The 576,716-nt window shown below is 36.0% G+C and overlaps 1 protein-coding gene and 2 long non-coding RNA genes across 3 annotated transcripts; 2 read left to right on the forward strand and 1 right to left on the reverse strand.

The window, feature by feature from the left end:
- Positions 1 to 340: 340 nt before the first annotated feature.
- Positions 341 to 214,931, reverse strand: LOC145527352 (uncharacterized). The gene is made up of 11 exons (XR_014069704.1): positions 214,745 to 214,931; positions 145,593 to 145,791; positions 127,483 to 127,646; positions 127,116 to 127,348; positions 123,434 to 123,515; positions 81,370 to 81,479; positions 80,620 to 80,743; positions 16,112 to 16,159; positions 15,291 to 15,380; positions 5,282 to 5,482; positions 341 to 837 (listed from the first exon to the last, which is right to left on the reverse strand). It is a non-coding gene; the product is annotated as an uncharacterized LOC145527352 (long non-coding RNA).
- Positions 214,932 to 215,013: 82 nt separating this feature from the next.
- Positions 215,014 to 262,588, forward strand: LOC145527353 (uncharacterized). The gene is made up of 4 exons (XR_014069705.1): positions 215,014 to 215,081; positions 215,215 to 215,388; positions 260,937 to 261,018; positions 261,898 to 262,588. It is a non-coding gene; the product is annotated as an uncharacterized LOC145527353 (long non-coding RNA).
- On the forward strand, positions 228,016 to 233,716 carry LOC145527351 (rho-associated protein kinase 2). The gene has a single exon (XM_081545162.1). It carries the CDS (start codon positions 228,497 to 228,499, stop codon positions 232,661 to 232,663), a length of 4,167 nt encoding a protein of 1,388 aa, XP_081401288.1. The 5' UTR covers positions 228,016 to 228,496; the 3' UTR covers positions 232,664 to 233,716.
- Positions 262,589 to 576,716: the final 314,128 nt, after the last annotated feature.

Consider the following 576,716-nt stretch of genomic DNA (forward strand, 5'->3'; position numbering starts at 1 on the left):
GTCAATTTCTGTAACTCATTCACTTCCTTCTCCATTACATTTTTTTCATTTTGATTCTCTGTAGCTCTATCTTTATTTTGTTGCTTTGATTTTTCTAGTTCTGATGTGAGTACCTCTTTGTCTTAATTTCCCTTAAATGTATTTGAATTCTAATAAAACATTGAAATATATAAATATTAAAAACATTTTATATTTTTTGGCTCTGAAGGTTTGATTAAGATAAATGATTTAATGATGTTCCTAACTTCAGTATTTCATGTTGTGTGATCTCATATAAAGCCCACAAGAAATAAAATTAGCAAGTGTTAATTTATTATCTTGAAGAATAACTCATGTATCATTTTGTTTCCAAATATTTTATTAATTCTTGAAGGGTCGGTAATGATGTTTTCTCTTTGCTTCTTGCAAGAATAGGGACTTAAAAAAAAAAAAAAAACCCACACATTGTTTAAGTAAACCCATACGTCCTTTCACAAACTGGTCTCTCACACAGAAGATAAGGAGAGACTGACAAAAGAGGTAACACTCCAGATTGGTATGCGACAGTGTTACTAAGCAGGGAAATTTATCTACTAGGTTTGTCTTGAGAGGCCACAACATGAGTAGATCTCCACACTCGCCTGCCAGAATCTTAAAAGTTTTTACAGAGACTTCAGTTAGGTTCAATCACCTATTGCATTCAGATGTTATCAACATCACCTTCCTATATCCTTGGAACAGCTCCTGATGTGGAAACAGTAGACAGACTATACATTCCAAGGACAGAGGAGGGAGCTTTTGGTTGCCTGGGTCCAGCTGGAGGGCCAAGCGGAAGTTACATCCTCTTGATCACCTCGTCTAACACCATGTAACACACAGAAGGAGAAAAATAAGATGATAAATAATGTTCACCAAACAAAACATCGTAAGAAGTATTAAGAGGCCATTTATTAGGATGGTCTTTTGAGCTCTGCCAGAGAATGAATATATATATATATATATATATATATATATATATATTTGTATTTTTTTCTTAACAGTGACAGAGGACACAAAATATAATTTGGATATGTAATAAGGATGGTTTAACATCTTAATTTTATTCCCTTCTACAGGGAAGTAATATTCAAACTATATTTAATCTAAAATTTTTGTATGAATTATAATTTAAAGATGGAGGGATAAATTATCCTTTGGACTTTTTTCAAATCAATAAGTTAATGAAACAAAAAAACATGTAAGTCATTTAAAAGACCGTATTTTACCACAACAGACTAAAATATAATTAACACATTTTAAAACGTCTTGGCTAGAATTATAAATTAATGAAAGCATTTACATTATTATGTTCCACAAATATTATGCAGATGGACATAACCTTCCTAAGTCATCCAGAGTCATTTCAATGTTTATCTTTAATCAAAAGTGGAGTAGACTGTTTTAACATCTGAAGTTTGAAGCATAAGACATATTATTTAATTTTGTCAGAAAATCTTGCAATCTTTACTTTATAACTGATAGCTGGTTTGCACAGATGAAAGTGCCAGAAACCAACATGTCTAGATAATTAGCTAAGTTACATTATCAAGTGAAAATTTTGCAGTTAGCTAGACTGATTCCCTTGTTTCTTAGTACATACTTAAACACCAATTTATGATACATTGATAAAAATTATTATTCAAATATTTTTAATTAGAAACTTTCTATAAATAGATGTGACATATAGCACAAAAATGCACACACGTGTGTGTGTGTATATACATACATATATATATATATACGTCCTTAAATTTGTGAAACACGAATAAAGCTAGTGAAGGTGTTGAAATTCCAGTTGAGCTATTTCAAATCCTAAAAGATGATGCTGTGAAAGTGCTGTACTCAATATGCCAGCAAATTTGGAAAACTCAGCAGTGGCCACAGGACTGGGAAAGGTCAGTTTTCATTCCAATTCCAAAGAAAGGCAATGCCAAAGAATGCTCAAACTACCTCACAATTGCACTCATCTCACATGCTAGCAAAGTAATGCTCAAAATTCTCCAAGCCAGGCTTCAACAGTACATGAACCGTGAACTTCCAGATGTTCAAGCTGGATTTAGAAAAGGTAGAAGAACCAGATATCAAATTGCCAACATCTGCTGGATCATCAAAAAAGCAAAAGAGTTCTGCTTTATTGACCATGCTAAAGCCTTTGACTGTGTGGATCACAACAAACTGGAAAATTCTGAAAGAGATGGGAATACCAGACCACCTGATCTGCCTCCTGAGAAATCTGTATGCAGGTCAAGAAGCAACAGTTAGAATTGGACATGAAACTACAGATAAAGTTGTGTATTATCATCCTGCTTATTTAACTTATATGCAGAGTACATCATGAGGAATGCAAGACTGGGTGAAGCACCAGCTGGAAACAAGTTTTCTGGGAGAAATATCGATAACCTCAGATATGCAGATGACACCACCCTTATGGCAGAAAGCAAAGAAGAACTAAAGAGCCTCTTGATAAAAGTGAAAGAGGAGAGGGAAAAAGTTGGCTTAAAACTCAACATTCAGAAAACTGGGATCATGGCATTTGGTCCATCACTTCATGGCAAATAGATAGGAAAACAATGGAAATAATGACAGACTTTATCTTTTGGGACTCCAAAATCACTGCAGATGGTGACTGCAGCCATGAAATTAGAAGATGCCTGCTCCTTGAACAAAAGTTATGACCAACCTAGACAGCATATTAAAAAGCAGAGACATTTGTTTGCCAACCAAGTTCCATCTATTCAAAGCTATGGTTTTTCCAGTAGTCATGTATGGATGTGAGAGTTGGACTATAAAGAAAGCTGAGCGCCAAAAATTGATGCTTTTGAAATGCGGAGGTGGCCCAGTGGTAAAGAATCCACCTGCCAATGCAGGAGATGCAGGAGACTCAGGTTCAGTCCCTGGGTCGGGAAGACCTCCTGGAGTAAGAAATGTCACACACTCCAGTATTCTTGCCTGGAGAGTCCCATGGACAGAGGAGCCTGGAGGGATATAGTCCATGGAGTCGCAAAGAGTTGTGCAGGACAGCATGCACACAGGTATCATATATCAGAATTCGCAAGTAGAGAGCAATACTTTAGTGTTTAATACAGATACCATAGGAAGAGGGAGGACTTGGAGAAGGTAGGTGATGTTTGAAAAACAGTACACAAGGTATCAGAAGGGAGACTAAAAATATCCAAGATAGAATTTGTTAGAAAGAAATTTGCTCAGCCATAGATGAACACAAGTTATTTTTGTCCCACCCAAAGCCACAAAAATAAACAAAACCCTTAAACCATTAATCTAGAATGCTTTGAGGGAGGTGAGCATATATCCGTAGTTTTTCTTTCTTAGTTTTGGCAAATTTTTTATATTCTAGTACTAAAACACATTAAAGCAGAATATAAAATCTTACATAAATAAGCAGCTAATAAAACTCCACTGAGAATACCTCTATATAAAGTGAAGTCGCTCAGTCGTGTCCGACTCTTTGCAACTCCATGGACTGTAGCCCACCAGGCTTCTCCATCCATGGAGTTTTCGAGGCAAGAATACTGGAGTGGGTTGCCATTTCCTTCTCCAACCTATATATAAAGATCTTTTACTTACGTATCTTTAAGTTACTTACAATACTTGAGGTAAGCATAAATGAAAAAACAGATTTGGGGTACAGATATGCCAAAGAGTAACATAATATTAGAAAACTAAAAAAGGAGAGGATAATTTGGATTTGAATCAGGATGCAACTTAAATTATTGCTAATATCATTTCCTCTGAATATTTGAGAAACAGTAACTAAGAATTAGGTAAAGAGCCCATTTATAGTTATATTTTTACATTGATTTGCACAATTGTACTACTGGTGGTTTACTGAATTGTTTAGAGTGCAGTCTCTAAGATGTGCTCATTAATCATTTATTCAACAAATATTTGCCAGGTACCTATTATGTGCCAGATATTATTTTGTGTGGTAAGCCACAGTTAAAATTAAGTCAGTTGACCTCAGGATGCATATATCCTAGGAGGTAGAAACAGGCAGGCAAGAGTGGAAATAAGTAAGTTGTGTATTGAGAGGATACAATTATATAGTGAAGCAAGCATATTATAAATATAAAATGAAAAGGGCCATAGGGTAAAGCAAACTGGTATCCCTGGCATGGGTGATGAGCAGGTTGCAGTATTCTACAGGGAATCAATGTGAAGATGAGATACGAGCAAACACTTGGAGGCAGAGTAAAATTAAACCAACAGATATTTAGGGGGAAGAGTATTCCAGGCATTCCAGGAAATAGACAGTGTAAAGTCATAGTGTGCGCATGGCATGCTGGAGAAATAGGTTGGAGTTGAGTGTGGCTGGCATGGAGTAAGCAAGAAAGGTAATTAAGGCACTAACACCTGGTCTGGCCTTGGTTCATGATTCCAGTGTTCTGAATTCCTTCTCAGCTGAGTTACCTTCAGGGGTCAAAGAAGGGCCCTGGAACTGCCACTTCTTCGCGTTAAAACTGGTGTGCAAAATCTTTGTTATGATCCATCCAGTGCAGTTTCTGTGGTGCTATCCACATTAAGGAGCCCCTTCTCCCTCCATACAAATCTCTTCACAATTTTTAAAATGGTTGCTTCCTCTATACCAAAATTTAAGGTATGAAAATTGGACTTACTACTGTAAAGAGAGATTTACACATTAAGCATGGTTCTCTGTTCAAATAAACATAGTGTTTCCAACTACAGAGGCTTTCCAGGTGGTGCAGTGGTAAAGAATCCACCTGCCAATGCAGGAGATGCAAGATATGCAGGTTCGATCCCTGGGTGGGAAAGATCCCCTGGAATAGGAAATGGCAACCCAATCCAGTATTCTTGCCTGGGAAATCACATAGACAGAGGAGCCTGGCAGGCTACAGTCCATGGGGTCACAAAGAGTTGGACATGACTGAGCCTGCATTTTTCCCCCCAATGATGTCTTTATTACATTTTACTTGAATTAGTCTTATCAGTTCATGTATATTTTTTAAATAAGGTTTTCTTTCTAAATTTTCTATATTTTAAAAACATATTTTTAAAGATCCAGGTAATAGGGTTTATATTTATTTTTCTTGCTAGGGTCCTAGTTGTCTCTCTGTGAGAACCTGCTAAATACAATGCATTTTTAAAGGTTTCAAAAATTAAATCCTATATAAAAAATGTAACGTTTGCTTGTCCTTCACTATTGTGGTTTTTTTCTTGTGTAAAATTTCAGCATACACACCAGCATGTAAGAAGAACATATTCTGAATTATCTTTCAAACATTACCTTATGGTTTCCTCAGCATCATTGGCTGTGTGCTCCTGACAGTGGGGAATATTTTGGCAATGTAGAAGCATGGTTGCCTACTTGCTGTTACACACGAGCCAAATGGGTAAACAGCTGGGAGCTCCTAGCCCTGAAGAAGTCTATTCAGAAGCGGTCAAATCACTGACATAGAGTATAATCTTAGTAGCTCCTTAATTTTTGCTGTGTAAAAAAAAATTAAGAGAAAAATTAATAAAACATCCTAAAATTAATAAAATAAAAATGAATGTTTTTCACAATTGCATAAAATAACTTACATGGCTCTTTGTAAACCCTAAATATACAATGAATAGAAAAAACAAAATAACTGAAAATGCAGGTATCTGACACAGGCTAAATATCTGACTATCTTTGTGTCTTACTAAGGCTTATATTGATTTGGGGGGGGGGTGAAAATAAAATAAAAATCCTAAAGACATTTTGTTGTCTTAAGTAGTGAAATTATTATAAAATCATCCACTAGGCATGACTTTTCTGCCTACTGCGTATATCAAAACAACTTATGGGAGTCTCCCATATGTATTATAGTTCTATTTCATTTCCAAATAGTTTTGACTTTCACATTTAGATATTCCATTGTTGACATAAAATTTTTATAAAAGGCCTTTTTTATAACTGTAATTTTATTCATATAAATACTTTATGTTTCTTAGTGCTTGTTGCTTTAAACTTTTTAAATATTGCTTCCAAATCAATCAATGTGATACACTACATTAACAAATTGAAAGATAAAAACCATATGATTATCTCAATAGATGCAGAGAAAGCCTTTGACAAAATTCAACATCCATTTATGATAAAAACCCTCCATAAAGCTGGCATAGAAGGAACATACCTCAACATAATAAAAGCCATATACGATAAACCCACAGCAAACATTATCTTCAATGGTAAAAAATTGAAAGCATTTCCCCTAAAGTCAGGAACAAGACAAGGGTGCCAACTCTCACAACTACTATTCAACATAGTTTTGGAAGTTTTAGCCAGAGCAATCAGAGAATAAAAAGAAATAAAAGGAATCCAGATTGGAAAAGAAGAAGTAAAACTCTCACTGTTTGCAGATGACATGATCCTCTACATAGAAAATCCTATAGACACCACCAGAAAGTTACTAGAGCTAATCAATGAATATGGTAAAGTTGCAGGATATAAAATTAACACACAGAAATCCCTTGCATTCCTATACACTAACAATGAGAAAACAGAAAGAGAAATTAAGGAAGCAATTCCATTCACCATTGCAACAAAAAGAATAAAATACTTAGGAATAAATCTACCTAAAGAAACAAAAGATTTATATATAGAAAACTATAAAACACTGATGAAAGAAATCAAAGATAACACAAATAGATGGAGAAATATACCATGTTCATGGATCAGAAGAATCAATATATTGACAATGAGTATACTACCCAAAGCAATCAGCTACAGTCATCAAGACAGTACGGTACTGGCACAAAGACAGAAATATAGATCAATGGAACAAAATAGGAAACCCAGAGATAAATCCACATGCCTATGGGCACCTTATTTTTGACAAAGGAGGCAAGAATATACAATGGAGAAAAGACAATCTCTTTAAAAAGTGGTGCTGGGAAAACTGGTCAACAACCTGTAAAAGAATGAAACTAGAACACTTTCTAACACCATACACAAAAATAAACTCAACATGGATTAAAGATCTAAATGTAAGACCAGAAACTATAAAACTCCTAGAGGAAAACATAGGCATAACAACCTCTGACATAAACCACAGCAGGATCCTCTATGACCTATCTTCAAGAGTAATGGAAATAAAAGCAAAAATAAACAAAGGGGACCAAATTAAACTTCAAAGCTTTTGCACAACAAAGGAAACTATAAGCAAAGTGAAAAGACAGCCTTCAGAATGGGAGAAAATAATAGCAAATAAAGCAACCGACAAAGGATTAATCTCAAAAATATACAAGCAGCTCCTGCAGCTCAATTCCAGAAAACTAAATGACCCAATCAAAAAAATGGGCCAAAGAACTAAACAGACATTTCTCCAAAGAAGATATACAGATGGCTAACAAACACATGAAAAGATGCTTAACATCACTCATTATCAGAGAAATGCAAATCAAAACCACAATGAGGTACCATCTCACGCTCATCAGAATGGCTCCTATCAAAAAGTCTACAAAGAATAAATGCTGGAGAGGGTGTGGAGAAAAGGGAACCCTCTTACACTTTTAGTGGGAATGCAAACTAGTACAGCCACTATGGAGAAGTGTGGAGATCCCTTAAAAAACTGGAAATAGAACTGCCATACGACCCACTGGTGAGCACACATACCAAGGAAACCAGAATTGAAAGAGACACATGTACCCCAATGTACATCGCAGCACTGTTTATAATAGCCAGGACATGGAAGCAACCTAGAATGGATAAGAAAGCTGTGGTACATATACACAATGGAATATTATTCAGCTATTGAAAATAATTCATTTGAATCAATTCTAATGAGGTGGGTGAACCTAGAGCCTATTGTACAGAGTGAAGTAAATCAGAAAGAAAAAGCACCAATACAGTATATTAACCCATATATATGGAATTTAGAAAGATGGTAACGATGACCCTATATGCGAGACAGCAAAAGAGACACAGATGTAAAGAACAGTCTTTTGGATTCTGTGGGAGAAGGCGAGGGTGGGATGATTTGAGAGAATAGCATTGAAACATATATATTATCATATGTGAAATAGATCGCCAGTCCAGGTTCGATGCATGAGACATGGTGCTCAGGGCTGGTGTACTGGGATGGCCCTGAGAGATGGGGTGGGCAGGGAGGTGGGAGGGGGGTTCAGGATGGGGGACACATGTATACCCATGGCTGATTCATGTCAATGTATGGCAAAACCACTACAATACTGTAAAATAACTAGCTTCCAATTAAAATAAATAAATTAATTTAAATAAATAAATATTGCTTCCATTGGTCATTTCTGTTTTCATTATACATACCTGGCTTTGCATTTCTCAAGCATTTATTATTTTGTGCAATTACATGTATTGAAGACAGTTAAAGATTCTTATACTATAGAAATCTATAGTACTTTCTTTTATTATCTTTTAACTTCTCTACTGTGCTTTAATGAAACCTATTTCACTATTATCTCCCAAATTTTCAATAAAATTATACCCTACTTGATAGGCCTGTGTAAGCAATGTTTAGTACATAAATCAAAGAAATTGGATATATCCTATATTTAATTCATTGTAGAAAGATAATAAGAGAATGTGTTAGTAAAATCAAGCATTTAGGGACAACATTTATGCAAGAAAAATGGAAAAAAATTTAGAGAAAAGTATCGAATATTTCACAGAATAGGATTTGTGATGCTTATATATAAATCCCTAAGACATGCAGTAATCTGTATTACCTTTGTGTCTTATTTATCTAGCCATTCTCAAATGGATAGTCTAGAAATTATTATTGTAATTCATCTCTTGTGAACTAAGATCATGGCATCTGGTCCCATCACTTCATGGGAAATAGATGGGGAAATAGTGGAAACAATGTCAGACTTAATTTTGGGGGGCTCCAAAATCACTGCTGATGGTGATTGCAGCCATGAAATTAAAAGACGCTTACACGTTGGAAGGAAGGTTGTGACCAACCTAGATAGCATATTTAAAAGCAGAGACATTACTTTGCCAACAAAGGTCTGTCTAGTCAAGGCTATGGCTTTTCCAGTAGTCATGTATGGATGTGAGAGTTGGACGGTGAGGAAAGCTGAGCACCGCAGAATTGATGCTTTTGAACTGTGGTGTTGGAGAAGACTCTTGAGAGTCCCTTGGACTGCAAGGAGATCCAATCAATCCATCCTAAAGGAGATCAATCCTGGGTGTTCATTGGAAGGACTGATGTTGAAGCTGAAACTCCAATACTTTGGCCACCTCATGCAAAGAGTTGACTCATTGGAAAAGACCCTGATGCTGGGAAGGATTGGGGGCAGGAGGAGCAGGGGACGACAGAGGATGAGATGGCTGGATGGCTCACCGACTCGGTAGACATGGGTTTGGGTAAACTCCGGGAGTTGGTGATGTACAGGGAGGCCTGGCATGCTGCGATTCATGGGGTCGCAAAGAGTTGGACACGACTGAGGGACTGAACTGAACTGAACAATGAAAATATTCCAATGCTAAAGACAGATCTAATCCAAAGGCTTAGAGTATTATGGCTTAAGTTTTAAGCATGGCCTCTGACCAATTATGACTTCTCTGGTGGCTCAGATGGTAAAGCACCTGCCTACAATGTGGGAGACCTAGGTTCAATCCCTGGGTCAGAAAGATCTCCTGGAGAAGGAAATGGCAATCCACCCCAGTATTCTTGCCTGGAAAATCCCATGGACAGAGGAACCTGGTAGGCTACAGTCAATGGGGTCGCAAAGAGTCGGACGCGACTGAGTGACTTCACTCTGACAAATCACAGGTTCACCACCAAGTTAGGTACACCTCCGACAATCCTGGTGAAAGACTAAGTGCTTTTCTCTTAAAATCTTCAGCAATATTCTTTCTGCCCACTCAGCACAGCACTTCTAGTTAACATCCTACTGGAGATTTAACTGGGGTTTAGGCAAGAGAGAGAAAGAAAATCTGGATAGATTGAAAAGGAAGCATTCAACTGACTTTTCTCACAGACATCATAAGCTTGTATGCTGAAAATAATAGGGAATATATACTTACGTACAAGGGCACACATGCATACAACTATGAATTCCACCAGTTTCAAGTTAAAGGATTAAATATACACTTTTAATAGAAAGAAAACAAAAAAATTTACACTAGTGTTAAAAATAAAATATTTAGGAATAAATTTAAGTAGCGTGCAATTCTATGCTGAAAACAGCAAAACAATTTTAAGGAAAATATAGTCAGAACTGATAAAAATAAATGTGAAAACTTCTATGAACAAGGTTGGGAAGACATAAAGGAAAACATATGGATTTGTGAAACAGAACTGAGAATTCTGAAATTAATTATTTCATATATGGTCCATTGATTTTCAATAAAAATGCAAAAATGCTAAAAATACTCAATAAGGAGAGGATCCTCTTTTAAACAAATCACCTGAAGACAATGGGATATCCAATTCAAAACAAAGAATTTAGATTCTTACCTCATACTGTACAAAAGGTTTAACTCAGAATAAAGCATATACCTAAATATAAATGATAAAACTATAAAACTCTTTCTTAGAGTCTTCAAGATTAGGATTAAGTCTTCTTGAATTAGACTTAGTGTGTGAGCTTCCCTCGTGGCTCAGAGTGTAAAGAATCTGGCTGCCATGCAGGAGACCCGGCTATGATCTCTGGATCAGGAAGATCCATGGAGAAGGGAATGGCTATCCACTCCAGTATTTTTGCCTGGAGAATTCCATGGACAGAGGAGCCTGGCAGGCTACAATCCATGGGTCACAAAGATGTGGACATGCCTGAGCAACTAACACTTTCAAATATTTCTTAAGTATTGCATAAACATGGTATGAAATAAAATTAAAAAATGGAAATATGGACTTCTTCAAAATTTAAAGTTTTGTTTTTCAAAAGACTCCTTAAATAAAGTGAAAAGGTAAGCTATATACTAGAAGAAAATGTTTGCAATATATATTCTATAAAGAACTTATATGCAGAATATATAAGGAAATTTTATAACTCAAAAATATAAATAGCACAAAAAATATCAGCACAAAAATCTGAATAAGCCTTTCACTAAAGTTGACATTCAGTTGACCAAAAAACACATGAAAAAGTTCAGGAATCAATAATCTTTAGGAAAAAGCAAATTCAAATGAAAGGAGATACTACTTCATATCTATTAGAATATTTGTAGTTAAAAAGTCAGAGAAGTCATTAGGGACATGCAAATTAAAACAACAGGACATGCCCCTACACCCCATTTGAGTGGCCAAATCCAAAACAATGACAACACCAAATGTGGGCAAGAGAACTTTCATTCACTGCTGATGATATTGCAAAAGGGTACAGCAACTTTAGGAGAGAGTTTGGTGGTTTCTTGTACCATAAAACATGCTATTACCACACAATCAGCAATCCTTCTCCTACGTATTTACCCAAATGAATTAAAAATTTATGTCCATATAAAAACTTGCACATGTATATTTATAAGAGGTTTATTACTAATTGTCCACACTTGGAAGCAATCAAAATGTCCTTCAGTAGGTGAAAAAACTGCGGTGTAGCCAGACAATTGAATATTATTCAGTGATAAGAAATGATCTATCAAGTCATGAAAAGACATAAAGGAAACTTAAAAGCAATTACAAAGTGAAAGAAGTCTGTCTACAAACTAGGATTTCAGTATCCTAGAAGAGGCAAACCAGTGGAGACAGTAGAAAGGATCTCTGGTTGCCAGGGGTGCGGGTTGCAGAGTGGGAAAGGATAAACAGGCAGAGGACAGAGAATACTTAGAGCAATGAAGACAGTCTGTATGACACTATAACGATGGGTGCACATCGTTACACACTGTCCAAACATAGAGAATGCACAGCACCAAGAGTGAACCTTATGTAGACTATGGCGTCTAGGTGATAACGATCTGTCAGTGTAAGTTCGCCTATTGTATAGATATTTCACTCTGCTCTGGGATGTTGATAATGAAGGAGGATGTGCATGCCTAGGGGAAAGGGCATATGAAAAATCTCTGTATCTTCTCAATTTTGCTGTGAACTTAAATCTGTATTTAAAAAATATTTGTAAAAGTAGACAATGACAATGTAGGTGAGTATATGGAGAAACTAGAATATTCATATATCATTAGTGAGTATATAAAATGGTGTAGCCTATTTGGAAAATAGTTTGACAATTTCTTAAAATCTTAAACATAGATTTACCATATCAGCAAGCAATTGTACTTCTAAGTACATATTCAAGATAAATAAAAACATTTGTAAACCCAAAGACTTGTATATGAGTGGTCATTGCCACATTATTTGTAATAACCCAAAGAAAAACAATGAATAGAATCATGTATTTGGGTACTTTTGCTTAAAATAATCATATGTTTTGTAAAGTTATTTAGTGAGAAATAAAATGAGAGGAATATGGAGTTTCCTTAATATACCAGTTCTAGAATTGAACTGTCTCTTAATTGATTAGGCAATGGAGTGTGACTTAAGGGAAAAATCAGAGAGGGAGAGATAATAAACAGCTGCTCTTCAGAAAAATTAATTCATAACTACATCCCTAGTTCCTGTTCAGTAATACAGCAACGTATCCACAATAGCCAGACAATGCAAAGACCCAACTTTTTATTTCATTGTAATTCTCTTTTCCTGAACACAATAGGGCAAGGACTTGCACTGAGAATGGAGAAAAATCTCTATTGTTTTAGTTGGCAAAACTAAGGAGAACGTCTGACTTACTTTGAATGTCAGTGGTCACAGTGCTAAGGACTTTTACCACCTATTTTTACAACAAACCACTGTTTGCAGACTCTAAATATATGTATTAGAATATTGACATATTTATGTATCTAGTTTGGCTGTAGCTTTTATTCTGGATCTATTAAAAAGGACAGACTGCAAAATATATCTGATATCAAGTGTTTATACTTTATGTGTATAATAGATGATAATAGAAGCTATTTGGAGAAGGAACATTACTAGAATTTATCAGGACTTCATTTACTGGAAAAAATTACAGTACCCTGTGTTTACTGTAGCGTGTGAGTGCCATAAGATTATGTATAGTAATTGGCCTGTGGCATATTTTGAAATCATTACAAAGCCCAGGGTCTTCATAAATCACCAGTTAGGAAGCACTCATCCAACACTATTCTTTAGTAGCAAATATATATAAGAAAAGCTTTATTTTAAATTACTTCTAAGAGCAAAGTTTTCCAATTTTTTTAATACCCAGTTTACTTAGCTAAATCCCAGGTTAGCTTTAAAATACTGCCCAAAGAGAAGAGTTGAATATCTATATTCACCTTAACAGGACAGTAAGAAGAACAATAAAAAAGAAAGGAGAGGAAAAAAATGTGCATGTAGTTTGATGAATGCCTAACTATAACTCTAGTTTATTGATATGCAACTACTGATAGAATATGCAGATTTATAGCAAAACCAAAGTTAGAATTTATGATATTCTTAAGCAAGGGAAGCAATTAGAGAAGTCATAAAATAATACTTGAAATATTTTATTAGATTCAAAAAATTACTGTTGGGCAAAAAGCAACATAAAGGTAAAAGCTAAAAAAAGAGGCAAGGAAAATACTTCAGCTGTTATGAGTCAGATGTTATAGCTCTGATGGTAATTTTATGTGTCAAATTCTCTGGGTCACTGAGTGCCCAGATATTTGATTAAAATTTATTTCTGGGTGTGTCTGTCATTGTGTTTCTGGAGGAAATTAATATTTGAATAGTCCTTCTGCATTAACATTTATATAATTATTATTTGAATCAATAGTTACCACCTAAATAAGTAATTTGTATATGTAAAGCAGATTGTTCTCCCCAATGTAGGTGAGCCTCAGTTAATCTGTTGAAGGCCTGAAAAGAATACAAGTTTGAATAAGAAACAATTATCCTTCTCCGCCTGATTGTCTTCTAACTGGGACATCCATCTTCTGCCTTCAGGTTTAGACTCTGACTGAACTATACCAATGGCTTTCCTGGGTCTCCAGCTTGCCAACTGCAGATTTTGTACTTCTTAGCCTCCATACACCCATGAGGCAATTCCTTATAGTAGTTATGTGTGTGTGTGTGTGTGTGTGTGTGTGTGTGTGTGTGTTAGTCACTCAGTCATGCCCGACTCTTTGCGACCCCATGGACTGTAGCCTGCCAGGCTCCTCTGTCCATGGGATTTTCCAGGCAAGAATACTGGGATGGGTTGCCATGCCCTTCTCCAGGGGACCTTCCTGACCCTGGGATCGAACACAGATCTCCTGCACTACAGGCAGAATCTTTACCAGCTGAGCCACCAATGAAGACCCTAATTATATATACACACACACACACATATGTATATGAAATTATATACATATATATATGTGGCTTCCCTGGTGGCTTAGCTGGTAAAGAATCTGCCTACAATGTGGGAGACCTGGGTTCAATCCCTGGGTTGGGAAGATTCCCTGGAGAAGGGAACAGCTACCCACTCCAGTATCCTAGTCTGGAGAATTCCATGGACTGTATAGTTCATGGGGCCGCAAAGAGTCAGACAGACTAAGCCACTTTCACTTTCATATATATATATATATTTTTTAATTTACAAGTAATTATGTATACACATACACACATATTTCTATTTCTCTGGAGAACCTAAAGCAAAACAATAACAAACATATGAAAGAACTGACCCCCAAAATGTATGAAAATGATAAATCTAATTCAATAGAAAAATAGGTAAAGTTATAGGTGGCTCAGACAGTAACGCTTCTGCCTACAGTGCGGAGGACCTGGGTTCAATCCCTGGGTCGGGAAGATCTCCTGGAGAAGGAAATGGCACCCCACTCCAGTACTCTTGCCTGGAAAATCCCATGGACAGAGGAGCCTGGTAGGCTACAATCTATGGGGTCGCAAAGAGTTGGACACGATTGAGCGACTTCACTTTCACTTTCACGTAGGAAAGAAAGAAGGAAGGAAGGGAAGAATACAGGGAAAGAATACACAGAGGAGGTCATACTCACTCAAAGCCAATAAATATTGGAAAAAATAACCAGTGATTGAAAACATACTGAGAAATGCATTGCTGTTTATCAGATATAATACCCAGTGAAGATACAAGGAAGCTTTCTCTCATGTGTAACAGATATATTAGACAAAGAGGTGTAGTTTTCCAGGGAATCTTCCCTCTCTCCACAGAAGGCCTGCAGGAACAAGATTAAGAACATGGACTCTCACCTTAGTGTGACCATGTGTGTCAGAGGACAAGGCGCACAGATGATACATGGAAATTATATAATCAAAATTGGATTTACTTACCTCTATAGAGGAAAGGTATCATTCAGTTATTTTTACATTTGAGATAGACTTCACTGAGTAGGTCATATATATAATTTGCAATAGATAAGTCTGAAGGAAGATTAGAGATAGAAACACAAATCAGTGAGAGATCTTTGAGTCTGTTTCCCTGTAGAGGAGATCCCTTCAAACACATTAACTCAGCTGGAAAGATTCTAGAAAAAAAAAAAAATTGCTTTTACCAGTATGCACTCAGAGGCTGTGCCATTTCACTTTAACCCCTGGACAGTCATGAAGGAAGGTTGGGGTGGGCCCAATAGATAGGGTTAAAATTAAGGTATCGGAATGGCCAGAAGGCAAACTTCTTTATGAAAACTTTTCTTTTAGCAAGTTAATAAAATTTCAAATAACACTAATGTTGCAATATAATCCATTGTAAATACATATGTAATAAATAGCTCAAATACATTCAACATGGAAGCACATAGTATTTTAAAGATAAAAATTGTTATCATTTAAAACTTTAAAATATAAGTGCATAGTTATTGCCTTGTTGTTGTTTAGTTGCTCAGTCATGCCTGACTCTTTGGACCCAATGGACTGTAGCCTGCCAGGATCCTCTGTCCATGGCATTTCCCAGGCAAGAATACTGGAGTGGGTTGCCATTTCCTTCTCCAGGGATCCTCCCCACCCAGGGATTGAACCCGCGTCCCCTGCACTGGCAGACAGATTCTTTACCACGGGCAGGTTTACCACAGCCATCAGAGAAGTTCCCCTATATTGTCTTCCTTACCCCCTAATGAAGGACATTGCTACAGCTAGAATTATAGGTGGCCAATTACCTTTATTTTTACTGGAGGATTTTCAGTAAACCTGCTTTTTAGACAAACCTGGAAGGGAAAAGGAAAGGAAACTAAAATATCTGTTGTTGTTACATGTATTACAAATGTACTATGTATGTGAAAAGTATCCGACCAGTTTAAAAGCAAATCAAACAAAAAAACTGTAGCCACAGCACAATTTAAAACATTAAGAAGGGGAACACATGTAAACCCATGGCTGATTCATGTCAATGTATGGCAAAAACTATTACAATATTGTAAAGTAATTAGCCCCCAACTAAAATAAATAAATTTATTAAAAATAAAAAAAAAAATAAAAAAAATAATAAAGATTAGGAGACAAAAGGAATAAATAAATAAATAAATAAAACATTAAGAAAAGTTTATATTTAGAAGTCCCTCTGTGTAAGCTCAAGAGATTCTTTAGGTTCTCTTCCTAAGGGGATAATAACAACTATTATATCATATTATAAATAAACAAATATATTATTTATATCACACCTAACTGCACTGGTTAATGCTGTTAAGAACCAAACTCTGCACACTGAATAAAACAAAGCAGAAAGATGAGTTTATGGCAAGGGTTTCGATCAGCACACTGGGAAACGCAAGGCTAAAAGAGCAGTGAGTTTCAAGGTGCTCACAGAGGAAGGGATTTTTATGGATTAAACACAGAAGTCATTTGGTTTTTTCAGCTGGTTGGTTGCCTAGTGGAAGGGTAGCTGAGTCAGTGGAACAAGGAAGTCTAGAGACATCATGAGCAGCCTTGGAGTTTGGAGAGTAGCTGGTATCTTCTGCTGATTTCTGAGAAGAGCTGTAAATTCCTGTAAAGTTCTGTTTCCTTTATCCACCTCATTGATCTGCTCCATTTTGTCCCTGACCTAAGTGATTCTATTTTAGTTTGGTTTTACAATTTGAAAATGAATTTTAAAATGATTTCTCCCTGTAACGGTGGTTGAGAAACTCCAGTGTTCCATATTAGTCACAATACATTGCTTTTACTTAATTTTTAACCTTTCCAGTCTGTTATATATAAAATGCACTCATATTGTGATTTCAATTTTCATTTCCTTGATAATCAAGTTAAGCAAATGGAGAAAAAGCGATTCTTAGTTAAAAGTTTTCAAATATAGCTTCAAATAAATGGTTAAAATTTAAGACATTAAATTCTATTTATCCTGTACAGAAAAGTTTTTGATTTTAAAATTAAAATAAAAAATTTTAAAGCTTCTTTAGAAGTTTAAAACTTCTTCATTAACTGAAACCTATGCTTTTCATTGTTTTTTGGGAAAATCTGTAGAACTTTTCAGAAGAAAATTTACTTAAGAATAGCAATCAAGACACTTTGTAGGACAATAAAGACATTAATAATACTTTGTTATTACTCATGATATTATTCTCTTTCAAGTTTAATAGCTTACAATGTATTTTTTTTTTGGCAGTATAAGGAAATTAGCTCTGCTTCCTGGCACAATTAGTTATAAGTCCTTCATTTTCATTCTGTTGTAGAGTGAAGGACAAATCAGTGATAACAGAATCAAGCACTTGGGTAGTCAGCTAAGATTCTTGTCTCGCAGTAATTTATCATGTAAATGGTGCCTGCTTTTTTTTTTTAATGGAAATTTGAAAACAGCTTTCTGCATGATTGAAGATTTTGTTGTAGCACATCCCAACATATAAGAAATGTAACTTTTCTCTGCAAAATAGTAGGATGATCAGTGTGATAACTTTTGAAATGATATAATTAGTTGAATATATGTATATTTTCCCAAATCTTCTATTGCTCTTTCAGAATTTTCTGTGTACGTAGTATTTGCCCTCTAAATAAAGCTTAAAAGATTATAAAAATCTGTGAAAAATAATATCTTGGAAAGTCAAATTTATAAAGTATATATGTGTATATTTTCCTTCCTCTTAACCTATCTTACTTTAAGGTATTACTGTTACTGTTTATTTGCTAAGTCGTGTCCGACTCTTTGGATCCCGTGCACTGTAGCAGGTCTGGCTCTTCTTTCCATGAGATTTCCCAGGCAAGAATACTGGAGTGGGTCACCACTTCCTATTCCAAGGGATCTTCTGGATCTAGGAATGGAACCTATGTCCCCTGCTTGGCAGGTCGATTCTTTACCACTGAGCCACCTGGGAAGTCCTCTTAAGGTATTAAAGCAATATTAATATATTAAGAAAGCATCTGCATTAACAAATGTGTCTATTGAATATATAATAATGTTAAAAAATCTAGGTGATTATTGGTTTGAATCAGATAAATAAATGTTTACAAATGTATAGAATACAGAATTTATTTTTCTTGGGGCTTTCAGCACCATATAAAGAACCTAAAGTCGTTTTCAACTAAATATATAATGCATGAAGTTGATATTGCAGCCAACAGCTAAAAATATGGGTATGCTTAAATATTTGAGGCTTAAGCTTAAGGAAAGAATATGCCAATGGATCCATGTCTATGACAGTAAAATGATAACTTTCAAAGTAATTTCTAACCCATCCTGAGGGAAACTAATTTTTTTAAAATTAAAGTAGTCATTCTTTAGTAAAAATCATTCAACTACTATATTGAATCGACTATATGGGGAATTTTACTGTGGGATTATAATTTTATGGATTGCTTCATATTTTGTTGTCAAATTATTTCAGTTGACCTAAATATAGGGTCAATTATACTATCTAAATATAAGGTCAATTTCACTATCCAATTTTTTATTTCTTATTTGAATATGTTTGTACTTTCAATTGAGACTTCCCTGGTGGCTCAGACGGTAAAGCGTCTGCCTATAATGCAGGACACCTGGGTTCAATCCCTGGGTCGGGAAGATCTCCTGGAGAAGGAAATGGCAACCCACTCCACTATTCTTGCCTGGAAAATCCCATGGATGGAGAAGCCTGGTAAGCTACAGTCCATGGGGTTGCAAAGAGTCAGACACGACTGAGCGACTTTACTTTCATACTTTTAATTCTGAGATACTTTGTCAATAATTATAAAAATACTAAAATATTATTTTAATTAAATTTTTGAAAAAATATACACACGCATATATATTAACATGTATATATGTGAACAATGTTGTCTTCAGATTTAGTATCCACAGTCCATGGGATCACAAGAGTCGGACAGGATTTAGTGACTAAACCACCAGCACATCATAATTCTCCTTAGCCATTACAATTGACCACAGTAAGTCTTTTTTTAGTATGTCTCTCTTTTTTTTGGTGTCCCCTCTGTATTTATGTATTCCTGCTGATCCATTTGTATAGTTAATAATTCCAGTACGCCATCGTTTATAACCATGTTTCTCTGAAGTTATTGTTTCCAAGTCACTGCAATGCCAACCTTTTGGAATTGATTGACCAACTAAGAAGCCCCATAACTGTCACAAACATTTCCTTTGAGAAAATTAAATGCACAGCGGTAGTAGCGAGTACTGTTGTGGGATCTAACAAATCCCTAGTTATAAGATTCAGTGAGACATCTGTACATTACTGTAAAGTGTTAGGAATTATACACAGAGTGCAAAATGCTTTTTGTTATGTGTCTATCCAAAACTTTAAGGCATTTTACAATTATAATATATTTAGTTATTCCCCATTAACATATAGGTAGAGCTAAGTCTCTCCATTAATTTACTAGACAGGAAAAGTTTGCGTTGTTTTACAGAAAACTTATTGTGTAATCCAATCTACTTTCTCTTGAAATTTTTAATCGTGTTATTGCTTCCATAATTATTATGTCTCGTCTGTCCAAGATATTCTGCTTCCCATTGCTGACATGGATACTACAGATATCCTTCAGTACAGAGTAATGTATGTGACTTTATGAAAGTATGGTTCGACCCAGTACAGCCAAAAAGAAATAAATATTTTAAAAAAGAGTGGTTCATACATTTGCTATACAGTCACGGATGGAATACCCCAACATGCAGAATTGGGAATATAAATTATCCACACTGGGCATTGTGATTTCATTGATACTATGGGTATGTTTAAAGACTATGTGAGGTCTGTAATTGTAACTTAAGAAGACAAACCTAGTCATTCCTGAAAAAAATCATCAGTGTAGGTAAGTTTGTCTATCTTCTGTAAACAGAGGTGTACAAGACGGGCAGGATATTGAAAAAGTCCCTTTGGTCTGGAGTCAATAATAGATGCAATATTTTGCAATCTGAATAATACTCATTTCATAAACATTACTGAAAAGGTAAGTTGAAGACATGAAAACCCTTGGGGCAGGAAAGATTGTAGATCTTTCCTAATTAAGACAGTCATTAACTAGCTTATCTATGGAAATCTCAGAATGTATTTTGCTTCATAATATGACTGATTCCATAGTTTAACTGCTGAGTTTCAGCAACTGTTGTTTTCCACTTTTTTTTTTTTCCAGGAGAGACAGATAAGCAGCAAAACAGACTACTGTGGACATTTCAACATTCAGTTCACCTCTTTCACCCTTTGCCTTGGGGCAGCCGGCACATTTTGCACAACCTGAATGTTAGCAGGATTTGGAAAAATTCACCTTGGGGAAATTAAAACTGCAGATACAGTCGAGGGACCTCTGATTACAAGTAATCCATAAACGGCATTATTTGGCAATACTGAGTGCAAACTCAGAGGTTTGATTCTTCAGTGTTTCTTGTGTACCCACATGCATTGTAAATTACTTTTATGTTTGTCATCTCTTCGGCTTAAATCAAATTGTATATGAAAACAAAAACAGTATTTTTGTGTGTAACGGACAGATTCCAATAGATATTATTAGAAATATTTGTACAACTCCTTTCCAAACACACATACACATATACTCACACACTCACACACACATACACACACACACACACATCTGCTAGTTCTTCACGGTTGTGGGTATTTAGGTGGGGGCCAGGAAGATCCCCTCTCAGAAATCATTTTCTTGAGTGCTAGAGTGTTGTCTGCTGATAGCTCACAGCTGAGACTCTCTCTGAGGCTATCCTCTGTAAGAGGACGCTGCCTTGTTCAAGATGACCTTTCCTTCCTCCTCTCCTTTGTGGCCTTCATCCAATGATTGATCTTTTCAAGCCAAAGGCCTATGAGCCAAGTTTCTGTTTTAGACATCTCTGAAGGGGCATCCCAGTTTACTTTCAACTTTTCCATCAGTAAATCCTTCTTTCCTTGCACCCTCACAAGTGTTTTTTTTTTTTTCCCCAAATTCCTCTCCAAGAGAAATACCTAGTGCAAATACTAGTCTGTGTCCAAGGAAACCCAATCTTTGTTTGGTGATCAAACAAATAAGACTAGTCCTTCACAGAGGGAGGGGCAAAAGATAAATCCAAGTTCTACACCTCTACTCAGCTTGCTTTATTGATGCTGAGTCATTTCAATGTAATCACTGCTCCATTTCCTAGAAGAGGAAAATTTTAAAGAATTTCTTCAAGATTGGTCTTAGAAAGCTTGGAATGGATTTCAGCTTTTTAGCTCCTATTTTATCTTAGTTGGGAAAGGATTTCAGGACTCCAGATTTTACCTGACAATAACATAGTAATAAAACTATAAATAACATACTTGATTTTCGTTTTTTTCAGAACATTAGCTTTTGCATTTTTTTCTAATAAGAAATTTAACACTTTTCAGGATGTGTTATAGAAAAGCATGACCTCTGGTAATGACTTGGATTTCCTCTCTAGGAAGCAGTCCCTGTCTCGTCAAATACATTTGTGCCTGTGAGATCAGTCATGTTTGACTCTTTGCGACCCCGTGGACTATGCCCACCAGGCTCCTCTGTCCATGGGATTTCCCAGGCAGGAACACTGAAGTGGGTGCTATTTCCTCTTCCAGGGGATATTCCTGACCCAGATATTGAACCCTCATCTCCTGCATCTTCTGCATTAGAAGTGGGTTCTTTACCATTGAGTCACCAGGGAAGCCCTTCAAATAAATACGTAGAACACCAGAATCTAAGAGCTTCATTCCTAGGAGTCCAGTACAGGACTGTGCACATTTGGCTTCTAGAAGTCTAAAAGCCAATACGTGGTTTGAGACTTACTAAAGGATCAGTATGCTGATGATACTTTATGTTGCTGAGAAGAATATTTAGTGACCCTCATCTTTTCACTTTTGTTACTCAAGGTCATGTGGGTTTCCCAACTGGCCGCTAGTGGTAAAGAACCTACGTATGCAGGAATCCACCTAAGGCAGCAAATGCATGAGATGAGGTTCAATCCCTGGATCAGGAAGATCCCCTGGAATAGGAAATGGCTACCCACCCACCCCAGTATTCTTGCCTGGAAAATTCTATGGGCAGAGGAGCCTGGTGGGCTACAGTCCATGGGGCCAGAAAGAATTGGACACAACTGAGCAACTAAGAACAGCACAAAGGTCATGTAAAGATTTTACATTGTCCCTCTTTATAATGTTTTCTAAATTTTCTTTGTAAATGTCCTATATAAAAACCTCTCTTAAAAAATACTATTTGTATAGTAAAGATCATAAACTTTGAAATCAACCATATCTATTTTGCATTGCTGCTATGCCGTTTAAAATAATAATCTAACATACATTTTCTGAAGACTCAAAGGGCCAGTATGTTTACCTATATAGTAAAAATAGTAATAAGACCTATAGTTAGGAATGACATAACGATTTAATTACATAATTTATTCAAAACACAAAGCATAATACTGGCATGTAGTCAGCATTAAAAACTACAATCATAGTAATAAAGAATGATTATTAGCTTTATCAATTCATTGAAATATTTTTAATTGTTTTTATTATTTCTCTAAACCTTAATTACATTATTTCTTCTACCAAAGATAACATTTTAAAATTGGTATGATGTATCTTAACGAATTCTACTCCTTTAAAATTATGCTCTTGTTTTCATGGATCTCCTTTATTCTGTCCTTCAGGTATTCCATCCTCTCATACTCTTTCTTTCTCTCCCTTCTCCACTCCCTCTACTCTGAAAATGTGTTCTTACACCCATTTGATACACTATTTACACCTAGTTATGCGTTTTCAATGTATTATCTGTTACAAAGATATTTAGATTAGAAAACATCTTTATAGAGATTTAAAGCAGTTTTATTTTGCTAAAAGAATTTTAGGCACCCAAAAGCAGATAAGGTGTAGTGTAAGTGCCTGACAGCTTTTGATTGCCAAGGTATCCATTTCAAAGTCATCTGTCTTATATAAACGCATTACCAGTTACACAACTATTAATAGGTACAGAGCCTGGGCACCCCACCCATGAAGTTCCTTTTATAGAAATCCCTAGGTGACCTCTGTAGTGACCCTTCATTCCTCTCCACATGCTTTCATTCTTACTCTTATATTTTTAATTCACCAATAGATAATAAATCCTCAAAACCTAGACATCTCACCCTCTACCCCAAAAAAGGCCAGTCCGCACTCTCTCTCTCTCCCTATGTGGCCCAGCTGTGTTGTGTACCTTCCAGGACTTATAAATAAATCTTATTTTTCCAAGTGGCATAAATGGTTGTTGCTAAGGTGCATCTCGTAGTCGTAATAAGAGCCACAAGGGCTGGTCCAGCCACAACACTAGCCCCAGGGAGGGAAATGTCTGTGGGAGATTGGGAACTTGTGACAAGTAGTAAAGGGCCCCGTTAAGTGCCCAGTTACTCTTTAATCAATAACAGCCTATCAATAGGCTGTGACCAACATATAACATAAGATATAACTTTATTTAAGATCTTCAAATCACCGTGGGAAACAACAATTCAGACTTCACCTATTATCACAGATACCAGGGAAAGTGAAATGCTTAAGAAAGCACATCCACCCTTTAGGAGAGTACACTCATTTAGTGTTATTATTATACTGCACTAAATAGTACTCTAGTGACCTAAGAGATGCCTCCCCAAGCACTTATTTCCAAAAAATAACACTCCTTCTCAGAAGTATCTGGTTCATTATGTATGGTTAAGACTATTATTCATAAAACTCCTGGGAAACAAGAACCACTTCATTTGCACTGGTCTAAATTTACATTGGTTCAGAGTGAGAGCAATAGTAAAACAAGGAAAGTTAATAATTTACTTCTTAACAGACCTAGCCTGAATGGCATATTTTAATACATGAAGTCATTTGGGAGAAAAAGAGCAAAAAGGCAGAAGGAGTAGTTCAAAAGAACTAATTCCAATGGCTATTCTTTGTATCACTTACTTATATCGGCTTTATTGTAAATATATTCTATTGGCATATTATCTAATTTGAGGTATATAAATCAAGAGTTCAGCAAACTGTTTAGCTTTGAATGCTGTTCATCAAATAAATGGATATAAATCAATTTTTGGAATGTCATAGGCAAGATAAAGGTAAACAGAAAAACTGACAGTTATAAAAGTAGAGAAAGAATAAAAAATCACTTAGAATTTTACAGGAGGGAAAAGGCTACAGTAAGTTCATTGCAACCAATAGTTATTTTTCAGATGCTCCCCATAAAAATGTTTTTCAAATTTTTTCCAACCATCATCATGCTAGGTGTCTGTCACTCATTTGGTTATATTAGGTAACTTTAGGATGGGAGAAGGATCAGAGATATGTTTGCTGTCATTAAAATTCCTCCTCAATATTTGGAGACAGAAGAATAAGAACATGAAAGAAAAGGAGAGTTTTAAAAGTATTTCATATGCAATATGAGCTACTGTGTTATAGGAATTAAGAGAACAGTGAGTCCAACAGGGCTGAAACAGACCAAGACCTTAGGGAGATAAAAATGAGCTCCCTCCTAAAGGTATTGATAGAGGGGTGAGAAGAAATGACTTTGATCAAGAATGTGAAATGAAGTTGAGATCCAACTTAAAATTGAAGTGTAACAGAAACATATAGATCATAAATAAGTAGCTGTTAAAAAATGGTCTTAGTGAGAGTTTCTATGTCATTTGCATGAGAAATACCTTTCAAATTTTGCCTAACTTTGTAACTGACATTTTATTTCACTACTGAGATTATTAAAAATTATAATAACAATTGTAAATGAAGAGAAGATTGGATGATAGGGTTGTGAGTCAGTAATGGCAGGGTTTTTTTCTTGAATTAAAAATAATGGTGAACAAAAACTTCGTAGATAATTTAATGTTTGTGCCTGAAGACTTGCTCTGATTTTCCTTTAATTTTAAAGCATCTCTAGCTACAGATTCTTAGTAAATCATTTTCATAATCTTTGATCTTGTAGACTCTGAAGTGACATTTGAATGAATGAAATCTTTTCCCTTAGCCTCATTGCTCTTTAAAAAGTATCTAAGATATCAGACACTACACAAGTTTTAGAAGAAGTTAACATTAACATGTTCCTTAAAAGATATATCCAAACATGCTTTATAAAACAACTTTTATCTAGAAACACATAGAAGAAAGTAATCACTAACTTCATGGTTTCTTGGCCTTAACTGGATTTGAAAGCTGAAAAATGTTAATTCTATGTGATGTATACATAAATAAAATTTCCAAGAGTAAACAAAAAAAACTCAAAGTTTATTGTTTCATTTAATCTTTTTTTTCTGGTTTTATCTCAGATATTATTTATATAATAGGTGCTCTAGGGGAAAATAAAGATATATGTGGTTGAAATCTTTAGTATACACTGTGGCAACATTTCTTATTCAAATTCACTTTTCAGCATGAGCAGATAAACCAACAGAAGATGCCTGGAGGAAAATATAAAATCACATTAAAATATTCCCAGTTTTAAGACATAAAAACTGAACACCAAAGCCTGATTTATTCAAACATCACATGAGCTTGTCAGCATTGCTATCAGTCAATGCATATTCAAATATGCCAAATTTTTAAGTTTTACATACAAGTCATTTCATTTTTGGCTTTGTTGATTTATCTCTAAAGTATATATGCTGATATACAGTTGATATACATTTTTTGGTGTATCATATGAAAATACATATATTTAATTATTATTACTTGTTCAGTTAAGAGTAAAAACTCTAGTCTATTTGATGAAAAAAGAATATTTCAGTAGAAAAACTGAAAGAAATTCCCGAACTGAAGTCCTGAAATTGATGAGGGATGGAACAAAAGAAGAAGTTTGGGAGGGGTTTACTTATCAGATTGTAGAAGGACCATGTTAAGCAGTTTAATGTTCAAACACAGCAAATATGAGTCAGAATCATATTTGCATTTTAGAAATAATATGCTCAAGTGGCATGAAGAAAAAATTCAATATTGAATAAAGTAAAAATATAATATTCCTTTATTTATATAAGAGACACATGGGGCTTCAACAGTACATGAACCATGAACTTCCAGATGTTCAAGCTGGATTTAGAAAAGGCAGAGGAACCAGAGATCAAATTGCCAGCATCCGTTGGATCATCAGAAAAGAACGAGAGTTCCAGAAAAACATCTACTTCTGCTTTATTGACTATGCCAAAGCATTTGACTGTGTGGATCACAGCAAATTGTGGGAAATTCTTAAAGAGATGGGAATACCAGACCACCTGACCTGTCTCTTGAGAAATCTGTATGCAGGTCAGGAAGCAACAGGTAGAACTAGACATGGAACAACAGACTGATTCCAAATAGGGTAAGGAGTACGTCAAGGCTGTATATTATCATCATCCTTATTAACTTATATGCAGAGTATATCATGAAAAATGCTGGGCTGGATGAAGCACAAGCTGGAATCAAGATTGTTGGGAGAAATATCAGTAACTTTAGATATGCAGATGACACCACCCTTATGGCAGAAAGTGAAGCAGAACTAAAGAGCCTCTTGATGAAAATGAAAGAGGAGAGTGAAAAAGTTGGCTTAAAACTCAACATTCAAAGAAATAAGATCATGGCATCTGGTCCCATCAGTTCATGGCAAATAGATGGGGAGACAGTGGAAACAGTGAGAGACTTAATGTATGCGGGGGCTCCAAAATCACTGCAGATGGTGACTGCAGCCATGAAATTAAAAGATGCTTGCTTTTTGGAAGAAAAGTTATGACCAACCTATACAGCATATTAAAAAGCAGAGATATTAGTTTGCCAACCAAATTCCATCTAGTCAAAGGTATGGTTTTTCTGGTAGTCATGTATGGATGTGAGAGTTGGACTGTAAAGAAAGCTGAGTGCCAAAGAATTGATGCTTTTGAACTGTGGTGTTGGAGAAGACTCTTGAGAATCCCTTGTATAGCAAGGAGATCTAACTCCATTCTAAAGACTATCTCCATTCTAAAGGAGATCAGTCATGAGTGTTCATTGGAAGGACTGATGTTGAAGCTGACACTCCAATACTTTGGCTACCTGATATGAAGAGCTGACTCATTTGAAAACACCCTGATGCTGGGAAAGACTGAGGGCAGGAAGAGAAGGGGACGACAGAGTATGAGATGGTTGGATGGCATCACCGACACAATGGACATGGGTTTTGGTGGATTCTGGGAGTTGGTGATGGACAGGGAGGCCTGGAGTGCTGCAGTCCATGGGGTCGCAAAGAGTTGGACATGACTGAGTGACTGAACTGAACTGAACTGATAAACAAAGGTATCAGATTTGTTAATATGAGATTTAGAATTTCATGTTGAAAAGAATCATTATAATTCATATTAAAATTTTTGTGAATTAGATATATAGTCATGTATATGGACTATTGGTTAAAATGCATTTTGAATTAAAATTGAGAAAATTATTTATTGCCAAGTATCATTCCTTTGGACATCTTAATCACTATTACCTGTGGAGCCTAAAAAAATATTACTGAGGCTAAACTCAGATATTATAATTTAGTAGTTTTCAGAGGACCTAACAATTTTTATTGAATCAATGAACAGACATCTTCAATTCTGACAACAGACTTTTATCTGGAAGTCTTAATAATATAAGACATTATTTCCTAATTGATCCTTCCTTCAATCTGAGAAACTTCCTAAGAGTAATAGGATATGACTTCAAGGCAGCTCTCCCAAATAGTACACAGAGCTGTTGAGCAGTGGAGATAGACAGGGGAAAGAGATTGTATATATAAATGTGAAAAATAGTTGTTCAAGCAAAGTTAAAGCATGTTCTAGTCAAAAGATTTATTTCATATAGCATTTATTGCATATTGCCTATTATACAAATCAGAGAAGTCATAATGCACAACATTTCTCAAACTAACTTCCCAGAAATATATTTTATATAGAACATTTCCATAAGGTTAGGGTTGAGCTGAACATATTTTGGGAAATACCACTTTAAAACAGAGTGAATTAAAAAAAAATGGCATGATCAACAGCTTTTAGATTCTGATGTTAGAAAATTTAATTAAAGTGTCAGATGGTTAGAAAGTTGTAACAAGGATAATTATGTTGAAAAAAAAGAGAGGAAGAGAATGGAAGTGTAATGAGATATACTAGAATGAGTATGAGAATGAGGCAGCAGACCAAGCTTTCAGTCCTCATCCGAAATAAATAAGCTAAGTGATATTGTGCAAACTATTTAACAACTTTGTCCAATATTTAAAATGAAGACGCTTAGCTGAAAGATCCCCAAGATCTCTCCTATTATCTAAAGTTAACTTGAATACTTTCAATTACTGGAACAAGCTCCTATAGAGTGATAATAATGTCTAGATTAATATTCTTCTAGTCACAGGACACAGACTTATGTAAAGTTAATTCTTTTTATGAATTATGAAGTTATATTCAAGAGGATTCCATCTATGTAAGCATAATCAAGCCAAAGATAATAAAAGGGAAAGAAGTAGGAGTCAGAATGTGATACACTCAATTTTCTTGGGTTGCAGAGAAGTAGTTTGATGAGTACTGGTGAGAGCTTCTCTTCTCCCATTTTCTTCTCTTTCCACACTATTGATTAAAATTACTGGTTGACTGGATGGCATCCCTAATCTTGGGAACTCATGGAGTTATACAGCAGGAAAATAATCTCATAATACTAACTTGTTTGTCCTTTGTCTCTTCAGCCTTTCTCTTCTCACTACTATCCCTTTCACTACTATCCCTATCCTTCAAAAAGCTAGGTCATGGATTTAGAATAAAAGAGGTCATAGGGACATCACAGGGACATAAAGAATACAAAACAGGAGCCTGATTTTGGGTCTTCAGTACTCTCCTCATGATGGGAAATACCAGGGATGGGTTCCATAGAAAAGTATTTGTGATAATTATCATCTGAAGAGAATGTGATTTCCTCAGAGACTAGCAAACATTCATTTTGAGCCTGGGAAGAAGAGAAGAAAGAGGGAATATGATGATGAAATTAGAAAAACCACTAGTGAATTTGCCAGTGGAGCTACTAGCTTTCCACCCAAATCAGTTTTCTTTCTTTCATCACCATTATGGTCAGACACAGTTCTGCCAAATCAGGCAGTTCGTATCAGCTTCCTTTGTATAATAGTTAATTTGAGCAATTAGCTATCTACCAACAAAATTTGTGCAGAAGTGATATTTGCCATTTCTGGTCTGGAAATGAAGACCTCAGGAGTAAATTCTCCACCCACACTTCTTTCAGCTCTGATGAGACAGAGACAATGAAGCATCAATTGAGCAGAAGATGACAATTCTCTCAAATATGGCAGAGCAATCCCTTAGAAGGATGCTGAATTTTTGAATGACTGTGAAGGTCAGAAATATTCCTGAGATGGGGAACACTCATCCTGTTACTGTTACATAAGAGAAAAAAAAACTCATTTTATTTGTACAACTATAATTTGAGGTCTCTATTAGAGTAACTTAGATTTTCCCCAAGGTGTACAGAGAGGTTCTAATTGGGAAAGACAACAGGTCAAGAAATTTTGTTTTCTTATTTCCAAAGATAGAAATCAGGGACCTGTAGCAAAGACAAAACAATTTGATCTCTGGTTCCTCTTCCTTTTCTAAATCCAGTTTAAACATCTGAAAGTTTTTGGTTCATGTACTGTTGATGCCTGACTTGGAGAATTTTGAGCATTACTTTCCCAGTGTGTGAGATGAGTGCAATTGGGTGGTTTGAATATTCTTTGGCATTGCCCTTCTTTGAGATTGGAATGAAACTGACCTTTTTTCTGTGCTCTGGGCACTGCTGCATTTTCCAAATTCGCTGGCATATTGAGTGCAACACTTCAACAGCATCATATTTTAGGATTTGAACTAGCTCAACTGGAATTCCATTACTTCCACTAGCTTCCTAGTAGTGAAGGTTCCTAGTAGTGAAGCTTCCTAAGGCCCACTTGACTTCACACTCCAGGATGTCTGGCTCTAGGTAAGTGATCACACCTTGTGGTTATCCAGGTCATTAAGATATTTTTTTTGTATAGTTCTTCTGTGTATTCTTGCCACCTCTTCTTAATATCTTCTACATCTGTTATGCCCATATTCTTTCTGGCCTCTGTTTTGGCCATCTTTGCATGAAATGTTCCCTTGGTATCTATAATTTTCTTGAAGAGTTCTCTAGTTTTTCCCATTCAGTTGCTTTGCTCTATTTATTCTATTTCCTCTATTACTGGGCAGGCTCAGAAAATCTTTAATCCAACTTTTCTGATGGGCAGGGCTGTGTTCCCTCCCTGTAGTTTGGCCTGAGGCCAAACTATGGTTGGGGTAATAGTGGCAATGGCAACCTCCTTCAAAAGAACATATGCCAGCATGCTGCAGCTCCCAAGACTGTTGTAGTCAGTGGCCCTGACCCCACGGCAGGCCACTGTAGACCCACACCTCCGCTGGAGACTCCCAAACATTCATAGGCAAGTCTGGCTCAGTCTCTTGTGGGGTCACAGCTCCTTTCTCCTGGGTTCTGTGAACACAAGATTTTGTTGTGCACTCCAAGAGTCTGTTTCCCTGGAGGTTCTCAGTCCTTTTGCAAGATCTCCAGCTTGGGAAATCTTTTGTGGACTTTTGCAACTGTGCAAGAACTTTTTTGGTGTAATTGTTCTCCAGTTTGTGGGTCGTCTGTTCGGCAGCTCTGCAGTGGCACTAATGGCAACCTCCTTCAAGAGGGCTTATGCCACAAACTGCACCTCCCAAGTCTGCTGCAGCCAGAGCCCCTGTCCCCACAGCAGGTCGCTGTTGACCCATGTCTCTGCAGGAGACACTCAAACACTCAAAGGCAGGTCTGGCTCAGTCTCTTGGGGGGTCACTGCTCCTTTCCCTCGATCCTAGTGCACACAGAGTTTTGTTTGTGCCCTCTGAGCATCTCTGATGGGTCTGAGGTTTGATTCTAAACATGATTTCCCTCCTCCTACCATCTTGCTAGGGCTTCTCCTTTGACCTAGGATGTGGGATATGTTTTTTTGGTGGGATCCAACATTCCCCTGTCAATGGTTGTTCAGTAGCTAGTTGTGATCTTGGTGTTCTCACAGGAGAAGATGAGTGCACGTCCTTCTACCCCACCATTTTCTTTTTAACGTTCCTTTTAGGTGTAACTGTATTACAGTTTAATTTCCACCTCTTTCTTCAACCTTCACAAATATTTTTCCTTAGAAAACATTCCAATTAATCCTCAGAACAAAAATCTCAGAGTCCCAAAATTTTTCCTTGGAAAGCTAACTTACAACACCAAGAAAAAGGGAATGATAGCATGTAGACTTAGGAGACAGGTATTAAATTAAGCTGGCAGCTGTAATCTTATAAGGGAGTGGAGATGAACAGTATCAGCTTATTGTTTCCTGATCAAAATAGTGAAAAATATACACTCACATTACATGTGTAACAGTTTGATTTCATCTCATGCACATAAAATTTTGACTTCCAGTAATTAACAGAATGAGCATAAGCCTGGGTTTATATTTTCATTCATTCATTCATTCAATCCATTCATTCAATATATAAATATTTTTAGATAACCTACATGTGGAAAACACTATGAAAGTTTTAATAAAATATACAAAGAGATCTTATTCTCTTCTTCATAGTTTAAAACCTTAGATGAAGCTTAATTTTTAAAAAACATTTTTTTAGAAGTATTCTGCAAATCAGTGGCTGGATTAATGATGGCCCACTGGGAAATAAAGCAACAAATATAAATTATTGCAATGCTAACTGAATAAAATTTCTGAAATTCTTAGTGAGTAAATATCTGGATTTTCCATTAGGTGGAAAAGATCTGAAATTTCTATGAACTAGGTTCATAGAAGATAATCAGCTGAATAAATATCTGCAATTCTATTAAACTACCTCTTGGATGGTGTATAAATTTTTACAAGGATCTGATGATAATGCATCGCAACTAGGGCTAGGCTTTTATATCTACCAACAATTCTACGTATCTGTTGTAGTATCATAGAAATATATCTACTTCTACATATATACCTTTTAAAACTATAGATGGAGTAGGTATAATGACATACCTAAAAAAAGAATGACTTGTGTGAAAGATGTTTGTCTTGTCATATTATTAATTTTAAAAGACTCTGTTGCTATCTATTAAAAGGAGTTGTCAGGTACGTAGACACAAATGGATAGTTGGTTTATTTCCCCCGAACTCTCAGGCTATTTGAATTAATTTTGTTACTCCTGTAAATGTCATCCAATCAATTAAAATATTTATAGAATTTCATGTTGTACAAAGAAAAGCACTCAAATTGACAAAATATGTGGGTAAGATATTTGTGCTTGATAGTATGTTCAGAATTTTATGGATGGTAACTGTTATTTATCATGCTAAGCAATGCCTTATACACTCCCTAATTCTAAGAACTTCCTGTCTTATCATGAGTATATCTAGGAGCTTATACTCTTTTTCTCTGGCTAATAAATCTTTGTTTTTAACTATCAAACTGCAAACTAATTAGTATATTGGCTCAGATTGACTTTTCCTGTTTAATTCAATGCAAGGGTATACACCAATGAAATGGCACTAAACTAGACTACCTACAATGTTAAAATCATTCCATGGCTATAAAGTCAGTACAAAGGAAGAGATACTAACTTGGTTTATTGGCAGCTATCATCTGAAGCACCACAGGTTCTGGTAGACTAATGATTATCCTCATGCCTGTCTAAGGCTGACTTTTGGTATTTGGAATCTGTCTTTATCAATATAACAAATATGTGCTTACAGCTTCTACCACCACTACTACTGTTGTTATCTATGGTCATTGAGTGCTAGGATTTCCTAGGTAAGCAGATAATTGTATATGTGCATTAACTCATTTATCTCTAAATAAAGGCTCTGTTCTTTATCTTTGTCTTACTGGATTCAGAGTATCATTGAAACTCTGTTTATCCTAAGAAAGGCTATATATGAGTTTACATCTGACTTAATACTAACTCAAAGAAACAAAACCAATGGAAAATGCATCCCTGTGTGTTGACAAACAGAATTTAATTGTTAAAGTTAACTCAGGAAAATCATAGATCTTAACCTACATCAAGCTTTACTATTAATCCTAAAGTTGCAGGCATGTACTATGAACAGATAGACATGTTTTTCCTGGAGAAATCCCAAAAGAGTATGCTGAAGCTCCTTTAAAGAACTGTCTTATGCATTATTTTTTCTTTGAGAAAAAAACAAAGAAGCTTTAAAATTATGTATGTAGATCCACTGCTACAGAAGGGAGATGCTTTGGCCTTGCAATATCCTTATTTTATTCTCCATTAGTTATTCCTATGTGACAACCCCCATTCTACATACTCCATAAATAAGTTTCATGTTTGTTTTCTGTAAATGATCTAAATAGATACTTGCATAAGCTGTTAAAAACATTTTATACACATGGCCATCCATTTTATAAATAGCATTACTGTGCTAAAGGATGGATGTCATTCATTTCCCAAACACTCCTGGCTATGGAGGGAATGTATATAGACCTACTTGGGACCTTTTCCTTCCTACTCTGTACCCAAGAGAGTAGACATTGAAGGGAACAAAAATAAGTTGACCCTCCATTATTATCTGAGAACCAAAAGACATCAAGCATTGTTTAACTTGAACTTCTTTAGACATTAAGCTATACATACTGAGCAACTGAGACTCAAAGCTCTGTGTGCATGCTCAGTCGTGTCTGACTCTTTGGATCCCATGAACTATAGCCCGCCAGCCTTCTCTGTCCATAGGATTTCCCAGACAAGAATACTGGAATGGGTTGCCATTTCCTCCTCAGGGGATCTTCCCCACCCAGAGATTGAACCCATGTCTCCTGCATCTCTTGCATTGGCAAGCAAATTCTTTACCACTCCGCCACCTGGGAGACTGTAAGATAGGGGGATGATCCTGATATGAGCTCAGTTTTTATCTAGGGGTTAAATGTCATGATTAATATCAGTGAAATTTAAAGCAAGATTCACCCAGAGAGGATATACAACTCAGGTTAAGAGAGCTAAATTAGGAAATGTTGAGTCCTATAAAAGATTTAACTTCTTAGGTACTTTTTCCTTGGATTGTATAGATAATTTGGCATAGATTATGTTAAAAATACATTACCATTTTTTTCTATATAGTATAACATGCATCATTGATTAACCCTTTAGTAAAATATTATACACTGAAACATTATCGTGCACTAATTTTGTGGGACTAAAGAATTTGAGGGCTTCCCTTGTAGCTCAGATGGTAAAAAGCCACCTGTAATGTAGGAGATGCTGGTTCACTTCCTGGGTCAGGGAAGATACCCAGGAGAAGGGATAGGCTTCCCACTCCAGTATTCACTGGCTTCCCTGGTGGCTCAGATGGTAACGAATCTGCCTGCAATGCGGGAGACCTGGGTTCAATCCCTCGGTTGGGAAGATCCCCTGGAGGAGGGCATGGCAACTCACTCCAATATTCTTGCTTGGGGAATCCCCATGGACAGAGGAGCCTGGCTGACTACATTCCATGGGGTTGCAAAGAGTGGGACAGGACTGAGCGACTAAGTACAGTGTGTCAAAGAGTCTCAACAATACTGCAACCAGCAACTCAGGGCACTCACATATTCAGTTATCTGCTCCTCTATTGTGAATGGAGTTATGACATTCTAAGGAGAAGATTTTGTTGCAGAACTCAAGATGGTATCATCACTGATGTAATGAGTAGAGCAGGCAGAGACAGGGGAAGCCATTTCCATTGGGAAAATCAGGAGAACAACTTACCCTGGTTTGTTCAAAAAAATAAATCTGTGAAGTGTGACCTGTGAAGGGGAGAAAAGTGACTAAAACATGGGTTATGTATATTGTCAGTCTCCTCGATCTATCTGTAACAAATTAAAAATGAATTTACTATTTTTATGCCATCTACTTTATAGGACCATTTGATTAGAGAAAGTAGTTGATGCTAATGAAAGAGGGAGCTTGTATGTATTATTGAGATATTTAAGACCTATTCTCAGGTTGTCAACTAGTTCATGGTTCCTTTCTTCTATATCTTCATTCACACTTCCATTTTCAACATTAATTTTCATGTTCAGATATGTCTGTCCTATTATATGAGATAATTCAGAAAGAGCTAACTTATTGAAAACACTCAAAAAGAAAAAAGAATTTCTACTAATACCACATGCAATGAATTAGGTATAAGCTCTGGATATGATATCCAGATCCAGATTTGTAGAATTGTATGTTTCAAGGCTGAAAAAGGATCTTGTAGGATAAGCAGTGAATATACAAAAAATTTTATATATGAAAAATTTAAATAAATTAAGAGAACAATTCTAACAGCATCCAAAACACAATATTTAGGAATATGTTTAACAAAAGAATTATAAAATTTACACTGAAAACTGGATGCCATTATTGAAAGAAGATCTAAATAAATAGGAAGACATGCTATGCTTATGGTTCATAAGACAATGTTGGTGATGGACATACACTCCAAATTATTTACAGGTTCAATCTGCCAATTTTTCAGAAATCATCTAACTGATCCTAAAATTAATATGGAAATGCAAGGGAACCAGAATAGTAAAAACAATCTTTTAGGGCTTCACACTTCTGATTTCAAAGCTACTACACAGCTGCAGTATTTAAAGTTGCGTGGCCTGAGAACAGACCTATAGATTAATGCAATAGAACTGAAATTCCAGAAATAAATCTTTACTTTCATGGCCAATTGATTTCTCATAAGGTGTCAAAACTTTTCAATGGAGGGAAATAGCCTTTCTCCACAAATGATTCTGGTACAACTGGATATCTACATGTGAAAGAATAGATTTGCACCTTCAACTTACACTCTACACAAAAAACAACTTACAATGGATCATAGAGTCTAAATGTTAGGGCTAAGTCTATAAAAGCCTTACAACAAAACATAGGAGTAAACATTTTTGACTTAGGCAAAGGTTTCTTGAAGAAAACACTAGAAGCAAAAGAATTATAGTAAAAATGTATATATACAGTGAACTTTATCAAAAGTAAAGACTCCTATGTTGCAAATGGAAATTCTCTGAACAGAGGAGCCTGGTGGGCTACAGTCCATGTGGTCACAAACAGGTGGTCATGACTGAGTGATTAACACTATCATTTTCATGCTGCAAATGGTACCATCAAAATGTGAAAGACAACTCACAGAATGGAAGAAAATATTTGCAAATCATACTATCGGCTAAGGAACTGTTGTTCAGTATGTATAAAGAACACTTACAACTCAATAATAAAAAGATTAATACCTTAATTAAATATGGAAAATTAAATGAATAAATGTTTCAACAAAGAGGTGTATAATATAAACATACAAAGTTGTTCATCATCATTAGTCATTTGGACAATGCAAATTGAAATCACAATGAAATATCACTTCTCCTCTCTAGCAGGAATGCAGTAGTTAAAATGTCAGTGTTGACAAGGATGTGTAGATTAGAACCTTATATATTGTTAGTGAGGATGCAAAATCATGCACTTACTTTTGAAAACACAAGTTTAGCTCAAGAGAAATGAAATTATATGCCTTCAAAATATGTGTGCATAGATGTTCATAATAGCATTATTCATAATAGCCAAAAATTATATACTACTCAAATGATCATCAACTGATGAACTGGTAAACTGTGGCATAGCCATACAATGAATATCATTTGGCAATAAAAAGGAATGAAATACTGATACATTCTTCAATATGGATGAACCCAGAAGATATGCTAAATAAAAGAAGCCAATCAAAGAAGATCACATATTTTATTATTCCTTTTACATAAAATGTCCAGAAAAGGCAAATCTGTAGAGTCAGAAAATAGATATGTGTTACCTAGGACTACTGGAATGAGTAGTGAGGAGGGTCTATTAATTGATAAGAAGTGTCTTGTCTTGAGATGTAAGTATTCAAAAATTAGATTTGGAGTGGTTCAGGACTCTGTGAATATACTACAAAAATTGTATTGCTTTTCCTTTTCAAAGACAATTGAAGTGTAAAAATACAAACTATAGTTTGGAAAAGATATTTTAAATATAAATAACTATAAAAGAATTGGGGCACAAAATATAACCTGGCCTCTCTGAAAATGCCTATAAATCAATAAAGGAACATGCAACAGGAAAAAAAAAATGAACAAAAGATGGGAGTAAATGGTTTATAAAAGAGGATATACAAATGGTCACTAAAGATAGTATAATAGTGCTCAACCTCATTGTTCATCAAGGGAATGCAAGATAATTACAGTGAGATACAACTTCATGTCTACTAGAATATCCCCTGCAAAAAGCTTGGAAAATACCAAAAGTAAACAAGCAAAGATAACTTTCATATAAAGGTAGTAAGAGTATAGATTGATATAAGTATCTTGGGGAACTTTCTGGTGTTATTTACTATACTAGTTTTTACATATGTATACTTGAGGACTGGAAAAAGGCATAGGAACCCACTCCAGTATTCTTGCCTGTAAAATCCCATGGACAGAGGAGCCTGGTGGGCTACAGTCCATGGGGTCACAGAGTTGGACACAACTGAAGTGACTTGGGGAAGCCAGATGGCACTAGTAGTAAAGAACCTATCTGCCAATGCAGATGACATAAAAGATGTGGGTTTGATCCTTGGGTCGGGAAGATCCCCTAGAAGAGGGCATGGCAATCCACTCCAGTATTGTTGCCTGGAGAATCCTATGGACAGAGGAGTCTAGTGGGCTACAGTCCATAGGGTCCCAAAGAGGTGACTTAGCATGCATACTTGAGGAACCAGCAATTTCTTAAACAAACAAACAAACAAAAAAACGGAACTGGAATGATTATAACAAACGTCCCAGTTTGAAAACAGCATAGTCTCCACCACCAAAACAAGGTATAGATGATTTGTCATACATTCACAATGTGCTGTGGTCTGAGTATTTGTCACAAAAATTCATACATTTAAACCCTAATGTCCAATGTGATTGTATTACAAGGTAAGGCATTTAGAAGGTGTTAAGGTCATCAGGGTAGAGCCCTCATGAATAGAATGAGTGTCCTTAGAAAAGAGGCTCAGAAAGCTTGCTAATCTCTTTTCACCGTGTAAGGACACAGCAAGAAAGTGCCAATTATGAACAAGGAAGAGTGCCTTCACCAGAATGTGACCATGTTGGAGACTTGATTGGGAATTCTTAGCCTCCAGAATTGTGAGAAATAAATTTCTGTTTATAATTTATCTGCTTGTGGTATTTTATTTTAGCAGCCCAAACAGACTGACAGAAAACTGGTACTGAAAAGTGGAGGTATTGTAACAAAGACCTAAAAATGTGGAACTTTGGAACTTGGTAATGGGCAGAGAATAAGAGAGTTTCAAAGTCCTTGCTAGGAAAAGCCTACAGTGCCATAAATAAATGGAAAAAAGTGATTCTCATGAGAGGTAAGAAGGAGAGGAAGAGAGCTTCATAGAAAACCTCAGGCTTCTTAAGTGGACATGAACAGAAGGTTGGTAGAAATACAGGTGGTAAAAGACATTCTGATGAGGTCTCAGTTGGAAATGGAATACTATGCAAGAGTGAAAAGAAATAAATCCCTGCTGCACTCCAGATCAGATCATCACTAACTGATACGGTCCACCTGATTACTTTAGACCTAACTTAATCTAGACTTTTATACTTTTCCTGATCCCAACTTTATAATTTTAACAATGTGCAAAATCATCTTATTCATTTATGACAAACTTTTCTCTGTTTGTTTTTACTTGAATATTTCACAAAATTAAATTTGTATTAGCATCGATAAGAAATCATTTCTAGGAAGAACAAGATGGTGGAGGAGTAGGTGGACGTGGAATACATCTCTATCCATGGATACATCAGGAATACACCTTCAGACACAGAAGTGCGTGCAGAACATCAGCTGAGAGCAGACAGGAGTACCTGACCAGTGGAAAAGAATATATAGAACCACGTAAAACTCGGTAGGATGAAGGAACTGGGGGAAAAACAGGAATGTTAACAGGACTGGACCTGCCTTCAGTGGGTGGGGGAACTGAAGCAGGGGCCCAATCCCCACAGCAGGGCAAGTGTCTGAGTCAGAGGAGCAACATTTAAGGCTGAGAGTGAAACAGCTGATCTGTGGCAGCCTAAATGGAATGAGAATCCGACTGTCTTTGCCGCAGCCATACATACCCTGGACAGAGATGCTGGTCTCCTGGAAGGGGCAGCAGCTGGCAGCTAGAGTTTAGGGACTGTGGAGCAACCCCAGGCGAGGACTGCTGTTGACTGCAGAGAGATGGATTGAGGGGATGTGAGGGAGGAGATTGTGGTGGGAAATGCCTGTGGAGGAAAGCCAGGCAGCCATGGAAGCAAGTGATACTGGTGAGTCACCCACAGAGGGTGGAGCCATCACCATAGCCTCTCTCTCCCCACACACCAGCATCAGCAGCTGAACAATAGAAGGGCTGGCCTGTCAAATGCCTGATGCACTGAACTACAGAATAGGACCCCACCAGGATGCCCTTTTAAATGCCTGACGCCCTGATCTACAGAGTAGGACCCCAGCCAGGGGGACCCTTCTATGTGCCTGATGCTCGGGCAAGGGAGCCTCTAAGTGCCCGAATGGGAGGAGCTTATGGAGAAACACTAGCCAAAGAGGCCTTCTGATTGCAGGCTACAAGAGGCTTGAAAAAAGACGCTGATAGGGCCATAACTCCTGTGGCAGAGGCAGTCTGTGTTCCTGCACACTTGCCAGGGTCCCCACAAGCCAGGCAGCTACACCACCTTCATGCTCAACTCTCACTGGAGAAGAGCTGCCACAGGCAAAAAACATCTTGCATCTATGCGTGCAGGGTCGCTTCAGTCGTGTTTGACTCTTTGCGACTCTGTAGACTGGCCTGCGAGGCTTCTCTGTCAGCGAGGGGGTTCTCTAGGCAAGAATACTGGAGCATATTGGCTAATACTGGTTGCCATACCCTTCTAGAGCAGTTTATTTCCTGCTGTCCTAGCCGCCAACCCCACTGAGTACCAGGTGCTGCCAGAACCCCTACAACACAAGCAGTTGCACCACCTCCACACCTGGCCCTCACAGGGGCAAACCCAAGCCCTCCAGGGCAGCCTCAGGAGCAAAACCCAGTGGATGACCCACATGTAGACGTGGAAATAAAACCACAATTGAAACCCAGCAGCAGAGTGGCTAAGGAAGAAGACCCAAAACCTTCCCACCAGCTGTACAAGCTGCAGATTAAATCAATTTGATCAACTAAGCAGACTCTGTGTCTATGGAATATATAAAAGGCCACTGTGAGCTCCTACAAAAGAAAACACACTAGTTCTGATAGCTGTGGACATTGGAAGAAAGAACACACAGGCGTAGGACCAAATTAGAATCTGAGCTGCCCCCACAGCAGATCCAGAGTTCAGCACAGTGTTGGAGGGCATCCTAGGGAGGCAAGGTGGACTGTGACTCCCGGGGAAGGAAAGGACTCTGACAGCAGTGACTCAAGAAAAACATTTATTATTCTTATTTTTTTGACTTGTTCTGTAGATTCTTTTGGAATTTTTTTTCTTTTTTCATTTTTTTCCTTTTTACTCTCACTCTGTTGTAGTTGTTGATTTTATTGGCACTAAGAAATCCAATTAAGATTTTGAGCTTTTTTTTCCCTCAGATGCATTTTTTATTGTTGTCATAAACCTCTGCCTCTATATTTGGCTTTTGCAGTTTTGTGGAGTTTTTCTCTTTTTTTTTCTTTTTTTCTCTTTTCTTAACTTTAACTTTTTAATTTTTTAGATCTATTATATTTTTTTCTACATTTATTACTTTGCTTTTCCTACTGCTCTTTTCCCCTTGCAGTTAATCTTTAACATATATAAGTCTTCTTTATCTACCTTTATTTAATTTTGCATATATGCTCTTTCTTTCTTTTCTTTCTCTCCTTTCCTTTCAACATATTTTTTAGTTTTATTTTCATTGCTTTATTCCACAATTAGCACCTTGCTTTAGTTTTGTTTTCCAGTTTGTGCTTTAATTAGTTTTGTTCTGGTAGATACAATTTTTGGTTTCCTTTGTTTGCCAGGTCAACCTATTGTACTTTATTTTTGTTGGACTGTTTTGATTTCATTATGGGTGTATATGTATGTGTGTATATTCAGTCACACATTCTATTGTTATAAATAGATGCAGATAAAGCCATTGACAAAATTTAGCACCCATTTATGATTAAAACTCTTCAAAAATGGGAATGAAAGGAAACTACCTCAGCATAGAAAGGGCATATACGCTAAGCCGACAGCAAACACTATTCTCAACGGTGAAAAACTGAAAGCATTCCCCCTAAGATCGGGAACAAGACAAGGGTGTCCACTTTCACTACTTTTATTCAACATAGTTCTGGAAGTCCTAGCTACAACAATCAGAGAAGAAAAAGAAATAAAAGTAATCCAGATTGGAAAAGATGAAGTAAACTTTCACTGTTTGGAGATGACATGATACTGTACATAGAAAACCCTAAAGATAGTATCAGAAAATTACTACAGCTAATCAGTGAATTTAGCAAAGTTGCAGGATACAAAATTTAAACACAGAAATCTCTTGCATTTCTATATAAAACAATGAAAAATCAGAAAGAGAAATTAAAGAATCAATCCCATTCACCATTGCAACAAAAAGAATTAAATATCTAGGAATAAACTTACCTAAGGAGACAAAAGAACTATACAGAGAAAATTATAAGACACTAATGAAGTACGTCAAAGACGACATAAATAGATGGAGAGATATTCCATGTTCTTGGGTAGGAAGAATCAATATTGTGTAAATGACTATGCTACCAAATGTAATCTACAGATTCAATGCAATCCCTATCAAATTACCAGTGGCATTTTTCACAGAACTAGAACAAAAAATTTAACAATTCATACATGGAAACACAAAAGACTCTGAATAGCCAAAGCAACCTTGAGAAAGAAGAATGGAGCTAGAGGAATTAACTTTCCTGACTTCAGATTATACTACAAAGCTACAGTCATCAAGACAGTATGGTACTGGCACAAAAATAGAAGTATAGACCAATGGAACAAGATAGAAAGCCCAGAAATAAACCCAGGCACCTATGGGTACCTTATTTTTGACAAAGGAGGCAATAATATACATACAATGAGGCAAAGACAGCCTCTTCAATAAATGGTGCTGGAAAAACTGGACAGCTACGTGTAAAAAAATGAAATTAGAACACTTCCTAATACCATACACAAAGATAAACTAAAAATGTATTAAAGACCTAAATGTAAGACCAGAAACTATAAAACTCGTAGAGTAAAATCATAGGCAGAACACTCGATGACATAAATCAAAGCAAGACCCTCCATGACTCACCTCCTAGAGTAACAGAAATAAAAACAAAAGTAAATGAGTGGGATCTGATTAAACTTAGAAGTTTTTGCATAGAAAAGGAAACTATAAGCAAGGTGAAAAGACAGCCCTCAGAATGAGAGAAAATAATAGCAAATGAAACAACTGACAAAGGATTAATTTCCAAAATATACAAGCAGCTCATACAACTCAATACCAGAAAAACAAACAACCCAATCAAAAAGTGGGAAAAAGACCTCCACAGACATTTCTCCAAAGAAGATATACAGATGGCTAACAAACACATGAAAAGATGTTCAACATCACTCATTATTAGAGAAATGCAAATCAAAACCACAATGAGAGATCACTTTACACTGGTCCGAATGGCCCTCATCAAAAAGTCTACAAACAATGAATGTTGGAGAGGATGTAACAAAAACCACTCTTGCACTGTTGGTGGAAATGTAAATTGATGCATCCACTATGGAAGATGGTATGGAGATTCCTTAAAAAACTAGGAACAAAACCACCATATGACCCAGCAATCCCACTCCTAGCCATATATCCTGAGGAAACCAAAATTAAAAGAGACACATGTATCCTATTGCTCATTGCAGCACTATTTACAATAGCTAGAGCATGGAAGCAACCTAGATGTCCATCGACAGATGAATGGATAAAGAAGTTATGGTACATATACACAATGGAATATTACTCAGCCATAAAAAGGACAACATTTAAGTCAGTTCTAATGAGGTGGATGAACCTAGAACCTATTATACGTAGTGAAGTGAGTCAGGAAGAGAAAGAGGAATACCATATTCTAGTGCATATATATGGAATCTAGAAAAATCGTATGAAGAATTTATTTATAGGGCAACAATGGAGAAACAGACTTAGAGAATAGACTTATGGACATGGGAAGAGGGGAGGAGAGGGTGAGAAGTATGGAAAGAGGAACATGGAAACTTGCATAACCATATGTAAAACAGATAGCCAACAGGAATTTGTTGTATGGCTCAGGAAATTCAAACAGGGGCTCTGTATCAACTTAGAGGAGTGGGATGGGGAGGGAGATGGGAGGAGTTTCAAAAAGGACAGAATATATGTATACCTATGGCTGATTCATGTTGAGGTTTGACAGAAAATAGCAAAATTCTGTAAAGCAATTATCTTTCAATAAAAAAATAAATTTAAAAAAAGAAATCATTTCTAATACCAGTAAGTAGGTTGCTTTATAGGACAGAAATGACAGTCTTTGATAGTAGCTCATAAGATAAACATGCTATTTTTCTTTGTTGCTTATTGAATTATTTAAAAAGATGTTATGGGCAGTATTATTTCCAAATATATTAGAATTTTTTTGGACCTTTCTCTGTAACTTTATTTTTGTTTATTTCTCTATTTGTCTCTGCAATATATGAGAATTTATAGAGGTAATCATGCTACCTCTGCAAGGTACAGAGGTATACCTCTATAAGATATAAAATGAATGTTTCCTTCTTCCTCTTATGATTTGGCACTGTTAAAATTTGACTACAGGATTCATTTATACATTAAAAATAGTGAACACTTTACCCTTGAATCATTAAAATCACTGGTATTTTTACTTTTTTTGAGGAGAGATTAGCCCACTGATTGTTTCTAATTTTCCTACAGTTTTCTTTTTTACTTTAGGTTGTGATCTCTTAGAGAAACTTTAGTCTTTTAGAAACAGTTGTAGGATTTGTTTTATTTTACTATTTGACTATAGTCATACTAATAATAATATCTATTATCATTTATATTTTTGTTCTGATTACTTTGTTCATTAAAAAATAGCTTCTCCAGTTTCAGTTTCATTCTTACTCTCCTCTTTATGGACTATTAAAGTCTTTTTTTTTTAACTTTGAGTAAAATTTTGGTTTTCTACAATAAAGTATTTTTCCCCAAAGAATAATGAATTAATTGCTTTTGTACAAATGATAAGTGCTTAAGATAAAAACTAATTATAAGTAAAACAATAATAATAATAAACAATAGAAATAAAAAAGAATAAGAATAAATTCATTTTATCTGCTCAGGAGACTGTATTCATGAATTTTGCCAACAATGATTATTCTTGAGTATGGTGTGTGTGTGTGTGTGTGTGTGTACATATATATGTATATATACACACATTATATATATATATAAAGTATCATTTTCAATGATTGAATGGCAAAGAAAAATAAAGTGAAACTGAGTGACTATTAAACTACAAAGACAGATATAGATATAAGTAGATTATTAAAAATACAATAAGATTTTCAAAACACTATTATGGAAACATTTGAATACTGGAGTCATCGTATATTATTTTCAATTTTATATACAAATGTGACTTCTTTAACATGAGATACAAGTCATTGTATGCATATTTTAGCCTTATGGACTTTCTTTATTCTTAAAATTAAAAATGAAATTGTCAGCAAATTCTAGCAATGCTTGTGTGTGTGGAAGTGGTATTGAGGAGGGTGTATTGGAAAGGATTTGCTTTTTCCCATTAATTATCTCATAATTTGTAGATTTTCATTTTGTAAATTTATAGGGATTTTCGGATCATTAATTTTTTAAAATTTTACTTTGATAACTACTTTCTTCCATCTACACTGTGATTTCTTCCTAGAAGTTATATCATATAGTTATTGAATCTTCTGGTTGTACTCTTTGCTTTTTATCATCTTCTTTATCCCACTGATATCCTTTTTATTTATATAGGTGAATTTACCTTCTGTGTATTTAACAAATTCATTCAGTTTCCAGCTGTATCAAATCTGCAAAGTCACTATTCTATTTGATGATCCTGCTTTATGTATTAAGCTGATTTTTCCCTGCACTCTTTAGTTGAGCATTACTGTCACAAGTGCACTCATTAGTCTCCTATGGAAGCAACAGCATACACTTCACAGCTTGCTGTCCCTCCCCAACTTGAGTTCCCGACTATCACCTCTTGCTTTTTATGTTAGCATCACCATGCCTCCACAAACTGTCTCCGCATTTACTATTTGCCCTGAAAGAGCTGTCGTGTTGTCCACTTTACTTCAAGCTCAAACCTGGAGCTTGTATTAGTCAGGGCTCTCCAGAGAAACAGAACCAACAGGATAAGTTTACCTAGAAAGGCTATTTTAGGAAATTGGCTTATGCAATTATGCAGGCAAAGTCTGAGATTTGTAAGATAGGCTGTCAGGCTGAACTTCAGGGAGGAGACAATGTTGCAGTTCATTCTGAAGGCTCTCCCTTGGCAGAACTGCCTCTTGCTTGGAAAAGGTCAGTCTTTTGTTCTATGCTGGCTTTGAACTGATTGGGTGAGATCTACCCACATTCTGGAGGGTTATCTGCTTTTCTCAAAGTCTCATGCAAACACCACCTTACAAAAATACTCAGAGTAACAATTGACTAAGAATCTAAGTTCTATGGCTCAGCCAAATTGATACATAAAATTAACTATCACAGAGGATTAGGGCATTTTATAGTTTCTGTGAAGAAAATGTGTGTACTTTCTAATTCTTAAGAATGGCTCTCTTGGTAAACTTAAATTGTATATCCTCATCTTTACTTGTTTAAACCATATTGCTTACAAATTATTCATATTTAATTAAACTATTCAATTCTGAACGCTTTAAATCTGTATCAACTTAATTAGCAGGAATCTTTTTTTGTATGCTGCTGTCCAGCTTTTCCCTCTGAAAATCTCTGGTTCTTATCATCATGGAGTGGAAACGCCTCACAAATGCTCATGGTAATTGCAATTCCCCCAGGTGGCATTAGTGGTAAAGAACCTGCCTGCCAATGAAGGAGAGATGAGAGATGCAAGTTCAGTCCCTGGGTCAGGAAGATCCTCTGGAGGAGGGCATGGCAATCCACTCCAGTATTCTTGCCTGTAGAATCCCATGGACAGAAAAGTCTGGTGGGCTACAGTCCATGGAGTCGGACACAAATGAGGTGACTCAGCAGAGCATGCACAATTGCAATTCAGATTTGAGAGCCACTCTTATCACAAACCCTTCTAAGATCACAGTGGTTCTGTTAACACAGGTTGCCAGTGGGCTTGCTGTACTAGCCTCTCTCATCCTTTTCTTACAGGCTCCTTTGTCCATGGAATTCTCCAGGCAAGAATACTGAAGTGTGTAACCATTCCCTTCTCCAGGGGATCTTCCCAACTCAGAGATAGAATCCAGGTCTCCCACATGTGGGCAGCTTCTTCATCACCTGAGCCACGAGGGAAGCCCTTTCTTAATCTCCACTCAGAAGTAAACTTTTCCCTCTACCTCAGATACAGAAAAGTCTTGTGTGGCTAGACTTTCCACAAGGAATTTCCACAATTATTGGGACCATGGTGACAGGGTAAGTCACAAAACTTAGAGTTATGCTGCTGTGTGGAGGGAGAGCCATAAAGCACACCTTTCCACTGGACCTAAGCACTAACGTCTCAGGTATAAGTCCTTATCGCTCTCCTTGAACCTTTCTAACATCTTCCATTGTCCTTTTAAATCTTTAGGACTCTCAGAAAATACCTGTACATGTCTGATTCAGGGCTCCTGTGTTCTCCTTCAAATCAAGGGAGGCAGCTGAGTCATGATTTCTTCAAGCATATAATGGGGAAATCAATTAAATTAAAATGATAATTAAAATGATCAAAATCAATTAAATTAAAGTCATTAAAATCATAAACTTAAAAGAGCAGTTAGGTAAGAAAAATAAATAAAAGGCATTCAAATTGAAAAGAAAGAAGTAAAATTGTCTCTTTTCTCAGATGATATGATTTTACACATAAAAAAACCTTATTAAGGATTACATATAGGCACAATTTCGAGAACTAAGAAATGCATTCAGAAAGCTTCAGGATATGAAACCAACGCACAAAATTCAGTTGCATTTCTATACAAACAGTGAAAACTTCAAAAACAAAAATTAAGAAAACAATTCCACTTAGAAGAACATCAAAAAGAGCTAATTGTCAACACTTAGGAATAAATTGAGTCAAGAAGGTAAACAACTTATATACTGAAGATGAAAGCAATTAAATGTAAATAATAAATATAATAAATGAAAATATGTCCTATGTCCACAAACTGGAATGACTCATATTGCTAAGATATCAGTATTAAACAATTTACAGATTCAGTGTATCCCTATTGAAATCCCAATGACCTTCTTTGTAGATACATAAAAACTCATCATAAATTTATATGGAATCTCAAGGGACTCTGAATAGTCAAAATATTTTTGAAAAGGAAAAACAATTTGGTAAAAGCAATCACACTTTCTGATTTCAAAACTTATTATAAAACTAGAGTAATGAAAATAGTGTGATACTCTCATAAAAACAAATTTCAAGATAAACGGAATGGATGGAATTGAGAAACAAGTAACAAATCTTCACATGCACAATTAAATGATTTTTGACAAAGATGCCAAGATAATTAAAAAAGGAAAAGACAAGAAAATGTTGCCAGGAAAACTGGATATATTCTTTAGAAGAATAAACTTGGACTTTTACTTCATACTATATACAAAAGTTTGGAACCAGTCTGTTGTTCTGTGTCCAGTTCTAACTGTTGCTCCTTGACTGTCATACAGATTTCTCAGGAAGCAGGTAAGGTGGTCTGGTATTCCCATCTCTTTAAGAATTTTCCACAATTTGTTGTGATCTACACAGTCAAAGGCTTTGGCATAGTCATTAAGCAAAAGTAGATGTTTTTCTGGAACTCTCTTGTTTTTTTGATGCCCAACAGATGTTGGCAATTTGATTTCTGGTTCCTCTGCCTTTTCTAAATCCAGCTTGAACATTTAGAAGTTCACGGTTTACATACTATTGAAGGTTGAATTGGAGGATTTTGAGCATTACTTTGCTAGCATGTGAGATGAGTGCAATTGTGCAGTAGTTTGACCTTTCTTTGTCATTGTCTTTCTTTGGGATTGGAATGAAAACTGACCTTTTCCAGTCCTATGGCCACTGCTGAGTTTTCCAGAGTTGTTGGCATATTGAGTGCAATACTTTAACAACATTATCTTTTAGGATTTGAAATAGCTCAGGTGGAATTTTATCAACTCCACTAGTTTTGTTCATAGTGATGCTTCCTAACGCCCACTTGACTTCGTATTACAGCATGTCTGGCTCTAGGTGAGTGATCACACCATTGTGGTTATCTGGGTCATGAAGATCTTTTTTTGTATAGTTCTTCTGTGTATTCTCGCCACCTCTTCTTAATATTTTCTGCTTCTGTCAGGTCCAACCACTTTTGTCCTTTATTGTGCCCATCTTTGCATGAAATGTTCCCTTGGTATCTCTAATTTTCTTGAAGAGATCTCTATCTTTCCCATTCTATTGTTTTCCTCTATTTCTTTGCATTGATCACTGAGGGAGGCTTTCTTATCTCTCCTTGTTATTCTTTGGAACTCTGCATTCATATGCTTCTTTCCTTTTCTCCTTTGCCTTTAGCGTCTCTTCTCTCAGCTATTTGTAAGGCCTCCTCAGAACACCACTTTGGTTTATTTCATTTCTTTTTCTTGAGGCTGGTCTTGATTACTGCTTCCTGTACAATGCCACGAACCTCCATCCATAGTTCTTCAGGCACTCTATCAGATCTCATCCCTTGAATCTATTTGTCACTTCCACTGTATAATCATAAGGGATTTGATTTAGGTCATACCCAAATGGTTTAGTGGTTTTCCCTACTTTCTTCAATTTAAGTCTGAATTCAGCAACAAGGAGTTCATGAACTGAGCCACAGTCAGCTCCTGGTCTTCTTTTGCTGACTGTATAGAGCTTCTCCATCTTTGGCTGCAAAGAATATAATCAATCTGATTTCAGCATTGACCATCTGGTGATGTCCCTGTGTAGTCTTCTCTTGTGTTGTTGGAAGAGGGTGTTTTCTATGACCAGTGCGTTCTCTTGGCAAAACTCTCTTAGCCTTTGCCCTGCTTCATTTTGTACTCAAGGCCAAATTTGCCTGTTACTCCAGGTATCTCTTGACTTCCTACATTTGCATTCCAGTCCCCTATAATGAAAAGGATATCTTTTTGGGTTTAGTTCTAGAAGGTCTTGAACTGAACTGATTTACAAAAATTAATCTAAAATTGATCAAATTCCTAAACTTAAGAGGTAAAACTATAAAACTCTCAGAAGACAATAGAAAAGAAAATCTGCATGAAAATTCTTTATCTTTAAAAAGGAATGAAATTCTGATACATGCTATGACATAGATGAACCTTGATGATATTATGCTAAGCAAAAGAAGCTAGACACAAAAAGACAAAATATTGTATGATTCCAGTTATATGAGTTACCTGGAATAGGCCAAAATCACAGGCACTGAAAGTAAAATAGTGTTACCACAGGCTGGAGAGAGGAAAACTGGAGCATTTTGGTTTAATTGACACAGAGTTTCTATGATGATGAAAATGTTCTGATAAAAAATATTCTGGAGATGGATAGTGGTGATGGTTATACAAAATATGAATATACTTAATGCCACTGAACTGCACCCTTAAAACGGGTTAAGATGGGACTTCCCTGATCATCCAGTGGTTAAGAATCTGCCTTCAAATGCAGGGGACACAGGTCTGATCCCTGGTCTTAGAGGATTCCACAAGCCGTGGGGCAACTAAGCCTATGTACCACAACTACTGAGCCTACCTCTAGAGCCCAGGAGCCAAAACACTGAGCCTGCTTGCCGCAACTACAGAAGCGCACACACCCTAGAGCCTGTGCTCTGCAACAAGAGAAGCCGCTGCAATGAGAATCCCATGCACCACAATGAAGAGAGGCCCCCACTTCCTGCAACTAGAGAAAGCCTGCTTATAGCAATGAAGACTCAGCACAGCCAAAAATAAAATTAATTAATTAATTAAAAAGAGAATTGGGGGATTTATATTATACATCTTACCAGTGAAATAAATAAATTATACCTTTCTCTACTCTTTCTTTGCTTCATAAATTAGATTACTATCAAAATAAGGGATAAGAAAGAATAACCTAATGGTTCATTGATTGCTCGTTTTCTACTCTATAAATTAGGGTAAAGTTTTTCTTATGTCCAGATTACATTCCTCCCATCCTTACCCCTCCCTTCTCATTCCTGATCCCCCTTATCCAGCTTTATTCATTTCCAGGTCTTCTATCACATTCTAAAATTTTCTACAATGTATGTATTCATTGTATTGTATATTTCTCCTCACTAAGTTCCACAAAAGCTAGAATTATTTTTTGTTCACAATTTTATTATTGGATTTTACAATAGTGTCAGCTATACCACCAACACTTAGAACGGTACCCAGTATATAGTAAGCACTCAATAAACATTTAATTAATTAATGAATTTATCTGAGATTTTAAAGACCGTATATTGTACTGTTTAGAAATAATAATTTGATGTGAATCAATTAAGTCTTTACCAGTGAGTAGTTGAATGTCCTTACCCAAAGCTCTTTCCCTTAATCTGACAGAGCTGTAAAGAGATTGAACTGTGATACACATTTTACAAACTTTGCCCTCTACCTAATGCACACTGAATTTTCTTTAAGAGGTAGCTGTCCTTAATGTTAGCTATATATTTTAAATACACTACTGTATTAGAAAGCAATATTTAGTTTATATTTTTAAGAGAGTAGGGCTCCAGCAAATGTAACAAGTATGTGTACATGCAGTTAACCCCTGAACAACATAGGTTTGAATTGCACAGGTCCACTTTCATGCATTTTTTTTGGCTGAATTTGTGGATGTGGAATCCTGGGTAGTGAGGGTCAATGTAAAATTATGTGCAGATTTCCCAATGAGTTGAGAGTCAACATGCCCCAAACCCTTGTGTTGTTCAAGAATCAACTGTACATTAAAAAAAAAAAATGTATGTGACAGGAAGACATTTTATCCCAATTTCTCGGAGTTTGCATTCCAATGCAGATAACAACTTTCATGAAATGTAAAGTGAGTTGTCAGCTTTTCGTATTTGGAATATCTACACAAGTTTGATAACATTTATCTGCTAATGTATATGTGACCATTCAAAATGAGGAATGTAGTATACATATTACCTCTTTTATAAAGTTCTTTTTTTGTTTGCATCTCATAAAACTGATGTTAAATTGAATAACATAACAAACAAAATGCTGTTTAAAAAATAACAAAATGTGAACACTACAATCATTTTCAGTATTTTTGCTAAGTATAAAAAAGCAGTGTTTAAAAGTAACACTAACAAAATATTAAGTTGGTTTTGTGATGGTATTGACTAAAATTTTAAAGCAATCATCCATGGTATCTTCAGCACATAATACAAACAATTCTCTGTTTCTTTAGATCATCAGGATCCATCATTAAATATTGATGGATTATTTGTAGCATTAATTGCCTAATAAAAGAAATAACCTACTTTAAGAAAAACTTTGGATTTCCTATCTAATCCAGATTTAAAGGTACAATTATTTTAGCTGTCAGAATGAATTCCAAATCTTTATCTTCTTTGGCCAAACCAGAAATGAGACCACTTCGTAAAAACAACAGCCTTCTTCTTTCACTCCCTACTAAGAAAATTAGCATAATATATATGATGCTGGCCTTCGGGGCTCTGCTATATTAAAAAAGAATCAGGAGTAAATGTATAAGGACAGGGGGGAAGATAAATACCATTTTTTCATAAAATCTGTACCTTTAAATTTTATATTTATTTTTCTAATTATCAAATTTTGAATTATAATTTTTTTTCTACTAGGCTATTTAGAGGCTCCACATTTAGATAGAATTGTGAGGGCTTTTAAGATTTAAAATGCAGAAGCAGTTGCCAACATGGAATAAAGTAATGTCTACAGTGCCTCCACACTTATATATCATTTTTGATATCAGACTTTCATACAAAGACATCTTTGCTGTTGAAAGTTAGCTAAGATCTACAGGAAATGCTTTCAACCACAGCAGACAATTAAAAAGACAGCAATCATTTTTATGCTTGAATTTGAAACTTCAAAACTATGGAAAATATTTTAAATAATGTATATTTATGTGATTTATAATTAATTTTCTTCTTGGCATGGGTTTAATGCTGTGTTTTAAGTTCTCAAGTTCTTACATAAAGTATAACTTCAGATTTTTATTGCCAAACTTTGATCAAAATCCCTCTTAAGAGAAATTTATGGACAGTATATGAAGGGTATCATCAGCCATTTTTCTAATTTATTTATTGTGCAAGAACCAAACTGGAATTGTATAACTGTAATTTAGATCACATTGTTTTACATGTCTTTCCCTCATGCCTTACCATAAAAAGGTGGCTTTCCCTGAGTTGTACTTGGAAATTACATCTCGAACTACACTTACAAACTCTTAAACAGTTCTACAAATGCAACTATTGCATCATTTAGGTACATTGTAAGATATTGAATAACACTGTATTCCTCCTTATGAAAAAGGGAAAGTGTTAGTCACTCAGTTGTGTCCGACTCTTTGTAACCCATGGACTATAGTCTGCCAGGCTTTTCTGTCTATAGCATTCTCCAGGCAAGGAATCTGGAGTGGGTTGCCATTCCCTTCTCCAGGGAATCTTCCTGACCCAGGGATCAAACCTGGGTCTCCTGCATTGCCAGCAAATTCTTTACTATCTGAGCCACCATGGAAGCCCTATTCCCCATTATGAAAGCCCCTTAATTAATTCCTCTGTGATGGAAAAAAATAAACTATATTATTGTGTGAATTATTAAATCTTTCATTTATTGACGAAAACTTTATTGACTTCCTAATATGTGTTAAATACTATGTTATGTCCAATAGTCCCTTCAGAGTAAAAAAAAAAAACAGCTCCCTAGCTTATAGGGCTTAATTCCACTGAGGAGACATAAAATCAGAAAATACACAACAATGGATAACATTAAATGCTGTATAGAAAAATTAAGTAGGGTAGGGATATAGACTAGAGGAGAACGGGGTTGCTATTTTGAAAATGTATTTATTTTTTGCACTCAGTCCACCAGTGTTTCTTGGGCACCTAAAGGTGCTAGACACTGTTGTAGGCACTGAGGATACAGCACTGAACAAAGCAGACAAAAGCTCCTGCTTTCATTCTCAGGGAGCTTTCATCCTAGGGGAGCAAGAGAAAAAAACAGAAACAATAAGTGCAATCATATACTAGAAGGAAACAATTGCCGTGGAGAAAAATAAGTCAAGAAAGTTGGAGAGGGAGTGCCAGAGTAGACAGAGAAGCTTCCACTGAGAAGGTGACATTTATTAAAAACTCAAATGAGGTCACTTTTTAAAAACACAAGTGTTCAAGAAAAGACTTCTGACCTTTCAGACATGAGACAAAAGAAAATGAAAGATGTCCACATGTCAGAATTGAGAGTGTTTTCATGTTTCTGGAATAGCAAGTGTCCAGTCCTTGATTTAAGAGCTTTTTTGAGTGTTCTGGAATAGTAGAAATGTTCCGTGTAACTAGAATGGAGAAAAAAACTGCTAAATGAGCCACAGTGACATTCAACAGCCAGATGACACATAGACACATTAGATAGTTTAAGAAGCTCAGATTTTACTCTAAGCATTTGGAAGCCATTGGAGTTTGCTGGGAAGAAATGACAATATATGCTCATTCTTAAAGAGTCAAACGTCTGTGTGGAGAATATACTATGTGTATGTGCAAGAGCAGTGAAAGGTGAAAGGAAAAGATAGACTTGGAAGCTATTTTAATAATCCAAATTCAAGATGCTGGTGACTCATGTTAGTGTGAGACAGACAAAGATAACAAAACTGATTCGAGATTGGCTTTGAAGGCCCCTCTCTGGAATTGGCATGATTTTCATTTTATTTATCTTTAATCCTGTATTTTATTGGGATTCCTGTGTTGCTTTCAAAGCTTATAGGAAGAGAATAAAACATTGCTGCTCAATTTTTACATTGAGCAGATGCAGAACTAAATTTACTTTTTGTTCTATATCTTCAATTTTTTGTCTATATTTCTTTTTCAGTTTGTTTTATATATGTATATAAAACATATATATATACACACACATATATATGCATTTTTATGGAGTCAATGAAGTCTAAATGAATACCCAAAAATAGCTCTTATTTTTAACTTTGATGTTTGAAAGAAATATGATGAAATTTTGAGGAAAATTATGTCTTGGTAGACTTATGTTCTAATAGAAATGCTAAAAAAAAAGTACTTAAATAAACAGCATCTATTTGAGACAGATTATACGACATTGAGATACTATGTTTTTGTTACTATATTTCATACATGGCTTTATGGATAACTAAAGCAGAAATGAATATTAACGATAATCTATATTAAAATATTCAATTTCCAAACAAATGGCAACACTACTTTCAATTGAACTAACTGTTCTGATGCTTCAAATGATATGTTTCTTCACTAAGTAAATAGAAATATCTAAAATTCTGACACTCTTATTAAAATGGAAAAGGCATATATTACTGTAGATACGCCACAGTTGTTTTAGATTGCATTTTGCATCTTTATAGTCCTGGAATAAGAATGGTAGCAATGAGTTTTAACTTTAGGACTTCCATGTTTGTAAAAGCATGAAATCATCATAAGGATATGTTGATCTATCAAATATCATTAATTAAACATTTTTTGGATAAGGAAATGGTAACTCACTCCAGTATTCTTGCCTGGGCAATCCCATGGACATAGGAGCCTGGTGGGCTTCAGTCCATGGGGTCACAAAAGTTGGACACAACTTAGTGACTAAACAACAACAACAAAGGCACAATTACACTAACTCATCACTGCCATAGAAATGGTCATTATTCCTTTATTTCATTTCACCCACTTTGCTTTCTTATTTTTGTATCACTGCTATATGAAAGATTATCATGTTATTTTTTACACTATTTAAAGGGAGCTAGAACAGAAGAAGGAGAGATGAACAGGTAGGGCATAAATGATTTTTGTTGTTATTGTTCAGTCACTAAGGCATGTCTCACTCTTTGCAGCCCCATGAACTGCAGCACGCCAGTCTCTGCTGTCCTTCACTATCTCCTGGAGTTTGCTCAAACTCATGTCCACTGAATTGGTGATGCCTTCCAACCATCTCATCTTCTGTTGCATCCTTCTCCTCTTTCCCTCAATCTTTCCCAGTATCAGGGTCTTTTCCAATGAGTTTGCTCTTTGAATCAGGTGGCCAAAGTATTGGAGCTTCAGACATCAGTCCTTCCAATAAATATTCAGAGTTGATTTCCTTTATGATTGACTGTTTTGATCTCCTTGCTGTCCAAGGGACTCTCAAGAGTATTCTCCAGCACAGCAATTTAAAAGCATCAATTCTTTAGTGTTCTGCCTCCTTTATAATCCAGCCCTCACATCTGTACATGACTACTGGAAAAACGGTAGCTTTGATTATATGGACCTTTATCAGCAAAGTGATGTCTCTTGATTTTTAGTATGCTGTCTAAGTTTGTCATAGTTTCTCTTCTAAGGAGCAGTTTTAAGTCAGTGAAAGTATTCTGTAAGATACTATAATGATGCATACATGTCACTGTAGATTGGTCAAAGCTATGAAATGTACAAGATCAAGAGTGTGCCCTATGGAACATGGACTGTGAGTGCTAATGATGTGTCAGTGCAGTTGCATGACTTGTTCTAGTCTGGTGGGGAATATGGATAGTGGGAGAGGGTATGCACGTAGAGGGTACATGGAAATCTCGGCACATTCAGCTCAGTTTTCTTGTAAACCTAAAACTGCTCTATAAAATAAAGTCCTTTAAAAAAAGAGCTGCTGTGTGCAAGTAAGAGTGAACCATAACTATGACTTCATGCTTGTGTTGACAGACTTCCATCAATTGATAATGTATTTTGTCTACAGAAATAAGCTTTGGTAAACTTATTGAATCATGTATTTATTTACAAATACCCAAAATAAAGCAGGCTATAAGTCACTGAATTCTGCTGTTTGGAAGCTCAGTGTCAAAGACACACCAAGTAACAGAGGAACATTAAAGTACATTTTTTCTTCAACTGGTTAAATCTGATAGCAAATTAAAAATGCTTATCTCTCCATATAAATCTTGCTATGCAGTCATCAATATACTGTTAAGACATAATTAAATACATAATGTTATCTCATTTGCCAGCAAAAACAACTTGGCACTACTAATGTTAATATAAACTTCATGAAAGTGTCAAATAAAACAACAATCAGTGAAAGTTATTCCAACCTTTTTAAGACAATCGTGGTATCTTCATATTTACACTTTGCTAATGCAGATTGCTAGGAATTGCTGATAAGCATACATACATTATGAAACATTAGGAAAACATTTTTGATAGACTTTTAAAGCATATCACTTTTTCATCAGCTTCTACTGTAACAAGTTATAATGATTCAAACTTTCATCCTTTCCATCCAACCATAATCCTTTCTATCTTTGTCCATGTTTTATTCCCCATCTCTACTAGAAAACCTATCAAAATATGCTCTTAAAGAGATTTTTATAGAATTATTGCTAATAATGTGCTGATTTTTCTCATTTCCTAATGCCAATTTATGTAAGCAAATATATATACTATTAGTTTTTCTCTACTTGTCCCATTGATCTCTCATTCTAGAACACAGTCTGCCTGAGGTCTGCATCAGCTCCTGAGGGATCATCCTTTGCTTCCTCACCTCCATTCTTTTCTTCTCTGTCTCATAGGAACTGACTATAGTCTAACACTTTGACTTTCTCTTTCCACTGTCTCATCTCACAAATTCTACACTCATTCACACTGAACTACTTTTTATGGATATGAACTGCATTTCCACAATCCAGTACCATTACCTGAATTGTAGTATGTTAGCAATTTGAAATCTCGTATCTAGAAAACCAAGTGGACTGATAGTTTTAAGACTTACTGAAGGCCATACATTTTACATCTAGGCTGTTTCACTCCAGAGCCTAGAGTCTAAGTATATAGACACAGGGTACTATGACAACAGAGCAGAAGTATTGAGAGTAAAGTGGCAATGGAGGGGATATTCCAGAGTTTTGAAAAGAAGAAACACTATGGAAGCAAAGAAATGACATGGAAGAAAAATGAGGAGGGGACGTGCTTTAGAATCAAAGGGAAAAGAGAATCTGAGATGAATACATGGCAATATAAAATTAAGTAAGAGTAGATAATTGAAAAACTCTGGAACAGTGGTTCTCAATAGTGAGATGTTTCAGAATTTCCTGAAAACAAAATGACAATGATACTAAATTAGAGGAGAGGCACCAAGCACCCCAGAATGAAAACACAGTCCAGTTCAGTCACTCAGTCGTGTCCGACTCTTTGCGACCCCATGAATTGCAGCACGCCAGGCCTCTCTGTCCATCACCAACTCCCGGAGTCTACCCAAACCCATGTTCATCGAGTCGGTGATGCCATCCAACCATCTCATCCTCTGTCGTCCCCTTCTCCTCCCGCCCCCAATCCTACCCAGCATTAGGGTCTTTTCCAATGAGTCAACCCTTCTCATGAGGTGGCCAAAGTATTGGAGTTTCAGCTTCAACATCAGTCCTTCCAATGAACACTCAGGATTGATCTCCTTTAGGATGGATTGATTGGATCTCCTCGCAGTCAGACTCTCAAGAGTCTTCTCCAACACCGCAGTTCAAAAGCATCAATTCTCCGGCGCTCAGCTTTCTTCACCGTCCAACTCTCACATCCATACATGACCACTGGAAAAACCATAGCCTTGACTAGACGGACTTTTGTTGGCAAAGTAATGTCTCTGCTTTTAAATATGCTATCTAGGTTGGCCATAACCTTCCTTCCAAGGAGTAAGCGTCTTTTAATTTCATGGCTGCAGTCACCATCTGCAGTGATTCTGGAGCTAACACAAGTTGCCACAAAAATATTTTTCATGAGCAATCTCCCCCGACTCCCAACCTTGTATAATCCCTAAGGCAGTGGTTTTCATCTCGGGCTGTTTTGTTTCCTGGAGGATCTTTGGCAATGCCTGAAGACATTTTCAGTTGTAATTACTAGGCATGGAAGTGGGGTGCTGGGTGCTATTGTTATATAGACAATAGGGGTCAGGGAGTTTCTGCAACATTCGAAATTTCCAGAACTACTCTTCACAGCAAAAAATTACCTGGCCCCAAATGTCAATACTACAAGAGTTGACTCTGTTCCAAAGTAAGAAATTCAATGCTCAGAGAATTGAGAGTCTTTCACAAGGAAGTTAATCACAGGGCAACAAATGCACGGATCATTTTTCCCCATTGTGGAGTAGCAGAAATCAACATGGAACACCAGACTAGAGGCCAGCCCCAGGTGGAGATCTTTATCAAGGGAGTTCCCACAGATGCAGAGATGGTTGTGACAATAGAGATGTTGGGCAGGGCCCAGTTTCAGACTTTGATCCTATTCCCAGACTGGATGTGTCCTTGATTGTTAGTCTAGTACTTTGGCATGCCCTGGAGACAAAGTGCCTGTAATCAGATTCAGCATCAAGATATAATCATGCTGACAGAGATTCTGATTTGGACTGAGAAATCAGACTCAAGTTTCCAAATCTGATCAAGCTAGGTCCTTTTAAAAAGATGGTGGACAATTATTTCAGGAAAATCATCTATTTGAAAGCATTGAAGTCAAGAAAATTAATCATTGAGAATTAGTCACTTTTTCATATTAACTACAATAGTTAATATAGAGAATCAAGTTAAAATTCTAAACTAAAAATGATTAATATTAAGGGAAGGAATGAATAGTATTATGCTCACTAAAATAAAACACAGTGCTATATAAATCTGGTAGTTTAATCATAAGATGACAATTTTTAAAATTTATTGCCACTAATAACTGGATTGAGTAACAGAACAGACACAGGGTGAAGATTAAAGTTATTCACTGGAGAAGTGAAAATAAAATTTTCCCCAAAACACAGAACAAAAGAGAAGAAAGAGGAAATGTATGAGTAAAATATCAAGTGACACTAGGACATATCCAGGGAAATCAATATCTTTCCATAGGCATTCATTAAGGAGAGAAGAGAAATAACAGAGACTATTTATTATCAAATATTTTTAGATAGTACTTCCCTGGTGGCTCACTGGTAAAGAGACCATCTGCCAATCTAGGAGAGATGTGTTTGATGCCTGGGTTGAGAAAATCCCCATGAAGAAGGAAATAGCAACCCAAACCAGTACTCTTGCCTGGGAAATCCTAAGGACAGAGGAGCCTGGCAGACTTCAGTTCATGGGGTCACAAAAGAGTAGGACATGACTTAGTGACTAAACAACACAACAACATAGTTAAGTAGTCTAGTGATACAAATCACTGTCCATTTTATTTAAGCTTCTTTAGTTGTATATGTGGCATTGTGCCACAGTTATTAGGCATAATATCCTCACTAATCTAGAGACATAATCTGTGCAGAGATTGCCAGTTATTCCAAAATATGCATTCATTCTCTCCCTCCTATTCAGCAATAAAACCCTGAGGTTTAGCTGCTCACATATTTATAAAAGATAGACTATGTTTTCTAGAATCACTTGCTGTAGCACTGTCTCCTGAACAACAGACTTTGGCAGATCTTTACTTAAAAAGCATGAGTGCTTTTCACAACCTGTTTTTCCATCTTCCTACTTGTAAAATAAATATGATGGTGAACCAATTTGGAGCATGACAAGAATTCAAAGTGAATATAGTTATCCTTTATCCAATCTATCAATTATCTATTTATCTATCTCTATACATATATTTGTCTAAGGATCTGACTATATAGATATACAGATCAGATGAGAGCCTATGGTGACATATAATGCAAAACATTTATAACCAACCAAATTCAATACAATTGATACATATAAAAAGGAAAAGACCTATTTCCAGTAGCTACATTTGCAAAGATGTTTTCAGTTAGAGAAAAGAATATATCATTTGGTACAAAGTTTACAACTCAGAATATGAGATTCAATGATTAAATATTTTATTCATAGTTTTACCCAAGTTAGTATATTAAATTCAGGTTTGGGGAAAAATGCTTTTGCTCACGACAAACACAAAGTCAAGTGAGACTTAATAAGTATTCTTCTGATTTCTAAGTTTTAACCCTGGATCTCCAGCTTTACGATGCTATGTTAATTCCGAGATAATCAGGTCAAACTTCTCATTTCACATGGAGACAAAAAATCATATGGCAGGACATTAGATGTTAGCCACAAAGCTACTCAACTCAGCACTCTCACCACCCCAAAGTGACCTCAAATGATCTATTTTCCCTTCTCATAATATCTGTATCATACTTTTTTTCTGGATAAATCTATAGACATTATCATCTAGACACATAATGCTGCTTAGCACTTTGCAGCTTTAAATTACAAACATTTCTGAAAGGGAATGCAAGTTATATGGGTCACAATGATTTATTTCAAGACACTGTAATAAAGTATAAGTTCAGCTATGCTTGCTCCTTGTAGACAATAGCAATGTCTCTGAAGAAATAAATTCCACAATGGTTTTCAATGCATTAGAAAGTACACCAGATTTTAAAGTTGTCTTCCAAATTTCATCACGGAAATTCTTTGTCAATGAAGCCAAACCACAATGATGGCAATTTTTCATCACAGTAAACTGCTCTCCTAAATCTGATCTAAAATGGGTCTAATTCATGTCATTTACTTTATGATTAACAATATTAGAATCAGCTTTCAACATTTATATTTTCCACATAGTGTGCTTAGAAGTACATTTGATTTTAATTTAGTGTTTTCTCTAACACATTAAGTATTCAGTTTGAAACAAATGTGTGCTTAACTTTTACACTATAAAGAGATGTATAATTAATTATAGGTAATGTAAACAAATAATTATGTATCTGCTGAATTAGAATTATCTATAAGTATTCTGTAGATAATGGGAAGCCCTGGTGTAAAAAAATAATTATGTATCAGCTGGTTTAGAATTATCTATAAGTATTCTATAGACAGTTAAAAGTATTTATAAATATATCTGTAACTATAAGTACCTATTTAATTACATACATATATTATATATTTAATATAGACTAATGATTGTGGCCTACTTGGAATTATCATATTTTCAATAAACCACAGTAATAAACATATACTTCAATGGATATAATAACTTATACAAATGGATTTATTTTATTATAATTGATCCTGTGCCAGGGAAGGCAAAAGAGATTGTAAAATTATTTGTGAAGCAAAATGATTTAAGATCATGAATGATAATGTATAACATTTTAAAAGGTTCAAATTTTATATGGAAATGACCAGGTATGTTCCTAAAGATTTTAAATAGAGTGACAGTTTAGGATTTAGAAAAATCCTTCTCTCTGTTGTTCAGAAGAATGAATGAATGACAGGAAGACAAGATAGATACTTGTTCAATATTCATCTACCCAAGAATTGTTGTTGATCTGCCCTAAGTAACTGGGAACGTATATGTAAATAGCTCTCATTCATATTCAGTACTCAGAATAATTAGAGAAATGTTGAGAGTCAAATCAATACTCAGTCATGAAAATTATTCTTAACTTCAAGATACTGCTATTGGGCTAATCTCTTTTAAAAGGAAAAGAAAAAAAAAAAAAAAAACTTCCTTGAGGCTTTCTGCTTAAATACAACAAAGTGCTTTGGAATTTTACATTGGCATTTCTTATAATTCAACCTAGAAATATAATATTTAACATGGTACTATAAAAATAAAAGATTCATGTACGTTTTCCTGTTATATCCTCTGTGTGAAAAGTTTAAACCCAAGTTGCAATGATTTTCTTCACAAATTTTATACCAAAATATGACGACAGTATAGACCAGCACATTGCCTGGACAATTGTTGTGTTGCTCATCTGATCTCCCTGCTTCTGCCTTTTGCCTATATTGTGTTTCCAACAAAGCACCCAAAGGGATCCTTTAAAAATGAAATCGGATCATATCACCATTTGATCAAAATCTTCCAATGACTTCCTATTTCATTTAGAATTAAAGCTAAATTCTTTACCATGGCATACAAGTCTCTGATTAATCCTTTGTTACTCTCTTTATCCCTGTTCACACTCTGTTATAACCACAAGGGTCCTCCAAGCTCTTTTCAGGTCCATTAGACATGTTTCAGCTTCAGAGTCTTGGACTTCTTGTTCTCTGATGAGAAGCCTCTCCCTGACGAATCCTGACTATTCATTTACTCATCACCCTTAAGTCTTCTCCCAATTATTCCTCTCTCAGAGAGGACTTGTCTGACACCAAATTCAGCAGAATAATCCTCCTCATCTCACCATGATACTGTTTTCTCTTTCTTCCTACTTTATTATCATTTTTTCTCCAATATTTATCTAACTTCACATTATACACACGGAATTTTTTATTTATTCTCTGCTTCTTCTTGAAGCACCGAGAAAAATGTTATATTTTTGGCCAAATTTTTATATTCATGTACTAGAATAGTACCTGGCTCACAGGAGTTATTCGTTATACATGGAAAGTGTACTGAGAGACAGAGAGACTTGCCTATAGCAAGTTGAGGGTTTACCCATCTGATGTATTCTTGGTTTTCTGGGAAGTAGAAAACAAAGCCACCTACAGATGGTGAAGGTTGTGAGAGGTTGTGGGGGAAAGGAATCTATTTTCACTTTAAGTCTTAAATCAGAAGTGACCGTCCATGTCAAAATGCAAGTAAAACTCCTAGTTGATCCAGAAGAAAAAAGACCAACAGAGAAGAAACACAAGTAAAATAACTCTTTCTTTCGTGGAAAGAATACTGGGAAACCAACGAAATAGAACACAACTGTTTCCAGGATTTCCAAAAGTCCCAGCAGCCTGCTCTTTGTAGTGCACACCAGAGAAATAATTGTTATGAAAAGATGCATGTGTAAAAACATAAACGGTCATTAGACATTTGAATAAATGTTGTAAACCCAAAAATGAAAAGTTAAAGCAAACAGACAACATTGTAAAGAGGGAATGATGTGGATCAAGAACAATGTAAGACCACAGAACAGTAGCAGATATTAGGGCATCCCCAGAATGAATAAATAAGTAAGGTTGGACAGAAGCATAAATTCTGCTCTCAGAGGTCTAAATCACACCTCATATTCTACAAAAATTGGTTTTCTTTAGCCCATAAAAATCATCTTTGAGAATTATGGTAGGCAGAATTCTAAAATAGCATCCTTCCTCCCAAATTTTTCCACTTAATCCCTAAGACTGAAATATGATGGATATCACAGCCATGATTATATGTTACCCTAAATGGCAAAGATTTTTCTCATGTGAGGAGTTTTTCAGATCTAATTAAGGTTACCAATCAGTTAACTTCTAGTTAATCAGTAGGGATTATTTGGTTGGATACTTTCTAGTCATATGAACTCTCTAAAAGGAATGTTAAATATTCCAGTTTTCTCTGGCTGGCAACAAAAGTCAGGAAGATTCCATTTTGCAAAGGATTTGACCTACTATTACTCACTGAGAGACAGAAGCGGTCTTATTTTGAGGAATGCAGATAGCCTCTTCATGCTGAATACAATCCAGATCTGACAGCAAAGAAATGGAAACCGGGTACTATAACCACAAGGAAAGGAATTCTATTAAAAACTTATATATTTGAAGCAGATTCTTCTTCAGACCCTCTAGATAAGACCCCAGTCTGATCAGCATCTTGATTTCAGCCTTACGAGATTATAAGCAGAGAACTTTTGATGAGCCAACTTATTTCTGACCTATAGAACTGAAAACTAATGAATAAGTACTGTTTAAAGCACTAGGTTGTGTGGTAATTTCTTATATGTCAATACAAAACTAATGCATTTACTTATTTAATTTTAAAATAGGAATGTTGATACTTGTAGAACAAGAAAAAATCTGGAAAATCTGGACAGTTTTCTGCATGGCACAATAGGAAGCTCCCTGTCAATGAAACATGATCATGGCAATTTTTACGGTTCCAACATGGACACTTCATTCATTTAGGTTAAACAGGTAAATGTTTGGGTTTTAATGTATCCTCTAAACTGTACTGACCAGGGATTCATACCTTTTCTTTCATATATTGTTGTTATTCAGTTGCTCAGTTGTGTCTAAATCTTTGTGACCCCATGAACTGCAGAACACTATACTTCCCTGTCCTTTACTATCTCCCAGATTTTGCTCAAACTCATGTCCATTGAATCAGTGATGCCATCCAACCATCACATCCTCTATCACTCTTTTCTGCTCCTGCCCTCAATCTCTCCCAGCATCAGGGTCTTTTCCAATGAGTTGGCTCTTCAAGTCAGATGGCCAAAGTATTGGAGCTTCAGCTTCAGCATCAATCCTTCCAATGAATATTCAGCATTGATTTCCTTTAGGATTGACTGCTTTGATCTTCTTGCTATCCAAAGGATTCTCAAGAGTTTTCTCCAGCACCACAGTTCAAAAGCATCAATGCTTTGGCACTCAGCCTTATATATGGTCCAACTCTCACATCCATACATGACTACTGGAAAAATCACAGATTTGACTATGTGCACTTTTGTGAGCAAAGTGATATGTCTGTTTTTAGAAAGCTGTCTAGGTTTGTCATCAAATCCTGCTGACCTTCAAAGTCAGATACCCTGGGGATTTTCAGTTCCTTTGCCAGATCCCTAGGTTGGGAAGTCTTTTGTGGGGTCTAGAACTTTTGCAACAGTGCAAGAACATTGGTATAATTGTTCTCCAGTTTGTGTATCGCCCACCTGGTGGCCCTGTAGTGGGCCTAATGGTGACCTCCTCCACAAGGACTTATGCCACACATCATGCCTCCCAAGCCTGCTTCTATCAGAGCCCCTGTCCTCATGGTAGGCCACTGCAGACACATGCCTCTGCAGGAGACCCTCAAACAGTCACAGGTTGGTCTGCTTCAGTTTCTTGTGGGGGTAACTGTTCCTTTCACTGGGTCCTGGTGTGCACAAGATTTTGTTTGTGCTCTCCAAACATCTCAGGTGGGTATGAGGTTTGATTTTAAACGTGGTTGCACCCCTCCTATTGTCTTGCTGTGGCTTCCTCTTTGCCCTTGAATGTAGGGTATCTTTTATTAGTGGGTTCCAACATTCTCCTGTCCATGGCTGTTCAGCAACTAGTTGCAAATTTGGTGTTTTCACAAGAGAAGATGAGCACATGTCCTTTCTTGGGCTCCAAAATCACAGCAGATGGTGACTGCAGCCATCAAATTAAAAGACATTTGCTCCTTGGAAGAAAAGCTATGGCCAACCTAGGGAGCATATTAAAAAGCAGAGACATTACTTTACCAATAAAGGTCCATCCAGTCAAATCTATGGTTTTTCCAGTAGTCATGTACGGATGTGAGAGTTGGACCATAAAGAAGGCTGAGTGCAAAAGAATTGATGTTTTCAGACTGTGGTTCTGGAGAAGATGCTTGAGAGTGTCTTGGACAGCAAGGAGATCAAAGCCATCGATCATAAAGGAAATCAACCCTGAATATTCAATGGAAAGACATGTTGAGGCTGAAACTCCAACACTCTGGCCACCTGATGTGAAGAACCAACTCATTGAGAACGACTCTGATGCTGGGAAAGATAGAAGGCAGGTGGACAAGTGGATGCCAGAGGATGAGATGGTTGGATGGCATCACCGACTTGATGGACGTGAGTTTGAGCAAACTCAGGGAGACAGTTAAAGACAGGGAAGCCTGGCATGCTGCAGCCCATGGGGTCCAAAAGAGTTGGATATGACTGAGTGACTGAACAACAACAAGGTTTGTCATAGCTTTTCTTCCAGGAGCAGGTGTCTTTTAATTTAATGCCTGCAGTCACCATCTCCAGTGATTTTGGAGCTCAAGAAAATACAGTTTGTAATTGTTTTCATTTTTTCCCCATCTATTTGCCATGAATGATGGGACCAGATGCTATGATATTCATTTTTTGAATGTTGAGTTTAAAGTCAGCATTTTCATTCTCTTTTCTTTGATCAAGAGGCTTTTTGGTACCTGTTAGCTTTGCCATTAGGGTAGTGGTATTTGCATATCTGAGGTTACTGATATTTCTCCTGACAATCTTGATTCCAGCTTGTGATTCATCTGGTTGGCATTTCTCATGATGTACTTTGCATATAAGTTAAATATGCAGGGTGACAATATACAGCCTTGACATACTGCATCCCAATTTGGAACCATTCCTTTGTTCTATGCCTGGTTCTAACTGTTGCTTCTTGACTTGCATACACGTTTCACAGGAGGCAGGTAAGATGGTCTGGTATTCCCATCTCTTTAAGAATTTTCCACAGTTTGTTGTGACCCACACAGTCAAAGGCTTTAGCACAGTCAATAAAGCACAAGTAGATATTTTTCTGGATTCTCTTGCTTTTTGTATGATCAAGCAGATGTTGGCAATTTGATCTCTGGTTCCTCTGCCTTTTCTAAATCCAGCTTGAACATCTGGAAGTTCTTGAGTCATGTACTGTTGAAGCCTAGCTTGAAAGATTTTGAGCATTACCTTGCTACCATGTGAAATGAGTGAAATTGTATGGTAGTTTCAACTTTCTTTGGCATTCGAATGAAACTGACTTTTCCCAGTCCTGTGGCCTCTGCTGAGTTTTCCAAATTTGCTAGCATATTGAGTGCATATTTAATAAGATCATCTTTTAGAATATGAAATAGCTCAGCTGGAATTCCATTACCTCCACCAGCTTTCTTTGTAGTGATGCTTCCCAAGGCCCACTTGATTTCACACTCCAGGATGTCTGGCTCTAGGTGAGGGATCGATCACTCCATCCTGTTTATCTGGGTTATTTAGGTCTTTTTTGGATAGTTCTTCTGTGTATTCTTTCCATCTCTTTTAATCTCTTCTGCTTCTGTTAGGTCCATATTGCTTCTGTCCTTTATTGTGCCCATGTTTGCATGAAATGTTCCTTTGATATCTCTCATTTTCTTGAAGAGATCTCTAGTTTTTCCCATTCGATTTTCCTCTATTTTTTTGCATTGTTCACTTAAGAAGGCTTTCTTATCTCTCCTTGCTATTCTTTGGAACTCTGCATTAAGATGGGTATATCTTTCCCTTTCTCCTTTGCCTTTCACTTCTCTACTTTTCTCAGCTATTTGTAAGGCCTCCTCAGACAACCATTGTTCCTTTTTGCATTTCTTTTTCTTGGGGATGGTTTTGGTCACTGACTCCCTTTACTCTGTTATGAACCTCTGTCCATAGTTCATCAGGCACTCTGTCTATTAGATCTAATTCCTTGGATCTATTTGTCACTTCCACTGTATAATCATAAGGGATTTGATTTAGGTCATAGCTGAATGGCCTGGTGGTTTTTCCTACTTTCTTCAATTTACATCTGACTTTTGCAATAAGGAGCTCATGATCTGAGTCACAGTCAGCTTCCAGTCTTGGTTTTGCTCACTGTATAGGATTCCTCGCCTTTGGCTGCAAAGAATATAATCATTTTGATTTTGGTATTGACCAGCTGGTGATGTTCATGTGTACAGTCATCTCTTGTGTTGTTGGAAGAGGGTGTTTGCTATGACCAGTACATTCTCTTTCTTCCATATATTTAGAAAATTCATTGTAGTACTCTGCTGTATATCCTTTTAATATTAATCAATGCATATATGCATGCTTAATAATAAATATTTAAATCTCTGTGGTCTATAAAATTTTATTTCCAGAGCATGAGGTACAGGTTTTCATCATACACTTAAGTAATCAAAAAGACTCAAGTTCTGTTGTGCTTAAACTGACTTAAATTGACTCCTCTTTTGTTATAAGTGAAAATGTGTCTGTCTGCAAAATCAGGTAAATGATACTACTTATAACAGCATTTTCTATGTTAAGTTTTAAAACACTAGAAATTTTGGAAGATAACATTACCTGTATGATGAAAAGCTTAAGCTTTATAACAAACCAATTTGAATTCTTAAAGATTGATATTCTAGAACAATATTTTGTAATACTATATATATTTATAGGGATGTATAAAAGATTAGCTTCAGATCAATGAAATCTTACTCCATAAGTTTACAGGGAAAGTGAAGATTCATGTGCAAGAGTTCAACAGTCTGCAAGTTTAAATTAAATGGTGTACTTTGATCAGTAGTAATGAGATTCTAGTAAACAGGGAAATGTCAAAGTTGTTCAGGTTACATGATAAGAAGGGTGCCAGGAACATTTAAAATTTGGGGAGGGTGCTTTAACCTACATAGAGTGTTCAACGCTGAGCTATTCATCTTGGTAAGGACAAAAATATCTATGAATTTTAAACAGGTTTGACCATACCATCTTCAGGGCAAAATGCTTGTCAATGTGTGATCTGAAAATAGTATAATCAAGCACATTGAAAATTCAGCAGTTTTTCTCGTAGGAATGGATGTCTTCCTGACAAGTGAACACTGGGTTTTATTTTGGCCTGGGGATTTGTTTTGATAGAAAACTTTATGTATTCTAAATACATCTTATAAACTATTAAAATGAAGCAGAACTTCAAACAAGGTTAATTTCTATGCAAAATATACCAGCAGCCTGATTTTTTAAATGATTTCTCTCTTTGAACAAAAACATGATCATTTATCGGTCAAACTGGTTTGAGACTCCTACGTGCCTAATTCCTTAGTTAGCACAAAGTTCATAACTACACATGATACCATGCTAGGACAGCAAAACACTACTGAGGGCCATATGAGTATTTACTAATAACAAAATCCTTTTTTCCTTTTATTTTTTTTTTCAACTCTCCATCTTTGCAAATTTTATTTTATTTTTTTAACATTCCTACAAATTTTTTTTCACTATACTGTATATTTTATTTTTTTTAATTTATTTATTTTAATTGGAGGCTAATTACTTTATAATATTGTACTGGTTTTTGCCATACATTGGCATGAATCAGCCATGGGTGTTCATGTGTCCATCCTTTTATTTTTATTTTGTTAATATATTGATCAAATCTTTAATATACAAAATTTTGACCACTTTATGAAATCAAAGAAAGTTTAGATCATTTTAGTATTGGGTATTAACTAATGACAAATACATATATTGAGAGAGTTTCACCTCAGATTTAGAGATGAACTGATATTAAGATGGTATAAAATCCTTACAATCTGTGTATTGAAATGGCAGTAGCATATGGAATTTGAAGATAGAGTACCAATGAACTTATCTGTAAAACAAAAATAGAGTTACAGATGTAGAAAACAAACTTATGGTTAAGTGGGGAAGGGATAAATTGGAAGATTATAGTGAAATATAGACACTGTGTGGGTTCATGCTAAGTTGCTTCAGTCGTGTCTGATTCTTTGAGACCCTATGGACTATACCCCGCCAAGTTCCTCTGTCCATGGGATTCTGCAGGCAAGAATACTGGAGTGGGTTACCATGCCTTTCTCCAGGGGATCTTCTTGACCCAGGCATTGCACCCATGTCTCCTGTGTCTCCTGTATTGGCAAGCAGGTTCTTTACCACTAGCACCACCTGGAAAACCCCATATACACATTACTATACACAAAATAGATAACTATTAAGGACATACTATATGGCACAGGGAACTCTACTCAATACTCTTTAAAGACCTATATGGGAAGAGCAACTAAAAAAAGAGTAGATATATGTGTACGCATAACTGATTCACTCTGCTGTACACCTGAAACTAATACAACATTGTAAATCAACTATACTCCAATAAAAATTTCTAAAAAATGACAGTACCAAAATAGCATACTTTGGTTGCAAGTGATTAGAAGTGATCATATTAGTTCAAGTGATAAGTATCAGCTTGTGAAACAAGACTGAAAATCCTATAAAGTAAAAATAAGCACAAATAACAACTGAAAGAAAATAAGAGGGAAAAACCAAAAATGGCCTTTCTACAGGAATGTTTTCCAGAGTGAACTGGGTCATGCGGGTAGCGCACATTGCATCTATATTGTAGTTCTAGATCTGACATGATGGCGAGAACAACTTCACCTTCAGTGGTTACATGATGTCATTCTTTGCTCAAATACTCCACAATAAATGAATCTCATTCAGCATCATTACTAAAGCCCTACAGTGTCCACAGGCACTGCCTCCTGCACCTCTGACTTAATCTGCTACCTCTTCTTCCTTGCTCCTCCAGTTGAGCCCGTGACCTCCCTGCAGTCCCACCAAACCCAGTGCTCTCTCATCAGCGGTTCTTTGAACTGTAACTTCCTGGCTGGAACGCCTTCCTCCCAGAGCAGCAGGGCTGACTAATTCGTTGGCATTGGAGATGGATTCAAATGTCACCTCCTGAGGGGGAAATTTCCTTTGCACTCCTTTTAAAACAGCAATTCACCTGATCTCACCCACCACCATCTCACCATTACTATTACATACTTTCCTTTCCTCTGTTGCATTTATCAACATCTGATTATACATATATATATATGTATATATATATATATACACACACACATACACAAGAGTGCTTGTTGAATAAAAGCCACCCATGAAATATTAACTGAGTAAATCACTAACTCAATGAATGAATATATATGGCTCTCCTTGAAGCAAGTTTGTTACTCTAAGAAGTGTAGAAGCTTCACCATAAAAAACTAATTTAGAGCAAGATGTAATATATGAACATGGTAGTCATGACAATTAAGGATTTAAACAAGACTCTACACCAGAATGTGTTAAACACAGATATACATATAAGTGTTTCATTATGCCCAGATTGTCATGTAGAGGTAATAGGCTTAGACTATCAAAAGTCAGAACACATTCTTACTCATAGTTCACCAAGAAAATACCTCAGATTTGAAGGACAGAGCAAGTGTTAACTCTCAGTTCTTGGTACATGTCCTTCCCATTGGTGCCATGAGTCTTACACAGTCATGCAGAAATTCTCTCCCAGGTCTCCTTGCCTTTTCCCTTTCCAATCAGCTTTATACAGTGTTTCAATTTAATTGCTCTGAAGTTTCCTGTTTTCCAGTATATATTGTTTTCCGGCTCACCTCCCAAGTTCATGTCCTAGCAAGTCTGTTTTAGATTTTTCATATTCTTCAATCCGGGAAAATCACAAGACAAGCAATCTTTTATCCTGATAATGTTAATTGCTCCCACCTAAATTATTCCTTCTCTGTCATCAGTTTTAGCTGAGGTTTATTAACTCTTATCTGTTTAAGTATTATTGACAATTACCAGAATGCTTAACTTCCTGATATTTTGAAATATGTCTTGAAATACTTCCATAGCAACAAAGCCTCAAAATATTTCCCTTGTCAGAATGGACATGAGAACTGGGTTTCAAAATCTGAAATTTTACCCATAGACCCATGCCCTCTGTATACCCTTTCTGATATATGATAAGATTTGCCTATCAAAGTCAACAAAAGGCTAAGTTACCATCAAATGTGTTACCTAGATTTTGACTATTGGTTTGTATACAACAAAAATAATACATACTTTATCAGAGGAAAAATTGCTTCTGATCAGTCTGACTAAGACTGTCTTAATTGATAGTCTTCTGCATCCTGAATGTATCAGATGGAAAAATCATATAGTTCTGCCATGGTTCTGTATCTATAATCTATATCAAAATGTGGCTGCTGTGACAAATTATCACAAACTGGGTGGCTTAAAAACAGCAGAAACACCTTATCTCACAGTTCTGAATGCACAAGTCCAAAAGCAGTGTCAATGGGCCAAAATCAAGGTGTTGGCAGGACTGTGCTCAAGTTGGAGGCTCTAGAAGAGAGACTGTTCTTGCCTCTTTCAACTTCTGCTGACAATCCTTGCCTTATGGCTGCATCACTCTGCCTCCATCTTCACATCAACTTCTTTTCTGTTTGTCTGTGTGTATCTATATCTGTACTCTAGAACATTATGCTGTTTTACATAATACTTAATAAATTGGGCATAGTGTCTGCTTTTTCTAGAGTAGGATTTTTCTCTGTTTACAGAGCAGGGTAAACTGCATAATTTTTGCTACTCTGCTATTCCTTCTTCTATCAGTACCTCTAAAACAATCTCTTGAGTTGAAACATTTATTTATCTTCACAGACCAGCTGGTTTAGAGTTCTGGTAATCCTAAAATACTTGGGTGTAGCCTAAACAGCTGATGCTAGACTGTTGTCCATACCTTTCACTTTGAAGGAAGTGACCTATTACCTACAATGCCTTCTTTTACGACAAATGATGTCAGGAAAGTTATACCTACAGGATATAACATTTATATCTTGTCAGGGGACGTTCAGCTTTAAGGAATCCAATATGTTATTCTTTTCTTTTGTGTGCCATTTCTCAAGGATTCTCTATTCCTTATCAGTTCCTGGAAAACAGGAACGAGCGAGCTGCACATAGTTCTCAGGACTGAGATGATGAGGGAGGGCACCTGCTTGGATTCCTTTCAGTGACTCCCTTCAGTGACCTTACTTAAATGTAATCTATTCAGTTATGCCCCTCTTACTCAGGATATGGAATGCCTTCTGGCCCTTTGAAGAATGTTATTTTCTTGGCTTTGTTTTTGCTCAATTTTTTTACTGCCTAAAGCTGCCTTGTATGAAGATAAAAAACATGCATTTCTGCAAATAAAGCACCCTTGTTTCACTCGAGACTTGGGTCCCCTGCATCCCTCTTCTCGTCGACTCCAGTCCCCAGGTCCCGGTCTGTAAAGACCATGACAATATCTCTTTTGCTTAACCAAGATTTGCATTTCATATATAAATGACATATATGGCCCAATGACATAGGAACTTCATGCTATCTTATAGTCTCCATCTTGTGGTTTATTGAACTATTACCTTCCATCTATCAAAGGATTTGCCATATCCTTAAGGATTTATTTATACTAGCTTACTTCAATGCTGACTCTGTGATCTTGATATTATAGATATTAGATAGAGTTATATTGACAAATGCTATAACACTTATTCTATAGTAGTCTTCCTGATATATTATTTTACCAGGGTCTGGTAAGCATAAAGGACTTCAAAGATACTTTTTATGTTCTATTTCTTAAGCTGAATGACAAGTAACTTAGTATTTATTTTATTTTTATTCTTTCCCTATACATAGGCAGTGTATCTTATTTCATATGTATAATATCTGTCATAATTTAGTAAAATAAATTTAATAAGCAGTTTTAAAAGGTTGCATTAACTAGCCTTATTGTCATAGGAAAAAGCCCAACAATCTTGATGGACCCAACAGTATCACCTTTATTAAACATTCCTGAGGATACAGGACTCTGTGGGGATTCTCAACACTGTCAGCTCTGACAGCTTAGACACTTTTTAACAGTAGTTCCTGTCAGATTTTTCTCCATGGCTTTTTCATCTTTTCCTATGCTGATTCTTTGTTTAAATTGCTTCTTTTATGCCTATTCTCTCATTTCTTTTAAAAAAAATTCATGAAAATCAAGCTGAAGGAAAAGAGTAAACAATCACTATTAGAAATGTGTAAAAAGCTGCTATGTGTATCTCAGGTAGGGCAGAGAATAGCTTTCATGGGCATTTTTTTCTATTTAATAATGTCTCATTTTAGTGGTCAAGCAGCTATGAATAGAAAAATAGTATATTGCTGAGTTCTAAATATTCATTTTTGATGTGTTAATATTTCTAAACAAATATATTGGAAACCTTGAAAAGTTGATAAAACTTATTGAATTTAGTTTACAAACTATCGAAGATTTAAAATCATATCTCTCTTTTTCATAATGTTTAGGGACATTTATTCAGAATTTTATTCTTGATAACATTTTGAGGTTAAGAAACAGAGTAAATACTGTTCAAGAAATAATGTCTCTATTAGCAAAGAGAGGTAAACTCTTTTGAGAAGGATGCATCAATGGCAGAAAAAGGGCTAGAGAAAATTTTATCAAAAAGTTTCCCTTCTAAAGAAGAAAAAAAACTGAGATACTACATAGCATTTTAAATAATTTAAAAATAATCTGATATGAAAGCCAATAAAAACTTTGCTTCTCTTTCAGCTTTTTGCTATATTTTTTACTCTTAATCTTTATAAAGATGAAGCATATGATATATGAATAAAGTAACTTTTATGTTTGTTGGAAGCTGTATCAGACTGAGATTTAGCATATGACAAATTTTAATTAAGGGATTCTATTTGGGTGATCAGTTATGCAATTGAGGAATTATGGAATATGGACCAGTCTTTCTGGGTTAGGTCCTACTATCTCTACTTGCCAATTTACTAGTGGTAAGGGAATAGAAAATATGAAAATCGTTTGTCCTCATTTTCTTCATCTGTTAAATAATGATGATAATTGTTAATACTCTGAAACAGGAGTTACAGAGTCAATGAGATAATATATTTTCTTTTAACCTTTGTAGAAATTCTTCATGAAGTTAGAAAAAATTGTTAGGTTAAGGATTAGAATTTACATAGAATTCAACAGAAATTTCCTAAAGTGTTGATCATTAAGTTTTTAATCAGCAATTATTATTACTGCAACACACATGCTCTTAAGAGTTAATATCACCTACAAAGAGGTGAAAATTTGATCTCCAGGTATAAAACGTCTTCTATTTATGTAGAAAGCCCATATATATATATATATATATATATATAATGTAATACATAAACAGATGCACAGAATACTCTTGGCATTAAAATTTGATAATATTATGTTAGTAAGAAATGTCTAAAGAGGCACCTTGTGGGGAGAGTGATATTAAAAAAAGGTTGAGAACCACTAGTGTAACACAAGGCAAAGTAAAGAAATAGTAAATTTTTAGAACTGGATATATAAAAGGTAAAACTTCTGTTTTTATTAATTATTCAACACAAACAATACACTAGTGAGTAAGATGATTCTTCAGAGTTCTGCACATTTTGCAAACAGAAGAGGACTGTTTTTTTATATCTGTTTGCTGCTGCTGCTGCTAAGTCGCTTCAGTCGTGTCCAATTCTGTGCAACCCCATAGACAGCAGCCCACCAGGCTCCCCCGTCCCTGGGATTCTCCAGGCAAGAACACTGGAGTGGGTTGCCATTTCCTGCTCCAATGCATGAAAGTGAAAAGTGAAAGTGAAGTCGCTCGGTCGTGTCTGACTCGTAGCAACCCCATGGACTGCAGCCCACCAGCTTCCTCCGTCCATGGGATTTTCCAGCCAAGAGTACTGGAGTGGGGTGCCATTGCCTTCTCCGTTATATCTGTTTAGTAATGTATATATAGTGAACAGCCTTAGAATATAGTCTCCCTTCCAAACAAAGAACCAATACACTTGTTTCAAGTCCCTCCCCTGTACTGTAGCCTAGTGTATGTACATGTGTCACCTGGTAATTCTGGTTTCATTCTATGAATATTCGGGCACAGAAAATTGGTACCATTTAAGAAATTGCTGATTGTATAGCTACTGCTGTTACTCTGAGTAATAAAACCCTTTTTTCTTTGACACAGATGTCTCATGTCTTCTGCCAGCATCCATAATTTTGGGACAAACTCATTAGCTTATATGTATAGTAAAATCTCAAACCTTTTAATTCTTAACAAGTTTAAGACTTTAATTCTAGAAATTTGCTTTCAAATGGCCCATAGTGTGAAAAATTAAGTATACTTTCTTTCTTAAATGTAAGTAATTTATTTTGTTAATATAGATCTTGGCATCATGTTGTTTTCCACTGTTTTAGGTACACGAAGAATTGAGAGTTTGAACATTGCAGTCTTTGTATCACAGACCAGTATTTTTAATACTTTAATTGCCTCATATTTGAAGAAAATTTTTAAACTAGTCTATAACTTCTATGCAGGTTATTTGTGACATTAGGATTGCTTAAAATTATTGTAAGAAATTGTTTTATTGTTTTACAATATATTATCCAGATATAACATCATATTTTTAAATATATTGGTGACTATTCCAGCTCATTGTGTATTTTATCACATACATGATTACTCTAGCAAACTGAAATAAAGATTTTAAGTAGTCTAATAATAATTTCTTATATATATATATGACTCAAATTGTTGAAAATATTTTCACATTTCCCTCACCCTAGGAAGCATTATACTTCAGGGTTACTGTCCCATCAGCTTTCTCTAGCTGCCTAATTGATAATCACCAAACTTAGATTTCTTCTGTCAAGAAGAATTTGGTTTATTGCTATAGGATTTTCTGCTGCAATGATCCCGCTTGTCTACACTTTTGTCAAATTCTGTAATAGTTATTCCCATGACAGGGTTCATAGGGGCTTTTCTATTAAGTTGAATTCAGAAGTCAAGTTTCCCCTAAGGATTACTGAATGCCAAGCTGACAAAATACCAGAGAGACTTTCTGTTGTTTTTTTTTTTTTTGTCAGAGTCTTCTTTTCACTCTGCTTCTTGTTTGCCCTTTTTAAAAACTCAGCAGAAAAAATAAATGCGATTTGAAATTGATATACGACTTCTAGCTACACAAGCTTATTTAAAGAAAAAAAAAACTAATAGGACTTAGATTAAATTGGGGAATCTCAAAAAGGCAATGTGTAGAAGAGGTAATAATGGGTGAATAACACATTTCTATTAGTTACTGTTTTTTTTCTGTTGTGTTATTCTGATGTAAAACATAACATTAAAATCCTTGCTTTCAAATAAGCATATAGTTACCATTTAAAATCATCTCACTTATTGATATCCGTCTATAGAATATTTCAAGGGTTTGACTATCAAAGACAGAGAGATATGCATCCAATTCAGCTCATACATGGTAAATTGCTGCATTTTCTCGGAAAAATGCCATTGAACTTTCATCATGGTCAGGACTGCATTTTTCCACTTCAGTCTCTCACTACAGTTTCACCTCGTATTTCACACCCTACCAAACCCTTACCTTTCCCTCTTTTCTCTCACAACTGCTCCTTGGGGGGCATGGGGTGGGGTAGATGGAAAATTTTATACCATAACTCTTTATTTGTCTAGAAACAGTGGATGCAAGTAAAGTGTGAAAGGGGATGCTTGAAACAAAAGTTCCTAGTGTGCTTAACTGTGGGAATTTCTTAAGAAAATCACCACAGGGAATGTCTTCAAGTGGATACCTTGAAAACGTTGCTTAATGAGTGTAGTACGAAATCCCTTCCATTTTCTCAAAAGAAAAAAAAAATGGCAAAGGAAGTGAGATCCGAATAGAAAGTGAGACCTGTATTCTCTGATTCATCAGTAGAAGGGATCAAGGCACATGTTTGTGTCTTTCTTTCCACCTTGGAAGCCTGGTCTAACTGTCTGAAAGAAAATACAGAGCATTGCAGGTTGTAATTAATCTTATAGTGACCGATTCAGGAATTTTGCAGAGAAGATTAGAGTGGGTGAAAGAATGAGGGAATTTAACTGAAAATTAATCACAAATGTTTTAGAGAAGAAGAAAGGCAGGCAGAGTTTTCAGACTCAAGATTAGTGATTTTCAAACATTTTATAAATTATATTAACAATAAGAAAGATTTTAGACCACAGCCCAAAATGTAGACACACACACATAAAAATATCAAAGGAAACAAATTAAAATGGTAACTAATCTGAGTTGCATTCTTGAAAGTTCTTTTCTATTCACTTTAAATTTATAGAGTGATGAACTAAAGCAATCTCACCTCCTGTGGATGGCAAATATATAATTGGAAAACCTGTTTCAGTGAAAAACGAGGGGCTCAGAGTTAAGGTAAGATGCCCGAAGAGAGTACTATTTCAAAGATATTGTAGGAAATAATTTTTTAGTGCTTAATAATGTTTATAAAATTTAATTTCCTTATTCATACACAAATTAGAATATTCTAAAACTATTATACTTGTAAAGTTATATTAAATATATTTGATATATCAAATTCTATTTGCTTTCTACATATTATAAAACATCTTGAATTTCTTATAGCTAAATCATAATAATCATCTTGTTTTATTCATCTAATTTTTGCAGACAATATAAAGTCATTATTTTATGAAGAATATTTTAGCTCGTATCAAAGAATAATTTATATATTTTAATAAGCTTGTATTTTTGAAAAATTTCCTCATGATTGAGATACGATTAGAGATAAAAACCCTACACCCTTACATATGAAGAATTTTATTATCTTTGAAAAATGATTGGCTTAAGTTACTTTTGCTATTATTTGATTTTTCTGTTTTGTTCTCCAAGAATGCCAATTTAGATTTAATGTATGCTGTCAATTGAAATTAAACAAACAAAAAATATCCTGCCTACTCCCAGGATTTTATCCCCAAAAGAAACTTCTACTTTTTGATAAATATTTTCAAAAAGTAACCATCTGAATGAAACATTAACAATGTCTAATCTTTCTCTACAAAATCATCATAAATACAACATTATTCTTATTGAACATCATAAAGAGACATTACAAAAGTATATGAAGGGCAATAAAGGAAATTGGAAATGAGAGTGAAATAAGGAAATAATCATGATATTAAACAAATTTAGAGGTAAAATCTAAATTTTGCACATATTTAATAGACTTTGTCAGAGAAAGACCCATTTCTGTTTACTAATAGTGTCTACAATAATCCCTTGAATGAATAGTTACTTTAAAAAATATATCAATTAGATTGTGAGATAAATAATGCTTAGTTACTATTTTTCAAACCTCATCTTATTAATGAAATTTCTATTTGGAGCACACAGTTAATTTGGGATAACAATTTGTGTTCTGAGCTATTGCAGTACTAGAAATATCAGCATATACAGAAGAGATTAGCAGGAAAAGGAGGAAAGGATGGAAAGAAAGAGAAACTAAAAACCAAACAATTTTACAACACACAGTCTGAATGAAAAAATATTTCTTCTCAGAATATGTACTTTATTGCAGTTCCTAATATTAACATCTACTTTTACATTAAGATTATTTGTATCTTTTAAATGTTTTATCATCTTAGAATTTATGCTTCTTTAAGAGCATTTTGAACTTGTTCAGAATGTTTTCCTCCCAACTGCCCATTAGATGGTATCGCAATGTTCAGTTTTCTCACTTGCACAAAGGATTTTTGTGAGATGGGAATCACAAATGTCAGTGATTTAGTGCACTGTGCAGGTTGTTATAAAGTAGGCACCGTGTAAACACGAGCTGCTTTTATAAAACTTAAAATCAAAGTAGGTTTGTAAAGAACCATAGGATACTGCAATTCAAAAAGACACATGTACCCCAATGCTCATTGCAGCACTATTTCCATAGCTAGACTATGGAAGCAACTGAAATGTCCATTGACAAATGAGTGAATGAAGAAGATATGAAACATATACACAATAGAATATTACTCAGTCATCAAAAGAACAAGTTGGGTCATACACAATAGAATATCACTCAGTCATCAAAAGAACAAGGTGGGTCATTTGTAGAGATGTGGATGGACCTAGAGTCTGTCATATAGAGCAAAGTAAGTTAGGATGAGGAAAACAAACATTGTATATTAATGCATATATGTGTAATCTAAAAAAAATGCCAAAGATTAACCCTATTTGCAGGGCAGGAATAGAGATGCAGGCATAGAGAATGGACATGTGGACACAGTGGGGAGGAGAGGGTGAAATGAATTGGGAGATTAGATGACATACATACACTGACATATGTAGAATAGGTAGCTAGTGGGAAACAGCTTACAGCACAGGGAGCTCAGCTTGGTGCTGTGTGACGACCTAGACTGGTGGGATGGGGGGTGGGAGGGAGGTCCAGTAGGGAGGGGAGATATATATATATATATATATATAGCTGAGTCACTACATTGTATAGACTAACACAACATTGTAAAGCAATTTTACTCCAATTAAAAACAAAGATCATAGGATAAACACTGGGTCTTAGCACTACATTCCCTGGTCCTGTGACTTTCACCCAAGTATTTAAACTTTTCTCTGTTTTTTTTTTTACTTCATTCTCAGTAAAATAGGGCTCCTTGAACATGCTCTGCTGGTCTCTAACTCATCTGATGAAAATTCAAGTAAACCTTTGTAACAGTGTTAATTTTACCATATCCTGGTAGAATGTAGAGAAACAAAAAACCATTTTCTGAAGTCTTGTGGAGCAAAGACAAAATGCAATTCTTTAAGGACATGATTGGGAGTACATACCAGACTGTGAAGCAGTTAACTTTATTAACAGATTCTGTTCAATTGCATCTTCCTGATGACTGATCTCAGTTTTTTCATCAGTTTTTTTTTTCTTTCTTCTGAGTGGAATTATGTCTCTTTGCCTCTTGGAATTATGAATAGAAATTTTATTCAGCGTTAGCAATGTTTTCATTCCCTTACGCAATCCATATTTCAAAGAAAGGTACTAGATTCTTTGGTATATTCAACAATATCATATTTCAGTGAAAAAGAATTGAAGTCTAATGTCATAGATAGGCTTTCTTATAATTTTTCACATTATTTTTATTTTAAGGTGGAAACTATTCTATTCAAAGACAAAAATTGCTATCTATTGACTTTGTGTTGGATATGTGTTATTTACATAATTTAGTATTTATGAATAAAGAACATCAGTAAGTTTATAAAATCTGAATTTTCTTAGGCTGATTTTTTTAAACATATATAATTACCTGTGGCGATATTCTTTTTTTTTTTTTTTGGTAATATTCTTGAGATATTAGAAAACTCGAGGAAATTTCAATTAAGATAGTTTTTTTTACTAAAGTAAATAGAAATCTCAATGAAAAGAGAAAAAGATTATTTTTATTATCACCAAAACCATTGTTTTATTGCATTTATCCATTTAAAAGTATTATTTTTTATAAACATTTTAAGTTCGCAACAAAATTTAGAGGACGGTAAAGATATTCCTGTGGGCTTTCCAAGTGGCACTAGTGATAAAGTACACACCTGCCAAAGGAGGAAACATAAGAGATGCAAGTTCATTCCTTGGGTCAGGCAGATCACCTGGAAGCTTGGCTGGAGAATCCCATGGACTGAGGAGCCTGATGGGCTACTGTCTGTGGAATCGCAAAAGAGTTGGGCAAGACTGAAGCGATTTAGCATGAATGCATTCACAGTTATTCCCATATTCACACTGTCCCAATACATGCATTCTTTATCCCATTATCAATGGCTGGAATAACATATTTATTACAATTGATGAACCTACAGTGACACATCATAATTACTCAAAGTCCACAGTTTACTGTAGAGTTCACTCTTGAGGTTGTATATTGCTTACCAATTTTTGAAACCACACTGCTTCAAAAATTCAATTGAGCTTTTGTTGTTGCATTTAATATACTTCATAGTTCTAATTCTGACATAGTTTTAACATAATTTTTTTATTAATATTGATTTATGTGTTTATTTATTTATGGCTGTGCTGGTTTTTCATTGCTGCACAGACTTTTCCCTAGTTGCAGTGAGCAGGGGCTGCTCTCTAGTTTTGGTGCACAGGATTCTCCTTGCAGTGCTTCCTCTTATTGTGGAGCATGAGCCGGAGGGTGTGCGGGCTTCAGAAGCAGCACGTGCGCTCAGTAGTTATGATTCCTGAGTGCTAGAGTGTAGGCTCAATATTAGCACATGGGCTTATTTACTCCATGGAATGTGGAATCTTCCCAGATCAGGGATCAAACTGGTATCTCCTGTGTTGCCAACTGGATTCTTTACACTGAGATACCAGGAAAGCCCCTGATTTATAATTTGAGAATGAAGAAGCAGAAATGCTCACAACAGTCCTCAGTATTATTAAATTCTGTCGATGTCTATGACACAGACACATTGTAAGTAATTTTGATTTCCAGAGTAAGTTTTACTTGATTTTAGGTTCAGCTGACAACTTGAAGTCTGCCAGAGAGATGACATACACTTGCAAGTTCTGAAACTGACTGAAAATAAATTCCTAAAAGTTAAGAATAAAAGGTGTACAATTTTCTCATCTCTCACTACTTCCTATTGCAAAAGTCACTTACAACATAATTGGCTATGTTTATTACACTTAATGTCTCAAACTATAATCTTAGGAAGCCTCAGTGTTGTAATATAAATGAGATTCCTTTTAAAATACATATATTTAAAACATTAATGATGTTTAATACATATTTTGGTATTTTTGAGTTTCTTGGTTGTGAGAGGCAAGAAAGTGAGTGAGTGGTTGTGAAAGATAAAATCAGTAAATTTATCTCAGCAAGTCAGTGAGTGAGTAAGTGAGTCCTTAGTAAGTGAGTCCTTATAATTTAAGCAGTAGAGATTGGGATATGAGTGGTACTAATGTTATCCAAAAATAAGAAGCACCTTAACTTTCACTTGTACAGGTATGCAGTGGCCACAGAACTGGAAAAGATCAGTTTTCATTCCAATCCCAAAGAAAGACAATGCCAAAAAATGTTCAACTACTGCATAATTGCACTCATCTCACAGGCTACCAAAGTAATGCTCAAAATTCTCCAAGCCAGGCTTTAACAGTATATGAACCATGAACTTCCAGATGTTTAAGCTGGACTTAGAAAAGGCAGAAGAACCAGAGATCAAATTGCCAACATCTGTTGGATCATCGAAAAAGCAAGAGAGTTCCAGAAAAACATCTACTTTTGCCTTATTGACTACACCAAAGCCTTTGACTGTGTGGATCACAATAAACTGGAAAATTCTGAAAGAGATGGGAATACTAGACCACCTGACCTGCCTCTTAAGAAACCTGTATGCAAGTCAGGAAGCAACAGTTAGAACTGGACATGGAACAAAAGATTGGTTCCAAATAGGAAAAGGAGTACATCAAGGTTGTATATTGTCACTCTGCTTATTTAACTTATATGCAGAGTACATCAAGAGAAATGCTGGGCTGGAAGAAGGACAAGCTGGAATCAAGATTTCCAGGAGAAATATCAATAACCTCAGATACGCAGATGACACCACCCTTATGGCAGAAAGTGAAGAAGAACTAAAGAGCCTCTTGATGAAAGTGAAAGAGGAGAGTGAAAAAGTTGGCTTAAAGCTCAACGTTCAGAAAATGAAGATCATGGCATCTGGTCCCATCACTTCATGGCAAAAGGATTGAGGAAACAGTGACAGACTTCATTTTGGGGGGCTCCAAAATCACTGCAGATGGTGGCTGCAGCCATGAAATTAAAAGACGCTTGCTCCTTGGAAGAAAAGCTATGACCAACCTAGACAGCATATTAAAAAGCAGAGACATTACTTTATCAATAAAGTTCCCTCTAGTCAAAGCTATGGTTTTTCCAGTAGCCATATATGGATGTGAGAGTTGGACTATAGAGAAAACTGAGCACTGGAGAATTGATGCTTTTGAACTGTGGTGTTGGAGAAGACTCTTGAGAGTCCCTTGGACTGCAAGGAGATCAAACCAGTCCATCCTAAAGGAAATCAGTCCTGTATATTCACTGGAAGGACTGATGCTGAAGCTGAAACTCCAATACTCTGGCCACCTGACGTGAAGAACTGACTCATTGGAAAAGACCCTGATGCTGGGAAAGATTGAAGGCGGGAGGAGAAGGGGACAACAGAGGATGAGATGGTTGGATGGCGTCACCGATGTGATGGACATGAGTTTGAGTAGGCTCTGGGAGTTGGTGATGGACAGGGAAGCCTGGTGTGTTGCAGTCCATGAGGTTGCAAAGAGTCAGACATGACTGAGCTACTGAACTGAGCTGATCTCATTTAATAATAATTAATTATCTTATTGATAATAAAAATATTATGTTAATAAAAATTAATATAGTATTTATGACAATTAGCTATATTTTCCCAAATATTTTCGGTGAGCAACGAGATATCACTGTGCCTTTTTTCAAGATACCTTTAATGTCTCACTTATTAGGAGATAACTACATCCTTACCTCTGGTCTTGCATTCAAACTATTGTGATATACAATAGCATATACCATATACATTTCGGGAATATGATGGAAGTTAATGATTATAATAATTATATTATATATAATATTATATATAAAATCATTATAATAATGATTCTTAAAATAGTATATAATATGTAAAATAAATTCAAATTGTATTTAGAAATTTTAAAAATGTTATATAGTTTCTAGAAAGCTCTACTCACATTCATGATAAAACCTGAGTGAAAAAAGCATATGCGTGTACGTGTGTTTGTGTGTGTGTGTGTGTATATTGCTGTTTTAATAGTTTTGATCTTGATGACCCCCTTAAAGGGCCTCAAGAACCCACAAGATGCAATCCATACAAGACTTTGATAACCAAAGCATAGTTATGTTTTAGAGTATTAATAATTTTACTAATCACAAGTATCAGCATTTTATCGATCACATAAATTGATCAAATAACAGTTTAAAACTCTTGGAAAACTCAAAATAAATGCTAATATTGAATTTTGGGAGGAATCATTTTGAGCTGAACATGAAAAAGAATTGGTATAATTATGATGAATATGTGGCTCCACGATAAAGAATGCTGCAATGCAGGAGACACAAATTTGACTCTTGGATCAGAAAGATCCTTTAGAGAAGGATATAGCAACCCACTCCAGTATTCTTGCCTGGAAAATTCCATGGACAGAGGAACCTGGCCGGCTACAGTCCATGGGGTTGCAAAAGAATTGGACATGATTTAACGACTAAGCAATAACAACTGCTTCTATAGAAACTGACCTACATTTCCTTCTCTATCAAAAATTTCATTTTTATACTATGTAGAATCTGACCAAATAATAGATCATTTCATTATGATATACTGACTTTAAAAATGTTATTGGTGACTTCACTTCATAGCATTTTAAATTTGTGTTGTTTAAATAGTAACTCTTTTATTAGTCAAATAAAAATGGAATGGCATATATCACCTTCGAAACTGTATAGACCACAGTGCTCACAGTGGGTGACATAGCAGACCTCAAAATACACTTTGTATGTATATTAAAATTATAATTTCCTTTGGCAAAGAAATTTCATTCTTTCAACAATCTTTCTTTACATAAGAATGATTTGAAAATAATGAATAAATTATTGGGAAATATACACAAGGAGGAGTTTTTATTTCCTATTAAGCTATCATTTTTTTCCTTTTTTTATATTCACAACATATTAAGGTATGATTCATGAATAAAATAATACCTCTAACAGAACTCTGAACTTTCTTCAAAGTCAAACTATTCCTTTGGAATTTACAAACAGGAGATATTTTAATATCAAACATGAAAGATACATAACACTAAGATATGGTATATTCATACTCATTGTTTATTCAGAAAAATAGCAAAATATTTTAAGCAATTAAAATTTTAATTTACCATTTAAAATTAAATGCCAGAGACAGTTAACATGGCCAATGTCTTCAAATCCTTGTTTTTCATATAGTATTAAATATTGACTTCTTAATGCAAATTTTCCTGAGACTTCTGGTATTTTAAATTTCTCTTCATGAACTGTATCTTCTTGTTTTATAGTACAGTACAGAATTGCCCTGCAATAGCTTTTTAAGAATTTTCATGATACAATACAAGGTGCCAATGAAATGTTATCAGTGCTGAATACCTGCTCATTGAGAGATATGACAGTTCATTGGGAACTGTTCATGGTGCCTTAACTTGCCAACGTTAGCATTCTTTTGGAGTAGCAAAAATGTCATGAATGAGGTCTGACATGATTTCTCACTGAAACATTATTAAGAAACCAGGCTGGTATCTTCAGATTTTGCAGTTTTAAGAAAAAGAGAAGAGAAGTTTTAATATGCTGAAGACTGTTGAATATGACCATCACTGAATTCTAGTCTATGTACCACGGCTAGCACTGAAACTGAAGAAAAACAAAATGTTTTTATCTTTAGGGCAACTTATTTTAGTTAGCTGTGCTGTGCTTAGTCACTCAGTCATGTCCCACTCTCTGCAGCCCCATGGACTGCAGCCCTCCAGGCTCCTCTGTCCATGGGATTCTCCAGGCAAGAATACTGGAGTGGGTTGCCATGCCCTTCTCTTGGGGATCTTTCCAACCCAGGGCTTGAACCCAGGTTTCCCGCACTGCTGGCTGATTCTTTACCATCTGAGCTACCAAGTAAGCCCTTATTTTAGCTAGTTTAAGGAAATGAGATCAATATTCTGGGGGTAAGAAACAATAGTAAAATGTTCCATAGCTTTAAGTCAATCTAATTAATACATTTGAAGTAAATTTAAATATCTGTTTTATTGGAAAGGAATATTGAGATTGTTTCCCCTTCTAAATTTTAAGGTTTGAATTAGAATGCATAATTTTATTTTTTGACGTAATTTCCAATATGCCAAATACCATATTGAATTGCCAGGATTATAATAATAATAGAATGCATAATTTTATTTTTTGACGTAATTTCCAATATGCCAAATACCATATTGAATTGCCAGGATTAGAATAATAATATTGTATTATAGCAAAGGATTTGGGAAATAATTTGTAATGGAATATTTGTTTACCTAAGGAAATTCAGTGGTTCTGTAATTAGAACTATAGACCAAGTCTACTTTCCCTTGTGTTTCATTACAGTTGCCTTTGATACTTATTTTCAGTTAATGAATATAAAGGAGAAAATTAATTCCATTTTGAATTACAGCAATTATATTTTTATGAAATCCAGTTCCTGCATCTAAACTTGAATTTACTCATATGCAAAATGAAGGTGAAATGTTTCTCCAACGTATTTTCAGGGATTAGAAGCAAAGTCAATTTAATGAACATTGCCTAGTATGTTTTCAGTATATTATGAAAATATCGATATAATATTTTATTTAAATGAATTTAAATGACATAAACAATATAGCATATATATTAGCAAGCATATATATTTGCATTACTAAATTTCATCCATAAAAAATCGGTAAATAGAAACCACACTTACACAGTGTTGGGAGGCCAGAAGGGGAGTTCTCCTGTCCAAAAACAAGAGCAGAGCTCAACAGGAAGAAGAAAGATTCCCCTTCTTTCCTGGTAAGAACTCAGTCCATGAAAAGTTGTGGACTTACTGTTTGCTGTCCCTCCCAACTTCCTCTTCCCCTCTTACGTGTTTCTCTCTCTGACATGCTTGGGACTTTCATGTGGTTTTCCATGGTCACAGACTTAAAATTGCAATTCTTTGCTCATCCAAAATAAAGCCATCTTTGTTGGGGAAATAAATAGCTGGCAGTATATTTGTTTCAAGTCTAGAATTCCTAAAGGAATTAATAAAATAACTGGGGTGTAGTTGAAAAAGAAGTTTTTGGCTTATCTTTGACCTTGGGTATTTCCTGGGCCTAATGCATTCAGTGCTGTGTGAACGTTTCTGTAATCTCTGTTCTTCGGCTTCTTCACTGACATAATGACAGCAGAATGTTCTTCATAACTTGCTTTGAGAATTAGAAAAGATGAAACCATTGCACAGGGCAATGGGTGGTAGATGTTAAACATTCACTAAGTCTTGATAATAATAACAATACTGGCTGTTAATGGTGCTGTTAGGCAGCTACCTTTATCTTTTTCAACAAAAATATGCTCTGGATTGGACATGACTGAATTCAATATTACTAGTGTTGTGAATATGAGTATGTCACAATTTCTTTGAGTCCCTGTTTCTCTGTGATAAAACTGGCAAACATCTTCCTCAAAATAATGCTTGGTATTATGACTTGGAATGCCATGTCACACACCAAGAAACAAACATATATCGAATGTCTACTTTTTAAATGTGCTTTGGGAAACTAGTGTTACAAGATTAGAAGCTAAAACTCCCATCATGAAAGTTTCATATTTTTATGAATATTGTAACATTCTAACAGGTGAATACAATAGTTTGTTACTTTCATTAGCAAAAGCTTGAACAAATGCTAAGGAAGCACAGAATTTGGATTAGGCCTGCTCTGGTGCATGAAGGACGATTCCGTAAAGGAAGTGCCATTGTATCTGGGAATCAGAGAATGAAAAAGAGTTTAGCAGAAGAGGAGTGGGCTACACAAACAAATGGGACTATGAACAACCACCTCACCATGAGAAATTCAGTATTTGAATGAAATTGAATGACTAACCTCCAAAGGCATGTTGGGGTCAGAAATTTTAAACACACACACATACAGCACAAACACAAGACACACATGTACATTCATACAAATGCAATGCAAAATAACTAATGCGTATCGCCTTAATGCTGTCACATATTTGGAAGTGTTTTCCTACTTTTGGCGTGAGGAGTCTCCTAAGAGTCCACTGATTCTCATACTGCACTTGTCTTTGCATCCTGATTCCATGTGAGGGTAGGTATAGACTGAAATTGCAGTTAACTGATTGCCGAGCACAGCCTGCTCTGGTTAAAGAAATAATGAGTTTGATTTCATACATATCCATAAAAGCTTGAAATGAGATAAGAATCTCTTAACTGTTTTCATTAAAAACACATTTTCTAGTCCCCATACTTTTCAGATTTATGGTAAACTTAACTTCAATTGTTCTTGACATAACTTCCTCTCCACAAGTTACTGTGAGAAGGTGAAGGTCTAACGTAACCCTGGAGTTCAAGTGTGTGTACATGTACACCCCATGTGAGTGCAAGCATATATGAGAGTAGGTTGGAAGTGAGGTGGGGAGAGCCCCACAGCTCATGGGTATTTGGTCCATAGGTGTTTGGTAAGAGTTGGTTGGTTTAGTTACTAAGTTGTGTCTGATTCTTGCGACCCCGTGGACTGTAGTCTGCCTGGCCCCTCTATCACTGGGATTCTCCAACCAAGAATACTGGAGTGGGTTGTTATTTCCTTCTCTAGGGAATCTTCCTGACTCAGGAATCAAACTCAGGTCTCCTACATCGAGTCTCAAAAAATTGCAGGCAGATTCTTTACCAACTGAACTATGAGGGAAGCTATGTTTGGTAAGAGTGAGAGTATACAAATAGTGATCTTGCCCCTAGTAATTTCTGCCTATCACATTTAGGATGCAGAAGTCTCTTTTGAATTTGCCAGTGTTCAGTTTGTTTTTGACCTTTTAGTTCCTGCTGCCTCCCCAGAAACAATTTAGAAATCCAGGCCAGAACCATGGTGAACAGATTTAAAAAACAACAAAAAAATGTATTTTTAAAAGCATATTTAGGTTGCCACAAAACTCAGTAAATTAAGCATAATGTAGAAAGTTCCCATATACTTCATCCTTTCCCCTCTCCCCCTTCTTCTGTTATTAACATCTTGCATTAATCGGTACGTTTGTTATAACTGATGAGCCAGTATTGACATAATATTAATAACTAAAGTTCATACATTGAGGTTTGTTCTTGTGTTGTATATTCTATAAGATTTTTAAAACCTATAATGACCTGTGTCCACCATTACAGTATCATGCAGGATAGTTGCATGCCCTAAATGTTCTCTGTGCCTCATTTACTCACCCCTCCCTTCTTTCCTTGAAACCCTGGTAACCACTGATTTTTTTACTGTCTCCATTATTTTGCCCATCATATAGCTGGAAAATATAGTATGTAGCCTTTTCTAATTAGCTTCTTTCACTTAGCAATAGGCATTAAACATTTTTTATGTTTTTTCATCATTTAATTACTCATTTTTTATCAGTAAATACATCCCATAGTATGGATGAACATACATGTTTATCCACTTACCTATTGAAAGACATCTTGGCTGATTCCAAGTCTTGGCAATTATGAATAAAGCTGCTATAAATATCAGCATGTCATGTTTCATGTGAACATGTTTTCAGTTCATTTGGGTAGATACTAAGAAGCACGATTGGCCTGCCATTTTCCAAATCTCCTAAATGCATGAAATATTTTGATAGTGCACTGATAAGCATTCTTATTATTGGCCTGGGAAAATTAAGGGAGATTATTATGCTGTGTAGCATACTTAGTATATATTCTTACATAGCCTGATGTCCCATCCTTTTCTGGCACACCAAAACTTTGTGAATTATACATGCATAAAATAACATCACTAATATATAGCATTTTACTAAGATTTGTCATTTTAACTTCATGCATGCACAATTATTGTATAGCAATCCAAAACTTGAATTCTTCTGGTAAGCCAGGAATTGGAGAATGTGTATTAATTTTTTCAGACTTTTTAATATAGTCTTCATTTTCTGATTCCTACAACTTACTTTCAGAACATAGTGTGCTTTTGTTATCTTCAATTCTCACATTGCTTATTTCTCTTTTTTTTTTCAATTCATATGTCCTCTGGTTTAAAATTAAAAAGTCCTATGTTGTCCAAAAAGCTCCTCTATTTTCCCTTTACCCAATATTTGTATGAATCTTATAAACCAACAAAATGCTCTCAAGCTGCTGTCAAATAAGTTCTTCAGTACCTTCTCTGATACAGTTAGAGACATGATTGCTCGAGTTCTAATTGGCACCAGTGGTGTCCCAAAGAGGAAAAGTATGTTTTTCTCTCAATACTGAATTTCTTTCCATATGCTACAAATAGTACTTCTTGAGCGTCTTCAAGATTTTGTGTATTTTACTCATACCAGGTCCCCAACACAGGGGGCTTCTAGTAGGAGTCTGGGAAAGGGGGTAGGCCTTGCAATATTTCTAGCACTGTAGAGACAGAAGATTACTGTGGAGAGTGATGTGGGGAGGGAGAATACAACACTTTGGAACTTGCCATTCTCTGAAAGGCAACTTCTATATATTTTCCCAAACCAAAGAAACACTGAAAGGGTGGGAAAATTCTTGTTAGAAAGATTGAGATTATTATTGCTCTCAAAGTTTAGTTAATTGCTCCCTTGAACCACCTAAATCAAATTTCAGTGGAAGGACAATGAAACTGCAGGCTATGAATACACACTAACAATTGCTCCTCTTACAATCTCAGGGTGGAATTTCTATGCACAAAGAATAATTATCAAGGCCCAGTCTCAGGTTTTATAAAATTTTATGTTTCAATAGTCTTTTCAATCAAAAAGATCAGTTGTTCCCCACTTAGCACCTATTTTGCTTTGCAGTATTGTCTCAAACTCTCCTATTTTTTTCCTAAAAATGTTCACACTTTTTGTGGCATTTGTGAGACATTTTCTTACCACCTTCACATGTCTTATTTTTAAAAATGCCTTGCAATCTTTATATATATGTAAGAGTGGCATCACCGATGTGATGGACATGAGTTTGGGTAGACTCCGGGAGTTGGTGATGGACAGGGAGGCCTGGCGTGCTGCAGTTCATGGGGTCGCAAAGAGTCGGACATGACTGACTGACTGAACTGAACTGTAATATATTTATTGTCATGGTATTTTGGCTTTAATATAAATCATCTTGAATTTTTCTTATTGTACATTAGTCTCTTTCCTTTTGATTTCTTTGTTTCATTAGGCCCATGATTAAGAATTTTGAAATTCATATTGTCATTTCTCTGCCTGAAACAAAAATAATGCATAAGTTTTAAGATAACCTGTTTGTATACAGTCATACTTCCTTACAATTTTTTTCCTTTGAGTGACTAAATTTCCCTTAAATGGGAGACTCACTCTGTCTGTTTCAATGAAATGAATAATTGCATCACTGCTTTTGGTTCCGTGTAATCAGTTCAACTTAGGACTAGGGACAGAAAACTGGTCTAGCTCCATGCGTCTCTTTCATCCTTAGGCCTTTCTGAATTTGTTTTAAGGGTGTAACGACTTACATGGTCCACGTGCTGAGTGAATGTTTTACAGTGGATTTCCCTTCTCTACATTTCTGGTATGGTTGTAAATATTTTAATAGAAACTTGGGAAGAGGAATGTCAGAAACATCAATTCTGGTAACCCCATAGTACAATGACCTGATCCACTCCTTTATTTTTATCTTCATTACACACATGTTAAGTATTTCTTTAAAAATAAATAGCTATAAAAATCATTTTATCTTTCTAAAAATTTTGTTTTTACATGAGAACAAAAACCTATTTTACATTTTAATATCACTTTTTTATTGAAGTCTTAATGAGGTATTTTCTTTTCATAGATCAAAATCTTTCATGACATAAATATGAGAGTGGTGCTTCTAAGTCTCCATCCACTCATATGATACATACTCATTTCAAATGAAAAAAGAGAGCATAGAATGTAAGGGCTGAGTGAAAAGGAGAAAAATGAACAAAAAATAGATACTTTAAGAGAGACAATTTTGAATTCTACTAAAAGTCTATTTTGCAATTTTTAATCTCCAATAAAATGATTTATGATTAACTGAATGACCCTAAAACATACTGCTTTGGAATCAATATGCAGTAAACTATTGCACCCTTTTTCCAAAAATCTGAAGATATATTATTTATAAGTAATTTGAAAATTCAGGAATGTTTTAAACATCTTAGCTTGAGAAATGTAAACATTAATTTATATTTTTGCTTATTACCTTAATCTGATAAAAATTTTGTATGTTTTTAAAGAAAAGAAAACATGCAAAGTCAAACTTTAGGGTTACAAGTGGTGCAGTACAATGGAAAAGGACACAGCCTTTAGAGCCATAGTATTGGGATTTATGAGACTTTGTTACTTAATGCTTAATGTTCCTCAGTTTCCTCATCTTCAGTATGATTAACAGTACCTACCACATAGGGGAAATTCTATGAAGATTCAGTGTGTCAATCCGTGTAAAACCCTTAAAACTATGTCTGTCAGAAAGTAAGAACTAGACTAATTTTCATTCTTTTCAATGGACACAGATTTTTTTAAAATGGCCAACATGTGTCTGGACCAATTGCATTTTATACTTTTTCTATGTAATATGAAATTGGTTTATGACATATCAGTATAGCCAGTGCAGATTCACATTCAGACGGTGTAACCTATAGAATCAAATGGAGGAAAAAAAAAAAAAACCTCCGCACATATTTTTTCCAAAATCTTATTACTTGAGTTGCCATCCCTACAAGATAAACTTGAATTTTACTTTGTATATTATTTTACCTTTTGTTTAAAGGAACAAAAGTACTTTATAATTCTGTAACAAGTTGAGTACAGGGAGTAAAATGGGAGATGGATATATTAAAGGAAATTTGGATGTCTGAAGTATCTGGTTTCCAATGAGTCTCATTAGCTCATGTAGAGAAAAAAGGTGCCATTTGAACTAGTAGTCTGAAAAAGCACAGTTGTAAGAACATTATCATAAATCAATTTTATTTCTGCCCTGAGTACCTTTTAAATTTAATCAGTGGTTATCAGATTTCCCCTGCTGCTGGACGAAATCTTGGGTGCACTTGCCTTTTTAATCTTTATATATATATATATATATATACACACACATAATATCAAAGGGAAAATATTAGTCACTCAATTGTATCCAACTCTTTGCAAGCCCATGGACTGTAGCCCGCCAGGCTCCTCTGTACATGGAATTCTCCAGGCAAGAATACTGGAGTGGGCTGCCATTCCCTTCTCCAGGGAATCTTCCCAACCAAGGGATTGAATCTGGGTCTTCTGCATTGCAGGCAGATTCTTTACCACCTGAGCCACCAGAGAAGCCCATATATATATAATCTCTCTCTCTCTCTCTATATATATATATATATATATACATATATATAAATATATAACATATATAATATTTTCAGATGTGATGTAATACAGCAATCTTCATGGCTAATTCTTTTTAAGTTTAAGAATTTTTAATCAAAAATCAGGTTAACATTCTCCTGTATAATCTTCTAAGGACATTTTTTACTTATAACTTTTGAATATAAAATCATCTTAAAATGGATTAGAAGTCATTAGTCTTTTTCCACATATATACTCAAACTCCATAGACACATGCCATGGTCCTTCAGGATTTCTTTCACCAGGCTGTTCTTAGCAGTGAAAGTTAGTGGAAGGGTAGCCCTGAGGATTCTGCAGTTCAGCAAGTGTCCAGTATGGGGATGAGATTCCACTACCTCTATTCCCTGTGCACTAAGCTTTTCTTTTTTTTCTCCCTTTTTAAAATGTTTATTTAACTTTTGGCTGACAGGTCTTAGCTGTGCCATGCAGACTATTTGATCTTTGTGCAACATGCAGGATCCTAGTTCCCTGACCAGGAATCAAGCCCTGCATTGGGAGTGTGGAGTCTTAGCTCCTGGACCACCAGGGAAGTCCCTGTCATTGCTTTTTTTGTGGTGGGAATAATTAATATCTAGCTCTTAGGAATCTTGACAATTTTAATAAAACATTGCTGTCTGTGTTCACTACACTGTGCATTAGCTCTCCAGAACTTCTTAGCTACATGTTTGTACCCTGAAACACCTCTCGTATTCCCCACCTCCCAGCACCATCCTGGCAACCACCACTCCACTTTCTAGTTTGGCTTCCTTAAACTCACATGAAAGCTACAATCATAGTGTCTTTCCTTTGGATTATCTCACTTAGCTATGACCTCAGGGAAAAGCACGCTGTCAGAAATGAAGGACACTCCTCCTTCTCACAACTGAATATTTGATTGTACATCTGTATCTGTAATCTTTATCCATTTGATCTGTTACAGGCAGGTAGGTTTCTATACCTTGACTATTGTGAATAACGCTGCAACAAACCTGGTAGGGCAGACATCCCTTAGATATTTTCATTACTTTTGCATGAATACTCAGAAGTGGAATTGTGTGATCATATGGTAACTCCATTTTTTTTTTTTTTTGAGGCCCCCATATCTGTGCACTTGGGAGTCGCCTTTCCAAGTTCATCCCCTCTCCAAGTCCATCCCCTCAAAGGCTTACAATGATGACATCAGTGACTCTCAGTTCTGTCACCTTGTCTCCTTCCCCATGAGGTTTGGTGGTGAGAACTGGAAAGCTAGGGTTGTAGAGGAAGTAAAGGCTGTAGCAAAGATAAATTCTACTGTCTCTTTACTAGTTCCTAAGGATATTTTTAGAACTGGGTTCACATCATCTCTTCCTGTCAGCTGTTGGTCTTAATTTCCATGTCAGAAGCTCTGCTCAGTCTGTGGTTATTTGAGTAAAAATGCAGTTACATTAATAAAGAAGATTCTTTTTCTTCCCTATAAACTTATTTATCTTTTGAATACTAAATCTCAATACTATTGATGGGACATATTGAATTCTGAAATATTCTTTTACAATACTTCTATCAAACAATGAAAAAGCAAAAATCATATTTGCAGAAATACAATGCATTGAAATTTTAAAGGAATGTGATCCAAACCATAAAATAAACTGACTTTATTTTGAATAGAATTATCTACTAAATTGCAGAAATTGTAGTATAGGACTAATCTTCCAAGTGCGTGAACAAATTTTTAAAAAGAATAGGCACGAAAAGCTCTTAATAGTATAACTTTTATTAATGTTTCAGCTTTATACACCAATTCAAGAATTTGTTCTTTATTATGTAGCATCTTCTATTCAAAATAATTTGATGAATCTTTCAGTTATTAATTGCACATGGGATTTGTTTTTGTGCTATGATAGCTCTCTTGGAAATGAAGTTATAACACAGGCTATGTGAAAATTTACAAGGTGCTAATGAGCTTTCTTCAAACACCACAAATTATTTAAGTAATTTAATGCTGTTGCTATTTTTACAGTGTCAGAGGAGTTTTCACACAAATATGAGGCAGCTATATAATTTATTTCTCTGTTTTCAAACTTTAAAGTATAAATCGAAAACAAAAGCATAAAGTCAAAGAGAATGACAAAATTTATGTCTTTCAAATGTTTATGTTAAAAAGTATTTTTAATCCAGGGAAATATAATACAATAATTTACTGATTATAATCTTTAATCTGAAAACTTTTATTACACATCTGAGATAGACATGTGTAAAGGGATATTAACACATTTAAATGTAATATTTAATTTCTACTGATTTTGGTTTTATACACTATATTGAGATTTGATCATGTATATATTTATACAAAAAACCTCTCTGTGTTGGCTGTTCTCATTCATTGACACTTGAAGGTCAATTTTTGTCTTGGATGGAGATGTGGGCATTGGGTTACTATTAGTTTTCTATTTTCTTAAGGAACCCTGGGACTTGAGAGCTAAGTTTAATTTTCAGTCACAAGCAGAGCTAAAGGCCAGAAGAGAAAGGCAATTTCACAGGATAAGTGGAGGCTGAGTTCTTAGGCTAGCACCAACATTGGGCTCTTGAGATTATGGGAGATTTACCCATACTGTTCTTAACCTAATCATTGGGAGAATGGGACATGGAGGGGAAGACAACACTTCTATTAATAATATCTATCTCATTGAGTGAAGAAGGTACCCAGTACAAAATTTCAAACCTATACTCAATTAAATTTTCACAAAAGAAATAATTGAAATCAGTTTAACACTGATTTTTCCATGACTGAGTTTCTAAAGTCATATTCTGCTTACATGGCAGTTTATTTAATACTTTTTGAGAACAAGCCCTGGGGCTTGCCAGACTCAAGACTTACTTCCAGCTTCAATGCTTACTAGCTGCAGGTTCTTGAACAATTTCCTCATACTCTCTAAACCTCAGTTTTCCTCATTTCTGAGATGTGAATGCTAGTAATGCATATTTCCTAAGATGGTTTCTAGGCTTAAATTAGTTAATAAAATTTAAGTATTTAGCTGAGTGCCTGACACAGATTTCAATTTCAATAAATTTATATACTTTATTGCTCTTGATAAATAATATGATGTATGGCCTAAATCAGATGGGTAATAATATCAACACTACAAAATAATAGTGCTCTCTTATTGTGTGAGAGTTGACTATTAAGAAAGCTGAGCGCCGAAGAATTGATGCTTTTGAACTGTGGTGTTGGAGAAGACTCTTGAGAGCCCCTTGGACTGCAAGGAAATCCAACCAGTCCATCCTAAAGGAGATCAATCCTGGGTGTTCATTGGAAGGACTGATGTTGAAGCTGAAACTCCAATACTTTGGCCACCTGATGTGAAGAGCTGACTCATTTGAAAAGACCCTGATGCTGGGAAAGATTGAGGGCAGGAGGAGAAGGGGATGACAGAGGATGAGATGGTTGAATGGCATCACTGACTCAATGGACATGAGTTTGGGTAGACTCCGGGAGTTGGTGATGGACAGAGAGGCCTGGCGTACTGCGGTTCATGGGGTCACAAAGAGTCAGACACAACTGAGCGACGGAACTGAACTGAACTGAACTGAATACAATTTGAGAAAATCTCAGTACTTTATATAAGTTTAATTCTTCTAACAACTCTAGTAGAGATGAATAAAGTGGTGATTACAGAGCCTAAATAACTGAAGTCTTCAAACCAGCAAATAAACCTAACTCGTGGCTGATGTTTAAAAGAGATCTGAAAAAAAAAAAAAAGAGAGAGATCTAAACCTTAATAATTGTAGATGGCAATCAATGTGCTTATATTAGCAAGAACAAGTGCTAGGTTCTACCTTAAATTATCATTTTTAAGTCTTCGAAACTGCAGCTGCTTTATTTGTAAGTAAAGCAAATCCAGATCAGGTTTGGAGACATTGAGCACACTAATTTGCTTCTGCTTTTAAAACCACAATTGCAAACATATGTACCTTGTACATTTCTGTTAGGGTTTTGGACATGTACCACAGGCTAGCACTTTGCCTTGACATTGCTCCTCTGCAAACAGATGGCAAATTCCTTGCTAACTTTCAATTAAGTCTTCTTTTTTTTTCTAGAAGCATTTAAAGTATTAAACATCCAGAAACTTCGGATGCGTGCAATATTATGGAGACAGGAGAATAAATTTTTGATAGTCTGAAGTAACTGGATAATTCCTGGACTGACAACATATTTCGTCTAAGGTTTCACATTCATTTTCTCAGTGTTTCTTTCACTTAGGCTGGATTCTCATAAGGACAGTCTAATCTATAGTGTAGATTTTGTCTGCTAACGTAACTCTGGTTTCATAGCTGCAAATGGCTAATGAAAAACTTGTTTAAATACTGTATTTCATACTTCAAAAGGAACATTTGTGTTTCCTTCAACAGAATATTATTATACAAAATAAAAATACATGCACTGTTAACTTTGAAGATTGAGTTTGGAAGTTAACATTTTATTTGATTTTAACCAAAAATTTTCTCCTTGTATATAAGGTGCATGAATTTCAATTCAGTAACTATATAAGCAGGAATAACAGGGAAAATTAAGGATGTTACTTCAATATCATATACTCAGAAAATCTTTCTATCTTCTACCAGCTTATTATTTTTCTTTGCAGTTATTTTTGCTGATAAGAACTGACCATAAAATGTTCATATCATAAGAGGGCTTCAAGGTTATTGAGTTGAGTATTTTTGTATCACAGGTTCAAAAAATAAAGACCAAGAACATTAATAGAAGTTTCCAAAGTGACACAGATAATGGAAGAACTTAAACCTTGATCTGATTAAGGTTAAGTTCTATTTCCATCATACATGAATTGTCCTTACTAATTGCCAATTATGTAAACAACATTATAGTATATCATAATATTAAGGCCACCTCATAATCTATCTTCGACGTGACTTGTATGATCATTTATAGTGTTTTTTGACTTCTTGGACCTTTGCATATGAATCAAATGTTTTTCTCTCATAGGCATGATCGTGTATGAGTTTTAGAAATCAGTCCAGTTGTTGGGTTTATGGCCAATACCTGTGTGTAGCAGTTCTGGGTTACCTGGTGAATTTCTCCATTCCAAAGCTCTGATTGGTTGGCCCTGAGTATATTTACTTTGAAGGAAAATCTATAGTCATGTTCAGATCACTATTGATATTACTAGATGGATTCCTCTCACCTGACCAATTAACTCTGACCCTGGCCATAGATTTAAATTTTCTTTTAGGGTCACTCACACTCAATCAAAAACTATAACCTCATCTGTTGAAATGAAAACTCCCACAGTTACAGGATGGCTCCCTATGGTTAATACTAGGGTATGGTCATTTAAGTTTAAAACCTCCGCTATGTTGAAAACAAATCATACTAAGCATAATCAGTCTAGTAACACTAGGAAACTGGGCTATGTGCTTTATGGACAATGCCAATATATAATTTCCTTGAAAGACAAGGGCTGGTGCAGAATAGACTAAGTCAGATGACCTGAGATATTACAGGGCTGCAGCTAAGGGAAGTTTTTGGCTTAATTCTTACTTATGACTTTACTAATACTGCTAGCTATGTTATTTGTATTTCACATCTTTTATAAAAATTGTTTATTACACTATTAAATATGTTACTGAACCACTGATAAAATAACATATAGTTCCATATGAGAACAATGATTGTTAACAGTGTAACTCTAGATATGAGAAGAAGCAACAAGAGGGAATATTGTCCTGGACCATAAGAGGCTAATACAGACAGGTGGTCCAGAGACTTGTGGATGCTGTTTTATGGCCTAGTCCAGTAACATCACATTGAATGGCCTCCCAGCAAAATCTTTGCCAGGCCTGGGAATGAGCATTCTCAGCACCATGGGGTAAAATGGTCGTGAAATGCACTCCCCAAACCACGGTCAAATTTATTACCACTAAGGGGCCCTGCCAACTGGAAACTGGCACTTGCCATCTGTCTCTATACATATTAAATCATGGCCACTGCAGCTGCTAACCTCCAACGCCCCTGAAAGGAGTTCAGGGTGGAGAACGGGTATGAGGCACTCAGTGCTCTGGAAAAAAACGGGAAGAACAGGCCTTCAGAGAGTTAGATATTTTCAGGTTTTATGAGTCCCAATTCCTGTATCTTCTCATACCTAGAGAAACACTAACATCATTAATGGTGACATCTGCTTTGGCTATTAAGGAGAATATCACAATTAAAACTCAAAATAGAGTAGCTATGATGCCTTATATAAGGAAATAACTAGGTGACACTATGGGTATAATTTCAGATTTGTCCTTGTATTGCTGAGAACTTAAGTTTTCTGAGCTGTGTTAGATTTGGATGCCACCACACATTCTCAAAACAATGTCTTCTGGCAGCTAGTAATTGTAATCTTACTCTTTATAAAACTAAGCAACTGGCTACCTGGCCACAAGTCTCCCCAAAGTGCCAGGTCCAGACTGGATTTCAGGCTTATTTTTCTGAAAAGAAATGAGATTTATTTTGTCTATAAAAATTCCAGTTGTCACTCCTCCAACTCTTCTAATAGGTTTGCAGCATCAAAATGGCAGACCAAGGGACTGAGGTTTTAATCATGCAAGGATTAGACACAAGACTTGGAATTCAGAAATACTTTCAATTCGGTGTCTATTCTCCAAATTGAGGCAGTGCTATGCCCCATTTTGACAGGAAGTTGCAGAGCAATAGTTACTCAGTTCCCTGAATTAAAACTGAGCAGGACTCTGTGGGGCTTTGGTATCTTTCTGTGTCCTTTGTTTCTTATTTGTAGAATATGACTTCATTCAGCTTCCTTGACCTTCGCTGAGTTCTAAAGGGCAGATTCAAACCCTGCTAATCAGGGAAGGGAGGGAACACAGAAACAGGGGAGTATCAATCAAGTGGTAGGTAGTACAGCCTTAGGGCAGGATCATGGTTCCCACTCAAGGAATATATATAACAATATCTTTGAGTTCTTTTGCAGGATTGGGGTCCCACCCAGGTGGAGGATGGTAATTTCAGGCTGAGCACAAGATTCTTAGAGCACTGCCTTGTTGTCTCCCCACCAGTCAATAGGAAGAAAGTCATACACCTTGCAGCCCTCACCCCAAATTTTGCCTTCCTTTTCTGGGCCCATGGATGACCACCCTTTTGGCCCCTGTCTGTTTCATCTCTGACAGGCTCCAACAGTTTCAGGCTAAGTTGCTGTTACTAGGAGGGTGAAGGCTGGTTTCTATCCCTGGGTTGGGAAGATCTCCAGGAGGAGGCCATGGCAACCCACTCCAGTATTCTTGTCTGAAGAATCCCCATGGAAAGAGGAGCCTGGTGGGCTGCATTCCATGTGATCGCATAGAGTTGGACACAGCTGAAGGGGCTTAGCACGCAGCACACATAATCTATTGTCTTCTACAGACTGTAAAACATAGTAACATTCTATTTTGGGCCTCTGTTTACTAGAAATAATTGGGTAAAAAAGAAATGACAGCAGATAATTCAGGAGGAGATATAAATCAAACCTATGCAGAACTGAATGAGGAAGTATGTATGCTCACATACACCCACACCCACACACACAGTCACTCAATAAACATTTATATATATATTTGTACAGGTCTGTACAAATACACAACTGCACCTGAAAAATTATGTGGACTGTGATAGAAGATTTGGTGTAAAAATTACTAGGATATATACAATACTAGTATTTATTCAAGATCCATTATTGTTGACCCTTCTCAGTAGAAGAACGTTTCATTGTGGAAAGAGATTTTTGCTTCTGACAAAGATGGAAGCTAAAAGAAAAATACTCCATAGGGCAGAGTTGTAATGCACACATGCTTCAGTGCCGTCAGTTCTCATATAAGATCCTTTTCAAACTCTACTTTATGGTATTCCTACTTCATTTCTATCCTCAAGTAACTACAATATGTACCATGACCATTAATCTATTAGCTGTGTTGTCATACATTTTGGAGAGAGTTTTAATTTACTTTGAAATATTTCAGATATATAAAATGCATAAAGAATATAAAAATACTTATCTCCCCTATTAGCAAATAAAAGTGAAAGTGTTAGATGCTCAGGTGTGTCTGAGTCTTTGCAACCTCACAGAGCCAGCCAGGCTCCTCTCTCCATGGAATTCTCCAGGCAAGAGTACTGAAGTGGAAGGCTATTCCCTTTTCCAAGGGATCTTCCCAATCCAGGGATGGAACCTCTATCTCCTGCATTGCAGGCAGATTCTTTATCATTCGAGCCATGAGGGAAGTTCCTATTAGCAAATAAAACTTAAGAGTTAAATATTTACCAATTGTATTCCTCTTCCACACAGAGGTGCTTAAAATTCTGAATTCATGTTTATTACCCTCTTGAATTTCTGTATATTTAACTAAATGTATCTGCACTCTGAACCATTGTGAACAAACTAGAACTATTCATATCAACATAAATGAGTCTTAAAAGCATATTTTTATGTAAAAAAAGAAGGTAGTTGGTAAAAAAAAAAATACAGCATATAAATAGTAATCATATAAAACTTTGCTTAATTTTGCACCTATGTATAAACATTGTATATCTCCCTATGTCTTTCCTGGTTTAGATCTACTTCACGGGCCTGACTAAACAATGCATCATATTTTATTTAATAAAAACTCTCCTCCCTGCTGGCACTCACTTATAGATAGAGTCATGTGAACTTGTTTCTATGACCTAGCAAGAGTGAGCAATGTACCCAATTACTGTCTTTATTATTTCAAATCCCTTAGATGGGACTATTATTGTTTCCTTCTGTATCTTGACATGGAATATTGTGCCATAGCATCTAAGAGCTTTATTTACCAAGATACACATTATTTCTCAGTGTTTGGATTGGTGTGTGTGTGTGTGTACAAGTGTTTGCATGCTAATGTCATTCACACCAGTTGTTCACTCTCTTTTCTTGCTGCTGACATTTTATCACTACTTGGCAGGAATATGTATATGTCTTTTAAATCTCACTCATCCCTCTGTTGTACAATACTATATGTTGAATATCTGCTCACCAATAGCTTTTCTCTCTGGATATATTTTACCTAAGAATCACAACTTTTGATATATATGAAATAAATATATTTCTCTGTTCAATGAACCACTTAAAGCTTTAACACAAAGATGTTCATAAGATATGGGAGACTGTTTGAATATAACCTTATTAAGCTGGGTTGCTGCTTTTTCTCTTCCTCTGATTTTGTCACAAAAAGCAATTGTTTTGCATTCTTGTGTTATAAAAACAGAACTAGCACACAGAATAAAACTAACAATGGAATTAATTATTTTGTACAGAAGTAGGAAACAATAATAATCCAAAGAAGAAGAAAAAGTACCATTGAATAGTTGTTTCTAAAAACTCTAAGATTTCCCATTAGAATTATATACTATAATATCCAAAGTTACCTCTAACCCTTATCAAAAGTCCCATTCTCTTGTGAGAGCAAAAACAATCACATCAGACACATACATCGAGGAAATGTAATGAAGAGCTATGAAACTTAATTGAAGTGCTCTTGGCTATAAGGGTCAGGCCTTCTGTGGATTAGAGGCACAAGCTATTAGGCCTCACTCTTACTATTGCTATTTAATGTCAGTTTATTATAGGTGAGTGCATGTTCTCCTGCTCCATTTAAATTAGTCAAAATCATATTTTGAAATGTGTAAATACAGATTCAACCTTGGGGAAATTTGCTGACAATATTAAAGAATCAAATTTATAAGTAAGAAAATTTGCATTTTACTGGTACTGATGGACACAATCTTAACATTTCTCATTACTATCTATATTTACGTTTAAATAAGAAATAAAGAGACTAAATTGTTTACTAATTTATTTTGAAAAATGTATATTTTAATAAGTGCTTTAGTTAGAAAATAATTTCATTAAGTTAATAATCAATTATTTCACTAGAATAAATTATATTTGTCTTCAGTGTGTCTATATTTAAAATACTTCAAAGCCTCATAGCGGTAGGGGTTTGAGGAGTACAAACTGTTATGTATAAAATAGACTACAAGGATATGTTGTTCAATGCAGGAAATGTGGCCAGTAATTTATAATAACTATAAGTGGAGCATAGCCTTTAAAATTGTGATTCACTATACTATATATCTGTAATTTATATAATGCTGTACATTAATTATGAATTATTGACATTTCTTGTAATATATAATTGTCCAAAAATAAAATGGGTGTTTAATAGTTCCAATAGTTTTCAAGCAACAAGTGTGGATGTTTATTAACACTTGCCCCCATTCCACAAACACACATACACCTATGCCATCACACTGACTTTTTCTTTGAAAAACAATCTTTTGGTATCATCTCTGAATATTTTTGAGGCAACTTAGAAAGTTGAGTTATGTGTAATGTTAATGATATGATTGACCATATATAAAAAAATAAGATCAAGGAATCGATATTATTCAACGGAAATCTTTAATATTGCCTTAGGCCTTTCCTTTGCTTTTATATAATTTTTATCAGTAACTTCCAACATTTTAATCAATGTAAAGATAACAAATATTTAATATTCTGGATGAAAGAATCTTAATCCAGAATGATCCTGACAGATTTGAACACATAATTAATATGACATGTTTATACTCAAAGGAAATAATTATACTGCCTTATTAGTAAAGGCTAATGCTGCTGCTGCTGCTGCTGCTAAATCGCTTCAGTCGTGTCCGACTCTGTGCGACCCCATAGATGGCAGCCCACCAGGTTCCCCCGTCCCTGGGATTTTCCAGGCAAGAACACTGGAATGGGTTGCCATTTCCTTCTCCAATGCATGAAAGTGAAAAGTGAAAGGGAAGTTGCTCAGTCGTGTCTGACTCTGTGCGACCCCATGGACTGCAGCCTATCAGGCTCCTCCGTCCATGGGATTTTCCAGGCAAGAGTACTGGAGTGGGTTGCCATTGCCTTCTCCAAAAGGCTAATAGATAGGTCATAAAACAACTGAGAGAGCAATAATTTAAATAAAATGTATCATTAATTAAATAAAATCTATAGTAAGGTCACAAAATTCACCATTTCACAAGGACTATTAGATATAAAAAGACAAACTGAAGCTAAGAACAGAATCTCTAACTAAAAGGTATTTTTATTGTACCTGAAATTTTTATTGTACTTGAAATTTTTATTACCAAAAAATGGGTTAGTATACTGATGTACTTATAGACACTGAAAATAGTTTAGCCAAGGAAAACAAAAAACTGAAGGTGATAGTACAGATAAGCAAAGAAATAAACATAAGTAACAGGAATAAATGCAACATTTGTTCTTTGAAAAAAATAAAATAAGGCAAAAATCTTTAGCTAGGCTGAGCAAGAAACAAAGAGAAAGAGACACACACAAAAGCTATCGGTGCCACATGTGAAAACAACTATTATATTAACTTTTGAGAATTCTGATAAAATACCAACATTTCTATTAAAACGTAACTTGCATGCAAATCACAAAAAAAACCTGGATTCCTCTATAAATTCTAAATAAATTAAAATATTCATAATGAAACTCACAAGAAAAACACAAGGCCCAGGTGAATATTAAAATGATGTGCTACAAGATATTCTTAAAACATATCATTTCAATGGTAATCAAAGTTTTCAAGATCACGTATAACAGAGGATACACTCCAGTTCATTCAGTGGTAGTAGATTACTTTTATACCAAAAAGAGGTAGAAACTTTATCAAGGAGTATAACAGTCCCTTTCTTCCTTAACAAAGAGCATAACTTCTTTAACAAACTACTAATGCTACATTCCAGCAGTATAAGTAATAGTTAATTCAACATGAAAAGTTGATTTTATCCTTGGAATGGGCAAGGGTAAATAAACAAATGAAATCTATTGTTGCTGTTCAGTCACTCAGTTGTGTCTGACTCTGTGATCCTATGGACTGCAGCACACCTGGTTTCCCTGGCCTTCACTATCTCCTGGAGTTTGCTCAAACTCTTGTCCTTTGAACTGGTGATACCATCCACCATCTCATCCTCTGTCATTCGCTTCTCCTCCTGCCTTCAATCTTCTTCAACCAGTTCTTCTGCACTCAGCTTTCTTTATAGTCCAACTCTCACATCCATACATGACTACTGGAAAAATCATAGCCTTGACGATACGGGCCTTTGTTGGCAAAGTAACGCCTCTGCTCTTTATATGCTGTCTAGGTTGGTCATAACTTTTCTCCCAAGGAGTAAGCGTCTTTTAGTTTCATGGCTGCAGTCACCATCTGCAGTGATTTTGGAGCTCCAAAAAATAAAGTCTGCCACTATTTCCAATGTTTCTTCATCTATTTGCCATGAACTGATGGGACCGGATGCCATGATCTTTTTTTTCTGAATGTTGAGCTTTAAGCCAGCTTTCTCACTCTCCTCTTTCACTTTCATCCAGAGGCTCTTTAGTTCTCGCCTCTCCAACACAGCGCAGCCACCTTCACCTTATTCAAGAGGTTCTTTATTTAGTTCCTCTTCACTTTTTGTCATTAGAGTAGTGTCATCTGCATATCTGTAGTAATGGATATTTCTCCCAGCTTGAGAATCTTGATTCTCAATCTTGATTCCAGCTTGAGTTTCATCCAGCCCAGCATTTTGCATGATGTACTCTGCAATAAGTTAAATAAGCAGAGTGACAATCCACAGCCTTGATGTACTCCTTTCCCAATTTGGAACCAGTCCATTGTCCCATGTCTGGTTCTAGCTGTTGCTTATTGAATTGCATACAGGTTTCTTAGGAAGCAGGTATTGTGCCTCCTAAAGTGGTCTAGTATTCCCATCTCTTAAAGAATTTTCCACAGTTTGTTGTGATCCACACTGTCAAAGGCTTCAGCATAGTCAATGAAGCAGAAATAGATATTTTTCTGGAATTTCTTTTCTTTTTCTCTGATCAAACATATGTTGGCAATTTGATCATACAAAAAGCCAGGGAATGAAATCTATAAATACCATTTAATGCATCAACAGAGTAAACATAATAAAGAGCATACACGGCAGATTCAGAATAAGTATTGTCAAAGTCTGATGTGTCTTCCTATTGTTAAGACAATCTTTAAAAATCTGAGAAACAAAGAAAACTTCTGTAACATGATGGAGATTATCTACAAAACTCATATGGCACAACATCAATCTTGAAAAATTGGGAAATCATGGGAAAATACTTTTAAAATAATAAGTTATATAAGGTTTTCCACAAACAGCCTGTCATAAAGACTGTCCTCATATTCCTAATTAGCACAATGAAAAAAACAAAGTATATTAATGACATAAAAATTAGAAAAAGACAAAAAAGAATCATAATTTTTCCAAGGTAATAGGAAGTGTTATTGTAGAAAACTCAAAAGAATCTGTAGGTACACTAATGGAAAATGGGTCAATAATCTGAATAGACATTTTTTTCAAGAAGAAATGTAAACGGACAATAGGCACATTTTAAGAAATGCTCACCAACACTAATCATTAGAGCAATCCAAATTAAAACCACAGTGACATATCACCTCACACCTGTCAAAATGGCTAGCATCAAAATGTCTATGAATAACAAATATTACTGAGGATATATGGGAAAGAGAACCTTAGTACACTGTTGGTGGGACTGTGAATTGGTGCTGCCACAATGGAAAAGCTGTATGGATGTTCTTCAATTAATTAAAATAGAACTACCACATGATCCAGGAATTAAGCTACTGGGTATATATCCAAAGAAATGAAAACACTAATTTGCAAAAGCACATGCACTCCAATGTTCATAGCAGCATTATTTACAGTAGCCAATATATGGAAGCAACATAATTTCCCATCAACAGATGAGTGGATAAAGATGATAAGGTATATATACACAGTGGAGTTTATTCAGTCATAAATGATGAAATTCTGCTATTTGCAAATATGGGTTGACATACAGAATATTAGGCTAAGTGAAATAAGTCAGACAGAGAAAGACAAATACTGTGTATTAGCACTTATATGTAGAATCTAAAAAAATAAAGCAAATGAATGTATGTAACAAGACAGAAAGACTCACAGATAACAGAGAACAAACTAGTGGTTATCAGTCAGGAGAGGAAAGGAAGGAGGAGTAAGACAGGGTTATGGACTAAGGAGACACAAGCTACTAACTATAAAATAAATAAGCAAGAAGAATATATTATACGTCAAGCACAAGGAAGTATATTGGGGAAGTTTTCAGTTATTATTTCTCCAAATAAGTTCTTTGTCATCTGTCTCTTCTTCTTCTCCATAGTGTGGATATTGTTCCAGAAGTCTTTTAAATTATCCTCATTTTTATATTTTTTTTTTTCCTTTTTTCTGTTCAACTTAACTGATTTCCTCTATACTGGTTTTCAAGTTGCTGATCTGTTTCTCTATCTAATCTATTGTTGATTCCTTTAGTGTATTTCTTTTTTCACTTTTGTATTCTTCATCTTTGGCTCTTTATATTTTAATTCTGTTAAAATCCTCACTGTGTTCATTCATTCTTGATCCAAGTTCATTGAGCATCTTTATGATCATTACCATGAACATTTTATCAGATGGATAGCTTATGTCTACTGTGTTTAGTCCGTTTGGGTTTTGTCTTGTTCCTTTGTTTGGAACGTATTTCTGTCCCCCTCATTTTGTCTCATTCTTTGTGTTAATTTCTGTGTATTAGATAAGTCTGTTATATTTTCTGATCTTGGAGAAATGACTTTATGTAGGAGACGTCCGATGGGACCCAACAGCAAGCTCACTATTGGTCACTACAGGTTCTCCATATATGAGCTATATGGGTCCTTCTATTGTATCAGAGTTCACCAAAGCGGGCACGCTGGTTAGGCATTTGGCTACTGGGCCATGCCCCATGCAGTGACTATCATTTCACATATGGCCAGGTTCAGTTGCTGGTACAAGTGGCTGCAGAGCCCTGGGAGTAGGTGGTGAAAGTGAGGCTGGTTTTGGCCCACTGGTGAGTAGGTAAGCCTCTGGAGTAAACAGCCTAGAGAGGGGACTCCAAAATGATGCTCACCAGAACCAGCATCCTCTTTGTAGAATGAACTCCCCAAAATGGCTGTTGCCAGCAACTCCATCCCAAGGGGATCACCATTGGGTCCTGACTCTCCAGGAGTCTCTGCAAGGTCAGAAAGTCAGTCTCACCCAGGTTTCTTTCAAATTTCTGCCTCTGTGCTGGGCCTCAGAGTGTGGGAGATTTTGTGCACCCTTTAAGAGTGGAGTTTCTGTTTCCAACAGTCCTGTGGTTTGGCTATACACAAGCCCCACCTGCCTTCAAAGCTATAGATTCTGGTGGCTCGTTTTTCCAGTGCAGAACCTCTAGGTTAGGAGCCTGATGTGGCGCTTGCACCCCTCAGTCTCTTGGGAGAATCTTTGCAACTGTGATTATCCTCCTATTTTGGAGTTGCCTACCCAGGAGGTAAGTCTTGAATATATTGCATTTCCACCCCTCCTACCCATCTCCTTGTGGTTCCTTCTTTATATGTATATTTGTAGAGAATCTTTTCTATTAGTCTTTGGGTCATTCTCACAGACTGTTTCTTTATAAATAGTTGTCATTTGGTGTGCTGTGGGTGGAGGTGAGTTCAGGACCTTCCTACTCTGCCATCTTGGCCACATTTGAGACAGATTAGCTTTGAGTATATGTGTATTTCACACCAATCCTACCCATAAATTATGGATTCAAACACTTGTGAGAGTAAATATTTAGTTTGGTAAATTAACACATTGTATAATGACTGCCACAATATCTATGCAATTTTTAGAGACATCTATGATAGGAAGTCAAGCAAAGCAATAAGACATCTCAAAGAGTTAACAGCATGTTACAATGGGGATTCTGGGCCATAAGATATATGAGTGTTATCCTGACCAAGCATATAATATAAACTAGATAGTCCATAAGTCAGCAGTTTCTGGGACAGCACTGCAGTCTTTTTGAAGACAGTGTACTGTTCCCATCTCGTTTTACCCATCAGGGTCAGGTGAGCAAGCAATGAATTAATTTTGGTTGTAAAAAATGTAAGGCTGAAGCTCACTCCTTTTGGTCATTATATAAACTAGGGACAATATATATCCACCATTGCTAAGTTGAGTTACTCAGGCTATGGATATAAAGAGACTAGAAGGGCTAGACTAATGATTAAAGTGATTTTCTTATTTATTAATAAGTCTCCCTATTTGCAAGCCTATAAGAAGCAGTCAGTTCCCTTCATTAAAGACATTAAGTAGTAAACAAAAGAATATAATCATAATTCAGAAACACAAGGCAGAATTAGATACTTCTTTAACATACAGCCACTCAATGTTAAACAAAATCTTTTTAAAGCCTTTAAGATATTGGATTGTCCTTAACATTATAGCTAGTTCTGCATTAGTCTATGCTATGAACTCTTTGGAGAAAAAGGCTATTAGAAAACAAATAAACACTTAAATCCATAATTAGATTCTGAAACTTCCTAAAGACCTTTTCTTTTTACCAACATAGAAGGAATACAGGAGAAAGTAGCACTTTTAAATACCATAAATCACTTGGGGTTTTTAATAATGTCTGTGAGAAAATAATTCAATCTAAGGTGTTAGCATCTGAAAAAAAATCATTTCAAGTTCATTTCTATTTGAAGTGAGTAACAACATTTGCATTTATAAACTGTCACTATTTACTGCACTTTCCATGCTTTATGACACTCCACAACTCTTAAATTTATTTTACCAGCTATTACATTCATAAAAGTATAAATATTTACAATTTAGACAAGTCAGTCTCTGTAATAATACTAGTCAACAACAGTTCTTATTCATGTCTATTGAATGAAAAGTAAACACAGGAATTGAAATAGAAAAATATATCTGTTATGATAAAGAAAAGAATTTAATAAAACTTAATCTCATTGAGAATTTTTCTTAAACTGATTAGTTACTCCCAGTTCTTCATTCAGTGATAAATTCCTTTTTCAGCTCACAGAAAGAAGTCAAATAATTCACCTGAGTAAAGAAAGTGCTTTTGAGTTCAAAAATAGTGCTTCAAAATAGTTTTCCTTACTTGAAGTATTGTGCCTTCTAAAAGGGAGACAAATTTCTGATACATTTTTCATTCTTAAACAGGGCTTTATAATAATTATTATCTACAGAATCATGCCAATTACCATATAACCTTTCTCCATAACCCCAAATGCATATATTGTTTCATAGCCTTCATATTCTCAATAACACATAAACAGCATGCTGCTGCTGCTGCTGCTGAGTCTCTTCAGTCCTGTCTGACTCTGTGCGACCCCATAGATGGCAGCCCAGCAGGCTCCCCCATCCCTGGGATTCTCCAGGCAAGAATGCTGGAGTGGGTTGCCATTTCCCTCTCCAGGGGATCTTCCCAACCCAGGGATCGAACCCGGGTCTCCCGCATTGTAGGCAGATGCTTTTACTGTCTGAGCCACCAGGGAGGTTCCATATTTCATTAATCATGTATTTTGTCCTGTGGGTTCATCTGTCTATTCAATAGTTTGATTAAATCAGCTGTAATTTCCTTGAGCAGAGAAACCTATATTTTGCTTTCCCAGTATTTATTCCAATTATGGAAAACATAAATATATAGTAAATTGTTTTAAATATATGAATAAAGAGAAGTATACATATATAAGTAAATATAAAGACAGAAGGTGGTAAATCATATCTTCTAACATAAGCCATATATTATTGAAATGCATATCTTTTGTTTTCCTATATTGTTGCAAAAAGACAGAAATAAAACCTATCTTAAATGAAAACTTTTAATGAATTTCTCCAGTTTTTAAGGGAAATTATTTTCATTTTTTGATTCCTTTAAAAATATTTATATTCCTAACATATATGTTGCTTAAATAAAAGAAAATTGATTTTCTAAATATATGCTTTGTAATTAAAAGTGTATGTCTTTGTAAACGTATTATTGAGTTCCTTCACTATTCACCTGAAACTATTATAACATTATTAATTGGCCATACCCAAATACAAAATAAAAAGTTTTTTTTTTTTTGAAAAAGAAAATCAATGAGTAGCTAGAAAATATTCTTTCATTAAAAGTTATATTTTTTAATTTACAGAACTTCGTCATTTTCAAAATAAAATTTAAAATACAGTGAAGTGATGAGTTTAACTATAAATTAATCAGATTTAAACTCTTCATGTTCAACAACTGTATGGTCACTCATTCCATAACTGATTCATGCAAATAAATAAATATGTATTAAAATATATATTAAATGTAACTCTACAGATTTTCCTAAGGGTGCACATAGCTTATCAGGCTTGAATAAAAGGCATCGTTTTATTTTTAAATAATTTAAACATGGTTTTCATATTTCCATTAATTTCAAAATACAATAATACTATATGTAAAAGTTCATTGAAACTTGTAAAAAAGTGAATGGTAAGTCACCTTTTAATTACTTTCCTCAAAGGCAATAAACTCTTCATTAGCTATTAGGTTATGGTGTATGTAAAGCACTATAGATTCATTTAAATTTTTATGAAATGTTAAATAGGCTTCCATAAAACTTTCATGATAAGTCAGCCAGAGTCAATATTTGCTTCTTTATCTCCCCACATAATGCAGCTCTATGGTAAATTAGTTTGCTCAGTAATACCTGAAGATAAACTGGGACTACACTAGAAATATTCATTAAGCTACCGGTTTTAATCATTCATCTTTTCATCTATTGGTTTGTCTTTAAACAATCAGTGTTTATAGCGAATTTATAATGTATTTAGTGAATTTCTAGCACGTACCAGCAATTATCCACCCAAGGCACTGAAGAAAGTTGGGGAATAAAAGTGATAAACTTTGTCATATTGAATGCTAGATTTAGAAGGAGAAAAACACATACCCATACTCTCATAAACACATAACTAAAAAACAAAATCAATAAAGAAGTGATATTCCCATAATGATAAGCACAATAATTGGGTTGAGGAAGTCAAGTAGTAGGTGGTCTCTATTAAAGAGAGTAAAGAAAGCTCTCGGATATGATGACATTTGCACTCACACAGGAAAGATGAGAAGACAATAGTCATGCAAAGAGGAAAGGAAAGAAAGAAGAATATTAAAGAGGGAAAGGGCAGTGCAGGAGTTCTAAAGCAGAAATGAGCAGGGCATATATAAGAAACAGAAAGAACAGAGTGGCCAAAGCATAAGTAGGGACAAGAGATAAGTTCAGAGAAGCTAGGTAACATAAGCTAAACCAAACTACTACATGTGTAAGCACAATCTTAAAGAGTGTCTTGCAATTAAATAGAAATACAAAGAGGTAAAATGTATCTCAAATATAAGCAAGATCTCATGTGCAAGACCACATTAATATACTTGAACAGGTTAATGTCTGTAATAAATATACCCCCTACATGTGTAATGTGTCCACATAATAGACTTCTATTCCTCATTCAGGTATCTGGATCAAGACAGAGGCAGGTTGATGGAAGTGCTCTGTCCTAATAGTAATTCAGCTGCAAGATGTCAGATACACGAGTCCTCCAAGATTGCCCTCGGCAATAACATTCAGCTAGCAGAGGGTACAAAGAGTCATGAGTGGAAGACTTTTTTTTTTATGAGCCAAAGGTATGAGTTACTTACATTCACCTTAGTAGAATAGAATGCAATCACATGGCCACACATAACAAGGAGGGAGGACAGGAAATATGATCTAGGAAGAAGTAGAAATGATGATCTTTAATAGACCCTGCCACAATGTTGTATTTCTATATTTTGGACATAGTACTCATCTGTATCAGAGGTAATTTGTCTTCATCATTATTTTGGGAGTAGGCAGGACATGGAATACTCTTTAAAATTAGCTATACGATGTTCTTAGTGGATACTTGTAGTTTATATAGCTTTTTAAAGGAGTACTATTTTAAACCTACTGTATAGCCCATGGAAGGCTTCCCAGGTGGCACAATGGGAAAGAATCCACCCACCAATGCAGGAGACAAAATAGACATAAATTGGATCCCTGGGTTGGGAAGGATCCCCTGGAGAAGGAAATGGAAATCCACTCCAGTATTTTTGCCTGGAAAATTCCATGGACAGAGGAGCTAGATGGGCTACAGTCCATGGGGTCACAAAGGGTCGGACCCAATTGAGTGACTTGAGCACAAAGCACATGGAACTCTGCTCAGTGTTATGTGGCAGCCTGGATAGAAGGGGAGTTTGAAGGAGAATGGATACATGTGTATGTATAGCTGAGTCTCTTTGCTATTCATCTGAAAATATCACAACATTGTTAACTGGCTATACCCCAACATAAAAATCTTTTTTTTTTCCTAAAGCACTATTTTAAATATTTCTTATCTAATAAATACTTAAGTACTATACTTTTGGTAATAGAGAAATAAAAGCTTGGTAGAAAGACATGGTTATTTTTGTTCAGAAATTATAACAACATTTATCTTGAAATCTGATTTATCAAGAAGAAATACTCACACACTGAAATGACTTCCCTGGAGTTTTGATGCTAACTTGATTAAATTTGCATGTACAAAAGAAATATGTACTTAAAATAAAGCTTGACATGATCTTCAGCAACTACTTTGTACCACCTATGAGTATAAATTGAACTAGCCATCAATTCTTGAGAAGTTCTTGATTATATTTATTCATTGTCTGATTTTTAATGCATATGAATGAACCTTCTATCAGCGTTTCAGAAAGCCAGTGCCCTAGGCTCTCATTTGAGAAAACATTATTCTGTATTGTTCTTCAGTCCCAATAGATATACTGGATTAGAGAAATTATCTTGGTCAAATGGTTTGGATGATATCCAGTCTAGCCACTCCTCTAGGTATTTTCTGTTTATCCCTAAAAGCCAGACCACACAGACATAAGCTTACTGAGCTTTATTTTAATATTAAGTCCTTGGCCTCTGTCTAAAGAAATTGCACTATCTAGCTATTTGAAATCTGTGACTGTATTATCTGTACGAAAACTATAGAAAAAGCTATCATTCTGGGCTCCTTAGATAGAGTCCCTGATGAAGTTTTAAGCTTGCTTTGTTTTTGGTAGAAGTATGCAAGTTATAATTAACTTCCTAAGGAATTAATGTTCTTTTCCTTTCATGTGATGATAGCTCTACAAATGATCATGTTTCATTCTATCCACTGGACTGCTATAAAGATGAGCAAACAATCAGAAGCTCGTTTATGGAGTATTAGTGTGGTTTTACTTTCCTTCTCTCCTTAGGATATAGGTAGATATATCAATGAAAGAAAAAGTGAAAATGTTAGCTGCTCAGTCATGTCCAACTCTTTGTACCCCATGGACTGTAGTTTGCCAAACTCCTCTGTATATGAAATTCTCCAGGCAAGCATACTCGAGTGGGTAGCCATTCCCTTTTCCAGGGGATCTTCCTGACCCAGGGATCGAACCCTGGTCTCTGCCTTGCAGGCAGATTCTTTACTGTCTGAGCCACCAGGGAAGCCCATACATACATCTCTCTCTCTCTCTCTATCTATGGGCGTGTGCTCAGTTGCTTCAGTCCTGTCCAACTCTTTATGACCTTACAAACTGTAGCCTGCCAGGCTCCTTTGTCCATGAAATTCTCCAGGCAAGATTACTGGAGTGGTTTGCCACTTTCTCCCCCATGGGATCTTCCCAGGGATCGAACCTGCATCTCTTATGTCTCCTACATTAGCAGGCAGGTTTTTTTACCACTAGTGCCACCTGGGAAGCCCATATATATTTTTTAAATGTATATTTATATATTTTTTATTACATATATTATATATAGTATATATAATGTATAGTATATATAAATACATTTTTTCTACTGATACTTTGATTTCTATTTCACCCTTTCTTTCAGTATTGTTATACATATATATATATACACACACACATATATATATGCACATATATGTATGTATTTTCAGGGAAGCCCATATACACCTACATGCATAAATTTATTCATAAGTATATGCATGTGTACATATACATATATGTATATATTTTTTCTACTGATACTTTGTTTCGGTTTCTATTTCATTCTTTTTCAGTATTGTTATTGTTACCTGTCTCAATGCTTTTGGGGAAAGATGAACATCTGCACAAATGAAAATGATACATCTGAAGATTCACTAACGCAGTTGTTACAGATGATTGTTCAACAAGACTGCTCACAAGTTTCTCCTCATTCCTCACGTCTGTGGTCAACACCACTGCCTACATGACTGGCCACTTCAGGACTTACTTTATGTGGTATATGCAAGTTCCATTTCCATATGACTCTTGTGTGTTTAACAAGGACTTAAACAATTTTCTGGAATGGCTCAGAAGGCTGTCTCTTATTATAATTGTACTGCAATGCCTAGGACATCTTCTCTTGCATCAATGTATAAATGCATGTACATAAGCATGATCTTTGATTTAAACAGAAAGCACTTCTGAGGTCCAAGGATCTTAAAACATAAGACAGAATAGACAACTTAGGAAAGCTGAGAAAAACATTTGATTATAGAGCCATAAATAGGGAACTCAAACTATTTTTTCAGCAAGTTCTTTTAACAGTAACAAAATGCAGACTATTCTGCCTTTCTCTTTCTTGGGTCAGTCTCCTGTCAAACTCTTAGAGGCAATAAAGTTCTGAAAGCAGTCTAAAACTAATGAACAATGGAAATCTCAAGTACCTGCAAAGGAAACAATGGATGGATGTTATCATTAAGTACCAATTAGCTTGCTCCTGCTGCTGCTGCTACTAAATCGCTTCAGTCGTATCCGACTCTGTGTGACTTCATAGACGACAGCCCACCAGGCTCCCCCGTCCCTGGGATTCTCCAGGCAAGAACACTGGAGTGGGTTGCCATTTCCTTCTCCATTAGCTTGAACAGGAGGCAAATATGAGTCACGGTATCTGTATAGTACTTGACATTTTACAAGTTGCTTTCTCATACAGTATTTCATTTGATATTCAGAGAAAAGAAAACAATAATAAAAACAACTGAAGGAATAAGCAAGGAAACATTGTAGTGAAGAAAGAAAAGTACTGTTATCCTCTGATTTCATAATTGCAGAATTTGAAGTTCAGAAAGGTTAAATGACTGCTCAGAGTTTCATGGTTAGTTAACAACACTGTGCTAGGTTAGAGTTAATAGATCACCTTATTCAAGACCTGTGCATTGTTTCATAAGTAACTTGTTAATTATTTTACCAATTCTCCATGCCAGAACACATAAGAAAGATTGAATCTATCAAGACTTACTCTGACAATTTTAATAAATAGTGTCAGAGTTGTGTGGCAGTGCTGATTTCAGGTCAGATTAAAGAAGCAATTTTCTTAGAAGTCTCTTTATTTTTTTCACTGAAAGTTTATAAATATCAATATTGGTAACAGTTATAGTACAAAGTGAACTTTGATAGTGGTTTTGAAAACTGCATTATCTAACTTCATAGATTCCATATTTGGAAATAGCTATAATTTCGAATATTCACTATATAATTCTATCTGGCTGCAGTAAGGCTGTACATAATACTCTGTATACCTAACTTATCGTGAAGCATGTCAAATTCAATGAGCAGTAGAGCATAGCTGGGTTGTGGAAACCTCTCCCTTTTTCTCTGCTTCAGTGCTCCTTGTCTTGACCCAGGAAAGATATACCAGCATTTTATTGTCACAGTTAAACTATCAAACAATACAAGTTATATCACTAAGAAGTTGTGGGAGAAAGGAAGCTACTGTTTTATTGTTTTATAAGTCTAATTCATTTTTTTAAGAAATGAAAATACTTAGCAATATTAAATGAGCAAGAGTGAATTTTCCCTTTTGACAAGTTGACTTCTGTTGGGAAGATTTAATTAAAACAAAACCTACTCCCAAATCAGAAAACCTCTCCACAACGATAGAAGAGAAAGAACACAGTTTTATTATTAAATAGACATTAAAGCAGAATGTTATGTGCATCACATACAACCCAATAAGAGATTGCAGTGATAGAAATCTCACCCTTTGTATAGCCACGCAGATATGACGCATTACATATGCATTCTCAAGATAAACAATAACCAGTCCTCAAGCAAGAGGACATGTTGGAACCATTTACCAAAGGAAATTTATTCTAGATTCATCTAGTCTTCAGTGGGCCATCTGTGTTTATTAATTGTTTTAATCCAAAGGGAAATGACCTTCTACCATCTTTTCAATAAGAGGAAAATTTGCATCTTGAAGCAAGGCACCCAGTGAAGTTAGGCTCCTCCTACTCTTCCCCAAAACCTGAGAGATAGAGGTCCTATTTTCTTTAATGATTATAATTTCAAAGAGATGATTTCTAAGCTCTTGAGAAAGACATTTCAGGGCACTAAACTTGGCAAGAGGCTTATTTAGCTTTTAAAAAGATATTCACATATTTCAAAGAGACAGAAAGAACTGGAACCTCCCTAGCAGTCCAGTGGTTGACCCCATGCTTCCATTGCAGGGAGCAAGGGTTTGATTCCTGGTTGGGGATGATCCAGCATGCTGTGGCATGACCAAAAAAAAAAAAAAGAGAGAGAGGAAGGGAGCAAAGTCTCTTCCCTTATTTTCAACAGGGAAAATTAAGCCTTTTTAAATATTTGTTTTGTATTTGCCTTGATATCCCATGTAGATTATGAACCTATATAGAAATATTGCATTTTCAACACAGTCCTTACTAAATAATGCAATGTGGTGAAAAACTCATTTTTAGGGCACTTTTCTGAAAGGCTACATTTTATTCTTGGAAATACATTATTTATATTAACTATTAATTAATATTTCTATTAGTAACAACTAGTAACTAATAACTATTCAAAGGGTAGGGCAAAGGAGGTGACATCCACAGTATGAGTGATCTTTCTTTCAGACAAAAGGAAGCATTGTACTGAATCTGCTCTTTTATTTTGAAGTAATATGTCTTCTTCTGAGACTTCCTTAAAGATCCTATTTTAGCCTATTATGCTGTCTAGAAGATCTGATTTCCCTATTATCCTTTGCCACCTTGCAATTTGTTTACATATGTATGCATATGCATTTAGCAATCATGAAAGAAATTCTATGCTTCTTCATTCATTTCCAAGAAAGGAGGAGGGAGACTTACACTGAGCTTAAAGTATTATGTACAAACATATATTAATGTGAATAATATATTCACATTATTTTTAAATTGAATACTTTTTTTTTGCTTTAAATTTCTAATTTGGACATGTTTGAAAAATTAAAAGTACTGTGATATAAACTGGCTATATCATAACTAAGTTAAATTCACTATGTACTAAAATGTTTAGATTTTAATAAAATCTGTGGGAGCAAGATAATAGCTAAACAAAGTGAACTTTGATAGTGGTTTTGAAAACTGCATTATCTAACTTCATAGATTCCATATTTGGAAATAGCTATAATTTCAAATATTCACTATATAATTCTATCTGGCTGCAGTAAGGCTGTACATAATACTCTGTATACCTAACTTATCGTGAAGCATGTCAAATTCAATGAGCAGTTAGACTTTAAAGATATCTCATATTCTTCATATGTTTCTGTGAAATTAATGTGTGTATATATACCTATGTATGTGAAACATGTATGTGTAGATATGTGTGTATGTGCTATACATATATTATTGTGTTTGTGATACCCTCAGTTATTTCAGTGTAGCATTTTACAGCTTTACAAAAGACAATGTATTTGAGGCTTTGCTTTTCATGATTGCTACTATGTCCTCAAACTTTGAATCAGTTACTGATGCTGACGATTTTTTTAAAATTTCTAATTTTTTATTACATATAACATTGCAATAAAAATCAGATAATTTTTAGGCACACTGCTTTAGTTTGGGTCTTGACTACAATAATTATTGGCTGCATGACTTTGAATAAGTCAAGCTCTATGTCTCAGCTTCCTCATGTCTGAAATAAAAGTACTTTCCTCATCAGTAGTTGTAAGGGCTTAATGAGTCAATATACATAGAAAAACACTGTTTGGTGCCACGAGTTGGAAATTTGTGGATTCCTATTCTCGTTTCTACTTTGCAGGTAACCACTAAAGTGGTTTTGGGTGCATGGTCCATATATCTACATCTAAAGTTTTCTCCTCTCCTTTAAACAACAAAACAGAATGAAACAAAAAAACCAAAACTGTTAACCTCATATTGTTTCATTTTAATTAGCTATGATTTAGAATCCTATCTCCTTTTGTCCAAAGACAATATGAAACAAATATATTTTATTATATAACTGAACTATCTCATAAATTGTAGATATCTGCTCTGCATACAGAGAAAGAAACAGAAGATATATTAAGATATCTGAATATCATTTCATGTGTTCTTAATTTAAAATGATATGTCTACTTAAAGAAAAACACACAACATGAAAGTTGTGAGTTCACATTTTATACAGGGTTTTACTGAGGACTAACGCTAAGGAGATAGCCACTCAGTGTGAAGAGGTAGGAAGAAGCCAGTATATATTTGATTTTGGGTGGCTGGGAAATACATGTAGTCAAGCATGTATCTTGATGAAATATTACTGCTAATCACAAAGAACAGATATCTCAAATTAATGACTTTAATATTTTTCTCTATATGGGAAGATAAAAGAATTCACTGAAATTCTTCCTGAGACACACATCTAACTATCTAGGGTCTTACTTAACCAAAGCACAAAGTGTCTTATCCGTTTTTTTCATCTAGGATTCCTTTCAGGATGCAATCTGTTTGCAGGCGACTGCAGTAGGTTGCAACTTAATCTTTGTATAACTGGTTGATGAGTGATGCTCTTTTTTATTTTTCCACAGATAGTTTTAAAACAGTTTTGACTACAGAACATTTTAATCATATAAATTCTTATGCAGACACCTCAAATTTAGGAGGACAGGCCAAGCCCATTTACCACTTCCAGTATGCCTCATATGTAAATACAAAAAGACCAACTTTTCATGAAATGCTATGGTATCCATTGTTCTAGCAAGATAAAGTTAAAAATTTGTGCTTTGGATAAACTGTTGTTGTTGTTTAGTCACTAAGTCATGTCTTACTCACTGTGATCCCATGGCCTGCAGCATGCCAGGCTCCTCTGTCCTCCACTATCTCCCAGAGTTTGCTCAAACTCATGTCCATTGAGTCAATGATGTTATCTAACCATCTCATCCTCTGCCACTCCCTTCTCCTTTTGCCTTCAAATTTTCCCAGCATCAGAGTCTTTTCCAATAAGTTGGCTCTTTGCATTGGTGGCCAAAGTACTGCACCTTCAGCTTCAGCATCAATCCTTCCAATGAATATTCAGAGTTGATTTCCTTTAGGGTTGACTGGTTTGATCCCCTTGCAGCCCAAGGAACTCTCAAGAGTCTTCTCCAGCACCACAATTCAAAAGCATTAATTCTTCAGTGCTCAGCCTACTTTAAGGTCCAACTCTCACATTCCTAAATGACTACTGGAAAAAGCATAGCTTTAACTATATGAACCTTTGTCAGGAAAGTGATGTCTCTGCTTTTTAATATGCTGTCTAGGTTTGTCATAGTTTTTCTTTCAAGAAGCAAGTTTCTTTTCATTTCATGGCCGCAGTCACCATAGTGATCAACTGAAAGGATTACTAATCATTCACCCATCTAATCTCTTTTTTAAAATAATCTCTTCTTGATTCTTATAGCCACCAAAAAATGACCATAGCTTTAACAGTTATTTTAAGAGTAACATCAGTATCATAAGATAGTGACAATTACTCAGGAAAATAACCTCTGCAAGCAAGTCAAACAATCAGTGTGTCATGTTTTGTTGAAATGGTGCCAAACAGAAGGAGTGTACCATAAAATATCAGAAGTATAAAATAAGGATTCTTCCAGCAACTTGTTTTGGTATGTTAGAAGAAGTAAACTCCATCAATTAAGTAACATTTGTTTTAAGTGAAAGCCTCTGGCCCTTAATACAGATTTGAAACACACATGAAATACTCTAATGGGAAATTCTGGCAGGTCAGAGCTTTTGATTCCTCTAAATCTTTCTGATCCAGGTTTTCATCTTTTAATATGGCCTCTGTCCTTAAAGACTCATTAGGCTTCTCAATAGTATCAGTTTTGATATAATATTATCTAACTTAAAGAGTTTATTATGAAGATATCTAGAATCACTCTGTAAATATAAAATGGTACATAAAACAACTTAGTTTGATTTAATACGAAATTTATAAAAATAACAAATTTAAAGAGACTCTACAACTAAGGACAAATATGAAGACTATATGATGTTTTTCTTATAAACCAAAATCATTGAAAGTCATTGGACAATTTGGTAACAGCAACAGTCAAATAAAATATTCTTGAAACAGCCAGAGATGTCATATTTATTTTAAATTCAAGTGACATTACCTTTCTGGCAGAAGATAGCATCTCTGATGTAACTTCAGGGTCTTAACAATGGCTAACCACTAGATAGATTAACCTTACATAGAGGATGACAGATGATGACTGAATTTCACACACTGGATGTTTTCAGTCACACTACACACATGAGTGATTTTGCATTACACCATATATATAGATAGTAAGAGCAGATTTTTAATATAAAAGATATAAGTATATGCTAAGTTCTACTTTTTCTTGTATCATAGGTGGAGATATAAAATTCCTTAATGTTAATTTTAATAATGCCTCACATTGTGAAATGACATATTACATGACAGTACAGAAAAGTGCTGAGACAGAAGATAAATTGGTTATGATTTTAAAATTGTCTTTCAGGCCAACCTAAACTTCCCTTAAGCCATTGCTCAGTGATCAGTGAACTGATTTAATAAATGTTCATCACCTTATCCTTCAAATCTTGAAGCATCTGCTACAAACAATATCTTGAAGCATGGATAAAGTTTAATAAATTTTAAGCTGTCTCCAAATTTAAGAAAAAACAGAGTTTTCAATGTGTTTTACGTGTTCCAATTTTAGGCTATTATGAAACATATCAAGTGGTTTGTGTGTGTGTGTGTGTGTGTTTCTGTTGAGATGGGGATATATACAGTATGAAATAATTGGATGGGGCAAAATGATCAATCTATCAGCCTACTTCATTTTGCAGTGTATATCTTATTGTCTTGGTTTGATAAAATTATCTATATATCTGTTAAATCTTATAATACAATCAAATTAAGCAACATGATATAAAATGTAAGTCAATAAACCTTAGTTTGTTAACATTCATTGACTATTCAATTTAGACTATCATGCAAATCCTATATGGAGGATCTTTTCAAAATATTAGTATTTATTCTCTTTGTCCTTTTTGCTTTAATTGGTTCAGTATTTTAAGATCCAATGATCTGAAAATAATATTTCTAAAATTTCTGAACAAGTAAGACTTGGAGGGTGAATTGCAATGTCAGAGGCATAAAATGTTGAATGTTGAACTATCTTGAAATTTTTGGCCAGATGTTCATTCAGTATACGTAATCAATCAGCAAGGTAAACATGGAATGGAATAGAGAAAGTTAAGGAGAAATTGCATCCCCTCTTGCTCTAAGCCTAAGGTCAACACTCACCACCAAAGGATTTTTCATTCTTCACAGAACTGTACAGAAACTTTTGCCTTGGGATTTCCAGAAGTGCATTAGATACAAGACCCTGAGAAAGAAAGTGAAAACCAAGTTAAGAATTTTGAAAAATACAAAGCACAACACAACCTGGGGATAATTAATACTCAAACCACTATTTAGCTTTCAGAAGAGTGCTAAGCATACTGCAGATTCATACAAACATATATGGATTCATGAAATATGTTGGTGACCAAAAAACTAAATGTTAAGTAGTTGGCATACTGAAACTAATTATTTATTTTCTCACTGGTTTTATGTGTAATCATAGACAAATAACTTATTAGGGTGTCAGTAATCCCATACATATATTTTAAAACTTAAAAACAAAAACAAGAAGTGCAATCTCACACCTAAAATATTTTAAGAACAACTTAAATAATAGCTTTATTAAATAAATAATACCACAAGATTAAAAGTCAAGAAAATTTCAGTCAAATAAAAAAATTAACTACTTATTGCTATACAATAATGAAAAAAAGCTAATACTTTAGAATGATTTTTTAAAGTCATATCTTACCCAGCTTTAAAATTAAACACATAAATAGCCATAGGATCAGTTATAAAAGTGCAATCAACTTTTCTTGCATATCATTCAAACAATATTTTACTACTTAAAACTCAATCTTGGTCAAAATCTAAAAAGAAATATTTGGCTCAAGATAAAGTGCCAGAGCACACACAATAGTTGAGAAAAAAGAAACAATGAACACTGCTTCTAATAACCTATTTTTAACAGCTGGAAATACTGAAATCAGGAAGTCAATTTTTGCTTTCTGAAATATGAAATCCACAGTTTAAAAATTAAATTTGAACTATTGTTATTTTCCATTTCTAACAAGTGGGTAATCCTTTATTTGGATAACATCTAGTATATTTTATTTGGAGCCTCATATATCAAGAGTTCATGCAGTCGTTTTACAGAAGTGTGTGTATATTAAATTAAGTATTTTTAATGAGTAGCATAGTACTATTATTGTCTAAAGTACAAAAATATAAACATGAACATGAGAAATTATATATATATATATATGCATATATGTGAAGAATTCTGAGGGAAAAAATGTGTAACATAGTTTAGGAAAAGGAGCAATCAATGTTATATTTAATAAATTAAAAAGATAATATAGAAGAATGGATTGGCTGAGAGAAAAAAGACAAGTAAAAGGTGACATTGCATGGACAAAAGTAAAAAGTTAGCTTAATTACGATATGTAATTAATCTGTAATTCTCTCAGATAACAAGAGAATAGTTTAGATGGTTTATCATGAATAACCTCTGAAAGAATATAGCTGGAAACTACCTCAGTCAAGTATTTGGTTTCCTAGGGCTGCCTTAACAAATTACCACAAACCAGAAATCAACCCTGAACATTCACTAGAAGGACCGATGCTGAAGCTCCAATACTTTGGCCACCTGATGCAAAGAGCTGATTCATTGGAAAAGACCCTGATGCTGGGAAACAGTGAAGGCAGGAGGAGAAGGGGATGACAGAGGTTGAGATGGTTGTAGGTATCACTGACTCAATGAACATGAGTTTGAGCAAGCTCTGGGAGATGGTGAAGGACCCGGAAGACTGGTGTGCTGCAGTCCATGGGTTTGCAAAGAGTTGGACATGAGTGAGTGACAGAATAACAAGGTGGCTTAAAAGAACCACACTGACTTTCTCACAGTTGGCATCTAGAAATCAAGGTGCTGCAATGTAGATTTCTCTTGACGCCCTCAGAAAGAGATTATGTTCCAAGTTTCTCTCCTAAATTCTGACAATTACCCAAAATTCTTGGCATTCCTTGGCTTGTAGATCAGTCAGTTCAGTTCAGTCACTCAGTCATGTCCTACTCTTTGTGACCCCATGGACTTTAACACGCTAGGCCTCCCTGTCCATCACCAACTCCTGGAGTTTACTCAAACTCACATCCATTGAGTCAGTGATGTCATCCAATCATCTCATCCTCTGTCATACCCTTTCTCCTCTCACCTTCAATCTTTCCCAGCATCAGGGTTTTTCCAATGAGTCAGTTCTTCGCATCAGATGGCCAAGTGTTAGAGTTTCTGCTTCAGCATCAGTCCTTCTATCAATATTTAGAACTGATTTCCTTTAGGATAGACTGGTTGGATCTTGCAGTCCAAGGGACTCTCAAGAGTCTTCTCCAACACCACAGTCAAAAGCATCAATTCTTTGGTGCTTAGCTCTGTTTATAGTCCAACTCTCACATTCATACATGACTACTGGAAAAGCCATAGCTTTGACTAAATGGACTTTTGTTGGTGGAGGAATTTCACTGCTTTTTAATATGCTACCTAGGTAGGGTTGGAATTCTCTGGTGGCTTAGACAGTAAATCTTCTGCCCGCAAAGCGGGAGACCCGGATTTGATCCCTGGTTTGGGAAGATCCCCTGGAGAAGGAAAAGGCAACCCACTCCAGTACTCTTCCCTAGAAAACTTCATGGATGGAGGAGCCTGGTGGGCTACAGTCCATGGGGTCGCAAAGAGTTGGGCATGACTGAGACTTCACTTTCACTTTTCTTTCTCCCAAGGAGCAAGCATCTTTTAGTTTCATGGCTGCAGTCACCATCTGCAGTGATTTTGGAACCCAAAAAAATAGAGTCTCTTACCATTTCCATTGTTTCCCCATCTATTTCCCATGAAGTGATGGGACCAGATGCCATGATCTTGGTTTTCTGAATGTTGAGTTTTAAGCCAACTTTTTCACTCTCCTCTTTCACTTTCATCATGAGGCTCTTTAGTTCTTCACTTCTTGCCATGAGAGGGGTGTTATTTGCATATCTGAGGTTATTGATATTTCTCCCAGCAATCTTGATTCCAGCTTCTGCTTCATCCAGCCCAGAGTTTCTCTTGATGTACTCTGCATATAAGCTAAATAAGCAGGGTGACAATATACAGCCTTGACATACTCCTTTCCCTATTTGGAACCAGTCTGTTGTTCCATGTCCAGTTCTAACTGTTGCTTCCTGACCTGCACACAGATTTCTCAGGAGGCAGGTAAGGGGGTTTGGTATTCCCATCTCTTTAAGAATTTTCCACATTTTGTTGTGATCCATAGAGTCAAAGGCTTTGGAATAGTCAATAAAGCAGAAGTGGTTGTTTTTCTGGAACTCTCTTGCTTTTTCGATGATCCAACAGATGTTGGCAATTTGATCTCTGGTTCCACTGCCTTTTTTAAATCCAGCTTGAACATCTGGAAGTTCACAGTTCACATATTGCTGAAGCCTGGCTTGGAGAATTGTGAGCATTACTTTGCTAGTGTGTGCTGCTGCTGCTGCTAAGTCACTTCAGTTGTGTCGACTCTGTGCGACCCCATAGACGGCAGCCCACCAGGCTTCCCTATCCCTGGGATTCTCCAGGCAAGAATACTGGAGTAGGTTGCCATTTCCTTCTCCAGTGCATGAAAGGGAAAAGTGAAAGTGAAGTTGCTCAGTCGTGTCCGACTCTTAGCAACCCCATGGACTGCAGCCTACCAGGCTCCTCCGTCCATGGGATTTTCTAGGCAAGAGTACTGGAGTGGGGTGCCATTGCCTTCTCCGGCTAGTGTGTGAGATGTGTGCAATTGTTCAGTAGTTTGAGCATTCTTTGGCATTGCCTTTCTTTGGGATTGGGATGGAAACTGACCTTTTCCAGTCCTGTGGTCACTGCTGAGTTTTCCAAATTTGCTAGCATATTGAGTGTAGCACTTTCACAGCATCATCATTTAGGGTTTGAAATAGCTCAACTGCAATTCCGTCATCTCCACTAGCTTTGTTTGTAGTGATGCTTTCTTAGTCTTGCGGCTCTGGAGTGGCAGCTGTGCCATGCTGGAGCGGCTCTGAGGAGATATCCCATGTCCAAGGGCAAAGGAGAAGCCCCTGCAAGATGGTAGGAGGGGCAAAATCGAGTTAAATCAAAGGCCATACCTGCCAAAGATGCTCAGAGGAGTCAAACAAAACTTGTGCACACCAGGATCCAGAAGAAAGGAACAGTGACCCCACAAGAGACTTACCCAGACTTTCCCATGAGTGTCCAGGAGTCTCTGGTGGAGGCCTGGTTCGGTGGTGGCCTGCTGTAGGGTTGGGGGCACTGAAGGAGGTCGCTGTTATCTTCCTTACTTCCACCATAGTTTGGCCCAGGTAAATAACAGGGAGGGAACACAGCCCCGCCCATCAACTGAAAATTGGATAAAAGATTTACTGAGCATGGCCCTGACCATGAGAACAAAACCCAGTTTCGCCCTCAGTCAGTCTCTCCCATCAGGAAGCTTCCATAAGCCTCTTATTCTTCTCTATCAGTGGGCAGACAGACTGAAAACCACAATCACAGAAAAATAACCAATCTGCTCACATGGATCACAGCCTTGTCTAACTCAATGAAACTTGAGCCAATCCATGTAGGGCCAACAAAGACAGACGGATCATGGTGCAGAGTTCTGACAAAACGTGGTCCACTGGAGAAGGGAATGGCAAAGCACTTCAGTATTCTTGCCTTGAGAACCCCATGAACAGTATGAAAAAGCAAGAAGATAGGACACTGAAAGGTGAACTCCCCAGGTCAGTAGGTGCCCAATATGCTCCTGGAGATCAGTGGAGAATTAACTCCAGAAAGAATGAAGACAGGGAGCCAAAGCAAAATCAACACCCAGGTGTGGATGCAACTAGTGATGGAAGTAAAGTCCGATGCTGTGAAGAGCAATATTGCATAGGAACCTGGAATGTTAGATCCATGAATCAAGGCAAATTAGAAGTGGTCAAACAGGAGATGGCAAGAGTAAACATTGACATTTTAGGAATCAGCAAACTAACTAAACAGACATTTCTCCAAAGAAGAGATACAGATGGCCAACAAACACATGAAAAGATGCTCAACATCACTCATTATTAGAGAAATGCAAATCAAAACCACAATGAGGTACCATTTCACGCCTGTCAGAATGGCTGCTATCCAAAACTCTACAAGCAATAAATGCTGGAGAGGGTGTGGAGAAAAGGGAACCCTCTTACACTGTTGGTGGGAATGCATACTGGTACAGCCACTATGGAGAACAGTGTGGAGATTCCTTAAAAACTGGAAATAGAACTGCCATATGACCCAGCTCCCACTGCTGGGCATACACACCAAGGAAACCAGAATTGAAAGAGACACGTGTACCCCAATGTTCATCGCAGCACTGTTTATAATAGCCAGGACATGGAAGCAACCTAGATGTCCATCAACAGACAAATAGATAAGGAAGCTGTGGTACATATACACAATGGAATATTACTCAGCCATTAAAAAGAATACATTTGAATCAGTTCTATTGAGATGGATGAAACTGGAGCCCATTATACAGAGTGAAGTAAGCCAGAAAGAAAAACACCAATATAGTATACTAATGGATATGTATGAAATTTGAAAGATGGTAATGATAACCCTATATGCGAGACAGAATAAGAGACACAGATGAGGGAGAAGGTGAGGGTGGGACGTTCTGAGAGAATAGCATTGAAACATGTATATTATCATATGTGAAACACAGAACACCATTCCAGGTTCGATGCATGAGACAAATGCTCAGGGCTGGGGCAATGGGATGACCCAGAGGGATGGGATGGGGAGGGAGGTGAGGGGGATTCAGGATGGGGAACACATGTAAACCCGTGGCTGATTCATGTCAATGTATGGCAAAAACCACTACAATATTGTAAAGTAATTAGCCCCCAACTAAAATAAATAAATTTATTTAAAAACAAAAGGAATCAGCAAACTAAAATGGACTGGAATGGGTGAATTTAACTCCGATAACAATTATATCTACTACTGTGGGCAAGAACCCCTTGGAAGAAATGGAGTAGCCATCATAGTCAACAAAAGAGTCCAGAATGCAGTACTCGGATGCAATCTCAAAAGCAACAGAATGCTCTCTGTTCATTTCCAAGGCAAACCATTCAATATCACAGTAATCCAAGTCTATGTCGTGACCAATAATGCTGAAGAAGCTGAGGTTGAATGGTTCTATGAAGACCCACAAGACCTTCTGGAACTAACACCCCCAAAATTGTTCTTTTCATTATAGGGGACTGGAATGCAAAAGTAGGAACTCAAGAAACACCTGGCGTAACAGGCAAATTTGGCCTTGGAGTACAGAATGAAGCAAGGGAAAGGCTAACAGGGTTTTGCCAAGAGGATGCACTGGTCATAGCAAACACCCTCTTCCAACGACACAAGAGACTCTACACATGGACATCACCACATGGTCAATACCAAAATCAGATTGATTATATTCTTTGAGGCTAAGATGGAGAAGTTCTATACAGTCAGCAAAAAAAAAGACCAGGAGCTGACTGGCTCAGGTCATGAACTCCTTATTGCCAAATTCAGACTTAAATTAAAGAAAGTGGGGAAAACCACTAGACCATTCAGGTATGACCTAAATCAAATTCCTTATGATTATACACTGGAAGTGACAAATAGATTCAAGGGATTAGATCTCATAGAGTGCCAGAAGAACCATTGACAGAGGTTCATAACATTGTACAGGAGGTTATGATCAAAAACTTCCCCAAGAAAAAGTAATGCGAAAAAGCACAATGGTTGTCTGAGTAGGCCTTACAAACAGTTGAGAAAAGAAGAAACATGAATGGCCAAGGAGATAAGGAAAGATATATCCATCTGAATGCAGAGTTCCAAAGAATAACATGGAGAGGTAAGAAAGCCTCCCTCAATGATCAGTGCAAAGAGATAGAGGAAAACAATAGAATGGGAAAGACTAGAGAGCTCTTCAAGAAAATTAGAGACACCAAGGGAACATTTCATGCAAAGATGGGCTCAATAAAGGACAGAAATGGTATGGACCTAACAGAAGCAGAAGATATTAAGAAGAATTGGCAAGAATACACAGAACTATACAAAAAGATCTTCAGAACCCAGATAATCATGATGATGTGATCATTCACCTAGGGCTTGTAGATACATCATTCCAATCTCTGCCTCCATAGTTATCCTGCAGTCTTCACCCTGTATGTACCCATGTTTCTTATAAAGATACCAGGCATATTAGCGATCCTATCTATTCCAGTAAGATCTTCTCTTAATTAATTACATAAAATTATACTTAAAACATAGTGATAATGGAAAGAAAGGTTGACCAACACTGTTTTTAATAATGACAAGCCTATCTATATCAAAATACATTGAAAATGCCAGGAAACCATATAAGTATAAAAGGATCTCTTGAAACGCATCAATGAAATGGAAAATAGATCCATGAAAATTTATTTAGAGGCCAGAAACAAAGTGAAAGAAATCCAGAGAGCCAAGCGGGGTCATTCACTAAGTCCTTTTGATGTGACCTTCAGTTTATGCTACCATGCTGCAAAAGACAAAGTGCAGTGTCTGATTTTGTGGGAAACAATATAGAAGCCTCAACAAATGAAGCTGAGTGACCTAATCATAGCTCTTCTCTTAGAATCTGTGTAAACTAAATAACCCACCCTACAAAAGAGATGTCAAGAAAACATGCTTGTTTCAAACTTTACATTTATGCCATTGTAAAACTTCTTTAGGAATTCAGAGTCGAAAACATTTACATGCATGTGATATCTAAATTCATAGTTTATATGTGTTTATAAAGAACTCTAGGGGATATTTTTTATATAAAGTGGTCATAGGTATTTAATGTCACCAAGAAATAGGGAACACAAAATATAAATTATTTGGGGGGGGAATACAGCCTTAGTTAAGGGGATTCCTTAGTGGCTCACTGTTAAAGAATCTGTCTACCACTGCAGGAGACCCAGGTTTGATCCCTGGGTTGGGAGGATCCTCTGGAGTAGGAAATGGCAACCCACTCCAGTATCCTTGCCTGGGAAATCCCAAAGATAAAAGAGCCTCATGGGCTACAATCCATGTGGTTGCAAAAGAGTCACACATGACTTAGAGACTAAATAGTAGCAATAGCTTTAAACCAGGCCTCAAAAATTATTTTAAAGTCTGTTTATACCTGTTTTTGTAAAGTTATATTGGAATATTGGCACACTCATTAATTTTTATATTGTATATAGTTGTTATAGCTCATATAAAGCAAAGTTGGGTAGCTGTGACAAAGATATGGCTTGCAATGCCTAAGTATCTGGTCCTTTACAGAAAAAGTTGGCAACCTTGCTTGAAATACTAAGCTCTTAACTTCTGATGTCACTCCTGTATGTCTCCCGAGTTCTTATTTTTTTTATATCCTATGCCATTATGATTGGTATACAAATTAATTGATAAAGTAATCAATGTTATAAATATACAAACTGTAGGTCAGTACATCAGTATCAGTATATATCCACATATAACTTTATATATATATATATATACATATATATATATATATATATATATGTACATATATATATATATGAAAGGTTGTTGCTGAACCACGAAAGATGCCAGGATTCTTGGCCTCTGGAGGAGAAGAATTCAATCCGGGGTCAGAGATGAGGCTTGATTGCTCAGAGCTTTTGTGTAATAAAGTTTTATTAAAGTATAAAGAGAGAAATCTTCTGACATAGACATCAGAAGCAAGCAGAAAGAGTGCCCCCTCACCAGTGTTAGCAACAGTGAATCAAAAGAAAGTCTGGAGGTTGTAAAGACCTTACTAGGCCCACTCCCATAATTTACATTTTAAGATAAAGGATTAGCCAGCAGGTTGTTTTCCAGAAACTGTCCTCAAGCAGGATACATTATTATTAGGATTAAATAATCCTAAGGAATGTAGAGAAAAAAAAAACAAAAAATGTTTGTCCTTTCCTCCTCCTTGAGAATTCCAGACCTCTCTCTCCTTGAGGACCACTGGACTTCTTATCAACCTGCCTAAGAATTGACTCTCTCATATATATATACATACATATATATATATATATATATATATATATATATATATATGCTTTGCTTAATCGTGTCCGACTCTTTGTGATGCCACCACCCCACCCCCCATGGACTGTAGCCTGCCAGGCTCCTCTGTTCATAAGGATTCCTTGGTTGCTCAGCTGGTAAGAAAATATAACTTTACGATTCAACAAATGAGAATAGCTTTTGTTCAACTATTCTCACAGTTCACTTTTTAACTGAAATACATACCACACATGTCATGTTGTGACCCACACCTTCCACTTTTAGATCACTGTGCAACTCCTAAAAATCAAGTTTTTATCTTGTGTGTGATGCCTAATCCCAGAGTAAACTAATCTGTTTTTGCCCTACACTCTCTTTGCATCGCTATACCCTAGTGGCTCAGATGGTAAAAAATCTGCCTGCAATTCAGGAGACTCAGGTTCCATCCTTGGTTTGGGAAGATCCCCTGGAGGAGAGCATGGCAACCCATTCCAGTATTCTCTCCTGGAGAATTCCATGTACAGAGGAAACTGGCAGGCCACAGTGCATGGACTCACAAAGCATCGCACACAACTGAGCACAATTAACACTTCACTATTTTTTCACCCTTTACACAGTTATCACTTGTAAAGTGTTCACCCTTCATTTATCCACTTACTCTTTCTATCACTCTCCCCACTACTTTGTCAAGCAACAGGATTTTTTTTCTTCTTTTAAAAAAAGCTTTATTTATTTATTTTTGGCTGTGCGGGGTCTTTTTTGCTGAGAGGGTTTTTCTCTAGTTGTGGAGAGTGGGAGCTACTCTCTAGCTGTGGCCTTTCATTGGGGTGGCTTCTCTAGCTGCAGAGCACAAGCACTATGGTGCATGGGCTCAGTGGTTGCGGCTCCTGCGCTCTAGAGCACAGGCTCAGTAGTTACGGTGCACAGGCTTAGGTGCTCCAAGGCATGTGAGATCCTCCCAGATCAGGAATGGAACCTGTGTCTCATGGCAGGCAGATTCTTTACCACTGAACCTCCAAGGAGGCTCTATTTTTTTTTTTTTCTTTTCATTATGGTCACTACATAACCCAACATCTGTCATAGTTAGCACTCGGCAAATGTTTGTGTCGTGCATCCATTCATGAGAGAAAAAATAATAACTACACATCTTTGGGGGAAAATGTCTTCATTTATGGAGGGGAATAGGAAATTTGCATCCATATTCTTACTCTTTACCTTACTGTCTCCATACCAACTTATCTTCTCAAGTTAAAAACAATCTTCTTGAATTAATATATTCAGATTCTATTCAATTCTATACTATCTTTGACACCACCCTTATGGAAGAAAGTGAAGAAGAACTAAAGAGCTTCTTGAAAGTGAAAGAGGAGAGTGAAAAAGTTGGCTTAAAGCTCAACATTCAGAAAACTAAGATCATGGCATCTGGTCCCATCACTTCATGGCAAATAGATGGGAAAACAGTGGAAACAATGAGAGACTTTATTTTTGGGGGCTCCAAAATCACTGCAGATGGTGATTGTGGCCATGAAATTAAAAAACACTTGCTCCTTGGAAGGAAAGTTATGACCAATCTAGACAGCATATTAAAAAGCAGAGACATTACTTTGTCAACAAAGATCTGTCTAGTCAAGGTTATGTTTTTTCCAGGAGTCATGTATGGATGTGAGAGTTGGATGGTAAAGAAAACTGAGCACCAAAGAATTGATGCTTTTGAACTGTGGTGTTGGAGAAGACTCTTGAGAGTCCCTTGGACTGCAAGGAGATCCAACCAGTCCATCCTAAAGGAAATCAGTCCTGGGTGTTCAGTGGAAGGACTGATGTTGAAGCTGAAACTCCAATACTTTGGCCACCTGATGCGAAGAGCTGACTCATTTGAAAAGACCCTGATGCCGAGAAAGATTGAGGGCAGGAGGAGAAGGGGATGACAGAGGATGAGATGGTTGGATGGCATCACCGACTCAATGGACATGAGTTTGGGTAAACTCTGGGAGTTGGTGATGGACAGGGAGGCCTGGCGTGCTGCAGTTCATTGGGTCACGAAAGGGCGGACACAACTGAGCGACTGAACTGAACTGAACTGATACTGTTTCCTTTTTATTTTCTTTTTAGTAAGTGATTTGACTTCTTGGAATAAAACTCTACTTCTCTAATTCTCCTTTATAGCACATTTTCTTCCTTTTTGAAGTTGATTTGTATCAATTTGTCTTTGGACAACTCTCTGTCCAAGTACTTAATTTTATTCAGGTGTAAATTTTATTCAGGTGTAAATTTATTCAGGTGTAATTTTATTCAGGTGTATAGCATTGGCATTCCTGTTTCTCAGAGAACACTTTTTACTGAATTTGCTGCTGAAAACAAACAACAAAGCTTCAGAAATTATGGAGTTGTATAACAATTCTTGACTATCTCACAATTGATTTTGCTTCCATGGTACATGTCTCTGTAGGAAATATGGAAAGGTGCCGTATTACATTCTCAGTTAATAACTTTTTGTTCCCAGTGTTGTTAGCTAGGTATTTTCCCTCATGTTAAAATGAGAAAAGATAGCTTGAGGATGGAAGTAAAGATATTGTTAAAAACAATAAAAATTTAATAGAATATTGTATAGGCAAAGGGACAAGATTACATAACTGCTCTAGTTCTTGCCACTCCATTACGTATCTGAAACAATAGGATTTTCTCTATCCCACACTAAAAGCAATCTTGTGTAAAAGCAAATTTGGTTATATCTTTTAACATATTTTAATTAAGTTTCCAGTTTTGGAAAGGAGAAAGTAACATATTTATTATAGTCATAGTGAACTATTTCATATTCCTATTATATATAGGTAGATAGACATGTATATGAGCTCTTCAAAATATTTTATATCCCATCTTATATTCAAGAGTATGTCTAAAGAATCAAAAATCAAATTCAGGAGAATTACTTCAATGAGCACTAATGCAATATATATGTGGTGAAATGCTGGTTAAGGAACCATCACAGATTAACCTCAGCTTTACAACATACTTGAAAACACACACATACACATATGTTTTCAACAAGGTGTTCAAGATAGGTGTGCATTTGACAATAATTCATTTTGATAAAACATCAGAAAATGCAAGGCTATTGTTGTTTAGTCGTTAAGTCATGTCCAGTTCTTTTGTGACCCCATGGGCTGTAGCCCACCAGGCTCCTCTGTCCATGGGATTTCCCAAGCAAGAATTCTGGAATGGGTTGCCATTTCCTACCCCAGGGGATCTTCATGACTCAGGGATCAAATTCATATTTCCTGAATAGACAGGTGGATTCTTTACCACTGAGCTACTAGAGAAGCCCTATAAGGTTATTAATGAGATTGATTTTTTTTCAGTCTGTTATGCTGAATATCCAATAATTTCTGTAGTATATATAATAAAATGTAAAGAGTAAATAATATTGGTTAAACGGTGCTGCATACAAAAAAATCCTCCATGTTAAAGTGAGTATAAATTTTGGCATAAGTAAATATATTATACATAGTAAGACAGTAACTACAATGAAATTAAACATACAATAATGAAATTGCAGGCATACAGGTATACACAAGTGTCACTAACAATACAAAATTAAAAAAAAATTATTGTCTATACAATTACAGGCTTTAATTATACCTAATTCTTTAGAATACTGAATTTCACTACACACACACACACCTAAAGTTATAGCTTCAAATATATAACCAAATCGGTTATAATTTGCTTTAGTGACTTGACACAAACAACACACAGTGACTAAAGTTATACAATCACAGTTTCTGTTTTCATAGAATATAATTATTTTCTTAAAAAATCATGGGATATTACTGGTATTAGGAATTATAGTTTGTATACTGTTAAATCATACATTCATTCAACAACAAAAACGTTATTCAAATACTAAGTGCCAGGCTCTCCTATAGAAAATGGTATACAGAAGTGAACCAAAAAAGACTAAGACATCATTCTCATCGAGTTCATTGTTTAATGGATAGAGATGGACACTAGACAAGAAAAGTAAGTAAAATATATAATATGTTAGATGGTGATCACTGTTATACAGAAAAAGTATATTATGAATGGAAGTCAGGAAATGCAGATGTAGAGGAGTCACTCTACAGGCCAGGGTACTAGGCAGGGTCTCATCAAAAAGGTCTGAAAGAAGTGAGAAAGGAACTTCAAAGTATCTGGGATAAGAATGTTCCCATGAGAAAGACAACAATACTAATTTTCCAATAATAGAAGAGCTCCTGGAAACAGCAGAGAGGTCAGCATAGCTCTTGTTGGGAGGAATGAGTAGAGATGTCAAGGAGAGAAAGTAAGGCAATTGGTTGGGGGCGGAGAGTGGGAACACAACTCCAGGACAGCTGGCACCCTTTCTGTAGGGACTTCCTCTCTGTTGTAGGTCTACCATCACTTGCGTGCTTTCCTGTCTTCTATTTTCATTAGTGCAGGTGTGTGTGATCCCTTGGTTTCCTTCCTACCAATATGGGAACTGACCTATATGTTTTCAGCTACTGTAGGCTGTAAGAAATACTCTTTTGGGAGATCTGGAGTTGGAAGTAAAGCCACAGTCACTCCATAGTTCACAAATGTTGTTGCTTACCTGCTGTTTCACCTTGTTGGTGTTAGGCAGTGGTCAGCCCAACAACTCCCCTACTCTCCCTTAGATTCTCTTTCAAATTCTCTTACTCCTGAGTCCAGTGAATGTATCTACATTATTGTGTACATGAGCATGTGTGTGTGTGTGTGTGTGTGTGTGTGTGTGTGTGTGTGTGTGCCTATGCAGCTTGTGATGAAGAGCAGACTGCTTCTGCAGGACACATTTCAAAAACATAAGAGGTGACAAGCTTAGGTTTCAGTCCATTTTCTGGGACACAAGCTTGCATTTGCAGGTTAAAGATTTTTCTTGCTCTACCCACTTTACATTCATTTTCTCTTCTTGACTGCCTGCCCGATGGACTTCTAGCTCCAGCATCAGACACAAATATGACAGTATCATCAACTCCCACAATTGCTTATAGTCCAAATCTAATTTTAAAAAACACTGGATGGATAACCAATTTTTAACTTATCTAAATGCTTGTTCAGTAAATATGTATAAATAAAAGTTATTAATATAATGAATTATAAATATATATACAGATACCATGTATAATATATATATAAAAGGTATAATGAATATACTTGCATTCATATATATATTTTATAAATACATATGTATTTGCATATATGTGCTTGTCAAAGTAATCAATGAACATTATAAAATTATAAAAATATACATGTAAAAACCAAAATTGCAATGAATATTTCTGCCCACAGGATAACACTGTTAAATATTTAACAGGTATAGTTATCTAAAAATCTGCTTCTCTATTTGTTTATATCCATCCATTCACCCATCCATCATTATATCAATTTTTCTATCTTTATCTATCAGTCACTCTATCCTTCTATACATTCTTCTACCAACTTAAATCTTTTCTGAATCATACTGTAATTACTTAAAAGTCACAATGGACAAGAAATTTTCACTCACTGCCTTTTCCTCTTGTTATGTACTATTTGTATAGTATAAATGATTTCACAAACCAGAGAAAATTTTTTTAAATGGGGCTAGAATAGAAAACATTTTACTGCTTTTAAAAATATTTGTGACAAATGATAGATTCATAATAATTATTCAGTATCTAGAAAATGAGAAAATGTACCTCAGATATATTTATTTCTCATATTTATGGCTATTATTTAACAAAAAATTTTAATCAGAATCATTTAAGTAAATTTCTAAAAGCATTCTAATTTTTGTCATACCCAAGCACTAAAACAGAATGTTATTTTTCAGCTGAGTAAGACTACAATAATTCTTACAGGCGATATACAATGTTTTTCTTGAACCAGATACAGTAGAAGTTCCACATTGGCATTTGTCCTAATTTTCCATTGATATAAATTAAATTTCAGCCCTTCCACCATTCAATACTATGAATTTGTCTATAACTTAGCATATCTTATAATGTCACAAATCTTTGAAACGATAGGCATTAAACATGTGCTTATGATTCATACATGTGATAATAAACACAAGCATGATGTCTAGAATAGCGCTCAATGTAGACATGATGCCCACTCTGATAATAACTTATGCAGTCATTGATAACTACCAGCTATTTGGTCAGTTATGAGTCCTGCTTTGAACCCAAATAAAGGACAAATAAAGAGTATACACATGTTTTAGATCAGGTAAAAGTGAATTAATCTAAGATTCTAATTTAATTCAGTGATTAATATAAATCAAAAATATATCACATCTCTCTCAGACATATTAAATTTTGTATGTGATAATTTAACAAAATTTTACATTCTTATTAGTAAAGAATGAAACAATGCCTGTTCTTTAAATGCACTGTGAAACAAAATTATGTGTAATCTTTATTATGTATACAAAACATCTTTTGCCTTTTTTTTTAAAGAACTCTGAAAAATTAGTCAAAATGGCACACAAACTTATTAGATCAACAATATAAATTAGCATACAATTTTTCATGAATTATATAAGGCAAATAATAATAACTTTTAAAGTTAGGATTGGGACTTCCCTGGCTGTACAGTGGTTAAGGCTCTGTGCTTCCAATGCAGTGGATGTAGGTTCAATTGCTGGTTGGTGAACTAGGATTCCACATGCCATTTGGTGTGGCAAAAAAAAAAAAAACAAGGGTCAGGAGAGACCAGAGCTGAGCTGATTTCCTCCCAGAGCAGGACTGCAGGGTAGGACGCTTTCAGCTCTTTCCAGATCCAGCATCTGATTCTTGGAGTTCCCACTGTCTTCACAACAAACATTAAAAGTATACCCACTTCCTCATTAAATATAATCCTCTTTGCTTGAATTGTAAAAGGATTTAAAAAAATAGGATCAACTGTGTTACAAAAGTGGTGGGAAAGTTCATAATTGACTAATGGACATCATGGCATATATTAAATCCATTAAACTCTTATGAGGTACTATACTTTGCTTTATATGCTGGAACATTTAAAGAAAATTTATTTTCAAAGAAAATAGTATTTAGGTGACAATAAATTACACATTTTATGCTGTGCATTATATTTTTGACTAGAGATGTCATCTTTGATAATATGTATTTGAGGTCCCTGTGGCAGGGTCCCTGTGGCATTTCCTGAATGCTCTTTGTCAGCCCAGTTAATTCATTAATCAGTTTATTTCCTTTTTGTTTAACAACAGCAAAAAATGAATTTTAAAAATGATAAATGTACAACATCATGGAAAGATATTTAGAAAACATATTTGAAATATCAATATTGCTTCTTGGAGATTAATGTACTTGTCATTGCAACAGCCTACAATTTTTTGATTAATTTTTCAGTGCTCTTAAAAGATATTATGGAGATATTTTCTTTGTAGCTTGTCTGCTATTTAGAACAGTTATTGGATTACTTTAGAACACTATTTGTTAGTACTATGAGAAGGGAAGCATTTTGATTAGATATGTTGAAGCTTGCTTTGAAAGACAAGTGATAAGGCAATACATTCATTTTGTTTTCACTTTTATTCCCTTGAAATGTTGTAAATTTATTAAAGCATAACAAAATAACAAATTTTTTTTCATGAAATCAAGTGTCTTTACTCCCATCCCAGTGAGTTTGAAAACTAACAAATTTATTCCTTTCTTTCTAAAAAAACATGAGCATATATTATTTCAGACAATGTTACATTGACAGAATTTCATCAATAGATAAATAGAAGATAGATGAGGTTAGTCTCTCCATATATCACCATATATGTCCAAAAATTAGAATTTGTGAAACACATCATACATTCAACCACCAAATAGATTATTTTGAGCAAGTTTACATTTTTAACCTGATACAATAACTATGATTAATATAATTTGCATGGGTTTTTTCTGTTGTGTGCCTATGAGTATATGTATATATATCACATTTTAAAATTTGTAACTAAATTATGAAAATAAAACAATGCTCCATGATTTCTGTGATTTACCATCAAGGAGCTTACATTCTATTCAGTAAAAAAGCAAACACAAAGAATTCTCATTTATCAAGGTAAGCTCAGTTAAGCTCTATAAAGTCACTAGGAACACTGAAGTAGTGAATACTTAACTACTGCTCTTAGAGAATATACAAAGTTAGTTTCCTCTGAGCCTCTGTCACATTTCTGACAATCCATCAATACATAACCTTTTTTGTATGTGTTTCTGTTTAAAGACATCTTATTTACTATATATTATTCATTCATTTACACTAAACCGATGGCCAACAGCACCATCATTCTAGCCTGAAAACTAACATTATCTAACACAAATCTCCATAAGGCACATCTGCTGCTGCTGCTGTTAAGTCGCTTCAGTCGTGCCCGACTCTGTGCAACCCCATAGACAGCAGCCCACCAGGCTCCCCCGTCCCTGGGATTCTCCAGGCAAGAACACTGGAGTGGGTTGCCATTTCCTTCTCCAATGCATGAGAGTGAAAAGTGAAAGTGAAGTCGCTCAGTCGCGTCCGACTCTTAGCGACCCCATGGACTGCAGCCTACCAGGCTTCTCCGTCCATGGGATTTTCCAGGCAAGAGTACTGGAGTGGGGTGCCATTGCCTTCTCCGACCGCATACTAACACTTAAGGACACTAGAAAGCACATCTTCACTATGTTTGAAGGCAATGTAAAGCAGGGAAATCATCAACAAAACAGCACACAAAAATGTGGCACTGATAATAACATAGAAAGGACATTTGTTTACAGTATGAAAGCCAAAATCAAGCAGTAGCCAAAGTGTGAAGCTAGGAGTATGCGTGAACAATTTTCTGAAGAGCAAGGAGGGAATAACAGCAGGAGGATACTTGAGAGAGAGGGTGTGGCAGAGGAGGTTGGGAAAGTAATGCAAAGCCAGTCCTCATTGGTCTTCAGGGTCCTTGTAAAGATTTGTGTTTTCACTCTGACATTAAATAAGTCATTGCAGAACTGACATTTCAAATCAAATTCTCTAATAGCTTATTTGTGAAGAGACAAAAGTAAGAGAGAAGGATGATGGTCAAAAACAAACAAAAAGAAAAATGAAAGAAGAGTCCAGAAATGAAATGGTTCAGACCTTAACGATTGCAATGGAAGTGGTGAGAACTGATAACTCTAGATATATTTTAAAGATATTGGATGTGGAGCATGAGAGGAGAAAAGGTAATCAATTGTCTAAATATTTTTAGCGAAAGCAACTAGAAGCATAATCAGGAGAACCTTACCCTTTATTACTAAGATGGGAAAAAAGGCAGGAGGAGCAGATATTTTGGAGGTGGTGCATTAGTTCTGACAGGGTAGATTTGAGATGTCATCGAGATATGGGGATGTTACAAAGGCAAATACATATATGGGCCTGGAATTCAGAAAAAAAGATCTAAGCAGGAAATTAGAATGTGGCAGTTGTCAGCAAATAGATGGTATTTAAAACCAGTATAGAGGAAAATGGACCAAGCACAGAGCTCTGGGTTGTAGTAATGTTAAGACAGCAGGGCAAGAGTGGAAACGTCAAAGGTGACTGAAAAGGAGCTACTAGAGAGGAAGGGAAAAAATTAGGAGAGAGAGGTGTCTTGACATCCAAGGGAAGCAGTGCATCAGGGTTGACTATGTTAAATTGTGTCAGATACTAAAATCAATTAAATTAAGAAGGAAAACTGATATGAAATTTGACAGTGCAGAAATAATTGTGGATACTTTTGTGGAACTCTAGGAGCAAAACCTTAGTCGGATTGGATTTAAAAGAGAAGAAAATGTGAGAATTTGGAGATGCTTAGCAGACAGTTATTTCTTAGATTTTTACAATAAATGGAAACAGCTATGGCAACTACCAGTTAAAAAACAATAATGTTTTAAAAAGATGTGACAGTACTTTATGTTTTTATAATGATGGAAACTGCTCATAGACAGAAAATAATTGCTGATGTAGAAGAAAGCCCAAAAGTATTCCTGGGGTTATGTATTGAAATGTAAAGGGTAAAAGGAAGGAAGTGTGTCCAAAACAAAAATTATTGAATTTAGGCAGAATCATCGTGGCTCTTTTAAGTATTCTACTATGCAAGAATACAATATTACCAGATACCTGTAAGTAGGAATGTGTGGCTGTGGGATGGTGTATATTCCTTTGTTATTGCTTTTATTTTGACACTGAAAGAAGTGTGCACACCAACTGAATTCAGCTGGTGTGAATAAATAAGAGATTTGATGATAAAGAAGCAAGTATAAAAGAGTCCCATAGTTGGCGGGGTGGGGGTTGCTGGTGATTGAACAAGTATAAACGGTATCTCTGTCTGATATTTTTATGGGTTTTTTTTGAACACTATTATTATGAATTAAATTGATACCAATCAACATATATATATATATATCTTTTCAGTCACTTTTAATCACACATTTGCATGGGCAAAAGGGGTGAATAAGTGTGTTTAATTTAATCAGGGTTTTATTTAGCTTGCCAATATGTAAGCAAAGTACAGAGCAAACAAGAGCCAGTATTGCGTATTAATTCACCATCAAAACTTAAGACTGTGGTGATTTTCTCCAGGTATAATTTATTAAATTTGGCATCCAAAAAAGCCTTCCTACATAACTGGGAGCTTTTTCCATTTCATTGAAAGATCCAGGGATACAAATATTTTCCAAATGATGGTCTAGTTCTAGTATCTCACATTGCCCCTAGTTGATGCTAATTTATCCTAGCAAATTAATCCCTTTAATGCACAATTTTACAAATAATATTATTTACCAATTGAAAAATCATACATGTCTTTACGTGAAAGAGAAAATTACAAGAAGCTTTGCTTTAAATCTTATTAGCAGAGAGTTTTGAACCTCCTTTGTCCATGTTACTTTCCACATAATTTTGTGGAAATATATAACTTCAATGAAAGAAATTAATACTGTTTATGTGGTGATAAATGCTTAAGAAAATCATTAAAATATTTATTAATTTTGCATGCTTTAAAAACCTGAATTAATAATTTGTTAATAAATTAATTTATTGATAATAACGAATCTGTTTAATAATTCTGTTTTCTAAAATAACTATTTTTCCATTCAAAGTCCTTCACTAATTTCTACCCTTATCTTCACTTATGTTCCACATGACACAGATAAGCTGATGATGACAAATGCATTTATTTCTCTAGTAATGACTCTCTTTTGAGTTTAAATTCATATATTCTACTTGCTCTTGCCTCTTTCTTGATTTTTATTTGGATATTTAATAGGACATTCAAATACAATGTCTCCAAATGTCTTGTTTCAATTCTACCATGTTTCAGTGTCAGCTTGCTCCTTCCTTTCTTTTGTATCACAGTAAATTGCACCATTATTCATCCAGGGGCTCATTCCCAAACATGAGAATCTTTGATTTTCCTCCTTCTAAAGCTCCAATCTATCATCAAATACTGTCAGTTCTACCTTCAAAATACACCCTCAACCACACAATCTCTCATTTCAGGGAGTTCTGTACAACTCCTTATCTGGAGTGATCCTTTTATAGTACAAAACTCTCCTATAGCTTTTCATCAAAGTTAGAATAAGGTCTAAACTGCTACAGTGCCCTGCATGTACCTCACATAGCAACTTTGCTCTTGAGATTATTTTCGCCAGAGAAACTCTTCCCAAAGATCTTCTCACTGTCTCACATAAGTAGTTTTCAAATGGTGTTTTCTCAGAGATGTCTTTCATAACTTTCCCATGTAAAATAGCCACCAGCCTTATCTTCTCTCTCACCTTAACCTTCTTTCATATTTTTTTCTTCTAGTTCCCATTTTACCCTCAGATCCTACTCTCTTACTCAAGTGCTCAGATTTGCTATTTTAACTTTGATTTAACACACACACACACAACCTTGGAGTTACTTGTATTCATTTCCAGCCTCCCCATCCAAAAAAGCTTTATGACAAGGAGTTTAATTTACTTGTTCACTGTTCTATCACCAGGATATTGTTTTACACCTATATCTAGTAAATGCATTATAAATATTTATTCAAAGCAAGGGGGAAAATAACTAAAAGAGAGAAAAATAGGAAGAGAGAAAAAGAAGGAATGCATAGGTAAATCTGAATTCTGTGGTATGATGATGTTTCCAAATGCTGGGCTTTATTTCAACTTGGCTCTAACTGAGGAAATTCAAACAACAAAAAGAGTCTTCTTTGCTAAACTATAGTGGTAGGAATTAACCAAAAAGGACTAAATTAACCAAAAGAGGAAATTTGTATCCAATGAGGCATTTGGAAATTTGTGGGATCTTTTGGTGTCTTATGAGGATGAGGAATCACTGGTATTTACTGTATATGGGCTTGGCCTTTCTGCAGGTCAAAAACAGACGTTTGTCATGCACATAGTAAAATGATCTGGTATGCACACTTACGTATTTATATAAGATAAAACTTGTAAATATGTCAACCTAGAACTAAACTTTTTGCATAAGTAATGTTTTTGGAAGTACTTTTTATTAATGTAATTTTCTAATAATGTGACAACTGTGCAAATAAAAGTAATATTTTTGGCATAATAAACAATCATTGTTAAATACTTCCCAAAATACACATCACTGATGGCATTATCACTTTGTTACTGAACTACATGTATAAGTTTCAATCGCCTATTCAATATAATGCAAGGGTCTCAGGTTTTTCCAGTCTATCTTTTACCAAAGATATGGCCAAGAATCTGATTATTGACGTACACACAGATCGTTATATTATTTTTATAGCTGTGAGGTTAGGTTATAATTTTTCCGGTTATCATTGCACAATAAGAGATTCACTGCATGTGGGAGTGGGTCTGATAGGATTGAAAAGAAATGGTCCATCATTGAACTTGTTAAAAAACAAATATTTCTATTTATTGTTTCTCCTCATGAGATATATTTCATCCCCTCATTATCTTGTAAAGTGAATGTGATAATAACAATGAATTGCCACGTTTTTTAATGTGTTCTGCCAGGCATGTTCATCATTCCTAATCTTACCAACATGTGTAAAAGTACTTAGGGTACTGAAGATGAGGGACATGCCTTATCCAAAAGCTACAAGAGGAATAATCATGACACAGGTTTCAGATTCTTGTCTGTATCCCTCTTTGCGGACATGAGCCCTGTATTTGGATGCTCCATAGCACATTTCAAAGTGCTTTACATTTATTCCACAAAACATCACTTGAGGCTCTTCATGGAGAAAAGAATGGGGGTGAAGATTATGTTAATACTCACTCGGGCTGAAATGACAACTCTGTCCTATGGCAAGTGGAAGCTGGTGCATGTTCCATCTCTTGGGGAATTCTGGTCTGGTTCACCTGTGTTCTCTTAATATGTGCCTCATTATGTGCCATCAGTACCTTGACTTCAGCATTTTCTTTCAGCAGATTCTGGGCACTGGACAATTGCTTCACTCAATAGGTGCCAACAACATCTGTAATATTTTTTATCATAATGAACCTTAGTCAAGAAAGAAAATTCATTTAAGTAAAATAGTCCAATCTGAGTATAAATTTAAAAAAATCAGTAAATTAGGTAATTTTTTGAATTAAGCAATCTATTAAGATATTTTATCAGTTCTATTCAAAGTAATGTTATAATTTCAACTATGTATATTACATATTGATAGGACTATGTTTAATTTCCTTAAAGATAAATGATTGATTCATTAACAGTTCAATTCAATTCTCAAACCTGATTCAAAACTTAATTATTATTAGCTGGTTTTTTTAGCTGCTACATTTTAAATTGTTTGGAACATTATTTTTTAAAATCAGACTTTTTATGTGTAAGTTGTGTGTGTTAATCCCTCAGCTGTGTCCAACTCTTTGACCCCATGGAATGTAGTCTGCCAGCCTCCTCTGTCCATAGAATTCTCCAGGCAAGAATACTGGAGTGGGTCACCATTCCTTTCTCCAAAGGATCTTTTTGACCTAGGGATCGAACCCAAGGCTCCCATATTGCAGGCAGATTCTTTACCACCTGAGCCACTAGGGAAGCCCCATATGTAAATTAGGAACTTAAAATTATTATTTTCAAATAAAGCAATGGAAAGAAATTATTTCTGTATTGATTAGACAAATGATAATGTTTAAAGGTATACAGCTGTATTGTTGGTGAAACAAGAAAATATTAAATTTTTTCAGTCTTTCAGTTTGAAAATGTAACAGTAATTGTAAATCTCATTGACATGATTTCCCCATCCCCTGGCAAACTTGTAAACTAGTATTTGAACAGCCAACACTCTGTTGCCTCTAGTTTACTCCAGTTTTTTTGTGGCTTAGCTGCTAACTGCTACTGCTGCTAAGTCGCGTCAGTCGTGTCCGACTCTGTGCGACCCCATAGACGGCAGCCCATCAGGCTCCTCTGTCTCTGGGATTCTCCAGGCAAGAATACTGGAGTGGGGTGCCATTGCCTTCTCGGGAAAGAACTTGCATGACACAGCGAAGATTCTGTGTGCTGCAATTAAGATCCAATGCAGCCAAATACATATTAAAAAAAAAAAAAAAACTACCCACACACTATCACACAATTCAGTCTGGAGACATACATGGTGGCATGGCTGGAAAGTGTGTGCAGGCACAGAGCTGTGTGCCCACCATCCCTGCCAATGGCCATCTGGGCAGCAGGTCATTTGTGTTCTCATAATTCACACTTCTCTTTACAACTCTACCACTTAGCTCTGAACCTCAGCTCTAAGCAAATCTTCCCTCCAAAGTGAAAGTGAAAGTGAAAGTGAAGTCACTCAGTCGTGTCCGACTCTTTGCGACCCTGTGGACTATAGGCTATCAGACTCCTCTGTCCATAGGATTCTCCAGGCAAGAATACTGGAGTGGGTTGCCATTACCTTCTCCAGAGAATATATCTATTTTTATTTCAGTCACTCTAACTAATGAGTTCATATAACCAAGTATGAAGAAGATGACAGCGCTGATTATATTTATTAAAGACATATACATATAGCATATTTATATATATATATATGTTGTGAGTACAGACATACACATATATACACACACATATATAAGTATATAGTCTTTGAAAGGGCAATTCTTCTTTTTAAGGTAAGAATTCTTAAATATTTTAGGATCACTAGAAAAATGGATAGATTTTTCTGACTGGTTTAGGCTGAGTAAAGTTATCTTTCTCTGGTCTTTGAATAGATTAGTTTTGGGACTAGCAAGAGGGTACAGGCTATCTAACAGATCTTCACTACTTAAGAGGCTGCATGGACTCCAGCCTTATTACATCAATGATTTCACATTAAAGTTTATTAAGACCTTAGTGTACAGATGTCTTCTGATATATGTTAACTCAGATAATATTTGTCCTGAAATTCAGGGAACAAGTCTAAAAAAAATTTAATTTTTGATAACTCTACTTATTTTCTGCTGAATCTATTCACAACAATGCTTCCAACTGAAAGAAGAGAGTAGGATTGAGGGAACAAAAAAAGATGAAAGATTCTATATCTTCCTGACCAGGTTTGGCTGCCGATGACCTCTTGTTCTTTCTCTGATTTCCCATTGTTCCACAAGAGCTTGTGCACTTCAGAATTCTCTAGTATCTAGTATCTGTCAAGTAGCATTAATATTACCTCTTATCTCTTATGACACTGACCTACAAATAAATGGCAGCTAAAAACTACACAGCTCAAGCTCAAACGGTATTTTAAATAATCACAGTTTGAACATCAGATACTTTAAAATATTGAATCCATAGAAATCCTAGATCAGGGAACATTTTCTGGTATGGGATATTAATAGATACTCTGAATATGTGAGTGATAGCTGCTGACAAGACTCAATTGAAAAATAATCTTCAGGTTTTCTTTTTAACTTAATATTAGATGCCCCTCTTTATTTCTTGTAATATGGTCTGCCTTGAACTTTATTTCATTAATGTAGATATACTAGCTTTCTTTGTTTAATGTTTGCATAAAATTTATCTTTATATCATTTTACTTTCAAACCATTTGCATCTTTATATTTAAAGTACATACCTCTTAGTGAAAGAAGTAACTATGTCTGGCTTCAGTTCAGTTCAGTCGCTCAGTCATGTCCGACTCTTTCCGACTCCATGAACCACAGCACGCCAGGCCTCCCTGTCCATCATTAACTCCCTAAGTTCATCCAAACCCATGTCCATCGAGTCGGTGATGCCATCCAGCCATCTCACCCTCTGTCGTCCCCTTATCCTCCTGCCCTCAATCTTTCCCAGCATCAGGGTCTTTTCCAATGAGTCAGCTCTTCGCATCAGGTGACCAAAGTATTGGAGTTTCAGCTTCAACATCAGTCCTTCCAATGAACACCCAGGACTGATATCCCCCAGGATGGACTGGTTGGATCTCCATGCAGATCTCCATTCAGGACTGAATTCCTTTTGGATTGACAGGCTGGATCTCCTTGTACTCCAAGGGACTCTCAAGAGTCTTCTCCAACACCACAGTTCAAAAGCATCAATTCTTCGGCACTCAGCTTTCTTTATAGTTCAACTCTCACATCCGTACATGACCAGTGGAAAAATCATACAAAGCTTGTGGAGGTGATGGAGTTCCAGTCGTGCTATTTCAAATCCTAAAAGATGACGCTGTGAAAGTGCTGCACTCAATATACCAGCAAATATGGAAAACTCAGCAGTGGCTACAGGACTGGAAAAGGTCAGTTTTCGTGAATCATGAACTTCCAGATGTTCAAGCTGGTTTTAGAAAAGGCAGAGGAACCAGAGATCAAATTGCCAACATCCGATGGATCATCAAAAAAGCAAGAGAGTACCAGAAAAACATCTACTTCTGCTTCATTGACTATGCCAAAGCCTTTGACTGTGTGGATCACAATAAATTGTGGAAAATTCTGAAAGAGATGGGAATACCAGACCACCTGACCTGCCTCTTGAGAAACCTGTATGCAGGTCAGGAAGCAACAGTTAGAACTGGACATGGAACAACAGACTGGTTCCAAATAGGAAAAGGAGTACGTCAAGGCTGTATATTGTCACCCTGCTTATTTAACTTAAATGCAGAGTACATCATGAGAAACGCTGGGCTGGATGAAGCACAAGCTGGACTCAAGATTGCCAGGAGAAATATCAATAACCTCAGATATGTCTGGCTTAAATTATTATTATTATTTTAATACTTGAATTGACAATACACACATTTTAATTAAATCGCTAATTCTATTTATATCTGATGTAATTAAAATGCAGTTGCACTTCTATTACCATCGTCCTACTGCCTATCATCTTTATCTATCTGTATGTATTCACTTATTTTTCTGTTTCTGTTTATCTCCTTTACTTCTCTTAGACTGATCAACTACTTTTTAAAAATTTCACTTAAATTCCTTTTTGCTATACCATTCCATGTATATTTTGATACTGCCCTTATGATTATTCTAGTATCCTTAATTTATCAGAGTATAGAGTTGATATTTTAATGCTTTATACAAAATATAAGAAGCTTGTAACAATAGTACTCTTTTTACTTCAAATTTGTTGTGCTATGTTCATAATTTTTATATCTACATGTGCTATAAACCTAACCATAAAATGTTATATTTTGCATTAAACTATCAGCTGAATATTAAAGTAATAAGAGAAAAACACAAAGTTAGTCTTTCTCACTTATCTAACACATTTACCTCTTTAGTGTCTTGATTCTGTCCTTTGACTAGTTCAAGCTTAAGTCATATGCCTCTGAACACTTCCCATAGCAACTTTTGTGGTGCAGGTCTTCCGGTGACAAAATGTTTCATCTTTAATTATCTAAAAATATTTTCAGTTTACATTTATTTTTGAAGGCACTTTGACTGGATATAGCATTTTTGTTTTTGTTTGCACGTTTGTTTCTCCTATGAATGCCTTAAAGACATTGGTCATTCTGTGCCAGCATATGGAACTTCCCCAGTGGCTCAGTAGTAAAGAATTCTCTTGCAATGCTAGAGATGCAGGAGACCAGGTTTGATCCCTGGATCAAGAAGATCCCCTGGAGGAGGAAATGGCAACCCACTCCAGTATTCTTGCCTGGAGAATCCCATGGACAGAGGAGCTGGCAGGTTGCAGTCCACGGGGTCGCAAAGAGACACTACTGAAGCAACTTAGCATGCACACATATGCCAACATTTGTTTTTTTCTGATTCTTGAGATTTCCACTGTTATTTTTACCATTATTCTCCTATATTTAATGTGTCACTTTTTCTTTGGCTGTTTTCAATGTATTTATTTTTCTCTCTCCTTTTAAGCAATTTAATTATAACATGTCTACATGTGATTTTACTTTCATTTAGAATGCTTTAGATTTCTGAGCTACATAAATCTGTATTTTGTTTTCCTTCATGTTTTGGGTATGTTTGTTATTAATTCTTCAAATACATACATACATACATATATATAAATATATATATATATATGCACACATTCATATTTTCACTTTCCTCTCCTGGTAGAGAGGAAATATACACATATAATAGACCTACATATAATAGACCTATTGTTTCCTGACATCCTATTTATTCATTTTTTTCAATCTGTTTTTCTCTCTGTATTTTATATTGGATACTTTCTATTGATCTATCTTCAAGGTTACTATAACTTTCTTCTGTCATCTTCAATATTTTATTAGTCATAGTAAATAAATTTTAATTTCTTAAAGTTTCAATTTTGTTGTTTTAAATATTTCTATTTTATTATTTGTTAAAGATATTCCTCTCTTTAGGTATTTGAACATATAAAATCTTTAAAACCCTGAAGACTTTAAAATCCTGCCTGCTAATTTCTATCTCTAGTTTATCTTGAGACTTCTATTTATTTATTTTCTTTCGTCCATGACTCATATTTTCCTATTCCATCATATATGTAGTCATTTTTTGTGGCTTACTGGGCATTTTGGAAGATATATTGTTGACCCTTGATTCTTCTCCCTCTCACTGAAGAGAACTGATCTCTGTCCGAGTAGACAGCAAGATCTTTGTCTGCTTGCTTGTAACTTGAATTTAGAGCTCCTGAGTTTAGAGTTTTTGAGGAGTCTGTTTCAGTTTTGCCCTGCTTTCCCACTGAATCTATAGATTTATAGTGCAGTCTTTACTTGTTAGGCAAAGTTCTTCTATGATTTCACTGGGAAGATTGATGAGTTTTCCAAGACCTTCCATGTTGAAGATAATTGACCCTCCATGTTTAAGATATTTGAATTGCCCTTGCATTAAGTAGCTGCTAAATTTCTATTCAACTTATTCATGCTCTGAGATATGGTTTTCCACTGAGATCTATGACATCTCATTTAGGAATTAGCCAAAGATTTGATAGGAGATTATAAATAGATTTGGATCTTTCATTAATTTTTTGTGTCTATTCAAAAGAAAGTTGACTATACTTAAAATTCTGATTTTTAAGAATTTTTCTTATGAGAATTTTAGGGAATATTTCCCCCTTATATGCAAAAGAGTATATGTGAATATATAATATATTGTGTATATTTTCCCCTATACATTTATATCATTGTCTGAAATATTCATCATATATGAAGAAAATCCTGTGGAAGTTAAATTTCTTCTTCATTTTTAATAGTCATTAAGAATGACTGTTAATAAATAAGGAAAATAATTTCAGAGGTGTATGATATTTTATATACATATATTTTCATAAATTCACTGCATTTAAGAAACCAGTAAATTCTTTCAAAACATATATATATATATAAAATATCTATAAGAGTAATCTTTATTGCTTTTCAAGTTCTTATTTTGATATTGCACAGTTTCAATCAGTAGTCTTGGACCATTCAGTAGATAAAAAGAAGGTTGATACTGATTGACTCCCAAAATCCAAACTTAGGCTCTACCCTAAATATCCTTTCTTAATTGGTCTTTGGATTCCAGATGTCTTTTCATATTAAAAAACCCACAAATGATTATTATTCTTATAGTCCTAGGAAAAACCATAATTTGTTTTCCATCTGTAACTGAATATGTTTTAATAGTGCTATAAAAACAGGTAAGCTTCCTGTGAAAGTCCCATTTAATATTTAAACTCCAACACCTTGAATGATTTCTGCAACCTTGGCATAGAAAAGGGATCCCCACATTCATGATGCTTGTAAGCATCCCCATGATCTGGGTAGAATATCTTTAAGAAGGGAGAAAAAATGGTGCAGACTTTCATTGGTAACAAATGCTATTAATTTCCTGCATGAATCAGACTCCCTAATTTTCTCAGATTCCATTAAATAATGTACCCCTTTTCCTTTCTGCTGTAACAATCTAAATTCTTATAAAAGTTAACCTACTTTCTCATAGATTATTTTTTTGCCTTTCTGTCTCTTGGTGTGAAACTTGAATTTGCTAAAGGTTATTATTTGTTATATGATACAATTAGGAAAAAGAAAAGGAGAGATGAAAGAAGATAATGAATCATTTGCTATAGAAGTAATGGTATGCAAAATCTAAACTCCAGAAGTATGTACAAGGAGAGAAATCTCTTTGATCACCTGCTCTGTGGCTACTATTGTGTAAGAAAGTCCTCTAATGATGCCCACAGCTATCCCTGAAAACAAAAGTAAAAACTGATCCACTTTTAAATATTTAAATTATCTTACAACCTCCATTTTGGTTATGTTCTGGCTTAAGTTCCTACAATAAATACTGTTACACAAAATGCAAAAAGCTTCTAATTTTTTGAAGCATTCAGATAAGAAATATTTTATTTAAAAAATTAACAAAGCAAGATATGGTGGAAATAAGAAAATAAAGAGAGCTATGTAATAGTAACAAAGTGGTATCAGGAAACATAAAAAATTAGCAATAATAAAGTAGAATAATGATAAAGATAATTAGCAGAGCCAATGTAAATAGGTACATTGTCAGAGTACCTTCCCTTCAAACTGTGTCAATAGATAATAAAAAGCTGAAAAGTTAGGCAATCACCAGTTTTTAAAGGAGATTTACCAGCTCATGAAATTGCAACAAACTAACCAACCAAAGCCAATTAATAATGTCTATTAAGAATCGTTTCAGGCAAATGATTTTAATGATTTTTATAAACTGATGATACATATGTAATATTTTCTCACTCCCTAAATATGGAACAAATTCTAATGCTCTGATTCTTACATTCAAACATCATTTCTACTTGTATGAACTTTTATAAACTGTTTATAAAACAGTTTATAACTGTTTAGTCATAAATATTTAGTTTATAAACTGTTCTCTGTTTAGTAATAAATATTTAGTCATAAACATTTGTTATTATTTTTCTTTAAAAATTACTTTATATCTAATTTAAAGGCATCAGGCTCTTTATATTCTATATAGACTTTAGCTGATGAGAAATTATATAGTGTTCAAATTATAGTATGTATTATATAGTGTTATAATTATAGTATGTATTTACTTATCATCTTGGTTCTTTAAAGCATAAAAAATGAAAATATTTTTATATATAATTTTTTAATGTATGCAATGATTTTTGTTTATTATTTCTCCTTGGATTTCTGAATATTTACATCAATTAATCAATATCTATAAAAGGATAACTCAAGTTATAGAAAGAAAAAGATTCCCTGAAGTATTAAATAGCTATATTTTCAATATTCTCCTTAAAGTTGCTATGAATTTTTCCACTTTGGCTGCAACTCATCTCCACATTTATTTCTGGTAATCCTTCACATATACTGCTTTTCCCTCTTGCGTGTTGATTAGAACACAAAGGAGAGCATACCTGAATTTCATTAGAAGATGACTGATCAGTAACTGTCTCTTTCTAAAGTATAATCTATTTAAAAACAGATACATGAGTTTGGTTTTTGGTGTGTGTAATTCTTTATATTAAATATCTAAACTTTAATTAAGTGCAGTGCTCCTCCCTGGTTAACCAAATGCTGAAAATAAGTATTTTGAATCAAAACTAGGGATACAGTTAGAATAATGAAGGCAATAGTTACCATATAAAATGGAATTTTATGGCAAGTGGTAAAGAATCTGCCTGCTAATGCAGGAGACACAAGAGACGCAAGTTCGATCCCTGGGTCAGGAAGATACCCTGGTGTAGGAAATGGCAATCCATTCCACTATTCTTGCCTGGAAAATTCTATGGACAGAGGAGCCTGGTGGGCTACAGTCCATGAGGTCACAAAGAGTTGGACACAGCTGCACGGCAGAACACACAAGCATAATATAAACTATGCACAGTAATATATATAACTTCTGGATATTCAGTATATGCTTATTTTTCTCATGCCAGCATACCCCACTATTTCTTCAGTTCAGTCACTCAGTCATGTCTGACTCCTTGTGACCCAATGGAGTGCAGCACACTAGGCTTCCCTGTTCATCACCAACTCCCAGAGCTTGCACAAACTCATGTCCATCAAATCGGTGGTGCCATCCAGTCATCTCATCCTCTGTTATCCCCTTCTCCTTCTGCCTTTAATCTTTCCCAGCATCAGGGTCTTTTCCAATGAGTCAGTTCTTCACATTAGGTGGCCAAAGTATTGGAGCTTCAGCTTCAGCATCAGTCCTTCCAGTGAATATTCAGGACTGATTTCCTTTAGGATTGATTGGTTTAATCTTGTTGTCCAAGGGACTCTCAAGAGTCTTCTCCAACAACACAGTTCAAAAGCATCAATTCTTTGGTGCTCAGCTTTCTTCATAGTCCAACTCTCACATCCATACATGACTACTGGAAAAACCACAGCTTTGACTATTCGGACTTTTGTCAGGAAAGTACTGTCTCTGCTTTTTAATATGCTGTCTAGGATTGTCATAGTTTTTCTTCCAAGGAGCAAGCGTCTTTTAATTTCATAGCTGCAGTCATCAATTGCAGTGAATTTGGAGCCTAAGAAAATAAAGTCTATCACTGTTTCCATTGTTTCCCAATCTATTTCTTAGAGTATTTTAAATTCTTAATCTATAAAACATAATCACCTAGTTTCTCTACATGAGAGATTTTATGAAAATCACAATTGTAGAATCCACACTATGAGTTTTTTAGCCAACCTTTTTCATATTATATACAATTACTCTTTTTTTTACTGTATTTCTGCCTGAATTCTTTTATATTTTTAGACTGCAGGATTTTTTATTTACATAATTGCATTACACTGTCACTTTTTAATTGATTTTAAATCTAATTATAATGTCCCCTTTTAAAAGCACAAGAAAACAAATTTTTCCTCAAAACTATTGATGTGAGACCAATTGTAATCAAATAATGGATATAATGACCCCATGCCAATGACTTTAAAATAATCATTTGAAACATGCATTCAATATTTAAAAACTGTGACTAGAAAGTTAAGTTGACTAGCACTTAAATGCTTATTTAACAATTAGCAAATTAAAAAAGCTTTTACACAGGGAAGGAAACTGTCAGCAAAACAAAAAGTCAGCCTACTGAATGAGAGAAGATAGTTGCAGATGATATATCCAATAACAGCTAATATCTAAAATATATAAAGAACTCACAAAACAAACAGTTTTTTATTTTAAAAAAACTGATTAAAATGTGAGCAGAGAACCTGAATAGACATGTTTCTAAAGAAGACACACAGATGGCCAACAAACACAAGTAAAGATGCTCAATATCACTGATCACCAGGGAAATACAAATTGAAAATCACAAAGAGACATTGCCTCACATCTGTTAGAATGGCTATTATCAAAAAGACAACAAATAACAAATATTGCCCAGGATGTGGAGAAAAGGGGACCCTTATGCACTGTTGGTGGGGAAGTAAATTGGCGCAGCTGCTATGGAAAACAGTTTGGAGGTTCCTCAAAAAATTAAAAATAGAACTACCATATGATCCAGCAACTTTAATTCTGGGTATTTTTCTGAAGAAAATAAAAACACTAACTGAAAAAGATACATGTACTCTTGTGCTCACTTTAGCATTATTTATAATAGCTAACATGTGGACAAAACCTGTGTTCTTTGATAGATGAATGGATAAAGAAGATATGGTATAAATACACAATGGACTATTACTCAGCCTTACAAATAGAAATCTTGTCATCTGCAACAACAAGGAGGGGCCTAAAGGGTATTATGCTAAGTGAAATAAGTCAGACAAAGAAAGACAAATATACAATTTCACTTATATGTGGAATCTAAAAAACAAAACAAGTTAACAACAAAACAAAACATAAATAGACACAGAGACACAATGAATAAATTGGTGGTTGACAGAGAGGATGGGGGTGGAGTGTTGGGTAAAACAGATGAAAGAGATGAGAGGTACAAGCTTTCTATTGTAAAATAAATGTCATGAGGATGTAATGTACTTTGTAAGGAATATAGTTGATGATATTGCAATAACATGTATGCTAATAGATGGTTACTAGTCTTGTGATCAGTTAGTAATGGATATGAATGTTGAATCACTACACTGTACACCTGATACTAATATATTGCTATGTTCACTATTCTTCAATTTTAAAAGAGTCTAATGCTTTACAGTTATTTTCTTTCTTGGTTATCCAAGCTGAGGCATCTGTAACTAATATAGTACCAACCATAGAAAACATGAGAATATCTTTTGTGCTTTTAAATTGATAGCTTTGTGAATTCTACAATGTAGGTACAGGTAAGAATGACTGTCTCTGTCTTAAATCAAACCACTAACATCAATGGTTACACCTACAGGATAACAAATATAACCAGCACTAACTGGAGCACATGCAGTAATGACCTTCTATAGGAGGATTAATTACTGTGGTTCTCTGTAAGGCATTGTTCAGAATTCCTGTTTCTTGAGTACTGTGTGACAATCAGTGTAAATGTACATTATGTGAGATACGCAGTGTGGATTATATATAGTATTTCTTACACACACCCACACTGTGTGTATGCAAATACACAATGTGTGTACCTAGGGAAATATATGAAACTTTCTATGAAGGATTTCACATAGGCGCCCACACTCCAACACAGACAGTTGAAACTTGCATTTGTCCTAAATTCATTTGTCATTTAGGTATACCTATAGATTGAAAAAAAAGTTGGCTTAAAGCTCAACGTTCAGAAAACTAAGATCATGGCATCTGGTCCCATAACTTCATGGGAAATAGATAGGGAAACAGTGGAAACAGTGCCAGACTTTATTTTCTGGGCTCCAAAATCACTGCTGATGGTGATTGCAGCCATGAAATTAAAAGACGCTTACTCCTTGGAAGGAAGGTTATGGCCAACCTAGATAGCATATTTAAAAGCAGAGACGTTACTTTGCCAACAAAGGTCTGTCTAGTCAAGGCTATGGTTTTTCCAGTGGTCGTGTATGGATGTGAGAGTTGGATGGTGAAGAAAGCTGAGTGCCGAAGAATTGATGCTTTTGAACTGTGGTGCTGGAGAAGACTCTTGAGAGTCCCTTGTACTGCAAGGAGATCCAACCAGTACATCCTAAAGGAGATCAGTCCTGGGTGTTCATTGGAAGGACTGATGTTGAAGTTGAAACTCCAATACTTTGGCCACCTCACGCGAAGAGTTGACTCATTGCAAAAGACCCTAATGCTGGGAAGGATTGGGGGCAAGAGGAGAAGGGGACGACAGAGGATGAGATGGTTGGATGGCATCACCAACTCGATGGACACGGGTTTGGGTAAACTCCAGGAGCTGGTGATGGACAGGGAGGCCTGGCGTGCTGTGATTCACGGGGTCGCAAAGAGTTGGACACGACTGAGCGACTGAACTGAACTGAACTGAGGGAACATTTCATGCAAAGATGGGTGCAATAAAGGATAGAATGTTATGGACCTAATAGAAGCAGAAGAGATTAAAAAGAGGTGGTGAATATACACAGAAGAACCATACAAAAAAAGATCTTAATGACTCAGATAACCAGGATGGTGTGATCACTCACCTAGAGCCAGACATCCCGGAGTGTGAAGTTAAGTGGGCCTTAGGAAGCATCACTATGAACAAGCTAGTGGAGGTGATGGAATTCCAGCTGAGCTATTTCAAATCCTAAAAGATGAAGTTGTGAAAGTGCTGCACTCAATATGCCAGCAAATCTGGAAAACTCAGCAGTGGCCACAGGGCTGAAAAAGATCAATTTTCATTCCAATCCTATAGAAAGGCAATGCCAAAGAATGTTCAAACAACAACAATTGCACGCGTCTCACATGCTAGCAAAGTAATGCTCAAAATTCACCAAGTTAGGCTTCAACAGTACATGAACTGAGAACTTCAAAATGTTCAAGCTGAGTTTAGAAAAGGCAGAGGAATCAGAGATCAAATTGCCAACATCCTTCGGATCATTAAAAAACAAGAGAGTTCCAGAAAAACATCTACTTCTGCTTTATTGACTATGCCAAAGCCTTTGACTGTGTGGATCACAACAAACTGTGGAAAATTCTTCAAGAGATGGGAATACCAGAACACTTGACCTGCCTCCTGAGAAATCTGTATGCAGTTCAAGAAGCAACAGTTAGAACTGGACATGGAACAACAGACTGGTTCCAAATCGGGAAAGGAGTACATCAAGGCTGTACATCATCACCCCGCTTATTTAACTTATATGCAGAGTACATGATGAGAAACGCTGGGCTGGATGAAGCACAAGCTGGAATCAAGATTGCCAGGAGAAATGTCAATAACCTCAGAAATGCAGATGACATCACACTTATGGCAGAAAGCAAAGAAGAACTTAAGAGCCTCTTGATGAAAGTGAAAAAGGAGAGTAAAAATGTTGGCTTAAAACTCAACATTCAGAAAACTAAGATCATGGCATCTGGTCCCATCAGTTCACTGCAAATAGATGGGCAAAGAATGGAAACAGTGATAGACTGTATCATTTTGGGCTCTAAAATCACTGCAGATGGTGACTGCAGCCATGAAATTAAAAGATGCTTGCTCCTTGGATTAAAAGCTATGACCAACCTAAACAGCCTATTAAAAAGCAAAGATATTACTTTACCAACAAATTACTTCGTTCGTCTAGTCAAACCTGAGGTTTTTCCAGTAGTCATGTATGGATGTGAGTTGGACTATAAAGAAAGCTGAGTGCTAAACAATTGATGCTTTTGAACTGTGGTGTTGGAGAAGACTCTTGAGAGTCCCTTTGACTACAAGCAGATCCAACCAGTCCATCCTAAAGGAAATCAGTCCTAAATATTCATTGGAAGGACTGATGCTGAAGCTGAAACTCCAATACTTTGGCCACCTGATGTGAAGAACTGACTCATTTGAAAAGACCCTGATGCTGGGAAGATTGAAGGCGGGAGGAGAAGGGGATGAAAGACGGTGAGACGGTTGGATGGCATCACCGACTTAATGGACATGAGTTGGAGCATGCTCCTTGAGTTGGTGATGGACAGGGAGGCCTGTCATGCTGCAGTCCATGAGGTCACAAAGAGTTGGATACAACTGAGTGACTGAACTTATCTGAACTGAACTGAGGAGCCAGAGTTCAAATTGCCAACATCCGTTGGATCATAGAAAAAACAAGAGCAATAAAAAAAAAAAATTACTTCTGCTTCATTGACTATGCTAAAACCTTTGACTGTGTGGATCACAAGAAACTGTGGAAAATTCTTAAAGAGATGGGAATACCAGGCCACCTTACCTTCCTCCTAAGTAATTGGTATGAAGGTCAAGGAGCCACAGTTAGAAGCAGACATGGAACAACAGACATGCTCCAAATCAGGAAAGGAGTACGTCAAGGCTGTATATTGTCACCCTGCTTATTTAATTTGTGTGAAGTGTACATCATGCAAAATGCATGACTGGATAAAATGGAATCAAGATTGCAGGGAAAATATCAGTAACCTCATATATGCAGATGACACTACCCTTATGACAGAAAGCAAAGATGAAGTAAGGAGCTTGCTGATGAAGGTGAAAGAGGACAGTGAAAAAAAGTGGCTTAAAGCTCAACATTCAAAAAAATAAAGATCATGGCATCCAGTCCCATCACTTCATTGCAAATAAATTGGGAAATGATGGAAATCATGGTAGACTTTATTTTCTTGGGCTCCAAAATCAGTGCAGTTGGTGACTGCAGCCATCAAATTAAAAGACGTTCGCTCCTTGGAAAAAAAGCTATGACAAACCTAGACAGAGTATTAAAAAGCAGAGACAGTACTATGCCAACAAAGGTCATGTGGTTAAAGCTATGGTTTTTCCAGTAGTCATGTATGGATGTGAGCGTTGGACCAAAAAGAAAGCTGAGCTCCGAAGAATTGATGCTTTTGAACTGTAGTGCTTGAAAAGACTCTTGAGAGTCCCTCGGACTGCAAGGAAATCCAACCAGTAAATCCTAAAGGAAATCAGTCCTTAATATTCATTGGAAGGACTGAAGCTGAAGCTCCAATACTTTGGCCACCTCATGTGAAGAACCTGCTCATTGGAAAAGACCCTGATGCTGGGAAAGATGGAAGGGAAGAGGAGAAGGGGACAACAGAAGATGATATGTTTGGATGGCATCACTGACTCAATGGACATGAGTCTGAGCAAGCTCCAGGAGCTGGTGATGGACAGGGAAGCCTGGCATATTGCAGTCCATTTGGTCTCAAAGAGTTGGACATGACTGAGCGACTGAACGGAACTGAACTGAACACCTCACTGAACTTTATAATGTATCTCTATATAAATAAAACTTCTTCAGATTATCTTACTTTGTGTATGTCATCTGTCTCTGGCTGTGAACTCGACTGATACATTTTCAGAGTCTTATTTCACATCTTTTACATATTATGTCCTTGAAGGTATATCAATGCTTAAAATCTAAAGTAGTTTCAATAGACATCTAATGACTTTTTCTGAGACACCACCTGATAATGTGTTAACATTCATGAAGAGACTGAATAATTCCAGTTCTCAGGAGAAGTCACAGGACAAAATATAGAATGCTGCAAAAATAATTTGGATTTATCACTTATAAACAAAGAATTTTTCAAGATATAATTTCAAAAATAATTTGATTTATGCCACAGGAATATCTTATTGTATGTTAGAAGATGGTCAAGTGTTCTAACTTCACATAAAAACACCATCTAAAGTTACATAATCATATTTAAAAGTATGTTTAAACAGTCAAAATAATTTTTTATTAATTACTTTGTTATTATGATTCCTATATTCAGACAAATAAGATGTTGACTATTTCTAAATTTCTGTCTCATTGTTTTTTATATAATAAGATTAAATTTCGATATCCTCAAAAATAGACTGTGGAGTAAAGAATGTGGAAAAAAATCTTTAAAATACATTTTGTTTCATTTTTATGATGTGTCATAGTCATTATGGTATTAAATTATTAACACCTGGGTGGAAAACTAAATTAATTAGAAAAGCATATTAGTTTTTTAGCTGAAACCTGAGTATTTTACTTTATTTTCACTGGGTTATTTTTTCCAAACTGGCATCTATTTTTTAATTTATCAATTTCCCTTTCCCAGTTCCACACTGTTAATCACTCGGTTTGTGGAGTGCAGGTTGACTGGGTCTGGGCATTTGGCTCTATTGGTTGGTACATTTCTCTAATGATGCCAAGAATCTGTGCCCAGTTCCAGTAGGAGCCACTTAGTTTCACACAGAAACAATAACTACATAATTCATCTTTAATTTCAATGCTATCTGGAAAAAATCAGCTTACACATATATAAGCTTATCTTTTTCTTTGCTTGAAAAACAGTCTCCATTCCAGTAACAATAATAATGGCAACAATAATAATAATAAAATAATTTTAGTTCACCATTTTCCTGAATACAATACTTCATCTTAAGCCTTCTCAACTGGAGTTTGCTCATTATCCACATTCCACAAAATCAAAGGTCAGGAAGAAATGTAAGCATCCTCTTTGACCCCTGCTGCCATGATATTCTTTCTAAGTCATGACTTCTTCACACTTATGTAAATGAATTTGAATTTGAGGCTCATGCCAGTATACCGTGGATCATGTTCTCTTCAGATTTTTTTAACCTCTTTGTTAAATATCTTATACTACTTTTGAAAAAAAATTAAAAATAAAACCCTTGCAAATGTATTCCTATTCTACATATGTATTTTACAAAACTTGTGTGCATGTATACATACAGATACATACACATATATGTAAGAATAAGATGTAAATGAATTGCTCCTTTATATCCAAATAATTGTGTATATAATTGTGTGCTTTTTTAAAAGGGCATTCTTTTAAATAGTCACAGTTCTATAATATATATAGCAAAATTAACCTTGATAAACTATTATTTATGTTAACATACAGATTTTATTTATCAGTTGTCCCACTAATTTTCTTTTTATCCATTCAGAGTCACAATGCCATTCTTTGTCATCTTTAAACTTGTTTAAAAAGATAAAGTCTCTCAATCTTTTTTTTCCACGACCTTCATACTTTTACTGAGATCATCTTATGCTTTCTCATTCATTAAATCTGTGAGTACTGAGCTTGTATCTGCTTTTTTCCATACTGGCATCAAGCTGGGTAACTTGAATATGACTGGACATCATCTCTAGTGCTCTTCACTTTCCTTAATTCACCCTAATTAGCATGGCTACAGCATGGATCTAGCCATTACCCAGTGTTCCCATTTGTAAAATATTGATGCTGTTATTCCATTCCTGAATAGCATCATTTTTGCTGCTATACTTATTGTTCAACTCCCAAAGAACTCAAATATCTCTTATATTTCTGCTGGTCAGATTCCTCCTGTTTTCATTTTCTTCCATATTTGATGAATATTTCATAGTATATCAATCTACCTAAATTTTGTCAGTACATTTAAGTTTCTTTGACCCATTCATTGCCATGATTTCACTTGACAAAAACACTCATTTAATATTAATCAAATAATTTTCAGTGTTTTGCCTCTATTATAAAAGTAGTCAGAATGTGACACTGTAAATTTTTGATCTTCAGAAAAATCAGGTGATTAAGTCTTCCAGCCAATCTTTCTTTGTCTTTTTTCCTCTGAAGAAATACAAATTGGCACTGTGGGCAACCCAACATGAAAATTGACCTGATACAGGCAATCACCAGAAGAGTCTCCCCTTCCAATGTATATCACCCTCATTTTTAACTGATCCCTGCTTCTTTATCAACGGCAAACCTTGCCAGGCTTTAAAATCCTTGCTTTTGGATACAGATTACTGAGATACCCAATCATCAAATTAATATTGCTTCAAATTCAGCAACGGTTCCCTCTTTTTAAATTCTCCTTAAGCCTCTCCAGGGCTTCCCTGGTGGTTCAGAGGGTAAAGTGTCTGCCTGCAATGTGGGAGACCCAGGTTTGATCCCAGGGTGGGGAAGATCCCCTGGAGAAGTAAATAGCAACCCACTCCAGTATTCTTGCCTGGAGAATCCCAAGGATGGAGGAGCCTGGTAGGCTACAGTCCACGGGGTCACAAAGAGTTGGACACGACTAAGAGACTTCACTTTCTTTTTTTCTTTAAGCCCCTCCCAACTTCTCTTTATTAAAATATTCTTTATTTTACCCTGGGGTATGCTTCATCTTGCTATAAGGAACTGAGTAAACCTAGATTTGTTTCAATGCAAATATGTTCTGGATGGGTTTCAGTTAGGGTGTGGTTGGCACGTCCTTTACTCATTTCCATTCCTTCCTGTGTTTTCTTTCAACTTCCTTTGACCATTTTAAACCTTCTTGATTCTTTGCATTCTCTGCCAGGCCACTTCATTGTTGTGAATGACATTGAGAAATGTCCCATATAATCCTGGTTTTACAGATTTATTTTATTATTAAATAAAACCCTCTGTTTATTATGTAATAGTCTATGAATTCATCCAATACACCAAATTTATTCAAAGAAACACAATAAAGTTGATTCCCCTGATGAGTAGAGAACTAATCTTATGAATGCTTTTCAGCAAGTATTTAGGATTAATCCTATCAGGTTGGGCTCAAAGGACTATATATACACAAAATAAAAGTCAACTTGTTTGCAGCATTAGTTAAACCCATTTGTCTTTTTTTTCCACTTTAATTCACAATTGATCATTTCTTTCTTTCATAATTTCATTATATTTCCAATTCTTCTCATCAGTAAAAGTTATCTGTCAATAAGTAAAACCTGTCTTCTATATCCCTGTTTTAAATTATATAATTTATTGAGAAATTTAACTCCTTTGGTTATTTCTCTGTCAATGCTGAGAGTAATCCCAAAGATTATTTTTCCTAATAAGAGTAAATCTTTTATTTATTCAAGGTGCATAATTTAAAAAATAAAAATCATTTAGCTTCAGTGGGTATTTTATATAGAATTAAAAATATCTCCTAACAGAAAAATCGAATTTTTCAGCAATTCGTACACATCTTCTGTACCAATAAAGTACATATCCTCTCTCAAAAAACAACAAAGTGAAAGAAGGAAGGAAGAGGAGAGACAGAGAAAAGGAAGAAACCAGAAGAAAAACAAGAGTTATAGTTCCAGGGAAATGAAGACACAATATGATGAAAAGTTAATTGGAAAATATGACTGCCCACAGTCACATGTTTATATTAGCATGCTTATATTAGAATTTAAAGATTTGTGGACTATATTAGAAAATTGAAATGTGGACAAAGAGTTGAATACTTGAATTTGTCTTCTACTATGTACTCACAAATTCAGTACTAAGAAATAAAGATGTAGGAAATGAGGAAAATTCAAAATACTTTTCAATCCCCAAAAAGTGTAGCAGAGGACATTTTTATTTATGTAGCCCTCAGTGAATAAAAAATCTCTAAAAAAATATTTCCAGCTCTATCTCCTTCCACCTTGCCAGTCTTTGGCAAATAACCAAATACATTCTATTATCTTGAAATAGTTCAATGTGTCCCTTAAGAAACATGCTATTGTTATAGTTTTTTGCATTATTTGAAGCAGTTTTCCTTACAATTTGGGGAGAAATCAATGAAATTTGAAATAGTACCTAAATGAATATTTGTTGAACAAATGGACAGCAAAGTTTTCAGAGAAGTTTGTCTAATTTGAATAATGAATAGCTACCTTTGACTGTGTGGATCACAATAAATTGTGGAAAATTCTGAAAGAGATGGGAATACCAGACCATCTGACCTGTCTCTTGAGAAACCTGTATGCAGGTCAGGAAGCAACAGTTAGAACTGGACATGAACAACAGACTGGTTCCAAATAGGAAAAGGAGTACGTCAAGGCTGTATATTGTCATCCTGCTTATTTAACTTATATGCAGAGTACATCATGAGAAACGCTGGGCTGGAAGAAACACAAGCTGGAATCAAGGTTGCTGGGAGAAATATCAATAATCTCAGATATGCAGATGACACCACCCTTATGGCAGAAAGTGAAGAACTAAAGAGCCTCTTGATGAAAGTGAAAGAGGAGAGTAAAAAAGTTGGCTTAAAGCTCAACATTCAGAAAACTAAGATCATGGCATCTGGTCCCATCACTTCATGGGAAATAGGTGGGGAAACAGTGGAAACAGTGTCAGACTTTATTTTTTTGGGCTCCAAAATCACTGCTGATGGTGACTGCAGCCATGAAATTAAAAGATGCTTACTCCTTGGAAGGAAGGTTATGGCCAACCTAGATAGCATATTTAAAAGCAGAGACATTACTTTGCCAACAAAGGTCCATCTAGTCAAGGCTATGGTTTTTCCAGTGGTCATGTATGGATGTGAGAGTTGGATGGTGAAGAAAGCTGAGCGCCGCAGAATTGATGCTTTTGAACTGTGGTGTTGGAGAAGACTCTTGAGAGTCCCTTGGACTGCAAGGAGATCCAATCAATCCACCCTAAAGGAGATCAATCCTGGGTGTTCATTGGAAGAACTGATGTTGAAGCTGAAACTCCACTACTTCGGCCACCTCATGCGAGGAGTTGACTCATTGGAAAAGACCCTAATGCTGGGTAGCATTGGGGGTGGGAGGAGAAGGGGAAGACAGAGAATGAGATGGTTGGATGGCATCACTGACTTGATGGACATGGGTTTGGGTAGACTCCGGGAGTTGGTGATGGACTGAGAGGCCTGGCGTGCTGCAATTCATGGGGTCGCAAAGAGTCGGACATGATTGAGCAACTGAACTGAACTGAACTACATAGAGGAAGATTGAGGTAAAATATTCAAAGCAGAGAAAAATCATCCTCAGTTGAGCTAAAACTCTCCTTTGAATGAATTAGGCACTGTCTTGTTTTGGCGATTTTGGACATGCTGTACCTACTAACTGGAGTGGTAAAAAATAGCATTTTCTCGGTTAATTTCATATATAGATATAATTAGAATATAATTGCTTTACAATGTTGTGTTACTTTCTGCTGACAATAAACTGAATCAGCTATATATATATATCCCCTCCTTCTTGGACCTCCCTCCCACCCACCCCATTCCACCCTTCTAGGTCATCACAGAGGCTGAGTTCCCTGTACTTTATAGCAGGTTCCTACTAGCTATTTGTTTTACCCATAGTAGTGTATATATGTCAATTCTAATCTCCCAACTTGTCCCACCTCCCCTTCCCTCACTGTGTCCACATGTCCATTCTCTACACCTGAGTCTCTGTTCCTGCCTTGAAAATAGGTCCTTCTGTACCATTTTTCCTTTTTTCCATGGACATGTGGGATCTTCCCAGATCAGGAATTGAACTCATCTCTCCAGCTTTGGCAGGCAGATTCTTTACCACTAGGCCACCAGGGAAGTCTTATACCATTTTTATAGATTTCACATATATGTGTAAAGTAATTCAGAAAAAGAAAAACAAATATCATATATTAACTCATACATGTGTAATCTCTTGGCTAACTTCAAGTCTTTCTCATGTTATTCTGTGAGGTCATCTAACACTGTAACATTCTATTGCAATATTCATTATTTTGCTTGCTTTACTTTTCCTCCTCTGTGTTTATCACCATTTAAAATCATGTATAATTTCACTTTTTTTTTTCATTTGCTTTGATATTTGTTTTCCACCTCTGGAATGCAAATATTTCTGTTTCTGTCTCTGTCACTGTCTCTATCTCTTGCTGGCTTTTTTTTTTTAACTACTCCAAACACAGTCCCCTAAAAGAGAACCTAAGCACTGGATAAAAATTCAGCAGATGAACAAACACATTCATTTTAGTAAAATATAAAACAGAGAAAGTTCTCAATGTAACTATTGCATTTATATCACTCAGGATATGCTACGTTTTGCTTCAAAATATTATTTAATTATCTTAGTGAAGGTTTATCTTTTGTCTATATCAAATATTCAGTACAGGTCTATGGGAAGTTCTGTCAGCATAGTCACACAGGGTCTTAAATTAAAGTAGGAGTTATCTTAATACATGATCTTGAGCATGTTGAAGTGTTTGCTCCAAAATTAAGAACCAATTACTATACTATGTACATCATAATATAGGGAAAAAAGAGGTACAGTTGTTGATTGGTCCCTTTTAGTAGTAAAAGTGACAAAACCAAATAGGCATGTGCTATTTCTTCTGCCTGGGATGTCCTTCCTCAGATTTAACTGATTTACCAAGTGAACTGTTAGGTTTTCAGTATTGAATAAGATGCAGGGGGAAGAAAAAGAGATTTGTATCAGTTTCAAAATGCAGTGTGAGTTATTCTGCTTCTTTGACCAAATAATCCATGTATCCAATCTTATTTCAAGTTTCTTGAGCAGATAGGAAAGTTTCATGAAACCTCTGCCAATTACTGAAGGGAGTATCATGGCACAGACCTTGAGGGCTTTAGAGATGATTCTTGCTCTTTTCTTGAGTGAAATATTCCCCTTTTTAAAAATGGAAATCAACTTACCACTGAGCTCCTATGGCCACTGAATGCAGTACAAGACCCATGAACCTGAGCTACCTATCATAGTATGAATAAAATTCCAAGATTATACTAAATTTATGGCATATAACAGTTCTATCTTTGATAGAAGATTGGCTTCTCAGTGGTCCTAAAGAAACAAGTAGTTGCTTAGATGAGTGGTTAAGATTCCTATGAACCCTGTTTTCATGCTCCTTTTTCCCCCAATATTTCTTATGACCTCATAGAGAGTTCCTTGTAAGCAGCTTAACGAAAAACCAAATAAAACAAAAACAAGTATATATTTTAATATATTTACTTATTCCCTCTTCATCCTATCCTTTTATTTAAAATTTGTCTCTAATATTTAACTTAGTGTTTTAGTATTTAGACAAATTATCAAAGAGATATTGAGACTGAGTTCAGTAACTGAGAGACTGAGTTCTCTATGTCCAGACATAGAGACTGATGAAACTAGGTGCCCATAATTTTACAGCGACAGAAAGCATATTGTCAAATGTATAATGAATGAGCTGATAGTATTAGGAAAAGGAATGACAGGGTTATTGATGTTTAATAGTGTTCATATAGATAGACATTTGTATGGGTTGACAAAGGGTACAGTTATGCTATATAAATTGTTGGCAATTCAACATTATTTCTGTCACCTTTACCTTCTTTTCTATATCATATGAGAGAAGCCTGAAAATGCATTTCCCAAAATCCCTTTCTAATACGTTCCCAAAATAGGAGCCGACTGAAAAATTTAGAAGATGTAAGAGAAGGAAATCTCATTCTCTGGCAATAGCTATACACAAGCTGTTGAAATCCTATACTGTGGCTTCCAGAAGTTCTGAGATTAATCAGTTTTGGTGTTGCAAACATATGGAGTCATTTTGGCAGTTTCTTTGAAATTCTTGTGAAATATCTTTTGCAAAAGAAAAATTAAGATGAGTGCTTACTTATATAGCATTAGTTGGATAGTGATTATTGGAAATGAAGATATCATATTATATGAATAGTTAATTTCTATGTTCATATAAGTGAAAATAAATAATTTTTCACTGTTACTAAAACTAACTAAAAACAAGGAATATTTTACTCCAGCACACACATCTGTATAGTCAGATTAAAACCAGAATTTCATATAATATTTGTAAACATATAAACACCATTAACAAATATGTTAATTAGGCTGAAATCTATAGTACTATCATTCAAGATAATTGTCTGTAAAGTAATTAAAATCCCATAGATTCACCAGAACAAGCAAAAGCAACCTAAGAGTGATTTGGCTCTTGGTATATCCAAGGTAGAGAATATATGAAGTGGGCTATACTGACATATTTATGAAGTTTATAAACATTGTCACTTGACAGAAAAATATTCTGATAATTAAAAAAAAAATTTCCAAGAACATTAAGCAATAATTTACAATAGATAGTTAAAATATAACACAAAATAATGCAATTAAAAAGTTTATCCTTTTTATTGACTTATGACTTAACTACTGGCATTCTGTATAAAAATAATAATTTATATACCATTTCATATGCATGCATATATCTGGGTCTGTATTTATATTCATTATGTACATTCATCAAGAAAAAGAATATCTATCATTTATTTTGGAATATTTGGACTCTTTCTATTTTTTGCCTTAATTTAAAGCAAGACATTTAAATTTTTAATATATGAAATATTTAGAACACAAAAACATACAACATGCCAGATTATTAAATGTATTTACTTATAAAAACAACTAAATAAAATTGGTGAAAATACATAAAAAGATGCCATGTAAGCTTTAAATACATTGGTCCACTGGATGGCTAGGCAAATATAGGGTGTCTTAGCTTACCAGGAGACACTTTTGAACAGAAACAACCATGGAGCCAGTGCCTGGGTAGGAAAACCTGAACTATAATTGGCAAATTACTGGAGGCTCAGTATGGATAGTCTAAGAGATAAAAACTTCATGGGGCACCAGTAATGGCTAAGGAGCCCACAATACTGTGAAATTCACCTCTGGCAGCTCAATCAGATTACCACAATAAACACTGGAGATGAATCTCCCAGGGATTTCAGCAAGGAAAAAGAAAGGAACGATTTTTAGCTATTCCAGAGCACTGTGTTCTTAACAAGGCCTCATGTAAAACTAGTTATTCAAGAGCCCAACCTGCTCATTCTGTATTATCAGAGTCTAAATGACCTGGGGAAGGGGAATACCCAACTCCAGCTCACTCGAGTCATCTTGTCCCAGCTAAGGGGAGGAGAACAATCTGAGAAACCTGTGAAGTTCACAGTCCAGAGGCAGCTCATTAAAAGACTGAGGTCTAATAACAGGACAAAAGAATGCTTCCCCGCCCCACCACACCTCATCATCACATACCTAAAGGCCTATTTATAGCTGTTCATTTTACCTGTACATCAGATTCAGTTATTAAGAAAATTATAAGGCATAGCAAAAGGCAAAAACCACAATTTGGAAAGACAGAGCAAGCATCAGAACAAGATATCATAGAATTGTTGGAATTATCAGACTGAGAATTTAAAACATTGATGATTAGTATACTAACAGTTCTAATGGATAAAATGGACAATGTGCAAGAACTGATGGACAATGAAAGCAGAGTGATGGAAATCCTAAGGAAAAAAACAAAAAGAAATGCTAGAAATAAAACACACTGGCAAAAATAAAAAGTGCCATTGATGGGTTTTATTAGTAGACTGAACACTACTGAGGAAAGAATTTCTGAGCTAGAGAAAATATATCAATAGAATACTTAAAAATCAAAAAGCAATGAGAAGAGATCAGAAATTAAATACCTCTAATATGAAACATAACTACTATAAAGTGGATATCGTCATTGAAATACTAGATTTGGCAAGAGTGTGGGGGATAGAAAGAATTCTTATAAATTAACCATGAAAAGGAGAAACAGAAAGAATAGTCTTAGAAGAAATTATAAATAGCTTCAATATTTTCCTATAAAAAAGCAATGGTCCTTTCATAGATAAATTCTTTCAAAATAGCTAAGGTATAAAAATTTCAGTGTCACTAAATTATTTCAGAATTTTTTGACTTTCAGTTGATTTTATGAAGCCAATGTAGAATAAACAAGGGCAAAGTTAATATGTGGTTACATTTACTCTCAATATAATTCAATAAATCAGTGAATCAATACTAAATAAAATATTAAAACAAATACTATATAAAAATAGAAATTTCAAAAATAGAATCCAGTAGATTTAAAAAAACTTTACTATTAATGAGAATTTATTCCAGCCATGCCAAGAATTTTCATTAGTAAAAATACAATGAATATCCTTGTCTATGTAAATATTTGAATATGGAAAACTATGTATCAACAGACATTTATAAGATATTTTGGCAATTTTTAGTACTAAATTCTAATTTCTAAATTACTGTAACATACAGTGAATAAGAGTAATCTTTCTTGGCATAATCTACCCTTTCATCTACCATCTTTCTATAAATTTTATAATGGCTTAGGTATTGATTTCAACATGAAATAACAAGAGGCCTGAATCTTAGGAACAAAAATTAGATGCCTATTTAAAATTATTATTTAATATTTTTAGATAACATTGAAATACCCTCTGGAAATTATTGGAAACAATAAGAAAGCTTGGGAAAGTGCTGATTAACATCTAATTATGTAATTAATCACTGATACAATTACTGGTTTAATATGTAACTGAAAAAAACATGTTCACTATATGTATCAAAATTATTTAAAAAATCTGTAAATAATGTATCACATCTGTGAAGAGGAACAGAAAGAACTTTTCCTGAGGTGTATAAAAATGTTTTGAGGGTAAAGGCAGCATCTTGCCCTATCATGGGCTTCCCTGATAGCTCAGTTGGTAGAGAACCTCCCTGTAATGCAGGAGACCCCCTTTTGATTCCTGGGTGAGGAAGATCCGCTGGAGAAGGGATAGGCTACCCACCCCAGTTTTCTTGGGCTTCCTTGGTGGCTCAGCTGGTAAAGAATCCACCCGCAATGAGGTAGACCCGAGTTTGATCCCTGGGTTGGGAAGATCTGCTGGAGAAGGGAAAGGCTACCCACTCCAGTATTTTGACTTGGAAAATTCCATGGGCTGTATAGCCCTTGGGGTCGCAAACATCAGACGTGACAGAGCGACTTGCACCTTCACTTTGCCCTATAAAGGGGGGCATGCATGTGTGCTCAGTTGCTCAGTCATGTCTGATCCCATGGACTGCAGCCCACCAGGCTCCTCTGTCCATGGAAGTCCCCAGGCAAGAATCTGGAGTGGGCTGTTATTTCCTATTCCAAGCGATCTTCCTGACCCAGGGGCTGAACCCGCTTCTCCTGAGTCTCCTGCATTGGCAGGCAGATTCTTCACCACTACACCACCAGCGATAGGAGCACTGGTGATTGAAGGACTTGCAGGAGGCAAAGTGTAGACTAGTTTTAGAATAAAAAATCTTGATCCCAGTTTCAGGATTGCCTCAACACTTTCTTTAATTTTACCTCCAAGAATTCTATCTGGTTCTCATGTTGAAGTTCTCCCCTCACATTTTCAGCAAGGGGAGGGCAAGAATAATCATTTTGAAACACTCCCAGAACATTCTCCATAACAAATGCCAACAGTCCTAGACAATTACTTCATCAGAACAATATCCAATATATTGAATATCTGAATTGGTAGAAGGACAGTTAACCAATTCCCATCCCTTCTAGCATTCCTGTCTCAACTGAGAGGAGGGAAATCAGTTAAGAAAAACCTTTCTGGTGATTTGCAGTCCACCATGCAAAGAATTGAAAGACCATCATTCCCATTCACACAGGAGAAAAGTTAAAAAACTGAAAATCAATATTTCTATGATTCATCAGGGAATAGAGATCACAGAGCAATCCTTCCTCCACTCCTCCACCCCAACATGCAGATACAGGGAATGACAGTTTATAAGAGCAGAATCCCAGGAACAGAAATCTCCATGAAAACCATTTTGGGGCAGGAATACCTAATCTGTAATTGATAAACTTTTGGAGGTCCAGTGTGAATAAATTTGAGAGGTAAAATTCCCACGGGGCATTCAGACTTAGAGATGTTCTTCAGACTTGTGTGAGTTTTACCTCCCGGAGCCCTACCAGGTTCTTAGAGTAAAGATCAGAGAAGAATTACCTCTGGCTTCCAGCTTAGGGAGCAGGAAAGTAGCCATTTTGAAATAAGTCTTGAGCATTTTTTTCTTTTTCTTAACAAGACTTGCCCTCTAAAGAAACTATTTTATCAGAACCCGAGCAACTGGGCTTTTTCCAAAGCGTAAACAACCTGGAGGCCTACCTGGTGGCTCAGTAGTAATGAAACTGCCTACCAATGCAGGAGACAGGGGTTCTATTCCTGGGTTGGGAAGATCTGGAGTAGGAAATACCAACCCACTCTGGTATTCTTGGCTGGGAAATCCCATGGACAAAGGAGCCTGGCGGACAGTCCATGGGGTTGCAAAAGAGTCAGAGAGTCAGATGCAACTTCATGACCAAGCAACAACAAAACAACCTGGAGGAAGTGCAGTACACAACTCCAGCCTCATTTAAGCTTCTTGTCTCACATTAGGAGGGCACAGTGGCGCTGAGAAGTGCTTCTGAGGGTCACAAGCCTAGGGCAGGTTCACTAAAAGAAGAGACCTAATCATAGGATTAGAGAATGCTTTCCCTCCCCCACACCTCATCACCACATCAATGGTGCTCCTGTATAACAATGGGAGGATACAACAAAAAGAGCCACACATTTCAGACCTTATTGGAGAAGAACTCTCTAAAGAAACCTAAATACCTCAGGGAGACAAAAAAAAAAAAAGACACGTGGAAATTTTAGCCTCTGACAGCTACACTACAGCAAATAATAAAGACCGCTACACTATAGCAAATAATAAAAACAGTCAATTTCTAGCCAGATAAACACAACTCTCATGCTAAAGCCCTCTGTACCTTCATTTCTTTTACCCAATATGTCACATTTAGCTATCAACAAAAATTTATAAGGCACACTAAAAGACAGAAAAAGCACATTTTGAAGAGACAGAGCAAGCATCAGAAACAGATACAGATATGCCAGAAATGTTAGAAATATCAGACCAGGAATTTTAAATAACTATTAGTAATATCTAAGTGTTCTGATGATAAAAGTGGACACCATGTAGGAAGAGCAACAAGGAGACATTAAGAAAGAATCCAAAGGTATGTTCTGGGTCAAAGACACTGCAACAGAAATGAAGAACTGTGATTATCACTTCAGTTACTTAACTAGTAGGCTTGTTTACAGTTTTTGTATGAAAGTTTGTCTGATCTGAGAACTTAATGTTTATTCTACATATCACTTTAATTTTGGAATAAAATTAAAATTGAGTTGTAAGGATTTTAATTTTCTTTTACTTTGTTTACAAGTCTTAGGGTTACTGGATAACATTCTAACATAAAATAACATAAAACTAACATAAAATTTCGGAGAAGGCAATGGTAACCCACTCCAGTACTCTTGCCTGGAAAATTCCATGGACAGAAGAGCCTGGTAGGCTGCAGTCCATGGGGTTGCTAGGAGTCGGACATGACTGAGCGACTTCCCTTTCACTTTTCACTTTCATGCATTGGAGAAGGAAATGGCAACCCACTCCAGTGTTCTTGCCTGGAGAATCCCAGGGACAGGGGAGCCTGGTGGGTTGTCGTCTATGGGGTCGCACAGAGTCAGACACAACTGAAGTGACTTAGCAGCAGCAACATAAAATTTAGAACTTTCTTCATCCATATATACATTTCCTTTGTCAAATGTTGACAGTTGCTTTGGCTTTAATTTTGAATTAGAGACTATCTGGCTCTGTAACTACAAGAAAAAAGTCTCCATGCATAAGTTGTGATCAACTTATAGATGCGGGGGAATTATGGAAATGCATCATGCAAAATGCCTACTTACCAAAATTATTCCATGACCTTGTGCTTAGACTGAGTTTTAAATAATTCAGTGATGCATCAGATGAATAAATTTGTATTGTTTGTTACTCTAAACAGTCATGCATTCACTTTTCCTTGCCATTTTTAATAAAGCCTAGTTTTCAAATATTCATGAAATATTGCATTTCAATTAAATTACATAGGTTTTGAGAAAACAGTTTGCCCTAAGCTGTTTAGTGTTGACACCAACTGTCATTTGCTTTTTCTTTGGTGTAATGCCCAAGGAGGCTTTGAGTACAACTAATGCAAAGCACTGTCATTCTTTGATGAGATACTTTTTGATCAGGTATAACATAACACTGTCTGAGGAATACAATAATAAACTGAAACAATACTTTGTTTATGAGAGATATGATATATCATAATATGCAGAGACATTGGAAATAAACTTTAGCTGCTTTAGTGGAAATTATAAGTTTGTACTGTCCTAACTATCCTCAATTCCATTCATATGTATGCAAACATACAATATTTTCTCAGACTGTTCCTTTGTCTCTCACATTACCTATCCTTATGACATATAAATAAATGGACAAGGAGAACAAGTGGATTTCTGGATTATTAGATTAATTTAGTTTTTAAAATCTAAAGCTGTCATTCAGCTTTTATCTTTTACCACCTGTTGAATCTGCTCTGTGTTTCATGACAGTAACGGCTCAAATAGTTTTAGAATTCTCTGGTCATTTTTTAATGAATCAGGACATTAGTTCTGAAAAAAGACATTTTATAACTAGAAATAGCAGAAATAATCATTTTGGTTATTAGGGTTGATGTTTTAAACCTATTATCCTATTTTAATCATATTACACTTTTTTAATAACTGGGTTTACTTTGATAGTGACATTTTTACTCAGTTTTTGTCATAAGGAAACTAATTCCCTTCCCCTTAAAAACAGCAGTGCAAAATTGAAATATGTGATGCTTTACACTTGGAATAGCATGAATTAACAGTATCTACATATTAATAAGCTCTTTATTGTTGTCTTTTAAAAATTTTTCATATGTTCTATATGATATAATTGGGTTGATAGCTTTGGATCTTTTTACGTTAAAATTATTGGCATTTTCATAACAAAACATTCCTTTCAGGTATCCTCTTATTCACCTAAGCTCTCTTCTTCTAAAAGGCAGGTGGTTTCAGGCAGCTGGGATTTGATGCCACAAAAGAATTTTAAATCCGCTCCATTACAGAAGGCTTAGAAAAAGACACAGTCAGAATCTGCCACAGAAATGTTGGAAAGCATTTTCATTTTTACAAAACGCAAGGGAAAATAACCCTATTCATCTCTTCTCTTGAATTCACTTGATCTGTGGTGTAGAGTCCATGAAAAATAGAGTAGCTTCAAGGAGCCCAAACTACCAACTATCACTCATTTTCTTTGGTGTAGATGATTTATAGACTGATGTACAATAATACAGCCAAATAAAGTATTAAATAATATTTATAAAATGGCTTGAATTTTTTTCGGGGAGTTTTTTTTTTTTTTAAGATTATCTCAATAACTTAACCTTTTTCCTCAGCTTGTATGCAAAAAGACATCTCCAGCTATACAAATAGGCAGATTTCTAAGGTAGCCTCTGGGATTCCTCTCCTCTGGAGCACATGCTCTGCATAATTTCCTCTTTTAGAGTATGAAGGTCACATATGACTATAATGGGATAGAAGATCCTTTGATTATTACCATTTATGGAAAAAATGATGGTATAGTCACCCCCATTATTATATCTCAAAGAGTTCTGTCCATTGTGTAAGACAGGAGAGAGATTATTCTGTTTTTAAAGAAGCTGCCACATGGTGAGAAAGTCAAGTAGCTAAGATCTAGTTCTCAGCAGGCTGTTAGAAAAAAACAATGTAGACTTCATTCCTACAACTGCAGAGAAATGATTTTGCCAAAAACTAAATGAACTTGAGAAACACAAACATTACATGAGATCACAGCTCAAGCCAACACTTTGATGTATTTCTGGACAGACTTTGAGCAAATGACCCAACTAACCCATACTCCATTTCCTTACCTTCAGAAGTAGTGATATAAATCTGTGTTGTTGTAAGTGCTGTGTTTATAGTGACTTTTTATTCTGTAATAGATTATTAATACAGCTTACAAGGATTTGAAGTTTAAGCAGATAAATATCATTACAAATATCTTCGAAAGTTTTTTTTCAATGTAGGCATGTAGATACACGCATACATATATACTTATATCAATGTACATATGTATGTGCTTACCCTTACACACATGTACATTCACACATCACAAATATATGTCTCTAAATGATATGGGTAAATACATGGCTCTAAATGAAGTGAAAGTTTAAAACTGATTAATATTTTGTATCTTGGTCAGAATTAAGGTGGAATGCAAAAAAAAAGGGAAGAATTATGTACATAAGGAGTTCATTACCAACTTTTCATGCAGAAAATCAGTGTTGATTGTATGTCTTTAAATTTCCACTATAACAAAGAGATGAGATACTTAAAATATAATTGTCTTAGAATAACGAAATATTTTAAATTGTAAAATATTTGTGAAAAGCCAAATAATGAAATTCTAAAATGTAAAATAATACATTTAAATAAAAACTATCATTTTGGAATTTTAATAAATAGGAATAAACATTTTAGTGCATCAAAATTAGTACCTAACAATCTAATTTTAGTGGCTTTATTATTTTATGCAGAGTTCTTTACTACCTTTTTATGGTAATTTTTTACATAATTAATTTAAGTGTGTATGTTAGTTACTCAGTACATCTCAGACATGTACTGTAGACTGCCATGCTCCTCTGTCCATGGGATTTTCCAGGCAAAAATACTAGAGTGGGTTGCCATTTCCTTCTTCAGGGGATCTTCCTGACCCAGGAATCCAACTCTGGTCTCTTAAATTGCAGGCAGATTCTCTGCGGTCTGAGCCATCAGGGAAGCTCATCATGTAACATACATGAATAAGTTTTAATATAAACAAATCCATTTAAACATAATGGTCTATTTAAATTTATACATATTATTCCAAGTCCCCTAAATCATGAGATAAGATTTGGGTGAAGGAAAAAAATTAACTTTAACTAGAGTTTCTTTTGTGATAGGAGTGATATTTTAAGTGAACATGAAAGTTGTTCAGTCATGTCCAACTCTTTGTGATCCCATGGACTATACAGTCCATGGAATTCTCTAGGCCAGAATACTGGAATGAGAAGCCATTCCCTTCTCCAGGGGGTCTTCCCAATCCAGGTATCAAACCCGCGTCTTCTGCATTGCAGACGGATTTTTTACCAGCTGAGCCATACGGATACCAGCTAGCTGAGCCATAAGAAGGAGAAGACAAAAAAAATAAACCATTGAAACAGAGACCAAAGGTGTCTAAAATAATATATGTTATTATAATAGATAGTCAGCTGGGAAAAAAAAGGTAGTTTAAATATGCAAAACTTCTGAAGAGTCTTTTTTCTCCAAGAAAAGTTTTCTGTGAGATTATAGGGTAGAATTAGCCAAACATTTCTTAGTATGATTTACCTCAGCTATTATGCTGTTTCCTTCTCAGAGCCCTCAAAGTTGTGGATGAAGACCAATAGAGACTGGTCATTCCACTATCATCAGAAAAATGTAAATATTCTGATGAAAATGTATTAAGTTTGCCTAATAAAACATGAGAACATACCTTATTCATGGAGTAACTCACTTTTTCATAATAATGCTGAATTCCAAGATGAATTTCTAATGAAATTTGTTTTATATGTATCACCATTATCATTGATTCTTGTATAGTCACTTAAAAATAATAGTATTCTCTTTCGTTAGTGTCAGGTTAAAGTATATAGTTTTCCCTATTTAACAAAAAATAAAAATAAGGTATAAAAAGTAATAAAAATAATCTAAGGTATTGCTTACCGTGCATTTGGAGAGAAAATGCAAACTTAGATTTAGTTTGTCAATTCTAAAATTTGCACCACAGTCTAATGATGGGTGAATTTGTTCAACTGAAGTATTGGGTGTAGTTCATAAATGGGCTAAAATGAAAAGATCTGAAATGTTAATTCTAGGTTTAGTTTGGATATTCTTAATGGGTTAATTTATTAGGAGAGATTCTGGTATAAATTATATCCTTAATAAAGAAACTTTTTTCCCAACAGAAGAACAAAAAGGAATTTAAAATAAATACAGGGAAAGGAACTGATTACATATCAGGTTTTATAGAAAAAGTAAAATTTTATTTAAAGGGAGTCAAATTTAAAAGCCCTACTTCTTAACCTAACTTTTGTTTATGGAACTAATATGGGTACTAAACAGAAGCCAAAATTTCATAATAGGGAAATTCCAAACTAATTTGAAATTAAGCATTTTATCATTTAAAATCTGAATGGTCAAAGAGAATAGAATAATTCCCACAGATAATCACATTTACTGTTAATTTCATTTGATATACATGATGATTTTTTAATTCCTAATTTTATCTATATTGCATCATTTGATAATATTTTAGAATTTGTTTAAAAGAGTCTTGGTCTGTTATAAACTAGATGTTATAAAATACCTCATAAAATACCTCTTTACCAACATGCCTCAAAATCAAGCAATAGTGGGCTTATGGCTAAACTCCAATTAGTTCTTATTTATTAGACTTTTGGTTTTCCCATAGGAAAAAATTATTAGATACCATTTATTAACTTCTTTAAGAAAATCTAAAATTCACAGTCTTTGAAAATATATGTCATTTTGTTATTATTACTGGCATTTTGCTTAGATGAATGCAATATTACTTAATTTAAATTTATATTTTATGGTAGCTCCAAATTTATTTGTAACATTTTTATGGAAAGCAAATTACTCTCCATTCTGTGGTAAATTTGAAATGCAATGCTTAATGATAACTCAGGAAATTCACTGATATTTTGATTGTTCAACTTTTATATGCAATGAATTAGGCACTGGGGACAACATAAAATTTTTCTATTCAATGTACATGTTGATCCTATAGCTTGCATTTTGTTATTGTCATTGTATTTCAGTTGGTAAAATGAATTCTAACAATCTACAACATTGAACTTATGCAGACTTTCAAGTATCTATCATCTTTCAACTGGAATTTCTAAAATCTACATGTTCATGTTATAATTCATATTTATAGTTAACTTCCCAAACAATTTTATTTGAAATTTTTGTCAGAACCAATTCTTCAGTTAACTGAATGTACACAACTCTTATTTCTTAATATTTTAAATTTTACTGGGCACAGTGTATGTCACTGAATCTCAGTTATTAATACACACTCTTTGGGCAAATCAATACATTTCCTTACAGTTCACATTTTTTATTCATTATCTGTAATAATAGAAAAGCCTTCCTATTATCTTATCTGAGAAATGTTGAAATGGAATTAGAAACTATTTTCAGAGAAACCTGTATGCAGGTCAGGAAGTAACAGTTAGAACTGGACATGGAACAACAGACTGGTTCCAAATAGGAAAAGGAGTACGTCAAGGCTGTATATTGTCACCCTACTTATTAAACTTATATGCAGAGTCATCATGAGAAACTCTGGACTGAAAGAAGCACAAGCTGGGATCAAGATTGCCAGGAAAAGTATCGATAACCTCAGATACACAGATGACATCATCCTTATGGCAGAAAGTGAAGAGGAACTAAAAAGCCTCTTGATGAAAGTGAAAGAGGAGAGTGAAAAAGTTGGCTTAAAGCTCAACATTCAGAAAACTAAGATCATGGCATCTGGTCCCATCACTTCATGGTAAACAGATGGGGAAAAGTGGAAACAGTGTCAGCCTTTATTTTGGGGGGCTCCAAAATCACTGCAGATGGTGATTGCAGCCATGAAATTAAAAGATGCTTACTCCTTGGAAGGAAAGTTATGACCAACCTAGACAGCATATTAAAAAGCAGAGACATTACTTTGCCAACAAAAGTCCGTCTAGTCAAGGCTATGGTTTTACCAGTAGTCATGTATGGATATGAGAGTTGGACTGTGAAGAAAGCTGAGTGACTGAGTGACTGAATTGAACTGAACTTCAGGGGTAATGTGCCCTTTTTTCAAAAGTATTTTCATAAAACTATGATGATTATATGTGAGCACACTTGATCTCTTACAGAATGTTGTTGTTCAGTTGCTCAGTCGTGTCCAACTCTTTGTGATCCCATGGATGGCAGCATGCTAGGCTTCCCTGTTCATCACCAACTCCCAGGGCTTGCTCAAACTCATGTCCATAGAGTTGGTGATACCATCCAACCATCTCATCCTCTATCATCCCCTTCTCCTTCTGCCTTCAATCTTTCCCAGCATCAGGGTCTTTTCTAATGTGTCAGCTCTTCGCATCAGGTGGCCAAAGTATTTGAGCTTCAGCTTCAGCATCAGTCCTTCCAATGAATATTCAGGACTGATCTCATTTAGGATGGACTGGTTGGATCTCCTTGCAATCCAAGGGACTCTCAAGAGCCTTCTCCAATACCACAGGTTCAAAAGCATCAATTCTTCAGCACTCAGCTTTCTTTATGGTCCAACTCTCACCTCCATACAGGACTACTGGGAAAAACAGAACTTTGACTAGACGGACATTGTTGGCAAAGTAATGTCTCTGCTTTTTAATACTCTTGTTTGGGTTTGTCATAGCCTTTCTTCCAAGGAGCAAGTGTCTTTTAATTTGATGGCTACAGTCACCATCTGCAATGATTTTTGCAGCCCAATAAAGTCTGTCACTGTTTCCATCGTTTCCCTATCTATTTGCCATGAAGTGATGGGACTGGCTGCTTTTTCACTGTCCTCCTTCACCTTCATCAAGATGCTCTTTAGTTCCTCTTTGCTTTCTGCTATAAGGGTGGTTTCATCTGCGTATCTGAGGTTTTTGATGTTTCTCCTGGCAATCTTGATTCCACCTTGTGCTTTATCCACCCTGGCATTTCATATGATGTACTCTGTATATAGTTAAATAAGTAGGATGATAATATACAGCCTTTACATACTCCTTTCCCAATTTGAAACCAGTCCATTGCTTCTTGTCTAACTGTTGCTTCTTGCCTTGCATACAGGTTTCACAGGAGGCAGGTAAGGTGGTCTGGTATTCTCATCTCTTTAAGGATTTTCCAGTTTGTTGTGATCAACACAGTCAACATGTAGACATCAATAATGATATTACAATAAGCTGAAAACCTCAGTAGTTGGGTAAATTAAACAATAGAATATTTTCTTTTTCACTATGGAGACATTGCTTATTAGCATATGCAAGGGATAAAATCAGAACCGCAAAAATTACAGACAACTGTTTAATGTTAAAAAATAAAACTGTTCCCAGTTAAAAAAAAAATCTTCTTTTCCATTAATGCAAAAAGAGAATAATCAAACATATAAATGCTACTTTTCTTTCCTGTGGTATATAATAGTAGCATAGTATTAACAGTATTAGTTATTATGGCAATAACATTAGTTAATTATGTATTAATAAAAATTAAATTAATTATTAAATAATAATTCTAGAAAGTGCACAAAAATGACATTCCCCAAGTTAAAGATGAACAGATATTTTGGAATGCTACTTTCTCCTGAACTAGCCTCACTAACGTGTACTCATATTTTCCAATTTTGCTTTGTGTTTACATTGTGTTTAAACCTAGGCTATCACCCACAATGTCAAATCTACCATAATGACAGCAGCAGCTTGAAGGATATGTGCTCATCTTCGCCTGCGGGAACACCAAATCACAACTAGCTGCTGAACAACCATCACCAGGAGTATACTGGAGCCCACCAAAAAAAACATATCCCACATCCAAGGACAAAAAGAGAAGCCACAAGGAGACAATAGGAGGGGCACAATCACCATAAAATCAAATTCCATACCTGCTGGTGTGCAACCCACAAACTGGAAAATGATCATACCAAATAAGTTCTCCAACTGTTGCAAAGGTTCTAGGCCTAACATCAGACTTCTCCATCTGGGGATCTGGAAAAGGGACTGGGAATCCACAGGGAATCTGACTTTGAAGGACAGTGGGATTTGATCATAGAACTTCCACAGGACTGGGATAAACATATTCTTGGAGGGCACAAACAAAATCTTGTGTGCACTAGGACCCAGCGGAAAGGAGCAGTGACCTCAGTGACTGAGCCAGAACTGCCTGTGAGTCTTTGAAAGTCTCCTGCAGAGCCTTGGGTCAGCAGTGGCCTGCCACGGGGACCAGGGCATTGGCAGCAGCAGTCCTGGGAGGCATGTGTTGGAATAAGTCCTTTCGGAGGTTGATCTTAGCCTTAATATGTAGCCTAAGGACTCCAGGAGTGGGTGGCCTCAGGCCAAACAACTAACACAAGGAGCATAGCCCCACCCATCATGAAATAATTGGATTAAAGATTTACTGAGCATGGCCTTGCCCACCAGAGCAAGACCCAGTTTTCCCCACAGCAAAAGCTCCCATCAGGAACCCTTCAAAATGCTCTTATCTTCATCCATCAGAGGGCAGACAGAAAAAGCAAGAACAATAATCACAGAAGGCTAACCAAAATGAACACATGGATCACAGCCTTATGTAACTCAGTGAAGCTATAAGCCATCCTGTTTAGGGTCACCCAAGACAAATGGGTCATGGTGGAGAGCTCTGACAAAACATGGTCCACTGGAGAAGAGAATGGCAAACTACTTCAGTATTCTTGCCTCAAGAACATCATGAACAGTATGAAAAGGCAAAAAGATATGACACTGGAAGATAAGCCCCTAGGTAGATAGCTGTCCAATAAGCTACTCGGGAAAAGTAAGGAAATATCTCCATAAAGAATGAAGAGGTTGGTCCAAAGCAAAAATGATGCCCAGTTGTGGATGCAGCTGGTAATGAAAGTAAAGTCTGATGCTGTAAAAGATAATATTACATAAAAACCTAGAATGTTAGGTTCTTGATGTGAAGTGAAGTGTTAGTCACTCAGTTGTATACAACTCTTTGCAAGGCCATGGAATTAGACTTGCTCAAGCAGGAGATGACAAGTGTGAATACAGACATTTTAGAAATCAGTGAACTAACATGGACAGAAATGGGCGAACTGAATTCAGATGACCACTATATCTACTACTGGGTTCAAGAATCCTTTGGAAGAAATAGAGTAGCCCTCATAGTCAATAAAAGAGTCAAAAATGCAGTACTTGGGTGCAATCTCAAAAACTTCAAAAATCTCAAAAATGATCTTGGTTTGTTTCCAAAGGCAAACCATTCAATATCACAGTAATCCAAGTCTATGCCCCAAACACTGATGCCAAAGAAGGTGAAGTTGAACGGTTCTATGAAGACCTATAGGACCTCCTAGAACTAACACCAAAACCAAGATGCCCTTTTCAATATAGGGGACTAGAATGCAAAAGTAGGAAGTCAAGAGATACCTGGAGTAACAGGGAAGATTGGCTTTGGAATACAAAATGAAGCATGGCAAAGGCTGAGACAGTTTTGCTAAGAGAATGCACTAGTCAGAGCAAACACCCTTTTCCAACAACACAAAAGATGACTCTACATATGGATATCACCAGATGTTCAATACCAAAATCAGGTTGATTATATTATTTACAGTCGAAGATGGAGAAGTTCTATACAGTCAGCAAAAACAAGACCTGGAGATGACTATGGCTCAGATCATCAGCTCCTTATTGCAAAATTCAGGCTTAAATTGAAAAGAAGCAAGGAAACCACTTGACCATTTAGGTATGACCTAAACCAAATCCCTTATGATTATACAAAGAATAGATTCAAGGGTAGATCTGGTAGACTGAGTGCCTGAAGAACTATGGATGGAGGTTCATAACACTGTATAGGAGGGAGTGACCAAAACCATCCCCCAGAAAAAGAAATCATAGAAGGCAAAGTGGTTGTCTGAGGAGGCCTTACAAACAGCTGAGTAAAGAAGAGAAGTGAAAGGCAAAGTAGAAAGGGAAAGATATATGCAATTGAATGCAGAGTTTCAAAGAATAGCAAGGAAAGATAAGAAAGCCTTCTTAAGTGAACAATGCAAAGAAAGAGAGGAAAAACAATAGAATGGGAAAGACTAGAGATCTCTTCAAGAAAACTGGAGATATCAAAGGACTATTTCATGCAAAGATGGCCACAATAGAGCACAGAAATAGCAAGGACCTAACAGAAGCAGAAAAGATTAAGAAGAGATGGCAAAAATACACAGAAGAATTATACAAAAAAGATCTTAATGACCTATAACCATGATGGTGTGGTCAACTCACTTAAGAGCCAGACTTCCTAGAAGGTACAGTCAAACCTGACTTAGGAAACATTACTATGAACAAAGCTAGTGGAGCTGATGAAATTCCAGCTGAGCTATTTTAAATCCTAAAAAGGTGATATGTTAAAGTGTTGTATTCAATATATCAGCTAATTTGGAAAACTCAGCAGTGGCCACAGTACTGGAAGAGGTCAGTTTTCATTCCAGTTTCCTCAAAAAGCAATGCCAAAGAATGTTCAAACTACCACACAATAGCAATCATTTTACATGCTCGCAAAGTAATACTAAAAATCCTTCAAGCTAGGCTTCAACAATATGTAAAGCAAGGACTTCCAGATGTACAAGCTGGTTTTTGAAGAGACAGAGGAACCAGACAGCAAATTACCAACATCTGTTGGAGCATAGAATAAGCAAGGAAATTCCAACAAAGCATCTACTTCTGCTTCATTGGGCTTCCCTTGTTGCTCAGATTGTAAAGAATCTGCTTGCCATGTGGGAAATCTGAGTTGGATCCCTGGGTCAGGAAGAACCCCTGGAGAAGGGAATGACTACCCATTCCAGTATTCATGACTGGAAAATCCCATGGAAAGCGGAGTCTGGTGGTCTACAGTTCATGGGCTTGCAAAGAGTTGGACATGACTGCTTCATTGACTATGTGAAAGCCTTTGACTGTGTTTATTACAACAAATTGTGGAAAATTCTTAAAGAGATAGGAATACAAGACCACCTTACCTGTCTCTTAAGAAACCTGTATGCAGGACAAGAAACAACAGTTAGAACTGGACATGGAACAACTGACTGGTTCAAATTTGGGATGGAGTACATCAAGGCTTTATATTGACACCTTGCTTATTTAACTTCAAAGCAGTGTACATCATGCAAAATGTTAGGCTGAATGAATCTCAAGCTGGAATCAATACTGCCTGGAGATATATCAACAACCTAAGATAAAAAGCTGATACCACTCTAAGAAAGTGAAGAGGAACTAAAGAGCTTCTTGATTAGGGTTAAAGAGGAGAGTGAAAAGTGTCTTGAAACTCAGTATTCAAAAAATTAAGACCACGGCATCTCATTTTATCACTTCATAGCAAATAGAGAGGGAAAAATTGGAAGCAGTGATAGATTTGTTTTTTTGACCTTCAAAATCACTGCAGATGGTGACTGCAGCCACAGCATTAAAAGATTCTTGCTCCTTGAAAGGAAAGCTATGACAAACCTAAGCAGCCTATTAAAAAGCAGAGACAGCACTTTGCCAACAAAGATCCAGATGGTGAAAACTATGGTTTTTCAGGTAGTCAAGTATGGGTATGAGAACTGATTCGTAAAGAAGGCTGAGCAACAAAGAATTGGTGCTTTCAAAATGCGGCACTGGAGAGGACTCTTGAGAGTCCCTTGGACTGCAAGGACATCAAACCAGTCAATCCCAAAGGAAATCAACCCTGAATATTCATTGGAAGGGCTGATGCTAATGCTCCAGTACTTTGACCACCTAACAGGAAGAGCCAACTCATTGAGAAAACCCTGTTGCTGGGAAAGATTGAGGGCAAGAAGAGAAGGGGGCAACAGACGATGAGACGGTTGGATGATATCATCGATTCAATGGGCATGAGTTTGAGTAAGCTCCAGGACATAGTGAAGGACAAAGAAGCCTGGTGTGCTACAGTGCACGGGGTCACAAAGAGTGGGACACGACTTAGTGACTAAACAACAACAACAAGCTTGAAAACTAGAGGATATTACTCTAAAACCAGAGTAAGATACCTAGTAAAAGTCAAACGAGGGCTTTCCTGGTGGCTCAGTGGTAAAAAATCCATCTGCCAACACATAAGACCCAGATTCTGTCTCTGGGTCAGGAAGATCCCTTGGAAAAGTAAATGGTAACCCACTCCAATATTCTTGCTTGGGAAATCCCAAGGACAGAGAACTTTGCTGGACTATAGTCCATGGGGCACAAATAGTGTTGCACACAGTTTAGCAACTAAACCACAAAATAAGCACAACAGAGAAACTAAATGGAAGTAATGATAAATCTTCAGTTCATATCTTTCCCCAAAAGATCTGTGAATCTCTCTTTTGAGTCATTCTGCTTTAAATGTACTTACTTGGAATTTGAATAAAGAATGAGAACTGTGGAAAAAACGGAAGGTTATTCATTGAAATGTGATCAACTTCTTTACTTCATTATATTTTGATTGGTTTGTAATATCATTTTTTAACTTTAGAACTTCATTTTATTACTTATAATATCTCATTCATTTCCATTGTTTCACTTACTATATAATACTTACAGCAATATATGTGAAACCATCTAAGAAATGTACAGTTGAACTGGCTCTATAGTTGGCTTAAGTAAAATCTGGCTAAAAATAAGTATTTTAAAGGAAGTTTAAAGTTCTCTGTAAATTTAGTGAACCCTAGATGCTCTGGGAGTTGGCTATGGACAGGGAAGCCTGGCATGCTGTAGTCCATGGGGTCATAGACTTGGATCCTCCAGGCTCCTGTGTCCTACACTATCTCCCAGAGTTTGTTCAAATTCATGTCCATTAAATCCATCATGCTATCTAACCATCTCATCCTCTGCTGCCCCCTTCTTTTATCTTCAATGTTTCCCAGCTCTCTGCATCAGGTGGTCAAAGTATTAGAGCTTCAGTTTCAGCATCAGTCCTTCCAATGAATATTCAGGGTTTATTTCCTTTAAGACTGGTTTGATCTCCTTGAAGTCCAAGGGACTCTCAAGAGTATTCTCCAACACCACAGTCCAAAAGCCTCGATTCTTTGGTGCTCAGCCTTGCCTTTTTTGTGGTCCAACTCTCACATCCATACATGACTACTAGACTAACCATAGCTTTGACTAGATGGACCTTTGTTGGTAAAGTAATGTCTCTGCTTTTTAATACTCTGTCTAGGTTTGTCATAGCTTTCCATCCAAGGAGCAAGCATCTTTTAATTTCAAGGCTGCAGTCACCATCCACAGTGATTTCAGAGTCCAAGAAAAGAAAATCTGTCACTGCTTCCACTTTTGCCCCTTCCACTTGTCATAACGTGATGAGACCAGATGCCATGATCTTAGTTTTTTGAATGTTGAGTTTCAAGATTTCTCTTTAGCTCTCCTCTTTCACCCTCATCAAGAGGCTCTTTCGTTTCTCTTCACTTTCTCACCACTTTAGAGTGGTATCACCTGCATATTTGAGGTTGTTGATATTTCTCCCACCAATCTTGACCTCAGCTTGTGAGTCATCCAGCACAGGATTTCACATGATGCACTCTGCACTGAAGTTAAATAAGTAGGATGATGATATACAGCCTTTTTGTACTCCTTTCCCAATTTTGAACCAGTCCATTGTTTCATGTCTAGTTCTAACTGTTGCTTCTTGACTTACATATAGGCTTCTCACGAAATAGGTAAGGTCATCTTGTGTTCCCTTCTCTGTAAGAATTTTCAATAGTTTGTTATGATCTACACAATCAATGGCTTTAGCATAGTCAATGAAGTAGAAATTTTTCTAGAACTCCCTTGCTTTCTCCGTCATCTAGCGAATGTTGGCAATTTGATCTCTGGTTCTCTGCCTTTTTAAACCCAACTGGTACATCTGAAAGTTCTGGGTTCACATACCCCTGAAGGCTAACTTGAACAATTTTGAGGATAACCTTGCTAGAATGTGGAATCAGTGCAATAGTACCATAGTTGGAATATTCTTTGGCATTGCCCTTTTTTGGAATTGGAATGAAAATTGACCTTTTTCAGTACTGTGACCACTGCTGCATAACTATTTACATTAGCATCCCCCCAAATAAATACTTAGATATAAATTAACAAAATAAGTACAGTGTCTACATAAGATAAAGTATAAAACTGATAAAATAAATCAAAACTAAATAAATTAAGAGACAGCTCATGTTTATCGATGGGAACACTCAATGTCATTAAACTCTCATTTCTTCCAAACTCTATCAATTGTCCAATGAAATCCCAATCAAAATTCCAGCAAGTTGTTTCGTATCAACAAACTAAGTGAACTGATAAGGCTATAGCAATCCAAACAGTGTGGTATAATTGAAAGAATAGACAAATAGAGCCATAGAATAGAATACAGAACCCAGATTCTGACTCACATAAATAGAATCAACAAAGGAAAAAAGCAGTACTATGGAATAAGAATAATCTTTTCCACAATGCTGCTGGAACAACTTTCATATTCAAAACAGTAAGTCTACACACAGACATTACACTAACATTAACTTGAAGTGGATCATAGACCTCATTGTAAAACACAAAACTATAAAACTTCCAGAAGAAAGCATAGATGACCTTGGGTATGGCAATGACTTTTGAGATGCAACATCATGAAAGAAATAATTGATAAACTAGACTCCATTAAAATTAAAAATGTTTGCTATGAAATATACTCTCAACAAAATTAGGAAGCAATACACATCTGGATGAAAATATTTGCAAAAGATATATCTGACAAAGGATCATTATCCAAAATGTACAAGAAATGCTTTCAACTCAACAGTAAGAAAACAACCTAATTAAAAATGGGCCAAAGCTCTTAATAGACACCTCACCAAAGAAGACATTCAGATGACAAATAAGCATATGAAATGATGCTCCATATCATATTTCATTAGAGAACTACAAATTAAAGTCACACTTGCATATCACTACACATGTAAAAAAGAAAAGTCAAAACCTGTAATACTATAACACCAAATGCTGGAGAGGATGTGAAGCAACAGGAACTCTCATACATTGCTGGTGGGAATGAAAAATGTCATAACCACTTTGGAACCCAGTTTAGCAGTTTCTCACAAGTTTAAACATACTCTTACCATACGATCCAGTAACTGCACTCCTTAGGATTTAAACGTATGAATCAAAACTTACAATCACCAAAAAAATTGCTCATGGATAATTATAGCAGCATTATTCATAATGGCCTAAATTTGAAAGCAACCAAGATATTCTTCAGTAGGTGAATGAATAAACAGTATTCTAATGATGGAATATTATTCAGTACTAAAGAGAAATAAGTTATGAATTTGTGAAAAGACACAGTGGACACTTAAATGTATATTTCCCAGTTAAACATATCAATTTGAAAAGGCTACATACACTATGATTCCAACTATGTGGCATACTAGAAAAACCAAAACTTTGAGAACAATAGATCAGTGGTTGCCAGTGTTCGTGGTGGGGAAATGAATAAGTGGAGCTCAGAAAATTCTTAGGTCAGCGAAAATACTCTGCCTCATACCACAACAATGGGAACATGTCATTATACATTTGTCCAAATCCACTGAATATGCAACACCAAGATTGGACCTCAATATTAACTATGGACTTTGGGTGATTATAATGAGCCAATGTAGACACATCAATTATAAGAAATGTACCATTCTGGTGGGTAATTTCAGTAATGGGGGAGATTATTATGCATGTGTGGAGGCATAAAGTATATGAGAGATCTCTGTAACTTCCACTTAACTTTGCTGTGAACCTAAAACTGCTCTAAAGTGTTAAATTTTTTAAAAAATGATGTAATCACTGTATTTAACTCTATTTGGCAGTAGATCATTATTCTAGATAGAGTAGAGTACTTTCAAAATGAACATATGATTATTGTAGCATAGGTTGCAGTTTACATTCCCTAGAAAGGGCTATTGATGCTCATTTGATTTTGAGACAGTTATTAAATAGTCTTGGGTACATTCAGAAACACATAAAGAAACACATGTGCACACACACACTCTGGACACATGTAAGTACATAATTACTCTTATCAGGTAAATTTATTAATCACACTCATAAACAGCAGATGATTAATATGTTAATAGTACTGTCTCTGAGTTAAACAAAAAGGAAAAATCATGGCAAATGAAGTTGTGTTGCTTAAATATATTTAGTTAAATATATTTATTTTCTTGGAACACAGATTTCTTCACTTGTTATGCAGACCAGTAATATCCAAGAGAAATTAGATATATACAATATTACAACTGATGCTCAAATTTAGTACTCATTTCATTTTACAGAAATTACTATGTTTTTGGCCATTACAGATTGAAAGGTGGTACTTTATAGAGATATAGATAATGAACACAGAATATCTTAAAATACTTTACTATTTTAAATTAGTAGTGAGGGTAATTATGTTTTATACTTTTATTATTCTATGATTTGCACTGTATGTTGGAAGTATTAACAAAACTTTTATATATCTATCATGTTGAATTTCACTTTACATAAATAATACCAAGCAATAATTAAGTGGCGTTGAGTGATGAAAAAATGTAAAATGACAGAAGAGTTTTCTTATCCATGCATATTTTACCATCAATAGTGACTTCTTCTTTGCACTTTCCTGCAATTTACACAGCACTTGACTTTAAAATTTTCAGGTCTAAAAGTAAAAGCTATTTACTTTTAAATATCTAGGGTATAATTGTGTGAAATGTAAATTATGCCACAATTTTCTTTCTTTAAACATTATTAGATGACCTGGGGCTAAATTAGAACAGCAGAGTGGGGGACCATCTTAACATTTAATATACAAGGGAGAAGTTTAACCTAAAGTAACAAATAAAAGATAGTCTAATAAAATTCTCCTTAATGGGCTTTGGATTTCTAATCTGTCTAAAGAATACTTTTTATAAAGCAAAGACAGAATAATATAAACTGTATTGCAAAGAATAAATGATGCTTCTGACTATATTAATGCTCTATCTTGCCTTTATTTGAGGTAGCCTAGTGTATTTTTCTTCACATTAAAAATACCAAGCATTATTCAGATTTCTAGAGTTTTGAAAGTGCCTGGCTAAGCTTATATTCTTTCTGCCGTAAGCTTATCTTACAGAATTAATAATGGAAAAGGAAATCAACACATTTCAGAAGTGCTAAGATTGAAGGTCAGGAGGCTTTGATTACAGTACTTCCACACGATTAGGGAAGCAGACTCTTGGAGGGCACAAACAAACCTTGTGCACATTAGGACCCAAGAGAAGGAAGCAGTATATCCATAAGAGATGGAGCCAGACTTGCCTGTGAGTATCCAGGAGTCTCCAGAGGTATGGGTAGACAGTGGCCTGATGCAGGGTCAGGGGATCTGAATACAACAATCCTGGGAGCCATAGGGCATGCTGGCACAAGTCCTTGGGAAGGAGGTCACAATTACTCCTACCATAGTTTGGCCTGAGGCCAAACTACAGGGAGGGAATACAGCCCCACCTATCAGCAGAAAATTTTGTATTAAAGATTTACTGAGCTTGGCCCCACCCATTAGAGCAAGACCCAGATTTCCCCACAGCCAGTCCCTCCCATTAGGAAGCTAGCACAAGCCTCTATTCTTATCCAACAGAGGGCAGGCAGGAACCAGAGGTCAAGTTGCCAACATCCACTGGATCATAAAAAAGAAAGAGAGTTCCAGAAAAATATCAACTTCAGCTTCACTGACTATGCTAAGTCCTTTGACTGTGTGGATCACAGCAAACTATGGAAAATTCTTTAAGAGATGGGAATACCCGACCACCTTACCTGCCTCCTGAGTAATCTGGATGCAGGTCAAGATGAAAGTTAGAACCAGACATGGAACAAAGGACTGGTTCTAAATTGCAAAATGAGTACATCAAGGCTGTATATTGTCACCCTGCTTATTTAATTCATATCCAGAGTACATCAGAGGAAATCCTGGGCTGGATGAAGCACAAGCTGGAATCAAGATTGCTGGGAAAAATACCAATAACCTCAGATATGCAGATGGCACTACCCTTAAGGCAGAAAGCAAAGAGGAACTAAAGAGCCTCTTGATGAAAAGTGAAAGAGGAGAGTGAAAATGTTGGCTTAAAACTCCACATTCAAACAACTAAGATCATGGCACCCAATCCCATCACTTTATGGTAAATAGTTGGGGAAACAGTGGAAACAGTTGCTGACTTTATTTTGGGGGGCTCCAAAATCACTGCAGATGGTGACTGCAGCCATCAAATTAAAAGACACTTGGTCCCTGGGAAAAAAGCTATCACCAACCTAGACAGCATATTAAAGAGCAAAGACATTACTTTGCTGACAAAGGTCCATCTAGTCAAAGCTGTTTTTTCCAGTAGTCACGTATGGATGTGATATTTGGAAAATTAGAAAGATGAGTGCCAAAGAATTGATGCTTTTGAACTGTGGTGTTGGAGAACACCCTTGAGAATCCCTTGGACTGCAAGGAGATCAAACCAGTCAATTCTAAAGGAAATCAGTCCTCAATATTCACTGGAAGGACAGATACTGAATCTCTAATATTCTGACCACCTGATGTGAAGAACTGACTCATTGGAAAAGACCCTGATGCTGGGTAAGATTGAAGGCAGGAGAAGAAGGGGACGACAGAGGATGAGATGGTTGGATGGCATCACTGATTCAATGCACATGAGTTTAAGCAATCTCTGGGATTTGGCGGTGAACAGGGAAACCTAGAGAGCTGCATTCCATGGGGTCACAAAGAGTCACACAGGACTGAGGGACTGAACTGAACTGAACATTTAATCTTTTGTATAATAATTTCATAAAAGATCAATTTCCAAAATTCAAATGCACAAACAGAACTCAGAAATTTAAAAATATTCAAAATTCAATTTATCCCCAAAATACTTTGTTTCAAGAAATTAAGTGTATAATTTGCATTTATGGTTTCTAAAACTACATATATTACAAACCACCAATTCTGCAGCATAAAAATGAATACAAATGACAAGGAAGAAAAGTCATAAAATACTACTCTATTTTTACAATTAAATTCAACCTATAAAATAAACTGTCTCCCTATTATAAAATTGAAATTTTAATATCTAGTGAAAAAAATCAGTTTCAATACTTACTTATGACAAAAATCACTATGTGAAATCTGACTTTAGATACAAACTTTACATGATATTTTTATTGTATAAGTTAATTGACATTTAATATATTTATCAAAGTCAAATAGAATGCAGTTTATCTATGTAAAAATGGACTTCACTCACAGTGCTAAAAAGGCATGGTTCAAAGTTCATTATCTGATCACAGCATTTGAGCTCTGGTAAGGGAATTTTAAGTACACTGGGTAATATAAGTAATATTTAGTAATTTAGGATGACTCTTGTACTCTTGAGTCTTGTTGGGTAAATATTATTTCTAACTGAGTTTTTGGATTTTCTTCTTAAAGAATAGACCCAATTACTTCATAAAATAGCCTTAGGCTTCTCTCTACCTGAAGACCTTCACAAAAACACCAGGCCATTATGGGACTCTATTATCCCACTTTTTCTTTATAAGTCTCATTCATCAAGATTTGTCCAAGTATCTATTTGTATTGCCCCAGGTTCAGCTGCTGCTGCTGCTGCTAAGTTGCTTCAGTCGTGTCCGACTCTGTGCGACCCCATAGACGGCAGCCCACCAGGCTCCACTGTCCCTGGGATTCTCCAGGCAAGAATATTGGAGTGGGTTGCCATTTCCTTCTCCAGTGCATGAAAGGGAAAAGTGAAACTGAAGTCGCTCAGTCGTGTCAGACTCTTAGCGACCCCATGGACTGTAGCCTACCAAGCTCCTCCATCCATGGGATTTTCCAGGCAAGAGTACTGGAGTGCGGTGCCATTGCCTTCTCCGCAGGTTCAGCTAGGCTTCTATATTATACACTCTCCAAACAACATGTGGTTATCCTAGGTAGCACTTATAAAATGATTTTAATAATTTCTATTAAAATAGACTATTTCTGTAATTTTTCCAATGTAACTCTAAGTCCCACGATAGCAGGGACTTCTTTTTTATAGCTCTGAATCTATCACTAAGCAAACATTTACTAACTACCACAAACTTTGGACAGAACTATTTGACTTGTTTCAACATAGCTCTGATTTTAATCAGTTATGAATAACTTTATATATGACCATATATATCTACAATCATTTTCAACTATTTTTAGCTTAATTGAATGAGATTTTATTGCAAAACAATTCAAAAGTTGTTATAAATCTTCTTTGGATTTCTTGGTTTATAACTTGACTTCTCTTACATGATGAAGTTCTTATACCATCAGAATTCAGTGTGAGTAAAAATATATAGAAACTGAGATTAGCATTCAGTACTGATGAAAACTACCAAATTATTTAAAATTCTGAAATAGCTTTTGACAGCCAAGTAGTATAGAGTCCAAAATTCATATTCTTTGCTGCTTCTAAGCAGTGTAGTCAATCTCCCCTGACTACACTGCTTAGGCTTATCCTGCAAAACTCATCTTAAATGTCTCCTTTAAATAGCATTTTGTGCAAATATCACTGCCCAAGACCTGCCCCAGAGCTGATCACTCCCTCTTGTTCATCACCTCTTATCTAATTTATAGCCATGCTATCCTCTTATAAAAGTTATTACAAAGAATTCTATCTTTTTGAGTATATCTTTTTTTGTGTTACACATTGCTGTATTAAGAACTGGGATAGGGTTTTATTCAATTCTATATCCTTGGAAAACCTCTTATCTTGCTAAGTAGAGACTTTACTATTCTGTGTTTTGAGGAAATTAAAAAAAAAAGGTTATATAGATCAATTTATGGGATAAACATGAATATTATTACCATTTTATTTATCAGAATGCTTTTGGATTTCATGATTTACTGTTAATGGTGGTATCTTATCCTACTCTAATTCAATTAGAGTGAAATGCAGTATGTTTTCAGTGATGTATTCATTCCCCTGTTTGACAATATGAACCTTATTCAAGCATTTAAGCATTTTAATTTAATTTTAATTGCCATATCTCAGTAGTTCTAACAGTAAACAATTAAATGGATGAGGCTTTGTAGAGTAACATAATGAAGAACCCAATATAGACTACCATGAACAGTTTTCTTGGCAGGGATTGGAGAGATGAGGTTTCATTTCCTACAATATCTCAGATAGGAAACTTACTTTCTATTTACCAAGTTCTTACTCATCCTGCAAACAATAGGGCTGTGTCAATTGGAAGTCAGCATATAATGAAAAAAGAATATTGATGAAAACAAGGGAATAAATATAGCAAATAAAAAAGAATGTCTCTAACATACTGAATGGCACTAAAACTGCTTTTATCAGCAGGCTTTGGAGAAGGCAATGGCGACCCACTCCAGTACTCTTGCCTGGAAAATCCCATGGACGGAGGAGCCTGGTGGGCTGCAGTCCATGGGGTCGCTAAGAGTCTGACACTACTGAGCAACTTCACTTTCACTTTCTACCCATTACATGTTAAGTTGACAATTCCCCATTTTGTTATACATGACAATTTGCTCACCAGGTTTTATTACTCCTTTTTTGAGCTTATGAGCAGATCTTTGTTTGGGATCTTCTCTGCTATCCTTTAAATCACAGTGCTCCACAGAAGCCTCGTTCTAGGTTAAAATTAAAAGAATACACTGATTTCTCTAATATTACATTTTAGTGCTTTTGATCTGTATAATAATTTTCTTTGGAAATCTTCACAATTTTATTTTCAGTTAATGACACATGTAGTTCAACTATTTAAGTGAAATAATTTTATAACATTAACTTATGATTTAAGTATGTATTAACATCAATTCTTATTTTAAAAAGTGAATTTCACGATTTTATTTTTATTTTACACTACTAAATTTAATAAAAGGTTATTGTCTGTTCATGTTTCATATTTCTATTAATGATATATATTTAGTAAGGTAAGAAAATAATTGAATGCATTTCAAATATTTCTTCACATTTAGCTGTGGTATTAAGAAAAATTAAATAGCTTGCTTTAAATTTTTTTCTCAAAAACTATTTTTTAAACAATGCAATGAGGTAACTTTCTAATGTGACTGCATATGGCTTATTTGAGAGACTTGGAAAATGAATAACAGAAAGTCTACATCAACTTTTTATTCATGACATTATCCAATATGTTGACTGCCATTCACTGATAATGTCACAAATAACTCTGTTACCTACCACTGGCTTCCATTCAAGTCTGTCATTACTTACTCTCACATTCTGCAACCACTTATTATATAATTCAGTGGAGGGTAACCAACATATTTGAAAGCTTTCCCTTTCACCCCACCCTTTGACTGACAGAATTTCTGGTTTCTATTAGGAGTGGACTCATTTGTATGTAAAGTATTCTGTAACATCCAATTGCTTGCATAAAAATTTAAAACAACCAAGAATCAATGCAGTTTTGTCCTAGTTTCAACTGACAAGTACTGGATGCTACACACACATTGAGAAAATTCTCAGAGGACTTTTTGCAAGTGTGACTATTTTTAAAGTATTTAGAAATATGTATCTGAAACAAAAACCAAAGAAATATTTTAAAAGAGGAAATATCAATAATAGTGGCATCTTGGATTATTTGATTTTGAGGCTTCAAGGTAAACATAATTCAAATGACAGACAGAAGAATTTATGCCTCCAGCTGTACCTCTGCACATTAAACTGCATTTATTTTTTTTTTTAACATGGCAGCAAAGGGTTAGATGCCTACTGGTCATATAGTTAAATAACACAATCTATATTCACAGCTTGCAGATAGCAGAGCTAGATCACAGAAACCATTCACTTTCTAATATTTAACGTTCCTTTTTGCAGTCTTTTTACACCGCTGCATCTTAGGAAGTGTGCTGCACTTTTCATTCTAGCAAACAAGGGGCTCATTGAAAATAACTGCAACCCATGTTGTATTACTAACACAACAGAAGGCAAAGCTTAAATACTAAAATAATGTGCATCTTGACAATTTTTGTATGGTTGTAGAAGTAACTAAAGATTGTTATAGTTCCTTTTGTCAAAATTATTTTAACTAAAAAAAGTTAAATTGGACACGTAATAGTAGTAGATAATATGGTCTTTAAAGTTCAGAAATGCAATGACTGTGAGAAGAAGCTGAAACTTTCTTTGGTTTGGGAAGGACACATTCGACAAAGTAGTATTAATATAATTATCTGTGCTGTGCTTGAACATAGAACTTATTACACATTTAGCCATTTGGACAGTCTTCAAAAATGTGGTGATACATTGTGGGAAGAAGCAGTGACTGACTTTAATAACTAATTAATTGAACTGCAGAAACTGAGCAAGGCTTAACTTCCAATATAGATTCTCAAATGGGGTATGAGGTAATACAAAGATCAATTGGATATATTATAAAAATATTATTAAAGAAAATATACTCAGAGTGCTTTAAGTATTTCATCTGGTGCCTTCTAAACAATAATTTGGGAAACTCCTTGGCAGTCCAGTGGTTAGGAGTCTATGCTCATTGACAAGGGCCTGGGTTCAAACCCTGGTCGGGGAACTAAGATCCCACAAGCTGCACAGTGCAGCCAAAAATAAAAAAATAAATAAACCATAATGTGCCTGATTTCAGATTATTGAATAGGTTATTTTCATGTCAGTTAAAGCACAGACCACTCTCTAGCCATGTGTGTGTGAGTATGAAACACTGAGGAGCAACTGTGATGAAGTTATCATGCCTTTTGACTAGTAATCAATGATCTGAAGAAGGAACTAAAACTGAGTTTTTTCATCCGTGGAAGTAGGAAGGAGGTTTCCTGGGTGGTTCAGTGGTAACATATCAGCCTGCCAATGCAGGAGACACAGGTTCAAACCTTGGGTCAGAAGGATGCCCTGGAGAAGGAAATGGCCATCCACTCCAGTATTCTTGCTTGTTAAACTCCATGAACAGAGGAGCCTGGCGGGCTACAGTCCATGGGGTCTCAAAGAGGTGGACTCAACTGGGTACACACACACACACACACACACACACACACACATTACCATTTAGGTATTTATGAGTTGCCTGAGTTCATTATGTCGTCCAGAAATAATTGTGAAATTCCTCTCACTGTGCTGTTTGTTTTGGAAGCTCTCTAATTATCATGATCACCATGGAAAAATAGTTCAGGGTGTATAATTCTATCAAATCCACTGATTAGGTGAAGCTAGGTTGTCAAGTGCCAAATCCTTCATGCTTAGGTATCAAATCATAGTTTTTGAGCAGTTTGTTTTATTTTCAAAGCTTGAAATCTTAATTAGTCAAAAGGTCTAAATGTGAAATATGTGGAAAATAGAACTGAGAGCTCATAATTTTGTTTATTTTTTATCATTTTGGTAGGATATCCTCCTTACCAATGAAGTTTGCTCTGCCTGGCACAGAATAATTCAAGAATGCATACATGCTAAATCGCTTCAGTCATGTCTGACTCTTTGCGACCCTATGGTCTGTAGCCTGACAGGCTCCTCTGTCCTGGGATTCCCAGGCAAGAATACTGGAGTGGGTTGCCATACCCTCCTCCAGGGGACCTTCCTAACCCAGGGATAGAACCTGCATCTCTTACATCTCCTGCAGTGATAAATGGGTTCTTTACCACTAGCACCACCTGGGAAGCTCAAATGGAGATTAACTTTTGCCATTTGTTTATTCATTCTGAATTTTAAAAAATTCAAAATCACATAAAATATGTTGATATTGTGCTCAAGTAATGTTCCAATTGCGAAGCAAGGTGATTATACAACAGATACAGTTAGAGGAAAGAAACAGTAGTGATAAGTAACTTTTAATTTACACACAACTTATTTAAATATTTAAATTATTTAAAGTAAGACTGGATAAGCAATCAGTCACTATCATAAAATATTTTAGTTAAAAATTTAAAAAATACAACTAATTGTTTCTAAGTGCCCTTAAGAACTTAGAGAAAGAAAATTATAAGCTCAGTGCTTCAAACTTCAAGATTAAAGGCTTGAGTAAAGAACAAGAAAGCATCTATGATTCTGCTAAACAACCATTATTTCCTGTGTCTCCAGGGATGCTAGTTCTGCAAACCCAGAATTTAATCCTGTGAGTGGCTGAATTACAGCATAAATAAAATTCATAACTTCATAGAATCTATTATTATGGAGATAGGACATTTATTGAGAAATAATGAGACCTTGAAAATCGGAATGGGGGCATATGGGTAGAATCTCTTAAAGCTGGAGACACTGAACTCCCAAATTATTTTCGATTCTTTGAGAAATGTAGTTCCTCTTTGTTTGAAAAAAAAATACTTAATTGCCTTCCCTGAGGCACTTGTCTGTAGGAGACCTCTGATCATCTGCAGGATCCATTCCTATAGCATCTTACTGCCTCCAGATAAAGAACAGAATCAAATACCACCATGTCTCAGAGGGAAAGGCAAAGTGTAACCCATGAAAGTGCTCAACACACTCCAAAAATGACGAGATTATGTTAAGTGACAGCAACAGAAATGTGGAACAAATGATCTGGGATGGGTCCTAAGAGTATTGTGTTAGGATGAAAGAAATACTGTGTTCTATAAAGCTGCAGTTATTGACAGAGAGACAAGGCATTTTAAGTTTACTGTGTTAGTTGAATAGGAATGACTTTAACACTCTGGAATTTTGAGTGAAACCTAGACTCAAAGGAAACCTGTATTAAATGAAATAAAAGTGTTGGAAATTCCGTGGTATACAATATCCAGAGGAACAGAGACTGAGTGTTAGATTTATCAGACAACACCTCCAAACCATGTCTTGGAAAAATCCAGACACTACTGCTTCATCAATACTTTGGTAAATATATTTGAAAGGTGAGTCCTTACATTCTTAAAACTCTGTATCAGTTCTAACTTGTTGGCCAGAAATCATAGTGAAAAACTGTGTCATTGAATTATCTTACTTCTTGAATTTAATTCAGAATCAGCACCAGGATGGCAAGGGCCAAGAAGCAGTACTTAATTGTTTAAGATTAAGTAGTTGTGATTTCTTTAATGGTAAGTATGTGCAAACAGTAACCATAAATAATTTGACCTACAGAAGTGGATATTAGCCAACAGATCATGATGTCCCTAGAATTGAAACAGATGGGCATCTTACTGAGCTTTTCTTGATTTATGTAAGTGGAAAAGCTCTAGATCTGTTGAACAGAAATATAACCAAATCAATGCAATGTAATTCACAGTCTCTCAAAATAGTCTCAGATTTAAGGAAATTCTCAGCACAGAGATTCTTGAATGAAGAGGAAGCCTAGTCCTCTTGAGGAAGTACCCTGCTATACTGACAAAAATTTATAAATCCTTTCTCAACCTTTCCCTGAGGGATCTGACATAATTTTCCAGGGCAGTTGTGTACTGGGAAAGGGAAAATAATCAGAATATTTGTGGATACCTGATGCTGGCTCTAAACTGAGAGCCCAAATGCCACTGTAGTCTACCAGTTAGAGTAGAGATTTATAGAAGTCAGGCAGTCAAAAACTTTGATTTGGGTCTAGCTTACTTGAGACTCTGAATGCAACCTGTGGTTATTTCTCAGTTTTGTAAGGCATAGTTAATAAATATACCTAGAAACTGACAGAATTCCCTGATCCACCGAGTGGAAATGATTGGCAGTAAGGCCAGTTAGAAGCCATCATACCTGCCTCTGTTCATTAAAACAGGCAATCAAAGTGTTAGGTAGTTGGAAAAAGGAATCCAGAATGGTGGTGCCTACCTAAAGGACAAAGAAGGGAAGAGCCCTCGAAAATAGAATAAAGGGAGGTCCCAGGACCAGAGTGAGAACCTCAGGTAAAACAAACAGCCCTCCTGGTGAGCCCAATTTACATAGGGCAGGCTCAGGGGGAGGAGCAAAAACATATAAAAAGAGGAGCCAAAATTGAGCAGGGGTGGGGGGCTTCTCTTCTCTTCTTTTGGGTTGGCCCGCCCTCACACCTCGAGGATGTATTTTCCTTTGCTTGCCAAATAAAACTAAGTTGTAACATGGAGCTGTAACACCTGTCCATCTGTCACTTCAAAGTTTTGCTGTGGGGAGACAAAACTGGGGAAGTTACACACTCCCCCGACAAAAGGTAACATACTGTGCTATTGTAGGGATTACAAAGATTTGTCACAATTAAGATGGAGAGGAAGTGAATCTTTTCATAAGTTCATTTAACTCCTCTCCATGACCTGTGCAGACCTCGGATAGGTTTTGGAGAATGGGAGTTTCAATATTGGATCAAATTACACTTTATAAGTCAGGTTCTTATACTTTTGCTTTCTAGTTCTGTGAAACTGTTTGGTTTCTAACAAACGTCCAAGTTGGGTTTCATCTTTCCATAGATGTGATCTCACTATATGATTCTGCTGAAAATGACTGAGGTTGGAAACATTGCTTGCAATTAAAAGAACCCCATTTAGAGAACTTTCTAACAGAAACTGTTTCTTTGCTCCCTTATGAACCTTGTTAGCATTCTCAAATGATAGAATCAAATTATAACACCTCTGCTTAATGATGTGAATACCTTCTCTGTTTGTGTGTTGGATGGTATTGCCTCTGGGATTTAATTTCTATCCTCAAGAAACGTGTACATTTTATATAGACACACATATGTGCAAAAATGAATGCAAGATTATGGTTGTGGGTTCTCTCAAGGAGAGACTAGAATGTGGTGGGAAGGACAAGGGAGCATTACCTCATCTCAAACTGATAGAAAATTCTCAAAGGTGACAAGAAACACTGTGTCATATGTTGGAGGGGACTACTGAAACTCAACTCTATGATCCCAAAGGTGATATTCTTATTTGTGTATTTAAATTGGCTAAAAACATTTGGTTCACAGTTGTTAAGAGTTAAACAAAGGAAAATAGGTTAAAAAGCAATCTCTCCTGAGAGAGAAGGAAAGAAAGAGTAAAGAACATCTTGGCAAAGTGTAATGAGGAAATAGGAGCCCAGAGGAAAAACGCTTCCCCAAACGAGACAGCAAGAAAACCTGCCAGAGACACACAGGGGAAATATGCCAAGATAACATATTTTCTCCAAGGGAAACAGAGTCTGTGAGGAAAAACAAATTGAAATTGGGGAAATAACTAAAAATAGAATCTGAAAAAGTAAGGATACAAAAGGTAATGAGCACAAGAGAGAGGGGAGGGAAAAAAGTGAGATTTCATTTATATACAGATAGTGGCCTTTATTTGAATATATGTGATAAGAAGTTTTCTTCTAAAATAATATTGGTAACAAAAAGATTTTAACTATTTGTGTGTATGACTGTTAGTATTCTCTTGCTATATAATGAGTTATTGATGAGGAGGATAACAAAATGTTTATTATGAATCACAAATTGGCGTTAGATTTAAGATTCAGATAGTAGCAGCGTAAAGTCCCAATAGTGGCTAGCCTGTAAACAATGCACTTTTTGTGTGGGGAATATGGTCTTAACATTATGAGATCAGCTTTTTCTGTTTATTTAACAAGATCACCTTGTTACTTTAAGTATATAAATAAATGAATAATTTGATAAAAAAGAAACCTTCCAAATTATGACAGGATAAAATATAGTGTGAAAACTCTAATATCCAGCATTTTTTAAAAAATGCAAAGTTGTTTGTATAGTTGCACTTCCAAAATGACAAACCTAAATTCCTACAAAATATTGGAAATTTTTCTTACAACATATTAGAACAATCAACTAAGACAGTGGAGACCACAGTTGTTTTCACCCCCAAAATTCTTATTTTTGTGGATTATTTATAATTGAGTACATAGTTTCATCAAAATATATTTTATTAATATGGGAAAACAGTAATTTTTCACTTAACTTTTATGAGAATTGGTGAAGTTATATAAGCTCCATTAAACTGTTTAGGGGATAGGTTTTTATAAAGATAATCTTACTATGACTTTCCTACAGAATCTAATGATTAATGCAGCATTTAAAAATGATAACCTAACAAACATTTAGAAAGATATGGAGAAGTGATTTTACTGAAATTTAAATTATAGGCTTGTAAATATATAATAAAATCTGCAATTATACATTTTTCTATTTAATAAAATTATACCGATTTAAAAATATTAAATGGTAACCACATTTCCATATTTATTAGAAAATGAGCAACTATTTTTCAACTAAAACTCAAAAAATGTTTCTATATTTTATGTTTATTAATAACCACAACACTGGGAGAAACATGAAGCATTCAAGTATGAATTCATTTTAATAATGTTCAGGCTATTGATTAAAGAAATACAGGATTACTGCTGAAACATATCAAAAGGCGACCATCCTTTAAAAATGATACTTATTTTCTAACATATTATCTGAAATGACAAAGTGCTTTTGAAATACTAACATCCTTATGCATTATGATCCAGGTTAGGTCAAGCAATGTAACAGGCAACAAATGTATCACAGCAATGCCATATGAAAAATGTGTGAAAAGAAATATGATAAAAGTTATTCAGTGACTTCTTTTTTCCAGTTTCTGGGTCATTTATTTGTTCTCTGACAATACCAGGGGTAAGAAAAATATTCATCAGCTCCTTTCTTTGTTTGTTCGAAAAAATACAATGTTGAAATGCTTTCTGGCTTAACAGTTTAATTTATATCACAAGTAGTGGCGGAAATTCCAAAGCCCTTATCATTTTCTACAGCCTTTACATTTCTGCCACTGAGCTGAATGTAATTAATGATACACCAGAATTTTCAAATTTAATGTTTTAGAAAATGGGTCAATGTTACAAGCTTTTTATATCTGGATTGTCTTTCTTGTTTCTATACATACCTGATGGGTTTTTTAATAATTTTAAAAAATAAAGCATATTTAAAATAACCTGGTTAAATTAGATAACACTGTACCTTTTATTTTTACTATCCAAGATATATATTTTCTCATACATATAAAAAGTCTTACTGATTGCTATGAACTGAATTGTGTCCCCAAAATTCATGTGTTCAAACTCTAAGCTCCAGTAACTTAGAATGTGGCTGTATATGAAGACAGGACTTTTAAAAAAGTAATTAAGCTAAAATGAGACCCTTAAGGTAGGTCTTATTCAATATGACTTCTGTCCCTATAAAAGAGGAAATTAGGACACACAGAAATACATACCAGGATATAAGGCCACATGAGGACAAAGCAAGAGGGATGCCATCTACAAGCCAAGGAGAGAGAGTCTCAGGGAAAATCAAAGGTGCTGACACCTTGGTATCAGTTTTTCAGCAGTCAGAACTGTGAGAAAATAAATGTCTGTTTTTTAAGCCACTCCGACTGTGGTATTTTGTTACAGCAGCACTGTCAAGCTAATATACCTGTGATTGCAATTTATTTTTATTTTTCCATTTTTATTTATTCTCAGACCTCAGAAGAAGTTTTCCTACAATGAATCAGTTTAAGGTAAACTTAACTCATCACATTTGGCACACTGATATTTAGTTAGTTAGTTAGTTTGGGCTTCCCTGGTAGCTCAGATAGTAAAGAATCTGCCTGCAACGCAGGAGACTCTAGTTCAATTCCTGGGTTGGGAAGATCTGCTGGAGAAGGAATACTCCACCCCAGTATTTCTGGGCTTCCCTGGTGGCTCAGATGGTAAAGAATCCACTTGTAATGTGAGAGACCTGGGTTCAATCCCTGGGTTGGGAAAATTCCCTGGAGAAAGGAATAAGCTACCCACTCCAGTATTCTGGCCTGGAGAATTCCATGGACAGAGGAGCCTGTCAGGCTACAGTCCATGGGGTCGCAAAGGGTCAGACACGAATGAGCAACTTTCACTTTTAGCTAGTTGGTTAGTTAATTGAAGCTCTAGGCTATAATATTGCATTACACTAGGAAAAATAATAGTCTTACTTAGGTTCAACATGGGAAAAGCAGACCGGTATAATGGTTTATGTAATAAAAATACTCAGTTTCCTGTTAAATTATACTTAACTTTAGAACTTTCTATCTCTTGGTAAAAGAGTGATATAATGACATAGGAACAAATGTAATACAACTGAAGTGCATGCAATCACATTGTATTTAATGGATAACCAGTATTGGCTTCCCTGATAGCTCAGCTGGTAAAGAATCCGCCTGCAATGCGGGAGATCTGGGTTCGATCCTGGGTTGGGAAGTTCCCCTGGAGAAGGGAAAGGCCACCCACTCCAGTATTCTGGCCTGGAGAATCCCATGGGCTGTATAGTCCATGGGTTGCACAGAGTCGGGCCCAACTGAGTCACTTTCACTTTCAGTATAGGCTCTACTGTAATTTTTATACAGTGCAACATAATTTGTTGTACAAATTCAGTTTATTTATGAGAAGTTAGAAATGTTTGGGTGCAATTCAATTATAGAAAATGAAATGAGAACAATGCATCACTTGGAGCTACAAAAAAGACTTAATGTTAAAAGATTATTCATCAAAGAGCCAAGAGATGTGGGTCAAAGATTACCTTCTAATGAGCTATGTGACCTCGAGGAATTCACTTAATCTTATTGGCTTTGTATCTACACAAATGAGGCAATTAGCAATAATTATTCTAAAATCCATACTGCTTTAAGATTCTATGATTGTCAGATGTGGAATATTAAAGTTAGATGAATTATTTTTATATATAGATACAAAATTCCAAGTTTTTTTAATTGGAATTTAAAATCCACATGTTTATGTTGTTTATATTGTTCAAATTTTAAATATATTCATCGGGTTCTTAGGACACATTTTAAAAAAGGAGCCTGTGAAGATTTTGTCTTCTAGTGCTAGAAGAGACCACTGGGAGAGCAACAGCAGTAACTGATGTTAAGCTCACTCCAGACTGTAGCTCAAGCAGAGAATGTTAATAACTATTAATGTCCTAGGGATGTGTGCTGAATAAGAGCATATTCTATGACAATACTGGCATATCTGCACAGTTTAATGCCATAACTTTTTTAATGTGCTGGGCACCTACTATGTACCATGATTTGTATCACATTCTGTATATGCAGAAATAAATTTCTTTATGTTCAAAATGGTGAGAATTTAGCAGTGTGTTTATATACATGATAAATGTATACTTATATATGTTGCATATATATATATATAGTTGGCATATATACTGTATGTATTTGTGCACGCTCAGTCACGTTCAACTCTGCAACCCCATGGACTACAGCCTGTCAGGCTCCTTTGTCCATGAGATTTCCAGGCAAGAACACTGGAGTGGGTTGCCATTTCCTACTCCAGGGTGTCTTCCCAACCCAGGGATCAAACCTGCATCTCTTGTGTCCTACATTGGCAGGTGGATTCTTTACCACTTGTAGAGAGACTTTATTTTGTAGGGCAGTTTTAGATTCATAGTGAAATTGAGAGGAAAGTACAGAGAGTTTCCATGTACTCCTTCTCCCCCAACTATACACATTCTCTCTTACTGTCAACATCCTGTACCACAGTGGAACATTTTTATAATTGGTGAGACTATGTTAACACATCATTATCAATGAAGTCCATAGTTTGCATTGATGTAGGGCTTCCCATGTGGTTCAGTGGTAAAGAATCTGCCTGCCAATGCAGGAGATGCAAGAGACATGGGTTCGATCCCTGGGTGAGGAAAATCCCATGGAGGAGGAAATGGCAACACACTCCAGTTTCTTTCTCATTTTGCTGATAGCATCTACACAGAACAGACATTTATAACTTTAATGAAGTCCAGCTTACCAATTATTTCTTTCATGGATTGTGCCTTTGGTGTTGTATCAAGAAAAGATATTACCATACCAAAAGCTGTCTAAGTTTTCCCTTATGTTATCTTCTAAGAGTTATACAGTTTTGTGTTTTACATTTAGGTCTATTATCTGCTGCTACTGCTGCTGCTAAGTCGCTTCAGTCATGTCCGACTCTGTGCGACCCCATAGACGGCAGCCCACCAGGCTCCGCCGTCCCTGGGATTCTCCAGGCAAGAATACTGGAGTGGGTTGCCATTTCCTTCTCCAGTGCATGAAAGGGAAAAGTGAAAGTGAAGTCGCTCAGTCGTGTCCGACTCCTAGAGACCCCATGGGTCTGCAGCCTACCAGGCTCCTCCACCCTTGGGATTTTCCAGGCAAGAGTACTGGAGTGGGGTGCCATTGCCTTCTCCGGGTCTATTATCTACTTTAAGCTAATTTTCTGTGAAGGTTTTAAAGTTTGTTTTATTAGTGTGGTCGTGCAGTTGTTCCAGCACTTTTTGCTGAAGAGATGATCTTTGCTCCATTGTATTGCCTTTTCTCTTTTGTCAAAGATCAATTCACTATAGTTAAGAGGGTCTATTTTGGTCTCTCTGTTCTCTTTAATAACTATCCATTCTTTGCTGTGGCGTAGGGAATGGCAACCCAGTCCAATATTTTTGTCTGGAGAACTCCATAGACAGGGGAGCCTGGGAGGCTATAGTCTATGCGGTTACAAAGAGTTGAACATGACTGAGCACACACACACATTCATTATTTGCCAATACCATAGTGTTTTGATTACTGTGGCTCATATTAAGTCTTGAAATCAGTTAAGTTTGGTCATCCTAATTTACTTTTCTCTTTAAAAATCACATTGGTTATCTTGGGTCTTTTGGTACTCTGCATAAAATTTAGAATTAGTTTGTTACTATCAATTAAATAAATTTGTGGGATTTTGATTAAGATTGCATTGAATAGATAGATCAAGTTGGAAAGAACTGATACTTTGACATATTGAGCCTTCTGATCCTTGAACATGGAATATTTCTTTTATTAAGTTCTTTGAGCCTAATGCTGGGTAGGATTGGGGGCGGGAGGAGAAGGGGGCAACAGAGGATGAGATGGTTGGATGGCATCACCGACTCGATAGACATGGGTTTGGGTAGACTCCCGGAGTTGGTGATGGACAGAGAGGCCTGGTGTGCTGCAGTTCATGGGGTCGCAAAGAGTCGGGCACGACTGAGCGACTGAACTGAACTGAACTGAGCCATTTAATCGGAGTTTTGTACTTTTCCTTATATACAACTTGTACATATACTGCTATATTTACATTCGATTTTTTGATGCTAATGTAAGTCATAATATGCTTTTAATTTCAAATTCCACTTGTTCATTGCTGTATATAGAAAAGCAATTAACACATAACCTTTTTATAATCTTTTATCATGCAACCTTAATCACTTTTCAGTTCCAGGAAGATTTTTTTTTTCTGATTTTCCATATAGATGATCACATTATCTATGAACAAAGACAGTCTTATTTCTTTTTTTCCGTATCTGTATACTTTCTTCTTTCTTTTCTTATTTGCTAGGTCTTCTACTTTGTTGCTGTTGTTGTTTAGCTGCTAAGTCATGTCTGACTCTTTTGTTACCCCATTGACTATAGCCCATGAGGCTCCTGTTTATTTTTCCAGGCAAGAAAATGGGAGTGGGTTGTCATTTCCTTCTCCAGGGGATCTTCCAGACCCAAGGATTGAATCCACATCTCCTGCATTGCAGGTAGTTTCTTTACCACTGAGCCACCAGGGAAGCCCAGGTCTTCTACTTTGTCGAAAAGGAGTGGTCAGAAGAAACAGCTTTACCTTTTTACTTATTTTTGTATTCTTTTAATTTTGAAGAATGACATAAACATACTCCTGAAAAAAGTCCAATATCCATATAAAATCCCAATTTTACACAGAACTTCACAATGTCTATGAATGTGCTATCCAGAGGAAGAGCTTTATCTCGAGTTTATAATCAAAATACTTCAAAATATTGTAAGAGTGACTAATCTGTGGATTTTTGAAGAGTATTTTTACCTCCAAAAATGAATTAACTGAAACTTATGAATACTAGAATAAATGTAATTGATAATTACAACCACTGTATTAAAATATAGAAACATGTTCTGATATATGCTATGAATTTAGAACAACAATCAACTTTGAGAGTGTGTAATAATGCTCCAGAGTTACTGTGTGCATGATGTTATATTTCTAAAGGTAAGTTATTAGAACTAGTAAAACAGTATCTTTGTGTGTGTGTGTACACGAGTGCACTCAGTTGTTCAGTTGTGTCTGACTTAAGGAAAAGGTTCATTATAACTATCCCATATTGGTGGAAATTACTTGTATTCATATTTTAATTTGCATTGTCATAGTTAACTTCATCATTATATTCCTCAGCTAAAGAAAATACAGGGCTAATATTCTATGGAAAAATTTCACACTTAAAGTACAATTTTTAAAAGCTGAGATGGCAAAATCCTAGTTAATATAGATAAAAAAGTTTTTATCAGTTAGCAAATACCTGAGAAATACTCTTCTGCCATTTGCTACTGCCTATCTATACAGAGAGTATCTTATCAATTTAGACTTTCAGAATGTGAGCAATCTTTTAAAAACCTCAGTCAATAGGTGGGTGTGACCACTGTAAACATGTTGGGTTGGCAATTATTACTATCATCATCATGATTATTGTATCTTATTTTAACCACTGTAAGTTCATAAACACACATAATCAAAAGGGAAATTAAAATCAATAATAATGGTACTTCTGAAAATACATTTTGCATATACTCTTCCAGATTATGAATAAATAATTTTGGAGAAACATTTTTATTTGCATGTTATTTTGTAATAGTTTATTCATTACGTATAATGTTGGTATTTTATGCTAATAAATATTCTTATACAAAATGAATTAAGGTAGTGTTAACCAAAGACTACATTGCATCATGTAGGTGTGCTAAAATTCATATATGATCATTTCCTACTGGATAGTATATCTGTTTGCAAATATTACTTCTGTAAATGATACTATGAAGTATCTTAGACCTGTACTTTTATGCATATTCTTATTTACTTTGGGATTAGTTTCCATGATTTTTGACAAAGATTTTGTAATTTCCCTCTGGGGTTTGTAATGTTTTAATTTACTAGAATAATCAGGTTCAACACAGGGCTTGGGGTTCACATGCATAATAAATGGAATTTGTAAGTTCTATTATATCTAAGAAGTCTTAAAGTATATGAAAGTTGTCATTCCAAAGTTAGTATTTCTATTCATTTTTCATATAACAATGATTCTCTATAAATAAACATTTTCTTTCCCCCACAAAAAGCTTTTTGTGTAAAAAATTATAAATTGATATTGCTATCAATATCTAATATTTTATTCAAGATTATGAAATTGCAATGTATTTTCATTGCAATGTATTTTCATTCAAATCTGAAAACATTCATTTCAGGTTTGAGACTGTAATCAGGAGTTTAGAAAGCCAGATGCTCTTTCTGTTCAGTAAGAACATAATTGACAGTTAACTTGGAATCTGGTACTTCTGTTAGATTGTTTTTCAAAATCTACAGTGATAATGAGGACAAGAGCAACAATGCCAATTAACTGCTGTTTGCAATATCACTAACAGGGGAAAATGTAGCAAGAATTTGAAAACTTGAAAAAAAAAAACAGAGATATGAACTTACTGGAGGAAATCTTTGCTAAGTGGCCTTCACTTAAAAAAGATCAATGAGAATCATAAGTGAGAGTGTGTGGAGAAGATTCTTGAACCATATCTTTAGGTCAGAATTAACATTATTTCTCTCTGTGCTGACACAGATAATTGGAGAAAATATTTCAACCAACAGACCCCTGAAGTCATGTCATTTTCATTTTCTTTAGAAGACACTTATAAGACAGGTGCATTCACTGAAAACATCTACACATGCTAGAAGGGAGAAATGATTTACCAAAATGATAACTATCTGTCATATTGACAGAACCTTATTTTCAGGACGGCATCAGGTGAACTTCCAAGAAATTTTAAAATCCTTATTCTAAAGGAGATGGAAATAATTTCATAGGGACATCTTCAAAAGATATTATAATAATTATCTAGACTCTGCTTTTCCCCATCTTTCTGACATGTGTAATTATTCATTTGCACATACATGAATATTGTAATTACCTCAAAATATTATTTTACACTTTTTGCAAATGAAAAATAAAATAATACAGATAAGTTTTATCAGATAAGTTATTCAGATTAGTAGGTGTCTGTTAGTAATTTTGAAGATTAGTTACCAAGAAAACAACAAATAAAACAAAAATAAAATGAAACTCTTTAAAAATAACAAGTTTACTTTACCAGCAATACAAAATACATGCATTTTATACATAAACAGTGTCACTCCTTTAGGAGGGACTAATAGACAAATCAATCTGCACAAGTCAATTAGACCACACATCCTTAAGTCCTCTGACTGTCCATGAACCCAAACTAGTTTAAAGTAAATAGGAAAGTTGAGCTTATTAACAAATATTCAGAGAAAATAGGACACGCATTGCTTTCACAATTGGCATGCTCTACTTCATTGAAAGGGCTTCGTTGGTGGCTCAGATAGTGAAGAATCTGCCTGCTAATGCAGGAGAACCGGGTTCAATCCCTGGGTCAGGAAAATTCCCCTGAAGGGCATGGCAATTCACTCCAGTATTCTTGCCTGGGATATCCCATGGACAGAAGAGCCTGAAGGGCTATGGCCCATGGAATCACAAAGAGTTGGACTCAACTGAGTGACTAACACACACAGACACACAATTCATTGAAAATATATGTATTACAAAGTTTTAGTAGTCTTAACATATTGAAAACCTCCATTCTCACTATTTTATATCATTGTCACAATGAATGAAAAACCATACAAAATCAACTTATTCACAGAAAATACTTTGTTTTATAATGTGGAAAGGATATTTTAAAGACAAAATCTCTAAGGTTTAAAAAAAATTTTACATGATTCCTGTCAATACTCTCAAAAGAAACAAAAATGGCTTAAACGTTAAAATTGTTTAGGTGACAAAAAAAAACTGCCAGTTTAAAGTGTGAAATGACCATTATAAAAATGATGAGGCAAAGACAATATCAAAAGTTTTTTAGACTGTTAACGTCAGTGATGAGAGACCCATTAGCATGTATCTGCATATCAAACATTTGAAAATATATAGATACCACAGGATGAGATATTAAAAGTATTAAGATGACTCCTAAGTGATTGTGTCCAGACTATTCTGTACTCATACTTAATGGCATTTTTCATTTATGTGACAATATTTATGGTTGTTCCACTTCTCTATATTTTCCCATCTTTTGATATGCAACGCACCCTGCCTAAACTTCAACTTAATCCTCACAGACTCCACGAAATCTTACTTGACCATTTTAATTCTCATTACCTGTTTGTCAATCTTCATAACGTGTGTAATCCACCAGCAATATTTTGACTTAGTGCTATACTTTCATTCTGCATAATGCATCATATGCATTTGTATCCTAAAATGGATATTCTTACTGAATGTTACATTAAGGAAGTTCAAAGCATATGTAGAAGTTGCACCATGTTGGGTTCTGCAGAAGCAAATACAAGGCTTCGGGGTACAAATTATTTATTAGGACTCAACACTATCCCAAAGCTGAGTGGCAGCTCTTTTCTTAACTGGCAGCTGCATCTACAGGTATAATGTAGAAATGAATACAAATCATATGTATACGTCTGGCTGAACTGCCTCAAAATAAGCATGTAATTCTCGCATTTTTATCCAACTTTTCTAGTTGGTCATTGATTAAGCATTAGTCAGCTGCAAGGGGTTTCAATTGCTGGACATAGATTCCACATTTCCCAAGAAAAATCTCCATTTCGCATAGGCTGCCAGCTTTAGGATTATGTAAATAAATTGCTAAGGAATAAGAGGTGTTCTCACCTAGCTGGAAAAGTTAATTAAATCAATATAGGCAATAACAGTTGAGTTATATATATTCTACCCTATGTTTTCATCTTGTATCTACCAATTAAATCTAAGTGCCAGGGCCAAAAAAGTCGTATCAGATGCTGAGGTGCAATTCATTAGTTGATACTACTTTAAAATGCCTAAACAGCACAACAAAATCTCCAGATAGTCCTCAAGGAAGTTAATAATTGTTTTATTACGCATGGTAAGCAAGTCAGTAATGAGAACTATAAGATCCAAAATAATATAGAGCAGACTAAGATTAAAGCACTGAAATAATTAAACAATCAGGACAAAAATGGTGCCTAGTTTTAAATCTATTTTCCTTTAGTAACTCAATATGTACATAATATTGAAAAATACATTTTTGCTTTCATAAATCTATAACAGGTGTAGAAAAGTGTACTAATGTTGGGAGAAATCACTGAGAGGAGATGACGCCGGTCGACCGTAAAGTTAAATCAGGGAAATTGGAGGTATCGCTCACCCTCTCGCATCCTTGGAATTGTGCACTCCACTTTACCTTCCCTTCCCTAGAAGATGCTCAAAGACACAGCCTTAAGATAAAGGCTAAAGATATTGAGACCATCTGGATGGTGCCTGCCAGTGGCCTCTGTATAAACATTTCAGATTCTTAAGGGCGAATGGAAAGGTCTAGCTTGTCTAGTAGCCACTCAAAACAAACGTTGTAAATTCCCTTGTTTATGAAACCCGCCACCTACCAGTCTGGAGTGTTTGTCTCTTTAGTCTCTCCCTGCCCTCCGCTCAGCTGCTTAAGAATCCGCCTGCCAATGCAGGAGACACAAGAAACTCAGGTTAGATCCATGGGTCTGGAAGATCCCCTGGAGAAGGAAATGGTAACCTACTTCAGTATTCTCGCCTCGAAAACTCCATGGACAGAGGAGCCTGGTGGGCTATACAGTCCATTATGTTGCCAAAGAGTCGGATACGACTGAGAACACACACGCAAGCACACACACCCTCTGTGTACGCTGAGGGGGCTTCAGCTTATACCTGGGAAGCTCCTGAGGTTGCGCCCCAACATCTGTCAGCAGCAAAGCCCATTAACAATTCTTGGGATTTAAAAATAGAACCTAGGTAATAAAGTCTAACCTTTCTGTTCCTCTGTGCTAGCCTAGTTTCACTTGCTAATAGGGTGCTGCGTGCAGTGGCCTCTCACGCCAGCACTTCAGAGAAGAGCTCCGAGGGCAAGATGGCTACACTGACGCCGAGTTCAGCGGGTGGGTCACGTGCAGAGTTGCGTAAGCAGCTCAGCCTTAGTCTCACAAGAACTCCGCCCCTTCCCCCCGCTGAGGAGATTTCTGTGGTGCAGTCCCAGGGGGAAAAGCCTGTGGGTTAGAACAGGAGTTTACACCTCTTCTTTCCTTTCATTAAAGAGTAAAGCTGTGGGAATCCTGAAGAAACTTAACTGAGGAAATTTTCCTTAGAGAGCACCTGTGCTTGTTTTTTTCATTTTACCACAGAAGACCACCATCTCAGAGCCTCTCATATATTAATTTGTGAATTCCTGGATGGCCAAGAGCATGAAATTTCTGTCAGAATGTGAGCATAAGACAATGGTTATACGTTTTCAGAGAAGTTTTCCCCATCTGATGTTGAGTTGAAGCAGAAAAGTGGTCTCCTTGTCTCCCTTGCTGGTAAGTAAGGTTTTTTTTGTTTTTTTTTCTCCCCCGTAACTCAGGCTTCCTCTTAAGATATTATCATTTTGGGAGTCCTGGTTTTACTTAGGGTTCTCATTTCCAGTTGTCCATCTTTAATTGGTCAAGGTCTTGCCTGTTGTTTTCCTCTGGTTATGTAAGTCCCAAATTAAATCCTACACAGCACTCTGACTCTTATTTACTCTTTATAACTTGCTCATGTGGTTTCCCTCAACATTTTTTTTTTTAGCTTCAACATATATTTAATATCATATATGTTTCAGTTTCTACGAATCATAGATGTTCTGTAGCAGGACACGTTTCACACCACACAGCTTTTTTTGGCTCTTAGGCATTTCTTGTTAAAGGCAGTCTTCAAAAAGAAAAAAACAGAGGAAGGAGCAAAAGGAAAAGAGAAACGTCTACCTATTAGCTTAATGCTCCCTCTAAACCATTTGTTCAGAAAGTCATGGGCTGCTGTTCACTAAACATGTCCATGTCTCTACTTTTGTTTTTGAATTTCATAGTAACAGCACAAGATGTAAGCTGAGCTATAGCAAGTCCTCTTATTATGAGAATGTCACCAGTTATTCAAATCTATTTAATGGACTTGAAACCTCCCTTTTTTTAAAAGGAAGCATAAAATCAAAATGAGACACATGTTTCTTCATCTTCTAGAATAAATATTTGCCACAGAGAACAAAAGTCATTTAGGTCACAGAAATGAAAATATAAGAATTTTCAAAAATAAATTATATTTCATTAACCAAGACACTCAGAAAGATATTGCAAAAATAATACATGAATATAAATTATTCTCTGTCTCACTAGCAAAAATGATGCCTGCAGGATATTCTCAATTAATTTCCATATTTGATATTCTATAAATGTAAGATGAATTGCTATAAAAACTGCAAGGCATGTGGGTTAGGTTTTATATAAATGTATTAATGATGGATTAAGCAAATCTAGTATGAAAATAAGACAACCCCTCCAGGCTTAGGGTGTGCTGATTTGGATTATCCAGGGCACTGCTATAAATGTATATTAAAAATAAGAAGTATATGTCAAAAAAACTAAATTGGAAGGTATTTTGTTTGAAAAGAATTACTACACAGAAGTGAAAGAGATTATCAATATACAGAACTTTTAAGAATGAGCTTCCAAGAGAAATGACTCATTGGAAAAAAAACAGCACTCAGGCTTCCTTCACTTTTCAATCATAATTCAAAATGCCCAGGATATATATTCTTCTCCCTCTAGTTTCATGTATGTATAAATGCGCTTCTAAGGTGGGTGAGTAGTAAAGAACCTGCCTGCTAATGCAGGAGACACGAAGTTGATCCCTGAGTGGGGAAGATCCTCTGGAGGTGGAAATGGCAACCCACTCCAGTATTCTTGCCTGGGAAATCCCATGGACAGAGGAGCTTGGTGGGCTACAGTCCATGGGGTGGCAAAGAGTCAGACATGACTGAGTGACTAAGCACACATGTATAATACATATTTTTATGACTATGTATCTACAAATATATGTGTTTAAGTACATATGTCTGCACATACACACCATTTATATTTCTAAATTTACAAATACTTCATAAATATGCTGATTTTAAGTACAGACATAAATGTAAACCATAAATGTAATGTCCTGAGTGGTTATGTTGATAGCTGTAAAAGCTATTTTTAATGGAAAAGTTTAGTTTTAAGAGACCAACATTAGAGGAAAATAGAATGGAGAGGAACAAGAGAAATATGCGGGAACAGTTTTATTTCTCTCAGTGGAGGAATCCCTCTTCTGAAATTCATGTGTTTGTATCTGTCTGTGACTCATATCCTTCAAAAGTTCTCACCACTGTTTGCAATATTCTTCCTCTAATGCTGGAACATCACCAGTAGTTTCTGAAGTTATGACTCCTCTTCCTGCTTCCTGCAGCATCATCTCAGGTCTAAGGAGGTTAAACATACTGGCAGCATCAGTGGAAGCTGTAGTGGAAGCTACCTCCCTAGCTTCTGCTTGTGTCATGAGTTTTTCATGCTAGGTCTGGTGTCTCATCCACTGCAGAGGCCAATAAATCTTGCCTTGATCTTTTGCTGTGAAATGCACATCTACTCTTTCCTCACTCCAACCCTAGGTATTTCTTAAAAACAGAGTACATTTTTAATTAACTCATAGATTTTCTGTTTTAATTACTGTGCTTTGTTTATATTCTCTATTCTATTTATTCTACTTTCTAGTACAGCGTGTAAATTATCTGTAGGTGGAAACGTTATTGTCCCTCTTGATTTCTGTCTTCCCTCAGCTTCCATTTGTTCATAATTTCTCGTAAATTCTGCCTGAAATTATGAAATCTGACCTCTAAATCTTAAACTGGATTTTTTGTATTATTGATACTTTTCTGTATCTATTTTCAATGATCAAACTTCTGCTTCATTGATATTTTTGCATTGATCTCTAGTTTGGACTTTGGCAACTTTCTATTTTACCACGGTATTGTCTTGTCCCAATATCAGTGGGTAAGTTTTCCGTTTCTAAATAGATATATATTATAATGTGTATTTTATATATCTATATATACACACACACACATGTGTTTTCATAATACATAAATTTACATAATATATATTGAATTGCTTATTACATATATTTGTTTATATTTGCACAGAGTTTATAGCTTTATATAAATATAGAAAAACCAACAAATTAAAATAAGACACTTTTGATAGAATATAAATTGTCCATTTATTTTATTTCTAAATGTGTAAGTAAATATTGCAAAGTTATGTTCTTCAAATCTAGAGTCTAGAAAGCTTTAGTTTGGGACAATTGTGGGAGGTAATGCAGAGAAGATAAACTTGAACAGACTTTGTTGATTTTTACTAGGTATTTGACAAAACTGAAACAAGTGAGACTTTGACTTTCTATAAGGTATATGAAAAACAGCATAACTCCAGGCTGGTGTATTTTGTTGCAGCCTGGAGTGATTTTTCTATCTGTATTTTATTATCTACCTCTATTATTGGAGTGTGTGTCCCTCTGGTCTTTAAAAAGCAATGTTAAATGAAGCTTCCTTCAAGAAAAGTATTTCTCTTGTTCTATGGGGGTTCTCCAAAATTCGCATTTGGTTGGAGAAAAGAATTTGTCCAGGTTGCTTTTATTTGTTCAAAAAAGATGTACTATAATTTCATTTTATAAGCCTCTAATAAGTCAGGCTGGCTATAGTCAGTGTATGGAAATACATTTGAAAATTACATTAGAAAAAGAAACGAGAAAAGGATTTACAATCTTACAAACATTTTCATTTGGTCAATAAAGTGTTTATGTGAAGTATTTCAGTAATTTCATTTTCAAAGAAGGATTAATACACTTTTAAAAACTTTAATCTTTTTACAATTTATTTATTAATTTCTATTTTTTAACTGGGAAAGTATGATAACACATTTACAGGAGACTTGGAAAATACAGAATAAGGTTGCATATAGTTTCACTGTGTATTGCAATTATTTTTTAAGTAGATAAATTAAGACTTTTAGTTGGAGTTTTGATATCAAACCCTCAAAAATTAATAGAATGAATATACAGAGAAGTAGAAGGATATAGTAGACCTGAAAAGTAACTGTGAATCAATTCAGCATAGTTAGAATTTATACAATTTTCACATAACAGTTTAATACAAATTCTATTTAAGTTCCCATAGACTGTAAACTCGGACTTGGTATATATACACTAGGACTTACTATGAATAGAATGCTAGATTTATCATTTATAGTTACTCAAAACTTTGATAAACTTCCATGTATTTTGGCAACTAGTATTTCTGTTAAAAGTCTGGAAAACTTATTATCTTAGTGATTTAAAAAAAATTTGAATGAGGCTTAAGAATTTGAGAATAACGATCAAACAGCAAAATTATAAACAGTACCAAAGAAGTTGATAATTAAATACATTATCAAGCAATTTTCCACAAATTTTTGCTTTACAGATTATGTCTAAAATTTATTATATCACTATTACTTAGTAAATGAAGAATATACTGAATATCAGTTCAGTTCAGTTCAGTCGCTCAGTCGTGTCTGACTCTTTGGGACCCCATGGACTGCAGCAGGCCAGGCTTCCCTGTGCAGCACGAACTCCCGGAGCTTGCTCAAACTCATGTCCATAGAGTGGGTGATGGCACCCAACCATCTCAACCTTTGTCATCTCCTTCTCCTCCTGCCTTCAATCTTTCCCAGCATCAGGGTCTGTTCCAGCGAGTCAGTTCTTTGCATCAAGTAGCCAAAGTATTGGAGCTTCAGCTTCAGCATCAGTCCTTCCAGTGAATATTCAGGACTGATTTCCCTTAGTATGGACTGATTGGATCTCCTTGTAGTCCAAGGGACTCTCAAGAGTCTTCTCCAACACCACAGTTCAAAAGCATCGATTCTTTGGCACTCAGCTTTCTTTATAATCCAACTCTCATATCCATACACAACTACTGGAGAAACCATAGCTTTGACTAGATGGACCTTTGCTGGCAAAGTAATGTCTCTGCTTTTTAATATGCCATCTAGTTTGGTCATAGTTTTTCTTCCAAGGAGCAAGTGTCTTTTAATTTCATGGCTGCAGTCACCATCTGCAATGATTTTGGAGCACAAGAAAATAAAGTCTCTTACTGTTTCCATTGTTTCCCCATCTATTTGCCGTGAAGTGATGAGACCAGATGCCATGGTCTTAGTTTCCTGAATGTTGGATTTTAAGCCAACTTTTCACTCTCTTCTTTCACTTTCATCAAGAGGCTCTTTCTTTCTTCTTTGCTTTCTGCCTTAAGGGTGGTGTCATCTACGTATCTGAGGTTATTGATATTTTTCCCAGCAATCTTGATTCCAGCTTGTGCTTCATCCAGCCTTGTGTTTCTCATGATGTACTCTGCATATAAGTTAAATAAGCAGGGTGACAATATACAGCCTTGATATACTCCTTTCCTGATTTGGAACCAGTCTGTTGTTCCATGTCCAGTTCTAACTGTTGCTTCTTGATCTGTATACAGATTTCTCAGGAGGCAGGTAATATACATATATTATTTATTCAGTGCTCACTAATTTTATTAAATTCTAACTCTCAGAAATATTCTTTGCAAGAAGTACAGTTTACTTGGTGACTTTTACACCAAAGGCAACTTAATTAATGAATATTGTGATTATTTTCCATTATTGATCTAGAGAATCATTAATGATATGACTAAATACCTTAACTGGAGATATCTTGCAATAATAGCTATATATTTTATCTTGTGGAATTGTGAAATATATATATATATATAATTTAAGTATGATATTAAAACAATTTAAAAGTTGTTTTTCATCATCAAGAATTTGTTCAAAAATAATGAGAAGAACTGACAGAATTCTGGAGGATGCAAGAATCTGCAAATGAATTAGCAAAAGCTTTTCTTAAGCCAGATTGACATGAACATGCTAATGACTCTGTTCTGACTACTAGAGATTTCATTATAATTCACATCGTCAATTTGGGTGCTTGCAGGCCAAGAGAGCTATCACACCTTGGTTTAATAGTGCAAGCTCTGTAAGCAGTCTTCCCAGGTTTGTATCCCACGTCTGTCACATATTCAGTTCAGTTCAGTCACTCAATCGTGTGCGACTCTTTGCGACCCCATGAACCGCAGCACGCCAGGCCTCCCTGTCCATCACCAACTTCCGGAGTCCACCCAAACCCATGTCCATTGAGCTGGTGATGCCATCCAACCATCTCATCCTCTGTCACATATTAATTGTTCACATATGTACAAGTTACCTAAGTTTTCTGTGCCTCAATAAAATGGACCAATAAAATTGGTCCTAACACATTCAATAATTTAAAATAAAAACAGATCAAATACATTTCATTTAAATAATGTTTTTCCTAATTTATTCTATAGTAGATTTTTTTGCTAATTATAGATGATAATGTGTTCTTAGTGATAAATGTAGGCATATTGGAAATAAAAGTAAAGAAAACTAATCTTTTTAAGAAAACATGAGGTATACTTGATAGATGTTAATAATAATTGACATATTAAAATGGTATATCTCAGCTACTATTTACTGAGCTCTTACTGTATTTAACTTTACTAAGTATTTATGTATTAAAAGTACTTATGTACTAAGTATTTACTAAGTATTTATGTGTTAGTATGAGAAGTCCTTACAACACAACTCTTGGGTAGGTATTATTCACATTTTAAGGATAAAAACTGTATGATAGAGGATTTGTTTTGTTTTTTGAGACTAATTCAGTTCATAAGATTTCAAGACCTTTCTTTTTGGATCCAAAACACTCCACCCTAAACACTATGTGCTTCTAAAGAAAATTGGGTTAATTGTCTTGTTGAAAAATGAACAGCTTGACAGTTATGGAGTTAGAGCTAATATTCTTGGCTCTACATATGGTGATTAAGTAAAATTTTATAGGAAAAAGAAAACAACCAATTCTTGTATACAAACCAAAACTAGGTAATAAAATACTGAAAGGCAACATGTAAGTACTGTTTAAATATGAGAAAATAATTTTTGTTTCATATCTTCTGTTTTGGATAATCTTATCTATCATCTCTGAATTTAAGACAAATAGTGTATTTCTTACATGTGTTTCTTCAGAGGATTTATTAGGACAGGAAGTCTCTTTCCTTCCTTTCTCTGAGCTTTAGGTGCACTCATGGTACTTCCTTGATTTTCATAGTTAATAGATATCCACCTCTCCTTTTCCATAGTTATGACTGTGGTTGCAAAAGAAGTTGCTTTCCACTATGATAATGCAGTTGGCAATGAAGTCCAATCTGTTGCTAAATCCCTGTGCTTTAAAGAGGGTAAGCTAGTGCTCTTATCTTCTGATGTGTAGGGAAGGTATTGTGTTAAGAAGGGTAGACTGAAAGGCCTTTCGAGATATTTTTCAACTCATTGTCAAGTGTTCTTAACTTTGAGTACTCAATGTTGGATGTGTTGTGAAATGTCCAAAAGGAAGAGGTAGTAAATCATTCAGTATTCTGATAGCACAACTTAGGTCAGTCATCAACCCTGAGTTCTCAGGCACTGGTTACTCCATCTCCATAATAATCTCCACATAATCCATGTATTCTGACAAAATGTGATCCACTGGAGAATAGAATGGCCATTTAGTATGGAACCATTTAGTATTCTTGCCTAGAGAAACCCATGAACAGTATGAAAAGGCAAAAAGATAGGACACTGAAAGGTGAACTCCCCAGGTCGGTAGGTGCCCAACATGCTACTGGAGAACAGTGGAGAAATAACCCCAGAGAGAATGAAGAGACAGAGTCAAACCAAAAACAACACCTAGTTGTGGATGTGACTGGTGATGGAAGTAAAGTCCAATGCTGTAAAAAACAATATTGCATAGGAACCTGGAATGTTAGGTCCACAAATCAAGGTAAATAGGAAGTGGTCAAACAGGAGATGGCAAGAGTGAACGTCAACATTTTAGGAAACAGTGAACTAAAATGGACTGGAATGGGTGAATTTAACTCAGATGACCATTATTTCTACTACTGTGGCAAAATTCATTAGAAGAAATGGGGCGGCCTTCATAATCAATAAAAGAGTCTGAAATGCAGCACTTGGATGCAATCTCAAAAATCAGATATTGATCTCTCTTCATTTCCAAGGCAAAGCATTCAATATCACAGTAATCCAAGTCTATGATCAGTAATACTGAAAAAGCTGAAGTTGAACAGTTCCATGAAGACCTACAAAATCTTCTAGAACTAATAGCCAAAAAAGATGTTCTTTTCATTATAGAGGACTGGAATGCAAAAGTAGGAAGTCAAGAAATACCTGAAGTAACAGGCAAATTTGGCTTTGGAATACAAAATGAAGCAGGGCAAAGGCTAACAGAGCTTTGCAAAGAAAACTCACTGGACATAGAAAACACCCTGTTCCACCAACGCAAGAGAAGACTACACATGGACATTACCACATGGTCAATACTGAAATCAGATTGATTATATTCTTTGCAGCAAAAGATGGAGAAGCTCTATACAGTCAGCAAAAAGAAGACTGGGAGCTGACTGTGGCACAGATCATGAATACCTTATGCCAAATTCAGGCTTACATTGAAGAAAGTAGGGAAAACCACTAGACTGTTCAAGTATGACCTAAATCAAATCCTTTATGATTATACAGTGGGAGTGACAAACAGATTCAAGGGATTAGATCTGATAGACAGAGTGCCTGATGAGCTATGGATGCAGGTTCGTGACATTGTACAGGAGGCAGTGATCAAGACCATTCCCAAGAAAAAGAAATGCAAAAAGGCAAAAAGGTTATCTGAGGAGGCCTTACAAATAGCTGGGAGAAGAATAGAACCTAAAGGCAAAGGAGAAAAGGAAAGATATACCCATTTGAATGCAGAGTTCCAAAGAATAGCAAGGAGAGATAAGAAAGCCTCCCTCAGTGATCAATGCAAAGAAATACAGGAAAACAATAGAATGGGAAAGACTAGAGATCTCATCAAGAAAATTAGAGATACCAAGGGAATATTTCATGCAAAGATGGGCACAATAAAGGACAAAAGTGGTATGGACTAACAGAAGCAGAAAATATACAGAAGAGGTAGAAAGAATACACAGAACTATACAGAAAAGATCTTCACAACCCAGATAATCACGATGGTGTGATCACTCACCTAGAGCCAGACATCCTGGTATGTGAAGTCAAGTGAGCCTTAGGAAGCATCACTACGAACAAAGCTGGTGGGGGTTATGGAATTTCAGGTGAGATATTTCAAATCCTAAAAGATTGAAATACTGTGAAAGTGCTGCACTCAGTATGCCAGCAGACTTGGAAAACTCAGTAGTGGCCACAGGACTGGAAAAGGTCAGTTTTCATCTCAATCCCAAAGATAGGCAATACCAAAAAATGTTCAAACTACTGCACAATTGCACTCATTTCCAACGCTAGCAAAGTAATGCTCAAAATTCTCCAAGCCAGGCTTCAACAGTATGTGAACCATGAAGTTTCAGGTGTTCAAGCTGGATTTCGAAGTCAGAGGAACCAGAGATCAAATTGCCAACATCTGTTGGATCATCAAAAAAGCAAGAGAGTTCCAGAAAAACATCTACTTCTGCTTTATTGACTATGCCAAAGCCTTTGGTGGTGTATATCACAGCAAACGGTGGAAAATTCTGAAAGAGATGGGAGTACCAGACCACCTTACCTGCCGCCTGAGAAATCTATATGCATATCAAGAAGCAACAGTTAAAACTGTACATGGAACAACAGACTGGTTCCAGATTGGGAACGGAGTACCTCAAGGCTGTATGTTGTCACCCTGCTTATTTAACTTATATGCAGAGTACATCATGTGAAATGCCAGGCTGGATGAAGCACAAGCTGGAATCAAGATTGCTGGGAAAAATATCAATAACCTCAGATATGCAGATGACACCACCCTTATGGCAGAAAGTGAAGAAGAACTAAAGAACCTCTTGATGAAAGTGAAGGAGGAGAGTGTAAATGTTGGCTTAAAACTCAACGTTCAGAAAACTAAGATCATGACATCTGGTCCCATCACCTCATGACAAATAGTTGGGGAAACAATGGAAAGAGTGACAGACTTTATTTTCTTGTGCTCCAAAATCATTGCAGATGGTGACGGCAGCCATGAAATTAAAAGACCCTTGCTCCTTGGAAGAAAATCTAAGACCAAATTAGACAGCATATTAAATAGCAGAGACATTATTTTTCCAGCAAAGATCCATCTACTCAAAGGTATGGTTTTTCCATTAGTCATGTATGGATGTGAGAGTTGGATTATAAAGAAGGCTGTGCATCGAAGAATTGATACTTTGAACTGTGATGTTGGAGAAGACTCTTGAGAGTCCCTCTGACTTCAGGGAAATCCAACCAGTCAATCCTAAATGAAGTCAGTCCTGAATATTCATTAGAAGAACTGATGCTGAAGCTGAAACTCCAATCATTGGCCACCTGATGCGAAGAACTGACTCATTGGAAAAAACCCTGATGCTGGTAAAGATTGAAGGAGGGAGGAGAAGGGGGACCACAAAGATTGAGATGGTTGGATCCATCACCGACTCAGTAGACATGAATTTGAGTAAGCTCCGGGCATTGGTGATGGGCGGATAAACTTGGCATGCTGTGGTCCGTGGGGGCGGGAAGAGTCAGACATGACTGAGCAAGTGAATTGAATCCATGTGTTCAATACCAAAAAGCTTGAAGACTAATTTTTCTAGTCTGTCTCTCTCTCTCTCATTCTTTTACCCTTCAAATAACTTTAGTAGATAAAAGACTTGTATGAAAACTTTGATGAATTTATTACAATATTAAAATAAATGGTTTGATTTCCTCATAATCACAGTGTGTTGTTTTCTTGAAGGTACTTGGTTTTCCTGAAGGTATCAGATAGTTCATGAGCAATTATGCCAAGGAACTTTGGACAATCTTGTGATAGAAATCTAGGAAAACTTTTGGCCACATTTCACGTTACAGTGCTTCCCAAATCTATTAATATATGGCCTTGCTGAACTCTCAGTAACAGAGCAGGACAAAATAAAGCTAATATTGTTCTATTCTCACGGGATCACTTATATAAGTTATAACAAGGAAAGGGAACAACCTATGAAATCTATGGTCTTAAATCTCACATTGTGTCGTGAGAAACTCCTCAGGTTTTATAAAAATAAGAAAAGGAGAGCCTTTTTTGTCTTATAAAAATAAGAAAAGGAGAGCCTTCCATTTCCAATATTATGAGAGTTGGGAGACTTGAAATAACTTTCCTCCTGAAAACTAGATGTTTTAAATGAAATGTATTTTAAATGATAAGATGGCAAAATATTAAGTAATTTTCAGAAAAAATAAATAAAACAGTGAATAAAAATAGGCAAAAGTAAAATAGACAAAACAGTGAAGTCAAGAACTAAGACGATAAGCAGCTGACTTTGTTCTCAGGGCATTTGAAAAATGAGTGAAATTGAAATTTGGTGGTTAAGTCTCACAGGACATAAAGAGATACAACTCTGAGCCTAGATGGTAACTCTAATAAGAGTACTACCACTGGTAAATCTGTGATTCTAAACACCTTTCTGTCAATGTATGATAAAACATAACTGCTCCGTGCTTAAAATGGAGGGCAAAAAAAAAATGATCTTAAACTTAGTGGTGAGTAGAGTACTTTGCTGAAATTTGAGGATTACAAACATTCCCAAATCACAAAATTAAGGTGGTTTGACAAGCTTGAAGCTGATAATTTTGTTTTACTTAGCAAATTAAAATACAAAGTTCCTTTGAAACAAATCCTTTTTGGATTTGAAGCAAACTCAAAACCTCTTTGAAGGATGCACCTCAAAAACATCTATAAACCAGGCAAATACTAAATTGACAGATAAAACTATTGACCATATTGAGTGAGGCAGTCTGCCATGGGCGCAAGCATCCCTATACATAATTTTGAGTGTGGCAGAGTACATGACATAATGTCTCCTTCTACTGAGCAATTTCTGTAGGTACATAGGCAGCAAGGTGGGTGAAGGCAACCACAGTAGGACTTCTCTGTAGTTTTTTTCTTCCTGGAGGCAGGGATGGAGAAAAGGGACTGGGCTGGGTTGTCTCTTATTTGTAGGATATTTGCTATTTGCTTAAAAACTGCTAGCCTTGGTTACTAGATCCATAATACAAACCACAGCACGTGCAAACATTGTCTTATCCTAAGTCATGTGACCCTGAAGAAGTTAGGACTTATTTTTTTTTTTAATTATGATACCCTGAGTTACTGTGGTTTGGTATGAGTATTAAATGGTCCTTTGTTTCTTACAAGGAGTCTTTTTCCAGCACCTGTGAGATTGTGACAAAAAAAAAAAAAAAATATTGCGACAGCCTAATTCGTTAGATTGCAAGTAAGGTAAAATCTCAGACCTCTTCATAGTTCTTGGCAGTCATCTTCATGATGCTGACAAGAAGTGGAATGGATTTTTAAAATAAACTCAATTGTTATTGTACCAAGGGCACAATGTGACAATAACAGGTCTTTGCAGTATAGTCCAATCAATTGTGCCTCTTCCTGCATCTTCTCACTCCACCAATCAAGAAGTTGAATTTTAATTTAGATTGTGTCAGTGACTGCCTCAAGGGCTGGAAACATAAATTGCATTTAGTAACTTCAAGGAAGGTATTCAGAAGGTCAGTCAGTTTTCAAAGTCTTCCTGTAGAGAACTAGCCACCAAGGTCTGAGGAGCCCCAAGTATCATAGGAATAGACTACCATGGAAGAGAATTGAGACTTGCAGCCTCAACTGAACTCCCAGAAAATGCATGGCCAGCACCAGCTTCCAGCATGTGCATCACCTGAACTGACTTCTGCTGAGTTTTACTGATCCCAGCTTGACTGTTCCCATTGATAGGACTAAGAGCAGAGAAACCACTAATCCATCCTTTGCCCAAAAGTGAATCCTATATAAAGATGCATCCATTCCAATGGCATTGTACTGTAAGAAAACACAGTATTACTATAATTGATGTATTTATATTCAATAAACCATTTTAAAGCAGTTTTAAAGCCAGACCACCTGACCTGCCTCCTGCGGAATCTGTATGCAGGTCAAGAAGCAACAATTAGAACTGGACAGGGGAGCGGTTGCGCGCAGCCGGAGACGGGCGCCGCGCGGGAGTGTGCGAGGGGCGCGGGCTTGTGGGACGCGGGCGGCCGCCGGCGGTCATGGGAGCCGGCTGGCCGCGGCAGTAGTTGTCTGGAGCCCGGGCTTCAGCTTCCCGGAGCCCCCAGAGGGCGGGACAGCCCCCGGGGGACCCGGTGGTGGCGGCGCCACTTCCCCGCTCCCGCTCCCGCCCGCGGAGTCCTGAGGGAGCTCGCGGCGGAGGAGTGGACCGGGCGGCGCGAATCTGACTGAGGGGCGGGGACGCCGTCTGCTCCGCGCTGCTCCCGGGGCCGGGCCGGCCTCCCGCAGCCCCAAGGCCCCGGAGCGCTGAGCTCGAGGCGGGCGGTGGGCCCGGGCAGAGCCCCGGCCGGAGCCGGTGGTTCGAGGGCGGCGGTAGGCCCCGAGGCCGGCCGGGCCGGAGCGCGGGGAGCGGAGTGCGGGCCTGGCGGCGGCATGAGCCGGCCCCCGCCGACGGGGAAGATGCCCGGCGCCCCCGAGGCCGAGTCGGGGGACGGCGCGGGCGCGAGCCGCCAGAGGAAGCTGGAGGCGCTGATCCGAGACCCTCGCTCGCCCATCAACGTGGAGAGCTTGCTGGATGGCTTAAATTCTTTGGTCCTTGATTTGGATTTTCCTGCTTTGAGGAAAAACAAAAATATAGATAATTTCTTAAATAGATATGAAAAAATTGTGAAAAAGATTAGAGGTTTACAGATGAAGGCAGAAGACTACGATGTTGTAAAAGTTATCGGAAGAGGTGCTTTTGGTGAAGTCCAGTTGGTTCGCCACAAGGCATCACAGAAAGTTTACGCTATGAAGCTTCTTAGTAAGTTTGAAATGATAAAAAGATCAGATTCTGCTTTTTTCTGGGAGGAAAGAGATATTATGGCCTTTGCCAACAGTCCCTGGGTGGTTCAGCTATTTTGTGCCTTTCAAGATGATAAGTATCTGTACATGGTAATGGAGTACATGCCTGGTGGAGACCTTGTAAACCTTATGAGTAACTATGATGTACCTGAAAAATGGGCCAAATTTTATACGGCTGAAGTTGTTCTTGCTTTGGATGCCATACACTCCATGGGTTTAATTCACAGAGATGTGAAGCCGGACAACATGCTCTTGGATAAACATGGACATCTAAAATTAGCAGATTTTGGCACATGTATGAAGATGGATGAAACAGGCATGGTGCATTGTGATACAGCAGTTGGAACACCCGATTATATATCACCTGAGGTCCTGAAATCACAAGGTGGTGATGGTTACTATGGGCGAGAATGTGATTGGTGGTCCGTGGGTGTTTTCCTTTTTGAGATGCTGGTGGGGGATACTCCATTTTATGCAGATTCACTTGTAGGAACGTACAGCAAAATTATGGATCATAAAAACTCACTATGTTTCCCTGAAGATGCAGAAATTTCTAAACATGCGAAGAATCTCATCTGTGCCTTCTTAACAGATAGGGAGGTACGCCTTGGAAGAAATGGGGTAGAAGAAATCAAACAACATCCTTTCTTCAAGAATGATCAGTGGAATTGGGATAACGTAAGAGAGACTGCAGCTCCTGTGGTACCTGAACTCAGCAGTGACATAGACAGCAGCAATTTTGATGACATTGAAGATGATAAAGGAGATGTAGAAACCTTCCCAATTCCTAAGGCTTTTGTGGGAAATCAGCTACCTTTTATAGGATTTACCTACTACAGAGAAAATTTGTTACTAAGTGACTCTCCATCTTGTAAAGAAAATGACTCAATACAATCAAGGAAGAATGAAGAGAGTCAAGAGATTCAGAAAAAACTGTACACATTAGAAGAACACCTTAGCACTGAAATACAAGCCAAAGAGGAACTAGAACAGAAGTGCAAATCTGTTAATACTCGCCTAGAGAAGGTGGCAAAGGAGTTAGAGGAAGAGATTACCTTAAGGAAAAATGTGGAATCAACATTAAGACAATTAGAAAGAGAAAAAGCACTTCTTCAGCACAAAAATGCAGAATATCAGCGGAAAGCTGATCATGAAGCAGACAAGAAGCGAAATTTGGAGAATGATGTTAACAGTTTAAAAGATCAACTTGAAGATTTGAAAAAAAGAAATCAGAACTCTCAGATATCCACTGAGAAAGTGAATCAACTCCAGAGACAACTGGATGAAACCAATGCTTTGCTGCGAACAGAATCTGATACTGCAGCCCGGTTAAGGAAAACACAGGCAGAAAGTTCAAAACAGATTCAGCAACTGGAATCTAACAATAGAGATCTACAAGACAAAAATTGCCTGCTGGAGACTGCCAAGTTAAAACTTGAAAAGGAATTTATCAATCTTCAGTCAGTTCTAGAATCTGAAAGGAGGGACCGAACCCATGGATCAGAGATTATTAATGATTTACAAGGTAGAATATCTGGCCTAGAAGAAGATGTAAAGAGTGGTAAAATCTTATTAGCAAAAGTAGAGATGGAGAAGAGACAACTACAGGAGAGATTTACTGATTTGGAAAAGGAAAAGAACAACATGGAAATAGATATGACATACCAACTAAAAGTTATACAGCAAAGTTTAGAACAAGAAGAGACTGAACATAAGGCTACAAAAGCACGGCTCGCAGATAAAAACAAGATTTATGAATCCATTGAAGAAGCTAAATCAGAAGCCATGAAAGAAATGGAGAAAAAGCTCTCAGAGGAAAGAACTTTAAAACAAAAAGTAGAGAACTTGTTGCTGGAGGCTGAGAAGAGATGCTCTATATTAGACTGTGACCTCAAACAATCACAGCAGAAAATAAATGAACTACTCAAACAGAAAGATGTGCTAAATGAGGATGTTAGAAACTTGACATTAAAAATAGAACAGGAAACTCAGAAGCGCTGCCTTACACAAAATGACTTGAAGATGCAAACACAGCAAGTTAACACACTAAAAATGTCAGAAAAGCAGTTAAAGCAAGAGAATAATCATCTCCTAGAAATGAAAATGAGCTTGGAAAAACAGAATGCTGAACTTCGAAAAGAACGTCAAGATGCAGATGGACAAATGAAAGAGCTCCAGGATCAGCTTGAAGCAGAGCAGTATTTCTCAACCCTCTATAAAACACAGGTTAGAGAACTTAAGGAAGAATGTGAAGAAAAGACCAAACTTTGTAAAGAATTACAGCAGAAGAAACAGGAATTACAGGATGAAAGGGACTCCTTGGCGGCTCAACTGGAGATTACCTTAACCAAAGCAGATTCTGAGCAACTGGCTCGTTCAATTGCTGAGGAACAGTATTCTGACTTGGAAAAAGAGAAGATCATGAAAGAGCTGGAGATCAAAGAGATGATGGCTCGGCACAAACAGGAACTCACTGAAAAAGATGCTACTATTGCATCTCTTGAAGAAACTAATAGGACACTAACTAGTGATGTTGCCAATCTTGCAAATGAGAAAGAAGAATTAAATAACAAATTGAAAGACGCCCAAGAGCAACTATCAAGGTTGAAAGATGAAGAAATAAGTGCAGCAGCTATTAAAGCACAATTTGAGAAGCAGCTGTTAACAGAGAGGACACTCAAAACTCAAGCTGTGAATAAGTTGGCTGAGATCATGAATCGAAAGGAACCTGTTAAGCGTGGTAATGACACAGATGTGCGGAGAAAAGAAAAGGAGAATAGAAAGCTACATATGGAACTTAAATCTGAACGTGAAAAACTGACCCAGCAGATGATCAAGTATCAGAAAGAACTGAATGAAATGCAGGCTCAAATAGCTGAAGAGAGTCAGATTCGAATTGAACTACAGATGACACTGGATAGTAAGGACAGTGACATTGAGCAGCTGCGCTCCCAGCTCCAGGCCTTGCACATTGGTTTGGATAGTTCCAGTATAGGCAGCGGACCAGGGGATACTGAAGCTGATGATGGGTTTCCAGAATCAAGACTAGAAGGATGGCTTTCATTGCCTGTGCGAAACAACACTAAGAAATTTGGATGGGTTAAAAAGTATGTGATTGTAAGCAGTAAGAAGATCCTTTTCTATGACAGTGAACAAGATAAAGAACAATCTAATCCTTACATGGTTTTAGATATAGACAAGTTATTTCATGTCCGACCAGTTACACAGACAGATGTATATAGAGCAGATGCTAAAGAAATTCCAAGGATATTCCAGATTCTGTATGCCAATGAAGGAGAAAGTAAGAAGGAACAAGAATTTCCAGTGGAGCCAGTGGGAGAAAAATCAAATTATATTTGCCACAAGGGACATGAATTTATTCCTACTCTCTATCATTTCCCAACCAACTGTGAGGCATGTATGAAGCCATTGTGGCACATGTTTAAACCCCCTCCTGCTTTAGAGTGCCGTCGCTGTCATATTAAATGTCATAAAGATCACATGGACAAAAAGGAAGAAATTATAGCACCTTGCAAAGTGTATTATGATATTTCATCGGCAAAGAATCTATTGTTATTAGCAAATTCTACAGAAGAGCAGCAAAAGTGGGTTAGTCGGTTAGTGAAAAAGATACCTAAAAAGCCTCCAGCTCCAGACCCTTTTGCTCGGTCGTCTCCTAGAACGTCAATGAAAATACAACAAAACCAGTCCATTCGACGGCCGAGTCGACAACTTGCCCCAAACAAACCAAGCTAACTGCCTTCTGTGAATGCAGTCATTATTCATGGTGATCATATTCTTCCAGTTGAAACAAGACTGAAATATGATGGCCCAAAATTTATTAAAAAGTTATATTTTCCTGAGAGACTAATACACACATATATATTCCCTCTATTCCTGCAATATAAATTCTAAATCTTGGATAGGTTTTCTGGGCTCCTTTGGAGCAACAAGTTGAACCAACAATGATTGGTTAATAGAATAAGAATATCATGTGCAACTCGTCCAGACTTGTTCCATAAAGCTCTCCTAGCATCACTCACACTACATTGCATAAAGAATTTAGAAGAGTTACAGAAATCATCTTTTCAGCTTCAACAGAGAGATTTCACCAGCACATTTGCCAGAAGAATCTGGGAATGGATTCCACTACAGTGATAGAGACTGCATCTTTAAGAAGTGACCATTGTATTTGTGTGTGTGTGTGAACACATACATACATACACACACACACACACACACACACACATAGTACTGTAATACTGCAAGAGGGTTTTTTAACTTCCCAGTTTATTTTTTTATAAACATTAATCAGATATCATTACTTACTGCAGTTGCAACTATGCACTTGTATAAAGCCATAATGTTGGAGTTTATATCACTCATTGTGTGTACCTGCTGGAAGCTGCATGTTCATGTTTAAGCAATTATTGTAACAAGATGTTTGAAGTTAACTATATCAGTTTCTTAATGCTTCATAAGAGGCAACTTTACCCATTTTGAATGCCTTAATTTAATTTTTTTCAAGATATCCACCCTTTCTTGTATTTAAAACAAAAAAAAGTATTTACCAGCTCTTAGGATGCAAATTTGCTTTGCAGAAGAAAATTAGTGCACTATTTTTACACATAGTAGTTATCATTGTCGGCCTATTTTGATTGTATAACAGAATTTTAAGTATTGGTGATAGAAACAGTAATGGGTAGTATTGGAACTAATATATCTTTTATGTATATCTATTACTCATCCGACCCCTTTTACAGACCTCAGTATTAGTGTGTGACTATGAAACATTTTCTTTGCTTTTAATTTGCTGGCTACTCTAGGTGTGTTTTTATTTCTGATAAAGACATTTGTGACTTTTTACATTTTCACACTCAAGATTCAAAAAATTATCTTAAATACAAAGAAAACTAAGACATACTGTAGATATATTTTAAGTATTTAAGTGTGATCCCGTAAACACATGACTGTGTATGGCAGCATTTCATTATTGTGGCTGGGAAGCAGTGGCCTCAAAGGCACTTAATTTTTATTTTTTTAAATGCTGTTCAAATACATACAGTTTATGCAGGACTATTCCTGCTTTATTTCTCATTATCCCAGAAAAGTGTATGTTTTATACTGCTACAGTATACATCAGTGATAAGAATCAAGTAAAGAAAAATTCTGTGGTCTTCTATCAGCCTCTCTGTGTGTATACATGTACACAGAGTTTGGCATGATACTCAGACAATATCATCCAATATTTCTATGAAGGAAGTAGACATTTTTCATTGATTCCTTCTGGGGTCAGTGTTGAGGTGTTTAGAGAGTTAGATCCCCAATTATAGATACTATTGTGGAAATTGAAGAGTGGCCTTTGGCTGCTGATGTACTGAAACTGAGTCTTGTTATTACATTATCCAGGCTGCACTCTTCCATGCTGTCTGTGCTAAAACTAGATACGCATGCCATTTCCCTTGCAGGTATGTTCTGGTTCGGGGGCACAGCTCTTTTTTTTTAAGATTAAAAAATGAAAAATATATAAAATTTATATAGAATAAATATTTCCATTCATTAGACTTGTTAAAAGGAGACTGAATTAATATTTTATATAGAGATTTTGTTACACTATGGGAGGTTCTATCATATTATTCTGAATTGGAGAGTATATATATATATTTTTAATAAACTTTATTAAGGTGAAATAATTTGAAGTTTACACATGAATAATTGAAATATTTGAGTAAAAATGGCAAAAGTTTAAATTTTGAATGCTGTATATATATTAGAGAATATGGAGAATCATGGTGTGATGCAACTATACAAGGAAAATTAATGTGAAGTTTTTTGTGGGGCAAAGAGATCCTAAGGGGCAAAAAAAAAATCTCTCCATGAAGATTCTTCACATTATATGGTTTGACATAAGGATTTATAAGGTCATTTGTCCAGCCAATGGAAATGTGCTTAATAAACAATTCTGACCTTGGGTAAAAAAAAAAAAAAAAAAAAAAGATAAAGAACTGGACAGGGAACAACAGACTGGTTTCAAATTGGGAAAGGAGTATGTCAAGTCTGTATATACAATATACACCCTGTTTAACTTATATGCAGAGTACATAATGCAAAATGCTGGGCGGAATGAAGCACAAGCTGGAATCAAGATTGCTGGGAGAAACACCAATAACCTCAGATATGCAGATGACACCACCCTTTTGACAGAAAGTGAAGAATAACGAAAGAACCTCTTGATGAAAGTGAAAGAGGAGAGTGGAAAAGTTGGCTTAAAACTCAACATTCAGAAGACTAAGATCATGGCATTTGGTCCCATCACTTCATAGCAAATCAATGGGGAAACAGTGGAAACAATGAGAGACGTTATTTTCTTGGGCTGCAAATCAATGCAGATGGTGACTGCAGCCATGAAATTAAAAGACTCTTGCTCCTTGTAAGAAAAATTATGACCAACCTAGACAGCATATTAAAAAGCAGAGACATTACTTTGCCAACAAAAGTCCATCTAGTCAAAGCTATGGTTTTTCCAGTAGTCATGTGTGGATGTGAGAGTTGGACTATAAAGAAAGCTGAACATCAAAGAATTGATGCTTTTGAACTGTGGTGTTGGAGAAGACTCTTGAGAGTCCCTTGGACTGCAAGGAGATCCAACCAGTCCATCCTAAAGGAAATCAGTCCTGAATATTCATTGGAAGGACTGATGCTAAGCTGAAACTCCAATCATTGGCCACCTGATGCAAAGAACTGACTCACTGCAAAAGACCCTGATGCTGGGAAAGATTGAAGATGGGAGGAGAAGGGGACGACAGAGGATGAGTTGGTGGATGGCATCACCGACTTGATGGACACGAGTTTGAGTAAACTCCAGAAGTTGGTGCTGGACAGGTGAGCCTGGTGTGTTGCAGTCCATGGGGTTGCAAAGAGTTGGACACGACTGAGCAACTGAAGAGAACTGAAAGCAGTTTTAGGATAGTAGGAAAAAAAAAAGTTTAGAAAATACAGAAAGTTCCCATATGCACCCTCTTCCCTTCACAGTTTCTCCTACTGTTAACATCTTGCATTAGTGTGGTATGTTTGTAACAATTGATGAGCTAATACTAATATGTTCTTATTAACTAAAGATCATAGTTTGCATTAGGATTCATGTATAACTGTATAATGCTGATAAATGTATAATGTCACGTGTCTACCATTATGGTCCCATTTATCATAGTTTCGGTGCCCTAAAAAACTCTGTGCTCTACCTCTCCTCCCACTGAAGCCTTGGCAACTACTGTTTCTTCTACTGTCTTTAGTTTGGCCTTTCTAGACTATCATATAATTGAAATCAAGAATATATACCTTTTTTAGACTGGCTTCTCTCATGTTGTAATATACGTGTAATTTTCCTTCATATCTTCTCGTGGTTTGACAGTTAATTTCTGTTTATTACTAAACAATACTCCATTGTATGAATATTGATCTATTCAGCCATTAAAAGGCATTTAGCTTTCTTCCAAATTCTGGAAATTATGAATAAGGCTGTTTTGAACATTTGCATGCAAGTCACTACATAGACATTTCAAAACTCATTTGAGTAAATACCTAGTTGGAACAGTGGCTGTACGGTGCTGGAATGGTGGCTGCATGGCGCTAGAGCAACTGTGAAGAGATACCCTAAGTCCAAGGGCAAAGTGGAAGCCCTAGAAAGATGGTAGAAAGGACAAAATTGCATTTAGAATCAAACCCCACACCCACCAGAGACTCTCAGAGGGCTCAAACAAACCTTGTGTTTACCAGGACCCAGAGACCCCACAGAGATGAGAGGGAATTGTGTTTGAGTGTCTCCTGTGGTGATACGGGTCAGCAGTGGACTGCCACAGGGACAGGGGCTCTGGGTGCAGTAGACATGGGTATGGCATAAGCCCTCTTGGAGGTGGTCACTATTAACCCCACTATAGAGCTGTCAGAACTTACACAGGGCTGGGAAATAGACTCTTGGAGGACACAAACAGAACCTGGTGCACCAGGACCCAGGAGAAAGAAGCAGTGACCCCAAAAGAGACTGACTCAGACTTGCCTGTGAGTGTCCAGGAGTCTCTGGCAGAGGCATGGGAGGGGTGGTCTGCTGCAGGGTTGGGGGCACTGAGTGTAGCAGTGCGTGCATGGGACCTTATGAGGGAGGTCACCATTATCTTCATTACCTTCACTATAGTAAATAACAGGGAGGGAACACAGCCTCACCCATCAACAGAAAGTTGGATTAAAGATTTACTGATTATGGCTCCACCCAACAGAACAAGATCCAGTTTCCCCCTCAATCAGTCTCTCCCATCAGGAAGCTTTCATAAGCCTCTTATCCATATCCACCAGAGGGCAGACAGACTGAAAACCACAATCACAGAAAACTAACCAACTTGATCACGTGGACCACAGCTTTGTCTAACTCAGTGAAACTATAAACATACAGAGTAAGGCCACCCAAGACAGAAGAGTCATGGTGGAGAGTTCTGACAAAATGTGGTGCTCTGGAGAAGGGAATGGCAAACCACTTCAGTATTCTTGTCTTGACAACCTCATGAACAGTATGAAAAGGCAAAAATATAGGGCACCGAAAGGTGAACTCCCCAGGTTGGTAGGTGCCCAACATGCTACTGGAGAACAGTGGAGAAATAACTTGAAAAAGTATGAAGAGACAGAACCAAAACAAAAACAGCACCCAGTTGTGGATGTGACTGGTGATGGAAGTAAAGTCCGATGCTGTAAAGAGCAATATTGCATAGGAACCTGGAATGTTAGGTTGATTCATGGACCTAAGAATCAGTCTATGCCCTGACCAGTAATGCTGAACAAGTTGAAGTTGAATGGTTCTATGAATACCTACAAGATCTTCTAGAACTAACAGTGAAAAAAGATGTCCTTTTCATTATAGGGGACAGGAATGCAAAATTAGGAAGTCAAGAAATACCTGAAGTAACAGGCAAATTTGGCTTTGGAATACAAAATGAAGCAGGGCAAAGGCCAGCAGAGCTTTGCAAAGAGAACTCACTGGTCATAGCAAACACCCTGTTCCACCAACACAAAAGAAGACTCTACACATGGACATCACCAGATGGTCAATACTGAAATCAGATTGATTATATTCTTTGCAGTTAAAAATGGAGAAGCTCTATACAGTCAGCAAAAACAAGACCAGGAGTTGACTGTGGCACAGATCATGAATACCTTATGCCAAATTCAGGCTTACATTGAAGAAACTAGGAGAAACCACTAGACCATTCAGGTATGAACTAAATCAAATCTCTTTTGATTATACTGTGGAAGTGAGAAATAGATTCAAGGGATCTATCAAATAGATCTGATAGACATAGTGCCTGAAGAACGATGGACAGATTTCGTGACGTTGTACAAGAGGCAGGGATCAAGGCCATCCACAAGGAAAAGAAATGCAAAAAGGCAAAATGGTGGTTTGAGGAGGCCTTACAAACTGCTGAGAAAAGAAGAGAAGCAAAAGGTCAAGGAGAAAAGGGAAGATATACCCATTTGAATGAAGATTTCCTAAGAATAGCAAGGAGAGATAAGAAAGCCTCCCTCAATGATCAATGCAAAGAAATACAGGAAAACAATAGAATGGAGATCTTTTCAAGAACATTAGAGAAACCAAGGGAACATTTATGCAAAGATGGGCACAATAAACGACAGACATGGCATGGACCTAACAGAAGCAGAGATATTCAGAAGAGGTGGCAAGAATACACAGAAGAACTATACCAAAAAGATCTTCATGACCCAGATAATCCGATGGTGTGATCACTCACCTAGAGCCAGACATCCTGGTATGCGAAGTCAAGTGAGCCTTAGGAACCATCACTATGAACAGAGCTAGTGGAGGAGATGGAATTCTAGTTGAGCTCTTTCAAATACTGAAAGATGATGCTGTGAAAGTGCTGCTCTCAATATGCCAGCAAATTTGGAAAACTCAGCAGTGGCCACAGGACTGGAATAGGTCAGTTTTTATTCCAATCCTAAAGAAAGGCAATGCCAAAGAATGCTCAAACTACCGCACAATTGCACTCATCTCACATGCTAGTAAAGTAACAATCAAAACCTCCAAGCCAGGCTTCAACAGTACATGAACCGTGAACCTCCAGATATTCAAGCTGGATGTTGAAAAGGCAGAGGAACCAGAGATCAAATTGCTAACATCTGCTTGATCATCAGAAAAGCAAGAGAGTTCCAGAAAAACATCTACTTCTGCTTTATTGACTATGCCAAAGCCTTTGACTGTGTGGATCACCACAAACTGGAAAATTCTGAAAGAGATGGGAATACCAGACCACCTGACCTGCCTCTTGAGAAATCTGTATGCAGGTCAGGAAACAACAGTTAGAACTGGACATGGGATAACATACTGGTTCCAAATAGGGAAAGGAGTATGCCAAGGCTATAGATTGTCACCCTGCTTATTTAACTTATATGCAGAGTACCTCATGGGAAATGCTGTACTGGATGATGCACAAGCTGGAATCAAGAATGCTGGGAAGAATATCAATAACCTCAGATCCGCTGATGCCACCACCCTTATGGCTAAAAGCGAAGAACTAAAGAACCTCTTGATGAAAGCAAAAGGAGAGTGAAAAGTTGGCTTAACACTCAACATTCAGAAAACTAAAATCATGGCATCTGGTCCCATCACTTAATGGCAAATAGATGGTGAAACAATGACAAGCTTCATTGAAAACAGTGACAGAGTTCATCTTTTGGACTCTAAAATCACAGCAGATCATGACTGCAGCCATGAAATTAAAAGATGCTTGCTCTTTGGAAGAAAAATTATGACCAGCCTAGACAGAACATTAAAAAGCAGAGACATTACTTTGCCAACCAAGTTCCATCTAGTCTAAGGTATGGTTTTTCCTGTAGCCACATATGGATGTGAGAGTTGAACTGTAAAGAGAGCTTAGAACTGAAGAATTGATGCTTTTTAACTTTGGTGTTGGAGAAGACTCTTGAGAGTACCTTGGACTGCAAGAAGATCCAACCAGCCCGTCCTAAAGGCAATCAGTCCTGCATATTCATTGGAAGGACTGATGCTGAAGCTGAAACTCCAGTATTTTAGCTACCTGATGCGAAAAACTGACTCACTGGAAAAGACCCTAATGCTAGGAAAGATTTAAGGCAGGAGAGAAGGGGACAACAGATGATGAGATGGTTGGATGGCTTCACAGACTCAATGGGCATGAGTTTGAGTAAACTCCAAGAGTTGGTAATGGACAGGAAGTCCTGGTGTGCTGCCATCCATGGGGTCACAAAAAGTTGGACACGACTGAATGACTGAATTAAACTGAACTGATTAATCCTGGATTGCATGGTAAGTGTATGACTAGGTTTGTAAGAAATATCCAAGCAGTTTTCCAAAGTCACTGTGCCATTTTTCATTCCCACCAGCAATAAGTGAGAGTTCCTGTTGCTTCTCAACCAAATCTGAAAACAGTCATCTTGGACAAATACAATAGAGGAGAGACCCTAGATCCAGGCCCACGGTTAGGGAGAATAGGAATGAGAGAGGTAAAAACAACACACGCCGCCAGACCAAGCCCTGCATTAGGGCAGTGGCTTTCATTAGAAAGAGGAGCCTTGTGTTTGGAGAATATGTAATGCCAATTTTAGCAGTGATGTTACAGAAATAAGACACATTAAATAAATCTTGTTATATCAATGTTATGGCAAAAAAACGTGAAGTCATATTGCAATCATTCTTTGACCTTACTGAGATTCAAGTACTCAACTCTTAACAAATATTATTCAAGTTTCTATAGTTCAGATAACTTTTTCCTGGGACTGGGAATTTATCATCAATACATGGAGTGAATTAACTGATTTATATTTACCTTTAGATTATTGAAAAAAAAAACATAAACTTATACTTTCTAGTAAGCAGTTCATGTATTATATAATACCTGTAAGAGTTTTTAATAGAAGTTTTTCATGCTTGAACAACTAATATAATGAATATTAATGGCTACCTGCAGAAAATAGTCTATTGGTAGAATGAAACTATTAATTAGTTTATTATTAAATGATAACCTTTTAAAATAAAAACATAGTTTGCCTCCAGAAATATGAAAGTAATTTTGTTTAGAAGGAGAAGTCATTCCTTAAGATAATATCTATCTTTGAATTTTTCCTTTATTACAATATCTTTTGAACCAATAAATTAGTCTAGGATTTATAATTTCAATATAAAAGCAAGTATAGTAAATAAACTTTTTTCATTTGTACTCATTAAGGCAATTTTAATAGTATATTGATGCTGCTAGATAGCAATTTAATGCTACTAATAATGAAATGACAAAATTAAGTAGCAGGTAGAAAATTAAGGCAGAAGAATTTTAATTCATGATTGGAAGGTAAATGAGGAAAAGTTTGCAAATCTTCAAAGTTTTTAATTTCTTTTTAAATTTGTCTCAGTTTTAGTCTTTTATATTTCACTGAGTTTCAATTTAATATGATATCTATTGAAATGATGAGATTTATAAAGGAGATGTATTGTCACTGTTAATAGTTACACTGAAATATATTCCAGTATGAGACTGAATCCAGCTAAGCATTAAAACTGTGAACCAAATGAACTATTTGCTTCTCAGAATAAATGACAGTTCATAGATCATTCATTACAATTTCAGAGTGGCAAATAGAAATTAAAGTGATTTCAAACTAAGCAATAATTTTAAAGATCTGGGAAAAGTTATTAGCACCATATATTGGAAGAGGAGCAGAAAAAAGAATGGTGAATTCAATACAATTTTACAAGTATAATTTCCATAAACTAGTACAGTAAAGTTTTATGAAAAAGAAGCATTTACTGATTTTCCTATTTATTATTCAATATAATATTTAACATTATATTGTGAATTTGGATGAGACCAACAGAAATACGACAAATGGTAATTTCCTCCCATTTCAAAATATACCCGTATTTCTTTCCTTTATTAAAAACTTGAAGCCAGTAAAAATAATAGCTTGCCCATGAATCATCCAATGAGTACTCTGCAAAATTTAGTTTCCTTTTTATAATATTCCTGGGTGTATATTCTTTTTCTCCTGTTCCCTATCTACATTTCATGGGCTTCCCATGTGGCTCAGCTGGTAAAGAATCCACCTGCAATGCAGGAGACCTGGGTTCAATCCCTGGGCTGGGAAAATTCCCTGGAGAAGCGAAAGGTTACCCGCTCCAGTATTCTGGCCTGGAGAATTCCATGGACTTTATAATCCATGGGGTCACAAAGAGTCAGACACGACTGAGCGACTTTCACTTTCACTTTCACCTACATTTCATGAGTCATTCTGTCATTTATGTTCAACATTTGGTATACAGCAATTGCTACTTTACAAAAGCAGTGTTGAATATATGAATGAATTTATGCTGTAAGCTCTGTCTTAGATGATTAATGGGCAAAATAAATGCAAACTACACAGTATAAATATGTGGATTTAGAACTTAAGTTAAGAACTTAAGTTCAGTTTAAGAACTTTAAGTCTTGTGATCTCCAGACATCCCTCCCACCCACCTCTCATTTCCCCTGAGCCATTAGGCAACTGGCAAAGTTTTTATATTGGAAAACTATAATACTTCTCAGCCCTGGATTATTGCAAGTGACTTCTTTCTGGTCTGCCTACAACATTTTCTTTTTGATGTGCAGACTGCATCATATATTTTCAAGGCCAAATACGTTGAATAATAAATATTTATACTTCCTGATAAAAATATGCCAGTATTTTCAAAAGACGCATCTATTATTTCTCTTGAGTATAGATGGTTCATTATGAATTCTCCACAATTTCAGTCCTTGCAAATGTTCAATTTAATCTTGACTGAAGTGCAGGTTCCTTTTGTTTTGTATAGAGAATTCTTCGTTCTTCCATGTTTCCTTTTCCTTAAATTTCAATAACCTAATTTATGCAGGCTCTATACTACTTCTACTTTGGTTCCAAAGTAACTACCAAAGGACTTTTTCCTTAGTTAGCTACTAATTTCTACAGAATTCCAAACCATTTTCTTTCACTAGCCTGTTTTACAGTAACATATACATTTGTATTCCAATTTAATTTTATCTTTATGCAAGATTCAAAAAACTTCTTTCCTGCAATATAATCATTGTATAATTTGTTTCTTCATGAATTGTCAGCAATTATATGAAAAGACATTATAACCTTAATTTATATGAAATAAGTTTATTTCCATATATCTATTATATATTGATTACCTTAGGATTTCAGTTCACTTCCCAGGTAGTGGTAAAAAACCTCCCTGCCAATGCAGAAGACATAAGAGACTGGGGTTCGATCCCTGAGTTCAGAAGATCCCCTGAAGGAGGGCATGTGCCAGAGTCCAACTCCGGTAGCCAGGGAAACGCCCTGAAGGGATGAACGGGGTCGGAGAACGAAAATGATGCAGTCTCTCGCTCAAAGCACTGGGCTGCATGTTTATTTTAAGCATCAGGTTTTATTTTATACTTTTACAAAAGCATTAGGTCAGAGGTATGACATCTTCAGTTTCCCCTTACCCATATTTACTGTCTCCATAAATCATTGTTGTCCTTCAGAGTTTCTTCTTAAGTGTCCTTGTGATAACATTGTAACTCAAGTTTGTCTCTGGGCTGTATATTACATTCCTCAGTTTATTTCTTATCTCTTTAAATCCTGCTATCCCCTAGTAACTTAAGCTCATCATCTCCTAAAAAGGCTTTTGGCTATTAGTATCTCTAAACTACCTAGTTTCCATAAGCTATAGTAAAATATGCCAACACTACAACATACCTTAAACCTTTAGCTTCTAACTATTCTTAATTATTCCTAACCCCTAAACTCAGCAAACTTCTTTTGCCATAAACATTCCCCTTACAGGCAGGTTTCAGATAACAACGTTTCCCATGATCTCAGGCTGCAGCCTATGTGCTCATCCTGAAGCATTCTTTGTAAAGATCCTTGAACAAATGTCAATAGTTAATGTTATGGATTATAACATTCTTTCCAGCCAACTCAACCGGAGGAAGGAAAGGACAAGTCAGAATCACAAGACCTAACTCCTTCATCCCGGGACCGTGCCTGCGGGATGAGGAGAGGGGGTTGGGGCCGTGCCTCCATTTTGTCAGTAATGCCTATCGCGGCTCCCGACAGGCATGGCAGCGGCAGTCCACTTCAGTATTTTCTCTTGGAGAACCCCATGGGAAGTGGAGCCTGCCGGGCTACAGTTCATAGGGTCACAAAGAGTCAGACCAGACTGAAGCGACTTAGTATGCACATACTCTCTTTAAAATTCTAAGTCCACATGTTGTAATTTTCAGTATCTATTAATATGTGGATTAATAAATCTTTGCATAATTTCATTTGCTTGTTCCAACTTTACATCAGTTTTCAAGACCAATAAATTGGTAATTTTGTGGTAATATTCATCAATTTCCTTAACCCAAACTATTTAGTACAATGTATGTATAAATAATATTTCTAAAGCATCTCTTTCTTTAAATCAGTCAATTAAATAAATCCATGTTCCTAACTAGTCAATACTATTGTATACATGCTTTATACATACTCACCCCTCTGTAATGCTCCTCAACCTAAGTAAATTTATCTTAAACATTCAAATTCAAATTACATCCATATCATCTATTAATTATATGTTTCTTGATATGATGGTAAATTGTTCTTAGAATAAGAAAATTGGAAGGTAATCATATTTGCATATTGGTATTTCAATTTCTTTTTTACTTTATAGGCATTTTTATCTTGCCTTTGTGTATTTTACTTGGCATATTCTTTGCCCATTCCTTCACAAGCCTAAATTTCACTCATCTTTCCAGACAGAGAGCCTATGTGTTACCTTCCATTCTGATTAGATTGGATAGCTTCAATTTGCACTTTCAAACCATTCTGTGATATTTCCCTCTTTGTTTTTATAGTGTTTCATAATGATCTATTTACTGCTTCATCTTTCCTGCTAGAATGAATTTCCTAACTACTGAGTACATAGTTTTGTTTGTTGTTGTATTGAGCCTGCTACTCCATATGCATCAAACAAATGTGTATTGAATAAAGTAACTTCTGAAAATTTCTTAGTGCTTCCATTGCATTTTAAGATCTCAAAAGGAAAAAAAAATCTCTAATGAACTAAGATAGTATAAAGATGCAAGCTCTGTAGTAAACAGCTTGTGGTAGAAACCTGGCTCTGTACTTAACAAAGTGTGTTACCTTTAGCCAGTAGTAGCATAATTTGTTACCTTCAGTATCCTCAGCTTCAAAATGACAATTATTCTATTTACCCAAATTGCTATAAATATAAGAAATAACACAAGTAAAATGTGTGATACGGTGAACAAGTTTTATACCATTATTAGCTACTATAGCTGTGATAGCAAAAATTATACATTTGTGTTCTCTACATATTGCTTTAGAAAGTAAAAAATAGTATAAGGATTAGTAAATAGATAGAAGTTTGAGAATTGATGCTTTTGAGCTGTGGTGTTGGAGAAGACTCTTGAGAGTCCCTTGGACTGCAAGGAGATCCAATCAGTCCATCCTAAAAGAGATAAATCCTGGGTGTTCATTGGAAGGTCTGATGTTGAAGATGAAACTCCAATACTTTGGCCACCTCATACGAAGCGTTGACTCATTGGAAAAGACCCTAATGCTGGGTAGGATTGGAGGTGGGAGGAGAAGGGGACGACAGAGGATGAGATGGTTGGATGGCATCACCGACTCGATGAACATGGGTTTGGGTAGACTCCGGGAGTTGGTGATGGACAGAGAGGCCTGGCATGCTGCAATTCATGGGGTCGCAAAGAGTCGGACACGACTGAGCGACTGAACTGAACTGAACTGAGAAGTTTGAAGTCAATCTGGGCTAAATGAATAAACAAATTCTACATATTAAGATCAATCCAGCATGAAATAATATAGATAGGACAGAGACTCATAAGAAAGGCATGCAGAATTTTTCAACATAGAGATAGAGAAAACTTAAGACTATTCATTCATGAGTGAAAATTAAAGTCAAAGTGTTAGTTGCTCAGTTGTGTCTGGAGAATTTGATGAACAGAGGAGCCTGGCGGACTACAGTCTATAGGGTCACAAAGAGTCAGACACCACTGAACAACTAACACTTTCACTTTACTCTCCTGCATTTCAGGCAGATTTTTTTTTTTTTTTTTTTTTTTTTTACCATCTGAGCCAACAGAGAAGCCCTTATATAGGAAAGGTGATAACTTATGATGAATGGTGTCAGATTCGTGATCTCTGAAGAAGAAGATTTAGCTTCAGGACCAGGGACCAGACTTGATCACTCGAGAGCTTTTGTGTAGCAGCATTTTATTAAAGTATAGACAGGGACAGATAAAGCTTCTGACATAGATATCAGAAGGGGGACAGAGAATGCCCCCTCGCTAGTCTAAGCAAGGAAATTATATACTTTTTAAATTAGTTATTATGATAAATCAAAAGAGTGTCTCAAGGTTGTAAAATTTTTACCAGACCCACTCCCACAATTTACATTTTAAGATAACAGGATTAGAACTTAACAATAAAAAGATCTTAGGAGACTCATTCTCATAATATACATATTAAGATATCAAGACTACTCAGAAGTGTGGGGGGCAGCCTGACAACAAGCAGGATCTGCTTTGGGAGCTCCCTTGTTGACTCAAGGGTCAAGTCCAGACATAGCTCTCTGTCCCGCCACCCCTTATTAATCATTAAGGAAACTTCTTGCAGCCCCTGGAGCGCATCTGACGCAGGACAGATGGCTTTTATGACCTGAGTCCTGAGATACGACCTGAGTCCTGAGATACAGAGTCATAGGATCTTGATTGATTGCTTTATGTTTCCTAGGTGATTTTTGGCGCATGTTCCTTAGGTGATTTTTGATGATTGTATTGTATAAGAATTTCCTGGTATAAGGGTATAAAATTCTGTGTGTAAAAATAAACAAGCATCGCTGACATTACTGACTGCAGTGATCCTCTCAACCCCCGCTGTGTCTGTGTCTATTTCTTTCTCAGCAGAGGAATCCCGCGTTTGTGCCTACGTTGACTCGTCGGCCGGTCCCGACACAGAAGGTTTTCAGGAAGGAGAAACTGTCCTCAAGCAGAATACATTGTTGTTATATAATCTCTAGTACAGAGTTTAAACTGAGTTGTTTGTTGTGTAATCATTAGTTCCTGGCTTAAAGAAGAAAAACATTTTATGTGACCAAGACTAAGGAATGTAGAGAAAAAAAAGGCATTTGTCCATTCCTTCTCCTTGAGAATTCCAGACCCCTACCTCTTCCTTGAGAGCCACAGACCCCATTCTTCTTCTTGTGGGCCCTGGACTTCTTATCAACATGCCTAGGAATTGACTGTCTCAAAGGGTCCAATAAAAAATATTTTATTGGGCTGAGCAAATTCTAGGGATAGACCTGTTTGGTAGTCTGGAGGCAGGAGATAGTTTAATGTATTAGAGGAGCTTGCAAAAAGGCAAAATGGTTGTCTGAGGAGGCCTTACAAACAGCTATGAAAAGAAGAGAAGCAAAAAGCAAAGGAGAAAACGAAAGATAGACCAATTTGAATGCAGATTTCCTAAGAATAGCAAAGAGAGATAAGAAAGCCTTCCTCAGCAATCAATGCAAAGAAATACAGGAAAACAATAGAATGGGAAAAACTAGAGGTCTCTTCAAGAAAATTAGAGATACCAAGGGAACATTTATGCAAAGATAGGCACAATAAAGGACAGAAACGGCATGGACCTAACAGAACCAGAAGATATTCAGAAGAGGTGGCAAGAATACACAGAAGAGCTACACAGAGTAGATCTTCATGACCCAGTTAATCACGATGGTGTGATAACTCACCTAGAGCCAGACATCCTGGTATGCGAAGTCAAGTAGCCCTTAGTAGTGGAAGCATCACTACGAACAAAGCTAGTGGAGGTGATGGAATTCCAGTTGAGCTATTTCAAATCCTCAAAGATGACGCTGTGAAAGTGCTGCACTCAATATGCCAGCAAATTTGGAAAACTCAGCAGTGACCACAGGACTAGAAAAGGTCAGTTTTCATTCCAATCCCAAAGAAAGAAAATGCCAAAGAATGTTCAAACTATCACACAATTGCACTCATTTCAAATGCTAGCAAAGTAATGCTCAAAATTCCCCAAGCCAGGCTTCAACAGTACAATCCAGATATTCAAGCTGGATTTAGAAAAGGCAGAGGAACCAGAGATCAAATTGCTAACATCTGCTGGATCATCGAAAAACCAAGAAAATTCCAGAAAAAAATCTACTTTTGCTTTATTGACTCCCCCAAAACCTTTGACTGTGTGGCTCACAACAAACTTGGAAAATTCTGAAAGAGATGGGAATACCAGACCACCTGACCTGCCTCCTGAGAAATCTGTATGCAGATCAAGAAGCAACAGTTAGAAATGGGCATGGAACAACAGACTGGTTCCAAATCAGGAAAGGTGTACGTCAAGGTATATTGTCACCCGGCTTATTTAACTTAAATGCAGAGTACATCATGAGAAACACTGGGCTGGATGAAGCACAAGCTGGACTCAAGATTGCCGGGAGAAATATCAATAACTTCAGATATGTAGATGACACTACCCTTATGGCAGAACGTGAAGAAGAACTGAAGAACCTCTTGATGAAAGTGAAAGAGGAGAGTGAAAAAGTTGGATTAATACTGAACATTCAGAAAACTAAGATCATGGCATCTGGTCCCACCACTTTATGGCAAATAGATGGGGAAACAGTGGAAACAGTGAGAGACCTTATCTTTTTCAGCTCCAAAATCACTGTAGATGGTGACTACAGCCATGAAACTTAAAGACTCTTGCTCCTTGGAAGAAAGGCTATGACAAACCTAGACAGCTTATTAAAAAGCAGAGACATTACTTTTCCAACAAAGATCTGTCTTGTCAATGCTATGGTTTTTCCAGTAGTCATGTATGGATGTGAGAGTTGGACTATAAAGAAAGCTGAGTGCTGAAGAATTGATGCTGTTGAACGGTGGTGCTGGAGAAGACTCTTGAGAGTCCCTTGGACAGCAAGGAAATCCAAGCAGTCCATCCTAAAAGAAATCAATCTTGAATATTCATTGGAAGGAAGGACTGATGTTAAAGCTGAAACTTCAATACTTTGACCAGCTGATGCGAAGAACTGAGTCATTTGAAAAAACCCCGATGCTGGGGAAGATTGAAGGCCGGAGGAGAATGGGAGGACAGACAGAGGATGAGCTGGTTGGATGGCATCACCGACTCAATGGACATGATTTTGAATAAACTCTGGGAGTTGGTGGTGGACAGTGAGGCCTGGTGTGTTTCAGGCTCCGTGGGGTTGGCAAAGAGTCGGACACAACTGAGTGAGTGAACTGAACTGAAAGTCAGTGTGGCTGGAACATGGCATTAAAGAAAAGTCAATAATGCATAACTGAATTAGGGTTCGAAAAGTGTTTAAACTTATTTATTTAGTTTTATATATTTATTTGGTGGAATATTAAGTTAGACTAAGTGCCCTTTAATTGGTTCAGGGCTTATAGGATTCTCACTAGCTTCCCTGGTGGCTCAGGTGGTACAGAGTCTGCCTGCAGTGTGGGAGATCGGAGTTCATTTCCTGGGTCGGGAAGATCCCCTGGAGAAGGAATGGCAAACCACTCCAGTATTCTTGCCTGGAAATTCCATGGACAGAGGAGCCTGGCAGTCTACAGCCCACATGTCCCAAAGAGTTGGACATGAGTGAGCAACTTCCCGTTCACTTCAAGTGCTCTTTAATTGGTTCAGGGCTTATAGGATTCTCACAAAAAGTTAAACATGAATGTTTACATCTATAGATTGTAAACTAGATGCTGAAATGCCCACATTATCCTTTCACACTGCAACATATATATATATATATGAAAAATTTTGTTAATAGCTAAGTCTTTATGAAAAATATACTTAGATAATCGTAATTAAATGAAAAGATGTTTGTTGAAAAAATTTGTTTAAAAGAGTTTGAAATGACCAAGAAGACCTTAACGGTACCCTTAGCTTGACTACACTTAAGTAAGCTTCTTTCTTACTCTAAGTCTCTGACAGCCCTTTTCTTAGACAATTAACACAAATTGTAAATTGCTCCAAATTTCTACTTTCTGTTGAAGGCTAGAGACCTAACATTAGCAACATACCTTACTTCCAAGTCATAAATATACCACCTATCACAAAGATAGAGAACGTTGTTTTCTATTGTGTAAAGCCAGTTAGCAAATATCCATAGCTTATTATTTTTCCACTGACTCCAGCCTCACTATAGAATGATCCTCAAAAATTTTAAATTAGAGGTACCATATGATACAGCAATTCTTACCAGCTGTTGTTTCAGCAGGGTTGATCCTAAGTTCTATTCTTTCCGTATTTTGAATAAAATCTTCCTTACCACTTTAACATTTCTGGTAAAACTTGTGCATTGACAGGAAGAATGGTTATTTTATAAATTTTTTTTCAAGAGTTTTCTGTTATTCAAAGATCAAACTGAGTAATTTCCATCTCCCATGACTATGTGGTGGTACTTAGTTCAGTTCAGTTACAACTTTTCTAAGAAATTTTATTACCTATTTTAAAAAAATAATTCAAAGATAACATTTTAATTTTATATTCTATTTATATTGTATTATATTCTATTTATCTTTTATAGTTTCTAAAGTAGAGATTAAGAAAAAAAAGAGGTAGAGAAATAGAAAAATAGAAAGAGGGATGGAAAGAGGGAGGGAGAGAAATAGAGAAGCAATCAATGCATTTTGTCATTTCTCTAAATGTGCGGAATCAAAGTGTCCTTGACATAGAGTCCTTTACAGCATTAACTTAAAAGTGACATTTTTCCCAATTAAAAAATGTGAACGTGTTTGCAGTAAATATAAGCCATTTTCCATCTTTTTTATGGTAACAATTTAGCCTTCCAACCCTGCTACTCTTTTATAAATTCATGATGTGTTATTTACTACTTCTAATTTTAAATTTTGACAGAAATTGTTGTAAGTTGAGCATGCATATATTTGAAATCAGGATGTGAACAGTCGGTTGCAGTTATAAGTTAACCTCATTTAGGAGGCACACTACTTTTAACTTTAAAATTTCAGTGGTGTATGATAGATCAGTTACATGTATAATTTTTTCCATAAGGCTCTATATCAATTATAGTAAGACTTGAACATCAATAAGATTTTTGTCTTGTGATAACTTATGGTATAAGATATGAAGGTATGGGGATTTTCCCCTCATATTTTATTTTTTAATTGTGTATTTAACCCAAAACGTAAAAAATCAACAATGAAAATAACTCATTCTTACTACTTTTTTTTTTCTTCCACGAATTAACTTGCCTTTCTACTATTCCCATCACCTTTCTTATTTAGCAAGCACTCTAAGGAAAAAGGAGAATTTGGAGTTTTACCATGTGCATAAATGTTAAAATGAGTTTCCAAATACATATAAAATCTTATTTCCATGTTAAGTAGAACATAACAAGTAGCAATGTTAGTAACTATGTCAGTTATGTAAGTAAACATTTGTTTAACCTACTGAAGGCATTGATTTGCTTCTTTAAAAATACTATCTAGTATCTGAGAGTGGGCTTCCCTGGTGGCTCAGCTGGTAAAGAATCTGCCTGCAATGTTTGAGACCTGAGTTCAATCCCTGGATTCAGAAGATACTCTGGAGAAGGGAAGGGCTACCCAGTTCAGTATTCTGGCCTGGAGAATTTCATGGACTGTATAGTCCATGGGGTCACAAAGAGTCGGACACAAATGAGCAACTCTCAGAAAAATATCTGAAGGATAATTCAATTCAGTTCAGTTCAGTCGCTCAGTCGTGTCCGATTCTCTGCAACCCCATGGACTACAGCACGCCAGGCCTCCCTGTCCATCACCAACTCCTGGAGTTTACTCAAACTCATGTCCATTGAGTCAGTGATGCCATCCAACCATCTCATCCTGTGTCATCCCCTTCTCCTCCTGCTTTCAATCTTTCCCAGCATCAGGGTTAATTAACTTAGTCCTTTAATACAGTTTTTAATTTTTTTAAAATTATAATTTCTCAAATGGTGTTAGTTTATTACAAAATGTGTGACTTGGTAAACATATACTATTTTGATAGTAATTATAGGCAAATCTCTAAACTTTAAAGTATATGCTGTAGTATTTTTAAACAACATTTAAAAGGCACAATACATGTTTGAGTTTAATTAGATATATTTTCATTTGAATATTAAAATTTTGACTCTTATCAGGTTTCTTATTGTATTGAATTAAATTTGGATATAATGACCACTCACATGAATTCATATATGCCTGGGTAAATCGTGCTGGGATTCATGCTGCTCTAGTCAGGCTTGCGCTGCTGGGGCCAGCTGTTCTCAAAATTTTAAAGAAAAATTCATTGAAACAACCCTGCCATACATTCCAAAGACAGCAGTAAAACTATTTTCATTTGGCTCTAGAGTAAACTTTATTGCCCATAACTAAAGCAAGGCCAGATTATTGCAATGTCTCTGGCTTCAGGTAGTAGGTTCTCTGGTGATTCTTTATTGCTAGCTTCCATTACTTTACACCAAGTCATTCTCTTTCTTCAGAGTATTTCCAACTTGGAAAGCCAAAGTATAAGAGAAACCACCTGTGAACTGTCACTTTCAAAAGTAAAGGAAAATAATTAACATAATTTTAGTATTTTAGAGTATAAAATGTAGAACTATAAGAATTGACTTAAAATAACTTGAAAATGTTAAGAATATGCACATGGTATTAAGTAAGTACAAGTACATTACATTCCGTTGCACTCTGATCATATTTCATTCAGTCTCTGTGAATGTGTCATCATTTTGAATATAATTATATGGGTTACTTTCCATCTTTGCAAAAATTTACATATTTTCTTGATTATTTTAACCTAATAACTTATACAAGCTGTTACACAAAAAATTACAGATCTAGTCACCTTACCTTTTCAAGTAAAGGTACATTCGTGCCATTAGTCATGTAGCATCATCAGTAGAAGGACAAATAATCCACCACATTTATAAAACCCATAATGATACACTAATAAGAGATGTAAGAAAAAAGGCGGAGTGGAAAATGTGTTAAGCTAGAGGAATTTGGCAGCTGTAGTTGCTGTGACATGTGCTTGCTTTCTCTGACTCTCAGGTCACAATTTGTTTTGGCTTAGAACCAGATTAAAGGTCCAATGCTATCTGAGATGATTTTAATTTAATTCCTTAGGATAGTCAAGCATTTTTTTTTAAGGTTGTTAAATTTGAAATGTTTCAGATGGCACATCTTTAGATTATATGTTTCTATAACTTTTGTTCAAATGTGTTAGAGGACTGACTTTATATTTTTACCTATTCCATCAACTCACATACTCAGAAAAAAAATGCACAGTATTTCAGTTTTCTGTTGAATTTTTAAAGTGAATTTTATTGAGATTTTAGAAATTAAAGACTAGAATGATACATATTTCAAAGTCTTTTAAAAATGTGACAAGCTTACATTTAAAAGAGAAACATACTTAAATTTCCCATTATATTGAGCTTGACTCTTGCATTCACTTTACTTTTCTTGAAAATCAGAGCCACACATTTACATAAAGCCAATCAGCAAGTGAAATGTAACCATTGGGAAGCATCATAGTATGTTTTATAAAATTCTATAAAAGTTGTTTAAATGTTTACTTTGTCCATTTTTTAAATAAGTTATAAACTAATGGACTTCCCTGGTAGCTCAGATGGTAAAGAATCTGCCTGTGATGCGAGAGACCTGGGTTCAGTCTCTGGGTTGGGAATATCCATCCCCTGTTGAAGGGAATGGCAACTCATTCTGGTATTCTTGCCTGGAGAATCCCATGGACAGAGGAACCATGGGGTCGCAAAGAGTTGGACATGACTGAATGACTAACTTTCACTTTCATATTTTCAAGTAGTGTCATTGGTATTACATGCTACTGAACTTTGAAAAATAGATAATACATAATAAATAGTTTATTGGTATATATGTTTTTTTTTAATAAATTTATTTATTTTAGCTGGAGGCTAATTACTTTACAATATTGTAGTAGTTTTTGCCATACACTGACATGAATCAGCCATGGGTTTACATGTGTTCCCCTTCCTGGACCCCCCTCCCACCTCCCTTCCCATCCCATCCTTCTGGGTCATCCCATTGCCCCAGCCCTGAGCATTTGTCTCATGCATCGAACATGGAATGGTATTCTGTGTTTCACATATAATAATATACATGTTTCAATGCTATTGTCCCAGAACGTCCCACCCTCACCTTCTCCCTCAGAGTCCATAAGACTGTTCTATGCATCTGTGTCTCTTATTCTGTCTTGCATATAGGGTCATCGTTGCCATCTTTCAAATTCCATATATATGCATTAGTATACCGTATTGGTGTTTTTCTTTCTGGCTTACTTCACTCTGTATAATGGGCTCCAGTTTCATCCATCTCAATAGAACCGATTCAAATGTATTTTTTTTTAATGGCTGAGTAATATTCCATTGTGTATATGTACCACAGCTTCCTTATCCATTCGTCTGCTGATGGACATCTAGGTTGCTTCCATGTCCTGGCTATTGTAAACAGTGCTGCAATGAACATTGGGGTACACGCGTCTCTTTCAATTCTGGTTTCCTCGGTGTGTATGCCCAGCAGTGGGATTGCTGGGTCATATGGCAGTTCTATTCCCAGTTTTTTAAGGAATCTCCACACTGTTCTCCATAGTGGCTGTACCAGTATGCATTCCCACCAACAGTGTAAGAGGGTTCCCTTTTCTCCACACCCTCTCCAGCATTTATTGCTTGTAGACTTTTGGATAGCAGCCATTCTGACAGGCGTGAAATGGTACCTCATTGTGGTTTTGATTTGCATTTCTCTAATAATGAGTGATGTTGAGCATCTTTTCATGTGTTTGTTAGCCATCTATATGTCTTCTTTGGAGAAATGTCTGTTTGGTTCTTTGGCCCATTTTTTGACTGGGTTGTTTATTTTTCTGGAATTCAGCTGCAGGAGTTGCTTGTATATTTTTGAGATTAATTGTTTGTCTGTTGCTTCGTTTGCTGTTATTTTCTCCCATTCTGAAGGCTGTCTTTTCACCTTGCTTATAGTTTCCTTTGTTGTGCAAAAGCTTTTAATTTTAATTAGGTCCCATTTGTTTATTTTATTGGTATATATGTTTTAAGAGTTCAAAGTGATCATAAGAGTAAACGCATTGAGTGCCTTTATTCTAAGTAAATCATACAGCAGTTCATTAGCAAACATGAGAGAAACATTTCCACTAAATGATCATCTATTCTTTTATCAGATAATACATACTAGGCAGGGGTATCTAACAGAAAGCAAAACAGACAAAAGTTCATGTGCTACTGTAGTTTCATTCCAGTTTGAGGAGACTGGTAATAAGTTTACAACACAGGTAAGTGAATAGTGTGTAAGGAATAGAGGTAAGGAATGCCAAGGGAAATGCAAAGTTATATGATGCTTAGGTAACTGATGGTGCTTTGGAAAAATGCATTCAAAGAAGAAGGGAGTGTGAGCTCTATGGCTGTCTGAAGGAGGTGACCTGTCAGAAGGAGAAACAACCACAACAATGGTTCTGGGGGTAAGAAGGTGCTGCCATGTATGTTCTGGGAAACTCAAAGAGGCCAGTGTGATTTCGCAGAGTGAAAAGTGATAAAAGTAGTAGACGAAATGAAAGGGATAACAAATAGCAATCCATTAATCCTTTAAGGGCTTGGATTTCACTCTAATTGAGATAAGAAATTAATGAATAATATTGAATGTAGACATGACATGATACTACCTGTATTTTAACAAAATTACTCTAGTTACTAATATGATAGTAGATGATACACGTTCAAAATTTGAGGCAGGATGACTAAATAAAGAGATATTCAACAAACTTGGCAAGAATGTTTGCCAGTTGAAATCAGGTATAGTAGTGATTGTAATGTGACAAGAACATGGATAGGGTCTGGCTATATATATACATATATATATATAAAGAAAGTCAAGAATAGCTCCATGGTTTTTATATATAAAGAAAGTCAAGAATAGCTCCATGGTTTCTATATATAAAGAAAGTCAAGAATAGCTCCATGGTTTTTTCAGCTGATTTACAGGGTTGTATCAGCTGAAATGGTGAAGGGTCCAGAAGAAGAAGATGTGAGTTGGAGGGCACAAGGAGTCCAGTTTGGCACATACTAAGTGTGAGATACCTGTTAAATATTCAGTGGATATAACACATGCACAAGATATTAAGAAGAGGTGGCAAGAATACACAGAAGAACTGTACAAAAAAGATTTTCACAACCCAGATAATAACGATGGTGTGATCACTCACCTAGAGCCAGACATCCTGGAATGTGAAGTCAAGTGGGCCTTAGAAAGCATCACTACGAACAAAGCTAGTGGAGATGATGGAATTGCAGTTGAGCTATTTCAAATCCCAAAAGATGATGCTGTGGAAGTGCGGCATTCAGTATGTCAGCAAATTTGGAAAACTCAGCAGTGACCACAGAACTGGAAAAGGTCAGTTTTCTTTCCAATGCCAAAGAAAGGCAATGCCAAAGAATGGTCAAGCTACCACACAATTGCACTCATCTCACACGCTGGTAAAGTAATGCTCAAAATTCTCCAAGCCAGGCTTCAGCAATATGTGAACCGTGAACTTCCAAAGGTTCAAGCTGGTTTTAGAAAAAGTAGAGGAACCAGAGATCAAATTTCCAACATCCACTGGATCATCGAGAAAGCAATAGTCCCAGAAAAACATCTATTTCTACTTTATTGACTATGCCAAAGCCTTTGACTGTGTGGATCCCAATAAACTGTGGAAAATTTTGAAAGAGATGGGAATACCAGAACACCTGACCTGTCCCTTGAGAAACCTGTATGCAGGTCAGGAAGCAACAGTTAGAACTGGACATGGAACAACAGACTGGTTCCAAATAGGAAAAGGAGTACGTCAAGGCTGTATATTGTCACCCTGCTTGTTTAACTTATGTGAAGAGTACATCATGAGAAACGCTGGGCTGGAAGAAACACAAGCTGGAATCAAGATTGCTCAGAGAAATATCAATAACCTCAGATATGCAGATGACACCACCCTTATGGCAGAAGGTGAGGAAGAACTAAAGAGCCTCTTGATGAAAGTGAAAGAGGAGAGTGAAAAAGTTGGCTTAAAGCTCAACGTTCAGAAAACTAAGATCATGGCATCTGGTCCCATCACTTCATGGCAAATAGATGGGGAAACAGTGGAAACAGTGGCAGACTTTATTTTTGGGGGCTCCGAAATCACTGCAGATTGTGATAGCAGCCATGAAATTAAAAGATGCTCACTCCTTGGAAGGAAGGTTATGGCCAACCTAGATAGCATATTTAAAAACAGAGACATTAGTTTGCCAACAAAGGTCCTTCTAGTCAAGGCTATGGGTTTTCCAGTAGTCATATATGGATGTGATAGTTGGACTGTGAAGACAGCTGAGCGCTGAAGAATTGATGCTTTTGAACTGTGGTGTTGGAGAAGACTCTTGAGAGTCCTTTGGACTGCGAGAAGATCCAACCAGTCCATCCTAAAGGAGATCAGTCCTGGGTGTTCATTGGAAGGACATGTTGAAGCTGAAACTCCAATACTTTGGCCACCTCATGCGAAGAGTTGACTCATTGGAAAAGACCCTAATACTGGGAAGGATTGGGGGCAGGCGGAGAAGAGGATGACAGAGGATGAGATGGCTGGATGGCATCACTGACTTGATGGACATGAGTTTGGGTAGACTCCGGGAGTTGGTGATGGACAGGGAGGCCTGGCGTGCTGCGGTTCATGGGGTCACAAAGAGTCGGACACGATTGAGCGACTGATCTGAAATGAACACATGCACAGGTGTATTTCATGGAAAAGCTTAGCAGAGATAGATATTTTGGAGTGGTCAACAAGCAGTTGATATTTGAAGCCATAGATTTCAATTTGATCACCTACCAAGAGTGAATAAAAAGAAAAGAAGAATTCCATAGACTGAACTATTAGGAGCTGGCAATATTAAGAAAGTAGGGGAATGAAGAAGCACCAGTCCAGTCCATAAGATATACAGAGTGGCCGGTGATAGCCAAGAGAAAGTGGTAACTGAAAGCTAAGTGGTGACACTTTTCTGAACAAGAAGTAGTGAACAACATTCTTTGTTGCTTTAGAAACCAACAAATCACACCACCTAAGAAAAGTTGATGAATTCTGTTCAGGGCCTTGTTTTAAAGCAGTAGAAGATTCAAGAATTTTTTAGGTTTCTCAAGCCACTATGTCATTCTTCAGGACATAAGTAATAATGGCTGCTGCTGCTGCTGCTAAGTCACTTCAGTCGTGTCCGACTCGGTGCGACCCCATAGACGGCAGCCCACCAGGCTCTGCTGTCCCTGGGATTCTCCAGGCAAGAAAAGTAATAATGGAGAAGAGCTTTATTTATAATAATATCTTTACAATAATTTTAAGACATGGAAATGTTATTCTCTGGTTTAATATCTCATTATGTCCATGGGTATTTTAAAACAAAATTAACTGTCCATATGGAAAGTTATGAAAAATTCATTGCAATTGTGAAAAATACACAGGACAAAACACAAAATACAATATTAAACACAAATACAGTATTAAAACACAAAATACAATATTAAAACTAAAAAAACAAGGACAATACAAATATTGTGCTTTTTTAAACCAAAGTTTATTGTCTACCAAAATTACTGTTTTAAGAGCAATTTTTTAAAAATAACCTCTCAGTCCTGGAGAATTCCATGGACTGTATAGTCCATGGGGTCACAAAGAGTTGGATACGACTGAGTGACTTTCACTTTCTTAGGCTATTACTATTATTACTACCTATTTCTTACCCACTTTGATTCATTAGCTTATGTAAATATTAGTATATTAATTTAATAAAATACCCTTAACATGGTTTTGCCTCTGAGTAAATGTTTCATATTAAAATATCTACTTTAGAGGGCAACCTGTTAATATAAATTAAAATAAATAGACGAATTCTATCATTTGAAATGTACTCGGGTAGGTACACTTATGTAAACATAGAAGTGTGTACACTGACATTCACTTAATTCCATTAACACTATCAAAAAGGTGGAACCTCCACAAATGTCTAAAGACTGAAAATGAACACTGAAAATTGTGGTTGAAAGTGAAAGTGTTCGTCGCTCAGTCATCTCCGACTCTTTGCAATTCCATGAACTGTAGCCCACTAGGTCCTCTCTCCCTGGAGTTCTCCAGGTAAGAATACTGGAGTGGGTAGCCATTCCCTTCTCCAGGGGATCTTCTTAATCCAGGAATGAAATCCAGGTCTCCTACACTGCAGGCAGATTCTTTACCATCTGAGCCACCAGGAAGGCCATACCCGTACATGGGGTCATTAGGAATTGGGCACAACTGACTAACACACTATGGAGTAGTGAATAATAAAGTAAGGTAGGTAGATAAATTAGTAGATCACTAAGATACCAATTAGTGGAGAAAATGTCTTATAAAATTATAGGTAAATTATGTTACAATTTATGTTAAATATTTTTTCTTCAGGTTAATATAACACTTTGTGTATTTTTATAAAGATAGGCAGATTATTGATAAATTCATTGACCTTTGAGAGGAAGACTGGGATGTTTGTAGTCCGTTTTGAGTGAGATTTTGAATGATTTTGACTGAATATATGTTCATGAGTTGCTAGTATGGTCAAACATTTAAAATAATAAGGTGCACTATCATATTTTACATATTAAGGAATGAACAAAACAGTATAATTTCCTATATAAATATATTGATAGGTTTAGCTCTAAAGTTGAACAATTCACTTATGATTTGGTCTTTATGAACATGTAACATAGAGGAGTTTATTATTTTTCTACCAGCTGATCACTTAATCAGATCTCACTTCTTTACTATTATTAAAGATTCCATTGATTGTTTACTGTAAATATAATTATATATATAATAGTTTGGAGGAGAAGGCAATGGCAACCCACACCAGTACTCTCACCTGGAAAATCCCATGGACGGAGGAGCCTGGTAGGCTGCAGACCATGGGGTTGCTAAGAGTCGGACACGACTGGAGCAACTTCACTCTAATCTATTAAACTCAGTTATTGTCTTTCTTTTACAGTCTAGAAAAAGTTAATTTTATTTACTCAATAGCCAGAAATCTATTAAGAGTACTTAATATTAGAAAATTTGTATTAAAAATAATACTTGTAATAGATATATATATGAAATCTTTACTGATAACTATGGCGGCAAAAGTTAAAACTTAACTACTTCTTTTTAATAAGTAATTATTTATTTACTTTCAAAATATGTAGAATAAGGTGGAATTAATGAATTAATAATAAGTTAAAGTCAGATTTTTCACATCTTCACATTTCCTTTACTATGACTAAAGAAACACTGTGACATAGTGACACAACATTGTGTTCTATGGAGAGAGTAAAGAAAGAAAAAGTGAAAAGATGGCAGACTTTTAAACAAAAATAGCCTATCACAGTAATTCCAAATACAAAATTCAAATAGCGAATCCACTGAGTTTATTACACAAACTAGCCATTCACCATTGAGTTTGCTATATAAACTAACTATATCTGTTATGTGTAGTTTTGTGATTATGAATTACACTGTAAAATCAAATTATTAAATTTGAGCTAGCTCAAAGAGACAATTAATAATGTTAACTTTTAAAAATGATAATTATTTTTAAAATTATGTTAAATGTTATCAAAATAGCTATAAAATTTGAAGGTATGTATAGCCTTATATATAAGCACAAATTTGCAATACAATATGTAGAATATGTTCAGTTTAGGCAAGAGTATTTGACTTTGGGCCAAGGGAGAAACATGCAGCTTTTCAACATTAAGTATTTTCACATAAAGATATTTTTATTTAATTTTATATTTCCAGGAAGAATATTGGTGAAGTTCATAAACATTTATTCTCAATTATTTTTTTCTAGAATACCAGTTTTCACAGAATGCTTCTTCTTTAAGAACTAATCTATTTCCTGAGCCATATACTGCTGAAAATTTATGCAAAAGGTAAAGTAGAGGCAGAGGGCAAAGCATGGCTAATGATGCACACACAGAAGTAAAGATTCTTATTGTCTACATGACAAATATGTTTTATGTCTAACACCATCTAAAAAAGACAACAAAAAGATGCCATTTTCTCATTTCCTAAGTAGCAGGGAAAGTTAGGAAAATTATATAGAATATGCAGATTTAAACTGACCTTCCAAATATATATTGATGTACATAAACAAATCAAAATTGATAATGTATTTCACTTTTCACAGTCATGAATATAAGTATTCTGTGTGTATCCTGAGTAATATGAAAATGTGTCATATTTATTGAAAGTAATCTTAGCAATGTTTGCCAGACTTCATTTAAATATCAAGGTAGGCTTCAGAACTCAGTGGTTCTAAAGTCTATTGTTTCTGAGGATGATAGAGAGCTAGGTCAAAATCTTCTAAAGGGAAAAACCTTCTGACTCCTATTGTTTTTAAGAAACAGGAACTGTTAGGGCGTGAATCTGCTTTCAGCAAACTGCTGGACTTCCTCTTAAGATACTTGCAAGATTTTTAACTTGAATTTTGTAGAAGATGAAAGAATTGGGCAGAATATTTTTAGAGCAAAACTGGATGTTACCCATTGTTTCAGAATCTTCCTTGAGAATAAGAAATACAGCAGAGATAACCTGAGTCTACTAAAATGTCAGGCAAACCGTAACCTAGTCTAGCTCAGTTCTTGATAGAATTAAAGTAAATAGCCCTTTATGGGAAAAGAGACAATAGTCTGTAGCTTCTATTATTGTTATGTACACAGTTCTCAATTAAAGAAATTTTAAAAGTACTAGACATTCAAATATGGGTTTCACTGGTGGCTCAGATGGTAAGGAATCCGCCTTTATTGCAGGAGACCCGAGTTCGATCCCTCGGTTGGGAAGACCCCTGGAAAAGTGAACAGCAACCCAATCCAATATTCTTGCCTTGGAAATCCCATGGGCAGAGGAGCCTGGTGGGCTACGGTCCATGGGGTCACAAAGAGTTGGACACAGCTTAGTGACTAACATACTGAGACATTCAAATAAGCAAAAAATATGTCTTATAGCTAGCGGAAAAACAAAACAAAACATTAAAAGTGTTAGGAATGATCCAAAAGGTTATGAGACCCAAGTAATGGACACAGAATTTGTATAACTCTTATTATTAGATGATGCTATTTGGAGTTTCACAAAAGAATTTGGATATGTTAAAAGGCATTTAAAATATATTGATTTTTTAGAACTAAATGGATAAGTTTAATAAAATATTGGAAATAGAACATCAAATCAAGAAACATGAACATAAGAAATCAGAAAATAGACAAACAAAAATACAGAGAAATAAATGAGGAAAAAAGGGAGGTGTGGGGCATGCTCATGCTCACTTGTTCTCATATTAGTGGAATTATAGAAGAAAAGATAATAGGAAAGAAGCAATAGTCAACAAAATAGTGATCAAGAATTTTCTAAACCTGATGGATGTCACACCACATATTCAGAATGCTAAGCAAACTCTATAAAACCACACCTAGTCATATTATAGTGAAACTGATCAAAACCAAAGATAAGAGAGAATATTAAAAAATATCCAAAGGGGAAAATGTTGCACATTGCCTTTAAAAAACAGCAACAACAATAAGACTTACCAGCTGGTTTTCATAAAAACATAAAAGCCAGATGTCAATGGGCTGATGTTTGTAAAGTTTTAAAAGAAGTTTATACTCAAGAAAAATGTATCTAAAAACTGAAAGCAAAATAAATTTGGATAACCAAAAAAGAAGACTTGTGGTCAGTAGATTTTCCTTAAAAGAAATGATAAAGGAAATAAGTTGAGCATAATAAACACAATCTCCAAGAGAAACAGGAAACTGTAAAACAAAATGAAAAACTATAGAAAGAATAATTATTGCCTTTCTGATGAATTAATTGTCTTTTCTAGAAAACAGAACAAGAGGGTTTATCTTTTGTGCCACTTTTTGTTTTTAATTTTTAATTTTTATCCTTACCTAAAGGAGAAACCTGAATATCAAGAATATTCCTATCAAGAATAGGACCTGACTAGGTACCATAAACAGGGTAACTGGATCTTTCTGGAAATAGACATCTGTACTAAATAGAGTTTTACCTTTATGCCAAACTATGTATTCCTAAATTGAAAGAGCCAGTCTTTTAGCAGATATATGAAACTTAAAATACTGTGGATTTGAAATTTGTACTTAACTTGTTGGTAGTAAAAATACTTTTCGGTTCGGTTCAATTCAGTCACTCAGTTGTGTCCAATTCTTTGTGACCCCATGGACTGCAGCACGCCAGGCCTCCCTGTCCATCGCCAAGTCCCGGAGTTTACTCAAACTCATGTCCATTGAGTTGGTAATGCTATCCAACCATCTCATCATCTGTTGTCCCCTTCTTTTATGAAGATTATAATCCAAGACTAGGTGGAACATGTGATTTTAAAACACAGAGGTGGAAACCACAGGTAAAAATTAATGAGAATGTGCAGGCATAAGCCTGGTAAGATGAGAAATGTGTCCATTAATCGCTTGAAAGTCAAGCTTCATGGAAGGAAAGAGCTAAAGACAAGCCTGAAGGGGGTTCAAATGGAGAGATTAAGAATGTCACCTCCCTCCCTCTAGCTATTGGAAGCACTAATGAATTCAGGTTTTTTGCAAAATCACTGGGAGGACTAGAAAATGGATTTGGGAAATTCTATTTAGAAATGAAGATGACAGTGGTGATGAAAGACCCAGTATATGTAAGTTTCACTCCAATGATAAATATTCAGACTCTATCATTTTTAATAAATATAATTTTCTAAGACCCAAGTCTAAATATTCTGATTTCATCAGGTCTCAAGCACTGCTGAGAATATTCTATGCTTGTTTAGCAATGACTGCTTTATTTTTCCTGGACTGGCAATATCCTTAGAAATTGTTTAAGAGAATAACAATGACATAAGAAAATGTCATCAAATTGCCATTTTTCACTCAGCTAAGATTTCAGTACTATTTCCTGCTGCATTCTTGTCTGTGTCTTAAGTATAAAAAAGTGAACAAGAGGAGGAAAATAAATTTCCCTGAGGTAGTTCACATTTTGTTACGGACTGAATTTTTGTGTCCCCTCCTAAATTCCCGTGTTTAAACTCTACTCAATATGATGGTATTAAGAGATGAAGTGTTTGGTGGGTAATTAAGGATTAGATGAGGTCATGAGATTGAAATCATCGTATATACAGTGTTAGTATCCTTCTAAGAACTAAGATAGAGCTGCTTCCTATCTCAGCTGTCTACCATTTGAGGATACAAGGAGTAGTAAGCCATCTGTAACATGGAAGAAGTTTGTCACCAGAACCTGATGTTGCTGACAACCTCATTTCAGACTTTCAGCCTCCAGAATGGTGAAAAATACATTTTACAGGTAAAATTATAATACACATCTGAGGACATTTAAACATAGAATAGGATAATGTTGAAGCCATGACAATGCAAGGCAGGATTGGATAGAAGTAGATGGAATAGAGAAGGCACAAAAAGATCTTTGGGGCATTGATGAAAGTCTGGGAGAGGCATTCAGCTCTTGTTGCTTGTCATACCTACTTATCATCTAGCTTCTGTTACTTAAAACCTGTGTTGGAACCGTCAGGATTTATTTTCAGGAAACAGAAAACTATTCCAACTATTTGAAACACAAATGAATTTAGGTTTTTACAAAATCATTGGAAGGGATGGGGAATGTTTCTTGGCAGGTCTCAACAGTTGCTCACATGACAGCCCTGCAAATCTGGCCTTTGGTAGGAGCTGGTCTAATATCAAAGGTGGGGGCCAAGAGTGACCCCTGGCACTGCAGACTTAAGGAGCGCAGTCCAGTAGGTGTGATCCAAAGATCTGGAGGCTGCTGTCTCCCTAACTCCTCTCAGCAGTCATAAAACCAATAATAATTGGACACCAAAAACTGCTGTAGAAAACCCCAATAACTCCAGAACCTTCCTTGCCAGTAGGAAACAAGCAAAACCAAAGGAGAATACCTCTGCCTCACTTCCACTTTCCAAATCTTTAGCAAATGTGTCTAATTGGCAAAACCTAATTTGTATCCAGAACCTGTAAATCCGCAGTGTCGACAGTAAAGAAATGCTCAGTATCCCAAATTTGAAATGGATGCTTAGTGCCAATTTATATTGTCCTTAATAATCTGAGTGTGGAAGCAAACTTGGAGAAAGTCTCTGTCGATTGGAAATTGTTTAATAAAAATGGTAAAGGGAATATTTCTGGGGATTATTTACTCTACCTCCTAATGATTAACAGACCTCACTGGGTAGAACTTTTGCTGCTAGCAGATAAGCATTTTAAAAAATTTAATTAAATGCATTCACATTACCATTTGAATAATTGATAGACAGTCTCTCTTCCAATTTCATTTAGTTGTTTTAAAATGTCTTTCTTAGCATAAATTAATCTCCAATTAGCAAACTGATGTGAGGGGAAAAATATATACATATATGGGTCTTAATTTCTACAAGCCTTGCTTGTCAGAATTAGATTAAAAGCTTGGCAACTTACTTCAAATATATGACAGCTGCTTTATAAAAACCACAGAAGCTCCAAATCATGTTCTGTGAATAATAAATTTCCTGAATGAAACAAATTAAAATGGCATTCCTAAAATACAATGTATCCAAGACTTACTATGGTCTTTAGCAGGGTTATGCTAATGGGTACACATTAAGATTATAATTTTCTTAAACTACAGTGTGAAGTCTATGTCCCTGTTCATAGTAACAATGATGATTAGATTCTCATTGCCAAAATGAAAGCTTCAGTTCAGTTCAGTCGCTCAGTCATGTCCTAGTCTTTGCGACCCCATGGACTGCAGCATGCTAGGTTTCCCTGTCCAGCACCAACTTCCAGAGCTTGCTCAAATTCATGTCCATCTAGTAGGTAATGCCATCCAACCATCTCATCCACTGTTATCCCCTTCTCCTCCTGCCTTCAATCTTTCCCAGCATCAGGGTCTTTTCCAGTGAGTCAGTTCTTCACATCAGTGGTCAAAGTATTGGAGTTTCAGCTTCAGCATCAGTCCTTCCAATGAGTATTCAGGACTGATTTCCTTTAGGATTGACTGGTTTGATTTCCTTGCAGTCCAAGGGACTCTTAAGAGTCTCCCCCAACACCACAGTTCAAAAGCACCAATTCTTTGGTGCTCAGCTTTCTTTATTGTCCAACTCTCACATCCGTACATGACTACTGGAAAAACCATAGCTTTGACTCGATGTTTGTTGGCAAAGTAATGTCTCTGCTTTTTAATAAGCTGTCTAGATTTGTCATAGCTTTTCTTCCAAGGAGCAAGCTTCTTTTTTCTTTTTTTTTTTAATTTTAATTTATTTTAATTGGAGGCTAATTACTTTACAATATTGTAGTGGTTTTTGCCATACATTGACATGAATCAGCCTTGGGTGTACATGTGTTCCCCATCCTGAAACCCCCTCCCACCTCCCTCCCCATCCCATCCCTCAGAGTCATCCCAGTGCACCCAGTACCCTGTCTCATGCATCAAACCTGGACTGGCGATCTGTTTCACGTATGATAATATACATATTTCAGTGCTAGTCTCTCAAATCATCCCATGGCTGCAGTCACCATTTGCAGTGATTTTGGAGCCCCCCAAATAAAAGCTTAGCTATATCTTTTTTATTGGTTCCAGCTACAGAGATTTTTATGTATCTTAACATTTATACACATTGATGTCTCCATGCTATATTTGTCATTATATATCAATGGTAAAATTAAACACTGAGATGCTTTAAAATATACTTTGTATTAAACATTTGAAAAAAAAATTAATACTTAGGCTTATAAAACAGTGATTTTTCTTTTTAAAAAGTAGTTTTATTTTTACTTAATTTTAACTTTATTTTTATATATTTAATTTACTTTATTTTCCATTAATTATTTAACATTCATTTAGTGTGATGATATTAGATTTAGCACATGCATAAAGTATTTATATCAGTATTTATATTATTTACTTTTATGTTTTCTATAGAATGTGGTATTCGTACACTGGCATCTTGAAAAGACGTGGGTAATGAAAACAATATGTTTCAATTTTTTAAAAAGTTACTAGCATTATAAAGAATTTTTGTTTGTAATGTGCATAGTATTTTTGGTGCATATTGGAAACATAGCTTTTAAAAATGTAAGCTATTCAATTGTTTTATAGTCAAATATTTTTCTATATAATGACACGAAGAAATAGATAATCAAGCATTATATAGGAAGGTTAAAAGGCTCTCCTGATTTGTGTGTAGATGGGAGAAGGAAATGGCAACCCACTCCAGTGTTCTTGCCTGGAGAATCCCAGGGATGGGGGAGCCTGGTGCGCTGCCATCTATGGGGTCGCACAGAGTCAGACACAACTAAAGTGACTTAGCAGCAGCAGCAGCAGGGGGAGGAGTTCCTTGTGAGTGTAGGAAAGGTTTGCTACACATATATAAACCCAATATATATGTGTGTGTGTGTTTGTGTGTGTGCCCAGTGGCTCAGTTGTGTCCAAATCTTTGCAACCCTGTGGACTGTAACTTGTCAGGCTCCACTCCTCATGGGATTTTCCAAGAAAGAATACTGGAGTGGGTTGCCATTTCATCCTGCAGGGGATCTTCCCAACCCAGGGATTGAACCAGTGTCTCCTGCACTGTCAGGCAGATTCTTTACCACTGAGCCACCTGGGAAGCCCATATATACTCAGTAGGATTTACTTTTTATAAATTAGGAGACTATGATCAGACAGATGCAAAATTTTTTACTATATTTATGGTTTTATTGAAAGTACATTATTTATGACAAGTGAGCAGCTTTTCTGTTTAGATTTTAGATGTTTGAAATATGTATTAAGTTGGCACTCAGAGGTTTAAGTTCACATTGTGCTCATCCTGAATCTTATTATTTGTTCCTTACTCATTCCTAGTATCTTAAAACATATTATACTTCTGCCTGTTTTGACAAATACGCATTTTTTTTTCCTGTGTGTGAAATACTGCTTAGGTGATAGAGATAGTGAAATGAGAAAAGGTTATCCTTTCCTTCAGGGAGTTTGAAGTGAGAGGAATAGTCATGTTTTAACAACAGGTTCAGAACCTGGAATAGAGGCTGAGTGTAAAGACAGGAAAAACCTTGATTGTCTTCTTTATGTATTGCAAAGACTTACTTTCACAAAAGCTTGCTCTATTTTTTAAGTATTGTACTAACAAACATCATGTCATAATAGTTCCATGTTTGCAGATATACTCAGAAGCAAACAACCTTCAAACACTGTTAAAACACATGCATTTGCTATTTCTATTTTCCTATGGTTACCAAGTGCTCATTGAAAAGGTAGTATTGGAGGAGGGATGGTTTTCAGTTTACTTCCCCCAATCTTTATATGGATCTGAGTTCTGCCACAGGAGATAATTACATTCTATGGTTCCTGGTTCTGATTTTGGTGAAATATTTATGTAGCTAAAATTTTATACTTATAGAAAGTTCTATGCTAACTCACAAGAAGCATTTTTATTACTAGAACTCTCTGGGAGGATTGGCCACAAACAAGGTAGCCACTGGGAACAACAGAGATTGCTGATCACTTCTTTCCTTGTTTTCCTAAGATTACCTGGTTTCCTAATTTTTTATTTATAAATTTTACATCTTTTCCTTCATTGTGTCCATGGATAAGTTTTTTTTTTAATCTTGGTTGAAAACAATATATAAAAGTCATTTGTTGTTCTGAATCTGTCAATGTCTTTCTTTTCATTTATTATAATTTTATAATATCAACAGTGATTGCCAAGGTGTAATTCTTTTATAAGATCTTTTTGAAAAATGGGTTAATAAGTACAATATTGTGACATATTGGTCTATATTTATTATAATAAAATGACTTGTTAAAACAGTTGATGGTTCTATGAATATATAAATAGAGAAATGTGGTTGAAGTTTAGATATTGTAAATGTCCATATTGTCTGTACTATTTTTGTGGCTAATCATTTAGTTCCAAAATAAATTTAATATGGTAATATAATTTTAAATTTTACTGAATCTACATTGGGAGCTGAGATAATTTGACTTTCTAATAGTATTAAATTTATGTATGAGATTTAATGATGTGAATAATGTCAAAAATTTTGATGTGGTTACCTACTCTTGGATTAGATATAAAGTAACATTCAAGAATATGTGTTTTCTAAAGAATGTATTTTATCATATCCTTGCAACGCTCCCTGTCCTTCTACTCAGGCATTTATTTCAACTCTTCTACATTCATAGTCAAGGCATTTTGTGTTTATTTTTTGCTCAAGCTAACCATCTAAGAACCACCGTATGCAATCAATCAGACACCAAACTATAGTGATTATACCTTCTAAAAATCTTTGATACATAGTTAGTATGATGGCCTGCATTCTTATTCACATATTCTGTGCAACATGTCTCCAAGGCATTTGATGTTAAAACTGTATTTTTCTAAATACATCTCAGAGGTTTTATGTTCTGAGAAACATACTTTAATCACTGCTGCTCTGAAATTTACAACTAGCTTCATGTATACAGTATATAGTTTTCCTACTTTTAGCTCTGTAGTACTTCTTGAGTCTATGCTTATTATAAAGATATTTTAAAATATATTCATGTAATTACATTAACAGAAAAAGCATGCTGTTTATGTGTGTGTGTTTGTGTGTATGTATATATTGCAGCAATTAAATTTTCAAGATATGATGAGATTTTTATATTAAAAATAAAATATAAATTGACTATGAATACTTTAAACCATACTTTTGTAATTCACCTGATTAAAAGTCTAACATACTCTCACCTATGTCATGAAATACAAAAAGCTGATATTTGCTACAAGTTAATGTAATTTAGTTAATCTATATTGCATAACTAACTCATATGCATAAAGATACATACATACACATATCTATACATTTCCAGTTGGGAAAGCTTTTGTAAAATTTTGTGCCACATATTGAACATAAGTAAATCTCAATTTCGTTATTGTCCTTGATGTTTTTTATAACAATTTGTTTGACAGATTAAACTAGAATTCATCCTGCAAAATAATTTTTAATGGTGTAATTAAAATTCCACTAGTTTCTTAAAGTTATTATTTAATTGTATTCTATTCCTTCCCATCATGTTGTTTAAAATTGTATTGTGGTTTGGGAAAAGTAACATATTTTGTTCATAGAATACTGAATTAAATATTATACATTCTCATTACACACAAACTATGGCATATGCCTAATGATAAGTAGATTGAAAAATTGCAAAAGCATTAAAAGAAGACAACATTAAAAGCATATCTATACAGCATAAATGTTAGCAAAGGCAAACCTTTACTGGATCATATGACAATTAAACACAATTTTTTAGCCTCAAAAAGAAATAAGAAACTTGTATTTTTACTTTATCCTTGAGTCTTATAATGTAGAATATTATTGATAGTCTAGTGGTCCCTTTGTAGAGGCATCACATTAAGCAGTCAAATCAACAACATTCATCCTACACTTTTGCATAAAGCATTGCCTTAGATTTTCAGAATATATTTCACAGACACAGGGGAAATAGGAAGACCCAATGAAAATGGATAATTTTCTTGGAAGCAGTAATTTTCTGTTTCTTCAGATGAACACAGAGTGGGAAAAAAATATCAACAGACACACAAGTGTTTATATAAAAACCAAGTTCAGAGAACATATACTGCTAATAATTTTGATGTTACACTTTCATTTTTCATAAATATTTCTTGAATAATTTTGAATTACTTAGAGAGACTAGTAATTTAATTAATGAAAATAGATCTCCACAGAATTGCTTCCCTCATATCAGAGAAAGGGATCATGAGTCTGTGGACCAATTAAATATTCTATGTATATACACTGTATTTATGAAAAATGTAAGGAGTCATAAAATGTCCCATTCAACACTTTCAAAAATATGATCAGTTGATCAATATTTTACATAAACAATAATATGGTTTATAAATATTGTTTTATAATAGTACAATACTCTTTCCATTCCATAATTACCTATTATAACTTTCACTGTACTAAACTTTCCAATAGTGCTGAAGATCTTTAAAAAATATATAAAAGAAAAATATTTATTAAAAATATTTGAATATAAAATTACTAATTAAACGTCAATATAGATACATAGATTTTGAAAGCTACATATTTTTCTCTTTAAAAGAAAAACAATTTTTTTCCATTGTATGTTTTAAAATGCTATTTTTCAGTTGTAACAGTAGTATATATACATACAATAGACAACATTTTTAAATGCTGCTATTTACATAAAGTATTAAAATTATGTATTTCCAACACAAGATATAAATATTATAAATACTGTATATACTTATTCAGGAGTTGAAATAAATGGCATACACATTTTCAATTATGTGAAATCATTTACCATTGTTCAATTTACTCTTCCAGTATATCATTTATTATAGAATGTTCTGTCACTAATCTTGTATGTTATTATTTTAAATGACTGCTTATTATCTCATCATAAAAATGTACTATGACATATTTAAAAACTTCACTTTTATTCTACAATTAAATTGCTTCTATTTTAGGAAAGCTGTGCTGACATACAAGCTTTGCCAACATACATGTTTGTTTATAATTCTGATTATATTTTTTCATAGATACAGTGAGGTGAAATTATAGGTACATGGAGTTTGAAAGGATTAAAATGCACCATTTACTATATACTACAAAATAAGCCCAGATATAGGCATATACATACATAATATATAATGGTATTTGCATAAAATAAAAAATACATGATGCTACTATTAAAATGAATTAAGTAATTAGGTTGCTCTTTAAATATTTTATATGAAAGGAGCAATGTCTATCTTTCATATTATTAAATCTTCAGTGTATGTAAAAACCCCTGGAGTATACTAGGGAAATTTTATATGTTAAGTTTAATCTTCTATAGTCAGAGAGTACCTCTTATAAACTTTTTGTTTGCCAAGTATATTGCTAGAAGATATTCATGTAATCTTGATAAAAAGTAATATTCAGTAATGATTGTTATCCTATTTATAGTATAGTAAGCATCAATTTTGACCTAACTCTTAATCTTGTCCCAAAATAAAGGAATATTTTCTGAATTTAGGAGAAACTACAATCTCAAAATTTTACGGTCCAATTTTTTATTGTGTATATAATTTGAATAAAAGACAGGATACTAAATACACCATATGGCTTTAACAATAGCAATGGTACAGTCAACACCAACAGCAATGGGTACTGTTCCTGGGCAGGGAACCAGAGATCAAATTGCCAACATACATTGGATCATAGAAAAAGCAAGCAAATTCCAAAACAACATCTATGTCTGCTTCATTGACTTCACTAAAGCCTTTGACTGTGTGGATCACAACAAACTGTGGAAAATACTTAAATAAATGTGAATACCAGACCACATTACCTGCCTCTTGGGATATCTGTATGCAGGTCAAGAAGCAACAGTTAGAACTAGACATGGGCCAATGAACTGGTTCAAAACTGGGAAAGGAGTATATTGTCACCCTGCTTATTTACCTTATATGCAGAGTACGTTATGTGAAATGACAGGTTGGATGACTCACAAGCTGGGATCAGGATTGCTAGGAAAAATATTAACAACCTCATATATGCACATAATACCACTGTAATGGCAGAAAGGGAAGAGGAAGTAAACAGCCTTTTGATGAAGGTAAAAGAGGAGAGTGAAAGCTGGCTTAAAACTTGACATTCAGAAAATGAAAATCATGGCATCTGATCCCATCACTTCATAGCAAATAGGTGGGGAAAAAGTGAAACAGTGACAGAGTTTATTTTCTGGGCTCCAAAATCACTGCGGATGGTGAGTGCAGCCATGAAATTCAAAGATGCTTGCTCCTTGGAAGAAAAGCTATGACAAAGCTAGACAGTGTATTAAAAAGCAGAGACATCACATTGCCAACAAAGGTCCATATAGTCAAAAGTATGGTATTTCCAGTAATCATGTACAGTGTGAGAGTTGGACCATAAAGAAGGCTGAGCATGGAAGAATTGATGCTTTCAAATTGTGGTGCTTGAGAAGACTCTTGAGAGTCCTTTGGACAGCATGGAGATAAGCAAGTCAATCCTAAAGGAAATCAACCCTGAATACTCATTGGAAGGACTGATTCTGAAGCTGAAGCTCCAGTCTTCTGGCTACCTGATGTGAAGAGTGGACTCATTGGAAAAGACCATGATGCTGGGAAAGACTGAAGACAAAGGGAGAAGGTGGTGGCGGAGGATGAGATGGTTAGATAGTATCACTGACTCAATGGACATGAATTTTAGCAAACTCCAGGAGATAGTAAAGAACAGGGAAACCTGGTGTCCTGGAGTCCATGGGGTTGCAAAGAGTCGGACACAACAATGATTGCAAGTAAACTTCCTGCCACTTTCAACTATTCTTCTGCTTGGAAAGACACACTTGAGGAATTGGTACTGTGAAGGAGTCTTATTTAGCAACATTCCCTACCTCAAACCACAGTTTGCTTGTTAGTTGTGTTTTTTGTTTTTTTTTTAACCAATGTCCTTGTCTTTAAATCAAGAAAGATATTTTCCAATTCACATCTGTCTTCATTGGAACCCTGTGATACTGCATTCCATTTTTTAATGCATGAAAAACTCAACAGATTCTTTGAATTCTCTGGACACTTAAAGTTCTTCTAAGTCTTATCTTAATATGTTCCATCTGTATGTTGATAACAGAAACATTACTGCTTCCAGAGAGACTGTTCTTTTGAGCTCTAGACCTATCGACCTCTGACATTTCTGTTTGAGTTTCAGACAGAAACAATAAGCTTAACATTTTCAAAAACTGAATTGATAAGTGGTGTGTATATGTGTGCGCGCACTCAATCGCTCAGTTGTGTTGGACTCTTTGCAACCCCATGGACTATAACCCACCAGGTTCCTCTGTCCATGGAATTTTCCAGGAAGGAATACTTGAGTGAGTTTCCATTTCCTCTTTGGGGGATCCTCCTAACCCAGGGATTGAACCCACATCTCTTGTGTCTCCTCCACTGACTTGCGGATTCTTTACCGACTGTACCGCCTGGGAAATTCCTTGTAAATCTGCTCTTCTTGTATTTCCCAAGTAAGTAAAATACACCATCCATAAGCAAATACATTTAGAATATTTCCATATTCTATCTTTACCTCTGTTCCTCGATTTCAATAACTCAATAGATAGAGACAGTCCCCATTTTGCACAATTTTAATACGTATGAATTTTACTTGCCATAGTATAGTCAAATAACATCAGTTCCCCAAAAACACAGTTCAAATACTAAATAGCACATTACATTAATCATCAAAGTTACATAAATCACTATATAGACAAGCATATCATGGTTAGTGACCAATCATGTCATTTCTTTCAAGTTTTTTTCATGCCCAATCACTGCATATGTTATCTGTTCACACTCAGACAGCAAGACAGTACCGGTGTTGCTTCCTTGACCCCCAACAATAAGTCTGCATGCTATTTTATAAAAATTGACAATCAAAAAGGAGAATTGGTCAACAAAGATGAACATTCAACAGGATTGTTCTTAAATGATAATGCTAGAAGTGATATTCAACTTGAATGAAAATGAAATTATTTGAAGAAATAGTTAACAGTGAGAATATTGACACTATCCCTGTCAGACTGTATTTATGTAGCCGCAAGATCTTAGGAAAGGTGAATTAATACACATAAATGAGAAAACCACTTTAGACTTAAAGGATGAAGATATCCCAGAGATAGCAATGCCTATAAAACAGAGGCATTTCAAGACATTGAATGTACAAAAGACAAGATGGTGACTTTTTGTCACATTTTGACTCAAATTTAGGATAGAGGATGAGAATTCTCCAAGAGAGTCAAAATGTGTGTTAGATAATGTAAATTATGAATTAAGAAGAAAGCAAGAATTGCTCAAACCACTCTTAGAAGTTTTTATAAATATATGATGCACTTAACCAACACAACATTGTGAAGTAATTGTCCTCCAATTAAAAAATAAAAGAGGGTTATCTTTACCGATTGACTAAATACCATATATATGTGTTAGTATACTATATTGGTGTTTTTCTTTCTGGCTTACTTCACTCTATATAATAGGCTCCAGTTTCATCCACCTCATTAGAACTGATTCAAAAGTATTCTTTTTAATGGCTGAGTAATATTCCATTGTGTATATATACCACAGTTTCCTTATCCATTCATCTGCTGATGGGCATCTAGGCTGCTTCCATGTCCTGGCTATTATAAACAGTACTGTGATGAACATTGGGGTTCACGTGTCTCTTTCAATTTTGGTTTCCTCAGTGTGTATACCCAGCAGTGGGATTGCTGGGTCATATGGCAGTTCTATTCCCAGTTTTTTAAGGAATCTCCACACTGTTCTCCATAGTGGCTGTCCTAGTTTGCATTCCCACCAACAGTGTAAGAGGGTTCCCTTTTCTCCACACCCTCTCCAGCATTTAGTCAATCGGTAAAGATAACCCTGTATGTGAGACCTCAAAAGAGACACAGATAAATAGAACAGTATTATGGACTCTATGGGAGAGGGCGAGGGCGGGAGGATATGGGAGAATGGCACTGAAGTATCTAAATTATAATATGTGAAACAAATCACCAGTCCAGGTTTGATGCATGATACAGGGTGCTACGGGCTGGTGCACCAGGATGACCTGGAGGGATGGGATGGGGAGGGAGGTGGAAGGGGGGTTCTGGAAGGGGAAAACATGTACACCCATGGTGGATTCATGTCAATGTATGGCAAAACAAATACAATATTGTAAAGCTAAAAAATAGAAAATAAACTAATTTAAAAAAAATAAAAGAGGAAAAAAATATAATGCACTTCAACTCTCAGTGTTTCTAACGTTATGTTATAACATACTATGTAAATAGTACCAATGCAATGAACATGAACTTGGGCAAACTCTGGGAATGGTGAGGGACAGGGAGGCCTGGCATGCTGCAGTCCATGGAGTTGCAAAGAGTCTGAAAGGATTGGGTGACTGACCAACAGCAACAGTGTAAACAGTAGTTTTATTATTTTTGCATTTCCTATAAATTTTAACTAATAGAAGAGACTTTTTAATATTTTAACAAATATGTAATTTTAACAAATATGTCAAGAATTACTATCAATTTTCCCATTGAATATTGGGCTGCTACACATGGTTTCAGCTTTCACAAGCATTTTTACAATGCTGCACTTCTACATGAACTGACAATTGTCTATATACTGGATCCTTCTTTCTCAGTATTCTTCCAGTCTAGCCCCTATAATCCATCCCATTTCTGCTGTCATTGTCAGGACATAATCATCTATTATCTGAAATATTATTAATACAATAATTTATTAAGTTTTTTCCCCTACAATTTAGATTGAGATTTCTAGAAAGCTGTTCTTTCTAGCAAGTTCCTACATTTAAATTTTCTCTGTAATTTTCCACTACTATCAGGATGAAGTCCACATTTCCTAACATGACTAAAAGGATCATTATTTTCTAGTGCCTAGAGTACTCCAGTGACATCTTTAAATGTCTCAAAATATGTACTCTAGTCCTATTTCGATACTTTCAGTTTTCCAACTACTTTAGAATTGTTTTGCCTCAAAATGTGGATTTATTCATTTATTTCAGTAATGTTAGAGGATCTAGTATGTTCCAGGTACGTAAAATTAAATAAAGTATATATATATATGTGTACGTGTAATTTTTGGTAAAATTTAGAGAATGATTCCTAATCCTTAAAGAGCCATTTGAAAGTGATTATTAAGTAAATAAGTAATAATTAATATGTAATTTTATACTTACATAAAAATACATGCAGCTTTAAAAGAGTATAATTGGAAAAGATTAGGGTGAGGTCAGATAAAACATCTCTGAGCTAGTGTTGGTATTGAATTTGTAAAGACTTTTACAATGGCAATGGGTGCTGGGAAAAAAAAGTGGAAGTTAGCATTCCATGCAGATATATAGTACAGGCAAGATCTTACATATGGTGTCTTATTCAGGACTATTTATTCTTAGAAAATGGAGAGATTAAGAAGCAGGTTAGGGAAAGAGGGAAGAGAATGTAAATTTTAAAATAGTAAATCACATAGGTCTAAAGATCATTCTAAATGCACAACATGTATATAAACATGACAGCATATATGGTAGTAAACATGACAGCATATAATTCAGTGATACAGAAAACTGGAAAAGAGCCAATATTGGCTGGAGATAGAGTGATAAAGAAGAGATTTATGAAAAACTCTAATAGAGTGACTAAGAAGACAGGTTTATACAAAACTCAGATACCAAGTCTAGACTAGAGATTAAAAAAATATTTTTATTATATTAGCAACTTGAAACCAGTAAGTAGTGAAGTTCTAGTATATTTTATATTTTCTTTAGGGAGCATATGGGAAAGTAAAAAAAAGGTTTTTTTTTTGTTTGTTAGTTTGTTTGTTTTTTTATTTTTGTTGTTAGGTCACTAAGTTGTGCCCAACTCTTTGTGACCCTGTGGGTTGTAGCCTGCCAGCTTCCTCTGTCCACGGAATTTTTTTTTTTTTTTCAGGCAAGCATACTGGAGTGGATTGCCATTTCCTTCTCCAGGGGATCTCCCAGATCAGGAATTGAATCTGTGTCTCCTGCATTGACAGGCAGATTCTTTACCTCTGAGCCACCAGGGAAGCCCCAGAGAAAAATACCTAGACCCAGTCAAGGAAATACTCCAATATTTAATGGCCAGGGAAGGAAGAGAGAGAACACAAAGTAAATTGGGAAGGTAGGAGGTAAAGCAGTAGAATATGCTAACACAAAACTCAAGAACAGATGGTCTTTCAAAAAAAAAATAGTGCTAAATGCACTTGTGAGCTAAAACAAACAAACAAAAAAATTAGGAATGGTAAACATATCTTGGCTCTAGTGATGTTGAGGCTATTGGCCAAAGAATAGTCTAGTTGGCATGATCTGTGTAGAAGAGTAGATGTGGATAGATTTAGGTGTGTTGTAAATGAAGGAGAGAAAAAGGTAAGAGTGTATTTGTATGTGTGCATGTGTGTGTGTGTGTGTTCAACTTTCATTGTAGAGCAGGTATAGTACATAGAGAATTGTGTCTTTGTCTTAGGACAGCAGTGATTCCTCTTTTTCTAACTGAAGGGAAGAAGAACATGGTGGGTGTATATGGCATATATCTCATTTAGTTTTTGAAATTTGGAGAGCATTCTATGTGATGGTTTCTGTTTTCTCTTTCATACAAATAGTATAGTTAACTTACTGAGAATAGGAAGTTGTTTGAGGAATTTAACCACAGGAGCAGATGGATAAGGGGACATGGAGAAGAGGAATTCAACAAAGGGGCCATAGTTTGCCATTTTATATATGTATTGCACACATTGCTGCCACATTGTGAAAGGGACAGGAAGACTTTAGACCAATTATTGAAATATTTGTTTCAATTCAGGATAATAAAGAGAAGTTCAACAGGTGACAGCATTAGAATGAGGAGATGATGACATACATATCCAAATGGCACGAATCATAAAAGAGAAGGCTTAGTATCATAATGATGGATGGATGAAGTACTAGAAGTGGCAATGGTGACAGCTGCTGTGTTTGGCAGATTCTTAACCTGATTTTAAACATCCCTTAGAGGTGTTGTTTCCTAGAGTATTCCTCAAAAATCCTACATGCAAATATCATAGCCTTGGAGTTTGTTAACTAGGAAATACAATATATGGCATCTATGAAAAGATTAAATGCCCTATTAAAAGTTGAGGCAGGCGGTAAATCTTTTCGATTGAAAATAGACAGGCAAAGTGGTAAGTTATGTGGCTCTTCCATGAAATCTTACATGCTTAAGTTGAGAGAGTGCCAGGTTGCAATTAAAAAATAAATCAGCAAAAGCAAGAATTGTCTATAAAGAATATATAAATATGACATAATTAGAATATTGAGATAATTTTAATAAAGTTTAATAAGAAACTGACTACATTTTTGTGACAATTGCATTGTCAAAATATCTACAAGTTGGAGAAAAAAGACTATGAATATTTGAGACTTAAAAATTACCCTTGTGCTGAATCAGCAATAGGCAAGAAGTCAGCTGGAAAAACCACTCAGCTACCAAGATGGTCATATTCCCTAGTATCTTCATTACAGTTTTCAAAGATCAGGTAAAAAAAAAGACAAAACCCTATATATATATGTATTCATCTATCTATCTATCTATCTATCCAAGATATATATCTATATCTCTAAGAGTCAGGAGACATGGAGAATAAATAAGAGAAGAACCGCATTTCTGGTGGCTGAATTGAGCAGATTTTAAAAAGTTTAATTGGCAAGGATTTATCTTGTATATCAAACATACTCTAAGTTGTTCTTTACTTTCAATCTTTCTACAAATGAGAGACCTGATTAAAGGGAATATAAAAAACACCTTCCAAATAAAATCAAGAAAATGGGGGGATTGAATGCAGAAGTGAGGAGCTTGGTGGTGTTGTCCTGAACTCACTCTCTCTCTGGTTAGAAGATAGCCTACATTGAGTGTCTGATTATCTTCCTTAGGTTCTAATTACCACCACCTGGTGGATCCCTTTTCTGTTCCTACCTGATGCTTCTCTGAATTAGTTAGAGCAGGTGCTGTTTCCCTTAATGGCAGAGTCAAAGCAATCACCCTGATGTGCCCATATCTATAGTGATGATTCTTATAATTTAACTAAAGTTGCACTTTGATTATAGTTGAATCTAGGCAGAATTAAATCAGATTGCATATATATATATGTATATGCATATATGCATATACATATATAGACACACACATGATTTTTCAAAAATGATGCAACTAAAATACTCTATTTCACTATGTCTGGCTATATTAAAAATTTTGAATTGACAGGAAAGAAGAAGCATTTGTGATAGTAGGGACATCAATAATAGGCTAGTTTACTTCAAAATTCTTTAAAAATATAATCTAAGTCTTGAGTATACATGTGCATGCTCAGCTGCTTCAGTCGTGTCTGACTCTTTGCAACTGCATGGACTGTAGCCCTCCAGGTTCCTCTGCCATGGGATTTTCCAGGCGAGAATCCTGATGTTTGTCACCTTGCCCTCCTCCAGGGGATCTTCCCAACCCAGGGATCAAACCAGTGTCTCTTATGTCTCATGCATTGTCAGGCAAGTTCTTTACCACTAGCACCATGTGGGAAGCCCCTGAGTATACACAGGTGATAAGAAACAGTCCTTGTCCTCAAGGAGACTCTGATTTGAATGGACATTTAGGCAAAGAGATACCATGTCTGGGTTTTCCAGGTGGTACAAGTAGTAAACAACCTGCCTGCCCATGCGGGAGACATAAGAGACAGGGATTTGATCCCTGGGTCTGGGATACTGCAGGATTAATGCCTGGAGAATCCCGCAGACAGAGGAACCTGGAGGGCTACAGTCCTTGGGGTAGCAAATAGTCAGACATGACTGAAATGACTTAGCATGCATGTACACATCCCATGTCCAGCAGCTTGAGGCCACCCTGGGATGTTTCTTCCGTCCAGTTAGGTGTTTATTTGCCTGAGGAAATAACTTCCTCCTGGAAAGTGTATATAGATTATCCTGTTGATAAAAAGACAATGTAAAAATGTAGTCAAAGAACAATCCCCTCATTAATAAGATATGTGGGAATTCTGAGTTTAATGTGATACTTGTCTTTGGGATTTGACTTCTGACTTCATCCAAACATTTATCTTCTAAGAGAAACATTTTAAATTTGAAAGTGTTTTTGTATCGTTTTGTGTTTATCTGTGTGTGTGTGTGTGTGTGCACACCCTTGATTATGGTGATTCTCAGCACACATTCAAGATTGCCTCAGCTTGTGTTCTAGGTTGGTGGTTTTACCTATGTCCTCTAACCACTTTAAGAATATATTTATATTATGATCCAGAATTCACTAAACCATACTTACTTTGTAGATGCTGTCTAATACTTCATTTTGCTTTTTAGTCTATTCTTACTTTAGTTAAAAAATCATTCTGCTACATAGTTTCCACAATCATCAGTAAATTGCAATGTGCTCTTTAGAAGAGAGATCATTCATCGTTTTTGAGATTGCATCCAAGTACTGCATTTCAGATTCTTTTGTTGACCATGATGGCTACTTCATTTCTTCTAAGGGATTCTTGCCCACAGTAGTAGATATAATGGTCATCTGAGTTAAATTCACCCATTCCAGTCCATCTTAGTTCGCTGATTCCTAGAATGTCGACGTTCACTCTTGCCATCTCCTGTTTGACCACTTCCAATTTGCCTTGATTCATGGACCTAAACATTCCAGGTTCCTATGCAATATTGCTCTTTACAGCATCGGACTTTGCACCTATCACCAGTCACATCCACAGCTGGGTATCGTTATTGCTTTGGCTCCATCCCATCATTCTTTCTGGAGTTATTTCTCCACTGATCTACAGTAGCATATTGGGCACTTACTGACCAGGGGAGTTCATCTTTCAGTGTCCTATCTTTTTGCCTTTTCATACTGTTCATGGGGTTCTAAAGGCAAGAATAGTGAAGTGGTTTGCCATGCCCTTCTCCAATGGACCACATTCTGTCAGACCTCTCCACCATGACCCATCCGTCTTGGGTGGCCCCACACGGCATGGCTTAGTTTCATTGAGATAGACAAGCCTGTGGTCCGTGTGATCAGATTAGCTAGTTTTCTATAATTTTAGTTTCAGTGTGTCTGCCCTCTGATGCCCTCTCGCAACATCTACCATCTTACTTGGGTTTCTCTTACCTTGGATGTGGGGTATTTCTTCACGGCTGTTCCAGCAAAGTGCAGCCGTTGCTCCTTACCTTGGACAAGGGATATCTACTCACGATGGCCCCTCCTGACCTTGAATGTGGAGTAACTCCTCTCGGCCCTCCTGTGCCCACGCAGCTGCTGCTCCTTGGGCCTGGGATAACTCCTCTCTGGCAAACCATTCAATATGACAGTAAGCCAAGTCTATGCCCCGACCAGTAATGCCAAAGAAGCTGAAGTTGAATGGTTCTATGAAGACTTACAAGACCTTCTAGAACTAACACCCAAAAAAGGTTCCTTTTTATTATAGGGGACTGGAATGCAAAAGTAGGAAGTCAGGAAACACCTGGCGTAACAGGTAAATTTGGCCTTGGAGTACACAATGAAGCAGGGCAAAGGCTAATAGACTTTTGCCAAGAGAACGCACTGGTCATAGCAAACACCTTCCAACAACACAAGAGAAGACTCTACACGTGGACATCACCAGATGGTCAACACTGAAATCAGATTGATTATATTCTTTGCAGCCAAAGATGGAGAAGCTCTATACAGTCAGCAAAAACAAGACCGGGAGCAGACTGTGGCTCAGATCATGAAATCCTTATTGCCAAATTCAGACTTAAATTGAAGAAAGTAGGGAAAACCACTAGTCCATTCAGGTATGACCTAGATCAAATCCCTTATGAGTATACAGTAGAAGTGACAAATAGATTTAAGGGACTAGATCTGATAGACAGAGTGCCTGATGAACTATGGACAGAAGTTTGTGACATTGTACAGGAGACAGGGATCAAGACCATCCCCATGGAAAAGAAATGCAAAAAAGCAAAATGGCTGTCTGAGGAGGCCTTATAGATAGCTGGGAAGAGAAGAGAGGCGAAAAGCAAAGGAGAAAAGGAAAGATATTCCCATCTGAATGCGCAGTTCCAAAGAATAGCAAGGAGAGATAAGAAAGCCTTCCTCAGCGATCAATGCAAAGAAATAGAGGAAAACAACAGATGGGGAAAGACTAGAGATCTCTTCAAGAAAATTAGAGATACCAAGGGAACACTTCATGAAAAGATGGGCTTAATAAAGGACAGAAATGGTATGGACCTAACAGAAGCAGAAGATACTAAGAAGAGGTGGCAAGAATACACAGAAGAAGTGTACAAAAAAGATCTTCACAACCCAGATAATCACGATGCTGTGATCACTCACCTAGAGCCAGACATCCTGGAATGTGAAGTCAAGTGGGCCTTAGAAAGCATCACTACAACAAAGCCAGTGGAGGTGATGGAATTCCAGTTGAGCTCTTTCAAATCCTGAAAGATGATGCTGTGAAAGTGCTGCTCTCAATATGCCAGCAAATTTGGAAAACTCAGCAGTGGCCACAGGACTTGAAAAGGTCAGTTTTCATTCCAATCCCAAAGAAAGGCAATGCCAAAGAATGCTCAAACTACCACACAATTGCACTCATCTCACATGCTAATAAAGCAATGCTCAAAATTCTCCAAGCCAGGCTTCAGCAATATGTGAACCGTGAACTTCCAGATGTTCAAGCTGGTATTAGAAAAGGCAGAGGAACCAGAGATCAAATTGCCAACATCCACTGGATCATTGAAAAAGCAAGAGAGTTCCTGAAAAACATCTATTTCTGCTTTATTGACTAGGCCAAAGTCTTTGACTGTGTGGATCACAATAAACTGTGGAAAATTCTTAAAGATGGGAATACCAGACCATCTGACCTGTCTCTTGAGAAACCTGTATGCAGGTCAGGAAGCAACAGTTAGAACTAAACATAGAACAACAGACTGGTTCCAAATAGGAAAAGGAGTACATCAAGGCTGTATATTGTCACCCTGCTTATTTAACTTATATGCAGAGTACATCATGAGAAACACTGGGTTGGAAGAAACACAAGCTGGAATCAAGATTGCCGGGAGAAATATCAATAACCTCAGATATGCAGATGACACTACCCTTATGTCAGAAAGTGAAGAAGAACTAAAGAGTCTCTTGATGAAAGTGAAAGAGGAGAGTGAAAAAGTTGGCTTAAAGCTTAATGTACAGAAAACTAAGATCATGGCATCTGGTCCCATCACTTGATGGGAAATAGATTGGGAAACAGTGGAAACAGTGTCAGACTTTATTTTTTTGGGCCCCAAAGTCACTGCAGATGGTGATTGCAGCCATGAAATTAAAAGACGCTTATTCCTTGGAAGGAAGGCTATGGCCCACCTAGATAGCATATTTAAAAGCAGAGACATTACTTTGCCAACGAAAGTCCATCTAGTCAAGGCTATGGTTTTTCCAGTGGTCATGTATGGATGTGAGAGTTGGATGGTGAAGAAAGCTGAGCACCGCAGAATTGATGCTTTTGAACTGTGGTGTTGGAGAAGACTCTTGAGAGTCCCTTGGACTGCAAGGAGATCCAATCAATCCATCCTAAAGGAGATCAGTCCTGGGTGTTCATTGGAAGGACTGATGTTGAAGCTGAAACTCCAATACTTTGGCCACCTCATGCGAAGAGTTGACTCATTGGAAAAGGCCCTAATGCTGGGTAGGATTGGGGGCAGGAGGAGAAGGGGACGACAGAGGATGAGAGATTTGGATGGCATCACTGACTCAGTGGACATGGGTTTGCGTAAACTCCGGGAGTTGGTGATGAACAGGGAGTCCTGGCATGCTGCGATTCATGGGGTCGCAAAGAGTCAGACACGACTGAGCGACTGAACTGAACTGAGCTTTAGAAGAACTCTATATAGAAGGACCTTGGTAACTTATTAATCTGACTTAAAATAATGATTGTCCTATACCGTGTGAAGATATGAGATGCTGCGTAATAGGCAAGTGTCTCCGTAAACCTATATTCCTCTGTGTAAAATCTCAGACAGTAACTGACACACAAAGAGAGATAATGGAACCTGAGCTTCATAGATCAGCACTAGGATTGTGACTATTTTCAAACTCTTCTTTTAATATCTTAAGACTCCTAAGACATTTGTGATTCAAAAAAACTTGATTAGACTTCCTTGGTGGTACAGTGGGTAGGAATCTGCCTGCCAATGCAGGGGACATGGGCTCAGTCTCTGGTTCACAAAAATTTCACTTGCTGCAGAGCAACTAAAGCCCATGTGCCACAAATACTGATCCTGTGTTCTAGAGCCCGCGAGTTGCAACTACTGAGCTTGAGTGGTACACTACCGAAGCCTGCATGCCTCAAGCCTGTGCTCTGCAACAAGAGAAGTCACCACAATGCGAAGCCCATGCACCACAACTAGAGAAAGGCCAAATGCAGCAACAAAGACCCAGTGCAGCCAAAGATAAATAAATAATTTAAAAGGCTCAATCACGATCTTGAGCAACAGTAGATAGTGCATTAGAAAAGATGAAAGAGCCAGTGTATTATTGGAGTGTGACATACATCTTTCCTAAGCAATCTGCTATTAGGAATTGTTCATTATAGACTATTCACGTAATTCACTCTCTTTTTAGAGATAGTAAAATAAGACTCTTTTTGAAATGTGTATGATACCGCAGGCATTCTTGAGGCAAACTCTAGAATTTATTTTTAACATTTGACTGTCATACAATTGAAAATGTGAAGTAAGTTTTTAATCACTTGAAGGATAATGGTTTTATATTTAACACTAAATACATGATCTGTATAACCATGGCCCCAAAGGAAGCAAGCATTGAAATTTCATGCTTAACAAACTAATCATGATCAAACATAACCTGAAAATTGGACACTGATTGCACCAAGAATCTGCTCCCTTTCATCTTCTGTATGAATCCTTTGTGACTTTCTTTGACCTCAGCTATTGGCTTGATTGAAAAGCATATACTGATGATTTTAGTGTTTATCTGACACTAGTTTTTAAATTAAGGTCTTAGCAAAATTTTAAATTGAAATACATACATGAAGCCTTTGGAAATAACATCTGTTTAAAGACAATAGCCTCTGGACAAAGAAAAATAACCGTTTGCCTGCGTGGCAAATCATATTACTGTCAAAACTTGAATGAAGTAAGAGGCTCAATTACTCACTTGCATCTGCTGACAGATGCATGCAGAAACTTACTTTTTGCCTTAATTCATTACGTTTGAAGATAAAGAAGCCTTACTCCTATTGTCTACCTGCTATGTGAACCTGCTTTTAAATACCAGGATAATTTACTTCACTAGTTAATGAGGTTTCACTTGATTATTCCTTGTTAAAATTTGTATTCTTAGTTGTTTAAACTATATAGTATCCTTAGACTTTTAATAGTAGTTGCCCCATTTTAATACTAAGAACACAGTTCACATATAATAAAGGAAAATATTCAGAAAGTTCTATTTTAAGGAGAAATGTATAACATGTTTTTCAAGTTACAAAATCAAGGCATCAATTATTTCCTCATCTTAAAGTGTCATTATAAAATCTATCTTTAGTGAGCAAAGTAAAATAATGTTAAAATAATAACCATAATGATAAGAGTAATTTAAAATTTCATCTTTTCACCCTGGGTAAGCCTCAGATGATGTCCCTTTTAGTAGAGCAGGTGGTCTCACCCAAAATTTCTGAGCAGGCCTCTTTTATTTATTTATTTTTTTTGGCCCAATAAAAACACGTCACAAAGAAATAGCTACAGGTATGTGGAGCATATTGTGCTATTTATTTCTGTATTGTTTTCTAATCATGAAGATACAGTTTTATACTATAAATTTACTTTTGATGGGTACATTTCAGCTTTACTTTTAGCTAAAGTATTTTCAGTTCAGTTCAGCCGCTCAATTGTGTCCGACTCTTTGCGATCCCATGACCCACAGCATGCCAGGCCTCCTTGTCCATAACCAACTCCCAGAGTCCACCCAAACCCATGTTCATCGAGTCGGTGATGCCATCTAACCATCTCATCCTCTGTTGTCCCCTTCTCTTCCTGCCCTCAATCTTTCCCAGCATCAGGGTCTTTTCAAATTAGTCAGCTCTTTGCATGAGGTGGCCAAAGTATTGGAGTTTCAGCTTCAACATCAGCCCTTCCAATGAACACCCAGCACTGATCTCCTTTAGGATGGACTGGTTGGATCTCCTTGCAGGCCAAGGGACTCTCAAGAGTCTTCTCCAACACCACAGTTCAAAAGCATCAATTCTTTGGTGCTCAGCTTTCTTTATAGTCCATCTCTCACATCCATACATGGTCATGGAAAAACCATAGCCTTGACTAGATGGACCTTTGTTGGCAAAGTAATGTCTCTGCATTTTAGGAAGGATTAATAATGCGATTAATGTATGGATTTGTGAATTTTCCTGTGAATCACATATTGCTGCAGAATCGGATCCTTGGTTTGTAAGCCCTTCCTGCCCTCCTTCCACCCTGAAACTGATTGATTCAACTCAAATTCTATCAAATAATATTTTGGATTTTTCTAAATTTGTTATTAGTATTGTAGAGGAAAAGGATGGTTTTATTTTCTTTATATTAATTTTAAAATGTGACTGTTCCCACACATTGGAATATTTACCTTTCTTTTATTTTGAGTTTCCTTAAATAATTTTCTTATTCCACTCATCTTCTGGTTTATCTCTCCTACTTCTGCTGTGACTGCTTCCCCATTTCATCAGTACTAGATTTTTAAGCACATTTTTGAGGATAACCAGATTATTGTTTTATAAAATATATAGTTATAAGAGCAACAAAATGCCAGATACTCCCTCTTTTAAGGTTATTATTCTATAATTTGAACTTAATTGTAATGGCATTTGATAATAATTCAAAGTCTAAAACTGGGTACAGTAGGGCACATCAGTTCAGTTCAGTTGCACAGTCATGTCTGAGTCTTTGCGACCCCAGGAACTGGAGCATGCCAGGCTTCCCTCTCCATCACCAACTCCTGGAGCTTCCTCAAACTCATGTGCATCTGGTCAATGATGCCATCCAACCATCTCATCCTCTGTCATCCCACAGACTTCTTATTTGAGGATATTATTATAGAAGGAAAAAGGCAGTGGAACTCTCGATCATTAATAGAGGAAAATCTCAAAGATATATGATGGCCTTTACTTTTAATGTGGCCAAATGTGGGTAAGATGTCATGTCAAAGGGAGGGTAGTTTCTTACATGGAAACAGGTAGACCTTTGAAATTATGGCAGTGGAAACTTAGATTCAGTTAAAGATGAATACAAAAAGAAATACAGATATTTTAAATTTTAATCTGTTGATACAAAAGCTAATAATTCTCTCCGAGTAGGCTGGCCACACACCTTTGAAAACTGTGTGGCATATCTTCTCTTTGGGAGAGATGAGAGAGAGAAAATAGAAGGCCCTCTCTAAATCTCAGATTTTGGAATTAAGGATTCTTGGTGAAATTTTTTTAATTGACACACTTTAATATGAAAGTGAAAGAGTTGCTCAATCCTGTCTGACTCTGCGAGTTCATGAACTTTAGCCCATTATGCTTCTCTGTCCATGGAATTCTCCAAGCAAGAATACTACAGTCGGTTGCCATTCCCTTCTCCCGGGGATCTTCCTGAATCAGGGATTGAACCCAAGTCTCTCACATTGCAGGCAGATTCTTTACCATCTGAGCCACTAGGGAAGCCCCTTTAAAGGAAAAGAAGGAGCCAAAATATAAGATGCAACTTGTGGTATAAGAATATAGAAAGCAAAAGATCTTTTTAAGGATTTGCATTCATGTTTACAGAATTTAGGACCATGGTACTGGTTTATTCTTTTTAATAATATTATCACATACTTATTGTCTATTTGGAAATCAATAAACTAAAGAAAGCTATTACCAGGTGTTATATTTTAAGTGGGAACACACTACCACTACTTTGGGAAATCTCTTATGTTACATGTTACATCCTGTAGGCATACTGTGGTATGTGAGGATGCACAAAGTAACACAAATCATCTTGGAATAAGCTGATAATTCTGCAGTGGTCAATAATCTGTTCATATTTGCAATATCTGTATTTCACATTCTTTTAAGTCTCCACATTTAAAAATCATCTTCAATGATATTACTTTTTTTACAGTATTTCATACCTAAATAACTTTTGACATGCTTTACCTTACAGCACATGTAAATATAACAGTAATATTTTCCTTTCTCTTCTCTCCTCTCACTTTGAAATACTTTGCTACCAAATAAACCAAAGGAGTTAATGCATCATATCCTGAGAGGTCTTCTGTATCTGTAGCAAGGCTGTTTGTCCCTTGAGTGCCACATCAGATTGGAGACCCACAAGTGTACTGTAGCAGATAGCTTATCACTTCTGCAAGAGTTATTGAAACATGCAACTAAATTCTTGCTTGTACAATTTGACCTTGATGTGTCCCTGAATTCTAGCAGACTGAAAATAGAGTGATACTGTAAAGAGTGTTATAAACTGAGTATTAGGTCTAAAAAACAGGAAATGGAAAGAAAACAGTGAATTATATTCCTGGAAGAAGCATACGGTTTCATATTTATAGCTAGTATTTCTTTGACTTACTAAACTCAGAAAAATACATATCAATAATGTATGTTAAAGGAGAAGTTTAAGGTTGAAGGGGCTTTCCAAGTGGTTCAGTGGTAAAGAACCCGCTTGCCAATGCAGGAGACATGGGTTCAACACTTGGGTCAGGAAGATCCCCTGGAGGAAGAAATTGCAACCCACTCCAGTATTCTTGCCTGGAGAATTCCATGGACAGAGGAAGCTGGCGGGTTACAGTCCATGGGATCATAAAGAGTCAGACATGACTGAGCGACTGAGCACACACACATATTGCACAAATTTAGTTCTCTCAATGTATGATTCAAAGCTGACATTGCTTAATTGGTAGAAACTGAAGGGTGAACAAGATGTGACATGTCTCACAATTTTTATGAATTTCAGTTGGTAGAATAGTATATTATGTTTTTTAATAATGACTATTTCTTTTAATGGCTTCTTTAATAGGATTATGATCTTTAATGTGTTTTCCTACATTAAAGCATCAAGTATATGTATGACTTCCATGTAAAGGGTTCAATACCTGGTTGTACCTCTTAGCTGTGTACTTCTCCAAAGTCAAAGCAGACAATTGCACATATAGCTAGTAAATTAAAATCAAAGTAATGTTTCTAGTAGAGAACAAATATTTTACATGCAAGAGAGAAATTTTCCATGCAAAACTGCAAAAACTTTTAAAACGAACTGGCCCCTATATACCCAGCTCTTGAAAATATCACAGCACATCTCAACATGAACATATGTTGGCTAAATTATAACCATGATTTTACTAAAACTTTCTTCCTGTTATAGAATAAAATATAAGAAAAACATGAAATTATTCATTTATTTATCTATTCATTCACCTCTGTGTCTGTATTTATTTAATTAATTACTTGTTTATTCATGCTGCAATTTTTTTTTCACAACAGTAAAGTAAATGTTGAACTAGAATCCAAACAGTAAAAAGAATTCACACTAACACCGAAATTTGAGTATTACTTCAACTTGGTTTAAATAAAAGAATTCTGAGTCCTCATTCTGTCTATTATAAGATGGTTTTTACCCCTCATTGAAGGTTTCCCTCCCACTATACCTCCAGGAACACAGGGAACATACAGAGGCCAGGAAGCCACCTTAATAATGCTTAGAGTTTTTGCTTTCAGTTCTCAAAGCAACCACACTTCTTGTTTTCCTGGAAACCCCGCAGAACACAGTTGTCTTTTTTTTTCTTTCCTGGAATCCTGCAAGAGGAGACTGATTTTAACGTTACAATGTCAATATTCTCTCAATACAGGATAATTGGAATGAAGAAATCCACTCTATGTGAGGACAGATATTTAAAAAGCTTCTTTGAAAGTACTGCTCTAATTTGATTGTACCCACTGGCTGGCCATCTGTAGTCACCATATGCAGTAAGGGTGGATGTTCTTTAAAATAGTTTTCTGTCTTGTTAGTTATCTAAATTCATTACTAAAAGAAGAACAAACAAAACCACTTCTATTATAATAATTCTCACTTTTAATGTACATAAAATTTGAGTGTCTAACTCGTTCTAGAAAAAAATAGCATTCTCTTAATGCACACATATTATGTAGCACCATTTGTAATGGTAGAATAACCTGTACAGTAGACAATTGCTACCAAATATATTATCTTATTGTTCAAAGTGTTGCTATATTGTATCAAATTTCTAACCAAATCAATTAGGAAGGGGTTGTAATACTGTTTAGGAACCAAAATAATCTGTTTTCTGACAGGTTCTTCAGGCAGGAGGAATATGATACTAAATGGAAATTTGGATCTACATTAAAGGCATTAAAAGTTCTCAGAAATGGTCAAAATTAAGTAAATATAACATGAATTGCTCTCACTCAATCCCTTTTTCCAAAACATTTTCTAAAACAAAATTTATAATGAGTGACATATTGGTTACAACACTAGTAATGCATGTTGGGCATATAGCAGACATGGAAGTACAATGTGTGATATTTTTATTCAGGTGATTTATTTGCAGAAACATAATAGTCTACATCAGTGATTCTCAACTTCCCTCCTAGTACATTTGGCAAAACTGGAAACATTGTTGGTTGAGTTTTGTTATCACAATAGGTGGCTGTTTACTGATATCTAGTAGGCACAGGCCAGTGGTGCTGCTGAACATCCTGTAATATACAGGACAGTTCCTCCGAGCAAAGACTTATCCCACTCAAAATGTCAATAGTGCCACCAAGGAGAAATTTGTGTCTAGATAGGAAGTCCTTGCTGCTGCTACGTCGCTTCAGTCGTGTCCGACTCTGTGCGACCCCATAGATGGCAGCCCACCAGGCTCCACCGTCCCTGAGATTCTCCAGGCAAGAATACTGGAGTGGGCTGCCATTTCCTTCTCCAGTGCATGAAAGTGAAAAGTGAAAGTGAAGTCACTCAGTCGTGTCCGACTCTTAGCGACCCCAGGGACTGTAGCCCACCAGGACCCTCTGTCCATGGGATTTTCCAGACAAGAGTACTGGAGTGGGGTGCCATTGCCTTCTCCGTAGGAAGTCCTTAGGAATCGACAAATAGCCATTAAAGCTATTAAGCAATTTTTTCAAGTTTCAGGTCAGGATATAAGTAGGTTTATTTCTATTACTTTTTAATATTTTAAATTTATTGGAGTATAGCTGATTTACAATGTTGTCTTAGTTTCAAGAGTCCAGAAAAATGATTCAGTTATACATACATACATACATATATATATATATATACACATATATATATATATATATACACTCATTTATTTACTCTTTTTTAGATTCTTTTCTCATATAGGTTATCACAGAATATTGAGTAGTGTTCCTTGCACTACACCGTAGACCCTTGTTGGTTATCTGTCTTATATAGAGTAGTGTGCATGTGTTCATCCCACGCTCCTGATTTATCTGCCCCCCCCACACACAATATTATTACCATTTTGGTAAACATTAACTTGTTTTCTATATTGGTAAGGCTGTTTCTGTTTTGTATCTTTCTCAAATTGAATTTCACATATGAGTGATATTATATGATCTTTGTCTGACTTACTTAGTATGATAATATCTAGGTCCATCCATGTCCACTGCAAATGGCATTATTTCATCTTTTTGTACATCTTCTTTACCCATTTCATTGTCAAGTTGCTTCCAGTTCTTGGCTGTTATAAATTATAAATAGTACTACAAAGAACAGTGGGGTGCATATATCCTTCTGGATTATGGTTTTCTCTGGATATATGCCCAGGAGTGGGATTGCTAGATGATATGATAGTTTTATTTTAAGTTTTTACGGAGCCACAATACTGTTCTCCATAGTGGTTGTACCAATTTACATTTTCACCAGGAATGTAGGAGGGTCCCCATTCCTCCACACCCTCTCCAGCATTTACTATTTGTAGACTTTTTGATGATGACCATTCTGACTTCATTGTAGTTTTTGACTTGCATTTCTCTGATCACAAATAATGTTGAGCATCTTTTTATGTCCTCTTTAGCCATCTGTATGTCTTCTCTGGAGAAAGTCTACTTAGATCATCTGCCCATTTTTTGATTGGGTTGTCTTTTTTTTTAACAGAGAGCTGCATAAGTTGTATATTTTGGAACTGAAACCCTTCTCAGTCACATCTTTTGCAAATATATTTTCTCCCATCTTGTGGGTTTAAGTAGGTTTAATATACAAAATCAAATATGTATCTACATACTGTGAACAAACAGCTGGCAACATAAATGAATAAGGGCCGTTAAAAGTAGTATCAAAAACATAAAATGGCTAGAAATAAATTTATCAAAATGCCTCGAGTTCAGTTCAGTCACTCAGTCATGTCTGACTCTTTGAGACCCCATAGACTGCAGCATGTCAGCCTTCCCTATCCATCACCAACTCCTGGAGCTTGCTCAAACTTATGTCCATAGAGTCAGTGATGCCATCCAACCATCTCATCCTCTGTTGTCCCCTTCTCCTTCTGCCTTCAGTTTTTCCCAGCATCAGGGTCTTTTCCAATGAGTCAGTTCTTCACATCAGGTGGCCAAATTATTGGACTTTCAGCTTCAGCATCAGTCCTTCCAATGAATATTCAGGACTGATTTCCTTTAGGATGGACTGGTTGGATCTCCTTGCAGTACAAGGGACTCTCAAGAGTCTTCCCCAACACCACAGTTCAAAAGCATCAATTCTTTGGCACTCAGATTTCTTTATAGTCCAATTCTCACATCCATACGTGACTACTGGAAAAACCATAGCTTTGACAGAATGGACCTTTTTTGGTAAAGTAATGTTTCTTCCCTTTAATATGCTGTCTAGGTTGGTCATAACTTTTCTTCCAAGGAGCAAGTATCTTTTAATTTGGTGGCTGCAGTCACCATCTGCAGTGATTTTGGAGCCCCCCAAAATAAAGTCTCTCACTGTTTCCATTGTTTCCCATCTATTTGCCATGAAGTGATGGGACCAGATGCCATGTTCTTAATTTTCTGAATGTTGAGTTTTAAGCCAACTTTTTCACTCTCCTCTCTCACTTTCATCAAGAGGCTCTTTAGTTCTTCTTCGCTTTCTGCCATAAGGGTGGTGTCACCCGCGTACCTGGCGTTATTGTTATTTCTCCCAGCAATCTTGATTGTAGCTTGTGCTTCATCCAGCTTGGCATTTCGCATGATATACTCTGTATGTAAGTTAAACAAGCAGAGTGACAATATAAAACCTTGTCGCACTCCTTTCAATACCTATACAATCAAAACTACTAATCATTTCTGCTTAAATTGAAGGAATATCTAAATCATGATTTTTAAATTTATTTAATTATAATTGAAGAATAATTGCTTTACAGAATTTTGTTGTTTTCTGTCAAACCTCAACATGAGTCAGCCATAGGTATACATATGCCCCCTCCCTCTTGAAACTCCCTCCCATCTCCCTCCCCATCCCACCCCTCTAGATTGATACAGATCCTCTGTCTGTGTTCCCTGAGACATACAGCAAATTCCTATTGTCTTATCTATTTTACATATGGTAATGTCAGTTTCCATGTTACTCTCTCCATACATCTCACCATCTCCTCCCCTCTTCCTGTGTCCATAAGTCTGTTTTCTATGTTTCTCCATTGCTGCCCTGCACATAAATTCTTTAGTACCATCCTTCTAGATTCCATATATATGTATTAGTGTATGATATTTATCTTTCTCTTTCTGGCTTACTTCACTCTGTATAATAGGCTCTAAGTTCATCTACCTCATTAGAACTGATTCAAATGCATTCCTTATGGCTGAGTAATATTTCATTATATATACGTACCAGAGCTTCTTTATGCACTCATCTGTTGATGGACATCTAGGTTGCTTCCATGTTCTAGCTGTTGTAAATAGTGCTGCAATGAACATTGGAGTACATGTGTCATTTTCAATTTTTGTTTCCTCAGGGTATATGCCTACGAGTGGTATTGCTGGGTCATATGGTGGTTTTATTTCTACTGTTTTAAGGAATCTCCATACCATCTTCAATAGTGTCTGTATCAATTTACATTCCCACCAACAGTGCAAAAGGATTCCTGTTTCTCCACACCCTCTCCAGTTTTTATTGTTTGTAAACATTTTGATTAATGCCATTCTGACTGGTGTGAAGTGATATCTCATTGCAGTTTGATTTGCATTTCTCTAATAAAGAGTGATATTGAGCATCCTTTCATGCATTTGTTAGCCATCTGTATGTCTTCTTTGGAGAAATGTCTGTTTAGGTCTTTTCCCCACTTTTTGATTGTGTTGCTTGTTTTTCTGGTACCAAGTTGTATGAGCTGCTTGTATATTTTGGATTTGAATCCTTTGCCAGTTGTTTTCTTTACTATTATTTTCTCCCAATCTGAAGGTTGTCTTTTTACCTTGCTTATAGTTCCCTTTGCTGTGCAAAAGCTTTTAAGTTTAATAAGGTACCACTTGTTTACCTTTGCTTTTATTTCCTTTACTCTAGGAGGTGGGTCATAGAGGATCTTGCTTTGATTTATGTCATCGACTGTTCTGCCTATGTTTTCCTCTAAGATTATTATAGCTGGTCTTACAGTTAGGTCTTTAATCAATTTTGAGTTTATGTATGGTGTTAGGAAGTGTTCTAATTTCATTCTTTTACATGTAGCTGTCCAGTTTTCCCAGGACCACTTTGAAGTGGCTGTCTTTGCTCCATTTTATATTCTTGCCTCCTTTGTCAAAAATAAGGTACACATAGGTGCATGAGTTTATTTCTGGGCTTTCTACCTTGTTCCATTGATCTATATTTCTGTTTTTGTGCCAGTATCATACTGTCTGGATGACTGTAGCTTTGTAGTATAATCTGAAGTCAGGAAGGTTGATCCCTCCAGCTCCATTCTTCTTTCCCAAGACTGCTTTGGCTATTTGAGGTCTTTTGTGTTTCCATATGAATTATGAATTTTTTTTCTAGTTCCATGAAAAAATGCCATTGCTAATTTGATAGGGATCACACTGAATCTGTAGATTGCATTTGGTATTATATTCATTTTCACAATATTGATTCTTCCTCCCCAGGAACATGGAATGTCTCTCCATCTCTTTCTGTCATCTTTGATTTCTTTCATCAGTGTCTTATGATTTTCTGTATACAGTTCTTTTGTATCTTTAGGTAGGTTTATTCCTAGATATTTTATTCTTTTTGTTGCAATGGTGAATGGGATTGATTCCTCAATTTCTCTTTCTGATTTTTCATTGTTAGTATATAGGAATGCAAGTGTTTTCTGTGTATTGATTTTATATCATGCAACTCTGCTAAGTTCATTGATTAGCCATAGTAATTTTCTGATAGTATCTTTAGGGTTTTCTATGTAAAGTATCATGGCAGGTGCAAACAATGAGAGCTTTACTTCTTTTCTGATCTGGATTCCTTTTGTTTCTTTTTATTCTCTGATTATTGTAGCTAGAACTTCCAAAACTATGTTGAATAATAGTGGTGAGAGTGGACACCCTTGTCTTGTTTCTGATCTTAGAGGGGATTCTTTCAGTTTTTGACCATTGAGAATACTGTTTGCTGTGGGCTTATCATATATGGCCTTAACTATATTGAAGTAGGTTCTTTCTATGCCCATTTTTTTGAAGAGTTTTATTGATAAATGGATGTTGAATTGTGTCAAAGGCTTTTTCAGCACCTATTCAGATTATCATATGGTTTTTATCTTTCACTTTGTTAATATTGTGTATCACATTGATTGATTTGTGTATATTGAAGAATCCTTGTGTCACTGGAATAAGCTCGACTTGATCATGGTGTATTAGCTTTTTAATATGTTGCTGAATTCTGTTTGCTAGAATTTTGTTGAGGATTTTTGCATGTATGCTTATCAGTGATGTTGGCCTGTAGTTTTCATTTTTAGCGTTGTCTGTCTGGTTCTGGTATCAGGGTGATGGTGGCCTCATAGAATGAGTTTGGAAATGCTCCTTCCTCTTCAATTTTTTGAAAGAGGTTTTGAAGGATTGGCATCAGCTCTGCTCTAAATGTTTGATAGAATTCACCTGTGAAGCTACCTGGTCCTGGGCTTTTGTTTTTTGGGAGATTTTTGATCACAGTTTTTATTTCTGTGCTTGTAATTGGGTTGTTCAGAATTTGTATTTATTCCTGATTCAGTCTTGGAAGATTGAACTTTTCTAATAATCTATGCATTTCTTCCAGGTTATCCATTTTATTGCCATATAGTTGTTCATAATAGTCTGTTATAATCCTTTGTATTTCTGCATTGTCTGTTGTAAACTCTCCTTTTTCATTTCTAATTTTGTTGATTTGATTCTTCTCTCTCCTTTTTTTTTTTTTTTGATGAGTCTGGATACAAAAACAAGACCCATATATATGCTGTCTACAAGAAACCCACTTCAGACTTAAAGGCACATATATACTGAAAGTGAGAGGATGGAAAAATACTCCATGCAAATGAAAAGTAAAAAAAAGTGGGAGTAGCAATCCTCATATCAGACAAAATAGACCTTAAGATAAAGAATATTACAAGAGATAAGGAAGGACACTAGATAATGATCAAGGGATCAATCCAAGACGAAGATATAACAATTGTCAATATCTATACTGTGTGTGGAAAACTTCCTGGGTACCAAGACTTGTGTCAAGAACTTTAGGAATCATTGTCTCTCTTGAGCCCCTTTATGGCTCAAATGAAGTTGATGCCATTAAGACCCATTTAGTAGAGAAGGAAATGGCAACCCACTCCAGTATTCTTGCCTGGAGAATCCCGTGGACAGAGGAGCCTGGCAGGCTGTAGTCATGGGGTCACAAGAGTCAGACACAACTTAGCAACTAAACCACCACCAACTATGCACACAACATAGGAACACCTCAATACTTAAGAAAAACACTAACAGACATAAAAGGAGAAATTGACAGTAACACAATAATAGTAAGAGACTTGAACACCCCACTTACACCAATGGATAAATCATCAAAATATAAAATTAATAAGGAAACACAAGTCTTAAACGATACATTAGATGAGATGGAGCTCATTGATATCTTCAGGACATTCCATCCAAATGCAGAAGAATACGCCTTCTTCTCAAGTGTACACGGAACATTCTCCAGGACAGAACACATCTTGGGTCACAAATAAAACCTCAATAAATTTAAGAAAGTCAAAATCATATCAAGCATCTTTTCTGACCACAACACTATGAGACAAGATATCAATTACAAGAAAAAGACTGTAAGAAACACAAACACATGGAGGTTAAACAACACATTTCTAAATAACCAGCAACTTACTGAAGAAATCAAAAGGAAAATCAAAATATTTCTAGAAACAAATGACAATGGAAGCACAACTCAAAACCTATGGGATGCAGCAAAAGTAGTCTTAAGAAGGAAGTTTATACCAATACAATCCTACCTCAAGAAACAAGAAAAACATTGAATAGACAACCTAACTTTACACCAAAACAACTGGAAAATGAAAAACTAAAAAAACCCAAAATTAGAAGAAGGAAGGAAATCATAAAGATCAGGACAGAAATAAATAAAAAAAGAAATAAAAGAAGCAATAGTAAAGATTAATCAAACTAAAAGTTGGTTCTTTGAGAAGATAAACAAAATTAACAAACCTTTAAATCATTATTTTTATTTATTTTTTTAAATCATTATTTTTAATACTGTTAAAATATTAGTGATATTGTTTAAATGTTAATTCTTGCCAAATTTTGGGGTAAATCCAATGTAACAGCAATCAAAATCTCAGTCGGACTTTTGTAGATAATTAAAAGCTGATTCTAAAACGTATATATATTACAAAGAGCTTGAATAACCAAATAATGTAGACTAAGAAGGACAAGGTTGAAAGTTCAGTACCTGACTTCAAAATTAATTAATTCCACAGAAAACAGCAAATCATGACTTTGGTGTAAAATTGTTCATATACATCAATGGAATAGAAGTGAGATTCAAGAAATAATATCTATTAACTTCTCAATGAGTATGATATTTCTATATATAGGATTAAGTTATTTTGATTATTCATCTGATCCATGGCACTGGAAGTGATAGAGAGACTAAGTGATTCAGTTAAAACCAACTTGCTAGGTGAGAGGTTATAGATTATCAGCTTAAAAGGTACTGACAGTAAAATTTTTTATAAATAAATAGCTATGTATTAGGGGCAAAGAAACTATGACAGATTAAGTATTTGCTAATAAATGCCTGCAATGTTTATGATCTTAGAGGAAAATAAAAGTGCAAACATTCAGATAAAAGTTAAAGTAAAAGAAAACACAAAATGTCTCTATTTTAAATGAATACAATCAGAATGTACACTTTTGAGCTCAATGGAAGACATCCATTGCCTCACTCCTGCTTAATATAACATCAGTAAAATCTAAAATTCCTCCAGTCCTTTCAGTTTAATCTCTTAAAAATATATAACTATAAAATTCTTGAAATAAGAGTAGGATTTCTGCAATAAAACAGAAAATTATATAATTGATTTTTTGGCTGGATACATGATTCTTTATGACACAGCGGTGACTTACAGGGTTTTATATATTCTTTTTCCCCACAGCCAACATTACTGTTTGATTTGGGGAAGTTTCCATGTCATAGTAAAAATTCTATGGGTAAATAAGAAGGATTCAGTGATCTGGTTAGGTGTCATCAAATATACAAAATGATCAACAGTCTTTGAAATAAAATTGAAAATTTCCACCTACTATGAACCCTCTCTCCTTGTCTCCTGATCACTTTCTCCCATCTCCTAAACAGAACTGATACAAATAAAAGCATTCAGTCAACCTCATAGGATCCTACCTTTGCAAGCAGATTAACTATTACATACAAATGTAGTTCATAGTATTTTTTTAATAATCCAAAATGTTAAAAATGTGAAAGAGAAAACTAAACTGAACTGAGCAGGTGGTAATTGCTAAATCATAAGAAAAATTTGCCACTGTGGCCATTTTGTTCACAGAAGAATATAACTCTTAAAATATGCTTAATATATTTGAAAAATTCATTAACTTCTTGAAGATACTGGGTACTAAGCAAATAACTCTACTTGTTTAAAGATAACTATAATCACTATAAGAGCTATTATCACTTTAAAAGGTATTTAATTATTTTAAGAATGAGTTCACAAACTGCTGGAAGCCACATCAAAAAGCCATTCTACATCTTAAGATGAGCTTTCACTGTCATCAAACAAATGATTATAATATACAATTTTCATTAGACCCCAGAGGCAATGCAATATTTATTGAACAAGACATAAGAAACCGATCTTTTTTTCTCTTAAATACTTTACAAAATTAATTTTTAAGCTACCTAGTTTAGGAACTTCAGAAAAATCATAGATTATTAAAACTAAACCCATCTTAATTCTTCATATTTTAAAACATTTCCTATGTTTTCTAGGACCTTATAATAGAGAACTTATTTTGTCACATTGTAATTATTTGGTTAGGTACTAATCTTTATGAAATACTTTGAAACAAGGCAAATGCTCTAATTATTTTTTAACATGCAAACTAATTCCTGAAATGAGGGGGAAATGCTAGAGAAAGAATTTGTGCTGGCTGAATGCCTACTATGTTTATCTCAGTGTACTGAGTGCCGAAGATACTAACACATTCTATTTTTGCAACACTACTATGTTAGATATTTTATCACCACAATACAGAAAAATTAAGATATAATTGTCCAATAATACTGAAAGGGTATACTTTGTACATGGCTGGGCTTTTTTCAATTCTAGGTGCTACCTTTAAAGTACAAAACTCACCATTTTAGATAGAACTCTGGAAATATGACCAGGATATTAAGTAGTCTGACAGTGAGAATGAATGGAATATGTTTTCCCAGGGAATAATAGGATTAATATTATTTGCTGTGTAAAAAGTTAAATCACTGGAAAGACTGGCATAAAGAGCTTGTGTATTTGTTCTCTAATATCTGTGCAGGCTAGACTACAAATCAGTAAAGTTTTCAAGTATCAGAGGTGACTCGAAACATAGAAGTTTATTACAACTAATAGTGTCTATCCATATAATATGTTGCTCCAGGAGGTACTCTAATTCTGTTCAGTAGGATTATTTAAGCAATGTCTAAATGAGCATCTGCAGAAATGGAATAAAAGACATGTTTCATTGAGTGGGAGTTGAACGAAAATGTCATATATAGCCTTTCCAACCATAACAGTTTGTGATTTTATGATAATAATGAAAATCCAAAGCAATTACTCTGACTACAGTGTATTTCAAACACTTTTGGGGAAAGCTGAAATTGAGCACAATTATTTATACAATATTTTTGAGTCAGATCAGGAGTCGACAAACTTTTTTCTGTAAAGGACTATTAGTAAATATTTTAGGATTTCCAGGTGATACAGCCTCTGTCACAACTACTCAAGCTGTCATTGGAAAGAACCTTAGAGGGATGATTTGAGAGAATAGCATTGAAACATAGATATTACCATAAGTAAAATAGATAGTCAATGGAAGTTTGATGCATGACACAGGGAACCCAAACCTGGTGTTCTGTGACAACCTGAAGGGATGGTTTTGGAAGTGAGGGGACTTCAGAAAGAAGTGGACACATGTATGCCTATGGCTGACTTATGTTGATGTAGGGCAGAGGCCATCACAATATTGTAATTATCCTCCAATTAAAATAAATATTTTTTTAAATGAATATAAATAGGCATGATTTTGTGCTAATAAAATTGTATATACAAATACAGGCAGATGAGTTGGTTTGGTCCACAGGCCATAGTTTGTTAACCCTTGAGGCCCCCTATATTGTGGGATGGTGCAGATTCCCCCAAACTGTCACTTAAGCAACCTTGGTTTAATCTTGTCCCAGCTATCTAACAATTTGGCTAATCTGGCAGGAACTACTTCTCTATGTTTAAATAAGAAGACTTCCATTAGAGTGTCTCTAAATTTTCTCCAGCATTAACATCTTATGATTGTGGACTAATATATGTTTCCTACAATTTATTCATATGCTCTGTCCCTCTCATCTCCTCAGGCTGCCTTTTATTCGTGAATAAAGCTTGGACACTATTTAAAACAATTAAGTGTTTGAAATTCAAATAAACTAATAACTTACAGTTATTAGTATAAAATGATCCAGAGTTTTGAGACCCACACTGTGCATGATGGACACAAGCAGCAAAATTGAACATCTGGAGCAGCAATAAAATGTCTGCCAGAAACAGCAGGCTATGAGAGCAGTGACACATCTGGTTAAACCTACTAGGAGCTTGAAGCCAGAGAAATTCAGTCATCTGAAATAGAGCATGAAGATACACAAACTTTACTGGTCTTATTTTGTCAGTGCTGAGTAAGTCAGATTTCTCTTACACACATGCAGTTTCTTCTTTGAAACTACAAAATAAAATGGCTACCCTCCAGGCATTCACTGGCACTATTACTTTTGATGGATTTGTGTTGCCTTGGAGATTTTTGGGAGATGTAAGTGTTGAAAGGATTGATTTATACTTGACATAAAGCTAAGATTTCTAATATTCTTCTGACAGCATTTATGAGCACTATTTTCTTTAATAATGTCTTCATTTATTTGGAAAGAGAACGGTATAGTTGTCTGAAATGGTTTCCAACAATTGAAAATTGTGAGAATTATAATTACACAGTTTTAATGAGGTAACAAATAAACTAGCTCTCTTCCCAACTCCCAAATCTGTAACTGGGATCTATTCATTCTGTAATTCTCAGCTTAAATACTACTTCTTCCAAGTGTCTTTTCTTGAGTTCCAAAGTATATTCCATCTAAATTCATTTGTATGTACACATCTAAGTGTATTTATGTATGTGTTGCATATTTTGTTTAATATACATGCTCTTTCTCTGTGTATATACATATGTGTGTGTTTCTCCATTAGATTATAAAAAAAAAAAATTATGTCTTTATTTTCTGTCATTCAAGCACAGCACCTAGCACACACTTCCTGGTACATGTGTATGTGTGTGTGTTAGTCCCTCAGTCATGTCTGACTCTTTGTGACCCCATCGACTGTAGCCTGACAAGTTCCTCTGTCCATGGGATTCTTCAGGCAAGAATACTAGAGTGGGTTGTCATTTCCTTCTTCATCGTGGTACATAGTAGGTTCTCAATCTATAAATGTTTAACATGCAAATTTATGATTGAATGCTGCTGCTGCTAAGTCGCTTCAGTTGTGTCCAACTCTGTGCGACCCCATAGATGGCAGCCCACCAGGCTCCCCCGTCCCTGGGATTCTCCAGGCAAGAACACTGGAGTGGGTTGCCATTTCCTTCTCCAGTGTTACGATTGAATAGACGATGACTAAATAAAGAAAATGTGTGAGCAGAAATAACCTCATTTTAATATCTTTTAGTAATCACTAGAGAAATTACTTCTACAGTTTTTCAATGATTCTGAAATAATTACCAAGAGGGTAACTTGTATGATTAGCAAAACAGACTTTTAAGGTACATTGTTTTATGTTCATAAAATGAAGGTGTAATTTTATTAATGTGTAGCATTACATGGTTTAAAATAGATAGAAATTTGAGTTAATATCCTGCTTTCAATACTGGCTGTCTATTTGTAAATTCTAATGGGGATTCCTCCTGAAACCATGTCCTTATCCACAACAGTTCAAACTTGCCAGGTGTGTGTGTGGGTTTGATGTGTGTGTGTGGGGGTGTGTGCGCACACGCATTTGTATATACTAACAGATTACTTTGGCTCTTTCACAAATTAGTTTCTCATTTTTCATTGTAGAGTCAGATCCATTATTAGTGCCACTTCTAAAGTCTGGAGAGTATCTGTGGAGAAAGAAATAGCAAGACACTGTGAGAAAGGGAAATATTTGGCATCAAGACACTTCTTCAGGACTCCAAAAGGCCCTTGTATCACAGTATGGTACTGGCACAAAGAGAAATATGGATCAATGGAACAAAATAGAAAGCCCAGAGATAAACTCATGCACCTATGGACACCTTATCTTTGACAAAGGAGGCAAGAATATACAATGGAGAAAAGACAATCTCTTTAACAAGTGGTGCTGGGAAAACTGGTCAACCACTTGTAAAAGAATGAAACCAGAACACTTCCTAACACCATACACAAAAATAAACTCAAAATGGATTAAAGATCTAAACGTAAGACCAGAAACTATAAAACTCCTAGAGGAAAACATAGGCAAAACACTCTCTGACATAAATCACAGCAGGATCCTCCATGACCCACCTCCCAGAATATTGGAAATAAAAGCAAAAATAAACAAATGGGACCTAATTAAAATTAAAAGCTTTTGCACAACAAAGGAAACTATAAGCAAGGTGAAAAGACAGCCTTCAGAATGGGAGAAAATAATAGCAAACGAAGCAACAGACAAAGAATTAATCTCAAAAATATACAAGCAACTCCTGCAGCTCAATTCCAGAAAAATAAACGACCCAGTCAAAAAATGGGCCAAAGAACCAAACAGACATTTCTCCAAAGAAGACATACAGATGGCTAACAAACACATGAAAAGATGCTCAACATCACTCATTATTAGAGAAATGCAAATCAAAACCACAATGAGGTACCATTTCACACCAGTCAGAATGGCTGCTATCCAAAAGTCTGCAAGCAATAAATGCTGGAGAGGGTGTGGAGAAAAGGGAACCCTCTTACACTGTTGGTGGGAATGCAAACTAGGACAGCCACTATGGAGAACAGTGTGGAGATTCCTTAAAAAACTGGGAATAGAACTGCCATATGACCCAGCAATCCCACTGCTGGGCATACACACCGAGGAAACCAGAATTGAAAGAGACGCGTGTACCCCAATGTTCATCGCAGCACTGTTTACAATAGCCAGGACATGGAAGCAACCTAGATGTTCATCATCAGACGAATGGATAAGGAAGCTGTGGTACATATACACAATGGAATATTACTCAGCCATTAAAAAAATACATTTGAATTGGTTCTATTGAGATGGATGAAACTGGAGCTCATTATACAGAGTGAAGTAAGCCAGAAAGAAAAACACCAATACAGTATACTAATGCATATATATGGAATTTGAAAGATGGTAACAATAACCCTATATGCGAGACAGACTAAGAGACACAGATGCATAGAACAATCTTATGGACTCTGAGGGAGAAGGTGAGGGTGGGATGTTCTGGGAAAATAGCATTGAAACATGTATATTATCATATGTGAAACAGAGCACCATTCCATGTTCGGTGCATGACACAAATGCTCAGGGCTGGGGCAATGGGATGACCCAGAGGGATGGGATGGGGAGGGAGGTGGGAAGGGGTTTCGGGATGGGGAACACATGTAAACCCATGGCTGATTCATGTCAATGTATGGCAAAAACTACTACAATATTGTAAATTAATTAGCCCCCAACTAAAATAAATAAATTTATTAAAAAAAAAAAAGGCCCTTGTATCATAATGGAGACAGTATACCTATGAGAAATGAGTTTATTCAGAATGAAAATTGATGATTACACTCTAAGATAAATCAATGAAAAATTTGAACATGATGCTTGTTAAACATTAAACAAAATCTTACACAAAATATTGCTTAGATCTAACACACATTTCAAAACAAGTGGATAATTAGCTATCTGAAGTCTAGGTAGGTAATGACTAATTCTGATTGAGTTTAATTAATATCTTGAATGGCAGGCAAGCATTGAGAGATGGTGGAGCAAATGTTACACTAGAACAGTCCACCTGCCAGTATAAAGGAAAAAGAAGTGAGATCTAAATTCTAAAAGAAGTGAATTCTATCAATTTGCCTATCCATTCTATCTGCATTTTAAAATATTTTACTCCTCTACTATAGCATTTTCCAATAATTTACCAGCAGTTCAGTTCACTTGCACAGTCGTGTCTGACTCTTTGTGACCCCATGGACTGCAGCATGCAAGGCCTCCCTGTCCATAACGAACTCCCAGACTTTACTCAAACTCATATCCATCGAGTTGGTGACGCCATCCAATCATCTCATCCTCTGTTGTCCCCTTCCCCTTCAGCCTTCAATCATTCCCAGTAACAAGGTCTTTTGCAATGAGTCAGTTCTTCGCATCAGGTGGTCAAAATATTGGAGTTTCAGCTTTAGCATCAGTTCTTCCAATGAATATTCAGGATGGATTTCCTTTAGGAAGGACTGTTTGGATTTCCTTAATGTCCAAGTGACTCTCAAGAGTTCTCCAACATCAGAGTTCAAAAGCACCAGTTCTTTGGCACTCAGCTTTCTTTATCGTACAACACTCACATCCATACATGACTACTGGAAAAACCATAGCTTCGACTAGACGGACATTTGTTGGTAAAGTAATGTCTCTGCTTTTTAATAAACTGTCTAGGTTGGTCATAACTTTTCTTCCAAGGAGTAAGTATCCTTTAATTTCATGGTTGCAGTCACCACCTGCAGTGTTTTTGGAGCCCAAGAAAATAAAATCTATCACTCTTTTCATTGTTTCCCCAACTGTTTTTGCCATGAGATGATGGGACCAGATGTCATGATCTTAGTTTTCTGAATGCTGATTTTTAAGCCAACATTTTCACTCTCCTCTTTCTCTTTCATCAAGAGTCACTTTAGTTCTTCGCTTTCTGCCATAAGGGTAGTGTCATCTGCATATCTGAGGTTATTTTTATTTCTCCCAGCAATCTTGATTCCAGCTTGTGCTTCTTCCAGCCTAGCATTTCTCATGATGTACTCTGCATAGAAGTTAAATAAGCAGGGTGACAATATACAGCCTTGACGTACTGCTTTCCCTATTTGGAACCAGTCTTTTGTTCCATGTCCAATTCTAATTGTTGCTTCTTGACCTGCAAACAGATTTCTCAGGAGGCAGGTCAGGTGGTCTAGTATTCCCATCTCTTTCAAAATTTTCCACAGTTTGTTGTGATCCACACAGTCAAAGGCTTTAGCATAGTCAATAAAGCAAAAGTAGAGGTTTTTCTGGAACACTCGTTTTTTCAATGATCCAACAGATGTTGGCAATTTGATCTCTGATTCCTCTGTCTTTTTTAAATCCAGCTTGAACATCTGAAAGTTCACAGTTCATGTATTGTTGAAGCCTGGCTTGAAGAATTTTGACCATTACTTGGCTAGTGTGTAAGATGAATGCAATTGTGCAGAAGTTTGAGCATTCTTTGGCATTGCTTTGCTTTGGGATTGGAATAAAAACTGACCTTTTCCAGTCCTATGGCCAGTGCTGAGTTTTCCAAAATTTCTGGCATGTTGAGTGCAGCACTTTCACAGCATCATCTATTAGGATTTGAAATAGTTCAACTGGAATTCCATCACCTCCACTAGCTTTGTTTGTAGTGATGCTTCCTAAGGCCCACTTGACCTCTCATACCAGGATGTCTGGCTTTAGGTAAGTGATCACACCATCGTGGTTATCTGGTTTGTGAAGATTATTTCTGTATAGTTCTGTGTATTCTTGCCACCTCTTCTAAATATCTTTGCTTTTGTTATGTCCATACCACTTCTGTCCTTTATTGTGCTCATCTTTGTATGAAATGTTCCCTTGGTATCTCTAATTTTCTTGACGAGAGCTCTAGTCTTTCCCATTCTATTGTTTTCCTCTGTTTCTTTGCACTGATCACTGAGGAAAGCTTTCTTATCTCTCTTTGCTATTCTTTGAAACTCTACATTCAAATAGGTGTATCTTTCCTTTTCTCCTTTGCCTTTCACTTCTCTTCTTTCTCAGCTATTTGTAAGGCATCGTCAGACAACCATTTTGCCATTTTCCAATTCTTTTTCTTGGGGTGATCTTGATCATTGCCTCCTGTACAATGTCATGAACCTCCATCCATAGTTCTTCCAGAACTCTGTGTCTCAGATCTAATCCCTTGAATCTATTTGTCACTTCCACTGTATAATCGTAAGGGATTTGATTTAGGTCATACCTGAATGGTCTAGTGGTTTTCCCTACTTTCTTCAATTTAAGTCTGAATTCGGCAATAAGGAGTTAATGATCTGAGCCACAGTCAGCTCCTGGCCTTGTTTTTGCTGACTGTATAGAGCTTCTCCATTTTTGGCTGCAACGGATATAATCAATCTGTTTTCTGTGTTGACCATCTGGTGATGTCCATGTATAGAGGCTTTTCTTGTGTTGTTGAAAGTGGATGTTTGCTATGACCAGTGCATTCTCTTGGCAAAACTCTATCAGCTTTTGACCTGCTTCATTCTGTACTCTAAGCCCAAATTTGCCTGTTACTACAGGTATCTCTTGACTTCCTACTTTTGCATTCCAGTCTCCTATAATGAAAAAGACATCTATTTTGTGTATTAATTCTAGAAGGTTTTGTAGGTCTTCATAGAACCATTCACTTCAGCTTCTTCAGCATTACTGGTCGGGGTATAGACTTGGATTACTGTGATATTGAATGGTTTGCCTTGGAAATGTGCAAAGATGATTGTGTCAGTTTTGAGATTGCATCCAAGTACTGCATTTCAGACTCTTTTGTTGACTATGATGGCTACTCCATTTCTTCTAAGGGATTCTTGCCCACAGTAATTTCCCATATGGTTGTATTAAAAGTAATCTTGTTAAATTTATATTTCAAAAGTATGAAATGTAATAAAAGAAGGGTTCCATTGATAATTATTTATTTCAAACAATAATATTTGAAAAGTAAGAATAGTATAAGTAGGAAGAATTGTTTTATATACTTTGTAATAAATTTAAAAGTTGATGATACTTACACTTTGTAATAATTATTTCCATTTGGACAATAAAGAAAGAGAATAGCACTTTGTTTTCAAGTGTTGATTTTAATCATCCTGAGGTGTTGAGGGGCATTTTTGGTTGGAGTCTGCAGGTTTTAGCTTTATCTTTTTCCTTGCTCTCCTCATGAATGCAACTTCAATTCTCTATATTAAATAAATAAGTAATGTAGCTATTTGAACACAGTTAATCATAAGCTTAAAGTGCAACCTGAGACAAATATAGAAATAAAAGTCATTGTAAGCATCAAAGATATCAGGTATCTTTATTATTTGCATGAGATCTGGAGCATTAAAAAGAATCAAGTAAAATGCAACTTAAAAGACAATTTATGGCAGATTGTAATCATTTAAGATGTATATTACAACTAGGAGGCATTAAGGAGATAATATCTCTTGTCACATTTACACTATCTCTTAAATTTTTTAAAATAATTTTTAATATTATGAAAAAGTCTATATAGTCAAAGCAAAAATATGTATCATCTAAGCACATCAAAGTAAACATTAAAAGATATAAACAAAGCAACTACAGAAATTTTTGTACTATCATTGTTGCTTTTTAAAATAATCTCCAAATTTTAAAATATTTTACACATCTATCAAATTGTCACTATATAAGTAAATAGCTGGAATCAAGATTGCTGGGAGAAATATCAATAACCTCAGATATGCAGATGACACCACCCTTGTGGCAGAAAGTGAAGAAGAACTAAAGAGCCTCTTGATGAAAGTGAAAGAGGAGAGTGAAAAAGTTGGCTTAAAACTCAACATTCAGAAAGCTAAGATCATGGCATCAGGTCCCAACACTTCATGGCAAGTAGAAGAGGAAACAATGGAAGCAGTGAGAGACTTTTATTTTCTTGGGCTCCAAAATCACTTGTGATGGTGACTGCAGCTATAAAATTAAAAGACGGTTGCTCCTTGGAAGAAAAGCTCTGACAAACCTAGACAGAATATTAAAAAGCAGAGACATTACTTTCCCAACAAAGGTCCGTCGAGTCAAAGCTATGGTTTTTCCGGTAGTCATGTATGGATGTGAGAGTTGGACAATAAAGAGGGCTGAGCACCAAAGAATTGATGCTTTTGAACTGTGGTGTTGGAGAAGACTCTTAAGAGTCCGTTGGACTGCATGAAGATCAACCAGTCAATCCTAAAGGAAATCAGTCCTGAGCATTCATTGGAAGGACTGATGCTGAAGCTGAAACTCCAATACTTTGGCCACCTGATGAGAAGAACTGACTCATTGGAAGAGACCCTGATGCTGGGAAAGATTGAAGGTGGGAGAATGGGACAACAGAGAATGAGATGGTTGGATGGCATCACCGATGCAATGGAGATGAGTTTGAGTATGCTGCAGGAGTTGGTGGTGGACAGGGAAGGCTGGCGTACTGCAGTCCATGGGGTCACAAAGAGTTGGGCATGACTGACCAACTGAACTGAAGTAAATCACATATTTGTTAAATATCTCAGTAGAAGAGTTTTATACAGACTACATAAAGATGTAAGCATATACTTATTAATACATTTAAAATACTGGTTTGTTCTTTGTGGTACAATATGTTCTGAATAGAAAACGTTGCAAATGTGTCATTATTTTTTAAAACCTGATATTCATTACCTTCAAGTTTTCCACTTTTTAAAACTTTCTTATTGTGATTTTAGATCACTGGTTTTCAAATTACTGGTCTTCTCATTTTTTTATAAGAATATACATGCCAACTGTTGTGACTGGTTTCAAATTTATTAGTTCTATCAACATGTATTGAGTTCAGAATTTAAGCTAGATATTGTGCTAGACTGTGGAAATTAACATAAAAATAAGACATATTTCTTGATCTTGAAGAATTCATACCCTCTGGGAGAAAACACATGTATTTTTGTTTTTTTAAATGTTGTTTATTTATTTATTTGCTTATTTTTGGCTATGCTGGGTCTTTGCTGCTGCATGGGCTTTTTTTCTCTAGTTCTGGCAGGCAGGGGCTACTCTCTAGTTGTGGTGTGCGGGCTTCTCATTGCAGTGGCTTCTTTTTGTTGCAGAACACAGGCTCTAGGGTGCATGGGCTTCAGTGGTTGTGGCTTCCAGGCTCTAGAGCACAGGCTCAATAGTGTGCCACATGGGCTTAGTAGCTCTGCAGCTTGTGGAATCTTCCTGGAGCATGGATCTAACTTCTGTCTCTTGCATTGGAAGGCAGATTCTTTACCACTGAACCGCCAGGAAAATCCATGTATTTTTCAACAAGAAATATATTTATGTACATATGTAAATAGATACATATGCATGACATTTATATATTTTGTATTTTATTATTGTATATATTTTATAAATATATATGTATATATTTTGTTTATATACATATGTAATATTTTCTTAGGATGCATATTTATGTCTTATATATTATATATGTAAAATGATAAAAATATTTATTTATAAGTAACATAAATAAAACATTTACATATTTAACAGCAATACGATAGACATACAATTTAAGTGTGTATGTATACTTTAAGTGAGTATTATGTACATAAACTGTAATTTATTCCAGATTTTAAGTAAACTATAACATAAAACTTGGACTATATAGACAAACTTATGAATAATTATAAACTACATTTTCTAACATACTGATCATATAACTTTGAAAGCAAAGTCAAGTCACTGTCAAAAATGAATATTTTCTAAAAGGTTAAGTAAATTGTAATGCCACTAAATTAAAACTGTTGAAAGCACTTAAAGGTCATCTTTTCATATGGTTTTACTTGTTTACTAACCATATTGCTTAACCAAGAACTATAAGATATGCTTCACAGATTGGTAAAAACATTAAGATCTATAGGGAAAAGATGTTACTTAACTAAGATTATTATTTAACATGACTTTTATTTTGTATATCAGTAAATTATTAAGAGAACTGCCATCAACAAAATTTAAATTTACAAAATATATATTTTATGTTAGACTTGAACAGTTTTCTCACCCTACAGATACACATACAAAGAAGCACACATGATAGCCTTGAAAAAGGAAGGGCTGCTCACAGACCAAATGGCAAATTGATCCAAGTTTACCTGTGGTACCAACAGCCTCCCTTTTAATCCTATTAATCTGTTGATAACATTTTTGCCTTTAGTTCTACATGAGTGGTGCATTACATGACTTAATGTGTACTTTGTATTTTATCTTTTGAAGGATTTATAGTACTTAAGTGCTGCTGCTGCTGCTGCTAATTTGCTTCAGTTGTGTCTGACTGTGTGCGACCCCATAGACTATAGCCCACCAGGTTCCTCTGTCCATGGGATTTCCCAGACAAGAATACTGGGGTGGGTGCCCATTTCCTTCTCCAGAGGATCTTCCAACCCAGGGGTTGAGTCAAGATCTCCTGGAGATCTCCTGTATTGCAGGTAGATTCAAAGGAATAAAACTTAATGCAATGCAGGAGATCTAAGTAAAACCCTATGTATTAGGAAAAATTGCATGGCTCCTCATCAACCATACCATTTTTGAAACTCATTCTTTTACTGCTCGTTATTCAGGAGAATTATTAATTATTCATTAGAACAGTTCTAAAAATTTATTAAAGTAGTCAATGAATGAAAATGTTACCTATTATCATCCCACATATCACTGGGATGACATTTTCAAAAGCTAAACAAAACACTTAATACCTCAAATGGCCTTTAATTTGTAAATTAAATGAACTTTATAAACCTTGGGCTAAACTCTAAGATTAAAGTAGGAAAAAAGAATGACCTGTGAAGTCATATTGCTAAAAGAAATATGTATCAGAATAGATATATTGGCAGCATGATATATTTCATCCTGAATATATTTCTATCCTAAAAATGCTTTATGAAGAGTGTTCATGTGACCACATTGCATGTTTCTTTTTTTTTTTTTTTTTTGAGTTAGAAAAATATGGAGACACTCATATACAAAAGTAGAGCTTCTTGGTGACTTTAAAAAATATATACCCCTATGGGCTCTCTCTATTCTTCTCTTTCCCTCCTCTTACAAATATGTATATACACTCATAAAAGTACTCAGTGGTGACAGTTATTTTGTAGAAGGGAAATAAAAAATATCATAAGTGAGGTGGCAAAGCAACTCACTTTTAGTCCTCTAAAATGATATATGATGACAAAAAAATATACTTAAAATTCAATATAGATCACTTGGGTGTTCATAATCTGGATTTCTGAGAAATAGTTTGATTAACTTGACTGATATCCAGTTGTACTGCTAGTTATTTCTCAAAATAAAGCCACTTAAAATTATTGAGTAAATCTCCAGAGTCAAGTAATTCTACTATTGACTTTTAAAATATCAATAATTTCAATTGATTTTTCTCATTTCATTTCCTTCTTTGTGACTAAACTTATTTTACAAACATTCATAAAATGTTCATATAGCTTGGTAATCTCAATACTCATTTCATCTCTTCAAAGATACTACAAGTTCATATTATATTGAATGAACAGTATGAAAGAGAGAAACTACTAAAGATGGAAGATGAATGTTAAATTGTTCTATTTATGGCTAAATATGACTAAATATATGAAGACTTTGAATCCATAATGGCCTACATTTTCTTAAGAATTACACAGAAAACTAATTCGTACTCACTCATAACATAAAAAGTAAGGCTATGTGCATGAAATATGGGATAACTGAAAATGAGACTTAACTAATTCATTAATTTAGCCACTGTATTCACAATGAATGCTGATATAAAATGAACCACTTTAAATGATTATATTTCATGTTATTCATGATGTTCATAAGGAAACCTAGTGATAGACTATTTAATTATATAGAGAATTTTTACCATCCACACACATGCCATTTTCAATTGAACCCAATAAATATTTATCAGTTTCCTATTACTTTTATCAAATATTTTAATTTCTCTTAGAGTCTTGGGTTAAGCTTCCTCTAAAGCAGACTCTGAGACAAGGATTTGTGTAAAAGGAACTTAGTAAGATATTTCTGAGAAACAATCAGTAGAAAAATGGGAAAGTAAGTCAGGAACAAGGAAGCAACCAAGGAAATGTGTGATCAAACATCACAAAGAGAATAGTTTCACCTCAGTTGCACAAGTAATCTTTGAAGGTACTGTGGGTAATATCTGGAATTATCTCAGTCAGTTGTAAAGAAGTTAGAGTGTTAATAGCTGTCCCCGCCCCCACCCCCCACCCCAACCAGTCAGTCATTGTTGCAATTCTACCTGTGGATTCCTGGGCACTGTTGAAACATATTTGGAAAGAGCTCCAAGAGTATATGCTTGGACCATTGACATGGTTTGATATACAGGCTAAGATGAGAATATTATCATTTTAGCATTCAAGGGGGTTAAAGGATGCTGGAAAAGGTACATAAAACTTCAGATGCTTGTAACAAATATTTCTCCACAACATTAAATGAAACCTGCCTTGAGATCCATCACATCTAATTGAAATGAAAGTCAATTTCAGGAAGTAGTGTTAATCCCTTCCTACCCCATTGCCTTGTGTTGGTTCTAAGAAATTAACATATTCCCAAATTTATAAGAATGGGCTTGATGTTTAGTCTACAGTGGTTATTAGGACATGTTTATTGTGTAGACAGGCTGGCTACATAATTTGCTGGATCCAGTAAAATACAAGTTTTAAAGTGCTAAAATATAAAGAATTTTTTTTTCTTTTTTCTATCATCTCTCTCATGACTTGTCATGGTGGCTTTTTCCTATTTAATGTTTTAAGAAAAGAAAATTTTGTTTAAAATTTTCATCATAACTTTTTTCATATTTACACAGTGAAATGCCAGTTTTAAATGCAAATATAAGAGCATTTAAGTCATATGTGGAATCACTTAAATTACACAATTTGTATTTTGTAGCTAGTGGATGCATATTTGGGGCTTCCCTGGTGGCTCCGATGGTAAAGAATCTGCTTGCAACGTGGGAAACCTGGTTTTGATCCCTGGGTTGGGAAGATCCTCTGGAGAAGGGAATGGCTACCCACTCCAGTATTCTTGTCTTGAGAATTCCATGAACTGAGGAGCCTGGTGGGCTACAGTCCATGGGGTCACTAAGAGTCAGACACGACTGATTGATTAACACTTTCCACACATGCATATTTCTTTTGTTCCTAGCAGAAGAGTAGAAGCACTGTGCAAAATAAACTGAGATGTTTACATTTCACTTCTTGATCCATGCATATTTTACCTATACTCTACATGCTGGTACTTAAGAAAAAGGAATGACTGAAAGAAAAAGAAATTATGAGTAGACCTATCTTTTTAGCTCACTTCATTTTCAACTTAAGAAGTTAGTTAATAGAGGGAAGTTACACAGCTAAAAAATAATATTAGATTTCTCAGTTGTTTCATAAAACACCATTGACTTCTTTCTGTGTTCAAAGACATTTCTAGTTCAGATGAAAAGTGTGTTCTCTAGGGGCTGCCAGTGCTCCATTTACTCAGTCATGAACATAACTTGTTTACCTTAAACTTGCTTTGAGACTTGCTTGAACTCCCTCAGACTATGGGTTCATTGGAGTCTGTGCTCATGAGGCATTGCTAAGGCTGTTTGTGAATAGAATAGCAAGGAACATGCTTCATTGTCCCATCAAACTTCAATTACACATAAGCCCAAAAATAAATTAAGCATTCAAGATGATTCTCATCCCTTTGTTATCCTGCCAGTCCCTGACACTGAGGCCCCACCAAGCTTTGTGCCATTCCCCAACCAGACCCCACACTCTGTACCTTTCCTCCTTTGCTCACCCTATTCCTGATACCTAGAATATTCTGACTCTTAAGAGAAAAAAAAAAGAACTTTTACTTTATATTGCAATATAGCTGATTAACAATGTTGTGATAGTTTCAGGTGTTGTCATCAAAATGACCCAGCCATATATGTGTGTGTGTATATATATATATACACACACACATATATCCATTTTCCCCCGAAGTCCCCTCCCATCCAGTCTGCCAGATAACGTTGAACAGAGTTCTCTGTGCTATACAGTAGGTCTTTGTTGGTTTTTATCCATTTTAAATGTAGCAGTGTGTACATGTTAATCTCATACCCCCTATGCCTTCCCTCCATCCTTCCCTCCCTGGTAACCATAAGTTCATCTTCTAAGTCTGTGAGTTTGTTTCTGTTTTATAAACAGATTTATATTTCTATCATTTCTTTTTAGATTCCACGTATAAGCAATATCATGTGATATTTTTCTTTCTCTGGCTGACTCACTTCACTCAGTATTGAAATCTCTAGGTCCATCCACGTTGCTACAAATGGCATAATTTCATACTTTTTAATGGTTGAGTAATATTCCATTGCACACAAGTACCATATCTTCTTTATCCATTCCTTTGTTGATGGACATTTAAGTTGTTTCCATGTCTTGGTTATTGTAAACAATGCTACAATGTTACATTGAAGTGCATGTATCCTTTTGGACCATGTTTTTCTCAATACATGGCAGGAGTGGGACTGCAGGATCATGTGGCAGCTCTATTTTTAGGTTTGTAAGGAATGTTCATACTGTACTCCATGGTGGTTTTACAAATTAACATTCCCACCAACACTGGAGGAGGGTTCTCTTCTTTCCACATGCTCTCCAGCATTTATCTGTAGGCTTTTTGACGATGGCTGTTCTGACTGGTGTCAGGTGATAGTTTTGATTTGCATTTCCCTAATATTTAGTAATGTTGAACATCTTTTCAGATGCCTCTTGGCCATCTGTATGTCTTCCTTGGAGAAGTGTCTAATATTCTGCCTCTTAATCTTTACCCACTGACTCCTATCTAGCTTTAAAAATTACTTGAATGAACCCTTTCATGACCTTGCCCAAACCTAGAACAGAATCCTTTTAATATAACTTACATCTAAATAAATACAATACATAAATTATCATTCTTTCCTACATTAGTCAAATCTTATAACCTTGTACATTTATCCAAAGACATGCTATATGAAACTTTAATTTTTTTTGGAAATAAAAAGTGCATTTCATAAAGGCATGCATAAGAATGCATTGAAAGAATTTGATAATAGATAAGTCATTATCTCTTTACATTTAATGGAAGAATTACAATAATGGGGGATCCCATTATTCTGTTTCTACAAGAGAATCTACATACTCTCAGGATAATAATATTTACTTATGGGAGAAGTTTGTCTAGCAAGGCAAAGAGTGAAATACATTTGCAAAAGTTGTCCAAACAAATTGAGAATAAGAAAGCATTTGACTTTGGAGATCAAGAATAAGAGTGAAAGCCAGAAGTGAATAACAACTTTAGATATCTTTCAAAAATAGATAATGTTATTTTGTACAAATCTATAAAAAGTCTATTTGAAAATAATGTAAAAACATACAGAAAAATTATCTCATGTAATTTATCAGTATATTGGACTTAAAAATCACTGTCAAATTAGTATTTATGATAGGAGGGAAATAAAGTATATGCACCATACCTCTGTAATAAGTAAGGCAACATGCATGTTGTTTTATATTTTATATTTTATGTAATCATCACAGAAATTTAACAGGACAGGCTTTGATATCCTTCTTTTACAAGTGAAGAATTTAGCATCATAAAGTTTAAGTGTTTTCTCCAGAGCACACTTCTAAGAAGTTGTGAATTTGAAATTTGAATACAAGTTTATGTATAAAATATGTTCTCTGAAGCCCAAATTAAACCCAAAAGATTTAATTTTGCAACCTTCATATTAATAGGCCATAGTGATTATATTTTACTACACAACTTTTTCTGATTTAAGGGTACCTTGTATAAAGTTAAAAATAAAATAAACTTTGATTAATAGGAATATGAAAACATTCAATTATGTAAAAACATAACCATACCTTCCTTCAAAGATTATTTAAATTCTATATAAAGTAAAAGTTGTATATTTCAGGAAGAGCATTGTTTAGAGTTAGGAAGTATCATGAGGTGTTTGGCCCAGACAGTCTAAGATAACTCTTGTCACCATAGCTGAATTACTAATAATTCTTTTTTCCTCCTCAAAATGTACTGGTTTGAATGGTAAATCATAAAGTGTGTGAAACAAAAATTTTTCAAAAATTAAGTGCTTGCAACAGAGTATAAATTTGTAAAATACCCAACTGCAATGACAAATATAACTCAAATAAAGTGAGTAACAGATATGGAAAATGACCTTAATAAAACTGTAACTATAACAAAACTTAGATTTAGTTTTTATTTTACCCCAAAGAATGAAGAAAGGGAAAAAAAGAATGTAACTTTCAGAATAATACAGTTCTTGCTGTTGCACTGATTCCAAAGCAACAAAACACAATGCAAATTTGAAAATGTTTTGCTAAACAAAACAAGGAACGTAATACTAAGCCATTAAGAAAGGTTAAGAGGAAATCTGTAGATAATTAATAACTTACTTGTATAATCAGTGTGCTTTCTAATTTTAGACAAAGCTGCTATTAGTTTATCTTCACTAAAAATGTTCTTTATAAAGGTTTTCTAAAAGCTATTGCTTCTCAAATCCTCAGCAGCCTTCACCCAACTACTTATTCTCGAGTGTTTAACAGAGCTGCTGTTCCAAATTTCCCACCCATAAACTTTTTATTTTTTCTTAAAACTTCCCTCCTCACAGCTTTCATCTCATTCCCATAAAACTGGCCATTTATTTATTTTCTGCCTTTACTAAACTGCAAGCCTCTCATCAGAGGAGACTATGCCTAGCATGGGAGGAACATGCAGTTAATGCATAATAAATGGACACACAGACAGTGACACCATTTAAATCAGCTGATAACAAAGAATGAGCTTTTTTCCACTAACTCACATATTTACTACATAATATTATTCATTTATAGAATATGATATAGCCTACAGTATATCTGAATAGATATAAAACTTAGCTAACCAGGTATAAATTAATAGCATTTTGCTTCCTTTTAATTGTCACAGAGGCATAAAAACAAAAACTTAGATTAAATGGTAGTTCAATTAATAATAAGTCCAGATCAATTCATATGTATCATATTTTAAGGACTGAGGGTATTTTTTTTCTTTCTTATCTAATTATAATGTATGCTCAGTACAGTTCAGTCACTCAGTCGTGTCCGACTCTTTGCAACACCATGGAATGCAGCACACCAGGCTTCTCTGTCCATCACCAATTCCTGAAGCATACTCCAACTCATGTCCATCAAGTCGGTAATGCCATCCAACCATCTTCTCCTCTGTTGACCGCTTATCCTCCCACCTTCAATCGTACCCAGCACCAGGGTCTTTTCCAATGAGTCACTTCTTTGCATCAAGTGGCCAAGGTACGTCAGCATCAGTCTTTGGATGAACATTAAGGACCGAATTCCTTTTGGATTGACAGGCTGGATCTCCTTTTACTCCAAGGGATTCTCAAGAGTCTTCTCCAACACCACAGTTCAAAAGCATCAATGCTTCAGCGATCAGCTTTCTTTATAGTCCACCTCTCACATCCATAACTGACTACTGGAAAAACCATAGCTTTGACTAGACAGACCTTTGTTGGCAAACTAATGTCTCTGCTTTAAAATATGCTGTCTAGGTTGGTCATAGCTTTTCTTCAAGGAGCAAGTATCTTTTAATTTCATGGCTGCAATCACCATCTGCAGTGATTTTGGAGCCCCGCAAAATAGAGTCTCTCATTGTTTCCCAGTCTCTTTGCCATGAAGTGGTGGGACCAGATGCCATGATCTTAGTTTTCTGAACGTTGAGTTTTAAGCCAACTTTTTCATTCTCCTCTTGCACTTTCATCAAAAGACTCTTTAGTTCTTCTTCACTTTCTGCCATAAGGGTGGTGTCATCTGCATATCTGAGTTATCGATGTTTCTCCTTGCAATCTTGATTCCAGCTTGTGCTTCATCCAGCCCAGCATTTCACACAATGAACTCTGCATATAAGTTAAATAAACAGAGTGACAATATACAGCCTTGACGTACTCCTTTCCCGATTAGGAACCAGTCTGTTGTTCCATGTCCATTTCTAACTGTTGCTTTTTCACCTGCATACAGATTTCTCAGAAGCAGGTCAGATGGTCTGGTATTCCAATCTCTTTCTGAATTTTCCACAGTTTGTTGTGATCCACACATTCAAAGGCTTTGGGGAAAACAGTAAAGCAAAAGTAGCTGTTTTTTCTGGAACTGTTGCTTTTTCAATGATCCAGCAGATTTTGGCAATTTGATTTCTGGTTCCTCTGCCTTTTCTAAATCCAGTTTGAACAGCTGGAAGTTCATGGTTCACCTACTGTTGAAGCCTGGCTTGGAGAATTTTGTGCATTATTTTGCCAGTGTGTGAGATGAGTTCAGTTGTGTGGTGGTTTGAGCATTCTTTGGCATTGCCTTTCTTTGGGATTGGAGTGAAAACTGACCTTTTCCAGTCCTGTGGCCACGGCTGAGTTTTCCAGGTTTGCTGGCATATTGAGTGCAGCACTTTCACAGAATCATCTATTAGGATTTGAAATAGCTCAACTGGAATTCCATCACCTCCACTAGCTTTGTTCCTAGTGTTGCTTCCTAAGGCCCACCTGATTTCACATTCCAGGATGTCTGGCTCTAGGTGAGTCGTCACACCATGGTAATTACCTGGGTCATGAAGACCTTTTTTGTATAGATCTTCTGTGTATTACTGCCACCTCTTCTTAATATCTTCTGCTTCTGTTAGGTCCATACCAGTTCTGTCCTTTATTGTGCTCATCGTTGAATGAAATGTTCCCTTGGTATCTCTAATTTTCATGAAGAGATCTCTAGTCTCTGCCATTCTACTGTTTTCCTTTATTTCTTTGCACTGATCACTGACGAAGGCTTTCTTGTCTCCCTTGCTATTCTTTCAGTTCAATTCAGTTCAGTTGCTCAACAGTGTCTGACTTTTTGTGACCTCACGGATTGCAGCACGCCAGGTCTCCCTGTCCATTGCCAACTCCCAGAATTTACTCAAACTCGTGTCCATTGAGTCGGTGATGGCATCTAACCATCTCGTCCTCTATTGTCCCCTTCTCCTCCTGCCAGCATCAGGGTCTTTTCCAATGAATCCGTTCTTCTCATCAGATGGCCAAAGTATGGGACTTTCAGCTTCAGCATCAGTCCTCCCAATGATTATTCAGGACTGATTTCCTTTAGGATGGACTGGTTGGATCTCCTTGCAGTTCAAGGAACTCTCAAGAGTTTTCTCCAACACCACAGTTCAAAAGCAAAAGATCTTCATGACCCTGATAATCACGGTGGTGTGATCATCAACCTAGAGCCAGACATCCTTCAATGCGAAGTGAAGTGGACCATAGCCCACTTTAGTGAGTGGACCCATCACTATGAACAAAGCTAGTGGAGGTGATTGAATTCCAGGTAAGCTCTTTCAAATCCTAAAAGATGATGCTGCAAAGTGCTGTATTCAATATGCCAGGAAATCTGGAAAACTCAGCAGGGGCCACAAGACTTGAAAAGGTCAGTTTTCATTCCTATCTCAAAAAAAGGCAATGCCAAAAAATGCTCAAACTACCACACAATTGCAATCATCTAACACGCTAGTAAAATAATGCTCAAAATTCTTCAAGTGAGGCTTCAACAGTACATGAACAGTGAACTTCCAGATGTTCAAGCTAGATTTAGAAAAGGCAGAAGAACCAGAGATCAAATTGCCAACATCTGTTGGATCATCAAAAATCAAGAGAGTTCCAGAAAAACAATCTACTTCTGCTTTATGGACTATGCCAAAGCCTTTGACTGTATGGATCACAACAAACTGTTGGAAATTCTGAAAGAGATGGGAATACCAGACCACCTGATCTGCCTTATGTGACATCAGTATGCAGGTCAGGAACAACAGTTAGATCTGGACATGGAACAACAAACTGGTTTCAAAAAGGGAAAGGAATACATCAAGGCTGTATATTGTCACCCTGATTTTTTAACTTATATTCAGAGCACATCACGAAAAATGCTGGGCTCGATGAAGCACAAGCTGGAGTCAAGATTGCCGGGAGAAATATCAATAACCTCAGATATGCAGATGACACCACCCTTATGGCAGAAAGTGAAGAAAAACTAAAGAGCCTTTGGATGAAAGTGGAAGAGGAGAGTGAAAAAGTTGGCTTAAAACTAAACATTCAGAAAACTAAGATTATGGCATCTGGTCCCATCACTTCATGGCAAAGAGATTGGGAAACAATGGAAACAATGAGAGACTTTATTTTGGGGGGCTCCAAAATCACTGCAGATGGTGACTGCAGCCATGAAATTAAAAGACGCTTGCTCCTTGGAAGAAAAATTATGACCAACCTAGACAGCATATTAAAAAGAAGAGACATTGCTTTACCAGTGAAAGGTTCATCTAGTCGAAGCTGTGGTTTTTCCAGTATTCATGTATGGATGTGAGAGTTGGACTATAAAGAAAGCTGAGGGTCAAAGAATTGATGCTATTCTTTGGAACTCTGCATTCAAATGGGTATATCTTTCCTTTTCTCCTTTGCCTTTAGCTTCTCTTCTTTTCTCATCTATTTATAAGGCTTCCTCAGACAAACATTTTGCCTTTTTGCATTTCTTTTTTTGGGTGATGGTCTTGATCCCTGCCTCCCATACAATGTCACGAACCTCCGTCTATAGTTTTTCAGGCATTCTGACTATCAGATCTAATCCCTTGAATCTATTTGTCACTTCCACTGTATAATCATAAGGGATTTGATTTAGGTCATACCTGAATGGTGTAGTGGTTTTCCCTACTTTCTTCAATTTAGGTCTGAATTTGGCAATAAGGCGTTCATGATCTGAGCCACAGTCAGCTCCCAGTCTTATTTTTGCTTACTGTATAGAGCTTCTCCTTCTTTGTGTGCAAAGAATACAATCAATCTGATTTAAGTATTGACCATGTAGTGATGTTGATGTGTAGAGTCTTCTCTTGTGTTGTTGAAAGAGAGTGTTTGCTATGACCAGTGCTCTCTATTGACAATACTGTTAGCCTTTGAACCACTTCGTTTTGTACTCAAAGGCCAAATTTGCCTGTTACTCCTGGTATTTCTTGACTTCCTCCTTTTGCATTCCAGTCCCCTATAATGAAGAGGACATCTTTTTTTGGGTGTTAGTTCTGGAAGAATTTGTAGGTCTTCATAGAACCATTCAACTTCATCTTCTTCAGCATTAATGGTTGGGACACAGACTTGGATTACTGTGAAATTGAATGGTTTGCCTTGGAAACGAACAGAGTTCATTCTCTCATTTTTGAGATTGCATCCAAGGTACTGCATTTTTCAGAGAAGGCAATAGCACCCCACTCCCGTACTCTTGCCTCGAAAATCCCATGGATGGAGGAGCCTGGTAGGCTGCGGTCCATGGGGTCGCGAAGAGTCAGACACGACTGAGTGACTTCACTTACACTTTTCACTTTCATGCATTGGAGAAGGAAATGGCAACCCACTCCAGTGTTCTTGCCTGCAGAATCCCAGGGACGGTGGAGCCTGGTGGGCTGCCGTCTATGGGGTCGCACAGAGTCGGACACGACTGAAGTGACTTAGCACTTAGCACTGCATTTTTGACTCTAGTTGACTGTGATGGCTACTCCATTTTTCTAAGTCATTCTTGCTCACAGTAGTAGATATAATGGTCATCTGAGTTAAATTCACCCATTCCAGTCCATTTTAGGTCACTGTTTCCTAAAATGTTTATGTTCATTCTTGCTGTCTGCTGTTTGATCACTTCCAATTTGCCTTGATTTATGGACCTAATATTCCAGGTTCATATGCAATATTGTTCTTCACAGCATCAGACTTTACTTCCATCACCAGTCGCATCCACATCTGGGTATCGTTTTCGCTTTGGCCACGTCTCTTCATTCTTTCTGTGGTTATTTCTGCACTCTTTGCCAGTAGCATATTGGGCATGTACCAACCTGGGGAGTTCATCTTTCAGTGTCTTACCTTTTTGCCTCTTCATGGTAAGATACCAATCCAATAAACAAGGATGGGTGGGAAAAAAATCCACTACTTTTTTTTTTAAGGTAAAAGTGTAAGATTCCTGAGAAATCTCTAACTCCATTTGGAAAATTCAAATCAAATAGATAAAATGCCAGTAATTTTTTAAAAATAAAATATTAATTTAACCATGTTTAGAATTCCCAGAAACTTTTAGCCTAAAACTTGAATTAACTCCCTGCATGGCACCCTTCATTGAAGTTTATAATGAAACAAGAGTTATCCACGGCCAAAAGACCCAAAAGACTGTAGTTGTTTTCGGAGTCAACTCTCATGTATTTTTATATGTGTCATAAAACTTGGGTCATATGTTACACATTACCTAAGCTTGCCTGAAGGTAGACAACATCAGAATATAAATTATAAGGGAAACCAAAATATCTGCATCTCTAAGACATAGTCAGAAAATAACTGGTACAATTGTCAAAAGTTAGTTATTATTTATCCCCAAAATAGTTCCTGATAATTTCTGCTGAAATATAAGGCTTAACAGATTAATAAGAACATGTTAGATAATATGAATGTAGTACTTTTACAAAATGTTTCTATTTTGTAAAGCTTTCACAAAATATTTTAAATTTAATTTTAAATATTATTTTATTATAATTTAGATTTGAATGGATTGTTCAAACATTTACAAAACCTTTTTATAAATGCTTTCTCATAGAAAGGTAGATATCAAAATTGTGTAGTAACATGCAAAAAATATTCAGGTACAATAATATATCATATTCACCTTGTTTGTAACTTCCTTATCCTTTTCATTTTCTCTTGTTTCCTTCATAAGTTATTAATAGTTCACATTGGATATCTGCTTTATATGTGAATCTTTACATGTTGCTTTAATTTCTAACAACATTCCAACTATCTACACCTCATCTGTGCATAAATCCCAAAACACTGAGATGAGACTTCACCCTCAGCTTCATTGCATACTAATATGTAGCTTTGAGCAGTGTGGAAATGTTCTTTTCCCTGTCCTGGCAAAATATCACTCCTTCTAATTTAATTTTCAACAGGTACTTTTTTTTTCTTTCATTCCAAACTGCACTATTGTCTGTTGGCTTCTGAGTCTTTAGATTGTTTCTCTAAATGTGTTGGATTTATATCTCTACTTTAACATCTTCTTCCAAATCTCTATCACCAATTACAGTAAAACATCTAGAAAACAAGTTCACTGATTGAGTCAAATTCAGAAACATTCAGTAACACATTCACATTTGTTTAACAACCTCATTCTCATTCCTAATCCGTGAGTTTAATTAAACTCTGTGCTTTTATTTCTAGGCTTACATCTTCAATGTAATCTTCCTGAATTCAAACTAACTCTCTGCCCAAGTCAAATGATACTTATAAGAATTTTTAAGCAAAAGTAATGAATCAGTGCAACCATGGAGTACAGTGTTCAGTGCCTCATATGAGATATTATTCCACAAAGAGAAATTTATGGAACATGTTCTCATTTATGCCATTTAATTGAAAGTATTATGGAAAAGAAATTGGTGTGAGGAGGTCTCTAACAAGCAGCAGCATACTTAACATTTGATAAGAGGATAGATCTTATGTTAAATGTTGTTGCACTAATAATAATAATAATAGTAGGAGCAGGAGGAGCCTTAGGAGGTGATGGACTTAATGGTGGTAATGTTTCCATGGATGTATATTTATCTCTACATTCATCAAATTGTACACATTAAATATATACAACTTTGGAACAGATGTAAATTTAGCCATCTCTGTGCATATTTACATTTTTCTTCCACATACCACATTTGCCTATTTGTTTTAGTGTTAATTGAATAAAAGTAAAGTAAAACAAAAGGTCCTACATATTTAACACATTGCTTTCAAATACTAAAAAGAAACTTAAACTGGATAAATATATATATATATATATATATAAACAAAACCAAAAGTATAACAAAATAATACAAAATTCCTTTAAGTATCCCTATAAATTTAGTGGCTTCCCAGGTGGCTCAGGGGTAAAGAATCCACCTGCCAATGCAGGAAACTTAGGAGACTTGGGCTCAATTCCTGGGCTGGGAAGGTTCCCTGGAGGAAGAAATGGCAACCCACTCCAGTATTCCTGCCTGGAGAATCCCATGGACAGAAGAGCCTGTCAGGCTACAGTCTATAGGGTCGCAAAGAGTCAGACCCAACTGAGCACACACACACACATTACTTTAGTGACAGCCTTGAAAGTTCAATATGGACAGTTCTCAAGAAGAATTCAGGGCTCCTCGGCCCTTATGTTTCTCAACAAACACCAATGTGCTTCAGCTTCCAATAAGGTCATTCATTATCTCTGATCAATTTGCGAGCATTTATTCATTCTCTAAGCATCAAACTAACTACTAACTTATTTTCATGGGTGTTTATCACAAATTTTGATATCTATTATGGTTGTAATGGATTCTTTTAGCTAATTTGGTCTTCTCCTGAGATCTGGAATTTAATCTCTGATCCTAGTTACTAAAGGACCCAGGAAATTTATGTCAGTTTTGGTCAAATTCAGTTGGGAATAAAACATTAAAAAAAAACCCAGTAAAGGTAAGGTGACAAAACTTATGTAGTTTTTTACATATATGTCCAATCTATGTGCACTTCAAACATAGTCTTTAATTGGGGTCCTCTTATCTTGCTTTTTCTTATTTCCTGAAGTTCTTTTCCAGTTCTATAAGGTCACTGGCTCCCCATTCATGAATTTTCTTTTCCCCCTTCTGCTAGAATGTGTGTGTGTATGATCAGTCATGTCTGACTATTTGAGACCACATGGACTATAGATAGAGTTTCCAATTTCACAGGGCGGGCGGGGTCTTAGCCCTTCAGAAGTTTCAGTGAACTGGTGGATTGAAAGTTATTCTGAAATTTTCTGCCCTACATTTCAAACTTTCATTTCTTTACCCCGTGTGACTACCAGTACCAACAAGCTAGCTATCCCTTTCTTTCCCAGAAGAATATTTTCCCGATGTTTTCTTTTCTTTTTTTTTTTTTACAACCCAGATTACTGTACCCAGCAAGGATCTCATTCAGATATGAAGGAGAATTCTTTTACTTTTTAGTAACAGCTGCTTTTGAGTTAAAGTTGCAATTTAAGTTTTAATCCATCTGCAGTATATGAATGAACCAAATATAATAGAATTTTCAAGACACACAGATGCAAGATAAATAAAAATAAACCTACTAGACTTAGAGGGAAACTAGTTGTTGGAAAGCTCATGTACTCATACAGTATCTATTTTCATCATATTACTTAAGAGATATGAAATTTGGGGAATGTCAATCAGGATTCAGTACAGTAAATATAAACCTAGAATGATTTTAAACAGAGAGTAAATTAATGTTTACCAAACCATTACAGGAGCTAGAGAAACTGCCTGAGCTGGGCATTCACAAGTTACTAACTACCCATTGCAGAACTCATTCAGTGAAGAATCACAGGCTGCGAATGGAATACAAGTATCAGTACACCTTAGTTGAGATATAGTACTCCAGAAGTCAGGAAAACGCCACCACTGTAACTGCCTAGAATCAAGGTGTCTTTGCTGTTGCAACTACCTCTCTCTCAAATGGAAAAATAAAAAACAGAGACAAGACACTGGATGTCAACTTCAGAAAAAACAAAAACACCAAAAGGCCAAAGCAGTGTCTCCACAGATTATTCTGGTGCATACAATGCTTTGAGCCTGACCTTTATCCATAGTACCAGCTATAAGGGCTTCCCTGGTGACTAAGATGGTAAAGTATCCACCTGCAGTGCAGGAGACCGCGGTTCAATCCCTGAGTCAGGAAGATCCCCTGGAGAAAGGAATGGCGACCCACTCCAGTATTCTTGCCTGGGAAATCTCATGGACAGAGGAGCCTGGTGGACTACAGCTGATGGGGGTCATAAAGAGTCAGAAGTGACTAACACTTTCACTTTTCAGCTATAAAGGAGTTTCAAAATTGTTGATCTTTTTGATTTTTGCATTGTAGACTTATTACAAGGGGGTATGACAGAATGTCAAATGCTTAATTACCCTGTCGTAGACAATATAGAAGATGAAGATTTCTAAAATTATTGGGCAGACATAAAGTATAATGACTTTCTTAAGTAATGTGGGAGAAGATCCCTTAGAAATATGGAATTCCTGAATAAAAGTTAACAGGACATTTAAGAGAAGGGAAAATAAATCTACACAACATACTACTTTTTAATAGATTGACTTCATGACAGCATTTGTAAACTAATTAGGTGGTTCTGGAAACTACAAAAGAATCCTATATATAGGGTCAAGATGGGATTTCAGTTCTCAGGGAGAACTCATTGCAACATAGATTTTTTTAAAATAGTGTTTTTGTTTCTGCCAAGATTGAAGAGCAACTATCCAGAACCTTGAAGGAATCTGAAGGAAAAATTCAAACCCTTCTTCATAAGAGGGCCACTTACAAGAGAAAAGCAAAACTATTGTAGCTACCTATGATCCCAGTGACTTTTAGCAGGCAATTAATGTTTGAGATCCATCCTTTTAGTCCCAGTCCTTTGCAGATTTTGAATTAGTGGGAATTTAATAAATGTTTGATGAATAAAAATGAATAGCATTTAAAATGATTGATTGAATCAACAAGAAACAACTAAATTATATTCACTCTACTATAAAATGAGTCAGAAAAGTGTGTCATAAGTTATTGGAAGATTTCTAACAAAACAGTTATAATGAAAGCTTCTGTTAGTATCTGGGAGAATTTCATTTGGATAATTCATGTTTGTGAAATAGCTTATTCACCATGATGCCAGGTAAATGAAGCAGAGTTTTTGTATTAATTTCAGATAAACATTCTGAACTTAATAAAAGAAAGTTTATAGTTGTTCTGTTTCTTCTGTTTCACTATCAAAGCTTTACATTTTGTTCACACTTTCTCATAAACAGAAGCTGAAATGAGATAACAATATGGAACTTGTTACCTTAAATTATTTATGATTAAATTAGTAAAAGAAACACTAAAGAAAGCTCACATTACTTAAAATACTTCATCCCAGAGATGGTAACTTTCAAATAAATATTTATTATTTTATACTCCTAAAATGTAATGCCCCCTGAACATTGTATGTTACTGCTAAGACTTAAGCTCGGAATGATAATGGCAAGTTTAGTTTTCTTCTCACACAATAGACCTCTAAATAGATTTGTAAAATCATTAAAAAATTTTAAGCTACTATCCTCTAGAAGTGAAGTAAGATTTACAGTAATTATAATCTATATGATTTGCAATTTTCAGTATATTTCTGAGAAAGGGTAATTGATTTTTATATACTCTTTTGATATTAATAAGGATATAGTCTAGGTGAAACCTAGAAGCTAGGTTTGGCCAGTATGTGTGTGTGTGTGTGTGTGTGTGTGTGTGTGTGTGTGTGTGTGTGTGTGTGTGTGTGTGTGTGTGTGTGTGTGTGTGTGTGTGTGTGATAGTCATTCAGTCATGTCCAGCTCTTTGCAACCCCATGGACTGTAGCCCAAAAGGCTCCTCTGTCCTTGGAATTCTCCAGGGGAGAATACTAGAGTGAGTTGCCTTTCCCTTTTCTTCCTGGCCCAGGGATCGAACCTGGGTCTCCTGCACTGCAGGCAGATTCTTTACCATCTGAGCCAACAGGGACACCCTTGGCCATTAAATCTGCTTCATATTATATCCACCATATATGATATTCAAGTTAATCAAATCCTTTATTAGTTAGTTGATTGAATACTTAACTGGCGTATATTATATATGTACTATGTGCTTAGTTTCTCAGTCATGTCCGATTTCTTGCGACCCTGTGGACTATAGCCTGCCAGGCTCCTCTGTCCATGGGGATTCTCCAGGCAAGAATACTGGAGTGGGTTTCCATGTCCTCCTCCAGGAGATCTTCCCAACCCAGGGATCGAACCCAGGTCTCCTACATTGCAGGTGGATTTGTTACTGTCTGAGCTACCAGGGAAGCCCATATTATGTATGTATGTGTGTGTATGTATATATATATATATATATATATATATATATATATATGCTTATATGTTATGAAGCATATGTTATAACCTGAAGGAAACTAAGCGTATATTGGAGAACAAGAAACAAAAAAACAAGTCTACACAACCCAATGTGTTCTCATAGATATGATAGTGAGATGTGTTGTATCAAATTATGAAAAAATAATGCTAGATCACAGGGTTTACGGCTCTGAAACTCAAAGTGTTGAACATCATATTTATGGTTAGATATTATCAGAAATTTCTGTAAACATTTAAATTTCTTTGAAATAGACATACAGATAAAGTTATTTAACAGACAAGACATAGTTTTCACATTCCTCATAGCTATTCATTTTAAAGATGATTTTCTTGTCACCAAATGTACAATGCATGAGAAATGCTTAATAGTAGACTAGCTGTGCTACTTTTAAGTAGGAAAAATGTTTTGAAAAAAATTGCACTTAGATGAGTAGATATATTGACTAACTAATATGTGCATTACATGTACTAACCTTTCCTTTCTTAATATTATCATGATTTTCATCTGGCAAAAGAGCTTTTCCTTATGATACACAGTGTTTATGAAATGTTTTAATCAATAAGTAGCCCTACTCTCTTTCCCACTGAGGAGCATCAGTTCTATCAGAGGCACTCAAAATAGCAATTTGCTACGCTCTTGATACTTAGGTGAATGGTCCTCTATTAAACCTGTTGATTTCTTAAGATATATCTGATATGTTTAAACCAATCTCTTTTGGCTTCAGTTAGACAAAACTGGTTTCTGTGGCTTGCAAGCAAATTAACTGATGCAACTAAAGATCTAGATGCAACTAAAGATCTAGAAAAATGATTGAGTACAATAGTCGACATAAATTTTACATGGTCACTTACTTCTGTAGTTAATTGTTGATAGGTGGACTTGGAACTTAAGAAAGTACATTAAAAAGTGATCATGTTCTGTGCTGATACTATGATTACCCTAATACAATATTTCAAATCGAATTAGGTTTCTCCTACTATTACATTAATTACTAGGTTGTAATTAGGTTACAACCTAGATAGCATGTTAAAAAGCAGAGACATTACTTTGTCAACAAAGGTCCGTCTAGTCAAGGCTATGGTTTTTCCAGTAGTCATGTATGGATGTGAGAGTTGGACTATAAAGAAAGCTGAGTACAGAAGAATTGATGCTTTTGAACTGTGATACTGGAGAAGACTCTTGAGAGTCCCTTGGACTGCAAGGAGATCCAACCAGTCCATCCTAAAGGAGATCAGTGCTGGGTGTTCATTGGAAGGACTGATGTTGAAGCTGAAACTACAATACTTTGGCTGCCTCATGTGAAGAGTTGACTCATTGGAAAAGACCCTAATGTTGGGAAGGATTGGGGGCAGGAGGAGAAGGGGACGACAGAGGATGAGATGGCTGGATGGCATCACCGACTCAATGGACATGAGTTTGGGTAAACTCTGGGAGTTGGTGATGGACAGGGAGGCCTGGTGTGCTGTGATTCATGGGGTCGCAGAGTCGGACAAGACTGAGCGACTGAACTGAACTGAACTGAACTGAACTCCTACTATTACGCTTTAAAGCATAATTCTGACATATTGTTTTAGTGAATATTGTATATATAAAAGTGCATTTCAGACAACACAAATAACTACATTCCTACTTTGGGGAGTTATTACCAACATTACTCTCAAACTGTATAAACAGAAGTTGGTTATACACATAATATTTAACTGACCTTCTTAAATATATCTTTACATATTTTGAACATTACATTTATTGTTCTGCTTATCCTTTAACTGCATGATATTTAAAAAGTGAACCACTTCAAGTAGAAATAAAACTTACCCAAAGAAGTACAGTGACTATTACTTTTTCCTTTTGGTAACTTTCCTATTTATTTCTTTACTACTCTCTTTTCTGTTGGACTTTTCACTTTAAGTTTACACTCATATCAGTATAATACTGTCTGTTAAAGATTTCATATCTTTTCCTACCACATAGGTGTCATGTCATTTTTGGCAAGTTACTTCATCTCACTAAGTCTGAGTTGTTTTATATATAAAATCAAATTATTTATAATGTGTATTTCTAATTCTTGATGAATAATTAGACAATTTACCTGAAGAGTTTGTTTCAGCTAACTGATGCAAATTAAGAATTAAATGAGCTTTAGTTATTCCTCCTATGTGGATTTTTTGATTATGATAATAATATGATAAGTGATGTTTTTAAATGAATGAAAAAGTAGATATATGAAAGTGGATTGAAATAATTCTCTGGTTATCTGGGGTCCAAATAAAATATATTTTGAGTGCTCCAAACTCTTAAATCTTCCTGTAAGATGATTGAAAAGATAGTAAAGATTATACACTATCTTAGAAAAACTGCCTAAGAAAAATATTTTTTCTGACCACATATGTGACTTATTTACAGAAAATTTTATGTGAATGACATTAAAGAGAAATGAGAGCTGGATTTAATTTACTGGCATGTGTTTCAATAGCATATATATTCATGATGGTACACATCTACATAATCTCTTTCTCAATTCCTTAATAAATCGGCTGCTTTGAAGATAAACTTTAGGAATATAATAGCATCTTCCACTATCAGGGCATTATAGAATGGAATATACCTAATTCTTATACCTATGCACCAAATGTTTACAAGACCCACAAATAGAAAATATTAGGATTGGTTATATTTATACTTTAAAACACAGCTTTCTTAATTCTTTGACATGTACTAAACTGTAAAAGAAATAAAAATTTTAATTTCACATAGTTCCTATTGTTACCTTTGAATAAAAGCAAGCAAACAAAATTAGATTCAATAGCCCCTCAAAAAATCCATGAGTAAGAGAAGTACATTTTTAAACCTGTTTTTCTTTTTTGGTTACCATTGTCATGCACTAGACTAACCGCTCAATTTGGAGAAAAGAAAAACATACATGGCCCTCAATTGTTTACTGCTAAATCAGTTCATACAGATGTTTCTAGTTCAGTTTAGTCATTTCAACTTAGAGTTCATCACACACAAAACACACTAAACTAGATTCAAATCACAAAGTGATTATAACTATACAGTTTTATGTCTGTTTGTTTTCTCATAATACTTCACTTGGAAAATGTGGCCTTTCCTATTTTTACTTCATTCCTTGAATTATCCAAAATACATGTGTGACTGAACCAGGAGAAAATCTCTTTTTGAGTTATAGTTCCAAAATATAAGTGGAATTAGTGTTTGGATACCTAAGAATGCTGAAGTGCACTTTAAGAGTTAATCATTCATTTAAACATATTAATTGTGTTATCTATAAGAAGAAATGCTAATGATTCCAGTGTACAAAGGTCTGTACATAATAAAAAGCTAACAACCTTCAGGATATCCATCCACCATAAAACTAATTTCACACCTAGTCTATTATGTAATGTGCTATGAAAATAGTTCTTTGCTTCAAGATATTACAACTAGCTTGCATGTACAAATTTGGTTCTTTTCTTTGAAGTAAAGGTTGCACACACAGTAATAAACAAATTCTTGGATTGATCCATAAATTCATTCTTAGTTTATGCATCTAGAAAATCTGTTTCCTTAGTAATCCAATCATAAGTAAGTAAATAAAGTCAGGAAGATAAACATTTGTTATAATTAATGTGTGGCAATGTTACTGTACCAACATTCTATCCTTTTAGCAATATTTCCTTCTAGCAATTTCTAGCTGGAATGCCTTACAAAAATATTTGCAGTAGAAATGCCATCTTATACTGACCGTACGCAGAATGACACTGAAGGAGACTCAAGTAACCTAGAACATCATTTTTCAAAATGCGTATTTTATTTTTAAATTTATTTTTATTTTACTTTTAAATTGAAATACAGCTTAGTTACCATGTTTCAGGTATACAACAAAGTGATTCAGTTATGTATTTCCGATGCTTTTTCATGATAGGTTATTGCAAGGTGTTGAATATAGTTCCCTGTGCTATACAGTAGGTCCTTGTTGTTTACTTTATATACAGTAGTGTGCATCTGTTAATCCTAAACTTCTAATTTATCTCCCCTTTTCCCCTTTGGTAGCCATAAGTTTGCTTTCAATATCTGTGAGTCTATTTCTGTTTGTAAATAAGTTCTTTTGTATCATTTTTTTTTGAATGTTGAGTTTTAAGCCAGGTTTTTCACTCTCATCTTTCACCTTCATCAAGAGGCTCTTTAGTTCCTGTTCACTTTATGCCATTAGGACGGTGGCATATGTATATCTGAGGTTATTGATATTTCTCCTGGCAATCTTGAATCCAATTTGTGAGTCATCCAACCAGACATTTTACATGATGTATTCTGTATAGAAATTAAATAAGCAGGGTGACAATATACAACCTTAATGTACACTGTTCCTTTCCCACTTTTTGAAACAGTCAACTGTTCCATGTTCAGTTGTAACTGTTGCTTCTTGACCTGCACACAGGTTTTTCAGGAGGCAGTTAAGGTGGTCTGGTATTCCCATCTCTAAGAATTTTCCACAGTTTGTTGTGAACCACACATGCAAAGGCTTTAGCATAGTCAATGAAACAGAAGTAGATACTTTTCTGGAATTCTCTTGCTTTATCTATGATCCAATGGATGTTGGCTATTTGACATCTGGTTCCTCTGCCTTTTCCAGCACAAGCTGGAATCAAGATTGCTGGGAGAAATGTCAATAACCTCAGATATGCAGATGACGCCACCCTTATGGCAGAAAGTGAAGAAGAACTAAAGAGCCTCTTGATGAAAGTGAAAGAGGAGATTGAAAAACTTGGCTTAAAGCTCAACATTCAGAAAACTAAGATCATGGCATCTGGTCCCATCACTTCATGCCAAAAAGATGGGGAAATATTGTAAACAGTAGCTGACTTTATTTTTTTTGAGAGGGGCTCCAAAATCAGTGAAGATGGTTACTGTAGCCATGAAATTAAAAGATGCTAACTCCTTGGAAGGAAAGTTATGACCAACCTAGACAGCATATTTTAAAGCAGAGACATTACTTTGCCAACAAAGGTTGTCTAGTCAAGGCTATAATTTTTCCAGTAGTCATGTATGGATGTGAGAGTTGGACTGTAAAGAAAGCTGAGCGCTGAAGAATTGATGCTTTTGAACTGTGGTGTTGAAGAAGACTCTTGAGAGTTCCTTGGGCTGCAAGGAGATCCAACCAGTCCATCCTAAAGGAGTTCAGTCCTGGGTGTTCACTGGAAGGACTGATGTTGAAGCTGAAACCCCAATACTTTGGCCACCTGACGCGAAGAGCTGACTCATTTGAAAAGACCCTGACTCTGGGAAAGATTGAGGGCAGGAGGAGAAGGGGACAGCAGAGGATGAGATGGTTGGATGGCATCACTGACTCAATGGACATGAGTTTGAGTAAACTCCAGGAGTTGGTGATGGATGGGGAGGACTGGTGTGCTGCAGTCCATGGGATCACAAAGAGTCGGACATGACTGAGAGACTGAACGGAACTGAACTGAATCATAAGGGATTTGATTTAGATCATACCTGAATGGCCTAGTGGTTTTTCCTACTTTCTTCAGTTTAAGTTTGAATTTTGCCATAAGGAGCCTATGATCTGAGCCACAGTCAGCTCCGGGTCTTGTTTTTGCTGTTTGTATAGCATTTCTCCATCTTCAGCTGCAAAGAATATAATCAATCTGATTTCAGTATCGACCATCTGGTGATGGTTACGTGTTGAGTCATCACTTGTGTTGTTGGAACAACATGTTTACCTTGACCAATGTGTTCCCTGGCAAATCTCACTAATTGTTAGAGAAATGCAAATCCAAATATATTTTTAGAAGAGATGAAAGTTAAATACAAATAACAGAAACATCATATCATACTTAAGATGTTTTTTTCTTGCATATCATTATTCATTATTAGAATTTTATCCACCCAGGTGGCTCAGTGATAAAGAATTTGCCTGCCAATGAACGACACAGAGGTTCGATCCCTGGGTTGGGAAGATGCCCTGGAGAGGAAATAGCAACCCACTCCAGTATTCTTGCCTGGAAAAGAGAAGCCTAACAGGCTACAGTACATAGGGTTGCGGAGAGTCAGACACAAGTTAGCAACTGAGCATGAGCGATGTTATTATGCAACAGCATTCACTGATTCTGTCTTTTAAGAGATACAGTAAAGAAGAAAACATCTTTTGACCAAAAGAACTTTATTTTCCTTTTTTTTGAATTAGTATTTCATTTGCATTGGATTTGGTTAGTTAGCAATAATAAAGAATTTGGTGTGTAATGTTGCTAACACAATTAGCTAACAAGTTTTGTTTTATATATCTACAGTTTACTATGACAACCGAAAAAATAGGAAAAAAAATATAATGTCCTGTGAAATAGAATTGATAGCTAAATATACTTCAATAAGTACATGAATTTATGAACACAATGTTTTACTGGTATAAATGTTTTATGATTCTTTCATAATTAGATTTGCAGCCACTATCTATGAAAGAATAGTTAGTATTAAGTAACATATAGTTGTTTTTTATCCATCAGTAAGACATTATATTAATTTTTTGTTGATTGATAATTGAATTGGAAAAGGGGTGAATTTTAAACTAATTAATAACAGGTTCATAATATCATGAAGAATATGTTTTAAACTTGATGATTTTATATATTAGCATAAAATGTTTCATCATTTTATGTTAATATATTGTTGCAAATTGTTGGTGACAAATACTCAGATTTTTGGTCTCCTTTAAAAGTTATTCAAATAAATAATTGGGTTAAATCATAATGTATTTTTGCTTTAAAAATAAAACCTGAATCTAAACTTCCAGAATATAATACTTTCCAATTTATATTTCTAATTAGATTTTAAAAATCAGGGAAAAAATAATTTAATTTGACAATATTTATCATATATATATTAAATAGAAAGAGGTAAGTACATTTACTTAAAAGAAAATGTGTTGGTAATTTCAAACAGTTTATATGAACCATCTAATTATTTCTTTAGTAAAATCAGGTAGAATAATATTGAGGTAGGTAATTCTGAAAACCAACTACTAAGGCCAAGGAAAAGCTGAAAGAAATAAATATATATGTATATGTCTATCTATCTATATATATTTACGTCTACATACTATCTAATACTCAATAAATTAGCAAAAACAAAAGCAAATACAAGGCAAAGACTCACAAGAAGATGAAAAGCTATTGATTAGCCAAGCGTTCTGGAACCTCTCCTCTCAATAGGTCTGTTAGTTCTCGAAGAGATGTCTATTAGGATAATAATGGGTAAGGTGCTTTTGAGACATTCACAGACCCAAAACTTTTAAACTAATTCTGAGAGAATATGTCAAAGAAGTAGGCTATCTTAATTTCTCTTATTTTAGGCTTGGACCCTGAAGTCTACACCTAAGAGATCAGCTATTGCTGGAAGTAGACAACCTGTGAAGGTAATTAATCTTCTTGATTTCTGTTATTCAGATAAAGATACCAGGGAACAAATATAAATGCTTTCTTGAGAAAAATTATATCATCTATGTCTCTCATTATTTCTACACTTTCTCTCATTATTTCTAAAATTGATGTAATAATCAAAGACAAAATTATTTTTCTATAAGACTATTGAAATTTTAACTCTTTGGTAATATTAATAAAAATGTTTAAAATGAAGATGTAATAAGCATTGTCAGGAAAAAGAGGATATCATTATAATCTTGTGGGCAATAAAGTGGCAATAAATTGATATTATGAATAGGATACCATCAAAAATGAACTTTAAAATTTCATAGACAAATTACTAGAAAAATACAACTTAAAAAACTGAAACAAAATTAAATAGAAAATCTGCATATTCATTTACTTACTCAATAATTTGAAAGCTTCAAGGAAACCCTTTGCACAATGAAAACTACAGGCACTTATTGCTTTTACAGAGAATTCTGGCAAAAATTTACAAAATAATTTCAAAATCACAAAAATTCTTCCAGAACATGGAAAAGAGTGACAACATCATTGATCCACTTAGTTGTCAGCCAAATCATACCAAAAGCTGAAATGGATATTGAAAGAAAGAAAACTGCAAGCCAACATAAAATAACTAAAAAAGATCTTAATGAACTGAAATTTTTCATAAAATGGGCAATGAATTTTGTTGAACAATTTTATTTCTTCAAATAGCTGATATTTTCACATGGCCATTCTCCTTTGTTCAATTTTTAAGATTAATTGTAAAAGTCAAAACACTTTCATCCCAGTCAACTCCCCATCCAGAAAATAACCAAAGTCCTTTTCAAGACATGCCTCTATCTTTCTTTAGTTATGGCTATTGTGATGGTAAAATTTTATGTGTCAACTTGACTAGACTATAATGAGTGTTTGGTCTAATCATTTGGTTAAACTTTAGACTGCTGCTGCTGCTGCTAAGTCGCTTCAGTCGCGTCTGACTCTGTGCAACCCCATAGACAGCAGCCCACCAGACTCCCCCATCATGTGATTCTCCAGGCAAGAATACTGGAGTGGGTTGCCATTGCCTTCTCTGAAACATTAGGCTAGATTTTACTATAAAGAACTTTAATAAATGTGATTCATATTTACAGTCTATTGCTTTGAAGTAAGAGATTACCCTGATTACCCTCCATAATGTACATAGGTCTCATCAAATCAACTAAAGAACTTATGAGTGAAAACACATTTTTGGGTGGAAAAAGTTCTGCCTCATGTTTGTATGAAAGAAACTCCCCTCAGTTTGCAATCTGCTATATTCTCAGTAATTGACATAAAGCATTTATCCTATGAGATCTTCCTTTCCAACTCTTTTTAATCCAAAGCACTACATATTGTAGTCCTAAAATCTGTATAAGTCACTGCTTGTCACAATACTACTGTTTAAAAAGTCCCCTCAAATCTCAGTGACTTACACCATTAAAACTTAGCCCATGCAAGTTCTGCAGGGTGGGTAATGGCAATTCAGCCAATTTAGTGCGTATATGGCTATGCTTCAGACTACAGCTTGGTTTTTCTTTCTTTAAAACTGATTCCTGAGTTCACCTCTGTCCCATTTTGTATGCCAGGCTTAAAGGGAGTTGAGCTCCTGGGGCATGCTAGTCTCATGGCAGATCACTCAAGCTCCAGAAAGAAACACAACTATGCAAACAACTTTAAGATTTCTGCTTAAATTACACCCAGTTTTGACTAATGAAATCACTTTGCCAAGCAGAATATCAGAGAAATACACCCTGTCCACAATGTGAGGGAAAAGAAAGTGGGCCAGACACAACCCAAGACTTCAAAAAAAATTTTTGTTAGAATTCTGCTATCCATCTGGAGTAAGACCAGCTATTCATCATTTCTAATGCTTCCATAGAATCAAACAAGTACTTTCTTTGTCTATATTCACCATATAACCTGCGCTAGCTGTTACTGTGCTGGAATAATATCTCCCAAGCTCTACTCTCCCAACTCAGCACTCGATACTTCACTCTCTTAGCGCTGTCTGACAAGGTGTGAAGTATAGACAAATCCAAAATGGAAAAAAAATTAAATTTCCACAGTAAATATGCCAACATTTTTCATAATTTTGTATTTTTAATCGTTACCTTTTAAAAAATTCAGCTTGCCTTATCACTTGCTATCAGTGAAATTTTGATGTAAATATTTAGGTTGATAACAAACTGCTAATACAATGATGTGATGTGGATCACTCTTTAAACTTTTTTCATTTCATTCTATTTGATTTGATGAATACAAAATTTATATTTACCATTGCATATCTCACGTATATATTTAAGGCCAATGTCACCATAGAACTTCATTTAGAATGAAGATTTATTTTAATTTTTAATTTTATTTTAGTTTTTTCTTTTCCTTTTTCTTTTAATTGAAGTATAGTTGATTTACAATGTTTCAGGTCTACAGCACAATGATCCAGTTACACACATATATATTTTCCATTACAGATTATTACAAGGTATTGAATAGAGTCCCTTGTGCTGTACTATAGGTCCTTGTTTTTTGTTTTGTTTTGTTTTTTTTAATCTGTTTTATATGGAGTAGTATTTAATCTCACCTCCTAGGGCTTCCCCTCTCTTTCCTCTTTGGTAACAGTATGTTTGTTCTCTGTGTTTGTGAGTCTATCTCTGTTTTGTAAATTAGTTCATTTGTATTTTTGTAGATTTCACATGTAAGGGTTATCAATATGATATTTGTGTCTTTGTCTGGAGGAGGGCATGGCAACCCACTCTAGCATTCTTCCCTGGAGAATCCCATGGACAAAGGAGCCTGGTGGGCTATAGTCCATAGGGTTGCAAAGAGTCAGACACAACTGAAGTGACTTAGAACCCACACACTAACATACTTCACTTAGTATTGTTGTTGTTCAGTCACTGAGTCATGTCCAACTCTTTGCAACCCCATGGACTGCAGCACAACAGGCTTCTCTGTCCTTCATTATCTCCCGGAATTTTCTCAAACTCATGTCGATTGAGTCAGTGATGCCATCCCACCACCTCATCCTCTATAGTCCACTTCTCCTCCTGTCTTCAATCTTTCCCAGCATCAGAGTCTTTTCAAATGTGTTGGTTCTTTTCATGAATGGCCAAAGTATTGGGGTTTCAGCTTCAGCATCAGCCCTTCCAATTAATATTCAGGGTTGATTTCCTTTAGGATTGACTGGTTTGATCTCCTTGTTTTCCAAGGGACTCTCAAGAGACTTCACCAGCAATACAGTTTGAAGACATCAATTCTTTGGCATCCAGCCTTTTTATTGTCCACCTCTCACATCTGTACATGACTATTGGAAAAATCATAGTTTTGACTACATGAACCTTTGTAGGAAAAGTAATGTCTCTGCTTTTGAATACGCTGTTTAGGTTTGTCATTGCTTTACTTCCAAGGAGCAAGCATATTTTAGTTTCATGGCTGCAGCCCCCTCCACAGTAATTTTGGAACCCAAGAAAATGAATCCTGTCACTGTTTCCATTTTTTCTCTATCTATTTGCCATGAATGATGGGACTGGATGCCATGACTTTCATTTATTAAATGAAGAGTTTTAAGCCAGTTTTTTCACTCTCCTCTTTCACCTTCATCTAGAGGCTCTTTAGTTCCTCTTTACTTTCTGCCATAGGATGGTGTCATCTGAATATCTGAGGTTGTTGATATTTCTCCCAGTAATCTTGATTCCAGCTTGTGATTCATCCAGCCTTGCATTTTGCATGATGTACTCTAAATATAAGTTAAATAAGCAGAGTGACAATACACAGCCTTAAGGTACACTTTTCCCAATTTTGAACCAGTCAGTTGTTCCACGTCCAGTTCTAACTATTGCTTCTTGACCTGTATACAGGTTTCTCAGGAGGCAAGTAAGGTGGTCTGGTATTCCCATCTCTAAGAATTTTCCAGTTTGTTGCAATCTGCATAGTCAAAGGCTTTAGCATAATCAATGAAGCATAAATACATTTTTTTCCTGGAATTCTCTAACTTTTTCTATGATCCAGTGGATGTTGGCAATTTGATCCCTGGTTCCTCTGCCTTTTCTAAATCCAGCTTGTACATTTGGAAGTTCTTGGTTCGCACACTGTTGAAGCCTAACTTGAAGGAGTTTAGCCTTATTTTGCTAGCATGTGAAATGAGTGCAATTGTGTAGTAGTTTGAACATTCTTTCACATTTTCCTTCTTTGAGATTGGAATGAAAACTGACAATTTCTAGTCCTGTGGCCACTGCTGAGTTTTCCAAATTTGTTGGCATACTGAGTGCAGCACTTAAACATTATCTTTTAGGATTTGAAGTAGATAAGCTGAAATTCCATCACCTCCACTAGCTTTGTTCTTAGTGATGCTTCCTAAGGCCCACTTGACTTCATGCTTCAGGATGTCTGCTCATCGGTGAGTGATCACACCATTGTGTGTGATCCATGGTCTTAATGACCATCCAGGTCATTAAGATCTTTTTTGTACAGTTCTTCTGTGTATTCTTGCCAACTTTTTAAAATATCTTCTGCTTCTGTTGGGTCCATACCATTTCTGTCCTTTATTGTGCCTATCTTTGCCTGAAATATTCCCTTTATACCTCTAATTTTCTTTAAGAGATCTCTAGTCTTTCTCATTCTATTGTTTTCCTCTATTTCTTTGCATTGTTCACTTAAAAAGGCTTTCTTATCTCTCCTTGCTATTTTCTGGAACTCTGCAACCAGATTGGTTTATCTGATAAGTATATCGCTTAGCATGACAATCTCTAGGTCCACCATGTTGCTACAAATTGCATTATTTCATTTTTTATGGTTGAGTAATATTCTTTTGTATATATGCACCACATTTTCTTTTTCCATCCATCAATGGAAGTTTAGATTGTTTCCATGCCTTGGCTGCTGTAAGTAGTGCTTCTTTGGACATTGGAGTGCATGTATCTTTTCAAATCAGAATTTTCCAGATATATGACCAGACGTGAGATTGATGGATCATATGGTAACTCTATTTTTAGTTAAGACACATCCATGCTGTTTTCCATAGTGGCTGCACCAATTTACATTCCCACTAACAGCGTAGGAGGGTTCTGTTTCAAAATGAAGGTTTAGAACTCATTCACCTTCAGATATGATATATGGAAAACTAAGAATTTCTATTTGAAGCAAAACATGAGGTTCTGGAAAAATGTTTAATGGCTCAAGATAGCAAGAATATTACTTTATAAGCATTGTTGGGGGCCCTATTTTATATCTGTTTTTAAAATATATTTTAATTGTGAATGATTAATTTATGAGATTTAGTTCTGAGTATGTTAATAAAAATAGTATTTCTATGAATTTCCAACTAATTTCTTCTGTGGTTTTTATAAGAAAATTCACTTCAGATACTCTCTTAAATAAGGAAAGAAATTATGAAATATGAATAATGTGTTGAATTTGTTTTATTATTTAAATTATAACAGACTTTTATAAAGAAAGGAGAAATGGATTACTATACTGATTTGTCCATGTAATTAACATATAGTCTGAACATTCTTAATTGAGATTTTAATGTTTTCTGGAATATCCTTTTCACTATAAAGACTTTTTTTTAAGTAAAGAACTTCAGTTTTACAAGATGAAAAGAGTTATGGGGATGAAAAGAGTTAAGAGTTTCATAACAATGTGAACTTCACTGTACCCTTAAAAATGATTAATGTGGTAAATTCCTTGTTATATGTATTTTACCACAACAAAATAAGAAAATAAAATCTCTAGTTCTTTATTGTTAGTCGCTCAATCATGTCTGATTGAGACCTCATGGACATTAACCCACCAGGGTTCTCTGTCCATGGAATTCTCCAGGCAAGAATACTGGCGTGGGTTGCCATTCCCTTCTCCAGGGGATCCTGACCCAGGGATTGAACCCTGGTCTTCTGCATTGCAGGCAGATTCTTTACCAACTGAGCCACCAGGGAAGCCCTGTTACATATAAATATATATTAAGATTAATTTGATTATACATTTTAGAAAGTTTACTTAAATTGGCCAAAACTCAAGAGAAATTGACTTGTTTATATAATTATAAATTTACCTAACTGAAAAGATACACACTATCCTTTGGCATGGACAGGCCCACCTGAAGGATGACATTAGAAAACTTTTCTTTTTAATCTCCCCAAAGTTTGGCCCTGTTTTCCTTTAAAGTGATTTCATGTTGAAACAAGTCTTCTTTACGTTTTAACCATGAGCTCCAGCTTAGCTATGCCAGGTAAAAAAGAATGTATCTTCTTTCTCCAAATACAGCCAGTCATAGCCTTGGGTATGGCTCTGTTTTGGGTTTCCCAGGTGGTGCTAGTGATAAAGAACCCACCTGCCAATGCAGGAGACATGGGTTCGATGGGTTTGATCCCTGGGTAGGGATCTGTAGGGTAGGCTCCAGTCCATAGGGTCACAAAGAGAAGGACACAACTGAAGTGACTTAGCACACACATGCATGGCTCTGTTTAGCAGTGTTTTGTAACATGTTCAGCTATGAACAATCACTGTGACTAGGGATATATTGTCTAATTGGCCTGACTAAAATTCATACCTAATAGTGGAGCACAGAGTCACATCATCCCACATCCATGTACTTGATTGTGGAAGAAAATGCTATTCCTCAAAGGAAACTGAGAAGCCTTAAGAAGAGGAAATGCAGATTGGGCAAGAAAAATCGTGATTACCTTTGATGCATTAACATCTGTGTCACCTAAGGGCAAATTTCTACAATAAATGTTTTGTACATGCATTTAATTAACCTAGAACATCTAATTATATCCAAATGGTTTCAGGTTTCAAAATGTATTCTAAATTACAAATAAAAAAGAACACAGAAATGATTTTTGTTAGTTATAGCAAAATATTCTCAAGACTACCATAAACACTTCATGTGTTGTATTGAAATTCTTTTCTTAATTACATCAGCAAGCAAACATAATAAATATCAAAATATAATAAGAAAGAAAGCAAAACAAAACAAAGAAAGTACATCAACCCATAAAATTCAATGTTTTAAGAATGATCGATTAAAAAATAGATTGAGTTGTATAAGCCCACAGTAGTTGCTGCTTCCTTGAGAGAGGACTGCTCAATACTATGTGAATCTGAAAAAACAAACCACTTCCTGCATTTATATATTTGAGTACTTTTAAAATTTTTCTCTTTAGAACTCAAAATAGTTTAATTTCTTAATGGCAGCAAAAATCCATAATGTTGATTCACATTTGATTTGATATCTACTACATTTTGTTCTTCAATTCTTACTATTGCCATTCAGACTTCTGAGCTTAAGTTCTTCAAAATTTACAGTCATCCCAAGGCTAAATATCAGCTCAGTGATAGGGTTTAGAAAGGGTTCAAATGAGGATCTTAAAACCGTGTACTTGAGGCAAAATCGAATTGCACAAAATTGTGTTCTTTATTGATTTAACTTTGCATTGACCAATAAATATTCTTTTAAAGTGTTTATATATTGCGATATTTACTATTTTATTAATTTGACTAGTTATTTCTTCAATTAATTTTGAATAGCATTCATTAGATTAAATGTTTTAAAAGATCTGAACATGTGCTAAGTATTTTTGAATAATTTCTCTGAAGTAAAGCTCTGCATAATTAATACTGAGTAGATATAGAGAAATCATGATTTGTGGATCCAAAAACACTAATAATTTTGATCAGCTTTTCACTGCTCAATCTGAATCTAGTATATATTAGACACTTATTATTAATAAATATCTTTAACTTATGCATATATGACCATTACATAGAGACTATTTGGATAATTAGAATGCAGATAAAGCATTCCAGAAGTTGTATTGGCTAAAAAAGGGAATGAATCTTAATACTTTCACTAGAGCTAATATCTAAAAATCATTTAGTATTTGCCAGGCTCAGTTCTAAGTACTTCACATATCATCAAGTACTCAATACTCACAACAACCCTGTGAATTATATACTATTTTATCCAATTTAACACTTGAAAACTGAGACAGTAGGAGTTTGAGTCTCTAATTCAAGGTCACCAGCTGGTAAGAACTGTGACTCATTCCAAGGCAGCCTAAGTCCACACCTTCACCATGAAGCTGTAAGAAGTGAGTTAAATATAAGAAACATTTTTTTTTTTTTACTTCAAACACTAAAAATAAATATGTTAACTAAACACAACAGAGTATCAAGTATTTGTATTGACAAAAGGTAAGTTTACTAGATCAATGAACAAATGGCATATCTGTAATAATTTTATTACTTATTTTATTTCTAGTGACTGTAGTTTTCGTATAAACATTCTAAACTTTTTAAATAATATTCTATATTTATAGTGGCAGCTCGACTACTGTCACTCATGGATTGTAATTACTTGGATTTTAAAATGCTTCCATATTTCTAGGGGTCATAATAAAATAGAATTAACCCTCATTCAGGAGCCTGATAATGGATATATCCATCTCTGCAGAAGCTAGTTCAACCAACTGACATATGTGTGTATGTTACAAAAATGTTAAAAATCATGCATAGGCCATTCTGATTCTAGATCTCACAGACCTTGAGGCACCCTTCAGCATTCATTCGATTTTTTTTAAAAAAGCAAAAAAAGAAAAGGTAGCTTAGAAACATGTCTTCAGAAGTCCCACAGGCTGAACCAAGCTGTGCCATCTGTGTGCAATAAGCATCTTCATTCAGTTCCAATAACATCCGTGGTTACATTCTTAATGTAATGACATCCAAATATTAATGACATCAAACTGTGACATGTCCTTTGTTGGGTCTGATTTTACAGCATTTCCTATTTCAACACATATCATGATAAGGGTATGTTCTAACCATCTTTTCATAGTTCATGGCACATAACATTTAACAGTGCGGTGAAATATAACTATTTTCCTATTCTGCTCGTATGGAAAACACTAAATTTTTTTAATAAGCAAAATACATGTCACCTAACAATTAGGTAGAAGGAACATATCAGATTTCTAGTGACATTATGTGAAGCATAAAATTTTTATTAAAAAAAGACATTAAAACAACAGTTATTGTCCATTCTACCGCAGTACCTTTAAGCTCACACATCAGTGCTACATATTTTTCAAGCTTTATTTTAAAATTTTTAAGTAACAGGTTATTTCATGAAGTTTTCTCTAGTTATTTAATCTGTGTGTATATTAGCATACATTTATAAGATAATTCACTTTCTTTCCCCTAATACATCTTTGATAAAATAAAATTATAAAAAAGTGTCTTTCTCATTTTAATTATATTACAGGTCTTTATTATAATATGAAAATATCAAATATCATTATTTTTTCTTATGACTATTATGTTCCTGAATTATTATGAATCACCATGCATTACAGTATACAAAAATTCCTGTTATACAAATGATTATTTTTATAGAAATAATTACCAGAGGAGAAAATATGCTTGAAGGTGCCTAAATACATTTCTGAATATATGTGAAATTTAAATACTTGAGGCCTGTAGGTTCAGTGTAAAAAATATATTTTTGTCTCATAATGCCTTAAATAACCCTTAACATAGAGGTAATTGCTTTGTCATATTACTAATGTCCAAGTGCTTGCTATTGAAAATATGAAAAAATTCCTTAGGAATTATGAAAAAGTGAAAGAAAATGAAGTCGCTCAGTCATGTCTGACTCTTTGTTACCCCATGGACTGTAGCCTACCAGGCTCCTCTGTCCATGGGATTTTCCAGGCAAGAGTACTGGAGTGGGTTGCCATTTCCTTCTCCAGATTAGGAATTACTCTTTATGCATTTCTATTTTCAAAGGTAAGTAATTGCTTCAGGTAAAGTACTTTTCCTTTGTCAAAGTCACTAACAGCTGAGAGAAAAAATGTGTTATGCATTGATTACAATATTTGAATTTCTGCAAGATACATTTCAGGTCAGCCTGGCCACAGGGCAATGCATCATTTTTGATATAATTAATGTAAATTGTTACAAAGATTAAAAAATTAATTCATCATGATAGACATTTAAATAAAGTTGGATTCCTATAAGTGTGTAAAAGGCAAATGTATATAAGTAACACACTTTTCCATAAGAAAGATAAACAGAAGCTTATTTTATGTTCTTAAATGTTCTCAGAGTCTTATAGTTAAATGAATAATCACTGACAATATTAGATCTAATAAAAAATATAAGATAAAAGTGAAAATATTGGAATCACTTCACTTTTCCTCAGTCACTCCTCAATTAAATCTTTAAAGAGATTTCAACAATTTCCAAGTATCTTGTGTTTAAAAAAACACATGGACACACCTAAAACAAATCATCTCTCTCCAATTCACATTCCCTGTTCGCAATCTCCTTAGAATTGACCTTTTTATCCATAGTGAAATTTCTCCACAAGTTAACTTCATATCTGTCATTAACTTCTCTTTCACTCCTGCCTCAAGCAACTTCAACCTACTTTGCAGCCCCATTATCTGTTAGATCAGCTAAGTTTATGAATGATATTTGCATAACTAAGTGAGGATTATTTGTCAACCTCAATCATCTTTATTTTCTTAATAATTTGCAAACTATTAAGCATGTTTCTTTAAATATGTTTTGGCTTTTGTGATGCTACAAGTGTTTGTTCTCTTTTTTTTAGTTATTTTTTTCCACTGAGTGAAAGGTTCTTTAAATTCTGTAATGTTTAACAATTTTCAAAAGTTTCACACACATGATTTTATGTAATTTCATAATAACCCTTTTTAAAGTACCCTACCACTATACTGGGCTTCTCTTAGGGCTCAGCAGTAAAGAATCCACCTGACAATGCAGGAGACATGGATTTGATCTCTGGGTCAGGAAAATGCCCTGGAACAGAAAACGGCAACCCACTCCAGTACTCTTGCCTGGAAAATCCTATGGACAGAGGACCCTAGTGGGCTATAGTCCATGGGATTGCAAAGAGTCAGATGTGACTTAACAACTAAACAACAGTGACCACTGTATTGGCCTTCCCCACTTCTCTCTCTCCACTGTTTTGTTCCCTATATCTTTGAGTCTGTTTCTTTTTTGTTAAATTCATTAGCTGTGTTTTTTAGATTCCACATATAAGTGATATGTAGAGTCATTAGTAGATGCACATTGTGGGGAGATAGATGTCACAAGTGTTGAAGACAAGTTATTTCTGAAATGGCTTTCCAAAGTTGACCATATCCCAATCTCTGTACCTATGAAAAACAAAGGAGACCTTACATATGTGATTAATTTAAGGACCTTGAGACAGGGAGATTACATCGATTATATGGATGGCCTTCTATAATCAGAAGGATCTTTCCTAAAAAAAGGAAGGAGGGTCAGAGTTAGAGAAGGAGGTGTAAAAATGGACGTAGAGATGAGAGAAAGAAAGAGAAAATGAAGGTGCTGTGCAGCTAGCCTTGAAGATAAGAAAGTGAAAGTGAAGTTGCTCAGTCGTGTCCAACTCTTTGTGACCCCATGGACTGTAGCCTGTGAGGTTCCTCCATCCATGGAATTTTCCAGGCAAGAGTACTGGAGTGGGTTGCCATTTCCTTCTCCAGGGGATCTTCCCGACCCAGGGATCGAACCCGGGTCTCCCGCATTCCAAGCAGACGCTTCTACCATCTGAGCCACCAGAGAAGCTCTATGGGGTCAAAAACCAAGGAGTGCAGGTAACCTCTAGGAGCTGAAAAAGGCAAGTAAACAGGTACACTTCTGAGCCTCCAGAGGTGCTGACACCTTGATTTTAGGAATTCTGACTCATTATTGTTGTTCAGTTGCTCAGTTGTGTCCAACTCTTTGCAACCCCATGGACTGCAGCATGCCAGGCTCCCCTGTCCTTCATTATCTCCCAGAGTTTGCTCAAACTCATGTCCATGGAGTCAGTAATACTATCCAACCATCTCATCCTCTATCACTCTCTTCTGCCCTCAATCTTTCCCAGCATTAGGGTCTCTTCCAATGAGTCAGCTCTTCGTATCAGGCGGCCAAAGAATAGGAGCTTTAGCTTCAGCATCTGTCCTTTCAATGAACATTCAGGGTTTCAGTGAATCTTCAATGAATAATCACCATCCACATTGATTTTGGAAACCAAGAAAAGAAAATCTGTCATTGTTTCCACTTTTTCCCCATCTATTTGCTATGAAGTGATGGGATTGGATGCCACGATCTTAGTTTTCTGAATGTTGAGTTTTAAGCCAGCTTTTTCACTTTCCTTTTTTCACCCTCATCAAGAGGCTCTTTGGTTCCTCTTCGCTTTCTGCTATTAAAGTAGTATCATCTGAAAATCTGAGATTGTTGATATTTCTTCTGGCAATCTTGATTCCAGCTTGTGATTTATCCATCCTGGCATTTCTCATAGACTTCTTTAGGGCTATATTGTTTCAAGCCACTAAGTTATGGTCATTTTTTTACATAGTAATAGGAGACTCAGGCAGATTTTGGAATCTGGATTTGGGTTGCCAGTGTAGCAAATACTGATTCAACATAAAATAAACAAAAGGAAAATTAATAAAATTATGCTGGCACATTAGATAACTTAGATTGGGATACCTTTCAAAAAAGGTATGAATTACCAAACTGACTAAAGAAAGGAATATACACACATATAGATATATATGTGCTGTGTGCTAAGTTGCTTCAGTCATATATTACACCTATAATACTATATTACAAGGGAATTTATTTAGTATTTGTCCCATGCTGGAAACTTCTTTTAGAACATTAAATGTAAAACTGATTTATCAAGCAATATAAATTCAGTAGGAAAAGCATTCTAAATAATATCCTTTATCAAAAATTACCTTAGTGATTCTGTAATATATCCCTTTTAAAACTCTTAATGAGATCTTTAGCAAATTCCACTGACTTCTATTCACTTAGTTATTAAGCCTCAATTGAGTGTAAACATAAAATCTCACACTCAATGATTTGCATCTTATTTTCACCCCTCTCCAAGAGAAGATTTAAATTCTATCCTTGTTTACCTGAAGTGGGAATAGTGACTGGACTCCTCTTTCACTCTTCACTTCTAACAATTTGAGGCAAAGTACAAGGAGGCAGTTTGGTTCAGAATATCTCCTTGCCTTTCCACTTTTACATCTAACTCTTCTGGTGACAAGAAGCTGAAAAGGACAGGTGGTTTTGTCCAAATAACTCTGTAACTTCAATATTACAAATCCTCCTCCCTCATGTCCCCATTGTATAGATGAGGTTTAAGTAAGTTGCCTAAGCTAACATAATTACTAAGTAGCTGCATAAAGCCTACATATATTTGACTTCATACTCAGACTCTAAATAATTCCAGTAAGCTGAAAAATGTACAAAAGAATTAGAAAATGGTCTACACATATTTGTAATACAACAAACTCACTGAGAGGAATAAAATAACTGTGCCTATAAAATATTTGGAGCATTAGAAATTAAGCTTCTTTGAAAATAATATAGGAATGTGTATTAGAATTCTTTGATAGGTTTTCATCTTTTAATCCGGTAATTATCTTCCTTGTGATCATTTTAATAACATTTTTGGAAGACATCATACAGGCATTCATTGTAGCATTATAACAATGAAAAAATAAATTTAAAAAATTGTCATTAAACATATGTTGTGAAATGTACTATTACAATAATATTCTGTAGTGATTAAAATGAACATAACGTTTTAAATTAGATAGAAATACTTATTTACTTATATAAAATGATATATATATTATTTCAATTATAAAAAATTTTTAAAATAATGGACAAAAATTTAATATAGTGTAACATGTTTTTGAAAGATTGGATTACATTCTTTTCTTTATGCAGTTGTGTGCATTTTCCCACATCTGCTCCAAGAATAGATGTATGCCTTTTATTTTTGCAAGGATGTAGAAAACAGATTTAATAGCACAGATTGGGAAAGAATGGTTACCATCTACACTACAGAAGTTAAAAGCAAGACTATTAAACTGACATAGAAGTTCTGCAGAAGCTAGAAGCACTAGAAAAGATAATTACCTATCCAGCCATGTTACAATGACACTCTTGGAAAAGTTACATTTTTGTCTTTTCCTGTTTAATTCCTTCTCCCTCCTCATCTTAATAGCAAACTCAGAATCAGCGAATTGACTCATTTAAATTAAAAGAATGTTTGAAAAAAAAGATGTAAAGTTTGTATAAAGATTAGACTGAGCAGCTATTGTGCTAAACAAAACCAAACACAGTGTTTAGTTAAATGTTAGTGTCTGAGGTACATGTTAGACAAGGCAATCAGTGTTTTAATTATAATAAATATTAATATCTGGTAGGGAGAGTCTTCTCTCTTATTACTTGAAATGAGTTACACATTGTTTTTTGTTATTTTGTTTTATTTTAATCAATCTTGCTTATCTCCAAGTGTCTTTAAAGACATATTTTCTTTTCAATTCTTGAAAGGCCCTTTTATTATTTCTTACCTTTCATTTTTTCCGAGTCTCATTTTTTCCAGTCTAAAACTTCTATTGTGGAGAACCCTAAGACATTAATCACTTTGGGGGTACTTGTTTTTTTTTATTTTTATTTTTTGCATTTTGTTTCATATTTCTTCACTCTGACATTTGTCACTGGATTCTTAAACTTTCTAAGCTTGACCACCTTCCTAAATAATTGAATTTTTAATTGTTTAAATTCATATGTTCAGCCAATTACATGTTAATTTATGTGCATAATGACTGTATTGCTCAATATGCTAATCTTTGATGTTATTATCGCTATATTAGATAACAATCTTTGCTTATTTTGTGAACATAATATCCTGTCAAATTTTTGAGACAAATACTGCCTGGAACAATTAAATTTCTCCCAAGTTAAATCATCACCACTTTTTGGAAGCAGTGTAAGTTCAGTCTATGGTTTCTTTTGTTAATCAAATTGTTTCTGCCTTCCTTCTTTCAGGAAGGTCTACTAATTTCTCATTCAATAACAGACCTTTTTCCAGCAAAATTGTGAATTTTTTAAAGTACACATGACCTTCATTTCTATGCATTTGAGGTCAGAAAGGAACACTAAAGAGTATGCAATCATTATGGTTAAACTTCTATCGTGATATAATGCCCTTGCATGGCATGCTTTATTTTATGTGGCTTTGCTCATATAAGTTTTGGCGTTTATAATACACTAGTCAAAAACAATACAAGTAACTACTGTGTCAAAACTCACATTCTCCTTCCTGGCAGCCACTACATTACAGAAAGTAAGCTGAGCTAGGATATCCTATGGTAAAATTAATCCTCTGCACATTCAGATATGTCCTAAGATATTAGATATTGATCTTATCTCCTTATTAGAATCTAAATATCAATGTTCTGATTATTTTGTTATTGGAAACCCCATTTTTTTTCCTCTTAACATTGAGCTGAATTTATGCAGAATACAGAGTAGACCACTAGACATGCCACATTCCTCAGGCTGCTGTGCAGATGTGTCTTTCCTGTGTGACCCATCAAACATATACACTTTTTTTATAGGATGGTAAACTTATTGATATCAGTGAGTATACACTTCTGGTCCAAATTATGTATTCCTAGTGCCTAGCACAATGCCTAGCACAGAACTGTGAAGAATCTGAGATTGTATCTTGATTGCATGCTCATAAGTTAGCTTTCCATATTTCAGAGATGCAGGCAGAAAATATGAGAATTCTGAATCAGACCAAGAACCTTCATACTTGTGGCACTACCAACTGAATGAGCTTCATGTTTGCCCTGGTTCCTCAGGGAACTCCCATGAGGATGATACAGGTGAATGTAGAAGGGTACTATTCAATCTGTCATTTTATTTCCCAGCAGAGGAACTTTAATCTTAGAAAACTAATTTTTCCTAAAGGATTGCAACCACACCTTCCCAATATTTGTCTAAAATAGAGATGTTTTCTTCATTATACAACACACAAACAAGACTGTACTCTGTTCTTTATGGAAACACTGTCTCTATCTTCCAAGGATGTTTACTATACAAATACTCTTGAAATAATAATCCAGAACAAAAAGTTGTCAGTATTTTATTGTAAGATGTTTATAAATGAGAGAAATGATAGAGAATTGCCTCCCAACATTCAAACCCATGTATGAAGGAGTAAATAATTTCATCATTGGTTATATTTAATCATATTCATGAAAATTCATTTAAACATGCGCAGTTTAGCTTATTTGGAGAATTCTCATAAATAAGCTATTTAAATTCAAAGAAGAATTTGGCACTTTGTATATATGAATGATTAGTATATCTACAGTCATTTTTGGACATGTTGCAAAAGGGATTTCTTATAGCAAAAGTGTCTAACATGATTTCATATCTATTAATGATATAAACATGATACATCATTTTTTATGCAATTAGACACAAGCTGCAAAATCAGTGCTCCATCCATATGTGAAAATTATATATAAAATGTATTTTTCAATAAGCAATTAAATAATTCCTATTTACTGAAAGTATACATGAGTAAATCCTAATGATGATATGCATGAAATGTAAAAGCTGAATGAATAATGATGAAAAGGATCAATTTCCATAGTGCATTTGGGTGATCTGTGCTTATATGGATGTTTGTTTGTTTACTTAATATTATTTTCCTATTGAGTCTAACTCATTTTGCTGATTGGGCAGCAACCTCTTCCCTCACTGACTCTGTTACTAAAAGTCTGAGGCTAGTGTCACTCATGTTCAGTTATTTTAGCACTACCAAGCCCTGATGATCTCTTCAATCTGATATGACCCAATGAAGTATTCTCCTGAAGTTAATAGAATCGCTGACTCACTCTCTCAATTTCAGTTACATCCTCCATGTATCCCAGGTCAAGACTATGTCTCATAACCTGTGCTGTGTGATCATCCTCTTATTACCACAGAAACCCTGTGGCAGGTTCATCAAATTTACATCTCAGTGATATTCTGTATCTATTACTGGAGAAGAGGGGGGAAATCCTGGAATCTTTCGTATTTTACTGCAATTGATCTACCTGAGAACTGAGGTGTTTTAACTGATCAAAATACCAATTTTACTCTGCTTCTCCTAGATAAAATTAGTCAATCAAATACTGTAAGCTATGTCCCAAAGTCTTAAGAGGTGGTGACAGAGCATGATTTTTATTTTTCTTTGACTTTCATTGATTTCATCTAGGATTTTTCTCTCTCCCTTTCCTACTATGATTTAATCCACTAAACATAGAGAATGGTAAGATTTATACCTCCACTGTCTAGAGTCCACTCTCTTAACTCTTCTAGCAGAAAGGTTTTAAGTTTCTTTCAGTATGATAGAGGTAATAAGTAAAGTGAAAGCGTTAGCCGTTCAGTCATGTCTGATTCTTTGTGACCCCATGGACTGTAGCCTAACAGGCTCTTCTGTCCTTGGAATTCTCCAGGCAATTCTCCAAAGAATGGGTAGCCATTCTTTTCTCCAAGGGATCTTTCCCACCCAGGGATCCAACCTGGGTCTCCAGTATTGCAGGCAGATTCTTTATGGTCTGAACCAACAGGGAAGCCCCACGATAGAAGAGGTGTGTAGGGAAAAATTCCTTGCTGATTCATTTGAAAAGACCCTGATGAAGGGAAAGATTGAAGGCAGGAGAAGGAGACGACAGAGGAGGAGATGGTTGGATGGCATCACCAACTCGATGGACATGAATTTGGGTAAACTCCGGGAGTTGGTGATGGACACGGAGGCCTGGTGTGCTGTGGTCCATGGGATCATAAAGAGTCGGACATGACTGAGGGACTGAACTGAACTGAAAGCTATTTACGCAAACCTTCAAACTTTGTTCTTGATAGGTAATCAAGTCTAGTTTTTAAGGTCCTTGACTCTCTAGGTACTCAGACAAATCAACTTTGAGACTCAAATGTGTTTAAGTAGTTGTAAGTAGTTACTTTCCACTTGATGGGATTAATACCATTTCTCCAACAGTCCTGAACAAAGAGATTGCCATGTATTTAAAAAGCATTTAAAAATTTTCCCAGTTATATTAATGTAACATTTAAAGTTTTAAATACTTCATTATATCATTTGAGACTTAGCAACGGTGATTTCTTTTGTGAGTCATATATTTGCGTTTCACTATAAATTGACATTACCTAAGAGAGTAACACAGACAAACAAGGTCATTTGTTTTAACTTGCTGAAGTTTAAAGTCAAAGTTATTATCCACTCACTTAGGAACTTATAAATCCTGTGTGAAATAGAAGTTATTAAAACTTTATGAAATGTCTTTGTTGTGTAATGATTTAATTAATATGGTTATAGAGAATTAAAGTAATACATTTTTCTAGTCTAAAAAGGATGCTACTAAATTTTTGCAATTACCCTCACCTCATTAAGAAGGCTAATATACTCAGTAAAATGTGTTTTAATATGTACTTCTAAAATCTCAATGTGCTGGACCAGGTGATTCAGTGGAAATGGTAAATACTGAGAGCATTATTCCATTATTAGAAAGATTTCCAATTTTTCTATTAAAAGTCAAATAATTTTGCTCATTTATTATAGTCAACAGGATTACCTTTAGTTAATATCTTATTGGAAATATGAAAAAATAGTTATATAATGAGAATGAACTGAAAACAATTCATATTTCTATACTCAGCTTTGTTCTGCTAAAATTTGGGGCAAAGAAATTTAAAAAGGGAAATTCTTACAAATAGTCATTTTGAAAACTGTTGTACTGGAATTTAGAAAGTTGTGAAAGTTTAAAAACTCATTTGGTCATGAGTTTAAATGTCTTGCTGCTTGTACTTCACTTTGAAAGAAAAAATGTTTTAAGAAATTATATTCGTTTTTTCCAGTGTATATGTACCTCATCCTCTTATGTTCTTTCTAAGGCATCAAATGCAATTTAAGTAGCAAAAACCTGCTACAACAAACTGTTTCTCACCATGTCAGAAATCCACCTATGGTGACTGATACCTGATATCAACTAAACTGAAAAATGTTAGACATATAATCCTCTTAGATATAACTTTGTTTAATTAACAACTTCCATTGGTAAATGATATTTATAATTTTTCACGTATTCCACACATTCAAAAAGAGTTAGAGTCACAACTGGACATTTAAATAAATTTTATAAAGGTGAACACCCATATAATTAATGGACACGTTAAAAAAGATGGGGAACATTGCCTATATGACAGAAGTTCCCATCTTGTCATTGCTGTTGGGACTAGGTGGGAAAAGTTAGTATCTCTGCCTTCCACAAAAGGGAATCTTGGCAAATTTTATACAAGGTGGTTTAGGCGCTAAGTTGTGTCCGACTCTTGTGACCCTGTGGACTGTGGCCTATCAGCTTCTCTGTCCATGGAATTTCCCAGGCATGAATACTGGAGTGGGTTGCCATCTTCTTCTCTAGGGGATCTTTCCAACCCAGGAATTAAACCCAGGTCTCCTGCATTGCAGGCAGATTCTTCACCGACTGAGCTATGAGGGGATCCCCAAATTTTATATGCTGGGGCCCCAAAAATCCTCACCAAAGACTCAAGGGTACACTGGAAGTGTACTAGGGGTTAAAACCTAGTTTCCAGTTACTTCAATCACTAAAATGGAATAAAGATATATAAATGTTATTTAAAAAAATAATTTCTAGTTACTTAAAATACAGGCTTTTCCAAGTTGCTTGCCTAGTGATTTAAATCCAGATAAATATTTTCAAAATAAATACTATTTTACAATTAAAACTGACATTTCATCCTTGTCTGTATCTGTAATAGCAAAACAACAAAAAAGTCACAAATGCCCATCAATGGAAAAATGTTAAATAAATCATGCTTAAACTTTTTAATACTAAGCAAGTCATTTCTGAAATCTACATTTAATAGGATAAAGGACTTGCCATAATGTATTAAGTAAGAGAAACCAGTTGGAGAGTAGTAACAGTCATCCTTTGGTACCTTCCAGGGGATTAGTTTCAGAAAACTACCTCTAGTTCCTCCACTCTTCCAAACTGCAAAATCCAATGACACTTAAGTCCCTCATGTAAGATGGGGTAATATTTGCAGTTAACCTAAACATCCTTCCACATATTTCAAACATTTCTAGTTTATTTATAATACCTAATACAATGTAAACGGAGAAGGCAATGGCACCCACTCTAGTACTCTTGCCTGGAAAATCCCATGGATGGGGGAGCCTGGTAGGCTGCAGTCCATGGGGTCGCTAAGAGTCAGACACGACTGAGCGACTTCACTTTCACTTTTCCGTTTCATGCATTGGAGAAGGAAATGGCAACCCACTCCAGTGTTCTTGCCCAGAGAATCCCAGGGACGGCGGAGCCTGGTGGGCTGCCCTCTATGGGGTCTCACAGAGTCGGACACGACTGAAGCGACTTAGCAGCAGTAGCAATACAATGTAAATACTATGCAAATAGTTGTAAATGCAACATAGGTGCTATATAAGTATTTGACTATGCAAATTCAAGCTTTGCCTTTTGGAACTTTCAAATTCTTTTTTCCCTGAAAAATTTTCATCGCAGTTGGGTTGAATCCACAGATGCAGAACCTACATATATAAAGAGCTGACTATATATCTGTAGGTTCACAGTATCTTTCTTTCATTTCAGGACCTAAATGTTCTGAAAATTGAATTTTTCCAACAATATAATTTGTTGTTAACTCATTTTGTGATGAAACATAACTTGAACTGACATGTTTCTTCCTAATATTGTTCTACTTGGTGTGGATTTCCATATGTTTTACTGCAGACATGTTGATGTATTTAAGGAATGCAGCACAAATCCTGATCAGTTATGCATTATACCATCCTTCTAAATCTGAAAAAAATTCTTAATCTTGAAACACATCTTGTCCCAAGGTTTCCAGATACACAATTTTAGACCTGAAATATGATACCTTTATGTTTTACAAAATAACCAATAGTGAAAAAATATGTATTTCAAATATTTTGTGCATATATGTAGAAAAATGGAAAATTATGTAAATGGACATATACTGTGTTAATATCACTTACTGTTACCATTGCTTTCTTTAGAAATGTTGGAAAGGAGATTGGTAGGGTTACACTTTTACATTCCGATTTATAAATATTATGTTATTTCATTAGTTACAATATCTTGTATAAATTGTATAACTTCAATGTTTTAAATAATAACTTACATGACAACTATTTTCCTGACTATGTATTTGACTGAAACAAACAATGTTTGCTTCCACAAGCCATAAAAGTTCTGATAAAAAGTCTTATTCTTGTGCCTTCCTTGAAAATTTCTTGGACTTTTTCCTTTGACAGTGAAAGCTTCCTCACCCCCTTTCTTTCTAGCCTCCCTTGACCATAGTTTGAGGTCACTTCCTTTCCAACCAGAAATCTATTCTCTTATCTCATCTTCTTAAACAGTCAGTTGTTTGTTTCAAAATCCCAATTTCTTAGATAAAGTAATTTTAAATTTTCTTAGTTGAATCTCCACCCATCCATATTTACTTGAGGAGTCATAGTTTTTATATTGAAACTGAAGCTTAGATATGTTCTCCTCATCTACTTCTACTGGGATATTTTTATAACTGTGTCACAATGACAGAAAAAAACTATCAGCATGCATATGTATTGATATATAAGTTGGGTAAGAAATAAAGAATGTAATAGACCACGAGAAATGTATGTCAACATCATCACACCATGGCAAGAATTATAATAAACCTTAATAATAGAAGGAGCATAGTAAGTAACAGAATGCAATTGAAGTTCAAAGGATGCTACTCATACTATTTAAATGAATTTTAAATATGTGTAATTTTTATACTTATTCATATGCTTATTTATTCACATACATCATTTAAATATATGTAGGTTTCATAAATTACATACATATATATACCTGAAAGATTCAAATAATACTTATTTCATTTTATCATATTTCTTCTTTATTAAACTAGGAAGTTAGAAAAGTCAGGTTTACAATGCATATTTATTATTCTAAACAATGAGATTGAAAAGTAAAAGTGTTAGTCACTTAATCATGTCCACCTCTTTGTGACCCCATAAAATGTGGACTATAACTTGCCGGGCTCCTCCATGGGAGGGGAATCTCCAGACAAGAATACTGGAGTGGCTTGCCATTCCTTTCTCCAGGGGATCTTCCCAACCTGGGGATTGAACCCAGGTCTTCTGCACTGCAGGCAGATTCTTTACTGTCTGAACCACCAGGGAAATAATGAGATTAGTCATATTTGTATATTGCCTCATAATTATTTTATATATGTTTTATTACATGAACACTTACTTCTTAATATTCAGATTACTGAAATCTATTGGATGTGTCCATTTAATCCCCAACATTTGTGAGAGAAGATTTTGAAAGCCAGGTCAAGCCACTGGACTGTCTATGTTTGTGATAATAACTATAATGTGCTTATTGGGAGAGAAAAAAACAGCTGATCAATTGATACAAAGGCATTTTCTTCATCAGCTTTGACTTCCCATTAGGGAAGCTGTATATTGTTATAAAAGTATACAGACATTTAATTTTTAGCTTTTGTATTAAACACCTAAACAACCTTTAGGCTTGATCCACAAAGATATCTCATGGAATATTTAGTATATTATAAATGGAAATCAAATTCAATGATTTACTTTAAGCCATGACACCCAGATTAAAGTTACTGTTGGCAGCTTTACACAAGCCATAGTAGATTCATGCTCTCTGATGGTTAGACAGTCCTACCGATAGCAGCAAAAGCCTTTAGTGAAACACCTGTTGCCTAAAAAATAGAATCCACCAAGGAGGCATGCTCAACTGGAGCTTTCCAGAATACCTTAATAGAAAAATGTATTAAGCAGTGTTTTAATTCCTGCGACTATGGACATGCATTTATTTTAATTGAGTAACTGTCTGGACCAGAATTATTCATTTATTTTTCTGATTTGTGATACCCTCTTAAAGAAGCATTAATATGCAGCTTTTCTGACCTAAGTTTAGAAACGTTATGATTCTGAAGTAAATGACAGTATCAATTGTCACCCACAGTGGCCATATATCAAGGAATTGCACTAGCATTAGGTAGAACAGCAGGTCCATTTGTTCAAATGCTCACTGAACATATGAGTGATTTTCTCTAACAAGGTCCCCAGGGAACCAACTTGCATCCATCATCACCTGCATTCTAACTGGAAGATAACTACTTTAAACTGCTAAAATATGTGATGTTTTAGAATTGAAATCAAGTATATGTCAGGAGCCAGAGAGAAATATACTGTTGGAATGAATACCAGATAAAATCTGATAGAAACCAGTCACTGCTGATCTAACCAGATCTTCATTTTTATTCTTATGTTTTATATATTATAAACACATAGTGACTAAAAAACAAGAAACAAAACTCTATAGCATTATTCTCTCAGAAAATCAGGCACTTTGATTTTCCTCAAACATGTATATGCAATTACAAACTTTCAAAGTTCAAACAGATATGAAATGCACACAAGATACCATATGTAACACTGTTAGAATTTTGCTGAATTATTTTATTTCTTCAACAAAGTTCTTTCTTCCATTGGGCTTATACTGTAGATAAGAGGAAATTTTCAACTGATCAATATCATGGGGCTTGCCAGGTGGCGCTAGTGGTAAAGAACCTGCCTCTCAATGCAGGAGACAAAGAGGGACTCATCTTCAATCCCTGAGTCGGGAAGATCCCTGGTGAGGGGCATGGCAACCCTCTCCAATAGTCTTGCCTGGAGAATCCCACAGACAGAGGAGCCTGGTGGGCTACAAGTCCACAGGGTTGCAAAGAGTCAGACATGACTGAAGTGACTTAGCACAATCATTATTACAGCAGCCCCACTCCATAGGTGACCCCTAGTGATTCAGTTTTATAAAATCCTCTCCTTTGAATATGGGAGGCAATTGTGACTTGTGTCTAAATAAAATATAATGAAGGTAACAAGAGGTCACCTTTGATTGTGTGTGTGTGTATGTGTGTTAGTCACTCAGTCATTTCTGACTCTTTGTGACCCCATGGATTGTAATCTGCCAGGCTCCTCTGTCCATGGAATTCTCTAGGCAAGAATACTAGAGTGGCTTGCCGTTTCCTTCTCCAGGGGATATTCCCCACTCAGGGATCAAACCCAGGTCTCCTGCATCCAGGCAAATTCTTTACTGTCTGAGCCAACAGAGAAGCCTCAAGTTTCTGTTATATGAAAATTCATGTTAACATACTGAAACACGAGATTTTTCTTGCTAGTTTTAAAGAAGACTGTCATGTTAGGAACTAACCATGGAGAAGGTGGATGGGACTGGTATGACTGCTGTTTGCCTCTAGAACCTTAGCAGCCTCTAGTCATAACCTGTAAGAACCTGGGAACCAGAGGATCCATGGAAACTTGAGATAGCAAATGCATGATCTTTAAGCCATTGAGTTTGTAGTAGTTTGTTTTTTAGTAAAAAAAGAAGTACAATATATATTTTTTCATTCAGAATTAATATTAGTATATTGGCTAGGCCACCTTGTAGTGGCAGTAATATTCTGCCAGTTTGGCTATAAAACTTGGACTAAATACTTGATGTTAGTCAATGAGGATGAATTGTAAGGACTTTTCTGAATAATTAAAGGAAGGAGTCCAAAGTTTTAGGGAGATGGGCGTGTAGTATGTTCAAATTGCTTAGCCATTTCTTAACCATAAAATCTGAGAGGGACGTCTGGACACTTCTTTCATCAGGGTATTGATAGATGTGTAGTTGAGCATCCTTGGAAAGCTCTAGGATGGCTGCCTGCAGAGGATGTTGACAGGGAAATTGAGAACTCTTGCCGCAATGAGATTACTAGGATTCAGGTAGTACAGTGATTGAACCTGTGTCTCTGTCTCCTGAATCTCCTGCATTGGCACATGGATTCTTTACCACACTGAGCCACCTAGGAAGCGCCAAGAGGTTGGTCATGATACTTAACTCACAGATGATGTAGACTCACTACTACAAGAAATCAAGGAGAAATGAGTAAATAAAGTATTCTGATGGATGGGCAATTTATTAAGAAATCTCTTGGAATATATTGATGCATCAATTCTAGGTGTGATTAGCAGATATGTAATTTAACTTGACATAGAAGGGATTTATGGCTTCTTTATTGTTTCAAATACAAGTATATTTACAGTCTCAGAATCCCCCAACACAAGGGAAAACTTAGTATCTCCTGCAGTGAATCCAGTATTCTATACTCTGACTCTTTTATAAAATTTCCTTAAGTGTACTTATATATCCATTTTACATTAGAGAAAATGGAATTGGATTCTTTATTGGAATTATTAGATACTGGTTTTGAAGTGATACTAATCTCTGGTGACTAGCATGTCACCACAATCCAGCAGTAAAACCAGTGGGTTATGATATGATAAAGATGTTTGGGGGAAAAAAGTGTTTGATAATCCATTGTCATATGACTCCAAAATGTAGTGGCTTGCAACAACAGTCATTAATTTATTTTGTTCACAAATCTTCAATTTTGGGCAAGATCTGGCATTATATCTTGTCTCTGCTTCATGTAGCATCAGTGTGATAAGTTGTGTAGCTCTACTGGAGCTAGGACAGCCTCTTCCCAGAGTAGTCACTCATAAGGCTGGTAAATTGGTGCTGTCTGTCAGCTAGGAGTTCAGGTTGGGCAATCTTCCATGGGTCTCCATCCTTCTCTGTGTGAGTCTCTCCACAGCGTTTCTTGAGCTTCTTCACAATATGATGGCTGGGTGCAGTGACAGAGTATTATAAAATTACCCAAGAGAAGAAGACAGAAATCAACTTATCAGCAGTAGATACTGAGAGATTGCAGACTCATCCTTAACTGCTTTCCCGAGTGTCAGAATTATATAAGAATAATAACGAGGAACAGCTGATTGTTCTTATTCAGTTGCTAAGTTGTGTCCACTCTTTTGTTACCCCATGGATTGTAGCCCACCAGGCTCTTCTGTCAATGGGATTTCCCAGACAAGAATAGTGGAGTGAGTTGCCATTTCCTTCTCCAGGGGATCTGCCCGACCCATGGATCAAATCAAGGTCTCCTGCATTGGTAAGCAGATTCTTTACCGAGCCACCAGGGAAGCTAAACAACAGATAGAATCCCTAAGTTACTGTTTTGAACAATTGATTTGGGATGATGAATTCAGTGGAAACAATCTCAATTTCTGCTTCTTCTACCTCCAAGCAAAAATGCTAAGCAAGAAAGAAGTATAGCATCAAAAAAATATATATAGAAATTATTCCCTAATTGTTCAAGCAGTTAAGAATCTGCCTGCAATGCAGGAGACACAGGAGATGCAGGTTTGAACCCTGGGTCAGGAAGACCACCTGGAGGAGGAAATGGCAATCCATTCCAGTATTCTGGCAACCCACTCCAGTAGTTTTGCCTGGAAAATCCAATGGACAGAGGAGCCTGGCAGGCTACAGTCCATAGCATCACCAGGAGTCGGACATAATTGAGCACACATACACTTTTGTCACAATCTAAGACTCTTTGCAGAGACTATTACTTATATCCTCATTTTAAAGTTCACTGCTTTGGATAGTGAAAAAGAAAAATGTGCTATAGAAAATAATATGTGTAGTATTTATAGTTATAACCAACTGAATGAAGAGTTCCAGAGAATAACAAGGAGAGATAAGAAGGCCTTCTTCAATGAACAATGCAAAGAGATAAAGGAAAAAAAAATAGAATGGGAAAGACTAGACATCTCTTCAAGAAAATTCAACATATCAAGGGAATATTTCATGCAAGTAGGCACGATAAAGGACAGAAATGGTAAGGACCTAACAGAAGCAGAATAGATTGGAAGAGGTGGCAAGAATACACAGAAAAACTAGAGAAAAAAGATCTTAATGACCAGGATAACCATGATGGTGTGATCACTCAACTAGAGCCAGATCCTGGAGTGTAAAGTCAAGTGGGCCTTAGGAAACATCACTACGAACAAAGCTAGTGGAGGTGATAGAATCCCAGCTGAGCTGTTTAAAATACTAGAAGATAATGCTGTTAAAGTGCTGCACTCAATATATCAACAAATTCAGAAAACTCAGTAATGACTGTAAGACTGGAAAAGGTTGGTTTTCATTTCAATCCCAAAGAAAGGGCAATGCCAAAGAATGTTCTAAGTACTGTACAGTTGTTCTCATTTCACATGCTAGTAAGGTTATGCTCAAAATCCTTCAAACTAGGCTGCAGCCATATGTGAACCGAGAACTTCCAGATGTACAAGCTGGGTTTAGAAAAGGCAGAGAGACCAGAGATCAAATTGCCAATATTTGTTGGATCATGGAGAAAGCAAGGGAGTTGCAGAAAAAACATCTAACTCTTCTTTATTGACTACACAAAAGCCTTTGACTGTGTGGGTCACAACAAACTGTGGAAAATTCTTAAAAAGAGATGGGAGTACCAGACCACCTTAACTGTCTCCTGAGAAACTTCTAGGCAGAACAAGAAGCAACAGTTAGAACTGGACATGAAACAACTGCCTGCTTCAAAGTTGGGAAAGGAGTACAACAAGGCAGTATGTCGTCAGCCTGTTCATTTAACTTATGTGCACTGTACATTATGTGAAATGCCAGATGGTATGAATCACAAGCTAGAATCAAGACTGCCAGGAGAAATATCAACAACCTCAGATATACAGATGATAATACTCTAACAGCAGAAAGTGAAGAGGAACTAAAGAGCCTCTTGATGAAGGTGAAAAATGAGAGTGAAAAAGCTGGCTTAAAACTCAACTAAGGTCATGGCACCTGGTTCCATCACTTGATGGCAAATAGAAGGGGGAAGTGGAAGCAATGACTGATTTTCTTTTCTTGGCCTCCAAAATCATTGCCTATAGTGCGCGCGACCATGAAATTAAAAGACGCTTACTCCTTGGAAGAAAAGCTACAACAAATTTACACAGCATATTAAAAAGCAGAGACATCACTTTGCTGACAAAGGTCTATATAGTCAAAGCTATCATTTTTTCAGTAATCATGTATAGATGTGGGAGTTGGACCATAAAATAGGCTCACCACTGAAGAATTGATTCTTTTGAATTGTGTTGCTGGAGAAGATTCTTCTGAGTCCCTTGGAAAACAAGGAGACCAGACCAGTCAATTCTAAAGAAAATAAACCCTGAATATTCATTGAAAGAGCTGATACTGAGCTGAAGTTCCGTAATTGGCCACCTGATGCAAAGAGCCAATTCTTTGGAAAAGACCCTGATGCTGGGACAGATGGGAGGCAAAAGGAGAAGGAGGTGTAAGAGGATGAGATGATTAGATAGCATCAGTGACTCAATGGACATGAATCTGAGCAAACTCTAGGAGATAGTGGAGGACAGCAGAGCTTGGCATGCTGCCATCCACGGGGATGCAAAGAGCTGGACATGACTTAGCAAATCAACTACAATGACATGTAGTATTTATATCACAAATAAATCCTAGAAATTTAAAAATAGTTTGCATTCACATATGGTAATATACATGTTTCAATGCTATTCTCTCAAATCATCCCACCCTTGCCTTCATATGTGAAATAGATCACCAGTCCAAGTTCGATGCATGAAACAGGGCATTCAAAGTCGGTGCACTGGGACAACCCTGAGGGATGGGATGGGGAGGGAAGGTGGAGGGGCGTTCAAGATGGGGGGCACATGTACACCCATAGCTGATTCATGTCAATATATGACAAAAACCACCACAATATTGTAAAGTAATTAGCCTCCAATTAAAATAAATGAATTAATTTTTAAAAAGTAGTTTGCATTCAGTAGCTGGGATCTAGAAAATATACAAATGGAAAATACTTTCTGTCTTGGTTCCTTCTGGCTGCTATAACAAAATATCACAGACTGGATAGCTTATAGACAACACAAATTTACCTCAGTGCTCTAGGTTAAAAAGTCCAAGATTAAGGTGACAACAAGGCCACACCTTATCTCTGTGTCCTCACATACAGATGAGACTAGGATCTCTTAGAAGCACTAAACCCATTTATGAGGGCTCAACCATCATGACCCAAATGCTACCCTAAGGGACCGCCTTCTAATGCCACCACATTGGATATTAGGATTTTAACATATGAGTTTGCGAGGGATACAAATACTCAGACCATAGCACTTGTTTAAACAAAATCTAAGGTTTATAGAATAAGGGTTTATGTAAAACTGTCATATACATATAAGAAGCACATATTAACAATTATTTAATCAGAAAATAGTTATTGTTTGCATACATTGTGTTAGAAATACCGTGGAGAGCAAGAGAGAAAACTTTTTTTTCCCTCAGGAGTTTTTATTGTAATTGAGAAGGAGAAATATTAATTATTAAATGTTGTAATTCTACCTGGCATCATATCTTAAAAACAAAACCTTCCAATTAAGGAGCTTATATTCCTTTAGGTCTTTCAAAATGGGAGGTAATGAAATAACATAAGAATGTTCCTCAAGCTATTTTAACACAAATTAAATGCCTGTTCTACATGTAATTGGCCCAGAAATAAAATTTTAGGGCTGATGGATATTCAGAGCTTTTATTAAAACACAGGATCATGCATTATATACAGCTTTCCTTGATGATATGTATTTTCTTTTACTTGAATAGTAGGTACAATGCAATGGGCCAGAGGGCACCAGGCTTGTATTTCAGAGGGCTAGAGAGAGAAAAAATGAAGAAACTGATCAAAGATATCTCTTAGCTATATTGCAGCTGACCCCACTGATTCAAAGCCTGCAAAATAAAAAAAAAAGTGAATATAATTTAGTGATGCATAATAGCGCTATTCTGTTCATCAGAGTTCTTCTGAGCAGAGGTTTTCAGATTGGTCAGTTCAGTCAGCAAAAACAAGACCGGGAGCAGACTGTGGCTCAGGTCATGAACTCCTTATTGCCAAATTCAGATTTAAATTGAAGAAAGTAGGGAAAACCACTACACCATTCAGGTATGACCTAAATCAAATCCCTTATGATTATACAGTGGAAGTGACAAATAGATTTAGGGGACTAGATTTGATAGACAGAGTGCCTGATGAACTATGGACAGAGGTTTGTGACATTGTACAGGAGACAGGGATCAAGAACATCCCCATGGAAAAGAAATGCAAAAAGGCAAAATGGCTGTCTGAGGAGGCCTTACAAATAGCTAGGAAAAGAAGAGAAGTGAAAAGCAAAGGAGAAAAGGAAAGATATTCCCATCTGAATGCAGAGTTCCAAAGAATAGCAAGGAGAGATAAGAAAGCCTTCCTCAGCGATCAATGCAAAGAAATAGAGGAAAACAACAGATTGGGAAAGACTAGAGATCTCTTCAAGAAAATTAGAGATATCAAGGGATTATTTCATCAAAGATGGGCTCGATAAAGGACAGAAATGGTATGGACCTAACAGAAGCAGAAGATATTAAGAAGAGGTGGCAAGAATACACAGAAGAATTGGACAAAAACGATCTTCATGACCCAGATAATCACGATGGTGTGATCACTCACCTAGAGCCAGACGTCCTGGAATGTGAAGTCAAGTGGGCCTTAGAAAGCATCACTATGAACAAAGCTAGTGGAGGTCATAGAATTCCAGTTGAGATATTTCAAATCCTGAAAGATGATGCTGTGAAAGTGCTGCACTCGATATGTCAGCAAATGTGGAAAACTCAGCAGTGGCCACAGAACTGGAAAAGGTTAGTTTTCATTCCAATCCAAAAGAAAGGCAATGCCAAAGAATGCTCAAACTACCACACAATTGCACTCATCTCACACGCTAGTAAAGTAATGCTCAACATTCTCCAAGCCAGGCTTCAGCAATACATGAACCGTGAACTTCCAGATGTTCAAGCTGGTTTTAGAAAAGGCAGAGGAACCAGAGATCAAATTGTCAACATCCCCTGGAACATCGAAAAGGCAAGAGAGTTCCAGAAAAACATCTATGTCTGCTTTATTGACTATGCTAACGCCTTTGACTGTGTGGATCACAATAAACTGTGGAACATTCTGAAAGAGATGGGAATACCAGACCATCTGACCTGTCTCTTGAGAAACCTGTATGCAGGTCAGGAAGCAACAGTTAAAACTGGACATGGAACAACAGACTGGTTCCAAATAGGAAAAGGAGTACATCAAGGCTGTATATTGCCACCCTGCTTATTTAACTTATATGCAGAGTACATCATGAGAAACACTGGGCTGGAAGAAACACAAGTTGGAATCAAGATTGCCGGGAAAAATATCAATAACTTCAGATATGCATATGACACCACCCTTATGGCAGAAAGTGAAGAAGAACTAAAGAGCCTCTTGATGAAAGGGAAAGAGAAGAGTGAAAACATTGGCTTAAAGCTCAACATTCAGAAAACTAAGATCATGGCATCTGGTCCCATCACTTCATGGGAAATAGATTGGGAAACAGTGGAAACAGTGTCAGACTTTATTTTGGGGGGCTCCAAAATTATTGCTGATTGTGATTGCCGCCATGAAATTAAAAGACGCTTACTCCTTGGAAGGAAGGTTATGACCAACCTAGATAGCATGTTTAAAAGCAGAGACATTATTTTGCCAACAAAGGTCCCTCTAGTCAAGGCTATGGTTTTTCCAGTGGTCATGTATGGATGTGAGAGTTGGACAGTGAAGAAAGCTGAGCACCGAATAATTGATGCTTTTGAACTGTGGTGTTGGAGAATACTCTTGAGAGTCCCTTGGACTGCAAGGAGATCCAACCAGTCCATCCTACAGGAGATCAGTTCTGGGTGTTCATTGGAAGGACTGATGTTGAAGCTGAAACTCCAATACTTTGGCCACCTCATGCGAAGGGTTGACTCATTGGAAAAAACCCTAATGCTGGGAAGGATTGGGGGCAGGAGGAGAAGGGGACGACAGAGGATGAGATGGTTGGATGGCATCACCGACTCGGTAGACATGGGTTTGGGTAAACTCCAGGAGTTGGTGATGGACAGGGAGGCCTGGCGTGCTGCGATTCATGGGGTCGCAAAGAGTCGGACACGACTGAGCAACTGAACTGAACTGAACTGTGATTAGTAGAGGGTTTCAAATTCAGATTCCCAAAGACTTCTGTCTTTAAAAATGTATTAAAAAAATACTTGTTGTTCAGTAGCGCAGTCATGTCTGACTCTTTGCAACCCCATGGACTGCAGCATGCCAGGCCTCCCTGTCCCTTGCCATCTCCAAAGTTTGCCCATGTTCATGTCCATTGCATTGGTGGTGTCGTCCAGCTATCTCATCCTCTCATGCCCTCTTCTCCTTCTGCCCTCAATCTTTCCCAGCATCAGGCACTTCTCCAATAAGTTGGATATTCACATCAGATGACTAAAATACTGGAGTTTCAGCTTCAGCATCACTCCTTCCAACAAGTACTCAGGGTTGATTTCCCTTAAGATTGACTGGTTTGATCTCCTTGCTGTCCATGGTAATTTCAGGAGTCTTCTCCAACACCACACTTCAAAGACATCAATTCTTCGGCCCTCTGTCCTGAAGGCAGAGAGCCTTTCAGGTAGTTTATACATTATGAACAGTACACTTATTAAAATAATGTTATAAATAGGACTAATTCTTATTGTTTTAGTTTATATCAACTACTATACAATTAAAAGGGCTTCCCATGTGACGCAGTGGTAAAGAATCTGCCTGCCAATGCAGGAAACACAAGAGACATGGGGGCTAATGGAGGTGATGGAATTCCAGCTGAGCTCTTTCAAATCCTAAAATATGATGCTGTGAAAGTGCTGCACTCAATATGCCAGCAAATTTGGAAAACTCAGCAGTGGTCACAGAACTGGCAAAGGTCAGTTTTCATTTCAACCCCAAAGAAAGGCAATGCCAAAGAATGCTCAAAGTACCACACAATTGCACTAATCTCACACTCATCTCACACATCTTCAAACCAGGCTTCAACAGTACGTGAACTGGGAACCTCCAGATGTTCAAGCTGGATTTAGAAAAGGCAGAGGAACCAGAGATCAAATTGTCAACATCCATTGGATTATCAAAAAAGCAGGAGAGTTCCAGAAAAACTTCTATTTCTGATGTATTGACTATGCCAAAGCCTTTGACTATGTGGATCACAACAAACTGTGGAACATTCTGAAAGAGATGGGATTACCAGACCACCTGACCTGCCTTTTGAGGAATCTGTATGCAGGTCAGGAAGCAACAGTTAGAACTGGACATGGAGTAACAGATTCCAAATAGAGAAAGGAGTCCGTCAAGGCTCTATATTGTCACCCTGCTTATTTAACTTATATGCAGAGTACATCATGAGAAACGCTGGGCTGGATGAAGCACAAGCTGAAATCAAGATGGCCAGGCGAAATATCAATAACCTCACATATGCAGATGACACCACCCTTAACGCAGAAGGTGAAGAAGAACTAAAGAACCTCTTGATCAAAGTGAAAGAAGAGAGTGAAAAAATTGTCTTAAAGCTCAACATTCAGAAAACTAAGATCATGGCATCCAATCCCATCACTTCATGGCAAATAGATGGGGAAACCATGGAAACAGTGGCTGACTTTATTTTTCTGGGCTCCCAAATCACTGCAGATGGTGACTGCAGCCATGAAATTAAAGGATGCTTACTCCTTGGAAGAAAAGTTACGACCAACCTAGACAGCATATTAAAAAGCAGAGGCATTACTTTGTCAACAAAGGTCCATCTAGTCAAAGCTATGGTTTTTTTCCAGTAGTCATGTATGGGTGTGAGTTGGACTATAAAGAAATCTGAACGCTAAAGAATTGATGCTTTTGAACTGTGGTGTTGGAGAAGACTCTTGAGAGTCCCTTGGGCTGCAAGGAGATCCAACCAGTTCATACTAAAGGAAATCAGTCCTGAATAGTCACTGGAAGGACTGATGCTGAAGCTGAAGCTCCAATACTTTGGCCACCTGATGCGAAGAACTGACTCATTTAAAAAGACCCTGATGGTGGGAAAGATTGCAGGCAGGAGGAGAAGGGGATGACAGAGGATGAGATGGTTGGATGGCATCACCAACTCAATGGACATGAGTTTGAGTAAACTCCAGGAATTGGTGATGGACAGGGAGGCTTGGCGTGCTGCAGCTCATGGAGTCACAAACAAGTGGACATAACTGAGTGACTGAACTGAACTGATTCTTGCCCAGAGAATCTCATGGACAGAGGAGAATGGCCGGCTACAGTCCATGGGGGTCACAAAGAGTCGTACACGACTGAGTGACTGAACTGAACTGAAACTCCTTTTTTTGTTTAAACATTTAAATATACATAAAAGGATTTTTATAATATAAGAGGATAATTTTGAAACAATTTTGGTATATAGGGAAGCAAAATGTATAATGACACAATATACTACTTAGTTGTTCAGTGGATTGTTTTTCCATATATATTTAAATTAACATGTAGTTTTTCAATATCTGTTCTTTAAACATTTATGATAACTGTATAAATGTTATTGAATGAGCAAAACTATAAATTTTAAACAATTTTTATCCATATAGGAAAAATCTTGAATATATTTGTACTTATCACTGAGTGAATACAAATCTTCCAACACTTTCTGCATCCTTCCTTGCTTTGAGAAAAAGAAAAGTGAATTACAATTATTATAGTAAGTACTCTGTTTATACTTAAATGCAGAATTCTGAATCAGTGACAAGGCTTCAGCTAGGTTAGTTTACATAATGTGCAGAAGTATAGAATGAAAAATCTGCAGCATAATTACTGGCAGTTGAATAATGAATAATTTGTGCATGTTCAAACAAGTCCATTAATGTGACACATAAATTCATGAACATTTATGAGCAATTAATATTCTGAAAGTTAGTGGAACTGGATATATTTTCTTGCCCAAGGTAGAGCTATTTACATACTCTGACCAAGTTAACTACTCCTGTCTTCATGCTTTTTATTTTTCTAATAAATATAACTTTCTGTTTTTAAATCACAAAGGAACTTAGTGTCTATAAACAATTCAGATATTATATTTTTGTTTGAAACCATAGGCAGTTCATCTATATTTAGTGTATCTCTGTTACTCATTAGATCAAACTAAACTGTAAATTTCCCTATTAATGATCCTAAATATCTCCAGGGAAAAATAATCAGATTCTCAGGATAATAATATTTTTGTTTAAAAAATACCATCTCAAGAAATTTATACACTGAGTTTGAGCAATATCAAAGTAAAATATGAAAAACTTTTCATTACTTCAATTAACTGTGTTATTTCTTTGAGACAGATTTAAACAAAAACATTATTATTAAGCTTCAGAATATAATAACACCTTAATAGAGATTTGGAATCAGGGCAAACATTCTTGGAATTGCTCTAATTCAATTTTAAATAGTGTTCAAAACATTTTTGACAATGTCCTCATATGTGAATTTAGGTGACTAGCCCTCCAGAGTACAATTTTATTGATTTTTATTATTTCTAATAAACTTTGTAAAATTCTTCTACATTGTAGACTTTATAGGATTTTAAGTAAGGGTTTTAAAAGACATTGGTTCCACTTTTTGATACAACATGACTATCTCTATATAATAAAATGTTTTATTTCTTTAAAACCAATGGTTAATCTCACTTCAAGCCATGAGTTTTACTGACAAAACTACAAATTTGTTGGAGAAGCTTTTATTTATTTATTTTAATTGAAGGATAATTGCTTTACAGAATTTTGTTGGTTTCTGCCAAACATCAACATGAATAAGCCATAGGCATACATATGTCCCCTCTCTCTTGAGACTTTCTCCCATCGCCCTCCCCAGCCCATCCCTCTAGGTTGTTACAGAGCCCTTGTTTGAGTTCCCTGAGACATAGAGCACATTCCCGTTGGCTGTCTATTTTACATATGCTAACGTAAATTTCCATGTTACTCTCTACATACATCTCACCCTCTCCTTCCTCCCCCCATGCTGTGTCCATAAGTCTGTTCTCTATGTCTGTGTCTCCATGTCTATCCTGCAAATAATTTCATCAATATCATCTTTCTAGACTCTATTATGTATGTGTTAGTATATGATATTTATCTTTCTCTTTCTGATTTACTTCATTCTGTATAGTAGGCTCTAAGATCATCCACCTCATCAGAACTGACTCAAATGTGTTCCTTTTATATGGCTGAGTAATATTCCATTGTATATATACACCAGGGCTTCTTTATCCATTCATCTGTCGATGGACTCCTAGGTTGCTTCCATGTTTTAGCTATTGTAAATAGTGCAGCAATGAACATTGGGTTAATGTGTCAGTTTTAATTTTGGTTTCTTCAGGATATATGCCTAACAGTGATATTGTTAGTCATATGGTGCTTTTATTCCTAGTTTTTAAGGGAATCTCCATACTGCCTTCCACAGTGGCTTGATCAATTTACATTCTGATGAACATGCAAGAGGGTTCCCTTTTCTCCATACCCTCTCCAAAAGTTATTGTTTGTAGACTTTTTGATGATGGCTATTCTGACTGGTATGAGGTGATATCTCATTGTAGTTTTGACTTGCATTTCTCTAATAATGAGCAATGTTGAGCATCTTTTCATGTGTTTGTTAGCCATCTGTATGTCTTCTTAGGAGAAATGTCTGTTTAGATCTTTTTGATTGAGTTGTCTGCTTCCCTGGTATTGAGTTGTATGAGCTGCTTGTATATTTTGAAAATTAATACTTTGTCAGTTGTTTCATTTGCTGTTATTGTCTCCCATTCTGAGGGTAGTCTTTTCACCTTGTTTATAGTTTCCTTTGCTGTGCAAAAGCTTTAAGTTTAATTAAGTCCCACTTGTTTATTTTTGTTTTTATTTCCATTACTCTAGGAGGTGGGTCATAGCGGATCTTTGATTTATATAATCAAGTGTTCTGCCGACGTTTTCTTCTAAGAGTTTTGTAGTTTCTGGTCTTACATTTAGGTATTTAATCCATTTTGAGTTTATCTTTGTGTATGATGTTAGGAAGTGCTCTGATTTCATTCTTTTACATGTAGTTGTCTAGTTTTCCCAGCACCACTTATTGAAGAGGCTGCCTTTGTCCCATTGTATATTCTTGCCTTCTTTATCAGAAATAAGGTACCCATAGGGGAAATACTTTTTTATTATAAAATTTTTCCATTATCACCTAGTTGTAACACAGTTTCTTCTGCTATGAAATAAGAGACATTGGACACACCATGAGACTTTTCTCTAAATTTCATATTAAAAATTCAGGAACACCTCAATTGAAAAAATTAGAAAGACCAGATATCATGAATAAAGTCAGGCTTTATATAGGAGAAGACAGATTTAATATTTATTTCAGAATATATGATATTCCTTTGCTTTGTTTTGGTAAAAAAGGCAGACAAACACACTCAACAATATGGTTTTCATGAGCTCACATTTGCTGATGAGGTAGAGGGAAGGGGGTAGTAAGATGGGATAAAATCTGTAACATGAAATAACTATATAATACATCAAGGCCACAAATGTTTTAGGCAGCAAAACATAATATGTTGTAAATTGATTTTGGAAATCAATAAGACAGGAGACTTTTGGGTGCAAAAATTAACACAGAACAATTCCAAAAGATACGTAATGTTATTTATGATCCTTGATTTTGCTGACTCTCTGCTGGGTGTAATAGTAAAGTTTATTGAACAAAAGGACAGAGAGCTTCAAGATGAGGAGCCTGTAATAGTAAGGACCAAGGCAACAGCAAAGAAATTTGATTGGTATAGGAGGTGGCTAAAGTGGACTGACTAGAAGAAAATATTGTTCTTCAAGAATTATAAAAAAAAGGATGGGGGCAAATAATTCATAGATAACTCTGGATGTTTAATGATGATGATGATGATGATAAGACCAGGCTCCTTCTCTGTATTGATGCCATACAGAGCAAAGATTTTGAACCTATATTCAAGACATACATGATGAACAAGACAAACAGCATTTGAGAACTTGGAAACTTGGAAAATATGAGATAATCTGCTTCACTGACTACAAAAAACCTTCGACTGTATGGGTCACAACAAACTGGAAAATTCTTAAAGAGATGGGAATACCAGACCACTGTACCTACCCTCCTGAGAAATCTGTATGCAGATCAAGAAGCAACAATTAGAACCAGACATGGAACAAAAGACTGGTTCCAAATTGGGAAAGGAGTATGTCAAGGCTGTATATTGCCATCCTTCTTATTTAACTTCTATACAGAGTACATCATAGAAATTCTTGGCTGGATGAAGCACAGGTGGAGTCAAGATTACTGAGAGAAATATCAATAACTTCAGATATGCAGATGACATCACCTTTATGGACAAATGGACAAAAGAGCTTCCTGATGAAAGTGAAAGAGGAGAGTGAAAAAGATGGCTTAAAACTCAACATTCAAAAAACTAAGATCATGGCATCCAGTCCCACCACTTCATGACAAATAGATGGGGAAACAGTAGAAACAGTGAGAGACTTCATTTTCTTGGGCTCCAAAATCACTGTGGACAGTGACTAAAGCCAAGAAAATAAGAGATGCTTGCTCCTTGGAAGAAAAGCTATGACAAACCTAGACAGCATATTCAAAACCAGTCATTACTTTGCCTACAAAGGTCCATATAGTCCAATCTATAGGGTTTTTCCAGTAGAAATGTACAGATGTGAGAGTTGAATCATAAATAAGTCTGAGTGCCAAAGAACTGATGCTTTAGAACTGTGGTGGTGGTGAAGACTTCGAGAGTCCCTTAGACTGCAAGGAGATCAAAGCAGTCAATCCTGAAGGAAATCAGTCCTGAATATTCATTGGAAGGACTGATGCTGAAGCTGAAGCTCCAATACTGTGGCCACCTGATGGGAAGGGCCAAATCATTGGAAAAGACCCTGATGCTGGGAAAGATTGAAGCCAGGAGGAGGAGGAGACAACAAAAGATGAGATGGTTTGATGAGATCACTGACTCAATGGACATGAGTTTGAGCAAACTCCAGTATATGATAAAGGACAGAGAAGCTTGGCATGCTGTAGTCCATGGCGTTCCAAAGAGTCGGACACAACTGAGCAACTGAACAGCAAATCAGGATATAAACTAACTTTGTTTCATTGTTAGGATATTGAGCAAAGAAAGGAGGAGAAAAGATCTAACTCAGAAAATTAGTTAACAGAAAAGAGTAAAAGAAACCTAAATAAATGAGAATATGAGGGTTTTTTTTTAACATTATACATGCAAGTCTAATATTTCAGACTATGTCAGGAAATTTCAAGTCCACTGCTACCACTTCAATATCTATATCAAGGTAAGGGTTTGGGGGGTGAACGAGTAATATGATTATAATTGTCATAGACTATAATACATATATATGGAAAATATTAATTGAAATAATTATGAATAATTTCATAATAAATAGGATTCACAAAATGAATCAAAGCACTTTAGATTTAGGTTTATCTTAAACATACTAAGTAAAAGAAAAGGAAAAAAAAGCTATTAAAAGTCCACCTCAGTGCTTGAAAGCTGAAATCCAAAATCATAGGAAATTCTCTGCAGCTTCTCGAATCAGCCTCCATAAAAGAACATGGCCTCTTGGAGAGGATGATGACTTTTATAATTATTAAAACATGTACTGAGTTAATAGACTGGGTAGACTTGTCCTTCTCATTTAGCGTATAACCTAAACGCTTCCCCAAAATCCTGAATAATAATATCATCAATCTTGTGGGAATGAGCCACTGAATGCTAGTATATATCATATCAACAGAAAGACAACAGAATAGGTGGCTGTCAGGCTAGCAGTATTTAGTGAGGGACAGGAACATAAATTCTCAATAGGAAATTATAGACAGAAAAGTTGGGAAAGTTAATTAAAGGCATATATTTTTTAATTTAATGTATATACATACATGGGCTTCCCTGATGGCTTAGCAGTAAATAATCTGCCAGCAATGCAGGAGCCACAGGAGATGCAGGTTCAATCTCTGAGTCAGAAAGATCCTCTGGAGGAAGACATGGCAACCCACTCCAATATTCTTTCCTGGAGAATCCCCTGGACAGAGGAGCCTGGTGGGCTACATTCCATGAGGTCACAAAGACTTGGAGACAGCTGAAGCGACAGAGCACACATGTATGTATGTGTGTGTGTGTGTGTGTGTGTGTATACACACATGTATTTATATTCACATGCTGGAAAAGGAAGTGGCAACCCACTCCAATATTCTTGCCTGGGAAATCACATGTACAGAGGAGCTTATCAGGACTACAGTCCATGGGGGAGTCCCAGAATCAGACACAACTGAATAACTAAACAACAACATACTCACATATAACATATATCCTTTTATGAGTTTATCTTATATGGCATATAATACTACATATTTTAAATTTAATTAAAAATTTCATCAAGATTATTCTTTAAGTGCACATAGTCTAAATTGTATGTAAAAGTGCCACATTTATAAAAAAAATATTTGTCATATCTCTTTCATAATAGCTTGATACAGATATAATCATCAGTTATATATATCAGTTTTTGTTTTGTAGATTTTTTACTGGGTCTTTTGGAGTACAGATTAGGCATCATAAACATTTATGAGCTATAATATCGTAACTGTATGCTATAAATGACAGAATGTTCTACACAGGTAACAAGTTGTAATCAAGTGTTTCAAGAATATAATAATCAAGTGGCTTCAAAATATCTTATTTTTTGCAAGATAATTACTTATTTATTTTTCCTCCAATATAAGGCATCACTCTGCTTTTAAAAGGAATTATATGAGGCTCCTCCAGCTAATCTTCTTCTCTTAAAGCCAACTCTGCTTATAATGTCATATGATCACAGAAATGATATCATATCCAAATTTTCACCCACACTCAAAAAGATTCAGGTTTATTGGGGGTCATTTTAGAATTCTGACTATCAAAGTCACATCATCTTAATTAAATCTTTTAAGATAATGTGATGTCTATAATCAGATGTCTGGCTACTGAAGGAGAGCTCTCAACATGTGTAGATAATTTACAATGCAGGTAATTCATGCATCTATAAACAGGCTTTGCATGAAACAAGAGTGTGCGCTCTCTGAACAAAAACTACCAGAAGTTACATGTTCCCTGAGATAAAGCCACGGAGGTCAGGGCATTTTAAGCATTTTTCTAACACAATTACTGGAATATAATTTATTTTTGATATAATAATCCATTTATTATTGCTATGGAGTGGGAGTGTTGGAGATTTCCACAGTATACCCATTTTTAATACCTATTTTATGTTTTTTAATATCTATAATATGCTAATTTTTAATAAAAATATTAGCTTATGGCTTTTGTGGACTTCTAAAAACATTGTTCTTGTGATTTAGTCACTAAATCGTGTCTGACTATTTTGCAACGTTTGTAATTCTGTTGCCTTACCATATAAACTCTCAATTTTAGATCCTCAGCATGTTCAGACAGCTCATCTTTGCCTTTGTTTCTCCACTGAGAACTCCACAACTGGGCATCTACTGAGGCAATTGATTTTTATAAGCACAAAACGTAGTTGATGTTTTAAACAAAATCAATGACAAAAATTTTAGAAAATTTGTAATAATTTAGAAAAGACAAAACACAGAAAACTGACTCTTTTAAGAGTTAGGGAGAATCTACTAGCCCATTTATTAATATAGTCTAATTATAATAATCAAATTTGGAGAGTACATATTTAGAATAGAGCACATATTTAAAATATTTATAAAATTTTAAATAAAGCATATTTAAATATTTTCACAATCATAGAAAGCCTTTTGGGACTGACTATATTCTAATCTTTTTTATTTACATTGAGGATAATTTCCATAATCAATATTAGATGTTTAAAAGAAATTTAACTAATGTTTGTCTCTTTAAAAAAAATGATTTTAATATGACAATTTTGAAGTAAATTATTTCTTAAAAACTACTAGACGTCCTCCATTTACAAATATGATCTATAATTATTGACCCTGTATTATTACTTCATTCTTACATCCTAGACATAGCCCTTAAATAACTTGAAATTTGTTTTGAAACAAAATTTTAAACGTGATAATTTTATTTACTTTTTATGAATCAAAGCTAGAAAAATGGTATCTTGCTCTTCAAAACTGTACCTTAGTGAAAAGTAATGTGAACATGGCAGAATGCCAGAATCATCAGAACACTAAACAGAGCAGATAAATGACATTAAATAACAGTGAATAATAATTTAAGAGGAAAAGAAGGCTATCTTTCTTCTCATAAGGATAGTCTGGGGAGGTGAAATCCTCTTATTATTTTCAACAGAATATTGCAAGGACCAGCCATTCAGAATCTGAAAGAAATAAATTAACACATTGCAAAATAATTTCAATTCAAAAGCAAAAATTTTCAGTGTCTGTTTTATTCAGGCATCTATACCCATTACTCTGATATTAAAGGAACTGTTTCTATTCACAGCTTCACACATACACCCAGAGGAATAACATTTCTCTAAAGATTCTCATTGCCCCCACTGGAGCATCTGTTAATACATGAAAATTACAATGTGCTCTTTTCAATAAATTCCTTGATTTATAATTATTTGACTTTAAATGAAACATGAAGTACCCTAGTTAGTAGTGTTTATACTTATATTTATTTTAATGAAGCATAAAAATAAAGGTAAGCACAGCATGTGATATATGATCTTCCTTACTTAATCTTGACAAATACAAAAAACTCTTAGGAAAATAAGTGTATAGTATTGGCAGCTGTGAATCAGTTTTTCAAATGCAGTGTATCTTGAGTACAAGCCATCTTGTTTTCAAGGAAGTTTAGTCTAGATACTATAAGATTATTATCTTCTACCAATTTTTAAACGTCCTGATTAATAAAAGTGGTGAGAAAGTATTTTATATCTGATGGTAATGAAATCATCATACAGAAAAGTGTGTCTTTGTGGTGGAGTTAAAATATGTACGAGTGTGTAATGGGTATATGTCATAATTAAGTCCAAGATTTTAAATTTTTAACTCATAACTAAAAAATTTCAACTGATAAAATGCTAATAAAGGAATACTGTTCACCGTTTTCAGGAAGCTGTTATAAGCAAATGACACATCTTTTTATCAGAGGGTCTATTAATTCTCCTACATTCTCAAGAATTTTTTTTAGAATGCTGCTTTTGTTACCCAGAAGTAAAATAGGCTATCTGAATATTTAAACTGTTATCACTCTTAATGGGAAGTGAGTACTACAAGTTTACCATCACCATGTACATTTGCATAACTACCACTGAGAGATATTTGCCCTGGATTTGTGTATAATAGAACCCACATTTTACTATGTGAAGTGATTGCATAGCAAAACACAGAATTGCTGCACACATGAAATTTAAATACTAAAACAGACAAAACATCATTACTTTCATATTCCTGGTCAATAACAGGAACTACTTTTCAGATAAGATTCAGTCAAAAAGTTTCTTTCTCATACACTGGAAATGCTCATAATTTTACTCAGTAATTCAGCATGAAGAAAGCCCAGAAGCAGAAAGGAGACATATAGCCAAGCTGATCCTCCAAAAAATAATAAAATCTGAAACTCAAATAATAAGAGCTTAAATCATGTGCTATCAGAAGAAAGAACTTCCGGTGAAGCCATTAATAATTGTTCTACTTCTAGAAATTACTTTCTTTTTTAAGCAACTAAAACAGTTTTTCTGTCTTAAGGAAACAAAGATTCAAAATAAACTGATATAAATGAAAGTAGTATGGGATACCTAGGAAGAAAACTGCCAAGTGTAGGCAAGGAAAGACAAATTCTGCCTGCCCCAGAACAGAACCAACCTCAGTTTCTTTCTGGCAAGGCATTGGAAATCAATATCAGAAATGCACTGTATATTATTTATAGTCACTTTGTATAACTATGCTTGATTAACTGCTTGATGGAATATATATATACAATTTTACCCCTGTCTTGTACCCCAGAAGCCTACATTTAAAAGTCAAATTAACATCTCTGCTTGAAGACTCAATATACCTCTCACACACAACAGTTTCAAAAAGAACTTGTGGTCATCTTCTTATCTATAAAGCACCACTTGCGCTATCTAAAGTAGCAATGTCCTAATACATGTCTGTGATAGCAAGCACCTTCCCCAATCTCGTCTTACTCCTACTTTCACTTATGGTTGATTTCGATGCCAAGCAACTTGCTAAAATTTTTCTGGGTTCCATCATTGCCTGAAAATATTTTATTTCTTTAAACATTGGTTGTATAATATTCTTCCCTTCTGAATTGTATGTTCTGTATTATATCCTGCTTCCTTCACTGCAGCTTCTTTTTCAGTGTTTTGATGAAGTTTCAACTCAAAATGATGACAGAAGTTATTATGTGAAAGTACTGACAATGAAATAATAGATAAAGCAAAATTCTACTGCTGCATGATAAAATGCAATGTGTACTGAGGCTTTCCATGCTTTCAAGCATATATTAAAGGAACAGGATAAAAATTAACAGTTATTCAAAGATTGGTAAATTTGTTTGTAAACATGAAAATCACAATAAAACCTGGTCAACAAGTATAAGAAGGGCACAGGAGAACTGGCTAGAGAATTCAAGAGATTTGAAGAGAAAGGAGAGATATTTATCAATATAGGATTCTAGAAACACAGCTGTATCAATCATATAGGAGTAAGAAATCACACCAATTATTTGAATGAAGAAAATAGATGAAAACAGTGCATTGTTAACTAGGAAGGAAGTTATGACTGTAAGACAAAAATGCAAACACTAAGGTATCATGGAGGCCACACCGATAGCAGAAGGAGCCATCCCTAGGGTTGAGGAAAGAAGAGGATAGGCTGAAACTATTGAAACTTAGAAAGTTAGAGGAAGGGCCTATGGAGGTTGGTCTCACATCTCAGACCACGAAGGAAACAGAGAGGGACTGCTCACCTGAAGTTGATGTCTCTGAGCAGGGAGGAGGGACTCAGTAGGGCCAAGACCTCCTCTCTGAAGAAAGGTAGAGTGAAGCTGTCTCTGTAAGCGTTGGAAAAATTAAAAGCCATATTCTCTTGCTGCTTTGGAGAGGAACTGGGTCTTCTGGAGTGAAGACATGTGTTTGGGTGGCAATAATAGGAATTGCAAGCAGAAATAAACTGATAGGAATCCCCTGCGAAGGAGCAGGTCTATTGTTACTCCTCCATCCTTGTAGTCTCTGTCTAGTACTCCCTATTGACAAAGCCTAACATAGAACAGTGGGCAGAAGAGAAAAGCAAGATTGCAAGACATCCACCCCAGCATCAGGAGGCTGAGTACAGAAGGATGGGTTTAAATGATAAGGTCAATAACTTAATACCAGTACAGCTGTGTTGATGGGACTCATATAATGCTGATTCACTTCAGGTTCTCATTTTCAGAATCTCATATGTGTATGTCACCATGCAAATAACTTCCTGGTTGTTTTCTATGTCCTGGATAATATTCATATTACCTGAATTTATTTACTCTGTGGAGACTGGAAAGAGTCAAAAATAAATAATGTGACTTGTAGCCTTGGAAAATAGAATGGAATGTGAAGGATTGAAGAAACACTTAAAGACTCTTAATTTTTTTCCCTTCCTTAAAAATCAAGATATTTTTTCAGGGCTTTCCTTCTTTTTCTCCAGATGATACAGCTGGCATTTTTTTTTTCTTTGTGTGGTATGTATTTTCCAGATATTCTACACTAAAAATTACATATTACTTTTACATTCTGGAAAAAAAATACATTTGTACAAGTGGAAAAAAAAGTAGCTGAAAGATAAAATGACAGTGGAAAATATTTGTGAGATATATATATATATATGTATTATATATATATGGCAAACAGTATTTATATTGATTTTTTGATTCCACATAAATAACAAATAAAATGTGCAGGACTTCCCTGGTGGTTCTGTGGTTAAGAATCTGCCTGCCAATGCAGGGGACACTGGCTGAGTCCCTGATCAGGGAAGACCCCACGTGTCGCAGGCAGCTAAGCCCAGGCACCACAGCTACCAAGCTTGCACTCTAGAGCCTGTGAGCCACAACTGCTGAAGCCCATGAGCCCTAGAGCCTGTGCTCTGCAGCAAGAGGAGCTACCGCAATGAAAGCCCAAGCACTGCAACTCGAGAGTAGCCCCTGCTGTCCACAACTAGAGAAAGCCTACGCACAGCAGTGAAGATCCAGCGCAGTCAAAAATAAATAAATGAATAAATAAAATTTTAAAAAATTTAAATAGTAAAATGTGCAAAAGATATAAATATGCAAGCTACAGAACATAAATAGTTAATCAAACATTAAAAAAAACCTGATTTAGTTTCATGAATAATCAAGGAAATGAAAAACAAGAAGATACTAATTTTCATCCTTCCTTTCATTTATTACTGGGTCCACAGTTTATGAAATTACATGAATAGTACTGGGTGTCCTACTAATGTGTGTGTGTGTGTGTGTTTCCATGTAATCAAACAGATATTTGTGTAGCCTTAATGTTAGAGACAATGTATTAAAATGAGTTTCTTCAATTTTCTCTGAAGGTTATTGTGTGCCTAACTACTCAGTTTTACAGCTCAGGAAAACTATTGACATGTGAAATACATACCACAGTTCTTCACAAGTCAGTGCTGAACAAACAGATAAGTTTTGCCTTTAAATTTTTTAGTCCCATATAGAGAAGAGAGTACCTATGTATATGTGCAGGCAATCATCAATATAAAATGAGTACGAAATAAGAGAGTAATTATACATCTTCCAGGTTTCTAAGACCATGGGAATAAGGCACACAAGTATGAGAGAGAGCCATAAGAAGAAACCAGCAAATTATACTTTGATTAAAATGATGTAAATACGATTATCACAATTAGACTACCATATTACATTATGCTATATACTAATACTATATTATAATGTTGTACTATAGCATTCTTAGTCCAATTTTACTCCAAAATTGAAAGTAACAAAAATTATCAGATAATTCTCTTAGCCAAGGAAAGATAATCATGAGGATGAATGTTAAATGATCTGTTAAATAAATTAAATGGCAATAAAGGACATATTTATTTAGCATAATGAGACCCAAGAGGTTTCATACCTTTAGCCATTGACTTTCTTAGATTTTAACGGGCAATTATGTCCATAAGAAAATAAGTACAATAGAATCTTGCTTCTCCATCCTTTTATATAAAATAAATAACCCAACATTATTTTTAAATCCTATAAGAAAGTATTTCTATTATCTTTTGAGAAAAAGACACTGATTCATGTTAACATAATTCATGAAATTATTTTGAATATAATGATGTGTTAGTCTAAATAATTAGAAAATTGCAACATATTATGCATTTATATGTGTCTTAAACCAGAGGTATATACATCATATCGATAATGTAGAATCTTGTTGAGACTTTTTAATGAATAAGTAAAAAAAGAATCAATATAAATACATGGGTTCAAATTGTCATCTTTTTAAGTTTCATAAAATGGGAATAGAAAGTACCAGATAATTAATAATCTAGTAGTAATTACTCCCCACACCCACAATTCAGATAGTCTGAACTCCAAATTTCCTTTCCTAATGGTGCTTCTTTGACAGCCACCTGCTATGCTCTTCCTCCAAATGTGATGATCTGCCATCTACACTAATCTACACATAGATAATTTGATGATTTTGTTTCATAGTTTGCAATTCTGCATTCAGCTTCTCTCCTACATTTTCATGATATATTTTGAAATAAGATCTTATCTTCACACTATTCCTCTTTTCACGGGTAAATTGACAAAATGTGAAGGACAGAATGAATAAACAGGAACAAGACCTTAATGGAAACTAATTTGGTGTTAGCAAGTATTTTTGTCCCTGTGTCCATTGAGTGTTTCCTTTTTCAGAAACCTCAAATCTGAATCTGAAAACCATTATCTTGAAATGTGTTTATCATAGTTCTAAAGTATCATTTTTTAATCTAACATTGAATATTTTTGCATTTTCTTAATTGGTCTGTCTATAACCAGTGTGACAAAAGTAGCTTTTGGCAGTTCTAATGAGATTAGAGTGGTCTACATTTTCTTTAAGAGTCTGGTTATAATAGTTTTGATATAATTTCAAGTCTTTCTTTTACTTTCTATTAAGGCATCTTACTCTAACCCTGTGCTCTGTTTCTATCACAACATTGTTGACTTAATTCATTTTGTATTCTGTGAGTACATTGACCTGGAAAAATCAATGATTTAAAAAATAATATTCAGATTAAAATAAATATATACATCCAATCCAGATGTAATTCAATTCAAAAGTACAATTCCAATATTATAAAATTATTTTAAGTTAGATAATAAGTGATCTCTTCATAAGATAATATCTAAGCATACAGAGTAAATTCAGTAAAGCTTACATTTGAAATACAGTCCATTAGAAGACACACAAGAGGGCCAATCAAAACTGTATATTAATATACACAGTCTTCTGTTTGTTTTTCTCATGCCCTTTACATCCTGCTTTAAATCCTTTGCTCTCAGAATGTTCAACTATCTCAACTATGGAATACCCCATACTCTGAATTTTTCTATGCTACTTCACCTGAAATTTATCCATTCTTAGTCCCAACATTGGGCTTCCCTGGTGGCTCAGCAGTAAAGAAGTCAGCCTACCAAGTCAGGAGACGTGGGTTTTGATCCCTGGGTTGAGAACATCCCCTGGAAAAGGAAATAGCAACCCACTTCAGTATTCTTGCCTGGGGAATCCTATGGACAGAGGCGCCTGGCGGGCTGCACTCCATGGGGTTGCAAAAGAGTCAGACACCACTTAGGGACTAAACAAGAACGTTGCCAACGTTACACCAACTAACCTTGGTAAACACGAGTAATATTTGCTCAGTTTCCTAAGAGTTGTGTTTAAGATTCAATAATGGTAAACAAACTCTTAAAGTAATTCATAAAGATGTGTTAACAAGCACTTTTTGTCATGATAATGCCTTTATGCCACAGAAGTTTTTTGATGATTGAAAGTGCGATCCTTCAAAATCTTGACTTTATTGTTATTTACCCTTTTCTTGATTTTGATATTGTTCTAGTGATTTTAACTCCATGTCTATTTTAAGCCTGAAATATCTTATTTTAACATGGTCAAAACTGATTTAAATGTACCCATTTATTTAGCCTTTCCATGGCTGTTCCTTTCTTCCTGTCTCCAATGTGTGAAATAGGAATTACTTTTTCTTTTGCCGGAAGAACATCGTGCAGCGTTTTCTTTAGTCTACTTCTGTTGGTGATGCATTCAATAACTTTTGAATATAAATGTTTTTGTTTCTGAAGGTAATTTTTATTAGCTAGAGAGTTGTAGATTGACATCAATTTTTTATTTTATTTACTGAAGTATAGTTGATTTATAATGTTGTGTTACTTCTGTTGTACAGCAAAATGAATCAGTTATACATATACATACTCTTTTTTATATTACTTTCCAGTATGTGTCATTATAGAGTATTGAATAGAGCTCCCTGTGCTATGCAGTAGGTCCTTATTAGTTATCTGTTTTATACATAGTATTGTGTATATGTCAATCCAAATCTTCCAATTTATCCCTCTTCTCCTTTCCCCCTTGGCAACCACAAGTTTGTTTTCTATACCATGACTCTATTTCTGTTTTGTAAATAAGTTCATTTGTACCAATTTTTTAGATTCCACAACCACATAAGCGATATCATAAGTTATTTATTTTTCTCTGACTTACCTCATTCAGTGTGGCAACCTATAGGCTCATCCAGGTTGCTGCAAATGGCATTATTTCATTCTTTTATGGATAAGTAATATTCCATTGCATATATGTGCCACATCTTCTTTATACATTCCTCTGTTGATGGACATTTAGGTACTTCCATGTCCTGGCAATTGTAAATAGTGCTGCAGTGGACATTGGAGTGCACGTATCTTTTTGAATTATAGTTCAAAAAGATATTCAAAAGCAACATAATATGACATTCATTTATTTCATTGTTTAGCTAAAGAGTGATATTTCACTTTAATTTTTATTATTTTGAATGTTTTTTATATGAATGTTTTAGAAATCTTATTTTTTAAAATTGAGTTTGACTGTTTCACTCTGAGCACATACGTATGAATTCCTGCTATAATTTTATTTAAGGGTTGCAGGGTTTCTTGAAACTGTTACTTATTGTCTATTTCCCCCATGCATATCTATCAGACACTATTAAATGCTGCTTATTCTCCACTCTCCTCTTATCTATTTTAGGGACTACAGATAATCTAATTATATATTGTCTTTATTATTTATTATATTTCTCTTTCCTTTCTATGATTCATTCTGTATATTTTCTCTTAGATATATTTCAAATCACTAACCTGTTTAACTAGCTTACTAAGCCATCCTTTAAAATCTTAGTTTCTTTCTTATATTTGAATTTTAAAATCTCCATTTATTTTTACAATTTATAGTTTTGTGTAGAAATTTTAATCCTGAATTTAATATTAAGCATAGTAAGCTTAGTTATTTTGCAATCTGCGCTTGATATGCCATAGCCTCGGTATCCTGTGGGCCTGTCTGTATTTTCTGTTGTTTCTTGTTTTGTAATTATGTAATTTTATTTTTATGTGTGACTATTAGTTTTTTGAATTCTGGATTTAGTATGACAAATGGAGTGTAAAATTAGAGGCCTAAAATTATGTTTCTTCACTCCCAAGGCAGTATATATTTGCTTCTGTTCCTTAATGTGTCCCATTGGTCATCCTACTATTCTTTTTGCCCCCCCTTTCCTTTTTAAAATGTATAATTCTTGGCAATCCAATTTCTTCCAGCAGATAATTTTCACATTTTGTCAAATTTTTACAGTTTCTATTCACTAGGATATTTCATCCAAATATATTTTAACATTCATGATAACTTGATTCATAAAAAATATATATTTATGCATTTCATGGCATTTTCAAAATTATCATATGTAATATGACCACAGAATTAAATGATCAACTAATTTGCTGTGTTTACATTATAACTTGAGTTTTGTTCATAATAGTTCCAGAGTTATAATGGAAAGAGCAAGAATCAATATCAAAAAATAAACAAAGTTGTACGTATAGTTTAGGCCATTTGGAAATTAAAAAACTACTAATGATGCTAACTTCTTACTGTTGTTTTCTATTCTGCTTGATTAAGGATAATAGTGAGCTTACATATTTGTCAAAATATGTCAAAGGTATATTATGACTAATATTGCTAAATCAAAGATCAAAACTGAGTCTAATGACATAGTGTATTGTTTCTTGAGAGACTTAATGAAGAGAAAAGAAATAAATAGCTTACTGGAAATGAAAAAAATCTCTAAAATATAAATGCATAGATTAACTTAAATTTCTTGTTGATCCTAACAATTAGAATCATCTAGGTAATTAATATTATTTATTTCACATGTGATAAATTTAGGGAATGCAAAAATGAAATTTTGACTATTGAAAGGAAATATATGGCTGATAAAATAAACTAATTGAACTATGAAATAAGTAAAATAAAGTATGCTGAGGCTATTATTGTTATTATTGCTTATTATTATTAGATAAAGTAATTATAAAACCTTTTTTCCTTAACGTAATATAAATGACAGTTAAATCAATATTCATTCCCAGAATGAAAAGGCTATTTTATCTTTAGGGTGTTTATACCTAAAAAAGTGTGGCTTTGATTGTGAGATTTTTGCCCATGTGGATTTATAGCACTGCCAACTTGTGGGTATAAATTGGAATCAGTCATGAAAAAAATATGATAATGAATTCTGACATAAAGACTGAGATGACACTTACTAATCATATCACTTAGCAACGGCTAATGAGGAGGCCATCATGCCAATTTATCCCTGAAATTATAGGATTCTGCTGAAGTATCACAGGCAAATTAAAAGCTTTAATGATTATCCAAAGAATAGCACAGCAATGTAAAACTGCCCAGTTCATCTTAGAATTGTGGTTTCGTAAAGAAAAGTGACCCTAAAATTGTAAATGATGGTCACAAAAAAACATCACGAAAAACCAGTTTGAGACCTTAAATCAGGAGTAATGTGAATTTATTTTCTTTTTTTGCTGGTTCCTTAATCATGAATTCCCACAGGTGACCATTTTATTTTTGGTATATATTTTTTAAATTAACTATTATCTATAATATTATCCTTGTTAAAATTTGACTATACAATGCAGTTTAGTAGTTTCTGCTAAAATCCTGTCAAACTTAGTAGTTTTTGAGGAATTCTTAAATATTTTAAGTGGAAAGATTATATATTCTCCCCTCTCACCTGTTACAGAAAGGTAAAAGGCATGCTAGCATATGTATGCCTTTAAAGATACTAAAACTCAGACAGTAAACCAAAGACATATTTAAAGAAAAAATTTTCATACATATGACTGACTAAAATAAAGTTTATACCTAGCTATTAAGTGCTAATGATGAAGAAATTAGCATTACAACACACACTTGGAATTAAAGTAAGCATAGAAATATTTCTTAAAAAGAGCCATGGGAGTAAATTTACATTTTCTTTTAATTATGTCCATGAAATTCGTATTTACACTTCTGTGAAATAAATAAGAAGTGGCAGTAAACAAATTAAGCTTCTTTGCCTTTAGAATATTCAATGCAAATACTATGCCTCTGTTTTAGAAATAATGATCTGCACAAATTGTAAGTAAATTTACATGTGTTGATTTACTTAAAATAAGATTAAGATGCCAAGTAATACGTAACTGATATTAAATTATATTTTAATGTAAATATTTGAATGGAATCAACATTTGAACCTATGTGTATTGATAGACTAGATCAATTTTGAATTTCTAAGAAAAAAATGGAAGGCCACCTAAAGTCTATTCATTGAACAATAATTCCAGGTATTTTAAAACCTTATTTAATGATATTATGTTTACATTGGAAAATGATTATTTTTTAAAGTCATACAGAGATTTTAAGTATAAGATTCTCATCAAATTTATGCTATGCAACTTTTTGGTTCAGAATAAAATATTGGCAATTCTGCAGTAGTTTTATAGAAAATAAATATCATATTTGTATTTAGTCACATATTCTGTATTTACACTTTGGTACTTTTTAGTCATATTTTAATAAAAAATAAGGGGCATATGTGCATTTTAAATTTTATTTTTCCATTAAAATTTCCTTATAGAAATATGGTTACAAATCAAAAGGAAAGGATGAATAGAATAAATCAATATTGATAGTATACTGGACTTTGAAAAAATGTATTAGCATGAAAATAGGAGGAATATGAGAGAAGCAGGTGGTGTATAATATAGCTAAGAATATTTAAATAGAGTCAAATTGGGCAATTAGAAAAAGACAAGTCAGAATTAATCAGCATTTTATAATTGAAATTTTTATCAAAATAACTGATGTGGTTGAAGATACACTTTTCTTTGAATACTACAACATGTTGAATAACTAAAAAGTGTCAATATGATAAATTATGTATGTACCATATACATGTGCATATGTTTACATACATATATGTGTGTCTCTGTGTTATATACAAATGAGTAGACATAGAGACTACATATTCTTTATGTAGAATATGCATATCACATGAAGGAATATGTGAGCGAGTGAGAGAGTTAATAACTCTTATCTCAATATACTAAACTAGAGAGAAGAGAAAGCTAATGTTTAAAATCCACTTCATAAAAGTACTTTCCCTATTTACATGAGTTCTTCTGCAAATTTCACTCGCAAGTTCTTCCCTGAAACACTATACTAAAAAGCGCCACTATAGAATTCTGAGTAAAGTTCAGTTTTTTTTTCCCTGATTCAGAATCCATTAATTTCCTTTTCACTCTGTGGGTTCTGCTGACCTTTATAATAATGTGAAAAGTATACCAATAACAAAGGGTAAAGATAAAATGAGGTTCTAACTTAGGAAAAAAATTTGATCATTGTTTTTCTCAAATGAATTCAAAGCACGGTGATTTAGATGCCAACTAAAGGTTTTTTAAGTGTAATTCACGTGGATGAGAAATTTTTGCACCAAGCGTTTTTATCATTTTGCCATTGCTTTCATTAACTTCAAATAAAATAGACATTTATATGTTATTTATGTATTTATTTTCCTATTCTATTCACATTAATGTAATCATATGAATATTATTAGGAACATTAGATAAGTGAGGAAACTAAGAATGAAAAATTTAAATTATGTTCTAAGATTTCAACACAATATGACAATCAGTCCTTTAATCAATATCATTTGACCCCACCTAATCATTTTTCCCAAGGACACTGATTCTTAAGTTCTCCGTACTATTACTATACTTTGTGTTTCATTGTGATTTATTGCAGTCTGAATATGACTCATTTATCTGGTGATAACTTACATGCAAATTGAAGGGACTGATTTGGGTGAATTCAAAGATCCTAATCAAAGGGGAACTTACTATTGTAGGCTAACATTTGAGGATGTACTTCTATGTATTAGGCCTGAGTATATCCTAAGTCACTTCAGTCATGTCTGACTCTTTGTGACCCTATGGATTGTAGCCCTCCAGCCTCTTCCATCCATGGGATTCTCCAGGCAAGAATAAGGGAGTGGGTTGTCATTGCCTCTTCCAGAGGATCTTCCCAACCCAGGGATCGAACCCATGTCTCCTGTGGCTCCTCCATTGCAGGTGGATTCTTTACCACTAGCCACCAGGGAAGCCCATGTATTAGGCGTATTTATATCTTATTTGTCTTTTAATAATATAAATTATAAAATAAGGATTTTATTCTTTTCCAAAAGATGATGTGGAGATTATGAAAGCAGAAGTAATTTGCCTAAACTCACATGAAGAGTAAGTAGTGGAAAGAGTTAGAAGAATATGTAATCGACCTCTAAATCCTTATCCTTTCAACTAAACCACAATAGTGACTTAAAAATCAAAGCCCAGCATCCCCTCAGACTTCTAGGAAAGCTTCTTTTTATTCAAAAGAAGTTAAATGGAAAATTTTAACATATAATGTTCACTTTCAATCTTGAATCTAAATAATGAAAATCACTTGTGCTTATTTGTGCTTAAACCACTCAGAAACAATTGCCTGCAAATAAATGCTTCCTAGATGGAAATATTATTTTAAAAAAAAGTTTAAAGAAAATCTGTGTGTGTGTGTGTACTCAGTGTACTTGGTCTCTCAGTCTTATTCGACTTTTTGTTGCCCTATAGGCTGTAGCCCATCGGTCTCCTCTGCCGTTGGGGTTCTCCTTTGCAAGAATACTGGAGTGGATTACCATTTCCTCCTCCATAGGATCTTCCAAACCCTGGGATCAAACCCAGGTCTCTTGCATTACCGGCAGATTCTTTACTTTCTGAGCCTAAATTTAACTAATAATACAAGTACAAATAACTGTATTTTCTCAAAAATAAGAATTTCCTTAAATTTTTCTAACCCTAAAAATGTGTCATTTGTCATTAGTGATCTGTGAAATTCAGTATTACAAATGAGTTAGTATTGCAACTTTATCCTTCAATATGCTATTCATTGGTTTTAATAAATAAATCTTACTATACAAGTAGCAGCTAATCACTGATGAAAATTAGTGATAGTGGAAGTCGCTCAGCTGTGTCCAACTCTTTGTGACCCCATGGACTATACAGTCTATGGAATTCTCCAGGCCAGAATACTGGAGTGGGTAGCTGTTCCCTTCTCCAGGGGAAATTCCCAACTTCTCCCACATTAACATTTAAAAATTAATTTCAAATTCTACTCTATGATTTAGCTGCTTTTAGAATAATTTGAATTATTTTAGTAAGGAATGTGAGTTTGGCTATAACTAGATTTGATTTTTTACAAAAATGACTGAGTCTCTTCAAATGTGTTGGCTTCGTGGAAGTCTGCTTTGTTGTCCTTTTGGATGAACTTACAGGACTTCCTGCTCAGAATCAAAGTAGACAACATGCGGACTTGTAAGTTGTAACTACAACATTGTGCTACTTATCTTGGAAGTTATTTTGAATCAGGGAAATTAATTTATATTGTATATTGAGGCTTTGAAATTGAAAGTGTTAGTCACTCAGTTGTGTCCAACTCCTTGGGACCCCATGGACTGTAGTCCACCAGGTTCCTCTGTTTATGGAATTCTCCAGGCAAGAACACTGGACTGGGTTGCCATTCCCTTCTCAGGGGATCTTTCTGAACCACGGATCAAAGCCAGGTCTCTTGGCGTTTTCCATCCTCATTGTTTTATCTAAGAGGTAATTGCATGTTTTACTATAGAAGTTCTTGAAGACACATTTGGCAAATACAATTGGGTTCATTTCAAAATTTATTATTATTTTTGTTTTATTACTACCAATTTTAGTAAGCCAATGAAACAAACCTCCATAGATTGTTATGCATTGCTGCAAACAATCTTAAGCTATAACTTGAGTTAAGAATTTCAGATCTACTAATTAATAAGAAACCCGGATGTCATACAGGGACTGAGGTTGGCAGAGGATGAGGAAATGTGAACCTTTAGTTATTAATAATATTTAGTTCTTTTCTTATTTTACAAATAAATAGAATGTATCAGGGACATTAGGCAATTTCACTAAAGTGATATATCTAGTTAATGGCTAAGACAGCATGATTCCAAACAAATGTTCTAATGCTAAATTTAATGATAAATGGCCTAAATTATCTGAATTTTCAACACAATACAAATATAATACAGCTTCTGAATTGTAGAGGATAAACTGGAGGCTCAGAATTCTCCCAGGATCTTGGTGTGGGGAGCAAGAAAAATCTGAGTTTTATTCTCTATGGCATTCAATGAGATCAATTGAAAAAAACCCTTGTCAACTTTCATCCTGGAATTAAAACAAGTTTTCTTGGATTTCTAATGGAACTTGTCAAGGAGACTCACAAAGAGTTCTTAAAGAGGGACTGCCCTTTCTATAGGTGGGTGAACTTGGGAGAGCTTCTTGATTCTGATGAACCCAGAAGACTGGAGAGGGACTAAACTTATGCTCTGAATTGTTCCTAGTTTGTAAGTTTGAAATAGTACTGTTTCTCTTTGGCTTGTGTCCAGTGAGATCTATGGAAATACAGGTGGCTAAAAGGTTGGAGTTTGCAAAGTTAATCCATGCAGAATCACAAGAGTAAAAATGATACATTATCTAGAATCTTGTTGTTAACCACTGCCCCAGAAAGTCCAACAGCTTGATTTGTTTAAATAAGCGACAACAGTATTTTTTTTTTAATATTTGCAGTTAACAATGAAAATTAAATAGTGACACTGCAGAATTCAAAGCCAATACACTAACTCAAAAAAATATATGAGGTTTCTATTAACTGTGGGGAAACTTTAATGATCAATTGAGTAAAGTTGACTTGGTTCTTTAGTAACTATTAGAAGGAAAATTAAATAAAGAAGTTATTTTCTTTTATAAGAAAACAATTATACAGACAGCATCAAACCTCTCCTTCTCTCAGGTCTACAGAATCATTCCCATCTTGGTCCCATTCACTCTGAAACATCCAGCCTGAACAGAGGACCATCTCTTGATTCTGAGTGAAGTGTTTGTTGCTATAGTTTACTAGTTGAAAAAGATAGATTTTTTTTCTTTGACAAAATATCAAATTTTTCAAAGGACTGAGAAAGAAAAGCTGATGATAGGGCTTAAAATATGTTGCTGCATAGAAACTGGTGGAAAATCATGTTCTGAGTTCCAGAGGAGAGTTTCCCTGTGGCATTTTGTTCTTCTAAAAGTTCAAGTTGTTTTTCTTCTGTACATATTAAAGAAGGAGAAAGTTTTTTTTTTTTTATGTTATATCCATATATTCTTATATCCATATAAGTTTAATAGCTTTTGTTCCAAAGTATAGAAAAGGAAGTTAAGAAAATACATATTTTTTTAAAATGAGAATGTTAATAATGACCAATGAAAGGACCGCCAGCATCCATGTTTGAAAGATTGATCTTTGCAAACAGTTCAGAGGTGGGGAAGAAGAACAGGTAAAATATTAAGAGAGGTGAACATGTGAATGTCTCAATGCCTTACGTGTCAATTTCACAGTGCCTTACCACTCTCGGGAGGGAACCCACATGTTCCCATGTGTATCTGGTGCTTAATGTTCTGCATCCACGGCTGATCTTTACTTCTGTACAGCTGTGAAGGCAGATCATACAGCACAGATCATACAGTATCTGTCTAGGAAGAATGATTCCTTTGTGGAGGCAACTGACAATAGGTTTGAGGGTGAATTTAACCATATCATTGGACATGGATCAATGCATTAGCATTAAAGAGTCAGGAAGAAGATAAGAGGCCCACGATCTTCAGGTTTTTATTAGCATGGTAACCCATGTGCAATCTATTGGACATATGGAAGGTTTTCCATATCTATGGATGAATATTGTTTTTCTTGTTATTCTCCCTTCATATAGGGCAGGCATGAGAGCCATCCCAGGAGAAGAAAAAAATTAAGCTTCTTGGGTACAAGGCATTTGGAGTTTAAGTACCAGTTGTATACAAAAGGTATCTGAAAACCAGGTTCCCATCTTCTGGATAATTGCAATTCCTCTAGCTAAGGGCATGATGTCTTCAGTCTTTTAAATATATAGGTGCACTATCTTCCTAAGGAGAAGGAATAGACCTCTGACTCCTTGGCAAACCAGAATATGCTCAAAATCATTTTTGGAAAATCTTGTCTTTGGCTGCTGTACTCTTTAAATTAGCATCGATGTACCTCACGGAATTTTTCTGGAAAATGCAATACTAAATTCAACACATTTGAAAATTTGTTATAAGGCCAAAAAATGGCAGGTATTTTAAGTTTACATGGCTAGATCTTAGAAGCCCACACTTGCCTTCCCTCTACAATTTTTCTTTTCTTTTTTTTTTTTTAATTTTATGTTAGCTTATAGAAGCTGATGTCAACATGTAGCAATAGGGAAAAGAGGAAGATGACCAAATTCTGAACTATCACCTGAACACCCTGAGGATGCTTATCTATGTTAATGTTGCACAGTTGGATGTTGCTCTTGCCCTAGATGCATATCAATAATATTTATTACAAAACTAATTTCATAATGCCTCTATCTTGCAATACTGAAGAATCTATCTAACTTGTGACAAATTAATGTATTCCTTTGATATGCACTACAATCAAATATAGAGAGGAAATTCTACAGTTTTTAGCCTTGGCTTGGAGGCAAAAATCAGTCACCTAGATATTATTACTTTTTTGATCATTAATTTTCTCATCTCTAAAACTACAGACAAGACTAGATCAATTGTTCCCCATGTGACCGACCAAAATTCATCAAGAGAGCTTTTCTAAAATTACAGTTTTGTAGCTCCAAATTCAGACTTACTAAGCCATGATTTCTTGGACGAGGACCTAGAATACCTGTCTTTTTATGAAGATTTTCACTGAGTTCAATGACTGATTAGAATGGCAATGAGTGAATGAGATCACTAAAAATTCTTCCATATCTAAACCTGTATGAAATAGTCAATTTTCTTTTTTTCTGCAAACCATAACACCACATAGCTGGCTTTTTCCTGCAAACATTAAAGACCTTTCTTCAAAAGCAATAACACAGAAACTCATGTTATTAAAAATACATGAGAATGCTTTTCTGGTTTAAAGGAGACAGAGAGCAGAGGCCTTGCTCCACTAAAACTTGTGTTTCTCATGCACTTAGAGAAAATGGCATACTGCTAGAATATCAGGACAAAGCCTAATTTTAAATTTGTTTTCTAAGATCTATCCTGATTTTATAGATATGTAAACAAAGGTGGCTAGTGGCGGTATCAGAATTGTGTGATTTCTGATTCTACACTTTTTGTACTGAACCAAATAAAAAGAGTAGTATCCTAGCTTATTAAGGTTAATCATAAATATTAACCCTATTTGGGCGTCCCTGGTGGCTCAGATGATAAGGCATCTGCTTGCAATGTGGGAGACTTGGGTTTGATCCCTGGGTTGGGAAGATCCCCTGAAGAAGGAAATGGAAACTCACTTCAGTTTTCTTGCCTGGAAAATTCCATGGACAGAGTTCAGAAAATGAAAAAACACACTGAATATATTATGCATTCTTCTTCAAAACTAAGAGACATAGGCAGATTAGACTAATGAGAGAATAATTTTTTTCCAAGGGAACGTACAGAGTGTCCACTCACTCTTTATTCTTGCAACTAAATTGTATTATTTTTATGTCCATATATCCCTTTAATTGGGACTTTTAAGTATCTAAGCTTCTTAATAAGTTACAGTGTATTGTATTAGATTTTTTTAAAAAATAAAGTAACGTACTTTGGTGTCTTACATTACAATTCTGCATTAATTACAAATAAAATTTACAGCACATGCTAGTCCACTCTTTTTTCTCATTTTCAACATTTATTTTCTTAATCTTACATAACCTCTCAACAAAATACGCAAAGTGCTAAGAGTAGGCATAATATCATTATACATTTATATTACAATTATATATAAAAATATAATTCTTTGAGATGTAGTAAATGTGTTAGCATAGAAATCCTCCATATTTCCTAGATGTAGGATGAGAAATCATTTATTCTTACTGGAGTATATTCTAGTAGTAGTAGAAGCAGCAAAAACAAGATTCCTACATTTTAAAAAATTCTGCCTTACTTGGAACAGAATGAAATACTCAAAGAATAGAAAAATAAGCCCCAAATTATCTGGGAGCTATTAAATTACTAAGTGAAAAATTATTAGTATTGAAAAACTACATATTAAAAGAATGTTTCATTTAGTTAAAATTTCCAAATTTGGTACTGGAAAGTTTCCAAAGAGCAGAAAGTGACTGGTGATCTTCAATCTGGTGATAAAATTTATCCCCATTCATGTAAAACCTGAAGTCTAATAACTTCTAATCTGAAAATGTAATGAAATGTCCCTTTATATTAAATTAGAATAAAAGTAACAGGATATTTTTATTATAAGGAAGAAGTCTTTATTTTTCTTTCATCTAAATATTTTATGTTTGATTCAGGTAGTATTCTGTTTTAGCCATTTAATCAAAAGCCCTCCAATTGAATAAGTTCACATATTGTGTGAAAACAAAAGGCAAATGAGTATTTCCCCCTTATCTGTGGCAGTGTCATATTGAAAGGAACCCACATAACCTTGAATTACAAGAGATATATCTCCAAATTATTCTTAAATCAACTTTAGTAAAATAATTTTGAATTCTGTGTTAAGATGTCTTTTCTTGATTAATAATAAATATCTAGGTCAATGCTTATTATAATACTCTTCAAAAACATACCGTGTTTGTTCTGGTAATCAATTTTATGACAAAAATAGAGAAAGTTTGAAGACCATTAGAATTGCACGTTTTTGTTTTTTGCCTATTTAGCCTAGAAAAACTTAAGACAGAATCCTTTGGTCTTTCTACTACTTGACTAATGCTGCTCTTCTATTTGGGGTGATGACCAACCTCATCTAACAGATTCTTTCCTGTGCCATAACCACAAATTAGCAGAAAACACTGTAGTATTACCTTCAGTTTGACTTGCTCAAGAAGTATATACATAACTGTTCAGGTGTCTCTCTACTGAAATAACTGCCAATTCCAGTTAAGCTTATACTGGAACTTTTAATCTTGTGAATCATTCAGTGTATTTGGCTCCTTTTGTCTCTCACAGTGCCTTGCCCTTCATAGGAGGTCTGGTTCTAGTTCCCAGAGGCTGAGTTGTGAAGTTCTTATCTGCTACTGGTCTGTGCCTCATGCCACCCCTTATGGAACTCTCTGGCCAAATGCCTTCTTTCTTTTCCTAACCATTGTCTTCCTGGGTAACTCTGTGATAGGTTGCCCAACTCTTCCTTCAAGGACATACATGCTTCAATTGTGTGCGTGCTCAGTTATGTCTGACTCTTTGCAACCCCATGGACTGTAGCCCACCAAGCTCTTCTGTCCATGGGATTTCCCAGGCAAGAATAGTGAAGTGGGTTGCCATATCCTTCTCAGGGTATCTTCTTGATGCAGGGTTCCAACCCGCTCTTCCTGCAATTAGCAAATATTGGCAGGCAGATTCTGTAGACAAACTACCTGTTTTCATGTCCTGGATTCTCACAGAGTAATTACATGTACATGAAAAAAAAAAAAAAAAGCCACTTAATTGTTCCAGACTTTGTTTTTCTAATTTTTAAAATATTATAATAGAACTTATCACATAAGTTATTGTGAGAATTAAATAAAAATACATTGTCAAAATTCTTAGGTGAATTCTAGCCTAGATCAAACTTTGTGGTATTACTATATTTAAAAAATATTTATTCCTATAGAAAATTATCCTTATCTTCCTACTGAGTTCTCCAAAAGAGTTGGTGAGGGATAACCAGGTAAATGGAGCAGTGTTCTTTACAGAAACATTTATACATCTAGTTGAAAACCCAATACCTGTTCTCCTGCCTTCTCTACTGACAAAGAGTTCCTCTTGTGTTTGAAGTTTCTTTGACTAATTTCTAATTTAAATTAGTCAAGATCCCTTTGAGAATGATAGGGAGTGGTTTAGGTATTTTAAATTCTTAATATATTTTCCCCATTAGGCAAGCTAAAAAAATGTTCCCTTAATAGGACTAGATCCCAGAAGACAATCTATAAAAAGACCATAGTATTCCCCACATCATCTTTCCTACAAGGGAGGTTTCTGATTCAATTGGCACGTGCTTGGGTTCAGTGAGATGAATAGTTTGAATCATAGGTAGGTTTCAAAGGTTCTGTTATTCTAAACCTAGAGGCTATGAATAAATAATGAAATTCAAGCTAGGTAGGTATTAGTTTTTATGGATGTAAATATTTTCTATGGTACATTTTCATGAGCACTGTTTGCTACTATAGACTTTAGACTCAAATGTCAAGTTTGTTTGCTTTTATCTATTGTGCATTAATATCTCTAGGCAGAATAATCACCCCCTAGTTGGCCCTAATATGTGTTGCTTCTACTATGTCCATATTTATCATATAGTTTATATGGAACTATGGGTTGGTGTTTCTAAAACATTACTGTCTGTTGTACAAGCTGTTCGTGGGGCACTGTACCCAAATCAATACTCTAATAATAAGTGGTGATTTCTGTCATTCTTGGAGGGGTAATGATAAAATTAGCTCACTTAATCAGTACATACGTGTGACTCGCCTCAGTCATGTCTGACTCTTTGCAACCCTATGGTCTGTAGCCTGCCAGTCTCCTCCATCCATGGGGATTCTCCAGCAAGGATACTGGGGTGGGTTGCCATGCCCTTCTCCAGGGGATCTTCCCGACTCAGGGATTGGACCAAGGTCTCTTTTGTCCCCTGAATTGGCAGGTGGGTTCTTCAACACTAGCGCCACCTAAGAAGCCCCACTTTAGCCATAAATATAGTCATAATGTTATCTCCCATTTCACATGCTTTTTCATTTCTAATGTGACCTGCCCCCTTCTATATCAAATGTTGAAATACAGTTCCCTCCCCTTGGCAGGCCTTGTGACTTCTTTGATCAACAGAATATGACTGAAGTGATGGTGTGAGACTATGAAGGGTCAGAGAAGGCCACTGCTCTTCTATCTGGTTCTCTGAGGATTTTGACCCTAGGGGAAGGTAGCTGCCCTGTACAAAATCTGTCTCTTCTGAGACTAACATGATGAATATGCTGCATTTTGCAGAGAGTAGCCATGATCAATGTTCAGCCATGAGAGTGAGTCAAATGGGATAACCATTTCCTCTTGAGCCTGTGGATGACTAGAGGCCCTTCTGAGACCTTTCCAAATTCCTGTGCATGCGTGCTAAGTTGCTTCAATCACTTCCGGATCTGTGTGACCCTATGAACTGCAGCCTGCCAGGCTCCTCTCTCCATAGGATTCTCCAGGCAAAAATACTGGAGTGGGTTGCCATGCCCTCCTCCAGTGGATCTTCCTGACTCTGGGATTGAACCCACATCTATTACGTCTACCTGTACTCGCAGGCAGGTTCTTTACCACTAACACCACTTGGGAAACGCATTTCAAATTCCTGCCCCCCCCCAAATCATCAGCAATATAAACTGGTTGTTTGCTAGTTTGGGGAACAGTTACTTATTCAGCAGTCTCACAATCAGATAGCCTTATAATAGTGAATTATATGGTTTATTTTCTTGAAAGTTTCCTAAATATAACAATATCTAATATAATAATTTCACTACCTTGCAAAGTCTGCTGTATGTGAATTTGAAAGATTAACATTGTCAGAGCACCAATATTCTTAAAGTATACATATAGGCTTGACACCACCATTACTGAGCAAATGAACAAGCCAGGGTCCTTGAACCACAGCTGGCACTATAAGCTGCAATCATGAGCTTGGCAGTGAGAGTTTTAGAACCGACCTTGAGTAGGAATGAAGAGAGGGTTAAAAATACTAGACTGGTCATTGACAAATTACCTGTAATATGCTCTAAAACACCAAATATATTTAGTTCCCTAAATTTTGTAGGAAAATGCAAGTGAAGGAAGGCAGGAATCCAGATTGGGCTCAATCTCTGCTATGAAAATACTGCCTCATCTAATTTACTGAAGTGCCACAAAACTGACATCTCTCAAGTGACGATTTCAGCCTCAGTACCTTAGGGCACTCTGGCAACCTAAGGAATAACCTGTCGTACTTCCAATACCTACCCTCAACAGAGTTTGACTGCCTAAATAAACCAGGATTTCCAAATAGCTCATAGTCTTGGTTACTGTCTTCTTTAGCTGAGAGAGATACTTTATAATGTATAGCTATAATATTTTATAGGAATACTTATGTACTGTCATAACCATGGAATACAGTAATTCTAGGTCTTAGTGTGATTAATTAATCTTTAATAAATTTTGTTTAATAATTGATTCCAAAGATGACAATTTTGATAGAATTTCACTTGAACTTATGATTTAGAAACTTTTCTCAGTGAGTTTTCCTTTTAAAAAACCCAACTGCAGAACAATAATTCGATGCTAGTAGTACATAGATTTCCTTCTAATAGTATTTTATTTGATTCATAATAGAAGAAAAATCCATAAAATAGCTTAATAAAGAGGGTGGCCCACAGCTGTTTCTCAGACTTAATCATTTTTAAAAAGCCCCCTTTTAAAAAATTAATTTATCTATTTTAATGGGAGGCTAATTGCTTTTCAATATTGTGGTGGTTTTTGCCATACATTGACATGAATCCTCCATGGGTGTAAATCTGTTCACCCATCCTGAAACCCCCTCCCACCTCCCTCCCCATCGGGTTGTCCCAGTGCACAAATAATGATTACTGCTTCATCTTTAGCTTGGGTCAAGAATTTTAAAAATGTAATGCCCAACAGTAAAAGAAAAACCATGTAATTTTATTTATAATTGTGCTCCATGTAATATTTTAAACTACAGAAATAAATGAATTAAAATCAGGAATTAATTACAGCTATAACTCTGAGGATATCCGTAATATATTTTGTATGTGGAAAGTATAATACAGAAGATCAATTCCATTATGTAAATCAAAAACTAACAAAAACTTCATTTGTTTTCTAAGTCTGTTCAACTGAATTTTCTATTTTCTGTTTGTATTTGCATTATCTAGAATAACATTACTTATGCAATCATAATAAGGTTATTTAATTATCTAAATCATTGAGACTCTTGCTTATAGCCGAACTAGAGTAACAGGTACCAGGTTTACTTTTCTGTCTGAAAAAAAAAAAAATCCCTACAGCTCTTTAAAAAAAAAGCAAAATTCATTAAAGAATGCTTTTCAACACATTGGTCATCAGGTAATGGAAGACAATGCTTTCTAAGAGATGGGAAAAATAGGTGAGATCTACAATTGCCCCAGCTTCCTGATTTGACAGTTACTAGGATAAAGTGAGCTGGTGCTAAAGAATCTGCCTGTCAACACAGGAGATGCTGGAGACACAGGTTTGTTCTCTGGGTAAGGACGATCCCCTGGAGAAGGAAATGGCAACCTACTTCAGCATTCTTGTCTGAAAAATTCCATAGAAAAAGGATCCTGGCAGGCTACCATCCATGGGGTCGCAAACAGTCAGACACAACTGAGAGACAGAGTAGGCAGGATGCAGCACACAGAGTGTCCCCAGCAGAGTCCAGTGGATATAATGAAGCTTAAAGTCTAGGAAGACTAAGATAGTGAAGGTTCTCAGGAAGGAGTTCTGGAGAGGAGAAAGCTGCAGACAGAGAAGCTGAGATTTCAAGACGGTCCTCCTTGAATTTTCAGTGCAGTACGGATCAACCTATACCTCTGAAGAAATTACAAGAGACTGGGGAAATAATCATGCAAGAGGATTAGAAGTAGCAATAACCAATGCTCACACATAATCAAGAGCATTGTCTATTCTTACAAGCAAAGCAAGAAAATGTACCTCTATGGAATGAATATTCGTGTTTCCCAAAAATTCATATATTGATGCCCTAACTCCCATTGTGATAGTACTTGGAAGTGAGGCCTCTGGGAATTAATTATAGTTAGATGAGTTCATGAGGGTAGGACTCTGGTGTGATTGAATTAGTGCCTTCATAATAAGAGACAACCAGTAACGCTGAAGAAGCTGAACTTGAACGGTTCTATGAAGACCTACAAGACCTTTTAGAACTAATACCCAAAAAAGATGTCCTTTTTCATTATAGAGGACTGGAATGCAAAAGTAGGAAGTCAAAAAACACCTGGAGTAACAGGCACATTTGGCCTTGGAGTACAGAATGAAGCAGCACAAAGGTTAATAGAGTTTTGCCAAGAGAACGCACTAATCATAGCAAACACCTTCTTCCAACAACTCAAGAGAAGGCCCTACACGTGGACATCACCAGATGGTCAACACCGAAATCAGATTGATTATATTCTTTGCAGCCAAAGATGGAGAAGCTCTATACAGTCATCAAAAACAAGACCAGGAGCAGACTGTGGCTCAGATCATGAACGCCTTATTGCCAAATTCAGACATAAATTGAAGAAAGTAGAGAAAACCACTAGAGCATTCAGGTATGACCTAAATCAAATCCCTTATGATTATACAGTGGAAGTGACAAATAGATTTAAGGGACTAGATCTGATAGAGTGCCTGATGAACTATGGACACAGGTTCGTGACATTGTACAGGAGACAGGGATCAAGACAATCCCCATGGAAAAGAAATGCAAAAAAGCAAAATGGTTGCCTGAGGAGGCCTTACAAATAGCTGGGAAAAGAAGAGAAGCGAAAGCAAAGGAGAAAAGGAAAGATATTCCCATCTGAATGCAGAGTTCCAAAGAATAGCAAGGAGAGATAAGAAAACCTTCCTCAGGGATCAATGCAAAGAAATAGAGGAAAACAACAGATTGGGAAAGACTAGAGATCTCTTCAAGAAAATTAGAGATACCAAGGGAACATTTCATGTAAAGATGGGCTTGATAAAGGACAGAAATGGTATGGACCTAACAGAAGCAGAGGATTAAGAAAGGTGGCAAGAATACACAGAAGAACTGTACAAAAAATATCTTCACGACCCAGATCATCATGATGGTGTGATCACTCACCTAGAGCCAGACATCCTTGCATGTGAAGTCAAGTGGGCCTTAGAAAGCATCACTACGAACAAAGCTAGTGGAGGTGATGGAATTCCAGTTGAGCTATTTCAGATCCTCAAAGACAATGCTGTGAAAGTTCTACACTCGATATGCCAGCAAATCTGGAAAACTCAGCAGTGGCCACAGGACTGGAACAGGTCAGTTTTCTTCCAATCCCAAAGAAAGGCAATGCCAAAGAATGCTCAAACTACCGCACAATTGCACTCATCTCACATGCTAGTAAAGTAATGCTCAACATTCTCCAAGCCAGGCTTCAGCAATATATGAACCACGAACTTCCAGATGTTCCAGCTGGTTTTAGAGAAGGCAGAGGAAGCAGAGATCAAATTGCCAACATCCTCTGGATCATCGAAAAAGCAAGAGAGTTCCAGAAAAACATCTATTTCTGCTTTATTGACTATGCCAAAGCCTTTGACTGTGTGGATCACAATAAACGGTGGAAAATTCTGAAAGAGATGGGAATACCAGACCATCTGACCTGTCTCTTGAGAAACCTGTATGCAGGTCAGGAAGCAACAGTTAGAACTGGACATGGAACAACAGACTGGTTCCAAATAGGAAAAGGAGTCCGTCAAGGCTGTATATTGTCACCCTGCTTATTTAACTTATATGCAGAGTACATCATGAGAAACGCTGGGCTGGAAGAAACACAAGCTGGAATCAAGATTGCCGGGAGAAATACCAATAACCTCAGATATGCGGATGACACCACCCTTATGGCAGAAAGTGAGTAAGTGAGGAAGAATACACTGTATTCTGTAAGATGATGAACTTTCTTCTATCTCCTTCTGTAAATACAAGCATCTGACACTGCTGTATTCAGCACCCCAAACTACTCTTGCACTTTTCCTTTGCTTTCCCTATATTTCATTTTTCGCTTATGTATTTTCCAGGCAGTCACAATTTTTAGTATTAATTTATTTGTGACTATGAGTTTAGCTGAAATGTCATACTTCCCAAATGAGAGTTGTGTTCTGCTAGGAATGATAATCATTTGTTAAAAACTGGAAGTTTGAAGTATAAGCTTTAAATAATCAAAAATGTGGATAATAATAGGTAAAACTCAAAATAATTTGAAATCAGTCCAAGTTTTGAAATTTCCTCACTATAAAACTGACAACAAATAATGATAACAATAGCAAAACAACAACAATAATAGGATAACCCAAACACAACTTAAAACAAACTGGTCATAATCTATCTAAAATGCATAGGATGCATTTATATGCATATGACAATTTTAAAAAAAGCATTCTATGTATATGTCAAATAGAGAGTTTACCATTGTAGAGATACAAATGAGCCTAAACCTAACTTTTTTTTTTCAGTTTTGCTGGGGAAAAAAAATCTGAGGATTAGTTGCATGAAAAAAAGTTTCCTGCAATGATACTTATTAATAAAGTAGGCAAATTTAAAGAGAATACACTAGGACCTTTTTCTCCTTTTTTGGGGGAAGGAAATGGCAATCCACTCCAGAATTCTTGCTTGGAGGATTCCCATGGACAGAAGAGCCTGTTGGGCTACAGTCCATGGGGTCGTGAAGAGACACGACTGAGTGACTTCTCGTTCACGTTTTTACGTTTTTTTCAACTTAAGAGAAAAGTTGGGAATGTGGGAGACCCAGATTCGATCTCTAGGTTGGGAAGATCTGGAGAAGGAAATGGCAACCCACGCCAGTATTCTTGCCTGGAGAATCCCATGGACGGAGGAGCCTGGCAGGCTGCCATCCCTGGGGTCCCAAAGAGTCGGACACGAGTGAGCGACTTCACTTTCTTTCACTTTCAGTTGTTTTCCAGTGAAAGTGAAATCATTTGACCATATGAGCCACCATGGAAGCCTCAAATAGCTAAAGGAAACTATGATTAAAGAGATAAATGAGGATATGAAGGCAGTGCCTCATTTACAAAAAATGTGAATAAATAGATAAGAGTTATAAAAACACAAGTGAAAATTCTGAAACTTAAAAGTACAATAACTTAAAAGGAAAATTCATTAAAAGTGTCCAACAGTAGATTTGGACTGGTAAAAGAAAGACCTAGCAAGCTTGAAATTTGATTAATAGAGATTGTATGATGTGAAGACCAGTGAGACAAAAGTATTTTAAAAAAATGAACAGAGCCTCAGAGAAAGAGGGGATAGCATTAAATGCACAAACATTCATGAGAGTACCATAACGAGGAGAGGAAAAGTTAAAGAAAACTTTTAAAATTTCATGATGACCATTAATTTGCACATCCAGGATGCACAACAATCTCCAAATAGGATAAAGACAAAGAGATGCATGAGGAGACATGTCATAGTAAAAATGCTGAAAGCTAAAGACAAGGAAAAAATCTTCATAGCAAAAAAAAAAAAAATCAAAACAAGAAACTATCATTACAAAGAAATCTCAAAAATATTATAATAGTTATAGCAATATGTATTATTATATTATACATATTATATATTATAATATATTATATTACTGTAACTGTTATACTAAGATCATGGCATCTGGTCCCATCACTTCATGGCAAATAGATGGGGAAACAGTGGAAACAGTGATGAACTTTATCTTTTTGAGCTCCAAAATCCCTGCAGATGGTGGCTGCAGCCATGAAATTAAAAGACGCTTGCTCCTTGGAAGAAAAGTTATGACCCACATAGACAGCATATTTAAAAGCAGAGACATTAATTTGCTGACAAATGTCCATCTAGTCAAATCTGTTTTTTCCAGTAGTCATGCAAGGATGTGAGAGTTGGACTATAAAGATAGCTGAGTGCCAAAGAACTAATGCTTTTGAACTGTGGCATTGGAAAAGACTCTTGAGAGTCCCTTGGACTGCAAGGAGATCCAACAAATCCATCCCAAAGGAAATCAGTCCTGAATATTCATTGAAAGGACTGATGCTGAAGCTGAAACTCCAATACTTTGGCCACCTGATGTGAAGAACTGAGTTATTTGAAAAGACCCTGATGCTGGGAAAGATAGAAGGTAGGAGGAGAAGGGGATGACAGAGGATGAGGTGGTTGGATGGCATCACTGACTCAATGGACATGAGTTTGAATAAACTCCAGGAGTTGGTGATGGACAGGAAGGCCTGGCGTGCTCTGGTCCATGGGGTCGCGAAGAGTCGGACATGACTGAGTGACTGAACTGAACTGAACTGATAACTGTTATAGTTAACTTCTCATCAGAAACAATGGAGGAGAGAGCAGTGGGTAAATACATATGAAGGAAAAAAAAACAAAGCAAAACTATCATCCTAGAATCCAAATCCAGCTTGACTATCTTTCAAAAAATTGAGACAAAAGAATATCCCAGATAAACAAAAATTGAGTGAATTTGTTGCTAGCACACTAACTACCAGAAATACTAAAAAATATATTCAGATTAATAGTAATTGGGTCCAAACAGCAATTGAATCCACATCAAAACAAACAGCATCAGAATGGTATTAGGTAATTTGTTGTTGTTTTTGTTTTCAGTTGCTAAGTCGTGTCCTACTCTTTGTGACCCCAGGGACTGCAGCAGGCCAGGCTTCCCTGTCCTTCACTATCTCCCAGAGTTTGTTCAAATTCATGTTCTTTGAGTTGGTGATGCTATCTAACCATCTCATCCCCCCCATCTCCTTTTGCCTTGAGCCTTTCCCAGCATCAGTGTCTTTTCCCTTGAGTTGTCTCTTCACATCAGGTGGCCAAAGTATTGGAGCTTCAGCTTCAGCATCAGTCCTTCCAGTGAATATTCAGGGTTGATTTCTTTTAGGATTAATTGGTTTGATCCTCTTACAGTGCAAGAGACTTTCAAGAGTCTTCTCCAGCTTCACAATTCAAAAGCATCAGTTCTTTGGGGTTCAGCCGTCCTTATGTCCAACTCTCACATCCATACGTGACTATTGGAAAAACCATAGCTTTGACTCTGTGGACCTTTGTCAGCAAAGTGATGTCTTTGCTTTTTAATATGCTCTCTAGGTTTGTTATAGTTTTCTTACAAGGAACAAACATATTTTAATTTCATGACTGCTGTCACCATCCACAGTGATTTTGGAGTCCAAGAAAATAAAAAGCTGTCACTGCTTCCACTTTTTCTCCTTCTATTTGCTATGAAGTGATGGAACTGGATGTCACGATCTTAGTTTTTATAATGCTGATCTTTAAATCAGCTTTTTCACTCTCCTCTTTCACCCTTATCAAGAGGCTCTTTAGTTTCTCTTCACTTACTGCATATCTGAGGTTGCTGATATTTCTCCAAGCAGTCTTCATCCCACCTTGTCATTCATCCAACGTGGCATTTCAAATGTTGTACTCTACATATAAGTTCAATAAGCAAGGTGACAATACTTGCCTTGACGTACTCCTTTCCCAATTTGGAACCAGTCTGTTCTTCCTTGTCTGGTTCTAACTGTTGCTTCTTGACCTGCATACAGGTTTCTCAGGAGGCATGTAAGGCGATATTCTGATATTCTCATCTCTTTAAGAATTTTCCAGTTTGTTGTGACCCACACAGTCAAAGGCTTTAGTGTAGTCAATGAAGCAGAATTAGATGTTTTCCTGTAATTCTCTTGCTTTCTCTATGATCCAACGAATGTTGGCAATTTGATATCTGGTTCTTCAGCCTCTTCAAAACCCAAATTGTACATCTGGAAGGTCTCAGTTCACATACCATTGAAGCCCAGCTTGAAGGACTTTGAGAATAACCATGCTAACATGTGAAATGTATACAATGTAAGGTAGTTTGAACATTATTTGTTTGGCATTGCCCTTCTTTGGAATTGGAATGAAAACTCACCTTTTCCAGCCTTGTGGTCGCTGCTGAGTTTTCCAAATTTGCTGGCATACTGAGTGCAGCACTTTAACAGCATCATCGTCTAGAATTTGAAATAGCTCAGCTGGAATTCCATCACCTCCACTACTTTTGTTTGCAATTATGTAATTAACACTGGCAAGTAAATATATGTTTCCTCTCTCAACTAATTTAGAAAGCAACCACATAAGACAATATGTATATAATATATTTTAGGATCTATAACATATAGAATATTTGCCAATAACAACACAAAGGAGATGAAGGGGAGCAAAGCTATATTGATCTAAAGATATTAGTAGAGACGGTGACTTGAATTCTCAGAAACAAATGAAAGAAAACCAAAAATGATAAATAGAATGGTTAATACAACAAAAGTTATCAATATTATTTGCTCCGTTTGTTTCCTCATCTTCTTTAAACATCATTAAATTATATAAGTAAATAATTATAACAATGTATCATTGGTTTGTAACATTATAGGATATACTATATATGTAAATAATGCAAAAAGAAAGAGGAAGAAGAAACGGGTATAGAAGTATAAAGAAGGAGTGCTTTTATATCTTATTGGAATTAAGTTATTGTAAACCTGAAGCTGATTCTGATATAAGTTAAGCTATATGCAACAATCTCTACAGCAATCACTAAAATAAAAATTAAAAATACGGTATAAGTCAAAATTCTGCATTAGAAAATATGCATTTAATGGCTGAGTAATATTCCATTGTGTATATGTACCACAGCTTCCTTATCCATTCGTCTGCTGATGGACATCTAGGTTGCTTCCATGTCCTGGCTATTGTAAACAGTGCTGCGATGAACATTGGGGTACATGCGTCTCTTTCAATTCTGGTTTCCTTGGTGTGTATGCTCAGCAGTGGGATGGCTCAGCCATTAAAAAAAAAATACATTTGAATCGGTTCTATTGAGATGGATGAAACTGGAGCTCATTATACAGAGTGAAGTAAGCCAGAAAGAAAAACACCAATACAGTATACTAATGCATATATATGGAATTTGAAAGATGGTAATGATAACCCTATATGCGAGACAGAATAAGAGACGCAAATGCATAGAACAGTCTTATGGACTCTGAGGGAGAAGGTGAGGGTGGGACGTTCTGGGACAATAGCATTGAAACATCTATATTATCATATGTGAAACAGAACACCATTCCATGTTCGATGCATGAGACAAATGCTCAGGACTGGGGCAATGGGATGACCCAGAGGGATGGGATGGGGAGGGATGTGGGAGGGGGGTCCAGGAAGGGGAACACATGTAAACCCATGGCTGATTCATGTCAATGTATGGCAAAAACTACTACAATATTGTAAAGTAATTAGCCCCCAACTAAAATAAATTAAAAAAAAAAGAAAATATGCATTTAATGCAAGAATAGCAGTAAAGAATGAATAAAAATACATGACTATACAGAAAACAGAAATAAAATAGCAAATATTTTATCTTCAGCTATATAAATAATAACATTATACTTGAATATATTTAACAACATAATCAAAAGGCAGAGATTATCAGACTGAATACAATACATGACTCAACTATGTATTGTTTATAGGATTGAAAGTGTGAGTATGGAAAATGATATATAGCGCAAACAGAAAGCACAAGAAAGCTGGAGTGGCTATGCTAATATTTAGCAAGATAGTCTTACATAAATATTTATAGAAATAAAGAATGGCATTTTAATGTTTTCTTTTTAAATTTTTATTATTGTAATTAATTTTTAAATTGAAGTATAGTTGAGTTACAATGTCATGTTAGTTTCTACTGCACAGCAAAATGAGTCAGTTATACATATTTTAAAATAGTTTGTGTCTGTCCCTCTGGCAGATAAAACAATTAGAAAAATACATAGATTTGACAACAGACTATCAAAATCCAGAGAGCAAAACTAACAAATTAAGGGAGAAATAGAAAACTCAATAATATACGGAGAATCCATTACCCTACTTTCAATAGTGAATAGAACAACTAGGCAGGAGTTCAACAGGGAGTTGAAAGATTTGAACAGTATAACCCAGTTGGACCTAATAGATATCTATAAAACACTCTTCCCAATGACAGTGGAATATACAGTCTTCTCAAAACCATATGTAGCATTGCCTAGGGTAGGCAATATGCTATGACATAAATAGGCCTTAATAAATTTAAAAGGACAGAAGTAATAAAAAGAATGTTCTCTGACCATGAAGAATGAAATTAGAAATTAATAATAGAAAGACATATGGGAAACTCAAAAATAAGTGCAAATTATGTAACAACATATTTCTAAATAAATGTTAGGTCAAAGAAGAAATAAAAAGAGCAGTGAGAAAATGCTTTGAGAGTAATGAAAATGATGAGACAACATACCCAGTTGTATGCTGCTGTTGCTGCTAAGTCGCTTCAGTTGTGTCCGACTCTGTGCGACCCCATAGACTGCAGCCCACCAGGCTCCACCGTCCCCAGGATTCTCCAAGCAAGAATACTGGAGTGGGTTGCCATTGCCTTCTCCAACCCAGTTGTATGAGATGAAGCTAAATGATCCATAAACTGTTCCAAAAATAAGACAGAAGGACTTACAAACATTCTGTAAGACCAGGGTTATCCCTGATGCAAACAAAGCCAAGGCATCAAATAAAAAAAACCTCCAAAATCTAGCAATATATAATTAATTATCCACTGATTAACTGAGATTTATTCCAAGAATGCAAAGTTGATTTTACATCTGAAAACCAATTAATGCAATACACTATACACTGTCTATACATAGAAAACAGCCAATATAATATTTTCAGTAGATTCAGAAATAGCACTTGACAAAACCCAACAACCTTTCATTATAAAAATACACATCAAATTAAGAATAGAAGAGCATTTCCTCAACCTGTTATGACACATTTAATAAAAAACTACATTTGACATCATACTTAATGGTGAAAGACTGGAAGCTCTGCCCATAACCTCAGAAACAAAACAAATATGCCCATTCTTGCCACTTCTATTCAACATTGCACTGAAAATTAGAAAAGTACCCAAAAAATTCAAATAGGAGAAGTAAAACAATCTGTATTCACAGATGACATGTTTTATACATAGGAAATCCTAAAGAATCCACTAAAAAAATTTAGAATTAATAAACTGGGCACATCAGCATGATACAAAGTTATTTCAGATTTTCTACATAGATGATGAATTTGTCTGTGAATAAGGAGAGTTGAATGTCTTTCTTCCCAATAGGTATACATATTATCTCTTGTCCATTTCTTATTCAATTAACAAGAACTTCTGGTACATGTACAGTGTTGAAAATGAGTGGTCAAATGGGTAACTTTGCCTTTTACCTGATCTTAGTGAAAAAGCTTTGAGTTTCTCATCGTTAAGTATGATGTTACCTGTAGATATTTTGTAAATTATCTTTATCAAATTGAGAATGTTCCCTTGTTTCCCTAATATACTTAGAACTTTTATTGTGTTGGATTTTGTCAAATGCTTTTTCTGAAACTATTGATATGATCGTGTGACTTTTCTTTTTTATTCTGATGTTGTGATGTATTATATTAATAGATTTTTTAATGTTCTGCTAGCTTTGCACATCTGTGTAAAACCCACTTGCCTGTGGTGTATAATTCTTTTTATATATTGTTAAATTCAGTTTTCTAGTATTTCATTGAAGATTATTGTGTTTATGTTCATGTGCATGCATGCTAAGTCACTTCAGTTGTGTGTGACTCGTTTGTGACCCTATGGACTGTAGTCTGCCAGGCTCCTCTCTCCATGGGATTCTCCAGGCAAGAATAATGGAGTCGGTTACCATGACCTCTTCCAAGGGATCTTCCTGACCCAGGGATCAAACCTACATCTCTTACATTTCCTTCATTCACAGGTGGGTTCTTTACCACTAGCACCACCTGAGGAGCCCATTTATGTTCATAGGATATATTAATCTGTAGTTTTCTTGGAATATCTCTGTCTGGCTTTGGAATTAGGGTAATGCTGGCCTCCTAGAATGAGTCAGGAAGTATTTCTCCTGCTTCTATCATTTGAAAGAGATTATAGAGCATTGGAACATTTTTTTTTCCTTAAATGTTTGGTAGAATTCACCAGTGAGTCCATCTGAGCCTGGTGCTTTCTGTTTTGGAAGATTATGAATTGTTAATTCAGTTTTTAAATAGACACAGGCCTATTTGGATCATCTACTTCTTTATGAATTATGGCTAATTGTATCTTTTGAGCAACTGGTTCATTTCATCTAGATTATCAAATTAGTGGATGTAGGGTAGCTTCCCTGGTGGCTCAGCAGTAAAGAATCTGCCTGCAATTCAGGAGACCCAGGTTTGCTCCCTGGGTTGGAAAGATCCTCTGAAGAAGGGAATGGCTGCCAACTCCAATATTATTGCCTGTAGAATTCCATGGACAGAGGAGCCTAGAGGGCTATAGTCCATGGAGTCTCAAAGAGTCAAACACGACCAACACTAACATTTATAGTATTTATTATCTAACTTCCACAAGATCTATAGTAATGTTCCCCCCTTTCATTTATGATATTTGTAATTTGTGTCCTCTCTTTTTATCTTAGCTTGGCTAGACACTTATCTTACCAATTTTTTTTCAAAGAATCAGCTTTTGGTTTTGTAGATTTTCTCTATTGAGCTCATACTTTCAATTTCATTGATTTTTGAAATTATTTCTTTTATTCAGTTCACTTCAGATTTGACTTGTGCCTGCATTTTTAAAATGATAGAGGTCAGAAATAATAAGAGTCAAGAACTAGTAGAAGAGACAAAACTATTTTTAGATTGCTTATTCAAGATGTCAACCATGCTTTGAAAAATTCCAAACATGAGAATCATATTAAACTAGAATAGTAAAATTAACTTAGCATTGAAAACTAGTTTGAGAACAAAGTAAGAAAATAATTGCTAGGATAAATGTTTTTAATTCCCTTTAATACTTTTGGGTACCTCGTCATTCAAGTAACATATGAATTGGTTTTTATTACAAAAGTTTTCAGTATTGTTTCTGTCTTGAAAACCTTTGCACCAGGATCCTTCATCATAGACATTTTTTACAGTCTTGTTGCCCCAAAAGACACCTATGATCTTCCTCTAACAATCACTGATCTCAGGGATTTGTATTTGGTTGTATTATACCTCTGAGCTCATCTAGGTATAAAAGATCAGATTTAAGAAATACAGATATGCATAAAATATGACATAAGATATCATACAAATGAATGGGATCATCTTTTTTATTTATTTTTATTTATTTTTTTACTTTACAATATTGTATTGGTTTTACCATACATTGACATGAATCTGCCATGGGTGTACATGTGTTCCCCATCCAGAACCCCCGTCCCACCTCCTTCCCCATCCCATCCCTCTGGGTCATTATTTTAAAATCAGTTTCTCTTATGAATTTTAGTAGTATATTATTGCTCAATTGCTCAGTCACTTCAGCCGTGTCCGACTCTCTGTGACCCCATGGACCATGGCCTGCCAGGCTCCTCAGTCCATGGAATTGTCCAGGCAAGAATACTGGAGTGGGTTGCCTGTTCCTTCTCCAGTGATAAAGTATGAAGTGAGTGAAGTGAGTGGAATGAAGTTGCTCAGTCGTGTCCGACTCTCTGCGACCCCATGGGCTGTAGCCTACCAGGCTCCTCTGTCCATGGGATTTTCCAGGCAAGAGTACTGGAGTGGGTTGCCATTGACATCATCTTACATCTCTCCCTTCTTGCCCTATTATAAACCATTATTTTATCTCATATAGTATATGTGGTCTTTAAATCCTAGCTACTATGTAAGATTTACTTTGTTTTCATTAAAAAAAATGAAAAATTTTAGTTCTAAATATCCAACCAATGTTTTCGTCCTATAAATAGGCAGTCATTTATTGCTTTTCTAATATCATCTGCATTATTCTGACAAGTAAATTTTTAATGTTCTTATCTTTCCTACAAGAATTTAAGTATACAAACAGAAAAATACCTCCCTATTCCAGAGGACATTTCCTTATTTATAGCGGGTCCTGAGTGTACATTTGAAGTTATTTTTAAAACACTCAAGAATATGTATCTTACTGCTTTTTTCCTATAATGACATTCTCAAAAGTAAAATTTGATACTGTTTAGAAGTTTTACTCTTTAAATAAATTTATTAGTAAAATCCAGATATATGTGAACATCACTCTAACTTAGAAATAAATTGATGTGGTTGGATTCCTAGCCCAGTGTAAGCTGAAAATAAGAATTCTGGCTTTTATTTAGCTTAGTTTATCAGTCTCAGAAATTGGTGAACCTTTTTATTTTGACTCATTTTGTACTTTTTAAATTATTTAATTATTTCAAAGCATCTAGGTGCAATATGGTAGTCATTTATAAATAAATAAATAAAATTAAATAAAACACAAGATCATTATCATTATGTTTAATGCACTAATTACACAAAGCTCTATTCAGGCCAAATTTTATTACTGTGATTCTTCATTGCTATTTTCCTAGATTTAAAAGCCAAGCATTATTACAACCAATTTCTTTTAATTTTATGACAGCTCCTTTTATTCATCTCTTTCTCTCTATTGCATGGAAAAAAGCAAAATTGTACTGTAAATAAAACTACATTTTTCTCCTATTTTGAGATAACTACGATGTGTCCTTGTTGTTCTTTAAATTTAGAATGTGTATTTCATGGTGCTTATATGGAAACGAATGCCTAGTATTACTGTATCGAATATCGCATACTAAAAAGCAACTTGTGTGGGAAAAATATTACTTTACATATGTAGCCCTTTTAACTGTAAAATGTAGAACGATGAGAACATTAAAATTTTAAAAGGAGTAAAAGTGTGAGAGATTTAAAGATGGAGGTAACTAAGTAGATGGAGTATCAGAGCCCAGAGTGAACAATCCACAGAGATTTAAAATGGCTTTGCATGGGTCTGTTTTGAAAGATCCAACATGGATTAATAGTGGAAACTTAGTTAAGTCCTCAAGGTAGATTTAATACTGAATTTATATAAACTACATGATAGTCTGAAAATATTGTTACTTAAAAATCAGATACAAATAACTGATCCATTCACTCTTACTGTATGATAATTTTACGTTAATCATCGAGATCTCACAACAACCTGCTGGACAGACATTAGTATCCCTGCTAGAAAAGATGAAGCAGAAACACATATAGTTTAAAGCAGTTTTCCAAGGTAACACTGAATATGCCAAAGCTTGGGCTTGAGCTACAACCACCTGACTACAAAGCCTATTTTCTCTCTATGAAGTTCCATAGATAGAGGGAAAGAAAGATTGTGGACTACAAGGTAGGATACAAGATGAGTTCTGTTTTAAGGATGTCTGGCAGGAATCAGTGAGAAAAGAAACAGGGATAGAGGATAGAATTTTAGAGTATAAGATTAGTGAGTTATAACCACTTTAAGAAACACATAGCTAAATCCTATAATATAAAGACTGTAATATGATACCAGAGACAAAATAGATCTTACCCTCTAATAATAAACAAAGAATAACATCATGGTCCAATATGTTTAGAACCTTTTTGAGGACACACAATAATAGTCCAAACAACTATCAAATTGATTTCTCCTGAAGCTAAATAGAAGGATAGTTTTTATCCATAGAAAATAATTTAATACTGTCGTTGAGAAGCACTGATAATTTAAAAAGGCAAATGTCCCAATACTTTTTTTTCTTGTTTTTAGAGATTTCATTCAGGTATTTTGTCAGCAGTCCAATTCTACCTACTCTTTATATTACTACTTTAACTAGCTTTAAAAATATGTCCTTTTAAAAAGATTTTTATTTTTTAATCTTATACAAAAGGATGATTTGCATTTAAAGTTAAAATCTTTAAAATCTTTCCTTTTAAATAAATGGTTAGGTGATCTTACCTTGATGAATGAAATGTGAGAAGTGAATTAATCACTCTTATTTTTTTAAGTATAATTGATTAACAGTGTGTTAATGTCTGGTGCTCAGGAAAATGATACAGCTATATTTATTCTTTTGCATAGTCTTTTCCATTATGGTCATTGTGACTTATTAAAATATATTGACTATAGTTCCCTGTCTTATACAGTAGGACTTTGCTATTTATCTATTTTATATATGGTATTTTGTATCTGCTAACCCACTGCTTTCTTTCCCCTTTGTTTGTTTTGTAAGTTTGTTTTCTATGTTTGTGAATTAACCACCATTATTTATTTATGTATTTATTTTTAATTAGAGGATAATTGCTTTACAATATTGTGTGGTTTCTGCCATACATCAACATGAATCAGCCATAGATATACACATATCCCCTCCCTCTTGAAATTCCCTCCCATCTCCGACCCCTTCCCACCACTCTGGACTGTCAAAGGGCGCCAACCTGTGTTCCCTGCACTATACAGCAAATTCCCAACGACTATCTATTTTACACATGGTAATGTATATATTTTAATGCCACTCTCACAACTTGTCGCACCCTTCCCTTCCCCTGCTGTGACCATAAGTCTCTTCTCTAAGTCTGAGTCTTTATGAAGATAGGTTCATCAGTACCATTTTTCTAGATTGCATATATATGTATGTTAATATACAATATTTGTTTTTCTCTTTCTGACTTAATTCATTCTGTATAACAGGCTCTAGGTTTATTCATGTCACTAGAACTGACACATTCATTCCTTTCTATGGTAAGTATATTCCTTTAAATATATGTACCACACTTCTTTATCCATTCATCTTTTGATGGACATCTAGATAGTTTCCATGTCCTAGCTATTGTAAATAGTGCAGCAGTGAACATTGGGGTACATGATTCTTTTCAATTATGGTTTTCTCAGGGTTTATGCCCAGTAGTGGGGTTGTGATGTTGAGCATTTTTTCATGTGTTTATTAGCCATCTGGATGTCTTCTTAGAGAAATGTCTGTTTAGGTCTTCTACCCATTTTTTTTGATTGTGTTGTTTCTTTTTCTGATGTTGAGCTGCATGAGCTGCTTGTATATTCTGGAGATTAATCCTTTGTCAGTTGCTTCATTTGTAATTGTTTTTTCCCTTTCTGAGGGTTGTCTTTTCATCCTGTTTATGGTTTCTTTTGCTGTGTAAAAGCTTTTAAGTTTAGTTAGGTCCCATTTGTTTATTTTTTTTGTTTGTTTCTGTTAATCTAGGAAGTGGATCATAGAAGATTTTGTTGTGATTTGTGTCAAAAAGTGTTCTCCCTGTTTTCCTCTATGAGTTTTATGGTTTATGGTCTTTTGTTTAGATCTTTAATCCATTTTGAGTTTATTTTTATGTACAGTATTAGGAAGTATTCTATTTCATTTTTTTTTTACACATAGCTGTCCAGTTTTCATTTATTGAAGAGACTATCTTTTCTCCATTGTATATTCTTAACTCCTTGTCAAATATAAGGTGCCCATAGGTGTGTTACCACTGTTCTTAAGTACAGATGTTTTCCTCTGTCAAAGGCAAGAAAAATTAGAGTTCGTTAGAGATTGTTAATTGCAAACACGCATGTGTGTGTGTGTGTGTGTGTGTTAGTTGCTCAGCCATGTCCAACTCTTTGCGACCTCATGAACTGTAACCTGCCAGGTTCCTCTGTCCATGGAATTCTCCAGGCAAGAATACTGGAGTGGGTTACCATTCCCTTCTCCAGGGCATGTGCCCAACCCAGGAAATATGTATATTTATCCCTATGTTGATATAGATCATTTTGGTGAAGGTGTCAAAAATAGATAAGTCAATGAAAAATAGCTTTCAACTTTTGACAACAGACATAAAATTCTTGATATGAACTGGTTCTGAACAAGCTTGAGCCAAAACTTTCTACTGGATTAGTTTTGAACCAGGAACCCAGGGTGATCAGACTGCAGTTCACAGTGAGGCCTGCCAGAGTCACAAGTTTTAATTGCTTAGAATTATGATTGAAAATAATTTCTTTGGAACTGGTTTCAGTGGGAGTGAGGGTGGAATGGGAAATTTTAGCATCAATTTGAACTTCCTGAAACTATTGACAAATGTTTCTTAAAAAATAGATTTATTTTATTTAACTAAATTTGTAGAGAACTTTTATTTTTCTAGAGCTTTGTTGGCAACAGAGATTAAGAATTGTTTATGCACTAAAGCCATTCAACAGTGTTTACTGAGCACCTGCTATGTGTTGATTTCTGGGTATATAGATGTCAAAAAGATAGACAAGTGTATTCCCTTGATACAGTTTATAGTATAGTTGTGGAGACATACAAAGAAATTACATGGGAGGATTGCACATTCTGAAATGGATATCCAGAAAATATGTGAAGAAAATGGACAATGTAAGATAGAACAGTAAGAACTGTTTGCTTTTCATCTGTCATACAATTTTTAAAGGTTAAACACCATTTATATGTTATGGACTTAACAGAGGCAGAAGATATTAAGAAGCGGTGGCAAGAATACACAGAAGAACTATACAAAAAAGATCTTCATGACTCAGATAACCAAGAGGGTGTGATCACTCACCTAGAGCCAGACATCCTGGACTGCGAAGTCAAGTGGGGCTTAGGAAGCATCACTATGAACAAAGCTAGTGGAGATGATGGAATTCCAGTTGAGCTATTTCACATCCTAAAAGATGATGCTGTGAAAGTGCTGCTCTCAATATGCCAGCAAATTTGGAAAACTCAGGAGTGCCACAGGACTGGAAAAGGTAAGTTTTCATTGCAATCCCTAAGAAAGGCAATGCCAAAGAATGCTCAAACTACCGCACAATTGCACTCATCTCACACACCAGCAGAGTAATGCTCAAAATTCTCCAAGCCAGGCTTCAACAGTACATGAACCATGAAATTCCAGATGTTCAGGTTGGATTTAGAAAAGGCAGAGGAACCAGATATCAAACTGCCAACATCCGTTGGATCATCAAAAAAGCAAGAGAGTTACAGAAAAACATCTAATTCTGCTTTTTTGACTATGCCAAAGCCTTTAACTGTGTGGATCACAACAAACTCTGGAAAATTCTGAAAGAGATGGGAATATTAGACCACCTGACATGCCTCTTGAGAAACCTGTATGCAGGTCAAGAAGCAACAGTTAGAACTGGGCATGGAACAACAGACTGGTTCCAAATTGGGAAAGAAGGATGTCAAGGCTGTATATTGTCACCCTGCTTATTTAACTTATATGCAGAGTACATCTTGAGCAATGCCGGGCTGGATGAAGCACAAGCTGGAATCAAGATTGCCAGGAATAATATAAATAACCTCATATATGCAGGTGACACCACCCTTATGGCAGAAAGCAAAGAAGAACTAAAGAGCCTCTTGAAAGTGCAAGAGGAGAGTGAAAAAGTTGGCTTAAAACTCAACATTCAGAAAACTAAGATCATGGCATCTGGTCCCATACCATCACTTCATGGCAAATGGATGGGGAAACAATGAAAACAGTGGCAGGCTTTGTTTTTTGGTGCTCCAAAATCACTGCAGATGGTGATTGCAGCCATGAAATTAAAAGATGCTTGCTTGTTCCTTGGAAGAAAAGCTATGATCAAACTAGACAGCATATTAAAAAGCAGAGACATTGTTTTGCCAACAAAGGTCCATCTAGTCAAACCTATGATTTTTTCCAGAAGTCATGTATGGTTGTGAGAGTTGGACTCTAAAGAAAGCTGAGCGCCAAAGAATTGATGCTTTTGAACTGTAGTGTTGGAGAAGACTCTTGAGAGTCCCTTGGACAGCAAGGAGATCCAACCAATCCACCCTAAAGGATATCAATCCTGAATATTCATTGGAAGATCTGATGCTGAAGCTGAAAGTCCAATACTTTGGCCACCTGATGTGAAGAACTGACTCACTGGAAAATACGCTGTTGCTGGGAAAGATTGAAGGCAGGCGGTTGAGGGGACAACAGAGGATGAGATGGTAGGACGGCATCACTGACTCTATGGACATGAGTTGGAGTAAGCTCTGGAAGTTGGTGATGGACAGGGAAGCCTGGCGTGCTGCAGTCCATTGGGTCACAAGGAGTCAGACATGACTGAGTGACTGAACTGAACTGAAACACCATTTATAGTTATTACAAAATATTGGTTATATTCCTCATGTTGTACTCTACATCCTCATGACCTATCTTACTTCAGCTCTTTGTACTTCCCACTTCCCTACCCTTAAGTTTGGAGAAAGAAATGTCAACCCACTCCAGTATTCTTGCGTGGAGAATCCCATGGTCAGATAAGCCTGGCAGGCTACAGTCCATGGGGTCACAAGAGTCGGACACGACTTAGCGACTACATCACCACCACCACCCTTAAGTTGTCCCTCCCCTCTCTCCACTGGTTAACCACTAGTTTTTTCTCAATATCTGTAAGTCTGCTCCTTTTTTGCTCACTATTTCATTGTATTTTTTGCATTACAAGTGCAAGTGATATCACACAGTATGTGGCTTTCTTTGCCTGACTTATTCCACCAAGCATACGCCCTCCAAGTCCATCCACATTGCTGCAAATGGCAAAATTTTATTGGTTTTTATGGCTAAGTAACATTCCATCGTATGTTTATGCCACATCTTCTTTATCAACTTATCTTTCTCCTAAGTGCTAATGGAAAGAGGTTGCTTCAGTACCTTGGCAGTTGTAACTAATGCTGCTATAGGACTGAGGTGCATGTAACTTTTCCAAGTAATGTTTTGGGTTTTTTTTTTGGATGTATGCGTAGGAGTTGAATTGCTAGGTCATATGGTTGTTCTATTTTTAGCTTTTTGAGAACCCTTCATACTGTTTTCCACAGTGGCTTCACCAACTTACAGTCCCATCAACGGTGTACAAGGATTTCCTTTTCTCCATATTCTCTCCAATGTTTGTTATTCATGTTCTTTTCATTGATAGTCATTCTGACAGGTGTGAGGTGATACATCATTGTGGTTTTGATTTGGATTTCCTTAGTGATTAGTACACTGAGTATCTCTGCATGTGCCTGTTGGCCATCTGCATTTTCTCTTTGGAAAAATGTCTATTCAGTTCTTCTGCCCATGTTTTAAATTGGGTTGCTTGTTTTTCCCATATTTATGTAGGTTGTATATTAACCCTTGTTGGTCATATCATTTGCAAATATTTCCTCCTATGCTGTAGGTTTTTCCCACTTTGTTGGTGGTTTCCTTTGCTATGCAAAATCTTTTAAGGTCAACTAAGTCCAATTTATTTATTTCTGCTTTTATTTATTTTAGGAGACAGCAGGAATGATTTTTAAGTAGGGACCTGTAATAAGGCCAGATTTACATTTCTGCAAGACTATTATGGTTGCTGACTATATGGGATTGCAGAGGGGCAGGAGTAACAATGAGGAACCAACAATAAACCTAATGTGGGAATGTAGGTAACAGGTGGATATCACTGGAATTAGTGTGATGACAGGAAATGAAAATAGAAGTGGATGGATAAGCTAACACCAATGTTGTAAAAAGGAGGCCAACCTATGAATTTAGCCACAAGGGATGAATATTAATATGTGGGAAAAAGTGAAATATAACACTGTAGAGAGTCCAGATTGAACAATAGTAAGTGATCACTGAGGACCTTGTGCACCGAGAGTCACTTAGAATTCTGTGAGTGCTCTGTATCATTACAGAGACCTAGTAGTATTTTAGCTTGAACACTTATTAGAATATTTTGTTTAAATTAAAGATATGTCCTCAGAGTTAGTTATAAATTCTTACTAATATATTTCTGATTTATCATTCATGACTCTCCACAATGAGTATACTTTAAATCTATTCTTTCTGTTTAATAGTATTCAGCAAAAATTTATTAAGCACCTGCAATTTTTCAGGTACTATGCTCAATGATGAAAAAATTAAAATACACATTACTCTCATATTTCTCTCTGTTTAATGGTGAAACCAGATAAACAAGCAATAACAAAAAATGTAGTGTGTATTTTTATTTCTTATTCAGTAATGATACTTGGTGGGGTAAAATCTATTAAGATGATACAGAAAGAATTGAGATAATAGGCATGGCAGACATGGGAAGTATGTAAACTTGAGAGGAAACATGAAAACAAAAAGATGTGATACTTTTCCATGGACAGATAACATAATTTACAAAGATTCTAAGTTGACAGATAAATAAGAATTGTTGGAAGCACTGAAAGAGATTCAGTAATGTCTGCAGCATCTTATGGCTATGGGGTGGTAGGTAGCTGGGAGTGGGAAGATTTTAAGTAGTGAAAGGTGTTATTTTGGTAGATTTCAGTTTCTTAAAAGTCACAGAAGCCACAATAAAGACTTTGAACTTGTCTCAAAATGAAAAAGAATACTACTGAAATATTACAGGGAGAAATATCAGTCCTTGCATTTTAGGAGAATAACTGAGGCTCTAATGATGATAATGAGCATTAGAGAATCAAAGATGGAAACAATGAAACTGGTTAAGAAGCTATTGAAAAGTCATAACAAAAGGGAGTTGACATTACCTGTTAGGATGAACAAAAATGGATGATATTTAAAAATATTTAAAATAAAATCAACAAGCCTTGGTGAGAGTTGATGGCTTGGGTTGCTTGGGGTACTAGTAAAGAAGAAAGTAGTTAGTTAGTGTTAGTTGCTCAGTCAAGTCTGACGCTTTGCAACCCCATGGACTGTAACCCCCCAGGCTCCTCTGTCCATTAAATTCTCCAGGCAAGAATACTGGAGTGGGTAACCATTCTCTTCTCCATGGGATTTTCCTGACCCAGGGATTGAATGTGGGTCTCCTGCTTTGCAGTCAGATTCTTTACCTTCTGAACCACCAAGGAAACCCAGAGAAGAAAGTAACCTCCAGTCAAATGTCCTCCACGATTCTGTTGTTCACCTTGTGATGAAGACATGGGTATGGTAAGTGGACTTGATTTGCTGGGGAGAAATAACATGAAGAAAATCAACATATATTAAACACTTGAAGTGTGCCTATCTTACACCCAGCAGATGAAGAATACAATTTATGCAGAATCAGACCTAATGAACTAAAAAACATTACTCTGCAGCATACCAAACTCTAGCCAACACTCACAAATATTACCTGGCTCTTTCCTAATGTTCCTGTCAGAAAATGATTTTCCATCATGTTGAAGAAGTTGATTAGCAAAATATATGTTATTTATAGGAAGTTCACAAAAGGAAGGAAAAATATCAAGGAATTGAGAGTCAAATTGACTACTGATAAAAACTGAAAATGAATGCTGAAAACATAATTCTTAGTACTCTGGCAATTATGCAAATCATAAGCACTTTTCAAAAGCTGATTACATTTAACTGCAAAATAAATTAAAGAGTGCTAAATAGGTCAGCATTATTAATCTATCATCTTTTCCAGTTCATGAAGTAAAGAAGGTGAAAAGTCAAGGCTAAAATATTAAATTCTAAATCTTAAAAGAGGAATTAATTAACAATGTTAAGATTATTGTTTCTGAGTACAATGAAAGCATTAAAAGGCCATATTTTTCTTTTACCCATTAATTCTCTAAAACATACTACAAGATAAGCGTACAAAATCTGTAAAATATAGAATCTGCAAGTAAAACTAAATTTAGTTTCTAATTTCTTCTCTTGGATGTTTGTGTGCATAGTCCTATGAAGTAAGGAGCCAAGAGAATATAGAAACCAGAACTTACCAAATGGTGGCACAAAAATCAAAGGAAAGAAATGATATAGGAAATAGAGAAAAGTTTTTAGAAAGAAAAAAAAAATCTTGAGGGCAAGCAGAAGACTTTGCCTAAAATTTATACTTTTAAGTGTAGCCAACAAAAATCAAACCTTACTCCAGAGAGGTGACGTGTTTTAACTTCAAGATGCAGCAAACACGCTATCAAACCAACTTTTTAAAAGCTTTTTCAGTCAAAGTAGGTACTTGAACAACAACAAAAAAAGATGGTACAATATATTAATTGTCTTTAGAAAGTTTTGGGGCAAGATACATGTTTAGAGAAAGGTATTTAGATGTGTTGTTCATAAAAGAGTGAGTAGCATCAATGGATGGGGTGTGGAAAGGTTTAGTCTCATCTTTAGTCCTCCTAACAGCTCACAGCTACTCTGGAGGGGTTACTATCACCCTTTGTCTAAACTTTACTCCTCTCTCCACACATGTCACTCAGGCTATCTTTTCCCTATAAGGGAAAAGAATCTGAAAAAGAATATATATATATATATACATACATATATATATGTGTATACACACACACACACACACACACACACATATATATGTATATATATATATATATATATATACACCTTGCTACACCTGAAACTAAGACAGCATTGCAAATCAACTGTATGTCAGTAATAATTTTAAAAGTCTGGCCAAAATTTTTTTTAAAGTTATGTTTGTGAACTTGAAGCCACTGATAGCCTATGCGATATGTGTAGTATCAGCAACAATGATTGAGGAAGGAAAAGGAAAGCAACTGTTCATAATGCCTATACTTACAGCAGAACACCAAATCTGAGCTTGCATTGGGCCAATTTAAATATGGAATCTACTCTATTAGGACCAAATATGGCATCTTTCATATTAGAACATTTCATGGGAGGATGGGCAAGATAAAGGACAGAAATAGTAAGGACCTAACAGAAGCAGAAAAAGATTAAAGAGAGGTGGCAAGAATACACAGGAGAACTGTACAAGAAATGTCTTAATGGCTCAGATAACCATGATGGTGTGGTCCCTCACCTAGAGCCAGATATCCTGGAGAATGAAATCAAGTGGGCCTTATGAAGCATTAATACAAAGCTTTTGGAGGTGATGGAATTCCCATTGAGCTACTTAAAATCCTAAGGTATGATGCCATGAAAGTGCAACACTCAATATGTCAGCAAATTTGGAAAACTCAGCAGTGGCCACAGGACTGGAAAAGATCAGTTTTCATCCCAATCCCAAAGAAGGGCAGTGCCAAAGAAGGTTCAGACTATCATACAATTGCCTTCATTTCACATGCGAGTAACATTATGCTCAAAATTCTTCAAGTTAGGTTTCAGTTAGAAGTTCCATACATAGAAGTTGGGTTTTGAAAAGGCAGAGGAACCAGAGATCAACTTACTAACATTCATTGGATCATAGAAAAAGTAAGGGAATTCCAGAAAAATATCTGCTTCTGTGTCATTGACTATGCTAAAGCCTTTGACTTGTGGGTCACAACAAACTGGAACATTCTTAAAAAGATGGGAATACCAGACCACCATACCTGTCTCCTAAGAAACCTGTATGGGACTCAAGAAGCAACAGTTAGAACTTTACATGGAACAATTGACTGGTTCAAAATTGGGAAAGGGGTACATCAAGGCTGTATATTGTCACCTTGTTTATTTAACTTATATGGAGAGTACATCATGAGAAATGCCTTACTGGATAAACTAAAAGGGGGAATCAAGATCGCCAGGAGAAATGTCATCAACCTCAGATATGCAGATGATACCACTCTAATGACAGAAAGCAGAGAGAAACTAAAGATCCTCTTTATGAGGGTGAAAGAGGTGGGTGATAAAGCTGGCCTAAAACTCAACATTCAAAAACTAAGATCATGGCATCTGGTCCCATCACTTATGGCAAAAAGAAGGGGAAAAAGTGGAAGAAGTGATAGATTTTATTTTCTTGCAGACATTACTGCATTACTGGTTTTTCCAGTAGTCATGTACAGTTGAAAGAGTAGGACCTAAAGAAGACTGAGCACTGAAGAATTGTTGCCTTCAAATTGTGGTTCTGGAGAAGACTCTTGGGAGTCTCTTGTACAGCAAGGAAATCAAACCAATCTAAAGGAAATAAACCTGGAATATTCATTGGAAAGACTGATGCTGAAGCTGAAGCTCTCATACTTTGGCCACCTGATGTGAAGAGCCAACTCATTGGAAAAGACCGTGATGCCGAGAAAGTTTGAAGGCAAACGGAGAAGGGAGCAGCAGAGGATGAAATAGTTAGATAGCATTATCAACTCAATGGACATGAATTTGAGCAAACTCCAGGAGATAGTGAAGGACAGGGAAGACTGGCATGCTGCAGTCCATGGGGTCACAAAGAGTTGAACATGACAGCAACTGAAAATAACTATTAGGACGTAACTTTCAAGTCAGTGCAAGAGGACAATGATGTAATATCATCTACATGGAGTTTTGGAGCACTCCATACACACAAACGTTAACAAACTTAGACTCCCTTTCATATAATACTCTTAACACTCACAAGAAAATGCTGGGAGAAAAATTCAAATTATTCAGGAAAGTTATAATAAAAGGAAGGGAAGAGAATGTTCAGATAAAAGCAAGAGAAAAAAATACAGAAGGCAGTTAGAATGTATGATTTTTTTTTTCCAGTTACCTTCTGAACCCAAAAGTAGAGAAAGCTCTCGAAGCCTGATTTCTATAAACACCTGTCTTGGCCCAGACTCTCTTCTAAAATTATAGAGTAACTGACAATCATGAAAAATTTAACAACTTAAAAAGATTGCAGCCAAATCCCCTACAAACTCTTTAGAGGATTAAAGATAATACCAAAATTTTAACTCTACTAACAATGAGAGTATTCAAGAAGACATGCCTAAAGAATAGACAAAAAGTACAATCTCATATTTTTAAAATAACTAAAGATACTAAGAAATTTAGTACAGCTTTGAAAGAACAAAGTAAATTAAACTTTTTAAACTTAAAAATGAGGAGGTTGGAGAAAAGAAAGATTGAAAATAAATGTTGTAAAATTTAAGAAATGGGTAGAAATAAAGAAACAAAATTACTTAAGAGATTAAGACTAAATCTGTATAGGATCCAAGAGCAAATAAACACAGTGCAGAAGGGCATAAAACACATAACAAAAATCATGGATACAATGTGACTGCATTAAAGGCAAAAAAGTGTAGTAAGAGATTAATTCAATAAGGTTACAGCCACTCAGGTCGTTTTAAACTCATGACAATTATTTATTATCATGAGTTTCCTGTGAATCAAACCATAATACATTTCATTAGCCAACCCCAAATGGAATATAAATTACAACATAAAAACATACATAGGAATAAAATGACTTAAAGGATAAGAAAAATAGTTATGATTCTGTGTGTTCACTGCTCTCAAGTTAGCATATATTCAATATTCAAGTTAAGATTTTGAATATGCAGCTATATATTCCATATTTCAGGAGAATGCTTCAGGTTGGAAACATAATCTTGGGACCCACCAACATAGATGCTTTTCTAAACTGTGAGCCAGATAAAGATTATGTAAAGAAAACAAATACATAGAAAATAGGAGAGATTAAAGAGGGCTTTCCCAGTGACTCAGCAGTAAAGAATCCTCTTGCAATACAGTAGATGCAGGAGGTTCAATCCCTGGATGAGAAAGAACCCCTGGAGGAGGAAATGGCAACCTACTCCAGTATTCTTGCCAGGAAAATCTCATGGAGAGAAGAGCCTGGTGGACTATAGTCCATGGGGTCAAAAAGAGTCAGACATGACTGAAGAGACTGAGCACAAAGAGGACTGTTCCCTGGCACTGCCATCCCTAGCCATATTGGAGTTTAAGACAAAAATAAATGCTAGTAATGTTGATTCTGTTTTTATTTAAATTACATGTTTTGTTTGCCATTGGACAATTGCATTCATCTCCAGTGCTAGTAAGGTCAAGCTTAAAATCTCACATGCTAGGCTTCAGCATTATGTGAACCAAGAACTTCCAGATGTCCAAGCTGTATTTAGAAAGGGAAGAGGAACCAGAGATCAAATTGCCAACATTCGCTGGATCACAGAGAAAGCTAGGGAATTCCAAAAACAATCTACCTCTGCTTCATTGATTATGCCAAAGCCTTTGACTGTGTGTATCACAATAAACATCTGCCAAGATTCAGCTAACATATTTATGAAACTTTCTCCAATTCCCAGGTAGAATTAAGTTTCCTTAAGTTTCTTTCCAAAGGAGTTTCACATTGTAGTATTTCAAAATTGGCATTTAACACATTAGATAAAAACATTTTAAAATTACTTATCAACTCTATTATTTTCTCTGGCTCAATGGACAAAAGAAACTTGCAATAGGGATGTATTTTATTTGTTAATGCTGTTGAATAAACTAATGAGGAATGCAACATGTTCATTTCTGTTTAGAATATGTGAAAGCTGGAGTGTTAGATGACCTTCAGAAGTTCCTGGCAGCCATATGATTTTGCATTTATATTTTGTAGAAAAGTATTCAGAGTAGATTTCAAACTGTTTTTGAAATAGGTTGATGGCTCATCTTGTGGACAGTGTTGAATGCTGCTCCAGCAGGCAGAATACATTAGCATTCAGCTTAGAAAGGAAATGGCAACATATCTATTCCTGTAATTCCAAGCAAGTTATCAGTTCATTGGGGGGAATAACAGGCTAAGGCTTCAAACAAAGTTAACTTGAACTGTCTAGCCTCACTCTTAGTTGAAAAATTCCCTAACAATTGTGTGTTGCTTCCTGCTGAGAGATTTTGCTCTGAAAAATAAATGTTTTCCTAATTCTTGCATTGAGTGCTGTTGCAAAACCCCTCTCAAGGCCAAATTTAGAGGCAAGCCTGCTTTATAGAAAGAAAAAGGAGGAACATTTTATTTCCTTTATACAACTACAGTCCTCTCCATTTGTGAACGAAAGCTACCTGTCTGCCAGTCATCTGTTATTTATACATTTTGGATGACCCCCAGTGGGATCCAAAATTTTTCACCCACATACATTTTATTCATTTTTTTCCAGAAATCACTATAACTTTTTTTCCCCAGACACCTAGACCACAATCAGTTTCCTTAAAAGCCTATTTATATTGCTCTCTTGCTCAGATACAGGTATAAAACACTATAATATATCTTTTTTTGCCCACGAGCAAACATTTTCAGCATGTGTAGTTTAATACCACATTCTGAATGAGGAATCTATTGAATAGAATATCACATAATCAGATCTCTCTTAAATTTTCAATAAACATTTCCATATTATTTTCAGTATGATTCTGAAAACTTTGATGTTTTTCATGCTCAAAGGACCATGTTCCTAATTAGGAAATGTGTAAATCCATTTCTGATTATTGCTAAGTTCACTGCAGATAGTATAAACAGAAGGCTTACCAAAAAAACAATCTGATAATTATTCTATGAAAGATAATGTATTAAATTATTTTCATATTTATTCATAGGCATAAATTCAATTTAAATATATTATTGCCAATATTTAATTACTTTTGTAATAAAAGTGCAGCACAAAGGAAAAATGTATGCTTATTCATAGATATGTTTATTTATTTTCTTAGTCACTATTATAATTATAGGAAGTGAATATCCACTCAAACTTTTTATCTCCCAAATATTAATAGAGCTAAGATTTGCTATAGCTAATTTTTATGAGGTTATCATTAGTTCCTTCTAATTTTCAAATGAAATATAAATATATAGAATTTTTAAATTTGTTGAAAATAATTCAAAATAGAAAGCCCAGAGAAATCCACGCACCTATGGACACCTTAGCTTTGACAAAGGAGGTAAGAATATACAATGGAGAAAAGACAATCTCTTTAACAAGTGGTGCTGGGAAAACTGTTCAACCGCTTGTAAAAGGATGAAACTAGAACAATTGCTAATACCATACACAAAAATAAACTCAAAATGGATTAAAGATCTAAACCTAAGGCCAGAAACTATAAAACTCCTGGAGGAAAACATAGGCAAAACACTCTCCGACATAAACCACAGCAGGATCCTCTATGAGCCACATCCCAGAATATTAGAAATAAAAGCAAAAATAAACAAATGGGACCTAATTAAAATTAAAAGCTTCTGCACAACAAAGGAAACTATAAGCAAGGTGAAAAGACAGCCCTCAGAATGGGAGAAAATAATAGCAAACAAAGCAACAGACAAAGAATTAATCTCAAAAATATACAAGCAACTCCTGCAGCTCAATTCCAGAAGAATAAGCGACCCAATCCAAAAGTGGGCCAAAGAATTAAACAGACATTTTTCCAAAGAAGAGATACAGATGACTTACAAACACATGAAAAGATGCTCAACATCACCCATTATCAGAGAAATGCAAATCAAAATTACAATGAGGTACCATTTCACGTCAGTCAGAATGGCTGCTATCCAAAAGTCTACAAGCAATAAATGCTGGAGAGGGTGTGGAGAAAAGGGAACCCTCTTACACTGTTGGTGGGAATGCAAACTAGGACAGCCACTATGGAGAACAGTGTGGAGATTCCTCAAAAAACTGGAAATAAAACTGCCATATGACCCAGCAATCCCACTGCTGGGCATACACACTGAGGAAACCAGAATTGAAAGAGACGTGTGTACCCCAATGTTCATCGCAACACTGTTTATAATAGCCAGGACATGGAAGCAGCCTAGATGCCCATCAGCAGACAAATGGATAAGGAAGCAGTGGTACATATACACAATGGAATATTACTCAGCCATTAAAAAGCATACATTCGAATCAGTTCTAATGAGGTGGATGAAACTGGAGCCTATTATACAGAGTGAAGTAAGCCAGAAAGAAAAACACCAATACAGTATACTAATGCATATATATGGAATTTAGAAAGTTGGTAAAGATAACCCTGTATTTGAGACAGCAAAAGAGACACAGATGTATAGAACTGTATTTTGGACCCTATGGGAGAGGGTAAGAGTGGGATGATACGGAAGAATGACATTGAAGCATGTAAATTATCATATGTGAAACGAATCACCAGTCCAGGTCTGATGCGTGAGACAGGGTGCCTGGGGCTGGTGCACCAGGATGACCCAGAGGGATGGGATGAGGAGGGAGGAGGGAGGGGGGTTCTGGAAGGGGAACATATGTACACCCATGGCAGATTCATGTCAATGTATGGCAAAACCAATACAATATTGTAAAGTAAAAAAAAAAATAAAATAAAATAATAATAATTTAAAAAATTACTAGAATAACAATAAAAGCATTTTAGTCTTTGGGAAGAGCAAATAATTGATGGAAAGTGTGTCGGGGGGGCATGGGCTACAGAACTCTTAATCTGAAAATTTTGAATCTCTCATTTTAGCAACAATGTTTAAATACTGATTATACTTGGCATGCATTTTTGCAAAGAAGTAATACATCTGATTTCTGAAAAATATGAAAAAGATATCAGTAATAATTCATCCTCCACATCCTCCAAAGACATTCAGTATACACCAATAACTGTTCCACTCTATTTATTGAAATTCTCAATTACAGGCATACGCTATTTCAGTTTATCCTACATTGAGATGAAACTAAAAAAATCAGTAAAATGAGAAACAGACAAATGAAAAAAACAGAAGAAGGAGCAAAAGAACTGTAAAATCTACAGCCTGGAGAATCAACTCCTGATTAATCAAGATTTGTTTGTGCCATACTATTAGGAATGCATCTTAGTGCTTATCAAAGTCAAATAAGAACTTTTACTTTTTGTCTGATTATTTTGAAGATTCAACCATTAATTTACTGATATTACTACTGATATGTATAACATCTAACTTTTTAACTCACAAAACTAATACATAATATAGTAGAGATGGGGAAGTCAGAACAACGATACTAAATAAATGAAAAAAAGTTTACAAAGAAATGCATTCCTAGTGTCTTTTGAATGCTCAGGTATCTGTGCTTAATCAAAATCCATTGCTCCAGAATGTTGTGATAAGTAATTTACTTTAAACCTGAGATAGTAAGTTGAGTAAAAATTGTGTGTGTGTGTGAACTTTCCAATAATGGATTTCATCATTAGACATTCATAAGGCTTTTGCTCAAACTGTTAATTTATATTAACAATGCTAAAGATATTTCATGAATGAAATGCACTTATACTACTCAAAGTTTGGCTTGTTTGTAAATACAGTTCACTCTTGACCCTCCCCACACTCAAAAATCCTTATATAGTTTATATTCAGTCTTGCATACCCTCAGTTCCTCTGCATCTGCAATACATCAACTGAGGATACAACCAACTCTGGATCATGTAATACTGCAGTATTTACTACTGAAAATATAAGTGGACCTGGGAAATTCAAACCAATGTTGTTCACTCAATGAATTTCCCATTGAACCCTCAAACTCCTTGATAAAAAAAAGCCTCAATATATTTTTATCAACATGTGTACACACACTCACACACATAATTGTTTGTATCCACCTAATCTAAAATAGATCTAAAATAGATCTAACTTACTGAGTTCTCTATCAAATTGCTTAATGTGTTATTGCTAGCATATAAACTTTCTTTTCTTTTTATTTTATATTATTTTATTTTATAATCTACTAGTAATTTTTCTTTGTAGATACGTCCTATGCTGTATTTAGACCAAAGCCTAAACCACCAACTAATTATTTTAGTCTGTGATTCGCTGTTGCTGAAAAAAGTTGCAGAACAAGTATACCTCTAAATAATGTAGGATGAATTTTATCAGTGGACTTCATATTGAATATTTTTCTGACTTCAACAGCAAACTTATTCTAAAGCCCTTTGAATATTATGTAGATAAATTTCAACTAAAGTAGTTGATAGAACATTAGATAGTACTAAGGGTAATTATGTACTTAAATTTATGAAGCATTTTTTTATTGAAAACCATTTTCATGGAGAATGTTGATTTTATAAATATTTTGAATTTTTTTTTGATGGGAGTGTAACATTTCAGGTCAATTTTAGAGACACAAGTCATTTTGAGCATACTCCATGCTCAAGATCAGGTGGACAAAAATACACATATGATTGTTAAGTCATATAACTTTCCAATTTTGGCAAACATCTAAATGGAAAATAATGTAAAAATCATCTAACCCATGGACTGTAGCCCACCAGGTTCCTATGTCAATGGAATTCTCCAGGCAAGAATACTGGAGTGGGTAGTCATTCCCTTCTCCAGAGCATTTTCCTGATCCAGGGATCAAATCCAGGGTTCTTGCATTTCAAGGAGATTCTTTACCATCTGACCCATCAGGGAAGCCCAAAAACCATCTAAAGTAAATATTCATCTGACTCAGTTCAGTTCAGTTGCTCAGTCGTGTGTGACTCTTTGCGACCCCATGAACTGCAGCACATCAGGCCTCCCTGTCCATTACCAACTCCCGGAGTCTACCCAAACCCATGTCCATCGAGTCGGTGATATCATCCAGCCATCTCATCCTCTGTCATCCCCTTCTCCTCCTGCCCCAATCCTTCCCAGCATTAGGGTCTTTTCCAATGAGTCAACTCTCCGCATGAAGTGACCAAAGTATTGGAGTTTCAGCTTCAACATCAGTCCTTCCAATGAACACCCAGGACTGAGCTCCTTTAGGATAGACTGTTTGGATCTTCTTGCAGACCAAGGGACTCTCAGGAGTCTTCTCCAACACCACAGTTCAAAAGCATCAATTCTGCAGCACTCAGCTTTCTTCACTGTCCAAATCTCACATCCATACATGACTACCGGAAAAAACCATAGCCTTGACTAGATGGACCTTTGTTGGCAAAGTAATGTCTCTGCTTTTAAATATACTATCTACGTTGGTCATAACTTTCCTTCCAAGGAGTAAGTGTCTTTTAATTTCATGGCTGCAATCACCATCTGCAGTGATTTTGGAGCCAAAAAAAATAAAATCTGACACTGTTTCCACTGTTTCCCCATCTATTTCCCATGAAATGATGGGACCAGATACCATGATTTTAGTTTTCTGAATGTTCAGCTTTAAGCCAACGTTTTCACTCTCCTGTTTCACTTTCATCAAGAGGCTCTTTAGTTCTTCTTCACTTTCTGCCATAAGGGTGGTGTCATCTGCATATCTCTGGTGATTGATATTTCTCCCGGCAATCTTGAGTCCAGCTTGTGCTTCATCCAGCCCAGCGTTTCTCATGATGTACTCTGCATATAAGTTAGATAAACATGGTGGCAATATACAGCCTTGACGTACTCCTTTTCCTGTTTGGAACCAGTATGTTGTTCCATGTCCAGTTCTAACTGTTGCTTCCTGACCTGCATACAGGTTTCTCAAGAGACAGGTCAGATGGTCTGGTATTCCCATCTCCTTAAGAATTTTCCACAGTTTATTGTGATCCACACAGTCAAAGGCTTTGGCATAGTCAAAAAAGCAGAAATAGATGTTTTTCTGGAACTCTCTTGCTTTTTTGATGATCCAATGGATGTTGGCAATTTGATCTCTGGTTCTTCTGCCTTTTCTAAAACCGGCTGGAACATCTGGAAGTTCACGGTTCATGTATTGCTGAAGCCTGGCTTGGAGAATTTTGAGCATTACTTTACTAGCGTGTGAGATGAGTGCAGTTATGTGGTAGTTCGAGCATTCTTTGGCATTGCCTTTCTTTGGGATTGGGATGAAAACTGACCTTTTCCAGTCCTGTGGCCACTGCTGAGTTTTCCAAATTTGCTGGCATATTGAGAGCAGCACTTTCACAGCATCATCTTTCGGGATTTGAAAGAGCTCAACTGGAATTCCCTCACTAGATAAACTTTAGAAAAGAAGAAAGAGGGCTTCATTTTATAGAAGCTTTTACAAATCTGAGACAGACTTCTCAAAGGCCTACCCCTCCATTGTCCATCATTTAAATTTTAGAAATGTGTATAATTTGAAATAAAATATTCAGATAAGAATACACACCCCTTTGGATAATCTCTTCACCAACTAAATCACAAGCTTATCTCTAGCATCTCAAAATTTATGCCTAAATCCCAAAATGTAAATATATACATGTGAGTGTATATGTATATGCAGTTATGTATGTCTATACATATATGCAATATATATATATATATTTAATATGGATACAAATATAAAACCTCAAATAACTTTCATGTATGTATTAAATGTTCTCGGTTAGAAACTTCATATGTCACTCAGCAACTGTCTCTTTATCCACAATCAGAATATCAAATAATTTAACCAGTTAATACACATAGTTTTATAGCTCAGTTGGTAAAGGACCTGCCTTCAATGCAGGAGACCTGGGTTCAGTCCCTGGGTCAGGAAGATCCTCTGGAGAAGGCAATGGCAATCTACTCCAGTATTCTTGCCTGGAGAATCCCATGGACAGACGAACCTGGCGGGCTACCGTCTGTGGGGTTGCAAAGAGTCAGATATGACTGAGTGACTAACACTACACTATTACAGTTTTAAGAACTGGAACTCTGTAAGATAATACTTCACTAATCATGGAAATATATCCACTTTTCACCTTAACATCAATTGGTAAGGTACTAACAGATTTAGAATATCTATTCCCATTAAGAATAGAACATAAAACTCTCAAAGCAATGCAAAATTAATTAACAAAGAAAGGATTTGTTCTGTCGCTTAGTCATGTCCAAACCTTTGCAACCCAATGGACTGCTGCATGCCATGCTTCCCTGTCCTTCATCATCTCCCAGAGCTTGCTCAAACTCATGTCTGTTGAGTCAGTGATGCCATCCAAATATCTCATCTTCTATTGTCCCCTTCTCCTCCTGCCTTCAATGTTTCCCAGCATCAGTGTCTTTTCCATTGAGTCAGTTCTTTGCATCAGGTGGTCAAAGCATTGAAGCTTCAGCTTCAGTATCAGTCCTTCCAATGAATATTCAGGATTGATTTACATTAGAATTAACTGGTTTGGTCTCCTTGCAGTCCAAGAGACTCTCAAATCTTCTCCAACACCACAGTTCAAAAGCATCAATTCTTCAGTGTTCAGCCTTCTTCATGGTTCAACTGTCACATTCATACATGACTTCTGGAAAAACCATAACTCTGACTAGATGGACCTTGATTGGCAAAGTGACATCTCTGCTTTTTAAATATGCCTTCTTGGTTTGTCATAGCTTTTCTTCCAAGGAGCAAGCATCTTTTAATTTCATTTAATTTCATTTTAATTTCAATTAATTCCATTTTAATTTCAGTTAATTTCAAAGAAGGCTTTAAGAGGAAGTAATGAAATTAGAAATATTCATCTCTCTTCTTTCCATTTATAGTTACTTTAGTAGTAGTAATTAGTCATTCAGTCGTGTCTGACTCTTTGTGACCCCATGGCCTATAGCCCACCAGGCTCCTCTGTCCATGGGATTCTCCATGCAAGATACTGGATTGGATTGCCCTTCCCTTCTCCAAAGGATCTTCCCAACCCGGGGATAGAATCCAGGTCTCCTGCGTTGCAGGCAGATTCTTTACCATCTGAGCTATAAGGAAGTCCCATAGTTACCTTAACTAATACCAACTCTAACTTTCCTGCTCCCAAGACATAAGCACATAGATATCTATTTGTCTGTCTGTTTACCTACTTGTCTATTTATCTATCTCTTTCACTTGAGATTGTATTTATACATTACTCTATCTTCAGTAGAATACTGTGAAATGTACCAAAATTGGACAAGTAGTCGAATATTATAATTGTTATGTTCCTCAAGCTGTTCAGAAAGAGGTGTATACTGGTAATATGAAACTTTCACCTTCTCTATAAAGGTAAATTATTAAAATACCCCAGGCAGTGAGAGTTAGCATGAGTTAAGAGCAAAGAAAAATATGTTTGAAGAGACACATTTTAACATCTGGAATAAAGGACTAAATATATATGATAATCTTCATAATTCAGTTTATATTTTGCTTCTATCCATATTGGGTTTTATATTTGAATATAATTTATCTCAAACAATGATTTGGAAATAGAATGTTGAGAAATATTAGTCAGTTGTCCATTACATAATTTATCTAAATACCTGCTCTTCATCGCCAAATTAAAGAAAAATAAAGAGCTTCTATGTCAATAAGTTACCTTCCATTTTATTGCTGGATTTAAGACATACACAAAGCTAGCCTGAGGATCTCCTGATTTTTAGTGACACCAAAAGTTCTTGAAGGAATAAAGAAATATACTCTATTCTCAGGGTACTCAGGGTTATTATTCACAGTTCTGTTTATACAATATATTCTTGCTTTTATGGTTTTCTTTCTATTAGCTCCTTCTGTGCTTTGGAGCTCTTTTCACATGTATTTCACTATTTGTTTTCTGTCCCAGAACAGCCTGTAGTTGTTCTGTATGAACTAAGAAAGGAATATTTTTAAACCTCCTTTGACTACTAGGGAAAGCAGAAAGAATGCAATTTTAAAGGAAAAATATCTGTATGTACTTGTTGCTTTAAACACATTTGAAAGTTTAAGAAACTGTATCCTCAAGGAAGAGTAGATAATTATTTATTTCGTATCGCTCATCAGGAATACTAAGTGTTCAATTATTTGTCCAGTCTTTCTAAGAACCAAGTGGGTATCTACAAAAGCAACCAACAAGGGATTATTTTAAGCTAACAATTTAGAAACATTTCAAGTTACTTGAGGTGAAGAAATGGACATAAATAATAAAAAAATAATATGTACCTATTATTAAGCATAATGTACCTTGAACTAGACTTTGTGGGTCTTATGTAAACTATGATTCTTTAAAGTTTCAGCTAATACTGAAATATTCAAAAGCTTAGTTCTGCATAACATGTGCTTAACTACACTCTAGATGTTGCTTATACTATCTTGGAAGCCAGAATTGAATTTTGACTATCTATAACAAGTTAGCACTATGTCTAATCTTCACTAAGGCATACCATACTTCCACCACATACCAGCCTAAAAGCTAATCTAAATCCTAAATTTTTGGTTGAGAATAATGTTTCCTGTTTGGGAATGGATAAGGAATGGTGAATAATATTACCAAAAAATGTATATGATGTGGGATACAATAAATATCCATAAAATCAGAAAATCTCTCAGAGGTATTTTTCTCTGTCCTTCTATCAACCAATTGCCATTATAAACTACTGCAAACTGGGTGGTTGGGCATGGATTTGGACTGTAGTCCATTCCCTATTCTCCAAAATTCACATTTATTCTACATACAAAACATACTCACTTTGTCCCAACATTCTGAAGTCTCAACTTATTTCAGCAAAAACTCTCTAAAAGCAAAATCTCATCTAAATATTCTTAACTGAAAATGTTCCAAATCACATCATCTAAATCAAGGATAGGTGACTCTCAGTATTATCTGTTTACAATGTTTCTGCTGACTGGACATTCTTAAGAACCTTGTCTATTGCCCATGTATGTCAAGGGGAATCCATGCCTTTAGACAAAAGAGTTCTCTACACATCCTTCCTGGGCAACTTCACTTCTATTTCTGGCTTCTGCTAATGATATATTGGATCCATAAGTCGCATACCTAATATCGCCAGCAACAAGATCATCCTCCTCATTCTTGGCATTCTCTCCAGAGCATGATTGAGCATCTTTTGACAAAAGGATAGGCTGATAATTTTCCAAAATATCAAATTCTGGTTCTATTTTTAAGAATTTCTTATTTGAGTTATCTTTTTTTCTCATGTTTTATGATAACAGCAAAGAGAAGCCAGACTACACCTTCAACACTTTGCTTGCAAATGTTCTCAGATAAATATTCAAGTCCATTGCTAACAATAAACAATTTCTACTTTCTGCCCAACAATAATACACAATTCAGCCAATATATATTTTTTGCTCCTTTATAACACAAATTTCTAACATGAGCTTCAATATTTGCAGTCTCCACCCATTACACAATTTCAAAGAAACTTTTACTTATCAAAACATTTGATAAAGAAGCACCCCCTTCCTGGTGGCTCAGATGGTAAAGAATCTGCCTTCAGTGTGGGAGACCTGAGTTCAATCCCAGGATCAGGAAGATCCAGGAATGGCAACCCACTCTAGTATTCTTGCCTGGAGAATTCACTGGACAGAGGAACCTGGCGGAATACAGTCAATGGGATCACAAAGTCGGATACAACTGAACAACTAACACTGGCTTCTAAGTGCCAAAATCTGTAGTAGTCTTCTTAGGCTTCCATACTGCATATCACAAGCTGGGTAGTCTAAAACAGCAAAACTTTATTCTCTCATAGCCCTGTAAGACAAAGTATGAAATCCAGGAGTTAGAAACACAGTGGTCCTTTAGAAGATTCTAGGGAACAATCTTTCCTTGCCTCTTCACCTTCTGGTGGCCCCAAGTGTTATTTGCCTTCTAGTAGCATAATTCCAGTCTCTGCCTGCTGCTGCTGCTAAGTCGCGTCAGTCATGTCCAACCCTGTGCGACCCCATAGACGGCAGCCCACCAGGCTCCACCATCCCTGGGATTCTCCAGGCAAGAACACTGGGGTGGGTTGCCATTTCCTTCTCCAAGCATGAAAGTGAAAAGTGAAAGTGAAGTCACCCAGCCGTGTCTGACTCTTAGCGACACCATGGACTGCAGTCTACCAGGCTCCTCCATCCATGGGATTTTCCAGGCAAGAGTACTAGAGTGGGGTGCCATTGCCTTCTACGAGTCTCTGCCTACCTCCACCTTAAAATATTCTCTGGATGTTTGTGTCCTCTTGTATTTTATAAGGACACCACTCATTTGATTTAGGGTTCGCCCTAAATTTAGTATGATATCATCTCAAGATCCTTAACTAATTATATCTGCAAAATGTTTCTTCCAAATAAAGTTACATTTCAAACTCACAGCTGAGGTTCCAGCTGGATGAGGAGGAAGAGAGAGAGAAAATAGTCAAAACACTATGCTTTCTTTCCATAAGGTAAGCAATAGCAACTAGAGTCAAAAGCTGTTGAATTTGCCATAAAAATGCAACCTTCTTATGCTTTTTTTTTTTTCTATTTTGATTCCATGCACAGTACTGCTTTCAACACACCTGTATGGACAGATAACCACCAAGTACATCTAGTGGGGAAAACTAGAAAATCTCTAGAAATCCTGGATTCTTTGGATTGATCTTTGCCCAGAGGAGTTATTTTGAAGTATTATGAGGTTCAAAAATATAAGACACACTCAAGTTTAAATATATGTCTCTACCTCAATTCAACCTCCTTTTTTCTTATTCAATTCAGTTCAGTTCAGTAGCTCAGTCGTGTCTGATTCTTTGCGACCCCATGGACTGCAGCACGCCAGGCTCCCCTGTACATCACCAACTCCCGGAGTTTACCCAAACTCATGTCCATATTCAGTGATGCCATCCAACCATCTCACCCTCTGTTGTCCCCTTCTCCTCCTGCTTTCAATCTTTTCCAGCATCAGGGTCTTTTCAAACGAATCAGTTCTTTGCATCAGGTGGCTTCAGCATCAGTCCTTCCAATGAATATTCAGGACTGATTTCCTTTAGGATGGACTGGGTGGATCTCCTTGCAGTCCAAGGGACTCTCAAGAGTCTTCTCTAACACCTCAGATCAAAAGCATCAATTATTTGGCGCTCAGCTTTCTTTATAGTCCAACTCTCTCATCCATACATGACTACTGGAAAAACCATGGCCTTGCCTAGGTGGACCTTTGTTGGCAAAGTAATGTCTCTGCTTTTTAATATGCTGTCTAGGTTGGTCATCACTCTTTTTCCAAGGAGTAAGTGTCTTTTAATTTCATGGCTGCAGTCACCATCTGCAGGGATTTGGGAGCCCCCCAAAATAACATCTGTCACTGTATCCACCATTTCCCCTTCTATTTGCCATGGAGTGATGTTACCGGATGCCATGATCTTAGTTTTCTGAATGTTGAGTTTTAAGCCAACTTTTTCACTCTCCTCTTTCACTTTCATCAAGAGGCTCTTTAGTTCTGCTTCACTTTCTGCCATAAGGGTGGTGTCATCTGCATATCTGAGGTTATTGATATTTCTCCCGGCAATCTTGATTCCAGCTTGTGCTTTATCCAGCCCAGCATTTCTCATGATGTACTCTGTATATAAGTTAAATAAGAGGACTATATACAGCCTTGACGTACTCCTTTTCCTACTTGGAACCAGTCTGTTGTTCCATGTCCAGTTCTAATTGTTGCTTCCTAACCTGCATACAGATTTCTCAAGAGGCAAGTCAGGTGATTTGTTATTCCCACCTCTTTAAGAATTTTCCACAGTTTGTGGTGACCCACACAGTCAAAGCCTTTGGCCTAGTCAATAAAGCAAAAATAAGTGTTTCTCTGGAAGTCTCTTGCTTTTTGATGATCCAACGGATGTTGGCAATTTGATCTCTGATTCCTCTGCCTTTTCTAAATCCAGCTTGAATATCTCAAAGTTCATGGTTCACGTTATTTTTACTGATGGTGTATCATAAAAATGACAAGAACTTTCGCTTTCTCTGCTTCTCTGAAATGTTCCTGCTGAGTCCTGTGACTCACATGCTGATCTGCCTTTCTCGTTGAAAATCTCACCAGCAAGTGGGGGGCCCTGCATAGTGTGAGCTCATCCTCAGACTGTTTAACTGGACTCATCTATTAAAAGATATGTAGATAAAAATAATCAACTCATTTCTTTATGAAGGAAAATCAAACCATTATATCTAAGTCCAATATTATGGGACTATCTAATTATATACAAGATGGGTGGTGGTGTTAATAATGCCTATTTTTTAAAAACTTTTCATTATTTATTGAAGTATAATTGATTAACAATGCTGTATTAGTTTTGGGCATACAACAAAATGATTCAGTTATACATATACATGTAGCTATTCTTTTTCACATTCTTTTCCCTATTAGGTTGTTATATTATATTGAGCAGATTTCCCTATGCTAAACAGTATGTCCTTGTTGGTTGTGTTCAGATGCTCAGTCATGTCTGACTCTCCATGACCCCGTGGAATATAGTCCCCCGGGCTCCTCTGTCCACAGGATTCTCCCAGAAATAATACAGGAGTGGAGTGCCATTTCCTCCTTCAGGAGATCTTCCTGATCCAGGGATCAAATCCATCTCTTATGTCTCCTGCATTGGCAGACGGATTCTTTGACACTAACGCCACCAGGAAGCCCTATTTTAAATGTAGTAGTGTGTACATGTCAACCCCAAACTCCCTAACTATCCCTCCATCCCCTACTCTTACGCTTCTGGTAACCACAAGTTCGTTCTTTATGTCTGTGGGTCTATTTCAGTTTTATAAATAAGTTCATTTGTATTTTTTTTCATGGAAGCAGCCTAAATAATGTCTGTTTTAATACACTGTTTTCAGGATCAAATGAGTCAGCATAGTGAAAATGCCTGACATATAGGAGGACATCAGTGAATCTTCATGTCTTTTTTACTATTTAACAGATGATATAGCCCCCCAAGATTGAAGTAACACATTGAGTCAAAGAGATATCATGATAGACATAAACTAAGAGGTCAGAACTTTTGACAGTATTTAGACAAAAGAGAAATTCAAGACATATAACACTGACACTTTCTCAAATGTGTCCTATATGCTGCATCAAGTGCTTTAGTAGTTTGAGAGTCACTGAATTTTAGAGCTGGAAGGAACCTTGCATACACGCACACTAAGTCACTTCAGTCATGTCTGACTCTTTGCGACCCTATGGACTGTAGCCTGCTAGATTCCTCTGTCCGTGGGACTCTCCAGGCTAGAATACTGGAGTGGTTGCCATGCCCTCCTCCAGGGGATCTTCCCAACCCAGGGATCAAACCAGCATCTCTTCTGTCTCCTGCATTGGCAGGGTGTTCTTGACCACTGAGCCACCTGAGAAGCCTGGAATGAACCTTAGGGTGTACTTAATTTGAACCAGTTCTTCTCAAACTTGGCACTATTAACATTTTGGTTCAGATCTTTTTTGTTACTGGGAGTGGGGATGGGCGGTGTAACCCACACATTGTAGGTTTTTAGTAACATCCTGATCTGTACTCATTGGATTTCAGTCGCACTCCCAAGCCAGAAGTTGTGATAACCGAAGCACAAGGTCAAATATGTGCCCTTGGGGACAAAACTACACCTAATTGAGCACCATGTGTCTAAACTATCATTTTACTTATGAGAATCAGGACTATCAAGAATTTCACTAGTGTCCCCTAAATAGGCTATGAACTACAGTGAAGTGCAGAAGAAACTACAATGACCCTAGGAATCATGTGGATTAATTTAGGTTTCTCCTCTGCCTCTTACTTACTTCTCTCTTACTTGGAATATGTCACTTATCTGCAAAAATAATTCACCTGAATTTATCACTGGATTCTGGGCAGATTAATTAGGATAGTCTTTCTAATGTTTGGAAGTAATGCAACTTCACACACACAAATGCCCATGCACACAGATACCCTTGTGTATTGTTATCATCAATAATCTCAGTTAGAAGCCAGATTTCAAATCCAGTTCCCTTTTTCCTTTCTACATAATGTGATCCACTGAAGCAACACTGAGAGCTGCCTATAACACCATGTTTCAGCCACCACCTAGATAAGAGTAACCTGGCAATGCTTGCTAAAATGCAGATACTCAGTCTTATTTCCAGTTAATTTAACTTTAAATTCTGGAATAGACTTCTGAGTTGGTATGTTTAAAGGATAACCTTAAATGATGCTGCTGTTCCCTGTTGTTTTTGAATCATTGACATCCTAATCATTTTCAGATATTTCTAAAATAACTTCTGTGATTTTCAAGTGTTATACTTCCTCAGCTCATTATTTTCCCAAGCATCTTTTATTTGCCAAAAAATCTTATTGATATACAATCTTGACTGTCACTCCACTGCTAAATTTCTTTAATGAGCCTTCTCTTCTGCAGTATAAAGTGCAAACACTCTGTCATGAAACAATATTCTTATATGTGAACGTTCCTTTTTCTACCTATAAACCCCATCGCCTATATCTTTTTTCTTTTTCATGTCCCTCTCCCTTCCTGATGTCATTCTGCCTGTCATAAATCACCCTTCCTGAAATGCATACCCCAGAACTCAAACTTGAGGCTTTAAAGCAATAAACTTTCTGGAACTCCCAAACGTAGGTGATTCTCACAAACTGTGTGCTTTACAAATGATTGTCCTCTACTGTCCACTACATAAAATCCAATCCATCTTTCAAATCTCACATGAAGATCTCTATAACTAGATACCCTTAACTGGCTTCCAGAATGATCTCTGCACACATTCCCTAACACTTTTGCTCTTTTTAAGTCCGTTAAGTATTGTTAGTATTGTCGTATAGTGAGTGTATGTGTGTGTGTCCATGGGCTGTAAGATCAGAGTGTTCAGTGATGCTGGAAGCGGTACATCTCCATTTGATTATTTTGTGTATAGTCCCATAATTGACACAATGAAAATTCAATAAATATTTGTTGGCAGAATGAACGGTGTTGTGATTAGTACAAGTAAAACTGAAATAAAGTCAGAGCTCAGAAAACTTACAAAGTAGTGAATGAGATTATTATACTCATAGATAGATATGAAATAGGATGTAATGAGCTTCACCATCTTAATGGTATGTATAAAATATTATGGGAGCATGGAAACAGGTCAGATAACCTTTGTTCATCTCTGTTTTCAACTGGATCCAAAGAATTCTTTTGTAAAGTGATTAATTGTAATATTCATTATTCCATGGAAAGCTTCTTTCTGAGGAGAACATGGTACAAATCAACTGTCATTAAAATGTATTTTTAAAATACTGACATCAGGGTTATCTCAGCCACAGAATTGGCTATTTCCAAAAAGAATTATCTTTTCCTTTTCTCACCCTAATATTTACTTTATATTATAATAATATTATGTTTCCTTGATGTAATGGTCTGCATTACTCTTATTCCAAATGTTAGCCTCTCCTACCTGACTACCACATAATCACACCAGAACTAATCTCACATTTCCCCTAAAGGAGAAGCACTGTATAAATCTGATTTTCTTCTGAGGCCCGTGTAGCTTTTAATTAACAAGATTTACTTACCACCTATTCTCTGTTGAACAAGAAGTGGATATAAAAGTAATTAAAGAGACAACTTTTGAACAGTTTGAGTATATACCCATACATGCGTTTCAAAAGGAATAAAAGTACCTCCAGACTGATGTGGTTAATTCACTAATTCTTTCCAATTTGGATATGTCTTCGATTCTTATGGAAATTTCCTTTTTCTTTTCTTTACTCAACCAAACTACCAATTTCTAGTGCAATCCTTATGTCATCTCTTAATCTCATATCAGATAAATGTCATGTTCTAACATCAGGTTGAATGCTACAGAAATAACTGTGTGTTCATATTTACTCAGCATAAATAGATGGGAAACATTAATTTATTTAAATAAGCTATATTATAATTTCACTTTATATATTCACCTAGCAGACTTTTATTCAAAGAATAAATCATTCATTTATCAGAAAGTTACACATGACTCTTTTCAAGTATTCCCAAACACGATAAATCTATCAAAAATCTAAAGTAGGAACATAGTAGACATTTTCTTTTTGGTTGATATATAAAAAGAAAAAAAAAGCATCATATTAAATTTAATGTACTTATTGGGAAGCAACAAGAAACATTTGAATTTACAGAAAGTATCTTCAAGTATTTGCTTAGAACTTTCTCTTTTTTTATCAAAGATACTGGTCAATATAGCTTTCTGAGCTTATGCATTCTGATCAAACTTTGGAATATAAAAGATTAAACTTCTCAGCTAATTACATGCCTGAAGGCACATTAACAATGCAAGTGTCAATGCTCTGTTAAAAAATCATTTTGCATTTTTAACACAGGCCTGATAGCAAAACTTTGAAGGCAACAAAGTGGAAAGAGTTACATTCTTGTTTTAAAAGATAGTCTAGGAAACTTGAAAAATTGGAACTTCATTATTTCATATTATAGAGGTAGTATGAAATCAAAATGAATCTTTACATACTTAAAAATTTCACGGATCATTGAACTTTAGTGAGTGGACCATAAGAATCTTTTGGGCCCAGCTTTTCATTTTTCTGTTGAGATTATTAAAGAATAGAAAGATTTTGCCTTATAGGGGAGTAGACAGAAAGATAGGTCTAATCCTCAGAAATATTAACTCTTAAACCAGGATACTTTCTGTAGTATTGTCGCCTCTTAACATAGCAGAACCTATTTTATAAGATGTTTAAAATACGTGCTGCCTATTATGGACTGAGTTAGGTCCACTCCAAAAGTAAGTTGAAGCCCTAACCCCCTGTACCACAAAATGTGGCTGGATTTGGAGACAAAGCATTTAAATGGGTGATTACATTAAAAGGAGGCCTTTAGGATGAGTGTGTGCATGCCAAGTTGCTTCAGTTGTTTCCGACTCTTTGCAGTCCTATAAACTGTGGCCTGCCAGGCTCCTCTGTCCATGGGGATTCTCCAGGCAAGAATACTGTAATGGGTTGCCATGACCTCCAAGGGATCTTCCCAATCCAAGGATAGAACCCACTTCTTTATGCCTCCTGCACTGGCAGATGGATTCTTTACCACTAGTGCTACCTGGGAAGCCCCTTAGGAAGGGATGTAATCCAAACTCACTGGTGTCCTTATAAAAAAAAAAGAGGAAATTTGGACACACAACGAGATACTTGAGGTGCATGCACACAGGGCAAAGACCTTGTGAAGGCACAGAAGAAGGTGGCCATTTGCAAGCCGAGGAAAGCAGCCTCAGAAGAAACCAAACCTGCTGACCCCTTGATCTTGGACTTCCAGCCTCTAGAACTGTGAGGAAATACATTTCTGCTGTTTAAGCCACTCAGCCTGTAGTACTTTTCTGGGGCAGCCTTAGCAAAATAATTCACTGCTTAACTTGTATAAAATATGATGTACATTTTGTGACAGAATTCTACATGCTAATTAAGTTTAATCTCTCAACAGAACCCTGAATATGCATCAGAACATTCAATCTGATGTAAAAAGACTTTAATGTCTTAGATAAGAAGTAATTTCCAGTCTACACTGAATAATGCTTTACATGAAACCAACAAATTAAAACCAAGTTGGGTATGTGAGGCAGATCAGATAAAACTTGAAAATTACAAAGAGAGTTGAATATACATCATAACTGACTGCATAACAAAGTGAAAGAAAGTGAAAGTGAAGTTGCTCAGTCATGTCCTACTCTTTGCGACCCCATGGACTGTAGCCTACCAGGCTCCTCCGTCCATGGGATTTTCCTGGCAAGAGTACTGGAGTGGGTTGCCATTTCCTTCTCCAGGGGATCTTCCCCACCCAGGGATCGAACCCAGGTCTCCCGCATTGTAGAAAGACGCTTTACCATCTGAGCCACCACAAAAGGGTACATTATTATAGAGATTAAAATGATAAACTGAACTATACCTATTCTATAGAATTGAAAATATCAAAAATATGTTGTTTATCTAACTTTTTAAGTTAGAAACAGTAATGTATATTTCTAATTTTCATATTGACATGGTATGGACACAATATTAACTAATCTTCAAATTTTTTCAAATAAAAATTCTTAAGGAATGTGGAATTTTTGTTTTTATAAAATTATGGAAGGAGATAATATTGTCTTAAAGGCAAAAACCTAGAATTATATTAGCTCTTAATTAGTAGTATGATCATAAGTACATGGCTTCCTTTTTCTGAGACTCAATTGCCATATATCTAAAAAAAAAGATTATTCTAAATGATCTCGATATTTTTTTTTGTCCTAAAATTCATTCTGTGCTGAATGATTCTGACTAGTTGAATATAAATGTATCCATTTGTCTACCTTAGGGGGGAAAGAAAGAGTCTTAAGAGGAAAAAAAAGAAACTCTTTAAATTTTATACTCTTAATCTTCTTATGACTCAGAAAGAGAAAAAGTAAAAAATTGGCAGATGATTAATTCTTTAAGACCTTGGCACCAATAATTCTCTCAAGGCATTCCCCAGGTTTTGCTGTGACAGCCAAAGTGCACCTCAATGCTGTCTAATCAGACTGCAGTGCACTAAACTGAGAAACGGATTTTGCACCTTTTTCCCCCTACAGTTTCCTTCAGGTGGGACCGAGCAAGTGAGGGCAGACCTATAAACAGTTGCTATAGAAAATCACTAAAAGATAAACAAAAAGCAAATGTTTCCTTAAACAGTTGTTCTTTATGCACTTAACTTCTCTCAGCTGAAGTCTTGGGTCAAAATACTCCTAGTCATAAAAAGCTGTTGGTACAGCACAGACAGGGTGAAGGAGAACATAACTGATTCTGAATGGACATAATTTGAAATGACAATAAATTTGACCTAAAATGTAGGAGCTATGTTTTGACTTTGCAAGTAATTTAATAACGATGAGCCCTCAAATCAATAGGAGCAACAATTTAATATGTGTGAGATAAGTAGTTCATTCAATTATTCAATAAACATTTGTTGAGGACACAGAGGTGCCACACACTTGTGCTGTTTTTCTGAGATTAGAAAAGTGAAAGAAAGCTGCAACTGAATAATGGAAATTGAGAAGTAAAGTTGTTGGTAATTGCAACCCTGGGAAGAACTGTTATGACAGGGGTATGCATGCTATGCTGCAGGGGTAAGTGAGGAGCATCTAATCCACCCTGGAGGAAAATTATATTAGGAGCTTCCAGTGTCATTGGCTTTTCTGCTGAGTCTAGAAGTATCTTCATGGCCTATCTATGCAGAAGTATTAAAGAGAAAGCAGATTAGTGTGCACAAAAGGATTGCAATAACAATAACTGCCAGGAAAGATTGAATGTGATGCTGGTGTTAATATCTCTGTCCTCTAAGTTTCCATTTAAATCTTAAAACAAAGAAACAAAAAATGTAGAAATGCGTAGTCCAAACACACCTGGGCAAAAGAAAGGAGTGAAGGTATTATAGAAAGGTCTTCCTCACCCACTTGTCTAGAAAAAATTCATTTTCTGGCACTGGGCACTTCCGAGGGAGAGTACCTAGACTGTGCCAAATCTTATTTTATGTTCTCTCTTCCCTCCAAACACCATACACTGTATTTTAAATGTTGTGATGAGATAAACTGTAAATAAATAAGTCAGTATACAATTCTCCCAGTTTTCACTGATGTTCTAGCAACCCTTCACCTGCCCCGTGCAATAGATGCCTTGATGTTCTCAAATTTGCTTGCTTCAATTTTCCTATTTTGGTATCAAATATGACCAGTCCACCTTCTGGGTAAGAACACAAAGACCATACAGTTCTCTAGGCTGCAGAGGGTAATATTTTGGCTGTGAAGTGAGTGAAGCATTTGATTTAAGTCACTATATTTACTTTAAGGAATAAATAGCAACAGCTCAAGGAAAAAACTTCTTCGAAAAAGATGGAGATTCCAGCAGAGCACATGTAGGAAGGGCTTCCCTGGTGGCTCAGATGATAAAGAATCTTCCTGCAATGTAGGAGACCGGGGCTCAATTCGAAGGTCAGAAAGATTCCCTGGAGAAGGGAATGGCTACCCCCTCCAGTATTCTTGCCTGGAAAATTCCGTGGACAGAGGACCCTGGCGGACCCTGGCGGACCACAATCCATGGGGTCTCATAGAGTCAGACACAAATGAACTAACACTTTCACATGTGGAAAATCAAACTAGTGTTGCTTCAACCCTGTTCGTTTTGGCCATCACTTATGACTTTAGAAGATTCTGGACTTGGAGAATATACCTACCCTGACTAGTATAGAGTATACACTGTTTAAAAATGAAGAAAAGCATTGCTGGACAGTTTTCCAGCTGAAGCAACATATTTTAACAAGGAATCTAAATTGGGATAACTAGAGAGCAGTTGTTTTGTTCAGATTCTCAGCAAGGGGACTGAACAGATAGATGAGGGAGATTTTTCTTGCCTGATTTGTGCATTAGGTCATCTAAACAAATGCTTATTTCACGTGAAAGAGAAAGATCAATGGCAAATCTAATAGATGTGGGAAAAGAGTACCCTCTCTTTCCCTCTGTGTGTGTGTGTAGGAAGGAGGGACAGTTGGACAAATTATTAGCTAACTGTCTTCCTCCACAATGTGTTGTATATCCAAGTAATCTTATAAAAGATTTCTCTGATCTAAGCCCTAAGTTAGAGTTCAATTCAAATTTCTCTAGAAGTATTCATGCTTAATTTTATAATAAACATTTTAAAGTTTCCATGTAATGCTATTATTTTTTCCTTTGTATAGTATAAAATACTAAAATTATCTTTTATCCTTAATTTCATTCACATATTTGACCACATTGATTATCATATGGTGATCATCTAGTAAGTATATAATTTTGATGTCACAAGTAAACTAATACTATTTTTCCTTAAAAATCAAAGTTTTACTGACTCAATATTAATATTTACACATGCAATAAGAAATAAAGGCTATTTTAAGCAAGGAAAAATAAATTTGATGGGTTTGAATATATAAAATGGACCCATTGTGACTATAGCAAGTATGTTTTCTTAAGCTCAGAATTATAGTCCTCTTCTGAGGTTAATTTTGTCTCCTTAAACAGAAAAATAATGTATCATAGTAAGCTTTTGACGTCCTTGGAACAAGGTTGTTTTCTCAAATACTAACTCCCTTGCTTTACAAGAAATTACTCAGTATGTACACTTGAGAATAACATTGACCTTTTTCACAGCAGCACTATACTACCAATCTTATTTAAATCATTATAACCCTTTGCCTTTCTCTGATTCTTAAATCTTAAAAAATCTCCATCCTCTAATTTGAAGCTGTCTTTTTGTTTAAGAAATTGTCTGAAGCAGTCATCCACATGAAGTTTTCAGTAGGTTTGTGACTTTCAGTCTTTAAACTGTCTGTGTTTCTGCTGCTTGGAAAAAAAAAACAGATTAATAAATTTGACTAGAAATAATTTCCAATGTAAGCATAATTTTCTGAATTTTCAAGAAATCAGAACCAATTGTTTCACATATTATCCAGAAATGTAATTTAGCAAATGTTTATATAGTTCATTATTTAGTGAGATACCATTTTGTTGTTACAAAAATATCATATAAGAAGTGGCATAAATGCAGCAGAATTTTATTGGTCTCTTATGGAAAACACCATGGTGGCATTTGGTATCATGGTAGATGCTTTTATACCATCAGTCACACAGGAACCCTATTTCCTTCCAACTTGTTGCTCTCTTATCCCTGGAGATACTGTCCTCAGGTGCACAGATGCTGCTGCTGCCACTATCATGTTCACATTCCAAGCTATAGGAAAGGGAGGAAGTGGAAGGCAAACAATATCCTTATAAATATACACTCAAGGAATATACATATCACTATCATTTTCATTCTGTTTGCAATTAGTAGCATGCTCACACCTAACTACAAAGAGACTCAGAAATACAGTCTCTAATGTCATAGCCCTTTGTGACCTCATGTTAACTCAATAACATGCAAGACCCTATTTCCAAATAAGGTCACATTCATAGGGACTAAGGTTTAGAGCTTGATCTTATCTTTTCAGAAATCACTATTCTATCTACTACAAAGAAGAAATTTATTTACAATGAAATTCCTCAATTTTTTTCCTCCATTTTTTCTCCAATCCTTATAAACCTATCTGCAGCACATCTATCCTTAATATTCTTATTAATTTAATAAAAGTATTAATTTCAATGCCATTCTCCCATATCATCCCACCCTCACCCTCTCCCATAGAGTCCATAATACTGTTCTATTTATCTGTGTCTCTTTTGCTGTCTCGCATATAGGGTTATCTTTACCGATTTACTAAATTCCATATATATGCATTAGTATACTGTATTGGTGTTTTTCTTTCTGGCTTACTTCACTCTGATAATAGGCTCCAGTTTCATCCACCTCATTAGAACTGATTCGAATGTATTCTTTTTAATGGCTGAGTAATATTCCATTGTGTATATGTACCACTCCTTCCTTATCCATTCGTCTGCTGATGGGCATCTAGGCTGCTTCCATGTCCTGGCTATTGTAAACAGTGCTGCGATGAACGTTGGAGTACACGTGTCTCTTTCAAGTCTGGTTTCCTCAGTGTGTATGCCCAGCAGTGGGATTGCTGGGTCATATGGCAGTTCTATTTCCACTTTTTTGAGGAATCTCCACACTGTTCTCCATAGTGGCTGTCCTAGTTTGCATTCCCACCAACAGTGTAAGAGGGTTCCCTTTTCTCCACACCCTCTCCAGCATTTATTGCTTGTAGACTTTTGGATAGCAGACATTCTGACTGGCGTGAAATGGTACCTCATTGTGGTTTTGATTTGCATTTCTCTGATAATGGGTGATGTTGAGCATCTTTTCATGTGTTTGTTAGCCATCTGTATGTCTTCTTTGGAGAAATGCCTGTTTAGTTCTTTGGCCCACTTTTTGATTGGGTCGCTTATTCTTCTGGAATTGAGCTGCAGGAGTTGCTTGTATATTTTTGAGATTAATGTAAATTATCATATGTGAAATGAATCGCCAGCCCAGGTTCAATGCATAATACAGGGTGCTCGGGGCTGGTGCACTGGGATGACCTGGAGGGATGGGATGGGGAGGGAGGTTGGGAGGGGGGGTTCTGGAAGGGGAACACATGTACAGCCATGGTGGATTCATGTCAATGTATGGCAAAACAAATACAGTATTGTAAACTTTAAAAATAGATAAATAAACTAATTTAAAAAAAAGTATAAATTTCCCCCACCAAGTTTCATTAAATAACCTAGATCTGGGTTGACATCCATCTAAAACCAGATTTAACCATCCTCACCCTCTCCCTTCCCCCACTGACCATCTCTTTCCCCTCCGGCTTTGCCTTTAATTCCATCTCATCTTGAATATAAACAAATAAATGAAAACCCTGGTCTCAAAATACACTTTAGCTAAGAATTGTTTTTCTTTCTCATTTCATTCTTATCCTTCCAAAGACTCCACATGTCATTTCCACTTTCCCAAATTCCCATTTATCACTTGGTCTAATCCACTGGGACTTTTACCTTGCCTGAAGCTACCATTGCCAAAATGAGCAATGTCCTTCAATTGCGCAATCCATGTATTACTTTAAGTTCTAATTTTACTTCACATACCTGTGGTATTATATTCTTCTTGTGACGTCTTTAATCTCTTTTTTGGCTTCTGGGATGCTACTCTTACTTCTTCATTCCTTCCTTCTCAGTCTTTTCATAGGTTTCTCTCTCTCTTTTTCCTTCTGAAATGTTAGTATATACTAACAGTTTTTGCCTTCATCTTTTCTCAAGCTCCATTTATATTGTTGGGTACCACTACCTCTAATATTCTGTCCACTTCCAAATCTTTAGCTCCATCTATTCCCTGGTGGCTCAGATGGTAAAGAACCTGGCTGCAATGCAGGAGACCTGGGTTCTCTCCCTGGGTTGGGAAGATGCCCTGGAGAGAAATGGCTAACCACTCTAGTATTCTTGCCTGGGAAATTCCATGGACAGAGGAGCCTGGTGGGATACAGTCCATGGAGTCACAAACAGTTGGATATGATTGAGTGACTAACACTTTCACTTTCAGTTTTCATTCATATATTGTAAGAGTCAAATCTACTGTTGACGTTGCCCTGGGTAAATTCCAGGCAACTGAAAATAACATGAAAAATGTTATTCAATTCCTTTCTACTAGCCAACTTTCCACTTACATTTGCTATTTAATTAATAATTATATCAAGATATCAATCAGTAAGGCAATACAGTCAGGATGCATAAAATTAAGCATTTAATTTGTATATGTATGTGTTCATGTTAGTTACACATGTCTGACTCTTTGTGAACCCATGGACTGTAGCCCGCCCAGTTCTTGTATCCATGGGATTCTCTAGGCAAGAACACTGGAGTAGTAGCCAATTCTTTATATATACATACATATGTATATATGTATGTATATATATATATATATATATATATATATTATCCATGTCTATATTTATTATATATATATATAAATTATCCATGTCTATATTTATATTTGTCTACGTAAGTCAAGGCTATGGTTTTTCCAGTGGTCATGTATGGATGTGAGAGTTGGACGGTGAAGAAAGCTGAGCACCAAAGAATTGATGCTTTTGAACTGTGGTGTTGGAGAAGACTCTTGAGAGTCCCTTGGAATGCAAGGAGATCCAACCAGTCCACCCTAAAGGAGATCAGTCCTGGGTGTTCATTGGAAGGACTGATGCTGAAGCTGAAACTCCAATACTTTGGCCACCTCATGTGAAGAGTTGACTCATTGGAAAAGACCCTGATGCTGGGAAGGATTGGGGGCAGGAGGAGAAGGGGACGACAGAGGATGAGATGGCTGGATGGCATCACCGACTCGATGGACATGGGTTTGGGTAGACTCCGGGAGTTGGTGATGGACAGGGAGGCCTGGCGTGCTGCAGTTCATGGGGTTGCAAAGAGTCAGACATGACTGAACTCAACTGAACATAAGTTTTATCTATAGTTTATCTATCTATAATTTATTATAAGGATTTTTCCTTACATAATAGCAGAAACATAGAGTCTATGTGAGACTGCTGTTTTTGTATCTGATGCCGGAGGCTGAGGTCTGAAAGACAAGCAATAAGAAGGGGGGAGGTAAAATGAAGAAGAAAACAAAGACAAGCAGGAACCTGAGTCTGAAGTGAAAACCATGAGGATGCGCTGGAACCCAGTATCCTCTCTAATCATCCCTGAATCTCCAATTGGGAGATGGTGGCCTGCAGGAGAAGCTATCACCCTTCATCATGTGGCTAAATGCACACCTGGCATAAACAAGGTAACATAGGAGGTTCAGCAGGAGCTGGAATTGTTTTGTTTCCATCTACTAACCCAAGCCCACCAGGTGAGTCAACAGATATCAACATGCATGATCTGCCACAACAACCCACTCACTGCAAAGTTTTTGAGCAGAAGAAGCAGCTCAGGGCTAGTGCCCTGGGATGACCTTGAGAGATGGGATGGGGAGGGAGGTGGGAGGGGGGTTCAGGATGAGAAACACATGTACACCCATGGCTGATTCATGTCAATGTATGGCAAAAACCACTACAATATTGTAAAGTAATTAGTCTCCAATTAAAATAAATTAATTAATTTTTTAAAACAGAGTCTAAACAGCAGGAAAAAAATAAAGAAGAAGGTGGCTACTGCTTCATGTATTCCTTCAAAACTTTCTGCAAAATACCTCTTATGCCAACCAAGAAGGAACCAGGGAAGGAAGCTCTGAGAAATACGATTCCATCTTAGCTCAGTTGAATTACTACAAATCCACCACAAATTCATATTAATAACATAGAAACCTGGAAGCTTTTCAACTTAACTTACACTCTTATTCCACATTCACACTCTCAATAAATCTTACCCTTTCATCTTACAAAATACATATCATTCAGCACAGTAAATGGATTCTTAACTATTCTTTTACCTCAGTTCATATACTAATTACTTGTTATTGTTATAAAAGAAAAACTTTCCTTGATCTTTTTAACAAAGACTTTATTATCTTACAAATGCATCCTTCACAGATTTATCTTTCATAAAAAATTCTAGTAGTATTTAAATAAGCTTCCAACTCTCCATGATATAAAGTGTCACAAAGGATAAACTCTAAAGCAGATGATACTGGTTCCCCCATATTATAATCTTTGTCCACCCACCCAATACTCTGCCCTCCAGCCATACAAACATCATGAGATTCAAATATGTTCATTATTTTATGGTCATTATATTTTTACTGTTACTTGTCATTTGAGATATGGATTGAGTAGTTAGTTGTTAACACTGAAAATCAGTGTCAAAGGCTGATCACACATCAAAAGGATGGGATAAAATATAAAGAAGTTCTTTAAATCTGATCATTCATTTTGATTATGCTTGAAGTCAAACTACTGAAGTCATACTTCTTAAAAAGTTATATAAAACTGACAGTTAAAGAGAAGATCTAAGTCTTTGAAAATGATTATTGACTGAAATATTTAGTCTCAACAAGATCAAGGAAAGTACCATGCTACAAAGGAGAGAAGATGGTTTGAAAGAAAGCAAATTAGGAGAAATATGGAGTTAGCATTCCCTCTAGAATCCAGACTTAACAAATAATATTAATACTTTATTTTACTGTGTTTTGCCTGTTTTATATCTCCATTAATGCTTGTTTGCTTTCTTTTAATTATTATTATTTTTAATTTTGTTTAATATATTTAATATATGTTAATTACATATACCTTTAATATACCTAGTAAATGTATATGTAATTTATATAATATTAAATGTATATAATTATTAAAATACATTAAATATATGTTATTTCTATATAAGTTTAACTTGCAAGAGAAGATGGCCTGGGATTAATTTTTTCTGGCTTATCTATAATCAAATTGTTATAGCCAGACTATCAGGTCCTTTATTTTCCAGGAATCTTTGACAGGTGTGATTTGTAATCAAAATCCTAGGGAAAAAAAAAAAAGGTAAAATATAGTCACTGTGGGAAATAGTTTATATTAATGACTTCTACAATCCTGGTAGCTAGGCACTCAAGTAGTTTCTCCCACAATGACTGAGCTTGACTTTAGCCAATGGAATCAGCCCATATGATATTCACAGAGAATTTTTAAATATTTATATATTAAGGTTTCTCTTCTTGGAGACTAAGAATAACTAAGGAAGCCCAAGCTAGCCTATAGGAAGGCCTTGTGTAGGAAAATTGAGGTAATGTGACTGACAGATTCCAGAAACTGACAATCAAGTGACTAGTCATCCAGGACCAACTAGTCCCCAACCAAAGTGTCAACAGATAGCAAAAGCATGAGGGAGAATGGCTGAAACCACATAAAGAAGAACAGTTTCAGTGCCTAAGTTAGTAACTTATATAGAGTAACAAGCATATAAATGGTTGCTTTTTCAAGCCACAGAATTCTTTTTGGCAGCAGTATATGATAAATACAGAAATTGGTTCTGGACTTGGGGTCCTACTGAAACAAATATATAAAACATGAGATAATGTCTTCAAGATTAGGGGCAGGCACTAACCAAAAATGTTTTAGAAGGCAGTTTGTGACTTCTAGGTAAAACCAGAAAGAAGGTAGGAAACTAATTTTAGAGGCTAATATAAAGAAGACTCATATAGTAGCAGAAAAAATGGCAAGCAGTATCACCTGAGAGTAACCAGGAAGATTAAAAAAAATAATAATAATAACCCAAATATTATGGATCTGGATAAGTAAATTTCTAGGAAAAATGTTGAATATTTTAGTTATGAATTTCTGGCTGCACACAATGCAGTACTTGATTTAAAAATTCTTTTTTAAAAGTAAGTATTCACTGCAAAAAGAAAATTTAAAGGAAATCTAAGTCAGTATATACTGTGTTGGAGTATAAAATTGTGTGAATCCCTTCCCCAGCTTCTCCATTAGGCAGGGTATTCTTTAATAAGAAATGACCTGAGGAACATACACAGGACTGTGAAATAGACTCTTGGAGGGCACAAACAGAACCTTGTGCACCAGGACCCAGCAGAAAGGAGCAGTGAACCCACAAGAGACTGACCCAGACTTGCTTGTGAGTGTCCAGGAGTCTCCAGCAGAGGCGTGGGTCGGTGGTGGCCTGCTTCAGCATTTGGGGCACTGAGTGGAGCAGTACATGCATGGGATCTTTTGAAGGAGGTCACCATTATCTTCATTACCTCCACCATACTTTCAGTTCAGTTCAGTTCAGTTGCTCAGTTGTGTCCGACTCTGTGCGACCCCATGAATCGCAGCATGCCAGGCCTCCCTGTCCATCACCAACTCCTGGAGTTTACCCAAACCCATGTCCATCGAGTCGGTGATGCCATCCAACCCTCTCATCCTCTGTCGTCCCCTTCTCCTCCTGCCCCCAATCCTTCCCAGCATCAGGGTCTTTTCCAATGAGTCAACTCTTCACATGAGGTGGCCAAAGTATTGGAGTTTCAGCTTCAACATCAGTCCTTCCAGTGAACACCCAGGACCGATCTCCTTTAGGATGGACTGGTTGGATCTCCTTGCATTCCAAGGGACTCTCAAGAGTCTTCTCCAACACCACAGTTCAAAAGCATCAATTCTTTGGTGCTCAGCTTTCTTCACCGTCCAACTCTCACATCCATACATGACCACTGGAAAAACCATAGCCTTGACTAGACGGACCTTTGTTAGCAAAGTAATGTCTCTGCTTTTCAATATGCTGTCTAGGTTGGTCATAACTTTCCTTCCAAGGAGTAAGCGTCTTTTAATTTCATGGCTGCAATCACCATCAGCAGTGATTTTGGAGCCCAAGAAAATAAAGTCTGACCACCATACTTTGGCCCCAGGTAAATAACAGGGAGGGAACACAGCTCCACCCATCAACAGGAAATTGGATTAAAGATTGTCTGAGCATGGCCCCGCCCATCAGAACAAGACCCAGTTTCCCCCTCAGTCAGTCTCTCCTATCAGGAAGCTTCCATAAGCCTCTTATTCTTCTCCATCAGAGGGCAGACAGACTGAAAACCACAATCACAGAAAACTAACCAATCTAATCACATGGAATGTTAGGTCCATGGAATATTAGGTCCATGAATGTTAGGTCCATGAATCAAGGCAATTTGGAAGTGGTCAAACAGGAGATGGCAAGAGTGAATGTCGACATTTTAGGAATCAGCGAACTAAAATGACTGGAATGGGTAAATTAAACTCAGATGACCATTATATCTACTACTGTGGGCAAGAATCCCTTAAAAAAGTTGATTAGCCATCACAGTCAACAAAAGAGTCCGAAATGCAATACTTGGATGCAATCTCAAAAATGACAGAATGATCTCTGTTCGTTTCCAAGGCAAACCATTCAATATCACGGTAATCCAAGTCTATGCCCCGACCAGTAACGCTGAAGAAGCTGAAGTTGAACGGTTCTATGAAGACCTACTAGACCTTCTAGAACTAACACCCAAAAAAGATGTCCTTTTCATTATAGGGGACTGGAATGCGAAAGTAGGAAGTCAGGAAACACCTGGAGTAACAGGCATATTTGGCCTTGGAGTACAGAATGAAGCAGGGCAAAGGCTAATAGAGTTTTGCAAAGAGAATGCACTGGTCATAGCAAACACCCTCTTCCAACAACACAAGAGAAGACTGCATATGGACATCACCAGATGGTCAACACTGAAATCAGATTGATTATCTTATTTAAAGCCAAATGTGGAGAAGCTCTATACGGTCAGCAAAAACAAGACCGGGAGCTGACTGTGGCTCAGATCATGAACTCCTTATTGCCAAATTCAGACTTAATATGAAGAAGGTAGAGAAAACCACTAGACCATTCATATATGACCTAAATCAAATCCCTTATGATTATACAGTGGAAGTGAAAAATAGATTTAAGGGACTAGATCTGATAGACAAGAGTGTCTGAAGAAATGTGGATGGAGGTTCATGACATTGTTCAGGAGACAGGGATCAAGACCATCCCCAACTAAAAGAAATGGAAAAAAGCAAAATGGCAGTCTGAGGAGGCCTTACAAATAGCTGTGAAAAGAAGAGAAGCAAAAAGCAAAGGAGAAAAGGAAAGATATACCCATTTGTATGCAAAGTTCCAACACACAGCAAGGAGAGATAAGAAAGCCTTCCTCAGCAATCAATGCAAAGAAATAGAGGAAAACAACAGAATGGGAAAGACTAGAGATCTCTTCAAGAAAATTAGAGATACCAAGGGAACATTTCATGCAAAGATGGGCTCAATAAAAGACAGAAACAGTATAGACCTAACAGGAGCAGATTAAGAAGAGATGCCAAGAATACACAGAAGTGTACAAAAAAGATCTTCATGACCCAGATAATCACGATGGTATGATCACTCAACCTAGAGCCAGACATCCTGGAATGTGAAGTCAACTGGGCCTTAAGAAGCATCACTATGAACAAAGCTAGTGGACGTGATGTGATTCCAGTTGAGCTATTTCGAATCCTAAAAGATGATGCTGTGAAAGAGCTGCACTCAATATGCCAGCAAATCTGGAAGACTCAGCAGTGGCCACAGGACTGGAAAAGGTCATTTTCAATTCAATTCCAAAGAAAGGCAATGCCAAAGAATGCTCAAACTACCGCACAATTGCACTCATCTCACACACTAATAAACTAATGCTCAAAATTCTCCAAGCCAGGCTTCAAAAATACGTGAACCACGAACTTCCAGATGTTCAAGCTGGTTTTAGAAAAGGCAGAGAAACCAGAGATCAAATTGCCAACATCCGCTGGATCATTAAAAAAGCAAGAGAGTTCCAGAAAAATATCTACTTCGGCTCTATTGAATATGCCAAAGCCTTTGACTGTGTGGATCACCATATACTGTGGAAAATTCTTAAAGAGGTGAGAATGCCAGCCCACCTTACCTGCCTCTTGAGAAACCTGTATGCAGGTCAGGAAGCAACAGTTAGAGCTGAACATGGAACAATGGACTGGTTCCAAACAGAGAAAGGAGTACATCAAGGCTGTATATTGTCACCCTGCTTATTTAACATATATGCAGAGTACATCATGAGAAATCTTGGGCTAGATGAAGTACAAGCTGGAATCAAGATGGCGGGGAGAAATATCAATAATCTCCGATAGGCAGATGGCACCACCCTTATGGCAGAAAGCAAAGAACTAAAGAGCCTCTTTAATAAGTGTATGTTTCTCATCCTAAGAAATTTAAGTGTTTTCTTAAGAAAAAATGAGACTATCATCTATCTCCAAAATGTACAGTGTTGGTGTGTATTATTAGTGAAAAAAGACAGAAATAGCTTTTAAGTAAATTTTAAAAAGCTAAGCAAATTCAGATCTATTTTGTCTTATCACAGTGCCTATAACATTCAGTATGCTTTCAATATTTTAGCTATCATTATTTTAAGAATATTATTATACTAACAAAATCTCCACAAGCACTATGAACTATATATCAATTTTGTCTGTATTTAACTCCAATTCTATTTGAAAGGTAATTGACTCTACTATTTGTTTTACTTATTCTTGGGCAATCAGAATAACTGTCTGGTGATGATGCTTAAAAACATAAAAATTTCTGTAAAAACCACTCTGCAAAGCGTATATAATTCATTGAAAATAACAACTTCATATGTGTGCTTTCATTATAATTAATTTGCAACTCAGAAATGCTTTAAAGACGGCTTTCTAGAGATAAATCTTGAAGCATGGCAAGCTTACAATACAGTTTTCTGTGCTCATCAAATATGAATTGAGCAGATTATTATGATGGTAGTTTTGAAATATAACACACCTGTGTGAAGCACTATTATACTTGTCTAGATATAATTTGCATAATGTCAATCATTTAGCATTCAATGGAATGCCTTTATTTTAAATGAAAATAATGTTTTTGTAACTTCAAAATAAGTAAGATTATGATTAAACTTGTGTTTCCTGATATGTAAAGCATTTTTCATTCTTTATAAAAGTCACTTATGTGCATAATTATTTCACACATTTAAGGTTAGGGATATGATTATAAAAGGAGACTTTTAATTGAAAGGTAGGTAACACAATGCTGTATTTTGTATAAAGAGGTTAAATTATGACAGGATAAAAATGAATATAATAGCAGTTCCTCCTCCCAATTAAATATTCACAAACTTTAAAATATCAAGCTTGTGCTGTCACACAATCATTGTCTCTTAGTGGAGAGCCCCCATGTCCCTTTATATTGATTTTGTTTCTATTCAAATTATGTTAACCTTTTACCATATTGTCCATGAGTCATGCCAATTGTGGGCACAGGATTGCAAGATAAGTTAATAGTCACAAAAGATAATATGAGTGAAATATAGCTCATATCATAAAAGCATTGTTGCTAAATTCAAAGAAAGGCTTGGATATTCATACAATGTATGTCCTATTTGAAGTTACTGGTCACAAAGCAAATTCATGCAGTAGGCCCTAATTTTTTAAAAACTGATAACCCAAACTACTAAGAAGCATTTGGATTATTAGCAAATTTTAGAAAAGACAAGAAAAACAAAATATATGGTCACCTTTCATAGACACTCCTCTCTAGGTGATGCCTAACAAACTGTTTCCACTGGTTCATTCCTTCAATCCTCAATTGTGTTTTCATCTACCTGATGGTTTGCTTCATGCTGAGAATGGATGAATAAGACATAGTGCCCATCTGCAAAGCTATTGCAGGCAACTCTATTATAATAACAGTCCAAAATAAGTAGAGCTCATGAATGGGTATTATGGATACACAGAGGAAGGGATTCTCTCTCTGATTTTGATATCAGATGAGCTTTCCAGAGAAGGCAGTGTTTGGACTTAGGTTTTGAATAATTATTAAAATATATGTGACTGGAAGTAAAGCAGCGTAGGCAGGCGTGGGAGTAATGTGTGTGTCTTCATGAAGTTATCCAGTTGACCCTGATGAGGGCCTCCTCTATGTGAAGCTAAAGGTGTTTAGGGAGATGAAACAAAGTTTTTAATAGTGATGTTACTCTTGCATATCTTTTGCAGTTTTGACTTTGATATAGAAAATATTCATATTATTTTGTTAACTGATCACATAAAATGAATAAGCAATGTCAGCAGAAGAAAGAAATTATGCAAATTGATATGAGATAGAGCAAAGGATTTAATAATGGGGTGTGTGGATGAATCTAAAGGTTAAGTGGAAAATTGTCTGAAAGTGTGATTCTACTCTTGTTCAGGTGTATTACCACAGAGATTTTAATGGCTTTAATACTTTGTTTCTTGATCAAACCAAAATCCAGATAAAAGCATTCATACTGCCTACTATTTTATTTTTAACAGTCTTTCACTTTTCATTCAAGGGCCCTTTTGCCATTTAGTTGGTATTCATGATTATTTCCCATAATCAGTACTATCTTTCCATAAAGTAGGCTGCCATACCTAAGGAGTTACATTTGTCTTCCTTGGTATGAAAACATATTCTGTCTCACTCTTCTCTTTCTGACTGATTCAGGCACTTTACTGACATTCAGGGAATGACAAATCCAGCTAAGGAGCATTAGTTACAGAGAGCTTCTTTAATAAGCTTTTTTCTCTATATATTTCATGTTCTATATAATAAGGGTAACGTATCTGGTGTCATGTAAAGATATTGAGTAGTTTAATAAATTTTATAAGGTTCAAAAGCAAGCAAAACTAAACAATAAGTAGATGAATCATTTATACATGATAAATGCTTTTTAAGACAGAGAGTTGGGAAAATTCAGAATAATGATGACCCTTTTCATGAAAGAAGGTGATACTTTCAATATTATTGAACATATTCTTTTTCTAAAATTTGGTAACGAGTTATTGGTATTCATTTTCATTTTAATTATGATGATTCAGAAACTACATTTATGTTATATACTTTCTCCTGATTCTTTCCATTTAATATCATTTTAAAGCTTTGGCTTGGGGATAAAGAGTACTAACTCTAGTCTCAATTGGACCATTGACGAATTATGTAATATTTGACATGGAGCTGAATAGTCTCTGGCTATAGCGTCATGTATAAACTAGGCATCTAAGCTGTATATATTCAATTGTCTTTTCCACATACTATGACTTTTAATATATAATAGAAAAATCACTGTATTAATAAAGAGGACTACAAAAAAGGCACAATATTTCACAATAAGGATTCTGAAGTCAGAGAGACAAGGTTTAAGCCATATTATCTTTTATCTTTGTGACAATAAACAAGTAACATAATTATGCAAGACCTGGCTTCCTATCCGACACTAATGAATAATGAACATTTATTATTATGCATATCTGGTATATGCTGAGGTCTCAATAGATAATATTATGCTATATGTATATATTCTTTTTCCATTTATATCATCACAAGGCAATGAAATATGTGCTGTTACAGCTTCCTTATGAAAATAAAAGCTTAGAATGTTAAGCTTCCATCAGGAGGAACATTCAAACACAAGTCTTCTTTCTGCGGAGATCTTAATTAATATAAAAATTTCTCCCCAATAATAATACAGTGTTTAGAAACATGTGTGGAATACAGCTCTCAATAAATAGTAGATATTATATTTGCCAGTAATCTTGATTATAATTGACATCAGAGAAGCATTGTCAGCAGTGCAGCCCCAGTACTGGTTTTCATCAAAGGAGTAATCATAGGAGTGTGATATCATCCTGTTTGTTTCACCCACTCCCATAATACTGTGATTTTGGCCAACAAACAATAATACTCTAAGGTAAATTTAAGAAATTAGAAACAAGCTGAGCAGAAAAGGAAACTACAAATTAAAGTTGCTGTAGATGTTAATTCTTTTGTTTTCCCAGAAAGAACTTTCCCCATTTTGGAGGTAAGATTGCTCCTGTGTTTTGATGGAGTTTTCCCCACTGAGCCCTGGTTTTGGCTCTGTGTGCCCCTGACTGAGGTGGGGCTCCTCAGACAGGAGAGCAGGTTTTCAGAGTCACTGGACAGTTCAATCAATCTGTATCACCATCAGAGTACTCATAAGTTTCACTTTGGAAGATAATTAGGTACAGGTATCCATCGTTTTATTGTGCTTCACTTTATTGCACTTTGCAGATATTCTGTTTTTCAAAAATTGCAGATTTGTGGTAACTCTATGTAAAGCAAGTCTACTGGCTATTTTTACAACAGCATTTACTTGTTTTTTGTCTCTTTATCATAGTTTGGTAATTCCCCCAATATTTCAAACACTTTTATTATTATATATATTTATTTGTTATGGTGATCTGTGATCAGTGATATCTGACATTGCTATTGAAATTGGTTTGGGACAAGCCACACCCATATGAGATGGTGAACTTAGTAAATGTTGTGCATATTCTGAGTGTTCCACTGACTAGCTGTTCCCCAGTTTCTCTCCCTCTTGTCAGACCTCCCTATTTCCTGAGACACAACAATATTGAAATTAGGTCAGTTAATAACCCTGCAATGGACTCTAAGTGTTCAAGTAAGAATAGTTACGTGTCTGTCACTTTAAATGAAATGCTAGAAATGATTAAGCACAGGAAGTCTTGTTGAAAGCTGAGATAGGCTGAAAGCTTGGCCTTTTGTGCCAAACAGTTAGCCAAGCTGTGAATCCAGAGGAGAAATTCTTGAAGGAAACTTGAAATGCTATACCTGTAAACATACAAATGTAAGGAAGCTAAATTTTTGACTTGGAGAAAGTTTTAGTGACCGGATAGAAGATCAGACCAATTACAACATTGCCTTAAATCAAAATTTAATCCAGAGCAAGACCCTAACTCTCTTCAATTCTGTGAAGGCTGAGAGAGGTGAAGAACCTACAAAAGAAAAGTTTAAAGCTAGCAGAGGTTGAATCATAAGATTTAAGGACAGAAGACATCTTTATAAAAGTGCAAGGGGAAGCAGTAAGTGAGTATGGTGAAGCTTCAGCAAGTTATCCAAAAGATTTAACCAAGATAATTAACTTCATTAAACAACAGATTTTTCAGTGTAGACAAAACAACCTTCTATTGGAAGAAGACGCCACTAGAAATTTCATAGGTAGAAAGGAGAAGTCAATGACTGGCCTCAAAGCTTCAAAGGACAGGCTGACTCTCTTGTTAGAGGCTAATGCAGCTGATGAAGCCAGCGTTCACTTGCCAATTCAAAATTCTAGGACTCTTAAGAATTATGGTAAATCTCTGCTGGTGCCCTATCACTTAAACAACAAAGCCTGGATGACAGCACATCTGTTTTTAATATGGTTTACTGAATATTTAAAGCCCAGTGTTTAGGCCTGCTGCTCAGGAAAAAAATTTATTCCTTTCAAAATAAAACTGCTGGTTGACAGTGCACCTGGTCACCAAAGAATCCTGATGGAAACGTTCAAAGGGATTAATGCTGCTTTTGTCACTGCTACTAACACAACATCCATTTTGCAGCTCATGAATCAAGGAGTCATTTCAATTTACACTCTTAGTATTTAAAAAATATATTTCATAAAGCTATACCTGCCATAGACAGTGATTCCTCTTATGGATCTGGACAGTCAATTGAAAATCTTCCAAAAAGGATTAACCATTCTAGATATCATTAAGGACATTTGTGATACATGTAAAGAGGTCAAAATACCAACATTAACAAGAGTTTGGAAGAAGATGATTCCAGTCCTTCTGGATAACTTTTAGGGCTTCAAGATTCACTGGAGGAAGTAACTGCAGATATACTGGAAATAGCAAGAGAATTTAAATTTTAACAGGAGCATGAAGATGTGACTCAGTTGCTTCACTCTTATGATCAAACTTTCAAGGATGAGAAGTTGCTTCTTACTGATGATCAAACAAAATAATTTCTTGAGATGGAATCTAATGAAGGTGCTGTAAAGATTGTTGAAATGACACAAAAAGATTTAATATATTACATAAAGTTAGTTGGTAAAGCAGCAGGAGAGTTTGAGAATCTTGTAAAACATTCTACTGTGGGTAAAATGCTACCAAACAGCATTGCATGATGCAGAGGAATCATATGTGAAAGGAAAAGTCAATCAATGTGGCAAATTTCATTATTATCTTTTTTTTTAAAGGAACTGCCAAAGCCACCCCTACTTTCAGCAACAACCACCCTGATCATCAGCAGCTATACATGAGGCAAGATCCTCCACTAGAAAAAAAAAAAATGCAAATGATGGTTAGCATTTTGTAACAGTAAAATATTTTTAAAATTAAGGTATGTATATTGTTTTTTTTGTAGACATAAAGCTATTGTACACCCAACAGATTTCAGTGGATCACAATAAACTGTGGAAAATTCTGAAAGAGATGGGAATACCAGACCATATGACATGTCTCTTGAGAAACCTGTGTGCAGGTCAGGAAGCAACAGTTAGAACTGGACATGGAACAACAGACTGGTTCCAAATAGGAAAAGGAGTATGTCAAGGCTGTATATTGTCACCCTGCTTATTTAACTTATATGCAGAGTACATCATGAGAAACGCTGGGCTGGAAGAAACACAAGCTGGAATCAAGATTGCCGGGAGAAATATCAATAACCTCAGATATGCAGATGACACCACCCTTATGGCAGAAAGTGAAGAAGAACTAAAGAGCCTCTTGATGAAAGTGAAAGAGGAGAGTGAAAAAGTTGGCTTAAAGCTCAACGTTCAGAAAACTAAGATCATGGCATCTGGTCCCATCACTTCATGGGAAATAGATGGGGAAACAGTGGAAACAGTGTCAGACTTTATTTTTTTGGGCTCCAAAATCACTGCTGATGGTGACTGCAGCCATGAAATTAAAAGACACTTACTCCTTGGAAGGAAGGTTATGGCCCACCTAGATAGCATATTTAAAAGCAGAGACATTACTTTGCCAACAAAAGTCTGTCTAGTCAAGGCTATGGTTTTTCCAGTGGTCATGTATGGATGTGAGAGTTGGACGGTGAAGAAAGCTGAGCGCCGAAGAATTGATGCTTTTGAATTGTGGTGTTGGAGAAGACTCTTGAGAGTCCCTTGGACTGCAAGGAGATCCAATCAATCCATTCTAAAGGAGATCAATCCTGGGTGTTCATTGGAAGGACTGATGTTGAAGCTGAAACTCCAATACTTTGGCCACCTCATGTGAAGAGTTGACTCATTGGAAAAGACCCTAATGCTGGGTAGGATTGGGGGCAGAAGGAGAAGGGAACGACAGAGGATGAGAGGGTTGGATGGCATCACCGACTCGATGGACATGGGTTTGGGTAGACTCCGGGAGTTGGTGATGGACAGAGAGGCCTGGCGTGCTGCAATTCATGGGGTCGCAAAGAGTCGGACACGACTGAGCGACTGAACTGAACTGAACTGATAAACATAAGTTTTATATGTATTGGGAAACCGAAAAATCTGTGTGACACACTTTATTGCAATATTTGCTTTATTCTGTTCCATGTTCTGGAACAGAACCTGCAATATCTCTGAGGTATACCTGTATAGATAATTGATAGATGAGAGATAGATAGATTATAGATAGATAGTACTTAAGAATTGCTGATTCTTTTGATTAATGTTAGTGTCTCTAAGATTGTCCATACAGTTAGAAGACCTAAATAAACATTTCTCCAAAGAAGGCATATAGATGGCCAACATGAAGAGATACTCAGCATCACTAATTATTAGAGAAATTCAAATCAAAGCTACAATGAGATATCACCTCACACCAGTCAGAATGGCCTTCATCAAAAAATTCACAAACAATGAATCCTGGAGAGGTTGTGGAGAATAGAGAATCCTTCTACACTCTTGGTAGGAATGTACACTGATATAGCCAATTCTTAGGAGAAGGGAACCCAATCCAGTATTCTGGCCTGGAGAATCCCATGGACTCTATAGTACATGGGGTTGCAAAGAGTCCAGCACAACTGAGTGACTTTCACACACACATAGCCAATTCTATGGAGAACAGTATGGAGGTTCCTTAAAAAATAAAACTACCATATGATCCAGCAATCCTACCCCTGGGCATATACTCAGAGAAAACTATAAGTCCAAAAGATACATGTACACCAGTGTTTATTGCAGCACTATTTACAATTGCCAGGATATGGAAGTAACCTAAACGTCCATCAGTGGAAGATTGGACAAAGAAGATGTGGAATATATGGTGGAATATTAGTCATAAAAAGGAATGAAATCAGATCATTTGCAGAGATGTGAATAGACCTAGAGACTATCATACAAGTGAAGAAAGTCAAAAAGAGAAAAACAGTTATTGTATAATATTGCTTATGTGTGGAATCTAGAAAAACACTACAGGTGAACTTACTTGCAAAGCAGAAATAAAGACACAGAGGCAGAGAACAGATATATGGATACTGGTGGGTAATGGGGGTGAGATGAGTTGGGAGAATAGGATTGATGTATATACAGTACTGTGTATGAAACAGATGACTGATGAGAGCCTACTGTATAGCACAAGGAGCTCTATTCAGTGCTCTGTGGGGACCTAATGGGAAGGAAATTCAAAAAAATAGGGTATGGAGATATACATGCTGTAAGAATTTTATATATACATATAAAATATATATTTATGTAAATATAAATATATAAACATAAATATATATAAATAAATATATAAATATAAATATATAAATTGTATATATAAATATATATATATTATATATAATGTATTAAGTAGGCCTCCCTGGTGGCTCAGCAGTAAAGATCCACCTGCAACGCAGGAGACATGGATTCAATCCCTGGTTTGGGAAGACCCCTTGGAGGAGGGCATGACAACTCACTCCAGTATTCTTGCTTGGAGAATCCCATGGACCAAGGAGCTTGGTGGGCTGTAGTCCATGGGGTCACAAAGAGTTGGACATGACTGAAGTGACTGAGCACACACATACACACACACACACACACATCTATACACCTATATAGCTGGTTCACTTTGCTATATAGCAGAAACTAACACAACATTGTAAGACAAATATATTTCAATAAAAAATTTAAAAATAAAAGTCCATACAATTAAAAGACTGAATCAAGAACTGGGCTTTAAGAATAATTATATTTAACTACAAATTATGATAATAAGGATAAATAGCCATCAAATGAACCACACCTCTCAGGAATACTACAGAACTAAACTCCTACCACCAAGACTGTTCAATTTTGTTTAATAATCAGTTTAGAGTATACAATACCAGCTTTAGAAATGTGAACTCACAAAGTTGCTCATATTTATGAAGAATGAAAAGTGTAATTAGAAATAACATATACTATCTCATATATGAAACATAATAAATTTGTTGTTTTGCCAACCTTAAATGATGTTGTGGAAATCACCTATGTACTGGAAGACCTTATAAAATCTTCACTTGCTTTTTTTTATCCATATATACATTCAAAAATAAAAGGTAGCTTTAAAATAAAACTATAATAAATAAGCTGGATAAAACTACTTTTTATTCAGTTATTTGGGGGCCAATCTCTTCTTTAATTCAGTAGTGACATATGGAAATTTTGGAAATGAAATGTTAATTTTTTCACTAATTGATTCTGTTCAGGAGAGATTTCTCGGAGATATAAAATATCAAACTCTGTTATTTGAAATACAAAGGTATAATAAAAATAAACAATAAATGTCACATTTTGCCTGAGAGGTAGGGATGGTGTGCTGAGCAGTGTGGGCACAGGCCTGTATTTACTTTTTAATTGTGTGAACCTTTGCTATAAGTGCCCACAGTGAAGGGCACCCTTGACTCCTGCTAACTTTCCTTCATTCATGGTTGGTTTATTATATTTCTTTTATACATGGCTATTGGCAGCAGCAGACATAACATTTTAACATGCATTGAGCCTGCTTCAAGCATTTTAATTGGTTTAAAACTGTTGGTAGCATCTTTTACTGTATTAATTTATTGCTTTAGCTTCAGTCAACTGAAACCTTTGCCAGATGGTAGTGCAACCACTGCATACAGAACAGGAAACTGAAGGTATTTATAGGATGCAAATGCCTCTTTTTCATTAAGTATTCATGAACTTTCTCTTAATGATTATATTGAAAAAGTACCATGAAGGTTGAGATTCATCCCTCGTGAAAATTAATAATCTAATTTTGCAAAATGACAGTTTTGTTTGAATATGATGGAAGACATAGCTTTTGAGCAGATACTAACAATTGTGAAGAAAGAGTATCTGTTCAATGGTTTTGTTTTGTTAAGATTCAATGAAATTCAAAAATAGCGACTTAAGAGTAAATGCCCCTCATGGCATGAAATAAGAGAGCATAGTGTTTGTTTATGCCATGGGTTAAAGCATTACATGTTTATTCATTTAGTTACAGAAAACACACTCTACAGGAGTTATGTGATAGCCACTGTTTCTCACAATAGCATTAACTTCAAATTGTTTCAATAAAAATAGTAAGTTATTCTCAGGTAAAATATGACACTCTAAAGTGTCACACACACATACACACACAGAGCACCAAAATAATGTTAAAAATTATTTTTAATTTCAATCAATCAAAATGTTGCAGCTTTTAGAATCTGTTGCTCAGGACTGCATGTAAGCAACTTAAATGCAAATTATATCGGTAGCACTTAAGGGAAACAGACTGTGTACATTTGAATACCTTTCCTCTGAAAACAAATCTAGCTATCAAAAAGGCAAAATAAGTTTACAAAAGTGGTCTATATACACATCTAAGTTGTACCCAGATGGCCAGAATCCAAATACTCATGGCTGAAATTCTACATAAATACTGCAAACATTTGTGCACCCATCAGTTTTTACTGTCTAGCAATATGGGTTCTTATGATATGGCCCACTTATTGTATACAGGTCAGTGCTGCTGAGATCTCTGCCCAGAGGCAGGAACTTATCTCAAGATACACGGTTTTAGGTCCTTGCACCTATAAGACTTGCCATGTCAGGGGGGAAATTAAGACAAAATCTTCACAACAAAATTAATTTCCAAGGGCCATTCTTTGCAGCCTAAGATGGAGAAGCTCCATACGGTCCACAAAAACAAGACCAGGAGCTGATTGTGGCTCCGATCATGAACTCATTATTGCCAAATTCAGACTTAAATTGAAGAAAGTAGGGAAAACCACAAGGCCATTCAGGTATGACATAAATCAAATACCTTATGATTACACAGTGGAGGGGACAAAGAGATTCAAGGGATTAGATCTGATAAGAGTGCCTGAAGAACTATGGATGGAAGTTTGTAACATTGTACAGAAGGCGGTAATCAAAATCATCCCAAAGGAAAGAAATGCAAAAGGCAAAACGGTTGTTTGAGGAGGCCTTACAAATAGCTAAGAAAAAAAAAGAAATGAAAGGCAAAGAAAAGAAGGAAAGATACATCCATCTAAATGCAGTTCCAAAGAAGAGCACTGAGAGATAAGAAAGCCTCCCTAAGTGAACAATGCAAAGAAATAGAGGAAAACAAAAGAATGGGAAAGACTGGATATCTCATCAAGATAACTGGAGATACCAAGGAAATATTTCATGCAAAGATGGGCACAATAAAGGACAGAAATAGTATGGATTTAACACAAGCAGAAGATATTGAAGAGGTGGCAAGGATAAACAGAAGAAGTATACAAAAAAGATTTTAACAACCCAGATAACCACAATAGTGTGATCACTCACCTAGAGCCAGACATCTTGGAGTTCAAAATCAAGTAGGCTTTAGGAAATATTACTATTAACAAAGCTAGTGGAGGTGATGGAATTCTAGCTGAACTATTTCCAATTCTAAAAGATGATGCTGTTAAAGTGCTGCACTCAATGTGCCAACAAATGTGGAAAACACAGCAGTGGCCACAGGAATGGAAAAGGTCAGTTTTCATTCCAATCTCAAAGAAGGACAATATAAAAGAATGTTCAAAGTACTGCACAATTGCACTCATTTCACATGCCAGCAAAGTAAAGCACAAAATTCTCCAAGCTAGGCTTCAACTCTACATGAACTGAGAACTTCCAGATGTTCAAGTTGGATTTAGAAAAGGCAGAGGAACCAGAGGTCAAATTTCCAACACTCGCTGGATCATAGGAAAAACAAGAGAATTCCAGAAAAATATCTACTTCTGCTTCATTGTCTATGCTAAAGTCTTTGACTGTGTGGATCACAACCAACTATGGAAAATTCTTCAAGAGATAGTAATACTAGACCACCATACCTGCCTCCTGAGGGGCCTGTTTGCAGGTCAAGAAGCAACAGTTAGAACTGGACATGGAACAATGGACTGGTTCCAAATAGGGAAAGGAGTATGTCAAGGATATATATTGTCACCCTGTTCATTTAACTTATATGCAGAGCACATCATACAAAATGCCAGAGTGGATGAAAAACAAGCTGGAATCAAGACTGCCGGGAGAAATATCAATAACTTCAGATAGGCAAATGACACCATCTTTTTGGCAGAGATTGAAGAGGAACTAAAGAGCTTCTTGATGAAAGTGAAAGAAGAAAGTGAAAAAGCTGGCTTAACACTCAACATTCAAAAAACAAAGATCATGGAATCTTGTCCCATCACTTCATGGCAAATAAATGGGGGAACAAGGGAAACAGTGAGAGACTTTATTTTCTCGGGCTCCAAAATCACTGCATATGGTGACTGCAGCCATAAAATTAAAAGAAGTTTGCTACTTGGAAGAAAATCTATGACAAATCTACACAGAGCAGAGACATTAAAAAGCAGAGACATTAATTTGCCTACAAAAGTCTATCTAGTCAAAGCTATGGTTTTTCCATTACTCATGTATGGATGTGAGTGTTGGACCATAATGAAGGCTGAGTGCCGAAGAATTGATGGTTTTGAATTGTGGTGTTGGAAATGCCTCTTCAGAGTCCCTTGGACTGCAAGGACATCAAACTAGTCAATTCCAAAGAAAATCAATCCTCAATATTCATTGGAAGGATTGATGCTGAAGCTGAAGCTCCAATACTTTGGCCACCTGATATGAAGAGCAGACTCATGAGCAAAGACCCTGATATTGAGAAAGAACTAAGGCAGGAGAAGGGGATGACAGAGGATGAGATGGTTGGATGGCATCACTGACTCAATGGACATGAGTTTGATCAAGCTCCAGGAGATGGTGAAGGACAGAGAAGCCTGGCGTGCTGCACTCCATGGGGTCACAAAGAGATGGACACAATTGAGTGACTGAACAACAAGAGAAGAAACAAGAAAATGTATACTCTATAACCATGGATGGTATTTCACTTACAAAATAATAGCAAGTATTATACATAAATTGCATTAAAACTGGAACACAGATCTGTGGATTAGAATTTATGTTATTAGAAAAGAGGAAGAGGGAAAGAGAGAGAGTAGAAGATGGAGAAAGAAGGATCTATCTGACAGAAGATGTTTTACAAAATTTTTAATTGTTACAGGGTTATAATTTCAAGCTAAACGATTTTTTACCTAGAGAGTTCACTTATCATTGGTCAAGCATGACATGTTTTAAAGAAAAAAATTTGTCTGGCTTTATCTTAATACACAAAAGACCTGGTCATTCTTCTTATCAGTGTTACTTGTATGTTTTCAAATCCCAAATTATTTATAAAGCAAAGAAAAAATACAGCTGTTTATTCATGCATTTTCCTTTTATTTTCTGTTTCTACTTATCTGCCAACAATGACATCTGATAAGCTTCTGAAACTCTTTCATTAAATAAAACATTTGAAATATTTTTAAAGTGCTTATAAAGTATAAAGTATGTAAAATCTTTTGCTTTCCTTCTAACTCTCATTGTTTAAAGCTTCCCAATTTGTTTCAGTTTTGTGAGATCCTGTTGGGCTACTATAGAAGTACAGTCCTATAATTCACAAAGTCTAAGTTTCACAAAATCATTTTGTCTTGTAATCAATTCATTTAACTATGGTTTTCATAAAATAAAGTCCATAGATTTTCAGTGTACAGATCCATGTGTATTGACAAATATATGCCTTTATTTAACTACCACCTCAATCAAGATATAGAAACTTTCTGTTATCCTCAAAAATTTCTTATTGAAGTCTCTCTCTCTATGCCTCAGCCCAGCATGACCACTGATTTGATATTTTTCATCAAATTTTATCTCTGTCTGTTCAGAACTAGTGTTACCTGGAAAACCTGAAGGGCACATTTTATTGTGTCTCAGGCTTCTTTCATTCAACCAAATTATGTTCTTTGATAAATAAATGCTTTTAGAAAAGCAGTAGTTTGCTCCTTTGAGTTGCTTGGTGGTATTCCATCATATAAATACATCCGTTTGCCTGAAGATAATCTTTTGTCAATTTTTAATGGTTATGCTTAAAGTTGCTATGAGCATTTCTGAGCATTTCATTCCTTTGGGGTAAATGCTTAGGAATGGAATTACTGGATCAGTTTTTTAGGTATATACTTAACATTATGAGAAAATGTCAAAATCTTTTTCCAAATTTTTATAATTTTACACTCTTTTATCTTGTGCCTCTGCCGAACACCCTGGTGCATGGAAAGAGTGCAGCCTTTGGAATTATGTTTATGTCTTACCCCGCCCATGTGTGCTCAGTCACTCGGTCGTGTCTGACTCTTTTCAACCCCATGGACCGTAGCGCTCCATGCTCCTCTGTCCATGGGTTTTTCAGGCAGGAATACTGGAGTGAGTTGCCATTTTGTCCTCCAAGGGATCTTCCCTACTCAGAGATCGAACTCACATCTCTGCAGCTCCTCATTAGCAGACAGATTCCTTACCACTGAGCCACCTGAGAAACGCTTTATACTTTTACATCTTCTAAAATCCTTGGCATTGTTTTAGACATTCTTGTAGTCTGAAGTTGTAACTCTTTGTGGTCTTAATTTTTGTTTTCATTTCCCTAGAAACTAATCATGTCAAGTGCTTTTTCATTGACCATTTATACATTTTATTTTTTGAAATCTTTTTTTCCCAAGCAATTCTGTATTTTTACTGGATCGTCATTTTAGTAGTGATCTTCAAGATACATATCTATATGTATCTTGATATATTATTCTGGGTATAGGTTTTTATCAGATATTTATATGGCAAATATTATACTATGTTACCATAGTGCATGGCTTTTCTTTACTTTTTATTAACAGTGTCTTTTGAAGAACAGAGTTTTTAGTTTTGATGAGACCCAGTACATTACACCTGTTTCTTTTAATGTTAGTGTTTCTTGTATCCTAAGATCGGTGAGTGTGCACTCAGTCTTGTCTGACTTTTTTTGCAGTCCCACGGACTGTAGCCTGTTGGTCTCCTCTGTCCATGGAATTTCCCAGGAAAGAATATTGGAGTGGTCTCCACTTCCTCCTCCAGGGATCTTCCTGACCCAGGAATCAAATCCAAGTCTCTTGAGTCTCCTACATTGGCAGGTGGATTCTGTACTACTGGCACCACCTGGGAAGACCTGTGTCCTAAGATATTGCCTTATTTTTTTTTCTGAAATTTCCATAATATATATTTAGCAATATAATAAATTTGAACTTAATTTTTTGAGTGATATGAGATACTGGTCCATCTTTCCTTTCTTTTTTTTTTTTTTTAACTTATGTTGGATATTCAGGTTGCCTATTACCGCTTGATGGAGTCTAATCTCTCCTTGTTAAATAAGCTTAGCACATTTGTTTTAAAAATTTACCAACATATGTGAGTTTATTCTGGATCCTCTTCTATTCCATTAGTTGATTTGTCAGTCCTCTCACCACTAGTGTGTGCTAAGTCACTTCAGTCATGTCTGATTCTTTGCAACTCTATGGACTATAGCCCTCTAGGCTCTCTGTCCATGGGATTCTCCAGGCAAGAATAGTACACTGTACTTTTATAGCAAGTCTCAAAACCCAGTAGAAAAATTCAACTCTATTTTTTTCAAAATTTTTCAGCTATGTTGTTCATACATGTTTTAGAACCAGTTTGTCAACTTCTAGAAAAGGAAAGAATTGCTGAGAACTTTGGGACATGGAAGGAAACGAATCTGTTCCTGGGGCAGGCTAACTAAAAATATTTAAAGAGGTTCAATTGCACAGGCTCGGTTCATTAAAAAAAAAAAAAATATATATATATATGTATATACACACACACACACAAACACACATATATATGTGTAATCAGACAGATGTCACTACTCTGACTGTGTCTTTTCATTGAAACCTGTCAAAAATAAACTGTGTCTCTGGAATTTTTCTAAGTCAAATGTCTCTTTAACCTTTTGGTTGCTCTGGTCTTGTACCTTCTGAATTTTCTCCCTCTTTGGATCCCACACATTCATTCTTGTTTCATCTTTATTCCAAAATATGAATGCCTTATTTTTGAATTTACCACCTAAGCCCCATTTTACATGATGACCCCAATCCCTTGTCTTTTTAAATGTTAAATTTGATTCTTAAACTCTGCTCTAGCTCCATGATATTTTCTAATATGATTGATTATTTACATATTTTATAATAAGCATATATATAATAAGCATATTTTATTATATATTTTATAATAAGCATTACAAAGCCATTTTGTTTCTGTATCTATTCCAAAATATGTACCCTCATTTTTTATTGCAAACTGTTTTTACCCAAATATCTTAGTGAAAGAATATTTGGAGTCAGGAAAGAGTATGATATCTTATTGAAATTGGTGTGCTTATTGTTGAAGCCCTGATGAGCTGAACATTTTTGTTTTCACTTTATGTTAGGTTCACTCTTCATCTGTTCTGAGTCTCAGTGTACTATTTCATATGAAATATCAAATATTCATAAACAAAAGTAACATGCTCTTCACAAAATCCTGACAGCACCGGCAACTGAGATGCACAATATTTTCAATCATATCATTTTCTTTTCTCTTTTTCACCTGTATCTTCTCAGCACTCAGAAAGAAAACCCCATTAGCCAAGCAGATGCTCAAGAATTAGTGATATAACACTGCAACCAAATTACACCAATAATCAGTCCCAACTTTATGTATCTGTTTGAGAAGTAGATACAAAATATCCAGCAAAGACCATTACAGCATTCACTCCTAAACTCTGCCGTTATAAAAACAACATGCAGTTAGTTAGGCAGAGTTTAATTACACATTCATTTTTAAGAATTATGTGGGGTTCTGATTACTCAGAATTTGAAACATTCAGATTTTTAAAGCAACCAGAACCAATCTAATTGCTACATGTCATTTCACAGATAACAGCACTGAATGAATAGTGGCTCAAAAAGCACAAGCGTAGGCATTTTCTCCGTTGTAGTGAGGGTAAAGGCTCTCTTCATCCTCAGCTATGAGGATCCAAACTGAACATGAAGCCAATATCCACATGGGGGCAGATACATGAGAATGAGATTCCAGATCAAACCATGTCTGTCTTCTGAACTACATCTAACGCTTTCAATTGTACAACTCAATACATTCTCTTGTTTAAGATGATCTACTTGGGTTTTCTGTTAGTTGTAACTAAAAGCAGTCTAATTGACAATAAATGGTAAGTCAAAACACGCATGGTATTGCTTAGTCATCTCTATCTCCTGTAGGACAAAATGTAACCAGCTTACAAATAAGACTGAATTTAGCCTCAAGTAAAAGGAACATTTCATATATGGAAGGGCAAGGAATAGCTGAAAACGCATTCAATAAATTGGAGAAAGTTTTTGGAAAGATAGTGGAAGATCTCAAATGTCCAATAATGATGAACCTAAGTATGTGTACATACTGCTTGTTCATTCATCAATAAATACTAATTGTGTGCCAACCACATGCAGAATTTGTAGTAGGGCGTGGATATTGGGTTGCAAAGAGGCCCTACCTTTCAGAATTCAACATCTAATTTCATTTATTTTAAGAAGCAACATCTTGAAACCTCCCTGGTAGTTCAGTTATTAAGACTTCATGCTCCCAATGCAGGGAGTCTGGGTTCGATCCCTGGTCAGGGAACTAGATCCCATATACTGTAACTAAAGTTCCCGTGTGCAATAACTAAAATCCAGCACAACCAAAAATAAATACATATTTTTTTAAAAAGGAAGCAACATCTTTGTGTACAGAGTGACAAATAGAAGGTATAATTTAATTGAAAATTGACATTTTAAAAGCTCATTTATGGACATTTCCTTGATAATTCAAAAGTTTTTAATGATCACGTTGTAATGTCCATTTCCATCTTGAAATTCATATTAATTAAAATTCTGAATATTGTTAGCAATATTATGTTAATTTAGACTATGTTTTCAATTTTTTTAAAGTTGCCAAGTTTGTTATTTTAATAGTTTCTTTTGAAAAATGAAATGATACTACAAACAGAAAAATGTTGCTATGCATAGGAACCTAATATTTTGATGCTTTATGTAATTTCCACATTGTTATGTTAAACTGTATCATCTAATATTGTGCAGTGGAAATGATATCATGGTGTAATTATGTAAACTAGTGGGAAACATGCTAGAGTATGTCTAGAATTCCAAAGAACAGTTGGAAAAATACGTATCTTAGACTGAAAATATTTTTTTTATTTCTAATTGGAGGATAGCTACTTTACAATATTGTGACGGTTTCTGCTATACATCAACATGAATCAGCCATAGGTGTACATAGGTGCCTCCCTCTTAAACCTCCCTCCCACCTCTCTCACCATCCTACCCTTAAAGGTTTTCACAGAGAACTGGCTTTGGGTTCCCTGTGTTGTACAGCAAAATCCCACTGGCTATCTACTTTACATATGGTAATGTATATGTTTCCATGCTACTTTCTCAAATCATCCTACCTTCTCCTCCATTGTGTCCAAATGTCTGTTTTCTGTGTCTGCATGTCCATTGCTACCCCGTAGATAGGCTCATCAGTACCATCTTTCTAGATTCCAAATATATGCGTTAATACAGAATACTTGTCTTTCTCCTTCTGACTTATTTACTTTGTATAATAGGCTCTAGGTTTGTCCAACTCATTAGAATGGATTCAAATTCATTTATCTTCATAGTTGAGTAATATTCCATTGTGGGTGGATATCTATGTTACTTCCATGCCCTAGCTATTATAAATCATGCTGCAATGAACATTGGGATACATGTGTCTTTTGCAATTATGGCTTCCTTAGGGTATACACCCCGTGGTGGTGGTGGTGGTGGTTTAGTTGCTCAGTCGGGTCCGACTCTTGTGACTCCCATGGACTATATATAGCCCTCCAGTCTCCTCTGCCCATGGGATTCTCCAGGCAAGAATACTAAAGTGGGTTGCCATTTCTTTCTCCAGGGGATCTTCCCAACCCAGGAATCGAACCTGGGTCTCCTGCATTGCAGGTGAATTCTTTACCGACTGAGCTACAAGGGAAGCCATATGCCCAGTAGTGGGATTTTTGTCTAAAATTATCACTAACACATTGAAAAAAATAGCTTTTTTATTAAACATTTTTGTTAACCTTAAAACTGAAGGGAAATTATATTAAAAACATTTTTTCAACATTTGAAAAGACCAGGCATATGATAATATATGTAATAGGTACTCTGATTTTTACTTCTATAATTTTAACTTCCATCTATTTTTAATTATTTTTGCATGGAGTCGACATTAGATCCAAATGCAGTTGTAGGAAAGTGTTATTGTTCAGTCACTAAGTCATGTCCAACTCTTTGTGACCTTTGGACTGTAGCCCACCAGTCTCCTCTGTCCTCCAACATCTCCCTGAGTTTGCTGAAATTCATGTCCATTGAGTTGGTGATGCTATCTAACCATTTCATCCTCTGACTCCACTTTCTCCTCCTGCCCTCAATCTTTCCCAGCATCAGGGTCTTTTCCAATGATAAGCTGGCTCTTTGCACCAGGTGGCCAAAATATTGAGCTTCAGCATCAGTCCTTCCAGTGAATATTCAGGGTTGATTTCCTTTAGGACCGACAGGTTTGAGCTCCTTGCAGTCCAAGGGACTCCCAAGACTCTTATCCAATGCTATAATTTGAAAGCATCAATTTTTTGGTGCTCAGCCTTCTTTATGGACCAACTCTCACATTCATACACGACTACTGGTAAAACCATAGCTTTGACTCTACAGACCTTTGTCAGCAAAGTGATGTCTCTGCTTTGTGATATGCTGTCCAGGTTTGTCCTATCTTTCCTTCCAAAGAGCAAGCATCTTTTAATTTCATGGCTGAAGTCATCATCCACAGTGATTTTCAAGCCCCCCAAAATAAAATCTGTCACTGCTGCCATGATGGGAGCAGATGCCATGATGTTAGTTTTTTTAATATTGAGTTTCAAGTCAACTTTTTCACTCTCCTCTTTCTGCCTCATCAAGAGGCACTTTAGTTCCTCTTCACTTTCTGCCATTAGAGTGGTATCATCTGCATATCTGCATATAGGAAATAACAGAGATCAAATATTCCCTCCACTCAGTTTCCCCCAGTGATGGCCTCTTACATAATTACATTATAATTTTACAACTAATAAATTGACATATAATTCATAGACCTCATTTTGATTTCATTAATTTAAGCTGCACTCCCTCCTGTGTGTGTGTGAGGGTGTTTACGTGTGTGTGTTTAGTTACATGTAGTCTCATCATATATGTCCACTCTCATGATTAACGCCAAAGTCAGGATGCAGAAGTGTTCCAACACAAGAATTCTTTGTGCTATATTATAGTCAGAGCCAGAACCCTCCCCTTCTCCACCAGTCACCTTACTCTGTTCTCCATCTTATACTTTTGTCATTTCAAGAATGTTGTTAAATGGAATCATTTAGTATGTAATATTTTGAAAGTTCCCTTCAAAATATATTCCCTGGTGGCTCAGATGGTAAAGAATTCACCTGCATTGTGGGAGGCCAAGGTTCGATCTCTGGCTTGGGAAGATGCCCTGGAGAATTAAATGGCAACCCACTCCAGTATTCTTGCCAGGAGAATCCCACGGATAGAGGAGCCTGGTGGGCTACAATCCATGTAGTCACAAAGAGTCATACATGACTGAGTGTCTACCACTTTCACTTACACTTTTTCATTTTGAAGCTGGCTTTTTTCACTTAAATTAATTCTGAGTCATCCAAGCTCTTGCATGTATAAATAGTTCTTTTTTAAAAACTATTACTGAGTAGCATTTCATGATTTGAATGTGTAGTTCAACATTCACTAATTAAAGGACATTTAAGTTGTTTCCAGGTATGGAGTGGATATATGTTTTTATTTATGTGGGATAAAATGTACAAGGGTGCAATTTCTCAGTCGTTTTGGAGGCACATGACTACTTTTCTAAGAATCTGTCATACATGTCTCCATAGTGGCTGCACATCATTTAACACTCCCAGCCACAATGTGTGACTTAATCCAGTTTTTCTGCATCCTCACCAACATTTGGTACTATCATCATGTTTTTTTTTCTTTGCCTTTGTGAAAGGTATGGAATCATGCCATTCACTGAGGTTCTAATTGACATTTTTCAAGTGGTTAATGAACCTCTTTTCCTTTCCATCTGCATACTTTCCACATTGAAATATATGTTCATGTCTTTTGCCATTTTTAATTGTATCTCTTTTTTTACTGTTGAATTTTTAGAGCTCTTTATATATTCTAGATATAAGACCATTGTCAGTTATGTGGCTTATGAAGATTTTCTCCCAGTCTCTAGTTTTTTTCCAGTCTCTTCAGATGGTCTTTGGTAGGGCAAAAAATTTCAATTTTGATAGGTCCAATTTATCTTTTTTTATTAATCATTTTCTTTATTGACATGCTAAATTCTAACCTGGTTGTTCTTGATGTTTCCTGTTTGTTTTATCTGTTTTTCTTGTATATGTCATGTTTTGATGCCAACTCAAAGAACTAGTCACCTAGCCCCAGGTAGAAGTTTTTCTATATTTTTTTCTAAAAGATTTAGTGTTATCCTTTACATTTAAGTCAGTCATTCATTTTGAGTCAATATTTGTATAAGGTGTGATATTTAGGTCAAAAGTTTTGATTTGTTTCATGTTGCTTTGTCTATGGATATCTAATTTACTACAGCACTAATTTCAGAGATAACTGTTTTCCTCTTTCACTGAATTGTGCTTTAGAACCTTTGTTAGATGGTAGGATGAATTGAGAGAGTAGCATTGACATATATACACTATCATGTGTGAAATACAGAGTTAGTGGGAAGCTTCTGTGTAACACAGAGAGCTCAGCTCAGTGCTCTGTGATGACCTAGAGGGGTGGAATGGAGTGGGTGGGAGGGAGGCTCAGGAGGGAGGGGACATATGTATACTTATGGCTGATTCACTCTCTTGGATAAAATTCAAGATTTATATATATGATACTAAATTTCAGTTTGTACTGGGCAATATCACAATGGCGTTCTGGGGCACATATGGTTACATTGCCCACATTTCTTTAAATATGACTCATAAGAGGAAAGTTTATTTGGGTTTAGAGCTCTTTTAACTTTTTTTTCTGCATTAAATTTTTCTTGTATGTTTGATAATTAGAAATAGTTTTAAATTTTGGTGCATATGTTTATTGTCATAATTTTATTATCAACTTTTTTTGCACTTCACTACTGGAATATGTGAATGTGTCATTTAACCTCATCACAGAACTTGTAATGGGATGTTGTGGACAATTTGGCTAGATGAAATCAGAGACAGAAAATAGAAAAGAAAGTAAACTTGAAATTTTTGGTATAGATTATGCTTGGGTAGATATAATAAATCTTCTTGAATATTTTAAGGTTTTCTGATCCCAGAATTAAAAGTTCTACCAATAGTTGAAGGCTTATCACTACCTGATCTCAAGATATACTAAAAATCTACAATAATCAAGACAATGTGGTATTAGTGAGAGGATCCACACATAGACTAATGGAATAGAATACATCAAAAATATACCTAAATATAATGTGGTAACATTTTTTTCCACTGATATTTTTTGTCTTGATTATACAGTGAAATAATATATTGGACATTAGGTTAAATAAATTACTAAAATTAATTACTTCTTTTTTTTTTACTTTTTATTTTAAAATAATTATAACTACATAGGAAGCTTCAGAGACCCCCATGTATTCTTCACTTAGTTTCCTCCAGTGTTTATATCTTACTGCAGTGCAATATCAAAACCAGGAAATTGACATTGGTACATACAGTGTATCAATAGTTCCAAGTCATTGTATAATTTGTGTAGATTTATGTTATCACCACTGCAATCAAGATGCAGAATTATTTCATCATCACAAGGATCTCTCTCAGACTATACTTCATAGTCACATCTGTCCTCTTCCTGCACCATCCCTAAATCCTGGTCATGACTGATTTGTTCTCCATCTCTATAAATTGTCTCTTAGAAAATGTTATAAGAATGGAATCTCACGGTACTTAAACTTTTGAGTTTGGTTGCTTATACTCAGCATATATCTCTTGAGATCCATTCAAGCGATTATGTGTATCAATACTTCAGTTTTCATTACTGCTAAGTAGTATTTCATGAAAGTGAAAGTTGCTTAGCTTATTTAACCATTTACCTAGAGTAGGACATTTTGATTGTTTTCAGTTTTTGGCTGTTACAAATAAAATTATATGAATAATCATTTATAAATTTTTGTGTGGATATAACTTCATTTTTCTAGGATAAATGTCCCAAAGAGAGGTGACCAGGGCATTGATATATGTGTGTGTTTTGTTTGTTTTTTAAGAAACTACAAAGTTTTTTTAGAATTTCTATATCACTTTACATTCCCAAAACCAATGTATGAAAGAACCAATTTCTCCATTTTTGCCAGAATTTGGTATTGCCACTGTTTTCTGTCTGTTTATCTGTTGAAATAGGTATGTATGATGTCTCCCTCTGGTTTTGCTGTACATTTCCAAAGTGGATAGTGATGTCAAGCATCTTTTAATGTGCTTATTTGCCATCCTCCTCAATAAAATGTCTCTTTGTGTCCCTTGTTCATTTTTTGACTTGGATTTTTTGTCTGTTTGATTTTTTACTTTTGACTTCTGAGAGTTCTTTGTGTATTCGAGATATGAGTCCCTCATCAGATATGTGCTTTATAAATAATTTCTCCAAATCTATGGCTTCTCCTATCAGGATATTTTGCAGAACAAAGTTATGTTTGATTTTTAATAAGGCCCAATGTACTGAGTTATTTAAAGGATCTTCCTCTTGGTGCCAAGTCTAAAAACTGTTCTCCAAGCCCCACAGGAGACAGCACCCCTCCATGCCTGGGTCCTTTAAGGGACAGTACAACCATTGATTCAATATGCCTTTTTAAATATGGTGACCCTAATTAAGTGAATCATTGTTTTAAATTGTGTCTGAAAACTTAAGAAGGCATATTGATTTAATGGGAGTCAGGAAACCAAAGGTGTTTGGTTAGTTTAATGAACATCAGGAGGTTTAAGAAGGACAATTGATTTAAACAGGTTAAGGATATTTAAGGGAGCTGATTTAATCAAAGGGCATCATGTAATTTATGGGACTGATTTCTTTTTAAGGAACCAATAAACTGTTCTTCATTGCGGCTGTATTACTTTACATTCCAACTGACATTGTAGGAAGGTTCCTTTTTCTCCACACCTTCTCAAGCATTTATTATTTGTAGACCTTTTTATCAAGATCACTCTGACCTATGTGAGGTGATGCTTTATTGTAGTTTTGTTTGTAACTGGATAATGAAAGTATTTTAGTGACAATTTGATTTCTATAGCAATTATGGCACACTTCATTACAGCTCCTTTACTAGACTACCATCTCCCCAATAACATTATCCATGTTTTATTTGTCATTTTATATCTAGTGCCTGCGTGCATGCATGCTAAGTTGCTTCTGTTTTGTCCAACTCTGCGACCCTCTGGACTGTAGCCCTTTAGGCTCCTCCATTCATGGGATTCTCCAGGCAAGAATACTGGAGTGAGCTGCCATTTCCTCCTCCAGGGGATCTTCCCAAACCTTATGTCTCCTGCACTGTCAGGTGGGTTCTTTTTTTTTGTTTCTTATTTTTAATTGAAAGATAATTACAATATGGTGTTGATCTCTGCCATACATCAACATGAATCAGCCAATAGGTGTACATATGTCCCCTCCCTCTTGAGCTTCCCTCCCACTTCCCACCCCTGCTATGGACTTATTTTTTTTAATTCATTAATTTGTTTTAATTGGAGGATAATTATAATATGGCAGTGGTTTTTGCCACACGTTGACATGAAACAGCTACGGGTGCACATGTGACCGCCACCCACTAGCACCACCTGGGAAGCCCCTAGTACCTATCTCTGAATGCCTATCTCTGAACAAATATATGACAACAGTTTATTAAATGGAAGAAGAAAGAGAAGAAAAAAGAACAATCTGATTTATTAAGTACATTATTGACTCTTAAAGTCACTTCTTTGGATTTGTTAATTTTATTAGTTTTTCCCAGAGTCCTAGAGAGTAAATTAATATTTATTAATTTACATACAATATATGTATATATAAGTTAACATCATAAGAAATGCTTCAAATAATGTTTTAAAGGTTCTAATTTCTGTGGAACTTTTGAATAAGTTGCTCGATTTGGTCCTCCCAAGTCTAAACCATAATATATACTAGTCCTTGGTTGACCTATTTGAGTTCATGAATAATTGTTTTGGTTCTTATGTGTAATTACATGATGCTTTGCCAATTCTACTAGGCATATGGATGTGCAAGGCAGAATGGCTTTTGAAGGTGCCCTAATCATTACCAGCTGCTAATACTGTGAATACCAAGAGAATATTGTTACTAGTCCTAGGCCATTTGTCAATTGTGCTAAAGTCTCTGGTCTTATTAATGCCCTGAAATATGATGGATTGCCTTTCTCACATTGGGTCATACTTAGATACCTGGGCACTGACCAATCACAGTACATCATTTTGATAACAAGTACATTTTCATACATCCCACCTTTAGTTCTATTTAGAAGAAAAAATAAGAATAAACACATAGTTTGGTGCCATATAAATACACTCTGAAACAGGTTTGCCACACACCTTTGCCTCTTTTCTGTTTTGTTTTTTTTTTAAATAAGCATTGTTGCCTGGTATATTTGGCATAAAGGCGGTTTATGCCAAGGAAACTGGGTTACACTGCAGAAATAATGTGGTACTGCTATACTTTATCTTAGGATCTTTGTCAGAGATGGATTAGGAACATCTAGCAGAAAGATTAATGATTTAATATCAAGATGATTTGAGAAGTTAACTAAAACTTTGTTATTAGTAAATACTGCAGGCTTTCCTGCTTATACTCTCTGTTCTGATTCCAGCACCAGTACTTAAAATGGGATTTTATAACTAAAACCAAGAGTGTGCCTTAAATCATCCTTTTATTGCAGTACCTAATAATAATGCTCATTCTCTTGTTATGACAAAAAGCTTTTCTAGGTTGAAGCAAAATGCATGTGTTTTATTATATTCATAATATATATATTTTTTAAAGGATACTAGTGAGAAGCCAAACATTTTCAGGTCCTTTTACCAAGGATAAAATGGTAAAAAAAAAAACCAACAAGATATTTCAAATCTATTTTTAAAATGACTGCAGTTGTAAAAAGGTGAGAAGCCTCTTCTATATAGACACCTCCCCCCAACTCACTGTTATGAATTATAACTATTATAGGTCCTTGAAAGAAGAAGGGGAATTGAAATCAATAATTTTTCTCCTAAACATTGTTAAAACAATGTTCAGAAGACCACTAGCCACCTACAGAAATGAAGTATATTTGTTTATTTGGGCTCATTCATGATATTTAACTTTGACAATTAATGCCTCAAGATATGAAAGAAATTTAGGTTTTTGAAGTGGTTTAATTTCACCTGAAGTTAAAAATTTTCCAGTGTAATGATGCTATGAGATGCATTTTGCTTGGTGTTCTTTATCTTGTGCAAATGCCCTTCCTTTTAAAGTTCTTTTTTTTTTTTTTTTTCATATAGTGGAGAGAGTACCTCCCACAGCAGAAATCACACATAACTGGCTCAGGAGAAACGATGTAATTATATTTATTGAAGGAAACAAGCTCAGTAGGGCTGAAGGCATGTTTCAATTTACTCAGAATCAAAGAAAAAAGATGAATAATTCCCTCATCTTGTTTTCTGAACACATTTCTTATCTGTTACTTTTTGTTAACTAGAAGAAATAATTAGATTGGCATATTAACAGTTCTTTGTTAAGAAAATTATTTACATATATATATATCAAAAAGGGTATTATATTTTACATAACTTTAGGAAAGCAATTCCATATTTAATCTGTATTTAGTTTAATTTTTACAATATTGCAATCATATGTCATTCTGACTTTCTAGATGATTGAAAACAATAAATGTAAATGATATAATGAATTTTTTGTATTCATGCAACTTACATTTCCATTGCTCATGTTCATTCAGAATATCAAGTGAATGAGTTTTCTGATCACAATATATGGTTGTTAAATTTTACTTACTTATGCTTCCTGAGGTTATTAAATGGAAAGAGATAGAGATAGTTTCAAGTGGTCTTAAAGACTTAAAAACTAAGCATAGTTGAAGACATAGCAAAGAAACTCTCCAAAATAAACACAGGGAGAAAAAAGACACCTCCTCAAAATAAGAGTTTTAACAGAGCTTCAGTGAACCGTGAAATACTCAAGCAGCCATATATGTACATACACATGTATATATGTACATACACACACACACACATATATATATATCCATGCATGTGTTAGTCACTAAGTTGTGTCCGACTCTGCAACCCATAGACTATAGCCCACCAGGATCCTCTGTCCTGAGATTCTCCAGGCAAGAATACTAGAGTGGGTTGTCATTTCTTTCTGCAAAGTATCTTCCCCACCCAGGGGCAGATCCTTTACCATCTGAGCCACCATGGAATCTCACATATGTTCCAAACCCAGGGATCGAATCCATGTATCCTACATTGCAGGTGGATTCTTTACTGGTGGCTCAGACGGTAAAGCATCTGCCTACAATGTGGGAGGCCCAGGTTCGATCCCTGGGTCGGGAAGATCCTCTGGAGAAGGCAATGGCAACCCACTCCAGTACTCTTGCCTGGAAAATCCCATGGACGGAGGAGCCTGGTAGTCTACAGTCCATGGGGTCGCAAAGAGTCAGACACAACTGAGTGACTAAACTTTCTTTACTGCTAGAGCCACCTGGGAAGCCCAAAATCAAGCCATATGATGTCATAATCAAATCTCCCCAAATTAGGGATAAATGGAAAGTCCTAATAGCAGCTAGAGAATAAAAGAAGTCCTGTATTCAGGAACAAAGGCAAAATAGCAGTGTATTTCTAACCGGAAACAATGAAAGTGAGAAAACAGAGGTACAATATCTGTAAAATACTGAAAGAAAAATAATCAGACTTGAATTCTACAGCCAGCAAGAATGGCTTTCAAAAATGACAAAATAAAAAATCCATTCATAAATCTGTTTCTAACAAACAAACATTAAGCAAACATGAAAAATATTAAATATTTTACTCTGACACAATGCTATACGTATTGACTTATCTAAACAGGCTGTGATTTTCCCAGGTTATGTTCCAAAGAAGCTCAGTTTTGATTGACTTTATAAAAGTATATCTTATTTATAGTAAAATCCACAAATCTTTAGTGTGTCAATTGTTGAACTTTTACATGCGTGTAGATTAATGTGACAGATCAAGGTGTAGAATAATCCCACTCTACACCTGGAGGACTCCTTGGCATATGTTAGTATTAGCTCTAAAGTAACCACTCTTCTGACTGCCAACCCTGTAGATTAATGATTAGCAATGCCTATTTTTAGTTCTGCATGGATAAAATCATACAGAATACTTTCTTGTGATGCGTTTCTCCAAAGAAAATACTATGAATGCTATTTTCCTATTTACTTTTATGTGTGTGAGTATTACTGTGTATTATTCCTCTGTGAAAAAATAAAGGTACCCAGTCTAATGTTGAGGCATGTTGGTAGTTTCTAGGTTTTACCCATTAAACTAATCATCTATGAACATTTTCTACATTTTTTGTTAGACATTAGAGTTTCCTTATTTAAGTCACATTCATTTTATGTTATATATATAAAAGCAGATTAGTTAACTAGTTCATTTGAAGTATCTTTAATTTTTGAAAGTATGTATCTCCAAAGGGTTGTTCCAAAGTGGTTATTTCAAATTATGATATCACCAACAATGTAGCAAAATCCCAGTTGTTCCACATTCTTAAGGTTATTTTAAACTTTTCCAGAGGGAAACATTGAAAGACAGAGAGAAAAAGATGAAGAGAGAGAGTGAGAAAGAACATGAGAGAGAGACAGACAGAAAAATTATAATACCAAATTACAATGAAAAACACCAGACACAGATTTCTGTAAAACCTGGGCTGATATAAGAGAACATGATTTGGAGCTTACACATACTGTTTAAGGTATGGTGAAGAATACATATTTCCTACAAAGCAAAGCAAAAGAATTCCACAAACCAAACTAAGTATTTCTTACATGCATAAATCCCTTTACCATCATTTTGACTTCAAGCCATCATTCTTGAACCCAGATTCTTGCATTTGTCTTTTTCTCACTCTTTTAGCTTGTCCCAAGTACAACTGGATGAGAAATTATACACTCCCCATCTTTTTTATTCCCTATGCAAATGCTTTCCTTAGAGTCAGTGACAAATAATTTTAGTAATGAAAGACAGTTTTAAACTATCAAAAACATCAGGTTCCTTTGGCAGCATAACACTTTGCAAACCATAGAAAACAGAAGTCAGTGTGACGAAAGGAAATATACATAAGAAAAAACTTTTTAAGAAAAGTAATTTCTAAAATAATACTTTGAAGAAAATGGGACTGGAAAGGTGCATACGTTGATACAGATTATAGTTGAGTGTTGAAGAATCTGTATTACAAAATTAAAGGCTGAATAAATCAAATTCTTTTCCTAAATCCTTTTAATGAAATATTTCAAGATAGTGTTGCTAAATTTCACTTAATGTACCCACTCTATGCTTAAACTACATAGCAAAAATAAAAAACCAATTACCACTAGTACTACGGGCAAAAAATTGAAACTAAAGTTAGAACAACTTCATCTATTCTTTTCTTATCTAAACATCAATTCTTATCTAAACAGATGAATAGTAACCATATTCTATTTTTACTTCTATATTTGTACTACTAAAATTTCAAAAAGTATTTTATTATTTGTCATTTCAAAGCTAATATATTTTCTCAATAACCAGGGATAATCAAGATGCAGTTCTCTCTACTTATAATAATTTCAAGGTTTGTAGATAGTAAATTGGAAAGAAGATAATAAAATTTAATTTTAAATAAATATTTTTAATATGTAGCTTAATAACAAGGGATATTTAAGAAAGATAAACTGATTGCTAAAATATGCCACATTCAGGGGCTTACTTTCTAAGAAAATAAATTATATATTTACCATCATTCATAGATTGTAATATAATGTCTTTATTTACTATCTTTCCATTAAAATATGTACAATTTATTACCTAATAAAATCCTAAATTATAAACCATATTACCATAAGTATGTGCACACTATTAAGTTAAAAATCAACAACAACAAAAGCCCAATTCTTGCTTTTTACCATCAAAATAAAGACAAAGCATCTCTTCCTAGTTGAAAATGGGATAATGGGAAATGAATGAAAATATTAGTCTCATATATTGAGATTTATAATTTGTGGTATGCACTGAATTAACAGTTGCTGCCTATTGATACCATACAGTGTGCAGAACTTTGTATTATAGATAATTGTAGTGATGGCTAGCACAATAATAATTTGTTTATCAAATACTTTTAAGGTTTAAATTATCAATATTCTCTTTTATTTTTAAAACTATAAGATTTGCTTTGATTTACTGCCCATCTAGTAAGTACTAAGATGATATTAAAAATCCTACTCAGAAACCTCATAGAATGAAAAATTATTCCTAATTACATAAGTCAGCTATGAATCTTCAATTTTATTATCACAGTCTTATTTTATTATCACAAAGAGCTACAATGAATATGAGAATGGTTACCAGAAAGAGTAAATTTCAAATAAAGTAAAATAAAATTATGTAGATTTCTCTTCAGTACTTCTTGTTAAAGTGACAATTTATTAATTTCAATACTAAGCACAATGAGATACTCTAAGATAATATTTCACAACATTTGTATATAAATTCATCTTCCTGCCATTATACATGTGTCCCATGAGGGCAGGAGCTAAACCAGAACAATACCTTTTTAAAAATTTATACAAGCATTTTAATTTATGAATGTATTAATAAGTCACTAATTATTGCACTTTGAAAATTATACAGTTTTCCATTCATTTTTAAAATGTGTTTCCAACATTATCTGTTAATGTTGACTACTCTATCATTTCACTGGATTTTCAGGACACCATGCTTTAACAACACTTAAGTAAGTTCAGTCTTTGGCCGTCTGTTGATATTTCTTTATAATAAGGCCTTTACAGAGTCTGTGCACTCTGACTATGTATCTATCAAGAGACAGTGCCAAAAGCTGCCTCTAGCCCAACTATCATCCTGTCACAATTTTATATTCAGTTCTGTGACTTATCCAAAAACTAAACTGGGTATTTTCATTCCAAAATATTTCTTTCTTTTTCTTTTGTCATCTACCATATTAGTACTTCAAATATGCTAGGTTCTTTTGTACTCTACAGTTTCTTCTAGATTTGCTTTCCACTTCTTAGGCATTTTCCTTCACAGCCAGGAATCTTCTCATGCTTGGACAATAACATTAGAGCAGATTTTAGTGTGTCTGCTGCTCATGTGTCTAATGTAGCCCATACCAATCAGAATCCCTTAAATATGATTGACACAACTAAATGTTCTATTTTACAATGCATAAAACACATAATTTAGATTATACATTTAAGCTCTTCTTTAATTATCTTTCATTGTCTGGATTCTCCTCACATAGTTTTTTCCACATTCATATTCTGGTTTTGTTTAATAGGCCAATCATTTCATGCAACTAACTATATTTGATATTCTTTCAAGAAATTTTGTTCGTTCAGTTTTCCCATATAGAAATGTCTCCCAAATTTTGCACTTTTGCCTATTATTTCCTTTACTATCTGTGCTGTTATTTGCCCTTTAGATGGATTCTGTGACCATCTCTTCTAATAACGCCACTCCCTCTGGTAGCACATAGAGCTGGGGAAATGATTCTCACTATTGCTAGTTCCTGGGACCTTCCTTATTTGTTGCCATCTATTTCCTGAGGAATCGTGATCTAAATCAAAAGTTACCTTCCTGTTGTACCTCTTTATTCCTTTCTATAATAATCATTTCCTTTTTCCCAGTCTGTTTATGGATTTTGTAACAACTAAGAGCTTTATCATTTAAAACTGACCCAATATCACACCACACACTGAAATCAATGTCAGGGGAACAATAGAACTAAATGAAGTTAACATAGGAGAATGTGATATTCCCAGTGGTTTACAAATGCCTGCTATGTACTTTTCTAATTTTTTTATGCTTTAATTGAAGGAGAATTTAAAGATCTTTTTTTTTTTTTAATATAATTACTGACAGGACAGAGGAGATAATCAAACCAGGTCTCTGAGAATGTGAAGCAGGATGCAATCAGAGAGGAAAGAAAAAGCAACATTAGCTGTGAAGGCAGATAGGTGTAATTTTGGAGGCAGAAGGAGTGAGGTCTTCAAAGAGTTCCCATGTTATAACTTCATTTTTCTCTAAATCAGGCATAAGTTGAAAGGTGATAAAGGGCAGTGACATTTGAAAAAATGGAAACATTCTGATCACTATGGGGAATAGAAAACCAAGCAGATAGTGGCAAGCAATAGTAGTAGATGTGACAAGGAGTCTGATCTAGCAGTGACATTAAATTACTGACAGCTTTTAAACCACAACCCTCCCTCTTGCTCTCTGCCCTCATCTGCCAAGTTCAGAAGGAATCCTGTGCACCTTCTCCTTTGACTTTGTGAGGAAGTTTAATCACATAAGCACCACCCAAAGTACATGCTGAATCATCACCCTGTACCCACCCTCTAACCACTATAAAAACTCAAATCAGTTTTCTTTTTTTTTTTATGGTGGTGTTGCACAGCTTGTGGGATCTTAGTTCCTTGACCAGAGATTGAACTTGTGCCCCCAGCAGTGGATACAAGGAGTCCTAACCACTGAACCACCAAGGAATTCCCTCAAACCAGTTTTCTTTCCTGACTTCTTGAGCAATTTTTGGACCAGCTTCAGAGGCCTGCTCTGCTGTTTCCCAGAAAGGGCCATTTATTTTGAGTAATAAACACTTTTGGTGCTCATGTGGTATTATTAGCCTCAATATCCAAACCAAATTTTAGATGAGGTGATGGAAAATTAATCCCTTCCCTATGGAGTGATTGTTATGGTATGATTGATGGGTAGCACTGAAGTCCTACATGAAAATGGTGAACACAAAAAGCCTACACAATTGCAGTGGTCTCAATGGTCCCAATCTACTGTGGGGAATAAAGGTCATCTGTCTAGGTAGGTAGGAAGACAGTTGAATTCACAAGAAGTTAAGATTTTACAAGACAGATATGCAAAAAGGACAAAGCAGTCAGAGGGTGAAGGTAACCCAAGCTTCCATTTAATAACATTTAAACATTAAGTAAAACATCTATTTCTGCTTTATTGACTATGCCAAAGCCTTTGACTGTGTGGATCACAATAAACTGTGGAAAATTCTGAAAGAGATGGGAATACCAGACCATCTGACCTGTCTCTTGAGAAACCTGTATGCAGGTCAGGAAGCAACAGTTAGAACTGGACATGGAACAACAGACTGATTCCAAATAGGAAAAGGAGTACGTCCAGGCTGTATATTGTCACCCTGCTTATTTAACTTATATGCAGAGTACATCATGAGAAACGCTGGGCTGGAAGAAACACAAGCTGGAATCAAGATTGCCGGGAGAAATATCAATAACCTCAGATATGCGGATGACACCACCCTTATGGCAGAAAGTGAAGAAGAACTAAAGAGCCTCTTGATGAAGGTGAAGGAGGCGAGTGAAAGAGTTGGCTTAAAGCTCAACGTTCAGAAAACTAAGATCATGGCATCTGGTCCCATTACTCCATGGGAAATAGATGGGGAAACAGTGGAAACAGTGTCAGACTTTACGTTTTTGGGCTCCAGAATCACTGCTGAAGGTGACTGCAGCCATGAAATTAAAAGACGCTTACTCCTTGGAAGGAAGGTTATGACCAACCTAGATAGCATGTTTAAAAGCAGAGACATTACTTTGCCAACAAAAGTCCGTCTAGTCAAGGCTATGGTTTTTCCAGTGGTCATGTATGGATGTGAGAGTTGGACGGTGAAGAAAGCTGAGCGCCGCCGAATTGATGCTTTTGAACTGTGGTGTTGGAGAAGACTCTTGAGAGTCCCTTGGACTGCAAGGAGATCCAACCAATCCATCCTGGAAGAGATCAATCCTGGGTGTTCATTGGAAGGTCTGATGTTGAAGCTGAAGCTCCAATACTTTGGGCACCTCATGCGAAGGGTTGACTCATTGGAAAAGACCCTAATGCTGGGTAGGATTGGGGGCGGGAGGAGAAGGGGACGACAGAGGATGAGATGGTTGGATGGCATCACCGACTCGATGAACATGGGTTTGGGTAGACTCCGGGAGTTGGTGATGGACAGAGAGGCCTGGCGTGCTGCAATTCATGGGGTCGCAGAGAGTCGGACACGACTGAGCGACTGAACTGAACTGAAAGTGAGTATAGGAATTGGCTGATGAATACAGAGAAAGTAAAGTGTAATCGGCCGGAGAAGGAACTTGCAATCCACTCCAGTATTCTTGCCTGGGAAATTCCATGGACAGAGGATCCTGGTAGGCTACAGCCCATGGGATCACAAAGAATCAGACACAACTTAGGGGCTAAACAACAACAACAAAATGGTCACTGGAGTGAAGGCCTCGTGAGGGAGAAGGTAGAGCATTGGAGTGTGTGGTAGAGCTAACAGCTGTAATGATGCCATCATCCTGAAGTATTTGGCCTCTAAAATATTAAATGTAGATGGTTGAAGGTGTTCTAGGAAGACAGGAGGATTGATATTTTACAGATGGAATATTTCTAGATCGTGGAAGCTAAAGTGAAATAGATGTGGTCACAGGTGATAAGAAACCGAGAGTGATCAAATTAAAAAAGAAAAATTGAGAGGTGAGAATCTTGGTGGATCATTCCTTTGTACTTTGACCCATGTGGTATTATAATATATCTAGGATAGAAAGCTGATCCTCAAGTCTTTCATTTTTGAAATGAGCGTCAAAGGTTTGGTACATGAGAGTGGCCCAGGTGCAAAACAAAGGTCTCAAAGCTGCAGGTTATATTAAAATGGTGAAGAGAAAAGGTGTTAAGGGGGGGCTGAGGGAGGAAGGGACCTCTAAATTGAACTGATACATGTGGAGCATGGGGGATGAAGGTTTCCATTCTTTGTGTACATTGAAAAATGTACACATGCAGCAGAAATTTGGCGAACTAACCCTTGATTAACATAGGATGAGTCCAGTTGGAACAAATGGGACCACCCAGTTTATTCCACATGTTTTCACATTTTGCAAAGGTAGTTCATATGTGTTACCATGGAAAAGACAGCATGAGTGAAAGCAAATCCAAGCACAGAAGTATCACTACTTTTTAACTCTTGTTTATGGAAAAATTTGCTAGTGTCCTATTGTGTATTAGTCGTGTCCCCATGGTCTGTAGTCCACCAGTCCCCTCTGTCGATAGAATTCTCCAGGTAAGAATACTGGAGTGGGTAACCATTCCTTTTTTCAGGGGATCTTCCCAACCCAGGGATCGAACCCAGGTCTCATGCATTGCAGGCAAATTCTTTACCATCTGAGCCACCAGGGAATCCCAGTATCCTATTAACCAGAGGAAATTACATATCTAAAACTGGAGTTAGAATTGTAAACATTACAAAATTACACTGCAGAGGATGTGAATAAGGTGAACTTTGGAGCCATTTCTGAACTCCATCACACCATCTATGCTACATAGATGTATATTCTCAAGTATCTGTATTTTAAACTAACTGCATATGTATTTGGGCTTCACTATTTGTTCATTCACTCAATGAGCATTCATTGAGCTACTAGCATGTACTAAACATCTTACTAGGAACTTTATATATATATATATATAACAACAAACAGGTATTAAAAAGTATCATCATAGTACATAAATTTTATTAGCATTATCACAGACAATAAACAGGTAAAGTGTTAGCATATATAAAGTTAGCAAATGTGCTAAGAGAAAAATAAATTAGAATGAGAAGTTTGTGGAGGAGAATTGCAGATTAAATAATGCCAGTATTTTCTCCTTCCAGTTTTATTGAGATACAGATAATCAGCACTGCATGAGTCTAAGGTGTACAGCATAATGATTTGAGTTACAAACCTCATGAAATGATTATTACAACAAATTTAGTGAACATCCATCATTTCATATTGATACAAAATTTAGGAAAAAAATTTCCCTTGTGATGAAAACTCAGAATTTACTCTAACAACTTTCATAGATAATTTACAGCCATGTTAACTATATCCTGTAAATTATATCCCTACTACTTATTTAGCTTCTAAGTGGTAGATTATATCTTTTGACTACCTTCATCCAATTCCCTCTCCTTTCATGTAAGCACAAATCTAATCTTTTTTAATGAGCTTGTTTGGTTGGTTGGTTGGTTGGTTGGTTTTGAAATGTAATTGACCTACAACACTATATTCTTTCCTGTTACAAAATAGAGTGATTCCACGCTTCTATACATTTCAAAATGATCACCATGATAAGTCTAGTTACAACGTTGTTGTTTGGTCACCAAGCCATGTCTGACTCTTTGCAACCCCATAAACTGCATCATACCAGGCTTCTCTGTCCTTCACTATCCCCCAAAGTTTGCTCAAACTCATGTCCATTGAGTCAGTGATGGCATCCAACCATCTCATCCTCTGTCACCCCCTTCTCCTCTTGCCCTCAATCTTTCCCAGCATCTGGGTCTTTTCCAATGAGTCAGTTCACATTAGGTGGCCAAGCTTTTTTATGTTTTCTGTTTATTTGCTATTTTTTTTTAGACTCCACATATAAGTGAAGTTATATAGTATTTTCCTTTCTCTTTTTGACTTATTTCACTTATCATAATACTCTCTAGATCCATCCATGTTGCTGGAAATGGCAAGATTTCATTCACTCTATGACTTTTATATTAGTATATGTTCATATGTATATTTGGGGCCCCTGAGTATAGCAGTACATGCATGGGATCTTTTGAAGGAGATCACCATTATCTTCATTACCTCCACCATAGTTTGGCCCCAGGTAAACAGCAGGGAGGGAACACAGCTCCACCCATCAACAAAAAATTGGATTAAAGATTGGCTGAGCATGGCCCCGCCCATTAAAACAAGACCCAGTTTCCCCCTCAGGCAGCCTCTCCCATCAGGAAGCTTCCATAAGCCTCTTATCCTTCTCCATCAGAGGGCAGACTGACTGAAAATCACAATCACAGAAAACTAACCAATCTAATTACATGGACCACAGCCTTGTCTAACACAACGAAACTTGAGCCATGCTGTGCAGGGCCACCCAAGACAGACCGGTCATGCTGGAGAGTTCTGACAAAATGTGGTCCACTGGAGAAGGGACTGGCAAACCACTTCAGCATTCTTGCTTTGAGAACCCCATGAACAGTATGAAAAGGCAAACAGATAGGACACTGAAAGATGAACTCCCCAGGTCAGCAGGTGCCCAATATGCTACTGGAGATCAGAGAAGAAATAACTCTAGAAAGAATGAAGAGACAGAGCCAAAGCAAAAATAATACCCAGTTGTGGATGTGACTGGTGATGGAAGCAAGGTTCGATTCTGTAAAGACCAATACTGCATAGGAACCTGGAATCAAGGCAAATTGGAAGTGGTCAAACAGGAGATGGCAAGAGTGAACATTGACGTTTTAGGAATCAGTGAACTAAAATGTACTAGAATGGATGAATTTAACTCAGATGACGATTATATCTACTAATGTGGGCAAGAATTCCATCGAAGAAGTGGAGTAGCCATCACAGTCAACAAGAGTACAAAATGCAGCACTTGGATGCAAGCTCAAAAATGACAGAATGATCTCTGTTCGTTTACAAGGAAAACCATTCAATATCATGGTAATCCAAGTCTATGCCCCGACCAGTAATTCTAAAGAAGCTGAATGGTTCAATGAAGATCTCTAAGACCTTTTAGAACTAACACCCAAAAAAGATGTCTTTTTCATTATAGGGGACTGGAATGAAAAGTAGGAAGTCAAGAAACACCTGGAGTAACAGGCACATTTGGCCTTGGAGTACAGAATGAAACAGGGCAAAGGCTAATAGAGTTTTGCCAAGAGAATGCACTGGTCATAGAAAAGACCCTCTTCCAACAACACAAGAGAAGACTCTTACACACGGACATCACCAGATGGTCAACACCGAAATCAGATTGATTATATTCTTTGCAGCCAAAGATGGAGAAGCTCCATACAATCAGCAAAAACAAGACCAGGATCTGACTGTGGCTCAGATCATGAACTCCGTATTGCCAAATTCAGACTGAAATTGAAGAAAGTGGAGAAAACCACTAGACTATTCAAGTATGACCTAAATCAAATCCCTTATCATATACAGTAGAAGTGAAAAATAGATTTAATGGACTAGATCTGATAGACAGAGTGTCTGATGAACTATGGAAAGAGGTTCATGACATTGTACAGGAGACAGGGATCAAGACCATCCCCAAGAAAAAGAAATGCAAAAAAGCAAAATGGCTGTCTGAGGAGGCCTTACAAATAGCTATGAAAACAAGAGAAGTGAAAAGCAAAGGAGAAAAGGAAAGATATTCCCATCTGAATGCAGAATTCCAAAGAATAGCAAGGAGAGATAAGAAAGACTTCCTAAGCAATCAATGCGAAGAAATAGAGGAAAACAATAGAGTGGGAAAGACTAGAGATCTCTTCAAGAAAATTAGAGATACCAAGGGAACATTTCATGCAAAGATGGGCTCAATAAAGGACAGAAATGGTATGGACCTAACAGAAGCAGAAGATATTAAGAAGAGGTGGCAAGAATACACAGAAGAACTGTACAAAAAAAATTTTCACATCCCAGATAATCACGATGGTGTGATCACTCACCTAGAGCCAGACATCCTGGAATGTGAAGTCAAGTGGGCCTTAGGAAGCATCACTATGAACAAAGCTAGTAGAGGTGATGTAATTCCAGTTGAGCTACTTCAAAGCCTGTGAAAAGGCTGCACTCAATATGCCAGCAAATTTGGAAAACTCAGCAGTGGCCACAGGACTGGAAAAGGTCAGTTTTCATTCCAATCCCTAAGAAAGGCAATGCCAAAGAATGCTCAAACTACCACTCAATTGCATGCATCTCACATGCTAGTAAAGTAATGCTCAAAATTCTCCAAACCACTCTTCAGCAACACGTGAATGGTGAAATTCCAGATGTTCAAGCTGGTTTTAGAAAATGCAGAGGAACAGGGATCAAATTGCCAACATCCGCTGGATCATCAAAAAAGCAAGAGAGTTCCAGAAAAACATCTATTTCTGCTTTATTGACTATGTCAAAGCCTTTGACTATGTGGATCACAATAAACTGGAAAATTCTTCAAGAGATGGGAATACCAGCCCACCTGACTGTCCTCTTTAGAAATCTGTATGCAGGTCAGGAAGCAACAGTTAGAACTGGACATGGAACAACAGACTGGTTCCAAATAGGAAAAGGAGTATGTCAAGACTATATATTGTCACTCTGCTTATTTACTTTATATGCAGAGTACATCATGAGAAACACTGGGCTGGATGAAGCACAAGCTGGAATAAAGACTGCCGGGAGAAATATCAAAAACCTCCGAGATGCATATGACACCACCCTTATGGCAGAAAGTGAAGAAGAACTAAAGAGCCTCTTGATGAAAGTGAAAGAGGAGAGTGAAGAAGTTGGCTTAAAGCTCAACATTCAGAAAACTAAGATCATGGCATCTGGTCCCATCACTTCATGGCAAACAGATGGGGAGATAGTGGGAACAGTGGCTGACTTTATTTTTGGGGGCTCTGAAATCACTGCAGATGGTGACTGTAGATGGACAACCAGTCCATCCTAAAGGAGATCAGTCCTGAGTGTTCATTGGAAGGACTGATATTGAAGCTGAAACTCCAATACTTTGGCCACCTCATGCGAAGAGCTGACCCATTGGAAAAGACCCTGATGCTGGGAACAATTGGAAGGTGGAAGGAGAAGGAGATGACAGAGGATGAGATGGTTGGATGGCATAACCGACTCAATGGACATGAGTTTGGGTGGACTCTGGGAGTTGGTGATGGACAGGGAGGTCTGGTGTACTGCAGTCCATGGGGTCGCAAAGAGTCAGATACGACTGAGCAACTGAACTGAACTGATTAATATGTATACTTATAGATATATATACACCACTAATATATATATACCACATCTTTACCTATTTATCTATCAGTGGGCATTTAATTTGCCTCCCCATCTTGGCTATTGTAAATAATGCTGCAATGAACATAGATGTGGTGCATATATTTTTTTAAATTTTAAAAAAATTTAAAATTTTTAAAATTTTTGTTTTCCTTTTTAAATACTCAAGTGGTGAATTGCTGGGTTATGTGGTAGTTCTATTTTTGATTTAAAGGAACCTCCACATTGTTTTCCATAGTGGCTGAATTTATTTAACTGAGGAAAACACTATTGGAAATGATGCAGCAAAGATTGTACTTGGAAGAGTAAAAATATCATTTACAGAAATGAGAAAGACTTGAAAAGAAACAGATTGACCATTCATCTAGTTGGCCAGGACTTATATATATATATTTTTTAACTTTGAAGGTAATTACATTTATTTTTACTTCCCACATCACCAATCATGGATATCAGTGACTTGTTTCACCATTAGGAAAACATACCAGTACCAAGTGACTATTATATCCAATGGAGACCTCAAGCTTTAGTCACAGCATTAAGAGTTCCTAGATTTGGTCCCATCAGAAGGCTTCTTATTTCAAACTCTGATAGTACAAAGGGTTAGCACAGAAAATCTTATATATTGTATTTGTTGTCGTTGTTTAGTCACTAAATCATGTCCAATTCTTTGCAACCTCCTAGACTGTAACCCACCCGACTCCTCTGTCCATGAGATTCTCCAGGCAAGGATACTGGAGTGGGTTGCCATGTCCTTATCCAGGGGATCTTCCCAACCCTGAGATTGAACCTGTCTCTCTTATGTCTCCTGCATTATAAGGCATGTTCTTTACCACTAGCATCACCTGGGAAGCCCCGTATATTGCATATAGGCATCTATATTTTCATTATCACTTTGAAAATATTTTGGCATTATCTAACTAAGTCAGAGTTGTTCAACTACCTAAATTCATTTCTAGATTAATCCAATGGAATGTTTTGTATATCTGTCCCAGTAACAGGGCCAGCATCATGGGTGTACAACCTGTGCAGACATATTGTGCTCTGTGCTTACAGGGGCTCAACATTGTGTTTTATTGTCAAAACAATCTGTCAGCATCGTGTAATTCTTAATATTTTTTGGACAAGGGGCTCTGCACTTTCATTTTGCACTGGGCCCCCTAAATTTGGCAGATAGTCCTAGGAGAAGTACACAAAATTCAAAAAATATTGTATATTGTAGTAAAATTCTCTAAACGACCAAGATATCTATCACTGTAAAGTGAATTTTTGTACTCAGTGTCTGTCGCTTTTACATACGAGAGAAAGACAAAAACAGAGAGAGACACAACACACCACACACATGCATATATTTGTTTATGTATATAGATATATATATATACACACACACACGCAACTTGATTTTAGCCAGTGGATTGTGATATCACATAGTGATGTGATACTAGGCACTCATAATTGCTTGAAAGGTATTTGTGTGGTAGAGTTTTCTTTCTTGCATTTCAGACTTCCCCATGGAAGCACATATATTTAAAAGCTCACTAGTATTAGAAAAAAAGAATCAGAGTTGCTTCAGCCAAAATTCAGTCCACCTGACTGTGACATGGATATCCAGATGACTTCTAGAGAAAAGGAAATAAATGAAAAAAAGGGACCTTCAGCCAAAGCAGAAAAGTAGAGCATCTCATAGAACCAACTTCTATGCACCTTTTATCCAATTTGCCTGTCTGCCTCATGATTGTCTAATGTCCTCCGCCTCTCCTGTTGGGCCAAGCTCCATCACCACTTAACTATATCCTAACATTTTATACTGATATACTAGTATTCCAACAGTAAAATCAATAAAACACTTTCTCTCCTAAGTAATTTACAACATGATTTTGAAGGGCAAACTTTTGTGTCCAAAGGTTTTATGAGTAAGAGTGAACAATGGAGACTCCAATATTGCTAGTTGTTTTAGAAGTCAGAGCTCTGCTATTTAACATGAACATTAATTCTGCAATTTTCATCTTCTTTAAAATACAGTTTCCATATCTCTGAACTGACTACAGTAAAACTCTCTTCATAGCTTTGTTCTAAGAGGTAAACAAGATGAGAGTTTATTTCCTTAAACTCTAAAGAAATACATATACAAATACAGTGAGATCTGCATGGATTTTCTGGCTATGGACATACATGTAGATTGTATGAGGGTAATTTAAGCATATGGAATACAAGAGTATGATGTGAGATGAGGATTTCACCACAGATTTACTTACTTAGATATTATAGGTTTGGGTTATATGAACACAAAGACTTTGTCTTAAGAAAATATCTGATGGAGAATCAGATCCTCTACTTTTTAACCAGTTGTCAATTCTAAAATCAATGAGTAGAATTTTTGCCATCCCCACCTACACGTTAGCAGAACAACTGCTATTTAGTTCTTGTCTTTACTTTTCTTACAAACTAGTACTTCAAGTACCTGAGGAAGAGTTCTGTTTTAGAGAATTCAGTCACCTTACAAATGAGTGTTATTTTGAGGGAAAAATCAGAAATGCAGCAGCCATTCAACACTAAAAATGTAACTAATACTCCTAAAGAAAAGGCCAAAGCCAAAACAAGGAAACAAGAATAAAGAAGCAAGTAAAAACTACTTCTCTAACTTTTTGCGCTAAGTACCAATATTATTAATCTGTACATAATATTGTTATTTTTTCCCTGATTATTCCAACTTAAACACAGTCTAGTTTATTTTACTGATATTGGCCTTCAGCAGAAAAATTTTGCCAATACCTTCCCATCTGCAGGTACATATGCTTTAAGACTTCTTTCTTTCAGGTGACAGAAAGTTAATATATGCTACTAAAAAAATGCCTTAATTTTCTTTCATTTTTACTGAAGACAGGCAGATAAACACCTATAGGCAAATCTCTTCCTGCAGGCATGAGTATGCTTTAAGAGAAATTCTCTTAAGTTATGCAAGATGCTTTTAGGAGGAATTCTTTAGAGTGTTAGCTAATTACAACCCTGCTCTGAGAAAAATGTTTACTTTGAATATTCTTGGAGCTTTTCCAGTATTGCAGTCTGTATTGCAGTCTGTTTGCTCACACTTTCGGGAGATAAAAGAAATAAATACAACATTAAAAAAAAACACCTTATTCTAAGATTTTATTAAAAACAGTATCCTTACTCTTGGTTTAAAATCTCAATTGATGGTTTGTGTAAATATGAGGCATTAATTCTCAACACAATCTGTTCAAAGTAATAATTGAATAAAAAGTAACAACATGCCATTTATTTCAGAAACTAAAAAAAAAAAAAAAAACCTTGTTATTGCAGTTGTAATTATTTATACTAAAAATAGAATAGCTTATTTTGATTCTTCTATGGAAAATCACAGAAATCACAAGAAGATGCTCTCTCATCATTAGATCAATATAATTGTTTTTATCAAAACTCTAATTATTAAATAATTCAAACTGATATAAAATAGTAGAAAATCTAGAGGTAGGCCAAAACATGTATTTACATTTAAGATTGTAATTGTGTTTGATTCCTCAATTAGTTTAGAGAGGAATCTAAGAAATTTACTTTATAAATATTTCATTGTCAATAAATATGATTCCATTCAGCATTAGAACATAACTCTGATCCACATTCTCTGAATCCTAATCTCAGACTGATTTACAATGGATAAAAATGTATGGATTTATTCATGATGTATTGAAATATACAAATGTTTTACTTATTTTTTCACTCAACCATCACTCCCACTTTTGACAATTTCATTTGGCTCAATTTATCATTTGTAATACAACATTCTTGATACAAAAAAGCTATTTGCATCAAGAGTCAGAACATTCTAATACTCTCTAAATGCATTATTTTTGACTTAGAATGTTATTGCAATCTTCAAAAGTAATGCTTTCAAATATTTTATAACTAATTAACATATTTAGTAGTGTTGTCATCCTCAGTCAGGAAACTTAGCTAGCTCAGAAAGTACATCCCATCACTAGTGTATGCCCTTGGGAAAATTACTTCCTCTTCTTATTGAAGCAAACCATTAATAGATGTTGAGTTTTTATTCATCTGTAATACCCCAATAACATTAGAAGCATTTAACTATGGCTGGGAAACGCAGTGTGGTGTCTTATTACATTTGGGCTATTATAGCAAAATGCTGTAGCTGTGTCCTTTGCAAACTAATAAAAATTTATTGCCCACAGTTCTGGAAGTCTAAGATCAGGATACTAGCATTGTTGAGTGCAGGTCACAGACTTCTGAGTCACAGACTTATCATTGTATCTTCACATAGCAGAAGATACTAGGAATCTCTCTGGAGCATCTTTTATAAGGCACTAATGCCATTCATCAGTGACTTAAGTGTCTTCTGAAAGCTCCATATTCTAACAACCCCACCTTAGAAAGTTAGGATTTCAACATATGACTTTTGGGGAGACACAAACATTCAGACCATAGCAATGATATAAATTGCAGGTGTAAGAGGTTACAAAAGCCTAACGGTTGAAAGAATCCCTAAAATTGCTAACCAATTTGTACTAAGTGACCTTAAAGTAAAATACCCCTCAATAAGTCTCTCAGAATACTAATGCTAAATTCTAAGCATTTTTTAAGGGGAGATTAGGTGAGATGTACTGGATAGTATCATAAGTACTCAGCCATTTATGGGTGGAAATAGGAGACCCCAGATAAGGACACCCTGACCATCTGCTACCTGGATGCAGAAGTGAGGATGTCCCCATCACCCCAGTGATGGAGATATTTGAAAGGGAGAAAATGACAGTAGTTTGAGACCCATCCATTATCGATTCCACTTACATCCTCTGGTCAGAAAATTGTATGATATGTTTTTAACTATGCTGGTTTTTCTGGATAAACATTCTTTCGTGTTCTACCTCAGGACAACTCCCATATTCACTGAACTCCCAAATACCAAGTTCCTAGATATTTTACTGGACAAGACAGCAAAGGCTACTAATTAGCCTTCATGTTCACTTTTAAGTACTCTTAGAACTGATAGGCAGAAAAATACAAAAATCTATGTGCTGAAGAAAGAGGGGTAACATTTTTAATATTTCCAAAGAATATACCATATATTAGGTAGGATGGGGAAAATAAACATGCAAATAATGTTTTCAACACAGATGGTACAGGAAAAACTATACTCATTGGAAAGTTCCATTTAAATTATAGATACTATATAACACACAAAGTTCAAAAGGTTTGGGACCACATAATCCACCCCCTATTTTTTGAAATATTCCCCAGGTGATTCTTTTCCAGTTAGCATCATCATAAACTTCCAAAGAACATTTAGGAATTAATGTTCTACAGGGTTTTCAAAGTGATTTTCATAACAAGGGCATTTGAATTATTTTACTACACTCCTAAAGACTCTTCAGTGGTTCCCTATGGCCTTCAGAATAATATAAAATCTATGTAGTGTGACTTTTTTTGTGTTTAAATGAAGGTCCTGTACATGCACTTACTTTCCTGAGTTAACACACCATATTCTGACCACAGCTCCAGTCATCTGAGACAGTTTTCTTCTTTCTCAAATGTATTGTCTTACCTCCATCTCCATAAATTTATGAACAGTTTCTGCTCAAAGAATTATCAAAATAATATTAAAGATTTCCAGTTTCCAGTGAGACATGTAAATAGCTTGGAAGGCATCACTCCAGTCCTCACAGCAAGAAAAAAGCTGAGCAAACTGAAAAATAACAACTCTTAGATCAAGGCAAATGCACTGCTTCCTAAACCAGAGACGGACAGGTAGTTACAGGAAAATCACAGCTTAAATGGAACAGAAGGCCAAAAGTGGAAGCCCACATTTGAAACCACACAGAATGAAGTATTCAAGGAAGTCAGTATTAAAGGAAGACTTTAAACTGTATTAATTGCTCTGAGTTCAGATTGGACTAATTTTAGAGTTTAAAACTCCAAGGGTACCCATTCTCTGGGGAGCTTGCACATTTTCATTAGTTCATCCTCCAGAATATCTATCTAGTTCTCATTGTGAAGACTGGAAAAAAATCCCTTCACACTTCAAGCAGAAGGAGGGAAAAAGGAACCATTTTAAAATATACCCAGAGCTCTCTGTTCCCTTTCATAACCTTTCCCTCAAAGGAACTAGCAAATTGGGGTTTTAACAAAACCTAACTTACATGGGAATATCCAACTCAAACTCACTGAAAGATGAAGGCCTGGGCTTTCCTGGAGGCTCAGTGACAAAGAATCCACCTGCCAATGCAGTTAGAAGACGCAGGTTGGATCCCTGGTCCAGGAAGACCCCATAAGCAGCAGAGCAACGAAGCCCATGTACCACAACTATTAAGCCTGTGCTCTGGAGCCTGGGAGCCACAACTACGGAGCCCATGTGCTGCAACTACTGAAGCCCAAGAGCCCTAAAGCCTGTGCTCCACAACAGGAGAAGACACTGCAATGAGAAGCCCACACACAGCAATCAAGAGTAGCCCTGGCTCATCACATCTAGAGGAAGGGTGCAAAGAAGCCCCAACACAGCCAAAGAGAAAATAAATTAATTAATTAAATTATAAAATAAAAAAAGACTAAGCCTTATTCACAGGATTAGAGAGAATCCTGCCTATCTGCTCCCCCCTCACATCTCACTACCACAAGTTTCCCGTAAAATAAAAGGAACAAAACTTAAAAGAAATTCTAGCCTCAAATCTTATTTAAAGCATATTTAAGGACAATGGAGAACACTAGAGAAAATTTTAGCATTTGAGACCAGAGCTGTAGCAAACAGTAACCACAGCTTAATTTCTAGTCAGATAAACGTACAACCTCACAATAAAGGCTTATCTACCTTGATTTTTTTTTTAACCTGATATGTGTCTGGTTTTCAACAAAAAATTATAAGTCATGATAAAAGGCAGTAATCAAAGTCTAAAGAGACAAACTAAGTATCCAAACCAGACTCAGATACCAACGAAATTTGCAATTGTCAGACCAAGAATTTAAAATAACTATTGATTCATATTCTAATAGCTCTAATGGATTAAGTGGATAATATGCAAGAATAGAAGGGTGGGCTAAGCAGAGGGATGGGAATATAAAAAGAAAAGTAGATACTAGAAATCAAAAACACTGCAATAGAAATCAAGAATGCCTCTGTTGAGTAAATAGTAACAGTGAACATGGCAGAAAAAAGAATCAGTGAGCTTTAAGATAACATTACTTGACACTTCCAAAACTGAAATGCAAAGAGCCAAAAAATGAAAGATATATAATTTAATATTGAAGAACTGTGGGGAAATTACATAAAGGGTACAATATGAAAGATGAGAATACCTGAAAAAGAAGAGAGACAGGAATGTGTGTGTGTTAGTCACTCAGTCGTATCCGACTATTTGCAACGCCATGGACTGAAGCCTGCCAGGCTCTTCTGTCCATGGGATTCTCCAGGCAAGAATACTGGAGTGGGTTGCCATTTCCTTCTCTATTACAGGAATGTAATAGACATCAAACCACAGAATTAGGACTCTCAGAGAGCACTAAGAAGCATAGCTACCATAATATCTGCAGCTAGGAATATATTTAAACACAGCTAGGCAAAAAATCAAAGACAAAGAGTTTTTTTTTTTTTTTTTTGCTATGGTAGCCAAAGTCTTTAATAGAAGGGCCACTAGGGAAATTCCTGTCCACCCGCCACCCCAGAACTAGACTGGGTGAGGAAGGTCCGTTGTCAGCAGAAGAGTCTGAGAATCCCTCCTCCTGTCGGCCTTGGTTCTTGATAAGGAGGCAAAGAAGAATCTGAGGTCTTACCCATTGCAGGAGAATTAATTGAAGATAAGAGAACAAAGGGGATAGCTCAAGAGAGAAGTGAGCCAGGCCAAGGAAGGCAAGGACCCCAGAGGGCTGGAGTGTAGAGTTTTTAAGGCAAAGTTTTTGAGTAATCCAGAAGATCGTTGATTGACAGTCTTACTTGACAGCAGCAGGTTCTATAACAAGAGGCTCTACTGCGCATGTCCCTTCCATAATTCCTTCTGTGATAATTAGATATATGATTCATGGAATATTTATGAATATTTAATAAGCCCAATGGACACCGCAGGTTATAGGAGTGCATGAGGTGTGCCTGGGGTGTGCACGGAATGTGCACGTGGGCTGTGCGTGCGGTGTGCGCATGTGCCAGAGTAAGGTAAAACCTGCCAGCTGGCCCGTGTGGGATTTTTCCTCTCACCTGACCGTTTTGGAGTACAGATGGCAACTGTCTGGGGTGTGGTTAGTAAATAGCTTGGGGGGATGAGGCGGTTATTGGACTTTCAGTCTTCGGGATGCCTCTCTGTAGCTCAAGGCTGATTTCCTGACTAACAGATCAGAAGTCGACAGCCGCAGGTACACCTCTGGCGGCGGCTGTTGGCTCCTAGCGAGGGAAGCTCTTGAGGTACAGCTGGAAGAACTTACTTTCCTGCGTGACACGCTCCAAGCATTGCTTTTCAAGGTACTCAGGGTTAAAAATCCCGTCTTGAAGTCTTTTTCACCTCAGGTGCCCCCGCTGTTCCCAGAAAGACCTGCTTGACCATCTCGGAAGCGTCTGCATCCTCAAAGGCACAGTAGTTCTGAAGGACTTGAGCCTGAAGCGGGCCAGCTCAGGTACCACCAGCTCTGGAACCATTTACTAGACCTGCACTGAACTTGGGATCACAACCATGGGAGCCGGTTCCCTTGGCGCCGGGGCCTTGTAGATGGTGCGCTTCCTGGTCCTCTTGCTCATTTGGTCGGTGCCACCCCACTCAGGAGGCCCAAGCCAAGGCCCGCTCTGCAGGCACAGCCAGGCAACCCCAGCCCAAAGTGAAAATCTTAAGAGGATAAAATATCTTTCCTATAGAAGAAAATGATAAGAATTTCATCAGACTTCAGAAAACACGCAAGCAACAAATGAACACAATGAAATATTTAAATAATTTTTTTAAAAAGAAAAAACTCTAGCAACTTAGGACTCTTTATCCAGCAACGTCATCATTCAAAACTGAAGAGGTAAAGACTATTTTAGTCGAACAAAAGTGGAGGGAATTTGTTACCAGGAGACCTGCTTTGCAAGAAATCTTTAAAATTCTACAGAGAGAAGGAAAATGATAAAGGTCTGAAACTCAGGTCTGCATTAAGAAAGAAAAAGCTTTAGACCGGAATAAATAAAGGTAAAATGAAGTTTCTTATTTTTCTGATAATTAGTATGAGATAAAACTGACTAAAAATAATAATAGCAATTATATATGTAGTGATTATAACTTATGGATAAGTGAAATAAATGACAATTTGTTAGGGGTGGAAAGGATGAATTTGAAATATTCTTATAAAGCACTTGACTTACTTGTGAAGTAGTACAATGTTATTTGAAAAGTAGACTTGGATTAATCAAAACGTTTATTGTAGATGTTAGAGCAATCATGAAATTTTTTTAAAAAAGTAGAAAAGATAAGAGGAAAAAATGGAACCGAATGAAATGCTCAGTTAAAACTAAAGAGGAAAAAAACAGAATGGAGGACGAAATAATAATAAATAATAGAGGCAATGAATAGAAAAAAAAGTGTTCTTTTTTTCTTGTCTTTTTTGCGAGAGTAAAATTCTCAGGAGTTGTTGGGGAGGGAAGAAATCCATTAGAGTAGTGCCCCATTCTCTTTATTAAATATATAGTCATGACTATTTTGTACCTATTATTATAAGGAAGATTTCTGATTCAATTGCAAGTTACCCTAATTAACATACAGGAGAGTATTTTGTGGATAATATGTAAATTTAGGTAACAGTTATGAATTCTTGGCTGGCAGCTCTGAGAAACTGGGTAATAGGCAAATACATAGTCAAGTTAGGAAGAAAATTTACCTTTAAATTTTACAAAAGAGATTGCACATGTAAAAGTAAACAGAATAAGGATATATCTCTAGAACTTTCTTTTTTTAATCTCTCAATTTCTCTTGCTAAAAGGAAATTCATAAACTATCACAAACTAACACTTACTTTTATTGTCTTGAAATTTTTCTATTTTGGATCAGTTTACATAAAAGAAAAAGTTGTTCTTCACCATGGTTCTGTTTAACTGCATAAAAGTTATTATGTTATTTTGAAACATAATTACCGGCATATTTAATCTATAAGCATATTTCCCTATAAATGATTAATATAAACAAGCAAAGAATGCAAAATAAGCCACCAGATCCAATAATTTAAATCAGATTGGTCAAATTTACAGATGCAGCATGATTTAAAATTTTTTCTCAAGTAACTATGGTTTAATTCTATTTACATCTTCAAAACAGACAAAATTGGTTCTTACTTACTCCCTTATCTTTAATAGCTTTAACTAAAATTGTAATAATTAACCATGAGAGTAAAATAAATATGTCATTTTTCATGCTTTAGTGATAAATTCTCAAATCAAATCCTAGCCTTTGGCAATTGTATAATTTTACTTCTCACTATTTTGGAGGCTGGAAAACCCAAGATCAAGGCATTGCCAGATTGAGTGTCCAGTGAGAGCCTCCCTCCTAGTTCAGAGATGGCCATTTTTTCACTGTATCCTCAATGATGCAAGGGGTGAGAGAGCTCCACGGGGTATCTTTTATGGTTGTTCAGTCACTAAGTCATGTCCAATTCTTTCCAACCTCATGGACTGTAGCACACCCGACTCCTCTGTTCTGCACTATTTCCCAGGGTATGCTCAAATTCAAGTCCATTCAATTGGTAATGCTCCCTACCCATCTCATCCTTTGCTGACCCCTTTTCCTTTTGCCTTTAATCTTTCCCTTTTCCAGTGTGTCAGCTCTTTGCATCAGGTGGCCAAAGTATTGGAGTTTTAGCTGCAGTCTTTCCAATGAATATTCAGGGTTGGTTTTCCTTTAGAATTGACTAGTTTGATCTCCTTGCAGTCCAAGGGGCTCTCAAGAGTCTTCTCCAGCACCACAATTCAAAAGCATCAATTCTTTGGTGCTTAGAATACTTTGTGGTCCAGTTCTCACATCCATACATGAATACTAAGAAAACCATAGCTTTGAGTATGCAGACCCTTGTTGGCAAAGTGATGTCTATACTTTTTTATACACTATCTAGGTTTGTCATAGCTTTTCTTCCAAGGAGCGAGCGTCTTTTAAATTCATGGCTGAAGTCACCATCCACAGTGATTTTGGAGCCCAAGAAAAGAAATTCTGTCACTGCTTTCACTTTTCCCCTTCTATTTACCATGAAGTAATGCAGGAGACCTGGGTCGGGAAGATCGCCTGGAGAAGGAAATGGCAACCCACTCCAGTACTCTTGCCTGGAAAATTCCATGGACAGAGGAGCGTGGTAGGCTACAGTCTGTGGAGTTGCAAAGAGTCAGACACAACTGAACGACTTCACTTGGCTTGACCAGTGGGATCAGATACCATGATCTTAGTTTTTATTATGCTGAGTTTCAAGCCAGCTTTTTCACTCTCCCCTTTCACCCCCATCAAGAGACTTCCTAAGACCCATTTGACTTCATGCTTCAGGATGTCTAGCTCTAGGTGAGTGACCACACTATCGTGGTTATCTGGGTCATTAAGACCTTTTCTGTATAGTTTTTTGGTGTGTTTTTGCCACCTCTTCTTAATCTCTTCCGTTTCTATTAGGTCCTTAGAGCTTCTGTTCTTTATTGTAACCATCCGTGCATGAAATGTTTCCTTGGGATCTCCAGTTTCCTTGAAGAGATCCCTAGCCTTTCTCATTCTATTGTTTTTATTGTTTTCCTCTATTTCTTTGTGTTGTTCATTTAAGAAGGCCTTCTTATCTCTCCTTACTAGTCTCTGGAACTCTGCATTTAATTAGGTATATGTTTCCCTTTCTCCCTTGCCTTTTTCTTCTTTTCTTTCTTCAAAAAGCCTCCTCAGACCACCTCTTTGCCTTCTTGCATTTCTTTTTCTTTAGGATGGTTTTAGTCACTGCCTCCTGTACAGTGTTATGGACATCCATCCATAGGCCTTCAGGCACTCTGTCTATTAGATCTAATCCCTTGAATCTATTCATCGCCTCCACTGTATACTCAGAAGGGATTTAAGTCATACCTGAATGGCCTAGTGGTTTTCCCTACCTTCTTCAATTTAAGCTTGAGTTATGCAATAAGGAGCTCATGACCTGAGCCTCGGTCAGCTGCAGGTCTTGTTTTTACTGAAAGTATAGAGCTTCTCCATCTTTGGTTGCAAAGAACGTAATCAATCTCATTTTGGGGATTGACCATCTGGTGATGTCCATGTATAGATGTATCTCTTGTGTTTTTGGAAAAGGGTGTTTGCTATGATCAGTGTGTTCTCTTCACAAAACTCTGTTAGCATTTGCCCTGCTTCATTTTGTACAAGGCCAAGCTTGCCTGTTATTCTGCATATCACTTGATTTTGTACTTTTACATTCCAATTGCCTATGATGAAAAGGCATCTTTTTTCGGTGTTCTAGAAGTTGTTGCAAATCTTATAGAACTGATCAACTTCAGCTTGTTTGGCATCAGTGGTTGGGGCATAGACTTGGATTACTGTAAGGTTGAATGGTTGCCTTGGCAATGAACCAAGGTCATTCTGTCATTTTTGAGATTGCACCCAAGTATCACATTTCAGACTCTTTTGTTGACTATGAGGATTACTCTGTTTCTTTTAAGAGTTTCTTGCCCACAGTAGTAGATATGATGGTCCTGAGTTAAATTCTGTTCCTGTCCATTTTAGTTCACTGATTTCTAAGATGTCGATGTTTGATCTTGCCATCTCCTACTTGACCACGTCCAATTTACCTTGATTCATGGACCTAACATTCCAGGTTTCTATGCATTATTGTTCTTTACAGCATCGGACTTTACTTTCACCACCAGCCACATCCACAACCAAGTGTTGTTTCTACTTTGGTCCAGCTGCTTCATTCTTTCTGTTAGTCATTACCCCCCAGTCTTCCCCAGTAGCATATTGATACCTTCTGACCTGGGGGACTCATCTTCTAATGTTATATCGTCTTGCCTTTTCATAATGTCCATGGTATTCTCAAGGCAAGAATACTGGAGTGGTTTGCCTTTTCCTCCTACAGTGGACCATGTTTTGTCTGAACTCTTCACTATGACCCATCTGTCCTGGGTGTCCCTGCATGGCATGGCTCATAGTTTCATTGAAATACAAGCCTTTCCACCACAAGGCTGTGATCCATGAAGGCAGGTTGTTTTTTATAAGGGCAGTAATCCCATTCCTGAGGGCTAGCAACTCAATTTAGTGACTTCATGTCTTTTAATAACCATGACATTAGAGGTTAGAAATCAACATACGAATTTGGGGAGCACACAAACATTCAGTTCATAACAGTGTCATAAACATTTCTGAAATGATTTTACAACTTTATGAATGAAAAGAGGAATACACCATTTTTTTCCTGGACTTATTATATTTTCCCTAGTCTGAGAAATACCTACAGACACAAGGACTGAAAGACATGTTCCACCTAAGGATGGGTTATTATTTCCACTTACCATCTGATACATTTGCCAGCAGCTGTTCCAGTAACTCTAAACTTCCTTTCAAAAGAAATTAGAAATTGGAGATACTAGAGATGAACAGGGAGGCCTAGCGTGCTGCAGTCCATGGGGTCACAAAGAGTCAGACATGACTGAGTGACTGAACTGAACTGAAAGAATTTGGAAGAAAGATCACATAAACATCTAAAGACTGTAACAAGGGTGAAATAAACAGGGACAAATTATCTAGAAGTAATATAGTTGTGTAGAATTAGAAATGGCTAATTTTAACTATGATTAAAAATAGTATTGATTAATAAGACAGATTCATAATTGACAAGGTAGATTATACCTAGTCTACATATTCTATTGTGTGTCTCAGTCTTTACTCTTTACCTCATCTTTTCAGCACTACTTTTTCTCAATTGTTTTTTTAAACTATGCATAATAACATCTTGTGACACTCCCATGGTGAGGCTCTGATTTTTAGTATCACTCAATATGGGCAAAGAGATAGTTTCTAAAATTTAACTTTTAACACATTTCTTTAATAAGCAGACATTCATATACACAGAGATGCTTACATTATTTTTCCTGTTTGAGAATCAGAACTTTATTAATGCTACAACAATATTATACTTAAAAGATATTCAATGGGACATGTAAAATAGAATGAGTTTTTAAAAATCTCATAATAAATTATTCCATAATTATATTGATTCATTATTTAACCAGTAGTCCATTCTTTGGTGTCAAGCTCTGTTCTGGTCCTGGTGATACACCATTGAGCAAAACAGACAAAATACTCCTTGCCCCTGTGAAGCTCACATTCTAGTGTAAAATGTCAAACAGAGAAACATAAACAAAATAAATTAACAAATTATGTGCTAAAGTGATCATGCCAGGAAAACTAGATTTATGCGTGTGGTAAGTTCTAGAGAGACTGCAACTGGAAAAGAGTCAGACAGAAAAGGCTTCATGGAGAAGTTGAAATTTAGGAAAAGGTTTGAAGGAGCAGTGGGAGCTGTCAAGCAGAGTGTCTGATGGAAGAGCACTTTAGGAAGAGAAAAAGCCAAGGCAAAGCCCCAGAATGAGGAGCTTGCCTGCCATGTCACAACAACAACAAAAAGGAGATGACTGTGGCTGGAGCAGAGTGAGCTGGAGAAATAGAAGAAGGAAATAATATCCAAGAGAAAATGGGGGTCAGATCACCTTGGGCCATGTGTGTCACAGTAAGAAGTTTATTCTTTATTTGAAGAATGTAAGGAATCCTTGGTGGGTTTTAAGCAGAGGAGTGACAAGACAGCTTTTGTTGTAACAGGGTTGCTCTGGCTGAACTTTTTTTTCTCATTTTTATTGAATTATAGTCAATTTATAATGCTGTGTTAGTTTCAGGTGTACAGCAAAGTGACTCATACATATATAGTGTTCAGTCACTCAGTTGTATCTGACTCTTTTGCAACCCCAAGGACTGTAGCCCACCAGGATCCTCTGACCATGGAATTCTCCAGGCAAGTATACTAGAGTGGGTTGCCATTTCCTCTTCCAGGGGATCTTCCCAACCCAGATATTGAACTCTTGTCTCCTTTAGATGTTTTCTATTATAGTTTACTACAAGATATTAAGTATAATTATCCTATACAGTAACTCTTTGTTGGTTATCTATTTATACATAATAGTGTGTATATTTTAATCCCAAACTTCTAATTTATCCCCTCCTCTTCCCTTTCCCCTTTGGTAACCATAAGTTTGTTTTCTATGAGTCTGTTTCTATTTTGTAAATAAATTCATTTGTATCATTTTTTAGATTCCACATGTGAATGATATCATATGATATTTGTCTTTGTCTGACTTATTTCACTTAATATGATAATCTCTAGGTCCATCCATGTTGCTGTAAATGGCATCATTTCCTTCTTTTTAATGGCTGAGTGATATTCCATTGTGTATATGTACCCCATCTGCACTGAGAAGACTGGGTGAAGGCATGTGTTTTGGATAAAAGTTATAAGTATAGTTATAACTATACTAGTTAGAGTAGTCATGTATACAAGTACCAAACAATCCCATCAACATAGTAAATTACCATGGTAGATTTTACTTCTCATACCTACATGTCCAACCCAGGTTTACAAGGGTTCTGGGCTCATCATGGTCATTAAAGAGCTCAAACAGCCTGAAGCTCTGTCTTGTTGCCATCAACAATGTATAAAGGAGGACAGGGGGTGTGACAAAACATATATCAGCTCTTAAAATTTCTAGTGCCACAGCCATTTACAGTTTATTAGCCAAAGCATTTCACGCAGTCATGTCTAATCTCAAAGAAAAGAGAGAGAAGCAAACCTATCATGAGCCTAGAAGGAGAGAAAGATATTATAGGGAATCTTACAAAAACATAAAGAGGTGATGGTGTCTTGGACATGGAGGAGAGTGGTGGAGGTGGTGAGAAGTCACTGGATTTGGATATTTTTGTAATATGTAGCCAGCAATATTTCCTGACAAATGGATATCGGGTATGAAAGAAAGAGAAGAGATGACTGATGGCTTTGGGGGATAGACAACTAGAAAGAAGGAATTTCCGTATTTGAGATCGAGGAGATTGAAGATTGAGCAGAATTTGGAGGGGACTTAGAATTACATTTACTAAGTTTTAGACATTCAGGTGGAGAGCTCAAATAAACCACTGAACATACAAGCTGGGGACTGCAGGGGAAATGCCTGCAGTGGAGATGCAAATAGGAGAATCAGCAGCAGATAGGTGACATTTAAAGCCACAAGATTATATGAGATGACTGAGGGAGTTGACAGAGGTCTAAGGACAGAGATGTTTCACCAGATGCTGCAGAACTGCAGGTTTTAGTATCTGAATTCAGAGGTTAATCATTTTTCTCTAGATCCATATGACACAGATAAGTCTAGGCCTATTTACCTGCACCATGTTTATCATACCTAGTGTATTTGGAAATATTTGTACATTTCCTATAATTAGGCAATATATTTGACATATGCACCCATCAGTACCACACAGATACTGATCAAGCACAAAGGATGTTTGCTACTATGCGGTCACCCCGTCTGTAACACTAACTCCTAACTACATTCAATAGCCCCAGTATCTAATAGGTGAAACTCATCTTCACTTCTATAAGCAGCATTTAATTATTATTTGACTTCTTATTTTATATAACATTAACCAAAATGTACTACAGAATATGGTACTTTATGCAAATGTTATAAATGTATTTTTTATTCATAAAACATGAATTCACTGCATCTTTCTAATATTTTGGTAACACCATGAAGCAGAGGTCTTGGGACAGAGAAGAACCTTGAATAAGAATATTGAAAAAAGATTAAAAATAATCATAATTATACTAACCAAATAAGTTACAACTATTGGCAATTATCCTAATCCTATTTGACCTCATAATTCACTATGTACCAAGTAAAGCTTTAAAAGTTTTTAAAATAAAAATCAACACAACTTAACAATGCTTTACTAAACTAAAATTTTAAGTACAATAAAAAGAGAAAACTATACGGTTAATTGTTTCAACACCAGGATAGCCTGCTATATATTAACTCCTCAGGCACCATATTTCATTCACTTATAGCATAAACATATAGCATAATGCATATGACACAGGAAGCATTTGACCCAGCAAATATTTTGAGAATCTAATTAGTGACAGGTGTTATCCAAACTCCAGTGTTCTTGCCTAGAGAATCCCATGGACAGGGGAGCCTGGTGGGCTGCTGTCCATGGGGTTGCACAGAGTCGGACACAACTGAAGCGACTTAGCATGCATGTTATCCAAAGATAGAGGAAGAGAGATAAACTGTCAGATTAGTATCCTCCTGTTTACAGTTTACATTCTAGTGAAAGATACAGGAAATAAATACACACCTAAGTCCAAGTTACCACTTCCCTGGTGGCTCAGATGGTAAAGCATCTGCCTACAAATGCGGGAGACCCAGATTCGATCCCTGGGTTGGGAAGATCCTCTGGAGAAGGAAATGGCAACCCACTCCAGTACTCTTGCCTGGAAAATGCCATAGACAGAGGAGTGTGGTAGGCTACAGTCCATGGTGTCGCAAAGAGTCGGACATGACTGAGTGACTTCACTTAAGTCCAAGTTATAGTTTTGGGAAATGACATAAAAAAAAATTAAAGCAGGATGTAGGAATAAAAAGTGAGTGGAAGAAGGAGGTTAATAGCTGGGGAGAAGATGTCACCTTTCTGAGATGATAACAAAATAGATGAGAAAAGAATAACAAAGAAAACAGCCAAATAGAGATTTGGGGAAAGATATTTCTGATGGAAAAGATAATAAAAGAAGGCCTGTGGACAGAAACGACCTAGTGTGTTCAAGGGTAACAAGGCTAGAGGGGCTGAACAGAAGAGTAGAGAAACAAAAGATAGGAGACAGGGCCAGGGGTCATAGTAAGTAGAGCCTTGTAAACCAGAGAATTTGAAATTTACTCAGTGATAGAAAGCCACTAGAAGGCTTTGAGCAACTTAGAGATAACGATTTGATTTATGTTTCCAAAAGATTACTTTGGATTCTGTGTAGAATATAGGTAGTTAATCAGGTGAAATCTTAGAGACCACTTTGTTAATAGGTTTTTAAAGTAATTTGGAAAGGACATGATGATGGTTTGGACTTCTAGCAGTGTAAGTGATTAGAAGAAGTCAAATTTGAAAGCTTATGCTTAAGTTTACAGACAGTGAGCACCCAGCTTACCAATGGCTGAAAAGCCAGCCTGCATGTACACTCTGCAGGAATGGGAGAGCAAGGGTAAGTGCTGGGGTTTTGGTATCACCCACTGATAAAAGGAATATTGAAGAAGCAGGATTTTGAGCTAGGAAATCCATTTTGACTATGTTAAGTTTCACACACCAAATTCGTATTTAAATGATGTTTAGAAGCATAAATACCAAGTTATGAACTCAGGATATACATTTTAGGATTATCAGTGTGTAAAATGAATTCAAATCCACAGGAATGTGTGTACTCAACTCAACAGAGAGAAGAAAAGATCTTTGAATAAGCAAATAGATTTTAGGAATTGGAGGAGGGGTCCAATTAGACTAAATAGGATTCATTAAGAAGAAAGAAATCTGGTGGAGATTTTTGTTTGAGAATCCACAAAGAAAAGTTTTCCTGAAAGAAGGAATGGATTTTGTATAAGGAGGTCCTTAATTTCCAGTATGATGGTTGTTAAAATTGATCTTTGAGGTTGGTCAGGGAAGGTTTTGGTTAACATCAGCAATAGTAATTTCTTAGTATTATTAAACCACTTAGTCAAAATTAGTATTTAACTGTGGTGACAAAGGACAGATAAATATGAATGTGGTAACAACTAGGTATGCTCAGGGAATCAAAGAGGCTTTTGTTTGTTTGTTTTTAAATTGGAAATGTTTTTGCAATTTAATTTTGAAACGCATTTTAAAACAAGGGCTTCCCTGGTGGCTCAGTGTAAAAAACCTGCCTGCCAATGCAGGAGACGGATTAAATCCGTGGATCAGGAAGAATCCTTTGAGAAAGGAATGGTATCCCACTCCAGTATTCTTGCCTGGGAAATTCCATAGATAGAGGAGCCTGAAGGGCTACAGTTCATGGGCTCATAAAAGAGTCAGACATGACTTAGCGATTAAACAACACATGGGCAATCAGGACATTGAATACAGATAGACTAATAGATTTGTCAATGGAAAGAATAGATCAATTTTTATGTCTCCAATTTTCTCAGTGAAAGAAGAAATCAGTCATCAGCATTGAGAGGGTAAAGAGAGGTGTGATGCAAAGTAAATAGTATAGTTTTTAGAAAAACAATGAGTAATGTCACTATAGAAATGTGAATTTCTACAGAAATCAATCTGGGTGGTTAAGGAGTAGAATCTGTATAATAGTGACAGTGACAGTTGTATTGGATTTGAGAAGTATCCAAACAAACATGATAATAATCCTTAAAAAAACTAATTTTTCAAAGAACTGATTTTCTTCCAAATAAATCCGAGACAGCCAACGAACATGCTCAGTCGTGTCCGACTCTTTGTGACCCCATAGACTATAACCCACCAGGCTCCTCTGTCCATGGGATTTTTCAGGCAAGAATACTGGAATGGGTTGCCATTTCTTCCTCCAGGGGATCTTCCTGACTCAGGAATCAAACCCACATCTCCTGTGTCTTCTGCACTGCAGACAGATTCTTTACCCATTGAACCATCAGGGAAGCCCAATAAATCCGGAGTGTGAAGTGAATAATCTTGTGCAGTCCTTTCCACCCCAAATGCTCAGAATACTATTTTTACTTGATGAAGTAGGTTTTCATAAAAAAGATGTTACATAAGTTTGAGTTTCACTGACTTAACCAAACTGAGACAGAGTTTGGTTGGTGGTTGGTTTTATTTTATATTTTTACATTGCAGGACATGTCAGAGCCTTTAATAAGCCACTGGACACTGTGAATCTCCAAGAGGGTGAATGTGAATGTTCCTTTTTTTGTGAAAGGAGAGGATCCCCAAAGAATCTGATTATTTCCCTTTCTCTAGTGCACAATCACCCTGGTAAATGTCTACTGGTCCATTTGGGGGAAAGCCAGGAAAAAGAGTCAAGTATAAATTTTAGTGTAATTTTGAGAATACAGTTTGGGGAGATCTGATACTTCTGAATTTCAAATATTTTAACCCACTCAAATTTCATTTTATTTCTACTCCATGGCTGCTTTACATAATAACTTCCACCCTCCTTTGTTTCACTTAGATTAATAAAGTAACTGTTACGAGATTTATTTTGTGAGATATGGCAGCCAACATATCCCTTTTCCTATGGTAATCAGGCACTAACCTGTTGTTTTATTGATTGTACATTATACTTAACTATGGAAGAAATAGAAACAGCTTGTCTATTTGAATATGATCTTAGATTTCAAAGAATGCTTTCCTCTGAAGATTGTTACCTTTTAAGTAAACACAATAAAAAAAGGAAAACAACCAAAATTTCAAGTTGTTTCAAGGTGGTACTAGTGACAAGGAACTTGAATAAAATGTGCCACATTGTTCATGGTAGCTGAAAAGATAATGTGTGAAACTGGGAATGCTATTTTCATAATTAAGAGGCAGGCAGAGATAGAAAAAAATCTAATTTCATCATTTTGTGAGAAACAAAAGTGCTCCTGTGCTTTCATAAGATTTTTCTCCTATTTTAGTCCATATACTGAGGTTTCTGAAAGTTCCATTTGCTAATAACGTAATCAGCAATTCAGCGTAGTTGGGTCTGCAACCTAATGCTATTGTTGGAATTGACTTCAAGAATGAAGGCAGCCCAATTTGCTGAGTGATTCCCATCTCTACCAACTGGCTTGTGAAACCAAGAAGCATCACCTGGGCTCCCCCTTGTTAACTGAAAGTATATTGCAAGGCTCAGATTGATGTCTAGGGCCCCTGAATTCTCTGCTTGCTGCCCACACAGTGGCTGTAATCACATTCTGAGCATAGGGAGTTTAGTTTTATTTAAGTGCTCCAAATCCACTGTCTCAAAAAGGGAGAGTACAGGACAGAAGTGCCTTTTATTGAAAGATGCTGAAAGCATTTACATCCATGAGAAAAGCTGTGGTTTCCCAAGGATACTCAGAAATGACTAATTGTGTCTGGTGCCAGGTGCATAAAGCAAATCATTTGGTTTGGCTTTCACAGTTCTTAAGGAAAAAAGGTACATTGTATACAAAGAATCAGCACATTGCTTTTCAAGATGTATTTATTGTTTCTGAGGATGATACCTGCTTTCTTTCTATTTATTATTCCAGTTCAGTTTCCTTATATTCTTTTTTCTCTTTTATTTCCATATTGAATTGTGATCAGAAGAGCAAATGGAATTGCCTTTGCAGAATCCTCTGTTGATTCATACATAAATTTCAGAAAATGTAGAAACTGTCAGGAGATTAGCATTTCTTTCTCGAGATGTTCTTGGTTTGATATCCTTCACATTGAGTGAGATTAATGGCATCAATAGATGGGGCACGTGAGCATGCATAGTTTAGCCCAGCAGTTCTTTTGTGAATGCAACTGTCATAGATATTCACAATGTTGTTTGTGTTATTCTTCTTTTTGGTTCTAATTTTTATTCTCTGGCTATATCTTTCTTTTTTAACCTCAGAAGTGGTATTATATAATTATCACTGTTACTGTAGTGTGTTACAGATTTAAGTGGTTCATTTTGTCCAACTACTGAAGATTGACCATCACTTCACTTCCATGGATCTTTTCCAAGTATTCCTCAGTTGCCATAATTTGATAACATGAGACACTTTACTAGAAAGCTTTTTTTTTTTAAGCAACTTGATTATGTCAGGTTTATTTCATTTTGTTTTGATCTATGGATTGGTGTTTTATTTTCTAGTATAAAATAGTTGCAAAATGAGCGTAAATGAGCAGACCTACAGAAAATCTGCTTCCCAGGTGGTTCAAGTGGTAGAGAATCCACCTGCAATGCAGGAGATGCAGTCAGCAGAGTAGGTTCGATCGCTGGGTCGGAAAGATACCCCTGGAGGAGGAAATGGGAATCCACTCCAGTATTCCTGTCTGGGAAATCCCATGGACAGAGGAGCCTGGTGGGCTACAGTACATGGGGTCACAAAGAGTGGGACATGACTAAGCGACTGAGCACACACACAGAAAATCTGTCCATAAACTCAGTCTGATATTTAGTCTATGAAATATTATTTTGGTTAATTTCTCTGTTATTAATTTTTAATAGACTTTTTATAATTCTATTTATTTTATGTTTGACTGTGTTGGGTCTTTGTTACTGCTTGGGCTTTTCTCTAGTTGTGGTGAGTGTACTTCTCATTGTGGTGGTTTCTCTAGTTGTGAGCACAGGCTTTAGGGCAAGCGAGCTTCAGCAGCTGCAGTATGTGGGCTCGGCAGTTGTGGCTCTCAGGCTCTACAGCACAGGCTCAGTAGTCGTGGTCCATGGGCTTAGCTGCTCTGCTCTGCGTGGGATCTTCCCAGATCAGGGATTGAACTGTCGTCCCCTGCATTGGCAGGTGGATTCTTTAACACTGAGCCACCAAGGAAGGAAGCCCTGTTATTATTTTAGTCCTGGATGTACCACGAAATATTTCAGAAACTTTTTAGCTAAGATTCAGTCAGAGAAACAGAATCTGTAGTAAATATATATGAAAAAGGTTAGTTTATGTGGTTGTGAGGAATTAGTTTACATGTTTGTGAGGGCTGCCTAGGCAAGTCCAGAATCTTTAGGGTAGGCTATCAAGAAGGGGTGAGTTACAAATACAGTGTATGTGTGTGTGCTAAGTTGCTTCAGTCTTGTAGCCCTCCAGCCTCCTCTGTTCTTGGAATTCTCCAGGCAAGAATACGGGAGTGGGTTGCCATGACCTCCTCCAGGGACAAATACAGTACTCAGAATTTCTTCCAGAAAACCTCAGTTCTGTTCTAAGGGTTTTCAACTGATTAATTCAGGTCCACCCATATTATCTAAAATAATCTCCTTCACTTAAAATCAACTGATTATAAATGTTAACCACACCTACAAATATCTTCACAGCAACATCTTGATTAGTTTGACTGGTTACTATAGCTTAGCCAAATTAAAACATAAAACTGACCACTAAAATCTCTTTAAAGTATATTTACACTCCAAATAAAAACAATAACAAAGTCCTATTTTTCCAGGTAACATGATACAGCTCTCTTCAAAAATGCACTAACCATTTCCCTGGAGGAGGATGCACAGTCAATGTATAATGTTTACTCATCTCTTTGATATCCTGTATCTTAAATACTATGATGTAAAGTTAACTATTACTAATACATCTTATGTTAGATGATAAAAAGAATGGGAAGAAAAAGAAAAAAAAATGCTTAATGTATCTATCAATTTATCTACAAGCATATCCATTACAAAATAAGGAATAATTGATTAAAGATATTACAGTCCTCATTTCTGCAACTCGTCATAGGTTACAACTAATATTTAAAACCACATTTCTACTATCATTCCAGCACCTCAGCTTGCCATGCTTCTTTGCCTGTGACCTAAGTATTAATTTCTGAAGTATCTGGGCCATGAGCAGTCCTACCTTAATTGGCTTATGGTAATTTTCCATGAATTTAATCACATGGTGGGTGATACTAGGAAATAAGTTAGTGATCTCCTGTATTCCAGCCATATTCTTTCTTACCTTCATTGTATGAAAGTGGAAAAAAGTGAAAGTGTTAGTCCCTCAGTAGTGTCTCTTTGCAACCTCGTGAACTGTAACCCTCCAGGCTCCTCTGTCCATGTGATTTTCCAGGCAAGAATACTGGAGTAGGTAGCCATTCTCTTTTCCGGGAGATCTTCCCAACCCAGGGATCAAATTCTGGTCTCCTGCACTGCAGGGAAATTCTTTACTGTTTGAGCCACCAGGAAAGCCCCACCTCTGTTGAATAGTGGAAATTAAAAATTGCGCAAAACAATTCCCCCTTGGTGTTCAGGATCATTCACCATATTCAATATAAAACTCCTCTCTTTGCCTTTTGATTCAGAGATATGAGGAGACCAAAATGGACAGTAACATTTAACTTCTAGTTCAATGGGGTCATTCTTGTGCCTCCTGGTGGAAGCATTTCTCCCTTTGGATTAAGACAGCTAAACCAGCAGAGCATAAAGTCACAGGGGCAGAAAGTAAAAATTTTGCTAGTAGCAGTCGTGAGTGGTGCCACTCTCATTTCCACACCTTGAGTCTTAGACATGAATACTGGCTACAGAAAAAAAAACAGCATTGTATATTGGTCATTAATTTAGAGCATATACGGCCTCACGGAGGAGATTGCCATGACCCCACAAGGCATTACCGCCTGACACTGTAACTGAATCGTCAAAAGGCTGTAGTTCTGTTTTGTCAAGTCAGTTGATACTAGGTGATGGGGAAAGTGATACAACCGGCACATTCAACGAACATGGACCCATTGCTAAACTTAATTTGCTGTCTAAGAAGTGATCATTACTTCATTGATCAGAAACAATGCTATTTGGAATACTACTATGGTGAATAAGCATTTGATGTCGGTCCGCAAATAGTTTCAACAGAAGCATTGTGTGTAAGACAGGTAAATCCATATTCAGAATAAGTGTCACACAGAACACAGCGCTGCCCCTTCCGTGAGAGAAATGGTTCAATGTAATCAGTCAGCCAAAAGGTAACTGACTGATAACTTTGGGAAATGGGACCATATTAGGGAATCGGTCCGTACTTCTGGCACTGGGCACCCAGAGGTAGCTACAGCCAGTTCTCTTTGGTGAGTTGAAGACTGTGTTGCTGAACCCATGAATTACTGCCATTCTTGGCACCATGCCCACTTTGGCCATGAATTCACTGAGCAATAGCAGGAGTTTCTGAGAAAAGAGGCTAACTGGTATCCATTGATATGTCATCCTATCCACTTGATTATTAAAATCATCTTCTACAGAGATCACTTTTTCATGTCCCATTCACATGGGACACAAATACGTTCACAGTCTTTGCCCTTTCAGCAAGTCCATCCAAATATCTCCTCCCAGCCCCTTACGGTCACCAATTTTCCTGTTACATTCCTTTGTAGTCTTTGACTATTTAGCCAGATCTTTGGCCACTGCCCATAAACCAGTATATACTTGTACCTTTGGCATTTGTTCCTTCCAAGCAAAATGCACAACCAGGTGCACTGCTAGAAGTTCTGCCAACTGGGAAGATTTCCCTTCACCACGGTCCTTCAGCAATGTTTCAGGAAGGGCCTGAAGTCCTGTAGCTGCCCACCTTCAGATGGTGCCAGCATGCCATGCAGGAGCCTCTGCAAAACATTCCTGAGTTTTCTCTTGCTCAATCAACTAATTATAAGAAACTACCCAGGCCATAGGTATGGGCTAAGAAAGAGAGGTAATGAAGCAGGACTGGGATACGTGGATTGTACTCCCTCGTGTAACTTGCTTGTGTCTTCAGAGTTTGTTCAATATTACAGATATCACTTTTATTTGAAACTACAGTGCTGCTAAGAATGCCCAACTTCATGGCATGATGGCTTAGAAAATACTCAGTTTGTGATGGGCAGCTCAGGTTGCATTGTAACTTGGTGACTAAAGCTTAAGCACTCAGTCTCTAAGGCCCAACAGCAGGCCAAGAACTGTTTCTCAAAAGGAGAGTAGTTACCTGCAGAGGGTGACAGCAGTATTCTGCAAAACTCTAAGATCTTCTTTGTGATTCATCTGTAGTTACCTGTTAAAGGCCCAATTCAGCATCTCCATCTGCCACTCACACCCTTGTCATCTGCTGGATCATACGACCCAAGTGGCAGATCCATGGAAGCTTGCCACTCATAGAGTCTCCCTTTCATCTGAACTCTGAAGTGGAAGTGGTTCAGGCCACTTGGCAATGGGCTGGCATAGCATACTTAAAGGAGGAATATGTTGCCTCCCAAATCCACAGAAGCACACTAAGTACTGACTCTTTCTTGGTTGGGCCAAATGCAACAACCTATCCTTTATCATAGGAAGGATATCAACATGCTCACAGCACTCAACTTATAAAAATTTAACAAAGGTAGAAAGGCCCTGTGTTTATTTCCTACCCATTACATGCAAAGTAATTTATTGGGGGGAATTGGTTTCTGTGGTTGTGAAAGCAAGTCCAAAATCCACAGAGTAGGCCATCAGGAAAGGCAAGATGAAATTCTCAGCATGAGTTGAAGCCACTGTTCTGTTCTTAGGGACTTTCAATTGATTGGATAAGAGCCAGTCATATGATCTAGGATAATCTCCTTTACTTAAAGTCAACTGATTATGAACTTCAATAAAATCTACAAAAATATCTTTGCAACAGCACATAGATTAGTGTTTAACTGAACACTGGAAAACTCTGGACTACTCAAGTTGACACACACAGCTGATAGTCAGTGTAACCTTTGCACAATAACTTAGGTATCTCTGTAGATTTTTTTCCTAATTTATAAGATAAGGCACTGTATATGATCTTTAAACCTTACCTAGCTCTGTATCACTTTAGAACTTACACATGATAGATAATAGCGTACAAAAGAGCAAGTGTAATCACCAACCATCTAAGGTAACTTTTATAAGTCCAGTTTATCCTACATTTTCATCTCTTTTTTTCAGGCTAAATTTAACTCCCATCCTGGTCTCACCATATTTACAGTTTATTATTTATAAAATGTTTATTTTGATACACCAATGAATATGTATTACATCAAGATGCTAGGAGGAAAAAGAATTTAAGTTTGTCAAGAATAGTGACATAAAATTCTAGACAGTTATCCAGTAGGAAAAACATAATAGAAAACTGGGTTATTGGAAGTAGAAGGAAAAAAGCAGCATGGCAGTTAAAAGTATAGTCAAAAAATAAAAGAAAATTATAAAAGGAGAGAAAACACATATTTTAGCCTTTTTACATTTTTTTATATTGGTAAGAGATTCTTTATAAGCATGTGGGAATGTTGCTATAATTGCAAATTGGATCTTTTGCACATAATTGGACATGAAATAGCACAGAAGTGAAAGGCACTGCTGTTAACCCACAGGTTAGCTATGTCCTATGCTAGTAGTGTGAGATTCGGTATGTCAAATTAATATGGAGTCTTAAAACAAGAGACTTTTCTCCAGATTATGTTTCTTAGTCACCTGTGGTATAAATATAAAAGATTTCTTCTTAACACTGTTTTTTGACACAAGAAGAAATGGATCTCTCAGTGGAAGTCAGTGTACCTTAATCTAACCCAAATTGCCCCCAAAGGGCTAAACATTTCCACTTGTCAATAGTAAATCTTTTTGATATTGCCTAAAACAGCTGTATTCTTGGAAAATAAGAAGAGAAAAGAGTTTCCTTTGAGTTTTGTGTCGAAGGGAGATTTGCTCTGTTAAGCCTAGCAAATGCTATTCCTACCTTTTGTAATAATTTTCTCCCCTCTGAGACCACACAACATGCAGTTCTCTACATTTTGTAAAAAGAACTGACTCTCAGAAATACCAATCTAGATTTCAGTTGAAAGCATACCAGAAAGGGGGTTTATAAGTCAGAGTAGTGAAAAAATTAAAATTAGGTCATTGCTACTCAATATCAAAGCCTGAATATGGCTTTAAAAATGTAGAAAAATGTATCTTTCAATGTTTGTAGAAATCACATGATCTGTATGGGATTTAAATATGACATGAAATTTGGCTGTTTAATTTTTGATGGTTTAAATTTATTCTTATTTTTGAGTTATGAAAGGTACTAAGGAATGTCCTATACCATTTTATTACCATAATAGTTATTACCTAAGCAAATAAACTTCCCTGGTGGCTCAGACAGTGAAGAATCTGCCTGCAATGTAGGAGACCTGGGTTCAATCCCTAGGTCTGGAAGATCCCCTGGAATAGGAAATGGCAACCCACTCCAGTATTCTGGTCTGGAGAATTCCATGGACAGAAGAGCCTGGTGGCCTCAGTCCATGTAGTTGCAAAGAGTCAGACACGACTGAACAACTAATTTCATAGCAAAAGGAGGGTGTGTAGAGATGCTTTAGTTTCACAGCAGTATTTACTTAGGAAGCAATGGCCTATGAAATACTTTTTAGTATATTGGAAAGGAAAATAAATAAAAGGGTAAAATAAAAATAAATTAAAAATAACAGCAGAATATTTTTGGAGGAAATTTTTATAATGCACGTGACTGCCATTTAGACCTTACAAGTCAAAACTGAATATAACATTCTGTCATTAGTAGTAATTCTCAGGTACTGGAATTTATATCAGTTATCTTTCATTTTGCTTTTCAAACAAATGAAACAAAATAATCCTTTTCGTATATCTTGCTCCTAAAGATTCTTTAAAACAGTAGTTTTCAAACATGATCATTTTTTTTTTTTTCTCCAAAGAACATGGGCAGTCTCAAGAGACATGTTTGGTTGTCACAACTGTGGTGAAATTGGGCAAAAATTACTGTTGACATCTAGTGGGTAGAGGCTATGGAAGGCACATACCATTACACAGGGCACAAGAAAGTCCCTACCAACAAAGAATTATCCACCCAAAATATCAATATTTCTTGGATAATTTCTTTAAATGGCTGAAACAAAGCCATTGTTTTATTGTCAGCTTGTATGAATAAATATTTTTTGCAAAAGCATATGGAAAGATAAGTTTACTAATGATGGCCACATTAAAAAAGGTCTTGATTGTCAAACTAAGGAGACTGAGTTTTGTTTTTATTTTTGTTTTTCAAACAAACAGAAGATTTAGAAATTTTTTGATGTAGAGAGGTACCATGAGCAAAGAAATTTTTGAAAATTAGTAATCTGTTTGCAGTATGTCAAATGGAGTTTTCATGGGGGAAAGGGTCAGGATCAAATTCAGTATTAGAGAATGAATTTTAAAAGTTGTAGCAACTCTGGAGATAAATATGGAAAATCAAGACATTAGATTTTAACACCCTGGAGAAAATATAGATAAACCTAAGAGAAACCTTTAATGATTGAATATTGATATATACTATACTTGAGAAGTGGGAGGAAAGATAGAATTGACCCAAGTGGCTAAGAAAGATACATGAAAAAGAAAATGCAGTGTTGAATCAGTAACTAAATCTAAAATCTTACTATATTAATTATTTGTATGTCCTCAGTTCAGTTCAGTCACTCAGTCGTGTCCAACTCTTTGTGACATCATGGACTGCAACACACCAGGCTTCCCTGTCCATCTCCCGGAGCTTGCTTACACTCATGTCCATCAAGTTGGTGATGCCATCCAACCATCTCATCCTCTGTCGTCTCCTTCTCCTCCTACCTTCACTCTTTCCCAGCATCAGGTGATTCATATTTATTTTGTTTAGAATTATTGTTTCCATGCTGATAAGCAAGATTGGTTCAAGATTTTCATTGCATACAAACTATCTCTTTGTATAATACTAAGATAAAATGGACTTGGAAGTTTTATAACTTTTACTTCTGCTTTGGAAATTTTTGGAGGCAAAGAAATAATTTTGTACTTGATTTTACTTCAGTTTTTATAAAAAAAATCTTTGTTCAGATACCTTTGTGGGTTAAAAGACTTTGTGGGTGGGCTTGGGCATTTTAGTTTTCTTGTTTGTTTAGGTTTTATATTTTCTATTTTACATGTATTGGTAAATTTAGCCTTTCTAAGATAATTTTATGTATATTTGCATAATTCATTTATTTTCTCAAAACTCTATTCCATCTAGATTTCAAAATTAATAAGTATGTAATTGAACATAATATCCTTCAAACTAAGTCAGATTAATGAGAATTAATATATTGGAGTTCATTGGCATGCATATTATAGTCTGTCAATTCTTTTGTAAACACAAGTGCTATAGGTATAAAACATAATAGTTCCATTAATATAGCTATTTTCTTTGTAATTCTTGTTATGGTCATTTTGCCAAAAGAACATATTTAGGTGATCTTAGTTTTATGTATCTATCTGTCTCTTTTTTCCCCTTCTTCTTTAATATTCTTGCTTGACAATAAGTAGAACATTTTGACCCAAGTAAAATTCTCTTCAGCTCAGAGAAATTGCCCTTGTTTCTTTGATAGCCCTTTTTTCTTGTTTACATGTTAAATTTTTCTAAAATTCCTATTAAATACTATCTCAATTCTGTCTTATGACTTAGATCTTTATGTTTGCTCAGTGGAACAAAGAACAGCAAGAACCTGCCTGAGACCGCTAGTGCATCGCAGGGTGGGCTCCTTTCTGTCTGCAGGATTGGCCTAACTATAGTCTTTTAACCCCAAACTGACTATGTAGGGTACAGATTGATAAAGTGAGAATAGCATTTAGTTGAGAAAGTAAAACATTAATGTAATCCTGATAGAAGAATTTAGGAAATTTTCTACTCTACCCAGCATATCTAGAATCTGTTTATCTACTTCTGTCTACTGTGATGAGATGGAGTTGCCTGAGATCTTTTCTGATTTTTTTTTATCACCAAAATATCTGTGTTAGGCACTTATATGGCAGATACCAATGTGCAGAGGCAACTGCACTTAACAGTTTGGAGTAAAAGCTATATGTATCTTCTGAGTACAAGTAAACCCTGGGTAGTTCTTTACCCACTTTAATCACCCCAGTAAGTACTCTGTAACTTGCTGGGAGTTTTCTTTGTTTGGGGTTTGCTTTTCATTTACGTTTGGTGTTCTCAAGGGAAAATCAATCAATAACCACCTCAAACAACTTACCTCTCTCCTCTTTTGTATATTTGCTCTATTTTGTTGATCTTGTTCTGCTTTAAAACTTGTAAATTTGCTTAACATTTTTATTATCTTTGACATGATTACTTATTTCTAGTGATTGTATGGGTTAATTTATATTTTCATTTTTTTTCAAATGTCTCTGATTACATTGGTGGAGAAGATAATATATAAATTCAAAACTCACCTTTTGACATGAAGTCTTAATCATTTATCTCCAATAACCTTTCAACGTACATTAAAATGTTATACGTTGATATATTTTTTGAACTATCTAGGTTGTTAATTAAGATCCCTAATAAACTGGATATTTTAACAATTATCTGAGGGTATGTATAAATGCCCTAATATTCTAATGCCTATAAAGTCTTGTTTTCTAATATTTGGCATTAAATCGACTGGCTCATAGTGCTGTTCCTTTAACCTGATTATTGACTGGGAAAATATCCTCACAATTAAGTCAGGGCCTCAATGTTGGTCTTTCGAGATTTAGGATACAACTCACAAGAAGGAATATATTCTCTTAGACCAGCAGATTTTCCATGAGGACATCATCCAGAAATCTCCACAGCAGTCTGAAATTTTATTCTAGGACCTAAAAATATCACTTTTGAAAATTAGTAAACTTTGGGGTTTTAGTTTTTGCTTTTGTAAAGCATCTGCTAGTAACTGAAATTAACAGAAGTCACATACCATCCTGAGTTGTAGCTACAGCTCTGCTAGTTAATAAATGATGACTTTGGGGAAGTAACTCAATCTCTCAAATCCTCAGTTTCTTATACAGTGTAGTGAAATTAGTGATGTACTTCTTGCATAAGATAACTAAGAAGCTCAAAGTAAAAAACTTACATAAATCAGGATTAAATATGTCAAGATATTGTGCAAAAGTGTATATGACTTTATTAAATGAATATATTTTTAGCTGACTAAATTTCTGATCCTGGTCTATTCTTGCATTGGAGCGTGCCTAACAACAAGAGGGTCTGAAGCAATAACAATGTAGATACTTAAGAGAATGTGAAGTATTACCTGGTGACTGAGAGGTGGAATCAGACATAGGTTCCCACATTAATAATTCCAAGCCAATGAACGTGGACACACACTTTCATTTCCACTGTCAATAAGCACATTCTGATATGTGCACACCCATGACAGTAACTATGCTATATACAAGCTCCTCACATTTCTTTATGATATAGGAGAGTAAAGAGAATGACATCATGGTACTTATATCTTGGAACTTACCTTTCTGTCAAAATTAGAACATGACAGTTGAGAGAGTATGGACAAAATATTGAGAGGTGCTTGTCTGCTTAGTTCTAAAAAGACAAATTCTTCTCCCAAAACCATCTGCCATGTAATCAAATTCTCTGGTCATCACACACAAACAAACTCAGTCAAATCAAAGTACAGATGGTCGTTTATTACAAAACAACACAGGAGGCTCAGAATAGATGATACATTTGGTCATTTTTGCACATAAAGTCTCTGATTAAGTATGAAAAATGTGAACATTTGTTTATCTTGGAAAAACTGCTATTACTTGTCAGGCATGACCAATTAGTTATTTCTAAACTGTTATTCATGTAATTAAGAAAAACAGCCATCTGTAAAGTCAGAAGTTTGTATCTCTTTTCTGATCCACATGTAAATGTAATTTCCATAATCTGATTTACATAAAAGAGAATTACCAAGCACAATACCAGACAGATGATAGAAACGGATGTATTTTATAATTTCTTTCTCTGTTTATTCTTTCACATATGGGAGAATATATAGCTACTGTGGCTGGAATGAGGAAAACCAAAAGAGCCTTACAAGAAAGCTTATCAGTATACTTATTTTTTCAAATATAAGGCATGAGTGCTAGAAAGAAAAGTGAGATATTGATAGTTACATAAGAAAGTTTATGTTATTTTTATCACATTTAAGTATTTTACGTAGTTAAGACAGGAAAAAAATGAAACATGATCAAGTCTTTAAAGATAACCACACTGGAATTCAATTTTAACGTGCATCTAAGATGCACGTTAAAAAATAGGTACATGTATGTGCTTTATCTTAATAAATATTACTTTGTGATATGTTAAACATAACTTTTTTACTTAGCTAATTAATAAATATTTACAAAATGCTTATTTATATTTCATTTGTATCAGCCAGCATTCTTTATCTCAAGCAAAACGCCTACATTATAGGATTCAATATCAAACTGTGAGCAAATGAACTAATCGCATAAAATGCAATTTTTGTTGCTTTTTAAAAATTTTTCCAGTAGTATTCAACACTTCCCTGAATTCCCAGAGTGGCAGTGGAGGATGTCACAAAAAAGAATTCATCCATCACTTACTAATTCCAGATGTCCCCTATACCTTCTCTTCTATTTAATCATATACCTAGCTATCTTTTCTTTGTTCACATAGGATTTTTTTTAATGTTAAACATTTTAAAAGACCATAAACTCTATTTTAATTAAAATTATTAATGCATAAAGCAAAAATATACTGTATCTCTCATAAACAATTACTCTTGAATTACTTACTATTCAAATCTGAAAGGGCCAGTAAAAGATAAAATTCCATAAGAGGTTGTCAGCAGAATAAATTGCTTATTTAATGACTTTATAATACTTTTAACTAGAAAAAAAGGAAAATTCAAGAACCTGGGAATATGCCATTTATATTATATGTGTGAGTAGCAAGTATTTCTGCTATGTATGAATAATCAATAGGTAATATTTCACATTTTAAACTTGTAAAATATAATCAGAATATTTAATCAAGTTATTAAATAACGCCATATAGTATATTGGAAGTCTGGTTATTAAATAGAAGCACTTTTTAAAATTTAAAGTGATCTCTTGTTTTTTATTCTTAACACTATTTAAATTTCTGGGGTGATGACACATGGCTTTCTGAGTCCTTAAGTACACAGTTGTTTAGTCGCTAAGCCGTATCTGACTCTTTTTGGACCCCGTGCACTGTAGCCCACCAGGCTCCTCTGTCCATGGGGATTTCCTAGGCAAGAATACTGTTTCCTTCTCATGTTTCTTGCTCTTGAGAAAGAAAGTATTTAATAATGGGAATAATGGTATTACAGAAAAGACTGAATTTTCATGATCATGATAGAAACATATGCTATGTAAACTAGACTTACTTTTTGCAACACATGTCAAATGCCTTCCAGAGCAGAATTCAAGGCCATGAGGCCACGATCCATATTCTTCCTATCTGAGTCAGTGTTGAAATAAGCAAGAAAAAAAAAATTGTGAACTGCAACTAAATCGTATGCAAAAGTTGCAAAATGAGTATTTCTAACGATAGTTATAGTAAAAGAAAAATTTAATGAGATGAAAGAAATAAGTGTTTGAATAAATTAAACATAAAGATCTGGTGTTTTTTGTGATTAGTATTAGTACTAGTAGGGCTTCCCTGGTGGCTCAGTGGTAAAGAATCTGCCTACCAATGCAAGAGACACAGGTTTGATCGCCGGGTCTGAAAGATCTGCTGGAGAAGGATATGGCAACCCACTTCAGTACTCTTGCCTTGGAAATCCCATGGACAGAGGAACCTGGAGGGCGGCAGTCCATGGGGTTTCAAAGAGTCAGACACAGCCGAATATGCATGCACATTAGTTTTAGAATAGTATTTTATGCATGGAAAGAAAATTGAAACATTAAAAAATCAGCTTCAATGGTTGTCTTCTAGATCAGCTTTTCAGTCTTAAGAGGGCTTCTCTATTAGAATCTATTGAAGGTACCAAGGAGCTTTTCCTTATGTGGCTAATATTTACTACACTAAAAATTAAAACCAAGAAATTTAAAACCATTTATTTATTAATCCACTGAAAACTACAAGAATAAACCTCTTGCAAGTTGATGAATATGGTTTCATATTTTTGCTAATCTTCTTTGATGTCTGACCTAAGAGAAATCAGCTGAATTTTCATCTCTACTTTTACATTCAAATCATTGTCATATCACATATGATGTGGCATCTGGAAATGGACAGTTGTAAGAGAACGAGAGTGAAAAAAGGCAAATAATAACATGGTATTATAAAGAAATGAATAGTTTTGACCTCACTAAGACACAAAAGGGTTTCAAAATCCTGTAAGACCTCAGAAAACACTGTGAGAAGCATGATTATAAAGCATGAATAACACGCAAATGACTTCAAACCTATGGAAAGCACTAGACACTAGACGACCCAGTTCAGTCTGTATATCACATGTAGTATGTTTGTACCTAATGTTCATGTATGAGATGAAATTATAGTCATGAGTGTACTACATCTGTTATATCCATTAGATATATAACCATGTATAACTGATTACACAAAGATATAACACTGAAATATTTAAAGTGAACAATGATGAAAAATACAGTGAATGTTTTAATTAATTGTATGACTTTTATTTAAACTAGGATGATATTTAACTGAATATAAGATTTACCTAAATTAGAAAACAAAGCATTGTTTTTTTGGCTTTGCAAATTAACATAATAGTTTAAATGACATCATCTAGATTATAAAACAAACTCTCTAGTTAACTGCCTTACCATAAATCACTAATCTCTGTTTTTGTAACACCATGCAATATTGGTGCACTTTATACTTATTCCTTGGCATAACATTAAAGACGAGTTTGTAAAACTGTCAGATGTAATAAGCTATGATAAAACAGCAGCATAGAGCATTCAGAGACATACACCTCATGGTGTTAAATTTTAGTGAATCAGAGGCACTACATGTAATGCTGACTCACATTATTTTCACTGCCTGCTAGCCTGCCAAAAAACAAAAGAAATTTGTCATCAGGCTTTAAAAGCGATGGATTAATTTTTCAGTGAGGAATGCAACTGGAAAATAGCATGCATTATTAAATGATTTACATGGAAATCCCACAGGATAATCCTTATATTAAAATTGTATGATAATGCCACACTCATCAGGTCAGAGCAATTGTGTTTCATAGAGTAAATAATTAGTGAATAAAGTGGTGAACAGATGAAAAACAGATGAAAGACTAACATGGATTTGCTGACTAGATCTAGAACAGGTTGATAAGTAAGTGAGAAATGGAAAATAGTGTCAAGGAAAAACATGAAGCAGCACCAGATTTGTGATAGCATCTGGAAGAGAGTAAAGGTACTAAACTAAGGAAGACTGAGAGCTAGTCTAGCCAGCCAAGGCAAGCAAAAGTTTCCCAGATGGAAGGTCCACTTAATAAATGAGAGCTTGTTCTCTATCTGATACAAAAGTCACAGTTGGCACCAGTTAATTTTTAGATATTAAATTTCTTTTTCACATTATCCACTCTTTAACTGTTTTACCCTGAGATGAATATCACAGGTCAATATTGCAAAATATCAAAATGATGAGAGTTTTTCCCATATAAAAACTGTTTTGACTGATCAATGCACTCATTCCATTTATGTTTTAAAAGTTAAGTTTTAGAATAGACAATTAAAGTGACTGAATTGATTATCTTTAAAAGCACAAATGCAGGGCTATTAATTCTATGTGTATTGTTATATTTTGTTCCTTTTAGTCTGATTATTATACTTAATACTCATTAAAATTTTAATAAAACACTCTAACTACAAATTTTAACATGATAATATATATAAACTGGAATGAACTGTGGAAAATTCTGAAAGAGATGGGAACAGACCACCTGACCTGCCTCTTGAGAAACCTGCATGCAGGTCAGGAAGCAACAGTTAGAACTGGACATGGAACAACAGACTGGTTCCAAATAGGAAAAGGAGTACGTCAAGGCTGTATATTGTCACCCTGCTTATTTAACTTATATGCAGAGTACATCAGGAGAAACACTGGGCTGGAAGAAGCACAAGCCGGAATCAAGATTACCAGGAGAAATATCAATAACCTCAGATATGCAGATGACACCACCCTTATGGCAGAAAGTGAAGAAGAACTAAAGAGCCTCTTGATGAAAGTGAAAGATGAAAGTGAAAGAGGAGAGTGAAAAAGTTGGCTTAAAGTTCAACATTCAGAAAACTAAGATCATGGCATCCAGTCCCGTCACTTAATGGCAAATAGATGGGGAAACAGTGGAAACAGTGGCTGACTTTATTTTTGGGGGCTCCAAATAGAGATTGCAACCATGAAATTAAAAGACACTTACTCCTTGGAAGGAAAGTTATGACCAACCTAGACAACATATTAAAAAGCAGAGACATTAATTTGCCAACAAAGTCCATCTATTCAAGGCTATGGTTTTTCCAGTAGTCATGTATGGATGGTGAGAGTTGGACTATAAAGAAAGCTGAGCGCCGAAGAATTGATGCTTTTGAACTGTGCTGTTGGAGAATACTCTTGAGAGTCCCTTGGACTGCAAGGAGATCCAACCAGTCCATCCTAAAGGAGATCAGTCCTGGGTGTTCATTGGAAGGACTGATGTTGAAGCTGAAACTCCAATACTTTGGCCACCTGATGCAAAGAGCTGACTCATTTGAAAAGACTCTGATACTGGGAAAGATTGCAGGAGGGAGGAGAAGGGGACGACAGAGGATGAGATGGTTGGGTGGCATTACCAACTCAGTGACATGAGTTTGAGTAAACTCCGGGAGTTGGTGATGGACAGGGAGGTCTGGCTTGCTCTGGTCATGGGGTCTCAAAAAGTCGGACACGACTGAATGACTGAACTGAACTGAACTGAATATATATCATTTGTTCTGATTTAATATTATTAGCCATAATTTTATTGCTAAAGCACACACGTATATACTTACATAAATGGTGAGTTTAAAAAGTCGAAAACTAGCATATAGCCCCTAAATACCTTAATGGGTAAGAAAAGACCATGGTCTTCCCTGGTTGGCTCAGTGGTAAAGAATCTGCTTGTAATGCAGAAGATGCAGGTTCAATCTCTGGGTCTGGAAGATTCTTTGGAGAAAGGAATGGCAACCCACTACAGTGTTCTTGCCTGAAGAATCCCATGGACAGAAGAGCCTGGTGGGCTATAGTCTATAGGGTCGCAAAGAGTCAGACATGTCTTAGTGGCTGAACAAGTATCTGACTGCATTGATTTCTAGGTTTAATCACACTAAGAGTCGGACTTGGATATTCCAGAAAATGTGTGATTATAAAAGGACCTAATTGCAGATAAGCTTACTGACAATAGAATTTCCTTATGACTTCTTACCAAAATTCCAGTCAACACTTTTCCTTTGTTACATTTGCATTGAGGAAGGGAGAAATTAGGTTATCTGCTACACTCTGTTAGGAATGAGGGCATCAGAACGATTAAAAACTGCAGAACTCTGTGTATATAATGACTCTGCCCAAACTTTCCCCGTGAGACACTTGACCAAATTCTAGCACAGCTTCTGGCAGCAGAAGGCTAGGTCCTTAGACTAACACTGCAGCCCACCCCCCCAACTCACCCCCACATCCTACCCCTACTCCACATCATTAAAATGCCTGCCTGAGAAAGCCCAACATTGCCAGGAAAATATTTTACTATTTGTTCTAGCCGACTCTTATGACAGGCCCCTGACCTCCCTTTCCTATATTGTTTACTAAGAAGGACTTGCAAATTTGAATATGTGCCTCTTATAACAGAAGCATCTCTCTCTAGGGTCTGAGAACTATTCCTCTGACATGAAATCATTAAGAAGAAAGTCTCAGGCTCCCAGTCTCTGTGGGAAGATAAAATTCTGACTGGATGCCTGCAAACCGAGCTGGCCTATCACATTTACACTGACCACCCTTTGTACATTTTCTTCTCTCTAATTCCACTGAGCCTCCAACTTCCCCTCCCTCCTTCTTCCTTAAAGTTCCCAGTTACCTTTGCAGAATTGAAATGGAGCTCAGCTCTCTCTCTTACTATCAGGACTTACTGAATAAAATCTGTTTTTCACCCTTTTAGCAAGTGCCCCACTGTGTTTATCATTGACAGTATCACAGGCAATGTGTCAGCATAGGGAGAAATAGATAGATAGAGAGGAGGAAGGAGAAAGCACCCCTGAATCTCTTAGGAAAGAGGTGAAACCTAGTGTCCATTTCCTCTCTAACACATGGAGACAGGCTTTGGTGTTGAACGTGAAAGTCGCTCAGTCATGTCCTACTCTTTGCGACCCCATGGACTGTAGCCTGCCAGGCTTCTCTGTCCATGGAATTCTCCAGGCCAGAATACTGGAGTGGGTAGCCGTTCCCTTCTCCTGGGGATCTTCCCAACCCATGGATTGAACCCAGGTCTTCGCATTGCAGATGGATTCTTCACTGTCTGAACCACCAGGGAAGCCCGATGTTGGCATTACAATCAGTCAAATATCCAGGAGGTATCCATGTCATTTGCTGTCTCTCAGATCTTCTCATCACCTAACTAACCCAGGACCCACACCAACCCTCGTTCTTTTAATTTCAAAATCACAATGAAGTATGATGTTGCAGCATCCCATTATCTTGACTTAAGCCTCCCAGCAGCACGCAGTGGTCATTCCTGCTGACCTCCTGTTATGAGGTAGCAGAACTCCCTGTGTTAGAACAATAAGACCTCTTACTGATACGGATTTGCAAGTTGGAAACATTGAATTTGTGGTCATATCTGAGATGTGAAAATCCATAATTGCCAGAGAAAAAGGGCATGATTTCTTGCTCTTAAATTACATTTGTTAAAAGATTTATGCCCTTGGGTGAAGTTTTACGGAGACATTTAAGTTCTGAAGGAAGATAGAAATTGTCAAATTTCCCAAAATAATAGTGAAATAATAGAAGTAACTAGGCTGAAATATCTTCAAATTTTTATTTTGCATTACTCCATATAAGTTAGAAAGTATAAAGCGGTCACACAGAATAGATTTTTACTTAATAAATATTCATATTAGCTAACAAATTAACTAAAAGAAGTGAAAAATAAATCAAATGGAAATATTTTTTCAATTTTCATAAGATAAGCTAATTTACCCCTTATAGTAGTTTGATAATATTAACAAGATAATTTTTGTTGCATTTCTTCATGCGCTTATTGGTTATTAGACTATTTATGCAACTGGATGCTACAAATATCAATATCTATAGAAAGCATAAATTTATTAACATTTAAGAATTGATTTCTTTTTTGGTTATTACATATGACACAAATACCATGAGAAAATTCATTTTTGCAAAAAAGGAAATGCAAAAATTAGAAATATGGTTACCTGGAAAATATATAGTGACATAAAAGAAAAATATTAATATGGAGTGTATTTCTCAATGCCAATTCCATTAGGAGAGCAATTGTTCCATTTCTAGACACGGGCAATATTATGAATAGATAACTACATGCATAATGTTATTTCAGAAGCCCCCAAAAGACTCCTATCTGCAATCCACAAAAAAACACCATAAATCTATTCACCCTGTTCATCAAAGCCTCATGTTCTTAGAATAATTTTTGGATAGAATTTTGGGCTCAATGAATGTAGTTACTTTGGTTAATAGTAAAAATTTAGACTGATCAGTCATTAATGTAAGTGAATTTATAAACTCTTTGTGAAGAGCAGATTTGCATTTAGGTACTGTGAATATTGAAAGTAATAATAGCCTTTATTGGTTTCAGGGTTCTTTGTTCTCCAATTTATGTGCTTTCCTTGGGTGAAACCTCTGTAAATTGTAAATGCTAATCTCCTAAATCAAGAGTGGATATCACTTTCAAAGGAGATTGAGTTTTCCTTCACAAAGTAATCTTGTCCATCACATTCCTAATATTCTGTTGAAGTTGTAAATTATGTTGATTAACATTTTAAGCACACCTGCAAAGAAGAACGGCACATATGTGAGAGGGGGGAAAACTGTGGGAGATATATTTATATTAACATTTATAGATATGTGTTTTCCCATAATGAAAAGCTATAGAACAATCAAAAAAAAAAAAAATGCAGGGGACAGGGAGAAAGAAAGCGAAACTAGAATACAGCATACCATGAAATACTGACCTGGGCAATTGTTTTCCATGAAACTGATGGCGGAGTCGCATGAACAGTTATTTTCCATGCCTGTCTTATGTCCTTATCTCAACCCTTATCAAATGGCATGTTGGTAATGCAGTCTACTGCATGGAGGCAGACTGAGGGCCTGTCAGGATGATGCTAAAGTTCTTATGCCTAGAGAAGACTGGTAATACTGAAGGTCTCTCATCCCTCCAATTTAAAATGCTCAAATCCTTCCATAAAAAGCACACTGGTCTCAATATTTAAAATAAATATTAGTTTACCATTTTAGTAAACTATGAAAATGATGTTCTTTCACTGATTTATATTTTGGGCATTGCAAAATACACAATTTTTTTTTGCATATGATTTTGAAAAATATGGCCATCAGCACAGCATCATTTAGAGCTTTAATTAGAAATAGAGCAATCATATTTCTTGCACTTATCATAATGATAGATTTTAAAATATTTCTGAATCGTAAACCTATAATTTGAGATACTTTTTCAAATGCACCACTTCTTAGGAAAGGAGAATATACTACTTATTATATCTACATCTAATAAGGTATCCTAAAGGTAATTTGCTATTTTAGAATTAATTGATTTGTAACTGTTTTGTCTTTGGCTTTGGCAAGCATCAATAACTATATGATCTGTTCTTTACTGTGGTGTCTGCCTCCCTGTTTTTTCCACAGTATCAAACATTCAATAATATATTAACTTACATGTTGATTATTTATATCCTACTACAAGGAAATGAGCTATATGAGAACAGTGTATGTTTCATTATGGCATTCCCATCACTTGAGATAAAGACTATCTGTAACATTGACAGAGATCGCAAATAAGGCAGTTATCATAGACTTTTAGGAATCAGCACACTTGATAGGAGCAAAATTGTAACATTAGTATGATAATGGTACCTAGCTCAGTTTTTATGAAAATTAAGTGATATTCACATATGACATGTATATTAGCTTTTCTAAGCCAACTGTTTCCATTGATAGCTAATAGGTCTGAGCATATCGTGTAACTTAGTAGACAACAAATCTGGGTATACTTTTCTGCAATGCTTATAGTTCTAGAGACTAGAAGTCCAAGATTGGGGTACTAGCATGACTGAGTTCTTCTGAGTGCTAACTTCTTGGCTTTTAGATAGCTGCCTTCTAGCTGTTGAACACAGCTGTACCCTCACATGCAGAAGAGAGCAAAAGAAATCAAGCTCTTCTGTGTCTCTTCTTGGATAGTATACTATCTATACTATACTATACTCTTAGATAAGGATACTAACCCTTAGATAAGGATACTCCACTCTCGTGACCTAATTACCTTTTAAATGCCCATTTCCTATTATCATCATCACACCAAGGGATAGGATTTCAAAATGTGAATCGTGGGGAGACAAAAACAGCGAGTCCATAATATGGCTGGAGTCTCTGATCACCTCCCTTTGGATTTATGTGGGCTCTCTAATTGCTTTCACCAATAGACTGAACTTTTCAGAGACTGGGAGCTCCCACTTCTTGTTTCTTGAACCCATTGCTCTAAAAGCATTTAGCTGCCATGTGAGAAAACCAGTGACCTTTTGGGGAGACCATATGAAGAGAACTTGCAAAAACTGGACAGGGAAAAGGGGAACGTTCTAGCCAACCCCAGTCTTCCAGTCATCCTTGCCAACTCATCACGTGAGAGAAGGCTTTTGTGTATGTGTGTGTCTGTGTGTGTGTGTGTGTAGTGAGTTTTATTAAAGTGTAAAAGGGACAGAGAAAGCGTCTGATATAGACATAAAAGGGGGGATGGAGAGTGCCTCAATAGCTAGTCTTATCAAGGCCTTATATACTTTTCCCAGACCCACTCCCACAACATACATCTTAAATTAGCAAGATTAGAACTAACAATAGAATGGTCTTACCAGACCTACTCCCACAACATATGTCCTCAGATAACAAGATGAGTGAGAAGGTTCTTGTTAAGGAGAAACATGTCCTGGAGCAAGATACATTGTTATATTGACTAAGACAAAGCAATGTAGAAAAAAAAAGTGTGTCCTTTTCTCCCCCTTTCTCTTCCTTCTCTTTCTTTTCAAGAAAATTAGAGATACCAAGGGAACATTTCATGCAAAGATGGGCTCGATAAAGGACAGAAATGGTATGGACCTAACAGAAGTAGAAGATATTAAGAAGAGGTGGCAAGAATACACAGAAGAACTGTACAAAAAAGATCTTCACAACCCAGATAATCATGATGGTGTGATCACTCACCTAGAGCCAGACATCCTGGAATGTGAAGTCAAATGGGCCTTAGAAAGCATCACTACAAACAAAGCTAGTGGAGGTGATGGAATTCCAGTTGAGCTATGTCATATCCTCAAAGATGATGCTGTGAAAGTGCTGCACTCAATATGCCAGCAAATCTGGAAAACTCAGCAGTGGCCACAGGACTGGAAAAGATCAGTTTTCATTCCAATCCCAAAGAAAGGCAATGCCAAAGATGCTCAAACTACTGTACAATTGCACTCATCTCACACGCTAGTAAAGTAATGCTCAAAATTCTCCAAGCCAGGCTTCAGCAATACGTGAACCGTGAACTTCCAGATGTTCAAGCTGGTTTTAGAGAAGGCAGAGGAACTAGATATCAAATTGCTAACATCCACTGGATCATCGAGAAAGCAAGAGAGTTCCAGAAAAACATCTATTTCTGCTTTATTGACTATGCCAAAGCCTTTGACTGTGTGGATCACAATAAACTGTGGAAAATTCTGAAAGAGATGGGAATACCAGATCATCTGACCTGTCTCTTGAGAAACCTGTGTGCAGGTTAGGAAGCAACAGTTAGAACTGGACATGGAACAACAGACTGGTTCCAAATAGGAAAAGGAGTACGTCAAGGCTGTATATTGTCACCCTGCTTATTTAACTTATATGCAGAGTACATCATGAGAAACGCTGGGCTGGAAGAAACACAAGCTGGAATCAAGATTGCCAGGAGAAATATCAATAACCTCAGATATGTAGATGACACCACCCTTATGGCAGAAAGTGAAGAAGAGCTAAAGAGCCTCTTGATGAAAGTGTAAGAGGAGAGTGAAAAAGTTTGGCTTAAAGCTCAACGTTCAGAAAACTAAGATCATGGCATCTGGTCCCATCACTCCATGGGAAATAGATGGGGAAACAGTGGAAACAGTGTCAAACTTTATTTTTGCGGGCTCCAAAATCACTGCTGATGGTGATTGCAGCCATGAAATTAAAAGACACTTACTCCTTGGAAGGAAGGTTATGACCAACCTATCAGTTCGGTTCAGTTCAGTCGCTCAGTCGTGTCCAACTCTCTGCGACCCCATGAATTGCAGCACGCCAGGCCTCTCTGTCCATCACCAACTCCCGGAGTCTACCCAAACCCATGTTCATCGAGTCGGTGATGCCATCCAACCATCTCATCCTCTGTCGTCCCCTTCTCCTCCCGCCCCCAATCCTACCCAGCATTAGGGTCTTTTCCAATGAGTCAACCCTTCGCATGAGGTGGCCAAAGTATTGGAGCTTCAGCTTCAACATCAGACCTTCCAATGGACACCCAGGATTGATCTCTTTTAGGATGGATTGATTGGATCTCCTTGCAGTCCAAGAAACTCTCAAGAGTCTTCTACAACACCACAGTTCAAAAGCATCAATTCTGCGGCGCTCAGCTTTCTTCACCGTCCAACTCTCACATCCATACATGACCACTGGAAAAACCATAGTCTTGACTAGACGGACTTTTGTTGGCAAAGTAATGTCTCTGCTTTTAAACATGCTATCTAGGTTGGCCATAACCTTCCTTCCAAGGAGTAAGCGTCTTTTAATTTCATGGCTGCAGTCACCATCAGCAGTGATTCTGGAGCCCAAAAAAGTAAAGTCTGACACTGTTTCCACTGTTTCCCCATCTATTTCCCATGGAGTGATGGGACCAGATGCCATGATCTTAGTTTTCTGAACGTTGAGCTTTAAGCCAACTTTTTCACTCTCCTCCTTCACCTTCATCAAGAGGCTCTTTAGTTCTTCTTCACTTTCTGCCATAAGGGTGGTGTCATCTGCATATCTGAGGTTATTGATATTTCTCCCGGCAATCCTGATTCCAGCTTGTGTTTCTTCCAGCCCAGCGTTTCTCATGATGTACTCTGCATATAAGTTAAATAAGCAGGGTGACAATATACAGCCTTGACGTACTCCTTTTCCTATTTGGAACCAGTCTGTTGTTCCATGTCCAGTTCTGACTGTTGCTTCCTGACCTGCATACAGGTTTCTCAAGAGACAGGTCAGATGGTCTGGTATTCCCATCTCTTTCAGAATTTTCCACAGTTTATTGTGATCCACACAGTCAAAGGCTTTGGCATAGTCAATAAAGCAGAAATAGATGTTTTTCTGGAACTCTCTTGCTTTTTCGATGATCCAGCGGATATTGGCAATTTGATCTCTGGTTCCTCTGCCTTTTCTAAAACCAGCTTGAACATCTGGAAGTTCACGGTTCACGTATTGCTGAAGCCTGGCTTGGAGAATTTTGAGCATTACTTTACTAGCATGTGAGATGAGTGCAATTGTGCGGTAGTTTGAGCATTCTTTGGCATTGCCGTTCTTTGGGATTGGAACGAAGACTGACCTCTTCCAGTCCTGTGGCCACTGCTGAGTTTTCCAAATTTGCTGGCTTATCGAGTGCAGCACTTTCACAGCATCACCTTTGGCGGCCGAGAGGGGCTAGGCCGGGCCGGGGGCCGGGAGCCGGGGGCGGCGGCCGAGAGGGCCTAGGCCGGGCCGGGGACTGGGGGCGGCGGCCGACAGGGGCTAGGCCAGGCCGGGGGCTGGGGCCGGTGGCAGCGGTGGCGGCGGCAAGAGGAATTACCCAAGGCCCAAGGTAAGAGAAATCCAAGTAAGACGGTAAGTGTTGTGAGAGGGCATCAGAGGGCAGACACACTAAAACTAAGACAACAGAAAACTAGCTAATCTGATCACACGGACCACAGCCTTGTCTGTCTCAATGAAACTAAGCCATGCCGTGTGGGGCCACCCAAGACGGATGGGTCATGGTGAAGAGGTCTGACAGATTGTGGTCCACTGGAGAAGGGCATGGCAAACCACTTCAGTATTCTTGCCTTGAGAACCCCATGAACAGTATGAAAAGGCAAAAGGATAGGACACTGAAAGATGAACTCCCCAGGTCAGTAGGTGCCCAATATGCTAATGGAGATCAGTGGAGAAATAACTCCAGAAAGAATGATGGGATGGAGCCAAAGCAAAAACGATACCCAACTGTGGATGTGATTGGTGATAGACGCAAAATCCGATGCTGTAAAGAGCAATATTGCATAGGAACCTGGAATGTTAGGTCCATGAATCCAGGCAAACTGGAAGTGGTCAAACAGGAGATGGCAAGAGTGAACGTTGACATTCTAGGAATCAGCGAACTAAGATGGACTGGAATGGGTGAATTTAACTCAGATGACCATTATATCTACTACTGTGGGCAAGAATCCCTTAGAAGAAATGGAGTAGCCATCATGGTCAACAGAAGAGTCCGAAATGCAGTACTTGGATGCAATCTCAAAAATGACAGAATGATCTCTGTTCACTTCCAAGGCAAACCGTTCAATATCACGGTAATCCAAGTCTATGCCCCGACCAGTAACGCCGAAGAAGCTGAAGTTGAACGATTCTATGAAGACCTACAAGACCTTCTAGAACTAACACCCAAAAAAACCAACCTATATAGCATATTTAAAAGCAGAGACATTACTTTGCCAACAAAAGTCCGTCTAGTCAAGGCTATGGTTTTTCCAGTAGTCATGTATGGATGTGAGAGTTGGATGGTGAAGAAAGCTGAGCGCTGAAGAATTGATGCTTTTGAACTGTGGTGTTGGAGAAGACTCTTGAGAGTGCCTTGGACTGCAAGAGATCCAACCAGTCCATCCTAAAGGAGATCAGTCCTGGGTGTTCATTGGAAGGCCTGACTGTTGAAGCTGAAACTCCAATACTTTGGCCACCTCATGCGAAGAGTTGACTCATTGGAAAAGACCCTGATGCTGGGAAGGATTGGGGGCAGGAGAAGAAGGGGACGACAGAGGATGAGATGGTTGGATGGCATCACTGACTTGATGGACATGGGTTTGGGTAGACTCCGGGAGTTGGTGATGGACAGGGAGGCCTGGCGTGCTGGGATTCATGGGGTCGCAAAGAGTTGGACATGACTGAGCAACTGAACTGAACTGAACTGAACTCTTCCTTGGGGACCCCAGACTTCTTATCAACCTACCTAAGAATTGACTCTCATCCCCCCTTTTTCCTTTAGGAGAATTATGTTGCCAAGGGAAAAGGCCATCGTTTTCATTCCATAACTGCTTCCTGCTGTTGAAGGGCGCCATCCCTAAACTCTTGAGGCAGTGTATTCTCCTAACCCTCATACTGAGGGTCTCTAATCCAGGGGTCTCAAGTAATAGTTGGAGGAGGCTGTGGCACTCATAGGAGCCTGGAAAATCATTTGTAACTTAAAAGCTTTTAGACAGTTAGAAACAAATCCAGTTTACACAGTTACAGATGAAGGGAGCAAACAGTAAAAACAGAACAATTAGAATTACTATGATTAAAATAGTTTTCCACCGTGGGGTGCTAGTTAATGTTTCCCAAAGTGAGGTGACTGAGGCTTTAGGAGTATCCATAACCTGAATCATCTTGTTCATGTGTTTAGTAAAGTGAGTAAAGTTGATGCTCATATCTGGTATATATGTACAACATTGAGTATGAATAATGGCACAAATTCCTCCTTGTGCAGCCGTTAGAATATCTAAGGCCAATCTGTTTTATAAAACCACCTTTCTAATGTGTATCTAATTTGTATCTATTCAGCATTAAAGGCTGAAATAGCTTTTTGAGAATGTAAAGCCTGTTGAGTAAAGTTAGTCAGAGCATCAATTCATAGCATAACATCTGTAGTTCCCGGAAAGAACGAATAGTTCCTACAACAAATATTGTAGCCAGATAATCACACCAGTGAAAAACAGACCTTGCCCAACAAGTTTTAAGATGTGGCAGATTAGTAGGCTTCTCTAGAAGCTCTGAAAATACGAAGCCATGAGTGAAAGTTAGACCTAGGGTGCATCTCCCTATGCAGCCAGGGAGAAGCCACACCCATAGGTAAGAGCCGCATATCCAGGAGGTCTGGTTTGGAGCAAGCCAGTGTGACTGAGGGATCCAGTCCCAATCAGTGCCTGGCCAGGCAAAAGGAGGACCTGGACTGGAATTGGAAAACACAGGAAATGTTACATTGTATATTTCTTGAGGCAACAATCCCAGTTGTTCCAATCATTATCAATAAATTGTTGCTAACTTCTGGGGATGGCTCTATTTGTTCCCAGCATATGGGAGCATTAGATAGTAGGCATCCCTTTACAGGAGTTAGCCATATGACCTCATCCCTTGTTTGATAAACATCAGGTAGAAAACCACCAGATCTAGACCCATTTACCTTCTATGTGCACAAAAGTCATTAAACCAAATTAAAACATAATCAAAATTAAAAGTCACATTATTTCCATAGTTAAGGTATAGTATGTTATACCAGTCCATCTTAGGATTGTTAGATGTCATCAGATTTGCAGAGTTGAAGAAATTCCTTTTCCTGAAGCGGAGAAACCCACCATGGGAAGCCTTCTATTGATGAGGAGGGGGAAGGCTCCGCAGACCCAGCAATTAGATTGATTGTGAACTTCGGCATAGGAATGAGCTCAGGACAGGAAGGCATTGTCTTACGGTGAAACAGCTGACTCAGGACTTTTGGAGTCAGCAGAAGCAAGCCCATATAGCTCGTCAAACTTATCTGGTAAGGGCCTTCCCAGAGGGGCTCTAGAGACTGTCCTCCAGACTCCAAGGTCTTTATCAGGACTTCTGTTCCTGGCTTGAACAGTGGCTTTGTCTGAGTCAGAAGCTGGGTCAGAAGTTACCTCCCAGAGTTTTCATAATGTCTGTTGAAAAGCTGAAAGCTGAGTCACATAGTTTATTCTAAGGCTTCAGGATCCATAACAATAATTGTGCACAAAAACAGTCTGCCATAGAGATAATTCCTTTTTTTTTGGTGTGTGAGGGGCAGGGGGTGGGGGTGGGGGAGCAGTTCGAGCCCTCATTAAAGGCCAGGCCTTCAAGCCATTCATCTCCAAAAGTAGTAGCTTCTCTCAAAACTCAAGCTCTTGAGTCAGGCAGGAGTCAGCATCTGTCCCAAGACATACATTACATCTCTCCAAGTTAAGCTCATTAAGTAAAGTTAGTCCCATAAAGAATTCGATGTACTTTTTGGATCCTCTAAATAGTCTCAACCACAACTGGGACTGTTTGAATTTCTACTGAGACTGAGGCAACCCCTCCTGGAAGGGTGCCCTGATTCTCAGCCTGTTCAGTTAGGAGCCCTGGATACAGGGACAAAGCAAGAGGACAGGAGGCAGCTGAAGGTTTCATGCCCAAATCTGTACCCTTAGGACATGGGTCTGGCATGTCTCACAGAGAGATAAAAAGCAACATACATGGCACTTCTACCCATTTCCCTTGTTTTATAATTGTAAAACAGTATTATAATAAGAGATCCTTCAACCGGCCAGCATTCCCTGTCTTCCAAAAGATACTGTGGCCATTCAGTATCACAGAAGATTAGGCGTGTCTTTTTTAAACTCTGGGGATCAAACTTGTCCCAGTTTTTTTTGTTAGTTTGTTTTTAAGATACTTGAAAGGAGTGGTTCTGGAACTGCTAGCTCCCATCTGTAAGAGAGAAAAAAGTGTCATCCATAGCCATGGCTTTTTTCCAACTGAGGCGTCCCTCCCTGCTCTAAATGGGGATGGAGACAGACTTTCCACTGAAGCTTTCCTTCCCTGATGGGACTTAGTCTGTCCCTTACCGATGCAGGCGCCTTACTTGTCCCTCCCGGTTCTACCACTGAGGTGGGGTGGAGATGCACCAGGTTTAGACCTGATGGCATCCCAGATTGATTTCTAGTTCCTTGCCACCAAGACCTTTGTTTGATTTGCCCTTTTCCTCTGAAGCCACCTGGGGTGGAACAGGGTAGTTTCCCAGAATGTTTCCCAAGGTAGGATTCCTAGGGGAAGCATCCATCTTCCACGTGCCCGTGCACATTCCTGAGTTCAGTCCTGACCACAGTAGGAGTGGTGAGTCATAAAGGGATGAACAACAACAAAGACGTCCCTTCTGAGTGTCACCATGCCAGTATATGTGATAGCAAAAGAGGTAGTGGAGAGTCAGCCAGTGAGGAAAAAGTGATTTTTGTCCTCAAGCTACTAAGGCCGATCCTTCCAGTTCATATCCACAGATTCCACAAAAGGAATGTCTAGGGAGTTGAGACAGAAGCCACTGGATAGCTTTCTAAAGATGTGAGACAGAAGCCACTGGAGAGCTTTGTCTGGTCCGCTAAGAGCTAGTGCTACCAAAGGAAGAAACCAACTGTACTTCCAACCTGTGATTCCCAACTTATGTTCTTCGAAACCTCATGCTAGATAGCAGGGCTTCCATCCATGTAGTTTGGAGGCACAGCTATGACAAGGACTTCTGGCCTCATATGGAAGCAACCAAGACAGAGATGCTGCTGAAGCTAAAGTTCCATGTAGTTCCTGAACATGCTGCTGGAGCTAGAATTCCACCTCATTCCTGAACATACTCCTAGCAAGGCTGGGTGTCTCATGACTACCAAGCTTGGGGTCTAAGTAAAAGTACACAGTAATAGCATGGATCACAAGTCCCTTGAAAGTCTATGATCTGACAAATTAGGTTAGTATTTCTCATTCCTCACACAATTACAAAATGGTCAAAGAGACCAGGAAAATTTGATCAAGAAAGAAAAGTTCAGTCTACACGCTTTGCCCATTTCTGGCCACTCCCCTCGCAGGGACATTGGGTGTCTCTTGGCATTGGCAGGTCAGTATAAACCCCTGACAAGGCTTCCCTTTTGGGGGCTGCTTTCAGTCATTACGAGGCGTGGCAAAACTGCAGAGCAGGGCTCAAGGCTCACTTCGTACTTATTTCTGTACACCTCTTTCATTCTACATTCACAGAGACAGGCACACCACGCAGAGTTAGTAAAGTAAAGTAGAAAACACGTATACTGAGAAAGCAGAGAGAGTAGAGCTCTGAGTGTTCTTACCTTGTCTTTAAGATCCCAGATGAGCCACCAAGATGATAGCTCATGGGGACGGATGTCAGATTCATGATCTCCAAAGAAGAAGATTTAGCTTTGGGACCAGGGACCAGGTCTGATCACTCAGGAGCTTTTGTGTAGCAGAGTTTTATTAAAGTATAAAAGAGACAGAGAAAGCTTCTGACATAGACATAAGAAGGGGGACGGATAGTGCCCCTGAGAAGGACTTTTTTGATCCTTCAAGACCAAACCAGTAATGAGCTAAATAAATACCACCACAAAATATGGATCAAAAGGATCATCCTGTTGAGCCTTGCCAGAATTCCTGACTCACAGATAACATACATAATGAAATTATTGTTGTCTTAAACCACAAAATCTAGGGTGATTGGTTTTGCAGCAATAAATTCAACATAGACCTAGAACAACATTTGTGCATTAGATAACTTTCAAAATATCTGTGCTAGTTCTATATTGCTGTGTAGTAAGAACTTAGCACCTTAAATATTCTACATACATTTATTATACCACCGTTTCTGTGGGTCAGGAATCTATGCCAGCGTAGCTGGGTCCTCTGTTTCCAGGTCTCATAAAGCTGCAACCAGTCTGTGGGGCAGGACTGTAGTCTCAGAGAACTTTGATGGACAGGATCTGCTTTCAAGCTCATGCGGTTTTTGGAGGGATTGAGTTCCTTTGGGGCTATCAGCATGAGGGCCTCTTACTGGCTATTAGCTGGAGGTCAGCTGCATATCCTTGGTATGCTGGCATTACCTACATGACCACTTGCTTCCTCAAAGCCATCAAGGAGACAATCTTCTACCTATATGACTTACAGTCTGATGTCATATAATCATGTGCAGATAGTCACATGCATCTATCGCCTTTGCCTAATTTTATTGATTAGAAATAAGTCACAGTTTCTGTTCATAGTCAGGGGCCGGGATAATGCAGGGTATAAAAACTAGGTGGTGGGGACCATGGAGGCCACTGCAGAGTCTGTCTGTCATGCTATCTTACACCTGAACTGTTTTTTTTCTTTTTTCTTTTTGTAATCTGTGATAAAGTAAATTCTTGGAGAATCTTTATTTTTAAATTGAAGTCCAGTTGCTGTTCAATATTATATAAGTTACAAGCATACACTGTAGTGAGTCACAATTTGTGAAGTTTATAGTCCATTTATAGTTATTAGAAAATTGGGTATATTCTGCCTGTTGTACAATATATCCTTGTAGCTTATTTTGTACCTAGCAGTTTGTACCTCTTGTTCTCCTGCCCCATATTGCCCTTCTCCTTTTCCTCTTCCTGACTAGTAACCACTAGTTTGTTCTCTGTATCTGTGAGTCTGTTTCTTTTTTGTTATATTCACTAGTTTGTTTTGTTTTTTAGATTCCACATTTAAGTGATGTCATACAGTATTTGTCTTTCTTTGACTTATTTCACATAGAAAACTTTTTCATTTGGATTTACTGTCATTTGTTGTATCTAGGAGTATCCTAAGTGACACAGCAACCAGAACTGACAGAGATTAACAGAAGACTGGTTAGGGAGCTCTGGCATTTAAAAATGTAGTTATAGATTTTGATATATTATAGCATTTGACTGGGCAGTTTGCAATTATTAAATTATAATTTTGTCCCCATCAAAATAGGAATTAATATATTCTAATGCATGCTCAAAAGACTGCCCTTATTTCCATGCTTCTAACTAATCTGTAAAATTTCAGTAAAAAAGAAAGGCATGGGAAAAAATGGCCGTTTCCTCAATACAATGAGGAGGACAGTTATGAAAACACAGGTCCTTTAGGCATCAGGTTAGGCCATAGTGGCAAGAGAACCCATAGTGAGTTCTAGTAAACCATGGATACCCCTGGGTGCCATTTGTAGATTTTTGAAAATCAAGGTGTCAGCACTGCTTTTATGACCCTGCCACTGCAGGCTACCCTAAAGGTCGCCTATGCCCACCCCAAATTAAGGTCTGTCCTTGACATGCTGTTGATGGAGTATCCTCAAGCACACCCAGTAAATGAACTTTGGAGAAAGGCCAGAAAAGCAGGTGAGTGTACTGAGACTCTCAAGGAGAGATTACAGAAGTAGTGCTGCCTTTTTTTGGTTTCTCTTAAGAAAAGTCAACATTTTAGAAAGAAGGTCAACATGAACAGCCTCAGACACTAAGCTAAGGTAGTCTAAGTGGAGACCTGAAAGTGGTGTTAGGAAACCAGAGAAGCTTCAGCTAGTGAGTAACCTGGACTCTATGGCCTCCCATTTTGTCATCTCACCAGGCAGACAGGCTCCTAGAGTGAGGCAGGGTCCTTGGAGCTTACTTCTCAGGTAAGCCCCAGTCTTAGCCCCCATCCTGCCTTTGGCTTACCTGGCCCAATTTTAGCAATAATTATGCTAAGTTTCTTTAAGAGAGAATCCCACCTTTGATGTCTGATCATCCTTGATAACTCATCACATTCTTCATCTCCCACTTGATATACAAGTCCTTGGTTAAGTTGGCTTAGCAAAAGTCCTCCCTATCTTTGATGTCTAATGTTCCATGCCCTTGATCCTCTCACTGGGCTAATTGGTTCTAAATCCTAGTAGTAGTGTTAGTCATTCAGTTGTGTCCAACTCTTTGTGACCCCATGGACTGTAGCCCGCCAGGCTCCTTTGTCCATGGGATTCTCCAGGCAAGAGTACTGGAGTGGGTTGCCATTCCCTTCTCCAGGGGATCTTCTGACTCAGGAATTGAACCTGGGTCTCCTGCATTACAGGCAGATTCTTTACCATCTGAGCTATTGGGAAGCCTCAAAATCCTAAATCTAAATCCTACTTGGCTCTAAATCCTACTTGTCTTTGTTCTACCCAAAGTAGAGCCTTATCTGTCTTCCTACTGTGAGAGTCTTGGTACATTTCACAACAATTTTACTGAGAATTAGACCGTAAAGAAGGCTGAGGGCTGAAGAATTGATGCTTTTGAACTGTGGTACTAGGTAAGACTCTTGAGAGTCCCTTGGACTGCAAGGAGATCAAACCAGTCAATCTTAAAGGAAGTCAACCCTGAATATTCATTGGAAGGACTAACACTGAAACTGAAGCTCCAAACTGAATCTCCAAAGCCACCTGATATGGAGAGCTGCCTTATTGGAAAAGACACTGATGCTGGGAGAGATTGAGGGCAGGAGTAGAAGGTGGCGACAGAGAGTGAGATGGTTTTTATGGCATCACCACCTCAATGGAGATGTGTTTAAGCAGATGCCAGAAGACAGTGGAGAACAGAGGAACCTGGTGTGCTGCAGTCCATGGGGTCACAGAGTTGGACACAGCTTAGTGGCTGAACAACAAAATTTATTTAACTGGCTGTGCTGGGTCTTAGTTGCAAAAAGCAAACTGTTAATTGGGGCATGTGGGATCTAATTCCCTGACCAGAGATCAAACCCAGGCCCTCTGCACTGGGAGCATGTGGTCTTAGCCACTGGGTCACCAGGGAATTCCCTCACAGCAGTTCTGAATAAAGTCTTCCCCTACTGTTTTAATTAACAAGTGTTAATAATTTTTTCTTAAATATTGCTGGCCCTGAGAATATGGTCAGGGCCAGAAACACCCCTGGTGAGAACCTGAGATAGGAGAACTCCTAACTTGAGGCACCAAGGGACACTATGAAACTGGGTTGGAAAGCCAACTGACATCACCCACCCACATGGACCTTCCACAAGGCTCATTACCCTCAGGCTCATTTCAGTTTATAAGTGCATATAATATCTTTGTAAACCCAGAGAGAAGTCTGTCCAATGTGTAGAACCTTGGATGGCTGAGCTTATTTCTGGTGGAAAAATACACTGTAAGAAAGCTATTCTCTTAAAATTAAAAGAAATGCTCACATTTTCCTTCTTGGAGAGCATGAAGAAAGTATTGCCCCGAAAACTTTGTATGAGATACCTGTAGACAACTTTGGATGCTTCTGAGATGGAAAGAGTATGCTAAGAGTAACTAATAACTAATTTTTGTAGTATAATATTTATTGGCTAATAAGTAGGTTCTATTTCATTGATGACCTATCGAATAGCTTTATTTAAATTATTTTTACAAATAAAATGGTTCGTCAATATACAAAATATACATGAAAACATTTTTTCATTTAAAATAACTTATTAGGAAAATTTTCCTGATATATACTCCTATAGTGGAAACCATTTCTTCACCATATCTACATTTAATATGACTATTTATACTTTTCCCTAGAACTTATATTTTTGTATAGTTTTATTTTTTAAATTTTGCCAAAGTTACCTACAATTTTCCAAATTTATATTTAATGAATAATAAATTCAACATCCTTGACCATTTAATAAACCCACTCTATGCCATAATACTATTTTAATTGGAGTATCACTCTGTCGTAGATGAAGTATCTGGTAAGCTTAGAGAAAATTCTGAAAATAAAAGATATTTTCAATTTCATTTCTACATTGAAATTTATGTATATTTCAAATACTTTTACATATAAATTTATTTTTGCCTCATGTCATAGTAGCTTTCTTGGACAAACAGTATTACAATAAAACTAATAATATTACATGTTATGAATCTTTAGAATATTTTATCAAATTTTTATTTTACAACCAAAAACTTTCTAAATTTTATTTTATTCTACTATACAATAAAAATATTAGTTAAATATAGAAACTCCTTCAAAAATAACTTTGGTACAAGTTATTTACCAAGGTAAATTTATAGAATTTCAAATTAAAAAAAAAAACTTCAGCACATATTTTTATCTCAAATTGTTTGTTTCCTTCCTCCCTTGAACTTTCAGGTGTGTATTTTATTTTTTTAAATAAATTTATTTATTTTAATTGAAGGCTAATTACTTTACAATATTGTAGTGATTTTGCCATACATTGACATAAATCAGCCGTGGGTGTACGTGTGTTCCCCATCCTGAAACCCTCTCCCACCTCCCTCCCATCCCATCCCTCTGGGTCATCCCAGTGCACCAGCCCTGAGCACCCTGTCCCATGCATAGAACCTGGACTGGTGATCCATTTCACGTATAATAATATACATGTTTCATTGCTATTCTCCCAAATCATCCCACCCTCGACCTCTCCCACAGAGTCCAAAAGACTGTTCTATACATCTGTGCCTCTTTTGCTGTCTTGCAAATAGGATTATCATTACTATCTTTCTAAATTCCATATATATGTGTGTATTTCAATATTAATATGTTCCCATATCATTGCTTTTAATAATGGCACATTAACAAATCCTTCAAAATTGAAATTTTTTTTTGTTATTCCATTATTTGAATATTATATTAAGGTTTCAAAACAGTTTTGAAGAAAATAAAGCTGAAATTTATTGGAATTGTTTTCAAAATGAAAATGCCAGAGTGCTAAGACTAATTATTTATTTATTATAAAGATTCAAACCCTTCAAAATTAATGATTGGCCACAAAAACAGGAAGCATTTATTATCATGCTGAAACATACATTTTACATTTGATAACATATTTCACACAAAAATTGTAGTTGAGCTATTCTGTTTATATATTTTACATATACATTTGATAATAATAGCTCTTATTTGAGGTGAGAGTTGGAGTATAAAGAAAGCTAAATGCCGAAGAATTGATGCTTTTGAACTGTGGTGTTGGAGAAGACTCTTGAGAGTCCCTTGGACTGCAAGGAGATCCAACCAGTCCATCCTAAAGGAAATCAGTCCTGGATGTTCATTGGAGGGTCTAATGTTGAAGCTGAAACTCCAATACTTTGGCCACCTGTTGCGAAGAGCTGACTCGTTTGAAAAGACCCTGATGCTGGGAAAGACTGAGGGCAGGAGGAGAAGGGGACGACAGAGAGTGAGATGGTTGGATGGCATCACTGACTCAATGGACATGAGTTTGGATGGGCTCCAGGAGTTGATGTTGGACAGGGAGGCCTGGTGTGCTGCAGCTCATGGGGTCACAAAGAGTCGGACACAACTGAGCGACTGAACTGAACTGAGGCATTATTGTACATAACTAATGCTTATTTAGAACTAATATGAACTTTTGAATTTCCTGGCAGTCCAGTGGTTAGGACTCCCTACTTTCACTGCCAAGGGCCTGGGTTTGATCCCTGATTGGAGAACTGAATCCCATAAAAATCTTCTTTCCCACAAGAGAAAAGACAGGTTGATCCAAATATTTAGAAATAATATGAATTTTGTATGTACCACCACCAATTCCAAGTACAGTTTTGCTCCATGTATATTTTACCATAAATATATTATTTATATTATAGTACAAGAGTAAATCATTTCATCTTATAACTAGAATATCTTAACAAAATTTACAATCACATTTGAATAATTTCATACGGTACGTATTGATAGAATGTACCACTGAATAGTTTACCTTGATTCTGTGAGATAGGTGAATAACTAAAATCATTATTGAAACTAACCCATCTTCTATTTGAAGCATCTGATGACACTGGTATAAATTGAACTTCATTTAACTTTTGCCTATTTTGTCTTCTCCTGACATAATAAATATATTGCTTCACCTTTAGTATTTGCAGGAGAAAACTTGGACTTGAAAATGAGTAACATTACTTTGGAGATAAATTTGACCTAAAATAAAGGCCAAGTTTTATCGAGTAATAAGTAAATGCAAGTTCTGCAGCCAAACATGTTAAATTATCTTCGTTAGGTACTGCTGCTGCTGCTGACTCACTTCAGTCGTGTCTGACTCTATGCGACCTCATAGATGGAGCCCACCAGGCTCCCCTGTCCCTGGGATTCTCCAGGCAAGAACACTGGAGTGGGTTGCCATTTCTTTCTCCAATGCATGAAAGTGAAAAGTAAAAGTGAAGTCACTCAGTCGTGTCCGACTCTTAGTGACCCCATGGACTGCAGCCTACCAGGCTCCTCCATCCATGGGATTTTCCAGGCAAGAGTACTGGAGTGGGGTGCCATCGCCTTCTCTGTCATTAGGTACAGGATCCCTAAAATAAAGATTACTTTCAAGTAATGGTGGCTGCATCTTCTAAGATTTGTTTCTTCTGGTTTTCACATAGTCAATGATGAAAGCTTGCTTTCCATTCATTTTGCAGATTACATGTACATCATCAAACATTAATATGTCTAAGAAATGAAAATGCAGTACTTATTAAACACTTATTATTTTAAGATTAGTATTTTAAAATGAGTATATTTAAAATTTTTAATGTGTTACAAAGCAAAAAAAAGTATCAAAAGGTGAGATTATACCAATAAAATTAAAAACACTGTAGCAAGAGTACTTAAGCTATTCTCTGTACTCTGATCAGCCTCGATTTTCTATGTGTAATTTACAAATGATTTCATTATTTTGCTGTGTTTTTCATTGACACTATTGGCTGATAGCCTGTCTGCATCTTGCATGTTAAAAACCTCATCCTAAACCATGGCACACTGAGCTGTTTTAACAAATTGCAGATTGCAACAATCCTATCTAGTACTACTCCTGCCATTGTTGTTGCTGTTGTTTAGTTGCTAAGTCATGTCCGACTCCTTGCGACCCCATGGACTGTAGCCTGCCAGGCTCCTCTGTCCATGGGATTATCCAGCCAAGAATACTGGAGTGGGTTGCCATTTTCTTCTCCAGACTCCTGCCATAACCAGAAATAATTCATTAACCCTACTCACACATGCCCCTTGTAATTAATTTTATCAGCTAGACCTTGCCATGCTGACTTTGAAGAGAAGGGCTAGATAATTCCGCAAAGAGTTGGGGAAAAAGAGGGCATATTACTAGTAGTTATTCATACTTGGCAACATATTAAAATGAGAACTTGGCAAAGGGTATAGTCATTTCACATGTTACCAGCTGAGACCTTGGAAGAACTTGGATGGACAAAGCAATGATCTACCAAATTTATCCTAGATTATTTAATATTAATAATTAAAATTTAAAAGTTTAAAAATAGTAACAGAAAACTAGTCCATACAGATTTGACATAGCAAAAGGTAAAAACAAGGATCAATCTAGGTAAAGCAGAACACCTGGTTACCGTATTCTGGGGAGCCTGACCAACAGGAGACTGAGACACGATTTCATGGCATGTGTCTAAGCCAAGTGCAGAGAAAAAGAGAGTGAACCGGGCAGTTAGGCAAAAGGGAAATTTATTAGAGGGAAATTAGAGGGTGACTGGCCCTTAAGGAGAACCAGTGTCCTCCCTTTCTGATGGGGTCTTTCTTATACCCCACCAATGAAAAATTCTCTGAAGGGATGGTTAATTTTTAGCCTGTAGTTGAGTCCTGTGGTCACGTAGCCAGAGATCTGGAATCTGACGGTCTCATAGGTTTGAGAAGGTAGGCACCAGTGAGAAAACAAAATGTCATTTGGGCAATTTGGTCAGTCTTAAGGTCAATCTCTTTATTTGCAAGTTCAACATAATGACCATTTTAACAATGAGCCCCCATGTAGAACCTATCAACATGTTGGCATATTGTAAAAGTCCTTCAGTCGTGTCCAACTCTTTGAGACCCCATGGACTGTAGCCTGCCAGGCTCCTCTGTTTATGGAATTCTCCAGGCCAGAATAATGGAGTGGGTAGCCCTACATTCCCTTCTCCAGGGGACCTTCCCAACTCAGGGAATGAACCCAGGTGTCTCATATTGCAGGAGGATTCTTTACCATCTGAGCCATGAGGGAAGCCGGTGGCATACTGGGGGAAAATAAAACAGCAGAATGGAAGGACGGGGATTTTCTTCCCTATATGCAAATTAGTTCCAGGGGAATAGCAGGCCAGGATAATTGTTGAGATATTCTCTTCCTCTCCCTTCTCCAGAATGTTGGCATGATTCATAACTCTATCCCTTGGTAATTCTGGCATGTTTAAGATCAGAAGCTGCCTAAAGATAATCATTTGGGGGGCATTTTTGAAAGTTGATATTCTTTATAGAAATTGTATTGATCATCCCAGAGCATTGTTGGAGAGATGGACATGGGACTGTGAAATAAATATGAGAAGAAGAATATTATTTAATGTTGGATAGAAAGTGCAGATCTTTTTTTTTTTTTTTTTAATTTGGCCACACCTGGAAAGCTCAGAGTCCTAACCACTGCACCAAGAGGGAAGTCCCAGAAAGTGCAAATCTTATAGACAAAGATTTCTCAGGACACAGAAAGAAATGACCATACAATTAAAGCAAGACAAAAGACAATTTATCAAAATAAAAATTAAGTTTTGTTCATCAAAACACATCATTAAGAAGCTTGCTAGGCAAATCAACCTGGGGAAACTGTCAGCAAATCCTGTTTGGTAAGGCATATTAAGAATACATGAAAACCTCTTATAAACCAATAATAACAAAAAAAAAATTTCAATTATTTTAAAAAGTATACAAAGACTAGAACAGACACTTCTCTAAACATGATCTATAAATGTCCAATAATGATATGAAAAAGGTGTTTTACACAGTCGGTCATTAGGAAAATGTAAATTGAAACCACATTGAGATACCATTAGGTACCACTGGTATACCCACCAGAATCCCTGGAATTTTTTAAAAAGTTCTGAACACCAAATTTTTACAAGAATATGGCACACATGGAACATTCATACAATACTTATAGACTATAAAATGGTACTACCATTTGGAACAAATTCTGTTTTTGTTTTTTTTTTAAATAAAGTTAAAGAGTATCTATAATTTGACTCAGAAATTTCACCTCTAGGTATTTTTCAGTGGAAATAAAAAATATTCATCCACAAAACATTTGTACAAGAATGTCTTCAGCAATTTATTCACAGTTGTGAAAAGAAAAAAATACAGATGACAACAGGAAAATGAATGCAATAAGTAACTCAGCAACTTAAGGAACAAACTACAAAGACATGCAAAGCATGGATGAATACACAATAGGATGCCCAACAGTCCCAGTTTGCCTGGGACTGAGATTCTAAGACAAGCACAGTCCCAGGAAAACAAGGATAATTGTACTGCAAAAGTATTATGTTTATGATAAAAGGCAGACACAAAAGGGAACACTTGCATACTGTTGGTGGGAATGTAAGTTGGTACAGCCAGGTGAGAAACAGTATGGGGGTGCTTCAAAAAACTAAAAGTAGAACTGTAACATGACCAGCTATTCTCCTCCTGGGCTCATCCAAAGAAAACAAAAGTACTAATTCTAGACGATTGATTTTTTAAAATGGTAATTAAAAGATATAGGCCTGGAAAAAGTTATCCTGGTCAAATATGTGAGCAATATTCAGTAATAGTTGAAACTGTAAAATATTCTCTGAGATAAATGTCAACTTTTCATTACATTATTTATTCATCTGCCGATATTTTAAGAAAAATACTTGTATACTTCAGCATATGTTAAAAATTAAATCAGTTCAGTTTTGTTTAGTCACTCAGTTGTGTCCTACTCTTTGCCACTCAGTGGACGGCAGCACCAGGCGTCCCTGTCCATCACCAACTCCCGGAGCTTGCTCAAACTCATGTCCATCGAGTCAGAGATGCCATCCAACCATCTCATCCTCTGTCGTTCCCTTCTCCTCCTGCCTTCAATCTTTCCCAGCATCAGGGTCTTTTCCAATGAGTCATTTCTTCACATTAGGTGGCCAAAGTATTGGAGTTTCAACTTTAGTGTTAGTCCTTCCAAAGAATATTCAGGACTGATTTTCTTTAGGATTGACTGGATTGATTAATTAAAAATTAAGTAATTCCTTTTAAAAATCAGAATCCCATCAAAAATGAAATTATATACAGATATATGTATATTATTTCATATATATGGAATGTATATATTTTAAAAAATATAAAATTGGATTCTTAATGCCTTGACTGGTAGAAATTTGTTTGGCTCTGGCAATCCATTAGAAAGCCAAATTTGTTGTGGAGATTAGGACAAGTGGCAAATATACAAAATTGTGTTTTTCATGTCTAAGAATATATTTTCTCTTCTTTTGTATGGAATGTAGAAATAGTTGTTTATCACCAATTTTTCTGTTTTCCTTCTTTCAGTTTTCTTCAGGGTACACCTGAATTAATTGTTTTTACATTCATTTTGTGAACTCATAATTTATCAGGATAATCAATTTTAACATAATCAATTCCAGATAACTCTAGTTGAATATCTCTGGAAAGAATCACCCTAATATATGTTATTAGAAGAATATTACTCTGGACTCTTAGCCAAATATAAAGTCTTAGGAGACTCTAATTTCAAATATAAATTCAATATAAATTTAGCAAAGTTTGTGTTCATTCTCTCTGCCTTTGCAAATCAGCTTCATTACACTTTCAGCCATTTTTACCATGAATGTGATGAGGCTGCTCAAATGAGACTGTTCACAAGTCACTTAAACTCAATTTAGGTAAATGCATATATTGGGCTTCCTAGGTAGTGCTAGTGGTAAAGAACTCACTTGCCAAGGCAGGAGACATAAGAGATGCAGGTTCGATCCCTGGCCCAGGAAAGTCCCCTCGAGAATGAAATGTCAACCCACTCTAGTATTCTTGCCTGCAGAATTCCATGGACAGAGGAGCCTGGCAGGCTATGGTCCACAGGGTCACGACTTAGCATGCACATATGCACATATTTATACTATTTAACTTCAAAATAAAAGATATGAGATCACAGAGTTCCAGATAGGAGAAAACCTGAGATAATCCATAGAAATGTGCTTAAAACTATGCATAAAAATTAAAAATTGAACTACCATATGACCCACCAATTCCACTCCTGGATATTTAGCTGAAAAAAATAAAAACACTAATTTGAAAAGCAACATAGTTTCCTAGTAGCATTATTTACAATAGCCAAAACATGGAAACAACCTAAGTGTCCATACAGAGATGAATGGATAAATATGTGGTGTGTGTATATATATACATATATATATACACACAATCAAATAGCACTCAGCCATGTAAAAGAATGAAATTTTGCCATTTACAGCAACATCTATGGACTTGGATGTCTTTGTGCTAAGTAAAATAAGTCACAGAAAGGAAGACAAACACTGTACGATATCACTTATATGTGGAATCTAAAAATACAGCAAACTAGTAAAACAAACAAACAAACAAAAAAAGACTCACAGATATAGAGAACAAACTACCGGTTACCAGTAGGGAGAGGGAAAGGTGAAGGAGTAAGCTAAAGATATGGGAGTATGTGTGTGTTAGTGGCTCAGTCGTGGCTGACTCTTTGCGACCCCATGGACTGTATCCTGCCAGGCTCCTCTGTCCATAGGATTCTCCAGGCAAGATACCTGTCTCCAGGGGATCTTCCTGACCCAGGGATTGAACCCAGGTCTCCAGCATTGCAGACAGGTTCTTTACCATTTGAACTACTTGGGAAGCTCTGGGGGGAGTGTGTGTGTGCACATTTAGTTGTATCCAGCTCTTTGCAACCAGCCTCCTCTGTCCATGGGATTTCTCAGGCAAGAATGCTGGAGTGGGTTGCCTTTTCCTACTCCAGGGGATCTTCCAGACCCAGGGATAGAACCCTGGTCTCCTGTATCATCTCCTGCATTGGCGGGCAGATTCTCTACCACTGTGCCACCTGGGAAGCCCAAGATGGGGGAGGAGGAGGGACAAACTGTTGGGTATAAGATAGGCTCAAGGATGTATTATACAACATAGAGAATATATGTAATAATTGTGAAAGGAAAGTAAGCTTTTGTAAAAATTAAAAAGCTATTTTAAATAAACAAATCAAACTTTGCATATACAGCCTCTTCTAACAAGGATATGTGGGTCACAGATTCATGGTAACCTAATTAAGTTTCTCTCCTCCTATCTGATACACTGAGAGAAAATTTCCAGTTGAAGTGATCATATTCATTACACGTATAGCCTACTCACTGCAGAGACTACATCTTCATACTGTCACATTCCAGAAGCTTGAAGTAATTAAAAATAAATTCCATTTTTTAATTTGAATACTTCACACACAATGGTTCAGTTCAGTTCAGTTCAGTTACTCAGCTGTGTCTGACTCTGCAACCCCATGGACTGCAGCAAGCCAGGCTTCCCTGTCCATCACCAACTTCTGGGGCTTGCTCAGACTCATGCCCATCCAGCCGGTGATGCCATGCAACCACCTTATCCTGTCATCCCCTTCTCCTCCTGCCTTCAGTCTCTCCCAGCATCAGGGTCTTTTCCAATGAGTCAGGTCTTCACATCAGATGGCCAAAGTACTGGAGTTTCAGCTTCAGCATCAGTCCTTCCAATGAATATTCAGGACTGATTTCCTTTAGGATTGACTGGTTTGATCTCCTTACAGTCCAAGGGACTCTCAAGAGTCTTCTCCAACACCACAGTTCAAAAGCATCAATTCTTTGGCTCTCAGCTTTCTTTATGGTCCAGCTCTCACATCCATACATGACCACTGGAAAATCCATAGCTTTGACTAGATGGACCTTTGTTGGCAAAGTAATGTCTCTGCCTTTTAATAGGCCGTCTATGTTGGTCATAGCTTTTCTCCCAAGGAGCAAGCATTTTTTAATTTCACAAACACTAACCAAGACCTAAATCCATGTCGGCAGCAACCACTTTCCTCTTCTATTCACTTCTCCTTCGGTTCCCATCATTTCATGGGGTTTCTAATTACATTCCAAGAAATAGAAATATAGGTTCCACATGGTTGGTTTTATTCTTTATCTTTTTTCTCTGATATCGGAACACTTTCTTAAGTCGGTTTACTTAAGATATTTCCCCGCAAAGAAAAAATTCATTCGGGGAGAAAAGAGCTGCTCTTGTTATACACAGATTTCTAAGATGGTCCGAAACACAGTATTCCCCAGAGCCCTCTTGTGCACACATCTTCTCCTAATTATCAATTAAACAGTACTCTAGATATCTTCCACGAGGAATTCTGCAGTTACCAAATCAGCTGATCTAACAGGAGCGAGATTAGTGGGCCTGACCAATCACAAAAAGTCTTTAAATCCAGGTCGAGGGCCGACGCACCCTTTCTGGCTGGAGGTGAAGGCGACTTTGTCGCAAGTGATGCGGGCGGAATGTGACCCCTGGGAGCAGCTTCGGAAGACAGTCAGTCAGAAAGGAAACAGTGACCTCAGTTCTACAACTGCAAGAAAACCCTGAGCTTTTCTTGGAACTTACGTGCTTTAGAATTTAACTTGGAAGCGGACTTTGTCTGGAGCCTCCAGGTAAGAACTCAGCCTGACCCCACCCCTTGGCGTCAGCTTTGTGTTTTCCTGAGCTGGTATCCCAGCCTTACGGTGCCGGACTTTTAGGACCTAAGGAAATGGTGAGATAAGAATTTTTGTTATTTTAAGCTGTTAAGTTTATGGTAATTTGTTACCGAGCAGTAGAAAAATGATACACCTCTAAATGTTCCATCTATGAAGTAATGCCTTTTTCCATATGAACAATATGCTTTCAAGTAACCGTCAAATACATTTTAAAGAATGTGCTGGTTTACCAAAAGAATGTGTGCTGGTTTAGCAAAAATCTTTGTACACTTGAACACTACTTTAGTTACATATTACTCTCTATATTTGTCAGAACTACCAATCTCTTCATGTGCACTTCGAAAGGTTATTATAAATATTGCATTGCTTTTAGCCATTTTCCTTTGTGACTCCTGGAAGAGAAACCAAAACAGTTCTAAGTTTTCGCGTTTTTCTACGTAATTAAAATCACCTGATGGCTGGTAAGAACGCCTGTTATGATCTTCTCTGATAAATTGAAAATTTATTGAAAGGAATTCTTTTCAGGTGACTCTCTTTGGTCAAAAACTAAAATGTATTTATGTCTGTGTCTTTTAATTCTTTTACTTTGTAAATTCTGAACAGAAAAAAAATATTTACTAACATCACACTTACTATGAAGTTTGTATTTCTTGTGTTTAGCTGCTAATGTCATAAAAAATTCTGCATGTGTTGTAGACAGAATTTTATTTGGTGGTACTCAGTTTTATGACTATTGAGCTATTTTTTCCAGATATAATTTTAGATATTGTTTCATCATGAATGCCACATAGAAAGTTGCAGACTTTTATTATGGAAGGTGCACAAAAGATAGTTTCCAAATTTCATTGGAAAAACCTCCAAAGACAGTTGTGATTTGAGAGATGCTATCATATTTTGTATCTATGTATTCAGAGTATTTTTGAGTTCCTATTTGAAATTGGAATGTTCAAATTGATGTTTGAAAGTAATAGTCTGGGTGGTTAATAGTTCTGATAATAACACAAGATTTTGAAAGGTAATCCTAGATATTTTAGATTCAGTAGATCTTAATATTCTTTCAAATAGAATAAAAGCTTCCTAATACCAAAACATAGGCTGACATCAAACTTTTCAACATTTTACAGACTATAAACTTTTTAAAAAGGGTTCTGTGCAGTTTCAAAGGAGTAAAGTGTCCAGTGACCTGTGAAAATTGAGATTATATTTGCTGTTTTCTATCATGGTGTATCATTTTTATTAACTGACGACATAATGTGGGTAACCATGAATAGATAGAAATGAGTATGCTACAGTGTCCTTTATAATTAAAACATGCAGCTAAAAAAACATGATAAATAGAAGAGCAGAAAATACATAAAAAATTGTAAATATGAATGCTAATCACAGATATACTTAGCATGCAGCTTTTTAAATAAACTGGTATTTAACTCTCTGTGCAAGGTTGGTGTTAAAGCTTGGCTCCACCTTACTGTAATAAACGTAGGGGAGCTACTGAAAGGTCAAATTTGAATCACGAAGCCCCAGCCCAGCATTTTATCAGGATTATAGTTGGTTGCTGCTGCTGCTGCTGCTAAGTCGCTTCAGTTGTGTCCGACTCTCTGTGACACCATAGATGGCAGCCCACCAGGCTCCTCTGGATTATGGTTTACTGCTTATTAAAAGTTTCGAGTAATGGTTTGGAGTTTTGTTGGTGCTATTAATATTAGTTACTGTGAAGCAGCTGCTTGATTTAATTCGAAAACACTTGTTCTTTTCATTTTCAAGCAAGATTAGCACCTACTCTCTTGCCAATAAATTAGTCACTGTACCTATTCTTAAATGAGAACAGCTAACTGCTGATTGTAATTAGAGCAAATAACCTATCACACCTGCGGAGGGCCTCTCATTCCAGTGTTTCCCCCCACTTTAGAAGTATAAGGAACTGATGCATCTTTGATATCAAAAAGTTGCTGCTTAAATATTATGCATTTTTTAGTAAACATTTGAAGTAATGCACCAAATAACTTAGTTGTTGTGTATGTTGAAGAGAGTTCCACTGTGTGTCAGAGTGTAGATAGGTGATATAATTTATTGGACATTTGCTACAGAATTGGTTTTGTAAATACATGAGGCACAGTGTTATTTATATGGCTGCCTTAAAACCCATAAGAACACAACATTTATTTAATAGTGTACTTAAATTAATTTAAAAATCAAAACAAAATAGCTATATTTTTTTTAAATATCAAGTTAGTAGATTGAAGTTTTTGAAATTTCTCACTAGCTGTCTTCCTAACTCTCTCTCCTCTACTCACAACCCTCCACTCCTCACACGTATCTGACGAAAATTTAACCTGAGGTATATACCAAGAATATGATCACATTTAGGAGAAATTTTCTAAGTGCACTGTAGTATATTACCAGATTGTTCTCAGTCTGTCTAGAATCTACTAGCTAGGCTGGCCAATATGATTTAGATTAGATATCTATATATAGGAATCCCTGGAGTGATTCTTTAAAGATATTAATAAATGAAGATGACAAACGGTTTTGCTGAGAATCCAGACTCTGTAATAAGTGCAAAGAGATATAATTCAAATAGATATTCAGCTGTCTAAACTACTTCTACAACTGAAATATAAATAATTACAATGAATTTCTGATTATAGTATATTGATCAATATTCAGTTTTTTCTCATCAAACACAGCCTATACCCAGGACCTGGCTTTGACCTGTCAGACCGTGAAGTGAGAAGCAGATGGATTTGAGTCAATCTAAGTGGATACTGAGCTGCATTTGGTTTTAGTTTTACCTAGGTCACCTACAGTATGCTTGCCCTGATGGCTTAGTGGGTAAAGAGTCTGCCTGCATTGTGGGAGAGCCGTGTTCGATCCCTGACATGGGAAGAGTCCCTGGAGAAGGAAATGACAACCCACTCCAGTATTCTTGCCTGGAGAATTCCACAGACAGAGGAGCCTGGTGGGCTACAGTCCATGGGTCACAAAGAGTCGGACACGACTGATTGACTAATGCTTTCACTGTCAGGTCACCTACAGTATGCTTGTAATGTTGTCCTAGGATCCTGGGTCCAGGACTGTTTCCTGCCCCTGCTTCAGAGATGGAGTTGTCTGTTTGGTTTCTTCCCTTGTCCTGTGAGGAGGAATCCAGGCTAGGCTAAGGCCATGTGCCTTGCCCGACACTGCAGCCAGTCACCCCCGTATTCATGCCCTGAGGCAGGCTCTCTGATTACCTGCTCTTCCCCCTGACTTCCTCCTGAATACCACAAAGCATCTGTGAAGACAGTCCTGTTGTGTGGGGTTCTCTGAGGTCCCATCAGGTCACCCTGTCCCACAGTTGGCCTTTAGCATTTTGTTTAAACTGAGTTCTCCTCGCCCGCCTAGATAGTGGCTTTCACCACTGTCTACCATGTTCTGTATTGGTGAACTGTTTCCACTGGCAAGATTCTTTCTTCTTGGAATTCAGGAAACTGTCCTGGCACCCAAGCATTCTGATGATTTCAAGAAAAGTACTAATTTTATATGTCACCCTGCTCTTTTTTGTTTCGAAATGGGGAATTGTATTCTTTCTAATTTTCTGTATCCTAGACCGAAACTGCCTTATGTATTTTAATCTCCTGCCCCACCCTTTTGAAAGGCTTTTGAGCTAAATTGGGATTGCATTTGAAATTCCTGCTAAAGTGACTCTAGGTCTGTTTATAAATCAATAAATTACTAAATAATCCATGGCAATTTTAATACTTATAACAATTTGACACTAGTTTTATTATCTAATAGAGAATTTTTAAATATATAAGAGTTAATGTGATTAACTTTTATAGCATGTTGTTTTGCATGGAAACATAAATCAGAAGAATCACAAACATTAAGTTCCATTCAGTTGAAGAACTAAAGGAGAAAATATTCTTACAGTCAACATGGCAATTTTTACTTCATAAGATTTTTACAAAACTTTTTTATTTGAAATGATATGGCTTAGCTGAAATACTGGATTTCTCTTCTGATGTGTAATAAAATGACCAAGTTTTTACAATGAAGGCTAGTATTGTACATTTGATGTAAAGAATCCACCATAGCACTTCTGATACAGTATTTTCATTAAGCCTATTGCTGTCCTTTTTAGCAATAATTATGACTTTTTGTTTTTCATACTCCAGACTAATTCTTTTTTGTTTTTTTAAATTTTACTTTTAATTGGAGGATAATTACAATATTGTTTTGGTTTCTGCCATTCATCAGTGTGAATCATCCATAGGTGTATATATATATATATAGAGAGAGAGAGAGAGGTTCTCTCTAGAACCTCCCTTCCCATCCTACCTCTCTACATTGTCACACAGCACTGGCTTTGGGTTCCCTGAGTCATACAGCCAATTCCCACTGGCCATCTATTTTACATATGATAATATGTATGTTTTAATACCACTCTCTCAAATCATCCCACTCTCTACTTCTCCCACTGTGTCCAAAAGTCTTTTCTCTATGTCTGTATCTCCTTTGCTGCTCTGCAAATAGGATCATCAGTACCATCTTTCTAGATTCCATATATATATATATATATGCATATATATATATGTATATATATGCATATATATATATGTATATATATGCATTGAGACTCCCCTGATGGCTCGGAGGGTAAAGCGTCTGCCTACAATGCAGGAGACCCGGGTTCAATCCCTGGGTAGGGAAGATCTCCGGGAAGAGGAAATGGCACCCCACTCCAGTATTCTTGCCTGGAAAATCCCATGGATGGAGGAGCCTGGTGGGCTACAGTCCAAGGGGTCACAAAGAGTCGGACACGACTGAGCAACTTCACTTTCACTTTCATATATATATGCATTAATATGTGATATTTGTCTTTCTCTTTCTTACTTCACTCTGTATAATAAAGCCTGTTGCTCTTATCAATGACTTTATTTGCTGAATCAATTCAAAACTATTAGATGGCCTCATACTACCTAATGGTTCTTGATTCTCACAGTTGTTCTCTCTATATTCATTACTTTACTCAAAATATATTTTTCCTAATACAAATACATTCTTATTATTTCTATTTTCTACCTTTGTTACATATACTACATTCTCTTGCCTCTCATTATTCTTTCCCTCCTTATTTTTTCTAATATTTTCTTTCATGATTTTTCTAAACTATTAGTTGTTCTATGAATCTTGCCCCAGTATCCTATTCGACATATGTCCCTGCTCCCTTGCTAGAGCACCACCTTATTCTGTAGTTCATAGTTTCTAATGAGTGATCTAATTTAGCATATTCTCCAGTCATTGAGATGTTAATCTCTTCTCCTGCAGAAGAGTGTGACTTCTAGAAAGCAAGAAATGCATAGTTTTCATTAAATATCATACTTTCCTAAAATATAACTGGTATAGTGCTCAGCACCATTTATTAGCCAATAATTAATTGATAATCATTGGTTAATTATGTAGTGAAATTATATAAATATTTAATTGTTTCATGAAAAAAATCTGTGCCTGTATACATAATTCAGTTTCACTGTAAAGATCAAAGTCAGTTCAGCAAAAAAGAAATCTAATTTTGAAGTGTACTTATAAGATTCATATCATGTTCTAAATCATTACATGTTTATTATTTTCAGTCATTTATTTAGAGACATCCATATAACTATCATTTGTGAATAGGAAAAAAGTCATGATTACTGTCACTAGATATTTCCATTCTTTCAGCTCACTGAACTTTGTACATTAGAACTAAAATTTAAATATCAAATGCTCTAGAGACAAGTGGAAAGATACAACAAAGCATTAAAATAATCTAAGGAAATTCAGTTTCTTTCAAACAGTAAGTCATCATTTTTTGAACTGATTTAAGAGATTGCATTTAAGACATACTTTGATATGTACTTGAATACTAAGTCAGAAATTATTTTCTACCAAATTTTGCTTAATACTTTATTAAACTCTTTTGTATAAGTACTTGCATATTTATTTTATTTTTATCTTTTAATAAACTTTTAAAAATTTAGTACAGTTTTAGACTTCAGATGGTTTTGAAAAGAGTTTCCATATATCCCAAACCCATTTTCCCTTATTTTAACCTTCTCACATAGTATAATTGAGAAAGAAATGGCAGCCATCCCACTCCAGTATTCTTGCCTGGAAAATTCCAGGGAGGGGGAGCCTGGTGGCTATAGTCCATGGGGTCACAAAGAGTTGGACACTACTGAACTGACTTAGCAGGCACATAGTATAAACTTTTTTACCCCCAAATAACATTTATTATACCACAAAACTAGATCCTAAGTATCTGTGAAAGGAAATGTTTGAGATCTTTAAGCTATGAATTTGTCTTTATATGAATACAGTAGTTGTGTAAACATATACAAAATTGAGACCATCAGCTAATTAATATGAGACTTAAAGTTCATTTAATAATAGAGTTAAATACATTTATCAAAAATATCAACCATGTAGGCCTTAACATTTTTTGCAAGATTTAATTTGTTGTCTTAGTTTATATTTTATGAAGTTAAATTGTAATTGCATTGTGTCTATGTGTGTTCAGTCGCCTTAATCGTGTCTTAACTCTTTGCAACCCTATGGACTGTAGCTCGCCAGGCTCCTCTGTCCATGGGATTCTTCAGGCAAGAATACTGGAATGGGTTGCCATTCCCTTCTCTAGGTGATCTTCCCGGCCCAGGGGATCAAACCAGGGTCTCCTGCATGGCAGGCGGATTCTTTACCACTGAGCCATCAGGGAAGCCATAATTGCATTGTAGCAATCTCAGAAGCAGAAATTTGCACACTGGGTGTGAGTGTGTGTGCTTGGTGGGGGGTGAGCTGTGGAGGAAGGGTCAAGGAGGCAATATTGCTGGTTTGGAAGATGGAAGAGAGGTCGTGAGCCAAGGAATGCAGTAGAACTCTAGAGGCTAGACGATGCCGAGAAAGAAATTCTCCCAGAAAGAAACATAATCCTGACAGAAAGAAATACAGTCCTGACAACACTTTAATTTTAGCTCAGTGAGATACAAATCAGCCTTCTGACCTGCAAACAATAAGATGATAAGTTTGTGTCATTTTAAGTTTCTAAATTTGTAGTAACTTGTTGCAGCAGCATTAGAAAACTAATGTACTACCTCATGTAATAGATCTTCTAAAATTGATGTGGGAAAGAGTGAAATAAAGTTCAGGATAGATCCTATTGGATTGCTGTGGTCAGCTTGACTTGACATTGGAGTGCTGTTGGGATTCATTTCATGGAGTTTTGAGAAAATAACCTGCCCATCCCAGGAGAACTCACTGTCCCATCCATATTATGCTTGAATGCTTTTCACTTGCTTGGTCATTGAGTTTCTTAGGTATGCAGCATTGCTCTCACATCTTTTATCTCTTGAGTTTTCATAATTGCTTTAGGCAACCTTGAACCTGATGAGAGGTAACCGTAGGCCACCTCTTAATCACATAGCACACAGCTAATCAGTAGGAGCAGTTCCTATACTCTTATGAGAGAATGTGGAACTCACAGAAACTTGATAGCTTGCTCAAAAATTGTTTGACCTCCTATTTGACCATTGTGTATCCTCCACATATCCTTCAGTGCCGGTCCTGCAGAAAGATTCATTTGGATTATGGATAAAATTTTTATCTAATGTTGAGAAGTCAAATATTGGAATATACCAGTTAGGAGTTATTCAGGTTACAAATTGGCAGAGTACTTATCATTATAGTTAGTACACGCATTTAATTGTTTTACATAATTAGAGATCAGAGGTAGGAAATCGTAATACTTGGCACAATGCACATGATGCTAAAAACCTAATTTTCTTAATTTCACTCACCTGTCTATATTGCCTTTATCTTTTGGGTTGTACATCTCAAGAAAAAGCAACATATTTTCAGAAAATAATAATAGGTGAAAAGGCTTGGAAATAGAATATTTTTATGTATCTGGCTCTGTTACCAGGAAACTGAATATACCTCAGAAACCACTTAATTTCCATAAAACTTCCTCTTGGGGACTCACTGACAATAACTGAGCTACATAACTGCTTTGTCAGAAAAATGAATGAATATTTTAAATTTTTGAGAAAGAGCTAAAGTTTTTGCCTTTCTTTATAGTGGTTAATTTTATAGTGAATATAAAGAATAAAAAATATAAAGGAAGGATTTTGAATGATTAACTCTCATCAGTAAATTATTTAAAACGCACAAATATAATATTTTAAAGCATGTGATATATGGACTAGGTAAACCATATACTCCATAAGGAAAAGTCCCCAAATAAGATCAGGAAAAAGAAATTAAATGTTTCTATTTTTAGGAGAATATAAAAAGCTAAGACCCAATTCATTATTCATAGATTTTTACATATTCAAAACACTGGTATTATTATTTTGTGATGAATAGGCTAAACAGTTATACCATCAAGGACACATAGAAAATGCCTTTTCTCCAAATTAGCTTTTATCAAGTTGACTATAGCTCCAAGACATACATTAGTTTAGGAGGAGATGATTTATATAGATTCCAATAATAGTCTGGCTGTCCTGGAAACCAAATCAATAAGAGACTTTTTCTTACATTATTCACTTGACTTTGTCATTTATGCTGACAAACAGACAAAGATCGTTGTACAAGTTTATAAAGAGATAGTTTGGGTATGTTAAAATAATACTTTTAAAAAGAACTTTCAACTTGAGTAAAGTATATTTTAATGACCTGATAGAACCAACTAACAATGTTTTAAATAATAGCAAGATATCTCTCTCCTTTACCTCCTTATTTAAATATTCTTCTTCAAAGAAACTTCCTCATTAATTCTTTGCCACTTTGAAGTACTACCTACTGAATTCAATTGAGTGCAGATTTCTTCTAGATTTTAGTAGTAATGGTAATGAAAATATACACTGTATAATTAACATCAAAACAATAAGATTATGCTCTAAGTTAATTCAGGATATTTTAAAGTGAAGTGAGTAGTACAGTGGGGGATAAAGAAAGGGACAAATTGAATAGATTTGGAAATTAAACTCCTAGTTACTAAAATAGATCACGTTTTCTTGTACTCCTGTGTTCCAACTCTTAACCAATAATGTTTATTCAAACAAATCTCTTAAGAGATTTTTGGTTCCTGTTGATTTCTTAAAATACATTATTAATATAAAAATTAAATATTAGAAATCAATATAAGCTTATTCGGTACAGAGGTAAAATAAGAAAGGGTGTGAAGAAGAATATATCTATGTACATATATAATATATAGTGATTTGTTACTGCCATTATATTATATGAAATAATTTGTTTTAGTATTTTTCATCTGAGATCCAAAATATTGCTGGCTGCTTCATATAACTTTAGGTTTACTTATGAAAAAAAAATCTCTAAAATGATGGCTATTTCAAAGATACTATTTTAAAGTGTTCAGTTCAGTCGCTCGGTCGTGTCCGACTCTTTGCGACCCCATGAACTCCAGCACGCCAGGCCTCTCTGTCCATCACCAACTCCTGGAGTCTACCTAAACCCATGTCCATCGAGTCGGTGATGCCATCCAACCATCTCATCCTCTGTCGTCCCCTTCTCCTCCCGCCCCCAATCCTACCCAGCATCAGGGTCTTTTCCAATGAGTCAACCCTTTGCATGAGGTGATCAAAGTATTGGAGCTTCAGCTTCAACATCAGACCTTCCAATGAACACCCAGGATTGATCTCTTTTAGGATGGATTGATTGGATCTCCTTGCAGTCCAAGGGACTCTCAAGAGTATTCTCCAACACCACAGTTCAAAAGCATCAATTCTTCGGCGCTCAGCTTTCTTCACCATCCAACTCTCACATCCATACATGACCACTGGAAAAACCATAGCCTTGACTAGATGGACTTTTGTTGGCAAAGTGATGTCTCTGCTTTTAAATATGCTATCTAGGTTGGCCATAACCTTCCTTCCAAGGAGTAAGCGTCTTTTAATTTCATGGCTGCAGTCACCATCAGCAGTGATTCTGGAGCCCAAAAAAATAAAGTCTGACACTCTTTCCACTGTTTCCCCATCTACTTCCCATGAAGTGATGGGACCAGATGCCATGATCTTAGTTTTCTGAACGTT

This window comes from Giraffa tippelskirchi, chromosome 11 (assembly GCF_054371585.1).
Source record: "Giraffa tippelskirchi isolate mGirTip1 chromosome 11, T2T-mGirTip1v1.2.pri, whole genome shotgun sequence".
Lineage (NCBI taxonomy): Eukaryota > Metazoa > Chordata > Mammalia > Artiodactyla > Giraffidae > Giraffa > Giraffa tippelskirchi.

What these genes read in the sequence shown, in the direction of transcription:
- LOC145527351 (XM_081545162.1), top strand. Translation starts at nt 228,497, where the DNA reads ATGAGCCGGCCCCCGCCGACGGGGAAGATGCCCGGCGCCCCCGAGGCC.